The following is a 576,716-nucleotide window of genomic DNA, read 5'->3' as shown; positions in this document are numbered from 1 at the left end:
CGTAGCTTCCTGCCAGGTGACCGAAGTTCGCAGGCAGATGTGTCCCAGGGACACATGCAAAGAGGTTCCTGCCCGGGCCACAGGCTGCCCAATGTCCCTGCCCCAATCGGGGGCCGCCAATCAGCCGTGTCGGAGTCCCCTGCCTCTAGAGGGAGTGTTGGACCAACACTTGTAGAAAACGGTGTCCTCGTGGGCAACTCATTGGAGGGACACAAATAAATTTTGCCGACTTTCTCCTGAAGCCTGCGAGCGTACACACCTAAGCGTCTTACAAGGTCAGCTGTTTAACTAAACATGAGATCATGATCTAAATTTACACAATAATGAAAAAATCAGCTACGAGGGGAGACAATCAGTAAAGAGTATCAATACCAGAATTAGATTCCCAAGGCCATCCATCAATTGTTGGAATAATCAGGTGCAAGGCAGAATATATACATAAAACTGGAACTGAAACAAGGAACAAGGATGTTTTCAAAGACTGGTAGGTTCTCTAAAACATTTTTAAAGTACATGTCATTGATAAAGCTAAATACTCAAAGGTTGTGTAATACAACAGATTAAGCATTGAGAAGAGTGAAATTATGCTGTTTTGAAAACTATGGCAGGTGAGATTTTCTGCCTAATTATATAAGAAGATTTCTCTAAAATTACACATTATTCCAATGACTTATTGGCTGTGAAATAAGTTAAGGGTATTTCAAATGGCTTGTCTGCAAAGAAAGGTGAGATGTAGGGAATCACAGAAAGTCGAGGGGAAAATAGGTCAATATATACATTGCTATATGTTGAACTAAACATTAGGCCAGCAACAATGGAGAGGACCTGACCCTTAGAAACTTACAAGTAAGCTGGAATCTTCAAAAGTTCAAATCTTTATAAGTAAAATATTTATTAAAATGAATAACCAAGTGTTTTAATTGACATCAGATGATCAAAACAATAAACACTGAGAACATAGAAAAAAGATAAATAAAGATATGAGCAGAACTAAATACAACAGAAAACGTATAAAATTCAGGTGATTTAGTAAGTCCAAAGACTCTTCTTTGAAAAGATTGAAAAGACACACTTTGATTACGGAAAACAAAAACATAAGTAAAGAATATACAGAAAGAATCAGGACAATGTTATAGCAGAGAATATATGAAATGCCAGTAAATTTGAATATTTCTGTAAGTGGACCATTTCCTAGATCCTAAAGTTTACCAAAACTGACACAAGAGGAAATCATTTAAGGTCATCATGTCTGCCCTTGGCATTGTCGGAAAGCCCTGGCCTCAGGATGCAGCCTCTGTAGTCCATGGTAACCTGCGGAGAGGTGGCGGACCTGAGGTTGTTTGGAACTCTGCCCTCACTGAAGGAGTGGGTGTGGCGATTTCTGCTGTGACTGAACAAAGGGCAGGGGAGCAGGGGGCCCAGGGCAGGGCCCTCAGAGCCCGGCAGGTCCAGTGGGGTGTCACCAGGATTTAGGCCCAGGCCAAAGGGCGCCTTCTTTGTCTACACAGCTGCCCAAACTCTCACCTTTCCACTCAGGCCGACATCTTACTTGAAGTGTGTGTGGAACCTGTCCGCGCAGTACACCTCGCTGCACAGCTAACCATAGGTCTGGGCATCGTAGCTTCCTGCCAGGTGACCGAAGTTCGCAGGCAGATGGGTCCCTGGGACTCATGCAGAGAGGCTTCTGCCTGGGCCACAGGCCGCCCACTGCCCCTGCCCCAGATCGGGGGCCGCCAAGCAGCCCTGTCGGAGTCCCCTGCCTCTTGAGGGAGTATTGGACCAACACTTGTAGAAAACGGCATTCTCGCGGGCAACTCATTGGAGGGACACAAATAAATCTTTGCCGACTTTCTGCTGAAGCTTACGAGCGTTCACACCTAAGCGTCTTACAAGGTCAGCTGTTTAGCTAAACATGAGCTCATGATCTAAATTTACACAATAATGAAGAAATCAGCTACAAGGGGAGACAACCAGCAAAAACTATCAATACCAGAATTAGATTCCCAAGGCCATCCATCAATTATTGGATTAATCAGGTGCAAGGCAGAAAATATACATAAAACTGGAACTGAAACAAGGAAGAAGGATGTTTTCAAAGACTGGTAGGATCTCTAAAACATTTTTAAATTACATGTCATTGATAAAGCTAAATACTCAAAGGTTGTGTAATGCAACATATTAAGCATTGAGAAGAGTGAAATTATGCTGTTTTGAAAACTATGGCAGGTGAGATTTTCTGCCTAATTATATAAGAAGATTTCTCTAAAAAATACACATTATTTCAATGACTTATTGGCTGTGAAATAAGTTAAGGGTATTTCAAATGGCTTGTCTGCAAAGAAAGGTGAGATGTAGGGAATCACAGACAGTCAAGGGGAAAATAGGCCAATATATACATTGGTATATGGTGAACTAAACCTTAGGCCAGCAACAATGGAGAGGACCTGACCCTTAGAAACTTACAAGTAAGCTGGAATCTTCAAAAGTTCAAATCTTTATAAGTAAAATATTTATTAAAATGAATAACCAAGTGTTTTAATTGACATCAGAAGATGAAAACAATAAACCCTGAGAACATAGAAAAAAGATAAATAAAGATATGAGCAGAACTTAATACAACAGAAAACGTATAAAATTGAGGTGATTTAGTAAGTCCAAAGAATCTTCTTTGAAAAGATTGAAAAGACACACTTTGATTAACGAAAACAAAAACATAAGTAAAGAATATACAGAAAGAATCAGGACAATGTTAGAGCAGAGAATATAAGTAATGCCAGTAAATTAGAACATTTCTGTAAAGTGGACCATTTCCTAGCTCCTAAAGTTTACCAAACCTGACACAAGAGGAAATCATTTAAGGTCATCATGTCTGCCCTTGGCATTCTCGGAACGCCCTGGCCTCAGAATGTAGCATCTGTAGTCCATGGTAAACTGGGGAGAGGGGGCGGGGCTGAGGGAGGTTGGAACACTGCCCTCACTGAGGGAGTGGGTGTGGCCATCTCTGCTGTGACTGAACAAAGGGCAGGGGAGCAGGGGGCCCAGGGCAGGGCCCTCAGAGCCCGGCAGGTCCAGTGGGGTGTCACAAGCATTTAGGCCCAGGCCAAAGGGCGCCTTCTTTGTCTGCACAGCTGCCCAAACTCTCACCTTTCCACTCAGGCCAGCCTCTTACTAGAAGTGTGTGTGGAACCTGTCCGCGCAGTACACCTCGCTGCACAGCTAACCATACGTCTGGGCATCGTAGCTTCCTGCCAGGTGACCGAAGTTCGCAGGCAGATGGGTCCCTGGGACACATGCAGAGAGGCTTCTGCCTGGGCCACAGGCCGCCCACTGCCCCTGCCCCAGATCGAGGGCCGCCAAGCGGCCCTGTCAGAGTCCCCTGCCTCTTGAGGAAGTATTGGACCAACACTTGTAGAAAACGGGGTTCTCGCGGGCAACTCATTGGAGGGACACAAATAAATCTTTGCCGACTTTCTGCTGAAATTTATGAGCGTTCACTCCTAAGTGTCTTACAAGGTCAGCTGTTTAGCTAAACATGAGCTCATGATCTAAGTTTACACAATAATGAAGAAATCAGCTACAAGGGGAGACAATCAGCAAAAACTATCAATACCAGAATTAGATTCCCAAGGCCATCCATCAATTGTTGGAATAATCAGGTGCAAGGCAGAAAATATACATAAAACTGGAACTGAAACAAGGAACAAGGATGTTTTCAAAGACTGGTAGGATCTCTAAAACATTTTTAAAGGACATGTCATTGATAAAGCTAAATACTCAAAGGTTGTGTAATACAACAGATTAAGCATTGAGATGAGTGAAATTATGCTGTTTTGAAAACTATGGCAGGTGAGATTTTCTGCCTAATTATATAAGAAGATTTCTCTAAAAAATACATATTATTTCAATGACTTATTGGCTGTGAAATAAGTTAAGTGTATTTCAAATGGCTTGTCTGCAAAGAAAGGTGAGATGTAGGGAATCACAGAAAGTCGAGGGGAAAATAGGTCAATATATACCATGCTATATGGTGAACTAAACCTTAGGCCAGCAACAATGGAGAGGACCTGACCCTTAGAAACTTACAAGTAAGCTGGAATCTTCAAAAGTTCAAATCTTTATAAGTAAAATATTTATTAAGATGAATAACCAAGTGTTTTAATTGATATCAGAAGATCAAAACAATAAACCCTGAGAACATAGAAAAAAGATACATAAAGATATGAGCAGAACTTAATACAACAGAAAACGGATAAAATTGAGGTGATTTAGTAAGTCCGAAGAATCTTCTTTGAAAAGATTGAAAAGACACACTTTGAGTAAGGAAAACAAAAACATAAGTAAAGAATATACAGAAAGAATCAGGACTATGTTATAGTAGAGAATATAAGAAATGCCAATAAATTTGAACATTTCTGTAAAGTGGACCATTTCCTAGCTCCTAATGTTTACCAAACCTGACACAAGAGGAAATCATTTAAGGTCATCATGTCTGCCCTTGGCATTCTCGGAACGCCCTGGCCTCAGGATGCAGCATCTGTAGTCCATGGTAAACTGCGGAGAGTGGGCGGGGCTGAGGGAGTTTGGAACACTGCCCTCACTGAGGGAGTGGGTGTGGCCATCTCTGCTGTGACTGAACAAAGGGCAGGGGAGCAGGGGGCCCAGGGCAGGGCCCTCACAGCACGGCAGGTCCAGTGGGGTGTCACAAGCATTTAGGCCCAGGCCAAAGGGCGCCTTCTTTGTCTGCACAGCTGCCCAAACTCTCACCTTTCCACTCAGGCCGACCTCTTACTTGAAGTGTGTGTGGAACCGGTCCACGCAGTACACCTCGCTGCACAGCTAACCGTAGGTCTGGGCATCGTAGCTTCCTGCCAGGTGACCGAAGTTCGCAGGCAGATGGGTCCCAGAGACACATGCAGAGAAGCTTCTGCCTGGGCCACAGGCCGCCCACAGCCCATGCCCCAGATCGGGGGCCGCCAATCAGCCCTGTCAGAGTCCCCTGCCTCTAGAGGGATTATTGGACCAACACTTGTAGAAAACGGGGTTCTCGCGGGCAACTCATTGGAGGGACACAAATAAATCTTTGTCGACTTTCTGCTGAAGCTTACGAGCGTTCACACCTAAGCGTCTTACAAGGTCAGCTGTTTAGCTAAACATGAGCTCATGATCTAAATTTACACAATAATGAAGAAATCATCTACAAGAGGAGACAATCAGTAAAGACTATCAATACCAGAATTAGATTCCCAAGGCCATCCATCAATTGTTGGAATAATCAGGTGCAAGGCAGAATATATACATAAAACTGGAACTGAAACAAGGAACAAGGATGTTTTCAAAGACTGGTAGGATCTCTAAAACATTTTTAAAGTACATGTCATTGATAAAGCTAAATACTCAAAGGTTGTGTAATACAACAGATTAAGCATTGAGAAGAGTGAAATTATGCTGTTTTGAAAACTATGGCAGGTGAGATTTTCTGGCTAATTATATAAGAAGATTTCTCTAAAAATACACATTATTTCAATGACTTATTGGCTGTGAAATAAGTTAAGGGTATTTCAAATGGCTTGTCTGCAAAGAAAGGTGAGATGTAGGGAATCACAGAAAGTCGAGGGGAAAATAGGTCAATATATACATTGCTATATGGTGAACTAAGTCTTAGGCCAGCAACAATGGAGAGGACCTGACCCTTAGAAACTTACAAGTAAGCTGGAATCTTCAATAGTTCAAATCTTTATAAGTAAAATATTTATTAAAATGAATAACCAAGTGTTTTAATTGACATCAGAAGATCAAAACAATAAACCCTGAGAACATAGAAAAAAGATAAATAAAGATATGAGCAGAACTTAATACAACAGAAAACGTATAAAATTCAGGTGATTTATTAAGTCCAAAGAATCTTCTTTGAAAAGATTGAAAAGACACACTTTGAGTAAGATAAACAAAAACATAAGTAAAGAATATACAGAAAGAATCAGGACAATGTTATAGCAGAGAATATAAGAAATGCCAGTAAACTTGAACATTTCTGTAAAGTGGACCATTTCCTAGCTCCTAAAGTTTACCAAACCTGACACAAGAGGAAATCATTTAAGGTCATCATGTCTGCCCTTGGCAGATTCGGAACGCCATGGCCTCAGAATGCAGCCTCTGTTGTCCATGGTAACCTGCGGAGAGGGGGCGGGGCTGAGGGAGGTTGGAACACTGCCCTCACTGAGGGAGTGGGTGTGGCCATCTCTGCTGTGACTGAACAAACTGCAGGGGAGCAGGGGGCCCAGGGCAGGGCCCTCAGAGCACGGCAGGTCCAGTGGGGTGTCACAAGCATTTAGGCCCAGGACAAAGGGCGCCTTCTTTGTCTGCACAGCTGCCCAAACTCTCACCTTTCCACTCAGGCCGACCTCTTACTTGAAGTGTGTGTGGAACCTGTCCACGCAGTACACCTCGCTGCACAGCTAACCATAGGTCTGGGCATCGTAGCTTCCTGCCAGGTGACCGAAGTTCGCAGGCAGATGGGTCCCAGGGACACATGCAGAGAGGCTTCTGCCTGGGCCACAGGCCGCCCACTGCCCCTGCCCCAGATTGTGGGCCGCCAAGCAGCCCTGTCGGAGTCCCCTGCCTCTTGAGGGAGTATTGGACCAACACTTGTTGAAAACGGGGTTCTCGCGGGCAACTCATTGGAGGGACACAAATAAATCTTTGCCGACTTTCTGCTGAAGCTTACGAGCGTTCACACCTAAGCGTCTTACAAGGTCAGCTGTTTAGCTAAACATGAGCTCATGATCTAAATTTACACAATAATGAAGAAATCAGCTACAAGGGGAGACAATCAGCAAAAACTATCAATACCAGAATTAGTTTTCCAAGGCCATCCATCAATTGTTGGAATAATCAGGTGCAAGGCAGAAAATATCCATAAAACTGGAACTGAAACAAGGAACAAGGATGTTTTCAAAGACTGGTAGGATCTCTAAAACATTTTTAAAGTACATGTCATTGATAAAGCTAAATACTCAAAGGTTGTGTAATACAACAGATTAAGCATTGAGAAGAGTGAAATTATGCTGTTTTGAAAACTATGGCAGGTGAGATTTTCTGCCTAATTATATAAGAAGATTTCTCTAAAAAATACACATTATTTCAATGACTTATTGGCTGTGAAATAAGTTAAGTGTATTTCAAATGGCTTGTCTGCAAAGAAAGGTGAGATGTAGGGAATCACAGAAAGACGAGGGGAAAATAGGTCAATATATACATTGCTATATGGTGAACTAAAACTTAGGCCAGCAACAATGGAGAGGACCTGACCCTTAGAAACGTACAAGTAAGCTGGAATCTTCAAAAGTTCAAATCTTTATAAGTAAAATATTTATTAAAATGAATAACCAAGTGTTTTAATTGACATCAGAAGATCAAAACAATAAACCCTGAGAACATAGAAAAAAGATACATAAAGATATGAGCAGAACTTAATACAACAGAAAACGTACAAAATTGAGGTGATTTAGTAAGTCCAAAGGATCTTCTTTGAAAAGATTGAAAAGACACACTTTGAGTAAGGAAAAAAAAACATAAGTAAAGAATATACAGAAAGAATCAGGACAATGTTATAGCAGAGAATATAAGAAATGCCAGTAAATTTGAAAATTTCTGTAAAGTGCACCATTTCCTAGCTCCTAAAGTTTACCAAACCTGACACAAGAGGAAATCATTTAAGGTCATCATGTGTGCCCTTGGCATTCTCGGAACGCCCTGGCCTCAGGATGCAGCATCTGTAGTCCATGGTAACCTGCGGAGAGGGGGCGGGGCTGAGGGAGGTTGGAACACTGCCCTCACAGAGGGAGTGTGTGTGGCCATCTCTGCTGTGACTGAACAAAGGGCAGGGGAGCAGGGGGCCCAGGGCAGGGCCCTCAGAGCACGGCAGGTCCAGTGGGGTGTCACAAGCATTTAGGCCCAGGCAAAAGGGTGCCTTCTTTGTCTGCACAGCTGCCCAAACACTTACCTTTCCACTCAGGCCGACCTCTAACTTGAAGTGTGTGTGGAACCTGTCCTCACAGTACACCTCGCTGCACAGCTAACCATAGGTCTGGCATCGTAGCTTCCTGCCAGGTGACCGAAGTTCGCAGGCAGATGTGTCCCAGGGACACATGCAAAGAGGCTCCAGCCCGGGCCACAGGCTGCCCACTGCCCCTGCCCCAGATCGGGGGCCGCCAATCAGCGCTGTCGGAGTCCCCTGCCTCTAGAGGGATTATTGGACCAACACTTGTAGAAAACGGTGTCCTCGTGGGCAACTCATTGGAGGGACACAAATAAATCTTTGCCGTCTTTCTGCGGAAGCTTACGAGCGTTCACACCTAAGCGTCTTACAAGGTCAGCTGTTTAGCTAAACATGAGCTCATGATCTAAATTTACACAATAATGAAGAAATCAGCTACGAGTGGAGACAATCAGTAAAGACTATCAATACCAGAATTAGATTCCCAAGGCCATCCATCAATTGTTGGAATAATCAGGTGCAAGGCAGAATATATACATAAAACTGGAACTGATACAAACAAGGATGTTTTCAAAGACTGGTAGGATCTCTAAAACATTTTTAAAGGACATGTCATTGATAAAGCTAAATACTCAAAGGTTGTGTAATACAACAGATTAAGCATTGAGAAGAGTGAAATTATGCTGTTTTGAAAACTATGGCAGGTGAGATTTTCTGGCTAATTATATAAGAAGATTTCTCTAAAAATACACATTATTTCAATGACTTATTGGTTGTGAAATAAGTTAAGGGTATTTCAAATGGCTTGTCTGCAAAGAAAGGTGAGATGTAGGGAATCACAGAAAGTCGAGGGGAAAATAGGTCAATATATACATTGCTATATGGTGAACTAAGTCTTAGGCCAGCAACAATGGAGAGGACCTGACCCTTAGAAACTTACAAGTAAGCTGGAATCTTCAAAAGTTCAAATCTTTATAAGTAAAATATTTATTAAAATGAATAACCAAGTGTTTTTATTGACATCAGAAGATCAAAACAATAAACCCTGAGAACATAGAAAAAAGATAAATAAAGATATGAGCAGAACTTAATACAACAGAAAACGGATAAAATTCGGGTGATTTAGTAAGTCCAAAGAATCTTCTTTGAAAAGATTGAAAAGACACACTTTGATTAAGGAAAACAAAAACATAAGTAAAGAATATACAGAAAGAATCAGGACAATGTTATAGCAGAGAATATAAGAAATGCCAGTAAATTTGCACATTACTGTAAAGTGGACCATTTCCTAGCTCCTAAAGTTTACCAAACCTGACACAAGAGGAAATCATTTAAGGTCATCATGTCTGCCCTTGGCATTCTTGGAACGCCCTGGCCTCAGGATGCAGCCTCTGTAGTCCATGGTAACCTGCGGAGAGGGGGCGGGGCTGAGGGTGGTTGGAACTCTGCCCTCACTGAAGGAGTGGGTGTGGCCATCTCTGCTGTGACTGAACAAAGGGCAGGGGAGCAGGGGGCCCAGGGCAGGGCCCTCACAGCACGGCAGGTCCAGTGGGGTGTCACAAGCATTTAGGCCCAGGCAAAAGGGTGCCTTCTTTTTCTGCACAGCTGCCCAAACTCTCACCTTTCCACTCAGGCCGACCTCTTACTTGAAGTATGTGTGGAACCTGTCCTCACAGTGCACCTCGCTGCACAGCTAACCATAGGTCTGGGTATCGTATCTTCCTGCCAGGTGACCGAAGTTCGCAGGCAGATGTGTCCCAGGGACACATACAAAGAGGCTCCAGTCCGGGCCACAGGCTGCCCAGTGCCCCTGCCCCAGTTCGGGGGCCGCCAATCAGCCCTGTCGGAATCCCCTTCCTCTAGAGGGAGTATTGGACCAACACTTGTAGAAAACGGTGTCCTCGTGGGCAACTCATTGGAGGGACACAAATAAATTTTGCCGACTTTCTCCTGAAGCTTACGAGCGTTCACACCTAAGCGTCTTACAAGGTCAGCTGTTTAGCTAAACATGAGATCATGATCTAAATTTACACAATAATGAAAAAATCAGCTACGAGGGGAGACAATCAGTAAAGACTATCAATAGCAGAATTAGATAACCAAGGCCATCCATCAATTGTTGGAATAATCAGGTGCAAGGCAGAATATATACATAAAACTGGAACTGAAACAAGGAACAAGGATGTTTTCAAAGACTGGTAGGATCTCTAAAACATTTTTAAAGTACATGTCATTGATAAAGCTAAATACTCAAAGGTTGTGTAATACAACAGATTAAGCATTGAGAAGAGTGAAATTATGCTGTCTTGAAAACTATGGCAGGTGAGATTTTCTGCCTAATTATATAAGAAGATTTCTCTAAAAATACACATTATTTCAATGACTTATTGGCTGTGAAATAAGTTAAGGGTATTTCAAATGGCTTGTCTGCAAAGAAAGGTGAGATGTAGGGAATCACAGAAAGTCGAGGGGAAAATAGGTCAATATATACATTGCTATATGGTGAACTAAGTCTTAGGCCAGCAACAATGGAGAGGACCTGACCCTTAGAAACTTACAAGTAAGCTGGAATCTTCAAAAGTTCAAATCTTTATAAGTAAAATATTTATTAAAATGAATAACCAAGTGTTTTAATTGACATCAGAAGATCAAAACAATAAACCCTGAGAACGTAGAAAAAAGATAAATAAAGATATGAGCAGAACTTAATACAACAGAAAACGTATAAAATTGAGGTGATTTAGTAAGTCCAAAGAATCTTCTTTGAAAAGATTGAAAAGACACACTTTGATTAAGGAAAACAAAAACATAAGTAAAGAATATACAGAAAGAATCAGGACAATGTTATAGCAGAGAATATATGAAATGCCAGTAAATTTGAACATTTCTGTAAAGTGGACCATTTCCTAGCTCCTAAAGTTTACCAAACCTGACACAAGAGGAAATCATTTAAGGTCATCATGTCTGCCCTTGGCATTCTCTGAACGCCCTGGCCTCAAGATGCAGCCTCTGTAGTCCATGGTAACCTGCGGAGAGGGGGCGGGGCTGAGGTTAGTTGGAACTCTGCCCTCACTGAGGGTGTGGGTGTGGCAATCTCTGCTGTGACTGAACAAAGGGCAGGGGAGCAGGGGGCCCAGGGAAGGGCCCTCAGAGCACGGCAGGTCCAGTGGGCTGTCACAAGCATTTAGGCCCAGGCCAAAGGGCGCCTTCTTTGTCTGCACAGCTGCCCAAACTCTCACCTTTCCACTCAGGCCGACCTCTTACTTGAAGTGTGTGTGGAACCTGTCCTCACAGTACACCTCGCTGCACAGCTAACCATAGGTCTGGGCATCGTAGCTTCCTGCCAGGTGACCGAAGTTCGCAGGCAGATGTGTCCCAGGGACACATGCAAAGAGGCTCCAGCCCGGGCCACAGGCTGCCCACTGCCCCTGCCCCAGATCGGGGGCCGCCAATCAGCCCTGTCGGAGTCCCCTTCCTCTAGGGGGAGTATTGGACCAACACTTGTAGAAAACGGTGTCCTCGTGGGCAACTCATTGGAGGGACACAAATAAATCTTTGCCCTCTTTCTGCGGAAGCTTACGAGCGTTCACACCTAAGCGTCTTACAAGGTCAGCTGTTTAGCTAAACATGAGCTCATGATCTAAATTTACACAATAATGAAAAAATCAGCTACGAGGGGAGAAAATCAGTAAAGACTATCAATACCAGAATTAGATTCCCAAGCCCATCCATCAATTGTTGGAATAATCAGGTGCAAGGCAGAATATATACATAAAACTGGAACTGAAACAAGGTACAAGGATGTTTTCAAAGACTGGTAGGATCTATACATGTCATTGATAAAGCTAAATACTCAAAGGTTGTGTAATACAACAGATTAAGCATTGAGAAGAGTGAAATTATGCTGTTTTGAAAACTATGGCAGGTGAGATTTTCTGCCTAATTCTATAAGAAGATTTCTCTAAAAATACACTTTATTTCACAGACTTATTGGCTGTGAAATAATTTAAGGGTATTTCAAATGGCTTGTCTGCAAAGAAAGGTGAGATGTAGGGAATCACAGAAAGTCGAGGGGAAAATAGGTCAATATATACATTGCTATATGTTGAACTAAATATTAGGCCAGCAAAAATGGAGAGGACCTGACCCTTAGAAACTTACAAGTAAGCTGGAATCTTCAAAAGTTCAAACCTTTATAAGTAAAATATTTATTACAATGAATAACCAACTGTTTTAATTGACATCAGAAGATCAAAACAATAAACCCTGAGAACATAGAAAAAAGATAAATAAAGATATGAGCAGAACTTAATACAACAGAAAACATATAAAATTCAGGTGATTTAGCAAGTCCAAAGAGTCTTCTTTGAAAAGATTGAAAAGACTCACTTTGATTAAGGAAAACAAAAAAATAAGTAAAGAATATACAGAAAGAATCAGGACAATGTTATAACAGAGAATATATGAAATGCCAGTAAATTTGAACATTTCTGTAAAGTGGACCATTTCCTAGCTCCTAAAATTTACCAAACCTGACACAAGAGGAAATCATTTAAGGTCATCATGTCTGCCCTTGGCATTCTTGGAGTGCCCTGGCCTCAGGATGCAGTCTCTGTAGTCCATGGTTACCTGCGGAGAGGGGGCGGGGCTGAGGGTGGTTGGAACTCTGCACTCACTGAAGGAGTGGGTGTGGCCATCTCTCATGTGACTGAACAAAGGGCAGGGGAGCAGGGGGCCCAGGGCAGGGCCCTCAGAGCACGGCAGGTCCAGTTGGGTGTCACAAGCATTTAGGCCCAGGCCAAAGGGCGCCTTCTTTGTCTGCACAGCTGCCCAAACTCTCACCTTTCCACTCAGGCCGACCTCTTACTTGAAGTGTGTGTGGAACCTGTCCTCACAGTACACCTCACTGCACAGCTAACCATAGGTCTGGGCATCGTAGCTTCCTGTCAGGTGACCGAAGTTCGCAGGCAGATGTGTCCCAGGGACACATGCAAAGAGGCTCCAGCCCGGGCCACAGGCTGCCCACTGCCCCTGCCCCAGATCGGGGGCCGCCAATCAACCCTGTCGGAGTCCCCTTCCTGTAGAGGGAGTATTGGACCAACACTTGTAGAAAACGGTGTCCTCGTGGGCAACTCATTGGAGGGACACAAATAAATCTTTGCCCTCTTTCTGCGGAAGCTTACGAGCGTTCACACCTAAGCGTCTTACAAGGTCAGCTGTTTAGCTAAACATGAGCTCATGATCTAAATTTACACAATAATGAAAAAATCAGCTACGAGGGGAGAAAATCAGTAAAGACTATCAATACCAGAATTAGATTCCCAAGGCCATCCATCAATTGTTGGAATAATCAGGTGCAAGGCAGAATATATACATAAAACTGGAACTGAAACAAGGTACAAGGATGTTTTCAAAGACTGGTAGGATCTATACATGTCATTGATAAAGCTAAATACTCAAAGGTTGTGTAATACAACAGATTAAGCATTGAGAAGAGTGAAATTATGCTGTTTTGAAAACTATGGCAGGTGAGATTTTCTGCCTAATTATATAAGAAGATTTCTCTAAAAATACACTTTATTTCAATGACTTATTGGCTGTGAAATAATTTAAGGGTATTTCAAATGGCTTGTCTGCAAAGAAAGGTGAGATGTAGGGAATCACAGAAAGTCGAGGGGAAAATAGGTCAATATATACATTGCTATATGTTGAACTAAATATTAGGGCAGCAAAAATGGAGAGGATCTGACCCTTAGAAACTTACAAGTAAGCTGGAATCTTCAAAAGTTCAAATCTTTATAAGTAAAATATTTATTACAATGAATAACCAACTGTTTTAATTGACATCAGAAGATCAAAACAATAAACCCTGAGAACATAGAAAAAAGATAAATAAAGATATGAGCAGAACTTAATACAACAGAAAACGTATAAAATTCAGGTGATTTAGTAAGTCCAAAGAATCTTCTTTGAAAAGATTGAAAACACACACTTTGATTAAGGAAAACAAAAACATAAGTAAAGAATATACAGAAAGAATCAGGACAATGTTATAGCAGAGAATATATGAAATGCCAGTATATTTGAACATTTCTGTAAGTGGACCATTTCCTAGCTCCTAAAGTTTACCAAACCTGACACAAGAGGAAATCATTTAAGGTCATCATGTCTGCCCTTGGCATTCTCGGAACGCCCTGGCCTCAGGATGCAGCCTCTGTAGTCCATGGTAACCTGCGGAGAGGTGGCAGAGCTGAGGTTGGTTGGAACTCTGCCCTCACTGAAGGAGTGGGTGTGGCCATTTCTGCTGTGACTGAACAAAGGGCAGGGGAGCAGGGGGCCCAGGGCAGGGCCCTCAGAGCACGGCAGTTTCAGTCGGCTGTCACAAGCATTTAGGCCCAGGCCAAAGGGCGCCTTCTTTGTCTGCACAGCTGCCCAAACTCTCACCTTTCCACTCAGGCCGACCTCTTACTTGAAGTGTGTGTGGAACCTGTCCTCACAGTACACCTCGCTGCACAGCTAACCATAGGTCTGGGAGTCGTAGCTTCCTGCCAGGTGACCGAAGTTTGCAGGCAGATGTGTCCCAGGGACACATGCAAAGAGGCTCCAGCCCGGGCCACAGGCTGCCCACTGCCCCTGCCCCAGATCGGGGGCCGCCAATCAGCCCTGTCGGAGTCCCATTCCTCTAGAGGGAGTATTGGACCAACACTTGTAGAAAACGGTGTCCTCGTGGGCAACTCATTGGAGGGACACAAATAAATTTTGCCGACTTTCTCCTGAAGCTTACGTGCGTTCACACCTAAGCATCATACAAGGTCAGCTGTTTAGCTAAACATGAGCTCATGCTCTAAATTTACACAATAATGAAAAAATCAGCTACGAAGGGAGACAATCAGTAAAGACTATCAATACCAGAATTAGATTCCCAAGGCCATCCATCAATTGTTGGAATAATCAGGTGCAAGGCAGAATATATACATAAAACTGGAACTGAAACAAGGAACAAGGATGTTTTCAAAGACTGGTAGGATCTCTAAAACATTTTTAAAGTACATGTCATTGATAAAGCTAAATACTCAAAGGTTGTTTAATACAACAGATTAAGCATTGAGAAGAGTGAAATTATGCTGTTTTGAAAACTATGGCAGGTGAGATTTTCTGCCTAATTATATAAGAAGATTTCTCTAAAAATACACATTATTTCAATGACTTATTGGCTGTGAAATAAGTTAAGGGTATTTCAAATGGCTTGTCTGCAAAGAAAGGTGAGATGTAGGGAATCACAGAAATCGAGGGGAAAATAGGTCAATATATACATTGCTATATGGTGAACTAAACCTTAGGCCAGCAACAATGGAGAGGACCTGACCCTTAGAAACTTACAAGTAAGCTGGAATCTTCAAAAGTTCAAATCTTTATAAGTAAAATATTTATTAAAATGAATAACCAAGTGTTTTAATTGACATCAGAAGATCAAAACAATAAACCCTGAGAACATAGAAAAAAGATAAATAAAGATATGAGCAGAACTTTATACAACAGAAAACGTATAAAATTGAGGTGATTTAGTAAGTCCAAAGAATCTTCTTTGAAAAGATTGAAAAGACACACTTTGATTAAGGAAAACAAAAACATAATTAAAGAATATACAGAAAGAATCAGGACAATGTTATAGCAGAGAATATAAGAAATGCCAGTAAAGTTGAACATTTCTGTAAAGTGGACCATTTCCTAGCTCCTAAAGTTTACCAAACCTGACACAAAGAGGAAATCATTTAAGGTCATCATGTCTGCCCTTGACATTCTCGGAACGCCCTGGCCTCAGGATGCAGCCTCTGTAGTCCATGGTAACCTGCGGAGAGGGGGCGGGGCTGAGGGTGGTTGGAACTCTGCCCTCACTGAAGGAGTGGGTGTGGCCATCTCTGCTGTGACTGAACAAAGGGCAGGGGAGCAGGGGCCCCAGGGCAGGGCCCTCAGAGCACGGCAGGTCCAGTGGGGTGTCACAAGCATTTAGGCCCAGGCCAAAGGTCGCCTTCTTTGTCTGCACAGCTGCCCAAACTCTCACCTTTCCACTCAGGCCGACCTCTTACTTGAAGTGTGTGTGGAACCTGTCCTCACAGTACACCTCGCTGCACAGCTAACCATAGGTCTGGGCATCGTAGCTTCCTGCCAGGTGACCGAAGTTCGCAGGCAGATGTGTCCCAGGGACACATGCAAAGAGGCTCCAGCCCGGGCCACAGGCTGCCCACTGCCCCTGCCCCAGATCGGGGGCCGCCAATCAGCCCTGTCGGAGTCCCCTGCCTCTAGAGGGAGTATTTGACCAACACTTGTAGAAAACGGTGTCCTCGTGGGCAACTCATTGGAGGGACACAAATAAATCTTTGCCCTCTTTCTGCAGAAGCTTACGAGCGTTCACACCTAAGCGTCTTACAAGGTCAGCTGTTTAGCTAAACATGAGCTCATGATCTAAATTTACACAATAATGAAAAAATCAGCTACGAGGGGAGAAAATCAGTAAAGACTATCAATACCAGAATTAGATTCCCAAGGCCATCCATCAATTGTTGGAATAATCAGGTGCAAGGCAGAATATATACATAAAACTGGAACTGAAACAAGGAACAAGGATGTTTTCAAAGACTGGTAGGATCTATACATGTCATTGATAAAGCTAAATACTCAAAGGTTGTTTAATACAACAGATTAAGCATTGAGAAGAGTGAAATTATGCTGTTTTGAAAACTATGGCAGGTGAGATTTTCTGCCTAATTATATAAGAAGATTTCTCTAAAAATACACATTATTTCAATGACTTATTGGCTGTGAAATAAGTTAAGGGTATTTCAAATGGCTTGTCTGCAAAGAAAGGTGAGATGTAGGGAATCACAGAAAGTCGAGGGGAAAATAGGTCAATATATACATTGCTATATGGTGAACTAAACCTTAGGCCAGCAACAATGGAGAGGACCTGACCCTTAGAAACTTACAAGTAAGCTGGAATCTTCAAAAGTTCAAATCTTTATAAGTAAAATATTTATTAAAATGAATAACCAAGTGTTTTAATTGACATCAGAAGATCAAAACAATAAACCCTGAGAACATAGAAAAAAGATAAATAAAGATATGAGCAGAACTTAATACAACAGAAAACGGATAAAATTCAGGTGATTTAGTAAGTCCAAAGAATTTTCTTTGAAAAGATTGAAAAGACACACTTTGATTAAGGAAAACAAAAACATAAGTAAAGAATATACAGAAAGAATCAGGACAATGTTATAGCAGAGAATATATGAAATGCCAGTAAATTTGAACATTTCTGTAAAGTGGACCATTTCCTAGCTCCTAAAGTTTACCAAACCTGACACAAGAGGAAATCATTTAAGGTCATCATGTCTGCCCTTGGCATTCTCGGAACGCCCTGGCCTCAGGATGCAGCCTCTGTAGTCCATGGTAACCTGCGGAGAGGGGCGGGGCTGAGGTTGGTTGGTACTCTGCCCTCACTGCAGGAGTGGGTGTGGCCATCTCTGCTGTGACTGAACAAAGGGCAGGGGAGCAGGGGGCCCAGGGCAGGGCCCTCAGAGCACGGCAGGTCCAGTGGGGTGTCACAAGCATTTAGGCCCAGGCCAAAGGTCGCCTTCTTTGTCTGCACAGCTGCCCAAACTCTCACCTTTCCACTCAGGCCGACCTCTTACTTGAAGTGTGTGTGGAACCTGTCCTCACAGTACACCTCGCTGCACAGCTAACCATAGGTCTGGGCATCGTAGCTGCCTGCCAGGTGACCGAAGTTCGCAGGCAGATGTGTCCCAGGGACACATGCAAAGAGGCTCCAGCCCGGGCCACAGGCTGCCCACTGCCCCTGCCCCAGATCGCGGGCCGCCAATCAGCCCTGTCGGAGTCCCCTGCCTCTAGAGGGAGTATTGGACCAACACTTGTAGAAAACGGTGTCCTCGTGGGCAACTCATTGGAGGGACACAAATAAATTTTGCCGACTTTCTCCTGAAGCTTACGAGCTTTCACACCTAAGCGTCTTACAAGGTCAGCTGTTTAGCTAAACATGAGCTCATGATCTAAATTTACACAATAATGAAAAAATCAGCTACGAGGGGAGACAATCAGTAAAGACTATCAATACCAGAATTAGATTCCCAAGGCCATCCATCAATTGTTGGAATAATCATGTGCAAGGCAGAATATATACATAAAACTGGAACTGAAACAAGGAACAAGGATGTTTTCAAACACTGGTAGGATCTCTAAAACATTTTTAAAGTACATGTCATTGATAAAGCTAAATACTCAAAGGTTGTGTAATACCACAGATTAAGCATTGAGAAGAGTGAAATTATGCTGTTTTGAAAACTATGGCAGGTGAGATTTTCTGCCTAATTATATAAGAATATTTCTCTAAAAATACACATTATTTCAATGACTTATTGGCTGTGAAATAGGTTAAGGGTATTTCAAATGGCTTGTCTGCAAAGAAAGGTGAGATGTAGGGAATCACAGAAAGTCGAGGGGAAAATAGGTAAATATATAGATTGCTATATGGTGAACTAACCCTTAGGCCAGCAACAATGGAGAGGACCTGACCCTTATAAACTTACAAGTAAGCTGGAATCTTCAAAAGTTCAAATCTTTATAAGTAAAATATTTATTAAAATGAATAACCAAGTGTTTTAATTGATATCAGAAGATCAAAACAATAAACCCTGAGAACATAGAAAAAAGATAAATAAAGATATGAGCAGAACTTAATACAACAGAAAACGAATAAAATTCAGGTGATTTAGTAAGTCCAAAGAATCTTCTTTGAAAAGATTGAAAAGACACACTTTGATTAAGGAAAACAAAAACATAAGTAAAGAATATACAGAAAGAATCAGGACAATGTTATAGCAGAGAATATATGAAATGCCAGTAAATTTGAACATTTCTGTAAAGTGGACCATTTCCTAGCTCCTAAAGTTTACCAAACCTGACACAAGAGGAAATCATTTAAGGTCATCATGTCTGCCCTTGGCATTCTTGGAGCGCCCTGGCCTCAGGATGCAGCCTCTGTAGTCCATGGTAACCTGCGGAGAGGGGGCGGGGCTGAGGGTGATTGGAACTCTGCCCTCAATGAAGGAGTGGGTGTGGCCATCTGTCCTGTGACTGAACAAAGGGCAGGGGAGCAGGGGGCCCAGGGCAGGGCCCTCAGAGCACGGCAGGTCCAGTGGGGTGTCACAAGCATTTAGGCCCAGGCCAAAGGGCGCCTTCTTTGTCTGCATAGCTGCCCAGACTCTCACCTTTCCACTGAGGCCGACCACTTACTTGAAGTGTGTGTGGAACCTGTCCTCACAGTACACCTCGCTGCACAGCTAACCATAGGTCTGGGCATCGTAGCTTCCTGCCAGGTGACCGAAGTTTGCAGGCAGATGTGTCCCAGGGACACATGCAAAGAGGCTCCAGCCCGGGCCACAGGCTGCCCACGGCCCCTGCCCCAGATCGGGGGCCGCCAATCAGCCCTGTCGGAGTCCCCTGCCTCTAGAGGGAGTATTGGACCAACACTTGTAGAAAACGGTGTCCTCGTGGGCAACTCATTGGAGGGACACAAACAAATCTTTGCCCTCTTTCTGCGGAAGCTTAGGAGCGTTCACACCTAAGCGTCTTACAAGGTCAGCTGTTTAGCTAATCATGAGCTCATGATCTAAATTTACACAATAATGAAAAAATCAGCTACGAGGGGAGAAAATCAGTAAAGACTATCAATACCAGAATTAGATTCCCAAGGCCATCCATCAATTGTTGGAATAATCAGGGGCAAGGCAGAATATATACATAAAACTGGAACTGAAACAAGGAACAAGGATGTTTTCAAAGACTGGTAGGATCTATACATGTCATTGATAAAGCTAAATACTCAAAGGTTGTTTAATACAACAGATTAAGCATTGAGAAGAGTGAAATTATGCTGTTTTGAAAACTATGGCAGGTGAGATTTTCTGCCTAATTATATAAGAAGATTTCTCTAAATATACACATTATTTCAATGACTTATTGGCTGTGAAATAAGTTAAGGGTATTTCAAATGGCTTGTCTGCAAAGAAAGGTGAGATGTAGGGAATCACAGAAAGTCGAGGGGAAAATAGGTCAATATATACATTGCTATATGGTGAACTAAACCTTAGGCCAGCAACAATGGAGAGGATCTGACCCTTAGAAACTTACAAGTAAGCTGGAATCTTCAAAAGTTCAAATCTTTATAAGTAAAATATTTATTAAAATGAATAACCAAGTGTTTTAATTGACATCAGAAGATCAAACCAATAAACCCTGAGAACATAGAAAAAAGATAAATAAAGATATGAGCAGAACTTAATACAACAGAAAACGTATAAAATTGAGGTGATTTAGTAAGTCCAAAGAATCTTCTTTGAAAAGATTGAAAAGACACACTTTGATTAAGGAAAACAAAAACGTAAGTATAGAATATACAGAAAAAATCAGGACAATGTTATAACAGAGAATATATGAAATGCCAGTAAATTTGAACATTTCTGTAAAGTGGACCATTTCCTAGCTCCTAAAGTTTACCAAACCTGACACAAGAGGAAATCATTTAATGTCATCATGTCTGCCCTTGGCATTCTCAGTACGCCCTGGCCTAAGGATGCAGCCTCTGTAGTCCATGGTAAACTGCGGAGAGGGGGCGGGGCTGAGGTTGGTTGGAACTCTGCCCTCACTGAAGGAGTGGGTGTGGCCATCTCTGCTGTGACTGAACAAAGGGCAGGGGAGCAGGGGGCCCAGGGAAGGGCCCTCAGAGCACGGCAGGTCCAGTGGGGTGTCACAAGCATTTAGGCCCAGGCCAAAGGGCGCCTTCTTTGTCTGCACAGCTGCCCAAACTCTCACCTTTCCACTCAGGCCGACCTCTTACTTGAAGTGTGTGTGGAACCTGTCCTCACAGTACACCTCGCTGCACAGCTAACCATAGGTCTGGGCATCGTAGCTTCCTGCCAGGTGACCGAAGTTCGCAGGCAGATGTGTCCCAGGGACACATGCAAAGAGGCTCCAGCCCGGGCCACAGGCTGCCCACTGCCCCTGCCCCAGATGGGGGCCGCCAATCAGCCCTGTCGGAGTCCCCTCCCTCTAGAGGGAGTATTGGACCAACACTTGTAGAAAACTGTGTCCTCGTGGGCAACTCATTGGAGGGACACAAATAAATCTTTGACGTCTTTCTGCGGAAGCTTACGAGCGTTCACACCTAAGCGTCTTACAAGGTCAGCTGTTTAGCTAAACATGAGCTCATGATCTAAGTTTACACAATAATGAAGAAATCAGCTACGAGGGGAGACAATCAGTAAAAACTATCAATACCAGAATTAGATTCCCAAGGCCATCCATCAATTGTTGGAATAATCAGGTGCAAGGCAGAATATATACTTAAAACTGGACCTGAAACAAGGAACAAGGATGTTTTCAAAGACTGGTAGGATCTCTAAAACATTTTTAAAGGACATGTCATTGATAAAGCTAAATACTCAAAGGTTGTGTAATACAACAGATTAAGCATTGAGAAGAGTGAAATTATGCTGTTTTGAAAACTATGGCAGGTGAGATTTTCTGCCTAATTATATAAGAAGATTTCTCTAAAAATACACATTATTTCAATGACTTATTGGCTGTGAAATAAGTTAAGGGTATTTCAAATGGCTTGTCTGCAAAGAAAGGTGAGATGTAGGGAATCACAGAAAGTCGAGGGGTAAATAGGTCAATATATACATTGCTATATGGTGAACTAAACCTTAGGCCAGCAACAATGGAGAGGACCTGACCCTTAGAAACTTACAAGTAAGCTGGAATCTTCAAAAGTTCAAATCTTTATAAGTAAAATATTTATTAAAATGAATAACCAAGTGTTTTAATTGACATCAGAAGATCAAAACAATAAACCCTGAGAACATAGAAAAAAGATAAATAAAGATATGAGCAGAACTTAATGCAACAGAAAACGGATAAAATTCAGGTGATTTAGTAAGTCCAAAGAATCTTCTTTGAAAAGATTGAAAAGACACACTTTGATTAAGGAAAACAAAAACATAAGTAAAGAATATACAGAAAGAATCAGGACAATGTTATAGCAGAGAATATATGAAATGCCAGTAAATTTGAACATTTCTGTAAGTGGACCATTTCCTAGCTCCTAAAGTTTACCAAACCTGACACAAGAGGAAATCATTTAAGGTCATCATGTCTGCCCTTGGCATTCTCGGAACGCCCTGGCCTCAGGATGCAGCCTCTGTAGTCCATGGTAACCTGCGGAGAGGTGGCAGAGTTGTGGTTGGTTGGAACTCTGCCCTCACTGAAGGAGTGGGTGTGGCCATGTCTGCTGTTACTGAACAAAGGGCAGGGGAGCAGGGTGCCCAGGGCAGGGCCCTCAGAGCACGGCAGGTCCAGTGGGGTGTCACAAGCATTTAGGCCCAGGCCAAAGGGCGCCTTCTTTGTCTGCACAGCTGCCCAAACTCCACCTTTCCACTCAGGCCGACCTCTTACTTGAAGTGTGTGTGGAACCTGTCCTCACAGTACACCTCGCTGCACAGCTAACCATAGGTCTGGGCATCGTAGCTTCCTGCCAGGTGACCAAAGTTCGCAGGCAGATGTGTCCCATGGACACATACAAAGAGGCTCCTGCCGGGGCCACAGGCTGCCCACTGCCCCTGCCCCAGATCGGGGGCCGCCAATCAGCCGTGTCGGAGTCCCCTGCCTCTAGAGGGAGTATTGGACCAACACTTGTAGAAAACAGTGTCCTCATGGGCAACTCATTGGAGGGACACAAATAAATTTTGCCGACTTTCTCCTGAAGCTTGCGAGCATAGACACCTAAGCGTCTTACAAGGTCAGCTGTTTAGCTAAACATGAGCTCATGATCTAAATTTACACAATAATGAAAAAATCAGCTACGAGGGGAGACAATCAGTAAAGACTATCAATACCAGAATTAGATTCCCAAGGCCATCCATCAATTGTTGGAATAATCAGGTGCAAGGCAGAATATATACATAAAACTGGAACTGAAACAAGGAACAAGGATGTTTTCAAAGACTGGTAGGATCTCTAAAACATTTTTAAAGTACATGTCATTGATAAAGCTAAATACTCAAAGGTTGTGTAATACAACAGATTAAGCATTGAGAAGAGTGAAATTATGCTGTCTTGAAAACTATGGCAGGTGAGATTTTCTGCCTAATTATATAAGAAGATTTCTCTAAAAATACACATTATTTCAATGACTTATTGGCTGTGAAATAAGTTAAGGGTATTTCAAATGGCTTGTCTGCAAAGAAAGGTGAGATGTAGGGAATCACAGAAAGTCGAGGGAAAAATAGGTCAATATATACATTGCTATATGGTGAACTAAACCTTAGTCCAGCAACAATGGAGAGGACCTGACCCTTAGAAACTTACAAGTAAGCTGGAATCTTCAAAAGTTCAAATCTTTATAAGTAAAATATTTATTAAAATGAATAACCAAGTGTTTTAATTGACATCCGAAGATCAAAACAATAAACACTGAGAACATAGAAAAAAGATAAATAAAGATATGAGCAGAACTTAATACAACAGAAAACGTATAATTTCAGTTGATTTAGTAAGTCCAAAGAATCTTCTTTGAAAAGATTGAAAAGACACACTTTGATTAAGGAAAAAAAAAACATAAGTAAAGAATATACAGAAAGAATCAGGACAATGTTATAGCAGAGAATATATGAAATGCCAGTAAATTTGAACATTTCTGTAAAGTGGACCATTTCCTAGCTCCTAAAGTTTACCAAACCTGACACAAGAGTAAATCATTAAAGGTCATCATGTCTGCCCTTGGCATTCTCGGAACGCCCTGGCCTCAGGATGCAGCCTCTGTAGTCCATGGTAAACTGCGGAGAGGGGGCGGGGCTGAGGGTTGTTGGAACTCTGGCCTCACTGTAGGAGTGGGTGTGACCATCTCTGCTGTGACTGAACAAAGGGCAGGGGAGCAGGGGGCCTAGGGCTGGGCCCTCAGAGCACGGCAGGTCCAGTGGCGTGTCACAAGCATTTAGGCCCAGGCCAAAGGGCGCCTTCTTTGTCTGCACAGCTGCCCAAACTCTCACTTTTCCACTCAGGCCGACCACTTACTTGAAGTGTGTGTGGAACCTGTCCTCACAGTACACCTCGCTGCACAGCTAACCATAGGTCTGGGCATCGTAGCTTCCTGCCAGGTGACCGAAGTTCGCAGGCAGATGTGTCCCAGGGACACATGCAAATAGGATCCTGCCCGGGCCACAGGCTGCCCACTGCCCCTGCCCCAGATCGGGGGCCACCAATCAGCCCTGTCAGAGTCCCCTGCCTCTATAGGGAGTATTGGACCAACACTTGTAGAAAACGGTGTCCTCGTGGGCAACTCATTGGAGGGACACAAATAAATTTTGCCGACTTTCTTCTGAAGCTTACGAGCGTTCACACCTAAGCGTCTTACAAGGTCAGCTGTTTAGCTAAACATGAGCTCATGATCTAAATTTACACAATAATGAAGAAATCAGCTACGCGGGGAGACAATCAGTAAAGACTATCAATACCAGAATTAGATTCCCAAGGCCATCCATCAATTGTTGGAATAATCAGGTGCAAGGCAGAATATATACATAAAACTGGAACTGAAACAAGGAACAAGGATGTTTTCAAAGACTGGTAGGATCTCTAAAACATTTTTAAAGTACATGTCATTGATAAAGCTAAATACTCAAAGGTTGTGTAATACAACAGATTAAGCATTGAGAAGAGTGAAATTATGCTGTTTTGAAAACTATGGCAGGTGAGATTTTCTGCCTAATTATATAAGAAGATTTCTCTAAAAATACACATTATTTCAATGACTTATTGGCTGTGAAATAAGTTAAGGGTATTTCAAATGGCTTGTCTGCAAAGAAAGGTGAGATGTAGGGAATCACAGAAAGTCGAGGGGAAAATAGGTCAATATATACATTGCTATATGGTGAACTAAACCTTAGGCCAGCAACAATGGAGAGGACCTGACCCTTAGAAACTTACAAGTAAGCTGGAATCTTCAAAAGTTCAAATATTTATAAGTAAAATATTTATTAAAATGAATAACCAAGTGTTTTAATTGACATCAGAAGATCAAAACAATAAACACTGAGAACATAGAAAAAAGATAAATAAAGATATGAGCAGAACTTAATACAACAGAAAACGTATAAAATTCAGGTGATTTAGTAAGTCCAAAGAATCTTCTTTGAAAAGATTGAAAAGACACACTTTGATTAAGGAAAACAAAAACATAAGTAAAGAATATACAGAAAGAATCAGGACAAAGTTATAGCAGAGAATATATGAAATGCCACTAAATTTGAACATTTCTGTAAGTGGACCATTTCCTAGCTCCTAAAGTTTACCAAACCTGACACAAGAGGAAATCATTTAAGGTCATCATGTCTGCCCTTGGCATTCTTGGAACGCCCTGGCCTCAGGATGCAGCCTCTGTAGTCCATGGTAACCTGCGGAGAGGGGGCGGGGCTGAGGGAGGTTGGAACACTGCCCTCACTGACGGAGTGGGTGTGGCCATCTCTGCTGTGACTGAACAAAGGGCAGGGGAGCATGGGGCCCAGGGCAGGGCCCTCAGAGCATGGCAGGTCCAGTGGGGTGTCACAAGCATTTAGGCCCAGGCCAAAGGGCGCCTTCTTTGTCTGCACAGCTGCCCAAACTCTCACCTTTCCACTCAGGCCGACCTCTTACTTGAAGTGTGTGTGGAACCTGTCCTCACAGTACACCTTGCTGCACAGCTAACCATAGGTCTGTGCATCATAGCTTCCTGCCAGGTGACCGAAGTTCGCAGGCAGATGTTTCCCAGGGACACATGCAAAGAGGCTCCTGCCCGGGCCACAGGCTGCCCACTGCCGCTGCCCCAGATCGTGGGCCGCCAATCAGCCCTGTCGGAGTCCCCTGCCTCTAGAGGGAGTATTGGACCAACACTTGTAGAAAACGGTGTCCTCGTGGGCAACTCATTAGAGGGACACAAATAAATCTTTGCCGTCTTTCTGCGGAAGCTTACGAGCGTTCACACCTAAGCGTCTTACAAGTTCAGCTGTTTAGCTAAACATGAGCTCATGATCTAAATTTACACAATAATGAAGAAATCAGCTACGCGGGGAGACAATCAGTAAAGACTATCAATACCAAAATTAGATTCCCAAGGCCATCCATCAATTGTTGGAATAATCAGGTGCAAGGCAGAATATATACATAAAACTGGAACTGAAACAAGGAACAAGGATGTTTTCAAAGACTGGTAGGATCTCTAAAACATTTTTAAAGTACATGTCATTGATAAAGCTAAATACTCAAAGGTTGTGTATTACAACAGATTAAGCATTGAGAAGAGTGAAATTATGCTGTTTTGAAAACTATGGCAGGTGAGATTTTCTGCCTAATTATATAAGAAGATTTCTCTAAAAATACACATTATTTCAATGACTTATTGGCTGTGAAATAAGTTAAGGGTATTTCAAATGGCTTGTCTGCAAAGAAATGTGAGATGTAGGGAATCACAGAAAGTCGAGGGGAAAATAGGTCAATATATACATTGCTATATGTTGAACTAAACATTAGGCCAGCAACAATGGAGAGGACCTGACCCTTAGAAACATACAAGTAAGCTGGAATCTTCAAAAGTTCAAATTTTTATAAGTAAAATATTTATTAAAATGAATAACCAAGTGTTTTAATTGACATCAGATGATCAAAACAATAAACTCTGAGAACATAGAAAAAATATAAATAAAGATATGAGCAGAACTTAATACAACAGAAAACGTATAAAATTCAGGTGATTTAGTAAGTCCAAAGAATCTTCTTTGAAAAGATTGAAAAGACACACTTTGATTAAGGAAAACAAAAACATAAGTAAAGAATATACAGAAAGAATCAGGACAAAGTTACAGCAGAGAATATATGAAATGCCAGTAAATTTGAACATTTCTGTAAGTGGACCATTTCCTAGCTCCTAAAGTTTACCAAACCTGACACAAGAGGAAATCATTTAAGGTCATCATGTCTGCCCTTGGCATTCTCGGAACGCCCTGGCCTCAGGATGCAGCCTCTGTAGTCCATGGTAAACTGCGGAGAGGGGGCTGGGCTGAGGGTGGTTGGAACTCTGGCCTCACTGTAGGAGTGGGTGTGGCCATCTCTGCTGTGACTGAACAAAGGGCAGGGGAGCAGGGTGCCCAGGGCAGGGCCCTCAGAGCACGGCAGGTCCAGTGGCGTGTCACGAGCATTTAGGCCCAGGCCAAAGGGCGCCTTCTTTGTCTGCACAGCTGCCCAAACTCTCACCTTTCCACTCAGGCCGACCTCTTACTTGAAGTGTGTGTGGAACCTGTCCTCACAGTACACCTCGCTGCACAGCTAACCATAGGTCTGGGCATCGTAGCTTCCTGCCAGGTGACCGAAGTTCGCAGGCAGATGTGTCCCAGGGACACCTGCAAATAGGTTACTGCCCGGGCCACATGCTGCCCACTGCCCCTGCCCCAGATCGGGGGCCGCCAATCAGCCCTGTCAGAGTCCCCTGCCTCTAGAGGGAGTATTGGACCAACACTTGTAGAAAACGGTGTCCTCGTGGGCAACTCATTGGAGGGACACAAATAAATCTTTGCCGTCTTTCTGCGGAAGCTTACGAGCGTTCACACCTAAGCGTCTTACAAGGTCAGCTGTTTAGCTAAACATGAGCTCATGATCTAAATTTACACAATAATGAAGAAATCAGCTACGAGGGGAGACAATCAGTAAAGACTATCAATACCAGAATTAGATTCCCAAGGCCATCCATCAATTGTTGGAATAATCAGGTGCAAGGCAGAATATATACATAAAACTGGAACTGAAACAAGGAACAAGGATGTTTTCAAAGACTGGTAGGATCTCTAAAACATTTTTAAAGTACATGTCATTGATAAAGCTAAATACTCAAAGGTTGTGTAATACAACAGATTAAGCATTGAGAAGAGTGAAATTATGCTGTTTTGAAAACTATGGCAGGTGAGATTTTCTGCCTAATTATATAAGAAGATTTCTCTAAAAAATACACATTATTTCAATGACTTATTGGCTGTGAAATAAGTTAAGGGTATTTCAAATGGCTTGTCTGCAAAGAAAGGTGAGATGTAGGGAATCACAGAAAGTCGAGGGGAAAATAGGTCAATATATACATTGCTATATGGTGAACTAAACCTTAGGCCAGCAACAATGGAGAGGACCTGACCCTTAGAAACTTACAAGTAAGCTGGAATCTTCAAAAGTTCAAATCTTTATAAGTAAAATATTTATTAAAATGAATAACCAAGTGTTTTAATTGACATCAGAAGATCAAAACAATAAACCCTGAGAACATAGAAAAAAGATAAATAAAGATATGAGCAGAACTTAATACAACAGAAAACGTATAAAATTGAGGTGATTTAGTAAGTCCAAAGAATCTTCTTTGAAAAGATTGAAAAGACACACTTTGATTAAGGAAAACAAAAACATAAGTAAAGAATATACAGAAAGAATCAGGACAAAGTTATAGCAGAGAATATATGAAATGCCACTAAATTTGAACATTTCTGTAAGTGGACCATTTCCTAGCTCCTAAAGTTTACCAAACCTGACACAAGAGGAAATCATTTAAGGTCATCATGTCTGCCCTTGGCATTCTTGGAACGCCCTGGCCTCAGGATGCAGCCTCTGTAGTCCATGGTAACCTGCGGAGAGGGGGCGGGGCTGAGGGAGGTTGGAACACTGCCCTCACTGACGGAGTGGGTGTGGCCATCTCTGCTGTGACTGAACAAAGGGCAGGGGAGCATGGGGCCCAGGGCAGGGCCCTCAGAGCATGGCAGGTCCAGTGGGGTGTCACAAGCATTTAGGCCCAGGCCAAAGGGCGCCTTCTTTGTCTGCACAGCTGCCCAAACTCTCACCTTTCCACTCAGGCCGACCTCTTACTTGAAGTGTGTGTGGAACCTGTCCTCACAGTACACCTTGCTGCACAGCTAACCATAGGTCTGTGCATCATAGCTTCCTGCCAGGTGACCGAAGTTCGCAGGCAGATGTTTCCCAGGGACACATGCAAAGAGGCTCCTGCCCGGGCCACAGGCTGCCCACTGCCGCTGCCCCAGATCGTGGGCCGCCAATCAGCCCTGTCGGAGTCCCCTGCCTCTAGAGGGAGTATTGGACCAACACTTGTAGAAAACGGTGTCCTCGTGGGCAACTCATTAGAGGGACACAAATAAATCTTTGCCGTCTTTCTGCGGAAGCTTACGAGCGTTCACACCTAAGCGTCTTACAAGTTCAGCTGTTTAGCTAAACATGAGCTCATGATCTAAATTTACACAATAATGAAGAAATCAGCTACGCGGGGAGACAATCAGTAAAGACTATCAATACCAAAATTAGATTCCCAAGGCCATCCATCAATTGTTGGAATAATCAGGTGCAAGGCAGAATATATACATAAAACTGGAACTGAAACAAGGAACAAGGATGTTTTCAAAGACTGGTAGGATCTCTAAAACATTTTTAAAGTACATGTCATTGATAAAGCTAAATACTCAAAGGTTGTGTATTACAACAGATTAAGCATTGAGAAGAGTGAAATTATGCTGTTTTGAAAACTATGGCAGGTGAGATTTTCTGCCTAATTATATAAGAAGATTTCTCTAAAAATACACATTATTTCAATGACTTATTGGCTGTGAAATAAGTTAAGGGTATTTCAAATGGCTTGTCTGCAAAGAAATGTGAGATGTAGGGAATCACAGAAAGTCGAGGGGAAAATAGGTCAATATATACATTGCTATATGTTGAACTAAACATTAGGCCAGCAACAATGGAGAGGACCTGACCCTTAGAAACATACAAGTAAGCTGGAATCTTCAAAAGTTCAAATTTTTATAAGTAAAATATTTATTAAAATGAATAACCAAGTGTTTTAATTGACATCAGATGATCAAAACAATAAACTCTGAGAACATAGAAAAAATATAAATAAAGATATGAGCAGAACTTAATACAACAGAAAACGTATAAAATTCAGGTGATTTAGTAAGTCCAAAGAATCTTCTTTGAAAAGATTGAAAAGACACACGTTGATTAAGGAAAACAAAAACATAAGTAAAGAATATACAGAAAGAATCAGGACAAAGTTACAGCAGAGAATATATGAAATGCCAGTAAATTTGAACATTTCTGTAAGTGGACCATTTCCTAGCTCCTAAAGTTTACCAAACCTGACACAAGAGGAAATCATTTAAGGTCATCATGTCTGCCCTTGGCATTCTCGGAACGCCCTGGCCTCAGGATGCAGCCTCTGTAGTCCATGGTAAACTGCGGAGAGGGGGCTGGGCTGAGGGTGGTTGGAACTCTGGCCTCACTGTAGGAGTGGGTGTGGCCATCTCTGCTGTGACTGAACAAAGGGCAGGGGAGCAGGGTGCCCAGGGCAGGGCCCTCAGAGCACGGCAGGTCCAGTGGCGTGTCACAAGCATTTAGGCCCAGGCCAAAGGGCGCCTTCTTTGTCTGCACAGCTGCCCAAACTCTCACCTTTCCACTCAGGCCGACCTCTTACTTGAAGTGTGTGTGGAACCTGTCCTCACAGTACACCTCGCTGCACAGCTAACCATAGGTCTGGGCATCGTAGCTTCCTGCCAGGTGACCGAAGTTCGCAGGCAGATGTGTCCCAGGGACACCTGCAAATAGGTTACTGCCCGGGCCACATGCTGCCCACTGCCCCTGCCCCAGATCGGGGGCCGCCAATCAGCCCTGTCAGAGTCCCCTGCCTCTAGAGGGAGTATTGGACCAACACTTGTAGAAAACGGTGTCCTCGTGGGCAACTCATTGGAGGGACACAAATAAATCTTTGCAGTCTTTCTGCGGAAGCTTACGAGCGTTCACACCTAAGCGTCTTACAAGGTCAGCTGTTTAGCTAAACATGAGCTCATGATCTAAATTTACACAATAATGAAGAAATCAGCTACGAGGGGAGACAATCAGTAAAGACTATCAATACCAGAATTAGATTCCCAAGGCCATCCATCAATTGTTGGAATAATCAGGTGCAAGGCAGAATATATACATAAAACTGGAACTGAAACAAGGAACAAGGATGTTTTCAAAGACTGGTAGGATCTCTAAAACATTTTTAAAGTACATGTCATTGATAAAGCTAAATACTCAAAGGTTGTGTAATACAACAGATTAAGCATTGAGAAGAGTGAAATTATGCTGTTTTGAAAACTATGGCAGGTGAGATTTTCTGCCTAATTATATAAGAAGATTTCTCTAAAAATACACATTATTTCAATGACTTATTGGCTGTGAAATAAGTTAAGGGTATTTCAAATGGCTTGTCTGCAAAGAAAGGTGAGATGTAGGGAATCACAGAAAGTCGAGGGGAAAATAGGTCAATATATACATTGCTATATGGTGAACTAAACCTTAGGCCAGCAACAATGGAGAGGACCTGACCCTTAGAAACTTACAAGTAAGCTGGAATCTTCAAAAGTTCAAATCTTTATAAGTAAAATATTTATTAAAATGAATAACCAAGTGTTTTAATTGACATCAGAAGATCAAAACAATAAACCCTGAGAACATAGAAAAAAGATAAATAAAGATATGAGCAGAACTTAATACAACAGAAAACGTATAAAATTGAGGTGATTTAGTAAGTCCAAAGAATCTTCTTTGAAAAGATTGAAAAGACACACTTTGATTAAGGAAAACAAAAACATAAGTATAGAATATACAGAAAGAATCAGGACAATGTTATAGCAGAGAATATATGAAATGCCAGTAAATTTGAACATTTCTGTAAAGTGGACCATTTCCTAGCTCCTAAAGTTTACCAAACCTGACACAAGAGGAAATCATTTAAGGTCATCATGTCTGCCCTTGGCATTCTCGGAACGCCCTGGCCTCAGGATGCAGCCTCTGTAGTCCATGGTAACCTGCGGTGAGGGGGCGCGGCTGAGGGTGGTTGGAACTCTGGCCTCACTGAAGGAGTGGGTGTGGCCATCTCTGCTGTGACTGAACAAAGGGCAGGGGAGCAGGGGGCCCAGGGCAGGGCCCACAGAGCACGGCAGGTCCAGTGGGGTGTCACAAGCATTTAGGCCCAGGCCAAAGGGCGCCTTCTTTGTCTGCACAGCTGCCCAAACTCTCACCTTTCCACTCAGGCCGACCACTTACTTGAAGTGTGTGTGGAACCTGTCCTCACAGTACACCTCGCTGCACAGCTAACCATAGGTCTGGGCATCGTAGCTTCCTGCCAGGTGACCGAAGTTCGCAGGCAGATGTGTCCCAGGGCCACATGCAAAGAGGCTCCAGCCCGGGCCACAGGCTGCCCACTGCCCCTGCCCCAGATCGGGGGCCGCCAATCAGCCCTGTCGGAGTCCCCTGCCTCTAGAGGGAGTATTGGACCTACACTTGTAGAAAACGGTGTCCTCGTGGGCAACTCATTGGAGGGACACAAATAAATTTTGCCGACTTTCTCCTGAAGCTTGCGAGCGTACACACCTAAGCGTCTTACAAGGTCAGCTGTTTAGCTAAACATGAGATCATGATCTAAATTTACACAATAATGAAAAAATCAGCTACGAGGGGAGACAATCAGTAAAGAGTATCAATACCAGAATTAGATTCCCAAGGCCATCCATCAATTGTTTGAATACTCAGGTGCAAGGCAGAATATATACATAAAACTGTAACTGAAACAAGGAACAAGGATGTTTTCAAAGACTGGTAGGATCTCTAAAACATTTTTAAAGTACATGTCATTGATAAAGCTAAATACTCAAAGGTTGTGTAATACAACAGATTAAGCATTGAGAAGAGTGAAATTATGCTGTTTTGAAAACTATGGCAGGTGAGATTTTCTGCCTAATTATATAAGAAGATTTCTCTAAAAATACACATTATTTCAATGACTTATTGGCTGTGAAATAAGTTAAGGGTATTTCAAATGGCTTGTCTGCAAAGAAAGGTGAGATGTAGGGAATCACAGAAAGTCGAGGGGAAAATAGGTCAATATATACATTGCTATATGTTGAACTAAACATTAGGCCAGCAACAATGGAGAGGACCTGACCCTTAGAAACATACAAGTAAGCTGGAATCTTCAAAAGTTCAAATTTTTATAAGTAAAATATTTATTAAAATGTATAACCAAGTGTTTTAATTGACATCAGATGATCAAAACAATAAACTCTGAGAACATAGAAAAAATATAAATAAAGATATGAGCAGAACTTAATACAACAGAAAACGTATAAAATTCAGGTGATTTAGTAAGTCCAAAGAATCTTCTTTGAAAAGATTGAAAAGACACACTTTGATTAAGGAAAACAAAAACATAAGTAATGAATATACAGAAAGAATCAGGACAAAGTTATAGCAGAGAATATATGAAATGCCAGTAAATTTGAACATTTCTGTAAGTGGACCATTTCCTACCTTCTAAAGTTTACCAAACCTGACACAAGAGGAAATCATTTAAGGTCATCATGTCTGCCCTTGGCATTCTCGGAACGCCCTGGCCTCAGGATGCAGCCTCTGTAGTCCATGGTATCCTGCGGAGAGGGGGCGGGGCTGAGGGAGGTTGGAACACTGCCCTCACTGACGGAGTGGGTGTGGCCATCTCTGCTGTGACTGAACAAAGGGCAGGGGAGCAGGGGGCCCAGGGCAGGGCCCTCAGAGCACGGCAGGTCCAGTGGGGTGTCACAAGCATTTAGGCCCAGGCCAAAGGGCGCCTTCTTTGTCTGCACAGCTGCCCAAACTCTCACCTTTCCACTCAGGCCGACCTCTTACTTGAAGTGTGTGTGGAACCTGTCCTCACAGTACACCTCGCTGCACAGCTAACCATAGGTCTGGGCATCGTAGCTTCCTGCCAGGTGACCGAAGTTCGCAGGCAGATGTGTCCCAGGGACACATGCAAAGAGGCTCCTGCCCGGGCCACAGGCTGCCCACTGCCCCTGCCCCAGATCGGGGGCCGCCAATCAGCCCTGTCGGAGTCCCCTGCCTCTAGAGGGAGTATTGGACCAACACTTGTAGAAAACGGTGTCCTCGTGGGCAACTCATTATAGGGACACAAATAAATCTTTGCCGTCTTTCTGCGGAAGCTTACGAGCGTTCACACCTAAGCGTCTTACAAGTTCAGCTGTTTAGCTAAACATGAGCTCATGATCTAAATTTACACAATAATGAAGAAATCAGCTACGAGGCGAGACAATCAGTAAAGACTATCAATACCAGAATTAGATTCCCAAGGCCATCCATCAATTGTTGGAATAATCAGGTGCAAGGCAGAATATATACATAAAACTGGAACTGAAACAAGGAACAAGGATGTTTTCAAAGACTGGTAGGATCTCTAAAACATTTTTAAAGTACATGTCATTGATAAAGCTAAATACTCAAAGGTTGTGTAATACAACAGATTAAGCATTGAGAAGAGTGAAATTATGCTGTTTTGAAAACTATGGCAGGTGAGATTTTCTGCCTAATTATATAAGAAGATTTCTCTAAAAATACACATTATTTCAATGACTTATTGGCTGTGAAATAAGTTAAGGGTATTTCAAATGGCTTGTCTGCAAAGAAAGGTGAGATGTAGGGAATCACAGAAAGTCGAGGGGAAAATAGGTCAATATATACATTGCTATATGGTGAACTAAACCTTAGGCCAGCAACAATGGAGAGGACCTGACCCTTAGAAACTTACAAGTAAGCTGGAATCTTCAAAAGTTCAAATCTTTATAAGTAAAATATTTATTAAAATGAATAACCAAGTGTTTTAATTGACATCAGAAGATCAAAACAATAAACCCTGAGAACATAGAAAAAAGATAAATAAAGATATGAGCAGAACTTAATACAACAGAAAACGTATAAAATTGAGGTGATTTAGTAAGTCCAAAGAATCTTCTTTGAAAAGATTGAAAAGACACACTTTGATTAAGGAAAACAAAAACATAAGTAAAGAATATACAGAAAGAATCAGGACAATCTTAGAGCAGAGAATATATGAAATGCCAGTAAATTTGAACATTTCTGTAAGTGGACCATTTCCTAGCTCCTAAAGTTTACCAAACCTGACACAAGAGGAAATCATTTAAGGTCATCATGTCTGCCCTTGGCATTCTCGGAACGCCCTGGCCTCAGGATGCAGCCTCTGTAGTCCATGGTAACCTGCGGAGAGGAGGCGGGGCTGAGGGTGCTTGGAACTCTGCCCTCACTGAAGGAGTGGGTGTGGCCATCACTGCTGTGACTGAACAAAGGGCAGGGGAGCAGGGGGCCCAGGGCAGGGCCCTCAGAGCACGGCAGGTCCAGTGGGGTGTCACAAGCATTTAGGCCCAGGCCAAAGGGCGCCTTCTTTGTCTGCACAGCTGCCCAAACTCTCACCTTTCCACTCAGGCCGACCTCTTACTTGAAGTGTGTGTGGAACCTGTCCTCACAGTACACCTCGCTGCACAGCTAACCATAGGTCTGGGCATCGTAGCTTCCTGCCAGGTGACCGAAGTTCGCAGGCAGATGTGTCCCAGGGACACATGCAAATAGGATCCTGCCCGGGCCACCAGTTGCCCAATGCCCCTGCCCCAGATCGGGGGCCGCCAATCAGCCCTGTCAGAGTCCCCTGCCTCTAGAGGGAGTATTGGACCAACACTTGTAGAAAACGGTGTCCTCGTGGGCAACTCATTGGAGGGACACAAATAAATCTTTGCCGACTTTCTTCTGAAGCTTATGAGCGTTCACACCTAAGCGTCTTACAAGGTCAGCTGTTTAGCTAAACATGAGCTCATGATCTAAATTTACACAATAATGAAGAAATCAGCTATGAGGGGAGACAATCAGTAAAGACTATCAATACCAGAATTAGATTCCCAAGGCCATCCATCAATTGTTGGAATAATCAGGTGCAAGGCAGAATATATACATAAAACTGGAACTGAAACAAGGAACAAGGATGTTTTCAAAGACTGGTAGGATCTCTAAAATATTTTTTTTTTTTTTTTCCGTATGCGGGCCTCTCACTGTTGTGGCCTTTCCCGTTGCGGAGCACAGGCTTCGGACGCGCAGGCTCAGCGGCCATGGCTCACGGGCCCAGCCGCTCCGCGGCATATGGGATCCCCCCAGACCGGGGAACGAATCCGCATCCCCCGCATCGGCAGGCGGACTCCCAACCACTGCGCCACCAGGGAGGCCCTCTAAAACATTTTTAAAGTACATGTCATTGATAAAGCTAAATACTCAAAGGTTGTGTAATACAACAGATTAAGCATTGAGAAGAGTGAAATTATGCTGTTTTGAAAACTATGGCAGGTGAGATTTTCTGCCTAATTATATAAGAAGATTTCTCTAAAAATACACATTATTTCAATGACTTATTGGCTGTGAAATAAGTTAAGGGTATTTCAAATGGCTTGTCTGCAAAGAAAGGTGAGATGTAGGGAATCACAGAAAGTCGAGGGGAAAATAGGTCAATATATACATTGCTATATGGTGAACTAAACCTTAGGCCAGCAACAATGGAGAGGACTTGACCCTTAGAAACTTACAAGTAAGCTGGAATCTTCAAAAGTTCAAATCTTTATAAGTAAAATATTTATTAAAATGAATAACCAAGTGTTTTAATTGACATCAGAAGATCAAAACAATAAACCCTGACAACATAGAAAAAAGATAAATAAAGATATGAGCAGAACTGAATACAACAGAAAACGTATAAAATTGAGGTGATTTAGTAAGTCCAAAGAATCTTCTTTGAAAAGATTCAAAAGACACACTTTGATTAAGGAAAACAAAAACATAAGTAAAGAATATAGAGAATGAATCAGGACAATGTTATAGCAGAGAATATATGAAATGCCAGTAAATTTGAACATTTCTGTAAAGTGGACCATTTCCTAGCTCCTAAAGTTTACCAAACCTGACACAAGAGGAAATCATTTAAGGTCATCATGTCTGCCCTTGGCATTCTTGGAACACCCTGGCCTCAGGATGCAGCCTCTGTAGTCCATGGTAACCTGCGGAGAGGGGGCGGGGCTGAGGTTGGTTGGAACTCTGCCCTCACTGAAGGAGTGGGTGTGGCCATCTCTGCTGTGACTGAACAAAGGGCAGGGGAGCAGGGGGCCCAGGGCAGGGCCCTCAGAGCCTGGCAGGTCCAGTGGTCTGTCACAAGCATTTAGGCCCAGGCCAAAGGGCGCCTTCTTTGTCTGCACAGCTGCCCAAACTCTCACCTTTCCACTCAGGCCGACCTCTTACTTGAAGTGTGTGTGGAACCTGTCCTCACAGTACACCTCGCTGCACAGCTAACCATAGGTCTGGGCATCGTAGCTTCCTGCCAGGTGACCGAAGTTCGCAGGCAGATGTGTCCCAGGGACAAATGCAAAGAGGCTCCAGCCGGGGCCACAGGCTGCCCAATGCCCCTGCCCGAGATCGGGGGCCGCCAATCAGCCCTGTCGGGGTCCCCTTCCTCTAGAGGGAGTATTGGACCAACACTTGTAGAAAACGGTGTCCTCGTGGGCAACTCATTGGAGGGACACAAATAAATTTTGCCGACTTTCTCCTGAAGCTTACGAGCGTTCACACCTAAGCGTCTTACAAGGTCAGCTGTTTAGCTAAACATGAGCTCATGATCTAAATTTACACAATAATGAAAAAATCAGCTACGAGGGGAGACAATCAGTAAAGACTATCAATACCAGGATTAGATTCCCAAGGCCATCCATCAATTGTTGGAATAATCAGGTGCAAGGCAGAATATATACATAAAACTGTAACTGAAACAAGGAACAAGGATGTTTTCAAAGACTGGTAGGATCTCTAAAACATTTTTAAAGTACATGTCATTGATAAAGCTAAATACTCAAAGGTTGTGTAATACAACAGATTAAGCATTGAGAAGAGTGAAATTATGCTGTTTTGAAAACTATGGCAGGTGAGATTTTCTGCCTAATTATATAAGAAGATTTCTCTAAAAATACACATTATTTCAATGACTTATTGGCTGTGAAATAAGTTAAGGGTATTTCAAATGGCTTGTCTGCAAAGAAAGGTGAGATGTAGGGAATCACAGAAAGTCGAGGGGAAAATAGGTCAATATATACATTGCTATATGGTGAACTAAGTCTTAGGCCAGCAACAATGGAGAGGACCTGACCCTTAGAAACTTACAAGTAAGCTGGAATCTTCAAAAGTTCAAATCTTTATAAGTAAAATATTTATTAAAATGAATAACCAAGTGTTTTAATTGACATCAGAAGATCAAAACAATAAACCCTGAGAACATAGAAAAAAGATAAATAAAGATATGAGCAGAACTTAATACAACAGAAAACGTATAAAATTGAGGTGATTTAGTAAGTCCACAGAATCTTCTTTGAAAAGATTGAAAAGACACACTTTGATTAAGGAAAACAAAAACATAAGTAAAGAATATACAGAAAGAATCAGGACAATGTTATAGCAGAGAATATATGAAATGCCAGTAAATTTGAACATTTCTGTAAAGTGGACCATTTCCTAGCTCCTAAAGTTTACCAAACCTGACACAAGAGGAAATCATTTAAGGTCATCATGTCTGCCCTTGGCATTCTCGGAACGCCCTGGCCTCAGGATGCAGCCTCTGTAGTCCATGGTAAACTTCGGAGAGGGGGCGGGGCTGAGGTTGGTTGGAACTCTGCCCTCACTGAAGGAGTGGGTGTGGCCATCTCTGCTGTGACTGAACAAAGGGCAGGGGAGCAGGGGGCCCAGGGAAGGGCCCTCAGAGCCCGGCAGGTCCAGTGGGGTGTCACAAGCATTTAGGCCCAGGCCAAAGGGCGCCTTCTTTGTCTGCACAGCTGCCCAAACTCTCACCTTTCCACTCAGGCCGACCTCTTACTTGAAGTGTGTGTGGAACCTGTCCTCACAGTACACCTCGCTGCACAGCTAACCATAGGTCTGGGCATCGTAGCTTCCTGCCACGTGACCGAAGTTCGCAGGCAGATGTGTCCCAGGGACAAATAAAAAGAGGCTCCAGCCCGGGGCACAGGCTGCCCACTGCCCCTGCCCGAGATCGGGGGCCGCCAATCAGCCCTGTCGGGGTCCCCTTCCTCTAGAGGGAGTATTGGACCAACACTTGTAGAAAACGGTGTCCTCGTGGGCAACTCATTGGAGGGACACAAATAAATTTTGCCGACTTTCTCCTGAAGCTTACGAGCGTTCACACCTAAGCGTCTTACAAGGTCAGCTGTTTAGCTAAACATGAGCTCATGATCTAAATTTACACAATAATGAAAAAATCAGCTACGAGGGGAGACAATCAGTAAAGACTATCAATATCAGAATTAGATTCCCAAGGCCATCCATCAATTGTTGGAATAATCAGGTGCAAGGCAGAATATATACATAAAACTGGAACTGAAACAAGGAACAAGGATGTTTTCAAAGACTGGTAGGATCTCTAAAACATTTTTAAAGTACATGTCATTGATAAAGCTAAATACTCAAAGGTTGTGTAATACAACAGATTAAGCATTGAGAAGAGTGAAATTATGCTGTTTTGAAAACTATGGCAGGTGAGATGTTCTGCCTAATTATATAAGAAGATTTCTCTAAAAATACACATTATTTCAATGATTATTGGCTGTGAAATAAGTTAAGGGTATTTCAAATGGCTTGTCTGCAAAGAAAGGTGAGATGTAGGGAATCACAGAAAGACGAGGGGAAAATAGGTCAATATATACATTGCTATATGGTGAACTAAGTCTTAGGCCAGCAACAATGGAGAGGACGTGACCCTTAGAAACTTACAAGTAAGCTGGAATCTTCAAAAGTTCAAATCTTTATAAGTAAAATATTTATGAAAATGAATAACCAAGTGTTTTAATTGACATCAGAAGATCAAAACAATAAACCCTGAGAACATAGAAAAAAGATAAATAAAGATATGAGCAGAACTTAATACAACAGAAAACGTATAAAATTGAGGTGATTTAGTAAGTCCAAAGAATCTTCTTTGAAAAGATTGAAAAGACACACTTTGATTAAGGAAAACAAAAACATAAGAAAAGAATATACAGAAAGAATCAGGACAATGTTATAGCAGAGAATATATGAAATGCCAGTAAATTTGAACATTTCTGTAAAGTGGACCAATTCCTAGCTCCTAAAGTTTACCAAACCTGACACAAGAGGAAATCATTTAAGGTCATCATGTCTGCCCTTGGCATTCTCAGAACGCCCTGGCCTCAGGATGCAGCCTCTGTAGTCCATGGTAACCTGCGGAGAGGGGGCGGGGCTGAGGTTGTTTGGAACTCTGCCCTCACTGAAGGAGTGGGTGTGGCCATCTCTGCTGTGACTGAACAAAGGGCAGGGGAGCAGGGGGCCCAGGGCAGGGCCCTCAGAGCACGGCAGGTCCAGTGGGGTGTCACAAGCATTTAGGCCCAGGCCAAAGGGCGCCTTCTTTGTCTGCACAGCTGCCGAAACTCTCACCTTTCCACTCAGGCCGACCTCTTACTTGAAGTATGTGTGGAACCTGTCCTCACAGTACACCTCGCTGCACAGCTAACCCTAGGTCTGGGCATCGTAGCTTCCTGCCAGGTGACCGAAGTTCGCAGGCAGATGTGTCCCAGGGACAAATGCAAAGAGGCTCCAGCCCGGGCCACAGGCTGCCCACTGCCCCTGCCCGAGATCGGGGGCCGCCAATCAGCCCTGTCGGGGTCCCCTTCCTCTAGAGGGAGTATTGGACCAACACTTGTAGAAAACGGTGTCCTCGTGGGCAACTCATTGGAGGGACACAAATAAATTTTGCCGACTTTCTCCTGAAGCTTACGAGCGTTCACACCTAAGCGTCTTACAAGGTCAGCTGTTTAGCTAAACATGAGCTCATGATCTAAATTTACACAATAATGAAAAAATCAGCTACGAGGGGAGACAATCAGTAAAGAGTATCAATACCAGAATTAGATTCCCAATGCCATCCATCAATTGTTGGAATAATCAGGTGCAAGGCAGAATATATACATAAAACTGGAACTGAAACAAGGAACAAGGATGTTTTCAAAGACTGGTAGGATCTCTAAAACATTTTTAAAGTACATGTCATTGATAAAGCTAAATACTCAAAGGTTGTGTAATACAACAGATTAAGCATTGAGAAGAGTGAAATTATGCTGTTTTGAAAACTATGGCAGGTGAGATTTTCTGCCTAATTATATAAGAAGATTTCTCTAAAAATACACATTGTTTCAATGACTTATCGGCTGTGAAATAAGTTAAGGGTATTTCAAATGGCTTGTCTGCAAAGAAAGGTGAGATGTAGGGAATCACAGAAAGTCTAGGGGAATATAGGTCAATATATACATTGCTATATGGTGAACTAAACCTTAGGCCAGCAACAATGGAGAGGACCTGACCCTTAGAAACTTACAAGTAAGCTGGAATCTTCAAAAGTTCAAATCTTTATAAGTAAAATATTTATTAAAATGAATAACCAAGTGTTTTAATTGACATCAGAAGATCAAAACAATAAACCCTGACAACATAGAAAAAAGATAAATAAAGATATGAGCAGAACTTAATACAACAGAAAACGTATAAAATTGAGGTGATTTAGTAAGTCCAAAGAATCTTCTTTGAAAAGATTGAAAAGACACACTTTGATTAAGGAAAACAAAAACATAAGGAAAGAATACACAGAAAGAATCAGGACAATGTTATAGCAGAGAATATATGAAATGCCAGTAAATTTGAACATTTCTGTAAAGTGGACCATTTCCTAGCTCCTAAAGTTTACCAAACCTGACACAAGAGGAAATCATTTAAGGTCATCATGTCTGCCCTTGGCATTCTCGGAACGCCCTGGCCTCAGGATGCAGCCTCTGTAGTCCATGGTAACCTTCGGAGAGGGGGCGGGGCTGAGGTTGGTTGGAACTCTGCCCTCACTGAAGGAGTGGGTGTGGCCATCTCTGCTGTGACTGAACAAAGGGCAGGGGAGCAGGGGGCCCAGGGAAGAGCCCTCAGAGCCCGGCAGGTCCAGTGGGGTGTCACAAGCATTTAGGCCCAGGCCAAAGGGCGCCTTCTTTGTCTGCACAGCTGCCCAAACTCTCACCTTTCCACTCAGGCCGACCTCTTACTTGAAGTGTGTGTGGAACCTGTCCTCACAGTACACCTCGCTGCACAGCTAACCATAGGTCTGGGCATCGTAGCTTCCTGCCAGGTGACCGAAGTTCGCAGGCAGATGTGTCCCAGGGACAAATGCAAAGAGGCTCCAGCCCGGGCCACAGGCTGCCCACTGCCCCTGCCCGAGATCGGGGGCCGCCAATCAGCCCTGTCGGGGTCCCCTTCCTCTAGAGGGAGTATTGGACCAACACTTGTAGAAAACGGTGTCCTCGTGGGCAACTCATTGGAGGGACACAAATAAATTTTGCCGACTTTCTCCTGAAGCTTACGAGCGTTCACACCTAAGCGTCTTACAAGGTCAGCTGTTTAGCTAAACATGAGCTCATGATCTAAATTTACACAATAATGAAAAAATCAGCTACGAGGGGAGACAATCAGTAAAGAGTATCAATACCAGAATTAGATTCCCAAGGCCATCCATCAATTGTTGGAATAATCAGGTGCAAGGCAGAATATATACATAAAACTGGAACTGAAACAAGGAACAAGGATGTTTTCAAAGACTGGTAGGATCTCTAAAACATTTTTAAAGTACATGTCATTGATAAAGCTAAATACTCAAAGGTTGTGTAATACAACAGATTAAGCATTGAGAAGAGTGAAATTATGCTGTTTTGAAAACTATGGCAGGTGAGATGTTCTGCCTAATTATATAAGAAGATTTCTCTAAAAATACACATTATTTCAATGATTATTGGCTGTGAAATAAGTTAAGGGTATTTCAAATGGCTTGTCTGCAAAGAAAGGTGAGATGTAGGGAATCACAGAAAGACGAGGGGAAAATAGGTCAATATATACATTGCTATATGGTGAACTAAGTCTTAGGCCAGCAACAATGGAGAGGACGTGACCCTTAGAAACTTACAAGTAAGCTGGAATCTTCAAAAGTTCAAATCTTTATAAGTAAAATATTTATTAAAATGAATAACCAAGTGTTTTAATTGACATCAGAAGATCAAAACAATAAACCCTGAGAACATAGAAAAAAGATAAATAAAGATATGAGCAGAACTTAATACAACAGAAAACGTATAAAATTGAGGTGATTTAGTAAGTCCAAAGAATCTTCTTTGAAAAGATTGAAAAGACACACTTTGATTAAGGAAAACAAAAACATAAGAAAAGAATATACAGAAAGAATCAGGACAATGTTATAGCAGAGAATATATGAAATGCCAGTAAATTTGAACATTTCTGTAAAGTGGACCAATTCCTAGCTCCTAAAGTTTACCAAACCTGACACAAGAGGAAATCATTTAAGGTCATCATGTCTGCCCTTGGCATTCTCAGAACGCCCTGGCCTCAGGATGCAGCCTCTGTAGTCCATGGTAACCTGCGGAGAGGGGGCGGGGCTGAGGTTGTTTGCAACTCTGCCCTCACTGAAGGAGTGGGTGTGGCCATCTCTGCTGTGACTGAACAAAGGGCAGGGGAGCAGGGGGCCCAGGGCAGGGCCCTCAGAGCGCGGCAGGTCCAGTGGGGTGTCACAAGCATTTAGGCCCAGGCCAAAGGGCGCCTTCTTTGTCTGCACAGCTGCCGAAACTCTCACCTTTCCACTCAGGCCGACCTCTTACTTGAAGTATGTGTGGAACCTGTCCTCACAGTACACCTCGCTGCACAGCTAACCCTAGGTCTGGGCATCGTAGCTTCCTGCCAGGTGACCGAAGTTCGCAGGCAGATGTGTCCCAGGGACAAATGCAAAGAGGCTCCAGCCCGGGCCACAGGCTGCCCACTGCCCCTGCCCGAGATCGGGGGCCGCCAATCAGCCCTGTCGGGGTCCCCTTCCTCTAGAGGGAGTATTGGACCAACACTTGTAGAAAACGGTGTCCTCGTGGGCAACTCATTGGAGGGACACAAATAAATTTTGCCGACTTTCTCCTGAAGCTTACGAGCGTTCACACCTAAGCGTCTTACAAGGTCAGCTGTTTAGCTAAACATGAGCTCATGATCTAAATTTACACAATAATGAAAAAATCAGCTACGAGGGGAGACAATCAGTAAAGAGTATCAATACCAGAATTAGATTCCCAAGGCCATCCATCAATTGTTGGAATAATCAGGTGCAAGGCAGAATATATACATAAAACTGGAACTGAAACAAGGAACAAGGATGTTTTCAAAGACTGGTAGGATCTCTAAAACATTATTAAAGTACATGTCATTGATAAAGCTAAATACTCAAAGGTTGTGTAATACAACAGATTAAGCATTGAGAAGAGTGAAATTATGCTGTTTTGAAAACTATGGCAGGTGAGATTTTCTGCCTAATTATATAAGAAGATTTCTCTAAAAATACACATTGTTTCAATGACTTATCGGCTGTGAAATAAGTTAAGGGTATTTCAAATGGCTTGTCTGCAAAGAAAGGTGAGATGTAGGGAATCACAGAAAGTCTAGGGGAAAATAGGTCAATATATACATTGCTATATGGTGAACTAAACCTTAGGCCAGCAACAATGGAGAGGACCTGACCCTTAGAAACTTACAAGTAAGCTGGAATCTTCAAAAGTTCAAATCTTTATAAGTAAAATATTTATTAAAATGAATAACCAAGTGTTTTAATTGACATCAGAAGATCAAAACAATAAACCCTGACAACATAGAAAAAAGATAAATAAAGATATGAGCAGAACTTAATACAACAGAAAACGTATAAAATTGAGGTGATTTAGTAAGTCCAAAGAATCTTCTTTGAAAAGATTGAAAAGACACACTTTGATTAAGGAAAACAAAAACATAAGGAAAGAATACACAGAAAGAATCAGGACAATGTTATAGCAGAGAATATATGAAATGCCAGTAAATTTGAACATTTCTGTAAAGTGGACCATTTCCTAGCTCCTAAAGTTTACCAAACCTGACACAAGAGGAAATCATTTAAGGTCATCATGTCTGCCCTTGGCATTCTCGGAACTCCCTGGCCTCAGGATGCAGCCTCTGTAGTCCATGGTAACCTGCGGAGAGGGGGAGGGGCTGAGGTTGGTTGGAACTCTGCCCTCACTGAAGGAGTGGGTGTGGCCATCTCTGCTGTGACTGAACAAAGGGCAGGGGAGCAGGGGGCCCAGGGCAGGGCCCTCAGAGCCCGGCAGGTCCAGTGGGCTGTCACAAGCATTTAGGCCCAGGACAAAGGGCGCCTTCTTTGTCTGCACAGCTGCCCAAACTCTCACCTTTCCACTCTGGCCGACCTCTTACTTGAAGTGTGTGTGGAACCTGTCCTCACAGTACCCCTCGCTGCACAGCTAACCATAGGTCTGGGCATCGTAGCTTCCTGCCAGGTGACCGAAGTTCGCAGGCAGATGTGTCCCAGGGAAACATGAAAAGAGGCTCCAGCCCGGGCCACATGCTGCCCACTGCCACTGCCCCAGATCGGGGGCCACCAATCAGCCCTGTCGGAGTCCCATTCCTCTAGAGGGAGTATTGGACCAACACTTGTAGAAAACGGTGTCCTCATGGGCAAATCATTGGAGGGACCCAAATAAATCTTTGCCGACTTTCTGCTGAAGCTTACAAGCATTCACACCTAAGTGTCTTACAAGTTCAGCTGTTTAGCTAAACATGAGCTCTTGATCTAAATTTACACAATAATGAAGAAATCAGCTACGAGGGGAAACAATCAGTAAAGACTATCAATACCAGAATTAGATTCCCAAGGCCATCCATCAATTGTTGGAATAATCAGGTGCAAGGCAGAATATATACATAAAACTGGACCTGAAACAAGGAACAAGGATGTTTTCAAAGACTGGTAGGATCTCTAAAACATTTTTAAAGGACATGTCATTGATAAAGCTAAATACTCAAAGGTTGTGTAATACAACAGATTAAGCATTGAGAAGAGTGAAATTATGCTGTTTTGAAAACTATGGCAGGTGAGATTTTCTGCCTAATTATATAAGAAGATTTCTCTAAAAATACACATTATTTCAATGACTTATTGGCTGTGAAATAAGTTAAGGGTATTTCAAATGGCTTGACTGCAAATAAAGGTGACATGTAGGGAATCACAGAAAGTCGAGGGGAAAATAGGTCAATATATACATTGCTATATGTTGAACTAAACCTTAGGCCAGCAACAAGGGAGAGGACCTGACCCCTAGAAACTTACAAGTAAGCTGGAATCTTCAAAACTTCCAATCTTTATAAGTAAAATATTTATTAAAATGAATAAGCAAGTGTTTTAATTGACATCAGAAGATCAAAACAATAAACCCTGAGAACATAGAAAAAAGATAAATAAAGATATGAGCAGAACTTAATACAACAGAAAACGTATAAAATTCAGGTGATTTAGTAAGTCCAAAGAATCTTCTTTGAAAAGATTGAAAAGACACACTTTGATTAAGGAAAACAAAAACATAAGTAAAGAATATACAGAAAGAATCAGGACAATGTTATAGCAGAGAATATATGAAATGCCAGTAAATTTGAACATTTCTGTAAAGTGGACCATTTCCTAGCTCCTAAAGTTTACCAAACCTGACACAAGAGGAAATCATTTAAGGTCATCATGTCTGCCCTTGGCATTCTCGGACCTCCCTGGCCTCAGGATGCAGCCTCTGTAGTCCATGGTAACCTGCGGAGAGGGGGCGGGGCTGAGGTTGGTTGGAACTCTGCCCTCACTGAAGGAGTGGGTGTGGCCATCTCTGCTGTGACTGAACAAAGGGCAGGGGAGCAGGGGGCCCAGGGCAGGGCCCTCAGAGCACGGCATGTCCAGTGGGCTGTCACAAGCATTTAGGCCCAGGCCAAAGTGCGCCTTCTTTGTCTGCACAGCTGCCCAAACTCTCACCTTTCCACTCTGGCCGACCTCTTACTTGAAGTGTGTGTGGAACCTGTCCTCACAGTACACCTCGCTGCACAGCTAACCATAGGTCTGGGCATCGTAGCTTCCTGCCAGGTGACCGAAGTTCGCAGGCAGATGTGTCCCAGGGAAACATGAAAAGAGCCTCCAGCCCGGGCCACATGCTGCCCACTGCCCCTGCCCCAGATCGGGGGCCACCAATTAGCCCTGTCGGAGTCTCATTCCTCTAGAGGGAGTATTGGACCAACACTTGTAGAAAACGGTGTCCTCATGGGCAAATCATTGGAGGGACCCAAATAAATCTTTGCCGACTTTCTGCTGAAGCTTACGAGCGTTCACACCTAAGTGTCTTACAAGTTCAGCTGTTTAGCTAAACATGAGCTCATGATCTAAATTTACACAATAATGAAGAAATCAGCTACGAGGGGAAACAATCAGTAAAGACTATCAATACCAGAATTAGATTCCCAAGGCCATCCATCAATTGTTGGAATAATCAGGTGCAAGGCAGAATATATATATAAAACTGGAACTGAAACAAGAAACAAGGATGTTTTCAAAGACTGGTAGGTTCTCTAAAACATTTTTAAAGTACATGTCATTGATAAAGCTAAATACTCAAAGGTTGTGTAATACAACAGATTAAGCATTGAGAAGAGTGAAATTATGCTGTTTTGAAAACTATGGCAGGTGAGATTTTCTGCCTAATTATATAAGAAGATTTCTCTAAAAATACACATTATTTCAATGACTTATTGGCTGTGAAATAAGTTAAGGGTATTTCAAATGGCTTGTCTGCAAAGAAAGGTGAGATGTAGGGAATCACAGAAAGTCGAGGGGAAAATAGGTCAATATATACATTGCTATATGGTGAACTAAACCTTAGGCCAGCAACAATGGAGAGGACCTGACCCTTAGAAACTTACAAGTAAGCTGGAATCTTCAAAAGTTCAAATCTTTATAAGTAAAATATTTATTAAAATGAATAACCAAGTGTTTTAATTGACATCAGAAGATCAAAACAATAAACCCTGAGAACATAGAAAAAAGATAAATAAAAATATGAGCAGAACTTAATACAACAGAAAACGTATAAAATTCAGGTGATTTAGTAAGTCCAAAGAATCTTCTTTGAAAAGATTGAAAAGACACACTTTGATTAAGGAAAACAAAAACATAAGTAAAGAATATACAGAAAGAATCAGGACAATGTTAGAGCAGAGAATATATGAAATGCCAGTAAATATGAACATTTCTGTAAAGTGGACCATTTCCTAGCTCCTAAAGTTTACCAAACCTGACACAAGAGGAAATCATTTAAGGTCATCATGTCTGCCCTTGGCATTCTCGGAACGCCCTGGCCTCAGGATGCAGCCTCTGTAGTCCATGGTAACCTGCGGAGAGGGGGCGGGGCTGAGGGTGGTTGGAACTCTGCCCTCACTGAAGGAGTGGGTGTGGCCATCTCTGCTGTGACTGAACAAAGGGCAGGGGAGCAGGGGGCCCAGGGCAGGGCCCTCAGAGCACGGTAGGTCCAGTGGGGTGTCACAAGCATTTAGGCCCAGGCCAAAGGGCGCCTTCTTTGTCTGCACAGATGACCAAACTCTCACCTTTCCACTCAGGCCGACCTCTTACTTGAAGTGTGTGTGGAACCTGTCCTCACAGTACACCTCGCTGCACAGCTAACCATAGGTCTGGGCATCGTAGCTTCCTGCCAGGTGACCGAAGTTTGCAGGCAGATGTGTCCCAGGGACACATGCAAAGAGGCTCCAGCCCGGGCCACAGGCTGCCCACTGCCCCTGCCCCAGATCGGGGGCCGCCAATCAGCCCTGTCAGAGTCCCCTTCCTCTAGAGGGAGTATTGGACCAACACTTGTAGAAAACGGTGTCCGCGTGGGCAACTCATTGGAGGGACACAAATAAATATTGCCGACTTTCTCCTGAAGCTTACGAGCGTTCACACCTAAGCGTCTTACAAGGTCAGCTGTTTAGCTAAACATGAGCTCATGATCTAAATTTACACAGTAATGAAAAAATCAGCTACGAGGGGAGAAAATCAGTAAAGACTATCAATACCAGAATTAGATTCCCAAGGCCATCCATCAATTGTTGGAATAATCAGGTGCAAGGCAGAATATATACATAAAACTGGAACTGAAACAAGGAACAAGGATGTTTTCAAAGACTGGTAGGATCTATACATGTCATTGATAAAGCTAAATACTCAAAGGTTGTGTAATACAACAGATTAAGCATTGAGAAGAGTGAAATTATGCTGTTTTGAAAACTATGGCAGGTGAGATTTTCTGCCTAATTATATAAGAAGATTTCTCTAAAAAATACACATAATTTCAATGACTAATTGGCTGTGAAATAAGTTAAGGGTATTTCAAATGGCTTGTCTGCAAAGAAAGGTGAGATGTAGGGAATCACAGAAAGTCGAGGGGAAAATAGGTCAATATATACATTGCTATATGGTGAACTAAACCTTAGGCCAGCAACAATGGAGAGGACCTGACCCCTAGAAACTTACAAGTAAGCTGGAATCTTCAAAAGTTCAAATCTTTATAAGTAAAATATTTATTAAAATGAATAACCAAGTGTTTTAATTGACATCAGAAGATCAAAACAATAAACCCTGAGAACATAGAAAAAAGATAAATAAAGATATGAGCAGAACTTAATACAACAGAAAACGTATAAAATTGAGGTGATTTAGTAAGTCCAAAGAATCTTCTTTGAAAAGATTGAAAAGACACACTTTGATTAAGGAAAACAAAAACATAATTAAAGAATATACAGAAAGAATCAGGACAATGTTATAGCAGAGAATATATGAAATGCCAGTAAATTTGAACATTTCTGTAAGTGGACCATTTCCTAGCTCCTAAAGTTTACCAAACCTGACACAAGAGGAAATCATTTAAGGTCATCATGTCTGCCCTTGGCATTCTCGGTACGCCCTGGCCTCAGGATGCAGCCTCTGTAGTCCATGGTAACCTGCGGAGAGGGGGCGGGGCTGAGGGTGGTTGGAACTCTGCCCTCACTGAAGGAGTGGGTGTGGCCATCTCTGCTGTGACTGAACAAAGGGCAGGGGAGCAGGGGGCCCAGGGCAGGGCCCTCAGAGCAAGGCAGGTCGAGTGGGGTGTCACAAGCATTTAGGCCCAGGCCAAAGGGTGCCTTCTTTGTCTGCACAGCTGCCCAAACACTCACCTTTCCACTCAGGCCGACCTCTTACTTGAAGTGTGTGTGGAACCTGTCCTCACAGTACACCTCGCTGCACAGCTAACCATAGGTCTGGGCATCGTAGCTTCCTGCCAGGTGACCGAAGTTCGCAGGCAGATGTGTTCCAGGGACACATGCAAAGAGGCTCCAGCCCGGGCCACAGGCTGCCCACTGCCCCTGCCCCAGATCGGGGGCCGCCAATCAGCCCTGTCGGAATCCCCTTCCTCTAGAGGGAGTATTGGACCAACACTTGTAGAAAACGGTGTCCTCGTGGGCAACTCATTGGAGGGACACAAATAAATTTTGCCGGCTTTCTCCTGAAGCTTATGAGCGTTCACACGTAAGCGTCTTACAAGGTCAGCTGTTTAGCTAAACATGAGCTCATGATCTAAATTTACACAATAATGAAGAAATCAGCTACGAGGGGAGACAATCAGTAAAGACTATCAATACCAGAATTAGATTCCCAAGGCCATCGAGCAATTGTTGGAATAATCAGGTGCAAGGCAGAATATATACATAAAACTGGAACTGAAACAAGGAACAAGTATGTTTTCAAAGACTGGTAGGATCTCTAAAACATTTTTAAAGTACATGTCATTGATAAAGCTAAATACTCAAAAGTTGTGTAATACAACAGATTAAGCATTGAGAAGAGTGAAATTATGCTGTTTTGAAAACTATGGCAGGTGAGATTTTCTGCCTAATTATATAAGAAGATTTCTCTAAAAATACACATTATTTCAATGACTTATTGGCTGTGAAATAAGTTAAGGGTATTTCAAATGGCTTGTCTGCAAAGAAAGGTGAGATGTAGGGAATCACAGAAAGTCAAGGGGAAAATAGGTCAATATATACATTGCTATATGGTGAACTAAACCTTAGGCCAGCAACAATGGAGAGGACCTGACCCTTAGAAACTTACAAGAAAGCTGGAATCTTCAAAAGTTCAAATCTTTATAAGTAAAATATTTATTAAAATGAATAACCAAGTGTTTTAGTTGACATCAGAAGATCAAACCAATAAACCCTGAGAACATAGAAAAAAGATAAATAAAGATATGAGCAGAACTTAATACAACAGAAAACGGATAAAATTGAGGTGATTTAGTAAGTCCAAAGAATCTTCTTTGAAAAGATTGAAAAGACACACTTTGATTAAGGAAAACAAAAACATAAGTAAAGAATATACAAAAAGAATCAGGACAATGTTATAGCAGAGAATATATGAAATGCCAGTAAATTTGAACATTTCTGTAAAGTGGACCATTTCCTAGCTCCTAAAGTTTACCAAAACTGACACAAGAGGAAATCATTTAAGGTCATCATGTCTGCCCTTGGCATTCTCGGAACGCCCTGGCCTCAGGATGCAGCCTCTGTAGTCCATGGTAACCTGCGGAGAGGGGGCGGGGCTGAGGGTGGTTGGAACTCTGCCCTCACTGAAGGAGTGGGTGTGGCCATCTCTGCTGTGACTGAACAAAGGGCAGGGGAGCAGGGGGCCCAGGGCAGGGCCATCAGAGCACGGCAGGTCCAGTGGGGTGTCACAAGCATTTAGGCCCAGGCCAAAGGGCGCCTTCTTTGTCTGCACAGCTGCCCAAACTCTCACCTTTCCACTCAGGCCGACCTCTTACTTGAAGTGTGTGTGGAACCTGTCCTCACAGTACACCTCGCTGCACAGCTAACCATAGGTTTGGGCATCGTAGCTTCCTGCCAGGTGACCGAAGTTCGCAGGCAGATGTGTCCCAGGGACACATGCAAAGAGGCTCCAGCCCGGGCCACAGGCTGCCCACTGCCCCTGCCCCAGATCGGGTGCCGCCAATCAGCCCTGTCGGAGTCCCCTTCCTCTACAGGGAGTATTGGACCAACACTTGTAGAAAACAGTGTCCTCGTGGGCAACTCATTGGAGGGACACAAATAAATCTTTGCCGTCTTTCTGCGGAAGCTTACGAGCGTTCACACCTAAGCGTCTTACAAGGTCAGCTGTTTAGCTAAACATGAGCTCATGATCTAAATTTACACAATAATGAAGAAATCAGCTACGAGGGGAGACAATCAGTAAAGACTATCAATACCAGAATTAGATTCCCAAGGCCATCCATCAATTGTTGGAATACTCAGGTGCAAGGCAGAATATATACATAAAACTGGACCTGAAACAAGGAACAAGGATTTTTTCAAAGACTGGTAGGATCTCTAAAACATTTTTAAAGTACATGTCATTGATAAAGCTAAATACTCAAAGGTTGTGTAATACAACAGATTAAGCATTGAGAAGAGTGAAATTATGCTGTTTTGAAAACTATGGCAGGTGAGATTTTCTGCCTAATTATATAAGGAGATTTCTCTAAAAAATACACATTATTTCAATGACTTATTGGCTGTGAAATAAGTTAAGTGTATTTCAAATGGCTTGTCTGCAAAGAAAGGTGAGATGTAGGGAATCACAGAAAGTCGAGGGGAAAATAGGTCAATATATACATTGCTATATGGTGAACTAAACCTTAGGCCAGCAACAATGGAGAGGACCTGACCCTTAGAAACTTACAAGTAAGCTGGAATCTTCAAAAGTTCAAATCTTTATAAGTAAAATATTTATTAAAATGAATAACCAAGTGTTTTAATTGACATCAGAAGATCAAACCAATAAACCCTGAGAACATAGAAAAAAGATAAATAAAGATATGAGCAGAACTTAATACAACAGAAAACGTATAAAATTCAGGTGATTTAGTAAGTCCAAAGAATCTTCTTTGAAAAGATTGAAAAGACACACTTTGATTAAGGAAAACAAAAACATAAGTAAAGAATATACAGAAAGAATCAGGACAATGTTATAGCAGAGAATATATGAAATGCCAATAAATTTGAACATTTCTGTAAAGTGGAACATTTCCTAGCTCCTAAAGTTTACCAAACCTGACACAAGAGGAAATCATTTAAGGTCATCATGTCTGCCCTTGGCATTTTCGGAACGCCCTGGCCTCAGGATGCAGCCTCTGTAGTCCATGGTAACCTGCGGAGAGGGGGCGGGGCTGAGGGTGGTTGGAACTCTGCCCTCACTGAAGGAGTGCGTGTGGCCATCTCTGCTGTGACTGAACAAAGGGCAGGGGAGCAGGGGGCCCAGGGCAGGGCCCTCAGAGCCCGGCAGGTCCAGTGGGGTGTCACAAGCATTTAGGCCCAGGCCAAAGGGCGCCTTCTTTGTCTGCACAACTGCCCAAACTCTCACCTTTCCACTCAGGCTGACCTCTTACTTGAAGTGTGTGTGGAACCTGTCCTCACAGTACACCTCGCTGCACAGCTAACCATAGGTCTGGGCATCGTAGCTTCCTGCCAGGTGACCGACGTTCGCAGGCAGATGTGTCCCAGGGACACATGCAAAGAGGCTCCAGCCCGGGCCAAAGGCTGCCCACTGCCCCTGCCCCAGATCGGGGGCCGCCAATCAGCCCTGTCGGAGTCCCCTTCCACTAGAGGGAGTATTGGACCAACACTTGTATAAAACGGTATCCTCGTGGGCCACTCATTGGAGGGACACAAATAAATCTTGCCGACTTTCTCCTGAAGCTTACGAGCGTACACACCTAAGCGTCTTACAAGGTCAGCTGTTTAGCTAAACATGAGATCATGATCTAAATTTACACAATAATGAAGAAATCAGCTACGAGGGGAGACAATCAGTAAAGACTATCAATACCAGAATTAGATTCCCAAGGCCATCCATCAATTGTTGGAATAATCAGGTGCAAGGCAGAATATATACATAAAACTGGACCTGAAACAAGGAACAAGGATGTTTTCAAAGACTGGTAGGATCTCTAAAACATTTTTAAAGTACATGTCATTGATAAAGCTAAATACTCAAAGGTTGTGTAATACAACAGATTAAGCATTGAGAAGAGTGAAATTATGCTGTCTTGAAAACTATGGCAGGTGAGATTTTCTGCCTATTTATATAAGAAGATTTCTCTAAAAATACACATTATTTCAATGACTTGTTGGCTGTAAAATAAGTTAAGGGTATTTCAAATGGCTTGTCTGCAGAGAAAGGTGAGATGTAGGGAATCACAGAAAGTCGAGGGGAAAATAGGTCAATATATACATTGCTATATGGTGAACTAAACATTAGGCCAGCAACAATGGAGAGGACCTGAGCCTTAGAAACTTACAAGTAAGCTGGAATCTTCAAAAGTTCAAATCTTTATAAGTAAAATATTTATTAAAATGAATAACCAAGTGTTTTAATTGACATCAGAAGATCAAAACAATAAACCCTGAGAACATAGAAAAAAGATAAATAAAGATATGAGCAGAACTTAATAAAAAAGAAAACGTATAAAATTCAGGTGATTTAGTAAGTCCAAAGAATCTTCTTTGAAAAGATTGAAAAGACACACTTTGATTAAGGAAAACAAAAACATAAGTAAAGAATATACAGAAAGAATCAGGACAATGTTATAGCAGAGAATATATGAAATGCCAGTAAATTTGAACATTTCTGTAAGTGGACCATTTCCTAGCTCCTAAAGTTTACCAAACCTGACACAAGAGGAAATCATTTAAAGTCATCATGTCTGCCCTTGGCATTTTCGGAACGCCCTGGCCTCAGGATGCAGCCTCTGTAGTCCATGGTAACCTGCGGAGAGGGGGCGGGGCTGAGGGTGGTTGGAAATCTGCCCTCACTGAAGGAGTGGGTGTGGCCATCTCTGCTGTGACTGAACAAAGGGCAGGGGAGCAGGGGGCCCAGGGCAGGGCCCTCAGAGCCCGGCAGGTCCAGTGGGGTGTCACAAGCATTTAGGCCCAGGCCAAAGGGCGCCTTCTTTGTCTGCACAGCTGCCCAAACTCTCACCTTTCCACTCAGGCCGACCTCTTACTTGAAGTGTGTGTGGAACCTGTCCTCACAGTACACCTCGCTGCACAGCTAACCATAGGTCTGGGCATCATAGCTTCCTGCCAGGTGACCGACGTTCGCAGGCAGATGTGTCCCAGGGACACATGCAAAGAGGCTCCAGCCCGGGCCACAGGCTGCCCACTGCCCCTGCCCCAGATCGGGGGCCGCCAATCAGCCCTGTCGGAGTCCCCTTCCACTAGAGGGAGTATTGGACCAACACTTGTATAAAACGGTATCCTCGTGGGCAACTCATTGGAGGGACCCAAATAAATCTTGCCGACTTTCTCCTGAAGCTTACGAGCGTACACACCTAAGCGTCTTACAAGGTCAGCTGTTTAGCTAAACATGAGATCATGATCTAAATTTACACAATAATGAAGAAATCAGCTACGAGGGGAGACACTCAGTAAAGACTATCAATACCAGAATTAGATTCCCAAGGCCATCCATCAATTGTTGGAATACTCAGGTGCAAGGCAGAATATATACATAAAACTGGACCTGAAACAAGGAACAAGGATGTTTTCAAAGACTGGTAGGATCTCTAAAACATTTTTAAAGTACATGTCATTGATAAAGCTAAATACTCAAAGGTTGTGTAATACAACAGATTAAGCATTGAGAAGAGTGAAATTATGCTGTTTTGAAAACTATGGCAGGTGAGATTTTCTGCCTAATTATATAAGAAGATTTATCTAAAAATACACATTATTTCAATGACTTATTGGCTGTGAACTAAGTTAAGGGTATTTCAAATGGCTTGTCTGCAAAGAAAGGTGAGATGTAGGGAATCACAGAAAGTCGAGGGGAAAATAGGTCAATATATACATTGCTATATGGTGAACTAAACCTTAGGCCAGCAACAATGGAGAGGACCTGACCCTTAGAAACTTACAAGTAAGCTGGAATCTTCAAAAGTTCAAATCTTTATAAGTAAAATATTTATTAAAATGAATAACCAAGTGTTTTAATTGACATCAGAAGATCAAAACAATAAACCCTGAGAACATAGAAAAAAGATAAATAAAGATATGAGCAGAACTTAATACAACAAAAAACGTATAAAATTCAGGTGATTTAGTAAGTCCAAAGAATCTTCTTTGAAAAGATTGAAAAGACACACTTTGATTAAGGAAAACAAAAACATAAGTAAAGAATATACAGGGCTTCCCTGGTGGCGCAGTTGTTGAGAGTCCGCCTGCCGATGCAGGGGACACGGGTTCGTGCCCCGATCCCGGAAGAACCCACATGCCGCGGAGCGGCTAGGCCTGCGAGCCATGGCCGCGGAGCCTGTGTGTCCGGAGCCTGTGCTCCGCAACGGGAGAGGCCACAGCAGAGAGAGGCCCGCGTACAGCAAAAAAAAAAAAAAAAAAAAAAAATATACAGAAAGAATCACGACAATGTTATAGCAGAGAATATATTAAATGCCAGTAAATTTGAACATTTCTGTAAAGTGGACGATTTCCTAGCTCCTAAAGTTTACCAAACCTGACACAAGAGGAAATCATTTAAGGTCATCATGTCTGCCCTTGGCATTCTCGGAACACCCTGGCCTCAGGATGCAGCCTCTGTAGTCCATGGTAACCTGCTGAGAGGGGACGGGGCTGAGGTTGGTTGGAACTCTGCCCTCACTGAAGGAGTGGGTGTGGCCATCTCTGCTGTGACTGAACAAAGGGGAGGGGAGCAGGGGGCCCAGGGCAGGGCCCTCAGAGCACGGCAGGTCCAGTGGGCTGTCACAAGCATTTAGGCCCAGGCCAAAGGGTGCCTTCTTTGTCTGCACAGCTGCCCAAACTCTCACCTTTCCACTCAGGCCGACCTCTTACTTGAAGTGTGTGTGGAACCTGTCCTCACAGTACACCTCGCTGCACAGCTAACCATAGGTCTGGGCATCGTAGCTTCATGCCAGGTGACCGAAGTTCGCAGGCACATGTGTCCCAGGGACACATGCAAAGAGGCTCCAGCCCGGGCCACAGGCTGCCCACTGCCCCTGCCCCAGATCGGGGGCCGCCAATCAGCCCTGTCGGAGTCCCCTTCCTCTAGAGGGAGTATTGGACCAACACTTGTAGAAAACGGTGTCCTCGTGGGCAACTCATTGGAGGGACACAAATAAATTTTGGCGACTTTCTCCTGAAGCTTACTAGCGTTCACACCTAAGCGTCTTACAAGGTCAGCTGTTTAGCTAAACATGAGATCATGATCTAAATTTACACAATAATGAAAAAATCAGCTACGAGGGCAGACAATCAGTAAAGACTATCAATACCAGAATTAGATTCCCAAGGCCATCCATCAATTGTTGGAATAATCAGGTGCAAGGCAGAATATATACATAAAACTGGAACTGAAACAAGGAACAAGGATGTTTTCAAAGACTGGTAGGATCTCTAAAACATTTTTAAAGTACATGTCATTGATAAAGCTAAATACTCAAAGGTTGTGTAATACAACAGATTAAGCATTGAGAAGAGTGAAATTATGCTGTTTTGAAAACTATGGCAGGTGAGATTTTCTGCCTAATTATATAAGAAGATTTCTCTAAAAACTACACATTATTTCAATGACTTATTGGCTGTGAAATAAGATAAGGGTATTTCAAATGGCTTGTCTGCAAAGAAAGGTGAGATGTAGGGAATCACAGCAAGTCGAGGGGAAAATAGGTCAATATATACATTGCTATATGGTGAACTAAACCTTAGGCCAGCAACAATGGAGAGGACCTGACCCTTAGAAACTTACAAGTAAGCTGGAATCTTCAAAAGTTCAAATCTTTATATGTAAAATATTTATTAAAATGAATAACCAAGTGTTTTAATTGACATCAGAAGATCAAACCAATAAACCCTGAGAACATAGAAAAAAGATAAATAAAGATATGAGCAGAACTTAATACAACAAAAAACGTATAAAATTCAGGTGATTTAGTAAGTCCAAAGAATCTTCTTTGAAAAGATTGAAAAGACACACTTTGATTAAGGAAAACAAAAACATAAGTAAAGAATATACAGAAAGAATCACGACAATGTTATAGCAGAGAATATATGAAATGCCAGTAAATTTGAACATTTCTGTAAAGTGGACCATTTCCTAGCTCCTAAAGTTTACCAAACCTGACACAAGAGGAAATCATTTAAGGTCATCATGTCTGCCCTTGGCATTCTCGGAACACCCTGGCCTCAGGATGCAGCCTCTGTAGTCCATGGTAACCTGCGGAGAGGGGACGGGGCTGAGGTTGGTTGGAACTCTGCCCTCACTGAAGGAGTGGGTGTGGCCATCTCTGCTGTGACTGAACAAAGGGGAGGGGAGCAGGGGGCCCAGGGCAGGGCCCTCAGAGCACGGCAGGTCCAGTGGGCTGTCACAAGCATTTAGGGCCAGGCCAAAGGGCGCCTTCTTTGTCTGCACAGCTGCCCAAACTCTCACCTTTCCACTCAGGCCGTCCTCTTACTTGAAGTGTGTGTGGATCCTGTCCTCACAGTACACCTCGCTGCACAGCTAACCATAGGTCTGGGCATCGTAGCTTCCTGCCAGGTGACCGAAGTTCGCAGGCAGATGTGTCCCAGGGAAACATGCACAGAGGCTCCAGCCCGGGCCACAGGCTGCCCACTGCCCCTGCCCCAGATCGGGGGCCGCCAATCAGCCCTGTCGGAGTCCCCTTCCTCTAGAGGGAGTATTGGACCAACACTTGTAGAAAACGGTGTCCTCGTGGGCAACTCATTGGAGGGACACAAATAAATTTTGGCGACTTTCTCCTGAAGCTTACTAGCGTTCACACCTAAGCGTCTTACAAGGTCAGCTGTTTAGCTAAACATGAGATCATGATCTAAATTTACACAATAATGAAAAAATCAGCTACGAGGGCAGACAATCAGTAAAGACTATCAATACCAGAATTAGATTCCCAAGGCCATCCATCAATTGTTGGAATAATCAGGTGCAAGGCAGAATATATACATAAAACTGGAACTGAAACAAGGAACAAGGATGTTTTCAAAGACTGGTAGGATCTCTAAAACATTTTTAAAGTACATGTCATTGATAAAGCTAAATACTCAAAGGTTGTGTAATACAACAGATTAAGCATTGAGAAGAGTGAAATTATGCTGTTTTGAAAACTATGGCAGGTGAGATTTTCTGCCTAATTATATAAGAAGATTTCTCTAAAAACTACACATTATTTCAATGACTTATTGGCTGTGAAATAAGATAAGGGTATTTCAAATGGCTTGTCTGCAAAGAAAGGTGAGATGTAGGGAATCACAGCAATTCGAGGGGAAAATAGGTCAATATATACATTGCTTTATGGTGAACTAAACCTTAGGCCAGCAACAATGGAGAGGACCTGACCCTTAGAAACTTACAAGTAAGCTGGAATCTTCAAAAGTTCAAATCTTTATATGTAAAATATTTATTAAAATGAATAACCAAGTGTTTTAATTGACATCAGAAGATCAAACCAATAAACCCTGAGAACATAGAAAAAAGATAAATAAAGATATGAGCAGAACTTAATACAACAAAAAACGTATAAAATTCAGGTGATTTAGTAAGTCCAAAGAATCTTCTTTGAAAAGATTGAAAAGACACACTTTGATTAAGGAAAACAAAAACATAAGTAAAGAATATACAGAAAGAATCACGACAATGTTATAGCAGAGAATATATGAAATGCCAGTAAATTTGAACATTTCTGTAAAGTGGACCATTTCCTAGCTACTAAAGTTTACCAAACCTGACACAAGAGGAAATCATTTAAGGTCATCATGTCTGCCCTTGGCATTCTCGGAACACCCTGGCCTCAGGATGCAGCCTCTGTAGTCCATGGTAACCTGCGGAGAGGGGACGGGGCTGAGGTTGGTTGGAACTCTGCCCTCACTGAAGGAGTGGGTGTGGCCATCTCTGCTGTGACTGAACAAAGGGGAGGGGAGCAGGGGGCCCAGGGCAGGGCCCTCAGAGCACGGCAGGTCCAGTGGGCTGTCACAAGCATTTAGGGCCAGGCCAAAGGGCGCCTTCTTTGTCTGCACAGCTGCCCAAACTCTCACCTTTCCACTCAGGCCGTCCTCTTACTTGAAGTGTGTGTGGAACCTGTCCTCACAGTACACCTCGCTGCACAGCTAACCATAGGTCTGGGCATCGTAGCTTCCTGCCAGGTGACCGAAGTTCGCAGGCAGATGTGTCCCAGGGAAACATGCACAGAGGCTCCAGCCCGGGCCACAGGCTGCCCACTGCCCCTGCCCCAGATCGGGGGCCGCCAATCAGCCCTGTCGGAGTCCCCTTCCTCTACAGGGAGTATTGGACGAACACTTGTAGAAAACGGTGTCCTCGTGGGCAACTCATTGGAGGGACACAAATAAATCTTTGCCGTCTTTCTGCGGAAGCTTACGAGCGTTCAAACCTAAGCGTCTTACAAGGTCAGCTGTTTAGCTAAACATGAGCTCATGATCTAAATTTACACAATAATGAAGAAATCAGCTACGAGGGGAGACAATCAGTAAAGTCTATCAATACCAGAATTAGATTCCCAAGGCCATCCATCAATTGTTGGAATAATCAGGTGCAAGGCAGAATATATACATAAAACTGGAACTGAAACAAGGAACAAGGATGTTTTCAAAGACTGGTAGGATCTCTAAAACATTTTTAAAGTACATGTCATTGATAAAGCTAAATACTCAAAGGTTGTGTAATACAACAGATTAAGCATTGAGAAGAGTGAAATTATGCTGTTTTGAAAACTATGGCAGGTGAGATTTTCTGCCTAATTATATAAGAAGATTTCTCTAAAAACTACACATTATTTCAATGACTTATTGGCTGTGAAATAAGTTAAGGGTATTTCAAATGGCTTGTCTGCAAAGAAAGGTGAGATGTAGGGAATCACAGAAAGTCGAGGGGAAAATAGGTCAATATATACATTGCTATATGGTGAACTAAACCTTAGGCCAGCAACAATGGAGAGGACCTGACCCTTAGAAACTTACAAGTAAGCTGGAATCTTCAAAAGTTCAAATCTTTATAAGTAAAATATTTATTAAAATGAATAACCAAGTGTTTTAATTGACATCAGAAGACCAAAACAATAAACCCTGAGAACATAGAAAAAAGATAAATAAAGATATGAGCAGAACTTAATACAACAGAAAACGTATAAAATTCAGGTGATTTAGTAAGTCCAAAGAATCTTCTTTGAAAAGATTGAAAAGACACACTTTGATTAAGGAAAACAAAAACATAAGTAAAGAATATACAGAAAGAATCAGGACAATGTTAGAGCAGAGAATATATGAAATGCCAGTAAATATGAACATTTCTGTAAAGTGGACCATTTCCTAGCTCCTAAAGTTTACCAAACCTGACACAAGAGGAAATCATTTAAGGTCATCATGTCTGCCCTTGGCATTCTCGGAACGCCCTGGCCTCAGGATGCAGCCTCTGTAGTCCATGGTAACCTGCGGAGAGGGGGCGGGGCTGAGGGTGGTTGGAACTCTGCCCTCACTGAAGGAGTGGGTGTGGCCATCTCTGCTGTGACTGAACAAAGGGCAGGGGAGCAGGGGGCCCAGGGCAGGGCCCTCAGAGCACGGTAGGTCCAGTGGGGTGTCACAAGCATTTAGGCCCAGGCCAAAGGGCGCCTTCTTTGTCTGCACAGATGACCAAACTCTCACCTTTCCACTCAGGCCGACCTCTTACTTGAAGTGTGTGTGGAACCTGTCCTCACAGTACACCTCGCTGCACAGCTAACCATAGGTCTGGGCATCGTAGCTTCCTGCCAGGTGACCGAAGTTTGCAGGCAGATGTGTCCCAGGGACACATGCAAAGAGGCTCCAGCCCGGGCCACAGGCTGCCCACTGCCCCTGCCCCAGATCGGGGGCCGCCAATCAGCCCTGTCAGAGTCCCCTTCCTCTAGAGGGAGTATTGGACCAACACTTGTAGAAAACGGTGTCCGCGTGGGCAACTCATTGGAGGGACACAAATAAATATTGCCGACTTTCTCCTGAAGCTTACGAGCGTTCACACCTAAGCGTCTTACAAGGTCAGCTGTTTAGCTAAACATGAGCTCATGATCTAAATTTACACAGTAATGAAAAAATCAGCTACGAGGGGAGAAAATCAGTAAAGACTATCAATACCAGAATTAGATTCCAAGGCCATCCATCAATTGTTGGAATAATCAGGTGCAAGGCAGAATATATACATAAAACTGGAACTGAAACAAGGAACAAGGATGTTTTCAAAGACTGGTAGGATCTATACATGTCATTGATAAAGCTAAATACTCAAAGGTTGTGTAATACAACAGATTAAGCATTGAGAAGAGTGAAATTATGCTGTTTTGAAAACTATGGCAGGTGAGATTTTCTGCCTAATTATATAAGAAGATTTCTCTAAAAAATACACATAATTTCAATGACTAATTGGCTGTGAAATAAGTTAAGGGTATTTCAAATGGCTTGTCTGCAAAGAAAGGTGAGATGTAGGGAATCACAGAAAGTCGAGGGGAAAATAGGTCAATATATACATTGCTATATGGTGAACTAAACCTTAGGCCAGCAACAATGGAGAGGACCTGACCCCTAGAAACTTACAAGTAAGCTGGAATCTTCAAAAGTTCAAATCTTTATAAGTAAAATATTTATTAAAATGAATAACCAAGTGTTTTAATTGACATCAGAAGATCAAAACAATAAACCCTGAGAACATAGAAAAAAGATAAATAAAGATATGAGCAGAACTTAATACAACAGAAAACGTATAAAATTGAGGTGATTTAGTAAGTCCAAAGAATCTTCTTTGAAAAGATTGAAAAGACACTCTTTGATTAAGGAAAACAAAAACATAAGTAAAGAATATACAGAAAGAATCAGGACAATGTTATAGCAGAGAATATATGAAATGCCAGTAAATTTGAACATTTCTGTAAGTGGACCATTTCCTAGCTCCTAAAGTTTACCAAACCTGACACAAGAGGAAATCATTTAAGGTCATCATGTCTGCCCTTGGCATTCTCGGTACGCCCTGGCCTCAGGATGCAGCCTCTGTAGTCCATGGTAACCTGCGGAGAGGGGGCGGGGCTGAGGGTGGTTGGAACTCTGCCCTCACTGAAGGAGTGGTTGTGGCCATCTCTGCTGTGACTGAACAAAGGGCAGGGGAGCAGGGGGCCCAGGGCAGGGCCCTCAGAGCAAGGCAGGTCCAGTGGGGTGTCACAAGCATTTAGGCCCAGGACAAAGGGTGCCTTCTTTGTCTGCACAGCTGCCCAAACACTCACCTTTCCACTCAGGCCGACCTCTTACTTGAAGTGTGTGTGGAACCTGTCCTCACAGTACACCTCGCTGCACAGCTAACCATAGGTCTGGGCATCGTAGCTTCCTGCCAGGTGACCGAAGTTCGCAGGCAGATGTGTTCCAGGGACACATGCAAAGAGGCTCCAGCCCGGGCCACTGGCTGCCCACTGCCCCTGCCCCAGATCGGGGGCCGCCAATCAGCCCTGTCGGAATCCCCTTCCTCTAGAGGGAGTATTGGACCAACACTTGTAGAAAACGGTGTCCTCGTGGGCAACTCATTGGAGGGACACAAATAAATTTTGCCGGCTTTCTCCTGAAGCTTATGAGCGTTCACACGTAAGCGTCTTACAAGGTCAGCTGTTTAGCTAAACATGAGCTCATGATCTAAATTTACACAATAATGAAGAAATCAGCTACGAGGGGAGACAATCAGTAAAGACTATCAATACCAGAATTAGATTCCCAAGGCCATCGAGCAATTGTTGGAATAATCAGGTGCAAGGCAGAATATATACATAAAACTGGAACTGAAACAAGGAACAAGTATGTTTTCAAAGACTGGTAGGATCTCTAAAACATTTTTAAAGTACATGTCATTGATAAAGCTAAATACTCAAAAGTTGTGTAATACAACAGATTAAGCATTGAGAAGAGTGAAATTATGCTGTTTTGAAAACTATGGCAGGTGAGATTTTCTGCCTAATTATATAAGAAGATTTCTCTAAAAATACACATTATTTCAATGACTTATTGGCTGTGAAATAAGTTAAGGGTATTTCAAATGGCTTGTCTGCAAAGAAAGGTGAGATGTAGGGAATCACAGAAAGTCAAGGGGAAAATAGGTCAATATATACATTGCTATATGGTGAACTAAACCTTAGGCCAGCAACAATGGAGAGGACCTGACCCTTAGAAACTTACAAGTAAGCTGGAATCTTCAAAAGTTCAAATCTTTATAAGTAAAATATTTATTAAAATGAATAACCAAGTGTTTTAGTTGACATCAGAAGATCAAACCAATAAACCCTGAGAACATAGAAAAAAGATAAATAAAGATATGAGCAGAACTTAATACAACAGAAAACGGATAAAATTGAGGTGATTTAGTAAGTCCAAAGAATCTTCTTTGAAAAGATTGAAAAGACACACTTTGATTAAGGAAAACAAAAACATAAGTAAAGAATATACAAAAAGAATCAGGACAATGTTATAGCAGAGAATATATGAAATGCCAGTAAATTTGAACATTTCTGTAAAGTGGACCATTTCCTAGCTCCTAAAGTTTACCAAAACTGACACAAGAGGAAATCATTTAAGGTCATCATGTCTGCCCTTGGCATTCTCGGAACGCCCTGGCCTCAGGATGCAGCCTCTGTAGTCCATGGTAACCTGCGGAGAGGGGGCGGGGTTGAGGGTGGTTGGAACTCTGCCCTCACTGAAGGAGTGGGTGTGGCCATCTCTGCTGTGACTGAACAAAGGGCAGGGGAGCAGGGGGCCCAGGGCAGGGCCATCAGAGCACGGCAGGTCCAGTGGGGTGTCACAAGCATTTAGGCCCAGGCCAAAGGGCGCCTTCTTTGTCTGCACAGCTGCCCAAACTCTCACCTTTCCACTCAGGCCGACCTCTTACTTGAAGTGTGTGTGGAACCTGTCCTCACAGTACACCTCGCTGCACAGCTAACCATAGGTTTGGGCATCGTAGCTTCCTGCCAGGTGACCGAAGTTCGCAGGCAGATGTGTCCCAGGGACACATGCAAAGAGGCTCCAGCCCGGGCCACAGGCTGCCCACTGCCCCTGCCCCAGATCGGGTGCCGCCAATCAGCCCTGTCGGAGTCCCCTTCCTCTACAGGGAGTATTGGACCAACACTTGTAGAAAACAGTGTCCTCGTGGGCAACTCATTGGAGGGACACAAATAAATCTTTGCCGTCTTTCTGCGGAAGCTTACGAGCGTTCACACCTAAGCGTCTTACAAGGTCAGCTGTTTAGCTAAACATGAGCTCATGATCTAAATTTACACAATAATGAAGAAATCAGCTACGAGGGGAGACAATCAGTAAAGACTATCAATACCAGAATTAGATTCCCAAGGCCATCCATCAATTGTTGGAATACTCAGGTGCAAGGCAGAATATATACATAAAACTGGACCTGAAACAAGGAACAAGGATTTTTTCAAAGACTGGTAGGATCTCTAAAACATTTTTAAAGTACATGTCATTGATAAAGCTAAATACTCAAAGGTTGTGTAATACAACAGATTAAGCATTGAGAAGAGTGAAATTATGCTGTTTTGAAAACTATGGCAGGTGAGATTTTCTGCCTAATTATATAAGGAGATTTCTCTAAAAAATACACATTATTTCAATGACTTATTGGCTGTGAAATAAGTTAAGTGTATTTCAAATGGCTTGTCTGCAAAGAAAGGTGAGATGTAGGGAATCACAGAAAGTCGAGGGGAAAATAGGTCAATATATACATTGCTATATGGTGAACTAAACCTTAGGCCAGCAACAATGGAGAGGACCTGACCCTTAGAAACTTACAAGTAAGCTGGAATCTTCAAAAGTTCAAATCTTTATAAGTAAAATATTTATTAAAATGAATAACCAAGTGTTTTAATTGACATCAGAAGATCAAACCAATAAACCCTGAGAACATAGAAAAAAGATAAATAAAGATATGAGCAGAACTTAATACAACAGAAAACGTATAAAATTCAGGTGATTTAGTAAGTCCAAAGAATCTTCTTTGAAAAGATTGAAAAGACACACTTTGATTAAGGAAAACAAAAACATAAGTAAAGAATATACAGAAAGAATCAGGACAATGTTATAGCAGAGAATATATGAAATGCCAGTAAATTTGAACATTTCTGTAAAGTGGAACATTTCCTAGCTCCTAAAGTTTACCAAACCTGACACAAGAGGAAATCATTTAAGGTCATCATGTCTGCCCTTGGCATTTTCGGAACGCCCTGGCCTCAGGATGCAGCCTCTGTAGTCCATGGTAACCTGCGGAGAGGGGGCGGGGCTGAGGGTGGTTGGAACTCTGCCCTCACTGAAGGAGTGCGTGTGGCCATCTCTGCTGTGACTGAACAAAGGGCAGGGGAGCAGGGGGCCCAGGGCAGGGCCCTCAGAGCCCGGCAGGTCCAGTGGGGTGTCACAAGCATTTAGGCCCAGGCCAAAGGGCGCCTTCTTTGTCTGCACAACTGCCCAAACTCTCACCTTTCCACTCAGGCTGACCTCTTACTTGAAGTGTGTGTGGAACCTGTCCTCACAGTACACCTCGCTGCACAGCTAACCATAGGTCTGGGCATCGTAGCTTCCTGCCAGGTGACCGACGTTCGCAGGCAGATGTGTCCCAGGGACACATGCAAAGAGGCTCCAGCCCGGGCCAAAGGCTGCCCACTGCCCCTGCCCCAGATCGGGGGCCGCCAATCAGCCCTGTCGGAGTCCCCTTCCACTAGAGGGAGTATTGGACCAACACTTGTATAAAACGGTATCCTCGTGGGCCACTCATTGGAGGGACACAAATAAATCTTGCCGACTTTCTCCTGAAGCTTACGAGCGTACACACCTAAGCGTCTTACAAGGTCAGCTGTTTAGCTAAACATGAGATCATGATCTAAATTTACACAATAATGAAGAAATCAGCTACGAGGGGAGACAATCAGTAAAGACTATCAATACCAGAATTAGATTCCCAAGGCCATCCATCAATTGTTGGAATAATCAGGTGCAAGGCAGAATATATACATAAAACTGGACCTGAAACAAGGAACAAGGATGTTTTCAAAGACTGGTAGGATCTCTAAAACATTTTTAAAGTACATGTCATTGATAAAGCTAAATACTCAAAGGTTGTGTAATACAACAGATTAAGCATTGAGAAGAGTGAAATTATGCTGTCTTGAAAACTATGGCAGGTGAGATTTTCTGCCTATTTATATAAGAAGATTTCTCTAAAAATACACATTATTTCAATGACTTGTTGGCTGTAAAATAAGTTAAGGGTATTTCAAATGGCTTGTCTGCAGAGAAAGGTGAGATGTAGGGAATCACAGAAAGTCGAGGGGAAAATAGGTCAATATATACATTGCTATATGGTGAACTAAACATTAGGCCAGCAACAATGGAGAGGACCTGACCCTTAGAAACTTACAAGTAAGCTGGAATCTTCAAAAGTTCAAATCTTTATAAGTAAAATATTTATTAAAATGAATAACCAAGTGTTTTAATTGACATCAGAAGATCAAAACAATAAACCCTGAGAACATAGAAAAAAGATAAATAAAGATATGAGCAGAACTTAATAAAAAAGAAAACGTATAAAATTCAGGTGATTTAGTAAGTCCAAAGAATCTTCTTTGAAAAGATTGAAAAGACACACTTTGATTAAGGAAAACAAAAACATAAGTAAAGAATATACAGAAAGAATCAGGACAATGTTATAGCAGAGAATATATGAAATGCCAGTAAATTTGAACATTTCTGTAAGTGGACCATTTCCTAGCTCCTAAAGTTTACCAAACCTGACACAAGAGGAAATCATTTAAAGTCATCATGTCTGCCCTTGGCATTTTCGGAACGCCCTGGCCTCAGGATGCAGCCTCTGTAGTCCATGGTAACCTGCGGAGAGGGGGCGGGGCTGAGGGTGGTTGGAACTCTGCCCTCACTGAAGGAGTGGGTGTGGCCATCTCTGCTGTGACTGAACAAAGGGCAGGGGAGCAGGGGGCCCAGGGCAGGGCCCTCAGAGCCCGGCAGGTCCAGTGGGGTGTCACAAGCATTTAGGCCCAGGCCAAAGGGCGCCTTCTTTGTCTGCACAGCTGCCCAAACTCTCACCTTTCCACTCAGGCCGACCTCTTACTTGAAGTGTGTGTGGAACCTGTCCTCACAGTACACCTCGCTGCACAGCTAACCATAGGTCTGGGCATCATAGCTTCCTGCCAGGTGACCGACGTTCGCAGGCAGATGTGTCCCAGGGACACATGCAAAGAGGCTCCAGCCCGGGCCACAGGCTGCCCACTGCCCCTGCCCCAGATCGGGGGCCGCCATTCAGCCCTGTCGGAGTCCCCTTCCACTAGAGGGAGTATTGGACCAACACTTGTATAAAACGGTATCCTCGTGGGCAACTCATTGGAGGGACACAAATAAATCTTGCCGACTTTCTCCTGAAGCTTACGAGCGTACACACCTAAGCGTCTTACAAGGTCAGCTGTTTAGCTAAACATGAGATCATGATCTAAATTTACACAATAATGAAGAAATCAGCTACGAGGGGAGACACTCAGTAAAGACTATCAATACCAGAATTAGATTCCCAAGGCCATCCATCAATTGTTGGAATACTCAGGTGCAAGGCAGAATATATACATAAAACTGGACCTGAAACAAGGAACAAGGATGTTTTCAAAGACTGGTAGGATCTCTAAAACATTTTTAAAGTACATGTCATTGATAAAGCTAAATACTCAAAGGTTGTGTAATACAACAGATTAAGCATTGAGAAGAGTGAAATTATGCTGTTTTGAAAACTATGGCAGGTGAGATTTTCTGCCTAATTATATAAGAAGATTTATCTAAAAATACACATTATTTCAATGACTTATTGGCTGTGAACTAAGTTAAGGGTATTTCAAATGGCTTGTCTGCAAAGAAAGGTGAGATGTAGGGAATCACAGAAAGTCGAGGGGAAAATAGGTCAATATATACATTGCTATATGGTGAACTAAACCTTAGGCCAGCAACAATGGAGAGGACCTGACCCTTAGAAACTTACAAGTAAGCTGGAATCTTCAAAAGTTCAAATCTTTATAAGTAAAATATTTATTAAAATGAATAACCAAGTGTTTTAATTGACATCAGAAGATCAAAACAATAAACCCTGAGAACATAGAAAAAAGATAAATAAAGATATGAGCAGAACTTAATACAACAAAAAACGTATAAAATTCAGGTGATTTAGTAAGTCCAAAGAATCTTCTTTGAAAAGATTGAAAAGACACACTTTGATTAAGGAAAACAAAAACATAAGTAAAGAATATACAGGGCTTCCCTGGTGGCGCAGTTGTTGAGAGTCCGCCTGCCGATGCAGGGGACACGGGTTCGTGCCCCGATCCCGGAAGAACCCACATGCCGCGGAGCGGCTAGGCCTGCGAGCCATGGCCGCGGAGCCTGTGTGTCCGGAGCCTGTGCTCCGCAACGGGAGAGGCCACAGCAGAGAGAGGCCCGCGTACAGCAAAAAAAAAAAAAAAAAAAAAAAAAAATATACAGAAAGAATCACGACAATGTTATAGCAGAGAATATATTAAATGCCAGTAAATTTGAACATTTCTGTAAAGTGGACCATTTCCTAGCTCCTAAAGTTTACCAAACCTGACACAAGAGGAAATCATTTAAGGTCATCATGTCTGCCCTTGGCATTCTCGGAACACCCTGGCCTCAGGATGCAGCCTCTGTAGTCCATGGTAACCTGCTGAGAGGGGACGGGGCTGAGGTTGGTTGGAACTCTGCCCTCACTGAAGGAGTGGGTGTGGCCATCTCTGCTGTGACTGAACAAAGGGGAGGGGAGCAGGGGGCCCAGGGCAGGGCCCTCAGAGCACGGCAGGTCCAGTGGGCTGTCACAAGCATTTAGGCCCAGGCCAAAGGGTGCCTTCTTTGTCTGCACAGCTGCCCAAACTCTCACCTTTCCACTCAGGCCGACCTCTTACTTGAAGTGTGTGCGGAACCTGTCCTCACAGTACACCTCGCTGCACAGCTAACCATAGGTCTGGGCATCGTAGCTTCATGCCAGGTGACCGAAGTTCGCAGGCACATGTGTCCCAGGGACACATGCAAAGAGGCTCCAGCCCGGGCCACAGGCTGCCCACTGCCCCTGCCCCAGATCGGGGGCCCCCAATCAGCCCTGTCGGAGTCCCCTTCCTCTAGAGGGAGTATTGGACCAACACTTGTAGAAAACGGTGTCCTCGTGGGCAACTCATTGGAGGGACACAAATAAATTTTGGCGACTTTCTCCTGAAGCTTACTAGCGTTCACACCTAAGCGTCTTACAAGGTCAGCTGTTTAGCTAAACATGAGATCATGATCTAAATTTACACAATAATGAAAAAATCAGCTACGAGGGCAGACAATCAGTAAAGACTATCAATACCAGAATTAGATTCCCAAGGCCATCCATCAATTGTTGGAATAATCAGGTGCAAGGCAGAATATATACATAAAACTGGAACTGAAACAAGGAACAAGGATGTTTTCAAAGACTGGTAGGATCTCTAAAACATTTTTAAAGTACATGTCATTGATAAAGCTAAATACTCAAAGGTTGTGTAATACAACAGATTAAGCATTGAGAAGAGTGAAATTATGCTGTTTTGAAAACTATGGCAGGTGAGATTTTCTGCCTAATTATATAAGAAGATTTCTCTAAAAACTACACATTATTTCAATGACTTATTGGCTGTGAAATAAGATAAGGGTATTTCAAATGGCTTGTCTGCAAAGAAAGGTGAGATGTAGGGAATCACAGCAAGTCGAGGGGAAAATAGGTCAATATATACATTGCTATATGGTGAACTAAACCTTAGGCCAGCAACAATGGAGAGGACCTGACCCTTAGAAACTTACAAGTAAGCTGGAATCTTCAAAAGTTCAAATCTTTATATGTAAAATATTTATTAAAATGAATAACCAAGTGTTTTAATTGACATCAGAAGATCAAACCAATAAACCCTGAGAACATAGAAAAAAGATAAATAAAGATATGAGCAGAACTTAATACAACAAAAAACGTATAAAATTCAGGTGATGTAGTAAGTCCAAAGAATCTTCTTTGAAAAGATTGAAAAGACACACTTTGATTAAGGAAAACAAAAACATAAGTAAAGAATATACAGAAAGAATCACGACAATGTTATAGCAGAGAATATATGAAATGCCAGTAAATTTGAACATTTCTGTAAAGTGGACCATTTCCTAGCTCCTAAAGTTTACCAAACCTGACACAAGAGGAAATCATTTAAGGTCATCATGTCTGCCCTTGGCATTCTCGGAACACCCTGGCCTCAGGATGCAGCCTCTGTAGTCCATGGTAACCTGCGGAGAGGGGACGGGGCTGAGGTTGGTTGGAACTCTGCCCTCACTGAAGGAGTGGGTGTGGCCATCTCTGCTGTGACTGAACAAAGGGGAGGGGAGCAGGGGGCCCAGGGCAGGGCCCTCAGAGCACGGCAGGTCCAGTGGGCTGTCACAAGCATTTAGGGCCAGGCCAAAGGGCGCCTTCTTTGTCTGCACAGCTGCCCAAACTCTCACCTTTCCACTCAGGCCGTCCTCTTACTTGAAGTGTGTGTGGAACCTGTCCTCACAGTACACCTCGCTGCACAGCTAACCATAGGTCTGGGCATCGTAGCTTCCTGCCAGGTGACCGAAGTTCGCAGGCAGATGTGTCCCAGGGAAACATGCACAGAGGCTCCAGCCCGGGCCACAGGCTGCCCACTGCCCCTGCCCCAGATCGGGGGCCGCCAATCAGCCCTGTCGGAGTCCCCTTCCTCTACAGGGAGTATTGGACGAACACTTGTAGAAAACGGTGTCCTCGTGGGCAACTCATTGGAGGGACACAAATAAATTTTGGCGACTTTCTCCTGAAGCTTACTAGCATTCACACCTAAGCGTCTTGCAAGGTCAGCTGTTTAGCTAAACATGAGATCATGATCTAAATTTACACAAAAATGAAAAAATCAGCTACGAGGGGAGACAATCAGTAAAGACTATCAATACCAGAATTAGATTCCCAAGGACATCCATCAATTGTTGGAATAATCAGGTGCAAGGCAGAATATATACATAAAACTGGAACTGAAACAAGGAACAAGGATGTTTTCAAAGACTGGTAGGATCTCTAAAACATTTTTAAAGTACATGTCATTGATAAAGCTAAATACTCAAAGGTTGTGTAATACAACAGATTAAGCATTGAGAAGAGTGAAATTATGCTGTTTTGAAAACTATGGCAGGTGAGATTTTGTGCCTAATTATATAAGAAGATTTCTCTAAAAATACACAATATTTCAATGACTTATTGGCTGTGAAATAAGTTAAGGGTATTTCAAATGGCTTGTCTGCAAAGAAAGGTGAGATGTAGGGAATCACAGAAAGTCGAGGGGAAAATAGGTCAATATATACATTGCTATATGGTGAACTAAACCTTAGGCCAGCAACAATGGAGAGGACCTGACCCTTAGAAACTTACAAGTAAGCTGGAATCTTCAAAAGTTCAAATCTTTATAAGTAAAATATTTATTAAAATGAATAACCAAGTGTTTTAATTGACATCAGAAGATCAAAACAATAAACCCTGAGAACATAGAAAAAAGATAAATAAAGATATGAGCAGAACTTAATACAGCAGAAAACGTATAAAATTGAGGTGATTTAGTAAGTCCAAAGAATCTTCTTTGAAATGATTGAAAAGACACACTTTGATTAAGGAAAACAAAAACATAAGTAAATAATATACAGAAAGAATCAGCACAATGTTATAGCAGAGAATATAAGAAATGCCAGTAAATTTGAACATTTCTGTAAAGTGCACCATTTCCTAGCTCCTAAAGTTTACCAAACCTGACACAAGAGGAAATCATTTAAGGTCATCATGTCTGCCCTTGGCATTCTCGGAACGCCCTGGCCTCAGGATGCAGCCTCTGTAGTCCATGGTTACCTGCGGAGAGGGGACGGGGCTGAGGCTGGTTGGAACTCTGGCCTCACTGAAGGAGTGGGTGTGGCCATCTCTGCTGTGACTGAACAAAGGGAAGGGGAGCAGGGGGCCCAGGGCAGGGCCCTCAGAGCACGGCAGGTCCAGTGGTGTGTCACAAGCATTTAGGCCCAGGCCAAAGGGCGCACTCTTTTTCTGCACAGCTGCCCAAACTCTCACCTTTCCACTAAGGCCGACCTCTTACTTGAAGTGTGTGTGGAACCTGTCCTCACAGTACACCTCGCTGCACAGCTAACCATAGGTCTGGGCATCGTAGCTTCCTGCCAGGTGACCGAAGTTCGCAGGCAGATGTGTCCCAGGGACACATGCAAAGAGGCTCCTGCCCGGGCCACAGGCTGCCCACTGCCCCTGCCCCAGATCGGGGGCCACCAATCAGCCCTGTCGGAGTCCCCTGCCTCTAGAGGGAGTATTGGACCAACACTTGTAGAAAACGGTGTCCTCGTGGGCAACTCATTGGAGGGACACAAATAAATCTTTGCCGTCTTTCTGCGGAAGCTTACGAGCGTTCAAACCTAAGCGTCTTACAAGGTCAGCTGTTTAGCTAAACATGAGCTCATGATCTAAATTTACACAATAATGAAGAAATCAGCTACGAGGGGAGACAATCAGTAAAGTCTATCAATACCAGAATTAGATTCCCAAGGCCATCCATCAATTGTTGGAATAATCAGGTGCAAGGCAGAATATATACATAAAACTGGAACTGAAACAAGGAACAAGGATGTTTTCAAAGACTGGTAGGATCTCTAAAACATTTTTAAAGTACATGTCATTGATAAAGCTAAATACTCAAAGGTTGTGTAATACAACAGATTAAGCATTGAGAAGAGTGAAATTATGCTGTTTTGAAAACTATGGCAGGTGAGATTTTCTGCCTAATTATATAAGAAGATTTCTCTAAAAACTACACATTATTTCAATGACTTATTGGCTGTGAAATAAGTTAAGGGTATTTCAAATGGCTTGTCTGCAAAGAAAGGTGAGATGTAGGGAATCACAGAAAGTCGAGGGGAAAATAGGTCAATATATACATTGCTATATGGTGAACTAAACCTTAGGCCAGCAACAATGGAGAGGACCTGACCCTTAGAAACTTACAAGTAAGCTGGAATCTTCAAAAGTTCAAATCTTTATAAGTAAAATATTTATTAAAATGAATAACCAAGTGTTTTAATTGACATCAGAAGACCAAAACAATAAACCCTGAGAACATAGAAAAAAGATAAATAAAGATATGAGCAGAACTTAATACAACAGAAAACGTATAAAATTCAGGTGATTTAGTAAGTCCAAAGAATCTTCTTTGAAAAGATTGAAAAGACACACTTTGATTAAGGAAAACAAAAACATAAGTAAAGAATATACAGAAAGAATCAGGACAATGTTATAGCAGAGAATATATGAAATGCCAGTAAATTTGAACATTTCTGTAAGTGGACCATTTCCTAGCTCCTAAAGTTTACCAAACCTGACACAAGAGGAAATCATTTAAAGTCATCATGTCTGCCCTTGGCATTCTCGGAACGCCCTGGCCTCAGGATGCAGCATCTGTAGTCCATGGTAACCTGCGGCGATGGGTCGGTGCTGAGGGTGGTTGGAACTCTGCCCTCACTGAAGGAGTGGGTGTGGCCATCTCTGCTGTGACTGAAAAAAGGGCAGGGGAGCAGGGGGTCCAGGGCAGGGCCCTCAGAGCCCGGCAGGTCCAGTGGGGTGTCACAAGCATTTAGGCCCAGGCCAAAGAGCGCCTTCATTGTCTGCACAGCTGCCCAAACTCTCACCTTTCCACTCAGGCCGACCTCTTACTTGAAGTGTGTGTGGAACCTGTCCTCACAGTACACCTCGCTGCACAGCTAACCATAGGTCTGGGCATCGTAGCTTCCTGCCAGGTGACCGAAGTTCGCAGGCAGATGTGTCCCAGGGACACATGCAAAGAGGCTCCAGCCCGGGCCACAGGCTGCCGACTGCCCCTGCCCCAGATCGGGGCCCGCCAATCAGCCCTGTCGGTGTCCCCTTCCTCTAGAGGGAGTATTGGACCAACACTTGTAGAAAACGGTGTCCTCGTGGGCAACTCATTGGAGGGACACAAATAAATCTTTGCCGTCTTTCTGCTGAAGCTTACGAGCGTTCACACCTAAGCGTCTTACAAGGTCAGCTGTTTAGCTAAACATGAGCTCATGATCTAAATTTACACAATAATGAAGAAATCAGCTACGAGGGGAGACAATCAGTAAAGACTATCAATACCAGAATTAGATTCCCAAGGCCATCCATCAATTGTTGGAATAATCAGGTGCAAGGCAGAATATATACATAAAACTGGAACTGAAACAAGGAACAAGGATGTTTTCAAAGACTGGTAGGATCTCTAAAACATTTTTAAAGGACATGTCATTAATAAAGCTAAATACTCAAAGGTTGTGTAATACAACAGATTAAGCATTGAGAAGATTGAAATTATGCTGTTTTGAAAACTATGGCAGGTGAGATTTTCTGCCTAATTATATAAGAAGATTTCTCTAAAAACTACACATTAGTTCAATGACTTATTGGATGTAAAATAAGTTAAGGGCATTTCAAATGGCTTGTCTGCAAAGAAAGGTGAGATGTAGGGAATCACAGAAAGTGGAGGGGAAAATAGGTCAATATATACATTGGTATATGTTGAACTAAACCTTAGGCCAGCAACAATGGAGAGGACCTGACCCTTAGAAACTTACAAGTAAGCTGGAATCTTCAAAAGTTCCAATTTTTATAAGTAAAATATTTATTAAAATGAATAACCAAGTGTTTTAATAGACATCAGAAGTTCAAAACAATAAACCCTGAGAACATAGAAAAAATATAAATAAAGATATGAGCAGAACTTAATACAACAGAAAACGTATAAAATTGAGGTGATTTAGTAAGTCCAAAGAATCTTCTTTGAAAAAATTGAAAAGACACACTTTGATTAAGGAAAACAAAAACATAAGTAAAGAATATACAGAAAGAGTCAGGACAATGTTATAGCAGAGAATATAAGAAATGCCAGTAAATTTGAACATTTCTGTAAAGTGGACCATTTCCTAGCTCCTAAAGTTTACCAAACCTGACACAAGAGGAAATCATTTAAGGTCATCATGTCTGCCCTTGGCATTCTCGGAACGCCCTGGCCTCAGAATGCAGCCTCTGTAGTCCTTGGTAACCTGCGGAGAGGGGGCGGGGCTGAGGTTGGTTGGAACTCTGCCCTCACTGAAGGAGTGGGTGTGGCCATCTCTGCTGTGACTGAACAAAGGGGAGGGGAGCAGGGGGCCCAGGGCAGGGCCCTCAGAGCACGGCAGGTCCAGTGGGCTGTCACAAGCATTTAGGCCCAGGCCAAAGGGTGCCTTCTTTGTCTGCACAGCTGCCCAAACTCTCACCTTTCCACTCAGGCCGACCTCTTACTTGAAGTGTGTGCGGAACCTGTCCTCACAGTACACCTCGCTGCACAGCTAACCATAGGTCTGGGCATCGTAGCTTCATGCCAGGTGACCGAAGTTCGCAGGCACATGTGTCCCAGGGACACATGCAAAGAGGCTCCAGCCCGGGCCACAGGCTGCCCACTGCCCCTGCCCCAGATCGGGGGCCCCCAATCAGCCCTGTCGGAGTCCCCTTCCTCTAGAGGGAGTATTGGACCAACACTTGTAGAAAACGGTGTCCTCGTGGGCAACTCATTGGAGGGACACAAATAAATTTTGGCGACTTTCTCCTGAAGCTTACTAGCGTTCACACCTAAGCGTCTTACAAGGTCAGCTGTTTAGCTAAACATGAGATCATGATCTAAATTTACACAATAATGAAAAAATCAGCTACGAGGGCAGACAATCAGTAAAGACTATCAATACCAGAATTAGATTCCCAAGGCCATCCATCAATTGTTGGAATAATCAGGTGCAAGGCAGAATATATACATAAAACTGGAACTGAAACAAGGAACAAGGATGTTTTCAAAGACTGGTAGGATCTCTAAAACATTTTTAAAGTACATGTCATTGATAAAGCTAAATACTCAAAGGTTGTGTAATACAACAGATTAAGCATTGAGAAGAGTGAAATTATGCTGTTTTGAAAACTATGGCAGGTGAGATTTTCTGCCTAATTATATAAGAAGATTTCTCTAAAAACTACACATTATTTCAATGACTTATTGGCTGTGAAATAAGATAAGGGTATTTCAAATGGCTTGTCTGCAAAGAAAGGTGAGATGTAGGGAATCACAGCAAGTCGAGGGGAAAATAGGTCAATATATACATTGCTATATGGTGAACTAAACCTTAGGCCAGCAACAATGGAGAGGACCTGACCCTTAGAAACTTACAAGTAAGCTGGAATCTTCAAAAGTTCAAATCTTTATATGTAAAATATTTATTAAAATGAATAACCAAGTGTTTTAATTGACATCAGAAGATCAAACCAATAAACCCTGAGAACATAGAAAAAAGATAAATAAAGATATGAGCAGAACTTAATACAACAAAAAACGTATAAAATTCAGGTGATGTAGTAAGTCCAAAGAATCTTCTTTGAAAAGATTGAAAAGACACACTTTGATTAAGGAAAACAAAAACATAAGTAAAGAATATACAGAAAGAATCACGACAATGTTATAGCAGAGAATATATGAAATGCCAGTAAATTTGAACATTTCTGTAAAGTGGACCATTTCCTAGCTCCTAAAGTTTACCAAACCTGACACAAGAGGAAATCATTTAAGGTCATCATGTCTGCCCTTGGCATTCTCGGAACACCCTGGCCTCAGGATGCAGCCTCTGTAGTCCATGGTAACCTGCGGAGAGGGGACGGGGCTGAGGTTGGTTGGAACTCTGCCCTCACTGAAGGAGTGGGTGTGGCCATCTCTGCTGTGACTGAACAAAGGGGAGGGGAGCAGGGGGCCCAGGGCAGGGCCCTCAGAGCACGGCAGGTCCAGTGGGCTGTCACAAGCATTTAGGGCCAGGCCAAAGGGCGCCTTCTTTGTCTGCACAGCTGCCCAAACTCTCACCTTTCCACTCAGGCCGTCCTCTTACTTGAAGTGTGTGTGGATCCTGTCCTCACAGTACACCTCGCTGCACAGCTAACCATAGGTCTGGGCATCGTAGCTTCCTGCCAGGTGACCGAAGTTCGCAGGCAGATGTGTCCCAGGGAAACATGCACAGAGGCTCCAGCCCGGGCCACAGGCTGCCCACTGCCCCTGCCCCAGATCGGGGGCCGCCAATCAGCCCTGTCGGAGTCCCCTTCCTCTAGAGGGAGTATTGGACCAACACTTGTAGAAAACGGTGTCCTCGTGGGCAACTCATTGGAGGGACACAAATAAATTTTGGCGACTTTCTCCTGAAGCTTACTAGCGTTCACACCTAAGCGTCTTACAAGGTCAGCTGTTTAGCTAAACATGAGATCATGATCTAAATTTACACAATAATGAAAAAATCAGCTACGAGGGCAGACAATCAGTAAAGACTATCAATACCAGAATTAGATTCCCAAGGCCATCCATCAATTGTTGGAATAATCAGGTGCAAGGCAGAATATATACATAAAACTGGAACTGAAACAAGGAACAAGGATGTTTTCAAAGACTGGTAGGATCTCTAAAACATTTTTAAAGTACATGTCATTGATAAAGCTAAATACTCAAAGGTTGTGTAATACAACAGATTAAGCATTGAGAAGAGTGAAATTATGCTGTTTTGAAAACTATGGCAGGTGAGATTTTCTGCCTAATTATATAAGAAGATTTCTCTAAAAACTACACATTATTTCAATGACTTATTGGCTGTGAAATAAGATAAGGGTATTTCAAATGGCTTGTCTGCAAAGAAAGGTGAGATGTAGGGAATCACAGCAAGTCGAGGGGAAAATAGGTCAATATATACATTGCTTTATGGTGAACTAAACCTTAGGCCAGCAACAATGGAGAGGACCTGACCCTTAGAAACTTACAAGTAAGCTGGAATCTTCAAAAGTTCAAATCTTTATATGTAAAATATTTATTAAAATGAATAACCAAGTGTTTTAATTGACATCAGAAGATCAAACCAATAAACCCTGAGAACATAGAAAAAAGATAAATAAAGATATGAGCAGAACTTAATACAACAAAAAACGTATAAAATTCAGGTGATTTAGTAAGTCCAAAGAATCTTCTTTGAAAAGATTGAAAAGACACACTTTGATTAAGGAAAACAAAAACATAAGTAAAGAATATACAGAAAGAATCACGACAATGTTATAGCAGAGAATATATGAAATGCCAGTAAATTTGAACATTTCTGTAAAGTGGACCATTTCCTAGCTACTAAAGTTTACCAAACCTGACACAAGAGGAAATCATTTAAGGTCATCATGTCTGCCCTTGGCATTCTCGGAACACCCTGGCCTCAGGATGCAGCCTCTGTAGTCCATGGTAACCTGCGGAGAGGGGACGGGGCTGAGGTTGGTTGGAACTCTGCCCTCACTGAAGGAGTGGGTGTGGCCATCTCTGCTGTGACTGAACAAAGGGGAGGGGAGCAGGGGGCCCAGGGCAGGGCCCTCAGAGCACGGCAGGTCCAGTGGGCTGTCACAAGCATTTAGGGCCAGGCCAAAGGGCGCCTTCTTTGTCTGCACAGCTGCCCAAACTCTCACCTTTCCACTCAGGCCGTCCTCTTACTTGAAGTGTGTGTGGAACCTGTCCTCACAGTACACCTCGCTGCACAGCTAACCATAGGTCTGGGCATCGTAGCTTCCTGCCAGGTGACCGAAGTTCGCAGGCAGATGTGTCCCAGGGAAACATGCACAGAGGCTCCAGCCCGGGCCACAGGCTGCCCACTGCCCCTGCCCCAGATCGGGGGCCGCCAATCAGCCCTGTCGGAGTCCCCTTCCTCTACAGGGAGTATTGGACGAACACTTGTAGAAAACGGTGTCCTCGTGGGCAACTCATTGGAGGGACACAAATAAATTTTGGCGACTTTCTCCTGAAGCTTACTAGCATTCACACCTAAGCGTCTTGCAAGGTCAGCTGTTTAGCTAAACATGAGATCATGATCTAAATTTACACAAAAATGAAAAAATCAGCTACGAGGGGAGACAATCAGTAAAGACTATCAATACCAGAATTAGATTCCCAAGGACATCCATCAATTGTTGGAATAATCAGGTGCAAGGCAGAATATATACATAAAACTGGAACTGAAACAAGGAACAAGGATGTTTTCAAAGACTGGTAGGATCTCTAAAACATTTTTAAAGTACATGTCATTGATAAAGCTAAATACTCAAAGGTTGTGTAATACAACAGATTAAGCATTGAGAAGAGTGAAATTATGCTGTTTTGAAAACTATGGCAGGTGAGATTTTGTGCCTAATTATATAAGAAGATTTCTCTAAAAATACACAATATTTCAATGACTTATTGGCTGTGAAATAAGTTAAGGGTATTTCAAATGGCTTGTCTGCAAAGAAAGGTGAGATGTAGGGAATCACAGAAAGTCGAGGGGAAAATAGGTCAATATATACATTGCTATATGGTGAACTAAACCTTAGGCCAGCAACAATGGAGAGGACCTGACCCTTAGAAACTTACAAGTAAGCTGGAATCTTCAAAAGTTCAAATCTTTATAAGTAAAATATTTATTAAAATGAATAACCAAGTGTTTTAATTGACATCAGAAGATCAAAACAATAAACCCTGAGAACATAGAAAAAAGATAAATAAAGATATGAGCAGAACTTAATACAGCAGAAAACGTATAAAATTGAGGTGATTTAGTAAGTCCAAAGAATCTTCTTTGAAATGATTGAAAAGACACACTTTGATTAAGGAAAACAAAAACATAAGTAAATAATATACAGAAAGAATCAGCACAATGTTATAGCAGAGAATATAAGAAATGCCAGTAAATTTGAACATTTCTGTAAAGTGCACCATTTCCTAGCTCCTAAAGTTTACCAAACCTGACACAAGAGGAAATCATTTAAGGTCATCATGTCTGCCCTTGGCATTCTCGGAACGCCCTGGCCTCAGGATGCAGCCTCTGTAGTCCATGGTTACCTGCGGAGAGGGGACGGGGCTGAGGCTGGTTGGAACTCTGGCCTCACTGAAGGAGTGGGTGTGGCCATCTCTGCTGTGACTGAACAAAGGGAAGGGGAGCAGGGGGCCCAGGGCAGGGCCCTCAGAGCACGGCAGGTCCAGTGGTGTGTCACAAGCATTTAGGCCCAGGCCAAAGGGCGCACTCTTTTTCTGCACAGCTGCCCAAACTCTCACCTTTCCACTAAGGCCGACCTCTTACTTGAAGTGTGTGTGGAACCTGTCCTCACAGTACACCTCGCTGCACAGCTAACCATAGGTCTGGGCATCGTAGCTTCCTGCCAGGTGACCGAAGTTCGCAGGCAGATGTGTCCCAGGGACACATGCAAAGAGGCTCCTGCCCGGGCCACAGGCTGCCCACTGCCCCTGCCCCAGATCGGGGGCCACCAATCAGCCCTGTCGGAGTCCCCTGCCTCTAGAGGGAGTATTGGACCAACACTTGTAGAAAACGGTGTCCTCGTGGGCAACTCATTGGAGGGACACAAATAAATCTTTGCCGTCTTTCTGCGGAAGCTTACGAGCGTTCAAACCTAAGCGTCTTACAAGGTCAGCTGTTTAGCTAAACATGAGCTCATGATCTAAATTTACACAATAATGAAGAAATCAGCTACGAGGGGAGACAATCAGTAAAGTCTATCAATACCAGAATTAGATTCCCAAGGCCATCCATCAATTGTTGGAATAATCAGGTGCAAGGCAGAATATATACATAAAACTGGAACTGAAACAAGGAACAAGGATGTTTTCAAAGACTGGTAGGATCTCTAAAACATTTTTAAAGTACATGTCATTGATAAAGCTAAATACTCAAAGGTTGTGTAATACAACAGATTAAGCATTGAGAAGAGTGAAATTATGCTGTTTTGAAAACTATGGCAGGTGAGATTTTCTGCCTAATTATATAAGAAGATTTCTCTAAAAACTACACATTATTTCAATGACTTATTGGCTGTGAAATAAGTTAAGGGTATTTCAAATGGCTTGTCTGCAAAGAAAGGTGAGATGTAGGGAATCACAGAAAGTCGAGGGGAAAATAGGTCAATATATACATTGCTATATGGTGAACTAAACCTTAGGCCAGCAACAATGGAGAGGACCTGACCCTTAGAAACTTACAAGTAAGCTGGAATCTTCAAAAGTTCAAATCTTTATAAGTAAAATATTTATTAAAATGAATAACCAAGTGTTTTAATTGACATCAGAAGACCAAAACAATAAACCCTGAGAACATAGAAAAAAGATAAATAAAGATATGAGCAGAACTTAATACAACAGAAAACGTATAAAATTCAGGTGATTTAGTAAGTCCAAAGAATCTTCTTTGAAAAGATTGAAAAGACACACTTTGATTAAGGAAAACAAAAACATAAGTAAAGAATATACAGAAAGAATCAGGACAATGTTATAGCAGAGAATATATGAAATGCCAGTAAATTTGAACATTTCTGTAAGTGGACCATTTCCTAGCTCCTAAAGTTTACCAAACCTGACACAAGAGGAAATCATTTAAAGTCATCATGTCTGCCCTTGGCATTCTCGGAACGCCCTGGCCTCAGGATGCAGCATCTGTAGTCCATGGTAACCTGCGGCGATGGGTCGGTGCTGAGGGTGGTTGGAACTCTGCCCTCACTGAAGGAGTGGGTGTGGCCATCTCTGCTGTGACTGAAAAAAGGGCAGGGGAGCAGGGGGTCCAGGGCAGGGCCCTCAGAGCCCGGCAGGTCCAGTGGGGTGTCACAAGCATTTAGGCCCAGGCCAAAGAGCGCCTTCATTGTCTGCACAGCTGCCCAAACTCTCACCTTTCCACTCAGGCCGACCTCTTACTTGAAGTGTGTGTGGAACCTGTCCTCACAGTACACCTCGCTGCACAGCTAACCATAGGTCTGGGCATCGTAGCTTCCTGCCAGGTGACCGAAGTTCGCAGGCAGATGTGTCCCAGGGACACATGCAAAGAGGCTCCAGCCCGGGCCACAGGCTGCCGACTGCCCCTGCCCCAGATCGGGGCCCGCCAATCAGCCCTGTCGGTGTCCCCTTCCTCTAGAGGGAGTATTGGACCAACACTTGTAGAAAACGGTGTCCTCGTGGGCAACTCATTGGAGGGACACAAATAAATCTTTGCCGTCTTTCTGCTGAAGCTTACGAGCGTTCACACCTAAGCGTCTTACAAGGTCAGCTGTTTAGCTAAACATGAGCTCATGATCTAAATTTACACAATAATGAAGAAATCAGCTACGAGGGGAGACAATCAGTAAAGACTATCAATACCAGAATTAGATTCCCAAGGCCATCCATCAATTGTTGGAATAATCAGGTGCAAGGCAGAATATATACATAAAACTGGAACTGAAACAAGGAACAAGGATGTTTTCAAAGACTGGTAGGATCTCTAAAACATTTTTAAAGGACATGTCATTAATAAAGCTAAATACTCAAAGGTTGTGTAATACAACAGATTAAGCATTGAGAAGATTGAAATTATGCTGTTTTGAAAACTATGGCAGGTGAGATTTTCTGCCTAATTATATAAGAAGATTTCTCTAAAAACTACACATTAGTTCAATGACTTATTGGATGTAAAATAAGTTAAGGGCATTTCAAATGGCTTGTCTGCAAAGAAAGGTGAGATGTAGGGAATCACAGAAAGTGGAGGGGAAAATAGGTCAATATATACATTGGTATATGTTGAACTAAACCTTAGGCCAGCAACAATGGAGAGGACCTGACCCTTAGAAACTTACAAGTAAGCTGGAATCTTCAAAAGTTCCAATTTTTATAAGTAAAATATTTATTAAAATGAATAACCAAGTGTTTTAATAGACATCAGAAGTTCAAAACAATAAACCCTGAGAACATAGAAAAAATATAAATAAAGATATGAGCAGAACTTAATACAACAGAAAACGTATAAAATTGAGGTGATTTAGTAAGTCCAAAGAATCTTCTTTGAAAAAATTGAAAAGACACACTTTGATTAAGGAAAACAAAAACATAAGTAAAGAATATACAGAAAGAGTCAGGACAATGTTATAGCAGAGAATATAAGAAATGCCAGTAAATTTGAACATTTCTGTAAAGTGGACCATTTCCTAGCTCCTAAAGTTTACCAAACCTGACACAAGAGGAAATCATTTAAGGTCATCATGTCTGCCCTTGGCATTCTCGGAACGCCCTGGCCTCAGAATGCAGCCTCTGTAGTCCTTGGTAACCTGCGGAGAGGGGGCGGGGCTGAGGTTGGTTGGAACTCTGCCCTCACTGAAGGAGTGGGTGTGGCCATCTCTGCTGTGACTGAACAAAGGGGAGGGGAGCAGGGGGCCCAGGGCAGGGCCCTCAGAGCACGGCAGGTCCAGTGGGCTGTCACAAGCATTTAGGCCCAGGCCAAAGGGTGCCTTCTTTGTCTGCACAGCTGCCCAAACTCTCACCTTTCCACTCAGGCCGACCTCTTACTTGAAGTGTGTGCGGAACCTGTCCTCACAGTACACCTCGCTGCACAGCTAACCATAGGTCTGGGCATCGTAGCTTCATGCCAGGTGACCGAAGTTCGCAGGCACATGTGTCCCAGGGACACATGCAAAGAGGCTCCAGCCCGGGCCACAGGCTGCCCACTGCCCCTGCCCCAGATCGGGGGCCCCCAATCAGCCCTGTCGGAGTCCCCTTCCTCTAGAGGGAGTATTGGACCAACACTTGTAGAAAACGGTGTCCTCGTGGGCAACTCATTGGAGGGACACAAATAAATTTTGGCGACTTTCTCCTGAAGCTTACTAGCGTTCACACCTAAGCGTCTTACAAGGTCAGCTGTTTAGCTAAACATGAGATCATGATCTAAATTTACACAATAATGAAAAAATCAGCTACGAGGGCAGACAATCAGTAAAGACTATCAATACCAGAATTAGATTCCCAAGGCCATCCATCAATTGTTGGAATAATCAGGTGCAAGGCAGAATATATACATAAAACTGGAACTGAAACAAGGAACAAGGATGTTTTCAAAGACTGGTAGGATCTCTAAAACATTTTTAAAGTACATGTCATTGATAAAGCTAAATACTCAAAGGTTGTGTAATACAACAGATTAAGCATTGAGAAGAGTGAAATTATGCTGTTTTGAAAACTATGGCAGGTGAGATTTTCTGCCTAATTATATAAGAAGATTTCTCTAAAAACTACACATTATTTCAATGACTTATTGGCTGTGAAATAAGATAAGGGTATTTCAAATGGCTTGTCTGCAAAGAAAGGTGAGATGTAGGGAATCACAGCAAGTCGAGGGGAAAATAGGTCAATATATACATTGCTATATGGTGAACTAAACCTTAGGCCAGCAACAATGGAGAGGACCTGACCCTTAGAAACTTACAAGTAAGCTGGAATCTTCAAAAGTTCAAATCTTTATATGTAAAATATTTATTAAAATGAATAACCAAGTGTTTTAATTGACATCAGAAGATCAAACCAATAAACCCTGAGAACATAGAAAAAAGATAAATAAAGATATGAGCAGAACTTAATACAACAAAAAACGTATAAAATTCAGGTGATGTAGTAAGTCCAAAGAATCTTCTTTGAAAAGATTGAAAAGACACACTTTGATTAAGGAAAACAAAAACATAAGTAAAGAATATACAGAAAGAATCACGACAATGTTATAGCAGAGAATATATGAAATGCCAGTAAATTTGAACATTTCTGTAAAGTGGACCATTTCCTAGCTCCTAAAGTTTACCAAACCTGACACAAGAGGAAATCATTTAAGGTCATCATGTCTGCCCTTGGCATTCTCGGAACACCCTGGCCTCAGGATGCAGCCTCTGTAGTCCATGGTAACCTGCGGAGAGGGGACGGGGCTGAGGTTGGTTGGAACTCTGCCCTCACTGAAGGAGTGGGTGTGGCCATCTCTGCTGTGACTGAACAAAGGGGAGGGGAGCAGGGGGCCCAGGGCAGGGCCCTCAGAGCACGGCAGGTCCAGTGGGCTGTCACAAGCATTTAGGGCCAGGCCAAAGGGCGCCTTCTTTGTCTGCACAGCTGCCCAAACTCTCACCTTTCCACTCAGGCCGTCCTCTTACTTGAAGTGTGTGTGGATCCTGTCCTCACAGTACACCTCGCTGCACAGCTAACCATAGGTCTGGGCATCGTAGCTTCCTGCCAGGTGACCGAAGTTCGCAGGCAGATGTGTCCCAGGGAAACATGCACAGAGGCTCCAGCCCGGGCCACAGGCTGCCCACTGCCCCTGCCCCAGATCGGGGGCCGCCAATCAGCCCTGTCGGAGTCCCCTTCCTCTAGAGGGAGTATTGGACCAACACTTGTAGAAAACGGTGTCCTCGTGGGCAACTCATTGGAGGGACACAAATAAATTTTGGCGACTTTCTCCTGAAGCTTACTAGCGTTCACACCTAAGCGTCTTACAAGGTCAGCTGTTTAGCTAAACATGAGATCATGATCTAAATTTACACAATAATGAAAAAATCAGCTACGAGGGGAGACAATCAGTAAAGACTATCAATACCAGAATTAGATTCCCAAGGCCATCCATCAATTGTTGGAATAATCAGGTGCAAGGCAGAATATATACATAAAACTGGAACTGAAACAAGGAACAAGGATGTTTTCAAAGACTGGTAGGATCTCTAAAACATTTTTAAAGTACATGTCATTGATAAAGCTAAATACTCAAAGGTTGTGTAATACAACAGATTAAGCATTGAGAAGAGTGAAATTATGCTGTTTTGAAAACTATGGCAGGTGAGATTTTCTGCCTAATTATATAAGAAGATTTCTCTAAAAACTACACATTATTTCAATGACTTATTGGCTGTGAAATAAGATAAGGGTATTTCAAATGGCTTGTCTGCAAAGAAAGGTGAGATGTAGGGAATCACAGCAAGTCGAGGGGAAAATAGGTCAATATATACATTGCTTTATGGTGAACTAAACCTTAGGCCAGCAACAATGGAGAGGACCTGACCCTTAGAAACTTACAAGTAAGCTGGAATCTTCAAAAGTTCAAATCTTTATATGTAAAATATTTATTAAAATGAATAACCAAGTGTTTTAATTGACATCAGAAGATCAAACCAATAAACCCTGAGAACATAGAAAAAAGATAAATAAAGATATGAGCAGAACTTAATACAACAAAAAACGTATAAAATTCAGGTGATTTAGTAAGTCCAAAGAATCTTCTTTGAAAAGATTGAAAAGACACACTTTGATTAAGGAAAACAAAAACATAAGTAAAGAATATACAGAAAGAATCACGACAATGTTATAGCAGAGAATATATGAAATGCCAGTAAATTTGAACATTTCTGTAAAGTGGACCATTTCCTAGCTACTAAAGTTTACCAAACCTGACACAAGAGGAAATCATTTAAGGTCATCATGTCTGCCCTTGGCATTCTCGGAACACCCTGGCCTCAGGATGCAGCCTCTGTAGTCCATGGTAACCTGCGGAGAGGGGACGGGGCTGAGGTTGGTTGGAACTCTGCCCTCACTGAAGGAGTGGGTGTGGCCATCTCTGCTGTGACTGAACAAAGGGGAGGGGAGCAGGGGGCCCAGGGCAGGGCCCTCAGAGCACGGCAGGTCCAGTGGGCTGTCACAAGCATTTAGGGCCAGGCCAAAGGGCGCCTTCTTTGTCTGCACAGCTGCCCAAACTCTCACCTTTCCACTCAGGCCGTCCTCTTACTTGAAGTGTGTGTGGAACCTGTCCTCACAGTACACCTCGCTGCACAGCTAACCATAGGTCTGGGCATCGTAGCTTCCTGCCAGGTGACCGAAGTTCGCAGGCAGATGTGTCCCAGGGAAACATGCACAGAGGCTCCAGCCCGGGCCACAGGCTGCCCACAGCCCCTGCCCCAGATCGGGGGCCGCCAATCAGCCCTGTCGGAGTCCCCTTCCTCTACAGGGAGTATTGGACGAACACTTGTAGAAAACGGTGTCCTCGTGGGCAACTCATTGGAGGGACACAAATAAATTTTGGCGACTTTCTCCTGAAGCTTACTAGCATTCACACCTAAGCGTCTTGCAAGGTCAGCTGTTTAGCTAAACATGAGATCATGATCTAAATTTACACAAAAATGAAAAAATCAGCTACGAGGGGAGACAATCAGTAAAGACTATCAATACCAGAATTAGATTCCCAAGGACATCCATCAATTGTTGGAATAATCAGGTGCAAGGCAGAATATATACATAAAACTGGAACTGAAACAAGGAACAAGGATGTTTTCAAAGACTGGTAGGATCTCTAAAACATTTTTAAAGTACATGTCATTGATAAAGCTAAATACTCAAAGGTTGTGTAATACAACAGATTAAGCATTGAGAAGAGTGAAATTATGCTGTTTTGAAAACTATGGCAGGTGAGATTTTGTGCCTAATTATATAAGAAGATTTCTCTAAAAATACACAATATTTCAATGACTTATTGGCTGTGAAATAAGTTAAGGGTATTTCAAATGGCTTGTCTGCAAAGAAAGGTGAGATGTAGGGAATCACAGAAAGTCGAGGGGAAAATAGGTCAATATATACATTGCTATATGGTGAACTAAACCTTAGGCCAGCAACAATGGAGAGGACCTGACCCTTAGAAACTTACAAGTAAGCTGGAATCTTCAAAAGTTCAAATCTTTATAAGTAAAATATTTATTAAAATGAATAACCAAGTGTTTTAATTGACATCAGAAGATCAAAACAATAAACCCTGAGAACATAGAAAAAAGATAAATAAAGATATGAGCAGAACTTAATACAGCAGAAAACGTATAAAATTGAGGTGATTTAGTAAGTCCAAAGAATCTTCTTTGAAATGATTGAAAAGACACACTTTGATTAAGGAAAACAAAAACATAAGTAAATAATATACAGAAAGAATCAGCACAATGTTATAGCAGAGAATATAAGAAATGCCAGTAAATTTGAACATTTCTGTAAAGTGCACCATTTCCTAGCTCCTAAAGTTTACCAAACCTGACACAAGAGGAAATCATTTAAGGTCATCATGTCTGCCCTTGGCATTCTCGGAACGCCCTGGCCTCAGGATGCAGCCTCTGTAGTCCATGGTTACCTGCGGAGAGGGGACGGGGCTGAGGCTGGTTGGAACTCTGGCCTCACTGAAGGAGTGGGTGTGGCCATCTCTGCTGTGACTGAACAAAGGGAAGGGGAGCAGGGGGCCCAGGGCAGGGCCCTCAGAGCACGGCAGGTCCAGTGGTGTGTCACAAGCATTTAGGCCCAGGCCAAAGGGCGCACTCTTTTTCTGCACAGCTGCCCAAACTCTCACCTTTCCACTAAGGCCGACCTCTTACTTGAAGTGTGTGTGGAACCTGTCCTCACAGTACACCTCGCTGCACAGCTAACCATAGGTCTGGGCATCGTAGCTTCCTGCCAGGTGACCGAAGTTCGCAGGCAGATGTGTCCCAGGGACACATGCAAAGAGGCTCCTGCCCGGGCCACAGGCTGCCCACTGCCCCTGCCCCAGATCGGGGGCCACCAATCAGCCCTGTCGGAGTCCCCTGCCTCTAGAGGGAGTATTGGACCAACACTTGTAGAAAACGGTGTCCTCGTGGGCAACTCATTGGAGGGACACAAATAAATCTTTGCCGTCTTTCTGCGGAAGCTTACGAGCGTTCAAACCTAAGCGTCTTACAAGGTCAGCTGTTTAGCTAAACATGAGCTCATGATCTAAATTTACACAATAATGAAGAAATCAGCTACGAGGGGAGACAATCAGTAAAGTCTATCAATACCAGAATTAGATTCCCAAGGCCATCCATCAATTGTTGGAATAATCAGGTGCAAGGCAGAATATATACATAAAACTGGAACTGAAACAAGGAACAAGGATGTTTTCAAAGACTGGTAGGATCTCTAAAACATTTTTAAAGTACATGTCATTGATAAAGCTAAATACTCAAAGGTTGTGTAATACAACAGATTAAGCATTGAGAAGAGTGAAATTATGCTGTTTTGAAAACTATGGCAGGTGAGATTTTCTGCCTAATTATATAAGAAGATTTCTCTAAAAACTACACATTATTTCAATGACTTATTGGCTGTGAAATAAGTTAAGGGTATTTCAAATGGCTTGTCTGCAAAGAAAGGTGAGATGTAGGGAATCACAGAAAGTCGAGGGGAAAATAGGTCAATATATACATTGCTATATGGTGAACTAAACCTTAGGCCAGCAACAATGGAGAGGACCTGACCCTTAGAAACTTACAAGTAAGCTGGAATCTTCAAAAGTTCAAATCTTTATAAGTAAAATATTTATTAAAATGAATAACCAAGTGTTTTAATTGACATCAGAAGACCAAAACAATAAACCCTGAGAACATAGAAAAAAGATAAATAAAGATATGAGCAGAACTTAATACAACAGAAAACGTATAAAATTCAGGTGATTTAGTAAGTCCAAAGAATCTTCTTTGAAAAGATTGAAAAGACACACTTTGATTAAGGAAAACAAAAACATAAGTAAAGAATATACAGAAAGAATCAGGACAATGTTATAGCAGAGAATATATGAAATGCCAGTAAATTTGAACATTTCTGTAAGTGGACCATTTCCTAGCTCCTAAAGTTTACCAAACCTGACACAAGAGGAAATCATTTAAAGTCATCATGTCTGCCCTTGGCATTCTCGGAACGCCCTGGCCTCAGGATGCAGCATCTGTAGTCCATGGTAACCTGCGGCGATGGGTCGGTGCTGAGGGTGGTTGGAACTCTGCCCTCACTGAAGGAGTGGGTGTGGCCATCTCTGCTGTGACTGAAAAAAGGGCAGGGGAGCAGGGGGTCCAGGGCAGGGCCCTCAGAGCCCGGCAGGTCCAGTGGGGTGTCACAAGCATTTAGGCCCAGGCCAAAGAGCGCCTTCATTGTCTGCACAGCTGCCCAAACTCTCACCTTTCCACTCAGGCCGACCTCTTACTTGAAGTGTGTGTGGAACCTGTCCTCACAGTACACCTCGCTGCACAGCTAACCATAGGTCTGGGCATCGTAGCTTCCTGCCAGGTGACCGAAGTTCGCAGGCAGATGTGTCCCAGGGACACATGCAAAGAGGCTCCAGCCCGGGCCACAGGCTGCCGACTGCCCCTGCCCCAGATCGGGGCCCGCCAATCAGCCCTGTCGGTGTCCCCTTCCTCTAGAGGGAGTATTGGACCAACACTTGTAGAAAACGGTGTCCTCGTGGGCAACTCATTGGAGGGACACAAATAAATCTTTGCCGTCTTTCTGCTGAAGCTTACGAGCGTTCACACCTAAGCGTCTTACAAGGTCAGCTGTTTAGCTAAACATGAGCTCATGATCTAAATTTACACAATAATGAAGAAATCAGCTACGAGGGGAGACAATCAGTAAAGACTATCAATACCAGAATTAGATTCCCAAGGCCATCCATCAATTGTTGGAATAATCAGGTGCAAGGCAGAATATATACATAAAACTGGAACTGAAACAAGGAACAAGGATGTTTTCAAAGACTGGTAGGATCTCTAAAACATTTTTAAAGGACATGTCATTAATAAAGCTAAATACTCAAAGGTTGTGTAATACAACAGATTAAGCATTGAGAAGATTGAAATTATGCTGTTTTGAAAACTATGGCAGGTGAGATTTTCTGCCTAATTATATAAGAAGATTTCTCTAAAAACTACACATTAGTTCAATGACTTATTGGATGTAAAATAAGTTAAGGGCATTTCAAATGGCTTGTCTGCAAAGAAAGGTGAGATGTAGGGAATCACAGAAAGTGGAGGGGAAAATAGGTCAATATATACATTGGTATATGTTGAACTAAACCTTAGGCCAGCAACAATGGAGAGGACCTGACCCTTAGAAACTTACAAGTAAGCTGGAATCTTCAAAAGTTCCAATTTTTATAAGTAAAATATTTATTAAAATGAATAACCAAGTGTTTTAATAGACATCAGAAGTTCAAAACAATAAACCCTGAGAACATAGAAAAAATATAAATAAAGATATGAGCAGAACTTAATACAACAGAAAACGTATAAAATTGAGGTGATTTAGTAAGTCCAAAGAATCTTCTTTGAAAAAATTGAAAAGACACACTTTGATTAAGGAAAACAAAAACATAAGTAAAGAATATACAGAAAGAGTCAGGACAATGTTATAGCAGAGAATATAAGAAATGCCAGTAAATTTGAACATTTCTGTAAAGTGGACCATTTCCTAGCTCCTAAAGTTTACCAAACCTGACACAAGAGGAAATCATTTAAGGTCATCATGTCTGCCCTTGGCATTCTCGGAACGCCCTGGCCTCAGAATGCAGCCTCTGTAGTCCTTGGTAACCTGCGGAGAGGGGGCGGGGCTGAGGGTGGTTGGAACTCTGCCCTCACTGAAGGAGTGGGTGTGGCCATCTCTGCTGTGACTGAACAAAGGGCAGGGGAGCAGGGGTCCCAGGGCAGGGCCCTCAGAGCACGGCAGGACCAGTGGGGTGTCACAAGCATTTAGGCCCAGGCCAAAGGGCGCCTTCTTTGTCTGCACAGCTGCCCAAACTCTCACCTTTCCACTCAGGCCGACCTCTTACTTGAAGTGTGTGTGGATCCTGCCCTCACAGTACACCTCACTGCACAGCTAACCATAGGTCTGGGCATCGTAGCTTCCTGCCAGGTGACCGAAGTTCGCAGGCAGATGTGTCCCAGGGACACATGCAAAGAGGCTCCTGCAAGGGCCACAGGCTGCCCACTGCCCCTGCCCCAGATCGGGGGCCGCCAATCAGCCCTGTCGGAGTCCCCTTCCTCTAGAGGGAGTATTGGACCAACACTTGTAGAAAACGGTGTCCTCGTGGGCAACTCATTGGAGGGACACAAATAAATCTTTGCCGACTTTCTCCTGAAGCTTATGAGCGTTCACACCTAAGCGTCTTACAAGGTCAGCTGTTTAGCTAAACATGAGCTCATGATCTAAATTTACACAATAATGAAGAAATCAGCTACGAGGGGAGACAATCAGTAAAGACTATCAATACCAGAATTAGATTCCCAAGGCCATCCATCAATTGTTGGAATAATCAGGTGCAAGGCAGAATATATACATAAAACTGGAACTGAAACAAGGAACAAGGATGTTTTCAAAGACTGGTAGGATCTATACATGTCATTGATAAAGCTAAATACTCAAAGGTTGTGTAATACAACAGATTAAGCATTGAGAAGAGTGAAATTATGCTGTTTTGAAAACTATGGCAGGTGAGATTTTCTGCCTAATTATATAAAAAGTTTTCTCTAAAAATACACATTATTTCAATGACTTATTGGCTGTGAAATAAGTTAAGGGTATTTCAAATGGCTTGTCTGCAAAGAAAGGTGAGATGTAGGGAATCACAGAAAGTCGAGGGTAAAATAGGTCAATATATACATTGCTATATGTTGAACTAAACCTTAGGCCAGCAACAATGGAGAGGACCTGACCCTTAGAAACTTACAAGTAAGCTGGAATCTTCAAAAGTTCAAATCTTTATAAGTAAAATATTTATTAAAATGAATAACCAAGTGTTTTAATTGACATCAGAAGATCAAAACAATAAACCCTGAGAACATAGAAAAAAGATAAATAAAGATATGAGCAGAACTTAATACAACAGAAAACGTATAAAATTCAGGTGATTTCGTAAGTCCAAAGAATCTTCTTTGAAAAGATTGAAAAGACACACTTTGATTAAGGAAAACAAAAACATAAGTAAAGAATATACAGAAAGAATCAGGACAATGTTATAGCAGAGAATATATGAAATGCCAGTAAATTTGAACATTTGTGTAAAGTGGACCATTTCCTAGCTCCTAAAGTTTACCAAACCTGACACAAGAGGAAATCATTTAAGGACATCATGTCTGCCCTTGGCATTCTCGGAACGCTCTGGCCTCAGGATGCAGCCTCTGTAGTCCATGGTAACCTGCGGAGAGGGGGCGGGGCTGAGGGTGGTTGGAACTCTGGCCTCACTGAAGGAGTGGGTGTGGCCATCTCTGCTGTGACTGAACAAAGGGCATGGGAGCAGGGGGCCCAGTGCAGGGCCCTCAGAGCATGGCAGGTCCAGTGGGGTGTCACAAGCATTTAGGCCCAGGCCAAAGGGCGCCTTCTTTGTCTGCACAGCTGCCCAAACTCTCACCTTTCCACTCAGGCCGACCTCTTACTTGAAGTGTGTGTGGAACCTGTCCTCACAGTACACCTCGCTGCACAGCTAACCATAGGTCTGGGCATCGTAGCTTCCTGCCAGGTGACCGAAGTTCGCAGGCAGATGTGTCCCAGGGACACATGCAAAGAGGCTCCAGCCCGGGCCACAGGCTGCCCACTGCCCCTGCCCCAGATCGGGGGCCGCCAATCAGCCGTGTCGGAGTCCCATTCCTCTACAGGGAGTATTGGACCAACACTTGTAGAAAACGGTGTCCTCGTGGGCAACTCATTGGAGGGACAAAAATAAATTTTGCCTACTTTCTCCTGAAGCTTGCGAGCGTACACACCTAAGTGTCTTACAAGGTCAGCGGTTTAGCTAAACATGAGCTCATGATCTAAATTTACACAATAATGAAAAAATCAGCTACGAGGGGAGACAATCAGTAAAGACTATCAATACCAGAATTAGATTCCCAAGGCCATCCATCAATTGTTGGAATAATCAGGTGCAAGGCAGAATATATACATAAATTTGGAACTGAAACAAGGAACAAGGATGTTTTCAAAGACTGGTAGGATCTCTAAAACATTTTTAAAGTACATGTCATTGATAAAGCTAAATACTCAAAGGTTGTGTAATACAACAGATTAAGCATTGAGAAGAGTGAAATTATGCTGTTTTAAAAACTATGGCAGGTGAGATTTTCTGCGTAATTATATAAGAAGATTTCTCTAAAAATACACATTATTTCAATGACTTATTGGCTGTGAAATAAGTTAAGGGTATTTCAAATGGCTTGTCTGCAAAGAAAGGTGAGATGTAGGGAATCACAGAAAGTCGAGGGGAAAAGAGGTCAATATATACATTGCTATATGGTGAACTAAGCCTTAGGCCAGCAACAATGGAGAGGACCTGACCCTTAGAAACTTACAAGTAAGCTGGAATCTTCAAAAGTTCAAATCTTTATAAGTAAAATATTTATTAAAATGAATAACCAAGTGTTTTAATTGACATCAGAAGATCAAAACAATAAACCCTGAGAACATAGAAAAAAGATAAATAAAGATATGAGCAGAACTTAATACAACAGAAAACGTATAAAATTCAGGTGATTTAGTAAGTCCAAAGAATCTTCTTTGAAAAGATTGAAAAGACACACTTTGATTAAGGAAAACAAAAACATAAGTAAAGAATATACAGAAAGAATCAGGACAATGTTATAGCACAGAATATAAGAAATGCCAGTAAATTTGAACATTTCTGTAAAGTGGACCATTTCCTAGCTCCTAAAGTTTACCAAAACTGACACAAGAGGAAATCATTTAAGGTCATCATGTCTGCCCTTGGCATACTCGGAACGCCCTGGCCTCAGGATGCAGCCTCTGTAGTCCATGGTAACCTGCGGAGAGGGGGCGGGGCTGAGGGTGGTTGGAACTCTGCCCTCACTGAAGGAGTGGGTGTGGCCATCTCTGCTGTGACTGAACAAAGGGCAGGGGAGCAGGGGGCCCAGGGAAGGGCCCTCAGAGCATGGCAGGTCCAGTGGGGTGTCACAAGCATTTAGGCCCAGGCCAAAGGGCGCCTTCTTTGTCTGCACAGCTGCCCAAACTCTCACCTTTCCACTCAGGCCGACCTCTTACTTGAAGTGTGTGTGGAACCTGTCCTCACAGTACACCTCGCTGCACAGCTAACCATAGGTCTGGGCATCGTAGCTTCCTGCCAGGTGACCGAAGTTCGCAGGCAGATGTGTCCCAGGGACACATGCAAAGAGGCTCCTGCCCGGGCCACATGCTGCCCACTGCCCCTGCCCCAGATCGGCGGCCACAAAGCAGCCCTGTCGGAGTCCCCTTCCTCTAGAGGGAGTATTGGACCAACACTTGTAGAAAACGGTGTCCTCGTGGGCAACTCATTGGAGGGACACAAATAAATCTTTGCCGTCTTTCTGCGGAAGCTTACGAGCGTTCCCACCTAAGCGTCTTACAAGGTCAGCTGTTTAGCTAAACATGAGCTCATGATCTAAATTTACACAATAATGAAGAAATCAGCTACGAGGGGAGACAATCAGTAAAGACTATCAATACCAGAATTAGATTCCCAAGGCCATCCATCAATTGTTGGAATAATCAGGTGCAAGGCAGAATATATACATAAAACTGGAACTGAAACAAGGAACAAGGATGTTTTCAAAGACTGGTAGGATCTCTAAAACATTTTTAAAGTACATGTCATTGATAAAGCTAAATACTCAAAGGTTGTGTAATACAACAGATTAAGCATTGAGAAGAGTGAAATTATGCTGTTTTGAAAACTATGGCAGGTGAGATTTTCTGCCTAATTATATAAGAAGATTTCTCTAAAAATACACATTATTTCAATGACTTATTGGCTGTGAAATAAGTTAAGGGTATTTCAAATGGCTTGTCTGCAAAGAAAGGTGAGATGTAGGGAATCACAGAAAGTCGAGGGTAAAATAGGTCAATATATACATTGCTATATGGTGAACTAAACCTTAGGCCAGCAACAATGGAGAGGACCTGACCCTTAGAAACTTACAAGAAAGCTGGAATCTTCAAAAGTTCAAATCTTTATAAGTAAAATATTTATTAAAATGAATAACCAAGTGTTTTAATTGACATCAGAAGATCAAAACAATAAACCCTGAGAACATAGAAAAAAGATAAATAAAGATATGAGCAGAACTTAATACAACAGAAAACGTATAAAATTCAGGTGATTTAGTAAGTCCAAAGAATCTTCTTTGAAAAGATTGAAAAGACACACTTTGATTAAGGAAAACAAAAACATAAGTAAAGAATATACAGAAAGAATCAGGACAATGTTATAGCAGAGAATATAAGAAATGCCAGTAAATTTGAACATTTCTGTAAAGTGGACCATTTCCTAGCTCCTAAAGTTTACCAAACCTGACACAAGAGGAAATCATTTAAGGTCATCATGTCTGCCCTTGGCATGCTCGGAACGCCCTGGCCTCAGGATGCAGCCACTGTAGTCCATGGTAACCTGCGGAGAGGGGGCGGGGCTGAGGGTGGTTGGAACTCTGCTCTCACTGAAGGAGTGGGTGTGGCCATCGCTGCTGTGACTGAACAAATGGCAGGGGAGGAGGGGGCCCAGGGCAGGGCCCTCAGAGCACGGCAGGTCCAGTGGGGTGTCACAAGCATTTAGGCCCAGGCCAAAGGGCGCCTTCTTTTTCTGCACAGCTGCCGAAACTCTCACCTTTCCACTCAGGCCGACCTCTTACTTGAAGTGTGTGTGGAACCTGTCCTCACAGTACACCTCGCTGCACAGCTAACCATAGGTCTGGGCATCGTAGCTTCCTGCCAGGTGACCGAAGTTTGCAGGCAGATGTGTCCCAGGGACACATGCAAAGAGGCTCCTGCCCGGGCCACAGGCTGCCCACTGCCCCTGCCCCAGATCGGGGGCCGCCAATCAGCCCTGTCGGAGTCCCCTTCCTCTAGAGGGAGTATTGGACCAACACTTGTAGAAAACGGTGTCCTCGTGGGCAACTCATTGGAGGGACACAAATAAATCTTTGCCGTCTTTCTGCGGAAGCTTACGAGCGTTCACACCTAAGCGTCTTACAAGGTCAGCTGTTTAGCTAAACATGAGCTCATGATCTAAATTTACACAATAATGAAGAAATCAGCTACGAGGGGAGACAATCAGTAAAGACTATCAATACCAGAATTAGATTTCCAAGGCCATCCATCAATTGTTGGAATAATCTGGTGCAAGGCAGAATATATACATAAAACTGGAACTGAAACAAGGAACAAGGATGTTTTCAAAGACTGGTAGAATCTCGAAAACATTTTTAAAGTACATGTCATTGATAAAGCTAAATACTCAAAGGTTGTGTAATACAACAGATTAAGCATTGAGAAGAGTGAAATTATGCTGTTTTGAAAACTATGGCAGGTGAGATTTTCTGCCTAATTATATAAGAAGATTTCTCTAAAAATACACATTATTTCAATGACTTATTGCCTGTGAAATAATTTAAGGGTATTTCAAATGGCTTGTCTGCAAAGAAAGGTGAGATGTAGGGAATCACAGAAAGTCGAGGGGAAAATAGGTCAATATATACATTGCTATATGGTGAACTAAACCTTAGGCCAGCAACAATGGAGAGGACCTGACCCTTAGAAACTTACAAGTAAGCTGGAATCTTCAAAAGTTCAAATCTTTATAAGTAAAATATTTATTAAAATGAATAACCAAGTGTTTTAATTGACATCAGAAGATCAAAACAATAAACCCTGAGAACATAGAAAAAAGATAAATAAAGATATGAGCAGAACTTAATACAACAGAAAACGTATAAAATTCAGGTGATTTAGTAAGTCCAAAGAATCTTCTTTGAAAAGATTGAAAAGACACACTTTGATTAAGGAAAACAAAAACATAAGTAAAGAATATACAGAAAGAATCAGGACAATGTTATAGAAGAGAATATATGAAATGCCAGTAAATTTGAACATTTCTGTAAAGTGGACCATTTCCTAGCTCCTAAAGTTTACCAAACCTGACACAAGAGGAAAGCATTTAAGGTCATCATGTCTGCCCTTGGCATTCTTGGAACACCCTGGCCTCAGGATGCAGCCTCTGTAGTACATGGTAACCTGCGGAGAGGGGGCGGGGCTGAGGGTGGTTGGAACTCTGCCCTCACTGAAGGAGTGGGTGTGGCCATCTCTGCTGTGACTGAACAAATGGCAGGGGAGCAGGGGGCCCAGGGCAGGGCCCTCAGAGCACGGCAGGTCCAGTGGGGTGTCACAAGCTTTTAGGCCCAGGCCATAGGGCGCCTTCTTTGTCTGCACAGCTGCCCAAACTCTCACCTTTCCACTCAGGCCGACCTCTTACTTGAAGTGTGTGTGGAACCTGTCCTCACAGTACACCTCGCTGCACAGCTAACCATAGGGCTGGGCATCGTAGCTTCCTGCCAGGTGACCGAAGTTCGCAGGCAGATGTGTCCCAGGGACACATGCAAAGAGGCACCTGCCCGGGCCACAGGCTGCCCACTGCCCCTGCCCCATATCGGGGGCCACCAATCAGCCCTGTCGGAATCCCCTGCCTCTAGAGGGAGTATTGGACCAACACTTGTAGAAAACGGTGTCCTCGTGGGCAACTCATTGGAGGGATACAAATAAATCTTTGCCGCCTTTCTGCGGAATCTTACGAGCGTTCACACCTAAGCGTCTTACAAGGTCAGCTGTTTAGCTAAACATGAGCTCATGATCTAAATTTACAAAATAATGAAGAAATCAGCTACGAGGGGAGACAATCAGTAAAGACTATCAATACCAGAATTAGATTCCCAAGGCCATCCATCAATTGTTGGAATAATCAGGTGCAAGGCAGAATATATACATAAAACTGGAACTGAAACAAGGAACAAGGATGTTTTCAAAGACTGGTAGGACCTCTAAAACATTTTTAAAGGACATGTCATTGATAAAGCTAAATACTCAAAGGTTGTGTAATACAACAGATTAAGCATTGAGAAGAGTGAAATTATGCTGTTTTGAAAACTATGGCAGGTGAGATTTTCTGCCTAATTATATAAGAAGATTTCTCTAAAAATACACATTATTTCAATGACTTATTGGCTGTGAAATAAGTTAAGGGTATTTCAAATGGTTTGTCTGCAAAGAAAGGTGAGATGTAGGGAATCACAGAAAGTCGAGGGTAAAATAGGTCAATATATACATTGCTATATGGTGAACTAAACCTTAGGCCAGCAACAATGGAGAGGACCTGACCCTTAGAAACTTACAAGTAAGCTGGAATCTTCAAAAGTTCAAATCTTTATAAGTAAAATATTTATTAAAATGAATAACCAAGTGTTTTAATTGACATCAGAAGATCAAAACAATAAACCCTGAGAACATAGAAAAAAGATAAATAAAGATATGAGCAGAACTTAATACAACAGAAAACGTATAAAATTGAGGTGATTTAGTAAGTCCAAAGAATCTTCTTTGAAAAGATTGAAAAGACACACTTTGATTAAGGAAAACAAAAACATAAGTAAAGAATATACAGAAAGAATCAGGACAATGTTATAGCAGAGAATATAAGAAATGCCAGTAAATTTGAACATTTCTGTAAAGTGGACCATTTCCTAGCTCCTAAAGTTTACCAAACCTGACAAAAGAGGAAATCATTTAAGGTCATCATGTCTGCCCTTGGCATTCTCAGAACGCCCTGGCCTCAGGATGCAGCCTCTGTAGTCCATGGTAACCTGCGGAGAGGGGGCGGGGCTGAGGGTGGTTGGAACTCTGCCCTCACTGAAGGAGTGGGTGTGGCCATCTCTGCTGTGACTGAACAAAGGGCAGGGGAGCAGGGGGCCCAGGGCAGGGCCCTCAGAGCCAGGCAGGTCCAGTGGTGTGTCACAAGCATTTAGGCCCAGGCCAAAGGGTGCCTACTTTTTCTGCACAGCTGCCCAAACTCTCACCTTTCCACTCAGGCCGACCTCTTACTTGAAGTGTGTGTGGAACCTGTCCTCACAGTACACCTCGATGCACAGCTAACCATAGGCCAGGGCATCGTAGCTTCCTGCCAGGTGACCGAAGTTTGCAGGCAGATGTGTCCCAGGGACACATGCAAAGAGGCTCCTGCCCGGGCCACAGGCTGCCCACTGCCCCTGCCCCAGATCGGGGGCCGCCAATCAGCCCTGTCGGAGTCCCCTTCCTCTAGAGGGAGTATTGGACCAACACTTGTAGAAAACGGTGTCCTCGTGGGCAACTCATTGGAGGGACACAAATAAATCTTTGCCGTCTTTCTGCGGAAGCTTACGAGGGTTCACACCTAAGCGTCTTACAAGGTCAGCTGTTTAGCTAAACATGAGCTCATGATCTAAATTTACACAATAATGAAGAAATCAGCTACGAGGGGAGACAATCAGTAAAGACTATCAATACCAGAATTAGATTCCGAAGGCCATCCAGCAATTGTTGGAATAATCAGGTGCAAGGCAGAATATATACATAAAACTGGAACTGAAACAAGGAACAAGGATGTTTTCAAAGACTGGTAGGATCTCTAAAACATTTTTAAAGAACATGTCATTGATAAAGCTAAATACTCAAAAGTTGTGTAATACAACAGATTAAGCATTGAGAAGAGTGAAATTATGCTGTTTTGAAAACTATGGCAGGTGAGATTTTCTGCCTAATTATATAAGAAGATTTCTCTAAAAATACACATTATTTCAATGACTTATTGGCTGTGAAATAAGTTAAGTGTATTTCAAATGGCTTGTCTGCAAAGAAAGGTGAGATGTAGGGAATCACAGAAAGTCAAGGGGAAAATAGGTCAATATATACATTGCTATATGGTGAACTAAACCTTAGGCCAGCAACAATGGAGAGGACCTGACCCTTAGAAACTTACAAGTAAGCTGGAATCTTCAAAAGTTCAAATCTTTATAAGTAAAATATTTATTAAAATGTATAACCAAGTGTTTTAATTGACATCAGAAGATCAAAACAATAAACCCTGAGAACATAGAAAAAAGATAAATAAAGATATGAGCAGAACTTAATACAACAGAAAACGTATAAAATTCAGGTGATTTAGTAAGTCCAAAGAATCTTCTTTGAAAAGATTGAAAAGACACACTTTGATTAAGGAAAACAAAAACATAAGTATAGAATATACAGAAAGAATCAGGACAATGTTATAGAAGAGAATATATGAAATGCCAGTAAATTTGAACATTTCTGTAAAGTGGACCATTTCCTAGCTCCTAAAGTTTACCAAACCTGACACAAGAGGAAAGCATTTAAGGTCATCATGTCTGCCCTTGGCATTCTCGGAACACCCTGGCCTCAGGATGCAGCCTCTGTAGTGCATGGTAACCTGCGGAGAGGGGGCGGGGCTGAGGGTGGTTGGAACTCTGCCCTCACTGAAGGAGTGGGTGTGGCCATCTCTGCTGTGACTGAACAAAGGGCAGGGGAGCAGGGGGCCCAGGGCAGGGCCCTCAGAGCATGGCAGGTCCAGTGGGGTGTCACAAGCTTTTAGGCCCAGGCCATAGGGCGCCTTCTTTGTCTGCACAGCTGCCCAAACTCTCACCTTTCCACTCAGGCCGACCTCTTACTTGAAGTGTGTGTGGAACCTGTCCTCACAGTACACCTCGCTGCACAGCTAACCATAGGGCTGGGCATCGTAGCTTCCTGCCAGGTGACCGAAGTTCGCAGGCAGATGTGTCCCAGGGACACATGCAAAGAGGCACCTGCCCGGGCCACAGGCTGCCCACTGCCCCTGCCCCAGATCGGGGGCCACCAATCAGCCCTGTCGGAATCCCCTGCCTCTAGAGGGAGTATTGGACCAACACTTGTAGAAAACGGTGTCCTCGTGGGCAACTCATTGGAGGGATACAAATAAATCTTTGCCGCCTTTCTGCGGAATCTTACGAGCGTTCACACCTAAGCGTCTTACAAGGTCAGCTGTTTAGCTAAACATGAGCTCATGATCTAAATTTACAAAAAAATGAAGAAATCAGCTACGAGGGGAGACAATCAGTAAAGACTATCAATACCAGAATTAGATTCCCAAGGCCATCCATCAATTGTTGGAATAATCAGGTGCAAGGCAGAATATATACATAAAACTGGAAGTGAAACAAGGAACAAGGATGTTTTCAAAGACTGGTAGGACCTCTAAAACATTTTTAAAGGACATGTCATTGATAAAGCTAAATACTCAAAGGTTGTGTAATACAACAGATTAAGCATTGAGAAGAGTGAAATTATGCTGTTTTGAAAACTATGGCAGGTGAGATTTTGTGCCTAATTATATAAGAAGATTTCTCTAAAAATACACATTATTTCAATGACTTATTGGCTGTGAAATAAGTTAAGGGTATTTCAAATGGCTTGTCTGCAAAGAAAGGTGAGATGTAGGGAATCACAGAAAGTCGAGGGGAAAATAGGTCAATATATACATTGCTATATGGTGAACTAAACCTTAGGCCAGCAACAATGGAGAGGACCTGACCCTTAGAAACTTACAAGTAAGCTGGAATCTTCAAAAGTTCAAATCTTTATAAGTAAAATATTTATTAAAATGAATAACAAAGTGTTTTAATTGACATCAGAAGATCAAAACAATAAACCCTGAGAACATAGAAAAAAGATAAATAAAGATATGAGCAGAACTTAATACAACAGAAAACGCATAAAATTGAGGTGATTTAGTAAGTCCAAAGAATCTTCTTTGAAAAGATTGAAAAGACACACTTTGATTAAGGAAAACAAAAACATAAGTAAAGAATATACAGAAAGAATCAGGACAATGTTATAGCAGAGAATATATGAAAAGCCAGTAAATTTGAACATTTCTGTAAGTGGACCATTTCCTAGCTCCTAAAGTTTACCAAACCTGACACAAGAGGAAATCATTTAAAGTCATCATGTCTGCCCTTGGCATTCTCGGAACGCCCTGGCCTCAGGATGCAGCCTCTGTAGTCCATGGTAACCAGCGGAGAGGGGGCGGGGCTGAGGGTGGTTGGAACTCTACCCTCAATGAAGGAGTGGGTGTGGCCATCTCTGCTGTGACTGAACAAAAGGCAGGGGAGCAGGGGGCCCAGGGCAGGGCCCTCAGAGCCCGGCAGGTCCAGTGGGGTGTCACAAGCATTTAGGCCCTGGCCAAAGGGTGCCTTGTTTGTCTGCACAGCTGCCCAAACTCTCAACTTTCCACTCAGGCCGACCTCTTACTTGAAGTGTGTGTGGAACCTGTCCTCACAGTACACCTCGCTGCACAGCTAACCATAGGTCTGGGCATCGTATCTTCCTGCAAGGTGACCGAAGTTCGCAGGCAGATGTGTCCCAGCGACACATGCAAAGAGGCTCCAGCCCGGGCCACAGGCTGCCTACAGCCCCTGCCAGAGATCGGGGGCCGCCAATCAGCCCTGTCGGAGTCCCCTTCCTCTAGAGGGAGTATTGGACCAACACTTGTAGAAAACGGTGTCCTCGTGGGCAACTCATTGGAGGGACACAAATAAATTTTGCCGACTTTCTCCTGAAGCTTACGAGCGTACACAGCTAAGCGTCTTACAAGGTCAGCTGTTTAGCTAAACATGAGCTCATGATCTAAATTTACACAATAATGAAGAAATCAGCTACGAGGGGAGACAATCAGTAAAGACTATCAATACCAGAATTAGATTCCCAAGGCCATCCATCAATTGTTGGAATAATCAGGTGCAAGGCAGAATATATACATAAAACTGGAACTGAAACAAGGAACAAGGATGTTTTCAAAGACTGGTAGGATCTCTAAAACATTTTTAAAGTACATGTCATTGATAAAGCTAAATACTCAAATGTTGTGTAATACAACAGATTAAGCATTGAGAAGAGTGAAATTATGCTGTCTTAAAAACTATGGCAGGTGAGATTTTCTGCCTATTTATATAAGAAGATTTCTCTAAAAATACACATTATTTCAATGACTTATTGGCTGTGAAATAAGTTAAGGGTGTATCAAATGGCTTGTCTGCAAAGAAAGGTGAGATGTAGGGAATCACAGAAAGTCGAGGGGAAAATAGGTCAATATATACATTGCTATATGGTGAACTAAACCTTAGGCCAGCAACAATGGAGAGGACCTGACCCTTAGAATCTTACAAGTAAGCTGGAATCTTCAAAAGTTCAAATCTTTACAAGTAAAATATTTATTAAAATGAATAACCAAGTGTTTTAATTGACATCAGAAGATCAAAACAATAAACCCTGAGAACATAGAAAAAAAGTTAAATAAAGATATGAGCAGAACTTAATACAACAGAAAACGTATAAAATTCAGGTGATTTAGTAAGTCCAAAGAATCTTCTTTGAAAAGATTGAAAAGACACACTTTGATTAAGGAAAACAAAAACATAAGTATAGAATATACAGAAAGAATCAGGACAATGTTATAGAAGAGAATATATGAAATGCCAGTAAATTTGAACATTTCTGTAAAGTGGACCATTTCCTAGCTCCTAAAGTTTACCAAACCTGACACAAGAGGAAAGCATTTATGGCCATCATGTCTGCCCTTGGCATTCTCGGAACGCCCTGGCCTCAGGATGCAGCCTCTGTAGTCCATGGTAACCTGTGGAGAGGGGGCGGGGCTGAGGGTGGTTGGAACTCTGCCCTCACTGATGGAGTGGGTGTGGCCATCTCTGCTGTGACTGAACAAAGGGCAGGGGAGCAGGGGGCCCAGGGCAGGGCCCTCAGAGCCCGGCAGGTCCAGTGGGCTGTCACAAGCATTTAGGCCCAGGCCAAAGGGCGCCTTCTTTGTCTGCACAGCTGCCCAAACTCTCACCTTTCCACTCAGGCCGACCTCTTACTTGAAGTGTGTGTGGAACCTGTCCTCACAGTACACCTCGCTGCACAGCTAACCATAGGTCTGGGCATCATAGCTTCCTGCCAGGTGACCGAAGTTTGCAGGCAGATGTGTCCCAGGGACACATGCAAAGAGGCTCCAGCCCGGGCCACAGGCTGCCCACTGCCCCTGCCCCAGATCGGGGGCCGCCAATCAGCCCTGTCGGAGTCCCCTTCCTCTAGAGGGAGTATTGGACCAACACTTGTAGAAAACGGTGTCCTCGTGGGCAACTCATTGGAGGGACACAAATAAATTTTGCCGACTTTCTCCTGAAGCTTACTAGCGTTCACACCTAAGCGTCTTACAAGGTCAGCTGTTTAGCTAAACATGAGATCATGATCTAAATTTACACAATAATGAAAAAATCAGCTACGAGGGGAGACAATCAGTAAAGACTATCAATACCGGCATTAGATTCCCAAGGCCATCCATCAATTGTTGGAATAATCAGGTGCAAGGCAGAATATATACATAAAACTGGAACTGAAACAAGGAACAAGGATGTTTTCAAAGACTGGTAGGATCTCTAAAACATTTTTAAAGGACATGTCATTGATAAAGCTAAATACTCAAAGGTTGTGTAATACAACAGATTAAGCATTGAGAAGAGTGAAATTATGCTGTTTTGAAAACTATGGCAGGTGAGATTTTCTGCCTAATTATATAAGAAGATTTCTCTAAAAATACACATTATTTCAATGACTTATTGGCTGTGAAATAAGTTAAGGGTATTTCAAATGGCTTGTCTGCAAAGAAAGGTGAGATGTAGGGAATCACAGAAAGTCGAGGGGAAAATAGGTCAATATATACATTGCTATATGGTGAACTAAACCTTAGGCCAGCAACAATGGAGAGGACCTGACCCTTAGAAACTTACAAGTAAGCTGGAATCTTCAAAAGTTCAAATCTTTATAAGTAAAATATTTATTAAAATGAATAACCAAGTGTTTTAATTGACATCAGAAGATCAAAACAATAAACCCTGAGAACATAGAAAAAAGATAAATAAAGATATGAGCAGAACTTAATACAACAGAAAACGTATAAAATTCAGGTGATTTAGTAACTCCAAAGAATCTTCTTTGAAAAGATTGAAAAGACACACTTTGATTAAGGAAAACAAAAACATAAGTATAGAATATACAGAAAGAATCAGGACAATGTTATAGAAGAGAATATATGAAATGCCAGTAAATTTGAACATTTCTGTAAAGTGGACCATTTCCTAGCTCCTAAAGTTTACCAAACCTGACACAAGAGGAAAGCATTTAAGGTCATCATGTCTGCCCTTGGCATTCTCGGAACGCCCTGGCCTCAGGATGCAGCCTCTGTAGTCCATGGTAACCTGCGGAGAGGGGGCGGGGATGAGGGTGGTTGGAACTCTGGCCTCACTGGAGGAGTGGGTGTGGCCATCTCTGCTGTGACTGAACAAAGGGCAGGGGAGCAGGGGGCCCAGGGCAGGGCCCTCAGAGCACGGCAGGTCCAGTGGGCTGTCACAAGCATTCAGGCCCAGGCCAAAGTGCGCTTTCTTTGTCTGAACAGCTGCCCAAACTCTCACCTTTGCACTCAGGGTGACCTCTTACTTGAAGTGTGTGTGGAACCTGTCCTCACAGTACACCTCGCTGCACAGCTAACCATAGGTCTGGGCATCGTAGCTTCCTGCCAGGTGACCGAAGTTCGCAGGCAGATGTGTCCCAGGGACACATGCAAAGAGGCTCCTGCCCGGGACACAGGCTGCCCACTGCCCCTGCCCCAGATCGGGGGCCGCCAATCAGCCCTGTCGGAGTCCCCTTCCTCTAGAGGGAGTATTGGACCAACACTTGTAGAAAACGGTGTCCTCGTGGGCAACTCATTGGAGGGACACAAATAAATCTTTGCCGTCTTTCTGCGGAAGCTTACGAGCGTTCACACCTAAGCGTCTTACAAGGTCAGCTGTTTAGCTAAACATGAGCTCATGATCTAAATTTACACAATAATGAAGAAATCAGCTACGAGGGGAGACAATCAGTAAAGACTATCAATACCAGAATTAGATTCCCAAGGCCATCCATCAATTGTTGGAATAATCAGGTTCAAGGCAGAATATATACATAAAACTGGAACTGAAACAAGGAACAAGGATGTTTTCAAAGACTGGTAGGATCTCTAAAACATTTTTAAAGTACATGTCATTGATAAAGCTAAATACTCAAAGGTTGTGTAATACCACAGATTAAGCATTGAGAAGAGTGAAATTATGCTGTTTTGAAAACTATGGCAGGTGAGATTTTCTGCCTAATTATATAAGAAGATTTCTCTAAAAATACACATTATTTCAATGACTTATTGGCTGTGAAATAAGTTAAGGGTATTTCAAATGGCTTGTCTGCAAAGAAAGGTGAGATGTAGGGAATCACAGAAAGTCGAGGGGAAAATAGGTCAATATATACATTGCTATATGGTGAACTAAACCTTAGGCCAGCAACAATGGAGAGGACCTGACCCTTAGAAAGTTACAAGTAAGCTGGAATCTTCAAAAGTTCAAATCTTTATAAGTAAAATATTTATTAAAATGAATAACCAAGTGTTTTAATTGACATCAGAAGATCAAAACAATAAACCCTGAGAACATAGAAAAAAGATAAATAAAGATATGAGCATAACTTAATACAACAGAAAATGTATAAAATTGAGGTGATTTAGTAAGTCCAAAGAATCTTCTTTGAAAAGATTGAAAAGACACACTTTGATTAAGGAAAACCAAAACATAAGTAAAGAATATACAGAAAGAATCAGGACAATGTTATAACAGAGAATATAAGAAATGCCAGTAAATTTGAACATTTCTGTAAAGTGGACCATTTCCTAGCTCCTAAAGTTTACCAAACCTGACACAAGTGGAAAGCATTTAAGGTCATCATGTCTGCCCTTGGCATTCTCGGAACGCCCTGGCCTCAGGATGCAGCCTCTGTAGTCCATGGTAACCTGCGGAGAGGGGGCGGGGCTGAGGGTGGTTGGAACTCTGCCCTCACTGAAGGAGTGGGTGTGGCCATCTCTGCTGTGACTGAACAAAGGGCAGGGGAGCAGGGGGCCAAAGGCAGGGCCCTCAGAGCACGGCAGGTCCAGTGGGCTGTCACAAGCATTCAGGCCCAGGCCAAAGTGCGCCTTCTTTGTCTGAACAGCTGCCCAAACTCTCACCTTTGCACTCAGGGTGACCTCTTACTTGAAGTGTGTGTGGAACCTGTCCTCACAGTACACCTCGCTGCACAGCTAACCATAGGTCTGGGCATCGTAGCTTCCTGCCAGGTGACCGAAGTTCGCAGGCAGATGTGTCCCAGGGACACATGCAAAGAGGCTCCTGCCCGGGCCACAGGCTGCCCACTGCCCCTGCCCCAGATCGGGGGCCGCCAATCAGCCGTGTCGGAGTCCCCTTCCTCTACAGGGAGTATTGGACCAACACTTGTAGAAAACGGTGTCCTCGTGGGCAACTCATTGGAGGGACACAAATAAATCTTTGCCGTCTTTCTGCGGAAGCTTACGAGCGTTCCCACCTAAGCGTCTTACAAGGTCAGCTGTTTAGCTAAACATGAGCTCATGATCTAAATTTACACAGTAATGAAGAAATCAGCTACGAGGGGAGACAATCAGTAAAGACTATCAATACCAGAATTAGATTCCCAAGGCCATCCATCAATTGTTGGAATAATCAGGTGCAAGGCAGAATATATACATAAAACTGGAACTGAAACAAGGAACAAGGATGTTTTCAAAGACTGGTAGGATCTCTAAAACATTTTTAAAGTACATGTCATTGATAAAGCTAAATACTCAAAGGTTGTGTAATACCACAGATTAAGCATTGAGAAGAGTGAAATTATGCTGTTTTGAAAACTATGGCAGGTGAGATTTTCTGCCTAATTATATAAGAAGATTTCTCTAAAAATACACATTATTTCAATGACTTATTGGCTGTGAAATAAGTTAAGGGTATTTCAAATGGCTTGTCTGCAAAGAAAGGTGAGATGTAGGGAATCACAGAAAGTCGAGGGGAAAATAGGTCAATATATACATTGCTATATGGTGAACTAAACCTTAGGCCAGCAACAATGGAGAGGACCTGACCCTTAGAAACTTACAAGTAAGCTGGAATCTTCAAAAGTTCAAATCATTATAAGTAAAATATTTATTAAAATGAATAACCAAGTGTTTTAATTGACATCAGAAGATCAAAACAAAAAACCCTGAGAACATAGAAAAAAGATAAATAAAGATATGAGCATAACTTAATACAACAGAAAATGTATAAAATTGAGGTGATTTAGTAAGTCCAAAGAATCTTCTTTGAAAAGATTGAAAAGACACACTTTGATTAAGGAAAACAAAAACATAAGTAAAGAATATACAGAAAGAATCAGGACAATGTTATAACAGAGAATATAAGAAATGCCAGTAAATTTGAACATTTCTGTAAAGTGGACCATTTCCTAGCTCCTAAAGTTTACCAAACCTGACACAAGAGGAAATCATTTAAGGCCATCATGTCTGCCCTTGGCATTCTCGGAACGCCCTGGTCTCAGGATGCAGCCTCTGTAGTCCATGGTAACCTGCGGAGAGGGGGCGGTGCTGAGGGTGGGTGGAACTCTGCCCTCACTGAAGGAGTGGGTGTGGCCATCTCTGCTGTGACTGAACAAAGGGCAGGGGAGCAGGGGGCCCAGGGCAGGGCCCTCAGAGCACGGCAGGTCCAGTGGCGTGTCACAAGCATTTAGGCCCAGGCCAAAGGGCGCCATCTTTGTCTGCACAGCTGCCCAAACTCTCACCTTTCCACTCAGGCCGACCTCTTACTTGAAGTGTGTGTGGAACCTGTCCTCACAGTACACCTCGCTGCACAGCTAACCATAGGTCTGGGCATCGTAGCTTCCTGCCAGGTGACCGAAGTTCGCAGGCAGATGTGTCCCAGGGACACATGCAAAGAGGCTCCTGCCCGGGCCACAGGCTGCCCACTGCCCCTGCCCCAGATCGGGGGCCGCCAATCAGCCCTGTCGGAGTCCCCTTCCTCTAGAGGGAGTATTGGACCAACACTTGTAGAAAACGGTGTCCTCGTGGGCAACTCATTGGAGGGACACAAATAAATCTTTGCCGTCTTTCTGCGGAAGCTTACGAATGTTCACACGTAAGCGTCTTACAAGGTCAGCTGTTTAGCTAAACATGAGCTCATGATCTAAATTTACAAAATAATGAAGAAATCACCTACGAGGGGAGACAATCAGTAAAGACTATCAATACCAGAATTAGATTCCCAAGGCCATCCATCAATTGTTGGAATAATCAGGTGCAAGGCAGAATATATACATAAAACTGGAACTGAAACAAGGAACAAGGATGTTTTCAAAGACTGGTAGGATCTCGAAAACATTTTTAAAGTACATGTCATTGATAAAGCTAAATACTCAAAGGTTGTGTAATACAACAGATTAAGCTTTGAGAAGAGTGAAATTATGCTGTTTTGAAAACTATGGCAGGTGAGATTTTCTGCCTAATTATATAAGAAGATTTCTCTAAAAATACACATTATTTCAATGACTTATTGTCTGTGAACAAAGTTAAGGGTATTTCAAATGGCTTGTCTGCAAAGAAAGGTGAGATGTAGGGAATCACAGAAAGTCGAGGGGAAAATAGGTCAATATATACATTGCTATATGGTGAACTAAACCTTAGGCCAGCAACAATGGAGAGGACCTGATCCTTAGAAACTTACAAGTAAGCTGGAATCTTCAAAAGTTCAAATCTTTATAAGTAAAATATTTATTAAAATGAATAACCAAGTGTTTTAATTGACATCAGAAGATCAAAACAATAAACCCTGCAAACATAGAAAAAAGATAAATAAAGATATGAGCAGAACTTAATACAACAGAAAACGTATAAAATTGAGGTGATTTAGTAAGTCCAAAGAATCTTCTTTGAAAAGATTGAAAAGACACACTTTGATTAAGGAAAACAAAAACATAAGTAAAGAATATACAGAAAGAATCAGGACAATGTTATAACAGAGAATATATGAAATGCCAGTAAATTTGAACATTTCTGTAAAGTGGACCATTTCCTAGCTCCTAAAGTTTACTAAACCTGACACAAGAGGGAATCATTTAAGGTCATCATGTCTGCCCTTGGCATTCTCGGAACGCCCTGGCCTCAGGATGCAGCCTCTGTAGTCCATGGTAACCTGCGGAGAGGGGGCGGGGCTGAGGGTGGTTGGAACTCTGGCCTCACTGAAGGAGTGGGTGTGGCCATCCCTGCTGTGACTGAACAAAGGGCAGGGGAGCAGGGGACCCAGGGCAGGGCCCTCAGAGCACGGCAGGTCCAGTGGTGTGTCACAAGCATTTAGGCCCAGGCCAAAGGGCGCCTTCTTTGTCTGCACAGCTGCCCAAACTCTCACCTTTCCACTCAGGCCGACCTCTTACTTGAAGTGTGTGTGGAACCTGTCCTCACAGTACACCTCGCTGCACAGCTAAACATAGGTCTGGGCATCGTAGCTTCCTGCCAGGTGACCGAAGTTCGCAGGCAGATGTGTCCCAGGGACACATGCAAAGAGGCTCCTGCCCGGGCCACAGGCTGCCCACTGCCCCTGCCCCAGATCGGGGGCCACCAATCAGCCCTGTCGGAGTCCCCTTCCTCTAGAGGGAGTATTGGACCAACACTTGTAGAAAACGGTGTCCTCGTGGGCAACTCATTGGAGGGACACAAATAAATCTTTGCCGTCTTTCTGCGGAAGCTTACGAGCGTTCACACATAAGCGTCTTACAAGGTCAGCTGTTTAGCTAAACATGAGCTCATGATCTAAATTTACACAATAATGAAGAAATCAGCTACGAGGGGAGACAATCAGTAAAGACTATCAATACCAGAATTAGATTCCCAAGGCCATCCATCAATTGTTGGAATAATCAGGTGCAAGGCAGAATATATACATAAAACTGGAACTGAAACAAGGAACAAGGATGTTTTCAAAGACTGGTAGGATCTCGAAAACATTTATAAAGTACATGTCATTGATAAAGCTAAATATTCAAAGGTTGTGTAATACAACAGATTAAGCATTGAGAAGAGTGAAATTATGCTGTTTTGAAAACTATGGCAGGTGAGATTTTCTGCCTAATTATATAAGAAGATTTCTCTAAAAATACACATTATTTCAATGACTTATTGTCTGTGAACTAAGTTAAGGGTATTTCAAATGGCTTGTCTGCAAAGAAAGGTGAGATGTAGGGAATCACAGAAAGTCGAGGGGAAAATAGGTCAATATATACATTGCTATATGGTGAACTAAACCTTAGGCCAGCAACAATGGAGAGGACCTGACCCTTAGAAACTTACAAGTAAGCTGGAATCTTCAAAAGTTCAAATCTTTATAAGTAAAATATTTATTAAAATGAATAACCAAGTGTTTTAATTGACATCAGAAGATCAAAACAATAAACACTGCGAACATAGAAAAAAGATAAATAAAGATATGAGCAGAACTTAATACAACAGAAAACGTATAAAATTGAGGTGATTTAGTAAGACCAAAGAATCTTCTTTGAAAAGATTGAAAAGACACACTTTGATTAAGGAAAACAAAAACATAACTATAGAATATACAGAAAGAATCAGAACAATGTTATAGCAGAGAATATATGAAATGCCAGTAAATTTGAACATTTCTGTAAAGTGGACCATTTCCTAGCTCCTAAAGTTTACTAAACCTGACACAAGAGGAAATCATTTAAGGTCATCATGTCTGCCTTTGGCATTCTCGGAACGCCCTGGCCTCAGGATGCAGCCTCTGTAGTCCATGGTAACCTGCGGAGAGGGGGCGTGGCTGAGGGTGGTTGGAACTCTGGCCTCACTGGAGGAGTGGGTGTGGCCATCTCTGCTGTGACTGTACAAAGGGCAGGGGAGCAGGGGTCCAGGGCAGGGCCCTCAGAGCACGGCAGGTCCAGTGGGCTGTCACAAGCATTTAGGCCCAGGCCAAAGGGCGCCTTCTTTGTCTGCACAGCTGCCCAAACTCTCACCTTTCCACTCAGGCCGACCTCTTACTTGAAGTGTGTGTGGAACCTGTCCTCACAGTACACCTCGCTGCACAGCTAACCATAGGTCTGGGCATCGTAGCTTCCTGCCAGGTGACCGAAGTTCGCAGGCAGATGTGTCCCAGGGACACATGCAAAGAGGCTCCTGCCCGGGCCACAGGCTGCCCACTGCCCCTGCCCCAGATCGGGGGCCGCCAATCAGCCCTGGCGAAGTCCCCTTCCTCTAGAGGGAGTATTGGACCAACACTTGTAGAAAACGGTGTCCTCGTGGGCAACTCATTTGAGGGACACAAATAATCTTTGCCGTCTTTCTGCGGAAGCTTACGAGCGTTCACACCTAAGCGTCTTACAAGGTCAGCTGTTTAGCTAAACATGAGCTCATGATCTAAATTTACACAATAATGAAGAAATCAGCTACGAGGGGAGACAATCAGTAAAGACTATCAATACCAGAATTAGATTCCCAAGGCCATCCATCAATTGTTGGAATAATCAGGTGCAAGGCAGAATATATACATAAAACTGGAACTGAAACAAGGAACAAGGATGTTTTCAAAGACTGGTAGGATCTCGAAAACATTTTTAAAGTACATGTCATTGATAAAGCTAAATACTCAAAGGTTGTGTAATACAACAGATTAAGCATTGAGAAGAGTGAAATTATGCTGTTTTGAAAACTATGGCAGGTGAGATTTTCTGCCTAATTATATAAGAAGATTTCTCTAAAAATACACATTATTTCAATGACTTATTGTCTGTGAACTAAGTTAAGGGTATTTCAAATGGCTTGTCTGCAAAGAAAGGTGAGATGTAGGGAATCACAGAAAGTCGAGGGGAAAATAGGTCAATATATACATTGCTATATGGTGAACTAAACCTTAGGCCAGCAACAATGGAGAGGACCTGACCCTTAGAAACTTACAAGTAAGCTGGAATCTTCAAAAGTTCAAATCTTTATAAGTAAAATATTTATTAAAATGAATAACCAAGTGTTTTAATTGACATCAGAAGATCAAAACAATAAACCCTGAGAACATAGAAAAAAAGTTAAATAAAGATATGAGCAGAACTTAATACAACAGAAAACGTATAAAATTCAGGTGATTTAGTAAGTCCAAAGAATCTTCTTTGAAAAGATTGAAAAGACACACTTTGATTAAGGAAAACAAAAACATAAGTAAAGAATATACAGAAAGAATCAGGACAATGATACAGCAGAGAATATAAGAAATGCCAGTAAATTTGAACATTTCTGTAAGTGGACCATTTCCTAGCTCCTAAAGTTTACCAAACCTGACACAAGAGGGAATAATTTAAGGTCATCATGTCTGCCCTTGGCATTCTCGGAACGCCCTGGCCTCAGGATGCAGCCTCTGTAGTCCATGGTAACCTGCGGAGAGGGGGCGGGGCTGAGGGTGGTTGGAACTCAGCCCTCACTGAAGGAGTGGGTGTGGCCATCCCTGCTGTGACTGAACAAAGGGCAGGGGAGCAGGGGGCCCAGGTCAGGGCCCTCAGAGCACGGCAGGTCCAGTGGGGTGTCACAAGCATTTAGGCCCAGGCCAAAGGGCGCCTTCTTTGTCTGCACAGCTGCCCAAACTCTCACCTTTCCACTCAGGCCGACCTCTTACTTGAAGTGTGTGGGGAACCTGTCCTCACAGTACACCTCGCTGCACAGCTAACCATAGGTCTGGGCATCGTAGCTTCCTGCCAGGTGACCGAAGTTCGCAGGCAGATGTGTCCCAGGGACACATGCAAAGAGGCTCCTGCCCGGGCCACAGGCTGCCCACTGCCCCTGCCCCAGATCGGGGGCCGCCAATCATCCCTGTCGAAGTCCCCTTCCTCTAGAGGGAGTATTGGACCAACACTTGTAGAATACGGTGTCCTCGTGGGAAACTCATTGGAGGGACACAAATAATCTTTGCCCTCTTTCTGCGGAAGCTTACGAGCGTTCACAGCTAAGCGTCTTACAAGGTCAGCTGTTTAGCTAAACATGAGCTCATGATCTAAATTTACACAATAATGAAGAAATCAGCTACGAGGGGAGACAATCAGTAAAGACTATCAATACCAGAATTAGATTCCCAAGGCCATCCATCAATTGTTGGAATAATCAGGTGCAAGGCAGAATATATACATAAAACTGGAACTGAAACAAGGAACAAGGATGTTTTCAAAGACTGGTAGGATCTCGAAAACATTTTTAAAGTACATGTCATTGATAAAGCTAAATACTCAAAGGTTGTGTAATACAACAGATTAAGCATTGAGAAGAGTGAAATTATGCTGTTTTGAAAACTATGGCAGGTGAGATTTTCTGCCTAATTATATAAGAAGATTTCTCTAAAAATACACATTATTTCAATGACTTATTGTCTGTGAACTAAGTTAAGGGTATTTCAAATGGCTTGTCTGCAAAGAAAGGTGAGATGTAGGGAATCACAGAAAGTCGAGGGGAAAATAGGTCAATATATACATTGCTATATGGTGAACTAAACCTTAGGCCAGCAACAATGGAGAGGACCTGACCCTTAGAAATTTACAAGTAAGCTGGAATCTTCAAAAGTTCAAATCTTTATAAGTAAAATATTTATTAAAATGAATAACCAAGTGTTTTAATTGACATCAGAAGATCAAAACAATAAACCCTGCGAACATAGAAAAAAGATAAATAAAGATATGAGCAGAACTTAATACAACAGAAAACGTATAAAATTGAGGTGATTTAGTAAGTCCAAAGAATCTTCTTTGAAAAGATTGAAAAGACACACTTTGATTAAGGAAAACAAAAACATAACTATAGAATATACAGAAAGAATCAAAACAATGTTATAGCAGAGAATATATGAAATGCCAGTAAATTTGAACATTTCTGTAAAGTGGACCATTTCCTAGATCCTAAAGTTTACCAAACCTGACACAAGAGGAAACCATTTAAGGTCATCATGTCTGCCTTTGGCATTCTCGGAACGCCCTGGCCTCAGGATGCAGCCTCTGTAGTCCATGGTAACCTGCGGAGAGGGGGCGTGGCTGAGGGTGGTTGGAACTCTGGCCTCACTGGAGGAGTGGGTGTGGCCATCTCTGCTGTGACTGTACAAAGGGCAGGGGAGCAGGGGTCCAGGGCAGGGCCCTCAGAGCACGGCAGGTCCAGTGGTGTGTCACAAGCATTTAGGCCCAGGACAAAGGGCGCCTTCTTTGTCTGCACAGCTGCCCAAACTCTCACCTTTCCACTCAGGCCGACCTCTTACTTGAAGTGTGTGTGGAACCTGTCCTCACAGTACACCTCGCTGCACAGCTAACCATAGGTCTGGGCATCGTAGCTTCCTGCCAGGTGACCGAAGTTCGCAGGCAGATGTGTCCCAGGGACACATGCAAAGAGGCTCCTGCCCGGGCCACAGGCTGCCCACTGCCCCTGCCCCAGATCGGGGGCCGCCAATCAGCCCTGGCGAAGTCCCCTTCCTCTAGAGGGAGTATTGGACCAACACTTGTAGAAAACGGTGTCCTCGTGGGCAACTCATTTGAGGGACACAAATAATCTTTGCCGTCTTTCTGCGGAAGCTTACGAGCGTTCACACCTAAGCGTCTTACAAGGTCAGCTGTTTAGCTAAACATGAGCTCATGATCTAAATTTACACAATAATGAAGAAATCAGCTACGAGGGGAGACAATCAGTAAAGACTATCAATACCAGAATTAGATTCCCAAGGCCATCCATCAATTGTTGGAATAATCAGGTGCAAGGCAGAATATATACATAAAACTGGAACTGAAACAAGGAACAAGGATGTTTTCAAAGACTGGTAGGATCTCGAAAACATTTTTAAAGTACATGTCATTGATAAAGCTAAATACTCAAAGGTTGTGTAATACAACAGATTAAGCATTGAGAAGAGTGAAATTATGCTGTTTTGAAAACTATGGCAGGTGAGATTTTCTGCCTAATTATATAAGAAGATTTCTCTAAAAATACACATTATTTCAATGACTTATTGTCTGTGAACTAAGTTAAGGGTATTTCAAATGGCTTGTCTGCAAAGAAAGGTGAGATGTAGGGAATCACAGAAAGTCGAGGGGAAAATAGGTCAATATATACATTGCTATATGGTGAACTAAACCTTAGGCCAGCAACAATGGAGAGGACCTGACCCTTAGAAACTTACAAGTAAGCTGGAATCTTCAAAAGTTCAAATCTTTATAAGTAAAATATTTATTAAAATGAATAACCAAGTGTTTTAATTGACATCAGAAGATCAAAACAATAAACCCTGAGAACATAGAAAAAAAGTTAAATAAAGATATGAGCAGAACTTAATACAACAGAAAACGTATAAAATTCAGGTGATTTAGTAAGTCCAAAGAATCTTCTTTGAAAAGATTGAAAAGACACACTTTGATTAAGGAAAACAAAAACATAAGTAAAGAATATACAGAAAGAATCAGGACAATGATACAGCAGAGAATATAAGAAATGCCAGTAAATTTGAACATTTCTGTAAGTGGACCATTTCCTAGCTCCTAAAGTTTACCAAACCTGACACAAGAGGGAATAATTTAAGGTCATCATGTCTGCCCTTGGCATTCTCGGAACGCCCTGGCCTCAGGATGCAGCCTCTGTAGTCCATGGTAACCTGCGGAGAGGGGGCGGGGCTGAGGGTGGTTGGAACTCAGCCCTCACTGAAGGAGTGGGTGTGGCCATCCCTGCTGTGACTGAACAAAGGGCAGGGGAGCAGGGGGCCCAGGTCAGGGCCCTCAGAGCACGGCAGGTCCAGTGGGGTGTCACAAGCATTTAGGCCCAGGACAAAGGGCGCCTTCTTTGTCTGCACAGCTGCCCAAACTCTCACCTTTCCACTCAGGCCGACCTCTTACTTGAAGTGTGTGGGGAACCTGTCCTCACAGTACACCTCGCTGCACAGCTAACCATAGGTCTGGGCATCGTAGCTTCCTGCCAGGTGACCGAAGTTCGCAGGCAGATGTGTCCCAGGGACACATGCAAAGAGGCTCCTGCCCGGGCCACAGGCTGCCCACTGCCCCTGCCCCAGATCGGGGGCCGCCAATCATCCCTGTCGAAGTCCCCTTCCTCTAGAGGGAGTATTGGACCAACACTTGTAGAATACGGTGTCCTCGTGGGAAACTCATTGGAGGGACACAAATAATCTTTGCCCTCTTTCTGCGGAAGCTTACGAGCGTTCACAGCTAAGCGTCTTACAAGGTCAGCTGTTTAGCTAAACATGAGCTCATGATCTAAATTTACACAATAATGAAGAAATCAGCTACGAGGGGAGACAATCAGTAAAGACTATCAATACCAGAATTAGATTCCCAAGGCCATCCATCAATTGTTGGAATAATCAGGTGCAAGGCAGAATATATACATAAAACTGGAACTGAAACAAGGAACAAGGATGTTTTCAAAGACTGGTAGGATCTCGAAAACATTTTTAAAGTACATGTCATTGATAAAGCTAAATACTCAAAGGTTGTGTAATACAACAGATTAAGCATTGAGAAGAGTGAAATTATGCTGTTTTGAAAACTATGGCAGGTGAGATTTTCTGCCTAATTATATAAGAAGATTTCTCTAAAAATACACATTATTTCAATGACTTATTGTCTGTGAACTAAGTTAAGGGTATTTCAAATGGCTTGTCTGCAAAGAAAGGTGAGATGTAGGGAATCACAGAAAGTCGAGGGGAAAATAGGTCAATATATACATTGCTATATGGTGAACTAAACCTTAGGCCAGCAACAATGGAGAGGACCTGACCCTTAGAAATTTACAAGTAAGCTGGAATCTTCAAAAGTTCAAATCTTTATAAGTAAAATATTTATTAAAATGAATAACCAAGTGTTTTAATTGACATCAGAAGATCAAAACAATAAACCCTGCGAACATAGAAAAAAGATAAATAAAGATATGAGCAGAACTTAATACAACAGAAAACGTATAAAATTGAGGTGATTTAGTAAGTCCAAAGAATCTTCTTTGAAAAGATTGAAAAGACACACTTTGATTAAGGAAAACAAAAACATAACTATAGAATATACAGAAAGAATCAGAACAATGTTATAGCAGAGAATATATGAAATGCCAGTAAATTTGAACATTTCTGTAAAGTGGACCATTTCCTAGATCCTAAAGTTTACCAAACCTGACACAAGAGGAAACCATTTAAGGTCATCATGTCTGCCTTTGGCATTCTCGGAACGCCCTGGCCTCAGGATGCAGCCTCTGTAGTCCATGGTAACCTGCGGAGAGGGGGCGGGGCTGAGGGTGGTTGGAACTCTGGCCTCACTGGAGGAGTGGGTGTGGCCATCTCTGCTGTGACTGTACAAAAGGCAGGGGAGCAGGGGTCCAGGGCAGGGCCCTCAGAGCACGGCAGGTCCAGTGGGGTGTCACAAGCATTTAGGCCCAGGACAAAGGGCGCCTTCTTTGTCTGCACAGCTGCCCAAACTCTCACCTTTCCACTCAGGCCGACCTCTTACTTGAAGTGTGTGTGGAACCTGTCCTCACAGTACACCTCGCTGCACAGCTAACCATAGGTCTGGGCATCGTAGCTTCCTGCCAGGTGACCGAAGTTCGCAGGCAGATGTGTCCCAGGGACACATGCAAAGAGGCTCCTGCCAGGGCCACAGGCTGCCCACTGCCCCTGCCCCAGATCGGGGGCCGCCAATCAGCCCTGTCGAAGTCCCCTTCCTCTAGAGGGAGTATTGGACCAACACTTGTAGAAAACGGTGTCCTCGTGGGCAACTCATTGGAGGGACACAAATAATCTTTGCCCTCTTTCTGCGGAAGCTTACGAGCGTTCACACCTAAGCGTCTTACAAGGTCAGCTGTTTAGCTAAACATGAGTTCATGATCTAAATTTACACAATAATGAAGAAATCAGCTACGAGGGGAGACAATCAGTAAAGACTATCAATACCAGAATTAGATTCCCAAGGCCATCCATCAATTGTTGGAATAATCATGTGCAAGGCAGAATATATACATAAAACTGGAACTGAAACCAGGAACAAGGATGTTTTCAAAGACTGGTAGGATCTCTAAAACATTTTTAAAGTACATGTCATTGATAAAGCTAAATAATCAAAGGTTGTGTAATACAACAGATTAAGCATTGAGAAGAGTGAAATTATGCTGTTTTGAAAACTATGGCAGGTGAGATTTTCTGCCTAATTATATAAGAAGATTTCTCTAAAAATACACATTATTTCAATGACTTATTGGCTGTGAAATAAGTTAAGGGTATTTCAAATGGCTTGTCTGCAAAGAAAGGTGAGATGTAGGGAATCACAGAAAGTCGAGGGGAAAATAGGTCAATATATACATTGCTATATGGTGAACTAAACCTTAGGCCAGCAACAATGGAGAGGACCTGACCCTTAGAAACTTACAAGTAAGCTGGAATCTTCAAAAGTTCAAATCTTTATAAGTAAAATATTTATTAAAATGAATAACCAAGTGTTTTAATTGACATCAGAAGATCAAAACAATAAACCCCGAGAACATAGAAAAAAGATAAATAAAGATATGAGCAGAACTTAATACAACAGAAAACGTATAAAATTGAGGTGATTTAGTAAGTCCAAAGAATCTTCTTTGAAAAGATTGAAAAGACACACTTTGATTAAGGAAAACAAAAACATAAGTAAAGAATATACAGAAAGAATCAGGACAATGTTATAACAGAGAATATATGAAATGCCAGTAAATTTGAACATTTCTGTAAAGTGGACCATTTCCTAGCTCCTAAAGTTTACCAAACCTGACACAAGAGGGAATCATTTAACGTCATCATGTCTGCCCTTGGCATTCTCGGAACGCCCTGGCCTCAGGATGCAGCCTCTGTAGTCCATGGTAACCTGCGGAGAGGGGGCGGGGCTGAGGGTGGTTGGAACTCTGCCCTCACTGAAGGAGTGGGTGTGGCCATCTCTGCTGTGACTGAACAAAGGGCAGGGGAGCAGGGGGCCCAGGGCAGGGCCCTCAGAGCACGGCAGGTCCAGTGGGCTGTCACAAGCATTCAGGCCCAGGCCAAAGTGCGCATTCTTTGTCTGAACAGCTGCCCAAACTCTCACCTTTGCACTCAGGGTGACCTCTTACTTGAAGTGTGTGTGGAACCTGTCCTCACAGTACACCTCGCTGCACAGCTAACCATAGGTCTGGGCATCGTAGCTTCCTGCCAGGTGACCGAAGTTCGCAGGCAGATGTGTCCCAGGGACACATGCAAAGAGGCTCCTGCCCGGGCCACAGGCTGCCCACTGCCCCTGCCCCAGATCGGGGGCCGCCAATCAGCCCTGTCGGAGTCCCCTTCCTCTAGAGGGAGTATTGGACCAACACTTGTAGAAAATGGTGTCCTCGTGGGCAACTTATTGGAGGGACACAAATAAATCTTTGCCGTCTTTCTGCGGAAGCTTACGATTGTTCACACGTAAGCGTCTTACAAGGTCAGCTGTTTAGCTAAACATGAGCTCATGATCTAAATTTACACAATAATGAAGAAATCACCTACGAGGGGAGACAATCAGTAAAGACTATCAATACCAGAATTAGATTTCCAAGGCCATCCATCAATTGTTGGAATAATCAGGTGCAAGGCAGAATATATACATAAAACTGGAACTGAAACCAGGAACAAGGATGTTTTCAAAGACTGGTAGGATCTCGAAAACATTTTTAAAGTACATGTCATTGATAAAGCTAAATACTCAAAGGTTGTGTAATACAACAGATTAAGCATTGAGAAGAGTGAAATTATGCTGTTTTGAAAACTATGGCAGGTGAGATTTTCTGCCTAATTATATAAGAAGATTTCTCTAAAAATACACATTATTTCAATGACTTATTGGCTGTGAAATAAGTTAAGGGTATTTCAAATGGCTTGTCTGCAAAGAAAGGTGAGATGTAGGGAATCACAGAAAGTCGAGGGGAAAATAGGTCAATATATACATTGCTATATGGTGAACTAAACCTTAGGCCAGCAACAATGGAGAGGACCTGACCCTTAGAAACTTACAAGTAAGCTGGAATCTTCAAAAGTTCAAATCTTTATAAGTAAAATATTTATTAAAATGAATAACCAAGTGTTTTAATTGACATCAGAAGATCAAAACAATAAACCCCGAGAACATAGAAAAAAGATAAATAAAGATATGAGCAGAACTTAATACAACAGAAAACGTATAAAATTGAGGTGATTTAGTAAGTCCAAAGAATCTTCTTTGAAAAGATTGAAAAGACACACTTTGATTAAGGAAAACAAAAACATAAGTAAAGAATATACAGAAAGAATCAGGACAATGTTATAACAGAGAATATATGAAATGCCAGTAAATTTGAACATTTCTGTAAAGTGGACCATTTCCTAGCTCCTAAAGTTTACCAAACCTGACACAAGAGGAAATCATTTAAGGTCATCATGTCTGCCCTTGGCATTCTCGGAACGCCCTGGCCTCAGGATACAGCCTCTGTAGTCCATGGTAACCTGCGGAGAGGGGGCGGGGCTGAGGTTGGTTGGAACTCTGGCCTCACTGAAGGAGTGGGTGTGGCCATCTCTGCTGTGACTGAACAAAGGGCAGGGGAGCAGGGGGCCCAGGGCAGGGCCCTCAGAGCATGGCAGGTCCAGTGGTGTGTCACAAGCATTTAGGCCCAGGCCAAAGTGCGCCTTCTTTGTCTGCACAGCTGCCCAAACTCTCACCGTTCCACTCAGGCTGACCTCTTACTTGAAGTGTGTGTGGAACCTGTCCTCACAGTACACGTCGCTGCACAGCTAACCATAGGTCTGGGCATCGTAGCTTCCTGCCAGGTGACCGAAGTTCGCAGGCAGATGTGTCCCAGGGACACATGCAAAGAGGCTCCTGCCCGGGCCACAGGCTGCCCACTGCCCCTGCCCCAGATCGGGGGCCGCCAATCAGCCCTGTCGAAGTCCCCTTCCTCTAGAGGGAGTATTGGACCAACACTTGTAGAAAACGGTGTCCTCGTGGGCAACTCATTGGAGGGACACAAATAATCTTTGCCCTCTTTCTGCGGAAGCTTACGAGCGTTCACACCTAAGCGTCTTACAAGGTCAGCTGTTTAGCTAAACATGAGCTCATGATCTAAATTTACACAATAATGAAGAAATCAGCTACGAGGGGAGACAATCAGTAAAGACTATCAATACCAGAATTAGATTCCCAAGGCCATCCATCAATTGTTGGAATAATCAGGTGCAAGGCAGAATATATACATAAAACTGGAACTGAAACAAGGAACAAGGATGTTTTCAAAGACTGGTAGGATCTCGAAAACATTTTTAAAGTACATGTCATTGATAAAGCTAAATACTCAAAGGTTGTGTAATACAACAGATTAAGCATTGAGAAGAGTGAAATTATGCTGTTTTGAAAACTATGGCAGGTGAGATTTTCTGCCTAATTATATAAGAAGATTTCTCTAAAAATACAAATTATTTCAATGACTTATTGTCTGTGAACTAAGTTAAGGGTATTTCAAATGGCTTGTCTGCAAAGAAAGGTGAGATGTAGGGAATCACAGAAAGTCGAGGGGAAAATAGGTCAATATATACATTGCTATATGGTGAACTAAACCTTAGGCCAGCAACAGTGGAGAGGACCTGACCCTTAGAAACTTACAAGTAAGCTGGAATCTTCAAAAGTTCAAATCTTTATAAGTAAAATATTTATTAAAATGAATAACCAAGTGTTTTAATTGACATCAGAAGATCAAAACAATAAACCCTGCGAACATAGAAAAAAGATAAGTAAAGATATGAGCAGAACTTAATACAACAGAAAACGTATAAAATTGAGGTGATTTAGTAAGTCCAAAGAATCTTCTTTGAAAAGATTGAAAAGACACACTTTGATTAAGGAAAACAAAAACATATCTATAGAATATACAGAAAGAATCAGAACAATGTTATAGCAGAGAATATATGAAATGCCAGTAAATTTGAACATTTCTGTAAAGTGGACCATTTCCTAGCTCCTAAAGTTTACCAAACCTGACACAAGAGGAAATCATTTAAGGTCATCATGTCTGCCTTTGGCATTCTCCGAACGCCCTGGCCTCAGGATGCAGCCTCTGTAGTCCATGGTAACCTGCGGAGAGGGGGCGGGGCTGAGGGTGGTTGGAACTCTGGCCTCACTGGAGGAGTGGGTGTGGCCATCTCTGCTGTGACTGTACAAAAGGCAGGGGAGCAGGGGTCCAGGGCAGGGCCCTCAGAGCACGGCAGGTCCAGTGGGGTGTCACAAGCATTTAGGCCCAGGACAAAGGGCGCCTTCTTTGTCTGCACAGCTGCCCAAACTCTCACCTTTCCACTCAGGCCGACCTCTTACTTGAAGTGTGTGTGGAACCTGTCCTCACAGTACACCTCGCTGCACAGCTAACCATAGGTCTGGGCATCGTAGCTTCCTGCCAGGTGACCGAAGTTCGCAGGCAGATGTGTCCCAGGGACACATGCAAAGAGGCTCCTGCCCGGGCCACAGGCTGCCCACTGCCCCTGCCCCAGATCGGGGGCCGCCAATCAGCCCTGTCGAAGTCCCCTTCCTCTAGAGGGAGTATTGGACCAACACTTGTAGAAAACGGTGTCCTCGTGGGCAACTCATTGGAGGGACACAAATAATCTTTGCCCTCTTTCTGCGGAAGCTTACGAGCGTTCACACCTAAGCGTCTTACAAGGTCAGCTGTTTAGCTAAACATGAGCTCATGATCTAAATTTACACAATAATGAAGAAATCAGCTACGAGGGGAGACAATCAGTAAAGACTATCAATACCAGAATTAGATTCCCAAGGCCATCCATCAATTGTTGGAATAATCAGGTGCAAGGCAGAATATATACATAAAACTGGAACTGAAACCAGGAACAAGGATGTTTTCAAAGACTGGTAGGATCTCTAAAACATTTTTAAAGTACATGTCATTGATAAAGCTAAATACTCAAAGGTTGTGTAATACAACAGATTAAGCATTGAGAAGAGTGAAATTATGCTGTTTTGAAAACTATGGCAGGTGAGATTTTGTGCCTAATTATATAAGAAGATTTCTCTAAAAATACACATTATTTCAATGACTTATTGGCTGTGAAATAAGTTAAGGGTATTTCAAATGGCTTGTCTGCAAAGAAAGGTGAGATGTAGGGAATCACAGAAAGTCGAGGGGAAAATAGGTCAATATATACATTGCTATATGGTGAACTAAACCTTAGGCCAGCAACAATGGAGAGGACCTGACCCTTAGAAACTTACAAGTAAGCTGGAATCTTCAAAAGTTCAAATCTTTATAAGTAAAATATTTATTAAAATGAATAACCAAGTGTTTTAATTGACATCAGAAGATCAAAACAATAAACCCTGAGAACATAGAAAAAAGATAAATAAAGATATGAGCAGAACTCAATACAACAGAAAACGTATAAAATTCAGGTGATTTAGTAAGTCCAAAGAATCTTCTTTGAAAAGATTGAAAAGACACACTTTGATTAAGGAAAACAAAAACATAAGTAAAGAATATACAGAAAGAATCAGGACAATGTTATAACAGAGAATATATGAAATGCCAGTAAATTTGAACATTTCTGTAAAGTGGACCATTTCCTAGCTCCTAAAGTTTACCAAACCTGACACAAGAGGAAATCATTTAAGGTCATCATGTCTGCCCTTGGCATTCTCGGAACGCCCTGGCCTCAGGATGCAGCCTCTGTAGTCCATGGTAACCTGCGGAGAGGGGGCGGGGCTGAGGTTGGTTGGAACTCTGGCCTCACTGAAGGAGTGGGTGTGGCCATCTCTGCTGTGACTGAACAAAGGGCAGGGGAGCAGGGGGCCCAGGGCAGGGCCCTCAGAGCATGGCAGGTCCAGTGGTGTGTCACAAGCATTTAGGCCCAGGCCAAAGTGCGCCTTCTTTGTCTGCACAGCTGCCCAAACTCTCACCGTTCCACTCAGGCTGACCTCTTACTTGAAGTGTGTGTGGAACCTGTCCTCACAGTACACGTCGCTGCACAGCTAACCATAGGTCTGGGCATCGTAGCTTCCTGCCAGGTGACCGAAGTTCGCAGGCAGATGTGTCCCAGGGACACATGCAAAGAGGCTCCTGCACGGGCCACAGGCTGCCAACTGCCCCTGCCCCAGATCGGGGGCCGCCAATCAGCCCTGTCGAAGTCCCCTTCCTCTAGAGGGAGTATTGGACCAACACTTGTAGAAAACGGTGTCCTCGTGGGAAACTCATTGGAGGGACACAAATAATCTTTGCCCTCTTTCTGCGGAAGCTTACGAGCGTTCACAGCTAAGCGTCTTACAAGGTCAGCTGTTTAGCTAAACATGAGCTCATGATCTAAATTTACACAATAATGAAGAAATCAGCTACGAGGGGAGACAATCAGTAAAGACTATCAATACCAGAATTAGATTCCCAAGGCCATCCATCAATTGTTGGAATAATCAGGTGCAAGGCAGAATATATACATAAAACTGGAACTGAAACAAGGAACAAGGATGTTTTCAAAGACTGGTAGGATCTCGAAAACATTTTTAAAGTACATGTCATTGATAAAGCTAAATACTCAAAGGTTGTGTAATACAACAGATTAAGCATTGAGAAGAGTGAAATTATGCTGTTTTGAAAACTATGGCAGGTGAGATTTTCTGCCTAATTATATAAGAAGATTTCTCTAAAAATACACATTATTTCAATGACTTATTGTCTGTGAACTAAGTTAAGGGTATTTCAAATGGCTTGTCTGCAAAGAAAGGTGAGATGTAGGGAATCACAGAAAGTCGAGGGGAAAATAGGTCAATATATACATTGCTATATGGTGAACTAAACCTTAGGCCAGCAACAGTGGAGAGGACCTGACCCTTAGAAACTTACAAGTAAGCTGGAATCTTCAAAAGTTCAAATCTTTATAAGTAAAATATTTATTAAAATGAATAACCAAGTGTTTTAATTGACATCAGAAGATCAAAACAATAAACCCTGCGAACATAGAAAAAAGATAAATAAAGATATGAGCAGAACTTAATACAACAGAAAACGTATAAAATTGAGGTGATTTAGTAAGTCCAAAGAATCTTCTTTGAAAAGATTGAAAAGACACACTTTGATTAAGGAAAACAAAAACATAACTATAGAATATACAGAAAGAATCAGAACAATGTTATAGCAGAGAATATATGAAATGCCAGTAAATTTGAACATTTCTGTAAAGTGGACCATTTCCTAGCTCCTAAAGTTTACCAAACCTGACACAAGAGGAAATCATTTAAGGTCATCATGTCTGCCTTTGGCATTCTCCGAACGCCCTGGCCTCAGGATGCAGCCTCTGTAGTCCATGGTAACCTGCGGAGAGGGGGCGGGGCTGAGGGTGGTTGGAACTCTGGCCTCACTGGAGGAGTGGGTGTGGCCATCTCTGCTGTGACTGTACAAAAGGCAGGGGAGCAGGGGTCCAGGGCAGGGCCCTGAGAGCACGGCAGGTCCAGTGGTGTGTCACAAGCATTTAGGCCCAGGCCAAAGGGCGCCTTCTTTGTCTGCACAGCTGCCCAAACTCTCACCTTTCCACTCAGGCCGACCTCTTACTTGAAGTGTGTGTGGAACCTGTCCTCACAGTACACCTCGCTGCACAGCTAACCATAGGTCTGGGCATCGTAGCTTCCTGCCAGGTGACCGAAGTTCGCAGGCAGATGTGTCCCAGGGACACATGCAAAGAGGCTCCTGCCCGGGCCACAGGCTGCCCACTGCCCCTGCCCCAGATCGGGGGCCGCCAATCAGCCCTGTCGAAGTCCCCTTCCTCTAGAGGGAGTATTGGACCAACACTTGTAGAAAACGGTGTCCTCGTGGGCAACTCATTGGAGGGACACAAATAATCTTTGCCCTCTTTCTGCGGAAGCTTACGAGCGTTCACACCTAAGCGTCTTACAAGGTCAGCTGTTTAGCTAAACATGAGTTCATGATCTAAATTTACACAATAATGAAGAAATCAGCTACGAGGGGAGACAATCAGTAAAGACTATCAATACCAGAATTAGATTTCCAAGGCCATCCATCAATTGTTGGAATAATCAGGTGCAAGGCAGAATATATACATAAAACTGGAACTGAAACAAGGAACAAGGATGTTTTCAAAGACTGGTAGGATCTCGAAAACATTTTTAAAGTACATGTCATTGATAAAGCTAAATACTCAAAGGTTGTGTAATACAACAGATTAAGCATTGAGAAGAGTGAAATTATGCTGTTTTGAAAACTATGGCAGGTGAGATTTTCTGCCTAATTATATAAGAAGATTTCTCTAAAAATACACATTATTTCAATGACTTATTGGCTGTGAAATAAGTTAAGGGTATTTCAAATGGCTTGTCTGCAAAGAAAGGTGAGATGTAGGGAATCACAGAAAGTCGAGGGGAAAATAGGTCAATATATACATTGCTATATGGTGAACTAAACCTTAGGCCAGCAACAATGGAGAGGACCTGACCCTTAGAAACTTACAAGTAAGCAGGAATCTTCAAAAGTTCAAATCTTTATAAGTAAAATATTTATTAAAATGAATAACCAAGTGTTTTAATTGACATCAGAAGATCAAAACAATAAACCCCGAGAACATAGAAAAAAGATAAATAAAGATATGAGCAGAACTTAATACAACAGAAAACGTATAAAATTGAGGTGATTTAGTAAGTCCAAAGAATCTTCTTTGAAAAGATTGAAAAGACACACTTTGATTAAGGAAAACAAAAACATAAGTAAAGAATATACAGAAAGAATCAGGACAATGTTATAACAGAGAATATATGAAATGCCAGTAAATTTGAACATTTCTGTAAAGTGGACCATTTCCTAGCTCCTAAAGTTTACCAAACCTGACACAAGAGGGAATCATTTAACGTCATCATGTCTGCCCTTGGCATTCTCGGAACGCCCTGGCCTCAGGATGCAGCCTCTGTAGTCCATGGTAACCTGCGGAGAGGGGGCGGGGCTGAGGGTGGTTGGAACTCTGGCCTCACTGAAGGAGTGGGTGTGGCCATCTCTGCTGTGACTGAACAAAGGGCAGGGGAGCAGGGGGCCCAGGGCAGGGCCCTCAGAGCACGGCAGGTCCAGTGGGGTGTCACAAGCATTTAGGCCCAGGCCAAAGGGCGCCTTCTTTGTCTGCACAGCTGCCCAAACTCTCACCTTTCCACTCAGGCCGACCTCTTACTTGAAGTGTGTGTGGAACCTGTCCTCACAGTACACCTCGCTGCACAGCTAACCATAGGTCTGGGCATCGTAGCTTCCTGCCAGGTGACCGAAGTTCGCAGGCAGATGTGTCCCAGGGACACATGCAAAGAGGCTCCTGCCCGGGCCACAGGCTGCCCACTGCCCCTGCCCCAGATCGGGGGCCACCAATCAGCCCTGTCGGAGTCCCCTTCCTCTAGAGGGAGTATTGGACCAACACTTGTAGAAAACGGTGTCCTCGTGGGCAACTCATTGGAGGGACACAAATAAATCTTTGCCGTCTTTCTGCGGAAGCTTACGAGCGTTCACACCTAAGCGTCTTACAAGGTCAGCTGTTTAGCTAAACATGAGCTCATGATCTAAATTTACACAATAATGAAGAAATCAGCTACGAGGGGAGACAATCAGTAAAGACTATCAATACCAGAATTAGATTCCCAAGGCCATCCATCAATTCTTGGAATAATCAGGTGCAAGGCAGAATATATACATAAAACTGGAACTGAAACAAGGAACAAGGATGTTTTCAAAGACTGGTAGGATCTCTAAAACATTTTTAAAGTACATGTCATTGATAAAGCTAAATACTCAAAGGTTGTGTAATACAACAGATTAAGCATTGAGAAGAGTGAAATTATGCTGTTTTGAAAACTATGGCAGGTGAGATTTTCTGCCTAATTATATAAGATGATTTCTCTAAAAATACACATTATTTCAATGACTTATTGGCTGTGAACTAAGTTAAGGGTATTTCAAATGGCTTGTCTGCAAAGAAAGGTGAGATGTAGGGAATCACAGAAAGTCGAGGGGAAAATAGGTCAATATATACATTGGGATAGGGTGAACTAAACCTTAGGCCAGCAACAATGGAGAGGACCTGACCCTTAGAAACTTACAAGTAAGCTGGAATCTTCAAAAGTTCAAATCTTTATAAGTGAAATATTTATTAAAATGAATAACCAAGTGTTTTAATTGACATCAGAAGATCAAAACAATAAACCCTGAGAACATAGAAAAAAGATAAATAAAGATATGAGCAGAACTTAATACACCAGAAAACGTATAAAATTGAGGTGATTTAGTAAGTCCAAAGAATCTTCTTTGAAAAGATTGAAAAGACACACTTTGAATAAGGAAAACAAAAACATAAGTATAGAATATACAGAAAGAATCAGGACAATGTTATAGCAGAGAATATATGAAATGCCAGTAAATTTGAACATTTCCGTAAAGTGGACCATTTCCTAGCTCCTAAAGTTTACCAAACCTGACACAAGAGGAAATCATTTAAGGTCATCATGTCTGCCCTTGGCATTCTCGGAACGCCCTGGCCTCAGGATGCAGCCTCTGTAGTCCATGGTAACCTGCGGAGAGGGGGCGGGGATGAGGGTCGTTGGAACTCTGGCCTCACTGGAGGAGTGGGTGTGGCCATCTCTGCTGTGACTGAACAAAGGGCAGGGGAGCAGGGGGCCCAGGGCAGGGCCCTCAGAGCACGGCAGGTCCAGTGGGCTGTCACAAGCATTTAGGCCCAGGCCAAAGTGCACCTTCTTTGTCTGAACAGCTGCCCAAACTCTCACCTTTGCACTCAGGGTGACCTCTTACTTGAAGTGTGTGTGGAACCTGTCCTCACAGTACACCTCGCTGCACAGCTAACCATAGGTCTGGGCATCGTAGCTTCCTGCCAGGTGACCGAAGTTCGCAGGCAGATGTGTCCCAGGGACACATGCAAAGAGGCTCCTGACCGGGCCACAGGCTGCCCACTGCCCCTGCCCCAGATCGGGGTCCACCAATCAGCCCTGTCGGAGTCCCCTTCCTCTAGAGGGAGTATTGGACCAACACTTGTAGAAAACGGTGTCCTCGTGGGCAACTCATTGGAGGGACACAAATAAATCTTTGCCGTCTTTCTGCGGAAGCTTACGAGCGTTCACACCTAAGCGTGTTACAAGGTCAGCTGTTTAGCTAAACATGAGCTCATGATCTAAATTTACACAATAATGAAGAAATCAGCTACGAGGGGAGACAATCAGTAAAGACTATCAATACCAGAATTAGATTCCCAAGGCCATCCATCAATTGTTGGAATAATCAGGTGCAAGGCAGAATATATACATAAAACTGGAACTGAAACAAGGAACAAGGATGTTTTCAAAGACTGGTAGGTTCTCGAAAACATTTTTAAAGTACATGTCATTGATAAAGCTAAATACTCAAAGGTTGTGTAATACAACAGATTAAGCTTTGAGAAGAGTGAAATTATGCTGTTTTGAAAACTATGGCAGGTGAGATTTTCTGCCTAATTATATATGAAGATTTCTCTAAAAAATACACATTATTTCAATGACTTATTGGCTGTGAAATAAGTTAAGGGTATTTGAAATGGCTTGTCTGCAAAGAAAGGTGAGATGTAGGGAATCACAGAAAGTCGAGGGGAAAATAGGTCAATATATACATTGCTATATGGTGAACTAAACCTTAGGCCAGCAACAATGGAGAGGACCTGACCCTTAGAAACTTACAAGTAAGCTGGAATCTTCAAAAGTTCAAATCTTTATAAGTAAAATATTTATTAAAATGAATAACAAAGTGTTTTAATTGACATCAGAAGATCAAAACAATAAACCCCGAGAACATAGAAAAAAGATAAATAAAGATATGAGCAGAACTTAATACAACAGAAAACGTATAAAATTGAGGTGATTTAGTAAGTCCAAAGAATCTTCTTTGAAAAGATTGAAAAGACACACTTTGATTAAGGAAAACAAAAACATAAGTAAAGAATATACAGAAAGAATCAGAACAATGTTATAGCAGAGAATATATGAAATGCCAGTAAATTTGAACATTTCTGTAAAGTGGACCATTTCCTAGCTCCTAAAGTTTACCAAACCTGACACAAGAGGAAATCATTTAAGGTCATCATGTCTGCCCTTGGCATTCTCGGAACGCCCTGGCCTCAGGATGCAGCCTCTGTAGTCCATGGTAACCTGCGGAGAGGGGGCAGGGCTGAGGGTGGTTGGAACTCTGCCCTCACTGAAGGAGTGGGTGTGGCCATCTCTGCTGTGACTGAACAAAGGGCAGGGGAGCAGGGGGCCCAGGGCAGGGCCCTCAGAGCACGGCAGGTCCAGTGGGGTGTCACAAGCATTTAGGCCCAGGCCAAAGGGCGCCTTCTTTGTCTGCACAGCTGCCCAAACTCTCACCTTTCCACTCAGGCCGACCTCTTACTTGAAGTGTGTGTGGAACCTGTCCTCACAGTACACCTCGCTGCACAGCTAACCATAGGTCTGGGCATCGTAGCTTCCTGCCAGGTGACCGAAGTTCGCAGGCAGATGTGTCCCAGGGACACATGCAAAGAGGCTCCTGCCCGGGCCACAGGCTGCCCACTGCCCCTGCCCCAGATCGGGGGCCGCCAATCAGCCCTGTCGGAGTCCCCTTCCTCTAGAGGGAGTATTGGACCAACACTTGTAGAAAATGGTGTCCTCGTGGGCAACTCATTGGAGGGACACAAATAAATCTTTGCCAACTTTCTGCTGAAGCTTACGAGCGTTCACACCTAAGCGTCTTACAAGGTCAGCTGTTTAGCTAAACATGAGCTCATGATCTAAATTTACACAATAATGAAGAAATCAGCTACGAGGGGAGACAATCAGTAAAGACTATCAATACCAGAATTAGATTTCCAAGGCCATCCATCAATTGTTGGAATAATCTGGTGCAAGGCAGAATATATACATAAAACTGGAACTGAAACAAGGAACAAGGATGTTTTCAAAGACTGGTAGGATCTCGAAAACATTTTTAAAGTACATGTCATTGATAAAGCTAAATACTCAAAGGTTGTGTAATACAACAGATTAAGCATTGAGAAGAGTGAAATTATGCTGTTTTGAAAACTATGGCAGGTGAGATTTTCTGCCTAATTATATAAGAAGATTTCTCTAAAATTACACATTATTTCAATGACTTATTGGCTGTGAAATAAGTTAAGGGTATTTCAAATGGCTTGTCTGCAAAGAAAGGTGAGATGTAGGGAATCACATAAAGTCGAGGGGAAAATAGGTCAATATATACATTGCTATATGGTGAACTAAACCTTAGGCCAGCAACAATGGAGAGGACCTGACCCTTAGAAACTTACAAGTAAGCTGGAATCTTCAAAAGTTCAAATCTTTATAAGTAAAATATTTATTAAAATGAATAACCAAGTGTTTTAATTGACATCAGAAGATCAAAACAATAAACCCCGAGAACATAGAAAAAAGATAAATAAAGATATGAGCAGAACTTAATACAACAGAAAACGTATAAAATTGAGGTGATTTAGTAAGTCCAAAGAATCTTCTTTGAAAAGATTGAAAAGACACACTTTGATTAAGGAAAACAAAAACATAAGTAAAGAATATACAGAAAGAATCAGGACAATGTTATAACAGAGAATATATGAAATGCCAGTAAATTTGAACATTTCTGTAAAGTGGACCATTTCCTAGCTCCTAAAGTTTACCAAACCTGACACAAGAGGAAATCATTTAAGGTCATCATGTCTGCCCTTGGCATTCTCGGAACGCCCTGGCCTCAGGATGCAGCCTCTGTAGTCCATGGTAACCTGCGGAGAGGGGGCGGGGCTGAGGTTGGTTGGAACTCTGGCCTCACTGAAGGAGTGGGTGTGGCCATCTCTGCTGTGACTGAACAAAGGGCAGGGGAGCAGGGGGCCCAGGGCAGGGCCCTCAGAGCATGGCAGGTCCAGTGGGGTGTCACAAGCATTTAGGCCCAGGCCAAAGTGCGCCTTCTTTGTCTGCACAGCTGCCCAAACTCTCACCTTTCCACTCAGGCTGACCTCTTACTTGAAGTGTGTGTGGAACCTGTCCTCACAGTACACCTTGCTGCACAGCTAACCATAGGTCTGGACATCGTAGCTTCCTGCCAGGTGACCGAAGTTCGCAGGCAGATGTGTCCCAGGGACACATGCAAAGAGGCTCCTGCCCGGGCCACAGGCTGCCCACGGCCCCTGCCCCAGATCGGGGGCCGCCAATCAGCCGTGTCGGAGTCCCCTTCCTCTAGAGGGAGTATTGGACCAACACTTGTAGAAAACGGTGTCCTCGTGGGCAACTCATTGGAGGGACACAAATAAATCTTTGCCGTCTTTCTGCGGAAGCTTACGAGCGTTCACAGCTAAGCGTCTTACAAGGTCAGCTGTTTAGCTAAACATGAGCTCATGATCTAAATTTACACAATAATGAAGAAATCAGCTACGAGGGGAGACACTCAGTAAAGACTATCAATACCAGAATTAGATTCCCAAGGCCATCCATCAATTGTTGGAATAATCAGGTGCAAGGCAGAATATATACATAAAACTGGAACTGAAACCAGGAACAAGGATGTTTTCAAAGACTGGTAGGATCTCTAAAACATTTTTAAAGTACATGTCATTGATAAAGCTAAATACTCAAAGGTTGTGTAATACAACAGATTAAGCTTTGAGAAGAGTGAAATTATGCTGTTTTGAAAACTATGGCAGGTGAGATTTTCTGCCTAATTATATAAGAAGATTTCTCTAAAAATACACATTATTTCAATGACTTATTGGCTGTGAAATAAGTTAAGGGTATTTCAAATGGCTTGTCTGCAAAGAAAGGTGAGATGTAGGGAATCACAGAAAGTCGAGGGGAAAATAGGTCAATATATACATTGCTATATGGTGAACTAGACCTTAGGCCAGCAACAATGGAGAGGACCTGACCCTTAGAAACTTACAAGTAAGCTGGAATCTTCAAAAGTTCAAATCTTTATAAGTGAAATATTTATTAAAATGAATAACCAAGTGTTTTAATTGACATCAGAAGATCAAAACAATAAACCCTGAGAACATAGAAAAAAGATAAATAAAGATATGAGCAGAACTTAATACAACAGAAAACGTATAAAATTGAGGTGATTTAGTAAGTCCAAAGAATCTTCTTTGAAAAGATTGAAAAGACACACTTTGATTAAGGAAAACAAAAACATAAGTATAGAATATACAGAAAGAATCAGGACAATGTTATAGCAGAGAATATATGAAATGCCAGTAAATTTGAACATTTCTGTAAAGTGGACCATTTCCTAGCTCCTAAAGTTTACCAAACCTGACACAAGAGGAAATCATTTAAGGTCATCATGTCTGCCCTTGGCATTCTCGGAACGCCCTGGCCTCAGGATGCAGCCTCTGTAGTCCATGGTAACCTGCGGAGAGGGGGCGGGGCTGAGGGTGGTTGGAACTCTGGCCTCACTGGAGGAGTGGGTGTGGCCATCTCTGCTGTGACTGAACAAAGGGCAGGGGAGCAGGGGGCCCAGGGCAGGGCCCTCAGAGCACGGCAGGTACAGTGGGCTGTCACAAGCATTTAGGCCCAGGCCAAAGTGCGCCTTCTTTGTCTGAACAGCTGCCCAAACTCTCACCTTTCCACTCAGGGTGACTTCTTACTTGAAGTGTGTGTGGAACCTGTCCTCACAGTACACCTCGCTGCACAGCTAACCATAGGTCTGGGCATCGTAGCTTCCTGCCAGGTGACCGAAGTTCGCAGGCAGATGTGTCCCAGGGACACATGCAAAGAGGCTCCTGCCCTGGCCACAGGCTGCCCACTGCCCCTGCCCCAGATCGGGGGCCACCAATCAGCCCTGTCGGAGTCCCCTTCCTCTAGAGGGAGTATTGGACCAACACTTGTAGAAAACGGTGTCCTCGTGGGCAACTCATTGGAGGGACACAAATAAATATTTGCCGTCTTTCTGCGGAAGCTTATGAGCGTTGACAGCTAAGCGTCTTACAAGGTCAGCTGTTTAGCTAAACATGAGCTCATGATCTAAATTTACACAATAATGAAGAAATCAGCTACGAGGGGAGACAATCAGTAAAGACTATCAATACCAGAATTAGATTCCCAAGGCCATCCATCAATTGTTGGAATAATCAGGTGCAAGGCAGAATATATACATAAAACTGGAACTGAAACAAGGAACAAGGATGTTTTCAAAGACTGGTAGGATCTCGAAAACATTTTTAAAGTACATGTCATTGATAAAGCTAAATACTCAAAGGTTGTGTAATACAACAGATTAAGCATTGAGAAGAGTGAAATTATGCTGTTTTGAAAACTATGGCAGGTGAGATTTTCTGCCTAATTATATAAGAAGATTTCTCTAAAAATACACATTATTTCAATGACTTATTGTCTGTGAACTAAGTTAAGGGTATTTCAAATGGCTTGTCTGCAAAGAAAGGTGAGATGTAGTGAATCACAGAAAGTCGAGGGGAAAATAGGTCAATATATACATTGCGATAGGGTGAACTAAACCTTAGGCCAGCAACAATGGAGAGGACCTGACCCTTAGAAACTTACAAGTAAGCTGGAATCTTCAAAAGTTCAAATCTTTATAAGTAAAATATTTATTAAAATGAATAACCAAGTGTTTTAATTGACATCAGAAGATCAAAACAATAAACCCTGAGAACATAGAAAAAAGATAAATAAAGATATGAGCAGAACTTAATACAACAGAAAACGTATAAAATTGAGGTGATTTAGTAAGTCCAAAGAATCTTCTTTGAAAAGATTGAAAAGACACACTTTGAATAAGGAAAACAAAAACATAAGTATAGAATATACAGAAAGAATCAGGACAATGTTATAGCAGAGAATATATGAAATGCCAGTAAATTTGAACATTTCTGTAAAGTGGACCATTTCCTAGCTCCTAAAGTTTACCAAACCTGACACAAGAGGAAATCATTTAAGGTCATCATGTCTGCCCTTGGCATTCTCGGAACGCCCTGGCCTCAGGATGCAGCCTCTGTAGTCCATGGTAACCTGCGGAGAGGGGGCGGGGATGAGGGTGGTTGGAACTCTGGCCTCACTGGAGGAGTGGGTGTGGCCATCTCTGCTGTGACTGAACAAAGGGCAGGGGAGCAGGGGGCCCAGGGCAGGGCCCTCAGAGCACGGCAGGTCCAGTGGGCTGTCACAAGCATTTAGGCCCAGGCCAAAGTGAGCCTTCTTTGTCTGAACAGCTGCCCAAACTCTCAACTTTGCACTCAGGGTGACCTCTTACTTGAAGTGTGTGTGGAACCTGTCCTCACAGTACACCTCGCTGCACAGCTAACCATAGGTCTGGGCATCGTAGCTTCCTGCCAGGTGACCGAAGTTCGCAGGCAGATGTGTCCCAGGGACACATGCAAAGAGGCTCCTGCCCGGGCCACAGGCTGCCCACTGCCCCTGCCCCAGATCGGGGGCCGCCAATCAGCCCTGTCGGAGTCCCCTTCCTCTAGAGGGAGTATTGGACCAACACTTGTAGAAAATGGTGTCCTCGTGGGCAACTCATTGGAGGGACACAAATAAATCTTTGCCGTCTTTCTGCGGAAGCTTACGATTGTTCACACGTAAGCGTCTTACAAGGTCAGCTGTTTAGCTAAACATGAGCTCATGATCTAAATTTACACAATAATGAAGAAATCAGCTACGAGGGGAGACAATCAGTAAAGACTATCAATACCAGAATTAGATTTCCAAGGCCATCCATCAATTGTTGGAATACTCAGGTGCAAGGCAGAATATATACATAAAACTGGAACTGAAACAAGGAACAAGGATGTTTTCAAAGACTGGTAGGATCTCGAAAACATTTTTAAAGTACATGTCATTGATAAAGCTAAATACTCAAAGGTTGTGTAATACAACAGATTAAGCATTGAGAAGAGTGAAATTATGCTGTTTTGAAAACTATGGCAGGTGAGATTTTCTGCCTAATTATATAAGAAGATTTCTCTAAAAATACACATTATTTCAATGACTTATTGGCTGTGAAATAAGTTAAGGGTATTTCAAATGGCTTGTCTGCAAAGAAAGGTGAGATGTAGGGAATCACAGAAAGTCGAGGGGAAAATAGGTCAATATATACATTGCTATATGGTGAACTAAACCTTAGGCCAGCAACAATGGAGAGGACCTGACCCTTAGAAACTTACAAGTAAGCTGGAATCTTCAAAAGTTCAAATCTTTATAAGTAAAATATTTATTAAAATGAATAACCAAGTGTTTTAATTGACATCAGAAGATCAAAACAATAAACCCCGAGAACATAGAAAAAAGATAAATAAAGATATGAGCAGAACTTAATACAACAGAAAACGTATAAAATTGAGGTGATTTAGTAAGTCCAAAGAATCTTCTTTGAAAAGATTGAAAAGACACACTTTGATTAAGGAAAACAAAAACATAAGTAAAGAATATACAGAAAGAATCAGGACAATGTTATAACAGAGAATATATGAAATGCCAGTAAATTTGAACATTTCTGTAAAGTGGACCATTTCCTAGCTCCTAAAGTTTACCAAACCTGACACAAGAGGAAATCATTTAAGGTCATCATGTCTGCCCTTGGCATTCTCGGAACGCCCTGGCCTCAGGATGCAGCCTCTGTAGTCCATGGTAACCTGCGGAGAGGGGGCGGGGCTGAGGTTGGTTGGAACTCTGGCCTCACTGAAGGAGTGGGTGTGGCCATCTCTGCTGTGACTGAACAAAGGGCAGGGGAGCAGGGGGCCCAGGGCAGGGCCCTCAGAGCATGGCAGGTCCAGTGGGGTGTCACAAGCATTTAGGCCCAGGCCAAAGTGCGCCTTCTTTGTCTGCACAGCTGCCCAAACTCTCACCGTTCCACTCAGGCTGACCTCTTACTTGAAGTGTGTGTGGAACCTGTCCTCACAGTACACGTCGCTGCACAGCTAACCATAGGTCTGGGCATCGTAGCTTCCTGCCAGGTGACCGAAGTTCGCAGGCAGATGTGTCCCAGGGACACATGCAAAGAGGCTCCTGCCCGGGCCACAGGCTGCCCACTGCCCCTGCCCCAGATCGGGGGCCGCCAATCAGCCCTGTCGGAGTCCCCTGCCTCTAGAGGGAGTATTGGACCAACACTTGTAGAAAACGGTGTCCTCATGGGCAACTCATTGGAGGGACACAAATAAATCTTTGCCGTCTTTCTGCGGAAGCTTACGATTGTTCACACGTAAGCGTCTTACAAGGTCAGCTGTTTAGCTAAACATGAGCTCATGATCTAAATTTACACAATAATGAAGAAATCAGCTACGAGGGGAGACAATCAGTAAAGACTATCAATACCAGAATTAGATTTCCAAGGCCATCCATCAATTGTTGGAATAATCAGGTGCAAGGCAGAATATATACATAAAACTGGAACTGAAACAAGGAACAAGGATGTTTTCAAAGACTGGTAGGATCTCGAAAACATTTTTAAAGTACATGTCATTGATAAAGCTAAATACTCAAAGGTTGTGTAATACAACAGATTAAGCATTGAGAAGAGTGAAATTATGCTGTTTTGAAAACTATGGCAGGTGAGATTTTCTGCCTAATTATATAAGAAGATTTCTCTAAAAATACACATTATTTCAATGACTTATTGGCTGTGAAATAAGTTAAGGGTATTTCAAATGGCTTGTCTGCAAAGAAAGGTGAGATGTAGGGAATCACAGAAAGTCGAGGGGAAAATAGGTCAATATATACATTGCTATATGGTGAACTAAACCTTAGGCCAGCAACAATGGAGAGGACCTGACCCTTAGAAACTTACAAGTAAGCAGGAATCTTCAAAAGTTCAAATCTTTATAAGTAAAATATTTATTAAAATGAATAACCAAGTGTTTTAATTGACATCAGAAGATCAAAACAATAAACCCCGAGAACATAGAAAAAAGATAAATAAAGATATGAGCAGAACTTAATACAACAGAAAACGTATAAAATTGAGGTGATTTAGTAAGTCCAAAGAATCTTCTTTGAAAAGATTGAAAAGACACACTTTGATTAAGGAAAACAAAAACATAAGTAAAGAATATACAGAAAGAATCAGGACAATGTTATAACAGAGAATATATGAAATGCCAGTAAATTTGAACATTTCTGTAAAGTGGACCATTTCCTAGCTCCTAAAGTTTACCAAACCTGACACAAGAGGGAATCATTTAACGTCATCATGTCTGCCCTTGGCATTCTCGGAACGCCCTGGCCTCAGGATGCAGCCTCTGTAGTCCATGGTAACCTGCGGAGAGGGGGCGGGGCTGAGGGTGTTTGGAACTCTGCCCTCACTGAAGGAGTGGGTGTGGCCATCTCTGCTGTGACTGAACAAAGGGCAGGGGAGCAGGGGGCCCAGGGCAGGGCCCTCAGAGCACGGCAGGTCCAGTGGGGTGTCACAAGCATTTAGGCCCAGGCCAAAGGGCGCCTTCTTTGTCTGCACAGCTGCCCAAACTCTCACCTTTCCACTCAGGCCGACCTCTTACTTGAAGTGTGTGTGGAACCTGTCCTCACAGTACACGTCGCTGCACAGCTAACCATAGGTCTGGGCATCGTAGCTTCCTGCCAGGTGACCGAAGTTCGCAGGCAGATGTGTCCCAGGGACACATGCAAAGAGGCTCCTGCCCTGGCCACAGGCTGCCCACTGCCCCTGCCCCAGATCGGGGGCCACCAATCAGCCCTGTCGGAGTCCCCTTCCTCTAGAGGGAGTATTGGACCAACACTTGTAGAAAACGGTGTCCTCGTGGGCAACTCATTGGAGGGACACAAATAAATCTTTGCCGTCTTTCTGCGGAAGCTTATGAGCGTTCACAGCTAAGCGTCTTACAAGGTCAGCTGTTTAGCTAAACATGAGCTCATGATCTAAATTTACACAATAATGAAGAAATCAGCTACGAGGGGAGACAATCAGTAAAGACTATCAATACCAGAATTAGATTCCCAAGGCCATCCATCAATTGTTGGAATAATCAGGTGCAAGGCAGAATATATACATAAAACTGGAACTGAAACAAGGAACAAGGATGTTTTCAAAGACTGGTAGGATCTCGAAAACATTTTTAAAGTACATGTCATTGATAAAGCTAAATACTCAAAGGTTGTGTAATACAACAGATTAAGCATTGAGAAGAGTGAAATTATGCTGTTTTGAAAACTATGGCAGGTGAGATTTTCTGCCTAATTATATAAGAAGATTTCTCTAAAAATACACATTATTTCAATGACTTATTGTCTGTGAACTAAGTTAAGGGTATTTCAAATGGCTTGTCTGCAAAGAAAGGTGAGATGTAGTGAATCACAGAAAGTCGAGGGGAAAATAGGTCAATATATACATTGCGATAGGGTGAACTAAACCTTAGGCCAGCAACTATGGGGAGGACCTGACCCTTAGAAACTTACAAGTAAGCTGGAATCTTCAAAAGTTCAAATCTTTATAAGTAAAATATTTATTAAAATGAATAACCAAGTGTTTTAATTGACATCAGAAGATCAAAACAATAAACCCTGAGAACATAGAAAAAAGATAAATAAAGATATGAGCAGAACTTAATACAACAGAAAACGTATAAAATTGAGGTGATTTAGTAAGTCCAAAGAATCTTCTTTGAAAAGATTGAAAAGACACACTTTGAATAAGGAAAACAAAAACATAAGTATAGAATATACAGAAAGAATCAGGACAATGTTATAGCAGAGAATATATGAAATGCCAGTAAATTTGAACATTTCTGTAAAGTGGACCATTTCCTAGCTCCTAAAGTTTACCAAACCTGACACAAGAGGAAATCATTTAAGGTCATCATGTCTGCCCTTGGCATTCTCGGAACGCCCTGGCCTCAGGATGCAGCCTCTGTAGTCCATGGTAACCTGCGGAGAGGGGGCGGGGATGAGGGTGGTTGGAACTCTGGCCTCACTGGAGGAGTGGGTGTGGCAATCTCTGCTGTGACTGAACAAAGGGCAGGGGAGCAGGGGGCCCAGGGCAGGGCCCTCAGAGCACGGCAGGTCCAGTGGGCTGTCACAAGCATTTAGGCCCAGGCCAAAGTGCGCCTTCTTTGTCTGAACAGCTGCCCAAACTCTCACCTTTGCACTCAGGGTGACCTCTTACTTGAAGTGTGTGTGGAACCTGTCCTCACAGTACACCTCGCTGCACAGCTAACCATAGGTCTGGGCATCGTAGCTTCCTGCCAGGTGACCGAAGTTCGCAGGCAGATGTGTCCCAGGGACACATGCAAAGAGGCTCCTGCCCGGGCCACAGGCTGCCCACTGCCCCTGCCCCAGATCGGGGGCCGCCAATCAGCCCTGTCGGAGTCCCCTTCCTCTAGAGGGAGTATTGGACCAACACTTGTAGAAAATGGTGTCCTCGTGGGCAACTCATTGGAGGGACACAAATAAATCTTTGCCGTCTTTCTGCGGAAGCTTACGATTGTTCACACGTAAGCGTCTTACAAGGTCAGCTGTTTAGCTAAACATGAGCTCATGATCTAAATTTACACAATAATGAAGAAATCAGCTACGAGGGGAGACAATCAGTAAAGACTATCAATACCAGAATTAGATTCCCAAGGCCATCCATCAATTGTTGGAATAATCAGGTGCAAGGCAGAATATATACATAAAACTGGAACTGAAACAAGGAACAAGGATGTTTTCAAAGACTGGTAGGATCTCGAAAACATTTTTAAAGTACATGTCATTGATAAAGCTAAATACTCAAAGGTTGTGTAATACAACAGATTAAGCATTGAGAAGAGTGAAATTATGCTGTTTTGAAAACTATGGCAGGTGAGATTTTCTGCCTAATTATATAAGAAGATTTCTCTAAAAATACACATTATTTCAATGACTTATTGGCTGTGAAATAAGTTAAGGGTATTTCAAATGGCTTGTCTGCAAAGAAAGGTGAGATGTAGGGAATCACATAAAGTCGAGGGGAAAATAGGTCAATATATACATTGCTATATGGTGAACTAAACCTTAGGCCAGCAACAATGGAGAGGACCTGACCCTTAGAAACTTACAAGTAAGCTGGAATCTTCAAAAGTTCAAATCTTTATAAGTAAAATATTTATTAAAATGAATAACCAAGTGTTTTAATTGACATCAGAAGATCAAAACAATAAACCCCGAGAACATAGAAAAAAGATAAATAAAGATATGAGCAGAACTTAATACAACAGAAAACGTATAAAATTGAGGTGATTTAGTAAGTCCAAAGAATCTTCTTTGAAAAGATTGAAAAGACACACTTTGATTAAGGAAAACAAAAACATAAGTAAAGAATATACAGAAAGAATGAGGACAATGTTATAACAGAGAATATATGAAATGCCAGTAAATTTGAACATTTCTGTAAAGTGGACCATTTCCTAGCTCCTAAAGTTTACCAAACCTGACACAAGAGGAAATCATTTAAGGTCATCATGTCTGCCCTTGGCATTCTCGGAACGCCCTGGCCTCAGGATGCAGCCTCTGTAGTCCATGGTAACCTGCGGAGAGGGGGCGGGGCTGAGGTTGGTTGGAACTCTGGCCTCACTGAAGGAGTGGGTGTGGCCATCTCTGCTGTGACTGAACAAAGGGCAGGGGAGCAGGGGGCCCAGGGCAGGGCCCTCAGAGCACGGCAGGTCCAGTGGGGTGTCACAAGCATTTAGGCCCAGGCCAAAGTGCGCCTTCTTTGTCTGCACAGCTGCCCAAACTCTCACCGTTCCACTCAGGCTGACCTCTTACTTGAAGTGTGTGTGGAACCTGTCCTCACAGTACACGTCGCTGCACAGCTAACCATAGGTCTGGGCATCGTAGCTTCCTGCCAGGTGACCGAAGTTCGCAGGCAGATGTGTCCCAGGGACACATGCAAAGAGGCTCCTGCCCGGGCCACAGGCTGCCCACTGCCCCTGCCCCAGATCGGGGGCCGCCAATCAGCCCTGTCGGAGTCCCCTGCCTCTAGAGGGAGTATTGGACCAACACTTGTAGAAAACGGTGTCCTCATGGGCAACTCATTGGAGGGACACAAATAAATCTTTGCCGTCTTTCTGCGGAAGCTTACGATTGTTCACACGTAAGCGTCTTACAAGGTCAGCTGTTTAGCTAAACATGAGCTCATGATCTAAATTTACACAATAATGAAGAAATCAGCTACGAGGGGAGACAATCAGTAAAGACTATCAATACCAGAATTAGATTTCCAAGGCCATCCATCAATTGTTGGAATAATCAGGTGCAAGGCAGAATATATACATAAAACTGGAACTGAAACAAGGAACAAGGATGTTTTCAAAGACTGGTAGGATCTCGAAAACATTTTTAAAGTACATGTCATTGATAAAGCTAAATACTCAAAGGTTGTGTAATACCACAGATTAAGCATTGAGAAGAGTGAAATTATGCTGTTTTGAAAACTATGGCAGGTGAGATTTTCTGCCTAATTATATAAGAAGATTTCTCTAAAAATACACATTATTTCAATGACTTATTGGCTGTGAAATAAGTTAAGGGTATTTCAAATGGCTTGTCTGCAAAGAAAGGTGAGATGTAGGGAATCACAGAAAGTCGAGGGGAAAATAGGTCAATATATACATTGCTATATGGTGAACTAAACCTTAGGCCAGCAACAATGGAGAGGACCTGACCCTTAGAAACTTACAAGTAAGCAGGAATCTTCAAAAGTTCAAATCTTTATAAGTAAAATATTTATTAAAATGAATAACCAAGTGTTTTAATTGACATCAGAAGATCAAAACAATAAACCCCGAGAACATAGAAAAAAGATAAATAAAGATATGAGCAGAACTTAATACAACAGAAAACGTATAAAATTGAGGTGATTTAGTAAGTCCAAAGAATCTTCTTTGAAAAGATTGAAAAGACACACTTTGATTAAGGAAAACAAAAACATAAGTAAAGAATATACAGAAAGAATCAGGACAATGTTATAACAGAGAATATATGAAATGCCAGTAAATTTGAACATTTCTGTAAAGTGGACCATTTCCTAGCTCCTAAAGTTTACCAAACCTGACACAAGAGGGAATCATTTAACGTCATCATGTCTGCCCTTGGCATTCTCGGAACGCCCTGGCCTCAGGATGCAGCCTCTGTAGTCCATGGTAACCTGCGGAGAGGGGGCGGGGCTGAGGGTGGTTGGAACTCTGCCCTCACTGAAGGAGTGGGTGTGGCCATCTCTGCTGTGACTGAACAAAGGGCAGGGGAGCAGGGGGCCCAGGGCAGGGCCCTCAGAGCACGGCAGGTCCAGTGGGGTGTCACAAGCATTTAGGCCCAGGCCAAAGGGCGCCTTCTTTGTCTGCACAGCTGCCCAAACTCTCACCTTTCCACTCAGGCCGACCTCTTACTTGAAGTGTGTGTGGAACCTGTCCTCACAGTACACCTCGCTGCACAGCTAACCATAGGTCTGGGCATCGTAGCTTCCTGCCAGGTGACCGAAGTTCGCAGGCAGATGTGTCCCAGGGACACATGCAAAGAGGCTCCTGCCCGGGCCACAGGCTGCCCACTGCCCCTGCCCCAGATCGGGGGCCACCAATCAGCCCTGTCGGAGTCCCCTTCCTCTAGAGGGAGTATTGGACCAACACTTGTAGAAAACGGTGTCCTCGTGGGCAACTCATTGGAGGGACACAAATAAATCTTTGCCGTCTTTCTGCGGAAGCTTACGAGCGTTCACACCTAAGCGTCTTACAAGGTCAGCTGTTTAGCTAAACATGAGCTCATGATCTAAATTTACACAATAATGAAGAAATCAGCTACGAGGGGAGACAATCAGTAAAGACTATCAATACCAGAATTAGATTCCCAAGGCCATCCATCAATTCTTGGAATAATCAGGTGCAAGGCAGAATATATACATAAAACTGGAACTGAAACCAGGAACAAGGATGTTTTCAAAGACTGGTAGGATCTCTAAAACATTTTTAAAGTACATGTCATTGATAAAGCTAAATACTCAAAGGTTGTGTAATACAACAGATTAAGCATTGAGAAGAGTGAAATTATGCTGTTTTGAAAACTATGGCAGGTGAGATTTTCTGCCTAATTATATAAGAAGATTTCTCTAAAAATACACATTATTTCAATGACTTATTGGCTGTGAAATAAGTTAAGGGTATTTCAAATGGCTTGTCTGCAAAGAAAGGTGAGATGTAGGGAATCACAGAAAGTCGAGGGGAAAATAGGTCAATATATACATTGCTATATGGTGAACTAGACCTTAGGCCAGCAACAATGGAGAGGACCTGACCCTTAGAAACTTACAAGTAAGCTGGAATCTTCAAAAGTTCAAATCTTTATAAGTGAAATATTTATTAAAATGAATAACCAAGTGTTTTAATTGACATCAGAAGATCAAAACAATAAACCCTGAGAACATAGAAAAAAGATAAATAAAGATATGAGCAGAACTTAATACAACAGAAAACGTATAAAATTGAGGTGATTTAGTAAGTCCAAAGAATCTTCTTTGAAAAGATTGAAAAGACACACTTTGGATAAGGAAAACAAAAACATAAGTATAGAATATACAGAAAGAATCAGGACAATGTTATAGCAGAGAATATATGAAATGCCAGTAAATTTGAACATTTCTGTAAAGTGGACCATTTCCTAGCTCCTAAAGTTTACCAAACCTGACACAAGAGGAAATCATTTAAGGTCATCATGTCTTCCCTTGGCATTCTCGGAACGCCCTGGCCTCAGGATGCAGCCTCTGTAGTCCATGGTAACCTGCGGAGAGGGGGCGGGGCTGAGGGTGGTTGGAACTCTGGCCTCACTGGAGGAGTGGGTGTGGCCATCTCTGCTGTGACTGAACAAAGGGCAGGGGAGCAGGGGGCCCAGGGCAGGGCCCTCAGAGCACGGCAGGTACAGTGGGCTGTCACAAGCATTTAGGCCCAGGCCAAAGTGCGCCTTCTTTGTCTGAACAGCTGCCCAAACTCTCACCTTTCCACTCAGGGTGACTTCTTACTTGAAGTGTGTGTGGAACCTGTCCTCACAGTACACCTCGCTGCACAGCTAACCATAGGTCTGGGCATCGTAGCTTCCTGCCAGGTGACCGAAGTTCGCAGGCAGATGTGTCCCAGGGACACATGCAAAGAGGCTCCTGACCGGGCCACAGGCTGCCCACTGCCCCTGCCCCAGATCGGGGTCCACCAATCAGCCCTGTCGGAGTCCCCTTCCTCTAGAGGGAGTATTGGACCAACACTTGTAGAAAACGGTGTCCTCGTGGGCAACTCATTGGAGGGTCACAAATAAATCTTTGCCGTCTTTCTGCGGAAGCTTACGAGCGTTCACACCTAATCGTCTTACAAGGTCAGCTGTTTAGCTAAACATGAGCTCATGATCTAAATTTACACAATAATGAAGAAATCAGGTACGAGAGGAGACAATCAGTAAAGACTATCAATACCAGAATTAGATTCTCAAGGCCATCCATCAATTGTTGGAATAATCAGGTGCAAGGCAGAATATATACATAAAACTGGAACTGAAACAAGGAACAAGGATGTTTTCAAAGACTGGTAGGATCTCGAAAACATTTTTAAAGTACATGTCATTGATAAAGCTAAATACTCAAAGGTTGTGTAATACAACAGATTAAGCATTGAGAAGAGTGAAATTATGCTGTTTTGAAAACTATGGCAGGTGAGATTTTCTGCCTAATTATATAAGAAGATTTCTCTAAAAATACACATTATTTCAATGACTTATTGGCTGTGAAATAAGTTAAGGGTATTTCAAATGGCTTGTCTGCAAAGAAAGGTGAGATGTAGGGAATCACATAAAGTCGAGGGGAAAATAGGTCAATATATACATTGCTATATGGTGAACTAAACCTTAGGCCAGCAACAATGGAGAGGACCTGACCCTTAGAAACTTACAAGTAAGCTGGAATCTTCAAAAGTTCAAATCTTTATAAGTAAAATATTTATTAAAATGAATAACCAAGTGTTTTAATTGACATCAGAAGATCAAAACAATAAACCCCGAGAACATAGAAAAAAGATAAATAAAGATATGAGCAGAACTTAATACAACAGAAAACGTATAAAATTGAGGTGATTTAGTAAGTCCAAAGAATCTTCTTTGAAAAGATTGAAAAGACACACTTTGATTAAGGAAAACAAAAACATAAGTAAAGAATATACAGAAAGAATGAGGACAATGTTATAACAGAGAATATATGAAATGCCAGTAAATTTGAACATTTCTGTAAAGTGGACCATTTCCTAGCTCCTAAAGTTTACCAAACCTGACACAAGAGGAAATCATTTAAGGTCATCATGTCTGCCCTTGGCATTCTCGGAACGCCCTGGCCTCAGGATGCAGCCTCTGTAGTCCATGGTAACCTGCGGAGAGGGGGCGGGGCTGAGGTTGGTTGGAACTCTGGCCTCACTGAAGGAGTGGGTGTGGCCATCTCTGCTGTGACTGAACAAAGGGCAGGGGAGCAGGGGGCCCAGGGCAGGGCCCTCAGAGCACGGCAGGTCCAGTGGGGTGTCACAAGCATTTAGGCCCAGGCCAAAGTGCGCCTTCTTTGTCTGCACAGCTGCCCAAACTCTCACCGTTCCACTCAGGCTGACCTCTTACTTGAAGTGTGTGTGGAACCTGTCCTCACAGTACACGTCGCTGCACAGCTAACCATAGGTCTGGGCATCGTAGCTTCCTGCCAGGTGACCGAAGTTCGCAGGCAGATGTGTCCCAGGGACACATGCAAAGAGGCTCCTGCCCGGGCCACAGGCTGCCCACTGCCCCTGCCCCAGATCGGGGGCCGCCAATCAGCCCTGTCGGAGTCCCCTGCCTCTAGAGGGAGTATTGGACCAACACTTGTAGAAAACGGTGTCCTCATGGGCAACTCATTGGAGGGACACAAATAAATCTTTGCCGTCTTTCTGCGGAAGCTTACGATTGTTCACACGTAAGCGTCTTACAAGGTCAGCTGTTTAGCTAAACATGAGCTCATGATCTAAATTTACACAATAATGAAGAAATCAGCTACGAGGGGAGACAATCAGTAAAGACTATCAATACCAGAATTAGATTTCCAAGGCCATCCATCAATTGTTGGAATAATCAGGTGCAAGGCAGAATATATACATAAAACTGGAACTGAAACAAGGAACAAGGATGTTTTCAAAGACTGGTAGGATCTCGAAAACATTTTTAAAGTACATGTCATTGATAAAGCTAAATACTCAAAGGTTGTGTAATACCACAGATTAAGCATTGAGAAGAGTGAAATTATGCTGTTTTGAAAACTATGGCAGGTGAGATTTTCTGCCTAATTATATAAGAAGATTTCTCTAAAAATACACATTATTTCAATGACTTATTGGCTGTGAAATAAGTTAAGGGTATTTCAAATGGCTTGTCTGCAAAGAAAGGTGAGATGTAGGGAATCACAGAAAGTCGAGGGGAAAATAGGTCAATATATACATTGCTATATGGTGAACTAAACCTTAGGCCAGCAACAATGGAGAGGACCTGACCCTTAGAAACTTACAAGTAAGCAGGAATCTTCAAAAGTTCAAATCTTTATAAGTAAAATATTTATTAAAATGAATAACCAAGTGTTTTAATTGACATCAGAAGATCAAAACAATAAACCCCGAGAACATAGAAAAAAGATAAATAAAGATATGAGCAGAACTTAATACAACAGAAAACGTATAAAATTGAGGTGATTTAGTAAGTCCAAAGAATCTTCTTTGAAAAGATTGAAAAGACACACTTTGATTAAGGAAAACAAAAACATAAGTAAAGAATATACAGAAAGAATCAGGACAATGTTATAACAGAGAATATATGAAATGCCAGTAAATTTGAACATTTCTGTAAAGTGGACCATTTCCTAGCTCCTAAAGTTTACCAAACCTGACACAAGAGGGAATCATTTAACGTCATCATGTCTGCCCTTGGCATTCTCGGAACGCCCTGGCCTCAGGATGCAGCCTCTGTAGTCCATGGTAACCTGCGGAGAGGGGGCGGGGCTGAGGGTGGTTGGAACTCTGCCCTCACTGAAGGAGTGGGTGTGGCCATCTCTGCTGTGACTGAACAAAGGGCAGGGGAGCAGGGGGCCCAGGGCAGGGCCCTCAGAGCACGGCAGGTCCAGTGGGGTGTCACAAGCATTTAGGCCCAGGCCAAAGGGCGCCTTCTTTGTCTGCACAGCTGCCCAAACTCTCACCTTTCCACTCAGGCCGACCTCTTACTTGAAGTGTGTGTGGAACCTGTCCTCACAGTACACCTCGCTGCACAGCTAACCATAGGTCTGGGCATCGTAGCTTCCTGCCAGGTGACCGAAGTTCGCAGGCAGATGTGTCCCAGGGACACATGCAAAGAGGCTCCTGCCCGGGCCACAGGCTGCCCACTGCCCCTGCCCCAGATCGGGGGCCACCAATCAGCCCTGTCGGAGTCCCCTTCCTCTAGAGGGAGTATTGGACCAACACTTGTAGAAAACGGTGTCCTCGTGGGCAACTCATTGGAGGGACACAAATAAATCTTTGCCGTCTTTCTGCGGAAGCTTACGAGCGTTCACACCTAAGCGTCTTACAAGGTCAGCTGTTTAGCTAAACATGAGCTCATGATCTAAATTTACACAATAATGAAGAAATCAGCTACGAGGGGAGACAATCAGTAAAGACTATCAATACCAGAATTAGATTCCCAAGGCCATCCATCAATTCTTGGAATAATCAGGTGCAAGGCAGAATATATACATAAAACTGGAACTGAAACCAGGAACAAGGATGTTTTCAAAGACTGGTAGGATCTCTAAAACATTTTTAAAGTACATGTCATTGATAAAGCTAAATACTCAAAGGTTGTGTAATACAACAGATTAAGCATTGAGAAGAGTGAAATTATGCTGTTTTGAAAACTATGGCAGGTGAGATTTTCTGCCTAATTATATAAGAAGATTTCTCTAAAAATACACATTATTTCAATGACTTATTGGCTGTGAAATAAGTTAAGGGTATTTCAAATGGCTTGTCTGCAAAGAAAGGTGAGATGTAGGGAATCACAGAAAGTCGAGGGGAAAATAGGTCAATATATACATTGCTATATGGTGAACTAGACCTTAGGCCAGCAACAATGGAGAGGACCTGACCCTTAGAAACTTACAAGTAAGCTGGAATCTTCAAAAGTTCAAATCTTTATAAGTGAAATATTTATTAAAATGAATAACCAAGTGTTTTAATTGACATCAGAAGATCAAAACAATAAACCCTGAGAACATAGAAAAAAGATAAATAAAGATATGAGCAGAACTTAATACAACAGAAAACGTATAAAATTGAGGTGATTTAGTAAGTCCAAAGAATCTTCTTTGAAAAGATTGAAAAGACACACTTTGGATAAGGAAAACAAAAACATAAGTATAGAATATACAGAAAGAATCAGGACAATGTTATAGCAGAGAATATATGAAATGCCAGTAAATTTGAACATTTCTGTAAAGTGGACCATTTCCTAGCTCCTAAAGTTTACCAAACCTGACACAAGAGGAAATCATTTAAGGTCATCATGTCTTCCCTTGGCATTCTCGGAACGCCCTGGCCTCAGGATGCAGCCTCTGTAGTCCATGGTAACCTGCGGAGAGGGGGCGGGGCTGAGGGTGGTTGGAACTCTGGCCTCACTGGAGGAGTGGGTGTGGCCATCTCTGCTGTGACTGAACAAAGGGCAGGGGAGCAGGGGGCCCAGGGCAGGGCCCTCAGAGCACGGCAGGTACAGTGGGCTGTCACAAGCATTTAGGCCCAGGCCAAAGTGCGCCTTCTTTGTCTGAACAGCTGCCCAAACTCTCACCTTTCCACTCAGGGTGACTTCTTACTTGAAGTGTGTGTGGAACCTGTCCTCACAGTACACCTCGCTGCACAGCTAACCATAGGTCTGGGCATCGTAGCTTCCTGCCAGGTGACCGAAGTTCGCAGGCAGATGTGTCCCAGGGACACATGCAAAGAGGCTCCTGACCGGGCCACAGGCTGCCCACTGCCCCTGCCCCAGATCGGGGTCCACCAATCAGCCCTGTCGGAGTCCCCTTCCTCTAGAGGGAGTATTGGACCAACACTTGTAGAAAACGGTGTCCTCGTGGGCAACTCATTGGAGGGTCACAAATAAATCTTTGCCGTCTTTCTGCGGAAGCTTACGAGCGTTCACACCTAATCGTCTTACAAGGTCAGCTGTTTAGCTAAACATGAGCTCATGATCTAAATTTACACAATAATGAAGAAATCAGGTACGAGAGGAGACAATCAGTAAAGACTATCAATACCAGAATTAGATTCTCAAGGCCATCCATCAAATGTTGGAATAATCAGGTGCAAGGCAGAATATATACATAAAACTGGAACTGAAACAAGGAACAAGGATGTTTTCAAAGACTGGTAGGATCTCGAAAACATTTTTAAAGTACATGTCATTGATAAAGCTAAATACTCAAAGGTTGTGTAATACAACAGATTAAGCATTGAGAAGAGTGAAATTATGCTGTTTTGAAAACTATGGCAGGTGAGATTTTCTGCCTAATTATATAAGATTATTTCTCTAAAAATACACATTATTTCAATGACTTATTGGCTGTGAACTAAGTTAAGGGTATTTCAAATGGCTTGTCTGCAAAGAAAGGTGAGATGTAGGGAATCACAGAAAGTCGAGGGGAAAATAGGTCAATATATACATTGCTATATGGTGAACTAGACCTTAGGCCAGCAACAATGGAGAGGACCTGACACTTAGAAACTTACAAGTAAGCTGGAATCTTCAAAAGTTCAAATCTTTATAAGTGAAATATTTATTAAAATGAATAACCAAGTGTTTTAATTGACATCAGAAGATCAAAACAATAAACCCTGAGACCATAGAAAAAAGATAAATAATGATATGAGCAGAACTTAATACAACAGAAAACGTATAAAATTGAGGTGATTTAGTAAGTCCAAAGAATCTTCTTTGAAAAGATTGAAAAGACACACTTTGATTAAGGAAAACAAAAACATAAGTAAAGAATATACAGAAAGAATCAGGACAATGTTATAACAGAGAATATATGAAATGCCAGTAAATTTGAACATTTCTGTAAAGTGGACCATTTCCTAGCTCCTAAAGTTTACCAAACCTGACACAAGAGGGAATCATTTAAGGTCATCATGTCTGCCCTTGGCATTCTCGGAACGCCCTGGCCTCAGGATGCAGCCTCTGTAGTCCATGGTAACCTGCGGAGAGGGGGCGGGGCTGAGGGTGGTTGGAACTCTGCCCTCACTGAAGGAGTGGGTGTGGCCATCCCTGCTGTGACTGAACAAAGGGCAGGGGAGCAGGGGGCCCAGGGCAGGGCCCTCAGAGCACGGCAGGTCCAGTGGGGTGTCACAAGCATTTAGGCCCAGGCCAAAGTGCGCCTTCTTTGTCTGCACAGCTGCCCAAACTCTCACCTTTCCACTCAGGCCGACCTCTTACTTGAAGTGTGTGTGGAACCTGTCCTCACAGTACACCTCGCTGCACAGCTAACCATAGGTCTGGGCATCGTAGCTTCCTGCCAGGTGACCGAAGTTCGCAGGCAGATGTGTCCCAGGGACACATGCAAAGAGGCTCCTGCCCGGGCCACAGGCTGCCCACTGCCCCTGCCCCAGATAGGGGGCCACCAATCAGCCCTGTCGGAGTCCCCTTCCTCTAGAGGGAGTATTGGACCAACACTTGCAGAAAACGGTGTCCTCGTGGGCAACTCATTGGAGGGACACAAATAAATCTTTGCCGTCTTTCTGCGGAAGCTTACGAGCGTTCACAGCTAAGCGTCCTACAAGGCCAGCTGTTTAGCTAAACATGAGCTCATGATCTAAATTTACACAATAATGAAGAAATCAGCTACGAGGGGAGACAATCAGTAAAGACTATCAATACCAGAATTAGATTCCCAAGGCCATCCATCAATTGTTGGAATAATCAGGTGCAAGGCAGAATATATACATAAAACTGGAACTGAAACAAGGAACAAGGATGTTTTCAAAGACTGGTAGGATCTCTAAAACATTTTTAAAGTACATGTCATTGATAAAGCTAAATACTCAAAGGTTGTGTAATACAACAGATTAAGCATTGAGAAGAGTGAAATTATGCTGTTTTGAAAACTATGGCAGGTGAGATTTTCTGCCTAATTATATAAGATGATTTCTCTAAAAATACACATTATTTCAATGACTTATTGGCTGTGAACTAAGTTAAGGGTATTTCAAATGGCTTGTCTGCAAAGAAAGGTGAGATGTAGGGAATCACAGAAAGTCGAGGGGAAAATAGGTCAATATATACATTGCGATAGGGTGAACTAAACCTTACGCCAGCAACAATGGAGAGGACCTGACCCTTAGAAACTTACAAGTAAGCTGGAATCTTCAAAAGTTCAAATCTTTATAAGTGAAATATTTATTAAAATGAATAACCAAGTGTTTTAATTGACATCAGAAGATCAAAACAATAAACCCTGAGAACATAGAAAAAAGATAAATAAAGATATGAGCAGAACTTAATACAACAGAAAACGTATAAAATTGAGGTGATTTAGTAAGTCCAAAGAATCTTCTTTGAAAAGATTGAAAAGACTCACTTTGATTAAGGAAAACAAAAACATAAGTAAAGAATATACAGAAAGAATCAGGACAATGTTATAGCAGAGAATATATGAAATGCCAGTAAATTTGAACATTTCTGTAAAGTGGACCATTTCCTAGCTCCTAAAGTTTACCAAACCTGACACAAGAGGAAATCATTTAAGGTCATCATGTCTGCCCTTGGCATTCTCGGAAAGCCCTGGCCTCAGGATGCAGCCTCTGTAGTCCATGGTAACCTGCGGAGAGGGGGCGGGGATGAGGGTGGTTGGAACTCTGGCCTCACTGGAGGAGTGGGTGTGGCCATCTCTGCTGTGACTGAACAAAGGGCAGGGGAGCAGGGGGCCCAGGGCAGGGCCCTCAGAGCACGGCAGGTCCAGTGGGCTGTCACAAGCATTTAGGCCCAGGCCAAAGTGCACCTTCTTTGTCTGAACAGCTGCCCAAACTCTCACCTTTGCACTCAGGGTGACCTCTTACTTGAAGTGTGTGGGGAACCTGTCCTCACAGTACACCTCGCTGCACAGCTAACCATAGGTCTGGGCATCGTAGCTTCCTGCCAGGTGACCGAAGTTCGCAGGCAGATGTGTCCCAGGGACACATGCAAAGAGGCTCCTGACCGGGCCACAGGCTGCCCACTGCCCCTGCCCCAGATCGGGGTCCACCAATCAGCCCTGTCGGAGTCCCCTTCCTCTAGAGGGAGTATTGGACCAACACTTGTAGAAAACGGTGTCCTCGTGGGCAACTCATTGGAGGGACACAAATAAATCTTTGCCGTCTTTCTGCGGAAGCTTACGAGCGTTCACACCTAAGCGTGTTACAAGGTCAGCTGTTTAGCTAAACATGAGCTCATGATCCAAATTTACACAATAATGAAGAAATCAGCTACGAGGGGAGACAATCAGTAAAGACTATCAATACCAGAATTAGATTCCCAAGGCCATCCATCAATTGTTGGAATAATCAGGTGCAAGGCAGAATATATACATAAAACTGGAACTGAAACAAGGAACAAGGATGTTTTCAAAGACTGGTAGGTTCTCGAAAACATTTTTAAAGTACATGTCATTGATAAAGCTAAATACTCAAAGGTTGTGTAATACAACAGATTAAGCTTTGAGAAGAGTGAAATTATGCTGTTTTGAAAACTATGGCAGGTGAGATTTTCTGCCTAATTATATATGAAGATTTCTCTAAAAAATACACATTATTTCCATGACTTTTTGGCTGTGAAATAAGTTAAGGGTATTTCAAATGGCTTGTCTGCAAAGAAAGGTGAGATGTAGGGAATCACAGAAAGTCGAGGGGAAAATAGGTCAATATATACATTGCTATATGGTGAACTAAACCTTAGGCCAGCAACAATGGAGAGGACCTGACCCTTAGAAACTTACAGGTAAGCTGGAATCTTCAAAAGTTCAAATCTTTATAAGTAAAATATTTATTAAAATGAATAACCAAGTGTTTTAATTGACATCAGAAGATCAAAACAATAAACCCCGAGAATATAGAAAAAAGATAAATAAAGATATGAGCAGAACTTAATACAACAGAAAACGTATAAAATTGAGGTGATTTAGTAAGTCCAAAGAATCTTCTTTGAAAAGATTGAAAAGACACACTTTGATTAAGGAAAACAAAAACATAAGCATAGAATATACAGAAAGAATCAGAACAATGTTATAGCAGAGAATATATGAAATGCCAGTAAATTTGAACATTTCTGTAAAGTGGACCATTTCCTAGCTCCTAAAGTTTACCAAACCTGACACAAGAGGAAATCATTTAAGGTCATCATGTCTGCCCTTGGCATTCTCGGAACGCCCTGGCCTCAGGATGCAGCCTCTGTAGTCCATGGTAACCTGCGGAGAGGGGGCGGGGCTGAGGTTGGTTGGAACTCTGGCCTCACTGAAGGAGTGGGTGTGGCCATCTCTGCTGTGACTGAACAAAGGGCAGGGGAGCAGGGGGCCCAGGGCAGGGCCCTCAGAGCACGGCAGGTCCAGTGGGGTGTCACAAGCATTTAGGCCCAGGCCAAAGTGCGCCTTCTTTGTCTGCACAGCTGCCCAAACTCTCACCGTTCCACTCAGGCTGACCTCTTACTTGAAGTGTGTGTGGAACCTGTCCTCACAGTACACGTCGCTGCACAGCTAACCATAGGTCTGGGCATCGTAGCTTCCTGCCAGGTGACCGAAGTTCGCAGGCAGATGTGTCCCAGGGACACATGCAAAGAGGCTCCTGCCCGGGCCACAGGCTGCCCACTGCCCCTGCCCCAGATCGGGGGCCGCCAATCAGCCCTGTCGGAGTCCCCTGCCTCTAGAGGGAGTATTGGACCAACACTTGTAGAAAACGGTGTCCTCATGGGCAACTCATTGGAGGGACACAAATAAATCTTTGCCGTCTTTCTGCGGAAGCTTACGATTGTTCACACGTAAGCGTCTTACAAGGTCAGCTGTTTAGCTAAACATGAGCTCATGATCTAAATTTACACAATAATGAAGAAATCAGCTACGAGGGGAGACAATCAGTAAAGACTATCAATACCAGAATTAGATTTCCAAGGCCATCCATCAATTGCTGGAATAATCAGGTGCAAGGCAGAATATATACATAAAACTGGAACTGAAACAAGGAACAAGGATGTTTTCAAAGACTGGTAGGATCTCGAAAACATTTTTAAAGTACATGTCATTGATAAAGCTAAATACTCAAAGGTTGTGTAATACCACAGATTAAGCATTGAGAAGAGTGAAATTATGCTGTTTTGAAAACTATGGCAGGTGAGATTTTCTGCCTAATTATATAAGAAGATTTCTCTAAAAATACACATTATTTCAATGACTTATTGGCTGTGAAATAAGTTAAGGGTATTTCAAATGGCTTGTCTGCAAAGAAAGGTGAGATGTAGGGAATCACAGAAAGTCGAGGGGAAAATAGGTCAATATATACATTGCTATATGGTGAACTAAACCTTAGGCCAGCAACAATGGAGAGGACCTGACCCTTAGAAACTTACAAGTAAGCAGGAATCTTCAAAAGTTCAAATCTTTATAAGTAAAATATTTATTAAAATGAATAACCAAGTGTTTTAATTGACATCAGAAGATCAAAACAATAAACCCCGAGAACATAGAAAAAAGATAAATAAAGATATGAGCAGAACTTAATACAACAGAAAACGTATAAAATTGAGGTGATTTAGTAAGTCCAAAGAATCTTCTTTGAAAAGATTGAAAAGACACACTTTGATTAAGGAAAACAAAAACATAAGTAAAGAATATACAGAAAGAATCAGGACAATGTTATAACAGAGAATATATGAAATGCCAGTAAATTTGAACATTTCTGTAAAGTGGACCATTTCCTAGCTCCTAAAGTTTACCAAACCTGACACAAGAGGGAATCATTTAAGGTCATCATGTCTGCCCTTGGCATTCTCGGAACGCCCTGGCCTCAGGATGCAGCCTCTGTAGTCCATGGTAACCTGCGGAGAGGGGGCGGGGCTGAGGGTGGTTGGAACTCTGCCCTCACTGAAGGAGTGGGTGTGGCCATCTCTGCTGTGACTGAACAAAGGGCAGGGGAGCAGGGGGCCCAGGGCAGGGCCCTCAGAGCACGGCAGGTCCAGTGGGGTGTCACAAGCATTTAGGCCCAGGCCAAAGGGCGCCTTCTTTGTCTGCACAGCTGCCCAAACTCTCACCTTTCCACTCAGGCCGACCTCTTACTTGAAGTGTGTGTGGAACCTGTCCTCACAGTACACCTCGCTGCACAGCTAACCATAGGTCTGGGCATCGTAGCTTCCTGCCAGGTGACCGAAGTTCGCAGGCAGATGTGTCCCAGGGACACATGCAAAGAGGCTCCTGCCCGGGCCACAGGCTGCCCACTGCCCCTGCCCCAGATCGGGGGCCACCAATCAGCCCTGTCGGAGTCCCCTTCCTCTAGAGGGAGTATTGGACCAACACTTGTAGAAAACGGTGTCCTCGTGGGCAACTCATTGGAGGGACACAAATAAATCTTTGCCGTCTTTCTGCGGAAGCTTACGAGCGTTCACACCTAAGCGTCTTACAAGGTCAGCTGTTTAGCTAAACATGAGCTCATGATCTAAATTTACACAATAATGAAGAAATCAGCTACGAGGGGAGACAATCAGTAAAGACTATCAATACCAGAATTAGATTCCCAAGGCCATCCATCAATTCTTGGAATAATCAGGTGCAAGGCAGAATATATACATAAAACTGGAACTGAAACCAGGAACAAGGATGTTTTCAAAGACTGGTAGGATCTCTAAAACATTTTTAAAGTACATGTCATTGATAAAGCTAAATACTCAAAGGTTGTGTAATACAACAGATTAAGCATTGAGAAGAGTGAAATTATGCTGTTTTGAAAACTATGGCAGGTGAGATTTTCTGCCTAATTATATAAGAAGATTTCTCTAAAAATACACATTATTTCAATGACTTATTGGCTGTGAAATAAGTTAAGGGTATTTCAAATGGCTTGTCTGCAAAGAAAGGTGAGATGTAGGGAATCACAGAAAGTCGAGGGGAAAATAGGTCAATATATACATTGCTATATGGTGAACTAGACCTTAGGCCAGCAACAATGGAGAGGACCTGACCCTTAGAAACTTACAAGTAAGCTGGAATCTTCAAAAGTTCAAATCTTTATAAGTGAAATATTTATTAAAATGAATAACCAAGTGTTTTAATTGACATCAGAAGATCAAAACAATGAACCCTGAGAACATAGAAAAAAGATAAATAAAGATATGAGCAGAACTTAATACAACAGAAAACGTATAAAATTGAGGTGATTTAGTAAGTCCAAAGAATCTTCTTTGAAAAGATTGAAAAGACACACTTTGGATAAGGAAAACAAAAACATAAGTATAGAATATACAGAAAGAATCAGGACAATGTTATAGCAGAGAATATATGAAATGCCAGTAAATTTGAACATTTCTGTAAAGTGGACCATTTCCTAGCTCCTAAAGTTTACCAAACCTGACACAAGAGGAAATCATTTAAGGTCATCATGTCTTCCCTTGGCATTCTCGGAACGCCCTGGCCTCAGGAGCAGCCTCTGTAGTCCATGGTAACCTGCGGAGAGGGGGCGGGGCTGAGGGTGGTTGGAACTCTGGCCTCACTGGAGGAGTGGGTGTGGCCATCTCTGCTGTGACTGAACAAAGGGCAGGGGAGCAGGGGGCCCAGGGCAGGGCCCTCAGAGCACGGCAGGTACAGTGGGCTGTCACAAGCATTTAGGCCCAGGCCAAAGTGCGCCTTCTTTGTCTGAACAGCTGCCCAAACTCTCACCTTTCCACTCAGGGTGACTTCTTACTTGAAGTGTGTGTGGAACCTGTCCTCACAGTACACCTCGCTGCACAGCTAACCATAGGTCTGGGCATCGTAGCTTCCTGCCAGGTGACCGAAGTTCGCAGGCAGATGTGTCCCAGGGACACATGCAAAGAGGCTCCTGACCGGGCCACAGGCTGCCCACTGCCCCTGCCCCAGATCGGGGGCCACCAATCAGCCCTGTCGGAGTCCCCTTCCTCTAGAGGGAGTATTGGACCAACACTTGTAGAAAACGGTGTCCTCGTGGGCAACTCATTGGATGGTCACAAATAAATCTTTGCCGTCTTTCTGCGGAAGCTTACGAGCGTTCACACCTAATCGTCTTACAAGGTCAGCTGTTTAGCTAAACATGAGCTCATGATCTAAATTTACACAATAATGAAGAAATCAGGTACGAGAGGAGACAATCAGTAAAGACTATCAATACCAGAATTAGATTCTCAAGGCCATCCATCAATTGTTGGAATAATCAGGTGCAAGGCAGAATATATACATAAAACTGGAACTGAAACAAGGAACAAGGATGTTTTCAAAGACTGGTAGGATCTCGAAAACATTTTTAAAGTACATGTCATTGATAAAGCTAAATACTCAAAGGTTGTGTAATACAACAGATTAAGCATTGAGAAGAGTGAAATTATGCTGTTTTGAAAACTATGGCAGGTGAGATTTTCTGCCTAATTATATAAGATTATTTCTCTAAAAATACACATTATTTCAATGACTTATTGGCTGTGAACTAAGTTAAGGGTATTTCAAATGGCTTGTCTGCAAAGAAAGGTGAGATGTAGGGAATCACAGAAAGTCGAGGGGAAAATAGGTCAATATATACATTGCTATATGGTGAACTAGACCTTAGGCCAGCAACAATGGAGAGGACCTGACACTTAGAAACTTACAAGTAAGCTGGAATCTTCAAAAGTTCAAATCTTTATAAGTGAAATATTTATTAAAATGAATAACCAAGTGTTTTAATTGACATCAGAAGATCAAAACAATAAACCCTGAGACCATAGAAAAAAGATAAATAATGATATGAGCAGAACTTAATACACCAGAAAACGTATAAAATTGAGGTGATTTAGTAAGTCCAAAGAATCTTCTTTGAAAAGATTGAAAAGACACACTTTGATTAAGGAAAACAAAAACATAAGTAAAGAATATACAGAAAGAATCAGGACAATGTTATAACAGAGAATATATGAAATGCCAGTAAATTTGAACATTTCTGTAAAGTGGACCATTTCCTAGCTCCTAAAGTTTACCAAACCTGACACAAGAGGGAATCATTTAAGGTCATCATGTCTGCCCTTGGCATTCTCGGTACGCCCTGGCCTCAGGATGCAGCCTCTGTAGTCCATGGTAACCTGCGGAGAGGGGGCGGGGCTGAGGGTGGTTGGAACTCTGCCCTCACTGAAGGAGTGGGTGTGGCCATCCCTGCTGTGACTGAACAAAGGGCAGGGGAGCAGGGGGCCCAGGGCAGGGCCCTCAGAGCACGGCAGGTCCAGTGGGGTGTCACAAGCATTTAGGCCCAGGCCAAAGTGCGCCTTCTTTGTCTGCACAGCTGCCCAAACTCTCACCTTTCCACTCAGGCCGACCTCTTACTTGAAGTGTGTGTGGAACCTGTCCTCACAGTACACCTCGCTGCACAGCTAACCATAGGTCTGGGCATCGTAGCTTCCTGCCAGGTGACCGAAGTTCGCAGGCAGATGTGTCCCAGGGACACATGCAAAGAGGCTCCTGCCCGGGCCACAGGCTGCCCACTGCCCCTGCCCCAGATAGGGGGCCACCAATCAGCCCTGTCGGAGTCCCCTTCCTCTAGAGGGAGTATTGGACCAACACTTGCAGAAAACGGTGTCCTCGTGGGCAACTCATTGGAGGGACACAAATAAATCTTTGCCGTCTTTCTGCGGAAGCTTACGAGCGTTCACAGCTAAGCGTCCTACAAGGCCAGCTGTTTAGCTAAACATGAGCTCATGATCTAAATTTACACAATAATGAAGAAATCAGCTACGAGGGGAGACAATCAGTAAAGACTATCAATACCAGAATTAGATTCCCAAGGCCATCCATCAATTGTTGGAATAATCAGGTGCAAGGCAGAATATATACATAAAACTGGAACTGAAACAAGGAACAAGGATGTTTTCAAAGACTGGTAGGATCTCTAAAACATTTTTAAAGTACATGTCATTGATAAAGCTAAATACTCAAAGGTTGTGTAATACAACAGATTAAGCATTGAGAAGAGTGAAATTATGCTGTTTTGAAAACTATGGCAGGTGAGATTTTCTGCCTAATTATATAAGATGATTTCTCTAAAAATACACATTATTTCAATGACTTATTGGCTGTGAACTAAGTTAAGGGTATTTCAAATGGCTTGTCTGCAAAGAAAGGTGAGATATAGGGAATCACAGAAAGTCGAGGGGAAAATAGGTCAATATATACATTGCGATAGGGTGAACTAAACCTTAGGCCAGCAACAATGGAGAGGACCTGACCCTTAGAAACTTACAAGTAAGCTGGAATCTTCAAAAGTTCAAATCTTTATAAGTGAAATATTTATTAAAATGAATAACCAAGTGTTTTAATTGACATCAGAAGATCAAAACAATAAACCCTGAGAACATAGAAAAAAGATAAATAAAGATATGAGCAGAACTTAATACAACAGAAAACGTATAAAATTGAGGTGATTTAGTAAGTCCAAAGAATCTTCTTTGAAAAGATTGAAAAGACACACTTTGAATAAGGAAAACAAAAACATAAGTATAGAATATACAGAAAGAATCAGGACAATGTTATAGCAGAGAATATATGAAATGCCAGTAAATTTGAACATTTCTGTAAAGTGGACCATTTCCTAGCTCCTAAAGTTTACCAAACCTGACACAAGAGGAAATCATTTAAGGTCATCATGTCTGCCCTTGGCATTCTCGGAACGCCCTGGCCTCAGGATGCAGCCTCTGTAGTCCATGGTAACCTGCGGAGAGGGGGCGGGGATGAGGGTGGTTGGAACTCTGGCCTCACTGGAGGAGTGGGTGTGGCCATCTCTGCTGTGACTGAACAAAGGGCAGGGGAGCAGGGGGCCCAGGGCAGGGCCCTCAGAGCACGGCAGGTCCAGTGGGCTGTCACAAGCATTTAGGCCCAGGCCAAAGTGCACCTTCTTTGTCTGAACAGCTGCCCAAACTCTCACCTTTGCACTCAGGGTGACCTCTTACTTGAAGTGTGTGTGGAACCTGTCCTCACAGTACACCTCGCTGCACAGCTAACCATAGGTCTGGGCATCGTAGCTTCCTGCCAGGTGACCGAAGTTCGCAGGCAGATGTGTCCCAGGGACACATGCAAAGAGGCTCCTGACCGGGCCACAGGCTGCCCACTGCCCCTGCCCCAGATCGGGGTCCACCAATCAGCCCTGTCGGAGTCCCCTTCCTCTAGAGGGAGTATTGGACCAACACTTGTAGAAAACGGTGTCCTCGTGGGCAACTCATTGGAGGGACACAAATAAATCTTTGCCGTCTTTCTGCGGAAGCTTACGAGCGTTCACACCTAAGCGTGTTACAAGGTCAGCTGTTTAGCTAAACATGAGCTCATGATCCAAATTTACACAATAATGAAGAAATCAGCTACGAGGGGAGACAATCAGTAAAGACTATCAATACCAGAATTAGATTCCCAAGGCCATCCATCAATTGTTGGAATAATCAGGTGCAAGGCAGAATATATACATAAAACTGGAACTGAAACAAGGAACAAGGATGTTTTCAAAGACTGGTAGGTTCTCGAAAACATTTTTAAAGTACATGTCATTGATAAAGCTAAATACTCAAAGGTTGTGTAATACAACAGATTAAGCTTTGAGAAGAGTGAAATTATGCTGTTTTGAAAACTATGGCAGGTGAGATTTTCTGCCTAATTATATATGAAGATTTCTCTAAAAAATACACATTATTTCCATGACTTTTTGGCTGTGAAATAAGTTAAGGGTATTTCAAATGGCTTGTCTGCAAAGAAAGGTGAGATGTAGGGAATCACAGAAAGTCGAGGGGAAAATAGGTCAATATATACATTGCTATATGGTGAACTAAACCTTAGGCCAGCAACAATGGAGAGGACCTGACCCTTAGAAACTTACAGGTAAGCTGGAATCTTCAAAAGTTCAAATCTTTATAAGTAAAATATTTATTAAAATGAATAACCAAGTGTTTTAATTGACATCAGAAGATCAAAACAATAAACCCCGAGAATATAGAAAAAAGATAAATAAAGATATGAGCAGAACTTAATACAACAGAAAACGTATAAAATTGAGGTGATTTAGTAAGTCCAAAGAATCTTCTTTGAAAAGATTGAAAAGACACACTTTGATTAAGGAAAACAAAAACATAAGTATAGAATATACAGAAAGAATCAGAACAATGTTATAGCAGAGAATATATGAAATGCCAGTAAATTTGAACATTTCTGTAAAGTGGACCATTTCCTAGCTCCTAAAGTTTACCAAACCTGACACAAGAGGAAATCATTTAAGGTCATCATGTCTGCCTTTGGCATTCTCGGAACGCCCTGGCCTCAGGATGCAGCCTCTGTAGTCCATGGTAACCTGCGGAGAGGGGGCAGGGCTGAGGGTGGTTGGAACTCTGCCCTCACTGAAGGAGTGGGTGTGGCCATCTCTGCTGTGACTGAACAAAGGGCAGGGGAGCAGGGGGCCCAGGGCAGGGCCCTCAGAGCACGGCAGGTCCAGTGGGGTGTCACAAGCATTTAGGCCCAGGCCAAAGGGCGCCTTCTTTGTCTGCACAGCTGCCCAAACTCTCACCTTTCCACTCAGGCCGACCTCTTACTTGAAGTGTGTGTGGAACCTGTCCTCACAGTACACCTCGCTGCACAGCTAACCATAGGTCTGGGCATCGTAGCTTCCTGCCAGGTGACCGAAGTTCGCAGGCAGATGTGTCCCAGGGACACATGCAAAGAGGCTCCTGCCCGGGCCACAGGCTGCCCACTGCCCCTGCCCCAGATCGGGGGCCGCCAATCAGCCCTGTCGGAGTCCCCTTCCTCTAGAGGGAGTATTGGACCAACACTTGTAGAAAACGGTGTCCTCGTGGGCAACTCATTGGAGGGACACAAATAAATCTTTGCCGTCTTTCTGCGGAAGCTTACGAGCGTTCACACCTAAGCGTCTTACAAGGTCAGCTGTTTAGCTAAACATGAGCTCATGATCTAAATTTACACAATAATGAAGAAATCAGGTACGAGAGGAGACAATCAGTAAAGACTATCAATACCAGAATTAGATTCCCAAGGCCATCCATCAATTGTTGGAATAATCAGGTGCAAGGCAGAATATATACATAAAACTGGAACTGAAACAAGGAACAAGGATGTTTTCAAAGACTGGTAGGATCTCTAAAACATTTTTAAAGTACATGTCATTGATAAAGCTAAATACTCAAAGGTTGTGTAATACAACAGATTAAGCATTGAGAAGAGTGAAATTATGCTGTTTTGAAAACTATGGCAGGTGAGATTTTCTGCCTAATTATATAAGAAGATTTCTCTAAAAATACACATTATTTCAATGACTTATTGGCTGTGAAATAAGTTAAGGGTATTTCAAATGGCTTGTCTGCAAAGAAAGGTGAGATGTAGGGAATCACAGAAAGTCGAGGGGAAAATAGGTCAATATATACATTGCTATATGGTGAACTAGACCTTAGGCCAGCAACAATGGAGAGGACCTGACCCTTAGAAACTTACAAGTAAGCTGGAATCTTCAAAAGTTCAAATCTTTATAAGTGAAATATTTATTAAAATGAATAACCAAGTGTTTTAATTGACATCAGAAGATCAAAACAATAAACCCTGAGAACATAGAAAAAAGATAAATAAAGATATGAGCAGAACTTAATACAACAGAAAACGTATAAAATTGAGGTGATTTAGTAAGTCCAAAGAATCTTCTTTGAAAAGATTGAAAAGACACACTTTGATTAAGGAAAACAAAAACATAAGTATAGAATATACAGAAAGAATCAGGACAATGTTATAGCAGAGAATATATGAAATGCCAGTAAATTTGAACATTTCTGTAAAGTGGACCATTTCCTAGCTCCTAAAGTTTACCAAACCTGACACAAGAGGAAATCATTTAAGGTCATCATGTCTGCCCTTGGCATTCTCGGAACGCCCTGGCCTCAGGATGCAGCCTCTGTAGTCCATGGTAACCTGCGGAGAGGGGGCGGGGCTGAGGGTGGTTGGAACTCTGCCCTCACTGAAGGAGTGGGTGTGGCCATCTCTGCTGTGACTGAACAAAGGGCAGGGGAGCAGGGGGCCCAGGGCAGGGCCCTCAGAGCACGGCAGGTCCAGTGGGGTGTCACAAGCATTTAGGCCCAGGCCAAAGGGCGCCTTCTTTGTCTGAACAGCTGCCCAAACTCTCACCTTTCCACTCAGGCCGACCTCTTACTTGAAGTGTGTGTGGAACCTGTCCTCACAGTACACCTTGCTGCACAGCTAACCATAGGTCTGGACATCGTAGCTTCCTGCCAGGTGACCGAAGTTCGCAGGCAGATGTGTCCCAGGGACACATGCAAAGAGGCTCCTGCCCGGGCCACAGGCTGCCCACGGCCCCTGCCCCAGATCGGGGGCCGCCAATCAGCCCTGTCGGAGTCCCCTTCCTCTAGAGGGAGTATTGGAACAACACTTGTAGAAAACGGTGTCCTCGTGGGCAACTCATTGGAGGGACACAAATAAATCTTTGCCGTCTTTCTGCGGAAGCTTACGAGCGTTCACAGCTAAGCGTCTTACAAGGTCAGCTGTTTAGCTAAACATGAGCTCATGATCTAAATTTACACAATAATGAAGAAATCAGCTACGAGGGGAGACAATCAGTAAAGACTATCAATACCAGAATTAGATTCCCAAGGCCATCCATCAATTGTTGGAATAATCAGGTGCAAGGCAGAATATATACATAAAACTGGAACTGAAACCAGGAACAAGGATGTTTTCAAAGACTGGTAGGATCTCTAAAACATTTTTAAAGTACATGTCATTGATGAAGCTAAATACTCAAAGGTTGTGTAATACAACAGATTAAGCTTTGAGAAGAGTGAAATTATGCTGTTTTGAAAACTATGGCAGGTGAGATTTTCTGCCTAATTATATAAGAAGATTTCTCTAAAAATACACATTATTTCAATGACTTATTGGCTGTGAAATAAGTTAAGGGTATTTCAAATGGCTTGTCTGCAAAGAAAGGTGAGATGTAGGGAATCACAGAAAGTCGAGGGGAAAATAGGTCAATATATACATTGCTATATGGTGAACTAGACCTTAGGCCAGCAACAATGGAGAGGACCTGACCCTTAGAAACTTACAAGTAAGCTGGAATCTTCAAAAGTTCAAATCTTTATAAGTGAAATATTTATTAAAATGAATAACCAAGTGTTTTAATTGACATCAGAAGATCAAAACAATAAACCCTGAGAACATAGAAAAAAGATAAATAAAGATATGAGCAGAACTTAATACAACAGAAAACGTATAAAATTGAGGTGATTTAGTAAGTCCAAAGAATCTTCTTTGAAAAGATTGAAAAGACACACTTTGATTAAGGAAAACAAAAACATAAGTATAGAATATACAGAAAGAATCAGGACAATGTTATAGCAGAGAATATATGAAATGCCAGTAAATTTGAACATTTCTGTAAAGTGGACCATTTCCTAGCTCCTAAAGTTTACCAAACCTGACACAAGAGGAAATCATTTAAGGTCATCATGTCTGCCCTTGGCATTCTCGGAACGCCCTGGCCTCAGGATGCAGCCTCTGTAGTCCATGGTAACCTGCGGAGAGGGGGCGGGGCTGAGGGTGTTTGGAACTCTGCCCTCACTGAAGGAGTGGGTGTGGCCATCTCTGCTGTGACTGAACAAAGGGCAGGGGAGCAGGGGGCCCAGGGCAGGGTCCTCAGAGCACGGCAGGTCCAGTGGGGTGTCACAAGCATTTAGGCCCAGGCCAAAGGGCGCCTTCTTTGTCTGCACAGCTGCCCAAACTCTCACCTTTCCACTCAGGCCGACCTCTTACTTGAAGTGTGTGTGGAACCTGTCCTCACAGTACACCTTGCTGCACAGCTAACCATAGGTCTGGGCATCGTAGCTTCCTGCCAGGTGACCGAAGTTCGCAGGCAGATGTGTCCCAGGGACACATGCAAAGAGGCTCCTGCCCGGGCCACAGGCTGCCCACTGCCCCTGACCCAGATCGGGGGCCGCCAATCAGCCCTGTCGGAGTCCCCTTCCTCTAGAGGGAGTATTGGACCAACACTTGTAGAAAACTGTGTCCTCGTGGGCAACTCATTGGAGGGACACAAATAAATCTTTGCCGTCTTTCTGCGGAAGCTTACGAGCGTTCACACCTAAGCGTCTTACAATGTCAGCTGTTTAGCTAAACATGAGCTCATGATCTAAATTTACACAATAATGAAGAAATCAGCTACGAGGGGAGACAATCAGTAAAGACTATCAATACCAGAATTAGATTCCCAAGGCCATCCATCAATTGTTGGAATAATCAGGTGCAAGGCAGAATATATACATAAAACTGGAACTGAAACAAGGAACAAGGATGTTTTCAAAGACTGGTAGGATCTCTAAAACATTTTTAAAGGACATGTCATTGATAAAGCTAAGTACTCAAAGGTTGTGTAATACAACAGATTAAGCATTGAGAAGAGTGAAATTATGCTGTTTTGAAAACTATGGCAGGTGAGATTTTCTGCCTAATTATATAAGAAGATTTCTCTAAAAATACACATTATTTCAATGACTTATTGGCTGTGAAATAACTTAAGGTTATTTCAAATGGCTTGTCTGCAAAGAAAGGTGAGATGTAGGGAATCACAGAAAGTCGAGGGGAAAATAGGTCAATATATACATTGCTATATGGTGAACTAAACCTTAGGCCAGCAACAATGGAGAGGACCGGACCCTTAGAAACTTACAAGTAAGCTGGAATCTTCAAAAGTTCAAATCTTTATAAGTAAAATATTTATTAAAATGAATAACCAAGTGTTTTAATTGACATCAGAAGATCAAAACAATAAACCCTGAGAACATAAAAAAAAGATAAATAAAGATATGAGCAGAACTTAATACAACAGAAAACGTATAAAATTGAGGTGATTTAGTAAGTCCAAAGAATCTTCTTTGAAAAGATTGAAAAGACACACTTTGATTAAGGAAAACAAAAACATAAGTAAAGAATATACAGAAAGAATCAGGACAATGTTATACAGGGGATATAAGAAATGCCAGTAAATTTGAACATTTCTGTAAAGTGGACCATTTCCTAGCTCCTAAAGTTTACCAAACCTGACACAAGAGGAAATCATTTAAGGTCATCATGTCTGCCCTTGGCATACTCGGAACGCCCTGGCCTCAGCATGCAGCCTCTGTAGTCCATGGTAACCTGCGGAGAGGGGGCGGGGCTGAGGGTGGTTGGAACTCTGCCCTCACTGAAGGAGTGGGTTTGGCCATCTCTGCTGTGACTGAACAAAGGGCAAGGGAGGAGGGGGCCCAGGGCAGGGCCCTCAGAGCACGGCAGGTCCAGTGGGGTGTCACAAGCATTTAGGCCCAGGCCAAAGGGCGCCTTCTTTGTCTGCACAGCTGCCCAAACTCTCACCTTTCCACTCAGGCCGACCTCTTACTTGAAGTATGTGTGGAACCTGTCCTCACAGTACACCTCGCTGCACAGCTAACCATAGGTCTGGGCATCGTAGTTTCCTGCCAGGTGACCGAAGTTCGCAGGCAGATGTGTCCCAGGGACACATGCAAAGAGGCTCCAGGTGGGGCCACAGGCTGCCCACTGACCCTGCCCAAGATCGGGGGCCGCCAATCAGCCCTGTCGCAGTCCCCTTCCTCTAGAGGGAGTATTGGACCAACACTTGTAGAAAACGGTGTCCTCGTGGGCAACTCATTGGAGGGACACAAATAAATCTTTGCCGTCTTTCTGCGGAAGCTTACGAGCGTTCACACCTAAGCGTCTTACAAGGTCAGCTGTTTAGCTAAACATGAGCTCATGATCTAAATTTACACAATAATGAAGAAATCAGCTACGAGGGGAGACAATCAGTAAAGACTATCAATACCAGAATTAGATTCCCAAGGCCATCCATCAATTGTTGGAATAATCAGGTGCAAGGCAGAATATATACATAAAACTGGAACTGAAACAAGGAACAAGGATGTTTTCAAAGACTGGTAGGATCTCGAAAACATTTTTAAAGTACATGTCATTGATAAAGCTAAATACTCAAAGGTTGTGTAATACAACAGATTAAGCATTGAGAAGAGTGAAATTATGCTGTTTTGAAAACTATGGCAGGTGAGATTTTCTGCCTAATTATATAAGAAGATTTCTCTAAAAATACACATTATTTCAATGACTTATTGGCTGTGAAATAACTTAAGGTTATTTCAAATGGCTTGTCTGCAAAGAAAGGTGAGATGTAGGGAATCACAGAAAGTCGAGGGGAAAATAGGTCAATATATACATTGCTATATGGTGAACTAAACCTTAGGCCAGCAACAATGGAGAGGACCTGACCCTTAGAAACTTACAAGTAAGCTGGAATCTTCAAAAGTTCAAATCTTTATAAGTAAAATATTTATTAAAATGAATAACCAAGTGTTTTAATTGACATCAGAAGATCAAAACAATAAACCCTGAGAACATAGAAAAAAGATAAATAAAGATATGAGCAGAACTTAATACAACAGAAAACGTATAAAATTGAGGTGATTTAGTAAGTCCAAAGAATCTTCTTTGAAAAGATTGAAAAGACACACTTTGATTAAGGAAAACAAAAACATAAGTAAAGAATATACAGAAAGAATCAGGACAATGTTATAGCAGAGAATATATGAAATGCCAGTAAATTTGAAAATTTCTGTAAAGTGGACCATTTCCTAGCTCCTAAAGTTTACCAAACCTGACACAAGAGGAAATCATTTAAGGTCATCATGTCTGCCCTTGGCATTCTCGGAACGCCCTGGCCTCAGGATGCAGCCTCTGTAGTCCATGGTAACCTGCGGAGAGGGGGCGGGGCTGAGGGTGGTTGGAACTCTGGCCTCACTGAAGGAGTGGGTGTGGCCATCTCTGCTGTGACTGAACAAAGGGCAGGGGAGCAGGGGGCCCAGGGCAGGGCCCTCAGAGCACGGCAGGTCCAGTGGGTTGTCACAAGCATTTAGGCCCAGGCCAAAGGGCACCTTCTTTGTCTGCACAGCTGCACAAACTCTCACCTTTTCACTCAGGCCGACCTCATACTTGAAGTGTGTGTGGAACCTGTCCTCACAGTACACCTCGCTGCACAGCTAACCATAGGTCTGGGCATTGTAGCTTTCTGCCAGGTGACCGAAGTTCGCAGGCAGATATGTCCCAGGGACACATGCAAAGAGGCTCCAGGTGGGGCCACAGGCTGCCCACTGCCCCTGCCCCAGATCGGGGGCCGCCAATCAGCCCTGTCGCAGTCCCCTTCCTCTAGAGGGAGTATTGGACCAACACTTGTAGAAAACGGTGTCCTCGTGGGCAACTCATTGGAGGGACACAAATAAATCTTTGCCGTCTTTCTGCGGAAGCTTACGAGCATTCACACCTAAGCGTCTTACAAGGTCAGCTGTTTAGCTAAACATGAGCTCATGATCTAAATTTACACAATAATGAAGAAATCAGCTACGAGGGGAGACAATCAGTAAAGACTATCAATACCAGAATTAGATTCCCAATGCCATCCATCAATTGTTGGAATAATCAGGTGCAAGGCAGAATATATACATAAAACTGGAACTGAAACAAGGAACAAGGATGTTTTCAAAGACTGGTAGGATCTCTAAAACATTTTTAAAGGACATGTCATTGATAAAGCTAAGTACTCAAAGGTTGTGTAATACAACAGATTAAGCATTGAGAAGAGTGAAATTATGCTGTTTTGAAAACTATGGCAGGTGAGATTTTCTGCCTAATTATATAAGAAGATTTCTCTAAAAATACACATTATTTCAATGACTTAATGGCTGTGAAATAACTTAAGGTTATTTCAAATGGCTTGTCTGCAAAGAAAGGTGAGATGTAGGGAATCACAGAAAGTCGAGGGGAAAATAGGTCAATATATACATTGCTATATGTTGAACTAAACATTAGGCCAGCAACAATGGAGAGGACCTGACCCTTAGAAACTTACAAGTAAGCTGGAATCTTCAAAAGTTCAAATCTTTATAAGTAAAATATTTATTAAAATGAATAACCAAGTGTTTTAATTGACATCAGAAGATCAAAACAATAAACCCTGAGAACATAGAAAAAAGATAAATAAAGATATGAGCAGAACTTAATACAACAGAAAACGTATAAAATTGAGGTGATTTAGTAAGTCCAAAGAATCTTCTTTGAAAAGATTGAAAAGACACACTTTGATTAAGGAAAACAAAAACATAAGTAAAGAATATACAGAAAGAATCAGGACAATGTTATACAGGGGATATAAGAAATGCCAGTAAATTTGAACATTTCTGTAAAGTGGACCATTTCCTAGCTCCTAAAGTTTACCAAACCTGACACAAGAGGAAATCATTTAAGGTCATCATGTCTGCCCTTGGCATTCTCGGAACGCCCTGGCCTCAGGATGCAGCCTCTGTAGTCCAAGGTAACCTGTGGAGAGGGGGCGGGGTTGAGGGTGGTTGGAACTCTGGCCTCACTGAAGGAGTGGGAGTGGCCATCTCTGCTGTGACTGAACAAAAGGCAGGTGAGCAGGCGGCCCAGGGCAGGGCCCTCAGAGCACGGCAGGTCCAGTGGGCTGTCACAAGCATTTAGGCCCAGGCCAAAGGGCGCCTTCTTTGTCTGCACAGCTGCCCAAACTCTCACCTTTCCACTCAGGCCGACCTCTTACTTGAAGTGTGTGTGGAACCTGTCCTCACAGTACACCTCGCTGCACAGCTAACCATAGGTCTGGGCATCGTAGCTTCCTGCCAGGTGACCGAAGTTCGCAGGCAGATGTGTCCCAGGGACACAGGCAAAGAGGCTCCTGTCCGGGCCACAGGCTGCCCACTGCCCCTGCCCCAGATCGGGGGCCGCCAATCAGCCCTGTCGGAGTCCCCTTCCTCTAGAGGGAGTATTGGACCAACACTTGTAGAAAATGGTGTCCTCGTGGGCAACTCATTGGAGGGACACAAATAAATCTTTGCCGTCTTTCTGCGGAAGCTTACGAACATTCACACCTAAGCGTCTTACAAGGTCAGCTGTTTAGCTAAACATGAGCTCATGATCTAAATTTACACAATAATGAAGAAATCAGCTACGAGGGGAGACAATCAGTAAAGACTATCAATACCAGAATTAGATTCCCAAGGCCATCCATCAATTGTTGGAATAATCAGGTGCAAGGCAGAATATATACATAAAACTGGAACTGAAACAAGGAAGAAGGATATTTTCAAAGACTGGTAGGATCTCTCAAACATTTTTAAAGTACATGTCATTGATAAAGCTAAATACTCAAAGGTTGTGTAATACAACAGATTAAGCATTGAGAAGAGTGAAATTATGCTGTTTTGAAAACTATGGCAGGTGAGATTTTCTGCCTAATTATATAAGAAGATTTCTCTAAAAATACACATTATTTCAATGACTTATTGGCTGTGAAATAAGTTAAGGGTATTTCAAATGGCTTGTCTGCAAAGAAAGGTGAGATGTAGGGAATCACAGAAAGTCGAGGGGAAAATAGGTCAATATATACATTGCTATATGGTGAACTAAACCTTAGGCCAACAACAATGGAGAGGACCTGACCCTTAGAAACTTACAAGTAAGCTGGAATCTTCAAAAGTTCAAATCTTTATAAGTAAAATATTTATTAAAATGAATAACCAAGTGTTTTTTTGACATCAGAAGATCAAAACAATAAACCCTGAGAACATAGAAAAAAGATAAATAAAGATATGAGCAGAACTTAATACAACAGAAAACGTATAAAATTGAGGTGATTTAGTAAGTCCAAAGAATCTTCTTTGAAAAGATTGAAAAGACACACTTTGATTAAGGAAAACAAAAACATAAGTATAGAATATACAGAAAGAATCAGGACAATGTTGTAGCAGAGAATATATGAAATGCCAGTAAATTTGAACATTACTGTAAAGTGGACCATCTCCTAGCTCCTAAAGTTTACCAAACCTGACACAAGAGGAAATCATTTAAGGTCATCATGTCTGCCCTTGGCATTCTCGGAACGCCCTGGCCTCAGGATGCAGCCTCTGTGGTCCTTGGTAACCTGCGAAGAGGGGGCGGGGCTGAGGGGGGTTGGAACTCTGGCCTCACTGGAGGAGTGGGTGTGGCCATCTCTGCTGTGACTGAACAAAGGGCAGGGGAGCAGGGGGCCCAGGGCAGGGCCCTCAGAGCACGGCAGGTCCAGTGGTCTGTCACAAGCATTTAGGCCCAGGCCAAAGGGCGCCTTCTTTGTCTGCACAGCTGCCCAAACTCTCACCTTTCCACTCAGGCCGACCTCTTACTTGAAGTGTGTGGGGAACCTGTCCTCACAGTACACCTCGCTGCACAGCTAACCATAGGTCTGGGCATCGTAGCTCCCTGCCAGGTGACCGAAGTTCGCAGGCAGATGTGTCCCAGGGACACATGCAAAGAGGCTCCAGCCCGGGCCACAGGCTGCCCACTGCCCCTGCCCCAGATCGCGGGCCGCCAATCAGCCCTGTCGGAGTCCCCTTCCTCTAGAGGGAGTATTGGACCAACACTTGTAGAAAACGGTGTCCTCGTGGGCAACTCATTGGAGGGACACAAATAAATTTTGCCGACTTTCTCCTGAAGCTTAATAGCGTTCACAACTAAGCGTCTTACAAGGTCAGCTCTTTAGCTAAACATGAGCTCATGATCTAAATTTACACAATAATGAAAAAATCAGCTACGAGGGGAGACAATCAGTAAAGACTATCAATACCAGAATTAGATTCCCAAGGCCATCCATCAATTGTTGGAATAATCAGGTGCAAGGCAGAATATATACATAAAACTGGAACTGAAACAAGGAACAAGGATGTTTTCAAAGACTGGTAGGATCTCGAAAACATTTTTAAAGTACATGTCATTGATAAAGCTAAATAATCAAAGGTTGTGTAATACAACAGATTAAGCATTGAGAAGAGTGAAATTATGCTGTTTTGAAAACTATGGCAGGTGAGATTTTCTGCCTAATTATATAAGAAGATTTCTCTAAAAATACACATTATTTCAATGACTTATTGGCTGTGAACTAAGTTAAGGGTATTTCAAATGGCTTGTCTGCAAAGAAAGGTGAGATGTAGGGAATCACATAAAGTCGAGGGGAAAATAGGTCAATATATACATTGCTATATGGTGAACTAAACCTTAGGCCAGCAACAATGGAGAAGACCTGACCCTTAGACACGTACAAGTAAGCTGGAATCTTCAAAAGTTCAAATCTTTATAAGTAAAATATTTATTAAAATGAATAACCAAGTGTTTTAATTGACATCAGAAGATCAAAACAATAAACCCTGAGAACATAGAAAAAAGATAAATAAAGATATGAGCAGAACTTAATACAACAGAAAACGTATAAAATTGAGGTGATTTAGTAAGTCCAAAGAATCTTCTTTGAAAAGATTGAAAAGACACACTTTGATTAAGGAAAACAAAAACATAAGTATAGAATATACAGAAAGAATCAGGACAATGTTATAGCAGAGAATATATGAAATGCCAGTAAATTTGAACATTTCTGTAAAGTGGACCATTTCCTAGCTCCTAAAGTTTACCAAACTTGACACAACAGGAAATCATTTAAGGTCATCATGTCTGCCCTTGGCATTCTCGGAACGCCCTGGCCACAGGATGCAGCCTCTGTAGTCCATGGTAACCTGCGGAGAGGGGGCGGGGCTGAGGGTGGTTGGAACTCTGGCCTCACTGAAGGAGTGGGTGTGGCCATCTCTGCTGTGACTGAACAAAGGGCAGGGGAGCAGGGGGTCCAGGGCAGGGCCCTCAGAGCATTGCAGGTCCAGTGGGGTGTCACAAGCATTTAGGCCCAGGCCAAAGGGTGCCTTCTTTGTCTGCACAGCTGCCCAAACTCTCACCTTTCCACTCAGGCCGACCTCTTACTTGAAGTGTGTGTGGAACCTGTCCTCACAGTACAACTCGCTGCACAGCTAACCATAGGTCTGGGCATCGTAGCTTCCTGCCAGGTGACCGAAGTTCGCAGACAGATGTGTCCCAGGGACACATGCAAAGAGGCTCCTGCCCGGGCCACAGGCTGCCCACTGCCCCTGCCCCAGATTGGGGGCCGCCAATCAGCCGTGTCGGTGTCCCCTGCCTCTAGAGGGAGTATTGGACCAACACTTGTAGAAAACGGTGTCCTCGTGGGCAACTCATTGGAGGGACACAAATAAATTTTGCCGACTTTCTCCTGAAGCTTAATAGCGTTCACAACTAAGCGTCTTACAAGGTCAGCTCTTTAGCTAAACATGAGCTCATGATCTAAATTTACACAATAATGAAAAAATCAGCTACGAGGGGAGACAATCATTAAAGACTATCAATACCAGAATTAGATTCCCAAGGCCATCCATCAATTGTTGGAATAATCAGGTGCAAGGCAGAATATATACATAAAACTGGAACTGAAACAAGGAACAAGGATGTTTTCAAAGACTGGTAGGATCTCGAAAACATTTTTAAAGTACATGTCATTGATAAAGCTAAATACTCAAAGGTTGTGTAATACAACAGATTAAGCATTGAGAAGAGTGAAATTATGCTGTTTTGAAAACTATGGCAGGTGAGATTTTCTGCCTAATTATATAAGAAGATTTCTCTAAAAATACACATTATTTCAATGACTTATTGGCTGTGAAATAAGTTAAGGGTATTTCAAATGGCTTGTCTGCAAAGAAAGGTGAGATGTAGGGAATCACAGAAAGTCGAGGGGAAAAGAGGTCAATATATACATTGCTATATGGTGAACTAAACCTTAGGCCAGCAACAATGGAGAGGACCTGACCCTTAGAAACTTACAAGTAAGCTGGAATCTTCAAAAGTTCAAATCTTTATAAGTAAAATATTTATTAAAATGAATAACCAAATGTTTTAATTGACATCAGAAGATCAAAACAATAAACCCTGAGAACATAGAAAAAAGATAAATAAAGATATGAGCAGAACTTAATACAACAGAAAACGTATAAAATTGAGGTGATTTAGTAAGTCCAAAGAATCTTCTTTGAAAAGATTGAAAAGACACACTTTGATTAAGGAAAACAAAAACATAAGTATAGAATATACAGAAAGAATCAGGACAATGTTATAGCAGAGAATATATGAAATGCCAGTAAATTTGAACATTTCTGTAAAGTGGACCATTTCCTAGCTCCTAAAGTTTACCAAACCTGACACAAGAGGAAATCATTTAAGGTCATCATGTCTGCCCTTGGCATTCTCGGAACGCCCTGGCCTCAGGATGCAGCCTCTGTAGTCCATGGTAACCTGCGGAGAGGGGACGGGGCTGAGGTTGGTTGGAACTCTGCTGTCACTGAAGGAGTGGGTGTGGCCAACTCTGCTGTGACTGAACAAAGGGCAGGGGAGCAGGGGGCCCAGGGCAGGGCCCTCAGAGCACGGCAGGTCCAGTGGGCTGTCACAAGCATTTAGGCGCAGGTCAAAGGACGCCTTCTTTGTCTGCACACCTGCCCAAACTCACACCTTTCCACTCAGGCCGACCTCTTACTTGAAGTGTGTGTGGAACCTGTCCTCACAGTACACCTCGCTGCACAGCTAACCATAGGTCTGGGCATCGTAGCTTCCTGCCAGGTGACCGAAGTTCGCAGGCAGATGTGTCCCAGGGACACATGCAAAGAGTCTCCAGCCCGGGCCACAGGCTGCCCACTGCCCCTGCCCCAGATCGGGGGCCGCCAATCAGCCCTGTCGGAGTCCCCTTCCTCTAGAGGGTGTATTGGACCAACACTTGTAGAAAACGGTGTCCTCGTGGGCAACTCATTGGAGGGACACAAATAAATTTTGCCGACTTTCTCCTGAAGCTTGCGAGCGTACACACCTAAGCGTCTTACAAGGTCAGCTGTTTAGCTAAACATGAGCTCATGATCTAAATTTACACAATAATGAAATAATCAGCTACGAGGGGAGACAATCAGTAAAGACTATCAATACCAGAATTAGATTCCCAAGGCCATCCATCAATTGTTGGAATAATCAGGTGCAAGGCAGAATATATACATAAAACTGGAACTGAAACAAGGAACAAGGACGTTTTCAAAGACTGGTAGGATCTCTAAAACATTTTTAAAGTACATGTCATTGATAAAGCTAAATACTCAAAGGTTGTGTAATACAACAGATTAAGCATTGAGAAGAGTGAAATTATGCTGTTTTGAAAACTATGGCAGGTGAGATTTTCTGCCTAATTATATAAGAAGATTTCTCTAAAAATACACATTATTTCATTGACTTATTGGCTGTGAAATAAGTTAAGGGTATTTCAAATGGCTGGTCTGCAAAGAAAGGTGAGATGTAGGGAATCACAGAAAGTCGAGGGGAAAAGAGGTCAATATATACATTGCTATATGGTGAACTAAACCTTAGGCCAGCAACAATGGAGAGGACCTGACCCTTAGAAACTTACAAGTAAGCTGGAATCTTCAAAAGTTCAAATCTTTATAAGTAAAATATTTATTAAAATGAATAACCAAGTGTTTTAATTGACATCAGAAGATCAAAACAATAAACCCTGAGAACATAGAAAAAAGATAAATAAAGATATGAGCAGAACTTAATACAACAGAAAACGTATAAAATTGAGGTGATTTAGTAAGTCCAAAGAATCTTCTTTGAAAAGATTGAAAAGACACACTTTGATTAAGGAAAACCAAAACATAAGTAAAGAATATACAGAAAGAATCAGGACAATGTTATAGCAGAGAATATATGAAATGCCAGTAAATTTGAACATTTCTGTCAAGTGGACCATTTCCTAGCTCCTAAAGTTTACCAAACCTGACACAAGAGGAAATCATTTAAGGTCATCATGTCTGCCCTTGGCATTCTCGGAACGCCCTGGCCTCAGGATGCAGCCTCTGTAGTCCATGGTAACCTGCGGAGAGGGGGCGGGGCTGAGGCTGGTTGGAACTCTGGCCTCACTGAAGGAGTGGGTGTGGCCATCTCTGCTGTGACTGAACAAAGGGCAGGGGAGCAGGGGGCCCAGGGCTGGGCCCTCAGAACACGGCAGGTCCAGTGGTGTGTCACAAGCATTTAGGCCCAGGCCAAAGGGCGCCTTCTTTGTCTGCACAGCTGCCCAAACTCTCACCTTTCCACTCAGGCCGACCTCTTACTTGAAGTGTGTGTGGAACCTGTCCTCACAGTACACCTCGCTGCACAGCTAACCATAGGTCTGGGCACCGTATCTTCCTGCCAGGTGACCGAAGTTCGCAGGCAGATGTGTCCCGTGGACACATGCAAAGAGGCTCCTGCCCGGGCCACAGGCTGCCCACTGCCCCTGCCCCAGATCGGGGGCCGCCAATCAGCCATGTCGGAGTCCCCTGCCTCTAGAGTGAGTATTGGACCAACACTTGTAGAAAACGGTGTCCTCGTGGGCAACTCATTAGAGGGACACAAATAAATCTTTGCCGTCTTTCTGCGGAAGCTTACGAGCGTTCACACCTAAGCGTCTTACAAGGTCAGCTGTTTAGCTAAACATGAGGTCATGATCTAAATTTACACAATAATGAAGAAATCAGCTACGAGGGGAGACAATCAGTAAAGACTATCAATACCAGAATTAGATTCCCAAGGCCATCCATCAATTGTTGGAATAATCAGGTGCAAGGCAGAATATATACATAAAACTGGAACTGAAACAAGGAACAAGGATGTTTTCAAAGACTGGTAGGATCTCTAAAACATTTTTAAAGTACATGTCATTGATAAAGCTAAATACTCAAAGGTTGTGTAATACAACAGATTAAGCATTGAGAAGAGTGAAATTATGCTGTTTTGAAAACTATGGCAGGTGAGATTTTCTGCCTAATTATATAAGAAGATTTCTCTAAAAATACACATTATTTCAATGACTTATTGGCTGTGAACTAAGTTAAGGGTATTTCAAATGGCTTGTCTGCAAAGAAAGGTGAGATGTAGGGAATCACAGAAAGTCGAAGGGAAAATAGGTCAATATATACATTGCTATATGGTGAACTAAACCTTAGGCCAGCAACAATGGAGAGGACCTGACCCTTAGAAACTTACAAGTAAGCTGGAATCTTCAAAAGTTCAAATCTTTATAAGTAAAATATTTATTAAAATGATTAACCAATTGTTTTAATTGACATCAGAAGATCAAAACAATAAACCCTGAGAACATAGAAAAAAGATAAATAAAGATATTAGCAGAACTTAATACAACAGAAAACATATAAAATTGAGGTGATTTAGCAAGTCCAAAGAATCTTCTTTGAAAAGATTGAGAAGACACACTTTGATTAAGGAAAACAAAAACAGAAGTAAAGAATATACAGAAAGAATCAGGACAATGTTATAACAGAGAATATATGAAATGCCAGTAAATTTGAACATTTCTGTAAAGTGGACCATTTCCTAGCTCCTAAAGTTTACCAAACCTGACACAAGAGGAAATCATTTAAGGTCATCATGTCTGCACTTGGCATTCTCGGAACGCCCTGGCCTCAGGATGCAGCCTCTGTAGTCCATGGTAACCTGCGGAGAGGGGGCGGGGCTGAGGCTGGTTGGAACTCTGGCCTCACTGAAGGAGTGGGTGTGGCCATCTCTGCTGTGACTGAACAAAGGGCAGGGGAGCAGGGGGCCCAGGGCAGGGCCCTCAGAGCACGGCAGGTCCAGTGGCTTGTCACAAGCATTTAGGCCCAGGCCAAAGGGCGCCTTCTTTGTCTGCACAGCTGCCCAAACTCTCACCTTTCCACTCAGGCCGACCTCTTACTTGAAGTGTGTGTGGAACCTGTCCTCACAGTACACCTCGCTGCACAGCTAACCATAGGTCTGGGCATCGTAGCTTCCTGCCAGGTGACCGAAGTTCGCAGGCAGATGTGTCCCAGGGACACATGCAAAGAGGCTCCTGCCCGGGCCACAAGCTGCCCACTGCCCCTGCCCCAGATCTCGGGCCGCCAATCAGCCGTGTCGGAGTCCCCTTCCTCTAGAGGGAGTATTGGACCAACACTTGTAGAAAACGGTGTCCTCGTGGGCAACTCATTGGAGGGACACAAATAACTCTTTGCCGTCTTTCTGCGGAAGCTTACGAGCGTTCACACCTAAGCGTCTTACAAGGTCAGCTGTTTAGCTAAACATGAGCTTATGATCTAAATTTACACAATAATGAAGAAATCAGCTACGAGGGGAGACAATCAGTAAAGACTATCAATACCAGAATTAGATTCCCAAGGCCATCCATCAATTGTTGGAATAATCAGGTGCAAGGCAGAATATATACATAAAACTGGAACTGAAACAAGGAACAAGGATGTTTTCAAAGACTGGTAGGATCTCTAAAACATTTTTAAAGGACATGTCATTGTTAAAGCTAAATACTCAAAGGTTGTGTAATACAACAGTTTAAGCATTGAGAAGAGTGAAATTATGCTGTTTTGAAAACTATGGCAGGTGAGATTTTCTGCCTAATTATATAAGAAGATTTCTCTAAAAATACACATTATTTCAATGATTTATTGGCTGTGAAATAAGTTAAGGGTATTTCAAATGGCTTGTCTGCAAAGAGAGGTGAGATGTAGGGAATCACAGAAAGTCGAGGGGAAAATAGGTCAATATATACATTGCTATATGGTGAACTAAACCTTAGGCCAGCAACAATGGAGAGGACCTGACCCTTAGAAACTTACAAGTAAGCTGGAATCTTCAAAAGTTCAAATCTTTATAAGTAAAATATTTATTAAAATGATTAACTAATTGTTTTAATTGACATCAGAAGATCAAAACAATAAACCCTGAGAACATAGAAAAAAGATAAATAAAGAATTGAGCAGAACTTAATACAACAGAAAACATATAAAATTGAGGTGATTTAGCAAGTCCAAAGAATCTTCTTTGAAAAGATTGAAAAGACTCACTTTGATTAAGGAAAACAAAAACATAAGTAAAGAATATACAGAAAGAATGAGGACAATGTTATAACAGAGAATATATGAAATGCCAGTAAATTTGAACATTTCTGTAAAGTGGACCATTTCCTAGCTCCTAAAGTTTACCAAACCTGACACAAGAGGAAACCATTTAAGGTCATCATGTCTGCCCTTGGCAATCTCGGAACGCCCTGGCCTCAGGATGCAGCCTCTCTAGTCCATGGTAACCTGCGGAGAGGGGGCGGGGCTGAGGTTGGTTGGAACTCTGGCCTCACTGAAGGAGTGCGTGTGGCCATCTCTGCTGTGACTGAACAAAGGGCAGGGGAGCAGGGGGCCCAGGGCAGGGCCCTCAGAGCACGGCAGGTCCAGTGGGGTGTCACAAGCATTTAGGCCCAGGCCAAAGGGCGCCTTCTTTGTCTGCACAGCTGCCCAAACTCTCACCTTTCCACTCAGGCCGACCTCTTACTTGAAGTGAGTGTGGAACCTGTCCTCACAGTACACCTCGGTGCACAGCTAACCATAGGTCTGGGCATCGTAGCTTCCTGCCAGGTGACCGAAGTTCGCAGGCAGATGTGTCCCAGGGACACATGCAAAGAGGCTCCTGCCCGTGCCACAGGCTGCCCACTGCCCCTGCCCCAGATCGGGGGCCGCCAATCAGCCCTTTCGGAGTCCCCTTCCTCTAGAGGGAGTATTGGACCAACACTTGTAGAAAACGGTGTCCTCGTGGGCAACTCATTGGAGGGACACAAATAAATCTTTGCCGTCTTTCTGCGGAAGCTTCCGAGCGTTCACACCTAAGCGTCTTACAAGGTCAGCTGTTTAGCTAAACATGAGGTCATGATCTAAATTTACACAATAATGAAGAAATCAGCTACGAGGGGAGACAATCAGTAAAGACTATCAATACCAGAATTAGATTCCCAAGGCCATCCATCAATTGTTGGAATAATCAGGTGCAAGGCAGAATATATACATAAAACTGGAACTGAAACAAGGAACAAGGATGTTTTCAAAGACTGGTAGGATCTCTAAAACATTTTTAAAGGACATGTCATTGTTAAAGCTAAATACTCAAAGGTTGTGTAATACAACAGTTTAAGCATTGAGAAGAGTGAAATTATGCTGTTTTGAAAACTATGGCAGGTGAGATTTTCTGCCTAATTATATAAGAAGATTTCTCTAAAAATACACATTATTTCAATGACTTATTGGCTGTGAAATAAGTTAAGGGTATTTCAAATGGCTTGTCTGCAAAGAAAGGTGAGATGTAGGGAATCACAGAAAGTCGAGGGGAAAATAGGTCAATATATACATTGCTATATGGTGAACTAAACCTTAGGCCAGCAACAATGGAGAGGACCTGACCCTTAGAAACTTACAAGTAAGCTGGAATCTTCAAAAGTTCAAATCTTTATAAGTAAAATATTTATTAAAATGAATAACCAAGTGTTTTAATTGACATCAGAAGATCAAAACAATAAACCCTGAGAACATAGAAAAAAGATAAATAAAGATATGAGCAGAACTTAATACAACAGAAAACGTATAAAATTGAGGTGATTTAGTAAGTCCAAAGAATCTTCTTTGAAAAGATTGAAAAGACACACTTTGATTAAGGAAAACAAAAACATAAGTAAAGAATATACAGAAAGAATCAGGACAATGTTATAACAGAGAATATATGAAATGCCAGTAAATTTGAACATTTCTGTAAAGTGGACCATTTCCTAGCTCCTAAAGTTTACCAAACCTGACACAAGAGGAAATCATTTAAGGTCATCATGTCTGCCCTTGGCATTCTCGGAACGCCCTGGCCTCAGGATGCAGCCTCTGTAGTCCATGGTAACCTGCGGAGAGGGGGCGGGGCTGAGGGTGGTTGGAACTCTGGCCTCACTGAAGGAGTGGGTGTGGCCATCTCTGCTGTGACTGAACAAAGGGCAGGGGAGCAGGGGTCCCAGGGCAGGGCCCTCAGAGCACGGCAGGTCCAGTGGGGTGTCACAAGCATTTAGGCCCAGGCCAAAGGGCGCCTTCTTTGTCTGCACAGCTGCCCAAACTCTCACCTTTCCACTCAGGCCGACCTCTTACTTGAAGTGTGTGTGGAACCTGTCCTCACAGTACACCTCGCTGCACAGCTAACCATAGGTCTGGGCATCGTAGCTTCCTGCCAGGTGACCGAAGTTCGCAGGCAGATGTGTCCCAGGGACACATGCAAAGAGGCTCCTGCCCGGGCCACAGGCTGCCCACTGCCCCTGCCCCAGATCGGGGGCCGCCAATCAGCCGTGTCGGAGTCCCCTGCCTCTAGAGGGAGTATTGGACCAACACTTGTAGAAAACGGTGTCCTCGTGGGCAACTCATTGGAGGGACACAAATAAATCTTTGCCGTCTTTCTGCGGAAGCTTAGGAGCATTCAAACCTAAGCGTCTTACAAGGTCAGCTGTTTAGCTAAACATGAGCTCATGATCTAAATTTACACAATAATGAAGAAATCAGCTACGAGGGGAGACAATCAGTAAAGACTATCAATACCAGAATTAGATTCCCAAGGCCATCCATCAATTGTTGGAATAATCAGGTGCAAGGCAGAATATATACATAAAACTGGAACTGAAACAAGGAACAAGGATGTTTTCAAAGACTGGTAGGATCTCGAAAACATTTTTAAAGTACATGTCATTGATAAAGCTAAATACTCAAAGGTTGTGTAATACAACAGATTAAGCATTGAGAAGAGTGAAATTATGCTGTTTTGAAAACTATGGCAGTTCAGATTTTCTGCCTAATTATATAAGAAGATTTCTCTAAAAAATACACATTATTTCAATGACTTATTGGCTGTGAAATAATTTAAGGGTATTTCAAATGGCTTGTCTGCAAAGAAAGGGGAGATGTAGGGAATCACAGAAAGTCGAGGGGAATATAGGTCAATATATACATTGCTATATGGTGAACTAAACCTTAGGCCAGCAACAATGGAGAGGACCTGACCCTTAGAAACTTACAAGTAAGCTGGAATCTTCAAAAGTTCAAATCTTTATAAGTAAAATATTTATTAAAATGAATAACCAAGTGTTTTAATTGACATCAGAAAATCAAAACAATAAACCCTGAGAACATAGAAAAAAGATAAATAAAGATATGAGCAGAACTTAATACAACAGAAAACGGATAAAATTGAGGTGATTTAGTAAGTCCAAAGAATCTTCTTTAAAAGATTGAAAAGACACACTTTGATTAAGGAAAACAAAAACATAAGTATAGAATATACAGAAAGAATCAGGACAATGTTATAGCAGAGAATATATGAAATGCCAGTAAATTTGAACATTTCTGTAAAGTGGACCATTTCCTAGCTCCTAAAGTTTACCAAACCTGACACAACAGGAGATCATTTAAGGTCATCATGTCTGCCCTTGGCATTCTCGGAACGCCCTGGCCTCAGAATGCAGCCTCTGTAGTCCATGGTAACCTGCGGAGAGGGGGCGGGGCTGAGGGTGGTTGGAACTCTGGCCTCACTGAAGGAGTGGGTGTGGCCATCTCTGCTGTGACTGAACAAAGGGCAGGGGAGAAGGGGGCCCAGGGCAGGGCCCTCAGAGCATGGCAGGTCCAGTGGGGTGTCACAAGCATTTAGGCCCAGGCCAAAGGGCGCCTTCTTTGTCTGCACAGCTGCCCAAACTCTCACCTTTCCACTCAGGCCGACCTCTTACTTGAAGTGTGTGTGGAACCTGTCCTCACAGTACACCTCGCTGCACAGCTAACCATAGGTCTGGGCATCGTAGCTTCCTGCCAGGTGACCGAAGTTCGCAGGCAGATGTGTCCCAGGGACACATGCAAAGAGGCTCCTGCCCGGGCCACAGGCTGCCCACTGCCCCTGCCCCAGATCGGGGGCCGCCAATCAGCCGTGTCGGAGTCCCCTTCCTCTAGAGGGAGTATTGGACAAACACTTGTAGAAAACGGTGTCCTCGTGGGCAATTCATTGGAGGGACACAAATAAATTTTGCCGACTTTCTCCTGAAGCTTGCGAGCGTACACACCTAAGCGTCTTACAAGGTCAGCTGTTTAGCTAAACATGAGCTCATGATCTAAATTTACACAATAATGAAAAAATCAGCTACGAGGGGAGACATTCAGTAAAGACTATCAATACCAGAATTAGATTCCCAAGGCCATCCATCAATTGTTGGAATAATCAGGTGCAAGGCAGAATATATACATAAAACTGGAACTGAAACAAGGAACAAGGATGTTTTCAAAGACTGGTAGGATCTCTAAAACATTTTTAAAGTACATGTCATTGATAAAGCTAAATACTCAAAGGTTGTATAATACAACAGATTAAGCATTGAGAAGAGTGAATTTATGCTGTTTTGAAAACTATGGCAGGTGAGATTTTCTGCCTAATTATATAAGAAGATTTCTCTAAAAATACACATTATTTCAATGACTTATTGGCTGTGAAATAATTTAAGGGTATTTCAAATGGCTTGTCTGCAAAGAAAGGTGAGATGTAGGGAATCACAGAAAGTCGAGGGGAAAAGAGGTCAATATATACATTGCTATATGGTGAACTAAACCTTAGGCCAGCAACAATGGAGAGGACCTGACCCTTAGAAACTTACAAGTAAGCTGGAATCTTCAAAAGTTCAAATCTTTATAAGTAAAATATTTATTAAAATGAATAACCAAGTGTTTTAATTGACATCAGAAGATCAAAACAATAAACCCTGAGAAGATAGAAAAAAGATAAATAAAGATATGACCAGAACTTAATACAACAGAAAACGTATAAAATTCAGTTGATTTAGTAAGTCCAAAGAATCTTCTTTGAAAAGATTGAAAAGACATACTTTGATTAAGGAAAACAAAAACATAAGTAAAGAATATACAGAAAGAATCAGGACAATGTTATAGCAGAGAATATATGAAATGCCAGTAAATTTGAACATTTCTGTAAAGTGGACCATTTCCTAGCTCCTAAAGTTTACCAAACCTGACACAAGAGGAAATCATTTAAGGTCATCATGTCTGCCCTTGGCATTCTCGGAACGCCCTGGCCTCAGGATGCAGCCTCTGTAGTCCATGGTAACCTGCGGAGAGGGGGCGGGGATGAGGGTGGTTGGAACTCTGGCCTCATTGAAGGAGTGGGTGTGGCCATCTCTGCTGTGACTGAACAAAGGTCAGGGGAGCAGGGGGCCCAGGGCAGGGCCCTCAGAGCACGGCAGGTCCAGTGGGGTGTCACAAGCATTTAGGCCCAGGCCAAAGGGCGCCTTCTTTGTCTGCACAGCTGCCCAAACTCTCACCTTTCCACTCAGGCCGACCTCTTACTTGAAGTGTGTGTGGAACCTGTCCTCACAGTACACCTCGCTGCACAGCTAACCATAGGTCTGGGCATCGTAGCTTCCTGCCTGGTGACCGAAGTTCGCAGGCAGATGTGTCCCAGGGACACATGCAAAGAGGCTCCTGCCCGGGCCACAGGCTGCCCACAGCCCCTGCCCCAGATCTGGGGCCACCAAACATCCGTGTCGGAGTCCCCTGCCTCTAGAGGGAGTATTGGACCAACACTTGTAGAAAACGGTGTCCTCGTGGGCAACTCATTGGCGGGACACAAATAAAATTTGCCGAATTTCTCCTGAAGCTTGCAATCGTACACACCTAAGCGTCTTACAAGGTCAGCTGTTTAGCTAAACATGGGATCATGATCTAAATTTACACAATAATGAAAAAATCAGCTACGAGGGGAGAAAATCAGTAAAGACTATCAATACCAGAATTAGATTCCCAAGGCCATCCATCAATTGTTGGAATAATCAGGTGCAAGGCAGAATATATACATAAAACTGGAAGTGAAACAAGGAACAAGGATGTTTTCAAAGACTGGTAGGATCTCTAAAACATTTTTAAAGTACATGTCATTGATAAAGCTAAATACTCAAAGGTTGTGTAATACAACAGATTAAGCATTGAGAAGAGTGAAATTATGCTGTTTTGAAAACTATGGCAGGTGAGATTTTCTGCCTAATTATATAAGAAGATTTCTCTAAAAATACACATTATTTCAATGACTTATTGGCTGTGAAATAAGTTAAGGGTATTTCAAATGGCTTGTCTGCAAAGAAAGGTGAGATGTAGGGAATCACAGAAAGTCGAGGGGAAAATAGGTCAATATATACATTGCTATATGGTGAACTAAACCTTAGGCCAGCAACAATGGAGAGGACCTGACCCTTAGAAACTTACAAGTAAGCTGGAATCTTCAAAAGTTCAAATCTTTATAAGTAAAATATTTATTAAAATGAATAACCAAGTGTTTTAATTGACATCAGAAGATCAAAACAATAAACCCTGAGAACATAGAAAAAAGATAAATAAAGATATGAGCAGAACTTAATACAACAGAAAACGTATAAAATTGAGGTGATTTAGTAAGTCCAAAGAATCTTCTTTGAAAAGATTGAAAAGACTCACTTTGATTAAGGAAAACAAAAACATAAGTAAAGAATATACAGAAAGAATCAGGACAATGTTATAGCAGAGAATATATGAAATGCCAGTAAATTTGAACATTTCTGTAAAGTGGACCATTTCCTAGCTCCTAAAGTTTACCAAACCTGACACAAGAGGAAATCATTTAAGGTCATCATGTCTGCCCTTGGCATTCTCAGAACGCCCTGGCCTCAGGATGCAGCCTCTGTAGTCCATGGTAACCTGCGGAGAGGGGGCGGGGCTGAGGTAGGTTGGAACTCTGGCCTCACTGAAGGAGTGGGTGTGGCCATCTCTGCTGTGACTGAACAAAGGTCAGGGGAGCAGGGGGCCCAGGGCAGGGCCCTCAGAGCACGGCAGGTCCAGTGGGCTGTCACAAGCATTTAGGCCCAGGCCAAAGTGCGCATTCTTTGTCTGAACAGCTGCCCAAACTCTCACGTTTGCACTCAGGGTGACCTCTTACTTGAAGTGTGTGTGGAACCTGTCCTCACAGTACACCTCGCTGCACAGCTAACCATAGGTCTGGGCATCGTAGCTTCCTGCCAGGTGACCGAAGTTCGCAGGCAGATGTGTCCCAGGGACACATGCAAAGAGGCTCCTGCCCGGGCCACAGGCTGCCCACTGCCCCTGCCCCAGATCGGGGGCCACCAATCAGCCCTGTCGGAGTCCCCTTCCTCTAGAGGGAGTATTGGACCAACACTTGTAGAAAACGGTGTCCTCGTGGGCAACTCATTGGAGGGACACAAATAAATCTTTGCCGTCTTTCTGCGGAAGCTTACGAGCGTTCACAGCTAAGCGTCTTACAAGGTCAGCTGTTTAGCTAAACATGAGCTCATGATCTAAATTTACACAATAATGAAGAAATCAGCTACGAGGGGAGACAATCAGTAAAGACTATCAATACCAGAATTAGATTCCCAAGGCCATCCATCAATTGTTGGAATAATCAGGTGCAAGGCAGAATATATACATAAAACTGGAACTGAAACAAGGAACAAGGATGTTTTCAAAGACTGGTAGGATCTCTAAAACATTTTTAAAGTACATGTCATTGATAAAGCTAAATACTCAAAGGTTGTGTAATACAACAGATTAAGCTTTGAGAAGAGTGAAATTATGCTGTTTTGAAAACTATGGCAGGTGAGATTTTCTGCCTAATTATATAAGAAGATTTCTCTAAAAATACACATTATTTCAATGACTTATTGGCTGTGAAATAAGTTAAGGGTATTTCAAATGGCTTGTCTGCAAAGAAAGGTGAGATGTAGGGAATCACAGAAAGTCGAGGGGAAAATAGGTCAATATATACATTGCGATATGGTGAACTAAACCTTAGGCCAGCAACAATGGAGAGGACCTGACCCTTAGAAACTTACAAGTAAGCTGGAATCTTCAAAAGTTCAAATCTTTATAAGTAAAATATTTATTAAAATGAATAACCAAGTGTTTTAATTGACATCAGAAGATCAAAACAATAAACCCTGAGAACATAGAAAAAAGATAAATAAAGATATGATCAGAAATTAATACAACAGAAAACGTATAAAATTGAGGTGATTTAGTAAGTCCAAAGAATCTTCTTTGAAAATATTGAAAAGACACACTTTGATTAAGGAAAACAAAAACATAAGTAAAGAATATACAGAAAGAATCAGGACAATGTTATAACAGAGAATATATGAAATGCCAGTAAATTTGAACATTTCTGTAAAGTGGACCATTTCCTAGCTCCTAAAGTTTACCAAACCTGACACAAGAGGAAATCATTTAAGGTCATCATGTCTGCCCTTGGCATTCTCGGAACGCCCTGGCCTCAGAATGCAGCCTCTGTAGTCCATGGTAACCTGCGGAGAGGGGGCGGGGCTGAGGGTGGTTGGAACTCTGCCCTCACTGAAGGAGTGGGTGTGGCCATCTCTGCTGTGACTGAACAAAGGGCAGGGGAGCAGGGGGCCCAGGGCAGGGCCCTCAGAGCACGGCAGGTCCAGTGGGCTGTCACAAGCATTTAGGCCCAGGCCAAAGTGCGCCTTCTTTGTCTGAACAGCTGCCCAAACTCTCACCTTTCCACTCAGGGTGACTTCTTACTTGAAGTGTGTGTGGAACCTGTCCTCACAGTACACCTCGCTGCACAGCTAACCATAGGTCTGGGCATCGTAGCTTCCTGCCAGGTGACCGAAGTTCGCAGGCAGATGTGTCCCAGGGACACATGCAAAGAGGCTCCTGCCCGGGCCACAGGCTGCCCACTGCCCCTGCCCCAGATCGGGGGCCACCAATCAGCCCTGTCGGAGTCCCCTTCCTCTAGAGGGAGTATTGGACCAACACTTGTAGAAAACGGTGTCCTCGTGGGCAACTCATTGGAGGGACTCAAATAAATCTTTGCCGTCTTTCTGCGGAAGCTTACGAGCGTTCACACCTAAGCGTCTTACAAGGTCAGCTGTTTAGCTAAACATGAGCTCATGATCTAAATTTACACAATAATGAAGAAATCAGGTACGAGGGGAGACAATCAGTAAAGACTATCAATACCAGAATTAGATTCCCAAGGCCATCCATCAATTGTTGGAACAATCAGGTGCAAGGCAGAATATATACATAAAACTGGAACTGAAACAAGGAACAAGGATGTTTTCAAAGACTGGTAGGATCTCTAAAACATTTTTAAAGTACATGTCATTGATAAAGCTAAATACTCAAAGGTTGTGTAATACAACAGATTAAGCATTGAGAAGAGTGAAATTATGCTGTTTTGAAAACTATGGCAGGTGAGATTTTCTGCCTAATTATATAAGAAGATTTCTCTAAAAAATACACATTATTTCAATGACTTATTGGCTGTGAAATAAGTTAAGGGTATTTCAAATGGCTTGTCTGCAAAGAAAGGTGAGATGTAGGGAATCACAGAAAGTCGAGGGGAAAATAGGTCAATATATACATTGCTATATGGTGAACTAAACCTTAGGCCAGCAACAATGGAGAGCACCTGACCCTTAGAAACTTACAAGTAAGCTGGAATCTTCAAAAGTTCAAATCTTTATAAGTAAAATATTTATTAAAATGAATAACCAAGTGTTTTAATTGACATCAGAAGATCAAAACAATAAACCCTGAGAACATAGAAAAAAGATAAATAAAGATATGAGCAGAGCTTAATACAACCGAAAACGTATAAAACTGAGGTGATTTAGTAAGTCCAAAGAATCTTCTTTGAAAAGATTGAAAAGACACACTTTGATTAAGGAAAACAAAAACATAAGTATAGAATATACAGAAAGAATCAGGACAATGTTATAGCAGAGAATATATGAAATGCCAGTAAATTTGAACATTTCTGTAAAGTGGACCATTTCCTAGCTCCTAAAGTTTACCAAACCTGACACAAGAGGAAATCATTTAAGGTCATCATGTCTGCCCTTGGCATTCTCGGAACGCCCTGGCCTCAGGATGCAGCCTCTGTAGTCCATGGTAACCTGCGGAGAGGGGGCGGGGCTGAGGGTGGTTGGAACTCTGGCCTCACTGGAGGAGTGGGTGTGGCCATCTCTGCTGTGACTGAACAAAGGGCAGGGGAGCAGGGGTCCAGTGCAGGGCCCTCAGAGCACGGCAGGTCCAGTGGGCTGTCACAAGCATTTAGGCCCAGGCCAAAGGGCGCCTTCTTTGTCTGCACAGCTGCCCAAACTCTCACCTTTCCACTCAGGCTGACCTCTTACTTGAAGTGTGTGTGGAACCTGTCCTCACAGTACACCTCGCTGCACAGCTAACCATAGGTCTGGGCATCGTAGCTTCCTGCCAGGTGACCGAAGTTCGCAGGCAGATGTGTCCCAGGGACACATGCAAAGAGGCTCCTGCCCGGGCCACAGGCTGCCCACTGCCCCTGCCCCAGATCGGGGGCCGCCAATCAGCCCTGTCGGAGTCCCCTTCCTCTAGAGGGAGTATTGGACCAACACTTGTAGAAAACGGTGTCCTCGTGGGCAACTCATTGGAGGGACACAAATAATCTTTGCCGTCTTTCTGCGGAAGCTTACGAGCGTTCACACCTAAGCGTCTTACAAGGTCAGCTGTTTAGCTAAACATGAGCTCATGATCTAAATTTACACAATAATGAAGAAATCAGCTACGAGGGGAGACAATCAGTAAAGACTATCAATACCAGAATTAGATTCCCAAGGCCATCCATCAATTGTTGGAATAATCAGGTGCAAGGCAGAATATATACATAAAACTGGAACTGAAACAAGGAACAAGGATGTTTTCAAAGACTGGTAGGATCTCTAAAACATTTTTAAAGTACATGTCATTGATAAAGCTAAATACTCAAAGGTTGTGTAATACAACAGATTAAGCTTTGAGAAGAGTGAAATTATGCTGTTTTGAAAACTATGGCAGGTGAGATTTTCTGCCTAATTATATAAGAAGATTTCTCTAAAAATACACATTATTTCAATGACTTATTGGCTGTGAAATAAGTTAAGGGTATTTCAAATGGCTTGTCTGCAAAGAAAGGTGAGATGTAGGGAATCACAGAAAGTCGAGGGGAAAATAGGTCAATATATACATTGCGATAGGGTGAACTAAACCTTAGGCCAGCAACAATGGAGAGGACCTGACCCTTAGAAACTTACAAGTAAGCTGGATTCTTCAAAAGTTCAAATCTTTATAAGTGAAATATTTATTAATATGAATAACCAAGTGTTTTAATTGACATCAGAAGATCAAAACAATAAACCCTGAGAACATAGAAAAAAGATAAATAAAGATATGAGCAGAACTTAATACACCAGAAAACGTATAAAATTCAGGTGATTTAGTAAGTCCAAAGAATCTTCTTTGAAAAGATTGAAAAGACACACTTTGATTAAGGAAAACCAAAACATAAGTAAAGAATATACAGAAAGAATCAGGACAATGTTATAACAGAGAATATATGAAATGCCAGTAAATTTGAACATTTCTGTAAAGTGGACCATTTCCTAGCTCCTAAAGTTTACCAAACCTGACACAAGAGGGAATCATTTAAGGTCATCATGTCTGCCCTTTGCATTCTCGGACCGCCCTGGCCTCAGGATGCAGCCTCTGTAGTCCATGGTAACCTGCGGAGAGGGGGCGGGGCTGAGGGTGGTTGGAACTCTGCCCTCACTGAAGGAGTGGGTGTGGCCATCTCTGCTGTGACTGAACAAAGGGCAGGGGAGCAGGGGGCCCAGGGCAGGGCCCTCAGAGCACGGCAGGTCCACTGGGGTGTCACAAGCATTTAGGCCCAGGCCAAAGGGCGCCTTCTTTGTCTGCACAGCTGCCCAAACTCTCACCTTTCCACTCAGGCCGACCTCTTACTTGAAGTGTGTGTGGAACCTGTCCTCACAGTACACCTCGCTGCACAGCTAACCATAGGTCTGGGCATCGTAGCTTCCTGCCAGTTGACCGAAGTTCCCAGGCAGATGTGTCCCAGGGACACATGCAAAGAGGCTCCTGCCCGGGCCACAGGCTGCCCACTGCCCCTGCCCCAGATCGGGGGCCACCAATCAGCCCTGTCGGAGTCCCCTTCCTCTATAGGGAGTATTGGACCAACACTTTTAGAAAACGGTGTCCTCATGGGCAACTCATTGGAGGGACACAAATAAATATTTGCCGTCTTTCTGCGGAAGCTTACGAGCGTTCACACATAAGCGTCTTACAAGGTCAGCTGTTTAGCTAAACATGAGCTCATGATCTAAATTTACACAATAATGAAGAAATCAGCTACGAGGGGAGACAATCAGTAAAGACTATCAATACCAGAATTAGATTCCCAAGGCCATCCATCAATTGTTGGAATAATCAGGTGCAAGGCAGAATATATACATAAAACTGGAACTGAAACCAGGAACAAGGATGTTTTCAAAGACTGGTAGGATCTCTAAAACATTTTTAAAGTACATGTCATTGATAAAGCTAAATACTCAAAGGTTGTGTAATACAACAGATTAAGCATTGAGAAGAGTGAAATTATGCTGTTTTGAAAACTATGGCAGGTGAGATTTTCTGCCTAATTATATAAGAAGATTTCTCTAAAAATACACATTATTTCAATGACTTATTGGCTGTGAAATAAGTTAAGGGTATTTCAAATGGCTTGTCTGCAAAGAAAGGTGAGATGTAGGGAATCACAGAAAGTCGAGGGGAAAAGAGGTCAATATATACATTGCTATATGGTGAACTAAACCTTAGGCCAGCAACAATGGAGAGGACCTGACCCTTAGAAACTTACAAGTAAGCTGGAATCTTCAAAAGTTCAAATCTTTATAAGTGAAATATTTATTAAAATGAATAACCAAGTGTTTTAATTGACATCAGAAGATCAAAACAATAAACCCTGAGAACATAGAAAAAAGATAAATAAAGATATGAGCAGAACTTAATACACCAGAAAACGTATAAAATTGAGGTGATTTAGTAAGTCCAAAGAATCTGCTTTGAAAAGATTGAAAAGACACACTTTGATTAAGGAAAACAAAAACATAAGTAAAGAATATACAGAAAGAATCAGGACAATGTTATAACAGAGAATATATGAAATGCCAGTAAATTTGAACATTTCTGTAAAGTGGACCATTTCCTAGCTCCTAAAGTTTACCAAACCTGACACAAGAGGGAATCATTTAAGGTCATCATGTCTGCCCTTGGCATTCTCGGACCGCCCTGGCCTCAGGATGCAGCCTCTGTAGTCCATGGTAACCTGCGGAGAGGGGGCGGGGCTGAGGGTGGTTGGAACTCTGCCCTCACTGAAGGAGTGGGTGTGGCCATCTCTGCTGTGACTGAACAAAGGGCAGGGGAGCAGGGGGCCCAGGGCAGGGCCCTCAGAGCACGGCAGGTCCAGTGGGGTGTCACAAGCATTTAGGCCCAGGTCAAAGGGCGCCTTCTTTGTCTGCACAGCTGCCCAAACTCTCACCTTTCCACTCAGGCCGACCTCTTACTTGAAGTGTGTGTGGAACCTGTCCTCACAGTACACCTCGCTGCACAGCTAACCATAGGTCTGGGCATCGTAGCTTCCTGCCAGGTGACCGAAGTTCGCAGGCAGATGTGTCCCAGGGACACATGCAAAGAGGCTCCTGCCCGGGCCACAGGCTGCCCACTGCCCCTGCCCCAGATCGGGGGCCACCAATCAGCCCTGTCGGAGTCCCCTTCCTCTAGAGGGAGTATTGGACCAACACTTGTAGAAAACGGTGTCCTCATGGGCAACTCATTGGAGGGACACAAATAAATATTTGCCGTCTTTCTGCGGAAGCTTACGAGCGTTCACACATAAGCGTCTTACAAGGTCAGCTGTTTAGCTAAACATGAGCTCATGATCTAAATTTACACAATAATGAAGAAATCAGCTACGAGGGGAGACAATCAGTAAAGACTATCAATACCAGAATTAGATTCCCAAGGCCATCCATCAATTGTTGGAATAATCAGGTGCAAGGCAGAATATATACATAAAACTGGAACTGAAACCAGGAACAAGGATGTTTTCAAAGACTGGTAGGATCTCTAAAACATTTTTAAAGTACATGTCATTGATAAAGCTAAATACTCAAAGGTTGTGTAATACAACAGATTAAGCATTGAGAAGAGTGAAATTATGCTGTTTTGAAAACTATGGCAGGTGAGATTTTCTGCCTAATTATATAAGAAGATTTCTCTAAAAATACACATTATTTCAATGACTTATTGGCTGTGAAATAAGTTAAGGGTATTTCAAATGGCTTGTCTGCAAAGAAAGGTGAGATGTAGGGAATCACAGAAAGTCGAGGGGAAAATAGGTCAATATATACATTGCGATAGGGTAAACTAAACCTTAGGCCAGCAACAATGGAGAGGACCTGACCCTTAGAAACTTACAAGTAAGCTGGAATCTTCAAAAGTTCAAATCTTTATAAGTGAAATATTTATTAAAATGAATAACCAAGTGTTTTAATTGACATCAGAAGATCAAAACAATAAACCCTGAGAACATAGAAAAAAGATAAATAAAGATATGAGCAGAACTTAATACAACAGAAAACGTATAAAATTCAGGTGATTTAGTAAGTCCAAAGAATCTTCTTTGAAAAGATTGAAAAGACACACTTTGAATAAGGAAAACAAAAACATAAGTATAGAATATACAGAAAGAATCAGGACAATGTTATAGCAGAGAATATATGAAATGCCAGTAAATTTGAACATTTCTGTAAAGTGGACCATTTCCTAGCTCCTAAAGTTTACCAAACCTGACACAAGAGGAAATCATTTAAGGTCATCATGTCTGCCCTTGGCATTCTCGGAACGCCCTGGCCTCAGGATGCAGCCTCTGTAGTCCATGGTAACCTGCGGAGAGGGGGCGGGGCTGAGGGTGGTTGGAACTCTGGCCTCACTGGAGGAGTGGGTGTGGCCATCTCTGCTGTGACTGAACAAAGGGCAGGGGAGCAGGGGGCCCAGGGCAGGGCCCTCAGAGCACGGCAGGTCCAGTGGGCTGTCACAAGCATTTAGGCCCAGGCCAAAGGGCGCCTTCTTTGTCTGCACAGCTGCCCAAACTCTCACCTTTCCACTCAGGCTGACCTCTTACTTGAAGTGTGTGTGGAACCTGTCCTCACAGTACACCTCGCTGCACAGCTAACCATAGGTCTGGGCATCGTAGCTTCCTGCCAGGTGACCGAAGTTCGCAGGCAGATGTGTCCCAGGGACACATGCAAAGAGGCTCCTGCCCGGGCCACAGGCTGCCCACTGCCCCTGCCCCAGATCGGGGGCCGCCAATCAGCCCTGTCGGAGTCCCCTTCCTCTAGAGGGAGTATTGGACCAACACTTGTAGAAAACGGTGTCCTCGTGGGCAACTCATTGGAGGGACACAAATAATCTTTGCCGTCTTTCTGCGGAAGCTTACGAGCGTTCACACCTAAGCGTCTTACAAGGTCAGCTGTTTAGCTAAACATGAGCTCATGATCTAAATTTACACAATAATGAAGAAATCAGCTACGAGGGGAGACAATCAGTAAAGACTATCAATACCAGAATTAGATTCCCAAGGCCATCCATCAATTGTTGGAATAATCAGGTGCAAGGCAGAATATATACATAAAACTGGAACTGAAACAAGGAACAAGGATGTTTTCAAAGACTGGTAGGATCTCTAAAACATTTTTAAAGTACATGTCATTGATAAAGCTAAATACTCAAAGGTTGTGTAATACAACAGATTAAGCTTTGAGAAGAGTGAAATTATGCTGTTTTGAAAACTATGGCAGGTGAGATTTTCTGCCTAATTATATAAGAAGATTTCTCTAAAAATACACATTATTTCAATGACTTATTGGCTGTGAAATAAGTTAAGGGTATTTCAAATGGCTTGTCTGCAAAGAAAGGTGAGATGTAGGGAATCACAGAAAGTCGAGGGGAAAATAGGTCAATATATACATTGCGATAGGGTGAACTAAACCTTAGGCCAGCAACAATGGAGAGGACCTGACCCTTAGAAACTTACAAGTAAGCTGGATTCTTCAAAAGTTCAAATCTTTATAAGTGAAATATTTATTAATATGAATAACCAAGTGTTTTAATTGACATCAGAAGATCAAAACAATAAACCCTGAGAACATAGAAAAAAGATAAATAAAGATATGAGCAGAACTTAATACACCAGAAAACGTATAAAATTCAGGTGATTTAGTAAGTCCAAAGAATCTTCTTTGAAAAGATTGAAAAGACACACTTTGATTAAGGAAAACCAAAACATAAGTAAAGAATATACAGAAAGAATCAGGACAATGTTATAACAGAGAATATATGAAATGCCAGTAAATTTGAACATTTCTGTAAAGTGGACCATTTCCTAGCTCCTAAAGTTTACCAAACCTGACACAAGAGGGAATCATTTAAGGTCATCATGTCTGCCCTTTGCATTCTCGGACCGCCCTGGCCTCAGGATGCAGCCTCTGTAGTCCATGGTAACCTGCGGAGAGGGGGCGGGGCTGAGGGTGGTTGGAACTCTGCCCTCACTGAAGGAGTGGGTGTGGCCATCTCTGCTGTGACTGAACAAAGGGCAGGGGAGCAGGGGGCCCAGGGCAGGGCCCTCAGAGCACGGCAGGTCCACTGGGGTGTCACAAGCATTTAGGCCCAGGCCAAAGGGCGCCTTCTTTGTCTGCACAGCTGCCCAAACTCTCACCTTTCCACTCAGGCCGACCTCTTACTTGAAGTGTGTGTGGAACCTGTCCTCACAGTACACCTCGCTGCACAGCTAACCATAGGTCTGGGCATCGTAGCTTCCTGCCAGTTGACCGAAGTTCCCAGGCAGATGTGTCCCAGGGACACATGCAAAGAGGCTCCTGCCCGGGCCACAGGCTGCCCACTGCCCCTGCCCCAGATCGGGGGCCACCAATCAGCCCTGTCGGAGTCCCCTTCCTCTATAGGGAGTATTGGACCAACACTTTTAGAAAACGGTGTCCTCATGGGCAACTCATTGGAGGGACACAAATAAATATTTGCCGTCTTTCTGCGGAAGCTTACGAGCGTTCACACATAAGCGTCTTACAAGGTCAGCTGTTTAGCTAAACATGAGCTCATGATCTAAATTTACACAATAATGAAGAAATCAGCTACGAGGGGAGACAATCAGTAAAGACTATCAATACCAGAATTAGATTCCCAAGGCCATCCATCAATTGTTGGAATAATCAGGTGCAAGGCAGAATATATACATAAAACTGGAACTGAAACCAGGAACAAGGATGTTTTCAAAGACTGGTAGGATCTCTAAAACATTTTTAAAGTACATGTCATTGATAAAGCTAAATACTCAAAGGTTGTGTAATACAACAGATTAAGCATTGAGAAGAGTGAAATTATGCTGTTTTGAAAACTATGGCAGGTGAGATTTTCTGCCTAATTATATAAGAAGATTTCTCTAAAAATACACATTATTTCAATGACTTATTGGCTGTGAAATAAGTTAAGGGTATTTCAAATGGCTTGTCTGCAAAGAAAGGTGAGATGTAGGGAATCACAGAAAGTCGAGGGGAAAAGAGGTCAATATATACATTGCTATATGGTGAACTAAACCTTAGGCCAGCAACAATGGAGAGGACCTGACCCTTAGAAACTTACAAGTAAGCTGGAATCTTCAAAAGTTCAAATCTTTATAAGTGAAATATTTATTAAAATGAATAACCAAGTGTTTTAATTGACATCAGAAGATCAAAACAATAAACCCTGAGAACATAGAAAAAAGATAAATAAAGATATGAGCAGAACTTAATACACCAGAAAACGTATAAAATTGAGGTGATTTAGTAAGTCCAAAGAATCTGCTTTGAAAAGATTGAAAAGACACACTTTGATTAAGGAAAACAAAAACATAAGTAAAGAATATACAGAAAGAATCAGGACAATGTTATAACAGAGAATATATGAAATGCCAGTAAATTTGAACATTTCTGTAAAGTGGACCATTTCCTAGCTCCTAAAGTTTACCAAACCTGACACAAGAGGGAATCATTTAAGGTCATCATGTCTGCCCTTGGCATTCTCGGACCGCCCTGGCCTCAGGATGCAGCCTCTGTAGTCCATGGTAACCTGCGGAGAGGGGGCGGGGCTGAGGGTGGTTGGAACTCTGCCCTCACTGAAGGAGTGGGTGTGGCCATCTCTGCTGTGACTGAACAAAGGGCAGGGGAGCAGGGGGCCCAGGGCAGGGCCCTCAGAGCACGGCAGGTCCAGTGGGGTGTCACAAGCATTTAGGCCCAGGTCAAAGGGCGCCTTCTTTGTCTGCACAGCTGCCCAAACTCTCACCTTTCCACTCAGGCCGACCTCTTACTTGAAGTGTGTGTGGAACCTGTCCTCACAGTACACCTCGCTGCACAGCTAACCATAGGTCTGGGCATCGTAGCTTCCTGCCAGGTGACCGAAGTTCGCAGGCAGATGTGTCCCAGGGACACATGCAAAGAGGCTCCTGCCCGGGCCACAGGCTGCCCACTGCCCCTGCCCCAGATCGGGGGCCACCAATCAGCCCTGTCGGAGTCCCCTTCCTCTAGAGGGAGTATTGGACCAACACTTGTAGAAAACGGTGTCCTCATGGGCAACTCATTGGAGGGACACAAATAAATATTTGCCGTCTTTCTGCGGAAGCTTACGAGCGTTCACACATAAGCGTCTTACAAGGTCAGCTGTTTAGCTAAACATGAGCTCATGATCTAAATTTACACAATAATGAAGAAATCAGCTACGAGGGGAGACAATCAGTAAAGACTATCAATACCAGAATTAGATTCCCAAGGCCATCCATCAATTGTTGGAATAATCAGGTGCAAGGCAGAATATATACATAAAACTGGAACTGAAACCAGGAACAAGGATGTTTTCAAAGACTGGTAGGATCTCTAAAACATTTTTAAAGTACATGTCATTGATAAAGCTAAATACTCAAAGGTTGTGTAATACAACAGATTAAGCATTGAGAAGAGTGAAATTATGCTGTTTTGAAAACTATGGCAGGTGAGATTTTCTGCCTAATTATATAAGAAGATTTCTCTAAAAATACACATTATTTCAATGACTTATTGGCTGTGAAATAAGTTAAGGGTATTTCAAATGGCTTGTCTGCAAAGAAAGGTGAGATGTAGGGAATCACAGAAAGTCGAGGGGAAAATAGGTCAATATATACATTGCGATAGGGTAAACTAAACCTTAGGCCAGCAACAATGGAGAGGACCTGACCCTTAGAAACTTACAAGTAAGCTGGAATCTTCAAAAGTTCAAATCTTTATAAGTGAAATATTTATTAAAATGAATAACCAAGTGTTTTAATTGACATCAGAAGATCAAAACAATAAACCCTGAGAACATAGAAAAAAGATAAATAAAGATATGAGCAGAACTTAATACAACAGAAAACGTATAAAATTCAGGTGATTTAGTAAGTCCAAAGAATCTTCTTTGAAAAGATTGAAAAGACACACTTTGAATAAGGAAAACAAAAACATAAGTATAGAATATACAGAAAGAATCAGGACAATGTTATAGCAGAGAATATATGAAATGCCAGTAAATTTGAACATTTCTGTAAAGTGGACCATTTCCTAGCTCCTAAAGTTTACCAAACCTGACACAAGAGGAAATCATTTAAGGTCATCATGTCTGCCCTTGGCATTCTCCGAACGCCCTGGCCTCAGGATGCAGCCTCTGTAGTCCATGGTAACCTGCGGAGAGGGGGCGGGGCTGAGGGTGGTTGGAACTCTGGCCTCACTGCAGGAGTGGGTGTGGCCATCTCTGCTGTGACTGAACAAAGGGCAGGGGAGCAGGGGGCCCAGGGCAGGGCCCTCAGAGCACGGCAGGTCCAGTGGGCTGTCACAAGCATTTAGGCCCAGGCCAAAGTGCGCCTTCTTTGTCTGAACAGCTGCCCAATCTCTCACCTTTTCACTCAGGGTGACTTCTTACTTGAAGTGTGTGTGGAACCTGTCCTCACAGTACACCTCGCTGCACAGCTAACCATAGGTCTGGGCATCGTAGCTTCCTGCCAGGTGACCGAAGTTCGCAGGCAGATGTGTCCCAGGGACACATGCAAAGAGGCTCCTGCCCGGGCCACAGGCTGCCCACTGCCCCTGCCCCAGATCGGGGGCCACCAATCAGCCCTGTCGGAGTCCCCTTCCTCTAGAGGGAGTATTGGACCAACACTTGTAGAAAACGGTGTCCTCGTGGGCAACTCATTGGAGGGACACAAATAAATCTTTGCCGTCTTTCTGCGGAAGCTTACGAGCGTTCACACCTAAGCGTCTTACAAGGTCAGCTGTTTAGCTAAACATGAGCTCATGATCTAAATTTACACAATAATGAAGAAATCAGGTACGAGGGGAGACAATCAGTAAAGACTATCAATACCAGAATTAGATTCCCAAGGCCATCCATCAATTGTTGGAACAATCAGGTGCAAGGCAGAATATATACATAAAACTGGAACTGAAACAAGGAACAAGGATGTTTTCAAAGACTGGTAGGATCTCTAAAACATTTTTAAAGTACATGTCATTGATAAAGCTAAATACTCAAAGGTTGTGTAATACAACAGATTAAGCATTGAGAAGAGTGAAATTATGCTGTTTTGAAAACTATGGCAGGTGAGATTTTCTGCCTAATTATATAAGAAGATTTCTCTAAAAAATACACATTATTTCAATGACTTATTGGCTGTGAAATAAGTTAAGGGTATTTCAAATGGCTTGTCTGCAAAGAAAGGTGAGATGTAGGGAATCACAGAAAGTCGAGGGGAAAAGAGGTCAATATATACATTGCTATATGGTGAACTAAACCTTAGGCTAGCAACAATGGAGAGCACCTGACCCTTAGAAACTTACAAGTAAGCTGGAATCTTCAAAAGTTCAAATCTTTATAAGTAAATTATTTATTAAAATGAATAACCAAGTGTTTTAATTGACATCAGAAGATCAAAACAATAAACCCTGAGAACATAGAAAAAAGATAAATAAAGATATGAGCAGAGCTTAATACAACAGAAAACGTATAAAATTGAGGTGATTTAGTAAGTCCAAAGAATCTTCTTTGAAAAGATTGAAAAGACACACTTTGATTAAGGAAAACAAAAACATAAGTATAGAATATACAGAAAGAATCAGGACAATGTTATAGCAGAGAATATATGAAATGCCAGTAAATTTGAACATTTCTGTAAAGTGGACCATTTCCTAGCTCCTAAAGTTTACCAAACCTGACACAAGAGGAAATCATTTAAGGTCATCATGTCTGCCCTTGGCATTCTCGGAACGCCCTGGCCTCAGGATGCAGCCTCTGTAGTCCATGGTAACCTGCGGAGAGGGGGCGGGGCTGAGGGTGGTTGGAACTCTGGCCTCACTGGAGGAGTGGGTGTGGCCATCTCTGCTGTGACTGAACAAAGGGCAGGGGAGCAGGGGTCCAGGGCAGGGCCCTCAGAGCACGGCAGGTCCAGTGGGCTGTCACAAGCATTTAGGCCCAGGCCAAAGGGCGCCTTCTTTGTCTGCACAGCTGCCCAAACTCTCACCTTTCCACTCAGGCTGACCTCTTACTTGAAGTGTGTGTGGAACCTGTCCTCACAGTACACCTCGCTGCACAGCTAACCATAGGTCTGGGCATCGTAGCTTCCTGCCAGGTGACCGAAGTTCGCAGGCAGATGTGTCCCAGGGACACATGCAAAGAGGCTCCTGCCCGGGCCACAGGCTGCCCACTGCCCCTGCCCCAGATCGGGGGCCGCCAATCAGCCCTGTCGGAGTCCCCTTCCTCTAGAGGGAGTATTGGACCAACACTTGTAGAAAACGGTGTCCTCGTGGGCAACTCATTGGAGGGACACAAATATTCTTTGCCGTCTTTCTGCGGAAGCTTACGAGCGTTCACACCTAAGCGTCTTACAAGGTCAGCTGTTTAGCTAAACATGAGCTCATGATCTAAATTTACACAATAATGAAGAAATCAGCTACGAGGGGAGACAATCAGTAAAGACTATCAATACCAGAATTAGATTCCCAAGGCCATCCATCAATTGTTGGAATAATCAGGTGCAAGGCAGAATATATACATAAAACTGGAACTGAAACAAGGAACAAGGATGTTTTCAAAGACTGGTAGGATCTCTAAAACATTTTTAAAGTACATGTCATTGATAAAGCTAAATACTCAAAGGTTGTGTAATACAACAGATTAAGCTTTGAGAAGAGTGAAATTATGCTGTTTTGAAAACTATGGCAGGTGAGATTTTCTGCCTAATTATATAAGAAGATTTCTCTAAAAATACACATTATTTCAATGACTTATTGGCTGTGAAATAAGTTAAGGGTATTTCAAATGGCTTGTCTGCAAAGAAAGGTGAGATGTAGGGAATCACAGAAAGTCGAGGGGAAAATAGGTCAATATATACATTGCGATAGGGTGAACTAAACCTTAGGCCAGCAACAATGGAGAGGACCTGACCCTTAGAAACTTACAAGTAAGCTGGAATCTTCAAAAGTTCAAATCTTTATAAGTGAAATATTTATTAAAATGAATAACCAAGTGTTTTAATTGACATCAGAAGATCAAAACAATAAACCCTGAGAACATAGAAAAAAGATAAATAAAGATATGAGCAGAACTTAATACACCAGAAAACGTATAAAATTCAGGTGATTTAGTAAGTCCAAAGAATCTTCTTTGAAAAGATTGAAAAGACACACTTTGATTAAGGAAAACAAAAACATAAGTAAAGAATATACAGAAAGAATCAGGACAATGTTATAACAGAGAATATATGAAATGCCAGTAAATTTGAACATTTCTGTAAAGTGGACCATTTCCTAGCTCCTAAAGTTTACCAAACCTGACACAAGAGGGAATCATTTAAGGTCATCATGTCTGCCCTTTGCATTCTCGGACCGCCCTGGCCTCAGGATGCAGCCTCTGTAGTCCATGGTAACCTGCGGAGAGGGGGCGGGGCTGAGGGTGGTTGGAACTCTGCCCTCACTGAAGGAGTGGGTGTGGCCATCTCTGCTGTGACTGAACAAAGGGCAGGGGAGCAGGGGGCCCAGGGCAGGGCCCTCAGAGCATGGCAGGTCCACTGGGGTGTCACAAGCATTTAGGCCCAGGCCAAAGGGCGCCTTCTTTGTCTGCACAGCTGCCCAAACTCTCACCTTTCCACTCAGGCCGACCTCTTACTTGAAGTGTGTGTGGAACCTGTCCTCACAGTACACCTCGCTGCACAGCTAACCATAGGTCTGGGCATCGTAGCTTCCTGCCAGGTGACCGAAGTTCGCAGGCAGATGTGTCCCAGGGACACATGCAAAGAGGCTCCTGCCCGGGCCACAGGCTGCCCACTGCCCCTGCCCCAGATCGGGGGCCACCAATCAGCCCTGTCGGAGTCCCCTTCCTCTAGAGGGAGTATTGGACCAACACTTGTAGAAAACCATGTCCTCATGGGCAACTCATTGGAGGGACACAAATAAATATTTGCCGTCTTTCTGCGGAAGCTTACGAGCGTTCACACATAAGCGTCTTACAAGGTCAGCTGTTTAGCTAAACATGAGCTCATGATCTAAATTTACACAATAATGAAGAAATCAGCTACGAGGGGAGACAATCAGTAAAGACTATCAATACCAGAATTAGATTCCCAAGGCCATCCATCAATTGTTGGAATAATCAGGTGCAAGGCAGAATATATACATAAAACTGGAACTGAAACAAGGAACAAGGATGTTTTCAAAGACTGGTAGGATCTCTAAAACATTTTTAAAGTACATGTCATTGATAAAGCTAAATACTCAAAGGTTGTGTAATACAACAGATTAAGCATTGAGAAGAGTGAAATTATGCTGTTTTGAAAACTATGGCAGGTGAGATTTTCTGCCTAATTATATAAGAAGATTTCTCTAAAAATACACATTATTTCAATGACTTATTGGCTGTGAAATAAGTTAAGGGTATTTCAAATGGCTTGTCTGCAAAGAAAGGTGAGATGTAGGGAATCACAGAAAGTCGAGGGGAAAATAGGTCAATATATACATTGCGATAGGGTGAACTAAACCTTAGGCCAGCAACAATGGAGAGGACCTGGCCCTTAGAAACTTACAAGTAAGCTGGAATCTTCAAAAGTTCAAATCATTATAAGTGAAATATTTATTAAAATGAATAACCAAGTGTTTTAATTGACATCAGAAGATCAAAACAATAAACCCTGAGAACATAGAAAAAAGATAAATAAAGATATGAGCAGAACTTAATACAACAGAAAACGTATAAAATTCAGGTGATTTAGTAAGTCCAAAGAATCTTCTTTGAAAAGATTGAAAAGACACACTTTGAATAAGGAAAACAAAAACATAAGTATAGAATATACAGAAAGAATCAGGACAATGTTATAGCAGAGAATATATGAAATGCCAGTAAATTTGAACATTTCTGTAAAGTGGACCATTTCCTAGCTCCTAAAGTTTACCAAACCTGACACAAGAGGAAATCATTTAAGGTCATCATGTCTGCCCTTGGCATTCTCGGAACGCCCTGGCCTCAGGATGCAGCCTCTGTAGTCCATGGTAACCTGCGGAGAGGGGGCGGGGCTGAGGGTGGTTGGAACTCTGGCCTCACTGCAGGAGTGGGTGTGGCCATCTCTGCTGTGACTGAACAAAGGGCAGGGGAGCAGGGGGCCCAGGGCAGGGCCCTCAGAGCACGGCAGGTCCAGTGGGCTGTCACAAGCATTTAGGCCCAGGCCAAAGTGCGCCTTCTTTGTCTGAACAGCTGCCCAATCTCTCACCTATCCACTCAGGGTGACTTCTTACTTGAAGTGTGTGTGGAACCTGTCCTCACAGTACACCTCGCTGCACAGCTAACCATAGGTCTGGGCATCGTAGCTTCCTGCCAGGTGACCGAAGTTCGCAGGCAGATGTGTCCCAGGGACACATGCAAAGAGGCTCCTGCCCGGGCCACAGGCTGCCCACTGCCCCTGCCCCAGATCGGGGGCCACCAATCAGCCCTGTCGGAGTCCTCTTCCTCTAGAGGGAGTATTGGACCAACACTTGTAGAAAACGGTGTCCTCGTGGGCAACTCATTGGAGGGACACAAATATTCTTTGCCGTCTTTCTGCGGAAGCTTACGAGCGTTCACACCTAAGCGTCTTACAAGGTCAGCTGTTTAGCTAAACATGAGCTCATGATCTAAATTTACACAATAATGAAGAAATCAGCTACGAGGGGAGACAATCAGTAAAGACTATCAATACCAGAATTAGATTCCCAAGGCCATCCATCAATTGTTGGAATAATCAGGTGCAAGGCAGAATATATACATAAAACTGGAACTGAAACAAGGAACAAGGATGTTTTCAAAGACTGGTAGGATCTCTAAAACATTTTTAAAGTACATGTCATTGATAAAGCTAAATACTCAAAGGTTGTGTAATACAACAGATTAAGCTTTGAGAAGAGTGAAATTATGCTGTTTTGAAAACTATGGCAGGTGAGATTTTCTGCCTAATTATATAAGAAGATTTCTCTAAAAATACACATTATTTCAATGACTTATTGGCTGTGAAATAAGTTAAGGGTATTTCAAATGGCTTGTCTGCAAAGAAAGGTGAGATGTAGGGAATCACAGAAAGTCGAGGGGAAAATAGGTCAATATATACATTGCGATAGGGTGAACTAAACCTTAGGCCAGCAACAATGGAGAGGACCTGACCCTTAGAAACTTACAAGTAAGCTGGAATCTTCAAAAGTTCAAATCTTTATAAGTGAAATATTTATTAAAATGAATAACCAAGTGTTTTAATTGACATCAGAAGATCAAAACAATAAACCCTGAGAACATAGAAAAAAGATAAATAAAGATATGAGCAGAACTTAATACACCAGAAAACGTATAAAATTCAGGTGATTTAGTAAGTCCAAAGAATCTTCTTTGAAAAGATTGAAAAGACACACTTTGATTAAGGAAAACAAAAACATAAGTAAAGAATATACAGAAAGAATCAGGACAATGTTATAACAGAGAATATATGAAATGCCAGTAAATTTGAACATTTCTGTAAAGTGGACCATTTCCTAGCTCCTAAAGTTTACCAAACCTGACACAAGAGGGAATCATTTAAGGTCATCATGTCTGCCCTTTGCATTCTCGGACCGCCCTGGCCTCAGGATGCAGCCTCTGTAGTCCATGGTAACCTGCGGAGAGGGGGCGGGGCTGAGGGTGGTTGGAACTCTGCCCTCACTGAAGGAGTGGGTGTGGCCATCTCTGCTGTGACTGAACAAAGGGCAGGGGAGCAGGGGGCCCAGGGCAGGGCCCTCAGAGCACGGCAGGTCCACTGGGGTGTCACAAGCATTTAGGCCCAGGCCCAAGGGTGCCTTCTTTGTCTGCACAGCTGCCCAAACTCTCACCTTTCCACTCAGGCCGACCTCTTACTTGAAGTGTGTGTGGAACCTGTCCTCACAGTACACCTCGCTGCACAGCTAACCATAGGTCTGGGCATCGTAGCTTCCTGCCAGGTGACCGAAGTTCGCAGGCAGATGTGTCCCAGGGACACATGCAAAGAGGCTCCTGCCCGGGCCACAGGCTGCCCACTGCCCCTGCCCCAGATTGGGGGCCGCCAATCAGCCCTGTCGGAGTCCCCTTCCTCTATAGGGAGTATTGGACCAACACTTTTAGAAAACGGTGTCCTCATGGGCAACTCATTGGAGGGACACAAATAAATATTTGCCGTCTTTCTGCGGAAGCTTACGAGCGTTCACACATAAGCGTCTTACAAGGTCAGCTGTTTAGCTAAACATGAGCTCATGATCTAAATTTACACAATAATGAAGAAATCATCTACGAGGGGAGACAATCAGTAAAGACTATCAATACCAGAATTAGATTCCCAAGGCCATCCATCAATTGTTGGAATAATCAGGTGCAAGGCAGAATATATACATAAAACTGGAACTGAAACCAGGAACAAGGATGTTTTCAAAGACTGGTAGGATCTCTAAAACATTTTTAAAGTACATGTCATTGATAAAGCTAAATACTCAAAGGTTGTGTAATACAACAGATTAAGCATTGAGAAGAGTGAAATTATGCTGTTTTGAAAACTATGGCAGGTGAGATTTTCTGCCTAATTATATAAGAAGATTTCTCTAAAAATACACATTATTTCAATGACTTATTGGCTGTGAAATAAGTTAAGGGTATTTCAAATGGCTTGTCTGCAAAGAAAGGTGAGATGTAGGGAATCACAGAAAGTCGAGGGGAAAAGAGGTCAATATATACATTGCTATATGGTGAACTAAACCTTAGGCCAGCAACAATGGAGAGGACCTGACCCTTAGAAACTTACAAGTAAGCTGGAATCTTCAAAAGTTCAAATCTTTATAAGTGAAATATTTATTAAAATGAATAACCAAGTGTTTTAATTGACATCAGAAGATCAAAACAATAAACCCTGAGAACATAGAAAAAAGATAAATAAAGATATGAGCAGAACTTAATACACCAGAAAACGTATAAAATTGAGGTGATTTAGTAAGTCCAAAGAATCTGCTTTGAAAAGATTGAAAAGACACACTTTGATTAAGGAAAACAAAAACATAAGTAAAGAATATACAGAAAGAATCAGGACAATGTTATAACAGAGAATATATGAAATGCCAGTAAATTTGAACATTTCTGTAAAGTGGACCATTTCCTAGCTCCTAAAGTTTACCAAACCTGACACAAGAGGGAATCATTTAAGGTCATCATGTCTGCCCTTGGCATTCTCGGACCGCCCTGGCCTCAGGATGCAGCCTCTGTAGTCCATGGTAACCTGCGGAGAGGGGGCGGGGCTGAGGGTGGTTGGAACTCTGCCCTCACTGAAGGAGTGGGTGTGGCCATCTCTGCTGTGACTGAACAAAGGGCAGGGGAGCAGGGGGCCCAGGGCAGGGCCCTCAGAGCACGGCAGGTCCAGTGGGGTGTCACAAGCATTTAGGCCCAGGTCAAAGGGCGCCTTCTTTGTCTGCACAGCTGCCCAAACTCTCACCTTTCCACTCAGGCCGACCTCTTACTTGAAGTGTGTGTGGAACCTGTCCTCACAGTACACCTCGCTGCACAGCTAACCATAGGTCTGGGCATCGTAGCTTCCTGCCAGGTGACCGAAGTTCGCAGGCAGATGTGTCCCAGGGACACATGCAAAGAGGCTCCTGCCCGGGCCACAGGCTGCCCACTGCCCCTGCCCCAGATCGGGGGCCACCAATCAGCCCTGTCGGAGTCCCCTTCCTCTAGAGGGAGTATTGAACCAACACTTGTAGAAAACCATGTCCTCATGGGCAACTCATTGGAGGGACACAAATAAATATTTGCCGTCTTTCTGCGGAAGCTTACGAGCGTTCACACATAAGCGTCTTACAAGGTCAGCTGTTTAGCTAAACATGAGCTCATGATCTAAATTTACACAATAATGAAGAAATCAGCTACGAGGGGAGACAATCAGTAAAGACTATCAATACCAGAATTAGATTCCCAAGGCCATCCATCAATTGTTGGAATAATCAGGTGCAAGGCAGAATATATACATAAAACTGGAACTGAAACAAGGAACAAGGATGTTTTCAAAGACTGGTAGGATCTCTAAAACATTTTTAAAGTACATGTCATTGATAAAGCTAAATACTCAAAGGTTGTGTAATACAACAGATTAAGCATTGAGAAGAGTGAAATTATGCTGTTTTGAAAACTATGGCAGGTGAGATTTTCTGCCTAATTATATAAGAAGATTTCTCTAAAAATACACATTATTTCAATGACTTATTGGCTGTGAAATAAGTTAAGGGTATTTCAAATGGCTTGTCTGCAAAGAAAGGTGAGATGTAGGGAATCACAGAAAGTCGAGGGGAAAATAGGTCAATATATACATTGCGATAGGGTGAACTAAACCTTAGGCCAGCAACAATGGAGAGGACCTGGCCCTTAGAAACTTACAAGTAAGCTGGAATCTTCAAAAGTTCAAATCTTTATAAGTGAAATATTTATTAAAATGAATAACCAAGTGTTTTAATTGACATCAGAAGATCAAAACAATAAACCCTGAGAACATAGAAAAAAGATAAATAAAGATATGAGCAGAACTTAATACAACAGAAAACGTATAAAATTCAGGTGATTTAGTAAGTCCAAAGAATCTTCTTTGAAAAGATTGAAAAGACACACTTTGAATAAGGAAAACAAAAACATAAGTATAGAATATACAGAAAGAATCAGGACAATGTTATAGCAGAGAATATATGAAATGCCAGTAAATTTGAACATTTCTGTAAAGTGGACCATTTCCTAGCTCCTAAAGTTTACCAAACCTGACACAAGAGGAAATCATTTAAGGTCATCATGTCTGCCCTTGGCATTCTCGGAACGCCCTGGCCTCAGGATGCAGCCTCTGTAGTCCATGGTAACCTGCGGAGAGGGGGCGGGGCTGAGGGTGGTTGGAACTCTGGCCTCACTGCAGGAGTGGGTGTGGCCATCTCTGCTGTGACTGAACAAAGGGCAGGGGAGCAGGGGGCCCAGGGCAGGGCCCTCAGAGCACGGCAGGTCCAGTGGGCTGTCACAAGCATTTAGGCCCAGGCCAAAGTGCGCCTTCTTTGTCTGAACAGCTGCCCAATCTCTCACCTATCCACTCAGGGTGACTTCTTACTTGAAGTGTGTGTGGAACCTGTCCTCACAGTACACCTCGCTGCACAGCTAACCATAGGTCTGGGCATCGTAGCTTCCTGCCAGGTGACCGAAGTTCGCAGGCAGATGTGTCCCAGGGACACATGCAAAGAGGCTCCTGCCCGGGCCACAGGCTGCCCACTGCCCCTGCCCCAGATCGGGGGCCACCAATCAGCCCTGTCGGAGTCCCCTTCCTCTAGAGGGAGTATTGGACCAACACTTGTAGAAAACGGTGTCCTCGTGGGCAACTCATTGGAGGGACACAAATAAATCTTTGCCGTCTTTCTGCGGAAGCTTACGAGCGTTCACACCTAAGCGTCTTACAAGGTCAGCTGTTTAGCTAAACATGAGCTCATGATCTAAATTTACACAATAATGAAGAAATCAGGTACGAGGGGAGACAATCAGTAAAGACTATCAATACCAGAATTAGATTCCCAAGGCCATCCATCAATTGTTGGAACAATCAGGTGCAAGGCAGAATATATACATAAAACTGGAACTGAAACAAGGAACAAGGATGTTTTCAAAGACTGGTAGGATCTCTAAAACATTTTTAAAGTACATGTCATTGATAAAGCTAAATACTCAAAGGTTGTGTAATACAACAGATTAAGCATTGAGAAGAGTGAAATTATGCTGTTTTGAAAACTATGGCAGGTGAGATTTTCTGCCTAATTATATAAGAAGATTTCTCTAAAAAATACACATTATTTCAATGACTTATTGGCTGTGAAATAAGTTAAGGGTATTTCAAATGGCTTGTCTGCAAAGAAAGGTGAGATGTAGGGAATCACAGAAAGTCGAGGGGAAAATAGGTCAATATATACATTGCTATATGGTGAACTAAACCTTAGGCCAGCAACAACGGAGAGCACCTGACCCTTAGAAACTTACAAGTAAGCTGGAATCTTCAAAAGTTCAAATCTTTATAAGTAAAATATTTATTAAAATGAATAACCAAGTGTTTTAATTGACATCAGAAGATCAAAACAATAAACCCTGAGAACATAGAAAAAAGATAAATAAAGATATGAGCAGAACTTAATACAACAGAAAACGTATAAAATTGAGGTGATTTAGTAAGTCCAAAGAATCTTCTTTGAAAAGATTGAAAAGACACACTTTGATTAAGGAAAACAAAAACATAAGTATAGAATATACAGAAAGAATCAGGACAATGTTATAGCAGAGAATATATGAAATGCCAGTAAATTTGAACATTTCTGTAAAGTGGACCATTTCCTAGCTCCTAAAGTTTACCAAACCTGACACAAAAGGAAATCATTTAAGGTCATCATGTCTGCCCTTGGCATTCTCGGAACGCCCTGGCCTCAGGATGCAGCCTCTGTAGTCCATGGTAACCTGCGGAGAGGGGGCGGGGCTGAGGGTGGTTGGAACTCTGGCCTCACTGGAGGAGTGGGTGTGGCCATCTCTGCTGTGACTGAACAAAGGGCAGAGGAGCAGGGGTCCAGGGCAGGGCCCTCAGAGCACGGCAGGTCCAGTGGGCTGTCACAAGCATTTAGGCCCAGGCCAAAGGGCGCCTTCTTTGTCTGCACAGCTGCCCAAACTCTCACCTTTCCACTCAGGCCGACCTCTTACTTGAAGTGTGTGTGGAACCTGTCCTCACAGTACACCTCGCTGCACAGCTAACCATAGGTCTGGGCATCGTAGCTTCCTGCCAGGTGACCGAAGTTCGCAGGCAGATGTGTCCCAGGGACACATGCAAAGAGGCTCCTGCCCGGGCCACAAGCTGCCCACTGCCCCTGCCCCAGATCGGGGGCCGCCAATGAGCCCTGTCGGAATCCCCTTCCTCTAGAGGGAGTATTGGACCAACACTTGTAGAAAACGGTGTCCTCGTGGGCAACTCATTGTAGGGACACAAATAATCTTTGCCGTCTTTCTGCGGAAGCTTACGAGCGTTCACACCTAAGCGTCTTACAAGGTCAGCTGTTTAGCTAAACATGAGCTCATGATCTAAATTTACACAATAATGAAGAAATCAGCTACGAGGGGAGACAATCAGTAAAGACTATCAATACCAGAATTAGATTCCCAAGGCCATCCATCAATTGTTGGAATAATCAGGTGCAAGGCAGAATATATACATAAAACTGGAACTGAAACAAGGAACAAGGATGTTTTCAAAGACTGGTAGGATCTCTAAAACATTTTTAAAGTACATGTCATTGATAAAGCTAAATACTCAAAGGTTGTGTAATACAACAGATTAAGCATTGAGAAGAGTGAAATTATGCTGTTTTGAAAACTATGGCAGGTGAGATTTTCTGCCTAATTATATAAGAAGATTTCTCTAAAAATACACATTATTTCAATGACTTATTGGCTGTGAAATAAGTTAAGGGTATTTCAAATGGCTTGTCTGCAAAGAAAGGTGAGATGTAGGGAATCACAGAAAGTCGAGGGGAAAATAGGTCAATATATACATTGCGATATGGTGAACTAAACCTTAGGCCAGCAACAATGGAGAGGACCTGACCCTTAGAAACTTACAAGTAAGCTGGAATCTTCAAAAGTTCAAATCTTTATAAGTAAAATATTTATTAAAATGAATAACCAAGTGTTTTAATTGACATCAGAAGATCAAAACAATAAACCCTGAGAACATAGAAAAAAGATAAATAAAGATATGAGCAGAAATTAATACAACAGAAAACGTATAAAATTGAGGTGATTTAGTAAGTCCAAAGAATCTTCTTTGAAAATATTGAAAAGACACACTTTGATTAAGGAAAACAAAAACATAAGTAAAGAATATACAGAAAGAATCAGGACAATGTTATAACAGAGAATATATGAAATGCCAGTAAATTTGAACATTTCTGTAAAGTGGACCATTTCCTAGCTCCTAAAGTTTACCAAACCTGACACAAGAGGAAATCATTTAAGGTCATCATGTCTGCCCTTGGCATTCTCGGAACGCCCTGGCCTCAGAATGCAGCCTCTGTAGTCCATGGTAACCTGCGGAGAGGGGGCGGGGCTGAGGGTGGTTGGAACTCTGCCCTCACTGAAGGAGTGGGTGTGGCCATCTCTGCTGTGACTGAACAAAGGGCAGGGGAGCAGGGGGCCCAGGGCAGGGCCCTCAGAGCACGGCAGGTCCAGTGGGGTGTCACAAGCATTTAGGCCCAGGCCAAAGGGTGCCTTCTTTGTCTGAACAGCTGCCCAAACTCTCACCTTTCCACTCAGGCCGACCTCTTACTTGAAGTGTGTGTGGAACCTGTCCTCACAGTACACCTTGCTGCACAGCTAACCATAGGTCTGGGCATCGTAGCTTCCTGCCAGGTGACCGAAGTTCGCAGGCAGATGTGTCCCAGGGACACATGCAAAGAGGCTCCTGCCCGGGCCACAGGCTGCCCACTGCCCCTGCCCCAGATCGGGGGCCGCCAATCAGCCGTGTCGGAGTCCCCTGCCTCTAGAGGGAGTATTGGACCAACACTTGTAGAAAACGGTGTCCTCGTGGGCAACTCATTGGAGGGACACAAATAAATCTTTGCCGTCTTTCTGCGGAAGCTTACGAGCGTTCACACCTAAGCGTCTTACAAGGTCAGCTGTTTAGCTAATCATGAGCTCATGATCTAAATTTACACAATAATGAAGAAATCAGCTACGAGGGGAGACAATCAGTAAAGACTATCAATACCAGAATTAGATTCCCAAGGCCATCCATTAATTGTTGGAATAATCAGGTGCAAGGCAGAATATATACATAAAACTGGAACTGAAACAAGGAACAAGGATGTTTTCAAAGACTGGTAGGATCTCGAAAACATTTTTAAAGTACATGTCATTGATAAAGCTAAATACTCAAAGGTTGTGTAATACAACAGATTAAGCATTGAGAAGAGTGAAATTATGCTGTTTTGAAAACTATGGCAGGTGAGATTTTCTGCCTAATGATATAAGAAGATTTCTCTAAAAAATACACATTATTTCAGTGACTTATTGGCTGTGAAATAACTTAAGGGTATTTCAAATGGCTTGTCTGCAAAGAAAGGTGAGATGTAGGGAATCACAGAAAGTCGAGGGGAAAATAGGTCAATATATACATTGATATATGGTGAACTAAACCTTAGGCCAGCAACAATGGAGAGGACCTGACCCTTAGAAACTTACAAGTAAGCTGGAATCTTCAAAAGTTCAAATCTTTATAAGTAAAATATTTATTAAAATGAATAACCAAGTGTTTTAATTGACATCAGAAGATCAAAACAATAAACCCTGAGAACATAGAAAAAAGATAAATAAAGATATGTGCAGAACTTAATACAACAGAAAACGTATAAAATTGAGGTGATTTAGTAAGTCCAAAGAATCTTCTTTGAAAAGATTGAAAAGACACACTTTGATTAAGGAAAACAAAAACATAAGTATAGAATATACAGAAAGAATCAGAACAATGTTATAGAAGAGAATATATGAAATGCCAGTAAATTTGAACATTTCTGTAAAGTGGACCATTTCCTAGCTCCTAAAGTTTACCAAACCTGACACAAGAGGAAATCATTTAAGGTCATCATGTCTGCCTTTGGCATTCTCGGAACGCCCTGGCCTCAGGATGCAGCCTCTGTAGTCCATGGTAACCTGCGGAGAGGGGGCGGGGCTGAGGGTGGTTGGAACTCTGGCCTCACTGGAGGAGTGGGTGTGGCCATCTCTGCTGTGACTGAACAAAGGTCAGGGGAGCAGGGGTCCAGGGCAGGGCCCTCAGAGCACGGCAAGTCCAGTGGGCTGTCACAAGCATTTAGGCCCAGGCCAAAGGGCACATTCTTTGTCTGCACAGCTGCCCAAACTCTCACCTTTCCACTCAGGCCGACCTCTTACTTGAAGTGTGTGTGGAACCTGTCCTCACAGTACACCTCGCTGCACAGCTAACCATAGGTCTGGGCATCGTAGCTTCCTGCCAGGTGACCGAAGTTCGCAGGCAGATGTGTCCCAGGGACACATGCAAAGAGGCTCCTGCCCGGGCCACAGGCTGCCCACTGCCCCTGCCCCAGATCGGGGGCCGCCATTCAGCCCTGTCGGAGTCCCCTTCCTCTAGAGGGAGTATTGGACCATCACTTGTAGAAAACGGTGTCCTCGTGGGCAACTCATTGGAGGGACACAAATAAATCTTTGCCGTCTTTCTGCGGAAGCTTAGGAGCATTCAAACCTAAGCGTCTTACAAGGTCAGCTGTTTAGCTAAACATGAGCTCATGATCTAAATTTACACAATAATGAAGAAATCAGCTACGAGGGGAGACAATCAGTAAAGACTATCAATACCAGAATTAGATTCCCAAGGCCATCCATCAATTGTTGGAATAATCAGGTGCAAGGCAGAATATATACATAAAACTGGAACTGAAACAAGGAACAAGGATGTTTTCAAAGACTGGTAGGATCTCTAAAACATTTTTAAAGTACATGTCATTGATAAAGCTAAATACTCAAAGGTTGTGTAATACAACAGATTAAGCATTGAGAAGAGTGAAATTATGCTGTTTTGAAAACTATGGCAGGTGAGATTTTCTGCCTAATTATATAAGAAGATTTCTCTAAAAATACACATTATTTCAATGACTTATTGGCTGTGAAATAAGTTAAGGGTATTTCAAATGGCTTGTCTGCAAAGAAAGGTGAGATGTAGGGAATCACAGAAAGTCGAGGGGAAAATAGGTCAATATATACATTGCGATAGGGTGAACTAAACCTTAGGCCAGCAACAATGGAGAGGACCTGACCCTTAGAAACTTACAAGTAAGCTGGAATCTTCAAAAGTTCAAATCTTTATAAGTAAAATATTTATTAAAATGAATAACCAAGTGTTTTAATTGACATCAGAAGATCAAAACAATAAAACCTGAGAACATAGAAAAAAGATAAATAAAGATATGAGCAGAACTTAATACAACAGAAAACGTATAAAATTGAGGTGATTTAGTAAGTCCAAAGAATCTTCTTTGAAAAGATTGAAAAGACACACTTTGAATAAGGAAAACAAAAACATAAGTATAGAATATACAGAAAGAATCAGGACAATGTTATAGCAGAGAATATATGAAATGCCAGTAAATTTGAACATTTCTGTAAAGTGGACCATTTCCTAGCTCCTAAAGTTTACCAAACCTGACACAAGAGGAAATCATTTAAGGTCATCATGTCTGCCCTTTTCATTCTCGGAACACCCTGGCCTCAGGATGCAGCCTCTGTAGTCCATGGTAACCTGCGGAGAGGGGGCGGGTCTGAGGGTGGTTGGAACTCTGGCCTCACTGGAGGAGTGGGTGTGGCCATCTCTGCTGTGACTGAACAAAGGGCAGGGGAGCAGGGGGCCAAGGGCAGGGCCCTCAGAGCACGGCAGGTCCAGTGGGCTGTCACAAGCATTTAGGCCCAGGCCAAAGGGCGCCTTCTTTGTCTGAACAGCTGCCCAAACTCTCACCTTTCCACTCAGGCCGACCTCTTACTTGAAGTGTGTGTGGAACCTGTCCTCACAGTACACCTTGCTGCACAGCTAACCATAGGTCTGGGCATCGTAGCTTCCTGCCAGGTGACCGAAGTTCGCAGGCAGATGTGTCCCAGGGACACATGCAAAGAGGCTCCTGCCCGGGCCACAGGCTGCCCACTGCCCCTGCCCCAGATCGGGGGCCGCCAATCAGCCGTGTCGGAGTCCCCTGCCTCTAGAGGGAGTATTGGACCAACACTTGTAGAAAACGGTGTCCTCGTGGGCAACTCATTGGAGGGACACAAATAAATCTTTGCCGTCTTTCTGCGGAAGCTTACGAGCGTTCACACCTAAGCGTCTTACAAGGTCAGCTGTTTAGCTAATCATGAGCTCATGATCTAAATTTACACAATAATGAAGAAATCAGCTACGAGGGGAGACAATCAGTAAAGACTATCAATACCAGAATTAGATTCCCAAGGCCATCCATTAATTGTTGGAATAATCAGGTGCAAGGCAGAATATATACATAAAACTGGAACTGAAACAAGGAACAAGGATGTTTTCAAAGACTGGTAGGATCTCGAAAACATTTTTAAAGTACATGTCATTGATAAAGCTAAATACTCAAAGGTTGTGTAATACAACAGATTAAGCATTGAGAAGAGTGAAATTATGCTGTTTTGAAAACTATGGCAGGTGAGATTTTCTGCCTAATGATATAAGAAGATTTCTCTAAAAAATACACATTATTTCAGTGACTTATTGGCTGTGAAATAACTTAAGGGTATTTCAAATGGCTTGTCTGCAAAGAAAGGTGAGATGTAGGGAATCACAGAAAGTCGAGGGGAAAATAGGTCAATATATACATTGATATATGGTGAACTAAACCTTAGGCCAGCAACAATGGAGAGGACCTGACCCTTAGAAACTTACAAGTAAGCTGGAATCTTCAAAAGTTCAAATCTTTATAAGTAAAATATTTATTAAAATGAATAACCAAGTGTTTTAATTGACATCAGAAGATCAAAACAATAAACCCTGAGAACATAGAAAAAAGATAAATAAAGATATGTGCAGAACTTAATACAACAGAAAACGTATAAAATTGAGGTGATTTAGTAAGTCCAAAGAATCTTCTTTGAAAAGATTGAAAAGACACACTTTGATTAAGGAAAACAAAAACATAAGTATAGAATATACAGAAAGAATCAGAACAATGTTATAGAAGAGAATATATGAAATGCCAGTAAATTTGAACATTTCTGTAAAGTGGACCATTTCCTAGCTCCTAAAGTTTACCAAACCTGACACAAGAGGAAATCATTTAAGGTCATCATGTCTGCCTTTGGCATTCTCGGAACGCCCTGGCCTCAGGATGCAGCCTCTGTAGTCCATGGTAACCTGCGGAGAGGGGGCGGGGCTGAGGGTGGTTGGAACTCTGGCCTCACTGGAGGAGTGGGTGTGGCCATCTCTGCTGTGACTGAACAAAGGTCAGGGGAGCAGGGGTCCAGGGCAGGGCCCTCAGAGCACGGCAAGTCCAGTGGGCTGTCACAAGCATTTAGGCCCAGGCCAAAGGGCACATTCTTTGTCTGCACAGCTGCCCAAACTCTCACCTTTCCACTCAGGCCGACCTCTTACTTGAAGTGTGTGTGGAACCTGTCCTCACAGTACACCTCGCTGCACAGCTAACCATAGGTCTGGGCATCGTAGCTTCCTGCCAGGTGACCGAAGTTCGCAGGCAGATGTGTCCCAGGGACACATGCAAAGAGGCTCCTGCCCGGGCCACAGGCTGCCCACTGCCCCTGCCCCAGATCGGGGGCCGCCATTCAGCCCTGTCGGAGTCCCCTTCCTCTAGAGGGAGTATTGGACCATCACTTGTAGAAAACGGTGTCCTCGTGGGCAACTCATTGGAGGGACACAAATAAATCTTTGCCGTCTTTCTGCGGAAGCTTAGGAGCATTCAAACCTAAGCGTCTTACAAGGTCAGCTGTTTAGCTAAACATGAGCTCATGATCTAAATTTACACAATAATGAAGAAATCAGCTACGAGGGGAGACAATCAGTAAAGACTATCAATACCAGAATTAGATTCCCAAGGCCATCCATCAATTGTTGGAATAATCAGGTGCAAGGCAGAATATATACATAAAACTGGAACTGAAACAAGGAACAAGGATGTTTTCAAAGACTGGTAGGATCTCTAAAACATTTTTAAAGTACATGTCATTGATAAAGCTAAATACTCAAAGGTTGTGTAATACAACAGATTAAGCATTGAGAAGAGTGAAATTATGCTGTTTTGAAAACTATGGCAGGTGAGATTTTCTGCCTAATTATATAAGAAGATTTCTCTAAAAATACACATTATTTCAATGACTTATTGGCTGTGAAATAAGTTAAGGGTATTTCAAATGGCTTGTCTGCAAAGAAAGGTGAGATGTAGGGAATCACAGAAAGTCGAGGGGAAAATAGGTCAATATATACATTGCGATAGGGTGAACTAAACCTTAGGCCAGCAACAATGGAGAGGACCTGACCCTTAGAAACTTACAAGTAAGCTGGAATCTTCAAAAGTTCAAATCTTTATAAGTAAAATATTTATTAAAATGAATAACCAAGTGTTTTAATTGACATCAGAAGATCAAAACAATAAAACCTGAGAACATAGAAAAAAGATAAATAAAGATATGAGCAGAACTTAATACAACAGAAAACGTATAAAATTGAGGTGATTTAGTAAGTCCAAAGAATCTTCTTTGAAAAGATTGAAAAGACACACTTTGAATAAGGAAAACAAAAACATAAGTATAGAATATACAGAAAGAATCAGGACAATGTTATAGCAGAGAATATATGAAATGCCAGTAAATTTGAACATTTCTGTAAAGTGGACCATTTCCTAGCTCCTAAAGTTTACCAAACCTGACACAAGAGGAAATCATTTAAGGTCATCATGTCTGCCCTTTTCATTCTCGGAACACCCTGGCCTCAGGATGCAGCCTCTGTAGTCCATGGTAACCTGCGGAGAGGGGGCGGGTCTGAGGGTGGTTGGAACTCTGGCCTCACTGGAGGAGTGGGTGTGGCCATCTCTGCTGTGACTGAACAAAGGGCAGGGGAGCAGGGGGCCAAGGGCAGGGCCCTCAGAGCACGGCAGGTCCAGTGGGCTGTCACAAGCATTTAGGCCCAGGCCAAAGGGCGCCTTCTTTGTCTGCAAAGCTGCCCAAACTCTCACCTTTCCACTCAGGGTGACCTCTTACTTGAAGTGTGTGTGGAACCTGTCCTCACAGTACACCTCGCTGCACAGCTAACCATAGGTCTGGGCATCGTAGCTTCCTGCCAGGTGACCGAAGTTTGCAGGCAGATGTGTCCCAGGGACACATGCAAAGAGGCTCCTGCCCGGGCCACAGGCTGCCCACTGCCCCTGCCCCAGATCGGGGGCCACCAATCAGCCCTGTCGGAGTCCCCTTCCTCTAGAGGGAGTATTGGACCAACACTTGTAGAAAACGGTGTCCTCGTGGGCAACTCATTGGAGGGACACAAATAAATCTTTGCCGTCTTTCTGCGGAAGCTTACGAGCGTTCACACCTAAGCGTCTTACAAGGTCAGCTGTTTAGCTAAACATGAGCTCATGATCTAAATTTACACAATAATGAAGAAATCAGCTACGAGGGGAGACAATCAGTAAAGACTATCAATACCAGAATTAGATTCCCAAGGCCATCCATCAATTGTTGGAATAATCAGGTGCAAGGCAGAATATATACATAAAACTGGAACTGAAACAAGGAACAAGGATGTTTTCAAAGACTGGTAGGATCTGTAAAACATTTTTAAAGTACATGTCATTGATAAAGCTAAATACTCAAAGGTTGTGTAATACAACAGATCAAGCATTGAGAAGAGTGAAATTATGCTGTTTTGGAAACTATGGCAGGTGAGATTTTCTGCCTAATTATATAAGATGATTTCTCTAAAAAATACACATTATTTCAGTGACTTATTGGCTGTGAAATAACTTAAGGGTATTTCAAATGGCTTGTCTGCAAAGAAAGGTGAGATGTAGGGAATCACAGAAAGTCGAGGGGAAAATAGGTCAATATATACATTGCTATATGGTGAACTAAACCTTAGGCCAGCAACAATGGAGAGGACCTGACCCTTAGAAACTTACAAGTAAGCTGGAATCTTCAAAAATTCAAATCTTTATAAGTAAAATATTTATTAAAATGAATAACCAAGTGTTTTAATTGACATCAGAAGATCAAAACAATAAACCCTGAGAACATAGAAAAAAGATAAATAAAGATATGAGCAGAACTTAATACAACAGAAAACGTACAAAATTGAGGTGATTTAGTAAGTCCAAAGAATCTTCTTTGAAAAGATTGAAAAGACACACTTTGATTAAGGAAAACAAAAACATAAGTATAGAATATACAGAAATAATCAGGACAATGTTATAGCAGAGAATATATGAAATGCCAGTAATTTGAACTTTTCTGTAAAGTGGACCATTTCCTAGCTCCTAAAGTTTACCAAACCTGACACAAGAGGAAATCATTTAAGGTCATCATGTCTGCCCTTGGCATTCTCGGAACGCCCTGGCCTCAGGATGCAGCCTCTGTAGTCCATGGTAACCTGCGGAGAGGGGGCGGGGCTGAGGGTGGTTGGAACTCTGGCCTCACTGGAGGAGTGGGTGTGGCCATCTCTGCTGTGACTGAACAAATGTCAGGGGAGCAGGGGTCCAGGGCAGGGCCCTCAGAGCACGGCAGGTCCAGTGGGCTGTCACAAGCATTTAGGCCCAGGCCAAAGGGCGCCTTCTTTGTCTGCACAGCTGCCCAAACTCTCACCTTTCCACTCAGGCCGACCTCTTACTTGAAGTGTGTGTGGAACCTGTCCTCACAGTACTCCTCGCTGCACAGCTAACCATAGGTCTGGGCATCGTAGCTTCCTGCCAGGTGACCGAAGTTCGCAGGCAGATGTGTCCCAGGGACACATGCAAAGAGGCTCCTGCCCGGGCCACAGGCTGCCCACTGCCCCTGCCCCAGATCGGGGGCCGCCAATCAGCCCTGTCGGAGTCCCCTTCCTCTAGAGGGAGTATTGGACCATCACTTGTAGAAAACGGTGTCCTCGTGGGCAACTCATTGGAGGGACACAAATAAATCTTTGCCGTCTTTCTGCGGAAGCTTAGGAGCGTTCAAACCTAAGCGTCTTACAAGGTCAGCTGTTTAGCTAAACATAAGCTCATGATCTAAATTTACACAATAATGATGAAATCAGCTACGAGGGGAGACAATCAGTAAAGACTATCAATACCAGAATTAGATTCCCAAGGCCATCCATCAATTGTTTCAATAATCAGGTGCAAGGCAGAATATATACATAAAACTGGAACTGAAACAAGGAACAAGGATGTTTTCAAAGACTGGTAGGATCTCTAAAACATTTTTAAAGTACATGTCATTGATAAAGCTAAATACTCAAAGGTTGTGTAATACAACAGATTAAGCATTGAGAAGAGTGAAATTATGCTGTTTTGAAAACTATGGCAGGTGAGATTTTCTGCCTAATTATATAAGAAGATTTCTCTAAAAATACACATTATTTCAATGACTTATTGGCTGTGAAATAATTTAAGGGTATTTCAAATGGCTTGTCTGCAAAGAAAGGTGAGATGTAGGGAATCACAGAAAGTCGAGGGGAAAATAGGTCAATATATACATTGCTATATGGTAACTAAACCTTAGGCCAGCAACAATGGAGAGGACCTGACCCTTAGAAACTTACAAGTAAGCTGGAATCTTCAAAAGTTCCAATCTTTATAAGTAAAATATTTATTAAAATGAATAACCAAGTGTTTTAATTGACATCAGAAGATCAAAACAATAAACCCTGAGAACATAGAAAAAAGATAAATAAAGATATGAGCAGAACTTAATACAACAGAAAACGAATAAAATTGAGGTGATTTAGTAAGTCCAAAGAATCTTCTTTGAAAAGATTGAAAAGACACACTTTGATTAAGGAAAACGAAAACATAAGTATAGAATATACAGAAAGAATCAGGACAATGTTATAGCAGAGAATATATGAAATGCCAGTAAATTTGAACATTTCTGTAAAGTGGACCATTTCCTAGCTCCTAAAGTTTACCAAACCTGACACAAGAGGAAATCATTTAAGGTCATCATGTCTGCCCTTGGCATTCTCGGAACGCCCTGGCCTCAGGATGCAGCCTCTGTAGTCCATGGTAACCTGCGGAGAGGGGGCGGGGCTGAGGGTGGTTGGAACTCTGGCCTCACTGGAGGAGTGGGTGTGGCCATCTCTGCTGTGACTGAACAAAGGGCAGGGGAGCAGGGGGCCCAGGGCAGGGCCCTCAGAGCACGGCAGGTCCAGTGGGGTGTCACAAGCATTTAGGCCCAGGCCAAAGGGCGCCTTCTTTGTCTGCACAGCTGCCCAAACTCTCACCTTTCCACTCAGGCCGACCTCTTACTTGAAGTGTGTGTGGAACCTGTCCTCACAGTACACCTTGCTGCACAGCTAACCATAGGTCTGGGCATCGTAGCTTCCTGCCAGGTGACCGAAGTTCGCAGGCAGATGTGTCCCAGGGACACATGCAAAGAGGCTCCTGCCCGGGCCACAGGCTGCCCACTGCCCCTGCCCCAGATCGGGGGCCGCCAATCAGCCGTGTCGGAGTCCCCTGCCTCTAGAGGGAGTATTGGACCAACACTTGTAGAAAACGGTGTCCTCGTGGGCAACTCATTGGAGGGACACAAATAAATCTTTGCCGTCTTTCTGCGGAAGCTTACGAGCGTTCACACCTAAGCGTCTTACAAGGTCAGCTGTTTAGCTAATCATGAGCTCATGATCTAAATTTACACAATAATGAAGAAATCAGCTACGAGGGGAGACAATCAGTAAAGACTATCAATACCAGAATTAGATTCCCAAGGCCATCCATCAATTGTTGGAATAATCAGGTGCAAGGCAGAATATATACATAAAACTGGAACTGAAACAAGGAACAAGGATGTTTTCAAAGACTGGTAGGATCTCGAAAACATTTTTAAAGTACATGTCATTGATAAAGCTAAATACTCAAAGGTTGTGTAATACAACAGATTAAGCATTGAGAAGAGTGAAATTATGCTGTTTTGAAAACTATGGCAGGTGAGATTTTCTGCCTAATGATATAAGAAGATTTCTCTAAAAAATACACATTATTTCAGTGACTTATTGGCTGTGAAATAACTTAAGGGTATTTCAAATGGCTTGTCTGCAAAGAAAGGTGAGATGTAGGGAATCACAGAAAGTCGAGGGGAAAATAGGTCAATATATACATTGCTATATGGTGAACTAAACCTTAGGCCAGCAACAATGGAGAGGACCTGACCCTTAGAAACTTACAAGTAAGCTGGAATCTTCAAAAGTTCAAATCTTTATAAGTAAAATATTTATTAAAATGAATAACCAAGTGTTTTAATTGACATCAGAAGATCAAAACAATAAACCCTGAGAACATAGAAAAAAGATAAATAAAGATATGAGCAGAACTTAATACAACAGAAAACGGATAAAATTGAGGTGATTTAGTAAGTCCAAAGAATCTTCTTTGAAAAGATTGAAAAGACACACTTTGATTAAGGAAAACAAAAACATAAGTATAGAATATACAGAAAGAATCAGAACAATGTTATAGAAGAGAATATATGAAATGCCAGTAAATTTGAACATTTCTGTAAAGTGGACCATTTCCTAGCTCCTAAAGTTTACCAAACCTGACACAAGAGGAAATCATTTAAGGTCATCATGTCTGCCTTTGGCATTCTCGGAACGCCCTGGCCTCAGGATGCAGCCTCTGTAGTCCATGGTAACCTGCGGAGAGGGGGCGGGGCTGAGGGTGGTTGGAACTCTGGACTCACTGGAGGAGTGGGTGTGGCCATCTCTGCTGTGACTGAACAAAGGTCAGGGGAGCAGGGGTCCAGGGCAGGGCCCTCAGAGCCCGGCAGGTCCAGTGGGCTGTCACAAGCATTTAGGCCCAGGCCAAAGGGCGCCTTCTTTGTCTGCACAGCTGCCCAAACTCTCACCTTTCCACTCAGGCCGACCTCTTACTTGAAGTGTGTGTGGAACCTGTCCTCACAGTACTCCTCGCTGCACAGCTAACCATAGGTCTGGGCATCGTAGCTTCCTGCCAGGTGACCGAAGTTCGCAGGCAGATGTGTCCCAGGGACACATGCAAAGAGGCTCCTGCCCGGGCCACAGGCTGCCCACTGCCCCTGCCCCAGATCGGGGGCCGCCAATCAGCCCTGTCGGAGTCCCCTTCCTCTAGAGGGAGTATTGGACCATCACTTGTAGAAAACGGTGTCCTCGTGGGCAACTCATTGGAGGGACACAAATAAATCTTTGCCGTCTTTCTGCGGAAGCTTAGGAGCGTTCAAACCTAAGCGTCTTACAAGGTCAGCTGTTTAGCTAAACATAAGCTCATGATCTAAATTTACACAATAATGATGAAATCAGCTACGAGGGGAGACAATCAGTAAAGACTATCAATACCAGAATTAGATTCCCAAGGCCATCCATCAATTGTTTCAATAATCAGGTGCAAGGCAGAATATATACATAAAACTGGAACTGAAACAAGGAACAAGGATGTTTTCAAAGACTGGTAGGATCTCTAAAACATTTTTAAAGTACATGTCATTGATAAAGCTAAATACTCAAAGGTTGTGTAATACAACAGATTAAGCATTGAGAAGAGTGAAATTATGCTGTTTTGAAAACTATGGCAGGTGAGATTTTCTGCCTAATTATATAAGAAGATTTCTCTAAAAATACACATTATTTCAATGACTTATTGGCTGTGAAATAATTTAAGGGTATTTCAAATGGCTTGTCTGCAAAGAAAGGTGAGATGTAGGGAATCACAGAAAGTCGAGGGGAAAATAGGTCAATATATACATTGCTATATGGTAACTAAACCTTAGGCCAGCAACAATGGAGAGGACCTGACCCTTAGAAACTTACAAGTAAGCTGGAATCTTCAAAAGTTCAAATCTTTATAAGTAAAATATTTATTAAAATGAATAACCAAGTGTTTTAATTGACATCAGAAGATCAAAACAATAAACCCTGAGAACATAGAAAAAAGATAAATAAAGATATGAGCAGAACTTAATACAACAGAAAACGAATAAAATTGAGGTGATTTAGTAAGTCCAAAGAATCTTCTTTGAAAAGATTGAAAAGACACACTTTGATTAAGGAAAACGAAAACATAAGTATAGAATATACAGAAAGAATCAGGACAATGTTATAGCAGAGAATATATGAAATGCCAGTAAATTTGAACATTTCTGTAAAGTGGACCATTTCCTAGCTCCTAAAGTTTACCAAACCTGACACAAGAGGAAATCATTTAAGGTCATCATGTCTGCCCTTGGCATTCTCGGAACGCCCTGGCCTCAGGATGCAGCCTCTGTAGTCAATGGTAACCTGCGGAGAGGGGGCGGGGCTGAGGGTGGTTGGAACTCTGGCCTCACTGGAGGAGTGGGTGTGGCCATCTCTGCTGTGACTGAACAAAGGGCAGGGGAGCAGGGGGCCCAGGGCAGGGCCCTCAGAGCACGGCAGGTCCAGTGGAGTGTCACAAGCATTTAGGCCCAGGGCAAAGGGCGCCTTCTTTGTCTGCACAGCTGCCCAAACTCTCACCTTTCCACTCAGGCCGACCTCTTACTTGAAGTGTGTGTGGAACCTGTCCTCACAGTACACCTTGCTGCACAGCTAACCATAGGTCTGGGCATCGTAGCTTCCTGCCAGGTGACCGAAGTTCGCAGGCAGATGTGTCCCAGGGACACATGCAAAGAGGCTCCTGCCCGGGCCACAGGCTGCCCACTGCCCCTGCCCCAGATCGGGGGCCTCCAATCAGCCGTGTCGGAGTCCCCTGCCTCTAGAGGGATTATTGGACCAACACTTGTAGAAAACGGTGTCCTCGTGGGCAACTCATTGGAGGGACACAAATAAATCTTTGCCGTCTTTCTGCGGAAGCTTACGAGCGTTCACACCTAAGCGTCTTACAAGGTCAGCTGTTTAGCTAATCATGAGCTCATGATCTAAATTTACACAATAATGAAGAAATCAGCTACGAGGGGAGACAATCAGTAAAGACTATCAATACCAGAATTAGATTCCCAAGGCCATCCATCAATTGTTGGAATAATCAGGTGCAAGGCAGAATATATACATAAAACTGGAACTGAAACAAGGAACAAGGATGTTTTCAAAGACTGGTAGGATCTCGAAAACATTTTTAAAGTACATGTCATTGATAAAGCTAAATACTCAAAGGTTGTGTAATACAACAGATTAAGCATTGAGAAGAGTGAAATTATGCTGTTTTGAAAACTATGGCAGGTGAGATTTTCTGCCTAATGATATAAGAAGATTTCTCTAAAAAATACACATAATTTCAGTGACTTATTGGCTGTGAAATAACTTAAGGGTATTTCAAATGGCTTGTCTGCAAAGAAAGGTGAGATGTAGGGAATCACAGAAAGTCGAGGGGAAAATAGGTCAATATATACATTGCTATATGGTGAACTAAACCTTAGGCCAGCAACAATGGAGAGGACCTGACCCTTAGAAACTTACAAGTAAGCTGGAATCTTCAAAAGTTCAAATCTTTATAAGTAAAATATTTATTAAAATGAATAACCAAGTGTTTTAATTGACATCAGAAGATCAAAACAATAAACCCTGAGAACATAGAAAAAAGATAAATAAAGATATGAGCAGAACTTAATACAACAGAAAACGTATAAAATTGAGGTGATTTAGTAAGTCCAAAGAATCTTCTTTGAAAAGATTGAAAAGACACACTTTGATTAAGGAAAACAAAAACATAAGTATAGAATATACAGAAAGAATCAGAACAATGTTATAGAAGAGAATATATGAAATGCCAGTAAATTTGAACATTTCTGTAAAGTGGACCATTTCCTAGCTCCTAAAGTTTACCAAACCTGACACAAGAGGAAATCATTTAAGGTCATCATGTCTGCCTTTGGCATTCTCGGAACGCCCTGGCCTCAGGATGCAGCCTCTGTAGTCCATGGTAACCTGCGGAGAGGGGGCGGGGCTGAGGGTGGTTGGAACTCTGGCCTCACTGGAGGAGTGGCTGTGGCCATCTCTGCTGTGACTGAACAAAGGTCAGGGGTGCAGGGGTCCAGGGCAGGGCCCTCAGAGCACGGCAGGTCCAGTGGGCTGTCACAAGCATTTAGGCCCAGGCCAAAGGGCGCCTTCTTTGTCTGCACAGCTGCCCAAACTCTCACCTTTCCACTCAGGCCGACCTCTTACTTGAAGTGTGTGTGGAACCTGTCCTCACAGTACACCTCGCTGCACAGCTAACCATAGGTCTGGGCATCGTAGCTTCCTGCCAGGTGACCGAAGTTCGCAGGCAGATGTGTCCCAGGGACACATGCAAAGAGGCTCCTGCCCGGGCCACAGGCTGCCCACTGCCCCTGCCCCAGATCGGGGGCCGCCAATCAGCCCTGTCGGAGTCCCCTTCCTCTAGAGGGAGTATTGGACCATCACTTGTAGAAAACGGTGTCCTCGTGGGCAACTCATTGGAGGGACACAAATAAATCTTTGCCGTCTTTCTGTGGAAGCTTAGGAGCGTTCAAACCTAAGCGTCTTACAAGGTCAGCTGTTTAGCTAAACATGAGCTCATGATCTAAATTTACACAATAATGAAGAAATCAGCTACGAGGGGAGACAATCAGTAAAGACTATCAATACCAGAATTAGATTCCCAAGGCCATCCATCAATTGTTGGAATAATCAGGTGCAAGGCAGAATATATACATAAAACTGGAACTGAAACAAGGAACAAGGATGTTTTCAAAGACTGGTAGGATCTCTAAAACATTTTTAAAGTACATGTCATTGATAAAGCTAAATACTCAAAGGTTGTGTAATACAACAGATTAAGCATTGAGAAGAGTGAAATTATGCTGTTTTGAAAACTATGGCAGGTGAGATTTTCTGCCTAATTATATAAGAAGATTTCTCTAAAAATACACATTATTTCAATGACTTATTGGCTGTGAAATAAGTTAAGGGTATTTCAAATGGCTTGTCTGCAAAGAAAGGTGAGATGTAGGGAATCACAGAAAGTCGAAGGGAAAATAGGTCAATATATACATTGCGATAGGGTGAACTAAACCTTAGGCCAGCAACAATGGAGAGGACCTGACCCTTAGAAACTTACAAGTAAGCTGGAATCTTCAAAAGTTCAAATCTTTATAAGTAAAATATTTATTAAAATGAATAACCAAGTGTTTTAATTGACATCAGAAGATCAAAACAATAAACCCTGAGAACATAGAAAAAAGATAAATAAAGATATGAGCAGAACTTAATACAACAGAAAACGTATAAAATTGAGGTGATTTAGTAAGTCCAAAGAATCTTCTTTGAAAAGATTGAAAAGACACACTTTGAATAAGGAAAACAAAAACATAAGTATAGAATATACAGAAAGAATCAGGACAATGTTATAGCAGAGAATATATGAAATGCCAGTAAATTTGAACATTTCTGTAAAGTGGACCATTTCCTAGCTCCTAAAGTTTACCAAACCTGACACAAGAGGAAATCATTTAAGGTCATCATGTCTGCCCTTGGCATTCTCGGAACTCCCTGGCCTCAGGATGCAGCCTCTGTAGTCCATGGTAACCTGCGGAGAGGGGGCGGGTCTGAGGGTGGTTGGAACTCTGGCCTCACTGGAGGAGTGGGTGTGGCCATCTCTGCTGTGACTGAACAAAGGGCAGGGGAGCAGGGGGCCAAGGGCAGGGCCCTCAGAGCACGGCAGGTCCAGTGGGGTGTCACAAGCATTTAGGCCCAGGCCAAAGGGCGCCTTCTTTGTCTGCAAAGCTGCCCAAACTCTCACCTTTCCACTCAGGGTGACCTCTTACTTGAAGTGTGTGTGGAACCTGTCCTCACAGTACACCTCGCTGCACAGCTAACCATAGGTCTGGGCATCGTAGCTTCCTGCCAGGTGACCGAAGTTTGCAGGCAGATGTGTCCCAGGGACACATGCAAAGAGGCTCCTGCCCAGGCCACAGGCTGCCCACTGCCCCTGCCCCAGATCGGGGGCCGCCAATCAGCCCTGTCGGAGTCCCCTTCCTCTAGAGGGAGTATTGGACCAACACTTGTAGAAAACGGTGTCCTCGTGGGCAACTCATTGGAGGGACACAAATAAATCTTTGCCGTCTTTCTGCGGAAGCTTACGAGCGTTCACACCTAAGCGTCTTACAAGGTCAGCTGTTTAGCTAAACATGAGCTCATGATCTAAATTTACACAATAATGAAGAAATCAGCTACGAGGGGAGACAATCAGTAAAGACTATCAATACCAGAATTAGATTCCCAAGGCCATCCATCAATTGTTGGAATAATCAGGTGCAAGGCAGAATATATACATAAAACTGGAACTGAAACAAGGAACAAGGATGTTTTCAAAGACTGGTAGGATCTCTAAAACATTTTTAAAGTACATGTCATTGATAAAGCTAAATACTCAAAGGTTGTGTAATACAACAGATCAAGCATTGAGAAGAGTGAAATTATGCTGTTTTGAAAACTATGGCAGGTGAGATTTTCTGCCTAATTATATAAGATGATTTCTCTAAAAAATACACATTATTTCAGTGACTTATTGGCTGTGAAATAACTTAAGGGTATTTCAAATGGCTTGTCTGCAAAGAAAGGTGAGATGTTTGGAATCACAGAAAGTCGAGGGGAAAATATGTCAATATATACATTGCTATATGGTGAACTAAACCTTAGGCCAGCAACAATGGAGAGGACCTGACCCTTAGAAACTTACAAGTAAGCTGGAATCTTCAAAAGTTCAAATCTTTATAAGTAAAATATTTATTAAAATGAATAACCAAGTGTTTTAATTGACATCAGAAGATCAAAACAATAAACCCTGAGAACATAGAAAAAAGATAAATAAAGATATGAGCAGAACTTAATACAACAGAAAACGTATAAAATTGAGGTGATTTAGTAAGTCCAAAGAATCTTCTTTGAAAAGATTGAAAAGACACACTTTGATTAAGGAAAACAAAAACATAAGTATAGAATATACAGAAATAATCAGGACAATGTTATAGCAGAGAATATATGAAATGCCAGTAATTTGAACATTTCTGTAAGTGGACCATTTCCTAGCTCCTAAAGTTTACCAAACCTGACACAAGAGGAAATCATTTAAGGTCATCATGTCTGCCTTTGGCATTCTCGGAACGCCCTGGCCTCAGGATGCAGCCTCTGTAGTCCATGGTAACCTGCGGAGAGGGGGCGGGGCTGAGGGTGGTTGGAACTCTGGCCTCACTGGAGGAGTGGGTGTGGCCATCTCTGCTGTGACTGAACAAAGGTCAGGGGAGCAGGGGTCCAGGGCAGGGCCCTCAGAGCACGGCAGGTCCAGTGGGCTGTCACAAGCATTTAGGCCCAGGCCAAAGGGCGACTTCTTTGTCTGCACAGCTGCCCAAACTCTCACCTTTCCACTCAGGCCGACCTCTTACTTGAAGTGTGTGTGGAACCTGTCCTCACAGTACTCCTCGCTGCACAGCTAACCATAGGTCTGGACATCGTAGCTTCCTGCCAGGTGACCGAAGTTCGCAGGCAGATGTGTCCCAGGGACACATGCAAAGAGGCTCCTGCCCGGGCCACAGGCTGCCCACTGCCCCTGCCCCAGATCGGGGGCCGCCAATCAGCCCTGTCGGAGTCCCCTTCCTCTAGAGGGAGTATTGGACCATCACTTGTAGAAAACGGTGTCCTCGTGGGCAACTCATTGGAGGGACACAAATAAATCTTTGCCGTCTTTCTGCGGAAGCTTAGGAGCGTTCAAACCTAAGCGTCTTACAAGGTCAGCTGTTTAGCTAAACATGAGCTCATGATCTAAATTTACACAATAATGATGAAATCAGCTACGAGGGGAGACAATCAGTAAAGACTATCAATACCAGAATTAGATTCCCAAGGCCATCCATCAATTGTTTCAATAATCAGGTGCAAGGCAGAATATATACATAAAACTGGAACTGAAACAAGGAACAAGGATGTTTTCAAAGACTGGTAGGATCTCTAAAACATTTTTAAAGTACATGTCATTGATAAAGCTAAATACTCAAAGGTTGTGTAATACAACAGATTAAGCATTGAGAAGAGTGAAATTATGCTGTTTTGAAAACTATGGCAGGTGAGATTTTCTGCCTAATTATATAAGAAGATTTCTCTAAAAATACACATTATTTCAATGACTTATAGGCTGTGAAATAATTTAAGGGTATTTCAAATGGCTTGTCTGCAAAGAAAGGTGAGATGTAGGGAATCACAGAAAGTCGAGGGGAAAATAGGTCAATATATACATTGCTATATGGTAACTAAACCTTAGGCCAGCAACAATGGAGAGGACCTGACCCTTAGAAACTTACAAGTAAGCTGGAATCTTCAAAAGTTCAAATCTTTATAAGTAAAGTATTTATTAAAATGAATAACCAAGTGTTTTAATTGACATCAGAAGATCAAAACAATAAACCCTGAGAACATAGAAAAAAGATAAATAAAGATATGAGCAGAACTTAATACAACAGAAAACGAATAAAATTGAGGTGATTTAGTAAGTCCAAAGAATCTTCTTTGAAAAGATTGAAAAGACACACTTTGATTAAGGAAAACGAAAACATAAGTATAGAATATACAGAAAGAATCAGGACAATGTTATAGCAGAGAATATATGAAATGCCAGTAAATTTGAACATTTCTGTAAAGTGGACCATTTCCTAGCTCCTAAAGTTTACCAAACCTGACACAAGAGGAAATCATTTAAGGTCATCATGTCTGCCCTTGGCATTCTCGGAACGCCCTGGCCTCAGGATGCAGCCTCTGTAGTCCATGGTAACCTGCGGAGAGGGGGCGGGGCTGAGGGTGGTTGGAACTCTGGCCTCACTGGAGGAGTGGGTGTGGCCATCTCTGCTGTGACTGAACAAAGGGCAGGGGAGCAGGGGGCCCAGGGCAGGGCCCTCAGAGCACGGCAGGTCCAGTGGGCGGTCACAAGCATTTAGGCCCAGGCCAAAGGGCGCCTTCTTTGTCTGCACAGCTGCCCAAACTCTCACCTTTCCACTCAGGATGACCTCTTACTTGAAGTGTGTGTGGAACCTGTCCTCACAGTACACCTCGCTGCACAGCTAACTATAGGTCTGGGCATCGTAGCTTCCTGCCAGGTGACCGAAGTTCGCAGGCAGATGTGTCCCAGGGACACATGCAAAGAGGCTCCAGCCCGGGCCACAGGCTGCCCACTGCCCCTGCCCCAGATCGGGGGCCGCCAATCAGCCGTGTCAGAGTCCCCTGCCTCTAGAGGGAGTATTGGACCAACACTTGTAGAAAACGGTGTCCTCGTGGGCAACTCATTGGAGGGACACAAATAAATCTTTGCCGTCTTTCTGCGGAAGCTTACGAGCGTTCACACCTAAGCGTCTTACAAGGTCAGCTGTTTAGCTAAACATGAGCTCATGATCTAAATTTACACAATAATGAAGAAATCAGCTACGAGGGGAGACAATCAGTAAAGACTATCAATACCAGAATTAGATTCCCAAGGCCATCCATCAATTCTTGGAATAATCAGGTGCAAGGCAGAATATATACATAAAACTGGAACTGAAACCAGGAACAAGGATGTTTTCAAAGACTGGTAGGATCTCTAAAACATTTTTAAAGTACATGTCATTGATAAAGCTAAATACTCAAAGGTTGTGTAATACAACAGATTAAGCATTGAGAAGAGTGAAATTATGCTGTTTTGAAAACTATGGCAGGTGAGATTTTCTGCCTAATTATATAAGAAGATTTCTCTAAAAATACACATTATTTCAATGACTTATTGGCTGTGAAATAAGTTAAGGGTATTTCAAATGGCTTGTCTGCAAAGAAAGGTGAGATGTAGGGAATCACAGAAAGTCGAGGGGAAAATAGGTCAATATATACATTGCTATATGGTGAACTAGACCTTAGGCCAGCAACAATGGAGAGGACCTGACCCTTAGAAACTTACAAGTAAGCTGGAATCTTCAAAAGTTCAAATCTTTATAAGTGAAATATTTATTAAAATGAATAACCAAGTGTTTTAATTGACATCAGAAGATCAAAACAATGAACCCTGAGAACATAGAAAAAAGATAAATAAAGATATGAGCAGAACTTAATACAACAGAAAACGTATAAAATTGAGGTGATTTAGTAAGTCCAAAGAATCTTCTTTGAAAAGATTGAAAAGACACACTTTGGATAAGGAAAACAAAAACATAAGTATAGAATATACAGAAAGAATCAGGACAATGTTATAGCAGAGAATATATGAAATGCCAGTAAATTTGAACATTTCTGTAAAGTGGACCATTTCCTAGCTCCTAAAGTTTACCAAACCTGACACAAGAGGAAATCATTTAAGGTCATCATGTCTTCCCTTGGCATTCTCGGAACGCCCTGGCCTCAGGATGCAGCCTCTGTAGTCCATGGTAACCTGCGGAGAGGGGGCGGGGCTGAGGGTGGTTGGAACTCTGGCCTCACTGGAGGAGTGGGTGTGGCCATCTCTGCTGTGACTGAACAAAGGGCAGGGGAGCAGGGGGCCCAGGGCAGGGCCCTCAGAGCACGGCAGGTACAGTGGGCTGTCACAAGCATTTAGGCCCAGGCCAAAGTGCGCCTTCTTTGTCTGAACAGCTGCCCAAACTCTCACCTTTCCACTCAGGGTGACTTCTTACTTGAAGTGTGTGTGGAACCTGTCCTCACAGTACACCTCGCTGCACAGCTAACCATAGGTCTGGGCATCGTAGCTTCCTGCCAGGTGACCGAAGTTCGCAGGCAGATGTGTCCCAGGGACACATGCAAAGAGGCTCCTGACCGGGCCACAGGCTGCCCACTGCCCCTGCCCCAGATCGGGGGCCACCAATCAGCCCTGTCGGAGTCCCCTTCCTCTAGAGGGAGTATTGGACCAACACTTGTAGAAAACGGTGTCCTCGTGGGCAACTCATTGGATGGTCACAAATAAATCTTTGCCGTCTTTCTGCGGAAGCTTACGAGCGTTCACACCTAATCGTCTTACAAGGTCAGCTGTTTAGCTAAACATGAGCTCATGATCTAAATTTACACAATAATGAAGAAATCAGGTACGAGAGGAGACAATCAGTAAAGACTATCAATACCAGAATTAGATTCTCAAGGCCATCCATCAATTGTTGGAATAATCAGGTGCAAGGCAGAATATATACATAAAACTGGAACTGAAACAAGGAACAAGGATGTTTTCAAAGACTGGTAGGATCTCGAAAACATTTTTAAAGTACATGTCATTGATAAAGCTAAATACTCAAAGGTTGTGTAATACAACAGATTAAGCATTGAGAAGAGTGAAATTATGCTGTTTTGAAAACTATGGCAGGTGAGATTTTCTGCCTAATTATATAAGATTATTTCTCTAAAAATACACATTATTTCAATGACTTATTGGCTGTGAACTAAGTTAAGGGTATTTCAAATGGCTTGTCTGCAAAGAAAGGTGAGATGTAGGGAATCACAGAAAGTCGAGGGGAAAATAGGTCAATATATACATTGCTATATGGTGAACTAGACCTTAGGCCAGCAACAATGGAGAGGACCTGACACTTAGAAACTTACAAGTAAGCTGGAATCTTCAAAAGTTCAAATCTTTATAAGTGAAATATTTATTAAAATGAATAACCAAGTGTTTTAATTGACATCAGAAGATCAAAACAATAAACCCTGAGACCATAGAAAAAAGATAAATAATGATATGAGCAGAACTTAATACACCAGAAAACGTATAAAATTGAGGTGATTTAGTAAGTCCAAAGAATCTTCTTTGAAAAGATTGAAAAGACACACTTTGATTAAGGAAAACAAAAACATAAGTAAAGAATATACAGAAAGAATCAGGACAATGTTATAACAGAGAATATATGAAATGCCAGTAAATTTGAACATTTCTGTAAAGTGGACCATTTCCTAGCTCCTAAAGTTTACCAAACCTGACACAAGAGGGAATCATTTAAGGTCATCATGTCTGCCCTTGGCATTCTCGGAACGCCCTGGCCTCAGGATGCAGCCTCTGTAGTCCATGGTAACCTGCGGAGAGGGGGCGGGGCTGAGGGTGGTTGGAACTCTGCCCTCACTGAAGGAGTGGGTGTGGCCATCCCTGCTGTGACTGAACAAAGGGCAGGGGAGCAGGGGGCCCAGGGCAGGGCCCTCAGAGCACGGCAGGTCCAGTGGGGTGTCACAAGCATTTAGGCCCAGGCCAAAGTGCGCCTTCTTTGTCTGCACAGCTGCCCAAACTCTCACCTTTCCACTCAGGCCGACCTCTTACTTGAAGTGTGTGTGGAACCTGTCCTCACAGTACACCTCGCTGCACAGCTAACCATAGGTCTGGGCATCGTAGCTTCCTGCCAGGTGACCGAAGTTCGCAGGCAGATGTGTCCCAGGGACACATGCAAAGAGGCTCCTGCCCGGGCCACAGGCTGCCCACTGCCCCTGCCCCAGATAGGGGGCCACCAATCAGCCCTGTCGGAGTCCCCTTCCTCTAGAGGGAGTATTGGACCAACACTTGCAGAAAACGGTGTCCTCGTGGGCAACTCATTGGAGGGACACAAATAAATCTTTGCCGTCTTTCTGCGGAAGCTTACGAGCGTTCACAGCTAAGCGTCCTACAAGGCCAGCTGTTTAGCTAAACATGAGCTCATGATCTAAATTTACACAATAATGAAGAAATCAGCTACGAGGGGAGACAATCAGTAAAGACTATCAATACCAGAATTAGATTCCCAAGGCCATCCATCAATTGTTGGAATAATCAGGTGCAAGGCAGAATATATACATAAAACTGGAACTGAAACAAGGAACAAGGATGTTTTCAAAGACTGGTAGGATCTCTAAAACATTTTTAAAGTACATGTCATTGATAAAGCTAAATACTCAAAGGTTGTGTAATACAACAGATTAAGCATTGAGAAGAGTGAAATTATGCTGTTTTGAAAACTATGGCAGGTGAGATTTTCTGCCTAATTATATAAGATGATTTCTCTAAAAATACACATTATTTCAATGACTTATTGGCTGTGAACTAAGTTAAGGGTATTTCAAATGGCTTGTCTGCAAAGAAAGGTGAGATATAGGGAATCACAGAAAGTCGAGGGGAAAATAGGTCAATATATACATTGCGATAGGGTGAACTAAACCTTAGGCCAGCAACAATGGAGAGGACCTGACCCTTAGAAACTTACAAGTAAGCTGGAATCTTCAAAAGTTCAAATCTTTATAAGTGAAATATTTATTAAAATGAATAACCAAGTGTTTTAATTGACATCAGAAGATCAAAACAATAAACCCTGAGAACATAGAAAAAAGATAAATAAAGATATGAGCAGAACTTAATACAACAGAAAACGTATAAAATTGAGGTGATTTAGTAAGTCCAAAGAATCTTCTTTGAAAAGATTGAAAAGACACACTTTGAATAAGGAAAACAAAAACATAAGTATAGAATATACAGAAAGAATCAGGACAATGTTATAGCAGAGAATATATGAAATGCCAGTAAATTTGAACATTTCTGTAAAGTGGACCATTTCCTAGCTCCTAAAGTTTACCAAACCTGACACAAGAGGAAATCATTTAAGGTCATCATGTCTGCCCTTGGCATTCTCGGAACGCCCTGGCCTCAGGATGCAGCCTCTGTAGTCCATGGTAACCTGCGGAGAGGGGGCGGGGATGAGGGTGGTTGGAACTCTGGCCTCACTGGAGGAGTGGGTGTGGCCATCTCTGCTGTGACTGAACAAAGGGCAGGGGAGCAGGGGGCCCAGGGCAGGGCCCTCAGAGCACGGCAGGTCCAGTGGGCTGTCACAAGCATTTAGGCCCAGGCCAAAGTGCACCTTCTTTGTCTGAACAGCTGCCCAAACTCTCACCTTTGCACTCAGGGTGACCTCTTACTTGAAGTGTGTGTGGAACCTGTCCTCACAGTACACCTCGCTGCACAGCTAACCATAGGTCTGGGCATCGTAGCTTCCTGCCAGGTGACCGAAGTTCGCAGGCAGATGTGTCCCAGGGACACATGCAAAGAGGCTCCTGACCGGGCCACAGGCTGCCCACTGCCCCTGCCCCAGATCGGGGTCCACCAATCAGCCCTGTCGGAGTCCCCTTCCTCTAGAGGGAGTATTGGACCAACACTTGTAGAAAACGGTGTCCTCGTGGGCAACTCATTGGAGGGACACAAATAAATCTTTGCCGTCTTTCTGCGGAAGCTTACGAGCGTTCACACCTAAGCGTGTTACAAGGTCAGCTGTTTAGCTAAACATGAGCTCATGATCCAAATTTACACAATAATGAAGAAATCAGCTACGAGGGGAGACAATCAGTAAAGACTATCAATACCAGAATTAGATTCCCAAGGCCATCCATCAATTGTTGGAATAATCAGGTGCAAGGCAGAATATATACATAAAACTGGAACTGAAACAAGGAACAAGGATGTTTTCAAAGACTGGTAGGTTCTCGAAAACATTTTTAAAGTACATGTCATTGATAAAGCTAAATACTCAAAGGTTGTGTAATACAACAGATTAAGCTTTGAGAAGAGTGAAATTATGCTGTTTTGAAAACTATGGCAGGTGAGATTTTCTGCCTAATTATATATGAAGATTTCTCTAAAAAATACACATTATTTCCATGACTTTTTGGCTGTGAAATAAGTTAAGGGTATTTCAAATGGCTTGTCTGCAAAGAAAGGTGAGATGTAGGGAATCACAGAAAGTCGAGGGGAAAATAGGTCAATATATACATTGCTATATGGTGAACTAAACATTAGGCCAGCAACAATGGAGAGGACCTGACCCTTAGAAACTTACAGGTAAGCTGGAATCTTCAAAAGTTCAAATCTTTATAAGTAAAATATTTATTAAAATGAATAACCAAGTGTTTTAATTGACATCAGAAGATCAAAACAATAAACCCCGAGAATATAGAAAAAAGATAAATAAAGATATGAGCAGAACTTAATACAACAGAAAACGTATAAAATTGAGGTGATTTAGTAAGTCCAAAGAATCTTCTTTGAAAAGATTGAAAAGACACACTTTGATTAAGGAAAACAAAAACATAAGTATAGAATATACAGAAAGAATCAGAACAATGTTATAGCAGAGAATATATGAAATGCCAGTAAATTTGAACATTTCTGTAAAGTGGACCATTTCCTAGCTCCTAAAGTTTACCAAACCTGACACAAGAGGAAATCATTTAAGGTCATCATGTCTGCCTTTGGCATTCTCGGAACGCCCTGGCCTCAGGATGCAGCCTCTGTAGTCCATGGTAACCTGCGGAGAGGGGGCAGGGCTGAGGGTGGTTGGAACTCTGCCCTCACTGAAGGAGTGGGTGTGGCCATCTCTGCTGTGACTGAACAAAGGGCAGGGGAGCAGGGGGCCCAGGGCAGGGCCCTCAGAGCACGGCAGGTCCAGTGGGGTGTCACAAGCATTTAGGCCCAGGCCAAAGGGCGCCTTCTTTGTCTGCACAGCTGCCCAAACTCTCACCTTTCCACTCAGGCCGACCTCTTACTTGAAGTGTGTGTGGAACCTGTCCTCACAGTACACCTCGCTGCACAGCTAACCATAGGTCTGGGCATCGTAGCTTCCTGCCAGGTGACCGAAGTTCGCAGGCAGATGTGTCCCAGGGACACATGCAAAGAGGCTCCTGCCCGGGCCACAGGCTGCCCACTGCCCCTGCCCCAGATCGGGGGCCGCCAATCAGCCCTGTCGGAGTCCCCTTCCTCTAGAGGGAGTATTGGACCAACACTTGTAGAAAACGGTGTCCTCGTGGGCAACTCATTGGAGGGACACAAATAAATCTTTGCCGTCTTTCTGCGGAAGCTTACGAGCGTTCACACCTAAGCGTCTTACAAGGTCAGCTGTTTAGCTAAACATGAGCTCATGATCTAAATTTACACAATAATGAAGAAATCAGGTACGAGAGGAGACAATCAGTAAAGACTATCAATACCAGAATTAGATTCCCAAGGCCATCCATCAATTGTTGGAATAATCAGGTGCAAGGCAGAATATATACATAAAACTGGAACTGAAACAAGGAACAAGGATGTTTTCAAAGACTGGTAGGATCTCTAAAACATTTTTAAAGTACATGTCATTGATAAAGCTAAATACTCAAAGGTTGTGTAATACAACAGATTAAGCATTGAGAAGAGTGAAATTATGCTGTTTTGAAAACTATGGCAGGTGAGATTTTCTGCCTAATTATATAAGAAGATTTCTCTAAAAATACACATTATTTCAATGACTTATTGGCTGTGAAATAAGTTAAGGGTATTTCAAATGGCTTGTCTGCAAAGAAAGGTGAGATGTAGGGAATCACAGAAAGTCGAGGGGAAAATAGGTCAATATATACATTGCTATATGGTGAACTAGACCTTAGGCCAGCAACAATGGAGAGGACCTGACCCTTAGAAACTTACAAGTAAGCTGGAATCTTCAAAAGTTCAAATCTTTATAAGTGAAATATTTATTAAAATGAATAACCAAGTGTTTTAATTGACATCAGAAGATCAAAACAATAAACCCTGAGAACATAGAAAAAAGATAAATAAAGATATGAGCAGAACTTAATACAACAGAAAACGTATAAAATTGAGGTGATTTAGTAAGTCCAAAGAATCTTCTTTGAAAAGATTGAAAAGACACACTTTGATTAAGGAAAACAAAAACATAAGTATAGAATATACAGAAAGAATCAGGACAATGTTATAGCAGAGAATATATGAAATGCCAGTAAATTTGAACATTTCTGTAAAGTGGACCATTTCCTAGCTCCTAAAGTTTACCAAACCTGACACAAGAGGAAATCATTTAAGGTCATCATGTCTGCCCTTGGCATTCTCGGAACGCCCTGGCCTCAGGATGCAGCCTCTGTAGTCCATGGTAACCTGCGGAGAGGGGGCGGGGCTGAGGGTGGTTGGAACTCTGCCCTCACTGAAGGAGTGGGTGTGGCCATCTCTGCTGTGACTGAACAAAGGGCAGGGGAGCAGGGGGCCCAGGGCAGGGCCCTCAGAGCACGGCAGGTCCAGTGGGGTGTCACAAGCATTTAGGCCCAGGCCAAAGGGCGCCTTCATTGTCTGAACAGCTGCCCAAACTCTCACCTTTCCACTCAGGCCGACCTCTTACTTGAAGTGTGTGTGGAACCTGTCCTCACAGTACACCTTGCTGCACAGCTAACCATAGGTCTGGACATCGTAGCTTCCTGCCAGGTGACCGAAGTTCGCAGGCAGATGTGTCCCAGGGACACATGCAAAGAGGCTCCTGCCCGGGCCACAGGCTGCCCACGGCCCCTGCCCCAGATCGGGGGCCGCCAATCAGCCCTGTCGGAGTCCCCTTCCTCTAGAGGGAGTATTGGAACAACACTTGTAGAAAACGGTGTCCTCGTGGGCAACTCATTGGAGGGACACAAATAAATCTTTGCCGTCTTTCTGCGGAAGCTTACGAGCGTTCACAGCTAAGCGTCTTACAAGGTCAGCTGTTTAGCTAAACATGAGCTCATGATCTAAATTTACACAATAATGAAGAAATCAGCTACGAGGGGAGACAATCAGTAAAGACTATCAATACCAGAATTAGATTCCCAAGGCCATCCATCAATTGTTGGAATAATCAGGTGCAAGGCAGAATATATACATAAAACTGGAACTGAAACCAGGAACAAGGATGTTTTCAAAGACTGGTAGGATCTCTAAAACATTTTTAAAGTACATGTCATTGATGAAGCTAAATACTCAAAGGTTGTGTAATACAACAGATTAAGCTTTGAGAAGAGTGAAATTATGCTGTTTTGAAAACTATGGCAGGTGAGATTTTCTGCCTAATTATATAAGAAGATTTCTCTAAAAATACACATTATTTCAATGACTTATTGGCTGTGAAATAAGTTAAGGGTATTTCAAATGGCTTGTCTGCAAAGAAAGGTGAGATGTAGGGAATCACAGAAAGTCGAGGGGAAAATAGGTCAATATATACATTGCTATATGGTGAACTAGACCTTAGGCCAGCAACAATGGAGAGGACCTGACCCTTAGAAACTTACAAGTAAGCTGGAATCTTCAAAAGTTCAAATCTTTATAAGTGAAATATTTATTAAAATGAATAACCAAGTGTTTTAATTGACATCAGAAGATCAAAACAATAAACCCTGAGAACATAGAAAAAAGATAAATAAAGATATGAGCAGAACTTAATACAACAGAAAACGTATAAAATTGAGGTGATTTAGTAAGTCCAAAGAATCTTCTTTGAAAAGATTGAAAAGACACACTTTGATTAAGGAAAACAAAAACATAAGTATAGAATATACAGAAAGAATCAGGACAATGTTATAGCAGAGAATATATGAAATGCCAGTAAATTTGAACATTTCTGTAAAGTGGACCATTTCCTAGCTCCTAAAGTTTACCAAACCTGACACAAGAGGAAATCATTTAAGGTCATCATGTCTGCCCTTGGCATTCTCGGAACGCCCTGGCCTCAGGATGCAGCCTCTGTAGTCCATGGTAACCTGCGGAGAGGGGGCGGGGCTGAGGGTGTTTGGAACTCTGCCCTCACTGAAGGAGTGGGTGTGGCCATCTCTGCTGTGACTGAACAAAGGGCAGGGGAGCAGGGGGCCCAGGGCAGGGTCCTCAGAGCACGGCAGGTCCAGTGGGGTGTCACAAGCATTTAGGCCCAGGCCAAAGGGCGCCTTCTTTGTCTGCACAGCTGCCCAAACTCTCACCTTTCCACTCAGGCCGACCTCTTACTTGAAGTGTGTGTGGAACCTGTCCTCACAGTACACCTTGCTGCACAGCTAACCATAGGTCTGGGCATCGTAGCTTCCTGCCAGGTGACCGAAGTTCGCAGGCAGATGTGTCCCAGGGACACATGCAAAGAGGCTCCTGCCCGGGCCACAGGCTGCCCACTGCCCCTGACCCAGATCGGGGGCCGCCAATCAGCCCTGTCGGAGTCCCCTTCCTCTAGAGGGAGTATTGGACCAACACTTGTAGAAAACTGTGTCCTCGTGGGCAACTCATTGGAGGGACACAAATAAATCTTTGCCGTCTTTCTGCGGAAGCTTACGAGCGTTCACACCTAAGCGTCTTACAATGTCAGCTGTTTAGCTAAACATGAGCTCATGATCTAAATTTACACAATAATGAAGAAATCAGCTACGAGGGGAGACAATCAGTAAAGACTATCAATACCAGAATTAGATTCCCAAGGCCATCCATCAATTGTTGGAATAATCAGGTGCAAGGCAGAATATATACATAAAACTGGAACTGAAACAAGGAACAAGGTTGTTTTCAAAGACTGGTAGGATCTCTAAAACATTTTTAAAGGACATGTCATTGATAAAGCTAAGTACTCAAAGGTTGTGTAATACAACAGATTAAGCATTGAGAAGAGTGAAATTATGCTGTTTTGAAAACTATGGCAGGTGAGATTTTCTGCCTAATTATATAAGAAGATTTCTCTAAAAATACACATTATTTCAATGACTTATTGGCTGTGAAATAACTTAAGGTTATTTCAAATGGCTTGTCTGCAAAGAAAGGTGAGATGTAGGGAATCACAGAAAGTCGAGGGGAAAATAGGTCAATATATACATTGCTATATGGTGAACTAAACCTTAGGCCAGCAACAATGGAGAGGACCGGACCCTTAGAAACTTACAAGTAAGCTGGAATCTTCAAAAGTTCAAATCTTTATAAGTAAAATATTTATTAAAATGAATAACCAAGTGTTTTAATTGACATCAGAAGATCAAAACAATAAACCCTGAGAACATAAAAAAAAGATAAATAAAGATATGAGCAGAACTTAATACAACAGAAAACGTATAAAATTGAGGTGATTTAGTAAGTCCAAAGAATCTTCTTTGAAAAGATTGAAAAGACACACTTTGATTAAGGAAAACAAAAACATAAGTAAAGAATATACAGAAAGAATCAGGACAATGTTATACAGGGGATATAAGAAATGCCAGTAAATTTGAACATTTCTGTAAAGTGGACCATTTCCTAGCTCCTAAAGTTTACCAAACCTGACACAAGAGGAAATCATTTAAGGTCATCATGTCTGCCCTTGGCATACTCGGAACGCCCTGGCCTCAGCATGCAGCCTCTGTAGTCCATGGTAACCTGCGGAGAGGGGGCGGGGCTGAGGGTGGTTGGAACTCTGCCCTCACTGAAGGAGTGGGTTTGGCCATCTCTGCTGTGACTGAACAAAGGGCAAGGGAGGAGGGGGCCCAGGGCAGGGCCCTCAGAGCACGGCAGGTCCAGTGGGGTGTCACAAGCATTTAGGCCCAGGCCAAAGGGCGCCTTCTTTGTCTGCACAGCTGCCCAAACTCTCACCTTTCCACTCAGGCCGACCTCTTACTTGAAGTATGTGTGGAACCTGTCCTCACAGTACACCTCGCTGCACAGCTAACCATAGGTCTGGGCATCGTAGTTTCCTGCCAGGTGACCGAAGTTCGCAGGCAGATGTGTCCCAGGGACACATGCAAAGAGGCTCCAGGTGGGGCCACAGGCTGCCCACTGACCCTGCCCAAGATCGGGGGCCGCCAATCAGCCCTGTCGCAGTCCCCTTCCTCTAGAGGGAGTATTGGACCAACACTTGTAGAAAACGGTGTCCTCGTGGGCAACTCATTGGAGGGACACAAATAAATCTTTGCCGTCTTTCTGCGGAAGCTTACGAGCGTTCACACCTAAGCGTCTTACAAGGTCAGCTGTTTAGCTAAACATGAGCTCATGATCTAAATTTACACAATAATGAAGAAATCAGCTACGAGGGGAGACAATCAGTAAAGACTATCAATACCAGAATTAGATTCCCAAGGCCATCCATCAATTGTTGGAATAATCAGGTGCAAGGCAGAATATATACATAAAACTGGAACTGAAACAAGGAACAAGGATGTTTTCAAAGACTGGTAGGATCTCGAAAACATTTTTAAAGTACATGTCATTGATAAAGCTAAATACTCAAAGGTTGTGTAATACAACAGATTAAGCATTGAGAAGAGTGAAATTATGCTGTTTTGAAAACTATGGCAGGTGAGATTTTCTGCCTAATTATATAAGAAGATTTCTCTAAAAATACACATTATTTCAATGACTTATTGGCTGTGAAATAACTTAAGGTTATTTCAAATGGCTTGTCTGCAAAGAAAGGTGAGATGTAGGGAATCACAGAAAGTCGAGGGGAAAATAGGTCAATATATACATTGCTATATGGTGAACTAAACCTTAGGCCAGCAACAATGGAGAGGACCTGACCCTTAGAAACTTACAAGTAAGCTGGAATCTTCAAAAGTTCAAATCTTTATAAGTAAAATATTTATTAAAATGAATAACCAAGTGTTTTAATTGACATCAGAAGATCAAAACAATAAACCCTGAGAACATAGAAAAAAGATAAATAAAGATATGAGCAGAACTTAATACAACAGAAAACGTATAAAATTGAGGTGATTTAGTAAGTCCAAAGAATCTTCTTTGAAAAGATTGAAAAGACACACTTTGATTAAGGAAAACAAAAACATAAGTAAAGAATATACAGAAAGAATCAGGACAATGTTATAGCAGAGAATATATGAAATGCCAGTAAATTTGAAAATTTCTGTAAAGTGGACCATTTCCTAGCTCCTAAAGTTTACCAAACCTGACACAAGAGGAAATCATTTAAGGTCATCATGTCTGCCCTTGGCATTCTCGGAACGCCCTGGCCTCAGGATGCAGCCTCTGTAGTCCATGGTAAGCTGCGGAGAGGGGGCGGGGCTGAGGGTGGTTGGAACTCTGGCCTCACTGAAGGAGTGGGTGTGGCCATCTCTGCTGTGACTGAACAAAGGGCAGGGGAGCAGGGGGCCCAGGGCAGGGCCCTCAGAGCACGGCAGGTCCAGTGGGTTGTCACAAGCATTTAGGCCCAGGCCAAAGGGCACCTTCTTTGTCTGCACAGCTGCACAAACTCTCACCTTTTCACTCAGGCCGACCTCATACTTGAAGTGTGTGTGGAACCTGTCCTCACAGTACACCTCGCTGCACAGCTAACCATAGGTCTGGGCATTGTAGCTTTCTGCCAGGTGACCGAAGTTCGCAGGCAGATATGTCCCAGGGACACATGCAAAGAGGCTCCAGGTGGGGCCACAGGCTGCCCACTGCCCCTGCCCCAGATCGGGGGCCGCCAATCAGCCCTGTCGCAGTCCCCTTCCTCTAGAGGGAGTATTGGACCAACACTTGTAGAAAACGGTGTCCTCGTGGGCAACTCATTGGAGGGACACAAATAAATCTTTGCCGTCTTTCTGCGGAAGCTTACGAGCATTCACACCTAAGCGTCTTACAAGGTCAGCTGTTTAGCTAAACATGAGCTCATGATCTAAATTTACACAATAATGAAGAAATCAGCTACGAGGGGAGACAATCAGTAAAGACTATCAATACCAGAATTAGATTCCCAATGCCATCCATCAATTGTTGGAATAATCAGGTGCAAGGCAGAATATATACATAAAACTGGAACTGAAACAAGGAACAAGGATGTTTTCAAAGACTGGTAGGATCTCTAAAACATTTTTAAAGGACATGTCATTGATAAAGCTAAGTACTCAAAGGTTGTGTAATACAACAGATTAAGCATTGAGAAGAGTGAAATTATGCTGTTTTGAAAACTATGGCAGGTGAGATTTTCTGCCTAATTATATAAGAAGATTTCTCTAAAAATACACATTATTTCAATGACTTAATGGCTGTGAAATAACTTAAGGTTATTTCAAATGGCTTGTCTGCAAAGAAAGGTGAGATGTAGGGAATCACAGAAAGTCGAGGGGAAAATAGGTCAATATATACATTGCTATATGTTGAACTAAACATTAGGCCAGCAACAATGGAGAGGACCTGACCCTTAGAAACTTACAAGTAAGCTGGAATCTTCAAAAGTTCAAATCTTTATAAGTAAAATATTTATTAAAATGAATAACCAAGTGTTTTAATTGACATCAGAAGATCAAAACAATAAACCCTGAGAACATAGAAAAAAGATAAATAAAGATATGAGCAGAACTTAATACAACAGAAAACGTATAAAATTGAGGTGATTTAGTAAGTCCAAAGAATCTTCTTTGGAAAGATTGAAAAGACACACTTTGATTAAGGAAAACAAAAACATAAGTAAAGAATATACAGAAAGAATCAGGACAATGTTATACAGGGGATATAAGAAATGCCAGTAAATTTGAACATTTCTGTAAAGTGGACCATTTCCTAGCTCCTAAAGTTTACCAAACCTGACACAAGAGGAAATCATTTAAGGTCATCATGTCTGCCCTTGGCATTCTCGGAACGCCCTGGCCTCAGGATGCAGCCTCTGTAGTCCAAGGTAACCTGTGGAGAGGGGGCGGGGTTGAGGGTGGTTGGAACTCTGGCCTCACTGAAGGAGTGGGAGTGGCCATCTCTGCTGTGACTGAACAAAAGGCAGGTGAGCAGGCGGCCCAGGGCAGGGCCCTCAGAGCACGGCAGGTCCAGTGGGCTGTCACAAGCATTTAGGCCCAGGCCAAAGGGCGCCTTCTTTGTCTGCACAGCTGCCCAAACTCTCACCTTTCCACTCAGGCCGACCTCTTACTTGAAGTGTGTGTGGAACCTGTCCTCACAGTACACCTCGCTGCACAGCTAACCATAGGTCTGGGCATCGTAGCTTCCTGCCAGGTGACCGAAGTTCGCAGGCAGATGTGTCCCAGGGACACAGGCAAAGAGGCTCCTGCCCGGGCCACAGGCTGCCCACTGCCCCTGCCCCAGATCGGGGGCCGCCAATCAGCCCTGTCGGAGTCCCCTTCCTCTAGAGGGAGTATTGGACCAACACTTGTAGAAAATGGTGTCCTCGTGGGCAACTCATTGGAGGGACACAAATAAATCTTTGCCGTCTTTCTGCGGAAGCTTAGGAGCATTCAAACCTAAGCGTCTTACAAGGTCAGCTGTTTAGCTAAACATGAGCTCATGATCTAAATTTACACAATAATGAAGAAATCAGCTACGAGGGGAGACAATCAGTAAAGACTATCAATACCAGAATTAGATTCCCAAGGCCATCCATCAATTGTTGGAATAATCAGGTGCAAGGCAGAATATATACATAAAACTGGAACTGAAACAAGGAACAAGGATGTTTTCAAAGACTGGTAGGATCTCTAAAACATTTTTAAAGTACATGTCATTGATAAAGCTAAATACTCAAAGGTTGTGTAATACAACAGATTAAGCATTGAGAAGAGTGAAATTATGCTGTTTTGAAAACTATGGCAGGTGAGATTTTCTGCCTAATTATATAAGAAGATTTCTCTAAAAATACACATTATTTCAATGACTTATTGGCTGTGAAATAAGTTAAGGGTATTTCAAATGGCTTGTCTGCAAAGAAAGGTGAGATGTAGGGAATCACAGAAAGTCGAGGGGAAAATAGGTCAATATATACATTGCTATATGGTGAACTAAACCTTAGGCCAACAACAATGGAGAGGACCTGACCCTTAGAAACTTACAAGTAAGCTGGAATCTTCAAAAGTTCAAATCTTTATAAGTAAAATATTTATTAAAATGAATAACCAAGTGTTTTTTTGACATCAGAAGATCAAAACAATAAACCCTGAGAACATAGAAAAAAGATAAATAAAGATATGAGCAGAACTTAATACAACAGAAAACGTATAAAATTGAGGTGATTTAGTAAGTCCAAAGAATCTTCTTTGAAAAGATTGAAAAGACACACTTTGATTAAGGAAAACAAAAACATAAGTAAAGAATATACAGAAAGAATCAGGACAATGTTATAGCAGAGAATATATGAAATGCCAGTAAATTTGAACATTTCTGTAAAGTGGACCATTTCCTAGCTCCTAAAGTTTACCAAACTTGACACAACAGGAAATCATTTAAGGTCATCATGTCTGCCCTTGGCATTCTCGGAACGCCCTGGCCACAGGATGCAGCCTCTGTAGTCCATGGTAACCTGCGGAGAGGGGGCGGGGCTGAGGGTGGTTGGAACTCTGGCCTCACTGAAGGAGTGGGTGTGGCCATCTCTGCTGTGACTGAACAAAGGGCAGGGGAGCAGGGGGTCCAGGGCAGGGCCCTCAGAGCATTGCAGGTCCAGTGGGGTGTCACAAGCATTTAGGCCCAGGCCAAAGGGTGCCTTCTTTGTCTGCACAGCTGCCCAAACTCTCACCTTTCCACTCAGGCCGACCTCTTACTTGAAGTGTGTGTGGAACCTGTCCTCACAGTACAACTCGCTGCACAGCTAACCATAGGTCTGGGCATCGTAGCTTCCTGCCAGGTGACCGAAGTTCGCAGACAGATGTGTCCCAGGGACACATGCAAAGAGGCTCCTGCCCGGGCCACAGGCTGCCCACTGCCCCTGCCCCAGATTGGGGGCCGCCAATCAGCCGTGTCGGTGTCCCCTGCCTCTAGAGGGAGTATTGGACCAACACTTGTAGAAAACGGTGTCCTCGTGGGCAACTCATTGGAGGGACACAAATAAATTTTGCCGACTTTCTCCTGAAGCTTAATAGCGTTCACAACTAAGCGTCTTACAAGGTCAGCTCTTTAGCTAAACATGAGCTCATGATCTAAATTTACACAATAATGAAAAAATCAGCTACGAGGGGAGACAATCATTAAAGACTATCAATACCAGAATTAGATTCCCAAGGCCATCCATCAATTGTTGGAATAATCAGGTGCAAGGCAGAATATATACATAAAACTGGAACTGAAACAAGGAACAAGGATGTTTTCAAAGACTGGTAGGATCTCGAAAACATTTTTAAAGTACATGTCATTGATAAAGCTAAATACTCAAAGGTTGTGTAATACAACAGATTAAGCATTGAGAAGAGTGAAATTATGCTGTTTTGAAAACTATGGCAGGTGAGATTTTCTGCCTAATTATATAAGAAGATTTCTCTAAAAATACACATTATTTCAATGACTTATTGGCTGTGAAATAAGTTAAGGGTATTTCAAATGGCTTGTCTGCAAAGAAAGGTGAGATGTAGGGAATCACAGAAAGTCGAGGGGAAAAGAGGTCAATATATACATTGCTATATGGTGAACTAAACCTTAGGCCAGCAACAATGGAGAGGACCTGACCCTTAGAAACTTACAAGTAAGCTGGAATCTTCAAAAGTTCAAATCTTTATAAGTAAAATATTTATTAAAATGAATAACCAAATGTTTTAATTGACATCAGAAGATCAAAACAATAAACCCTGAGAACATAGAAAAAAGATAAATAAAGATATGAGCAGAACTTAATACAACAGAAAACGTATAAAATTGAGGTGATTTAGTAAGTCCAAAGAATCTTCTTTGAAAAGATTGAAAAGACACACTTTGATTAAGGAAAACAAAAACATAAGTATAGAATATACAGAAAGAATCAGGACAATGTTATAGCAGAGAATATATGAAATGCCAGTAAATTTGAACATTTCTGTAAAGTGGACCATTTCCTAGCTCCTAAAGTTTACCAAACCTGACACAAGAGGAAATCATTTAAGGTCATCATGTCTGCCCTTGGCATTCTCGGAACGCCCTGGCCTCAGGATGCAGCCTCTGTAGTCCATGGTAACCTGCGGAGAGGGGACGGGGCTGAGGTTGGTTGGAACTCTGCTGTCACTGAAGGAGTGGGTGTGGCCAACTCTGCTGTGACTGAACAAAGGGCAGGGGAGCAGGGGGCCCAGGGCAGGGCCCTCAGAGCACGGCAGGTCCAGTGGGCTGTCACAAGCATTTAGGCGCAGGTCAAAGGACGCCTTCTTTGTCTGCACACCTGCCCAAACTCACACCTTTCCACTCAGGCCGACCTCTTACTTGAAGTGTGTGTGGAACCTGTCCTCACAGTACACCTCGCTGCACAGCTAACCATAGGTCTGGGCATCGTAGCTTCCTGCCAGGTGACCGAAGTTCGCAGGCAGATGTGTCCCAGGGACACATGCAAAGAGTCTCCAGCCCGGGCCACAGGCTGCCCACTGCCCCTGCCCCAGATCGGGGGCCGCCAATCAGCCCTGTCGGAGTCCCCTTCCTCTAGAGGGTGTATTGGACCAACACTTGTAGAAAACGGTGTCCTCGTGGGCAACTCATTGGAGGGACACAAATAAATTTTGCCGACTTTCTCCTGAAGCTTGCGAGCGTACACACCTAAGCGTCTTACAAGGTCAGCTGTTTAGCTAAACATGAGCTCATGATCTAAATTTACACAATAATGAAATAATCAGCTACGAGGGGAGACAATCAGTAAAGACTATCAATACCAGAATTAGATTCCCAAGGCCATCCATCAATTGTTGGAATAATCAGGTGCAAGGCAGAATATATACATAAAACTGGAACTGAAACAAGGAACAAGGACGTTTTCAAAGACTGGTAGGATCTCTAAAACATTTTTAAAGTACATGTCATTGATAAAGCTAAATACTCAAAGGTTGTGTAATACAACAGATTAAGCATTGAGAAGAGTGAAATTATGCTGTTTTGAAAACTATGGCAGGTGAGATTTTCTGCCTAATTATATAAGAAGATTTCTCTAAAAATACACATTATTTCATTGACTTATTGGCTGTGAAATAAGTTAAGGGTATTTCAAATGGCTGGTCTGCAAAGAAAGGTGAGATGTAGGGAATCACAGAAAGTCGAGGGGAAAAGAGGTCAATATATACATTGCTATATGGTGAACTAAACCTTAGGCCAGCAACAATGGAGAGGACCTGACCCTTAGAAACTTACAAGTAAGCTGGAATCTTCAAAAGTTCAAATCTTTATAAGTAAAATATTTATTAAAATGAATAACCAAGTGTTTTAATTGACATCAGAAGATCAAAACAATAAACCCTGAGAACATAGAAAAAAGATAAATAAAGATATGAGCAGAACTTAATACAACAGAAAACGTATAAAATTGAGGTGATTTAGTAAGTCCAAAGAATCTTCTTTGAAAAGATTGAAAAGACACACTTTGATTAAGGAAAACCAAAACATAAGTAAAGAATATACAGAAAGAATCAGGACAATGTTATAGCAGAGAATATATGAAATGCCAGTAAATTTGAACATTTCTGTCAAGTGGACCATTTCCTAGCTCCTAAAGTTTACCAAACCTGACACAAGAGGAAATCATTTAAGGTCATCATGTCTGCCCTTGGCATTCTCGGAACGCCCTGGCCTCAGGATGCAGCCTCTGTAGTCCATGGTAACCTGCGGAGAGGGGGCGGGGCTGAGGCTGGTTGGAACTCTGGCCTCACTGAAGGAGTGGGTGTGGCCATCTCTGCTGTGACTGAACAAAGGGCAGGGGAGCAGGGGGCCCAGGGCTGGGCCCTCAGAACACGGCAGGTCCAGTGGTGTGTCACAAGCATTTAGGCCCAGGCCAAAGGGCGCCTTCTTTGTCTGCACAGCTGCCCAAACTCTCACCTTTCCACTCAGGCCGACCTCTTACTTGAAGTGTGTGTGGAACCTGTCCTCACAGTACACCTCGCTGCACAGCTAACCATAGGTCTGGGCACCGTATCTTCCTGCCAGGTGACCGAAGTTCGCAGGCAGATGTGTCCCGTGGACACATGCAAAGAGGCTCCTGCCCGGGCCACAGGCTGCCCACTGCCCCTGCCCCAGATCGGGGGCCGCCAATCAGCCATGTCGGAGTCCCCTGCCTCTAGAGTGAGTATTGGACCAACACTTGTAGAAAACGGTGTCCTCGTGGGCAACTCATTGGAGGGACACAAATAAATCTTTGCCGTCTTTCTGCGGAAGCTTACGAGCGTTCACACCTAAGCGTCTTACAAGGTCAGCTGTTTAGCTAAACATGAGGTCATGATCTAAATTTACACAATAATGAAGAAATCAGCTACGAGGGGAGACAATCAGTAAAGACTATCAATACCAGAATTAGATTCCCAAGGCCATCCATCAATTGTTGGAATAATCAGGTGCAAGGCAGAATATATACATAAAACTGGAACTGAAACAAGGAACAAGGATGTTTTCAAAGACTGGTAGGATCTCTAAAACATTTTTAAAGTACATGTCATTGATAAAGCTAAATACTCAAAGGTTGTGTAATACAACAGATTAAGCATTGAGAAGAGTGAAATTATGCTGTTTTGAAAACTATGGCAGGTGAGATTTTCTGCCTAATTATATAAGAAGATTTCTCTAAAAATACACATTATTTCAATGACTTATTGGCTGTGAACTAAGTTAAGGGTATTTCAAATGGCTTGTCTGCAAAGAAAGGTGAGATGTAGGGAATCACAGAAAGTCGAGGGGAAAATAGGTCAATATATACATTGCTATATGGTGAACTAAACCTTAGGCCAGCAACAATGGAGAGGACCTGACCCTTAGAAACTTACAAGTAAGCTGGAATCTTCAAAAGTTCAAATCTTTATAAGTAAAATATTTATTAAAATGATTAACCAATTGTTTTAATTGACATCAGAAGATCAAAACAATAAACCCTGAGAACATAGAAAAAAGATAAATAAAGATATTAGCAGAACTTAATACAACAGAAAACATATAAAATTGAGGTGATTTAGCAAGTCCAAAGAATCTTCTTTGAAAAGATTGAGAAGACACACTTTGATTAAGGAAAACAAAAACAGAAGTAAAGAATATACAGAAAGAATCAGGACAATGTTATAACAGAGAATATATGAAATGCCAGTAAATTTGAACATTTCTGTAAAGTGGACCATTTCCTAGCTCCTAAAGTTTACCAAACCTGACACAAGAGGAAATCATTTAAGGTCATCATGTCTGCCCTTGGCATTCTCGGAACGCCCTGGCCTCAGGATGCAGCCTCTGTAGTCCATGGTAACCTGCGGAGAGGGGGCGGGGCTGAGGCTGGTTGGAACTCTGGCCTCACTGAAGGAGTGGGTGTGGCCATCTCTGCTGTGACTGAACAAAGGGCAGGGGAGCAGGGGGCCCAGGGCAGGGCCCTCAGAGCACGGCAGGTCCAGTGGCTTGTCACAAGCATTTAGGCCCAGGCCAAAGGGCGCCTTCTTTGTCTGCACAGCTGCCCAAACTCTCACCTTTCCACTCAGGCCGACCTCTTACTTGAAGTGTGTGTGGAACCTGTCCTCACAGTACACCTCGCTGCACAGCTAACCATAGGTCTGGGCATCGTAGCTTCCTGCCAGGTGACCGAAGTTCGCAGGCAGATGTGTCCCAGGGACACATGCAAAGAGGCTCCTGCCCGGGCCACAAGCTGCCCACTGCCCCTGCCCCAGATCTCGGGCCGCCAATCAGCCGTGTCGGAGTCCCCTTCCTCTAGAGGGAGTATTGGACCAACACTTGTAGAAAACGGTGTCCTCGTGGGCAACTCATTGGAGGGACACAAATAACTCTTTGCCGTCTTTCTGCGGAAGCTTACGAGCGTTCACACCTAAGCGTCTTACAAGGTCAGCTGTTTAGCTAAACATGAGCTTATGATCTAAATTTACACAATAATGAAGAAATCAGCTACGAGGGGAGACAATCAGTAAAGACTATCAATACCAGAATTAGATTCCCAAGGCCATCCATCAATTGTTGGAATAATCAGGTGCAAGGCAGAATATATACATAAAACTGGAACTGAAACAAGGAACAAGGATGTTTTCAAAGACTGGTAGGATCTCTAAAACATTTTTAAAGACATGTCATTGTTAAAGCTAAATACTCAAAGGTTGTGTAATACAACAGTTTAAGCATTGAGAAGAGTGAAATTATGCTGTTTTGAAAACTATGGCAGGTGAGATTTTCTGCCTAATTATATAAGAAGATTTCTCTAAAAATACACATTATTTCAATGATTTATTGGCTGTGAAATAAGTTAAGGGTATTTCAAATGGCTTGTCTGCAAAGAAAGGTGAGATGTAGGGAATCACAGAAAGTCGAGGGGAAAATAGGTCAATATATACATTGCTATATGGTGAACTAAACCTTAGGCCAGCAACAATGGAGAGGACCTGACCCTTAGAAACTTACAAGTAAGCTGGAATCTTCAAAAGTTCAAATCTTTATAAGTAAAATATTTATTAAAATGATTAACTAATTGTTTTAATTGACATCAGAAGATCAAAACAATAAACCCTGAGAACATAGAAAAAAGATAAATAAAGAATTGAGCAGAACTTAATACAACAGAAAACATATAAAATTGAGGTGATTTAGCAAGTCCAAAGAATCTTCTTTGAAAAGATTGAAAAGACTCACTTTGATTAAGGAAAACAAAAACATAAGTAAAGAATATACAGAAAGAATCAGGACAATGTTATAACAGAGAATATATGAAATGCCAGTAAATTTGAACATTTCTGTAAAGTGGACCATTTCCTAGCTCCTAAAGTTTACCAAACCTGACACAAGAGGAAACCATTTAAGGTCATCATGTCTGCCCTTGGCAATCTCGGAACGCCCTGGCCTCAGGATGCAGCCTCTCTAGTCCATGGTAACCTGCGGAGAGGGGGCGGGGCTGAGGTTGGTTGGAACTCTGGCCTCACTGAAGGAGTGCGTGTGGCCATCTCTGCTGTGACTGAACAAAGGGCAGGGGAGCAGGGGGCCCAGGGCAGGGCCCTCAGAGCACGGCAGGTCCAGTGGGGTGTCACAAGCATTTAGGCCCAGGCCAAAGGGCGCCTTCTTTGTCTGCACAGCTGCCCAAACTCTCACCTTTCCACTCAGGCCGACCTCTTACTTGAAGTGAGTGTGGAACCTGTCCTCACAGTACACCTCGGTGCACAGCTAACCATAGGTCTGGGCATCGTAGCTTCCTGCCAGGTGACCGAAGTTCGCAGGCAGATGTGTCCCAGGGACACATGCAAAGAGGCTCCTGCCCGTGCCACAGGCTGCCCACTGCCCCTGCCCCAGATCGGGGGCCGCCAATCAGCCCTTTCGGAGTCCCCTTCCTCTAGAGGGAGTATTGGACCAACACTTGTAGAAAACGGTGTCCTCGTGGGCAACTCATTGGAGGGACACAAATAAATCTTTGCCGTCTTTCTGCGGAAGCTTCCGAGCGTTCACACCTAAGCGTCTTACAAGGTCAGCTGTTTAGCTAAACATGAGGTCATGATCTAAATTTACACAATAATGAAGAAATCAGCTACGAGGGGAGACAATCAGTAAAGACTATCAATACCAGAATTAGATTCCCAAGGCCATCCATCAATTGTTGGAATAATCAGGTGCAAGGCAGAATATATACATAAAACTGGAACTGAAACAAGGAACAAGGATGTTTTCAAAGACTGGTAGGATCTCTAAAACATTTTTAAAGGACATGTCATTGTTAAAGCTAAATACTCAAAGGTTGTGTAATACAACAGTTTAAGCATTGAGAAGAGTGAAATTATGCTGTTTTGAAAACTATGGCAGGTGAGATTTTCTGCCTAATTATATAAGAAGATTTCTCTAAAAATACACATTATTTCAATGACTTATTGGCTGTGAAATAAGTTAAGGGTATTTCAAATGGCTTGTCTGCAAAGAAAGGTGAGATGTAGGGAATCACAGAAAGTCGAGGGGAAAATAGGTCAATATATACATTGCTATATGGTGAACTAAACCTTAGGCCAGCAACAATGGAGAGGACCTGACCCTTAGAAACTTACAAGTAAGCTGGAATCTTCAAAAGTTCAAATCTTTATAAGTAAAATATTTATTAAAATGAATAACCAAGTGTTTTAATTGACATCAGAAGATCAAAACAATAAACCCTGAGAACATAGAAAAAAGATAAATAAAGATATGAGCAGAACTTAATACAACAGAAAACGTATAAAATTGAGGTGATTTAGTAAGTCCAAAGAATCTTCTTTGAAAAGATTGAAAAGACACACTTTGATTAAGGAAAACAAAAACATAAGTAAAGAATATACAGAAAGAATCAGGACAATGTTATAACAGAGAATATATGAAATGCCAGTAAATTTGAACATTTCTGTAAAGTGGACCATTTCCTAGCTCCTAAAGTTTACCAAACCTGACACAAGAGGAAATCATTTAAGGTCATCATGTCTGCCCTTGGCATTCTCGGAACGCCCTGGCCTCAGGATGCAGCCTCTGTAGTCCATGGTAACCTGCGGAGAGGGGGCGGGGCTGAGGGTGGTTGGAACTCTGGCCTCACTGAAGGAGTGGGTGTGGCCATCTCTGCTGTGACTGAACAAAGGGCAGGGGAGCAGGGGTCCCAGGGCAGGGCCCTCAGAGCACGGCAGGTCCAGTGGGGTGTCACAAGCATTTAGGCCCAGGCCAAAGGGCGCCTTCTTTGTCTGCACAGCTGCCCAAACTCTCACCTTTCCACTCAGGCCGACCTCTTACTTGAAGTGTGTGTGGAACCTGTCCTCACAGTACACCTCGCTGCACAGCTAACCATAGGTCTGGGCATCGTAGCTTCCTGCCAGGTGACCGAAGTTCGCAGGCAGATGTGTCCCAGGGACACATGCAAAGAGGCTCCTGCCCGGGCCACAGGCTGCCCACTGCCACTGCCCCAGATCGGGGGCCGCCAATCAGCCGTGTCGGAGTCCCCTGCCTCTAGAGGGAGTATTGGACCAACACTTGTAGAAAACGGTGTCCTCGTGGGCAACTCATTGGAGGGACACAAATAAATCTTCGCCGTCTTTCTGCGGAAGCTTACGAGCGTTCACACCTAAGCGTCTTACAAGGTCAGCTGTTTAGCTAAACATGAGGTCATGATCTAAATTTACACAAAAATGAAGAAATCAGCTACGAGGGGAGATAATCAGTAAAGACTATCAATACCAGAATTAGATTCCCAAGGCCATCCATCAATTGTTGGAATAATCAGGTGCAAGGCAGAATATATACATAAAACTGGAACTGAAACAAGGAACAAGGATGTTTTCAAAGACTGGTAGGATCTCTAAAACATTTTTAAAGTACATGTCATTGATAAAGCTAAATACTCAAAGGTTGTGTAATACAACAGATTAAGCATTGAGAAGAGTGAAATTATGCTGTTTTGAAAACTATGGCAGGTGAGATTTTCTGCCTAATTATATAAGAAGATTTCTTTAAAAATACACATTATTTCAATGACTTATTGGCTGTGAACTAAGTTAAGGGTATTTCAAATGGCTTGTCTGCAAAGAAAGTTGAGATGTAGGGAATCACAGAAAGTCGAGGGGAAAAGAGGTCAATATATACATTGCTATATGGTGAACTAAACCTTAGGCCAGCAACAATGGAGAGGACCTGACCCTTAGAAACTTACAAGTAAGCTGGAATCTTCAAAAGTTCAAATCTTTATGAGTAAAATATTTATTAAAATGAATAACCAAGTGTTTTAATTGACATCAGAAGATCAAAACAATAAACCCTGAGAACATAGAAAAAAGATAAATAAAGATATGAGCAGAACTTAATACAACAGAAAACGTATAAAATTGAGGTGATTTAGTAAGTCCAAAGAATCTTCTTTGAAAAGATTGAAAAGACACACTTTGATTAAGGAAAACAAAAACATAAGTAAAGAATATACAGAAAGAATCAGGACAATGTTATAGCAGAGAATATATGAAATGCCAGTAAATTTGAACATTTCTGTAAAGTGGACCATTTCCTAGCTCCTAAAGTTTACCAAACCTGACACAAGAGGAAATCATTTAAGGTCATCATGTCTGCCCTTGGCATTCTCGGAACGCCCTGGCCTCAGGATGCAGCCTCTGTAGTCCATGGTAACCTGCGGAGAGGGGGCGGGGCTGAGGGTGGTTGGAACTCTGGCCTCACTGAAGGGGTGGGAGTGGCCATCTCTGCTGTGACTGAACAAAGGGCAGGGGAGCAGGGGGCCCAGGGCAGGGCCCTCAGAGCACGGCAGGTCCAGTTGGGTGTCACAAGCATTTAGGCCCAGGCCAAAGGGCGCCTTCTTTGTCTGCACAGCTGCCCAAACTCTCACCTTTCCACTCAGGCAGACCTCTTACTTGAAGTGTGTGTGGAACCTGTCCGCACAGTACACCTCGCTTCACAGCTAACCATAGGTCTGGGCATCGTAGCTTCCTGCCAGGTGACCGAAGTTCGCAGGCAGATGTGTCCCAGGGACACATGCAAAGAGGCTCCTGCCCGGGCCACAGGCTGCCCACTGCCCCTGCCCCAGATCGGGGGCCGCCAATCAGCCGTGTCGGAGTCCCCTGCCTCTAGAGGGAGTATTGGACCAACACTTGTAGAAAACGGTGTCCTCGTGGGCAACTCATTGGAGGGACACAAATAAATCTTTGCCGTCTTTCTGCGGAAGCTTACGAGCGTTCACACCTAAGCGTCTTACAAGGTCAGCTGTTTAGCTAAACATGAGGTCATGATCTAAATTTACACAATAATGAAGAAATCAGCTACGAGGGGAGACAATCAGTAAAGACTATCAATACCAGAATTAGATTCCCAAGGCCATCCAACAATTGTTGGAATAATCAGGTGCAAGGCAGAATATATACATAAAACTGGAACTGAAACAAGGAACAAGGATGTTTTCAAAGACTGGTAGGATCTCGAAAACATTTTTAAAGTACATGTCATTGATAAAGCTAAATACTCAAAGGTTGTGTAATACAACAGATTAAGCATTGAGAAGAGTGAAATTATGCTGTTTTGAAAACTATGGCAGTTCAGATTTTCTGCCTAATTATATAAGAAGATTTCTCTAAAAAATACACATTATTTCAATGACTTATTGGCTGTGAAATAATTTAAGGGTATTTCAAATGGCTTGTCTGCAAAGAAAGGGGAGATGTAGGGAATCACAGAAAGTCGAGGGGAATATAGGTCAATATATACATTGCTATATGGTGAACTAAACCTTAGGCCAGCAACAATGGAGAGGACCTGACCCTTAGAAACTTACAAGTAAGCTGGAATCTTCAAAAGTTCAAATCTTTATAAGTAAAATATTTATTAAAATGAATAACCAAGTGTTTTAATTGACATCAGAAAATCAAAACAATAAACCCTGAGAACATAGAAAAAAGATAAATAAAGATATGAGCAGAACTTAATACAACAGAAAACGGATAAAATTGAGGTGATTTAGTAAGTCCAAAGAATCTTCTTTAAAAGATTGAAAAGACACACTTTGATTAAGGAAAACAAAAACATAAGTATAGAATATACAGAAAGAATCAGGACAATGTTATAGCAGAGAATATATGAAATGCCAGTAAATTTGAACATTTCTGTAAAGTGGACCATTTCCTAGCTCCTAAAGTTTACCAAACCTGACACAACAGGAGATCATTTAAGGTCATCATGTCTGCCCTTGGCATTCTCGGAACGCCCTGGCCTCAGAATGCAGCCTCTGTAGTCCATGGTAACCTGCGGAGAGGGGGCGGGGCTGAGGGTGGTTGGAACTCTGGCCTCACTGAAGGAGTGGGTGTGGCCATCTCTGCTGTGACTGAACAAAGGGCAGGGGAGAAGGGGGCCCAGGGCAGGGCCCTCAGAGCATGGCAGGTCCAGTGGGGTGTCACAAGCATTTAGGCCCAGGCCAAAGGGCGCCTTCTTTGTCTGCACAGCTGCCCAAACTCTCACCTTTCCACTCAGGCCGACCTCTTACTTGAAGTGTGTGTGGAACCTGTCCTCACAGTACACCTCGCTGCACAGCTAACCATAGGTCTGGGCATCGTAGCTTCCTGCCAGGTGACCGAAGTTCGCAGGCAGATGTGTCCCAGGGACACATGCAAAGAGGCTCCTGCCCGGGCCACAGGCTGCCCACTGCCCCTGCCCCAGATCGGGGGCCGCCAATCAGCCGTGTCGGAGTCCCCTTCCTCTAGAGGGAGTATTGGACAAACACTTGTAGAAAACGGTGTCCTCGTGGGCAATTCATTGGAGGGACACAAATAAATTTTGCCGACTTTCTCCTGAAGCTTGCGAGCGTACACACCTAAGCGTCTTACAAGGTCAGCTGTTTAGCTAAACATGAGCTCATGATCTAAATTTACACAATAATGAAAAAATCAGCTACGAGGGGAGACATTCAGTAAAGACTATCAATACCAGAATTAGATTCCCAAGGCCATCCATCAATTGTTGGAATAATCAGGTGCAAGGCAGAATATATACATAAAACTGGAACTGAAACAAGGAACAAGGATGTTTTCAAAGACTGGTAGGATCTCTAAAACATTTTTAAAGTACATGTCATTGATAAAGCTAAATACTCAAAGGTTGTATAATACAACAGATTAAGCATTGAGAAGAGTGAATTTATGCTGTTTTGAAAACTATGGCAGGTGAGATTTTCTGCCTAATTATATAAGAAGATTTCTCTAAAAATACACATTATTTCAATGACTTATTGGCTATGAAATAAGTTAAGGGTATTTCAAATGGCTTGTCTGCAAAGAAAGGTGAGATGTAGGGAATCACAGAAAGTCGAGGGGAAAAGAGGTCAATATATACATTGCTATATGGTGAACTAAACCTTAGGCCAGCAACAATGGAGAGGACCTGACCCTTAGAAACTTACAAGTAAGCTGGAATCTTCAAAAGTTCAAATCTTTATAAGTAAAATATTTATTAAAATGAATAACCAAGTGTTTTAATTGACATCAGAAGATCAAAACAATAAACCCTGAGAAGATAGAAAAAAGATAAATAAAGATATGACCAGAACTTAATACAACAGAAAACGTATAAAATTCAGTTGATTTAGTAAGTCCAAAGAATCTTCTTTGAAAAGATTGAAAAGACATACTTTGATTAAGGAAAACAAAAACATAAGTAAAGAATATACAGAAAGAATCAGGACAATGTTATAGCAGAGAATATATGAAATGCCAGTAAATTTGAACATTTCTGTAAAGTGGACCATTTCCTAGCTCCTAAAGTTTACCAAACCTGACACAAGAGGAAATCATTTAAGGTCATCATGTCTGCCCTTGGCATTCTCGGAACGCCCTGGCCTCAGGATGCAGCCTCTGTAGTCCATGGTAACCTGCGGAGAGGGGGCGGGGATGAGGGTGGTTGGAACTCTGGCCTCATTGAAGGAGTGGGTGTGGCCATCTCTGCTGTGACTGAACAAAGGTCAGGGGAGCAGGGGGCCCAGGGCAGGGCCCTCAGAGCACGGCAGGTCCAGTGGGGTGTCACAAGCATTTAGGCCCAGGCCAAAGGGCGCCTTCTTTGTCTGCACAGCTGCCCAAACTCTCACCTTTCCACTCAGGCCGACCTCTTACTTGAAGTGTGTGTGGAACCTGTCCTCACAGTACACCTCGCTGCACAGCTAACCATAGGTCTGGGCATCGTAGCTTCCTGCCTGGTGACCGAAGTTCGCAGGCAGATGTGTCCCAGGGACACATGCAAAGAGGCTCCTGCCCGGGCCACAGGCTGCCCACAGCCCCTGCCCCAGATCTGGGGCCACCAAACATCCGTGTCGGAGTCCCCTGCCTCTAGAGGGAGTATTGGACCAACACTTGTAGAAAACGGTGTCCTCGTGGGCAACTCATTGGCGGGACACAAATAAAATTTGCCGAATTTCTCCTGAAGCTTGCAATCGTACACACCTAAGCGTCTTACAAGGTCAGCTGTTTAGCTAAACATGGGATCATGATCTAAATTTACACAATAATGAAAAAATCAGCTACGAGGGGAGAAAATCAGTAAAGACTATCAATACCAGAATTAGATTCCCAAGGCCATCCATCAATTGTTGGAATAATCAGGTGCAAGGCAGAATATATACATAAAACTGGAAGTGAAACAAGGAACAAGGATGTTTTCAAAGACTGGTAGGATCTCTAAAACATTTTTAAAGTACATGTCATTGATAAAGCTAAATACTCAAAGGTTGTGTAATACAACAGATTAAGCATTGAGAAGAGTGAAATTATGCTGTTTTGAAAACTATGGCAGGTGAGATTTTCTGCCTAATTATATAAGAAGATTTCTCTAAAAATACACATTATTTCAATGACTTATTGGCTGTGAAATAAGTTAAGGGTATTTCAAATGGCTTGTCTGCAAAGAAAGGTGAGATGTAGGGAATCACAGAAAGTCGAGGGGAAAATAGGTCAATATATACATTGCTATATGGTGAACTAAACCTTAGGCCAGCAACAATGGAGAGGACCTGACCCTTAGAAACTTACAAGTAAGCTGGAATCTTCAAAAGTTCAAATCTTTATAAGTAAAATATTTATTAAAATGAATAACCAAGTGTTTTAATTGACATCAGAAGATCAAAACAATAAACCCTGAGAACATAGAAAAAAGATAAATAAAGATATGAGCAGAACTTAATACAACAGAAAACGTATAAAATTGAGGTGATTTAGTAAGTCCAAAGAATCTTCTTTGAAAAGATTGAAAAGACTCACTTTGATTAAGGAAAACAAAAACATAAGTAAAGAATATACAGAAAGAATCAGGACAATGTTATAGCAGAGAATATATGAAATGCCAGTAAATTTGAACATTTCTGTAAAGTGGACCATTTCCTAGCTCCTAAAGTTTACCAAACCTGACACAAGAGGAAATCATTTAAGGTCATCATGTCTGCCCTTGGCATTCTCAGAACGCCATGGCCTCAGGATGCAGCCTCTGTAGTCCATGGTAACCTGCGGAGAGGGGGCGGGGCTGAGGTAGGTTGGAACTCTGGCCTCACTGAAGGAGTGGGTGTGGCCATCTCTGCTGTGACTGAACAAAGGTCAGGGGAGCAGGGGGCCCAGGGCAGGGCCCTCAGAGCACGGCAGGTCCAGTGGGCTGTCACAAGCATTTAGGCCCAGGCCAAAGTGCGCATTCTTTGTCTGAACAGCTGCCCAAACTCTCACCTTTGCACTCAGGGTGACCTCTTACTTGAAGTGTGTGTGGAACCTGTCCTCACAGTACACCTCGCTGCACAGCTAACCATAGGTCTGGGCATCGTAGCTTCCTGCCAGGTGACCGAAGTTCGCAGGCAGATGTGTCCCAGGGACACATGCAAAGAGGCTCCTGCCCGGGCCACAGGCTGCCCACTGCCCCTGCCCCAGATCGGGGGCCACCAATCAGCCCTGTCGGAGTCCCCTTCCTCTAGAGGGAGTATTGGACCAACACTTGTAGAAAACGGTGTCCTCGTGGGCAACTCATTGGAGGGACACAAATAAATCTTTGCCGTCTTTCTGCGGAAGCTTACGAGCGTTCACAGCTAAGCGTCTTACAAGGTCAGCTGTTTAGCTAAACATGAGCTCATGATCTAAATTTACACAATAATGAAGAAATCAGCTACGAGGGGAGACAATCAGTAAAGACTATCAATACCAGAATTAGATTCCCAAGGCCATCCATCAATTGTTGGAATAATCAGGTGCAAGGCAGAATATATACATAAAACTGGAACTGAAACAAGGAACAAGGATGTTTTCAAAGACTGGTAGGATCTCTAAAACATTTTTAAAGTACATGTCATTGATAAAGCTAAATACTCAAAGGTTGTGTAATACAACAGATTAAGCTTTGAGAAGAGTGAAATTATGCTGTTTTGAAAACTATGGCAGGTGAGATTTTCTGCCTAATTATATAAGAAGATTTCTCTAAAAATACACATTATTTCAATGACTTATTGGCTGTGAAATAAGTTAAGGGTATTTCAAATGGCTTGTCTGCAAAGAAAGGTGAGATGTAGGGAATCACAGAAAGTCGAGGGGAAAATAGGTCAATATATACATTGCGATATGGTGAACTAAACCTTAGGCCAGCAACAATGGAGAGGACCTGACCATTAGAAACTTACAAGTAAGCTGGAATCTTCAAAAGTTCAAATCTTTATAAGTAAAATATTTATTAAAATGAATAACCAAGTGTTTTAATTGACATCAGAAGATCAAAACAATAAACCCTGAGAACATAGAAAAAAGATAAATAAAGATATGAGCAGAAATTAATACAACAGAAAACGTATAAAATTGAGGTGATTTAGTAAGTCCAAAGAATCTTCTTTGAAAATATTGAAAAGACACACTTTGATTAAGGAAAACAAAAACATAAGTAAAGAATATACAGAAAGAATCAGGACAATGTTATAACAGAGAATATATGAAATGCCAGTAAATTTGAACATTTCTGTAAAGTGGACCATTTCCTAGCTCCTAAAGTTTACCAAACCTGACACAAGAGGAAATCATTTAAGGTCATCATGTCTGCCCTTGGCATTCTCGGAACGCCCTGGCCTCAGAATGCAGCCTCTGTAGTCCATGGTAACCTGCGGAGAGGGGGCGGGGCTGAGGGTGGTTGGAACTCTGCCCTCACTGAAGGAGTGGGTGTGGCCATCTCTGCTGTGACTGAACAAAGGGCAGGGGAGCAGGGGGCCCAGGGCAGGGCCCTCAGAGCACGGCAGGTCCAGTGGGCTGTCACAAGCATTTAGGCCCAGGCCAAAGTGCGCCTTCTTTGTCTGAACAGCTGCCCAAACTCTCACCTTTCCACTCAGGGTGACTTCTTACTTGAAGTGTGTGTGGAACCTGTCCTCACAGTACACCTCGCTGCACAGCTAACCATAGGTCTGGGCATCGTAGCTTCCTGCCAGGTGACCGAAGTTCGCAGGCAGATGTGTCCCAGGGACACATGCAAAGAGGCTCCTGCCCGGGCCACAAGCTGCCCACTGCCCCTGCCCCAGATCGGGGGCCACCAATCAGCCCTGTCGGAGTCCCCTTCCTCTAGAGGGAGTATTGGACCAACACTTGTAGAAAACGGTGTCCTCGTGGGCAACTCATTGGAGGGACACAAATAAATCTTTGCCGTCTTTCTGCGGAAGCTTACGAGCGTTCACACCTAAGCGTCTTACAAGGTCAGCTGTTTAGCTAAACATGAGCTCATGATCTAAATTTACACAATAATGAAGAAATCAGGTACGAGGGGAGACAATCAGTAAAGACTATCAATACCAGAATTAGATTCCCAAGGCCATCCATCAATTGTTGGAACAATCAGGTGCAAGGCAGAATATATACATAAAACTGGAACTGAAACAAGGAACAAGGATGTTTTCAAAGACTGGTAGGATCTCTAAAACATTTTTAAAGTACATATCATTGATAAAGCTAAATACTCAAAGGTTGTGTAATACAACAGATTAAGCATTGAGAAGAGTGAAATTATGCTGTTTTGAAAACTATGGCAGGTGAGATTTTCTGCCTAATTATATAAGAAGATTTCTCTAAAAAATACACATTATTTCAATGACTTATTGGCTGTGAAATAAGTTAAGGGTATTTCAAATGGCTTGTCTGCAAAGAAAGGTGAGATGTAGGGAATCACAGAAAGTCGAGGGGAAAATAGGTCAATATATACATTGCTATATGGTGAACTAAACCTTAGGCCAGCAACAATGGAGAGCACCTGACCCTTAGAAACTTACAAGTAAGCTGGAATCTTCAAAAGTTCAAATCTTTATAAGTAAAATATTTATTAAAATGAATAACCAAGTGTTTTAATTGACATCAGAAGATCAAAACAATAAACCCTGAGAACATAGAAAAAAGATAAATAAAGATATGAGCAGAGCTTAATACAACCGAAAACGTATAAAACTGAGGTGATTTAGTAAGTCCAAAGAATCTTCTTTGAAAAGATTGAAAAGACACACTTTGATTAAGGAAAACAAAAACATAAGTATAGAATATACAGAAAGAATCAGGACAATGTTATAGCAGAGAATATATGAAATGCCAGTAAATTTGAACATTTCTGTAAAGTGGACCATTTCCTAGCTCCTAAAGTTTACCAAACCTGACACAAGAGGAAATCATTTAAGGTCATCATGTCTGCCCTTGGCATTCTCGGAACGCCCTGGCCTCAGGATGCAGCCTCTGTAGTCCATGGTAACCTGCGGAGAGGGGGCGGGGCTGAGGGTGGTTGGAACTCTGGCCTCACTGGAGGAGTGGGTGTGGCCATCTCTGCTGTGACTGAACAAAGGGCAGGGGAGCAGGGGTCCAGTGCAGGGCCCTCAGAGCACGGCAGGTCCAGTGGGCTGTCACAAGCATTTAGGCCCAGGCCAAAGGGCGCCTTCTTTGTCTGCACAGCTGCCCAAACTCTCACCTTTCCACTCAGGCTGACCTCTTACTTGAAGTGTGTGTGGAACCTGTCCTCACAGTACACCTCGCTGCACAGCTAACCATAGGTCTGGGCATCGTAGCTTCCTGCCAGGTGACCGAAGTTCGCAGGCAGATGTGTCCCAGGGACACATGCAAAGAGGCTCCTGCCCGGGCCACAGGCTGCCCATTGCCCCTGCCCCAGATCGGGGGCCGCCAATCAGCCCTGTCGGAGTCCCCTTCCTCTAGAGGGAGTATTGGACCAACACTTGTAGAAAACGGTGTCCTCGTGGGCAACTCATTGGAGGGACACAAATAATCTTTGCCGTCTTTCTGCGGAAGCTTACGAGCGTTCACACCTAAGCGTCTTACAAGGTCAGCTGTTTAGCTAAACATGAGCTCATGATCTAAATTTACACAATAATGAAGAAATCAGCTACGAGGGGAGACAATCAGTAAAGACTATCAATACCAGAATTAGATTCCCAAGGCCATCCATCAATTGTTGGAATAATCAGGTGCAAGGCAGAATATATACATAAAACTGGAACTGAAACAAGGAACAAGGATGTTTTCAAAGACTGGTAGGATCTCTAAAACATTTTTAAAGTACATGTCATTGATAAAGCTAAATACTCAAAGGTTGTGTAATACAACAGATTAAGCTTTGAGAAGAGTGAAATTATGCTGTTTTGAAAACTATGGCAGGTGAGATTTTCTGCCTAATTATATAAGAAGATTTCTCTAAAAATACACATTATTTCAATGACTTATTGGCTGTGAAATAAGTTAAGGGTATTTCAAATGGCTTGTCTGCAAAGAAAGGTGAGATGTAGGGAATCACAGAAAGTCGAGGGGAAAATAGGTCAATATATACATTGCGATAGGGTGAACTAAACCTTAGGCCAGCAACAATGGAGAGGACCTGACCCTTAGAAACTTACAAGTAAGCTGGATTCTTCAAAAGTTCAAATCTTTATAAGTGAAATATTTATTAATATGAATAACCAAGTGTTTTAATTGACATCAGAAGATCAAAACAATAAACCCTGAGAACATAGAAAAAAGATAAATAAAGATATGAGCAGAACTTAATACACCAGAAAACGTATAAAATTGAGGTGATTTAGTAAGTCCAAAGAATCTGCTTTGAAAAGATTGAAAAGACACACTTTGATTAAGGAAAACAAAAACATAAGTAAAGAATATACAGAAAGAATCAGGACAATGTTATAACAGAGAATATATGAAATGCCAGTAAATTTGAACATTTCTGTAAAGTGGACCATTTCCTAGCTCCTAAAGTTTACCAAACCTGACACAAGAGGGAATCATTTAAGGTCATCATGTCTGCCCTTGGCATTCTCGGACCGCCCTGGCCTCAGGATGCAGCCTCTGTAGTCCATGGTAACCTGCGGAGAGGGGGCGGGGCTGAGGGTGGTTGGAACTCTGCCCTCACTGAAGGAGTGGGTGTGGCCATCTCTGCTGTGACTGAACAAAGGGCAGGGGAGCAGGGGGCCCAGGGCAGGGCCCTCAGAGCACGGCAGGTCCAGTGGGGTGTCACAAGCATTTAGGCCCAGGTCAAAGGGCGCCTTCTTTGTCTGCACAGCTGCCCAAACTCTCACCTTTCCACTCAGGCCGACCTCTTACTTGAAGTGTGTGTGGAACCTGTCCTCACAGTACACCTCGCTGCACAGCTAACCATAGGTCTGGGCATCGTAGCTTCCTGCCAGGTGACCGAAGTTCGCAGGCAGATGTGTCCCAGGGACACATGCAAAGAGGCTCCTGCCCGGGCCACAGGCTGCCCACTGCCCCTGCCCCAGATCGGGGGCCACCAATCAGCCCTGTCGGAGTCCCCTTCCTCTAGAGGGAGTATTGGACCAACACTTGTAGAAAACGGTGTCCTCATGGGCAACTCATTGGAGGGACACAAATAAATATTTGCCGTCTTTCTGCGGAAGCTTACGAGCGTTCACACATAAGCGTCTTACAAGGTCAGCTGTTTAGCTAAACATGAGCTCATGATCTAAATTTACACAATAATGAAGAAATCAGCTACGAGGGGAGACAATCAGTAAAGACTATCAATACCAGAATTAGATTCCCAAGGCCATCCATCAATTGTTGGAATAATCAGGTGCAAGGCAGAATATATACATAAAACTGGAACTGAAACCAGGAACAAGGATGTTTTCAAAGACTGGTAGGATCTCTAAAACATTTTTAAAGTACATGTCATTGATAAAGCTAAATACTCAAAGGTTGTGTAATACAACAGATTAAGCATTGAGAAGAGTGAAATTATGCTGTTTTGAAAACTATGGCAGGTGAGATTTTCTGCCTAATTATATAAGAAGATTTCTCTAAAAATACACATTATTTCAATGACTTATTGGCTGTGAAATAAGTTAAGGGTATTTCAAATGGCTTGTCTGCAAAGAAAGGTGAGATGTAGGGAATCACAGAAAGTCGAGGGGAAAAGAGGTCAATATATACATTGCTATATGGTGAACTAAACCTTAGGCCAGCAACAATGGAGAGGACCTGACCCTTAGAAACTTACAAGTAAGCTGGAATCTTCAAAAGTTCAAATCTTTATAAGTGAAATATTTATTAAAATGAATAACCAAGTGTTTTAATTGACATCAGAAGATCAAAACAATAAACCCTGAGAACATAGAAAAAAGATAAATAAAGATATGAGCAGAACTTAATACACCAGAAAACGTATAAAATTGAGGTGATTTAGTAAGTCCAAAGAATCTGCTTTGAAAAGATTGAAAAGACACACTTTGATTAAGGAAAACAAAAACATAAGTAAAGAATATACAGAAAGAATCAGGACAATGTTATAACAGAGAATATATGAAATGCCAGTAAATTTGAACATTTCTGTAAAGTGGACCATTTCCTAGCTCCTAAAGTTTACCAAACCTGACACAAGAGGGAATCATTTAAGGTCATCATGTCTGCCCTTGGCATTCTCGGACCGCCCTGGCCTCAGGATGCAGCCTCTGTAGTCCATGGTAACCTGCGGAGAGGGGGCGGGGCTGAGGGTGGTTGGAACTCTGCCCTCACTGAAGGAGTGGGTGTGGCCATCTCTGCTGTGACTGAACAAAGGGCAGGGGAGCAGGGGGCCCAGGGCAGGGCCCTCAGAGCACGGCAGGTCCAGTGGGGTGTCACAAGCATTTAGGCCCAGGTCAAAGGGCGCCTTCTTTGTCTGCACAGCTGCCCAAACTCTCACCTTTCCACTCAGGCCGACCTCTTACTTGAAGTGTGTGTGGAACCTGTCCTCACAGTACACCTCGCTGCACAGCTAACCATAGGTCTGGGCATCGTAGCTTCCTGCCAGGTGACCGAAGTTCGCAGGCAGATGTGTCCCAGGGACACATGCAAAGAGGCTCCTGCCCGGGCCACAGGCTGCCCACTGCCCCTGCCCCAGATCGGGGGCCACCAATCAGCCCTGTCGGAGTCCCCTTCCTCTAGAGGGAGTATTGGACCAACACTTGTAGAAAACGGTGTCCTCATGGGCAACTCATTGGAGGGACACAAATAAATATTTGCCGTCTTTCTGCGGAAGCTTACGAGCGTTCACACATAAGCGTCTTACAAGGTCAGCTGTTTAGCTAAACATGAGCTCATGATCTAAATTTACACAATAATGAAGAAATCAGCTACGAGGGGAGACAATCAGTAAAGACTATCAATACCAGAATTAGATTCCCAAGGCCATCCATCAATTGTTGGAATAATCAGGTGCAAGGCAGAATATATACATAAAACTGGAACTGAAACCAGGAACAAGGATGTTTTCAAAGACTGGTAGGATCTCTAAAACATTTTTAAAGTACATGTCATTGATAAAGCTAAATACTCAAAGGTTGTGTAATACAACAGATTAAGCATTGAGAAGAGTGAAATTATGCTGTTTTGAAAACTATGGCAGGTGAGATTTTCTGCCTAATTATATAAGAAGATTTCTCTAAAAATACACATTATTTCAATGACTTATTGGCTGTGAAATAAGTTAAGGGTATTTCAAATGGCTTGTCTGCAAAGAAAGGTGAGATGTAGGGAATCACAGAAAGTCGAGGGGAAAATAGGTCAATATATACATTGCGATAGGGTGAACTAAACCTTAGGCCAGCAACAATGGAGAGGACCTGACCCTTAGAAACTTACAAGTAAGCTGGAATCTTCAAAAGTTCAAATCTTTATAAGTGAAATATTTATTAAAATGAATAACCAAGTGTTTTAATTGACATCAGAAGATCAAAACAATAAACCCTGAGAACATAGAAAAAAGATAAATAAAGATATGAGCAGAACTTAATACACCAGAAAACGTATAAAATTGAGGTGATTTAGTAAGTCCAAAGAATCTTCTTTGAAAAGATTGAAAAGACTCACTTTGTTTAAGGAAAACAAAAACATAAGTAAAGAATATACAGAAAGAATCAGGACAATGTTATAGCAGAGAATATATGAAATGCCAGTAAATTTGAACATTTCTGTAAAGTGGACCATTTCCTAGCTCCTAAAGTTTACCAAACCTGACACAAGAGGAAATCATTTAAGGTCATCATGTCTGCCCTTGGCATTCTCCGAACGCCCTGGCCTCAGGATGCAGCCTCTGTAGTCCATGGTAACCTGCGGAGAGGGGGCGGGGCTGAGGGTGGTTGGAACTCTGGCCTCACTGCAGGAGTGGGTGTGGCCATCTCTGCTGTGACTGAACAAAGGGCAGGGGAGCAGGGGGCCCAGGGCAGGGCCCTCAGAGCACGGCAGGTCCAGTGGGCTGTCACAAGCATTTAGGCCCAGGCCAAAGTGCGCCTTCTTTGTCTGAACAGCTGCCCAATCTCTCACCTTTTCACTCAGGGTGACTTCTTACTTGAAGTGTGTGTGGAACCTGTCCTCACAGTACACCTCGCTGCACAGCTAACCATAGGTCTGGGCATCGTAGCTTCCTGCCAGGTGACCGAAGTTCGCAGGCAGATGTGTCCCAGGGACACATGCAAAGAGGCTCCTGCCCGGGCCACAGGCTGCCCACTGCCCCTGCCCCAGATCGGGGGCCACCAATCAGCCCTGTCGGAGTCCCCTTCCTCTAGAGGGAGTATTGGACCAACACTTGTAGAAAACGGTGTCCTCGTGGGCAACTCATTGGAGGGACACAAATAAATCTTTGCCGTCTTTCTGCGGAAGCTTACGAGCGTTCACACCTAAGCGTCTTACAAGGTCAGCTGTTTAGCTAAACATGAGCTCATGATCTAAATTTACACAATAATGAAGAAATCAGGTACGAGGGGAGACAATCAGTAAAGACTATCAATACCAGAATTAGATTCCCAAGGCCATCCATCAATTGTTGGAACAATCAGGTGCAAGGCAGAATATATACATAAAACTGGAACTGAAACAAGGAACAAGGATGTTTTCAAAGACTGGTAGGATCTCTAAAACATTTTTAAAGTACATGTCATTGATAAAGCTAAATACTCAAAGGTTGTGTAATACAACAGATTAAGCATTGAGAAGAGTGAAATTATGCTGTTTTGAAAACTATGGCAGGTGAGATTTTCTGCCTAATTATATAAGAAGATTTCTCTAAAAAATACACATTATTTCAATGACTTATTGGCTGTGAAATAAGTTAAGGGTATTTCAAATGGCTTGTCTGCAAAGAAAGGTGAGATGTAGGGAATCACAGAAAGTCGAGGGGAAAATAGGTCAATATATACATTGCTATATGGTGAACTAAACCTTAGGCTAGCAACAATGGAGAGCACCTGACCCTTAGAAACTTACAAGTAAGCTGGAATCTTCAAAAGTTCAAATCTTTATAAGTAAATTATTTATTAAAATGAATAACCAAGTGTTTTAATTGACATCAGAAGATCAAAACAATAAACCCTGAGAACATAGAAAAAAGATAAATAAAGATATGAGCAGAGCTTAATACAACAGAAAACGTATAAAATTGAGGTGATTTAGTAAGTCCAAAGAATCTTCTTTGAAAAGATTGAAAAGACACACTTTGATTAAGGAAAACAAAAACATAAGTATAGAATATACAGAAAGAATCAGGACAATGTTATAGCAGAGAATATATGAAATGCCAGTAAATTTGAACATTTCTGTAAAGTGGACCATTTCCTAGCTCCTAAAGTTTACCAAACCTGACACAAGAGGAAATCATTTAAGGTCATCATGTCTGCCCTTGGCATTCTCGGAACGCCCTGGCCTCAGGATGCAGCCTCTGTAGTCCATGGTAACCTGCGGAGAGGGGGCGGGGCTGAGGGTGGTTGGAACTCTGGCCTCACTGGAGGAGTGGGTGTGGCCATCTCTGCTGTGACTGAACAAAGGGCAGGGGAGCAGGGGTCCAGGGCAGGGCCCTCAGAGCACGGCAGGTCCAGTGGGCTGTCACAAGCATTTAGGCCCAGGCCAAAGGGCGCCTTCTTTGTCTGCACAGCTGCCCAAACTCTCACCTTTCCACTCAGGCTGACCTCTTACTTGAAGTGTGTGTGGAACCTGTCCTCACAGTACACCTCGCTGCACAGCTAACCATAGGTCTGGGCATCGTAGCTTCCTGCCAGGTGACCGAAGTTCGCAGGCAGATGTGTCCCAGGGACACATGCAAAGAGGCTCCTGCCCGGGCCACAGGCTGCCCACTGCCCCTGCCCCAGATCGGGGGCCGCCAATCAGCCCTGTCGGAGTCCCCTTCCTCTAGAGGGAGTATTGGACCAACACTTGTAGAAAACGGTGTCCTCGTGGGCAACTCATTGGAGGGACACAAATATTCTTTGCCGTCTTTCTGCGGAAGCTTACGAGCGTTCACACCTAAGCGTCTTACAAGGTCAGCTGTTTAGCTAAACATGAGCTCATGATCTAAATTTACACAATAATGAAGAAATCAGCTACGAGGGGAGACAATCAGTAAAGACTATCAATACCAGAATTAGATTCCCAAGGCCATCCATCAATTGTTGGAATAATCAGGTGCAAGGCAGAATATATACATAAAACTGGAACTGAAACAAGGAACAAGGATGTTTTCAAAGACTGGTAGGATCTCTAAAACATTTTTAAAGTACATGTCATTGATAAAGCTAAATACTCAAAGGTTGTGTAATACAACAGATTAAGCTTTGAGAAGAGTGAAATTATGCTGTTTTGAAAACTATGGCAGGTGAGATTTTCTGCCTAATTATATAAGAAGATTTCTCTAAAAATACACATTATTTCAATGACTTATTGGCTGTGAAATAAGTTAAGGGTATTTCAAATGGCTTGTCTGCAAAGAAAGGTGAGATGTAGGGAATCACAGAAAGTCGAGGGGAAAATAGGTCAATATATACATTGCGATAGGGTGAACTAAACCTTAGGCCAGCAACAATGGAGAGGACCTGACCCTTAGAAACTTACAAGTAAGCTGGAATCTTCAAAAGTTCAAATCTTTATAAGTGAAATATTTATTAAAATGAATAACCAAGTGTTTTAATTGACATCAGAAGATCAAAACAATAAACCCTGAGAACATAGAAAAAAGATAAATAAAGATATGAGCAGAACTTAATACACCAGAAAACGTATAAAATTCAGGTGATTTAGTAAGTCCAAAGAATCTTCTTTGAAAAGATTGAAAAGACACACTTTGATTAAGGAAAACAAAAACATAAGTAAAGAATATACAGAAAGAATCAGGACAATGTTATAACAGAGAATATATGAAATGCCAGTAAATTTGAACATTTCTGTAAAGTGGACCATTTCCTAGCTCCTAAAGTTTACCAAACCTGACACAAGAGGGAATCATTTAAGGTCATCATGTCTGCCCTTTGCATTCTCGGACCGCCCTGGCCTCAGGATGCAGCCTCTGTAGTCCATGGTAACCTGCGGAGAGGGGGCGGGGCTGAGGGTGGTTGGAACTCTGCCCTCACTGAAGGAGTGGGTGTGGCCATCTCTGCTGTGACTGAACAAAGGGCAGGGGAGCAGGGGGCCCAGGGCAGGGCCCTCAGAGCACGGCAGGTCCACTGGGGTGTCACAAGCATTTAGGCCCAGGCCAAAGGGCGCCTTCTTTGTCTGCACAGCTGCCCAAACTCTCACCTTTCCACTCAGGCCGACCTCTTACTTGAAGTGTGTGTGGAACCTGTCCTCACAGTACACCTCGCTGCACAGCTAACCATAGGTCTGGGCATCGTAGCTTCCTGCCAGGTGACCGAAGTTCCCAGGCAGATGTGTCCCAGGGACACATGCAAAGAGGCTCCTGCCCGGGCCACAGGCTGCCCACTGCCCCTGCCCCAGATCGGGGGCCACCAATCAGCCCTGTCGGAGTCCCCTTCCTCTATAGGGAGTATTGGACCAACACTTTTAGAAAACGGTGTCCTCATGGGCAACTCATTGGAGGGACACAAATAAATATTTGCCGTCTTTCTGCGGAAGCTTACGAGCGTTCACACATAAGCGTCTTACAAGGTCAGCTGTTTAGCTAAACATGAGCTCATGATCTAAATTTACACAATAATGAAGAAATCAGCTACGAGGGGAGACAATCAGTAAAGACTATCAATACCAGAATTAGATTCCCAAGGCCATCCATCAATTGTTGGAATAATCAGGTGCAAGGCAGAATATATACATAAAACTGGAACTGAAACCAGGAACAAGGATGTTTTCAAAGACTGGTAGGATCTCTAAAACATTTTTAAAGTACATGTCATTGATAAAGCTAAATACTCAAAGGTTGTGTAATACAACAGATTAAGCATTGAGAAGAGTGAAATTATGCTGTTTTGAAAACTATGGCAGGTGAGATTTTCTGCCTAATTATATAAGAAGATTTCTCTAAAAATACACATTATTTCAATGACTTATTGGCTGTGAAATAAGTTAAGGGTATTTCAAATGGCTTGTCTGCAAAGAAAGGTGAGATGTAGGGAATCACAGAAAGTCGAGGGGAAAATAGGTCAATATATACATTGCGATAGGGTGAACTAAACCTTAGGCCAGCAACAATGGAGAGGACCTGACCCTTAGAAACTTACAAGTAAGCTGGAATCTTCAAAAGTTCAAATCTTTATAAGTGAAATATTTATTAAAATGAATAACCAAGTGTTTTAATTGACATCAGAAGATCAAAACAATAAACCCTGAGAACATAGAAAAAAGATAAATAAAGATATGAGCAGAACTTAATACACCAGAAAACGTATAAAATTGAGGTGATTTAGTAAGTCCAAAGAATCTGCTTTGAAAAGATTGAAAAGACACACTTTGATTAAGGAAAACAAAAACATAAGTAAAGAATATACAGAAAGAATCAGGACAATGTTATAACAGAGAATATATGAAATGCCAGTAAATTTGAACATTTCTGTAAAGTGGACCATTTCCTAGCTCCTAAAGTTTACCAAACCTGACACAAGAGGGAATCATTTAAGGTCATCATGTCTGCCCTTGGCATTCTCGGAACGCCCTGGCCTCAGGATGCAGCCTCTGTAGTCCATGGTAACCTGCGGAGAGGGGGCGGGGCTGAGGGTGGTTGGAACTCTGCCCTCACTGAAGGAGTGGGTGTGGCCATCTCTGCTGTGACTGAACAAAGGGCAGGGGAGCAGGGGGCCCAGGGCAGGGCCCTCAGAGCACGGCAGGTCCAGTGGGGTGTCACAAGCATTTAGGCCCAGGTCAAAGGGCGCCTTCTTTGTCTGCACAGCTGCCCAAACTCTCACCTTTCCACTCAGGCCGACCTCTTACTTGAAGTGTGTGTGGAACCTGTCCTCACAGTACACCTCGCTGCACAGCTAACCATAGGTCTGGGCATCGTAGCTTCCTGCCAGGTGACCGAAGTTCGCAGGCAGATGTGTCCCAGGGACACATGCAAAGAGGCTCCTGCCCGGGCCACAGGCTGCCCACTGCCCCTGCCCCAGATCGGGGGCCACCAATCAGCCCTGTCGGAGTCCCCTTCCTCTAGAGGGAGTATTGGACCAACACTTGTAGAAAACGGTGTCCTCATGGGCAACTCATTGGAGGGACACAAATAAATATTTGCCGTCTTTCTGCGGAAGCTTACGAGCGTTCACACATAAGCGTCTTACAAGGTCAGCTGTTTAGCTAAACATGAGCTCATGATCTAAATTTACACAATAATGAAGAAATCAGCTACGAGGGGAGACAATCAGTAAAGACTATCAATACCAGAATTAGATTCCCAAGGCCATCCATCAATTGTTGGAATAATCAGGTGCAAGGCAGAATATATACATAAAACTGGAACTGAAACCAGGAACAAGGATGTTTTCAAAGACTGGTAGGATCTCTAAAACATTTTTAAAGTACATGTCATTGATAAAGCTAAATACTCAAAGGTTGTGTAATACAACAGATTAAGCATTGAGAAGAGTGAAATTATGCTGTTTTGAAAACTATGGCAGGTGAGATTTTCTGCCTAATTATATAAGAAGATTTCTCTAAAAATACACATTATTTCAATGACTTATTGGCTGTGAAATAAGTTAAGGGTATTTCAAATGGCTTGTCTGCAAAGAAAGGTGAGATGTAGGGAATCACAGAAAGTCGAGGGGAAAATAGGTCAATATATACATTGCGATAGGGTGAACTAAACCTTAGGCCAGCAACAATGGAGAGGACCTGACCCTTAGAAACTTACAAGTAAGCTGGAATCTTCAAAAGTTCAAATCTTTATAAGTGAAATATTTATTAAAATGAATAACCAAGTGTTTTAATTGACATCAGAAGATCAAAACAATAAACCCTGAGAACATAGAAAAAAGATAAATAAAGATATGAGCAGAACTTAATACAACAGAAAACGTATAAAATTGAGGTGATTTAGTAAGTCCAAAGAATCTTCTTTGAAAAGATTGAAAAGACTCACTTTGATTAAGGAAAACAAAAACATAAGTAAAGAATATACAGAAAGAATCAGGACAATGTTATAGCAGAGAATATATGAAATGCCAGTAAATTTGAACATTTCTGTAAAGTGGACCATTTCCTAGCTCCTAAAGTTTACCAAACCTGACACAAGAGGAAATCATTTAAGGTCATCATGTCTGCCCTTGGCATTCTCCGAACGCCCTGGCCTCAGGATGCAGCCTCTGTAGTCCATGGTAACCTGCGGAGAGGGGGCGGGGCTGAGGGTGGTTGGAACTCTGGCCTCACTGCAGGAGTGGGTGTGGCCATCTCTGCTGTGACTGAACAAAGGGCAGGGGAGCAGGGGGCCCAGGGCAGGGCCCTCAGAGCACGGCAGGTCCAGTGGGCTGTCACAAGCATTTAGGCCCAGGCCAAAGTGCGCCTTCTTTGTCTGAACAGCTGCCCAATCTCTCACCTTTTCACTCAGGGTGACTTCTTACTTGAAGTGTGTGTGGAACCTGTCCTCACAGTACACCTCGCTGCACAGCTAACCATAGGTCTGGGCATCGTAGCTTCCTGCCAGGTGACCGAAGTTCGCAGGCAGATGTGTCCCAGGGACACATGCAAAGAGGCTCCTGCCCGGGCCACAGGCTGCCCACTGCCCCTGCCCCAGATCGGGGGCCACCAATCAGCCCTGTCGGAGTCCCCTTCCTCTAGAGGGAGTATTGGACCAACACTTGTAGAAAACGGTGTCCTCGTGGGCAACTCATTGGAGGGACACAAATAAATATTTGCCGTCTTTCTGCGGAAGCTTACGAGCGTTCACACCTAAGCGTCTTACAAGGTCAGCTGTTTAGCTAAACATGAGCTCATGATCTAAATTTACACAATAATGAAGAAATCAGGTACGAGGGGAGACAATCAGTAAAGACTATCAATACCAGAATTAGATTCCCAAGGCCATCCATCAATTGTTGGAACAATCAGGTGCAAGGCAGAATATATACATAAAACTGGAACTGAAACAAGGAACAAGGATGTTTTCAAAGACTGGTAGGATCTCTAAAACATTTTTAAAGTACATGTCATTGATAAAGCTAAATACTCAAAGGTTGTGTAATACAACAGATTAAGCATTGAGAAGAGTGAAATTATGCTGTTTTGAAAACTATGGCAGGTGAGATTTTCTGCCTAATTATATAAGAAGATTTCTCTAAAAAATACACATTATTTCAATGACTTATTGGCTGTGAAATAAGTTAAGGGTATTTCAAATGGCTTGTCTGCAAAGAAAGGTGAGATGTAGGGAATCACAGAAAGTCGAGGGGAAAATAGGTCAATATATACATTGCTATATGGTGAACTAAACCTTAGGCTAGCAACAATGGAGAGCACCTGACCCTTAGAAACTTACAAGTAAGCTGGAATCTTCAAAAGTTCAAATCTTTATAAGTAAATTATTTATTAAAATGAATAACCAAGTGTTTTAATTGACATCAGAAGATCAAAACAATAAACCCTGAGAACATAGAAAAAAGATAAATAAAGATATGAGCAGAGCTTAATACAACAGAAAACGTATAAAATTGAGGTGATTTAGTAAGTCCAAAGAATCTTCTTTGAAAAGATTGAAAAGACACACTTTGATTAAGGAAAACAAAAACATAAGTATAGAATATACAGAAAGAATCAGGACAATGTTATAGCAGAGAATATATGAAATGCCAGTAAATTTGAACATTTCTGTAAAGTGGACCATTTCCTAGCTCCTAAAGTTTACCAAACCTGACACAAGAGGAAATCATTTAAGGTCATCATGTCTGCCCTTGGCATTCTCGGAACGCCCTGGCCTAAGGATGCAGCCTCTGTAGTCCATGGTAACCTGCGGAGAGGGGGCGGGGCTGAGGGTGGTTGGAACTCTGGCCTCACTGGAGGAGTGGGTGTGGCCATCTCTGCTGTGACTGAACAAAGGGCAGGGGAGCAGGGGTCCAGGGCAGGGCCCTCAGAGCACGGCAGGTCCAGTGGGCTGTCACAAGCATTTAGGCCCAGGCCAAAGGGCGCCTTCTTTGTCTGCACAGCTGCCCAAACTCTCACCTTTCCACTCAGGCTGACCTCTTACTTGAAGTGTGTGTGGAACCTGTCCTCACAGTACACCTCGCTGCACAGCTAACCATAGGTCTGGGCATCGTAGCTTCCTGCCAGGTGACCGAAGTTCGCAGGCAGATGTGTCCCAGGGACACATGCAAAGAGGCTCCTGCCCGGGCCACAGGCTGCCCACTGCCCCTGCCCCAGATCGGGGGCCGCCAATCAGCCCTGTCGGAGTCCCCTTCCTCTAGAGGGAGTATTGGACCAACACTTGTAGAAAACGGTGTCCTCGTGGGCAACTCATTGGAGGGACACAAATATTCTTTGCCGTCTTTCTGCGGAAGCTTACGAGCGTTCACACCTAAGCGTCTTACAAGGTCAGCTGTTTAGCTAAACATGAGCTCATGATCTAAATTTACACAATAATGAAGAAATCAGCTACGAGGGGAGACAATCAGTAAAGACTATCAATACCAGAATTAGATTCCCAAGGCCATCCATCAATTGTTGGAATAATCAGGTGCAAGGCAGAATATATACATAAAACTGGAACTGAAACAAGGAACAAGGATGTTTTCAAAGACTGGTAGGATCTCTAAAACATTTTTAAAGTACATGTCATTGATAAAGCTAAATACTCAAAGGTTGTGTAATACAACAGATTAAGCTTTGAGAAGAGTGAAATTATGCTGTTTTGAAAACTATGGCAGGTGAGATTTTCTGCCTAATTATATAAGAAGATTTCTCTAAAAATACACATTATTTCAATGACTTATTGGCTGTGAAATAAGTTAAGGGTATTTCAAATGGCTTGTCTGCAAAGAAAGGTGAGATGTAGGGAATCACAGAAAGTCGAGGGGAAAATAGGTCAATATATACATTGCGATAGGGTGAACTAAACCTTAGGCCAGCAACAATGGAGAGGACCTGACCCTTAGAAACTTACAAGTAAGCTGGAATCTTCAAAAGTTCAAATCTTTATAAGTGAAATATTTATTAAAATGAATAACCAAGTGTTTTAATTGACATCAGAAGATCAAAACAATAAACCCTGAGAACATAGAAAAAAGATAAATAAAGATATGAGCAGAACTTAATACACCAGAAAACGTATAAAATTCAGGTGATTTAGTAAGTCCAAAGAATCTTCTTTGAAAAGATTGAAAAGACACACTTTGATTAAGGAAAACAAAAACATAAGTAAAGAATATACAGAAAGAATCAGGACAATGTTATAACAGAGAATATATGAAATGCCAGTAAATTTGAACATTTCTGTAAAGTGGACCATTTCCTAGCTCCTAAAGTTTACCAAACCTGACACAAGAGGGAATCATTTAAGGTCATCATGTCTGCCCTTTGCATTCTCGGACCGCCCTGGCCTCAGGATGCAGCCTCTGTAGTCCATGGTAACCTGCGGAGAGGGGGCGGGGCTGAGGGTGGTTGGAACTCTGCCCTCACTGAAGGAGTGGGTGTGGCCATCTCTGCTGTGACTGAACAAAGGGCAGGGGAGCAGGGGGCCCAGGGCAGGGCCCTCAGAGCACGGCAGGTCCACTGGGGTGTCACAAGCATTTAGGCCCAGGCCAAAGGGCGCCTTCTTTGTCTGCACAGCTGCCCAAACTCTCACCTTTCCACTCAGGCCGACCTCTTACTTGAAGTGTGTGTGGAACCTGTCCTCACAGTACACCTCGCTGCACAGCTAACCATAGGTCTGGGCATCGTAGCTTCCTGCCAGGTGACCGAAGTTCCCAGGCAGATGTGTCCCAGGGACACATGCAAAGAGGCTCCTGCCCGGGCCACAGGCTGCCCACTGCCCCTGCCCCAGATCGGGGGCCACCAATCAGCCCTGTCGGAGTCCCCTTCCTCTAGAGGGAGTATTGGACCAACACTTGTAGAAAACGGTGTCCTCATGGGCAACTCATTGGAGGGACACAAATAAATATTTGCCGTCTTTCTGCGGAAGCTTACGAGCGTTCACACATAAGCGTCTTACAAGGTCAGCTGTTTAGCTAAACATGAGCTCATGATCTAAATTTACACAATAATGAAGAAATCAGCTACGAGGGGAGACAATCAGTAAAGACTATCAATACCAGAATTAGATTCCCAAGGCCATCCATCAATTGTTGGAATAATCAGGTGCAAGGCAGAATATATACATAAAACTGGAACTGAAACCAGGAACAAGGATGTTTTCAAAGACTGGTAGGATCTCTAAAACATTTTTAAAGTACATGTCATTGATAAAGCTAAATACTCAAAGGTTGTGTAATACAACAGATTAAGCATTGAGAAGAGTGAAATTATGCTGTTTTGAAAACTATGGCAGGTGAGATTTTCTGCCTAATTATATAAGAAGATTTCTCTAAAAATACACATTATTTCAATGACTTATTGGCTGTGAAATAAGTTAAGGGTATTTCAAATGGCTTGTCTGCAAAGAAAGGTGAGATGTAGGGAATCACAGAAAGTCGAGGGGAAAAGAGGTCAATATATACATTGCTATATGGTGAACTAAACCTTAGGCCAGCAACAATGGAGAGGACCTGACCCTTAGAAACTTACAAGTAAGCTGGAATCTTCAAAAGTTCAAATCTTTATAAGTGAAATATTTATTAAAATGAATAACCAAGTGTTTTAATTGACATCAGAAGATCAAAACAATAAACCCTGAGAACATAGAAAAAAGATAAATAAAGATATGAGCAGAACTTAATACACCAGAAAACGTATAAAATTGAGGTGATTTAGTAAGTCCAAAGAATCTGCTTTGAAAAGATTGAAAAGACACACTTTGATTAAGGAAAACAAAAACATAAGTAAAGAATATACAGAAAGAATCAGGACAATGTTATAACAGAGAATATATGAAATGCCAGTAAATTTGAACATTTCTGTAAAGTGGACCATTTCCTAGCTCCTAAAGTTTACCAAACCTGACACAAGAGGGAATCATTTAAGGTCATCATGTCTGCCCTTGGCATTCTCGGACCGCCCTGGCCTCAGGATGCAGCCTCTGTAGTCCATGGTAACCTGCGGAGAGGGGGCGGGGCTGAGGGTGGTTGGAACTCTGCCCTCACTGAAGGAGTGGGTGTGGCCATCTCTGCTGTGACTGAACAAAGGGCAGGGGAGCAGGGGGCCCAGGGCAGGGCCCTCAGAGCACGGCAGGTCCAGTGGGGTGTCACAAGCATTTAGGCCCAGGTCAAAGGGCGCCTTCTTTGTCTGCACAGCTGCCCAAACTCTCACCTTTCCACTCAGGCCGACCTCTTACTTGAAGTGTGTGTGGAACCTGTCCTCACAGTACACCTCGCTGCACAGCTAACCATAGGTCTGGGCATCGTAGCTTCCTGCCAGGTGACCGAAGTTCGCAGGCAGATGTGTCCCAGGGACACATGCAAAGAGGCTCCTGCCCGGGCCACAGGCTGCCCACTGCCCCTGCCCCAGATCGGGGGCCACCAATCAGCCCTGTCGGAGTCCCCTTCCTCTAGAGGGAGTATTGGACCAACACTTGTAGAAAACGGTGTCCTCATGGGCAACTCATTGGAGGGACACAAATAAATATTTGCCGTCTTTCTGCGGAAGCTTACGAGCGTTCACACATAAGCGTCTTACAAGGTCAGCTGTTTAGCTAAACATGAGCTCATGATCTAAATTTACACAATAATGAAGAAATCAGCTACGAGGGGAGACAATCAGTAAAGACTATCAATACCAGAATTAGATTCCCAAGGCCATCCATCAATTGTTGGAATAATCAGGTGCAAGGCAGAATATATACATAAAACTGGAACTGAAACCAGGAACAAGGATGTTTTCAAAGACTGGTAGGATCTCTAAAACATTTTTAAAGTACATGTCATTGATAAAGCTAAATACTCAAAGGTTGTGTAATACAACAGATTAAGCATTGAGAAGAGTGAAATTATGCTGTTTTGAAAACTATGGCAGGTGAGATTTTCTGCCTAATTATATAAGAAGATTTCTCTAAAAATACACATTATTTCAATGACTTATTGGCTGTGAAATAAGTTAAGGGTATTTCAAATGGCTTGTCTGCAAAGAAAGGTGAGATGTAGGGAATCACAGAAAGTCGAGGGGAAAATAGGTCAATATATACATTGCGATAGGGTGAACTAAACCTTAGGCCAGCAACAATGGAGAGGACCTGACCCTTAGAAACTTACAAGTAAGCTGGAATCTTCAAAAGTTCAAATCTTTATAAGTGAAATATTTATTAAAATGAATAACCAAGTGTTTTAATTGACATCAGAAGATCAAAACAATAAACCCTGAGAACATAGAAAAAAGATAAATAAAGATATGAGCAGAACTTAATACAACAGAAAACGTATAAAATTCAGGTGATTTAGTAAGTCCAAAGAATCTTCTTTGAAAAGATTGAAAAGACTCACTTTGATTAAGGAAAACAAAAACATAAGTAAAGAATATACAGAAAGAATCAGGACAATGTTATAGCAGAGAATATATGAAATGCCAGTAAATTTGAACATTTCTGTAAAGTGGACCATTTCCTAGCTCCTAAAGTTTACCAAACCTGACACAAGAGGAAATCATTTAAGGTCATCATGTCTGCCCTTGGCATTCTCGGAACGCCCTGGCCTCAGGATGCAGCCTCTGTAGTCCATGGTAACCTGCGGAGAGGGGGCGGGGCTGAGGGTGGTTGGAACTCTGGCCTCACTGCAGGAGTGGGTGTGGCCATCTCTGCTGTGACTGAACAAAGGGCAGGGGAGCAGGGGGCCCAGGGCAGGGCCCTCAGAGCACGGCAGGTCCAGTGGGCTGTCACAAGCATTTAGGCCCAGGCCAAAGTGCGCCTTCTTTGTCTGAACAGCTGCCCAATCTCTCACCTATCCACTCAGGGTGACTTCTTACTTGAAGTGTGTGTGGAACCTGTCCTCACAGTACACCTCGCTGCACAGCTAACCATAGGTCTGGGCATCGTAGCTTCCTGCCAGGTGACCGAAGTTCGCAGGCAGATGTGTCCCAGGGACACATGCAAAGAGGCTCCTGCCCGGGCCACAGGCTGCCCACTGCCCCTGCCCCAGATCGGGGGCCACCAATCAGCCCTGTCGGAGTCCTCTTCCTCTAGAGGGAGTATTGGACCAACACTTGTAGAAAACGGTGTCCTCGTGGGCAACTCATTGGAGGGACACAAATATTCTTTGCCGTCTTTCTGCGGAAGCTTACGAGCGTTCACACCTAAGCGTCTTACAAGGTCAGCTGTTTAGCTAAACATGAGCTCATGATCTAAATTTACACAATAATGAAGAAATCAGCTACGAGGGGAGACAATCAGTAAAGACTATCAATACCAGAATTAGATTCCCAAGGCCATCCATCAATTGTTGGAATAATCAGGTGCAAGGCAGAATATATACATAAAACTGGAACTGAAACAAGGAACAAGGATGTTTTCAAAGACTGGTAGGATCTCTAAAACATTTTTAAAGTACATGTCATTGATAAAGCTAAATACTCAAAGGTTGTGTAATACAACAGATTAAGCTTTGAGAAGAGTGAAATTATGCTGTTTTGAAAACTATGGCAGGTGAGATTTTCTGCCTAATTATATAAGAAGATTTCTCTAAAAATACACATTATTTCAATGACTTATTGGCTGTGAAATAAGTTAAGGGTATTTCAAATGGCTTGTCTGCAAAGAAAGGTGAGATGTAGGGAATCACAGAAAGTCGAGGGGAAAATAGGTCAATATATACATTGCGATAGGGTGAACTAAACCTTAGGCCAGCAACAATGGAGAGGACCTGACCCTTAGAAACTTACAAGTAAGCTGGAATCTTCAAAAGTTCAAATCTTTATAAGTGAAATATTTATTAAAATGAATAACCAAGTGTTTTAATTGACATCAGAAGATCAAAACAATAAACCCTGAGAACATAGAAAAAAGATAAATAAAGATATGAGCAGAACTTAATACACCAGAAAACGTATAAAATTCAGGTGATTTAGTAAGTCCAAAGAATCTTCTTTGAAAAGATTGAAAAGACACACTTTGATTAAGGAAAACAAAAACATAAGTAAAGAATATACAGAAAGAATCAGGACAATGTTATAACAGAGAATATATGAAATGCCAGTAAATTTGAACATTTCTGTAAAGTGGACCATTTCCTAGCTCCTAAAGTTTACCAAACCTGACACAAGAGGGAATCATTTAAGGTCATCATGTCTGCCCTTTGCATTCTCGGACCGCCCTGGCCTCAGGATGCAGCCTCTGTAGTCCATGGTAACCTGCGGAGAGGGGGCGGGGCTGAGGGTGGTTGGAACTCTGCCCTCACTGAAGGAGTGGGTGTGGCCATCTCTGCTGTGACTGAACAAAGGGCAGGGGAGCAGGGGGCCCAGGGCAGGGCCCTCAGAGCACGGCAGGTCCACTGGGGTGTCACAAGCATTTAGGCCCAGGCCAAAGGGCGCCTTCTTTGTCTGCACAGCTGCCCAAACTCTCACCTTTCCACTCAGGCCGACCTCTTACTTGAAGTGTGTGTGGAACCTGTCCTCACAGTACACCTCGCTGCACAGCTAACCATAGGTCTGGGCATCGTAGCTTCCTGCCAGGTGACCGAAGTTCGCAGGCAGATGTGTCCCAGGGACACATGCAAAGAGGCTCCTGCCCGGGCCACAGGCTGCCCACTGCCCCTGCCCCAGATTGGGGGCCACCAATCAGCCCTGTCGGAGTCCCCTTCCTCTATAGGGAGTATTGGACCAACACTTTTAGAAAACGGTGTCCTCATGGGCAACTCATTGGAGGGACACAAATAAATATTTGCCGTCTTTCTGCGGAAGCTTACGAGCGTTCACACATAAGCGTCTTACAAGGTCAGCTGTTTAGCTAAACATGAGCTCATGATCTAAATTTACACAATAATGAAGAAATCATCTACGAGGGGAGACAATCAGTAAAGACTATCAATACCAGAATTAGATTCCCAAGGCCATCCATCAATTGTTGGAATAATCAGGTGCAAGGCAGAATATATACATAAAACTGGAACTGAAACCAGGAACAAGGATGTTTTCAAAGACTGGTAGGATCTCTAAAACATTTTTAAAGTACATGTCATTGATAAAGCTAAATACTCAAAGGTTGTGTAATACAACAGATTAAGCATTGAGAAGAGTGAAATTATGCTGTTTTGAAAACTATGGCAGGTGAGATTTTCTGCCTAATTATATAAGAAGATTTCTCTAAAAATACACATTATTTCAATGACTTATTGGCTGTGAAATAAGTTAAGGGTATTTCAAATGGCTTGTCTGCAAAGAAAGGTGAGATGTAGGGAATCACAGAAAGTCGAGGGGAAAAGAGGTCAATATATACATTGCTATATGGTGAACTAAACCTTAGGCCAGCAACAATGGAGAGGACCTGACCCTTAGAAACTTACAAGTAAGCTGGAATCTTCAAAAGTTCAAATCTTTATAAGTGAAATATTTATTAAAATGAATAACCAAGTGTTTTAATTGACATCAGAAGATCAAAACAATAAACCCTGAGAACATAGAAAAAAGATAAATAAAGATATGAGCAGAACTTAATACACCAGAAAACGTATAAAATTGAGGTGATTTAGTAAGTCCAAAGAATCTGCTTTGAAAAGATTGAAAAGACACACTTTGATTAAGGAAAACAAAAACATAAGTAAAGAATATACAGAAAGAATCAGGACAATGTTATAACAGAGAATATATGAAATGCCAGTAAATTTGAACATTTCTGTAAAGTGGACCATTTCCTAGCTCCTAAAGTTTACCAAACCTGACACAAGAGGGAATCATTTAAGGTCATCATGTCTGCCCTTGGCATTCTCGGACCGCCCTGGCCTCAGGATGCAGCCTCTGTAGTCCATGGTAACCTGCGGAGAGGGGGCGGGGCTGAGGGTGGTTGGAACTCTGCCCTCACTGAAGGAGTGGGTGTGGCCATCTCTGCTGTGACTGAACAAAGGGCAGGGGAGCAGGGGGCCCAGGGCAGGGCCCTCAGAGCACGGCAGGTCCAGTGGGGTGTCACAAGCATTTAGGCCCAGGTCAAAGGGCGCCTTCTTTGTCTGCACAGCTGCCCAAACTCTCACCTTTCCACTCAGGCCGACCTCTTACTTGAAGTGTGTGTGGAACCTGTCCTCACAGTACACCTCGCTGCACAGCTAACCATAGGTCTGGGCATCGTAGCTTCCTGCCAGGTGACCGAAGTTCGCAGGCAGATGTGTCCCAGGGACACATGCAAAGAGGCTCCTGCCCGGGCCACAGGCTGCCCACTGCCCCTGCCCCAGATCAGGGGCCACCAATCAGCCCTGTCGGAGTCCCCTTCCTCTAGAGGGAGTATTGAACCAACACTTGTAGAAAACCATGTCCTCATGGGCAACTCATTGGAGGGACACAAATAAATATTTGCCGTCTTTCTGCGGAAGCTTACGAGCGTTCACACATAAGCGTCTTACAAGGTCAGCTGTTTAGCTAAACATGAGCTCATGATCTAAATTTACACAATAATGAAGAAATCAGCTACGAGGGGAGACAATCAGTAAAGACTATCAATACCAGAATTAGATTCCCAAGGCCATCCATCAATTGTTGGAATAATCAGGTGCAAGGCAGAATATATACATAAAACTGGAACTGAAACCAGGAACAAGGATGTTTTCAAAGACTGGTAGGATCTCTAAAACATTTTTAAAGTACATGTCATTGATAAAGCTAAATACTCAAAGGTTGTGTAATACAACAGATTAAGCATTGAGAAGAGTGAAATTATGCTGTTTTGAAAACTATGGCAGGTGAGATTTTCTGCCTAATTATATAAGAAGATTTCTCTAAAAATACACATTATTTCAATGACTTATTGGCTGTGAAATAAGTTAAGGGTATTTCAAATGGCTTGTCTGCAAAGAAAGGTGAGATGTAGGGAATCACAGAAAGTCGAGGGGAAAATAGGTCAATATATACATTGCGATAGGGTGAACTAAACCTTAGGCCAGCAACAATGGAGAGGACCTGGCCCTTAGAAACTTACAAGTAAGCTGGAATCTTCAAAAGTTCAAATCTTTATAAGTGAAATATTTATTAAAATGAATAACCAAGTGTTTTAATTGACATCAGAAGATCAAAACAATAAACCCTGAGAACATAGAAAAAAGATAAATAAAGATATGAGCAGAACTTAATACAACAGAAAACGTATAAAATTCAGGTGATTTAGTAAGTCCAAAGAATCTTCTTTGAAAAGATTGAAAAGACACACTTTGAATAAGGAAAACAAAAACATAAGTATAGAATATACAGAAAGAATCAGGACAATGTTATAGCAGAGAATATATGAAATGCCAGTAAATTTGAACATTTCTGTAAAGTGGACCATTTCCTAGCTCCTAAAGTTTACCAAACCTGACACAAGAGGAAATCATTTAAGGTCATCATGTCTGCCCTTGGCATTCTCGGAACGCCCTGGCCTCAGGATGCAGCCTCTGTAGTCCATGGTAACCTGCGGAGAGGGGGCGGGGCTGAGGGTGGTTGGAACTCTGGCCTCACTGGAGGAGTGGGTGTGGCCATCTCTGCTGTGACTGAACAAAGGGCAGGGGAGCAGGGGGCCCAGGGCAGGGCCCTCAGAGCACGGCAGGTCCAGTGGGCTGTCACAAGCATTTAGGCCCAGGCCAAAGTGCGCCTTCTTTGTCTGAACAGCTGCCCAATCTCTCACCTATCCACTCAGGGTGACTTCTTACTTGAAGTGTGTGTGGAACCTGTCCTCACAGTACACCTCGCTGCACAGCTAACCATAGGTCTGGGCATCGTAGCTTCCTGCCAGGTGACCGAAGTTCGCAGGCAGATGTGTCCCAGGGACACATGCAAAGAGGCTCCTGCCCGGGCCACAGGCTGCCCACTGCCCCTGCCCCAGATCGGGGGCCACCAATCAGCCCTGTCGGAGTCCCCTTCCTCTAGAGGGAGTATTGGACCAACACTTGTAGAAAACGGTGTCCTCGTGGGCAACTCATTGGAGGGACACAAATAAATCTTTGCCGTCTTTCTGCGGAAGCTTACGAGCGTTCACACCTAAGCGTCTTACAAGGTCAGCTGTTTAGCTAAACATGAGCTCATGATCTAAATTTACACAATAATGAAGAAATCATCTACGAGGGGAGACAATCAGTAAAGACTATCAATACCAGAATTAGATTCCCAAGGCCATCCATCAATTGTTGGAACAATCAGGTGCAAGGCAGAATATATACATAAAACTGGAACTGAAACAAGGAACAAGGATGTTTTCAAAGACTGGTAGGATCTCTAAAACATTTTTAAAGTACATGTCATTGATAAAGCTAAATACTCAAAGGTTGTGTAATACAACAGATTAAGCATTGAGAAGAGTGAAATTATGCTGTTTTGAAAACTATGGCAGGTGAGATTTTCTGCCTAATTATATAAGAAGATTTCTCTAAAAAATACACATTATTTCAATGACTTATTGGCTGTGAAATAAGTTAAGGGTATTTCAAATGGCTTGTCTGCAAAGAAAGGTGAGATGTAGGGAATCACAGAAAGTCGAGGGGAAAATAGGTCAATATATACATTGCTATATGGTGAACTAAACCTTAGGCCAGCAACAATGGAGAGCACCTGACCCTTAGAAACTTACAAGTAAGCTGGAATCTTCAAAAGTTCAAATCTTTATAAGTAAAATATTTATTAAAATGAATAACCAAGTGTTTTAATTGACATCAGAAGATCAAAACAATAAACCCTGAGAACATAGAAAAAAGATAAATAAAGATATGAGCAGAACTTAATACAACAGAAAACGTATAAAATTGAGGTGATTTAGTAAGTCCAAAGAATCTTCTTTGAAAAGATTGAAAAGACACACTTTGATTAAGGAAAACAAAAACATAAGTATAGAATATACAGAAAGAATCAGGACAATGTTATAGCAGAGAATATATGAAATGCCAGTAAATTTGAACATTTCTGTAAAGTGGACCATTTCCTAGCTCCTAAAGTTTACCAAACCTGACACAAAAGGAAATCATTTAAGGTCATCATGTCTGCCCTTGGCATTCTCGGAACGCCCTGGCCTCAGGATGCAGCCTCTGTAGTCCATGGTAACCTGCGGAGAGGGGGCGGGGCTGAGGGTGGTTGGAACTCTGGCCTCACTGGAGGAGTGGGTGTGGCCATCTCTGCTGTGACTGAACAAAGGGCAGAGGAGCAGGGGTCCAGGGCAGGGCCCTCAGAGCACGGCAGGTCCAGTGGGCTGTCACAAGCATTTAGGCCCAGGCCAAAGGGCGCCTTCTTTGTCTGCACAGCTGCCCAAACTCTCACCTTTCCACTCAGGCCGACCTCTTACTTGAAGTGTGTGTGGAACCTGTCCTCACAGTACACCTAGCTGCACAGCTAACCATAGGTCTGGGCATCGTAGCTTCCTGCCAGGTGACCGAAGTTCGCAGGCAGATGTGTCCCAGGGACACATGCAAAGAGGCTCCTGCCCGGGCCACAAGCTGCCCACTGCCCCTGCCCCAGATCGGGGGCCGCCAATGAGCCCTGTCGGAATCCCCTTCCTCTAGAGGGAGTATTGGACCAACACTTGTAGAAAACGGTGTCCTCGTGGGCAACTCATTGTAGGGACACAAATAATCTTTGCCGTCTTTCTGCGGAAGCTTACGAGCGTTCACACCTAAGCGTCTTACAAGGTCAGCTGTTTAGCTAAACATGAGCTCATGATCTAAATTTACACAATAATGAAGAAATCAGCTACGAGGGGAGACAATCAGTAAAGACTATCAATACCAGAATTAGATTCCCAAGGCCATCCATCAATTGTTGGAATAATCAGGTGCAAGGCAGAATATATACATAAAACTGGAACTGAAACAAGGAACAAGGATGTTTTCAAAGACTGGTAGGATCTCTAAAACATTTTTAAAGTACATGTCATTGATAAAGCTAAATACTCAAAGGTTGTGTAATACAACAGATTAAGCATTGAGAAGAGTGAAATTATGCTGTTTTGAAAACTATGGCAGGTGAGATTTTCTGCCTAAATATATAAGAAGATTTCTCTAAAAATACACATTATTTCAATGACTTATTGGCTGTGAAATAAGTTAAGGGTATTTCAAATGGCTTGTCTGCAAAGAAAGGTGAGATGTAGGGAATCACAGAAAGTCGAGGGGAAAATAGGTCAATATATACATTGCGATATGGTGAACTAAACCTTAGGCCAGCAACAATGGAGAGGACCTGACCCTTAGAAACTTACAAGTAAGCTGGAATCTTCAAAAGTTCAAATCTTTATAAGTAAAATATTTATTAAAATGAATAACCAAGTGTTTTAATTGACATCAGAAGATCAAAACAATAAACCCTGAGAACATAGAAAAAAGATAAATAAAGATATGAGGAGAAATTAATACAACAGAAAACGTATAAAATTGAGGTGATTTAGTAAGTCCAAAGAATCTTCTTTGAAAATATTGAAAAGACACACTTTGATTAAGGAAAACAAAAACATAAGTAAAGAATATACAGAAAGAATCAGGACAATGTTATAACAGAGAATATATGAAATGCCAGTAAATTTGAACATTTCTGTAAAGTGGACCATTTCCTAGCTCCTAAAGTTTACCAAACCTGACACAAGAGGAAATCATTTAAGGTCATCATGTCTGCCCTTGGCATTCTCGGAACACCCTGGCCTCAGAATGCAGCCTCTGTAGTCCATGGTAACCTGCGGAGAGGGGGCGGGGCTGAGGGTGGTTGGAACTCTGCCCTCACTGAAGGAGTGGGTGTGGCCATCTCTGCTGTGACTGAACAAAGGGCAGGGGAGCAGGGGGCCCAGGGCAGGGCCCTCAGAGCACGGCAGGTCCAGTGGGGTGTCACAAGCATTTAGGCCCAGGCCAAAGGGTGCCTTCTTTGTCTGAACAGCTGCCCAAACTCTCACCTTTCCACTCAGGCCGACCTCTTACTTGAAGTGTGTGTGGAACCTGTCCTCACAGTACACCTTGCTGCACAGCTAACCATAGGTCTGGGCATCGTAGCTTCCTGCCAGGTGACCGAAGTTCGCAGGCAGATGTGTCCCAGGGACACATGCAAAGAGGCTCCTGCCCGGGCCACAGGCTGCCCACTGCCCCTGCCCCAGATCGGGGGCCGCCAATCAGCCGTGTCGGAGTCCCCTGCCTCTAGAGGGAGTATTGGACCAACACTTGTAGAAAACGGTGTCCTCGTGGGCAACTCATTGGAGGGACACAAATAAATCTTTGCCGTCTTTCTGCGGAAGCTTACGAGCGTTCACACCTAAGCGTCTTACAAGGTCAGCTGTTTAGCTAATCATGAGCTCATGATCTAAATTTACACAATAATGAAGAAATCAGCTACGAGGGGAGACAATCAGTAAAGACTATCAATACCAGAATTAGATTCCCAAGGCCATCCATTAATTGTTGGAATAATCAGGTGCAAGGCAGAATATATACATAAAACTGGAACTGAAACAAGGAACAAGGATGTTTTCAAAGACTGGTAGGATCTCGAAAACATTTTTAAAGTACATGTCATTGATAAAGCTAAATACTCAAAGGTTGTGTAATACAACAGATTAAGCATTGAGAAGAGTGAAATTATGCTGTTTTGAAAACTATGGCAGGTGAGATTTTCTGCCTAATGATATAAGAAGATTTCTCTAAAAAATACACATTATTTCAGTGACTTATTGGCTGTGAAATAACTTAAGGGTATTTCAAATGGCTTGTCTGCAAAGAAAGGTGAGATGTAGGGAATCACAGAAAGTCGTGGGGAAAATAGGTCAATATATACATTGATATATGGTGAACTAAACCTTAGGCCAGCAACAATGGAGAGGACCTGACCCTTAGAAACTTACAAGTAAGCTGGAATCTTCAAAAGTTCAAATCTTTATAAGTAAAATATTTATTAAAATGAATAACCAAGTGTTTTAATTGACATCAGAAGATCAAAACAATAAACCCTGAGAACATAGAAAAAAGATAAATAAAGATATGTGCAGAACTTAATACAACAGAAAACGTATAAAATTGAGGTGATTTAGTAAGTCCAAAGAATCTTCTTTGAAAAGATTGAAAAGACACACTTTGATTAAGGAAAACAAAAACATAAGTATAGAATATACAGAAAGAATCAGAACAATGTTATAGAAGAGAATATATGAAATGCCAGTAAATTTGAACATTTCTGTAAAGTGGACCATTTCCTAGCTCCTAAAGTTTACCAAACCTGACACAAGAGGAAATCATTTAAGGTCATCATGTCTGCCTTTGGCATTCTCGGAACGCCCTGGCCTCAGGATGCAGCCTCTGTAGTCCATGGTAACCTGCGGAGAGGGGGCGGGGCTGAGGGTGGTTGGAACTCTGGCCTCACTGGAGGAGTGGGTGTGGCCATCTCTGCTGTGACTGAACAAAGGTCAGGGGAGCAGGGGTCCAGGGCAGGGCCCTCAGAGCACGGCAAGTCCAGTGGGCTGTCACAAGCATTTAGGCCCAGGCCAAAGGGCACATTCTTTGTCTGCACAGCTGCCCAAACTCTCACCTTTCCACTCAGGCCGACCTCTTACTTGAAGTGTGTGTGGAACCTGTCCTCACAGTACACCTCGCTGCACAGCTAACCATAGGTCTGGGCATCGTAGCTTCCTGCCAGGTGACCGAAGTTCGCAGGCAGATGTGTCCCAGGGACACATGCAAAGAGGCTCCTGCCCGGGCCACAGGCTGCCCACTGCCCCTGCCCCAGATCGGGGGCCGCCATTCAGCCCTGTCGGAGTCCCCTTCCTCTAGAGGGAGTATTGGACCATCACTTGTAGAAAACGGTGTCCTCGTGGGCAACTCATTGGAGGGACACAAATAAATCTTTGCCGTCTTTCTGCGGAAGCTTAGGAGCATTCAAACCTAAGCGTCTTACAAGGTCAGCTGTTTAGCTAAACATGAGCTCATGATCTAAATTTACACAATAATGAAGAAATCAGCTACGAGGGGAGACAATCAGTAAAGACTATCAATACCAGAATTAGATTCCCAAGGCCATCCATCAATTGTTGGAATAATCAGGTGCAAGGCAGAATATATACATAAAACTGGAACTGAAACAAGGAACAAGGATGTTTTCAAAGACTGGTAGGATCTCTAAAACATTTTTAAAGTACATGTCATTGATAAAGCTAAATACTCAAAGGTTGTGTAATACAACAGATTAAGCATTGAGAAGAGTGAAATTATGCTGTTTTGAAAACTATGGCAGGTGAGATTTTCTGCCTAATTATATAAGAAGATTTCTCTAAAAATACACATTATTTCAATGACTTATTGGCTGTGAAATAAGTTAAGGGTATTTCAAATGGCTTGTCTGCAAAGAAAGGTGAGATGTAGGGAATCACAGAAAGTCGAGGGGAAAATAGGTCAATATATACATTGCGATATTGTGAACTAAACCTTAGGCCAGCAACAATGGAGAGGACCTGACCCTTAGAAACTTACAAGTAAGCTGGAATCTTCAAAAGTTCAAATCTTTATAAGTAAAATATTTATTAAAATGAATAACCAAGTGTTTTAATTGACATCAGAAGATCAAAACAATAAACCCTGAGAACATAGAAAAAAGATAAATAAAGATATGAGCAGAACTTAATACAACAGAAAACGTATAAAATTGAGGTGATTTAGTAAGTCCAAAGAATCTTCTTTGAAAAGATTGAAAAGACACACTTTGAATAAGGAAAACAAAAACATAAGTATAGAATATACAGAAAGAATCAGGACAATGTTATAGCAGAGAATATATGAAATGCCAGTAAATTTGAACATTTCTGTAAAGTGGACCATTTCCTAGCTCCTAAAGTTTACCAAACCTGACACAAGAGGAAATCATTTAAGGTCATCATGTCTGCCCTTTTCATTCTCGGAACACCCTGGCCTCAGGATGCAGCCTCTGTAGTCCATGGTAACCTGCGGAGAGGGGGCGGGTCTGAGGGTGGTTGGAACTCTGGCCTCACTGGAGGAGTGGGTGTGGCCATCTCTGCTGTGACGGAACAAAGGGCAGGGGAGCAGGGGGCCAAGGGCAGGGCCCTCAGAGCACGGCAGGTCCAGTGGGCTGTCACAAGCATTTAGGCCCAGGCCAAAGGGCGCCTTCTTTGTCTGCAAAGCTGCCCAAACTCTCACCTTTCCACTCAGGGTGACCTCTTACTTGAAGTGTGTGTGGAACCTGTCCTCACAGTACACCTCGCTGCACAGCTAACCATAGGTCTGGGCATCGTAGCTTCCTGCCAGGTGACCGAAGTTTGCAGGCAGATGTGTCCCAGGGACACATGCAAAGAGGCTCCTGCCCGGGCCACAGGCTGCCCACTGCCCCTGCCCCAGATCGGGGGCCACCAATCAGCCCTGTCGGAGTCCCCTTCCTCTAGAGGGAGTATTGGACCAACACTTGTAGAAAACGGTGTCCTCGTGGGCAACTCATTGGAGGGACACAAATAAATCTTTGCCGTCTTTCTGCGGAAGCTTACGAGCGTTCACACCTAAGCGTCTTACAAGGTCAGCTGTTTAGCTAAACATGAGCTCATGATCTAAATTTACACAATAATGAAGAAATCAGCTACGAGGGGAGACAATCAGTAAAGACTATCAATACCAGAATTAGATTCCCAAGGCCATCCATCAATTGTTGGAATAATCAGGTGCAAGGCAAAATATATACATAAAACTGGAACTGAAACAAGGAACAAGGATGTTTTCAAAGACTGGTAGGATCTGTAAAACATTTTTAAAGTACATGTCATTGATAAAGCTAAATACTCAAAGGTTGTGTAATACAACAGATCAAGCATTGAGAAGAGTGAAATTATGCTGTTTTGGAAACTATGGCAGGTGAGATTTTCTGCCTAATTATATAAGATGATTTCTCTAAAAAATACACATTATTTCAGTGACTTATTGGCTGTGAAATAACTTAAGGGTATTTCAAATGGCTTGTCTGCAAAGAAAGGTGAGATGTAGGGAATCACAGAAAGTCGAGGGGAAAATAGGTCAATATATACATTGCTATATGGTGAACTAAACCTTAGGCCAGCAACAATGGAGAGGACCTGACCCTTAGAAACTTACAAGTAAGCTGGAATCTTCAAAAATTCAAATCTTTATAAGTAAAATATTTATTAAAATGAATAACCAAGTGTTTTAATTGACATCAGAAGATCAAAACAATAAACCCTGAGAACATAGAAAAAAGATAAATAAAGATATGAGCAGAACTTAATACAACAGAAAACGTACAAAATTGAGGTGATTTAGTAAGTCCAAAGAATCTTCTTTGAAAAGATTGAAAAGACACACTTTGATTAAGGAAAACAAAAACATAAGTATAGAATATACAGAAATAATCAGGACAATGTTATAGCAGAGAATATATGAAATGCCAGTAATTTGAACTTTTCTGTAAAGTGGACCATTTCCTAGCTCCTAAAGTTTACCAAACCTGACACAAGAGGAAATCATTTAAGGTCATCATGTCTGCCCTTGGCATTCTCGGAACGCCCTGGCCTCAGGATGCAGCCTCTGTAGTCCATGGTAACCTGCGGAGAGGGGGCGGGGCTGAGGGTGGTTGGAACTCTGGCCTCACTGGAGGAGTGGGTGTGGCCATCTCTGCTGTGACTGAACAAAGGGCAGGGGAGCAGGGGTCCAGGGCAGGGCCCTCAGAGCACGGCAGGTCCAGTGGGCTGTCACAAGCATTTAGGCCCAGGCCAAAGGGCGCCTTCTTTGTCTGCACAGCTGCCCAAACTCTCACCTTTCCACTCAGGCCGACCTCTTACTTGAAGTGTGTGTGGAACCTGTCCTCACAGTACTCCTCGCTGCACAGCTAACCATAGGTCTGGGCATCGTAGCTTCCTGCCAGGTGACCGAAGTTCGCAGGCAGATGTGTCCCAGGGACACATGCAAAGAGGCTCCTGCCCGGGCCACAGGCTGCCCACTGCCCCTGCCCCAGATCGGGGGCCGCCAATCAGCCCTGTCGGAGTCCCCTTCCTCTAGAGGGAGTATTGGACCATCACTTGTAGAAAACGGTGTCCTCGTGGGCAACTCATTGGAGGGACACAAATAAATCTTTGCCGTCTTTCTGCGGAAGCTTAGGAGCGTTCAAACCTAAGCGTCTTACAAGGTCAGCTGTTTAGCTAAACATAAGCTCATGATCTAAATTTACACAATAATGATGAAATCAGCTACGAGGGGAGACAATCAGTAAAGACTATCAATACCAGAATTAGATTCCCAAGGCCATCCATCAATTGTTTCAATAATCAGGTGCAAGGCAGAATATATACATAAAACTGGAACTGAAACAAGGAACAAGGATGTTTTCAAAGACTGGTAGGATCTCTAAAACATTTTTAAAGTACATGTCATTGATAAAGCTAAATACTCAAAGGTTGTGTAATACAACAGATTAAGCATTGAGAAGAGTGAAATTATGCTGTTTTGAAAACTATGGCAGGTGAGATTTTCTGCCTAATTATATAAGAAGATTTCTCTAAAAATACACATTATTTCAATGACTTATTGGCTGTGAAATAATTTAAGGGTATTTCAAATGGCTTGTCTGCAAAGAAAGGTGAGATGTAGGGAATCACAGAAAGTCGAGGGGAAAATAGGTCAATATATACATTGCTATATGGTAACTAAACCTTAGGCCAGCAACAATGGAGAGGACCTGACCCTTAGAAACTTACAAGTAAGCTGGAATCTTCAAAAGTTCCAATCTTTATAAGTAAAATATTTATTAAAATGAATAACCAAGTGTTTTAATTGACATCAGAAGATCAAAACAATAAACCCTGAGAACATAGAAAAAAGATAAATAAAGATATGAGCAGAACTTAATACAACAGAAAACGAATAAAATTGAGGTGATTTAGTAAGTCCAAAGAATCTTCTTTGAAAAGATTGAAAAGACACACTTTGATTAAGGAAAACGAAAACATAAGTATAGAATATACAGAAAGAATCAGGACAATGTTATAGCAGAGAATATATGAAATGCCAGTAAATTTGAACATTTCTGTAAAGTGGACCATTTCCTAGCTCCTAAAGTTTACCAAACCTGACACAAGAGGAAATCATTTAAGGTCATCATGTCTGCCCTTGGCATTCTCGGAACGCCCTGGCCTCAGGATGCAGCCTCTGTAGTCCATGGTAACCTGCGGAGAGGGGGCGGGGCTGAGGGTGGTTGGAACTCTGGCCTCACTGGAGGAGTGGGTGTGGCCATCTCTGCTGTGACTGAACAAAGGGCAGGGGAGCAGGGGGCCCAGGGCAGGGCCCTCAGAGCACGGCAGGTCCAGTGGGGTGTCACAAGCATTTAGGCCCAGGCCAAAGGGCGCCTTCTTTGTCTGCACAGCTGCCCAAACTCTCACCTTTCCACTCAGGCCGACCTCTTACTTGAAGTGTGTGTGGAACCTGTCCTCACAGTACACCTTGCTGCACAGCTAACCATAGGTCTGGGCATCGTAGCTTCCTGCCAGGTGACCGAAGTTCGCAGGCAGATGTGTCCCAGGGACACATGCAAAGAGGCTCCTGCCCGGGCCACAGGCTGCCCACTGCCCCTGCCCCAGATCGGGGGCCGCCAATCAGCCGTGTCGGAGTCCCCTGCCTCTAGAGGGAGTATTGGACCAACACTTGTAGAAAACGGTGTCCTCGTGGGCAACTCATTGGAGGGACACAAATAAATCTTTGCCGTCTTTCTGCGGAAGCTTACGAGCGTTCACACCTAAGCGTCTTACAAGGTCAGCTGTTTAGCTAATCATGAGCTCATGATCTAAATTTACACAATAATGAAGAAATCAGCTACGAGGGGAGACAATCAGTAAAGACTATCAATACCAGAATTAGATTCCCAAGGCCATCCATCAATTGTTGGAATAATCAGGTGCAAGGCAGAATATATACATAAAACTGGAACTGAAACAAGGAACAAGGATGTTTTCAAAGACTGGTAGGATCTCGAAAACATTTTTAAAGTACATGTCATTGATAAAGCTAAATACTCAAAGGTTGTGTAATACAACAGATTAAGCATTGAGAAGAGTGAAATTATGCTGTTTTGAAAACTATGGCAGGTGAGATTTTCTGCCTAATGATATAAGAAGATTTCTCTAAAAAATACACATTATTTCAGTGACTTATTGGCTGTGAAATAACTTAAGGGTATTTCAAATGGCTTGTCTGCAAAGAAAGGTGAGATGTAGGGAATCACAGAAAGTCGAGGGGAAAATAGGTCAATATATACATTGCTATATGGTGAACTAAACCTTAGGCCAGCAACAATGGAGAGGACCTGACCCTTAGAAACTTACAAGTAAGCTGGAATCTTCAAAAATTCAAATCTTTATAAGTAAAATATTTATTAAAATGAATAACCAAGTGTTTTAATTGACATCAGAAGATCAAAACAATAAACCCTGAGAACATAGAAAAAAGATAAATAAAGATATGAGCAGAACTTAATACAACAGAAAACGTACAAAATTGAGGTGATTTAGTAAGTCCAAAGAATCTTCTTTGAAAAGATTGAAAAGACACACTTTGATTAAGGAAAACAAAAACATAAGTATAGAATATACAGAAATAATCAGGACAATGTTATAGCAGAGAATATATGAAATGCCAGTAATTTGAACTTTTCTGTAAAGTGGACCATTTCCTAGCTCCTAAAGTTTACCAAACCTGACACAAGAGGAAATCATTTAAGGTCATCATGTCTGCCCTTGGCATTCTCGGAACGCCCTGGCCTCAGGATGCAGCCTCTGTAGTCCATGGTAACCTGCGGAGAGGGGGCGGGGCTGAGGGTGGTTGGAACTCTGGCCTCACTGGAGGAGTGGGTGTGGCCATCTCTGCTGTGACTGAACAAATGTCAGGGGAGCAGGGGTCCAGGGCAGGGCCCTCAGAGCACGGCAGGTCCAGTGGGCTGTCACAAGCATTTAGGCCCAGGCCAAAGGGCGCCTTCTTTGTCTGCACAGCTGCCCAAACTCTCACCTTTCCACTCAGGCCGACCTCTTACTTGAAGTGTGTGTGGAACCTGTCCTCACAGTACTCCTCGCTGCACAGCTAACCATAGGTCTGGGCATCGTAGCTTCCTGCCAGGTGACCGAAGTTCGCAGGCAGATGTGTCCCAGGGACACATGCAAAGAGGCTCCTGAACGGGCCACAGGCTGCCCACTGCCCCTGCCCCAGATCGGGGGCCGCCAATCAGCCCTGTCGGAGTCCCCTTCCTCTAGAGGGAGTATTGGACCATCACTTGTAGAAAACGGTGTCCTCGTGGGCAACTCATTGGAGGGACACAAATAAATCTTTGCCGTCTTTCTGCGGAAGCTTAGGAGCGTTCAAACCTAAGCGTCTTACAAGGTCAGCTGTTTAGCTAAACATAAGCTCATGATCTAAATTTACACAATAATGATGAAATCAGCTACGAGGGGAGACAATCAGTAAAGACTATCAATACCAGAATTAGATTCCCAAGGCCATCCATCAATTGTTTCAATAATCAGGTGCAAGGCAGAATATATACATAAAACTGGAACTGAAACAAGGAACAAGGATGTTTTCAAAGACTGGTAGGATCTCTAAAACATTTTTAAAGTACATGTCATTGATAAAGCTAAATACTCAAAGGTTGTGTAATACAACAGATTAAGCATTGAGAAGAGTGAAATTATGCTGTTTTGAAAACTATGGCAGGTGAGATTTTCTGCCTAATTATATAAGAAGATTTCTCTAAAAATACACATTATTTCAATGACTTATTGGCTGTGAAATAATTTAAGGGTATTTCAAATGGCTTGTCTGCAAAGAAAGGTGAGATGTAGGGAATCACAGAAAGTCGAGGGGAAAATAGGTCAATATATACATTGCTATATGGTAACTAAACCTTAGGCCAGCAACAATGGAGAGGACCTGACCCTTAGAAACTTACAAGTAAGCTGGAATCTTCAAAAGTTCCAATCTTTATAAGTAAAATATTTATTAAAATGAATAACCAAGTGTTTTAATTGACATCAGAAGATCAAAACAATAAACCCTGAGAACATAGAAAAAAGATAAATAAAGATATGAGCAGAACTTAGTACAACAGAAAACGAATAAAATTGAGGTGATTTAGTAAGTCCAAAGAATCTTCTTTGAAAAGATTGAAAAGACACACTTTGATTAAGGAAAACGAAAACATAAGTATAGAATATACAGAAAGAATCAGGACAATGTTATAGCAGAGAATATATGAAATGCCAGTAAATTTGAACATTTCTGTAAAGTGGACCATTTCCTAGCTCCTAAAGTTTACCAAACCTGACACAAGAGGAAATCATTTAAGGTCATCATGTCTGCCCTTGGCATTCTCGGAACGCCCTGGCCTCAGGATGCAGCCTCTGTAGTCCATGGTAACCTGCGGAGAGGGGGCGGGGCTGAGGGTGGTTGGAACTCTGGCCTCACTGGAGGAGTGGGTGTGGCCATCTCTGCTGTGACTGAACAAAGGGCAGGGGAGCAGGGGGCCCAGGGCAGGGCCCTCAGAGCACGGCAGGTCCAGTGGGGTGTCACAAGCATTTAGGCCCAGGCCAAAGGGCGCCTTCTTTGTCTGCACAGCTGCCCAAACTCTCACCTTTCCACTCAGGCCGACCTCTTACTTGAAGTGTGTGTGGAACCTGTCCTCACAGTACACCTTGCTGCACAGCTAACCATAGGTCTGGGCATCGTAGCTTCCTGCCAGGTGACCGAAGTTCGCAGGCAGATGTGTCCCAGGGACACATGCAAAGAGGCTCCTGCCCGGGCCACAGGCTGCCCACTGCCCCTGCCCCAGATCGGGGGCCGCCAATCAGCCGTGTCGGAGTCCCCTGCCTCTAGAGGGAGTATTGGACCAACACTTGTAGAAAACGGTGTCCTCGTGGGCAACTCATTGGAGGGACACAAATAAATCTTTGCCGTCTTTCTGCGGAAGCTTACGAGCGTTCACACCTAAGCGTCTTACAAGGTCAGCTGTTTAGCTAATCATGAGCTCATGATCTAAATTTACACAATAATGAAGAAATCAGCTACGAGGGGAGACAATCAGTAAAGACTATCAATACCAGAATTAGATTCCCAAGGCCATCCATCAATTGTTGGAATAATCAGGTGCAAGGCAGAATATATACATAAAACTGGAACTGAAACAAGGAACAAGGATGTTTTCAAAGACTGGTAGGATCTCGAAAACATTTTTAAAGTACATGTCATTGATAAAGCTAAATACTCAAAGGTTGTGTAATACAACAGATTAAGCATTGAGAAGAGTGAAATTATGCTGTTTTGAAAACTATGGCAGGTGAGATTTTCTGCCTAATGATATAAGAAGATTTCTCTAAAAAATACACATTATTTCAGTGACTTATTGGCTGTGAAATAACTTAAGGGTATTTCAAATGGCTTGTCTGCAAAGAAAGGTGAGATGTAGGGAATCACAGAAAGTCGAGGGGAAAATAGGTCAATATATACATTGCTATATGGTGAACTAAACCTTAGGCCAGCAACAATGGAGAGGACCTGACCCTTAGAAACTTACAAGTAAGCTGGAATCTTCAAAAGTTCAAATCTTTATAAGTAAAATATTTATTAAAATGAATAACCAAGTGTTTTAATTGACATCAGAAGATCAAAACAATAAACCCTGAGAACATAGAAAAAAGATAAATAAAGATATGAGCAGAACTTAATACAACAGAAAACGTATAAAATTGAGGTGATTTAGTAAGTCCAAAGAATCTTCTTTGAAAAGATTGAAAAGACACACTTTGATTAAGGAAAACAAAAACATAAGTATAGAATATACAGAAAGAATCAGAACAATGTTATAGAAGAGAATATATGAAATGCCAGTAAATTTGAACATTTCTGTAAAGTGGACCATTTCCTAGCTCCTAAAGTTTACCAAACCTGACACAAGAGGAAATCATTTAAGGTCATCATGTCTGCCTTTGGCATTCTCGGAACGCCCTGGCCTCAGGATGCAGCCTCTGTAGTCCATGGTAACCTGCGGAGAGGGGGCGGGGCTGAGGGTGGTTGGAACTCTGGACTCACTGGAGGAGTGGGTGTGGCCATCTCTGCTGTGACTGAACAAAGGTCAGGGGAGCAGGGGTCCAGGGCAGGGCCCTCAGAGCCCGGCAGGTCCAGTGGGCTGTCACAAGCATTTAGGCCCAGGCCAAAGGGCGCCTTCTTTGTCTGCACAGCTGCCCAAACTCTCACCTTTCCACTCAGGCCGACCTCTTACTTGAAGTGTGTGTGGAACCTGTCCTCACAGTACTCCTCGCTGCACAGCTAACCATAGGTCTGGGCATCGTAGCTTCCTGCCAGGTGACCGAAGTTCGCAGGCAGATGTGTCCCAGGGACACATGCAAAGAGGCTCCTGCCCGGGCCACAGGCTGCCCACTGCCCCTGCCCCAGATCGGGGGCCGCCAATCAGCCCTGTCGGAGTCCCCTTCCTCTAGAGGGAGTATTGGACCATCACTTGTAGAAAACGGTGTCCTCGTGGGCAACTCATTGGAGGGACACAAATAAATCTTTGCCGTCTTTCTGCGGAAGCTTAGGAGCGTTCAAACCTAAGCGTCTTACAAGGTCAGCTGTTTAGCTAAACATAAGCTCATGATCTAAATTTACACAATAATGATGAAATCAGCTACGAGGGGAGACAATCAGTAAAGACTATCAATACCAGAATTAGATTCCCAAGGCCATCCATCAATTGTTTCAATAATCAGGTGCAAGGCAGAATATATACATAAAACTGGAACTGAAACAAGGAACAAGGATGTTTTCAAAGACTGGTAGGATCTCTAAAACATTTTTAAAGTACATGTCATTGATAAAGCTAAATACTCAAAGGTTGTGTAATACAACAGATTAAGCATTGAGAAGAGTGAAATTATGCTGTTTTCAAAACTATGGCAGGTGAGATTTTCTGCCTAATTATATAAGAAGATTTCTCTAAAAATACACATTATTTCAATGACTTATTGGCTGTGAAATAATTTAAGGGTATTTCAAATGGCTTGTCTGCAAAGAAAGGTGAGATGTAGGGAATCACAGAAAGTCGAGGGGAAAATAGGTCAATATATACATTGCTATATGGTAACTAAACCTTAGGCCAGCAACAATGGAGAGGACCTGACCCTTAGAAACTTACAAGTAAGCTGGAATCTTCAAAAGTTCAAATCTTTATAAGTAAAATATTTATTAAAATGAATAACCAAGTGTTTTAATTGACATCAGAAGATCAAAACAATAAACCCTGAGAACATAGAAAAAAGATAAATAAAGATATGAGCAGAACTTAATACAACAGAAAACGAATAAAATTGAGGTGATTTAGTAAGTCCAAAGAATCTTCTTTGAAAAGATTGAAAAGACACACTTTGATTAAGGAAAACGAAAACATAAGTATAGAATATACAGAAAGAATCAGGACAATGTTATAGCAGAGAATATATGAAATGCCAGTAAATTTGAACATTTCTGTAAAGTGGACCATTTCCTAGCTCCTAAAGTTTACCAAACCTGACACAAGAGGAAATCATTTAAGGTCATCATGTCTGCCCTTGGCATTCTCGGAACGCCCTGGCCTCAGGATGCAGCCTCTGTAGTCAATGGTAACCTGCGGAGAGGGGGCGGGGCTGAGGGTGGTTGGAACTCTGGCCTCACTGGAGGAGTGGGTGTGGCCATCTCTGCTGTGACTGAACAAAGGGCAGGGGAGCAGGGGGCCCAGGGCAGGGCCCTCAGAGCACGGCAGGTCCAGTGGAGTGTCACAAGCATTTAGGCCCAGGGCAAAGGGCGCCTTCTTTGTCTGCACAGCTGCCCAAACTCTCACCTTTCCACTCAGGCCGACCTCTTACTTGAAGTGTGTGTGGAACCTGTCCTCACAGTACACCTTGCTGCACAGCTAACCATAGGTCTGGGCATCGTAGCTTCCTGCCAGGTGACCGAAGTTCGCAGGCAGATGTGTCCCAGGGACACATGCAAAGAGGCTCCTGCCCGGGCCACAGGCTGCCCACTGCCCCTGCCCCAGATCGGGGGCCTCCAATCAGCCGTGTCGGAGTCCCCTGCCTCTAGAGGGATTATTGGACCAACACTTGTAGAAAACGGTGTCCTCGTGGGCAACTCATTGGAGGGACACAAATAAATCTTTGCCGTCTTTCTGCGGAAGCTTACGAGCGTTCACACCTAAGCGTCTTACAAGGTCAGCTGTTTAGCTAATCATGAGCTCATGATCTAAATTTACACAATAATGAAGAAATCAGCTACGAGGGGAGACAATCAGTAAAGACTATCAATACCAGAATTAGATTCCCAAGGCCATCCATCAATTGTTGGAATAATCAGGTGCAAGGCAGAATATATACATAAAACTGGAACTGAAACAAGGAACAAGGATGTTTTCAAAGACTGGTAGGATCTCGAAAACATTTTTAAAGTACATGTCATTGATAAAGCTAAATACTCAAAGGTTGTGTAATACAACAGATTAAGCATTGAGAAGAGTGAAATTATGCTGTTTTGAAAACTATGGCAGGTGAGATTTTCTGCCTAATGATATAAGAAGATTTCTCTAAAAAATACACATTATTTCAGTGACTTATTGGCTGTGAAATAACTTAAGGGTATTTCAAATGGCTTGTCTGCAAAGAAAGGTGAGATGTAGGGAATCACAGAAAGTCGAGGGGAAAATAGGTCAATATATACATTGCTATATGGTGAACTAAACCTTAGGCCAGCAACAATGGAGAGGACCTGACCCTTAGAAACTTACAAGTAAGCTGGAATCTTCAAAAGTTCAAATCTTTATAAGTAAAATATTTATTAAAATGAATAACCAAGTGTTTTAATTGACATCAGAAGATCAAAACAATAAACCCTGAGAACATAGAAAAAAGATAAATAAAGATATGAGCAGAACTTAATACAACAGAAAACGTATAAAATTGAGGTGATTTAGTAAGTCCAAAGAATCTTCTTTGAAAAGATTGAAAAGACACACTTTGATTAAGGAAAACAAAAACATAAGTATAGAATATACAGAAAGAATCAGAACAATGTTATAGAAGAGAATATATGAAATGCCAGTAAATTTGAACATTTCTGTAAAGTGGACCATTTCCTAGCTCCTAAAGTTTACCAAACCTGACACAAGAGGAAATCATTTAAGGTCATCATGTCTGCCTTTGGCATTCTCGGAACGCCCTGGCCTCAGGATGCAGCCTCTGTAGTCCATGGTAACCTGCGGAGAGGGGGCGGGGCTGAGGGTGGTTGGAACTCTGGCCTCACTGGAGGAGTGGGTGTGGCCATCTCTGCTGTGACTGAACAAAGGTCAGGGGTGCAGGGGTCCAGGGCAGGGCCCTCAGAGCACGGCAGGTCCAGTGGGCTGTCACAAGCATTTAGGCCCAGGCCAAAGGGCGCCTTCTTTGTCTGCACAGCTGCCCAAACTCTCACCTTTCCACTCAGGCCGACCTCTTACTTGAAGTGTGTGTGGAACCTGTCCTCACAGTACACCTCGCTGCACAGCTAACCATAGGTCTGGGCATCGTAGCTTCCTGCCAGGTGACCGAAGTTCGCAGGCAGATGTGTCCCAGGGACACATGCAAAGAGGCTCCTGCCCGGGCCACAGGCTGCCCACTGCCCCTGCCCCAGATCGGGGGCCGCCAATCAGCCCTGTCGGAGTCCCCTTCCTCTAGAGGGAGTATTGGACCATCACTTGTAGAAAACGGTGTCCTCGTGGGCAACTCATTGGAGGGACACAAATAAATCTTTGCCGTCTTTCTGTGGAAGCTTAGGAGCGTTCAAACCTAAGCGTCTTACAAGGTCAGCTGTTTAGCTAAACATGAGCTCATGATCTAAATTTACACAATAATGAAGAAATCAGCTACGAGGGGAGACAATCAGTAAAGACTATCAATACCAGAATTAGATTCCCAAGGCCATCCATCAATTGTTGGAATAATCAGGTGCAAGGCAGAATATATACATAAAACTGGAACTGAAACAAGGAACAAGGATGTTTTCAAAGACTGGTAGGATCTCTAAAACATTTTTAAAGTACATGTCATTGATAAAGCTAAATACTCAAAGGTTGTGTAATACAACAGATTAAGCATTGAGAAGAGTGAAATTATGCTGTTTTGAAAACTATGGCAGGTGAGATTTTCTGCCTAATTATATAAGAAGATTTCTCTAAAAATACACATTATTTCAATGACTTATTGGCTGTGAAATAAGTTAAGGGTATTTCAAATGGCTTGTCTGCAAAGAAAGGTGAGATGTAGGGAATCACAGAAAGTCGAAGGGAAAATAGGTCAATATATACATTGCGATAGGGTGAACTAAACCTTAGGCCAGCAACAATGGAGAGGACCTGACCCTTAGAAACTTACAAGTAAGCTGGAATCTTCAAAAGTTCAAATCTTTATAAGTAAAATATTTATTAAAATGAATAACCAAGTGTTTTAATTGACATCAGAAGATCAAAACAATAAACCCTGAGAACATAGAAAAAAGATAAATAAAGATATGAGCAGAACTTAATACAACAGAAAACGTATAAAATTGAGGTGATTTAGTAAGTCCAAAGAATCTTCTTTGAAAAGATTGAAAAGACACACTTTGAATAAGGAAAACAAAAACATAAGTATAGAATATACAGAAAGAATCAGGACAATGTTATAGCAGAGAATATATGAAATGCCAGTAAATTTGAACATTTCTGTAAAGTGGACCATTTCCTAGCTCCTAAAGTTTACCAAACCTGACACAAGAGGAAATCATTTAAGGTCATCATGTCTGCCCTTGGCATTCTCGGAACTCCCTGGCCTCAGGATGCAGCCTCTGTAGTCCATGGTAACCTGCGGAGAGGGGGCGGGTCTGAGGGTGGTTGGAACTCTGGCCTCACTGGAGGAGTGGGTGTGGCCATCTCTGCTGTGACTGAACAAAGGGCAGGGGAGCAGGGGGCCAAGGGCAGGGCCCTCAGAGCACGGCAGGTCCAGTGGGGTGTCACAAGCATTTAGGCCCAGGCCAAAGGGCGCCTTCTTTGTCTGCAAAGCTGCCCAAACTCTCACCTTTCCACTCAGGGTGACCTCTTACTTGAAGTGTGTGTGGAACCTGTCCTCACAGTACACCTCGCTGCACAGCTAACCATAGGTCTGGGCATCGTAGCTTCCTGCCAGGTGACCGAAGTTTGCAGGCAGATGTGTCCCAGGGACACATGCAAAGAGGCTCCTGCCCAGGCCACAGGCTGCCCACTGCCCCTGCCCCAGATCGGGGGACACCAATCAGCCCTGTCGGAGTCCCCTTCCTCTAGAGGGAGTATTGGACCAACACTTGTAGAAAACGGTGTCCTCGTGGGCAACTCATTGGAGGGACACAAATAAATCTTTGCCGTCTTTCTGCGGAAGCTTACGAGCGTTCACACCTAAGCGTCTTACAAGGTCAGCTGTTTAGCTAAACATGAGCTCATGATCTAAATTTACACAATAATGAAGAAATCAGCTACGAGGGGAGACAATCAGTAAAGACTATCAATACCAGAATTAGATTCCCAAGGCCATCCATCAATTGTTGGAATAATCAGGTGCAAGGCAGAATATATACATAAAACTGGAACTGAAACAAGGAACAAGGATGTTTTCAAAGACTGGTAGGATCTCTAAAACATTTTTAAAGTACATGTCATTGATAAAGCTAAATACTCAAAGGTTGTGTAATACAACAGATCAAGCATTGAGAAGAGTGAAATTATGCTGTTTTGAAAACTATGGCAGGTGAGATTTTCTGCCTAATTATATAAGATGATTTCTCTAAAAAATACACATTATTTCAGTGACTTATTGGCTGTGAAATAACTTAAGGGTATTTCAAATGGCTTGTCTGCAAAGAAAGGTGAGATGTTTGGAATCACAGAAAGTCGAGGGGAAAATATGTCAATATATACATTGCTATATGGTGAACTAAACCTTAGGCCAGCAACAATGGAGAGGACCTGACCCTTAGAAACTTACAAGTAAGCTGGAATCTTCAAAAGTTCAAATCTTTATAAGTAAAATATTTATTAAAATGAATAACCAAGTGTTTTAATTGACATCAGAAGATCAAAACAATAAACCCTGAGAACATAGAAAAAAGATAAATAAAGATATGAGCAGAACTTAATACAACAGAAAACGTATAAAATTGAGGTGATTTAGTAAGTCCAAAGAATCTTCTTTGAAAAGATTGAAAAGACACACTTTGATTAAGGAAAACAAAAACATAAGTATAGAATATACAGAAATAATCAGGACAATGTTATAGCAGAGAATATATGAAATGCCAGTAATTTGAACATTTCTGTAAGTGGACCATTTCCTAGCTCCTAAAGTTTACCAAACCTGACACAAGAGGAAATCATTTAAGGTCATCATGTCTGCCTTTGGCATTCTCGGAACGCCCTGGCCTCAGGATGCAGCCTCTGTAGTCCATGGTAACCTGCGGAGAGGGGGCGGGGCTGAGGGTGGTTGGAACTCTGGCCTCACTGGAGGAGTGGGTGTGGCCATCTCTGCTGTGACTGAACAAAGGTCAGGGGAGCAGGGGTCCAGGGCAGGGCCCTCAGAGCCCGGCAGGTCCAGTGGGCTGTCACAAGCATTTAGGCCCAGGCCAAAGGGCGCCTTCTTTGTCTGCACAGCTGCCCAAACTCTCACCTTTCCACTCAGGCCGACCTCTTACTTGAAGTGTGTGTGGAACCTGTCCTCACAGTACTCCTCGCTGCACAGCTAACCATAGGTCTGGGCATCGTAGCTTCCTGCCAGGTGACCGAAGTTCGCAGGCAGATGTGTCCCAGGGACACATGCAAAGAGGCTCCTGCCCGGGCCACAGGCTGCCCACTGCCCCTGCCCCAGATCGGGGGCCGCCAATCAGCCCTGTCGGAGTCCCCTTCCTCTAGAGGGAGTATTGGACCATCACTTGTAGAAAACGGTGTCCTCGTGGGCAACTCATTGGAGGGACACAAATAAATCTTTGCCGTCTTTCTGCGGAAGCTTAGGAGCGTTCAAACCTAAGCGTCTTACAAGGTCAGCTGTTTAGCTAAACATAAGCTCATGATCTAAATTTACACAATAATGATGAAATCAGCTACGAGGGGAGACAATCAGTAAAGACTATCAATACCAGAATTAGATTCCCAAGGCCATCCATCAATTGTTTCAATAATCAGGTGCAAGGCAGAATATATACATAAAACTGGAACTGAAACAAGGAACAAGGATGTTTTCAAAGACTGGTAGGATCTCTAAAACATTTTTAAAGTACATGTCATTGATAAAGCTAAATACTCAAAGGTTGTGTAATACAACAGATTAAGCATTGAGAAGAGTGAAATTATGCTGTTTTGAAAACTATGGCAGGTGAGATTTTCTGCCTAATTATATAAGAAGATTTCTCTAAAAATACACATTATTTCAATGACTTATTGGCTGTGAAATAATTTAAGGGTATTTCAAATGGCTTGCTTGCAAAGAAAGGTGAGATGTAGGGAATCACAGAAAGTCGAGGGGAAAATAGGTCAATATATACATTGCTATATGGTAACTAAACCTTAGGCCAGCAACAATGGAGAGGACCTGACCCTTAGAAACTTACAAGTAAGCTGGAATCTTCAAAAGTTCAAATCTTTATAAGTAAAATATTTATTAAAATGAATAACCAAGTGTTTTAATTGACATCAGAAGATCAAAACAATAAACCCTGAGAACATAGAAAAAAGATAAATAAAGATATGAGCAGAACTTAATACAACAGAAAACGAATAAAATTGAGGTGATTTAGTAAGTCCAAAGAATCTTCTTTGAAAAGATTGAAAAGACACACTTTGATTAAGGAAAACGAAAACATAAGTATAGAATATACAGAAAGAATCAGGACAATGTTATAGCAGAGAATATATGAAATGCCAGTAAATTTGAACATTTCTGTAAAGTGGACCATTTCCTAGCTCCTAAAGTTTACCAAACCTGACACAAGAGGAAATCATTTAAGGTCATCATGTCTGCCCTTGGCATTCTCGGAACGCCCTGGCCTCAGGATGCAGCCTCTGTAGTCAATGGTAACCTGCGGAGAGGGGGCGGGGCTGAGGGTGGTTGGAACTCTGGCCTCACTGGAGGAGTGGGTGTGGCCATCTCTGCTGTGACTGAACAAAGGGCAGGGGAGCAGGGGGCCCAGGGCAGGGCCCTCAGAGCACGGCAGGTCCAGTGGAGTGTCACAAGCATTTAGGCCCAGGGCAAAGGGCGCCTTCTTTGTCTGCACAGCTGCCCAAACTCTCACCTTTCCACTCAGGCCGACCTCTTACTTGAAGTGTGTGTGGAACCTGTCCTCACAGTACACCTTGCTGCACAGCTAACCATAGGTCTGGGCATCGTAGCTTCCTGCCAGGTGACCGAAGTTCGCAGGCAGATGTGTCCCAGGGACACATGCAAAGAGGCTCCTGCCCGGGCCACAGGCTGCCCACTGCCCCTGCCCCAGATCGGGGGCCTCCAATCAGCCGTGTCGGAGTCCCCTGCCTCTAGAGGGATTATTGGACCAACACTTGTAGAAAACGGTGTCCTCGTGGGCAACTCATTGGAGGGACACAAATAAATCTTTGCCGTCTTTCTGCGGAAGCTTACGAGCGTTCACACCTAAGCGTCTTACAAGGTCAGCTGTTTAGCTAATCATGAGCTCATGATCTAAATTTACACAATAATGAAGAAATCAGCTACGAGGGGAGACAATCAGTAAAGACTATCAATACCAGAATTAGATTCCCAAGGCCATCCATCAATTGTTGGAATAATCAGGTGCAAGGCAGAATATATACATAAAACTGGAACTGAAACAAGGAACAAGGATGTTTTCAAAGACTGGTAGGATCTCGAAAACATTTTTAAAGTACATGTCATTGATAAAGCTAAATACTCAAAGGTTGTGTAATACAACAGATTAAGCATTGAGAAGAGTGAAATTATGCTGTTTTGAAAACTATGGCAGGTGAGATTTTCTGCCTAATGATATAAGAAGATTTCTCTAAAAAATACACATTATTTCAGTGACTTATTGGCTGTGAAATAACTTAAGGGTATTTCAAATGGCTTGTCTGCAAAGAAAGGTGAGATGTAGGGAATCACAGAAAGTCGAGGGGAAAATAGGTCAATATATACATTGCTATATGGTGAACTAAACCTTAGGCCAGCAACAATGGAGAGGACCTGACCCTTAGAAACTTACAAGTAAGCTGGAATCTTCAAAAGTTCAAATCTTTATAAGTAAAATATTTATTAAAATGAATAACCAAGTGTTTTAATTGACATCAGAAGATCAAAACAATAAACCCTGAGAACATAGAAAAAATATAAATAAAGATATGAGCAGAACTTAATACAACAGAAAACGTATAAAATTGAGGTGATTTAGTAAGTCCAAAGAATCTTCTTTGAAAAGATTGAAAAGACACACTTTGATTAAGGAAAACAAAAACATAAGTATAGAATATACAGAAAGAATCAGAACAATGTTATAGAAGAGAATATATGAAATGCCAGTAAATTTGAACATTTCTGTAAAGTGGACCATTTCCTAGCTCCTAAAGTTTACCAAACCTGACACAAGAGGAAATCATTTAAGGTCATCATGTCTGCCTTTGGCATTCTCGGAACGCCCTGGCCTCAGGATGCAGCCTCTGTAGTCCATGGTAACCTGCGGAGAGGGGGCGGGGCTGAGGGTGGTTGGAACTCTGGCCTCACTGGAGGAGTGGGTGTGGCCATCTCTGCTGTGACTGAACAAAGGTCAGGGGTGCAGGGGTCCAGGGCAGGGCCCTCAGAGCACGGCAGGTCCAGTGGGCTGTCACAAGCATTTAGGCCCAGGCCAAAGGGCGCCTTCTTTGTCTGCACAGCTGCCCAAACTCTCACCTTTCCACTCAGGCCGACCTCTTACTTGAAGTGTGTGTGGAACCTGTCCTCACAGTACACCTCGCTGCACAGCTAACCATAGGTCTGGGCATCGTAGCTTCCTGCCAGGTGACCGAAGTTCGCAGGCAGATGTGTCCCAGGGACACATGCAAAGAGGCTCCTGCCCGGGCCACAGGCTGCCCACTGCCCCTGCCCCAGATCGGGGGCCGCCAATCAGCCCTGTCGGAGTCCCCTTCCTCTAGAGGGAGTATTGGACCATCACTTGTAGAAAACGGTGTCCTCGTGGGCAACTCATTGGAGGGACACAAATAAATCTTTGCCGTCTTTCTGTGGAAGCTTAGGAGCGTTCAAACCTAAGCGTCTTACAAGGTCAGCTGTTTAGCTAAACATGAGCTCATGATCTAAATTTACACAATAATGAAGAAATCAGCTACGAGGGGAGACAATCAGTAAAGACTATCAATACCAGAATTAGATTCCCAAGGCCATCCATCAATTGTTGGAATAATCAGGTGCAAGGCAGAATATATACATAAAACTGGAACTGAAACAAGGAACAAGGATGTTTTCAAAGACTGGTAGGATCTCTAAAACATTTTTAAAGTACATGTCATTGATAAAGCTAAATACTCAAAGGTTGTGTAATACAACAGATTAAGCATTGAGAAGAGTGAAATTATGCTGTTTTGAAAACTATGGCAGGTGAGATTTTCTGCCTAATTATATAAGAAGATTTCTCTAAAAATACACATTATTTCAATGACTTATTGGCTGTGAAATAAGTTAAGGGTATTTCAAATGGCTTGTCTGCAAAGAAAGGTGAGATGTAGGGAATCACAGAAAGTCGAAGGGAAAATAGGTCAATATATACATTGCGATAGGGTGAACTAAACCTTAGGCCAGCAACAATGGAGAGGACCTGACCCTTAGAAACTTACAAGTAAGCTGGAATCTTCAAAAGTTCAAATCTTTATAAGTAAAATATTTATTAAAATGAATAACCAAGTGTTTTAATTGACATCAGAAGATCAAAACAATAAACCCTGAGAACATAGAAAAAAGATAAATAAAGATATGAGCAGAACTTAATACAACAGAAAACGTATAAAATTGAGGTGATTTAGTAAGTCCAAAGAATCTTCTTTGAAAAGATTGAAAAGACACACTTTGAATAAGGAAAACAAAAACATAAGTATAGAATATACAGAAAGAATCAGGACAATGTTATAGCAGAGAATATATGAAATGCCAGTAAATTTGAACATTTCTGTAAAGTGGACCATTTCCTAGCTCCTAAAGTTTACCAAACCTGACACGAGAGGAAATCATTTAAGGTCATCATGTCTGCCCTTGGCATTCTCGGAACTCCCTGGCCTCAGGATGCAGCCTCTGTAGTCCATGGTAACCTGCGGAGAGGGGGCGGGTCTGAGGGTGGTTGGAACTCTGGCCTCACTGGAGGAGTGGGTGTGGCCATCTCTGCTGTGACTGAACAAAGGGCAGGGGAGCAGGGGGCCAAGGGCAGGGCCCTCAGAGCACGGCAGGTCCAGTGGGGTGTCACAAGCATTTAGGCCCAGGCCAAAGGGCGCCTTCTTTGTCTGCAAAGCTGCCCAAACTCTCACCTTTCCACTCAGGGTGACCTCTTACTTGAAGTGTGTGTGGAACCTGTCCTCACAGTACACCTCGCTGCACAGCTAACCATAGGTCTGGGCATCGTAGCTTCCTGCCAGGTGACCGAAGTTTGCAGGCAGATGTGTCCCAGGGACACATGCAAAGAGGCTCCTGCCCAGGCCACAGGCTGCCCACTGCCCCTGCCCCAGATCGGGGGACACCAATCAGCCCTGTCGGAGTCCCCTTCCTCTAGAGGGAGTATTGGACCAACACTTGTAGAAAACGGTGTCCTCGTGGGCAACTCATTGGAGGGACACAAATAAATCTTTGCCGTCTTTCTGCGGAAGCTTACGAGCGTTCACACCTAAGCGTCTTACAAGGTCAGCTGTTTAGCTAAACATGAGCTCATGATCTAAATTTACACAATAATGAAGAAATCAGCTACGAGGGGAGACAATCAGTAAAGACTATCAATACCAGAATTAGATTCCCAAGGCCATCCATCAATTGTTGGAATAATCAGGTGCAAGGCAGAATATATACATAAAACTGGAACTGAAACAAGGAACAAGGATGTTTTCAAAGACTGGTAGGATCTCTAAAACATTTTTAAAGTACATGTCATTGATAAAGCTAAATACTCAAAGGTTGTGTAATACAACAGATCAAGCATTGAGAAGAGTGAAATTATGCTGTTTTGAAAACTATGGCAGGTGAGATTTTCTGCCTAATTATATAAGATGATTTCTCTAAAAAATACACATTATTTCAGTGACTTATTGGCTGTGAAATAACTTAAGGGTATTTCAAATGGCTTGTCTGCAAAGAAAGGTGAGATGTTTGGAATCACAGAAAGTCGAGGGGAAAATATGTCAATATATACATTGCTATATGGTGAACTAAACCTTAGGCCAGCAACAATGGAGAGGACCTGACCCTTAGAAACTTACAAGTAAGCTGGAATCTTCAAAAGTTCAAATCTTTATAAGTAAAATATTTATTAAAATGAATAACCAAGTGTTTTAATTGACATCAGAAGATCAAAACAATAAACCCTGAGAACATAGAAAAAAGATAAATAAAGATATGAGCAGAACTTAATACAACAGAAAACGTATAAAATTGAGGTGATTTAGTAAGTCCAAAGAATCTTCTTTGAAAAGATTGAAAAGACACACTTTGATTAAGGAAAACAAAAACATAAGTATAGAATATACAGAAATAATCAGGACAATGTTATAGCAGAGAATATATGAAATGCCAGTAATTTGAACATTTCTGTAAGTGGACCATTTCCTAGCTCCTAAAGTTTACCAAACCTGACACAAGAGGAAATCATTTAAGGTCATCATGTCTGCCTTTGGCATTCTCGGAACGCCCTGGCCTCAGGATGCAGCCTCTGTAGTCCATGGTAACCTGCGGAGAGGGGGCGGGGCTGAGGGTGGTTGGAACTCTGGCCTCACTGGAGGAGTGGGTGTGGCCATCTCTGCTGTGACTGAACAAAGGTCAGGGGAGCAGGGGTCCAGGGCAGGGCCCTCAGAGCACGGCAGGTCCAGTGGGCTGTCACAAGCATTTAGGCCCAGGCCAAAGGGCGACTTCTTTGTCTGCACAGCTGCCCAAACTCTCACCTTTCCACTCAGGCCGACCTCTTACTTGAAGTGTGTGTGGAACCTGTCCTCACAGTACTCCTCGCTGCACAGCTAACCATAGGTCTGGACATCGTAGCTTCCTGCCAGGTGACCGAAGTTCGCAGGCAGATGTGTCCCAGGGACACATGCAAAGAGGCTCCTGCCCGGGCCACAGGCTGCCCACTGCCCCTGCCCCAGATCGGGGGCCGCCAATCAGCCCTGTCGGAGTCCCCTTCCTCTAGAGGGAGTATTGGACCATCACTTGTAGAAAACGGTGTCCTCGTGGGCAACTCATTGGAGGGACACAAATAAATCTTTGCCGTCTTTCTGCGGAAGCTTAGGAGCGTTCAAACCTAAGCGTCTTACAAGGTCAGCTGTTTAGCTAAACATGAGCTCATGATCTAAATTTACACAATAATGATGAAATCAGCTACGAGGGGAGACAATCAGTAAAGACTATCAATACCAGAATTAGATTCCCAAGGCCATCCATCAATTGTTTCAATAATCAGGTGCAAGGCAGAATATATACATAAAACTGGAACTGAAACAAGGAACAAGGATGTTTTCAAAGACTGGTAGGATCTCTAAAACATTTTTAAAGTACATGTCATTGATAAAGCTAAATACTCAAAGGTTGTGTAATACAACAGATTAAGCATTGAGAAGAGTGAAATTATGCTGTTTTGAAAACTATGGCAGGTGAGATTTTCTGCCTAATTATATAAGAAGATTTCTCTAAAAATACACATTATTTCAATGACTTATAGGCTGTGAAATAATTTAAGGGTATTTCAAATGGCTTGTCTGCAAAGAAAGGTGAGATGTAGGGAATCACAGAAAGTCGAGGGGAAAATAGGTCAATATATACATTGCTATATGGTAACTAAACCTTAGGCCAGCAACAATGGAGAGGACCTGACCCTTAGAAACTTACAAGTAAGCTGGAATCTTCAAAAGTTCAAATCTTTATAAGTAAAGTATTTATTAAAATGAATAACCAAGTGTTTTAATTGACATCAGAAGATCAAAACAATAAACCCTGAGAACATAGAAAAAAGATAAATAAAGATATGAGCAGAACTTAATACAACAGAAAACGAATAAAATTGAGGTGATTTAGTAAGTCCAAAGAATCTTCTTTGAAAAGATTGAAAAGACACACTTTGATTAAGGAAAACGAAAACATAAGTATAGAATATACAGAAAGAAACAGGACAATGTTATAGCAGAGAATATATGAAATGCCAGTAAATTTGAACATTTCTGTAAAGTGGACCATTTCCTAGCTCCTAAAGTTTACCAAACCTGACACAAGAGGAAATCATTTAAGGTCATCATGTCTGCCCTTGGCATTCTCGGAACGCCCTGGCCTCAGGATGCAGCCTCTGTAGTCCATGGTAACCTGCGGAGAGGGGGCGGGGCTGAGGGTGGTTGGAACTCTGGCCTCACTGGAGGAGTGGGTGTGGCCATCTCTGCTGTGACTGAACAAAGGGCAGGGGAGCAGGGGGCCCAGGGCAGGGCCCTCAGAGCACGGCAGGTCCAGTGGGCGGTCACAAGCATTTAGGCCCAGGCCAAAGGGCGCCTTCTTTGTCTGCACAGCTGCCCAAACTCTCACCTTTCCACTCAGGCTGACCTCTTACTTGAAGTGTGTGTGGAACCTGTCCTCACAGTACACCTCGCTGCACAGCTAACTATAGGTCTGGGCATCGTAGCTTCCTGCCAGGTGACCGAAGTTCGCAGGCAGATGTGTCCCAGGGACACATGCAAAGAGGCTCCAGCCCGGGCCACAGGCTGCCCACTGCCCCTGCCCCAGATCGGGGGCCGCCAATCAGCCGTGTCAGAGTCCCCTGCCTCTAGAGGGAGTATTGGACCAACACTTGTAGAAAACGGTGTCCTCGTGGGCAACTCATTGGAGGGACACAAATAAATCTTTGCCGTCTTTCTGCGGAAGCTTACGAGCGTTCACACCTAAGCGTCTTACAAGGTCAGCTGTTTAGCTAAACATGAGCTCATGATCTAAATTTACACAATAATGAAGAAATCAGCTACGAGGGGAGACAATCAGTAAAGACTATCAATACCAGAATTAGATTCCCAAGGCCATCCATCAATTGTTGGAATAATCAGGTGCAAGGCAGAATATATACATAAAACTGGAACTGAAACAAGGAACAAGGATGTTTTCAAAGACTGGTAGGATCTCTAAAACATTTTTAAAGTACATGTCATTGATAAAGCTAAATACTCAAAGGTTGTGTAATACAACAGATTAAGCATTGAGAAGAGTGAAATTATGCTGTTTTGAAAACTATGGCAGGTGAGATTTTCTGCCTAATGATATAAGAAGATTTCTCTAAAAAATACACATTATTTCAGTGACTTATTGGCTGTGAAATAACTTAAGGGTATTTCAAATGGCTTGTCTGCAAAGAAAGGTGAGATGTAGGGAATAACAGAAAGTCGAGGGGAAAATAGGTCAATATATACATTGCTATATGGTGAACTAAACCTTAGGCCAGCAACAATGGAGAGGACCTGACCCTTAGAAACTTACAAGTAAGCTGGAATCTTCAAAAGTTCAAATCTTTATAAGTAAAATATTTATTAAAATGAATAACCAAGTGTTTTAATTGACATCAGAAGATCAAAACAATAAACCCTGAGAATATAGAAAAAAGATAAATAAAGATATGAGCAGAACTTAATACAACAGAAAACGTATAAAATTGAGGTGATTTAGTAAGTCCAAAGAATCTTCTTTGAAAAGATTGAAAAGACACACTTTGATTAAGGAAAACAAAAACATAAGTATAGAATATACAGAAATAATCAGAACAATGTTATAGCAGAGAATATATGAAATGCCAGTAAATTTGAACATTTCTGTAAAGTGGACCATTTCCTAGCTCCTAAAGTTTAACAAACCTGACACAAGAGGAAATCATTTAAGGTCATCATGTCTGCCTTTGGCATTCTCGGAACGCCCTGGCCTCAGGATGCAGCCTCTGTAGTCCATGGTAACCTGCGGAGAGGGGGCGGGGCTGAGGGTGTTTGGAACTCTGGCCTCACTGGAGGAGTGGGTGTGGCCATCTCTGCTGTGACTGAACAAAGGTCAGGGGAGCAGGGGTCCAGGGCAGGGCCCTCAGAGCACGGCAGGTCCAGTGGGGTGTCACAAGCATTTAGGCCCAGGCCAAAGGGCGCCTTCTTTGTCTGCACAGCTGCCCAAACTCTCACCTTTCCACTCAGGCCGACCTCTTACTTGAAGTGTGTGTGGAACCTGTCCTCACAGTACACCTCGCTGCACAGCTAACCATAGGTCTGGGCATCGTAGCTTCCTGCCAGGTGACCGAAGTTCGCAGGCAGATGTGTCCCAGGGACACATGCAAAGAGGCTCCTGCCCGGGCCACAGGCTGCCCACTGCCCCTGCCCCAGATCGGGGGCCGCCAATCAGCCCTGTCGGAATCCCCTGCCTCTAGAGGGAGTATTGGACCAACACTTGTAGAAAACGGTGTCCTCGTGGGCAACTCATTGGAGGGACACAAATAAATCTTTGCCGTCTTTCTGCGGAAGCTTACGAGCGTTCACACATAAGCGTCTTACAAGGTCAGCTGTTTAGCTAAACATGAGCTCATGATCTAAATTTACACAATAATGAAGAAATCAGCTACGAGGGGAGACAATCAGTAAAGACTATCAATACCAGAATTAGATTCCCAAGGCCATCCATCAATTGTTGGAATAATCAGGTGCAAGGCAGAATATATACATAAAACTGGAACTGAAACAAGGAACAAGGATGTTTTCAAAGACTGGTAGGATCTCTAAAACATTTTTAAAGTACATGTCATTGATAAAGCTAAATACTCAAAGGTTGTGTAATACAACAGATTAAGCATTGAGAAGAGTGAAATTATGCTGTTTTGAAAACTATGGCAGGTGAGATTTTCTGCCTAATTATATAAGAAGATTTCTCTAAAAATACACATTATATCAATGACTTATTGGCTGTGAAATAAGTTAAGGGTATTTCAAATGGCTTGTCTGCAAAGAAAGGTGAGATGTAGGGAATCACAGAAAGTCGAGGGGAAAATAGGTCAATATATACATTGCTATATGGTGAACTAAACCTTAGGCCAGCAACAATGGAGAGGACCTGACCCTTAGAAACTTACAAGTAAGCTGGAATCTTCCAAAGTTCAAATCTTTATAAGTAAAATATTTATTAAAATGAATAACCAAGTGTTTTAATTGACATCAGAAGATCAAAACAATAAACCCTGAGAACATAGAAAAAAGATAAATAAAGATATGAGCAGAACTTAATATAACAGAAAACGAATAAAATTGAGGTGATTTAGTAAGTCCAAAGAATCTTCTTTGAAAAGATTGAAAAGACACACTTTGATTAAGGAAAACAAAAACATAATTATAGAATATACAGAAAGAATCAGGACAATGTTATAGAGGAGAATATATGAAATGCCAGTAAATTTGAACATTTCTGTAAAGTGGACCATTTCCTACCTCCTAAAGTTTACCAAACCTGACACAAGAGGAAATCATTTAAGGTCATCATGTCTGCCCTTGGCATTCTCGGAACACCCTGGCCTCAGGATGCAGCCTCTGTAGTCCATGGTAACCTGCCGAGAGGGGGCGGGGCTGAGGGTGGTTGGAACTCTGCCCTCACTGAAGGAGTGGGTGTGGCCATCTCTGCTGTGACTGAACAAAGGGCAGGGGAGCAGGGGGCCCAGGGCAGGGCCCTCAGAGCACGGCAGGTCCAGTGGGGTGTCACAAGCATTTAGGCCCAGGCCAAAGGGCGCCTTCTTTGTCTGCACAGCTGCCCAAACTCTCACCTTTCCACTCAGGCCGACCTCTTACTTGAAGTGTGTGTGGAACCTGTCCTCACAGTACACCTCGCTGCACAGCTAACCATAGGTCTGGGCATCGTAGCTTCCTGCCAGGTGACCGAAGTTCGCAGGCAGATGTGTCCCAGGGACACATGCAAAGAGGCTCCTGCCCGGGCCACAGGCTGCCCACTGCCCCTGCCCCAGATCGGGGGCCGCCAATCAGCCCTGTCGGAGTCCCCTTCCTCTAGAGGGAGTATTCGACCAACACTTGTAGAAAACGGTGTCCTCGTGGGCAACTCATTGGAGGGACACAAATAAATCTTTGCCGTCTTTCTGCGGAAGCTTACGAGCGTTCACACCTAAGCGTCTTACAAGGTCAGCTGTTTAGCTAAACATGAGCTCATGATCTAAGTTTACACAATAATGAAGAAATCAGCTACGAGGGGAGACAATCAGTAAAGACTATCAATACCAGAATTAGATTCCCAAGGCCATCCATCAATTGTTGGAATAATCAGGTGCAAGGCAGAATATATACATAAAACTGGAACTGAAACAAGGAACAAGGATGTTTTCAAAGACTGGTAGGATCTCTAAAACATTTTTAAAGTACATGTCATTGATAAAGCTAAATACTCAAAGGTTGTGTAATACAACAGATTAAGCATTGAGAAGAGTGAAATTATGCTGTTTTGAAAACTATGGCAGGTGAGATTTTCTGCCTAATTATATAAGAAGATTTCTCTAAAAATACACATTATTTCAATGACTTATTGGCTGTGAAATAAGTTAAGGGTATTTCAAATGGCTTGTCTGCAAAGAAAGGTGAGATGTAGGGAATCACAGAAAGTCGAGGGGAAAATAGGTCAATATATACATTGCGATAGGGTGAACTAAACCTTAGGCCAGCAACAATGGAGAGGACCTGACCCTTAGAAACTTACAAGTAAGCTGGAATCTTCAAAAGTTCAAATCTTTATAAGTAAAATATTTATTAAAATGAATAACCAAGTGTTTTAATTGACATCAGAAGATCAAAACAATAAACCCTGAGAACATAGAAAAAAGATAAATAAAGATATGAGCAGAACTTAATACAACAGAAAACGGATAAAATTGAAGTGATTTAGTAAGTCCAAAGAATCTTCTTTGAAAAGATTGAAAAGACACACTTTGATTAAGGAAAACAAAAACATAAGTAAAGAATATACAGAAAGAATCAGGACAATGTTATAACAGAGAATATATGAAATGCCAGTAAATTTGAACATTTCTGTAAAGTGGACCATTTCCTAGCTCCTAAAGTTTACCAAACCTGACACAAGAGGAAATCATTTAAGGTCATCATGTCTGCCCTTGGCATTCTCGGAACACCCTGGCCTCAGGATGCAGCCTCTGTAGTCCCTGGTAACCTGCGGAGAGGGGGCGGGGCTGAGGGTGGTTGGAACTCTGCCCTCACTGAAGGAGTGGGTGTGGCCATCTCTGCTGTGACTGAACAAAGGGCAGGGGAGCAGGGGGCCCAGGGCAGGGCCCTCAGAGCACGGCAGGTCCACTGGGGTGTCACAAGCATTTAGGCCCAGGCCAAAGGGCGCCTTCTTTGTCTGCACAGCTGCCCAAACTCTCACCTTTCCACTCAGGCCGACCTCTTACTTGAAGTGTGTGTGGAACCTGTCCTCACAGTACACCTCGCTGCACAGCTAACCATAGGTCTGGGCATCGTAGCTTCCTGCCAGGTGACCGAAGTTCGCAGGCAGATGTGTCCCAGGGACACATGCAAAGAGGCTCCTGCCCGGGCCACAGGCTGCCCACTGCCCCTGCCCCAGATCGGGGGCCGCCAATCAGCCCTGTCGGAATCCCCTGCCTCTAGAGGGAGTATTGGACCAACACTTGTAGAAAACGGTGTCCTCGTGGGCAACTCATTGGAGGGACACAAATAAATCTTTCCCGTCTTTCTGCGGAAGCTTACGAGCGTTCACACCTAAGTGTCTTACAAGGTCAGCTGTTTAGCTAAACATGAGCTCATGATCTAAATTTACACAATAATGAAGAAATCAGCTACGAGGGGAGACAATCAGTAAAGACTATCAATACCAGAATTAGATTCCCAAGGCCATCCATCAATTGTTGGAATAATCAGGTGCAAGGCAGAATATATACATAAAACTGGAACTGAAACAAGGAACAAGGATGTTTTCAAAGACTGGTAGGATCTCTAAATATTTTTAAAGTACATGTCATTGATAAAGCTAAATACTCAAAGGTTGTGTAATACAACAGATTAAGCATTGAGAAGAGTGAAATTATGCTGTTTTGAAAACTATGGCAGGTGAGATTTTCTGCCTAATTATATAAGAAGATTTCTCTAAAAATACACATTATATCAATGACTTATTGGCTGTGAAATAAGTTAAGGGTATTTCAAATGGCTTGTCTGCAAAGAAAGGTGAGATGTAGGGAATCACAGAAAGTCGAGGGGAAAATAGGTCAATATATACATTGCTATATGGTGAACTAAACCTCAGGCCGGCAACAATGGAGAGGACCTGACCCTTAGAAACTTACAAGTAAGGTGGAATCTTCAAAGGTTCAAATCTTTATAAGTAAAATATTTATTAAAATGAATAACCAAGTGTTTTAATTGACATCAGAAGATCAAAACAATAAACCCTGAGAACATAGAAAAAAGATAAATAAAGATATGAGCAGAACTTAATATAACAGAAAACGAATAAAATTGAGGTGATTTAGTAAGTCCAAAGAATCTTCTTTGAAAAGATTGAAAAGACACACTTTGATTAAGGAAAACAAAAACATAATTATAGAATATACAGAAAGAATCAGGACAATGTTATAGAAGAGAATATATGAAATGCCAGTAAATTTGAACATTTCTGTAAAGTGGACCATTTCCTAGCTCCTAAAGTTTACCAAACCTGACACAAGAGGAAATCATTTAAGGTCATCATGTCTGCCCTTGGCATTCTCGGAACTCCCTGGCCTCAGGATGCAGCCTCTGTAGTCCATGGTAACCTGCGGAGAGGGGGCGGGGTGAGGGTGGTTGGAATTCTGCCCTCACTGAAGGAGTGGATGTGGCCATCTCTGCTGTGACTGAACAAAAGGCAGGGGAGCAGGGGTCCAGGGCAGGGCCCTCAGAGCACGGCAGGTCCAGTGGGGTGTCACAAGCATTTAGGCCCAGGCCAAAGGGCGCCTTCTTTGTCTGCACAGCTGCCCAAACTCTCACCTTTCCACTCAGGCCGACCTCTTACTTGAAGTGTGTGTGAAACCTGTCCTCACAGTACACCTCGCTGCACAGCTAACCATAGGTCTGGGCATCGTAGCTTCCTGCCAGGTGACCGAAGTTCGCAGGCAGATGTGTCCCAGGGACACATGCAAAGAGGCTCCTGCCCGGGCCACAGGCTGCCCACTGCCCCTGCCCCAGATCGGGGGCCGCCAATCAGCCCTGTCGGATTCCCCTGCCTCTAGAGGGAGTATTGGACCAACACTTGTAGAAAACGGTGTCCTCGTGGGCAACTCATTGGAGGGACACAAATAAATCTTTGCCGTCTTTCTGCGGAAGCTTATGATTGTTCACACCTAAGCGTCTTACAAGGTCAGCTGTTTAGCTAAACATGAGCTCATGATCTAAATTTACACAGTAATGAAGAAATCAGCTACGAGGGGTGACAATCAGTAAAGACTATCAATACCAGAATTAGATTCCCAAGGCCATCCATCAATTGTTGGAATAATCAGGTGCAAGGCAGAATATATACATAAAACTGGAACTGAAACAAGGAACAAGGATGTTTTCAAAGACTGGTAGGATCTCTAAAACATTTTTAAAGGACATGTCATTGATAAAGCTAAATACTCAAAGGTTGTGTAATACAACAGATTAAGCATTGAGAAGAGTGAAATTATGCTGTTTTGAAAACTATGGCAGGTGAGATTTTCTGCCTAATTATATAAGAAGGTTTCTCTAAAAATACACATTATTTCAATGACTTTTTGGCTGTGAAATAAGTTAAGGGTATTTCAAATGGCTTGTCTGCAAAGAAAGGTGAGATGTAGGGAATCACAGAAAGTCGAGGGGAAAATAGGTCAATATATACATTGCTATATGGTGAACTAAACCTTAGGCCAGCAACAATGGAGAGGACCTGACCCTTAGAAACTTACAAGTAAGCGGGAATCTTCAAAAGTTCAAATCTTTATAAGTAAAATATTTATTAAAATGAATAACCAAGTGTTTTAATTGACATCAGAAGATCAAAACAATAAACCCTGAGAACATAGAAAAAAGATAAATAAAGATATGAGCAGAACTTAATATAACAGAAAACGAATAAAATTGAGGTGATTTAGTAAGTCCAAAGAATCTTCTTTGAAAAGATTGAAAAGACACACTTTGATTAAGGAAAACAAAAACATAAGTATAGAATATACAGAAAGAATCAGGACAATGTTATAGAAGAGAATATATGAAATGCCAGTAAATTTGAACATTTCTGTAAAGTGGACCATTTCCTAGCTCCTAAAGTTTACCAAACCTGACACAAGAGGAAATCATTTAAGGTCATCATGTCTGCCCTTGGCATTCTCGGAACACCCTGGCCTCAGGATGCAGCCTCTGTAGGCCATGGTAACCTGCGGAGAGGGGGCAGGGCTGAGGGTGGTTGGAACTCTGCCCTCACTGAAGGAGTGGGTGTGGCCATCTCTGCTGTGACTGAACAAAGGGCAGGGGAGCAGGGGGCCCAGGGCAGGGCCCTCAGAGCACGGCAGGTCCAGTGGGGTGTCACAAGCATTTAGGCCCAGGCCAAAGGGCGCCTTCTTTGTCTGCACAGCTGCCCAAACTCTCACCTTTCCACTCAGGCCGACCTCTTATTTGAAGTGTGTGTGGAACCTGTCCTCACAGTACACCTCGCTGCACAGCTAACCATAGGTCTGGGCATCGTAGCTTCCTGCCAGGTGACCGAAGTTCGCAGGCAGATGTGTCCCAGGGACACATGCAAAGAGGCTCCTGCCTGGGTCACAGGCTGCCCACTGCCCCTGCCCCAGATCGGGGGCCACCAATCAGCCCTGTCGGAGTCCCCTTCCTCTAGAGGGAGTATTGGACCAACACTTGTAGAAAACGGTGTCCTCGTGGGCAACTCATTGGAGGGACACAAATAAATCTTTGCCGTCTTTCTGCGGAAGCTTACGAGCGTTCACACCTAAGCGTCTTACAAGGTCAGCTGTTTAGCTAAACATGAGCTCATGATCTAAATTTACACAATAATGAAGAAATCAGCTACGAGGGGAGACAATCAGTAAAGTCTATCAATACCAGAATTAGATTCCCAAGGCCATCCATCAATTGTTGGAATAATCAGGTGCAAGGAAGAATATATACATAAAACTGGAACTGAAACAAGGAACAAGGATGTTTTCAAAGACTGGTAGGATCTCTAAAACATTTTTAAAGTACATGTCATTGATAAAGCTAAATACTCAAAGGTTGTGTAATACAACAGATTAAGCATTGAGAAGAGTGAAATTATGCTGTTTTGAAAACTATGGCAGGTGAGATTTTCTGCCTAATTATATAAGAAGATTTCTCTAAAAATACACATTATTTCAATGACTTATTGGATGTGAAATAAGTTAAGGGTATTTCAAATGGCTTGTCTGCAAAGAAAGGTGAGATGTAGGGAATCACAGAAAGTCGAGGGGAAAATAGGTCAATATATACATTGCTATATGGTGAACTAAACCTTAGGCCAGCAACAATGGAGAGGACCTGACCCTTAGAAACTTACAAGTAAGCTGGAATCTTCAAAAGTTCAAATCTTTATAAGTAAAATATTTATTAAAATGAATAACCAAGTGTTTTAATTGACATCAGAAGATCAAAACAATAAACCCTGAGAACATAGAAAAAAGATAAATAAAGATATGAGCAGAACTTAATACAACAGAAAACGTATAAAATTGAGGTGATTTAGTAAGTCCAAAGAATCTTCTTTGAAAAGATTGAAAAGACACACTTTGATTAAGGAAAACAAAAACATAAGTAAAGAATATACAGAAAGAATCAGGACAATGTTATAGCAGAGAATATATGAAATGCCAGTAAATTTGAACATTTCTGTAAAGTGGACCAGTTCCTAGCTCCTAAAGTTTACCAAACCTGACACAAGAGGAAATCATTTAAGGTCATCATGTCTGCCCTTGGCATTCTCGGAACGCCCTGGCCTCAGGATGCAGCCTCTGTAGTCCATGGTAACCTGCGGAGAGGGGGCGGGGCTGAGTGTGGTTGGAAATCTGCCCTCACTGAAGGAGTGGGTGTGGCCATCTCTGCTGTGACTGAACAAAGGGCAGGGGAGCAGGGGTCCAGGGCAGGGCCCTCAGAGCACGGCAGGTCCAGTGGGGTGTCACAAGCATTTAGGCCCAGGCCAAAGGGCGCGTTCTTTGTCTGCACAGCTGCCCAAACTCTCACCTTTCCACTCAGGCCGACCTCTTACTTGAAGTGTGTGTGGAACCTGCCCTCACAGTACACCTCGCTGCACAGCTAACCATAGGTCTGGGCATCGTAGCTTCCTGCCAGGTGACCGAAGTTCGCAGGCAGATGTGTCCCAGGGACACATGCAAAGAGGCTCCTGCCCGGGCCACAGGCTGCCCACTGCCCCTGCCCCAGATCGGGGGCCGCCAATCAGCCCTGTCGGAGTCCCCTGCCTCTAGAGGGAGTATTGGACCAACACTTGTAGAAAACGGTGTCCTCGTGGGCAACTCATTGGAGGGACACAAATAAATCTTTGCCGACTTTCTGCTGAAGCTTACGAGCGTTCACACCTAAGCGTCTTACAAGGTCAGCTGTTTAGCTAAACATGAGCTCATGATCTAAATTTACACAATAATGAAGAAATCAGCTACGAGGGGAGACAATCAGTAAAGACTATCAATACCAGAATTAGATTCCCAAGGCCATCCATCAATTGTTGGAATAATCAGGTGCAAGGCAGAATATATACATAAAACTGGACCTGAAACAAGGAACAAGGATGTTTTCAAAGACTGGTAGGATCTCTACATGTCATTGATAAAGCTAAATACTCAAAGGTTGTGTAATACAACAGATTAAGCATTGAGAAGAGTGAAATTATGCTGTTTTGAAAACTATGGCAGGTGAGATTTTCTGCCTAATTATATAAGAAGATTTCTCTAAAAATACACATTATTTCAATGACTTATTGGCTGTGAAATAATTTAAGGGTATTTCAAATGGCTTGTCTGCAAAGAAAGGTGAGATGTAGGGAATCACAGAAAGTCGAGGGGAAAATAGGTCAATATATACATTGCTATATGGTGAACTAAACTTTAGGCCAGCAACAATGGAGAGGTCCTGACCCTTAGAAACTTACAAGTAAGCTGGAATCTTCAAAAGTTCAAATCTTTATAAGTAAAATATTTATTAAAATGAATAACCAAGTGTTTTAATTGACATCAGAAGATCAAAACAATAAACCCTGAGAACATAGAAAAAAGATAAATAAAGATATGAGCAGAACTTAATACAACAGAAAACGTATAAAATTGAGGTGATTTAGTAAGTCCAAAGAATCTTCTTTGAAAAGATTGAAAAGACACACTTTGATTAAGGAAAACAAAAACATAAGTAAAGAATATACAGAAAGAATCAGGACAATGTTATAACAGAGAATATATGAAATGCCAGTAAATTTGAACATTTCTGTAAAGTGGACCATTTCCTAGCTCCTAAAGTTTACCAAACCTGACACAAGAGGAAATCATTTAAGGTCATCATGTCTGCCCTTGGCATTCTCGGAACACCCTGGCCTCAGGATGCAGCCTCTGTAGTCCATGGTAACCTGCGGAGAGGGGGCGGGGCTGAGGGTGGTTGGAACTCTGGCCTCACTGGAGGAGTGGGTGTGGCCATCTCTGCTGTGACTGAACAAAGGGCAGGGGAGCAGGGGGCCCAGGGCAGGGCCCTCCGAGCACGGCAGGTCCAGTGGGCTGTCACAAGCATTTAGGCCCAGGCCAAAGGGCGCCTTATTTGTCTGCACAGCTGCCCAAACTCTCACCTTTCCACTCAGGCCGACCTCTTACTTGAAGTGTGTGTGGAACCTGTCCACGCAGTACACCTCGCTGCACAGCTAACCATAGGTCTGGGCATCGTAGCTTCCTGCCAGGTGACCGAAGTTCGCAGGCAGATGTGTCCCAGGGACACATGCAAAGAGGCTCCTGCCCGGGCCACAGGCTGCCCACTGCCCCTGCCCCAGATCGGGGGCCGCCAATCAGCCCTGTCGGAGTCCCCTTCCTCTAGAGGGAGTATTGGACCAACACTTGTAGAAAACGGTGTCCTGGTGGGCAACTCATTGTAGGGACACAAATAATCTTTGCCGTCTTTCTGCGGAAGCTTACGAGCGTTCACACCTAAGCGTCTTACAAGGTCAGCTGTTTAGCTAAACATGAGCTCATGATCTAAATTTACACAATAATGAAGAAATCAGCTACGAGGGGAGACAATCAGTAAAGACTATCAATACCAGAATTAGATTCCCAAGGCCATCCATCAATTGTTGGAATAATCAGGTGCAAGGCAGAATATATACATAAAACTGGAACTGAAACAAGGAACAAGGATGTTTTCAAAGACTGGTAGGATCTCTAAAACATTTTTAAAGTACATGTCATTGATAAAGCTAAATACTCAAAGGTTGTGTAATACAACAGATTAAGCATTGAGAAGAGTGAAATTATGCTGTTTTGAAAACTATGGCAGGTGAGATTTTCTGCCTAATTATATAAGAAGATTTCTCTAAAAATACACATTATTTCAATGACTTATTGGCTGTGAAATAAGTTAAGGGTATTTCAAATGGCTTGTCTGCAAAGAAAGGTGAGATGTAGGGAATCACAGAAAGTCGAGGGGAAAATAGGTCAATATATACATTGCTATATGGTGAACTAAATTTTAGGCCAGCAACAATGGAGAGGTCCTGACCCTTAGAAACTTACAAGTAAGCTGGAATCTTCAAAAGTTCAAATCTTTATAAGTAAAATATTTATTAAAATGAATAACCAAGTGTTTTAATTGACATCAGAATATCAAAACAATAAACACTGAGAACATAGAAAAAAGATAAATAAAGATATGAGCAGAACTTAATACAACAGAAAACGTATAAAATTGAGGTGATTTAGTAAGTCCAAAGAATCTTCTTTGAAAAGATTGAAAAGACACACTTTGATTAAGGAAAACAAAAACATAAGTAAAGAATATACAGAAAGAATCAGGACAATGTTATAACAGAGAATATATGAAATGCCAGTAAATTTGAACATTTCTGTAAAGTGGACCTTTTCCTAGCTCCTAAAGTTTACCAAACCTGACACAAGAGGAAATCATTTAAGGTCATCATGTCTGCCCTTGGCATTCTCAAAACGCCCTGGCCTCAGGATGCAGCCTCTGTAGTCCATGGTAACCTGCGGAGAGGGGGCGGGGCTGAGGGTGGTTGGAACTCTTCCCTCACTGAAGGAGTGGGTGTGGCCATCTCTGCTGTGACTGAACAAAGGGCAGGGGAGCAGGGGGCCCAGGGCAGGGCCCTCAGAGCACGGCAGGTCCAGTGGGCTGTCACAAGCATTTAGGCCCAGGCCAAAGGGCGCCTTCTTTGTCTGCACAGCTGCCCAAACTCTCACCTTTCCACTCAGGCCGACCTCTTACTTGAAGTGTGTGTGGAACCTGTCCTCACAGTACACCTCGCTGCACAGCTAACCATAGGTCTGGGCATCGTAGCTTCCTGCCAGGTGACCGAAGTTCGCAGGCAGATGTGTCCCAGGGACACATGCAAAGAGGCTCCTGCCCGGGCCACAGGCTGCCCACTGCCCCTGCCCCAGATCGGGGGCCGCCAAACAGCCCTGTCGGATTCCCCTGCCTCTAGAGGGAGTATTGGACCAACACTTGTAGAAAACGGTGTCCTCGTGGGCAACTCATTGGAGGGACACAAATAAATCTTTGCCGTCTTTCTGCGGAAGCTTATGATTGTTCACACCTAAGCGTCTTACAAGGTCAGCTGTTTAGCTAAACATGAGCTCATGATCTAAATTTACACAGTAATGAAGAAATCAGCTACGAGGGGAGACAATCAGTAAAGACTATCAATACCAGAATTAGATTCCCAAGGCCATCCATCAATTGTTGGAATAATCAGGTGCAAGGCAGAATATATATATAAAACTGGAACTGAAACAAGGAACAAGGATATTTTCAAAGACTGGTAGGATCTCTAAAACATTTTTAAAGTACATGTCATTGATAAAGCTAAATACTCAAAGGTTGTGTAATACAACAGATTAAGCATTGAGAAGAGTGAAATTATGCTGTTTTGAAAACTATGGCAGGTGAGATTTTCTGCCTAATTATATAAGAAGGTTTCTCTAAAAATACACATTATTTCAATGACTTTTTGGCTGTGAAATAAGTTAAGGGTATTTCAAATGGCTTGTCTGCAAAGAAAGGTGAGATGTAGGGAATCACAGAAAGTCGAGGGGAAAATAGGTCAATATATACATTGCTATATGGTGAACTAAACCTTAGGCCAGCAACAATGGAGAGGACCTGACCCTTAGAAACTTACAAGTAAGCTGGAATCTTCAAAAGTTCAAATCTTTATAAGTAAAATATTTATTAAAATGAATAACCAAGTGTTTTAATTGACATCAGAAGATCAAAACAATAAACCCTGAGAACATAGAAAAAAGATAAATAAAGATATGAGCAGAACTTAATATAACAGAAAACGAATAAAATTGAGGTGATTTAGTAAGTCCAAAGAATCTTCTTTGAAAAGATTGAAAAGACACACTTTGATTAAGGAAAACAAAAACATAAGTATAGAATATACAGAAAGAATCAGGACAATGTTATAGAAGAGAATATATGAAATGCCAGTAAATTTGAACATTTCTGTAAAGTGGACCATTTCCTAGCTCCTAAAGTTTACCAAACCTGACACAAGAGGAAATCATTTAAGGTCATGATGTCTGCCCTTGGCATTCTCGGAACGCCCTGGCCTCAGGATGCAGCCTCTGTAGTCCATGGTAACCTGCGGAGAGGGGGCGGGGCTGAGGGTGGTTGGAACTCTGCCCTCACTGAAGGAGTGGGTGTGGCCATCTCTGCTGTGACTGAACAAAGGGCAGGGGAGCAGGGGGCCCAGGGCAGGGCCCTCAGAGCACGGCAGGTCCAGTGGGGTGTCACAAGCATTTAGGCCCAGGCCAAAGGGCGCCTTCTTTGTCTGCACAGCTGCCCAAACTCTCACCTTTCCACTCAGGCCGACCTCTTACTTGAAGTGTGTGTGAAACCTGTCCTCACAGTACACCTCGCTGCACAGCTAACCATAGGTCTGGGCATCGTAGCTTCCTGCCAGGTGACCGAAGTTCGCAGGCAGATGTGTCCCAGGGACACATGCAAAGAGGCTCCTGCCCGGGCCACAGGCTGCCCACTGCCCCTGCCCCAGATCGGGGGCCACCAATCAGCCCTGTCGGAGTCCCCTTCCTCTAGAGGTAGTATTGGACCAACACTTGTAGAAAACGGTGTCCTCGTGGGCAGCTCATTGGAGGGACACAAATAAATCTTTGCCGTCTTTCTGCGGAAGCTTACGAGCGTTCACACCTAAGCGTCTTACAAGGTCAGCTGTTTAGCTAAACATGAGCTCATGATCTAAATTTACACAATAATGAAGAAATCAGCTACGAGGGGAGACAATCAGTAAAGTCTATCAATACCAGAATTAGATTCCCATGGCCATCCATCAATTGTTGGAATAATCAGGTGCAAGGCAGAATATATACATAAAACTGGAACTGAAACAAGGAACAAGGATGTTTTCAAAGACTGGTAGGATCTCTAAAACATTTTTAAAGTACATGTCATTGATAAAGCTAAATACTCAAAGGTTGTGTAATACAAGAGATTAAGCATTGAGAAGAGTGAAATTATGCTGTTTTGAAAACTATGGCAGGTGAGATTTTCTGCCTAATTATATAAGAAGATTTCTCTAAAAATACACATTATTTCAATGACTTATTGGCTGTGAAATAAGTTAAGGGTATTTCAAATGGCTTGTCTGCAAAGAAAGGTGAGATGTAGGGAATCACAGAAATCGAGGGGAAAATAGGTCAATATATATATTGCTATATGGTGAACTAAACCTTAGGCCAGCAACAATGGAGAGGACCTGACCCTTAGAAACTTACAAGTAAGCTGGAATCTTCAAAAGTTCAAATCTTTATAAGTAAAATATTTATTAAAATGAATAACCAAGTGTTTTAATTGACATCAGAAGATCAAAACAATAAACCCTGAGAACATAGAAAAAAGATAAATAAAGATATGAGCAGAACTTAATACAACAGAAAACGTATAAAATTGAGGTGATTTAGTAAGTCCAAAGAATCTTCTTTGAAAAGATTGAAAAGACACACTTTGATTAAGGAAAACAAAAACATAAGTATAGAATATACAGAAAGAATCAGGACAATGTTATAACAGAGAATATATGAAATGCCAGTAAATTTGAACATTTCTGTAAAGTGGACCATTTCCTAGCTCCTAAAGTTTACCAAAACTGACACAAGAGGAAATCATTTAAGGTCATCATGTCTGCCCTTGGCATTCTCGGAACGCCCTGGTCTCAGGATGCAGCCTCTGTAGTCCATGGTAACCTGCGGAGAGGGGGCGGGGCTGAGGGTGGTTGGAACTCTGGCCTCACTGGAGGAGTGGGTGTGGCCATCTCTGCTGTGACTGAACAAAGGGCAGGGGAGCAGGGGGCCCAGGGCAGGGCCCTCAGAGCACGGCAGGTCCAGTGGGCGCTCACAAGCATTTAGGCCCAGCAAAAGGGCGCTTTCTTTGTCTGCACAGCTGCCCAAACTCTCACCTTTCCACTCAGGCCGACCTCTTACTTGAAGTGTGTGTGGAACCTGTCCTCACAGTACACCTCGCTGCACAGCTAACCATAAGTCTGGGCATCGTAGCTTCCTGCCAGGTGACCGAAGTTCGCAGGCAGATGTGTCCCAGGGACACATGCAAATAGGCTCCTGCCCGGGCCACAGGCTGCCCACTGCCCCTGCCCCAGATCGGGGGCCGCCAATCAGCCCTGTCAGAATCCCCTGCCTCTAGAGGGAGTATTGGACCAACACTTGTAGAAAACGGTGTCCTTGTGGGCAACTCATTGGAGGGACACAAATAAATCTTTGCCGTCTTTCTGCGGAAGCTTACGAGCGTTCACACCTAAGCGTCTTACAAGGTCAGCTGTTTAGCTAAACATGAGTTCATGATCTAAATTTACACAATAATGAAGAAATCAGCTACGAGGGGAGACAATCAGTAAAGACTATCAATACCAGAATTAGATTCCCAAGACCATCCATCAATTGTTGGAATAATCAGGTGCAAGGCAGAATATATACATAAAACTGGAACTGAAACAAGGAACAAGGATGTTTTCAAAGACTGGTAGGATCTCTAAAACATTTTTAAAGTACATGTCATTGATAAAGCTAAATACTCAAAGGTTGTGTAATAGAACAGATTAAGCATTGAGAAGAGTGAAATTATGCTGTTTTGAAAACTATGGCAGGTGAGATTTTCTGCCTAATTATATAAGAAGATTTCTCTAAAAATACACATTATATCAATGACTTATTGGCTGTGAAATAAGTTAAGTGTATTTCAAATGGCTTGTCTGCAAAGAAAGGTGAGATGTAGGGAATCACAGAAAGTCGAGGGGAAAATAGGTCAATATATACATTGCTATATGGTGAACTAAACCTTAGGACAGCAACAATGGAGAGGACCTGACCCTTAGAAACTTACAAGTAAGCTGGAATCTTCAAAAGTTCAAATCTTTATAAGTAAAATATTTATTAAAATGAATAACCAAGTGTTTTAATTGACATCAGAAGATCAAAACAATAAACCCTGAGAACATAGAAAAAAGATAAATAAAGATATGAGCAGAACTTAATATAACAGAAAACGAATAAAATTGAGGTGATTTAGTAAGTCCAAAGAATCTTCTTTGAAAAGATTGAAAAGACACACTTTGATTAAGGAAAACAAAAACATAATTATAGAATATACAGAAAGAATCAGGACAATGTTATAGAAGAGAATATATGAAATGCCAGTAAATTTGAACATTTCTGTAAAGTGGACCATTTCCTAGCTCCTAAAGTTTACCAAACCTGACACAAGAGGAAATCATTTAAGGTCATCATGTCTGCCCTTAGCATTCTCGGAACTCCCTGGCCTCAGGATGCAGCCTCTGTAGTCCATGGTAACCTGCGGAGAGGGGGCGGGGCTGAGGGTGGTTGGAACTCTGCCCTCACTGAAGGAGTGGATGTGGCCATCTCTGCTGTGACTGAACAAAACGCAGGGGAGCAGGGGTCCAGGGCAGGGCCCTCAGAGCCCGGCAGGTCCAGTGGGGTGTCACAAGCATTTAGGCCCAGGCCAAAGGGCGCCTTCTTTGTCTGCACAGCTGCCCAAACTCTCACCTTTCCACTCAGGCCGACCTCTTACTTGAAGTGTGTGTGGAACCTGTCCTCACAGTACACCTCGCTGCACAGCTAACCATAGGTCTGGGCATCGTAGCTTCCTGCCAGGTGACCGAAGTTCGCAGGCAGATGTGTCCCAGGGACACATGAAAAGAGGCTCCTGCCCGGGCCACAGGCTGCCCACTGCCCCTGCCCCAGATCGGGGGCCGCCAATCAGCCCTGTCGGATTCCCCTGCCTCTAGAGGGAGTATTGGACCAACACTTGTAGAAAACGGTGTCCTCGTGGGCAACTCATTGGAGGGACACAAATAAATCTTTGCCGTCTTTCTGCGGAAGCTTATGATTGTTCACACCGAAGCGTCTTACAAGGTCAGCTGTTTAGCTAAACATGAGCTCATGATCTAAATTTACACAGTAATGAAGAAATCAGCTACGAGGGGAGACAATCAGTAAAGACTATCAATACCAGAATTAGATTCCCAAGGCCATCCATCAATTGTTGGAATAATCAGGTGCAAGGCAGAATATATACATAAAACTGGAACTGAAACAAGGAACAAGGATATTTTCAAAGACTGGTAGGATCTCTAAAACATTTTTAAAGTACATGTCATTGATAAAGCTAAATACTCAAAGGTTGTGTAATACAACAGATTAAGCATTGAGAAGAGTGAAATTATGCTGTTTTGAAAACTATGGCAGGTGAGATTTTCTGCCTAATTATATAAGAAGGTTTCTCTAAAAATACACATTATTTCAATGACTTTTTGGCTGTGAAATAAGTTAAGGGTATTTCAAATGGCTTGTCTGCAAAGAAAGGTGAGATGTAGGGAATCACAGAAATCGAGGGGAAAATAGGTCAATATATACATTGCTATATGGTGAACTAAACCTTAGGCCAGCAACAATGGAGAGGACCTGACCCTTAGAAACTTACAAGTAAGCTGGAATCTTCAAAATTTCCAATCTTTATAAGTAAAATATTTATTAAAATGAATAACCAAGTGTTTTAATTGACATCAGAAGATCAAAACAATAAACCCTGAGAACATAGAAAAAAGATAAATAAAGATATGAGCAGAACTTAATACAACAGAAAACGTATAAAATTGAGGTGATTTAGTAAGTCCAAAGAATCTTCTTTGAAAAGATTGAAAAGACACACTTTGATTAAGGAAAACAAAAACATAAGTAAAGAATATACAGAAAGAATCAGGACAATGTTATAGCAGAGAATATATGAAATGCCAGTAAATTTGAACATTTCTGTAAAGTGGACCAGTTCCTAGCTCCTAAAGTTTACCAAACCTGACACAAGAGGAAATCATTTAAGGTCATCATGTCTGCCCTTGGCATTCTCGGAACGCCCTGGCCTCAGGATGCAGCCTCTGTAGTCCATGGTAACCTGCGGAGAGGGGGCGGGGCTGAGGGTGGTTGGAACTCTGCCCTCACTGAAGGAGTGGGTGTGGCCATCTCTGCTGTGACTGAACAAAGGGCAGGGGAGCAGGGGGCCCAGGGCAGGGCCCTCAGAGCACGGCAGGTCCAGTGGGCTGTCACAAGCATTTAGGCCCAGGCCAAAGGGCGCCTTCTTTGTCTGCACAGCTGCCCAAACTCTCACATATCCACTCAGGCTGACCTCTTACTTGAAGTGTGTGTGGAACCTGTCCTCACAGTACACCTCGCTGCACAGCTAACCATAGGTCTGGGCATCGTAGCTTCCTGCCAGGTGACCGAAGTTCGCAGGCAGATGTGTCCCAGGGACACATGCAAAGAGGCTCCAGCCCGGGCCACAGGCTGCCCACTGCCCCTGCCCCAGATCGGGGGCCACCAATCAGCCCTGTCGGAGTCCCCTTCCTCTAGAGGAAGTATTGGACCAACACTTGTAGAAAACGGTGTCCTCGTGGGCAACTCATTGGAGGGACACAAATAAATCTTTGCCGTCTTTCTGCGGAAGCTTACGGGCGTTCACACATAAGCGTCTTACAAGGTCAGCTGTTTAGCTAAACATGAGCTCATGATCTAAATTTACACAATAATGAAGAAATCAGCTACGAGGGGAGACAATCAGTAAAGACTATCAATACCAGAATTAGATTCCCAAGGCCATCCATCAATTGTTGGAATAATCAGGTGCAAGGCAGAATATATACATAAAACTGGAACTGAAACAAGGAACAAGGATGTTTTCAAAGACTGGTAGGATCTCTAAAACATTTTTAAAGTACATGTCATTGATAAAGCTAAATACTCAAAGGTTGTGTAATACAACAGATTAAGCATTGAGAAGAGTGAAATTATGCTGTTTTGAAAACTATGGCAGGTGAGATTTTCTGCCTAATTATATAAGAAGATTTCTCTATAAAATACACATTATTTCAATGACTTATTGGCTGTGAAATAAGTTAAGGGTATTTCAAATGGCTTGTCTGCAAAGAAAGGTGAGATGTAGGGAATCACAGAAAGTCGAGGGGAAAATAGGTCAATATATACATTGCTATATGGTGAACTAAACCTTAGGCCAGCAACAATGGAGAGGACCTGACCCTTAGAAACTTACAAGTAAGCTGGAATCTTCAAAAGTTCAAATCTTTATAAGTAAAATATTTATTAAAATGAATAACCAAGTGTTTTAATTGACATCAGAAGATCAAAACAATAAACCCTGAGAACATAGAAAAAAGATAAATAAAGATATGAGCAGAACTTAATACAACAGAAAACGTATAAAATTGAGGTGATTTAGTAAGTCCAAAGAATCTTCTTTGAAAAGATTGAAAAGACACACTTTGATTAAGGAAAACAAAAACATAAGTATAGAATATACAGAAAGAATCAGGACAATGTTATAACAGAGAATATATGAAATGCCAGTAAATTTGAACATTTCTGTAAAGTGGACCATTTCCTAGCTCCTAAAGTTTACCAAAACTGACACAAGAGGAAATCATTTAAGGTCATCATGTCTGCCCTTGGCATTCTCGGAACGCCCTGGTCTCAGGATGCAGCCTCTGTAGTCCATGGTAACCTGCGGAGAGGGGGCGGGGCTGAGGGTGGTTGGAACTCTGGCCTCACTGGAGGAGTGGGTGTGGCCATCTCTGCTGTGACTGAACAAAGGGCAGGGGAGCAGGGGGCCCAGGGCAGGGCCCTCAGAGCACGGCAGGTCCAGTGGGCGCTCACAAGCATTTAGGCCCAGCAAAAGGGCGCTTTCTTTGTCTGCACAGCTGCCCAAACTCTCACCTTTCCACTCAGGCCGACCTCTTACTTGAAGTGTGTGTGGAACCTGTCCTCACAGTACACCTCGCTGCACAGCTAACCATAAGTCTGGGCATCGTAGCTTCCTGCCAGGTGACCGAAGTTCGCAGGCAGATGTGTCCCAGGGACACATGCAAATAGGCTCCTGCCCGGGCCACAGGCTGCCCACTGCCCCTGCCCCAGATCGGGGGCCGCCAATCAGCCCTGTCAGAATCCCCTGCCTCTAGAGGGAGTATTGGACCAACACTTGTAGAAAACGGTGTCCTTGTGGGCAACTCATTGGAGGGACACAAATAAATCTTTGCCGTCTTTCTGCGGAAGCTTACGAGCGTTCACACCTAAGCGTCTTACAAGGTCAGCTGTTTAGCTAAACATGAGTTCATGATCTAAATTTACACAATAATGAAGAAATCAGCTACGAGGGGAGACAATCAGTAAAGACTATCAATACCAGAATTAGATTCCCAAGACCATCCATCAATTGTTGGAATAATCAGGTGCAAGGCAGAATATATACATAAAACTGGAACTGAAACAAGGAACAAGGATGTTTTCAAAGACTGGTAGGATCTCTAAAACATTTTTAAAGTACATGTCATTGATAAAGCTAAATACTCAAAGGTTGTGTAATAGAACAGATTAAGCATTGAGAAGAGTGAAATTATGCTGTTTTGAAAACTATGGCAGGTGAGATTTTCTGCCTAATTATAGAAGAAGATTTCTCTAAAAATACACATTATATCAATGACTTATTGGCTGTGAAATAAGTTAAGTGTATTTCAAATGGCTTGTCTGCAAAGAAAGGTGAGATGTAGGGAATCACAGAAAGTCGAGGGGAAAATAGGTCAATATATACATTGCTATATGGTGAACTAAACCTTAGGACAGCAACAATGGAGAGGACCTGACCCTTAGAAACTTACAAGTAAGCTGGAATCTTCAAAAGTTCAAATCTTTATAAGTAAAATATTTATTAAAATGAATAACCAAGTGTTTTAATTGACATCAGAAGATCAAAACAATAAACCCTGAGAACATAGAAAAAAGATAAATAAAGATATGAGCAGAACTTAATATAACAGAAAACGAATAAAATTGAGGTGATTTAGTAAGTCCAAAGAATCTTCTTTGAAAAGATTGAAAAGACACACTTTGATTAAGGAAAACAAAAACATAATTATAGAATATACAGAAAGAATCAGGACAATGTTATAGAAGAGAATATATGAAATGCCAGTAAATTTGAACATTTCTGTAAAGTGGACCATTTCCTAGCTCCTAAAGTTTACCAAACCTGACACAAGAGGAAATCATTTAAGGTCATCATGTCTGCCCTTGGCATTCTCGGAACTCCCTGGCCTCAGGATGCAGCCTCTGTAGTCCATGGTAACCTGCGGAGAGGGGGCGGGGCTGAGGGTGGTTGGAACTCTGCCCTCACTGAAGGAGTGGATGTGGCCATCTCTGCTGTGACTGAACAAAACGCAGGGGAGCAGGGGTCCAGGGCAGGGCCCTCAGAGCACGGCAGGTCCAGTGGGGTGTCACAAGCATTTAGGCCCAGGCCAAAGGGCGCCTTCTTTGTCTGCACAGCTGCCCAAACTCTCACCTTTCCACTCAGGCCGACCTCTTACTTGAAGTGTGTGTGGAACCTGTCCTCACAGTACACCTCGCTGCACAGCTAACCATAGGTCTGGGCATCGTAGCTTCCTGCCAGGTGACCGAAGTTCGCAGGCAGATGTGTCCCAGGGACACATGAAAAGAGGCTCCTGCCCGGGCCACAGGCTGCCCACTGCCCCTGCCCCAGATCGGGGGCCGCCAATCAGCCCTGTCGGATTCCCCTGCCTCTAGAGGGAGTATTGGACCAACACTTGTAGAAAACGGTGTCCTCGTGGGCAACTCATTGGAGGGACACAAATAAATCTTTGCCGTCTTTCTGCGGAAGCTTATGATTGTTCACACCGAAGCGTCTTACAAGGTCAGCTGTTTAGCTAAACATGAGCTCATGATCTAAATTTACACAGTAATGAAGAAATCAGCTACGAGGGGAGACAATCAGTAAAGACTATCAATACCAGAATTAGATTCCCAAGGCCATCCATCAATTGTTGGAATAATCAGGTGCAAGGCAGAATATATACATAAAACTGGAACTGAAACAAGGAACAAGGATATTTTCAAAGACTGGTAGGATCTCTAAAACATTTTTAAAGTACATGTCATTGATAAAGCTAAATACTCAAAGGTTGTGTAATACAACAGATTAAGCATTGAGAAGAGTGAAATTATGCTGTTTTGAAAACTATGGCAGGTGAGATTTTCTGCCTAATTATATAAGAAGGTTTCTCTAAAAATACACATTATTTCAATGACTTTTTGGCTGTGAAATAAGTTAAGGGTATTTCAAATGGCTTGTCTGCAAAGAAAGGTGAGATGTAGGGAATCACAGAAATCGAGGGGAAAATAGGTCAATATATACATTGCTATATGGTGAACTAAACCTTAGGCCAGCAACAATGGAGAGGACCTGACCCTTAGAAACTTACAAGTAAGCTGGAATCTTCAAAATTTCCAATCTTTATAAGTAAAATATTTATTAAAATGAATAACCAAGTGTTTTAATTGACATCAGAAGATCAAAACAATAAACCCTGAGAACATAGAAAAAAGATAAATAAAGATATGAGCAGAACTTAATACAACAGAAAACGTATAAAATTGAGGTGATTTAGTAAGTCCAAAGAATCTTCTTTGAAAAGATTGAAAAGACACACTTTGATTAAGGAAAACAAAAACATAAGTAAAGAATATACAGAAAGAATCAGGACAATGTTATAGCAGAGAATATATGAAATGCCAGTAAATTTGAACATTTCTGTAAAGTGGACCAGTTCCTAGCTCCTAAAGTTTACCAAACCTGACACAAGAGGAAATCATTTAAGGTCATCATGTCTGCCCTTGGCATTCTCGGAACGCCCTGGCCTCAGGATGCAGCCTCTGTAGTCCATGGTAACCTGCGGAGAGGGGGCGGGGCTGAGGGTGGTTGGAACTCTGCCCTCACTGAAGGAGTGGGTGTGGCCATCTCTGCTGTGACTGAACAAAGGGCAGGGGAGCAGGGGTCCAGGGCAGGGCCCTCAGAGCACGGCAGGTCCAGTGGGGTGTCACAAGCATTTAGGCCCAGGCCAAAGGGCGCCTTCTTTGTCTGCACAGCTGCCCAAACTCTCACCTTTCCACTCAGGCCGACCTCTTACTTGAAGTGTGTGTGGAACCTGCCCTCACAGTACACCTCGCTGCACAGCTAACCATAGGTCTGGGCATCGTAGCTTCCTGCCAGGTGACCGAAGTTCGCAGGCAGATGTGTCCCAGGGACACATGCAAAGAGGCTCCTGCCCGGGCCACAGGCTGCCCACTGCCCCTGCCCCAGATTGGGGGCCGCCAATCAGCCCTGTCGGAGTCCCCTGCCTCTAGAGGGAGTATTGGACCAACACTTGTAGAAAACGGTGTCCTCGTGGGCAACTCATTGGAGGGACACAAATAAATCTTTGCCGACTTTCTGCTGAAGCTTACGAGCGTTCACACCTAAGCGTCTTACAAGGTCAGCTGTTTAGCTAAACATGAGCTCATGATCTAAATTTACACAATAATGAAGAAATCAGCTACGAGGGGAGACAATCAGTAAAGACTATCAATACCAGAATTAGATTCCCAAGGCCATCCATCAATTGTTGGAATAATCAGGTGCAAGGCAGAATATATACATAAAACTGGACCTGAAACAAGGAACAAGGATGTTTTCAAAGACTGGTAGGATCTCTACATGTCATTGATAAAGCTAAATACTCAAAGGTTGTGTAATACAACAGATTAAGCATTGAGAAGAGTGAAATTATGCTGTTTTGAAAACTATGGCAGGTGAGATTTTCTGCCTAATTATATAAGAAGATTTCTCTAAAAATACACATTATTTCAATGACTTATTGGCTGTGAAATAAGTTAAGGGTATTTCAAATGGCTTGTCTGCAAAGAAAGGTGAGATGTAGGGAATCACAGAAAGTCGAGGGGAAAATAGGTCAATATATACATTGCTATATGGTGAACTAAACCTTAGGCCAGCAACAATGGAGAGGACCTGACCCTTAGAAACTTACAAGTAAGCTGGAATCTTCAAAAGTTCAAATCTTTATAAGTAAAATATTTATTAAAATTAATAACCAAGTGTTTTAATTGACATCAGAAGATCAAAACAATAAACCCTGAGAACATAGAAAAAAGATAAATAAAGATATGAGCAGAACTTAATACAACAGAAAACGGATAAAATTGAGGTGATTTAGTAAGTCCAAAGAATCTTCTTTAAAAGATTGAAAAGACACACTTTGATTAAGGAAAACAAAAACATAAGTAAAGAATATACAGAAAGAATCAGGACAAAGTTATAGCAGAGAATATATGAAATGCCAGTAAATTTGAACATTTCTGTAAAGTGGACCATTTCCTAGCTCCTAAAGTTTACCAAACCTGACACAAGAGGAAATCATTTAAGGTTATCATGTCTGCCCTTGGCATTCTCGGAACGCCCTGGCCTCAGGATGCAGCCTCTGTAGTCCATGGTAACCTGCGGAGAGGGGGCGGGGCTGAGGGTGGTTGGAACACTGCCCTCACTGAAGGAGTGGGTGTGGCCATCTCTGCTGTCACTGAACAAAGGGCAGGGGAGGAGGGGGCCCAGGGCAGGGCCCTCAGAGCGCGGCAGGTCCAGTGGGGTGTCACAAGCGTTTAGGCCCAGGCCAAAGGGCACCTTCTTTGTCTGCACAGCTGCCCAAACTCTCACCTTTCCACTCAGGCCGACCTCTTACTTGAAGTGTGTGTGGAACCTGTCCTAACAGTACACCTCGCTGCACAGCTAAGCATAGGTCTGGGCATCGTAGCTTCCTGCCAGGTGACCGAAGTTCGCAGGCAGATGTGTCCCAGGGACACATGCAAAGACGCTCCAGCCCGGGCCACAGGCTGCCCACGGCCCCTGCCCCATTTCCGGGGCCGCCAATCAGCCCTGTCGGAGTCCCCTTCCTCTAGAGGGAGTATTGGATCAACATTATAGAAAACGGTGTCCTCGTGGGCAACTCATTGGAGGGACACAAATAAATTTTGCCGACTTTCTCCTGAATCTTGCGAGCGTACACACCTAAGCGTCTTACAAGGTCAGCTGTTTAGCTAAACATGAGCTCATGATCTAAATTTACACAATAATGAAAAAATCAGCTACGAGGGGAGACAATCAGTAAAGACTATCAATACCAGAATTAGATTTCCAAGGCCATCCATCAATTGTTGGAATAATCAGGTGCAAGGCAGAATATATACATAAAACTGGAACTGAAACAAGGAACAAGGATGTTTTCAAAGACTGGTAGGATCTCTAAAACATTTTTAAAGTACATGTCATTGATAAAGCTAAATACTCAAAGGTTGTGTAATACCACAGATTAAGCATTGAGAAGAGTGAAATTATGCTGTTTTGAAAACTATGGCAGGTGAGATTTTCTGCCTAATTATATAAGAATATTTCTCTAAAAATACACATTATTTCAATGACTTATTGGCTGTGAAATAAGTTAAGGGTATTTCAAATGGCTTGTCTGCAAAGAAAGGTGAGATGTAAGGAATCACAGAAAGTCGAGGGGAAAATAGGTCAATATATACATTGCTATATGGTGAACTAAACCTTAGGCCAGCAACAATGGAGAGGACCTGACCCTTAGAAACTTACAAGTAAGCTGGAATCTTCAAAAGTTCAAATCTTTATAAGTAAAATATTTATTAAAATGAATAACCAAGTGTTTTAATTGACATCAGAAGATCAAAACAATAAACCCTGAGAACATAGAAAAAAGATAAATAAAGATATGAGCAGAACTTAATACAACAGAAAACGGATAAAATTGAGGTGATTTAGTAAGTCCAAAGAATCTTCTTTGAAAAGATTGAAAAGACAAACTTTGATTAAGGAAAACAAAAACATAAGTAAAGAATATACAGAAAGAATCAGGACAATGTTATAGAAGAGAATATATGAAATGCCAGTAAATTTGAACATTTCTGTAAAGTGGACCATTTCCTAGCTCCTAAAATTTACCAAACCTGACACAAGAGGATATCATTTAAGGTCATCATGTCTGCCCTTGGCATTCTCGGAACTCCCTGGCCTCAGGATGCAGCCTCTGTAGTCCATGGTAACCTGCGGAGAGGGGGCGGGGCTGAGGGTGGTTGGAACTCTGCCCTCACTGAAGGAGAGGGTGTGGCCATCTCTGCTGTGACTGAACAAAAGGCAGGGGAGCAGGGGTCCAGGGCAGGGCCCTCAGAGCACGGCAGGTCCAGTGGGGTGTCACAAGCATTTAGGCCCAGGCCAAAGGGCGCCTTCTTTGTCTGCACAGCTGCCCAAACTCTCACCTTTCCACTCAGGCCGACCTCTTACTTGAAGTGTGTGTGGAACCTGTCCTCACAGTACACCTCGCTGCACAGCTAACCATAGGTCTGGGCATCGTAGCTTCCTGCCAGGTGACCGAAGTTCGCAGGCAGATGTGTCCCAGGGACACATGCAAAGAGGCTCCTGCCCGGGCCACAGGCTGCCCACTGCCCCTGCCCCAGATTGGGGGCCGCCAATCAGCCCTGTCGGAGTCCCCTGCCTCTAGAGGGAGTATTGGACCAACACTTGTAGAAAACGGTGTCCTCGTGGGCAACTCATTGGAGGGACACAAATAAATCTTTGCCGACTTTCTGCTGAAGCTTACGAGCGTTCACACCTAAGCGTCTTACAAGGTCAGCTGTTTAGCTAAACATGAGCTCATGATCTAAATTTACACAATAATGAAGAAATGAGCTACGAGGGGAGACAATCAGTAAAGACTATCAATACCAGAATTAGATTCCCAAGGCCATCCATCAATTGTTGGAATAATCAGGTGCAAGGCAGAATATATACATAAAACTGGACCTGAAACAAGGAACAAGGATGTTTTCAAAGACTGGTAGGATCTCTACATGTCATTGATAAAGCTAAATACTCAAAGGTTGTGTAATACAACAGATTAAGCATTGAGAAGAGTGAAATTATGCTGTTTTGAAAACTATGGCAGGTGAGATTTTCTGCCTAATTATATAAGAAGATTTCTCTAAAAATACACATTATTTCAATGACTTATTGGCTGTGAAATAAGTTAAGGGTATTTCAAATGGCTTGTCTGCAAAGAAAGGTGAGATGTAGGGAATCACAGAAAGTCGAGGGGAAAATAGGTCAATATATACATTGCTATATGGTGAACTAAACCTTAGGCCAGCAACAATGGAGAGGACCTGACCCTTAGAAACTTACAAGTAAGCTGGAATCTTCAAAAGTTCAAATCTTTATAAGTAAAATATTTATTAAAATTAATAACCAAGTGTTTTAATTGACATCAGAAGATCAAAACAATAAACCCTGAGAACATAGAAAAAAGATAAATAAAGATATGAGCAGAACTTAATACAACAGAAAACGGATAAAATTGAGGTGATTTAGTAAGTCCAAAGAATCTTCTTTAAAAGATTGAAAAGACACACTTTGATTAAGGAAAACAAAAACATAAGTAAAGAATATACAGAAAGAATCAGGACAAAGTTATAGCAGAGAATATATGAAATGCCAGTAAATTTGAACATTTCTGTAAAGTGGACCATTTCCTAGCTCCTAAAGTTTACCAAACCTGACACAAGAGGAAATCATTTAAGGTTATCATGTCTGCCCTTGGCATTCTCGGAACGCCCTGGCCTCAGGATGCAGCCTCTGTAGTCCATGGTAACCTGCGGAGAGGGGGCGGGGCTGAGGGTGGTTGGAACACTGCCCTCACTGAAGGAGTGGGTGTGGCCATCTCTGCTGTGACTGAACAAAGGGCAGGGGAGGAGGGGGCCCAGGGCAGGGCCCTCAGAGCGCGGCAGGTCCAGTGGGGTGTCACAAGCGTTTAGGCCCAGGCCAAAGGGCACCTTCTTTGTCTGCACAGCTGCCCAAACTCTCACCTTTCCACTCAGGCCGACCTCTTACTTGAAGTGTGTGTGGAACCTGTCCTAACAGTACACCTCGCTGCACAGCTAAGCATAGGTCTGGGCATCGTAGCTTCCTGCCAGGTGACCGAAGTTCGCAGGCAGATGTGTCCCAGGGACACATGCAAAGACGCTCCAGCCCGGGCCACAGGCTGCCCACGGCCCCTGCCCCATTTCGGGGGCCGCCAATCAGCCCTGTCGGAGTCCCCTTCCTCTAGAGGGAGTATTGGATCAACATTATAGAAAACGGTGTCCTCGTGGGCAACTCATTGGAGGGACACAAATAAATTTTGCCGACTTTCTCCTGAATCTTGCGAGCGTACACACCTAAGCGTCTTACAAGGTCAGCTGTTTAGCTAAACATGAGCTCATGATCTAAATTTACACAATAATGAAAAAATCAGCTACGAGGGGAGACAATCAGTAAAGACTATCAATACCAGAATTAGATTTCCAAGGCCATCCATCAATTGTTGGAATAATCAGGTGCAAGGCAGAATATATACATAAAACTGGAACTGAAACAAGGAACAAGGATGTTTTCAAAGACTGGTAGGATCTCTAAAACATTTTTAAAGTACATGTCATTGATAAAGCTAAATACTCAAAGGTTGTGTAATACCACAGATTAAGCATTGAGAAGAGTGAAATTATGCTGTTTTGAAAACTATGGCAGGTGAGATTTTCTGCCTAATTATATAAGAATATTTCTCTAAAAATACACATTATTTCAATGACTTATTGGCTGTGAAATAAGTTAAGGGTATTTCAAATGGCTTGTCTGCAAAGAAAGGTGAGATGTAAGGAATCACAGAAAGTCGAGGGGAAAATAGGTCAATATATACATTGCTATATGGTGAACTAAACCTTAGGCCAGCAACAATGGAGAGGACCTGACCCTTAGAAACTTACAAGTAAGCTGGAATCTTCAAAAGTTCAAATCTTTATAAGTAAAATATTTATTAAAATGAATAACCAAGTGTTTTAATTGACATCAGAAGATCAAAACAATAAACCCTGAGAAAATAGAAAAAAGATAAATAAAGATATGAGCAGAACTTAATACAACAGAAAACGGATAAAATTGAGGTGATTTAGTAAGTCCAAAGAATCTTCTTTGAAAAGATTGAAAAGACAAACTTTGATTAAGGAAAACAAAAACATAAGTAAAGAATATACAGAAAGAATCAGGACAATGTTATAGAAGAGAATATATGAAATGCCAGTAAATTTGAACATTTCTGTAAAGTGGACCATTTCCTAGCTCCTAAAATTTACCAAACCTGACACAAGAGGATATCATTTAAGGTCATCATGTCTGCCCTTGGCATTCTCGGAACTCCCTGGCCTCAGGATGCAGCCTCTGTAGTCCATGGTAACCTGCGGAGAGGGGGCGGGGCTGAGGATGGTTGGAACTCTGCCCTCACTGAAGGAGAGGGTGTGGCCATCTCTGCTGTGACTGAACAAAAGGCAGGGGAGCAGGGGTCCAGGGCAGGGCCCTCAGAGCACGGCAGGTCCAGTGGGGTGTCACAAGCATTTAGGCCCAGGCCAAAGGGCGCCTTCTTTGTCTGCACAGCTGCCCAAACTCTCACCTTTCCACTCAGGCCGACCTCTTACTTGAAGTGTGTGTGGAACCTGTCCTCACAGTACACCTCGCTGCACAGCTAACCATAGGTCTGGGCATCGTAGCTTCCTGCCAGGTGACCGAAGTTCGCAGGCAGATGTGTCCCAGGGACACATGCAAAGAGGCTCCTGCCCGGGCCACAGGCTGCCCACTGCCCCTGCCCCAGATCGGGGGCCGCCAATCAGCCCTGTCGGATTCCCCTGCCTCTAGAGGGAGTATTGGACCAACACTTGTAGAAAACGGTGTCCTCGTGGGCAACTCATTGGAGGGACACAAATAAATCTTTGCCGTCTTTCTGCGGAAGCTTATGATTGTTCACACCTAAGCGTCTTACAAGGTCAGCTGTTTAGCTAAACATGAGCTCATGATCTAAATTTACACAGTAATGAAGAAATCAGCTACGAGGGGAGACAATCAGTAAAGACTATCAATACCAGAATTAGATTCCCAAGGCCATCCATCAATTGTTGGAAAATCAGGTGCAAGGCAGAATATATACATAAAACTGGAACTGAAACAAGGAACAAGGATATTTTCAAAGACTGGTAGGATCTCTAAAACATTTTTAAAGTACATGTCATTGATAAAGCTAAATACTCAAAGGTTGTGTAATACAACAGATTAAGCATTGAGAAGAGTGAAATTATGCTGTTTTGAAAACTATGGCAGGTGAGATTTTCTGCCTAATTATATAAGAAGGTTTCTCTAAAAATACACATTATTTCAATGACTTTTTGGCTGTGAAATAAGTTAAGGGTATTTCAAATGGCTTGTCTGCAAAGAAAGGTGAGATGTAGGGAATCACAGAAAGTCGAGGGGAAAATAGGTCAATATATACATTGCTATATGGTGAACTAAACCTTAGGCCAGCAACAATGGAGAGGACCTGACCCTTAGAAACTTACAAGTAAGCTGGAATCTTCAAAAGTTCAAATCTTTATAAGTAAAATATTTATTAAAATGAATAACCAAGTGTTTTAATTGACATCAGAAGATCAAAACAATAAACCCTGAGAACATAGAAAAAAGATAAATAAAGATATGAGCAGAACTTAATACAACAGAAAACGTATAAAATTGAGGTGATTTAGTAAGTCCAAAGAATCTTCTTTGAAAAGATTGAAAAGACACACTTTGATTAAGGAAAACAAAAACATAAGTAAAGAATATACAGAAAGAATCAGGACAATGTTATAGCAGAGAATATATGAAATGCCAGTAAATTTGAACATTTCTGTAAAGTGGACCAGTTCCTAGCTCCTAAAGTTTACCAAACCTGACACAAGAGGAAATCATTTAAGGTCATCATGTCTGCCCTTGGCATTCTCGGAACGCCCTGGCCTCAGGATGCAGCCTCTGTAGTCCATGGTAACCTGCGGAGAGGGGGCGGGGCTGAGGGTGGTTGGAACTCTGCCCTCACTGAAGGAGTGGGTGTGGCCATCTCTGTTGTGACTGAACAAAGGGCAGGGGAGCAGGGGTCCAGGGCAGGGCCCTCAGAGCACGGCAGGTCCAGTGGGGTGTCACAAGCATTTAGGCCCAGGCCAAAGGGCGCCTTCTTTGTCTGCACAGCTGCCCAAACTCTCACCTTTCCACTCAGGCCGACCTCTTACTTGAAGTGTGTGTGGAACCTGTCCTCACAGTACACCTCGCTGCACAGCTAACCATAGGTCTGGGCATCGTAGCTTCCTGCCAGGTGACCGAAGTTCGCAGGCAGATGTGTCCCAGGGACACATGCAAAGAGGCTCCTGCCCGGGCCACAGGCTGCCCACTGCCCCTGCCCCAGATTGGGGGCCGCCAATCAGCCCTGTCGGATTCCCCTGCCTCTAGAGGGAGTATTGGACCAACACTTGTAGAAAACGGTGTCCTCGTGGGCAACTCATTGGAGGGACACAAATAAATCTTTGCCGACTTTCTGCTGAAGCTTACGAGCGTTCACACCTAAGCGTCTTACAAGGTCAGCTGTTTAGCTAAACATGAGCTCATGATCTAAATTTACACAATAATGAAGAAATCAGCTACGAGGGGAGACAATCAGTAAAGACTATCAATACCAGAATTAGATTCCCAAGGCCATCCATCAATTGTTGGAATAATCAGGTGCAAGGCAGAATATATACATAAAACTGGACCTGAAACAAGGAACAAGGATGTTTTCAAAGACTGGTAGGATCTCTACATGTCATTGATAAAGCTAAATACTCAAAGGTTGTGTAATACAACAGATTAAGCATTGAGAAGAGTGAAATTATGCTGTTTTGAAAACTATGGCAGGTGAGATTTTCTGCCTAATTATATAAGAAGATTTCTCTAAAAATACACATTATTTCAATGACTTATTGGCTGTGAAATAAGTTAAGGGTATTTCAAATGGCTTGTCTGCAAAGAAAGGTGAGATGTAGGGAATCACAGAAAGTCGAGGGGAAAATAGGTCAATATATACATTGCTATATGGTGAACTAAACCTTAGGCCAGCAACAATGGAGAGGACCTGACCCTTAGAAACTTACAAGTAAGCTGGAATCTTCAAAAGTTCAAATCTTTATAAGTAAAATATTTATTAAAATTAATAACCAAGTGTTTTAATTGACATCAGAAGATCAAAACAATAAACCCTGAGAACATAGAAAAAAGATAAATAAAGATATGAGCAGAACTTAATACAACAGAAAACGGATAAAATTGAGGTGATTTAGTAAGTCCAAAGAATCTTCTTTAAAAGATTGAAAAGACACACTTTGATTAAGGAAAACAAAAACATAAGTAAAGAATATACAGAAAGAATCAGGACAAAGTTATAGCAGAGAATATATGAAATGCCAGTAAATTTGAACATTTCTGTAAAGTGGACCATTTCCTAGCTCCTAAAGTTTACCAAACCTGACACAAGAGGAAATCATTTAAGGTTATCATGTCTGCCCTTGGCATTCTCGGAACGCCCTGGCCTCAGGATGCAGCCTCTGTAGTCCATGGTAACCTGCGGAGAGGGGGCGGGGCTGAGGGTGGTTGGAACACTGCCCTCACTGAAGGAGTGGGTGTGGCCATCTCTGCTGTGACTGAACAAAGGGCAGGGGAGGAGGGGGCCAAGGGCAGGGCCCTCAGAGCGCGGCAGGTCCAGTGGGGTGTCACAAGCGTTTAGGCCCAGGCCAAAGGGCACCTTCTTTGTCTGCACAGCTGCCCAAACTCTCACCTTTCCACTCAGGCCGACCTCTTACTTGAAGTGTGTGTGGAACCTGTCCTAACAGTACACCTCGCTGCACAGCTAAGCATAGGTCTGGGCATCGTAGCTTCCTGCCAGGTGACCGAAGTTCGCAGGCAGATGTGTCCCAGGGACACATGCAAAGACGCTCCAGCCCGGGCCACAGGCTGCCCACGGCCCCTGCCCCATTTCGGGGGCCGCCAATCAGCCCTGTCGGAGTCCCCTTCCTCTAGAGGGAGTATTGGATCAACATTATAGAAAACGGTGTCCTCGTGGGCAACTCATTGGAGGGACACAAATAAATTTTGCCGACTTTCTCCTGAATCTTGCGAGCGTACACACCTAAGCGTCTTACAAGGTCAGCTGTTTAGCTAAACATGAGCTCATGATCTAAATTTACACAATAATGAAAAAATCAGCTACGAGGGGAGACAATCAGTAAAGACTATCAATACCAGAATTAGATTTCCAAGGCCATCCATCAATTGTTGGAAAAATCAGGTGCAAGGCAGAATATATACATAAAACTGGAACTGAAACAAGGAACAAGGATGTTTTCAAAGAATGGTAGGATCTCTAAAACATTTTTAAAGTACATGTCATTGATAAAGCTAAATACTCAAAGGTTGTGTAATACCACAGATTAAGCATTGAGAAGAGTGAAATTATGCTGTTTTGAAAACTATGGCAGGTGAGATTTTCTGCCTAATTATATAAGAATATTTCTCTAAAAATACACATTATTTCAATGACTTATTGGCTGTGAAATAAGTTAAGGGTATTTCAAATGGCTTGTCTGCAAAGAAAGGTGAGATGTAAGGAATCACAGAATGTCGAGGGGAAAATAGGTCAATATATACATTGCTATATGGTGAACTAAACCTTAGGCCAGCAACAATGGAGAGGACCTGACCCTTAGAAACTTACAAGTAAGCTGGAATCTTCAAAAGTTCAAATCTTTATAAGTAAAATATTTATTAAAATGAATAACCAAGTGTTTTAATTGACATCAGAAGATCAAAACAATAAACCCTGAGAACATAGAAAAAAGATAAATAAAGATATGAGCAGAACTTAATACAACAGAAAACGGATAAAATTGAGGTGATTTAGTAAGTCCAAAGAATCTTCTTTGAAAAGATTGAAAAGACAAACTTTGATTAAGGAAAACAAAAACATAAGTAAAGAATATACAGAAAGAATCAGGACAATGTTATAGAAGAGAATATATGAAATGCCAGTAAATTTGAACATTTCTGTAAAGTGGACCATTTCCTAGCTCCTAAAATTTACCAAACCTGACACAAGAGGATATCATTTAAGGTCATCATGTCTGCCCTTGGCATTCTCGGAACTCCCTGGCCTCAGGATGCAGCCTCTGTAGTCCATGGTAACCTGCGGAGAGGGGGCGGGGCTGAGGGTGGTTGGAACTCTGCCCTCACTGAAGGAGAGGGTGTGGCCATCTCTGCTGTGACTGAACAAAAGGCAGGGGAGCAGGGGTCCAGGGCAGGGCCCTCAGAGCACGGCAGGTCCAGTGGGGTGTCACAAGCATTTAGGCCCAGGCCAAAGGGTGCCTTCTTTGTCTGCACAGCTGCCCAAACTCTCACCTTTCCACTCAGGCCGACTTCTTACTTGAAGTGTGTGTGGAACCTGTCCTCACAGTACACCTCGCTGCACAGCTAACCATAGGTCTGGGCATCGTAGCTTCCTGCCAGGTGACCGAAGTTCGCAGGCAGATGTGTCCCAGGGACACATGCAAAGAGGCTCCTGCCCGGGCCACAGGCTGCCCACTGCCCCTGCCCCAGATCGGGGGCCGCCAATCAGCCCTGTCGGATTCCCCTGCCTCTAGAGGGAGTATTGGACCAACACTTGTAGAAAACGGTGTCCTCGTGGGCAACTCATTGGAGGGACACAAATAAATCTTTGCCGTCTTTCTGCGGAAGCTTATGATTGTTCACACCGAAGCGTCTTACAAGGTCAGCTGTTTAGCTAAACATGAGCTCATGATCTAAATTTACACAGTAATGAAGAAATCAGCTACGAGGGGAGACAATCAGTAAAGACTATCAATACCAGAATTAGATTCCCAAGGCCATCCATCAATTGTTGGAATAATCAGGTGCAAGGCAGAATATATACATAAAACTGGAACTGAAACAAGGAACAAGGATATTTTCAAAGACTGGTAGGATCTCTAAAACATTTTTAAAGTACATGTCATTGATAAAGCTAAATACTCAAAGGTTGTGTAATACAACAGATTAAGCATTGAGAAGAGTGAAATTATGCTGTTTTGAAAACTATGGCAGGTGAGATTTTCTGCCTAATTATATAAGAAGGTTTCTCTAAAAATACACATTATTTCAATGACTTTTTGGCTGTGAAATAAGTTAAGGGTATTTCAAATGGCTTGTCTGCAAAGAAAGGTGAGATGTAGGGAATCACAGAAATCGAGGGGAAAATAGGTCAATATATACATTGCTATATGGTGAACTAAACCTTAGGCCAGCAACAATGGAGAGGACCTGACCCTTAGAAACTTACAAGTAAGCTGGAATCTTCAAAATTTCCAATCTTTATAAGTAAAATATTTATTAAAATGAATAACCAAGTGTTTTAATTGACATCAGAAGATCAAAACAATAAACCCTGAGAACATAGAAAAAAGATAAATAAAGATATGAGCAGAACTTAATACAACAGAAAACGTATAAAATTGAGGTGATTTAGTAAGTCCAAAGAATCTTCTTTGAAAAGATTGAAAAGACACACTTTGATTAAGGAAAACAAAAACATAAGTAAAGAATATACAGAAAGAATCAGGACAATGTTATAGCAGAGAATATATGAAATGCCAGTAAATTTGAACATTTCTGTAAAGTGGACCAGTTCCTAGCTCCTAAAGTTTACCAAACCTGACACAAGAGGAAATCATTTAAGGTCATCATGTCTGCCCTTGGCATTCTCGGAACGCCCTGGCCTCAGGATGCAGCCTCTGTAGTCCATGGTAACCTGCGGAGAGGGGGCGGGGCTGAGGGTGGTTGGAACTCTGCCCTCACTGAAGGAGTGGGTGTGGCCATCTCTGCTGTTACTGAACAAAGGGCAGGGGAGCAGGGGGCCCAGGGCAGGGCCCTCAGAGCACGGCAGGTCCAGTGGGCTGTCACAAGCATTTAGGCCCAGGCCAAAGGGCGCCTTCTTTGTCTGCACAGCTGCCCAAACTCTCACATATCCACTCAGGCTGACCTCTTACTTGAAGTGTGTGTGGAACCTGTCCTCACAGTACACCTCGCTGCACAGCTAACCATAGGTCTGGGCATCGTAGCTTCCTGCCAGGTGACCGAAGTTCGCAGGCAGATGTGTCCCAGGGACACATGCAAAGAGGCTCCAGCCCGGGCCACAGGCTGCCCACTGCCCCTGCCCCAGATCGGGGGCCACCAATCAGCCCTGTCGGAGTCCCCTTCCTCTAGAGGAAGTATTGGACCAACACTTGTAGAAAACGGTGTCCTCGTGGGCAACTCATTGGAGGGACACAAATAAATCTTTGCCGTCTTTCTGCGGAAGCTTACGGGCGTTCACACATAAGCGTCTTACAAGGTCAGCTGTTTAGCTAAACATGAGCTCATGATCTAAATTTACACAATAATGAAGAAATCAGCTACGAGGGGAGACAATCAGTAAAGACTATCAATACCAGAATTAGATTCCCAAGGCCATCCATCAATTGTTGGAATAATCAGGTGCAAGGCAGAATATATACATAAAACTGGAACTGAAACAAGGAACAAGGATGTTTTCAAAGACTGGTAGGATCTCTAAAACATTTTTAAAGTACATGTCATTGATAAAGCTAAATACTCAAAGGTTGTGTAATACAACAGATTAAGCATTGAGAAGAGTGAAATTATGCTGTTTTGAAAACTATGGCAGGTGAGATTTTCTGCCTAATTATATAAGAAGATTTCTCTATAAAATACACATTATTTCAATGACTTATTGGCTGTGAAATAAGTTAAGGGTATTTCAAATGGCTTGTCTGCAAAGAAAGGTGAGATGTAGGGAATCACAGAAAGTCGAGGGGAAAATAGGTCAATATATACATTGCTATATGGTGAACTAAACCTTAGGCCAGCAACAATGGAGAGGACCTGACCCTTAGAAACTTACAAGTAAGCTGGAATCTTCAAAAGTTCAAATCTTTATAAGTAAAATATTTATTAAAATGAATAACCAAGTGTTTTAATTGACATCAGAAGATCAAAACAATAAACCCTGAGAACATAGAAAAAAGATAAATAAAGATATGAGCAGAACTTAATACAACAGAAAACGTATAAAATTGAGGTGATTTAGTAAGTCCAAAGAATCTTCTTTGAAAAGATTGAAAAGACACACTTTGATTAAGGAAAACAAAAACATAAGTATAGAATATACAGAAAGAATCAGGACAATGTTATAACAGAGAATATATGAAATGCCAGTAAATTTGAACATTTCTGTAAAGTGGACCATTTCCTAGCTCCTAAAGTTTACCAAAACTGACACAAGAGGAAATCATTTAAGGTCATCATGTCTGCCCTTGGCATTCTCGGAACGCCCTGGTCTCAGGATGCAGCCTCTGTAGTCCATGGTAACCTGCGGAGAGGGGGCGGGGCTGAGGGTGGTTGGAACTCTGGCCTCACTGGAGGAGTGGGTGTGGCCATCTCTGCTGTGACTGAACAAAGGGCAGGGGAGCAGGGGGCCCAGGGCAGGGCCCTCAGAGCACGGCAGGTCCAGTGGGCGCTCACAAGCATTTAGGCCCAGCAAAAGGGCGCTTTCTTTGTCTGCACAGCTGCCCAAACTCTCACCTTTCCACTCAGGCCGACCTCTTACTTGAAGTGTGTGTGGAACCTGTCCTCACAGTACACCTCGCTGCACAGCTAACCATAAGTCTGGGCATCGTAGCTTCCTGCCAGGTGACCGAAGTTCGCAGGCAGATGTGTCCCAGGGACACATGCAAATAGGCTCCTGCCCGGGCCACAGGCTGCCCACTGCCCCTGCCCCAGATCGGGGGCCGCCAATCAGCCCTGTCAGAATCCCCTGCCTCTAGAGGGAGTATTGGACCAACACTTGTAGAAAACGGTGTCCTTGTGGGCAACTCATTGGAGGGACACAAATAAATCTTTGCCGTCTTTCTGCGGAACCTTACGAGCGTTCACACCTAAGCGTCTTACAAGGTCAGCTGTTTAGCTAAACATGAGTTCATGATCTAAATTTACACAATAATGAAGAAATCAGCTACGAGGGGAGACAATCAGTAAAGACTATCAATACCAGAATTAGATTCCCAAGACCATCCATCAATTGTTGGAATAATCAGGTGCAAGGCAGAATATATACATAAAACTGGAACTGAAACAAGGAACAAGGATGTTTTCAAAGACTGGTAGGATCTCTAAAACATTTTTAAAGTACATGTCATTGATAAAGCTAAATACTCAAAGGTTGTGTAATAGAACAGATTAAGCATTGAGAAGAGTGAAATTATGCTGTTTTGAAAACTATGGCAGGTGAGATTTTCTGCCTAATTATATAAGAAGATTTCTCTAAAAATACACATTATATCAATGACTTATTGGCTGTGAAATAAGTTAAGTGTATTTCAAATGGCTTGTCTGCAAAGAAAGGTGAGATGTAGGGAATCACAGAAAGTCGAGGGGAAAATAGGTCAATATATACATTGCTATATGGTGAACTAAACCTTAGGACAGCAACAATGGAGAGGACCTGACCCTTAGAAACTTACAAGTAAGCTGGAATCTTCAAAAGTTCAAATCTTTATAAGTAAAATATTTATTAAAATGAATAACCAAGTGTTTTAATTGACATCAGAAGATCAAAACAATAAACCCTGAGAACATAGAAAAAAGATAAATAAAGATATGAGCAGAACTTAATATAACAGAAAACGAATAAAATTGAGGTGATTTAGTAAGTCCAAAGAATCTTCTTTGAAAAGATTGAAAAGACACACTTTGATTAAGGAAAACAAAAACATAATTATAGAATATACAGAAAGAATCAGGACAATGTTATAGAAGAGAATATATGAAATGCCAGTAAATTTGAACATTTCTGTAAAGTGGACCATTTCCTAGCTCCTAAAGTTTACCAAACCTGACACAAGAGGAAATCATTTAAGGTCATCATGTCTGCCCTTGGCATTCTCGGAACTCCCTGGCCTCAGGATGCAGCCTCTGTAGTCCATGGTAACCTGCGGAGAGGGGGCGGGGCTGAGGGTGGTAGGAACTCTGCCCTCACTGAAGGAGTGGATGTGGCCATCTCTGCTGTGACTGAACAAAACGCAGGGGAGCAGGGGTCCAGGGCAGGGCCCTCAGAGCACGGCAGGTCCAGTGGGGTGTCACAAGCATTTAGGCCCAGGCCAAAGGGCGCCTTCTTTGTCTGCACAGCTGCCCAAACTCTCACCTTTCCACTCAGGCCGACCTCTTACTTGAAGTGTGTGTGGAACCTGTCCTCACAGTACACCTCGCTGCACAGCTAACCATAGGTCTGGGCATCGTAGCTTCCTGCCAGGTGACCGAAGTTCGCAGGCAGATGTGTCCCAGGGACACAAGAAAAGAGGCTCCTGCCCGGGCCACAGGCTGCCCACTGCCCCTGCCCCAGATCGGGGGCCGCCAATCAGCCCTGTCGGATTCCCCTGCCTCTAGAGGGAGTATTGGACCAACACTTGTAGAAAACGGTGTCCTCGTGGGCAACTCATTGGAGGGACACAAATAAATCTTTGCCGTCTTTCTGCGGAAGCTTATGATTGTTCACACCGAAGCGTCTTACAAGGTCAGCTGTTTAGCTAAACATGAGCTCATGATCTAAATTTACACAGTAATGAAGAAATCAGCTACGAGGGGAGACAATCAGTAAAGACTATCAATACCAGAATTAGATTCCCAAGGCCATCCATCAATTGTTGGAATAATCAGGTGCAAGGCAGAATATATACATAAAACTGGAACTGAAACAAGGAACAAGGATATTTTCAAAGACTGGTAGGATCTCTAAAACATTTTTAAAGTACATGTCATTGATAAAGCTAAATACTCAAAGGTTGTGTAATACAACAGATTAAGCATTGAGAAGAGTGAAATTATGCTGTTTTGAAAACTATGGCAGGTGAGATTTTCTGCCTAATTATATAAGAAGGTTTCTCTAAAAATACACATTATTTCAATGACTTTTTGGCTGTGAAATAAGTTAAGGGTATTTCAAATGGCTTGTCTGCAAAGAAAGGTGAGATGTAGGGAATCACAGAAATCGAGGGGAAAATAGGTCAATATATACATTGCTATATGGTGAACTAAACCTTAGGCCAGCAACAATGGAGAGGACCTGACCCTTAGAAACTTACAAGTAAGCTGGAATCTTCAAAATTTCCAATCTTTATAAGTAAAATATTTATTAAAATGAATAACCAAGTGTTTTAATTGACATCAGAAGATCAAAACAATAAACCCTGAGAACATAGAAAAAAGATAAATAAAGATATGAGCAGAACTTAATACAACAGAAAACGTATAAAATTGAGGTGATTTAGTAAGTCCAAAGAATCTTCTTTGAAAAGATTGAAAAGACACACTTTGATTAAGGAAAACAAAAACATAAGTAAAGAATATACAGAAAGAATCAGGACAATGTTATAGCAGAGAATATATGAAATGCCAGTAAATTTGAACATTTCTGTAAAGTGGACCAGTTCCTAGCTCCTAAAGTTTACCAAACCTGACACAAGAGGAAATCATTTAAGGTCATCATGTCTGCCCTTGGCATTCTCGGAACGCCCTGGCCTCAGGATGCAGCCTCTGTAGTCCATGGTAACCTGCGGAGAGGGGGCGGGGCTGAGGGTGGTTGGAACTCTGCCCTCACTGAAGGAGTGGGTGTGGCCATCTCTGCTGTGACTGAACAAAGGGCAGGGGAGCAGGGGTCCAGGGCAGGGCCCTCAGAGCACGGCAGGTCCAGTGGGGTGTCACAAGCATTTAGGCCCAGGCCAAAGGGCGCCTTCTTTGTCTGCACAGCTGCCCAAACTCTCACCTTTCCACTCAGGCCGACCTCTTACTTGAAGTGTGTGTGGAACCTGCCCTCACAGTACACCTCGCTGCACAGCTAACCATAGGTCTGGGCATCGTAGCTTCCTGCCAGGTGACCGAAGTTCGCAGGCAGATGTGTCCCAGGGACACATGCAAAGAGGCTCCTGCCCGGGCCACAGGCTGCCCACTGCCCCTGCCCCAGATCGGGGGCCGCCAATCAGCCCTGTCGGAGTCCCCTGCCTCTAGAGGGAGTATTGGACCAACACTTGTAGAAAACGGTGTCCTCGTGGGCAACTCATTGGAGGGACACAAATAAATCTTTGCCGACTTTCTGCTGAAGCTTACGAGCGTTCACACCTAAGCGTCTTACAAGGTCAGCTGTTTAGCTAAACATGAGCTCATGATCTAAATTTACACAATAATGAAGAAATCAGCTACGAGGGGAGACAATCAGTAAAGACTATCAATACCAGAATTAGATTCCCAAGGCCATCCATCAATTGTTGGAATAATCAGGTGCAAGGCAGAATATATACATAAAACTGGACCTGAAACAAGGAACAAGGATGTTTTCAAAGACTGGTAGGATCTCTACATGTCATTGATAAAGCTAAATACTCAAAGGTTGTGTAATACAACAGATTAAGCATTGAGAAGAGTGAAATTATGCTGTTTTGAAAACTATGGCAGGTGAGATTTTCTGCCTAATTATATAAGAAGATTTCTCTAAAAATACACATTATTTCAATGACTTATTGGCTGTGAAATAAGTTAAGGGTATTTCAAATGGCTTGTCTGCAAAGAAAGGTGAGATGTAGGGAATCACAGAAAGTCGAGGGGAAAATAGGTCAATATATACATTGCTATATGGTGAACTAAACCTTAGGCCAGCAACAATGGAGAGGACCTGACCCTTAGAAACTTACAAGTAAGCTGGAATCTTCAAAAGTTCAAATCTTTATAAGTAAAATATTTATTAAAATTAATAACCAAGTGTTTTAATTGACATCAGAAGATCAAAACAATAAACCCTGAGAACATAGAAAAAAGATAAATAAAGATATGAGCAGAACTTAATACAACAGAAAACGGATAAAATTGAGGTGATTTAGTAAGTCCAAAGAATCTTCTTTAAAAGATTGAAAAGACACACTTTGATTAAGGAAAACAAAAACATAAGTAAAGAATATACAGAAAGAATCAGGACAAAGTTATAGCAGAGAATATATGAAATGCCAGTAAATTTGAACATTTCTGTAAAGTGGACCATTTCCTAGCTCCTAAAGTTTACCAAACCTGACACAAGAGGAAATCATTTAAGGTTATCATGTCTGCCCTTGGCATTCTCGGAACGCCCTGGCCTCAGGATGCAGCCTCTGTAGTCCATGGTAACCTGCGGAGAGGGGGCGAGGCTGAGGGTGGTTGGAACACTGCCCTCACTGAAGGAGTGGGTGTGGCCATCTCTGCTGTCACTGAACAAAGGGCAGGGGAGGAGGGGGCCCAGGGCAGGGCCCTCAGAGCGCGGCAGGTCCAGTGGGGTGTCACAAGCGTTTAGGCCCAGGCCAAAGGGCACCTTCTTTGTCTGCACAGCTGCCCAAACTCTCACCTTTCCACTCAGGCCGACCTCTTACTTGAAGTGTGTGTGGAACCTGTCCTAACAGTACACCTCGCTGCACAGCTAAGCATAGGTCTGGGCATCGTAGCTTCCTGCCAGGTGACCGAAGTTCGCAGGCAGATGTGTCCCAGGGACACATGCAAAGACGCTCCAGCCCGGGCCACAGGCTGCCCACGGCCCCTGCCCCATTTCCGGGGCCGCCAATCAGCCCTGTCGGAGTCCCCTTCCTCTAGAGGGAGTATTGGATCAACATTATAGAAAACGGTGTCCTCGTGGGCAACTCATTGGAGGGACACAAATAAATTTTGCCGACTTTCTCCTGAATCTTGCGAGCGTACACACCTAAGCGTCTTACAAGGTCAGCTGTTTAGCTAAACATGAGCTCATGATCTAAATTTACACAATAATGAAAAAATCAGCTACGAGGGGAGACAATCAGTAAAGACTATCAATACCAGAATTAGATTTCCAAAGCCATCCATCAATTGTTGGAATAATCAGGTGCAAGGCAGAATATATACATAAAACTGGAACTGAAACAAGGAACAAGGATGTTTTCAAAGACTGGTAGGATCTCTAAAACATTTTTAAAGTACATGTCATTGATAAAGCTAAATACTCAAAGGTTGTGTAATACCACAGATTAAGCATTGAGAAGAGTGAAATTATGCTGTTTTGAAAACTATGGCAGGTGAGATTTTCTGCCTAATTATATAAGAAGATTTCTCTAAAAATACACATTATTTCAATGAATTATTGGCTGTGAAATAAGTTAAGGGTATTTCAAATGGCTTGTCTGCAAAGAAAGGTGAGATGTAAGGAATCACAGAAAGTCGAGGGGAAAATAGGTCAATATATACATTGCTATATGGTGAACTAAACCTTAGGCCAGCAACAATGGAGAGGACCTGACCCTTAGAAACTTACAAGTAAGCTGGAATCTTCAAAAGTTCAAATCTTTATAAGTAAAATATTTATTAAAATGAATAACCAAGTGTTTTAATTGACATCAGAAGATCAAAACAATAAACCCTGAGAACATAGAAAAAAGATAAATAAAGATATGAGCAGAACTTAATACAACAGAAAACGGATAAAATTGAGGTGATTTAGTAAGTCCAAAGAATCTTCTTTGAAAAGATTGAAAAGACAAACTTTGATTAAGGAAAACAAAAACATAAGTAAAGAATATACAGAAAGAATCAGGACAATGTTATAGAAGAGAATATATGAAATGCCAGTAAATTTGAACATTTCTGTAAAGTGGACCATTTCCTAGCTCCTAAAATTTACCAAACCTGACACAAGAGGATATCATTTAAGGTCATCATGTCTGCCCTTGGCATTCTCGGAACTCCCTGGCCTCAGGATGCAGCCTCTGTAGTCCATGGTAACCTGCGGAGAGGGGGCGGGGCTGAGGGTGGTTGGAACTCTGCCCTCACTGAAGGAGAGGTTGTGGCCATCTCTGCTGTGACTGAACAAAAGGCAGGGGAGCAGGGGTCCAGGGCAGGGCCCTCAGAGCACGGCAGGTCCAGTGGGGTGTCACAAGCATTTAGGCCCAGGCCAAAGGGCGCCTTCTTTGTCTGCACAGCTGCCCAAACTCTCACCTTTCCACTCAGGCCGACCTCTTACTTGAAGTGTGTGTGGAACCTGTCCTCACAGTACACCTCGCTGCACAGCTAACCATAGGTCTGGGCATCGTAGCTTCCTGCCAGGTGACCGAAGTTCGCAGGCAGATGTGTCCCAGGGACACATGCAAAGAGGCTCCTGCCCGGGCCACAGGCTGCCCACTGCCCCTGCCCCAGATTGGGGGCCGCCAATCAGCCCTGTCGGAGTCCCCTGCCTCTAGAGGGAGTATTGGACCAACACTTGTAGAAAACGGTGTCCTCGTGGGCAACTCATTGGAGGGACACAAATAAATCTTTGCCGACTTTCTGCTGAAGCTTACGAGCGTTCACACCTAAGCGTCTTACAAGGTCAGCTGTTTAGCTAAACATGAGCTCATGATCTAAATTTACACAATAATGAAGAAATCAGCTACGAGGGGAGACAATCAGTAAAGACTATCAATACCAGAATTAGATTCCCAAGGCCATCCATCAATTGTTGGAATAATCAGGTGCAAGGCAGAATATATACATAAAACTGGACCTGAAACAAGGAACAAGGATGTTTTCAAAGACTGGTAGGATCTCTACATGTCATTGATAAAGCTAAATACTCAAAGGTTGTGTAATACAACAGATTAAGCATTGAGAAGAGTGAAATTATGCTGTTTTGAAAACTATGGCAGGTGAGATTTTCTGCCTAATTATATAAGAAGATTTCTCTAAAAATACACATTATTTCAATGACTTATTGGCTGTGAAATAAGTTAAGGGTATTTCAAATGGCTTGTCTGCAAAGAAAGGTGAGATGTAGGGAATCACAGAAAGTCGAGGGGAAAATAGGTCAATATATACATTTCTATATGGTGAACTAAACCTTAGGCCAGCAACAATGGAGAGGACCTGACCCTTAGAAACTTACAAGTAAGCTGGAATCTTCAAAAGTTCAAATCTTTATAAGTAAAATATTTATTAAAATTAATAACCAAGTGTTTTAATTGACATCAGAAGATCAAAACAATAAACCCTGAGAACATAGAAAAAAGATAAATAAAGATATGAGCAGAACTTAATACAACAGAAAACGGATAAAATTGAGGTGATTTAGTAAGTCCAAAGAATCTTCTTTAAAAGATTGAAAAGACACACTTTGATTAAGGAAAACAAAAACATAAGTAAAGAATATACAGAAAGAATCAGGACAAAGTTATAGCAGAGAATATATGAAATGCCAGTAAATTTGAACATTTCTGTAAAGTGGACCATTTCCTAGCTCCTAAAGTTTACCAAACCTGACACAAGAGGAAATCATTTAAGGTTATCATGTCTGCCCTTGGCATTCTCGGAACGCCCTGGCCTCAGGATGCAGCCTCTGTAGTCCATGGTAACCTGCGGAGAGGGGGCGGGGCTGAGGGTGGTTGGAACACTGCCCTCACTGAAGGAGTGGGTGTGGCCATCTCTGCTGTGACTGAACAAAGGGCAGGGGAGGAGGGGGCCCAGGGCAGGGCCCTCAGAGCACGGCAGGTCCAGTGGGGTGTCACAAGCGTTTAGGCCCAGGCCAAAGGGCACCTTCTTTGTCTGCACAGCTGCCCAAACTCTCACCTTTCCACTCAGGCCGACCTCTTACTTGAAGTGTGTGTGGAACCTGTCCTAACAGTACACCTCGCTGCACAGCTAAGCATAGGTCTGGGCATCGTAGCTTCCTGCCAGGTGACCGAAGTTCGCAGGCAGATGTGTCCCAGGGACACATGCAAAGACGCTCCAGCCCGGGCCACAGGCTGCCCACGGCCCCTGCCCCATTTCGGGGGCCGCCAATCAGCCCTGTCGGAGTCCCCTTCCTCTAGAGGGAGTATTGGATCAACATTATAGAAAACGGTGTCCTCGTGGGCAACTCATTGGAGGGACACAAATAAATTTTGCCGACTTTCTCCTGAATCTTGCGAGCGTACACACCTAAGCGTCTTACAAGGTCAGCTGTTTAGCTAAACATGAGCTCATGATCTAAATTTACACAATAATGAAAAAATCAGCTACGAGGGGAGACAATCAGTAAAGACTATCAATACCAGAATTAGATTTCCAAGGCCATCCATCAATTGTTGGAATAATCAGGTGCAAGGCAGAATATATACATAAAACTGGAACTGAAACAAGGAACAAGGATGTTTTCAAAGACTGGTAGGATCTCTAAAACATTTTTAAAGTACATGTCATTGATAAAGCTAAATACTCAAAGGTTGTGTAATACCACAGATTAAGCATTGAGAAGAGTGAAATTATGCTGTTTTGAAAACTATGGCAGGTGAGATTTTCTGCCTAATTATATAAGAAGATTTCTCTAAAAATACACATTATTTCAATGACTTATTGGCTGTGAAATAAGTTAAGGGTATTTCAAATGGCTTGTCTGCAAAGAAAGGTGAGATGTAAGGAATCACAGAAAGTCGAGGGGAAAATAGGTCAATATATACATTGCTATATGGTGAACTAAACCTTAGGCCAGCAACAATGGAGAGGACCTGACCCTTAGAAACTTACAAGTAAGCTGGAATCTTCAAAAGTTCAAATCTTTATAAGTAAAATATTTATTAAAATGAATAACCAAGTGTTTTAATTGACATCAGAAGATCAAAACAATAAACCCTGAGAACATAGAAAAAAGATAAATAAAGATATGAGCAGAACTTAATACAACAGAAAACGGATAAAATTGAGGTGATTTAGTAAGTCCAAAGAATCTTCTTTGAAAAGATTGAAAAGACAAACTTTGATTAAGGAAAACAAAAACATAAGTAAAGAATATACAGAAAGAATCAGGACAATGTTATAGAAGAGAATATATGAAATGCCAGTAAATTTGAACATTTCTGTAAAGTGGACCATTTCCTAGCTCCTAAAATTTACCAAACCTGACACAAGAGGATATCATTTAAGGTCATCATGTCTGCCCTTGGCATTCTCGGAACTCCCTGGCCTCAGGATGCAGCCTCTGTAGTCCATGGTAACCTGCGGAGAGGGGGCGGGGCTGAGGATGGTTGGAACTCTGCCCTCACTGAAGGAGAGGGTGTGGCCATCTCTGCTGTGACTGAACAAAAGGCAGGGGAGCAGGGGTCCAGGGCAGGGCCCTCAGAGCACGGCAGGTCCAGTGGGGTGTCACAAGCATTTAGGCCCAGGCCAAAGGGCGCCTTCTTTGTCTGCACAGCTGCCCAAACTCTCACCTTTCCACTCAGGCCGACCTCTTACTTGAAGTGTGTGTGGAACCTGTCCTCACAGTACACCTCGCTGCACAGCTAACCATAGGTCTGGGCATCGTAGCTTCCTGCCAGGTGACCGAAGTTCGCAGGCAGATGTGTCCCAGGGACACATGCAAAGAGGCTCCTGCCCGGGCCACAGGCTGCCCACTGCCCCTGCCCCAGATCGGGGGCCGCCAATCAGCCCTGTCGGATTCCCCTGCCTCTAGAGGGAGTATTGGACCAACACTTGTAGAAAACGGTGTCCTCGTGGGCAACTCATTGGAGGGACACAAATAAATCTTTGCCGTCTTTCTGCGGAAGCTTATGATTGTTCACACCTAAGCGTCTTACAAGGTCAGCTGTTTAGCTAAACATGAGCTCATGATCTAAATTTACACAGTAATGAAGAAATCAGCTACGAGGGGAGACAATCAGTAAAGACTATCAATACCAGAATTAGATTCCCAAGGCCATCCATCAATTGTTGGAAAATCAGGTGCAAGGCAGAATATATACATAAAACTGGAACTGAAACAAGGAACAAGGATATTTTCAAAGACTGGTAGGATCTCTAAAACATTTTTAAAGTACATGTCATTGATAAAGCTAAATACTCAAAGGTTGTGTAATACAACAGATTAAGCATTGAGAAGAGTGAAATTATGCTGTTTTGAAAACTATGGCAGGTGAGATTTTCTGCCTAATTATATAAGAAGGTTTCTCTAAAAATACACATTATTTCAATGACTTTTTGGCTGTGAAATAAGTTAAGGGTATTTCAAATGGCTTGTCTGCAAAGAAAGGTGAGATGTAGGGAATCACAGAAAGTCGAGGGGAAAATAGGTCAATATATACATTGCTATATGGTGAACTAAACCTTAGGCCAGCAACAATGGAGAGGACCTGACCCTTAGAAACTTACAAGTAAGCTGGAATCTTCAAAAGTTCAAATCTTTATAAGTAAAATATTTATTAAAATGAATAACCAAGTGTTTTAATTGACATCAGAAGATCAAAACAATAAACCCTGAGAACATAGAAAAAAGATAAATAAAGATATGAGCAGAACTTAATACAACAGAAAACGTATAAAATTGAGGTGATTTAGTAAGTCCAAAGAATCTTCTTTGAAAAGATTGAAAAGACACACTTTGATTAAGGAAAACAAAAACATAAGTAAAGAATATACAGAAAGAATCAGGACAATGTTATAGCAAAGAATATATGAAATGCCAGTAAATTTGAACATTTCTGTAAAGTGGACCAGTTCCTAGCTCCTAAAGTTTACCAAACCTGACACAAGAGGAAATCATTTAAGGTCATCATGTCTGCCCTTGGCATTCTCGGAACGCCCTGGCCTCAGGATGCAGCCTCTGTAGTCCATGGTAACCTGCGGAGAGGGGGCGGGGCTGAGGGTGGTTGGAACTCTGCCCTCACTGAAGGAGTGGGTGTGGCCATCTCTGTTGTGACTGAACAAAGGGCAGGGGAGCAGGGGTCCAGGGCAGGGCCCTCAGAGCACGGCAGGTCCAGTGGGGTGTCACAAGCATTTAGGCCCAGGCCAAAGGGCGCCTTCTTTGTCTGCACAGCTGCCCAAACTCTCACCTTTCCACTCAGGCCGACCTCTTACTTGAAGTGTGTGTGGAACCTGTCCTCACAGTACACCTCGCTGCACAGCTAACCATAGGTCTGGGCATCGTAGCTTCCTGCCAGGTGACCGAAGTTCGCAGGCAGATGTGTCCCAGGGACACATGCAAAGAGGCTCCTGCCCGGGCCACAGGCTGCCCACTGCCCCTGCCCCAGATTGGGGGCCGCCAATCAGCCCTGTCGGAGTCCCCTGCCTCTAGAGGGAGTATTGGATCAACACTTGTAGAAAACGGTGTCCTCGTGGGCAACTCATTGGAGGGACACAAATAAATCTTTGCCGACTTTCTGCTGAAGCTTACGAGCGTTCACACCTAAGCGTCTTACAAGGTCAGCTGTTTAGCTAAACATGAGCTCATGATCTAAATTTACACAATAATGAAGAAATCAGCTACGAGGGGAGACAATCAGTAAAGACTATCAATACCAGAATTAGATTCCCAAGGCCATCCATCAATTGTTGGAATAATCAGGTGCAAGGCAGAATATATACATAAAACTGGACCTGAAACAAGGAACAAGGATGTTTTCAAAGACTGGTAGGATCTCTACATGTCATTGATAAAGCTAAATACTCAAAGGTTGTGTAATACAACAGATTAAGCATTGAGAAGAGTGAAATTATGCTGTTTTGAAAACTATGGCAGGTGAGATTTTCTGCCTAATTATATAAGAAGATTTCTCTAAAAATACACATTATTTCAATGACTTATTGGCTGTGAAATAAGTTAAGGGTATTTCAAATGGCTTGTCTGCAAAGAAAGGTGAGATGTAGGGAATCACAGAAAGTCGAGGGGAAAATAGGTCAATATATACATTGCTATATGGTGAACTAAACCTTAGGCCAGCAACAATGGAGAGGACCTGACCCTTAGAAACTTACAAGTAAGCTGGAATCTTCAAAAGTTCAAATCTTTATAAGTAAAATATTTATTAAAATTAATAACCAAGTGTTTTAATTGACATCAGAAGATCAAAACAATAAACCCTGAGAACATAGAAAAAAGATAAATAAAGATATGAGCAGAACTTAATACAACAGAAAACGGATAAAATTGAGGTGATTTAGTAAGTCCAAAGAATCTTCTTTAAAAGATTGAAAAGACACACTTTGATTAAGGAAAACAAAAACATAAGTAAAGAATATACAGAAAGAATCAGGACAAAGTTATAGCAGAGAATATATGAAATGCCAGTAAATTTGAACATTTCTGTAAAGTGGACCATTTCCTAGCTCCTAAAGTTTACCAAACCTGACACAAGAGGAAATCATTTAAGGTTATCATGTCTGCCCTTGGCATTCTCGGAACGCCCTGGCCTCAGGATGCAGCCTCTGTAGTCCATGGTAACCTGCGGAGAGGGGGCGGGGCTGAGGGTGGTTGGAACACTGCCCTCACTGAAGGAGTGGGTGTGGCCATCTCTGCTGTGACTGAACAAAGGGCAGGGGAGGAGGGGGCCAAGGGCAGGGCCCTCAGAGCGCGGCAGGTCCAGTGGGGTGTCACAAGCGTTTAGGCCCAGGCCAAAGGGCACCTTCTTTGTCTGCACAGCTGCCCAAACTCTCACCTTTCCACTCAGGCCGACCTCTTACTTGAAGTGTGTGTGGAACCTGTCCTAACAGTACACCTCGCTGCACAGCTAAGCATAGGTCTGGGCATCGTAGCTTCCTGCCAGGTGACCGAAGTTCGCAGGCAGATGTGTCCCAGGGACACATGCAAAGACGCTCCAGCCCGGGCCACAGGCTGCCCACGGCCCCTGCCCCATTTCGGGGGCCGCCAATCAGCCCTGTCGGAGTCCCCTTCCTCTAGAGGGAGTATTGGATCAACATTATAGAAAACGGTGTCCTCGTGGGCAACTCATTGGAGGGACACAAATAAATTTTGCCGACTTTCTCCTGAATCTTGCGAGCGTACACACCTAAGCGTCTTACAAGGTCAGCTGTTTAGCTAAACATGAGCTCATGATCTAAATTTACACAATAATGAAAAAATCAGCTACGAGGGGAGACAATCAGTAAAGACTATCAATACCAGAATTAGATTTCCAAGGCCATCCATCAATTGTTGGAATAATCAGGTGCAAGGCAGAATATATACATAAAACTGGAACTGAAACAAGGAACAAGGATGTTTTCAAAGACTGGTAGGATCTCTAAAACATTTTTAAAGTACATGTCATTGATAAAGCTAAATACTCAAAGGTTGTGTAATACCACAGATTAAGCATTGAGAAGAGTGAAATTATGCTGTTTTGAAAACTATGGCAGGTGAGATTTTCTGCCTAATTATATAAGAATATTTCTCTAAAAATACACATTATTTCAATGACTTATTGGCTGTGAAATAAGTTAAGGGTATTTCAAATGGCTTGTCTGCAAAGAAAGGTGAGATGTAAGGAATCACAGAAAGTCGAGGGGAAAATAGGTCAATATATACATTGCTATATGGTGAACTAAACCTTAGGCCAGCAACAATGGAGAGGACCTGACCCTTAGAAACTTACAAGTAAGCTGGAATCTTCAAAAGTTCAAATCTTTATAAGTAAAATATTTATTAAAATGAATAACCAAGTGTTTTAATTGACATCAGAAGATCAAAACAATAAACCCTGAGAACATAGAAAAAAGATAAATAAAGATATGAGCAGAACTTAATACAACAGAAAACGGATAAAATTGAGGTGATTTAGTAAGTCCAAAGAATCTTCTTTGAAAAGATTGAAAAGACAAACTTTGATTAAGGAAAACAAAAACATAAGTAAAGAATATACAGAAAGAATCAGGACAATGTTATAGAAGAGAATATATGAAATGCCAGTAAATTTGAACATTTCTGTAAAGTGGACCATTTCCTAGCTCCTAAAATTTACCAAACCTGACACAAGAGGATATCATTTAAGGTCATCATGTCTGCCCTTGGCATTCTCGGAACTCCCTGGCCTCAGGATGCAGCCTCTGTAGTCCATGGTAACCTGCGGAGAGGGGGCGGGGCTGAGGGTGGTTGGAACTCTGCCCTCACTGAAGGAGAGGGTGTGGCCATCTCTGCTGTGACTGAACAAAAGGCAGGGGAGCAGGGGTCCAGGGCAGGGCCCTCAGAGCACGGCAGGTCCAGTGGGGTGTCACAAGCATTTAGGCCCAGGCCAAAGGGTGCCTTCTTTGTCTGCACAGCTGCCCAAACTCTCACCTTTCCACTCAGGCCGACTTCTTACTTGAAGTGTGTGTGGAACCTGTCCTCACAGTACACCTCGCTGCACAGCTAACCATAGGTCTGGGCATCGTAGCTTCCTGCCAGGTGACCGAAGTTCGCAGGCAGATGTGTCCCAGGGACACATGCAAAGAGGCTCCTGCCCGGGCCACAGGCTGCCCACTGCCCCTGCCCCAGATCGGGGGCCGCCAATCAGCCCTGTCGGATTCCCCTGCCTCTAGAGGGAGTATTGGACCAACACTTGTAGAAAACGGTGTCCTCGTGGGCAACTCATTGGAGGGACACAAATAAATCTTTGCCGTCTTTCTGCGGAAGCTTATGATTGTTCACACCTAAGCGTCTTACAAGGTCAGCTGTTTAGCTAAACATGAGCTCATGATCTAAATTTACACAGTAATGAAGAAATCAGCTACGAGGGGAGACAATCAGTAAAGACTATCAATACCAGAATTAGATTCCCAAGGCCATCCATCAATTGTTGGAAAATCAGGTGCAAGGCAGAATATATACATAAAACTGGAACTGAAACAAGGAACAAGGATATTTTCAAAGACTGGTAGGATCTCTAAAACATTTTTAAAGTACATGTCATTGATAAAGCTAAATACTCAAAGGTTGTGTAATACAACAGATTAAGCATTGAGAAGAGTGAAATTATGCTGTTTTGAAAACTATGGCAGGTGAGATTTTCTGCCTAATTATATAAGAAGGTTTCTCTAAAAATACACATTATTTCAATGACTTTTTGGCTGTGAAATAAGTTAAGGGTATTTCAAATGGCTTGTCTGCAAAGAAAGGTGAGATGTAGGGAATCACAGAAAGTCGAGGGGAAAATAGGTCAATATATACATTGCTATATGGTGAACTAAACCTTAGGCCAGCAACAATGGAGAGGACCTGACCCTTAGAAACTTACAAGTAAGCTGGAATCTTCAAAAGTTCAAATCTTTATAAGTAAAATATTTATTAAAATGAATAACCAAGTGTTTTAATTGACATCAGAAGATCAAAACAATAAACCCTGAGAACAAAGAAAAAAGATAAATAAAGATATGAGCAGAACTTAATACAACAGAAAACGTATAAAATTGAGGTGATTTAGTAAGTCCAAAGAATCTTCTTTGAAAAGATTGAAAAGACACACTTTGATTAAGGAAAACAAAAACATAAGTAAAGAATATACAGAAAGAATCAGGACAATGTTATAGCAGAGAATATATGAAATGCCAGTAAATTTGAACATTTCTGTAAAGTGGACCAGTTCCTAGCTCCTAAAGTTTACCAAACCTGACACAAGAGGAAATCATTTAAGGTCATCATGTCTGCCCTTGGCATTCTCGGAACGCCCTGGCCTCAGGATGCAGCCTCTGTAGTCCATGGTAACCTGCGGAGAGGGGGCGGGGCTGAGGGTGGTTGGAACTCTGCCCTCACTGAAGGAGTGGGTGTGGCCATCTCTGTTGTGACTGAACAAAGGGCAGGGGAGCAGGGGTCCAGGGCAGGGCCCTCAGAGCACGGCAGGTCCAGTGGGGTGTCACAAGCATTTAGGCCCAGGCCAAAGGGCGCCTTCTTTGTCTGCACAGCTGCCCAAACTCTCACCTTTCCACTCAGGCCGACCTCTTACTTGAAGTGTGTGTGGAACCTGTCCTCACAGTACACCTCGCTGCACAGCTAACCATAGGTCTGGGCATCGTAGCTTCCTGCCAGGTGACCGAAGTTCGCAGGCAGATGTGTCCCAGGGACACATGCAAAGAGGCTCCTGCCCGGGCCACAGGCTGCCCACTGCCCCTGCCCCAGATCGGGGGCCGCCAATCAGCCCTGTCGGATTCCCCTGCCTCTAGAGGGAGTATTGGACCAACACTTGTAGAAAACGGTGTCCTCGTGGGCAACTCATTGGAGGGACACAAATAAATCTTTGCCGTCTTTCTGCGGAAGCTTATGATTGTTCACACCTAAGCGTCTTACAAGGTCAGCTGTTTAGCTAAACATGAGCTCATGATCTAAATTTACACAGTAATGAAGAAATCAGCTACGAGGGGAGACAATCAGTAAAGACTATCAATACCAGAATTAGATTCCCAAGGCCATCCATCAATTGTTGGAAAATCAGGTGCAAGGCAGAATATATACATAAAACTGGAACTGAAACAAGGAACAAGGATATTTTCAAAGACTGGTAGGATCTCTAAAACATTTTTAAAGTACATGTCATTGATAAAGCTAAATACTCAAAGGTTGTGTAATACAACAGATTAAGCATTGAGAAGAGTGAAATTATGCTGTTTTGAAAACTATGGCAGGTGAGATTTTCTGCCTAATTATATAAGAAGGTTTCTCTAAAAATACACATTATTTCAATGACTTTTTGGCTGTGAAATAAGTTAAGGGTATTTCAAATGGCTTGTCTGCAAAGAAAGGTGAGATGTAGGGAATCACAGAAAGTCGAGGGGAAAATAGGTCAATATATACATTGCTATATGGTGAACTAAACCTTAGGCCAGCAACAATGGAGAGGACCTGACCCTTAGAAATTTACAAGTAAGCTGGAATCTTCAAAAGTTCAAATCTTTATAAGTAAAATATTTATTAAAATTAATAACCAAGTGTTTTAATTGACATCAGAAGATCAAAACAATAAACCCTGAGAACATAGAAAAAAGATAAATAAAGATATGAGCAGAACTTAATATAACAGAAAACGAATAAAATTGAGGTGATTTAGTAAGTCCAAAGAATCTTCTTTGAAAAGATTGAAAAGACACACTTTGATTAAGGAAAACAAAAACATAAGTATAGAATATACAGAAAGAATCAGGACAATGTTATAGAAGAGAATATATGAAATGCCAGTAAATTTGAACATTTCTGTAAAGTGGACCATTTCCTAGCTCCTAAAGTTTACCAAACCTGACACAAGAGGAAATCATTTAAGGTCATCATGTCTGCCCTTGGCATTCTCGGAACACCCTGGCCTCAGGATGCAGCCTCTGTAGTCCATGGTAACCTGCGGAGAGGGGGCGGGGCTGAGGGCGGTTGGAACTCTGCCCTCACTGAAGGAGTGGGTGTGGCCATCTCTGCTGTGACTGAACAAAGGGCAGGGGAGCAGGGGGCCCAGGGCAGGGCCCTCAGAGCACGGCAGGTCCAGTGGGGTGTCACAAGCATTTAGGCCCAGGCCAAAGGGCGCCTTCTTTGTCTGCACAGCTGCCCAAACTCTCACCTTTCCACTCAGGCCGACCTCTTACTTGAAGTGTGTGTGGAACCTGTCCTCACAGTACACCTCGCTGCACAGCTAACCATAGGTCTGGGCATCGTAGCTTCCTGCCAGGTGACCGAAGTTCGCAGGCAGATGTGTCCTAGGGACACATGCAAAGAGGCTCCTGCCCGGGCCACAGGCTGCCCACTGCCCCTGCCCCAGATCGGGGGCCACCAATCAGCCCTGTCGGAGTCCCCTTCCTCTAGAGGGAGTATTGGACCAACACTTGTAGAAAACGGTGTCCTCGTGGGCAACTCATTGGAGGGACACAAATAAATCTTTGCCGTCTTTCTGCGGAAGCTTACGAGCGTTCACACCTAAGCGTCCTACAAGGTCAGCTGTTTAGCTAAACATGAGCTCATGATCTAAATTTACACAATAATGAAGAAATCAGCTACGAGGGGAGACAATCAGTAAAGTCTATCAATACCAGAATTAGATTCCCAAGGCCATCCATCAATTGTTGGAATAATCAGGTGCAAGGCAGAATATATACATAAAACTGGAACTGAAACAAGGAACAAGGATGTTTTCAAAGACTGGTAGGATCCCTAAAACATTTTTAAAGTACATGTCATTGATAAAGCTAAATACTCAAAGGTTGTGTAATACAACAGATTAAGCATTGAGAAGAGTGAAATTATGCTGTTTTGAAAACTATGGCAGGTGAGATTTTCTGCCTAATTATATAAGAAGATTTCTCTAAAAATACACATTATTTCAATGACTTATTGGCTGTGAAATAAGTTAAGGGTATTTCAAATGGCTTGTCTGCAAAGAAAGGTGAGATGTAGGGAATCACAGAAAGTCGAGGGGAAAATAGGTCAATATATACATTGCTATATGGTGAACTAAACCTTAGGCCAGCAACAATGGAGAGGACCTGACCCTTAGAAACTTACAAGTAAGCTGGAATCTTCAAAAGTTCAAATCTTTATAAGTAAAATATTTATTAAAATGAATAACCAAGTGTTTTAATTGACATCAGAAGATCAAAACAATAAACCCTGAGAACATAGAAAAAAGATAAATAAAGATATGAGCAGAACTTAATACAACAGAAAACGGATAAAATTGAGGTGATTTAGTAAGTCCAAAGAATCTTCTTTGAAAAGATTGAAAAGACACACTTTGATTAAGGAAAACAAAAACATAAGTATAGAATATACAGAAAGAATCAGGACAATGTTATAGCAGAGAATATATGAAATGCCAGTAAATTTGAACATTTCTGTAAAGTGGACCAGTTCCTAGCTCCTAAAGTTTACCAAACCTGACACAAGAGGAAATCATTTAAGGTCATCATGTCTGCCCTTGGCATTCTCGGAACGCCCTGGCCTCAGGATGCAGCCTCTGTAGTCCATGGTAACCTGCGGAGAGGGGGCGGGGCTGAGGGTGGTTGGAACTCTGCCCTCACTGAAGGAGTGGGTGTGGCCATCTCTGCTGTGACTGAACAAAGGGCAGGGGAGCAGGGGTCCAGGGCAGGGCCCTCAGAGCACGGCAGGTCCAGTGGGGTGTCACAAGCATTTAGGCCCAGGCCAAAGGGCGCCTTCTTTGTCTGCACAGCTGCCCAAACTCTCACCTTTCCACTCAGGCCGACCTCTTACTTGAAGTGTGTGTGGAACCTGTCCTCACAGTACACCTCGCTGCACAGCTAACCATAGGTCTGGGCATCGTAGCTTTCTGCCAGGTGACCGAAGTTCGCAGGCAGATGTGTCCCAGGGACACATGCAAAGAGGCTCCTGCCCGGGCCACAGGCTGCCCACTGCCCCTGCCCCAGATTGGGGGCCGCCAATCAGCCCTGTCGGAGTCCCCTGCCTCTAGAGGGAGTATTGGACCAACACTTGTAGAAAACGGTGTCCTCGTGGGCAACTCATTGGAGGGACACAAATAAATCTTTGCCGACTTTCTGCTGAAGCTTACGAGCGTTCACACCTAAGCGTCTTACAAGGTCAGCTGTTTAGCTAAACATGAGCTCATGATCTAAATTTACACAATAATGAAGAAATCAGCTACGAGGGGAGACAATCAGTAAAGACTATCAATACCAGAATTAGATTCCCAAGGCCATCCATCAATTGTTGGAATAATCAGGTGCAAGGCAGAATATATACATAAAACTGGACCTGAAACAAGGAACAAGGATGTTTTCAAAGACTGGTAGGATCTCTACATGTCATTGATAAAGCTAAATACTCAAAGGTTGTGTAATACAACAGATTAAGCATTGAGAAGAGTGAAATTATGCTGTTTTGAAAACTATGGCAGGTGAGATTTTCTGCCTAATTATATAAGAAGATTTCTCTAAAATACACAATATTTCAATGACTTATTGGCTGTGAAATAAGTTAAGGGTATTTCAAATGGCTTGTCTGCAAAGAAAGGTGAGATGTAGGGAATCACAGAAAGTCGAGGGGAAAATAGGTCAATATATACATTGCTATATGGTGAACTAAACCTTAGGCCAGCAACAATGGAGAGGACCTGACCCTTAGAAACTTACAAGTAAGCTGGAATCTTCAAAAGTTCAAATCTTTATAAGTAAAATATTTATTAAAATGAATAACCAAGTGTTTTAATTGACATCAGAAGATCAAAACAATAAACCCTGAGAACATAGAAAAAAGATAAATAAAGATATGAGCAGAACTTAATACAACAGAAAACGGATAAAATTGAGGTTATTTAGTAAGTCCAAAGAATCTTCTTTAAAAGATTGAAAAGACACACTTTGATTAAGGAAAACAAAAACATAAGTAAAGAATATACAGAAAGAATCAGGACAAAGTTATAGCAGAGAATATATGAAATGCCAGTAAATTTGAACATTTCTGTAAAGTGGACCATTTCCTAGCTCCTAAAGTTTACCAAACCTGACACAAGAGGAAATCATTTAAGGTTATCATGTCTGCCCTTGGCATTCTCGGAACCCCCTGGCCTCAGGATGCAGCCTCTGTAGTCCATGGTAACCTGTGGAGAGGGGGCGGGGCTGAGGGTGGTTGGAACACTGCCCTCACTGAGGGAGTGGGTGTGGCCATCTCTGCTGTGACTGAACAAAGGGCAGGGGAGGAGGGGGCCCAGGGCAGGGCCCTCAGAGCGCGGCAGGTCCAGTGGGGTGTCACAAGCATTTAGGCCCAGGCCAAAGGGCACCTTCTTTGTCTGAACAGCTGCCCAAACTCTCACCTTTCCACTCAGGCCGACCTCTTACTTGAAGTGTGTGTGGAACCTGTCCTCACAGTACACCTCGCTGCACAGCTAACCATAGGTCTGGGCATCGTAGCTTCCTGCCAGGTGACCGAAGTTCGCAGGCAGATGTGTCCCAGGGACACATGCAAAGACGCTCCAACCCGGGCCACAGGCTGCCCACGGCCCCTGCCCCATTTCGGGGGCCGCCAATCAGCCCTGTCGGAGTCCCCTTCCTCTAGATGGAGTATTGGACCAACATTATAGAAAACGGTGTCCTCGTGGGCAACTCATTGGAGGGACACAAATAAATTTTGCCGACTTTCTCCTGAATCTTGCGAGCGTACACACCTAAGCGTCTTACAAGGTCAGCTGTTTAGCTAAACATGAGCTCATGATCTAAATTTACACAATAATGAAAAAATCAGCTACGAGGGGAGACAATCAGTAAAGACTATCAATACCAGAATTAGATTCCCAAGGCCATCCATCAATTGTTGGAATAATCAGGTGCAAGGCAGAATATATATATAAAACTGGAACTGAAACAAGGAACAAGGATGTTTTCAAAGACTGGTAGGATCTCTAAAACATTTTTAAAGTACATGTCATTGATAAAGCTAAATACTCAAAGGTTGTGTAATACCACAGATTAAGCATTGAGAAGAGTGAAATTATGCTGTTTTGAAAACTATGGCAGGTGAGATTTTCTGCCTAATTATATAAGAAGATTTCTCTAAAAATACACATTATTTCAATGACTTATTGGCTGTGAAATAAGTTAAGGGTATTTCAAATGGCTTGTCTGCAAAGAAAGGTGAGATGTAAGGAATCACAGAAAGTCGAGGGGAAAATAGGTCAATATATACATTGCTATATGGTGAACTAAACCTTAGGCCAGCAACAATGGAGAGGACCTGACCCTTAGAAACTTACAAGTAAGCTGGAATCTTCAAAAGTTCAAATCTTTATAAGTAAAATATTTATTAAAATGAATAACCAAGTGTTTTAATTGACATCAGAAGATCAAAACAATAAACCCTGAGAACATAGAAAAAAGATAAATAAAGATATGAGCAGAACTTAATACAAAAGAAAACGGATAAAATTGAGGTGATTTAGTAAGTCCAAAGAATCTTCTTTGAAAAGATTGAAAAGACACACTTTGATTAAGGAAAACAAAAACATAAGTATAGAATATACTGAAAGAATCAGGACAATGTTATAGCAGAGAATATATGAAATGCCAGTAAATTTGAACATTTCTGTAAAGTGGACCTTTTCCTAGCTCCTAAAGTTTACCAAACCTGACACAAGAGGAAATCATTTAAGGTCATCATGTCTGCCCTTGGCATTCTCGGAACGCCCTGGCCTCAGGATGCAGCCTCTGTAGTCCATGGTAACCTGCGGAGAGGGGGCGGGGCTGAGGGTGGTTGGAACTCTGCCCTCACTGAAGGAGTGGGTGTGGCCATCTCTGCTGTGACTGAACAAAGGGCAGGGGAGCAGGGGGCCCAGGGCAGGGCCCTCAGAGCACGGCAGGTCCAGTGGGCTGTCACAAGCATTTAGGCCCAGGCCAAAGGGTGCCTTCTTTGTCTGCACAGCTGCCCAAACTCTCACATTTCCACTCAGGCTGACCTCTTACTTGAAGTGTGTGTGGAACCTGTCCTCACAGTACACCTCGCTGCACAGCTAACCATAGGTCTGGGCATCGTAGCTTCCTGCCAGGTGACCGAAGTTCGCAGGCAGATGTGTCCCAGGGACACATGCAAAGAGGCTCCTGCCCGGGCCACAGGCTGCCCACTGCCCCTGCCCCAGATCGGGGGCCACCAATCAGCCCTGTCGGAGTCCCCTTCCTCTAGAGGGAGTATTGGACCAACACTTGTAGAAAACGGTGTCCTCGTGGGCAACTCATTGGAGGGACACAAATAAATCTTTGCCGTCTTTCTGCGGAAGCTTACGAGCGTTCACACCTAAGCGTCTTACAAGGTCAGCTGTTTAGCTAAACATGAGCTCATGATCTATATTTACACAATAATGAAGAAATCAGCTACGAGGGGAGACAATCAGTAAAGACTATCAATACCAGAATTAGATTCCCAAGGCCATCCATCAATTGTTGGAATAATCAGGTGCAAGGCAGAATATATACATAAAACTGGAACTGAAACAAGGAACAAGGATGTTTTCAAAGACTGGTAGGATCTCTAAAACATTTTTAAAGTACATGTCATTGATAAAGCTAAATACTCAAAGGTTGTGTAATACAACAGATTAAGCATTGAGAAGAGTGAAATTATGCTGTTTTGAAAACTATGGCAGGTGAGATTTTCTGCCTAATTATATAAGAAGATTTCTCTAAAAATACACATTATTTCAATGACTTATTGGCTGTGAAATAAGTTAAGGGTATTTCAAATGGCTTGTCTGCAAAGAAAGGTGAGATGTAGGGAATCACAGAAAGTCGAGGGGAAAATAGGTCAATATATACATTGCTATATGGTGAACTAAACTTTAGGCCAGCAACAATGGAGAGGACCTGACCCTTAGAAACTTACAAGTAAGCTGGAATCTTCAAAAGTTCAAATCTTTATAAGTAAAATATTTATTAAAATGAATAACCAAGTGTTTTAATTGACATCAGAAGATCAAAACAATAAACCCTGAGAACATAGAAAAAAGATAAATAAAGATATGAGCAGAACTTAATACAACAGAAAACGTATAAAATTGAGGTGATTTAGTAAGTCCAAAGAATCTTCTTTGAAAAGATTGAAAAGACACACTTTGATTAAGGAAAACAAAAACATAAGTAAAGAATATACAGAAAGAATCAGGACAATGTTATAACAGAGAATATATGAAATGCCAGTAAATTTGAACATTTCTGTAAAGTGGACCATTTCCTAGCTCCTAAAGTTTACCAAACCTGACACAAGAGGAAATCATTTAAGGTCATCATGTCTGCCCTTGGCATTCTCGGAACGCCCTGGCCTCAGGATGCAGCCTCTGTAGTCCATGGTAACCTGCGGAGAGGGGGCGGGGCTGAGGGTGGTTGGAACTCTGCCCTCACTGAAGTAGTGGGTGTGGCCATCTCTGCTGTGACTGAACAAAAGAAAGGGGAGCAGGGGTCCAGGCCAGGGCCCTCAGAGCCCGGCATGTCCAGTGGTGTGTCACAAGCATTTAGGCCCAGGCCAAAGGGCGCCTTCTTTGTCTGCACAGCTGCCCAAACTCTCACCTTTCCACTCAGGCCGACCTCTTACTTGAAGTGTGTGTGGAACCTGTCCTCACAGTACACCTCGCTGCACAGCTAACCATAGGTCTGGGCATCGTAGCTTCCTGCCAGGTGACCGAAGTTCGCAGGCAGATGTGTCCCAGGGACACATGCAAAGAGGCTCCTGCCCGGGCCACAGGCTGCCCACTGCCCCTGCCCCAGATCGGGGGCCACCAATCAGCCCTCTCGGAGTCCCCTTCCTCTAGAGGGAGTATTGGACCAACACTTGTAGAAAATGGTGTCCTCGTGGGCAACTCATTGGAGGGACACAAATAAATCTTTGCCGTCTTTCTCCGGAAGCTTACGAGCGTTCACACCTAAGCGTCTTACAAGGTCAGCTGTTTAGCTAAACATGAGCTCATGATCTATATTTACACAATAATGAAGAAATCAGCTACGAGGGGAGACAATCAGTAAAGACTATCAATACCAGAATTAGATTCCCAAGGCCATCCATCAATTGTTGGAATAATCAGGTGCAAGGCAGAATATATACATAAAACTGGAACTGAAACAAGGAACAAGGATGTTTTCAAAGACTGGTAGGATCTCTAAAACATTTTTAAAGTACATGTCATTGATAAAGCTAAATACTCAAAGGTTGTGTAATACAACAGATTAAGCATTGAGAAGAGTGAAATTATGCTGTTTTGAAAACTATGGCAGGTGAGATTTTCTGCCTAATTATATAAGAAGATTTCTCTAAAAATACACATTGTTTCAATGACTTATTGGCTGTGAAATAAGTTAAGGGTATTTCAAATGGCTTGTCTGCAAAGAAAGGTGAGATGTAGGGAATCACAGAAATCGAGGGGAAAATAGGTCAATATATACATTGCTATATGGTGAACTAAACCTTAGGCCAGCAACAATGGAGAGGACCTGACCCTTAGAAACTTACAAGTAAGCTGGAATCTTCAAAAGTTCAAATCTTTATAAGTAAAATATTTATTAAAATGAATAACCAAGTGTTTTAATTGACATCAGAAGATCAAAACAATAAACCCTGAGAACATAGAAAAAAGATAAATAAAGATATGAGCAGAACTTAATACACCAGAAAACGTATAAAATTGAGCTGATTTAGTAAGTCCAAAGAATCTTCTTTGAAAAGATTGAAAAGACACACTTTGATTAAGGAAAACAAAAACATAAGTAAAGAATATACAGAAAGAATCAGGACAATGTTATAGAAGAGAATATATGAAATGCCAGTAAATTTGAACATTTCTGTAAAGTGGACCATTTCCTAGCTCCTAAAGTTTACCAAACCTGACACAAGAGGAAATCATTTAAGGTCATCATGTCTGCCCTTGGCATTCTCGGAACGCCCTGGCCTCAGGATGCAGCCTCTGTAGTCCATGGTAACCTGCGGAGAGGGGGCGGGGCTGAGGGTGGTTGGAACTCTGCCCTCACTGAAGGAGTGGGTGTGGCCATCTCTGCTGTGACTGAACAAAGGGCAGGGGAGCAGGGGTCCAGGGCAGGGCCCTCAGAGCACGGCAGGTCCAGTGGGGTGTCACAAGCATTTAGGCCCAGGCCAAAGGGCGCCTTCTTTGTCTGCACAGCTGCCCAAACTCTCACCTTTCCACTCAGGCCGACCTCTTACTTGAAGTGTGTGTGGAACCTGTCCTCACAGTACACCTCGCTGCACAGCTAACCATAGGTCTGGGCATCGTAGCTTCCTGCCAGGTGACCGAAGTTCGCAGGCAGATGTGTCCCAGGGACACATGCAAAGAGGCTCCTGCCCGGGCCACAGGCTGCCCAGTGCCCCTGCCCCAGATCGGGGGCCGCCAATCTGCCCTGTCGGAGTCCCCTGCCTCTAGAGGGAGTATTGGACCAACACTTGTAGAAAACGGTGTCCTCGTGGGCAACTCATTGGAGGGACACAAATAAATCTTTGCCGTCTTTCTGCGGAAGCTTACGAGCGTTCACACCTAAGCGTCTTACAAGGTCAGCTGTTTAGCTAAACATGAGCTCATCATCTAAATTTACACAATAATGAAGAAATCAGCTACGAGGGGAGACAATCAGTAAAGACTATCAATACCAGAATTAGATTCCCAAGGCCATCCATCAATTGTTGGAATAATCAGGTGCAAGGCAGAATATATACATAAAACTGGAACTGCAACAAGGAACAAGGATGTTTTCAAAGACTGGTAGGATCTCGAAAACATTTTTAAACTACATGTCATTGATAAAGCTAAATACTCAAAGGTTGTGTAATACAACAGATTAAGCATTGAGAAGAGTGAAATTATGCTGTTTTGAAAACTATGGCAGGTGAGATTTTCTGCCTAATTTTATAAGAAGATTTCTCTAAAAATACACATTATTTCAATGACTTATTGGCTGTGAAATAAGTTAAGGGTATTTCAAATGGCTTGTCTGCAAAGAAAGGTGAGATGTAGGGAATCACAGAAAGTCGAGGGGAAAATAGGTCAATATATACATTGCGATATGGTGAACTAAACCTTAGGCCAGCAACAATGGAGAGGACCTGACCCTTAGAAACTTACAAGTAAGCTGGAATCTTCAAAAGTTCAAATCTTTATAAGTAAAATATTTATTAAAATGAATAACCAAGTGTTTTAATTGACATAAGAAGATCAAAACAATTAACCCTGAGAACATAGAAAAAAGATAAATAAAGATATGAGCAGAACTTAATACAACAGAAATCGGATAAAATTGAGGTGATTTAGTAAGTCCAAAGAATCTTCTTTGAAAAGATTGAAAAGACACACTTTGATTAAGGAAAACAAAAACATAAGTATAGAATATACAGAAAGAATCAGGACAATGTTATAGCAGAGAATATATGAAATGCCAGTAAATTTGAACATTTCTGTAAAGTGGACCATTTCCTAGCTCCTAAAGTTTACCAAACCTGACACAAGAGGAAATCATTTAAGGTTATCATGTCTGCCCTTGGCATTCTCGGAACGCCCTGGCCTCAGGATGCAGCCTCTGTAGTCCATGGTAACCTGTGGAGAGGGGGCGGGGCTGAGGGTGGTTGGAACACTGCCCTCACTGAGGGAGTGGGTGTGGCCATCTCTGCTGTGACTGAACAAAGGGCAGGGGAGGAGGGGGCCCAGGGCAGGGCCCTCAGAGCGCGGCAGGTCCAGTGGGGTGTCACAAGCATTTAGGCCCAGGCCAAAGGGCACCTTCTTTGTCTGAACAGCTGCCCAAACTCTCACCTTTCCACTCAGGCCGACCTCTTACTTGAAGTGTGTGTGGAACCTGTCCTCACAGTACACCTCGCTGCACAGCTAACCATAGGTCTGGGCATCGTAGCTTCCTGCCAGGTGACCGAAGTTCGCAGGCAGATGTGTCCCAGGGACACATGCAAAGACGCTCCAACCCGGGCCACAGGCTGCCCACGGCCCCTGCCCCATTTCGGGGGCCGCCAATCAGCCCTGTCGGAGTCCCCTTCCTCTAGATGGAGTATTGGACCAACATTATAGAAAACGGTGTCCTCGTGGGCAACTCATTGGAGGGACACAAATAAATTTTGCCGACTTTCTCCTGAATCTTGCGAGCGTACACACCTAAGCGTCTTACAAGGTCAGCTGTTTAGCTAAACATGAGCTCATGATCTAAATTTACACAATAATGAAAAAATCAGCTACGAGGGGAGACAATCAGTAAAGACTATCAATACCAGAATTAGATTCCCAAGGCCATCCATCAATTGTTGGAATAATCAGGTGCAAGGCAGAATATATATATAAAACTGGAACTGAAACAAGGAACAAGGATGTTTTCAAAGACTGGTAGGATCTCTAAAACATTTTTAAAGTACATGTCATTGATAAAGCTAAATACTCAAAGGTTGTGTAATACCACAGATTAAGCATTGAGAAGAGTGAAATTATGCTGTTTTGAAAACTATGGCAGGTGAGATTTTCTGCCTAATTATATAAGAAGATTTCTCTAAAAATACACATTATTTCAATGACTTATTGGCTGTGAAATAAGTTAAGGGTATTTCAAATGGCTTGTCTGCAAAGAAAGGTGAGATGTAAGGAATCACAGAAAGTCGAGGGGAAAATAGGTCAATATATACATTGCTATATGGTGAACTAAACCTTAGGCCAGCAACAATGGAGAGGACCTGACCCTTAGAAACTTACAAGTAAGCTGGAATCTTCAAAAGTTCAAATCTTTATAAGTAAAATATTTATTAAAATGAATAACCAAGTGTTTTAATTGACATCAGAAGATCAAAACAATAAACCCTGAGAACATAGAAAAAAGATAAATAAAGATATGAGCAGAACTTAATACAAAAGAAAACGGATAAAATTGAGGTGATTTAGTAAGTCCAAAGAATCTTCTTTGAAAAGATTGAAAAGACACACTTTGATTAAGGAAAACAAAAACATAAGTATAGAATATACTGAAAGAATCAGGACAATGTTATAGCAGAGAATATATGAAATGCCAGTAAATTTGAACATTTCTGTAAAGTGGACCTTTTCCTAGCTCCTAAAGTTTACCAAACCTGACACAAGAGGAAATCATTTAAGGTCATCATGTCTGCCCTTGGCATTCTCGGAACGCCCTGGCCTCAGGATGCAGCCTCTGTAGTCCATGGTAACCTGCGGAGAGGGGGCGGGGCTGAGGGTGGTTGGAACTCTGCCCTCACTGAAGGAGTGGGTGTGGCCATCTCTGCTGTGACTGAACAAAGGGCAGGGGAGCAGGGGGCCCAGGGCAGGGCCCTCAGAGCACGGCAGGTCCAGTGGGCTGTCACAAGCATTTAGGCCCAGGCCAAAGGGTGCCTTCTTTGTCTGCACAGCTGCCCAAACTCTCACATTTCCACTCAGGCTGACCTCTTACTTGAAGTGTGTGTGGAACCTGTCCTCACAGTACACCTCGCTGCACAGCTAACCATAGGTCTGGGCATCGTAGCTTCCTGCCAGGTGACCGAAGTTCGCAGGCAGATGTGTCCCAGGGACACATGCAAAGAGGCTCCTGCCCGGGCCACAGGCTGCCCACTGCCCCTGCCCCAGATCGGGGGCCACCAATCAGCCCTGTCGGAGTCCCCTTCCTCTAGAGGGAGTATTGGACCAACACTTGTAGAAAACGGTGTCCTCGTGGGCAACTCATTGGAGGGACACAAATAAATCTTTGCCGTCTTTCTGCGGAAGCTTACGAGCGTTCACACCTAAGCGTCTTACAAGGTCAGATGTTTAGCTAAACATGAGCTCATGATCTATATTTACACAATAATGAAGAAATCAGCTACGAGGGGAGACAATCAGTAAAGACTATCAATACCAGAATTAGATTCCCAAGGCCATCCATCAATTGTTGGAATAATCAGGTGCAAGGCAGAATATATACATAAAACTGGAACTGAAACAAGGAACAAGGATGTTTTCAAAGACTGGTAGGATCTCTAAAACATTTTTAAAGTACATGTCATTGATAAAGCTAAATACTCAAAGGTTGTGTAATACAACAGATTAAGCATTGAGAAGAGTGAAATTATGCTGTTTTGAAAACTATGGCAGGTGAGATTTTCTGCCTAATTATATAAGAAGATTTCTCTAAAAATACACATTATTTCAATGACTTATTGGCTGTGAAATAAGTTAAGGGTATTTCAAATGGCTTGTCTGCAAAGAAAGGTGAGATGTAGGGAATCACAGAAAGTCGAGGGGAAAATAGGTCAATATATACATTGCTATATGGTGAACTAAACTTTAGGCCAGCAACAATGGAGAGGACCTGACCCTTAGAAACTTACAAGTAAGCTGGAATCTTCAAAAGTTCAAATCTTTATAAGTAAAATATTTATTAAAATGAATAACCAAGTGTTTTAATTGACATCAGAAGATCAAAACAATAAACCCTGAGAACATAGAAAAAAGATAAATAAAGATATGAGCAGAACTTAATACAACAGAAAACGTATAAAATTGAGGTGATTTAGTAAGTCCAAAGAATCTTCTTTGAAAAGATTGAAAAGACACACTTTGATTAAGGAAAACAAAAACATAAGTAAAGAATATACAGAAAGAATCAGGACAATGTTATAACAGAGAATATATGAAATGCCAGTAAATTTGAACATTTCTGTAAAGTGGACCATTTCCTAGCTCCTAAAGTTTACCAAACCTGACACAAGAGGAAATCATTTAAGGTCATCATGTCTGCCCTTGGCATTCTCGGAACGCCCTGGCCTCAGGATGCAGCCTCTGTAGTCCATGGTAACCTGCGGAGAGGGGGCGGGGCTGAGGGTGGTTGGAACTCTGCCCTCACTGAAGTAGTGGGTGTGGCCATCTCTGCTGTGACTGAACAAAAGAAAGGGGAGCAGGGGTCCAGGCCAGGGCCCTCAGAGCCCGGCAGGTCCAGTGGGCTGTCACAAGCATTTAGGCCCAGGCCAAAGGGCGCCTTCTTTGTCTGCACAGCTGCCCAAACTCTCACCTTTCCACTCAGGCCGACCTCTTACTTGAAGTGTGTGTGGAACCTGTCCTCACAGTACACCTCGCTGCACAGCTAACCATAGGTCTGGGCATCGTAGCTTCCTGCCAGGTGACCGAAGTTCGCAGGCAGATGTGTCCCAGGGACACATGCAAAGAGGCTCCTGCCCGGGCCACAGGCTGCCCACAGCCCCTGCCCCAGATCGGGGGCCACCAATCAGCCCTCTCGGAGTCCCCTTCCTCTAGAGGGAGTATTGGACCAACACTTGTAGAAAATGGTGTCCTCGTGGGCAACTCATTGGAGGGACACAAATAAATCTTTGCCGTCTTTCTGCGGAAGCTTACGAGCGTTCACACCTAAGCGTCTTACAAGGTCAGCTGTTTAGCTAAACATGAGATCATGATATAAATTTACACAATAATGAAAAAATCAGCTACGAGGGGAGACAATCAGTAAAGAGTATCAATACCAGAATTAGATTCCCAAGGCCATCCATCAATTGTTGGAATAATCAGGTGCAAGGCAGAATATATACATAAAACTGGAACTGAAACAAGGAACAAGGATGTTTTCAAAGACTGGTAGGATCTCTAAAACATTTTTAAAGTACATGTCATTGATAAAGCTAAATAATCAAAGGTTGTGTAATACAACAGATTAAGCATTGAGAAGAGTGAAATTATGCTGTTTTGAAAACTATGGCAGGTGAGATTTTCTGCCTAATTATATAAGAAGATTTCTCTAAAAATACACATTATTTCAATGACTTATTGGCTGTGAAATAAGTTAAGGGTATTTCAAATGGCTTGTCTGCAAAGAATGTGTGATGTAGGGAATCACAGAAAGTCGAGGGGAAAATAGGTCAATATATACATTGCTATATGTTGAACTAAACATTTGGCCAGCAACAATGGAGAGGACCTGACCCTTAGAAACTTACAAGTAAGCTGGAATCTTCAAAAGTTCAAAACTTTATAAGTAAAATATTTATTAAAATGAATAACCAAGTGTTTTAATTGACATCAGATGATCAAAACAATAAACCCTGAGAACATAGAAAAAAGATAAATAAAGATATGAGCAGAACTTAATACAACAGAAAACGTATAAAATTCAGGTGATTTAGTAAGTCCAAAGAATCTTCTTTGAAAAGATTGAAAAGACACACTTTGATTAAGGAAAACAAAAACATAAGTAAAGAATATACAGAAAGAATCAGGACAATGTTATAGCAGAGAATATATGAAATGCCAGTAAATTTGAATATTTCTGTAAAGTGGACCATTTCCTAGCTCCTAAAGTTTACCAAACCTGTCACAAGAGGAAATCATTTAAGGTCATCATGTCTGCCCTTGGCATTCTCGGAACGCCCTGGCCTCAGGATGCAGCCTCTGTAGTCCATGGTAACCTGCGGAGAGGGGGCGGGGCTGAGGGTGGTTGGAACTCTGCCCTCACTGAAGTAGTGGGTGTGGCCATCTCTGCTGTGACTGAACAAAAGGCAGTGGAGCAGGGGTCCAGGGCAGGGCCCTCAGAGCCCGGCAGGTGCAGTGGGGTGTCACAAGCATTTAGGCCCAGGCCAAAGGGCGCCTTCTTTGTCTGCACAGCTGCCCAAACTCTCACCTTTCCACTCAGGCCGACCTCTTACTTGAAGTGTGTGTGGAACCTGTCCTCACAGTACACCTCGCTGCACAGCTAACCCTAGGTCTGGGCATCGTAGCTTCCTGCCAGGTGACCGAAGTTCGCAGGCAGATGTGTCCCAGGGACACATGCAAAGAGGCTCCTGCCCGGGCCACAGGCTGCCCACTGCCCCTGCCCCAGATCGGGGGCCGCCAATCAGCCATGTCGGAGTCCCCTGCCTCTAGAGGGAGTATTGGACCAACACTTGTAGAAAACGGTGTCCTCGTGGGCAACTCATTGGACGGACACAAATAAATCTTTGCCGTCTTTCTGCGGAAGCTTACGATTGTTCACACCTAAGCGTCTTACAAGGTCATCTGTTTAGCTAAACATGAGCTCATGATCTAAATTTACACAATAATGAAGAAATCAGCTAAGAGGGGAGACAATCAGTAAAGACTCTCAATACCAGAATTAGATTCCCAAGGCCATACATCAATTGTTGGAATAATCAGGTGCAAGGCAGAATATATACATAAAACTGGAACTGAAACAAGGAACAAGGATGTTTTCAAAGACTCGTAGGATCTCTAAAACATTTTTAAAGTACATGTCATTGATAAAGCTAAATACTCAAAGGTTGTGTAATACAACAGATTAAGCATTGAGAAGAGTGAAATTATGCTGTTTTGAAAACTATGGCAGGTGAGATATTCTGCCTAATTATATAAGAAGATTTCTCTAAAAATACACATTAATTCAATGACTTATTGGCTGTGAAATAAGTTAAGGGTATTTCAAATGGCTTGTCTGCAAAGAAAGGTGAGATGTAGGGAATCACAGAAAGTCGAGGGGAAAATAGGTCAATATATACATTGCTATATGGTGAACTAAACCTTAGGCCAGCAACAATGGAGAGGACCTGACCCTTAGAAACTTACAAGTAAGCTGGAATCTTCAAAAGTTCAAATCTTTATAAGTAAAATATTTATTAAAATGAATAACCAAGTGTTTTAATTGACATCAGAAGATCAAAACAATAAACCCTGAGAACATAGAAAAAAGATAAATAAAGATATGAGCAGAACTTAATACAACAGAAAACGTATAAAATTGAGGTGATTTAGTAAGTCCAAAGAATCTTCTTTGAAAAGATTGAAAAGACACACTTTGATTAAGGAAAACAAAAACATAAGTAAAGAATATACAGAAAGAATCAGGACAATGTTATAGCAGAGAATATATGAAATGCCAGTAAATTTGAACATTTCTGTAAAGTGGACCATTTCCTAGCTCCTAAAGTTTACCAAACCTGACACAAGAGGAAATCATTTAAGGTCATCATGTCTGCCCTTGGCATTCTCGGAACGCCCTGGCCTCAGGATGCAGCCTCTGTAGTCCAAGGTAACCTGCGGAGAGGGGGCGGGGCTGAGGTTGGTTGGAACTCTGCCCTCACTGAAGGAGTGTGTGTGGCCATCTCTGCTGTGACTGAACAAAGGGCAGGGGAGCAGGGGGCCCAGGGCAGGGCCCTCAGAGCACGGCAGGTCCAGTGGGGTGTCACAAGCATTTAGGCCCAGGCTAAAGTGCGCCTTCTTTGTCTGCACAGCTGCCCAAACTCTCACCTTTCCACTCAGGCCGACCTCTTACTTGAAGTGTGTGTGGAACCTGTCCTCACAGTACACCTCGCTGAACAGCTAACCATAGGTCTGGGCATCGTAGCTTCCTGCCAGGTGACCGAAGTTCGCAGGCAGATGTGTCCCAGGGACACATGCAAAGAGGCTCCTGCCCGGGCCACGGGCTGCCCACTGCCCCTGCCCCAGATTGGGGGCCGCCAATCAGCCCTGTCGGAATCCCCTTCCTCTAGAGCGAGTATTGGACCAACACTTGTAGAAAACGGTGTCCTCGTGGGCAACTCATTGGAGGGACACAAATAAATCTTTGCCAACTTTCTGCTGAAGCTTACGAGCGTTCACACCTAAGCGTCTTACAAGGTCAGCTGTTTAGCTAAACATGAGCTCATGATGTAAATTTACACAATAATGAAGAAATCAGCTACGAGGGGAGACAATTAGTATAGACTATCAATACCAAAATTAGATTCCCAAGGCCATCCATCAATTGTTGGAATAATCAGGTGCAAGGCAGAATATATACATTAAACTGGACCTGAAACAAGGAACAAGGATGTTTTCAAAGACTGGTAGGATCTCTAAAACATTTTTAAAGTACATGTCATTGATAAAGCTAAATACTCAAAGTTTGTGTAATACAACAGATTAAGCATTGAGAAGAGTGAAATTATGCTGTTTTGAAAACTATGGCAGGTGAGATTTTCTGCCTAATTATATAAGAAGATTTCTCTAAAAATACACATTATTTCAATGACTTATTGTCTGTGAAATAATTTAAGGGTATTGCAAATGGTTTGTCTGCAAAGAAAGGTGAGATGTAGGGAATCACAGGAAGTCGAGGGGAAAATAGGTCAATATATACATTGCTATATGGTGAACTAAACCTTAGGCCAGCAACAATGGAGAGGACCTGACCCTTAGAAACTTACAAGTAAGCTGGAATCTTCAAATGTTCAAATATTTATAAGTAAAATATTTATTAAAATGAATAACCAAGTGTTTTAATTGACATCAGAAGATCAAAACAATAAACCCTGAGAACATACAAAAAAGATAAATAAAGATATGAGCAGAACTTAATACAGCAGAAAACGTATAAAATTGAGGTGATTTAGTAAGTCCAAAGAATCTTCTTTGAAAAGATTGAAAAGACACACTTTGATTAAGGAAAACAAAAACATAAGTATAGAATATACAGAAAGAATCAGGACAATGTTATAGCAGAGAATATATGAAATGCCAGTAAATTTGAACATTTCTGTAAAGTGGACCATTTCCTAGCTCCTAAAGTTTACCAAACCTGACACAAGAGGAAATCATTTAAGGTCATCATGTCTGCCCTTGGCATTCTCGGAACGCCCTGGCCTCAGGATGCAGCCTCTGTAGTCCATGGTAACCTGAGGAGAGTGGGCGGGGATGAGGGTGGTTGGAACTCTGCCCTCACTGAAGGAGTGGGTGTGGCCATCTCTGCTGTGACTGAACAAAGGGCAGGGGAGCAGGGGGCCCAGGGAAGGGCCCTCAGAGCACGGCAGGTCCAGTGGGGTGTCACAAGCATTTAGGCCCAGGCCAAAGGGCGCCTTCTTTGTCTGCACAGCTGCCCAAACTCTCACCTTTCCACTCAGGCCGACCTCTTACTTGAAGTGTGTGTGGAACCTGCCCTCACAGTACACCTCACTGCACAGCTAACCATAGGTCTGGGCATCGTAGCTTCCTGCCAGGTGACCGAAGTTCGCAGGCAGATGTGTCCCAGGGACACATGCAAAGAGGCTCCTGCCCGGGCCACAGGCTGCCCACTGCCCCTGCCCCAGATCGGGGGCCGCCAATCAGCCCTGTCGGAATCCCCTGCCTCTAGAGGGAGTATTGGACCAACACTTGTAGAAAACGGTGTCCTCGTGGACAACTCATTGGAGGGACACAAATAAATTTTGCCGACTTTCTCCTGAAGCTTACGAGCGTTCACACCTAAGCGTCTTACAAGGTCAGCTGTTTAGCTAAACATGAGCTCATGATCTAAATTTACACAATAATGAAAAAATCAGCTACGAGGGGAGACAATCAGTAAAGACTATCAATACCAGAATTAGATTCCCAAGGCCATCCATCAATTGTTGGAATAATCAGGTGCAAGGCAGAATATATACATAAAACTGGAACTGAAACAAGGAACAAGGATGTTTTCAAAGACTGGTAGGATCTCTAAAACATTTTTAAAGTACATGTCATTGATAAAGCTAAATACTCAAAGGTTGTGTAATACAACAGATTAAGCATTGAGAAGAGTGAAATTATGCTGTTTTGAAAACTATGGCAGGTGAGATTTTCTGCCTAATTATATAAGAAGATTTCTCTAAAAATACGCATTATTTCAATGACTTATTGGCTGTGAAATAAGTTAAGGGTATTTCAAATGGCTTGTCTGCAAAGAAAGGTGAGATGTAGGGAATCACAGAAAGTCGAGGGGAAAATAGGTCAATATATACATTGCTATATGGTGAACTAAACCTTAGGCCAGCAACAATGGAGAGGACCTGACCCTTAGAAACTTACAAGTAAGCTGGAATCTTCAAAAGTTCAAATCTTTATAAGTAAAACATTTATTAAAATGAATAACCAAGTGTTTTAATTGACATCAGAAGATCAAAACAATAAACCCTGAGAACATAGAAAAAAGATAAATAAAGATATGAGCAGAACTTAATACAACAGAAAACGTATAAAATTCAGGTGATTTAGTAAGTCCAAAGAATCCTCTTTGAAAAGATTGAAAAGACACACTTTGATTAAGGAAAACAAAAACATAAGTAAAGAATATACAGAAAGAATCAGGACAATGTTATAGCAGAGAATATATGAAATGCCGGTAAATTTGAACATTTCTGTAAAGTGGACCATTCCCTAGCTCCTAAAGTTTACCAAACTTGACACAAGAGGAAATCATTTAAGGTCATCATGTCTGCCCTTGGCATTCTCGGAACGGCCTGGCCTCAGGATGCAGCCTCTGTAGTCCATGGTAACCTGCGGAGAGGGGGCCGGGCTGAGGGTGGTTGGACATCTGCCCTCACTGAAGGAGTGGGTGTGGCCATCTCTGCTGTGACTGAACAAAGGGCAGGGGAGCAGGGGGCCCAGGGCAGGGCCCTCAGAGCACGGCATGTCCAGTTGGGTGTCACAAGCATTTAGGCCCAGGCCAAAGGGTGCCTTCTTTGTCTGCACAGCTGCCCAAACTCTCACCTTTCCACTCAGGCCGACCTCTTACTTGAAGTGTGTGTGGAACCTGTCCTCACAGTACACCTCGCTGCACAGCTAACCATAGGTCTGGGCATCGTAGCTTCCTGCCAGGTGACCGAAGTTTGCAGGCAGATGTGTCGCAGGGACACATGCAAAGAGGCTCCAGCCCGGGCCACAGGCTGCCCACTGCCCCTGCCCCAGATCGGGGGCCGCCAATCAGCCCTGTTGGAGTCCCCTTCCTCTAGAGGGAGTATTGGACCAACACTTGTAGAAAACGGTGTCCTCGTGGGCAACTCATTGGAGGGACACAAATAAATTTTGCCGACTTTCTCCTGAAGCTTATGAGCGTTCACACCTAAGCATCTTACAAGGTCAGCTGTTTAGCTAAACATGAGCTCATGATCTAAATTTACACAATAATGAAAAAATCAGCTACGAGGGGAGACAATCAGTAAAGACTATCAATACCAGAATTAGATTCCCAAGGCCATCCATCAATTGTTGGAATAATCAGGTGCAAGGCAGAATATATACATAAAACTGGAACTGAAACAAGGAACAAGGATATTTTCAAAGACTGGTAGGATCTCGAAAACATTTTTAAAGTACATGTCATTGATAAAGCTAAATACTCAAAGGTTGTGTAATACAACAGATTAAGCATTGAGAAGAGTGAAATTATGCTGTTTTGAAATCTATGGCAGGTGAGATTTTCTGCCTAATTATATAAGAAGATTTCTCTAAAAATACACATTATTTCAATGACTTATTGGCTGTGAAATAAGTTAAGGGTATTTCAAATGGCTTGTCTGCAAAGAAATGTGAGATGTAGGGAATCACAGAAAGTCGAGGGGAAAATAGGTCAATATATACATTGCTATATGTTGAACTAAACATTAGGCCAGCAACAATGGAGAGGACCTGACCCTTAGAAACTTACAAGTAAGCTGGAATCTTCAAAAGTTCAAATCTTTATAAGTAAAATATTTATTAAAATGAATAACCAAGTGTTTTAATTGACATCAGATGATCAAAACAATAAACCCTGAGAACATAGAAAAAAGATAAATAAAGATATGAGCAGAACTTAATACAACAGAAAACGTATAAAATTCAGGTGATTTAGTAAGTCCAAAGAATCTTCTTTGAAAAGATTGAAAAGACACACTTTGATTAAGGAAAACAAAAACATAAGTAAAGAATATACAGAAAGAATCAGGACAATGTTATAGCAGAGAATATATGAAATGCCAGTAAATTTGAACATTTCTGTAAGTGGACCATTTCCTAGCTCCTAAAGTTTACCAAACCTGACACAAGAGGAAATCATTTAAGGTCATCATGTCTGCCCTTGGCATTCTCGGAACGCCCTGGCCTCAGGATGCAGCCTCTGTAGTCCATGGTAACCTGCGGAGAGGTGGCAGAGCTGAGGTTGGTTGGAACTCTGCCCTCACTGAAGGAGTGGGTGTGGCCATTTCTGCTGTGACTGAACAAAGGGCAGGGGAGCAGGGGGCCCAGGGCAGGGCCCTCAGAGCACGGCAGTTTCAGTCGGCTGTCACAAGCATTTAGGCCCAGGCCAAAGGACGCCTTCTTTGTCTGCACAGATGCCCAAACTCTCACCTTTCCACTCAGGCCGACCTCTTACTTGAAGTGTGTGTGGAACCTGTCCTCACAGTACACCTCGCTGCACAGCTAACCATAGGTCTGGGCATCTTAGCTTCCTGCCAGGTGACCGAAGTTTGCAGGCAGATGTGTCGCATGGACACATGCAAAGAGGCTCCAGCCCGGGCCACAAGCTGCCCACTGCCCCTGCCCCAGATCGGGGGCCGCCAATCAGCCCTGTTGGAGTCCCCTTCCTCTAGAGGGAGTATTGGACCAACACTTGTAGAAAACGGTGTCCTCGTGGGCAACTCATTGGAGGGACACAAATAAATTTTGCCGACTTTCTCCTGAAGCTTACGAGCGTTCACACCTAAGCATCTTACAAGGTCAGCTGTTTAGCTAAACATGAGCTCATGATCTAAATTTACACAATAATGAAAAAATCAGCTACGAGGGGAGACAATCAGTAAAGACTATCAATACCAGAATTAGATTCCCAAGGCCATCCATCAATTGTTGGAATAATCAGGTGCAAGGCCGAACATATACATAAAACTGGAACTGAAACAAGGAACAAGGATGTTTTCAAAGACTGGTAGGATCTCGAAAACATTTTTAAAGTACATGTCATTGATAAAGCTAAATACTCAAAGGTTGTGTAATACAACAGATTAAGCATTGAGAAGAGTGAAATTATGCTGTTTTGAAAACTATGGCAGGTGAGATTCTCTGCCTAATTATATAAGAAGATTTCTCTAAAAATACACATTATTTCAATGACTTATTGGCTGTGAAATAAGTTAAGGGTATTTCAAATGGCTTGTCTGCAAAGAAAGGTGAGATGTAGGGAATCACAGAAAGTCGAGCGGAAAATAGGTCAATATATACATTGCTATAAGGTGAACTAAACCTTAGGCCAGCAACAATGGAGAGGACCTGACCCTTAGAAACTTACAAGTAAGCTGGAATCTTCAAAAGTTCAAATCTTTATAAGTAAAATATTTATTAAATTGAATAACCAAGTGTTTTAATTGACATCAGAAGATCAAAACAATAAACCCTGAGAACATAGAAAAAAGATAAATAAAGATATGAGCAGAACTTAATACAACAGAAAACGTATAAAATTCAGGGGATTTAGTAAGTCCAAAGAATCTTCTTTGAAAAGATAGAAAAGACACACTTTGATTAAGGAAAACAAAAACATAAGTATAGAATATACAGAAAGAATCAGGACAATGTTATAGCAGAGAATATATGAAATGCCAGTAAATTTGAACATTTCTGTAAAGTGGACCATTTCCTAGCTCCTAAAGTTTACCAAACCTGACACAAGAGGAAACCATTTAAGGTCATCATGTCTGCCCTTGGCATTCTCGGAACGCCCTGGCCTCAGGATGCAGCCTCTGTAGTCCATGGTAACCTGCGGAGAGGGGGCGGGGCTGAGGGAGGTTGGAACACTGCCCTCACTGACGGAGTTGGTGTGGCCATTTCTGCTGTGACTGAACAAAGGGCAGGGGAGCAGGGGGCCCAGGGCAGGGCCCTCAGAGCACGGCAGGTCCAGTGGGGTGTCACAAACATTTAGGCCCAGGGCAAAGGGCGCCTTCTTTGTCTGCACAGCTGCCCAAACTCTCACCTTTCCACTCAGGCCGACCTCTTACTTGAAGTGTGTGTGGAACCTGTCCTCACAGTACACCTCGCTGCACAGCTAACCATAGGTCTGGGCATCGTAGCTTCCTGCCAGGTGACCGAAGTTCGCAGGCAGATGTGTCCCAGGGACACATGCAAAGAGGCTCCTGCCCGGGCCACAGGCTGCCCACTGCCCCTGCCCCAGATCGGGGGCCGCCAATCAGCCCTGTCGGAGTCCCCTGCCTCTAGAGGGATTATTGGACCAACACTTGTAGAAAACGGTGTCCTCGTGGGCAACTCATTGGAGGGACACAAATAAATCTTTGCCGTTTTTCTGCGGAAGCTTACGAGCGTTCACACCTAAGCGTCTTACAAGTTCAGCTGTTTAGCTAAACATGAGCTCATGATCTAAATTTACACAATAATGAAGAAATCAGCTACGTGGGGAGACAATCAGTAAAGACTATCAATACCAGAATTAGATTCCCAAGGCCATCCACCAATTGTTGGAATAATCAGGTGCAAGGCAGAATATATACATAAAACTGGAACTGAAACAAGGAACAAGGATGTTTTCAAAGACTGGTAGGATCTCTAAAACATTTTTAAAGTACATGTCATTGATAAAGCTAAATACTCAAAGGTTGTGTAATACAGCAGATTAAGCATTGAGAAGAGTGAAATTATGCTGTTTTGAAAACTATGGCAGGTGAGATTTTCTGCCTAATTATATAAGAAGATTTCTCTAAAAATACACATTATTTCAATGACTTATTGGCTGTGAAATAAGTTAAGGGTATTTCAAATGGCTTGTCTGCAAAGAAAGGTGAGATGTAGGGAATCACAGAAAGTCGAGGGGAAAATAGGTCAATATATACATTGCTATATGGTGAACTAAACCTTAGGCCAGCAACAATGGAGAGGACCTGACCCTTAGAAACTTACAAGTAAGCTGGAATCTTCAAAAGTTCAAATCTTTATAACTAAAATATTTATTAAAATGAATAACCAAGTGTTTTAATTGACATCAGAAGATCAAAACAATAAACCCTGAGAACATAGAAAAAAGATAAATAAAGATATGAGCAGAACTTAATACAACAGAAAACGTATAAAATTGAGGTGATTTAGTAAGTCCAAATAATCTTCTTTGAAAAGATTGAAAAGACACACTTTGATTAAGGAAAACAAAAACATAAGTAAAGAATATACAGAAAGAATCAGGACAATGTTATAGCAGAGAATATATGAAATGCCAGTAAATTTGAACATTTCTGTAAGTGGACCATTTCCTAGCTCCTAAAGTTTACCAAACCTGACACAAGAGGAAATCATTTAAGGTCATCATGTCTGCCCTTGGCATTCTCGGAACGCCCTGGCCTCATGATGCAGCCTCTGTAGTCCATGGTAACCTGCGGAGAGGTGGCAGAGCTGAGGTTGGTTGGAACTCTGCCCTCACTGAAGGAGTGTGTGTGGCCATTTCTGCTGTGACTGAACAAAGGGCAGGGGAGCAGGGGGCCCAGGGCAGGGCCCTCAGAGCACGGCAGGTCCAGTCGGCTGTCACAAGCATTTAGGCCCAGGCCAAAGGGTGCCTTCTTTGTCTGCACAGCTGCCCAAACTCTCACCTTTCCACTCAGGCCGACCTCTTACTTGAAGTGTGTGTGGAACCTGTCCTCACAGTACACCTCGCTGCACAGCTAACCATAGGTCTGGGCATCGTAGCTTCCTGCCAGGTGACCGAAGTTTGCAGGCAGATGTGTCCCAGGGACACATGCAAAGAGGCTCCAGCCCGGGCCACAGGCGGCCCACAGCCCCTGCCCCAGATCGGGGGCCGCCAATCAGCCCTGTCGGAGTCCCCTTCCTCTAGAGGGAGTATTGGACCAACACTTGTAGAAAACGGTGTCCTCGTGGGCAACTCATTGGAGGGACACAAATAAATATTGCCGACTTTCTCCTGAAGCTTGCGAGCGTAGACACCTAAGCGTCTTACAAGGTCAGCTGTTTAGCTAAACATGAGGTCATGATCTAAATTTACACAATAATGAAACATCAGCTACGAGGGGAGACAATCAGTAAAGACTATCAATACCAGAATTAGATTCCCAAGGCCATCCATCAATTGTTGGAACAATCAGGTGCAAGGCAGAATATATACATAAAACTGGAACTGAAACAAGGAACAAGGATGTTTTCAAAGACTGGTAGGATCTCGAAAACATTTTTAAAGTACATGTCATTGATAAAGCTAAATACTCAAAGGTTGTGTAATACAACAGATTAAGCATTGAGAAGAGTGAAATTATGCTATTTTGAAAACTATGGCAGGTGAGATTTTCTGCCTAATTATATAAGAAGATTTCTCTAAAAATACACATTATTTCAATGACTTATTGGCTGTGAACTAAGTTAAGGGTATTTCAAATGGCTTGTCTGCAAAGAAATGTGAGATGTAGGGAATCACAGAAAGTCGAGGGGAAAATAGGTCAATATATACATTGCTATATGTTGAACTAAACATTAGGCCAGCAACAATGGAGAGGACCTGACCCTTAGAAACTTACAAGTAAGCTGGAATCTTCAAAAGTTCAAATATTTATAAGTAAAATATTTATTAAAATGAATAACCAAGTGTTTTAATTGACATCAGATGATCAAAACAATAAACCCTGAGAACATAGAAAAAAGATAAATAAAGATATGAGCAGAACTTAATACAACAGAAAACGTATAAAATTGAGGTGATTTAGTAAGTCCAAAGAATCTTCTTTGAAAAGATTGAAAAGACACACTTTGATTAAGGAAAACAAAAACATAAGTAAAGAATATACAGAAAGAATCAGGACAATGTTATAGCAGAGAATATATGAAATGCCAGTAAATTTGAACATTTCTGTAAGTGGACCATTTCCTAGCTCCTAAAGTTTACCAAACCTGAAGCAAGAGGAAATCATTTAAGTTCATCATGTCTGCCCTTGCATTCTTGGAACGCCCTGGCCTCAGGATGCAGCCTCTGTAGTCCATGGTAACCTGCGGAGAGGGGGCGGGGCTGAGGGTGGTTGGAACTCTGGCCTCACTGAAGGAGTGGGTGTGGCCCTCTCCGCTGTGACTGAACAAAGGGCAGGGGAGCAGGGGGCCCAGTGCAGGGCCCTCAGAGCACGGCAGGTCCAGTGGGGTGTCACAAGAATTTAGGCCCAGGCCAAAGTGCGCCTTCTTTGTCTGCACAGATGACCAAACTCTCACCTTTCCACTCAGGCCGACCTCTTACTTGAAGTGTGTGTGGAACCTGTCCTCACAGTACACCTCGCTGCACAGCTAACCATAGGTCTGGGCATTGTAGCTTCCTGCCAGGTGACCGAAGTTTGCAGGCAGATGTGTCCCAGGGACACATGCAAAGAGGCTCCAGCCCGGGCCACAGGCTGCCCACAGCCCCTGCCCCAGATCGGGGGCCGCCAATCAGCCCTGTCGGTGTCCCCTTCCTCTAGAGGGAGTATTGGACCAACACTTGTAGAGAACGGTGTCCTCGTGGGCAACTCATTGGAGGGACACAAATAAATTTTGCCGACTTTCTCCTGAAGCTTACGAGTGTTCACACTTAAGTGTCTTACAAGGTCAGCTGTTTATCTAAACATGAGCTCATGATCTAAATTTACACAATAATGAAAAAATCAGCTACGAGGGGAGACAATCAGTAAAGACTATCAATACCAGAATTAGATTCCCAAGGCCATCCATCAATTGTTGGAATAATCAGGTGCAAGGCAGAATATATACAAAAAACTGGAACTGAAACAAGGAACAAGGATGTTTTCAAAGACTGGTAGGATCTCGAAAACATTTTTAAAGTACATGTCATTGATAAAGCTAAATACTCAAAGGTTGTGTAATACAACAGATTAAGCATTGAGAAGAGTGAAATTATGCTGTTTTGAAATCTATGGCAGGTGAGATTTTCTGCCTAATTATATAAGAAGGTTTCTCTAAAAATACACATTATTTCAATGACTTATTGGCTGTGAAATAAGTTAAGGGTATTTCAAATGGCTTGTCTGCAAAGAAAGGTGAGATGTAGGGAATCACAGAAAGTCGAGGGGAAAAGAGGTCAATATATACATTGCTATATGGTGAACTAAACATTAGGCCAGCAACAATGGAGAGGACCTGACCCTTAGAAACTTACAAGTAAGCTGGAATCTTCAAAAGTTCAAATATTTATAAGTAAAATATTTATTAAAATGAATAACCAAGTGTTTTAATTGACATCAGAAGATCAAAACAATAAACCCTGAGAACATAGAAAAAAGATAAATAAAGATATGAGCAGAACTTAATACAACAGAAAACGTATAAAATTGAGGTGATTTAGTAAGTCCAAATAATCTTCTTTGAAAAGATTGAAAAGACACACTTTGATTAAGGAAAACAAAAACATAAGTAAAGAATATACAGAAAGAATCAGGACAATGTTATAGCAGAGAATATATGAAATGCCAGTAAATTTGAACATTTCTGTAAGTGGACCATTTCCTAGCTCCTAAAGTTTACCAAACCTGACACAAGAGGAAATCATTTAAGGTCATCATGTCTGCCCTTGGCATTCTCGGAACGCCCTGGCCTCATGATGCAGCCTCTGTAGTCCATGGTAACCTGCGGAGAGGTGGCAGAGCTGAGGTTGGTTGGAACTCTGCCCTCACTGAAGGAGTGTGTGTGGCCATTTCTGCTGTGACTGAACAAAGGGCAGGGGAGCAGGGGGCCCAGGGCAGGGCCCTCAGAGCACGGCAGGTCCAGTCGGCTGTCACAAGCATTTAGGCCCAGGCCAAAGGGTGCCTTCTTTGTCTGCACAGCTGCCCAAACTCTCACCTTTCCACTCAGGCCGACCTCTTACTTGAAGTGTGTGTGGAACCTGTCCTCACAGTACACCTCGCTGCACAGCTAACCATAGGTCTGGGCATCGTAGCTTCCTGCCAGGTGACCGAAGTTTGCAGGCAGATGTGTCCCAGGGACACATGCAAAGAGGCTCCAGCCCGGGCCACAGGCGGCCCACAGCCCCTGCCCCAGATCGGGGGCCGCCAATCAGCCCTGTCGGAGTCCCCTTCCTCTAGAGGGAGTATTGGACCAACACTTGTAGAAAACGGTGTCCTCGTGGGCAACTCATTGGAGGGACACAAATAAATATTGCCGACTTTCTCCTGAAGCTTGCGAGCGTAGACACCTAAGCGTCTTACAAGGTCAGCTGTTTAGCTAAACATGAGGTCATGATCTAAATTTACACAATAATGAAGACATCAGCTACGAGGGGAGACAATCAGTAAAGACTATCAATACCAGAATTAGATTCCCAAGGCCATCCATCAATTGTTGGAACAATCAGGTGCAAGGCAGAATATATACATAAAACTGGAACTGAAACAAGGAACAAGGATGTTTTCAAAGACTGGTAGGATCTCGAAAACATTTTTAAAGTACATGTCATTGATAAAGCTAAATACTCAAAGGTTGTGTAATACAACAGATTAAGCATTGAGAAGAGTGAAATTATGCTATTTTGAAAACTATGGCAGGTGAGATTTTCTGCCTAATTATATAAGAAGATTTCTCTAAAAATACACATTATTTCAATGACTTATTGGCTGTGAACTAAGTTAAGGGTATTTCAAATGTCTTGTCTGCAAAGAAAGGTGAGATGTAGGGAATCACAGAAAGTCGAGGGGAAAATAGGTCAATATATACATTGCTATATGTTGAACTAAACATTAGGCCAGCAACAATGGAGAGGACCTGACCCTTAGAAACTTACAAGTAAGCTGGAATCTTCAAAAGTTCAAATATTTATAAGTAAAATATTTATTAAAATGAATAACCAAGTGTTTTAATTGACATCAGATGATCAAAACAATAAACCCTGAGAACATAGAAAAAAGATAAATAAAGATATGAGCAGAACTTAATACAACAGAAAACGTATAAAATTGAGGTGATTTAGTAAGTCCAAAGAATCTTCTTTGAAAAGATTGAAAAGACACACTTTGATTAAGGAAAACAAAAACATAAGTAAAGAATATACAGAAAGAATCAGGACAATGTTATAGCAGAGAATATATGAAATGCCAGTAAATTTGAACATTTCTGTAAGTGGACCATTTCCTAGCTCCTAAAGTTTACCAAACCTGAAGCAAGAGGAAATCATTTAAGGTCATCATGTCTGCCCTTGCATTCTTGGAACGCCCTGGCCTCAGGATGCAGCCTCTGTAGTCCATGGTAACCTGCGGAGAGGGGGCGGGGCTGAGGGTGGTTGGAACTCTGGCCTCACTGAAGGAGTGGGTGTGGCCCTCTCCGCTGTGACTGAACAAAGGGCAGGGGAGCAGGGGGCCCAGGGCAGGGCCCTCAGAGCACGGCAGGTCCAGTGGGGTGTCACAAGAATTTAGGCCCAGGCCAAAGGGCGCCTTCTTTGTCTGCACAGATGACCAAACTCTCACCTTTCCACTCAGGCCGACCTCTTACTTGAAGTGTGTGTGGAACCTGTCCTCACAGTACACCTCGCTGCACAGCTAACCATAGGTCTGGGCATTGTAGCTTCCTGCCAGGTGACCGAAGTTTGCAGGCAGATGTGTCCCAGGGACACATGCAAAGAGGCTCCAGCCCGGGCCACAGGCTGCCCACAGCCCCTGCCCCAGATCGGGGGCCGCCAATCAGCCCTGTCGGTGTCCCCTTCCTCTAGAGGGAGTATTGGACCAACACTTGTAGAGAACGGTGTCCTCGTGGGCAACTCATTGGAGGGACACAAATAAATTTTGCCGACTTTCTCCTGAAGCTTACGAGTGTTCACACTTAAGTGTCTTACAAGGTCAGCTGTTTATCTAAACATGAGCTCATGATCTAAATTTACACAATAATGAAAAAATCAGCTACGAGGGGAGACAATCAGTAAAGACTATCAATACCAGAATTAGATTCCCAAGGCCATCCATCAATTGTTGGAATAATCAGGTGCAAGGCAGAATATATACAAAAAACTGGAACTGAAACAAGGAACAAGGATGTTTTCAAAGACTGGTAGGATCTCGAAAACATTTTTAAAGTACATGTCATTGATAAAGCTAAATACTCAAAGGTTGTGTAATACAACAGATTAAGCATTGAGAAGAGTGAAATTATGCTGTTTTGAAATCTATGGCAGGTGAGATTTTCTGCCTAATTATATAAGAAGGTTTCTCTAAAAATACACATTATTTCAATGACTTATTGGCTGTGAAATAAGTTAAGGGTATTTCAAATGGCTTGTCTGCAAAGAAAGGTGAGATGTAGGGAATCACAGAAAGTCGAGGGGAAAAGAGGTCAATATATACATTGCTATATGGTGAACTAAACATTAGGCCAGCAACAATGGAGAGGACCTGACCCTTAGAAACTTACAAGTAAGCTGGAATCTTCAAAAGTTCAAATATTTATAAGTAAAATATTTATTAAAATGAATAACCAAGTGTTTTAATTGACATCAGATGATCAAAACAATAAACCCTGAGAACATAGAAAAAAGATAAATAAAGATATGAGCAGAACTTAATACAACAGAAAACGTATAAAATTGAGGTGATTTAGTAAGTCCAAAGAATCTTCTTTGAAAAGATTGAAAAGACACACTTTGATTAAGGAAAACAAAAACATTAGTAAAGAATATACAGAAAGAATCAGGACAATGTTATAGCAGAGAATATATGAAATGCCAGTAAATTTGAACATTTCTGTAAAGTGGACCATTTCCTAGCTCCTAAAGTTTACCAAACCTGACACAAGAGGAAATCATTTAAGGTCATCATGTCTGCCCTTGGCATTCTCGGAACGCCCTGGCCTCAGGATGCAGCCTCTGTAGTCCATGGTAACCTGTGGAGAGGGGGCGGGGCCGAGGGTGGTTGGAACTCTGGCCTCACTGGAGTAGTGGGTGTGGCCATCTCTGCTGTGACTGAACAAAGGGCAGGGGAGCAGGGGTCCAGGGCAGTGCCCTCAGAGCACGGCAGGTCCAGTGGGCTGTCACAAGTATTTAGGCCCAGGCCAAAGGGCGCCTTCTTTGTCTGCACAGCTGCCCAAACTCTCACCTTTCCACTCATGCCGACCTCTTACTTGAAGTGTGTGTGGAACCTGTCCTCACAGTACACCTCGCTGCACAGCTAACCATAGGTCTGGGCATCGTAGCTTCCTGCCAGGTGACCGAAGTTCGCAGGCAGATGTGTCCCAGGGACACATGCAAAGAGGCTCCTGCCCGGGCCACAGGCTGCCCACTGCCCCTGCCCCAGATCGCGGGCCGCCAATCAGCCCTGTCGGAGTCCCCTTCCTCTAGAGGGAGTATTGGACCAACACTTGTAGAAAACGGTGTCCTCGTGGGCAACTCATTGGAGGGACACAAATAAATCTTTGCCGTCTTTCTGCGGAAGCTTACGAGCGTACACACCTAAGCGTCTTACAAGGTCAGCTGTTTAGCTAAACATGAGCTCATGATCTAAATTTACACAATAATGAAGAAATCAGCTACGAGGGGAGACAATCAGTAAAGACTATCAATACCAGAATTAGATTCCCAAGGCCATCCATCAATTGTTGGAATAATCAGGTGCAAGGCAGAATATATACAAAAAACTGGAACTGAAACAAGGAACAAGGATGTTTTCAAAGACTGGTAGGATCTCGAAAACATTTTTAAAGTACATGTCATTGATAAAGCTAAATACTCAAAGGTTGTGTAATACAACAGATTAAGCATTGAGAAGAGTGAAATTATGCTGTTTTGAAATCTATGGCAGGTGAGATTTTCTGCCTAATTATATAAGAAGGTTTCTCTAAAAATACACATTATTTCAATGACTTATTGGCTGTGAAATAAGTTAAGGGTATTTCAAATGGCTTGTCTGCAAAGAAAGGTGAGATGTAGGGAATCACAGAAAGTCGAGGGGAAAAGAGGTCAATATATACATTGCTATATGGTGAACTAAACATTAGGCCAGCAACAATGGAGAGGACCTGACCCTTAGAAACTTACAAGTAAGCTGGAATCTTCAAAAGTTCAAATATTTATAAGTAAAATATTTATTAAAATGAATAACCAAGTGTTTTAATTGACATCAGAAGATCAAAACAATAAACCCTGAGAACATAGAAAAAAGATAAATAAAGATATGAGCAGAACTTAATACAACAGAAAACGTATAAAATTGAGGTGATTTAGTAAGTCCAAATAATCTTCTTTGAAAAGATTGAAAAGACACACTTTGATTAAGGAAAACAAAAACATAAGTAAAGAATATACAGAAAGAATCAGGACAATGTTATAGCAGAGAATATATGAAATGCCAGTAAATTTGAACATTTCTGTAAGTGGACCATTTCCTAGCTCCTAAAGTTTACCAAACCTGACACAAGAGGAAATCATTTAAGGTCATCATGTCTGCCCTTGGCATTCTCGGAACGCCCTGGCCTCATGATGCAGCCTCTGTAGTCCATGGTAACCTGCGGAGAGGTGGCAGAGCTGAGGTTGGTTGGAACTCTGCCCTCACTGAAGGAGTGTGTGTGGCCATTTCTGCTGTGACTGAACAAAGGGCAGGGGAGCAGGGGGCCCAGGGCAGGGCCCTCAGAGCACGGCAGGTCCAGTCGGCTGTCACAAGCATTTAGGCCCAGGCCAAAGGGTGCCTTCTTTGTCTGCACAGCTGCCCAAACTCTCACCTTTCCACTCAGGCCGACCTCTTACTTGAAGTGTGTGTGGAACCTGTCCTCACAGTACACCTCGCTGCACAGCTAACCATAGGTCTGGGCATCGTAGCTTCCTGCCAGGTGACCGAAGTTTGCAGGCAGATGTGTCCCAGGGACACATGCAAAGAGGCTCCAGCCCGGGCCACAGGCGGCCCACAGCCCCTGCCCCAGATCGGGGGCCGCCAATCAGCCCTGTCGGAGTCCCCTTCCTCTAGAGGGAGTATTGGACCAACACTTGTAGAAAACGGTGTCCTCGTGGGCAACTCATTGGAGGGACACAAATAAATATTGCCGACTTTCTCCTGAAGCTTGCGAGCGTAGACACCTAAGCGTCTTACAAGGTCAGCTGTTTAGCTAAACATGAGGTCATGATCTAAATTTACACAATAATGAAGACATCAGCTACGAGGGGAGACAATCAGTAAAGACTATCAATACCAGAATTAGATTCCCAAGGCCATCCATCAATTGTTGGAACAATCAGGTGCAAGGCAGAATATATACATAAAACTGGAACTGAAACAAGGAACAAGGATGTTTTCAAAGACTGGTAGGATCTCGAAAACATTTTTAAAGTACATGTCATTGATAAAGCTAAATACTCAAAGGTTGTGTAATACAACAGATTAAGCATTGAGAAGAGTGAAATTATGCTATTTTGAAAACTATGGCAGGTGAGATTTTCTGCCTAATTATATAAGAAGATTTCTCTAAAAATACACATTATTTCAATGACTTATTGGCTGTGAACTAAGTTAAGGGTATTTCAAATGTCTTGTCTGCAAAGAAAGGTGAGATGTAGGGAATCACAGAAAGTCGAGGGGAAAATAGGTCAATATATACATTGCTATATGTTGAACTAAACATTAGGCCAGCAACAATGGAGAGGACCTGACCCTTAGAAACTTACAAGTAAGCTGGAATCTTCAAAAGTTCAAATATTTATAAGTAAAATATTTATTAAAATGAATAACCAAGTGTTTTAATTGACATCAGATGATCAAAACAATAAACCCTGAGAACATAGAAAAAAGATAAATAAAGATATGAGCAGAACTTAATACAACAGAAAACGTATAAAATTCAGGTGATTTAGTAAGTCCAAAGAATCTTCTTTGAAAAGATTGAAAAGACACACTTTGATTAAGGAAAACAAAAACATAAGTAAAGAATATACAGAAAGAATCAGGACAATGTTATAGCAGAGAATATATGAAATGCCAGTAAATTTGAACATTTCTGTAAGTGGACCATTTCCTAGCTCCTAAAGTTTACCAAACCTGAAGCAAGAGGAAATCATTTAAGGTCATCATGTCTGCCCTTGCATTCTTGGAACGCCCTGGCCTCAGGATGCAGCCTCTGTAGTCCATGGTAACCTGCGGAGAGGGGGCGGGGCTGAGGGTGGTTGGAACTCTGGCCTCACTGAAGGAGTGGGTGTGGCCCTCTCCGCTGTGACTGAACAAAGGGCAGGGGAGCAGGGGGCCCAGGGCAGGGCCCTCAGAGCACGGCAGGTCCAGTGGGGTGTCACAAGAATTTAGGCCCAGGCCAAAGGGCGCCTTCTTTGTCTGCACAGATGACCAAACTCTCACCTTTCCACTCAGGCCGACCTCTTACTTGAAGTGTGTGTGGAACCTGTCCTCACAGTACACCTCGCTGCACAGCTAACCATAGGTCTGGGCATTGTAGCTTCCTGCCAGGTGACCGAAGTTTGCAGGCAGATGTGTCCCAGGGACACATGCAAAGAGGCTCCAGCCCGGGCCACAGGCTGCCCACAGCCCCTGCCCCAGATCGGGGGCCGCCAATCAGCCCTGTCGGTGTCCCCTTCCTCTAGAGGGAGTATTGGACCAACACTTGTAGAGAACGGTGTCCTCGTGGGCAACTCATTGGAGGGACACAAATAAATTTTGCCGACTTTCTCCTGAAGCTTACGAGTGTTCACACTTAAGTGTCTTACAAGGTCAGCTGTTTATCTAAACATGAGCTCATGATCTAAATTTACACAATAATGAAAAAATCAGCTACGAGGGGAGACAATCAGTAAAGACTATCAATACCAGAATTAGATTCCCAAGGCCATCCATCAATTGTTGGAATAATCAGGTGCAAGGCAGAATATATACAAAAAACTGGAACTGAAACAAGGAACAAGGATGTTTTCAAAGACTGGTAGGATCTCGAAAACATTTTTAAAGTACATGTCATTGATAAAGCTAAATACTCAAAGGTTGTGTAATACAACAGATTAAGCATTGAGAAGAGTGAAATTATGCTGTTTTGAAATCTATGGCAGGTGAGATTTTCTGCCTAATTATATAAGAAGGTTTCTCTAAAAATACACATTATTTCAATGACTTATTGGCTGTGAAATAAGTTAAGGGTATTTCAAATGGCTTGTCTGCAAAGAAAGGTGAGATGTAGGGAATCACAGAAAGTCGAGGGGAAAAGAGGTCAATATATACATTGCTATATGGTGAACTAAACATTAGGCCAGCAACAATGGAGAGGACCTGACCCTTAGAAACTTACAAGTAAGCTGGAATCTTCAAAAGTTCAAATATTTATAAGTAAAATATTTATTAAAATGAATAACCAAGTGTTTTAATTGACATCAGATGATCAAAACAATAAACCCTGAGAACATAGAAAAAAGATAAATAAAGATATGAGCAGAACTTAATACAACAGAAAACGTATAAAATTGAGGTGATTTAGTAAGTCCAAAGAATCTTCTTTGAAAAGATTGAAAAGACACACTTTGATTAAGGAAAACAAAAACATTAGTAAAGAATATACAGAAAGAATCAGGACAATGTTATAGCAGAGAATATATGAAATGCCAGTAAATTTGAACATTTCTGTAAAGTGGACCATTTCCTAGCTCCTAAAGTTTACCAAACCTGACACAAGAGGAAATCATTTAAGGTCATCATGTCTGCCCTTGGCATTCTCGGAACGCCCTGGCCTCAGGATGCAGCCTCTGTAGTCCATGGTAACCTGTGGAGAGGGGGCGGGGCCGAGGGTGGTTGGAACTCTGGCCTCACTGGAGTAGTGGGTGTGGCCATCTCTGCTGTGACTGAACAAAGGGCAGGGGAGCAGGGGTCCAGGGCAGTGCCCTCAGAGCACGGCAGGTCCAGTGGGCTGTCACAAGTATTTAGGCCCAGGCCAAAGGGCGCCTTCTTTGTCTGCACAGCTGCCCAAACTCTCACCTTTCCACTCATGCCGACCTCTTACTTGAAGTGTGTGTGGAACCTGTCCTCACAGTACACCTCGCTGCACAGCTAACCATAGGTCTGGGCATCGTAGCTTCCTGCCAGGTGACCGAAGTTCGCAGGCAGATGTGTCCCAGGGACACATGCAAAGAGGCTCCTGCCCGGGCCACAGGCTGCCCACTGCCCCTGCCCCAGATCGCGGGCCGCCAATCAGCCCTGTCGGAGTCCCCTTCCTCTAGAGGGAGTATTGGACCAACACTTGTAGAAAACGGTGTCCTCGTGGGCAACTCATTGGAGGGACACAAATAAATCTTTGCCGTCTTTCTGCGGAAGCTTACGAGCGTACACACCTAAGCGTCTTACAAGGTCAGCTGTTTAGCTAAACATGAGCTCATGATCTAAATTTACACAATAATGAAGAAATCAGCTACGAGGGGAGACAATCAGTAAAGACTATCAATACCAGAATTAGATTCCCAAGGCCATCCATCAATTGTTGGAATAATCAGGTGCAAGGCAGAATATATACATAAAACTGGAACTGAAACAAGGAACAAGGATGTTTTCAAAGACTGGTAGGATCTCTAAAACATTTTTAAAGGACATGTCATTGATAAAGCTAAATACTCAAAGGTTGTGTAATACAACAGATTAAGCATTGAGAAGAGTGAAATTATGCTGTTTTGAAAACTATGGCAGGTGAGATTTTCTGCCTAATTATATAAGAAGATTTCTCTAAAAATACACATTATTTCAATGACTTATTGGCTGTGAAATAAGTTAAGGGTATTTCAAATGGCTTGTCTGCAAAGAAAGGTGAGATGTAGGGAATCACAGAAAGTCGAGGGGAAAATACGTCAAAATATACATTGCTATATGGTGAACTAAACCTTAGGCCAGCAACAATGGAGAGGACCTGACCCTTAGAAACTTACAAGTAAGCTGGAATCTTCAAAAGTTCAAATGTTTATAAGTAAAATATTTATTAAAATGAATAACCAAGTGTTTTAATTGACATCAGAAGATCAAAACAATAAACCCTGAGAACATAGAAAAAAGATAAATAAAGATATGAGCAGAACTTAATACAATAGAAAACGTATAAAATTGAGGTGATTTAGTAAGTCCAAAGAATTTTCTTTGAAAAGATTGAAAAGACACACTTTGATTAAGGAAAACAAAAACATAAGTAAAGAATATACAGAAAGAATCAGGACAATGTTATAACAGAGAATATATGAAATGCCAGTAAATTTGAACATTTCTGTAAAGTGGACCATTTCCTACCTCCTAAAGTTTACCAAACCTGACACAAGAGGAAATCATTTAAGGTCATCATGTCTGCCCTTGGCATTCTCGGAACGCCCTGGCCTCAGGATGCAGCCTCTGTAGTCCATGGTAACCTGCGGAGAGGGGGCGGGGCTGAGGGTGGTTGGAACTCTGGCCTCACTGAAGGAGTGGGTGTGGCCATCTCTGCTGTGACTGAACAAAGGGCAGGGGAGCAGGGGGCACAGGGTAGGGCCCTCAGAGAACGGCAGGTCCAGTGGGGTGTCACAGGCATTTAGGCCCAGGCCAAAGGGCACCTACTTTGTCTGCACAGCTGCCCAAACTCTCACCTTTCCACTCAGGCCGACCTCTTACTTGAAGTGTGTGTGGAACCTGTCCTCACACTACACCTCGCTGCACAGCTAACCATAGGTCTGGGCATCGTAGCTTCCTGCCAGGTGACCGAAGTTCGCAGGCCGATGTGTCCCAGGGACACATGCAAAGAGGCTCCTGACCGGGCCACAGGCTGCCCACTGCCCCTGCCCCAGATCGGGGGCCGCCAATCAGCCCTGTCGGAGTCCCCTTCCTCTAGAGGGAGTATTGGACCAACACTTGTAGAAAACTGTGTCCTCGTGGGCAACTCATTGGGGACACAAATAAATCTTTGCCGTCTTTCTGCGGAAGCTTACGAGCGTTCACACCTAAGCGTCTTACAAGGTCAGCTGTTTAGCTAAACATGAGCTCATGATCTAAATTTACACAATAATGAAAAAATCAGCTACGAGGGGAGACAATCAGTAAAGACTATCAATACCAGAATTAGATTCCCAAGGCCATCCATCAATTGTTGGAATAATCAGGTGCAAGGCAGAATATATACATAAAACTGGAACTGAAACAAGGAACAAGGATGTTTTCAAAGACTGGTAGGATCTCTAAAACATTTTTAAAGTACATGTCATTGATAAAGCTAAATACTCAAAGGTTGTGTAATACAACAGATTAAGCATTGAGAAGAGTGAAATTATGCTGTTTTGAAAACTATGGCAGGTGAGATTTTCTGCCTAATTATATAAGAAGATTTCTCTAAAAATACACATTATTTCAATGACTTATTGGCTGTGAAATAATTTAAGGGTATTTCAAATGTCTTGTCTGCAAAGAAAGGTGAGATGTAGGGAATCACAGAAAGTCGAGGGGAAAATAGGTCAATATATACATTGCTATATGGTGAACTAAACCTTAGGCCAGCAACAATGGAGAGGACCTGACCCTTAGAAACTTACAAGTAAGCTGGAATCTTCAAAAGTTCAAATCTTTATAAGTAAAATATTTATTAAAATGAATAACCAAGTGTTTTAATTGACATCAGAAGATCAAAACAATAAACCCTGAGAACATAGAAAAAAGATAAATAAAGATATGAGCAGAACTTAATACAACAGAAATCGTATAAAATTGAGGTGATTTAGTAAGTCCAAAGAATCTACTTTGAAAAGATTGAAAAGACACACTTTGATTAAGGAAAACAAAAACATAAGTAAAGAATATACAGAAAGAATCAGGACAATGTTATAGCTGAGAATATATGAAATGCCAGTAAATTTGAACATTTCTGTAAAGTGGACCATTTCCTAGCTCCTAAGGTTTACCAAACCTGACACAAGAGGAAATCATTTAAGGTCATCATGTCTGCCCTTGGCATTCTCGGAATGCACTGGCCTCAGGATGCAGCCTCAGTAATCCATGGTAACCTGCGGAGAGGGGTCGGGGCTGAGGGTGGTTGGAACACTCCCCTCACTGAAGGAGTGGGTGTGGCCATCTCTGCTGTGACTGAACAAAGGGCAGAGGCGGAGGGGGCCCAGGGCAGGGCCCTCAGAGCACGGCAGGTCCAGTGGGGTGTGACAAGCATTTAGGCCCAGGCCAAAGGGCGCCTTCTTTGTCTGCACAGCTGCCCAAACTCTCACCTTTCCACTCAGGCCGACCTCTTACTTGAAGTGTGTGTGGAACCTGTCCTCACAGTACACCTCACTGCACAGCTAACCATAGGTCTGGGCATCGTAGCTTCCTGCCAGGTGACCGAAGTTCGCAGGCAGATGTGTCCCAGGGACACATGCAAAGACGCTCCAGCCCGGGCCACAGGCTGCCCACGGCCCCTGCCCCAGATTGGGGGCCGCCAATCAGCCCGCTCGGAGTCCCCTTCCTCTAGAGGGAGTATTGGACCAACACTTATAGAAAACGGTGTCCTCGTGGGCAACTCATTGGAGGGACACAAATAAATTTTGCCGACTTTCTCCTGAAGCTTGGGAGCGTACACACCTAAGCGTCTTACAAGGTCAGCTGTTTAGCTAAACATGAGCTCATGATCTAAATTTACACAATAATGAAGAAATCAGCTACGAGGGGAGAAAATCAGTAAAGACTATCAATACCAGAATTAGATTCCCAAGGCCATCCATCAATTGTTGGAATAATCAGGTGCAAGGCAGAATATATACATAAAACTGGAACTGAAACAAGGAACAAGGATGTTTTCAAAGACTGGTAGGATCTCTAAAACATTTTTAAAGTACATGTCATTGATAAAGCTAAATACTCAAAGGTTGTGTAATACAACAGATTAAGCATTGAGAAGAGTGAAATTATGCTGTTTTGAAAACTATGGCAGGTGAGATTTTCTGCCTAATTATATAAGAAGATTTCTCTAAAAATACACATTATTTCAATGACTTATTGGCTGTGAACTAAGTTAAGGGTATTTCAAATGGCTTGTCTGCAAAGAAAGGTGAGATGTAGGGAATCACAGAAAGTCGAGGGGAAAATAGGTCAATATATACATTGCTATATGGTGAACTAAACCTTAGGCCAGCAACAATGGAGAGGACCTGACCCTTAGAAACTTACAAGTAAGCTGGAATCTTCAAAAGTTCAAATCTTTATAAGTAAAATATTTATTAAAATGAATAACCAAGTGTTTTAATTGACATCAGAAGATAAAAACAATAAACCCTGAGAATATAGAAAAAAGATAAATAAAGATATGAGCAGAACTTAATACAACAGAAAACGTATAAAATTGAGGTGATTTAGTAAGTCCAAAGAATCTTCTTTGAAAAGATTGAAAAGACACACTTTGATTAAGGAAAACAAAAACATAAGTAAAGAATATACAGAAAGAATCAGGACAATGTTATAACAGAGAATATATGAAATGCCAGTAAATTTGAACATTTCTGTAAAGTGGACCATTTCCTAGCTCCTAAAGTTTACCAAACCTGACACAAGAGGAAATCATTTAATGTCATCATGTCTGCCCTTGGCATTCTCGGAACGCCCTGGCCTCAGGATGCAGCCTCTGTAGTCCATGGTAACCTGCGGAGAATGGGCGGGGCTGAGGGTGGTTGGAACTCTGGCCTCAATGGAGTAGTGGGTGTGGCCATCTCTGCTGTGACTGAACAAAGGGCAGGGGAGCAGGGGTCCAGGGCAGGGCCCTCAGAGCACGGCAGGTCCAGTGGGCTGTCACAAGCATTTAGGCCCAGGACAAAGGGCGCCTTCTTTGTCTGCACAGCTGCCCAAACTCTCACCTTTCCACTCATGCCGACCTCTTACTTGAAGTGTGTGTGGAACCTGTCCTCACAGTACACCTCGCTGCACAGCTAACCATAGGTCTGGGCATCGTAGCTTCCTGCCAGGTGACCGAAGTTCGCAGGCAGATGTGTCCCAGGGACACATGCAAAGAGGCTCCTGCCCGGGCCACAGGCTGCCCACTGCCCCTGCCCCAGATCGGGGGCCGCCAATCAGCCCTGTCGGAGTCCCCTTCCTCTAGAGGGAGTATTGGACCAACACTTGTAGAAAACGGTGTCCTCGTGGGCAACTCATTGGAGGGACACAAATAAATCTTTGCCGTCTTTCTGCGGAAGCTTACGAACGTACACACCTAAGCGTCTTACAAGGTCAGCTGTTTAGCTAAACATGAGCTCATGATCTAAATTTACACAATAATGAAGAAATCAGCTACGAGGGGAGACAATCAGTAAAGACTATCAATACCAGAATTAGATTCCCAAGGCCATCCATCAATTGTTGGAATAATCAGGTGCAAGGCAGAATATATACATAAAACTGGAACTGAAACAAGGAACAAGGATGTTTTCAAAGACTGGTAGGATCTCTAAAACATTTTTAAAGGACATGTCATTGATAAAGCTAAATACTCAAAGGTTGTGTAATACAACAGATTAAGCATTGAGAAGAGTGAAATTATGCTGTTTTGAAAACTATGGCAGGTGAGATTTTCTGCCTAATTATATAAGAAGATTTCTCTAAAAATACACATTATTTCAATGACTTATTGGCTGTGAAATAAGTTAAGGGTATTTCAAATGGCTTGTCTGCAAAGAAAGGTGAGATGTAGGGAATCACAGAAAGTCGAGGGGAAAATACGTCAATATATACATTGCTATATGGTGAACTAAACCTTAGGCCAGCAACAGTGGAGAGGACCTGACCCTTAGAAACTTACAAGTAAGCTGGAATCTTCAAAAGTTCAAATCTTTATAAGTAAAATATTTATTAAAATGAATAACCAAGTGTTTTAATTGACATCAGAAGATCAAAACAATAAACCCTGAGAACATAGAAAAAAGATAAATAAAGATATGAGCAGAACTTAATACACCAGAAAACGTATAAAATTGAGGTGATTTAGTAAGTCCAAAGAATCTTCTTTGAAAAGATTGAAAATACACACTTTGATTAAGGAAAACAAAAACATAAGTATAGAATATACAGAAAGAATCAGGACAATGTTATAGCAGAGAATATATGAAATGCCAGTAAATTTGAACATTTCTGTAAAGTGGACCATTTCCTAGCTCCTAAAGTTTACCAAACCTGACACAAACGGAAATCATTTAAGGTCATCATGTTTGACCTTGGCATTCTCGGAACGCCCTGGCCACAGGATGCAGCCTCTGTAGTCCATGGTAACCTGCGGAGAGGGGGCGGGGCTGAGGGTGGTTGGAACTCTGGCCTCATTGGAGGAGTGGGTGTGGCCATCTCTGCTGTGACTGAACAAAGGGCAGGGGAGCAGGGGGCCCAGGGCAGGGCCCTCAGAGCACGGCAGGTCCAGTGGGCTGTCACAAGCATTTAGGCCCAGGCCAAAGGGCGCCTTCTTTGTCTGCACAGCTGCCCAAACTCTCACCTTTCCACTCAGGCCGACCTCTTACTTGAAGTGTGTGTGGAACCTGTCCTCACAGTACACCTCGCTGCACAGCTAACCATAGGTCTGGGCATCGTAGCTTCCTGCCAGGTGACCGAAGTTCGCAGGCAGATGTGTCCCAGGGACACATGCAAAGAGGCTCCTGCCCGGGCCACAGGCTGCCCACTGCCCCTGCCCCAGATCGGGGGCCGCCAATCAGCCCTGTCGGAGTCCCCTTCCTCTAGAGGGAGTATTGGACCAACACTTGTAGAAAACGGTGTCCTCGTGGGCAACTCATTGGAGGGACACAAATAATCTTTGCCGTCTTTCTGCGGAAGCTTACGAGTGTTCACACCTAGGCGTCTTACAAGGTCAGCTGTTTAGCTAAACATGAGCTCATGATCTAAATTTACACAATAATGAAGAAATCAGCTACGAGGGGAGACAATCAGTAAAGACTATCAATACCAGAATTAGATTCCCAAGGCCATCCATCAATTGTTGGAATAATCAGGTGCAAGGCAGAATATATACATAAAACTGGAACTGAAACAAGGAACAAGGATGTTTTCAAAGACTGGTAGGATCTCTAAAACATTTTTAAAGGACATGTCATTGATAAAGCTAAATACTCAAAGGTTGTGTAATACAACAGATTAAGCATTGAGAAGAGTGAAATTATGCTGTTTTGAAAACTATGGCAGGTGAGATTTTCTGCCTAATTATATAAGAAGATTTCTCTAAAAATACACATTATTTCAATGACTTATTGGCTGTGAAATAATTTAAGGGTATTTCAAATGGCTTGTCTGCAAAGAAAGGTGAGATGTAGGGAATCACAGAAAGTCGAGGGGAAAATAGGTCAATATATACATTGCTATATGGTGAACTAAACCTTAGGCCAGCAACAATGGAGAGGACCTGACCCTTAGAAACTTACAAGTAAGCTGGAATCTTCAAAAGTTCAAATCTTTATAAGTAAAATATTTATTAAAATGAATAACCAAGTGTTTTAATTGACATCAGAAGATAAAAACAATAAACCCTGAGAATATAGAAAAAAGATAAATAAAGATATGAGCAGAACTTAATACAACAGAAAACGTATAAAATTGAGGTGATTTAGTAAGTCCAAAGAATCTTCTTTGAAAAGATTGAAAAGACACACTTTGATTAAGGAAAACAAAAACATAAGTAAAGAATATACAGAAAGAATCAGGACAATGTTATAACAGAGAATATATGAAATGCCAGTAAATTTGAACATTTCTGTAAAGTGGACCATTTCCTAGCTCCTAAAGTTTACCAAACCTGACACAAGAGGAAATCATTTAAGGTCATCATGTCTGCCCTTGGCATTCTCGGAACGCCCTGGCCTTAGGATGCAGCCTCTGTAGTCCATGGTAACCTGCGGAGAATGGGCGGGGCTGAGGGTGGTTGGAACTCTGGCCTCACTGGAGTAGTGGGTGTGGCCATCTCTGCTGTGACTGAACAAAGGGCAGGGGAGCAGGGGTCCAGGGCAGGGCCCTCAGAGCACGGCAGGTCCAGTGGGCTGTCACAAGCATTTAGGCCCAGGCCAAAGGGCGCCTTCTTTGTCTGCACAGCTGCCCAAACTCTCACCTTTCCACTCATGCCGACCTCTTACTTGAAGTGTGTGTGGAACCTGTCCTCACAGTACACCTCGCTGCACAGCTAACCATAGGTCTGGGCATCGTAGCTTCCTGCCAGGTGACCGAAGTTCGCAGGCAGATGTGTCCCAGGGACACATGCAAAGAGGATCCTGCCCGGGCCACTGGCTGCCCACTACACCTGCCCCAGATCGGGGGCCGCCAATCAGCCCTGTCGGAGTCCCCTTCCTCTAGAGGGAGTATTGGACCAACACTTGTAGAAAACGGTGTCCTCGTGGGCAACTGATTGGAGGGACACAAATAAATCTTTGCCGTCTTTCTGCGGAAGCTTACGAACGTACACACCTAAGCGTCTTACAAGGTCAGCTGTTTAGCTAAACATGAGCTCATGATCTAAATTTACACAATAATGAAGAAATCAGCTACGAGGGGAGACAATCAGTAAAGACTATCAATACCAGAATTAGATTCCCAAGGCCATCCATCAATTGTTGGAATAATCAGGTGCAAGGCAGAATATATACATAAAACTGGAACTGAAACAAGGAACAAGGATGTTTTCAAAGACTGGTAGGATCTCTAAAACATTTTTAAAGGACATGTCATTGATAAAGCTAAATACTCAAAGGTTGTGTAATACAACAGATTAAGCATTGAGAAGAGTGAAATTATGCTGTTTTGAAAACTATGGCAGGTGAGATTTTCTGCCTAATTATATAAGAAGATTTCTCTAAAAATACACATTATTTCAATGACTTATTGGCTGTGAAATAAGTTAAGGGTATTTCAAATGGCTTGTCTGCAAAGAAAGGTGAGATGTAGGGAATCACAGAAAGTCGAGGGGAAAATAGGTCAATATATACATTGCTATATGGTGAACTAAACCTTAGGCCAGCAACAATGGAGAGGACCTGACCCTTAGAAACTTACAAGTAAGCTGGAATCTTCAAAAGTTCAAATCTTTATAAGTAAAATATTTATTAAAATGAATAACCAAGTGTTTTAATTGACATCAGAAGATAAAAACAATAAACCCTGAGAATATAGAAAAAAGATAAATAAAGATATGAGCAGAACTTAATACAACAGAAAACGTATAAAATTGAGGTGATATAGTAAGTCCAAAGAATCTTCTTTGAAAAGATTGAAAAGACACACTTTGATTAAGGAAAACAGAAACATAAGTAAAGAATATACAGAAAGAATCAGGACAATGTTATAACAGAGAATATATAAAATGCCAGTAAATTTGAACATTTCTGTAAAGTGGACCATTTCCTAGCTCCTATAGTTTACCAAACCTGACACAAGAGGAAATCATTTAAGGTCATCATGTCTGCCCTTGGCATTCTCGGAACGCCCTGGCCTCAGGATGCAGCCTCTGTAGTCCATGGTAACCTGCGGAGAATGGGCGGGGCTGAGGGTGGTTGGAACTCTGGCCTCACTGGAGTAGTGGGTGTGGCCATCTCTGCTGTGACTGAACAAAGGGCAGGGGAGCAGGGGTCCAGGGCAGGGCCCTCAGAGCACGGAAAGTCCAGTGGGCTGTCACAAGCATTTAGGCCCAGGACAAAGGGCGCCTTCTTTGTCTGCACAGCTGCCCAAACTCTCACCTTTCCACTCATGCCGACCTCTTACTTGAAGTGTGTGTGGAACCTGTCCTCACAGTACACCTCGCTGCACAGCTAACCATAGGTCTGGGCATCGTAGCTTCCTGCCAGGTGACCGAAGTTCGCAGGCAGATGTGTCCCAGGGACACATGCAAAGAGGCTCCTGCCCGGGCCACAGGCTGCCCACTGCCCCTGCCCCAGATCGGGGGCCGCCAATCAGCCCTGTCGGAGTCCCCTTCCTCTAGAGGGAGTATTGGACCAACACTTGTAGAAAACGGTGTCCTCGTGGGCTACTCATTGGAGGGACACAAATAAATCTTTGCCGTCTTTCTGTGGAAGCTTACGAGCGTTCACACCTAAGCGTCTTACAAGGTCAGCTGTTTAGCTAAACATGAGCTCATGATCTAAATTTACACAATAATGAAGAAATCAGCTACGAAGGGAGACAATCAGTAAAGACTATCAATACCAGAATTAGATTCCCAAGGCCATCCATCAATTGTTGGAATAATCAGGTGCAAGGCAGAATATATACATAAAACTGGAACTGAAACAAGGAACAAGGATGTTTTCAAAGACTGGTAGGATCTCTAAAACATTTTTAAAGTACATGTCATTGATAAAGCTAAATACTCAAAAGTTGTGTAATACAACAGATTAAGCATTGAGAAGAGTGAAATTATGGTGTTTTGAAAACTATGGCAGGTGAGATTTTCTGCCTAATTATATAAGAAGATTTCTCTAAAAAATACACATTATTTCAATGACTTATTGGCTGTGAAATAAGTTAAGGGTATTTCAAATGGCTTGTCTGCAAAGAAAGGTGAGATGTAGGGAATCACAGAAAGTCGAGGGGAAAATAGGTCAATATATACATTGCTATATGGTGAACTAAACCTTAGGCCAGCAACAATGGAGAGGACCTGACCCTTAGAAACTTACAAGTAAGCTGGAATCTTCAAAAGTTCAAATCTTTATAAGTAAAATATTTATTAAAATGAATAACCAAGTGTTTTAATTGACATCAGAAGATCAAAACAATAAACCCTGAGAACATAGAAAAAAGATAAATAAAGATATGAGCAGAACTTAATACAACAGAAAACGTATAAAATTGAGGTGATTTAGTAAGTCCAAAGAATCTTCTTTGAAAAGATTGAAAAGACACACTTTGATTAAGGAAAACAAAAACATAAGTATAGAATATACAGAAAGAATCAGGACAATGTTATAGCAGAGAATATATGAAATGCCAGTAAATTTGAACATTTCTGTAAAGTGGACCATTTCCTAGCTCCTAAAGTTTACCAAACCTGACACAAGAGGAAATCATTTAAGGTCATCATGTTTGCCCTTGGCATTCTCGGAACGCCCTGGCCACAGGATGCAGCCTCTGTAGTCCATGGTAACCTGCGGAGAGGGGGCGGGTCTGAGGGTGGTTGGAACTCTGGCCTCATTGGAGGAGTGGGTGTGGCCATCTCTGCTGTGACTGAACAAAGGGCAGGGGAGCAGGGGGCCCAGGGCAGGGCCCTCAGAGCACGGCAGGTCCAGTGGGGTGTCACAAGCATTTAGGCCCAGGCCAAAGGGCGCCTTCTTTGTCTGCACAGCTGCCCAAACTCTCACCTTTCCACTCAGGCCGACCTCTTACTTGAAGTGTGTGTGGAACCTGTCCTCACAGTACACCTTGCTGCACAGCTAACCATAGGTCTGGGCATCGTAGCTTCCTGCCAGGTGACCGAAATTCGCAGGCAGTTGTGTCCCAGGGACACATGCAAAGAGGCTCCTGCCCGGGCCACAGGCTGCCCACTGCCCCTGCCCCAGATCGGGGGCCGCCAATCAGCCCTGTCGGAGTCCCCTTCCTCTAGAGGGAGTATTGGACCAACACTTGTAGAAAACGGTGTCCTCGTGGGCAACTCATTGGAGGGACACAAATAATCTTTGCCGTCTTTCTGCGGAAGCTTACGAGTGTTCACACCTAGGCGTCTTACAAGGTCAGCTGTTTAGCTAAACATGAGCTCATGATCTAAATTTACACAAAAATGATGAAATCAGCTATGAGGGGAGACAATCAGTAAAGAATATCAATACCAGAATTAGATTCCCAAGGCCATCCATCAATTGTTGGAATAATCAGGTGCAAGGCAGAATATATACATAAAACTGGAACTGAAACAAGGAACAAGGATGTTTTCAAAGACTGGTAGGATCTCTAAACCATTTTTAAAGTACATGTCATTGATAAAGCTAAATACTCAAAGGTTGTGTAATACAACAGATTAAGCATTGAGAAGAGTGAAATTATGCTGTTTTGAAAACTATGGCAGGTGAGATTTTCTGCCTAATTATATAAGAAGATTTCTCTAAAAATACACATTATTTCAATGACTTATTGGCTGTGAAATAAGTTAAGGGTATTTCAAATGGCTTGTCTGCAAAGAAAGGTGAGATGTAGGGAATCACAGAAAGTCGAGGGGAAAATAGGTCAATATATACATTGCTATATGGTGAACTAAACCTTAGGCCAGCAACAATGGAGAGGACCTGACCCTTAGAAAATTACAAGTAAGCTGGAATCTTCAAAAGTTCAAATCTTTATAAGTAAAATATTTATTAAAATGAATAACCAAGTGTTTTAATTGACATCAGAAGATCAAAACAATAAACCCTGAGAACATAGAAAAAAGATAAATAAAGATATGAGCAGAACTTAATACAACACAAAACGTATAAAATTGAGGTGATTTAGTAAGTCCAAAGAATCTTCTTTGAAAAGATTGAAAAGACACACTTTGATTAAGGAAAACAAAAACATAAGTAAAGAATATACAGAAAGAATCAGGACAATGTTATAACAGAGAATATATCAAATGCCAGTAAATTTGAACATTTCTGTAAAGTGGACCATTTCCTAGCTCCTAAAGTTTACCAAACCTGACACAAGAGGAAATCATTTAAGGTCATCATGTCTGCCCTTGGCATTCTCGGAACGCCCTGGCCTCAGGATGCAGCCTCTGTAGTCCATGGTAACCTGCGGAGAGGGGGCGGGGCTGAGGGTGGTTGGAACTCTGCCCTCACTGAAGGAGTGGGTGTGGCCATCTCTGCTGTGACTGAACAAAGGGCAGGGGAGCAGGGGGCCCAGGGCAGGGCCCTCAGAGCACGGCAGGTCCAGTGGGGTGTCACATGCATTTAGGCCCAGGCCAAAGGGCGCCTTCTTTGTCTGCACAGCTGCCCAAACTCTCACCTATCCACTCAGGCCGACCTCTTACTTGAAGTGTGTGTGGAACCTGTCCTCACAGTACACCTCGCTGCACAGCTAACCATAGGTCTGGGCATCGTAGCTTCCTGCCAGGTGACCGAAGTTCGCAGGCAGATGTGTCCCAGGGACACATGCAAAGAGGCTCCTGCCCGGGCCACAGGCTGCCCACTGCCCCTGCCCCAGATCGGGGGCCACCAATCAGCCCTGTCGGAGTCCCCTTCCTCTAGAGGGAGTATTGGACCAACACTTGTAGAAAACGGGGTTCTTGCGGGAAACTCATTAGAGGGACACAAATAAATCTTTGCCGACTTTCTGCTGAAGCTTACGAGCGTTCACACCTAAGCGTCTGACAAGGTCAGCTGTTTAGCTAAACATGAGCTCATGATCTAAATTTACACAATAATGAAGAAATCAGCTACAAGGGGAGACAATCAGCAAAAACTATCAATACAATAATAAGATTCCCAAGGCCATCCCTCAATTGTTGGAATAATCAGGTGCAAGGCAGAAAATATCCAAAAACTGGAACTGAAACAAGGAACAAGGATGTTTTCAAAGACTGGGAGGATCTCTAAAACATTTTTAAAGTACATGTCATTGATAAAGCTAAATACTCAAAGGTTGTGTAATACAACAGATTAAGCATTGAGAAGAGTAAAATTATGCTGTTTTGAAAACTATGGCAGGTGAGATTTTCTGCCTAATTATATAAGAAGATTTCTCTAAAAAATACACATTATTTCAATGACTTATTGGCTGTGAAATAAGTTAAGGATATTTCAAATGGCTTGTCTGCAAAGAAAGGTGAGATGTAGGGAATCACAGAAAGTCGAGGGGAAAATAGGTCAATATATACATTGCTATATGGTGAACTAAACCTTAGGCCAGCAACAATGGAGAGGACCTGACCCTTAGAAACTTACAAGTAAGCTAGAATCTTCAAAAGTTCAAATCTTTATAAGTAAAATATTTATTTAAATGCATAACCAAGTGTTTTAATTGACATCAGAAGATCAAAACAATAAACCCTGAGAACATAGAAAAAAGATAAATAAAGATATGAGCAGAACTTAATACAACAGAAAACGTATAAAATTGAGGTGATTTATTAAGTCCAAAGAATCTTCTTTGAAAAGATTGAAAAGACACACTTTGATTAAGGAAAACAAAAACATAAGTAAAGGATATACAGATAGAATCAGGACAATGTTAGAGCAGAGAATATAAGAAATGCCAGTAAATTTGAACATTTCTGTAAAGTGGACCATTTCCTAGCTCCTAAAGTTTACCAAACCTGACACAAGAGGAAATCATTTAAGGTCATCATGTCTGCCCTTGGCATTCTCAGAACGCCCTGGCCTCAGAATGCAGCCTCTGTAGTCCATGGTAACCTGCGGAGAGGGGGCGGGGCTGAGGGAGGTTGGAACACTGCCCTCACTGAGGGAGTGGGTGTGGCCATCTCTGCTGTGACTGAACAAAGGGCAGGGGAGCAGGGGGCCCAGGGCAGGGCCCTCAGAACCCGGCATGCCCAGTGGAGTGTCACAAGCATTTAGTCCCAGGCCAAAGGGCGTCTTCTTTGTCTGAACAGCTGCCCAAACTCTCACATTTCCACTCAGGCCGACCTCTTACTTGAAGTGTGTGTGGAACCTGTCTGCGCAGTACACCTCGCTGCACAGCTAACCATAGGTCTGGGCATCGTAGCTTCCTGCCAGGTGACCGAAGTTCGCAGGCAGATGGGTCCCAGGGACACATGCAGAGAGGCTTCTGCCTGGGCCACAGGCCGCCCAATGCCCCTGCCCCAGATAGGGGGCGGCCAAGCAGCCCTGTCGGAGTCTCCTTCCTCTTGAGGGAGTATTGGACTAACACTTGTAGAAAACGGGGTTCTCGCGGGAATCTCATTAGAGGGATACAAATAAATCTTTGCCGACTTTCTGCTGAAGCTTACGAGCGTTCACACCTAAGCGTCTGACAAGGTCAGCTGTTTAGCTAAACATGAGCTCATGATCTAAATTTACACAATAATGAAGAAATCAGCTACAAGGGGAGACAATCAGCAAAAACTATGAATACAATAATTAGATTCCCAAGGCCATCCATCAATTGTTGGAATAATCAGGTGCAAGGCAGAAAATATCCAAAAACTGGAACTGAAACTAGGAACAAGGATGTTTTCAAAGACTGGGAGGATCTCTAAAACATTCTTAAAGTACATGTCATTGATAAAGCTAAATACTCAAAGGTTGTGTAATACAACAGATTAAGCATTGAGAAGAGTGAAATTATGCTGTTTTGAAAACTATGGCAGGTGAGATTTTCTGCCTAATTATATAAGAAGATTTCTCTAAAAAATACACATTATTTCAATGACTTATTGGCTGTGAAATAAGTTAAGGATATTTCAAATGGCTTGTCTGCAAAGAAAGGTGAGATGTAGGGAATCACAGAAAGTCGAGGGGAAAATAGGTCAATATATACATTGCTATATGGTGAACTAAACCTTAGGCCAGCAACAATGGAGAGGACCTGACCCTTAGAAACTTACAAGTAAGCTGGAATCTTCAAAAGTTCAAATCTTTATACGTAAAATATTTATTAAAATGAATAACCAAGTGTTTTAATTGACATCAGAAGATCAAAACAATAAACCCTGAGAACATAGAAAAAAGATAAATAAAGATATGAGCAGAACTTAATACAACAGAAAACGTATAAAATTGAGGTGATTTATTAAGTCCAAAGAATCTTCTTTGAAAAGATTGAAAAGACACACTTTGATTAATGAAAACAAAAACATAAGTAAAGAATATACAGAAAGAATCAGGACAATGTTAGAGCAGAGAATATAAGAAATGCCAGTAAATTTGAACATTTCTGTAAAGTGGACCATTTCCTAGCTCCTAAATTTTACCAAACCTGACACAAGAGGAAATCATTTAAGGTCATCATGTCTGCCCTTGGCATTCTCGGAACGCCCTGGCCTCAGAATGCAGCCTCTGTAGTCCATGGTAACCTGCGGAGACGGGGCGGGGCTGAGGGAGGTTGGAACACTGCCCTCACTGAAGGAGTGGGTGTGGCCATCTCTGCTGTGACTGAACAAAGGGCAGGGGAGCAGGGGGCACAGGGCAGCGCCCTCAGAACACGGCAGGCCCAGTGGAGTGTCACAAGCATTTAGTCCCAGGCCAAAGGGCGTCTTCTTTGTCTGCACATCTGCCCAAACTCTCACCTTTCCACTCAGGCCCACCTCTGACTTGAAGTGTGTGTGGAATCTGTCCGCGCAGTACACCTCGCTGCACAGCTAACCATAGGTCTGGGCATCGTAGCTTCCTGCCAGGTGACCGAAGTTCACAGGCAGATGGGTCCCAGGGACACATGCAGAGAGGCTTCTGCCTGGGCCACAGGCCGCCCACTGCCCCTGCCCCAGATAGGGGGCCGCCAAGCAGCCCTGTCGGAATCCCCTGCCTCTTGAGTGTATATTGGACCAACACTTTTAGAAAACGGGGTTCTCGCGTGCAAATCATTAGAGGGACACGAATAAATCTTTGCCGACTTTCTGCTGAAGCTTACGAGTGTTCACACCTAAGCGTCTTACAGGGTCAGCTGTTTAGCTAAACATGAGCTCATGATCTAAATTTACACAATAATGAAGAAATCATCTACGAGGAGAGACAATCAGTAAAGAGTATCAATACCAGAATTAGATTCCCAAGGCCATCCATCAATTGTTGGAATAATCAGGTGCAAGGCAGAATATATACATAAAACTGGAACTGAAACAAGGAACAAGGATGTTTTCAAAGACTGGTAGGATCTCTAAAACATTTTTAAAGTACATGTCATTGATAAAGCTAAATACTCAAAGGTTGTGTAATACAACAGATTAAGCATTGAGAAGAGTGAAATTATGCTGTTTTGAAAACTATGGCAGGTGAGATTTTCTGCCTAATTATATAAGAAGATTTCTCTAAAAATACACATTATTTCAATGACTTATTGGCTGTGAAATAAGTTAAGGGTATTTCAAATGAGTTGTCTGCAAAAAAGGTGAGATGTAGGGAATCACAGAAAGTCGAGGGGAAAATAGGTCAATATATACATTGCTATATGGTGAACTAAAACTTAGGCCAGCAACAATGGAGAGGACCTGACCCTTAGAAACTTACAAGTAAGCTGGAATCTTCAAAAGTTCAAATCTTTATAAGTAGAATATTTATTAAAATGAATAACCAAGTGTTTTAATTGACATCAGAAGATCAAAACAATAAACCCTGAGAACATAGAAAAAAGATAAATAAAGATATGAGCAGAACTTAATACAACAGAAAACGTATAAAATTCAGGTGATTTAGTAAGTCCAAAGAATCTTCTTTGAAAAGATTGAAAAGACACACTTTGATTAAGGAAAACAAAAACATAAGTAAAGAATATACAGAAAGAATCAGGACAATGTTATAACAGAGAATATATGAAATGCCAGTAAATTTGAACATTTCTGTAAAGTGGACCATTTCCTAGCTCCTAAAGTTTACCAAACCTGACACAAGAGGAAATCATTTAAGGTCATCATGTCTGCCCTTGGCATTCTCGGACCGCCCTGGCCTCAGGATGCAGCCTCTGTTGTCCATGGTAACCTGCGGAGAGGGGGCGGGGCTGAGGGTGGTTGGAACTCTGGCCTCACTGAAGGAGTGGTTGTGGCCATCTCTGCTGTGACTGAACAAAGGACAGGGGAGCAGGGGGCCCAGGGCAGGGCCCTCAGAGCACGGCAGGTCCAGTGGGGTGTCACAAGCATTTAGGCCCAGGCCAAAGGGCGCCTTCTTTGTCTGCACAGCTGCCCAAACTCTCACCTTTCCACTCAGGCCGACCTCTTACTTGAAGTGTGTGTGGAACCTGTCCTCACAGTACACCTCGCTGCACAGCTAACCATAGGTCTGGGCATCGTAGCTTCCTGCCAGGTGACCGAAGTTCGCAGGCAGATGTGTCCCAGGGACACATGCAAAGAGGCTCCTGCCCGGGCCACAGGCTGCCCACTGCCCCTGCCCCAGATCGGGGGCCGCCAATCAGCCCTGTCGGAGTCCCCTTCCTCTAGAGGGAGTATTGGACCAACACTTGTAGAAAACGGGGTCCTCGTGGGCAACTCATTGGAGGGACACAAATAAATCTTTGCCGTCTTTCTGCGGAAGCTTACGAGCGTTCTCACCTAAGCGTCTTACAAGGTCAGCTGTTTAGCTAAACATGAGCTCATGATCTAAATTTACACAATAATGAAAAAATCAGCTACGAGGGGAGACAATCAGTAAAGACTATCAATACCAGAATTAGATTCCCAAGGCCATCCATCAATTGTTGGAATAATCAGGTGCAAGGCAGAATATATACATAAAACTGGACCTGAAACAAGGAACAAGGATGTTTTCAAAGACTGGTAGGATCTCTACATGTCATTGATAAAGCAAAATACTCAAAGGTTGTGTAATACAACAGATTAAGCATTGAGAAGAGTGAAATTATGCTGTTTTGAAAACTATGGCAGGTGAAATTTTCTGCCTAATTATATAAGAAGATTTCTCTAAAAATACACATTATTTCAATGACTTATTGGCTGTGAAATAAGTTAAGGGTATTTCAAATGGCTTGTCTGCAAAGAAAGGTGAGATGTAGGGAATCACAGAAATCGAGGGGAAAATAGGTCAATATATACATTGCTATATGGTGAACTAAACCTTAGGCGAGCAACAATGGAGAGGACCTGACCCTTAGAAACTTACAAGTAAGCTGGAATCTTCAAAAGTTCAAATCTTTATAAGTAAAATATTTATTAAAATGAATAACCAAGTGTTTTAATTGACATCAGAAGATCAAAACAATAAACCCTGAGAACATAGAAAAAAGATAAATAAAGATATGAGCAGAACTTAATACAACAGAAAACGGATAAAATTGAGGTGATTTAGTAAGTCCAAAGAATCTTCTTTGAAAAGATTGAAAAGACACACTTTGATTAAGGAAAACAAAAACATAAGTAAAGAATATACAGAAAGAACCAGGACAATGTTATAACAGAGAATATATGAAATGCCAGTAAATTTGAACATTTCTGTAAAGTGGACCATTTCCTAGCTCCTAAAGTTTACCAAACCTGACACCAGAAGAAATCATTTAAGGTCATCATGTCTGCCCTTGGCATTCTCGGAACGCCCTGGCCTCAGGATGCAGCCTCTGTAGTCCATGGTAACCTGCGGAGAGGGGGCGGGGCTGAGGGTGGTTGGAACCCTGGCCTCACTGAAGGAGTGGGTGTGGCCATCTCTGCTGTGACTGAACAAAGGGCAGGGGAGCAGGGGGCCCAGGGCAGGGCCCTCAGAGCACGGCAGGTCCAGTGGGGTGTCACAAGCATTTAGGCCCAGGCCAAAGGGCGCCTTCTTTGTCTGCACAGCTGCCCAAACTCTCACCTTTCCACTCAGGCCGACCTCTTACTTGAAATGTGTGTGGAACCTGTCCTCACAGTACACCTCGCTGCACAGCTAACCATAGGTCTGGGCATCGTAGCTTCCTGCCAGGTGACCGAAGTTCGCAGGCAGATGTGTCCCAGGGACACATGCAAAGAGGCTCCTGCCCGGGCCACAGGCTGCCCACTGCCCCTGCCCCAGATCGGGGGCCACCAATCAGCCCTGTCGGAGTCCCCTTCCTCTAGAGGGAGTATTGGACCAACACTTGTAGAAAACGGGGTTCTTGCGGGAAACTCATTAGAGGGACACAAATAAATCTTTGCCGACTTTCTGCTGAAGCTTACGAGCGTTCACACCTAAGCGTCTGACAAGGTCAGCTGTTTAGCTAAACATGAGCTCATGATCTAAATTTACACAATAATGAAGAAATCAGCTACAAGGGGAGACAATCAGCAAAAACTATCAATACAATAATAAGATTCCCAAGGCCATCCCTCAATTGTTGGAATAATCAGGTGCAAGGCAGAAAATATCCAAAAACTGGAACTGAAACAAGGAACAAGGATGTTTTCAAAGACTGGGAGGATCTCTAAAACATTTTTAAAGTACATGTCATTGATAAAGCTAAATACTCAAAGGTTGTGTAATACAACAGATTAAGCATTGAGAAGAGTAAAATTATGCTGTTTTGAAAACTATGGCAGGTGAGATTTTCTGCCTAATTATATAAGAAGATTTCTCTAAAAAATACACATTATTTCAATGACTTATTGGCTGTGAAATAAGTTAAGGATATTTCAAATGGCTTGTCTGCAAAGAAAGGTGAGATGTAGGGAATCACAGAAAGTCGAGGGGAAAATAGGTCAATATATACATTGCTATATGGTGAACTAAACCTTAGGCCAGCAACAATGGAGAGGACCTGACCCTTAGAAACTTACAAGTAAGCTAGAATCTTCAAAAGTTCAAATCTTTATAAGTAAAATATTTATTTAAATGCATAACCAAGTGTTTTAATTGACATCAGAAGATCAAAACAATAAACCCTGAGAACATAGAAAAAAGATAAATAAAGATATGAGCAGAACTTAATACAACAGAAAACGTATAAAATTCAGGTGATTTATTAAGTCCAAAGAATCTTCTTTGAAAAGATTGAAAAGACACACTTTGATTAAGGAAAACAAAAACATAAGTAAAGGATATACAGAAAGAATCAGGACAATGTTAGAGCAGAGAATATAAGAAATGCCAGTAAATTTGAACATTTCTGTAAAGTGGACCATTTCCTACCTCCTAAAGTTTACCAAACCTGACACAAGAGGAAATCATTTAAGGTCATCATGTCTGCCCTTGGCATTCTCGGAACGCCCTGGCCTCAGAATGCAGCCTCTGTAGTCCATGGTAACCTGCGGAGAGGGGGCGGGGCTGAGGGAGGTTGGAACACTGCCCTCACTGAGGGAGTGGGTGTGGCCATCTCTGCTGTGACTGAACCAAGGGCAGGGGAGCAGGGGGCCCAGGGCAGGGCCCTCAGAACCCGGCATGCCCAGTGGAGTGTCACAAGCATTTAGTCCCAGGCCAAAGGGCGTCTTCTTTGTCTGAACAGCTGCCCAAACTCTCACATTTCCACTCAGGCCGACCTCTTACTTGAAGTGTGTGTGGAACCTGTCTGCGCAGTACACCTCGCTGCACAGCTAACCATAGGTCTGGGCATCGTAGCTTCCTGCCAGGTGACCGAAGTTCGCAGGCAGATGGGTCCCAGGGACACATGCAGAGAGGCTTCTGCCTGGGCCACAGGCCGCCCAATGCCCCTGCCCCAGATAGGGGGCGGCCAAGCAGCCCTGTCGGAGTCTCCTTCCTCTTTAGGGAGTATTGGACCAACACTTGTAGAAAACGGGGTTCTCGCGGGAAACTCATTAGAGGGATACAAATAAATCTTTGCCAACTTTCTGCTGAAGCTTACGAGCGTTCACACCTAAGCGTCTGACAAGGTCAGCTGTTTAGCTAAACATGAGCTCATGATCTAAATTTACACAATAATGAAGAAATCAGCTACAAGGGGAGACAATCAGCAAAAACTATCAATACAATAATTAGATTCCCAAGACCATCCATCAATTGTTGGAATAATCAGGTGCAAGGCAGAAAATATACATAAAACTGGAACTGAAACTAGGAACAAGGATGTTTTCAAAGACTGGGAGGATCTCTAAAACATTTTTAAAGTACATGTCATTGATAAAGCTAAATACTCAAAGGTTGTGTAATACAACAGATTAAGCATTGAGAAGAGTGAAATTATGCTGTTTTGAAAACTATGGCAGGTGAGATTTTCTGCCTAATTATATAAGAAGATTTCTCTAAAAAAATACACATTATTTCAATGACTTATTGGCTGTGAAATAAGTTAAGGATATTTCAAATGGCTTGTCTGCAAAGAAAGGTGAGATGTAGGGAATCACAGAAAGTCGAGGGGAAAATAGGTCAATATATACATTGCTATATGGTGAACTAAACCTTAGGCCAGCAACAATGGAGAGGACCTGACCCTTAGAAACTTACAAGTAAGCTAGAATCTTCAAAAGTTCAAATCTTTATAAGTAAAATATTTATTAAAATGAATAACCAAGTGTTTTAATTGACATCAGAAGATCAAAACAATAAACCCTGAGAACATAGAAAAAAGATAAATAAAGATATGAGCAGAACTTAATACAACAGAAAACGTATAAAATTGAGGTGATTTATTAAGTCCAAAGAATCTTCTTTGAAAAGATTGAAAAGACACACTTTGATTAATGAAAACAAAAACATAAGTAAAGAATATACAGAAAGAATCAGGACAATGTTAGAGCAGAGAATATAAGAAATGCCAGTAAATTTGAACATTTCTGTAAAGTGGACCATTTCCTAGCTCCTAAATTTTACCAAACCTGACACAAGAGGAAATCATTTAAGGTCATCATGTCTGCCCTTGGCATTCTCGGAACGCCCTGGCCTCAGAATGCAGCCTCTGTAGTCCATGGTAACCTGCGGAGAGGGGGCGGGGCTGAGGGAGGTTGGAACACTGCCCTCACTGAGGGAGTGGGTGTGGCCATCTCTGCTGTGACTGAACCAAGGGCAGGGGAGCAGGGGGCACAGGGCAGCGCCCTCAGAACACGGCAGGCCCAGTGGAGTGTCACAAGCATTTAGTCCCAGGCCAAAGGGCGTCTTCTTTGTCTGCACAGCTGCCCAAACTCTCACCTTTCCACTCAGGCCGACCTCTTACTTGAAGTGTGTGTGGAATCTGTCCGCGCAGTACACCTCGCTGCACAGCTAACCATAGGTCTGGGCATCGTAGCTTCCTGCCAGGTGACCGAAGTTCACAGGCAGATGGGTCCCAGGGACACATGCAGAGAGGCTTCTGCCTGGGCCACAGGCCGCCCACTGCCCCTGCCCCAGATAGGGGGCCGCCAAGCAGCCCTGTCGGAATCCCCTGCCTCTTGAGGGTATATTGGACCAACACTTTTAGAAAACGGGGTTCTCGCGTGCAAATCATTAGAGGGACACGAATAAATCTTTGCCGACTTTCTGCTGAAGCTTACGAGTGTTCACACCTAAGCGTCTTACAGGGTCAGCTGTTTAGCTAAACATGAGCTCATGATCTAAATTTACACAATAATGAAGAAATCAGCTACGAGGAGAGACAATCAGTAAAGAGTATCAATACCAGAATTAGATTCCCAAGGCCATCCATCAATTGTTGGAATAATCAGGTGCAAGGCAGAATATATACATAAAACTGGAACTGAAACAAGGAACAAGGATGTTTTCAAAGACTGGTAGGATCTCTAAAACATTTTTAAAGTACATGTCATTGATAAAGCTAAATACTCAAAGGTTGTGTAATACAACAGATTAAGCATTGAGAAGAGTGAAATTATGCTGTTTTGAAAACTATGGCAGGTGAGATTTTCTGCCTAATTATATAAGAAGATTTCTCTAAAAATACACATTATTTCAATGACTTATTGGCTGTGAAATAAGTTAAGGGTATTTCAAATGGCTTGTCTGCAAAAAAGGTGAGATGTAGGGAATCACAGAAAGTCGAGGGGAAAATAGGTCAATATATACATTTCTATATGGTGAACTAAAACTTAGGCCAGCAACAATGGAGAGGACCTGACCCTTAGAAACTTACAAGTAAGCTGGAATCTTCAAAAGTTCAAATCTTTATAAGTAGAATATTTATTAAAATGAATAACCAAGTGTTTTAATTGACATCAGAAGATCAAAACAATAAACCCTGAGAACATAGAAAAAAGATAAATAAAGATATGAGCAGAACTTAATACAACAGAAAACGTATAAAATTCAGGTGATTTAGTAAGTCCAAAGAATCTTCTTTGAAAAGATTGAAAAGACACACTTTGATTAAGGAAAACAAAAACATAAGTAAAGAATATACAGAAAGAATCAGGACAATGTTATAACAGAGAATATATGAAATGCCAGTAAATTTGAACATTTCTGTAAAGTGGACCATTTCCTAGCTCCTAAAGTTTACCAAACCTGACACAAGAGGAAATCATTTAAGGTCATCATGTCTGCCCTTGGCATTCTCGGACCGCCCTGGCCTCAGGATGCAGCCTCTGTTGTCCATGGTAACCTGCGGAGAGGGGGCGGGGCTGAGGGTGGTTGGAACTCTGGCCTCACTGAAGGAGTGGTTGTGGCCATCTCTGCTGTGACTGAACAAAGGGCAGGGGAGCAGGGGGCCCAGGGCAGGGCCCTCAGAGCACGGCAGGTCCAGTGGTGTGTCACAAGCATTTAGGCCCAGGCCAAAGGGCGCCTTCTTTGTCTGCACAGCTGCCCAAACTCTCACCTTTCCACTCAGGCCGACCTCTTACTTGAAGTGTGTGTGGAACCTGTCCTCACAGTACACCTCGCTGCACAGCTAACCATAGGTCTGGGCATCGTAGCTTCCTGCCAGGTGACCGAAGTTCGCAGGCAGATGTGTCCCAGGGACACATGCAAAGAGGCTCCTGCCCGGGCCACAGGCTGCCCACTGCCCCTGCCCCAGATCGGGGGCCGCCAATCAGCCCTGTCGGAGTCCCCTTCCTCTAGAGGGAGTATTGGACCAACACTTGTAGAAAACGGTGTCCTCGTGGGCAACTCATTGGAGGGACACAAATAAATCTTTGCCGTCTTTCTGCGGAAGCTTACGAGCGTTCTCACCTAAGCGTCTTACAAGGTCAGCTGTTTAGCTAAACATGAGCTCATGATCTAAATTTACACAATAATGAAAAAATCAGCTACGAGGGGAGACAATCAGTAAAGACTATCAATACCAGAATTAGATTCCCAAGGCCATCCATCAATTGTTGGAATAATCAGGTGCAAGGCAGAATATATACATAAAACTGGACCTGAAACAAGGAACAAGGATGTTTTCAAAGACTGGTAGGATCTCTACATGTCATTGATAAAGCTAAATACTCAAAGGTTGTGTAATACAACAGATTAAGCATTGAGAAGAGTGAAATTATGCTGTTTTGAAAACTATGGCAGGTGAAATTTTCTGCCTAATTATATAAGAAGATTTCTCTAAAAATACACATTATTTCAATGACTTATTGGCTGTGAAATAAGTTAAGGGTATTTCAAATGGCTTGTCTGCAAAGAAAGGTGAGATGTAGGGAATCACAGAAATCGAGGGGAAAATAGGTCAATATATACATTGCTATATGGTGAACTAAACCTTAGGCCAGCAACAATGGAGAGGACCTGACCCTTAGAAACTTACAAGTAAGCTGGAATCTTCAAAAGTTCAAATCTTTATAAGTAAAATATTTATTAAAATGAATAACCAAGTGTTTTAATTGACATCAGAAGATCAAAACAATAAACCCTGAGAACATAGAAAAAAGATAAATAAAGATATGAGCAGAACTTAATACAACAGAAAACGGATAAAATTGAGGTGATTTAGTAAGTCCAAAGAATCTTCTTTGAAAAGATTGAAAAGACACACTTTGATTAAGGAAAACAAAAACATAAGTAAAGAATATACAGAAAGAACCAGGACAATGTTATAACAGAGAATATATGAAATGCCAGTAAATTTGAACATTTCTGTAAAGTGGACCATTTCCTAGCTCCTAAAGTTTACCAAACCTGACACCAGAAGAAATCATTTAAGGTCATCATGTCTGCCCTTGGCATTCTCGGAACGCCCTGGCCTCAGGATGCAGCCTCTGTAGTCCATGGTAACCTGCGGAGAGGGGGCGGGGCTGAGGGTGGTTGGAACTCTGGCCTCACTGAAGGAGTGGGTGTGGCCATCTCTGCTGTGACTGAACAAAGGTCAGGGGAGCAGGGGGCCCAGGGCAGGGCCCTCAGAGCACGGCAGGTCCAGTGGGGTGTCACAAGCATTTAGGCCCAGGCCAAAGGGCGCCTTCTTTGTCTGCACAGCTGCCCAAACTCTCACCTTTCCACTCAGGCCGACCTCTTACTTGAAGTGTGTGTGGAACCTGTCCTCACAGTACACCTCGCTGCACAGCTAACCATAGGTCTGGGCATCGTAGCTTCCTGCCAGGTGACCGAAGTTCGCAGGCAGATGTGTCCCAGGGACACATGCAAAGAGGCTCCTGCCCGGGCCACAGGCTGCCCACTGCCCCTGCCCCAGATCGGGGGCCACCAATCAGCCCTGTCGGAGTCCCCTTCCTCTAGAGGGAGTATTGGACCAACACTTGTAGAAAACGGGGTTCTTGCGGGAAACTCATTAGAGGGACACAAATAAATCTTTGCCGACTTTCTGCTGAAGCTTACGAGCGTTCACACCTAAGCGTCTGACAAGGTCAGCTGTTTAGCTAAACATGAGCTCATGATCTAAATTTACACAATAATGAAGAAATCAGCTACAAGGGGAGACAATCAGCAAAAACTATCAATACAATAATAAGATTCCCAAGGCCATCCCTCAATTGTTGGAATAATCAGGTGCAAGGCAGAAAATATCCAAAAACTGGAACTGAAACAAGGAACAAGGATGTTTTCAAAGACTGGGAGGATCTCTAAAACATTTTTAAAGTACATGTCATTGATAAAGCTAAATACTCAAAGGTTGTGTAATACAACAGATTAAGCATTGAGAAGAGTAAAATTATGCTGTTTTGAAAACTATGGCAGGTGAGATTTTCTGCCTAATTATATAAGAAGATTTCTCTAAAAAATACACATTATTTCAATGACTTATTGGCTGTGAAATAAGTTAAGGATATTTCAAATGGCTTGTCTGCAAAGAAAGGTGAGATGTAGGGAATCACAGAAAGTCGAGGGGAAAATAGGTCAATATATACATTGCTATATGGTGAACTAAACCTTAGGCCAGCAACAATGGAGAGGACCTGACCCTTAGAAACTTACAAGTAAGCTAGAATCTTCAAAAGTTCAAATCTTTATAAGTAAAATATTTATTTAAATGCATAACCAAGTGTTTTAATTGACATCAGAAGATCAAAACAATAAACCCTGAGAACATAGAAAAAAGATAAATAAAGATATGAGCAGAACTTAATACAACAGAAAACGTATAAAATTCAGGTGATTTATTAAGTCCAAAGAATCTTCTTTGAAAAGATTGAAAAGACACACTTTGATTAAGGAAAACAAAAACATAAGTAAAGGATATACAGAAAGAATCAGGACAATGTTAGAGCAGAGAATATAAGAAATGCCAGTAAATTTGAACATTTCTGTAAAGTGGACCATTTCCTACCTCCTAAAGTTTACCAAACCTGACACAAGAGGAAATCATTTAAGGTCATCATGTCTGCCCTTGGCATTCTCGGAACGCCCTGGCCTCAGAATGCAGCCTCTGTAGTCCATGGTAACCTGCGGAGAGGGGGCGGGGCTGAGGGAGGTTGGAACACTGCCCTCACTGAGGGAGTGGGTGTGGCCATCTCTGCTGTGACTGAACAAAGGGCAGGGGAGCAGGGGGCCCAGGGCAGGGCCCTCAGAACCCGGCATGCCCAGTGGAGTGTCACAAGCATTTAGTCCCAGGCCAAAGGGCGTCTTCTTTGTCTGAACAGCTGCCCAAACTCTCACATTTCCACTCAGGCCGACCTCTTACTTGAAGTGTGTGTGGAACCTGTCTGCGCAGTACACCTCGCTGCAGAGCTAACCATAGGTCTGGGCATCGTAGCTTCCTGCCAGGTGACCGAAGTTCGCAGGCAGATGGGTCCCAGGGACACATGCAGAGAGGCTTCTGCCTGGGCCACAGGCCGCCCAATGCCCCTGCCCCAGATAGGGGGCGGCCAAGCAGCCCTGTCGGAGTCTCCTTCCTCTTGAGGGAGTATTGGACCAACACTTGTAGAAAACGGGGTTCTCGCGGGAAACTCATTACAGGGATACAAATAAATCTTTGCCGACTTTCTGCTGAAGCTTACGAGCGTTCACACCTAAGCGTCTGACAAGGTCAGCTGTTTAGCTAAACATGAGCTCATGATCTAAATTTACACAATAATGAAGAAATCAGCTACAAGGGGAGACAATCAGCAAAAACTATCAATACAATAATTAGATTCCCAAGACCATCCATCAATTGTTGGAATAATCAGGTGCAAGGCAGAAAATATCCAAAAACTGGAACTGAAACTAGGAACAAGGATGTTTTCAAAGACTGGGAGGATCTCTAAAACATTTTTAAAGTACATGTCATTGATAAAGCTAAATACTCAAAGGTTGTGTAATACAACAGATTAAGCATTGAGAAGAGTGAAATTATGCTGTTTTGAAAACTATGGCAGGTGAGATTTTCTGCCTAATTATATAAGAAGATTTCTCTAAAAAAATACACATTATTTCAATGACTTATTGGCTGTGAAATAAGTTAAGGATATTTCAAATGGCTTGTCTGCAAAGAAAGGTGAGATGTAGGGAATCACAGAAAGTCGAGGGGAAAATAGGTCAATATATACATTGCTATATGGTGAACTAAACCTTAGGCCAGCAACAATGGAGAGGACCTGACCCTTAGAAACTTACAAGTAAGCTAGAATCTTCAAAAGTTCAAATCTTTATAAGTAAAATATTTATTAAAATGAATAACCAAGTGTTTTAATTGACATCAGAAGATCAAAACAATAAACCCTGAGAACATAGAAAAAAGATAAATAAAGATATGAGCAGAACTTAATACAACAGAAAACGTATAAAATTGAGGTGATTTATTAAGTCCAAAGAATCTTCTTTGAAAAGATTGAAAAGACACACTTTGATTAATGAAAACAAAAACATAAGTAAAGAATATACAGAAAGAATCAGGACAATGTTAGAGCAGAGAATATAAGAAATGCCAGTAAATTTGAACATTTCTGTAAAGTGGACCATTTCCTAGCTCCTAAATTTTACCAAACCTGACACAAGAGGAAATCATTTAAGGTCATCATGTCTGCCCTTGGCATTCTCGGAACGCCCTGGCCTCAGAATGCAGCCTCTGTAGTCCATGGTAACCTGCGGAGAGGGGGCGGGGCTGAGGGAGGTTGGAACACTGCCCTCACTGAGGGAGTGGGTGTGGCCATCTCTGCTGTGACTGAACCAAGGGCAGGGGAGCAGGGGGCACAGGGCAGCGCCCTCAGAACACGGCAGGCCCAGTGGAGTGTCACAAGCATTTAGTCCCAGGCCAAAGGGCGTCTTCTTTGTCTGCACAGCTGCCCAAACTCTCACCTTTCCACTCAGGCCGACCTCTTACTTGAAGTGTGTGTGGAATCTGTCCGCGCAGTACACCTCGCTGCACAGCTAACCATAGGTCTGGGCATCGTAGCTTCCTGCCAGGTGACCGAAGTTCACAGGCAGATGGGTCCCAGGGACACATGCAGAGAGGCTTCTGCCTGGGCCACAGGCCGCCCACTGCCCCTGCCCCAGATAGGGGGCCGCCAAGCAGCCCTGTCGGAATCCCCTGCCTCTTGAGGGTATATTGGACCAACACTTTTAGAAAACGGGGTTCTCGCGTGCAAATCATTAGAGGGACACGAATAAATCTTTGCCGACTTTCTGCTGAAGCTTACGAGTGTTCACACCTAAGCGTCTTACAGGGTCAGCTGTTTAGCTAAACATGAGCTCATGATCTAAATTTACACAATAATGAAGAAATCAGCTACGAGGAGAGACAATCAGTAAAGAGTATCAATACCAGAATTAGATTCCCAAGGCCATCCATCAATTGTTGGAATAATCAGGTGCAAGGCAGAATATATACATAAAACTGGAACTGAAACAAGGAACAAGGATGTTTTCAAAGACTGGTAGGATCTCTAAAATATTTTTAAAGTACATGTCATTGATAAAGCTAAATACTCAAAGGTTGTGTAATACAACAGATTAAGCATTGAGAAGAGTGAAATTATGCTGTTTTGAAAACTATGGCAGGTGAGATTTTCTGCCTAATTATATAAGAAGATTTCTCTAAAAATACACATTATTTCAATGACTTATTGGCTGTGAAATAAGTTAAGGGTATTTCAAATGGCTTGTCTGCAAAAAAGGTGAGATGTAGGGAATCACAGAAAGTCGAGGGGAAAATAGGTCAATATATACATTTCTATATGGTGAACTAAAACTTAGGCCAGCAACAATGGAGAGGACCTGACCCTTAGAAACTTACAAGTAAGCTGGAATCTTCAAAAGTTCAAATCTTTATAAGTAGAATATTTATTAAAATGAATAACCAAGTGTTTTAATTGACATCAGAAGATCAAAACAATAAACCCTGAGAACATAGAAAAAAGATAAATAAAGATATGAGCAGAACTTAATACAACAGAAAACGTATAAAATTCAGGTGATTTAGTAAGTCCAAAGAATCTTCTTTGAAAAGATTGAAAAGACACACTTTGATTAAGGAAAACAAAAACATAAGTAAAGAATATACAGAAAGAATCAGGACAATGTTATAACAGAGAATATATGAAATGCCAGTAAATTTGAACATTTCTGTAAAGTGGACCATTTCCTAGCTCCTAAAGTTTACCAAACCTGACACAAGAGGAAATCATTTAAGGTCATCATGTCTGCCCTTGGCATTCTCGGACCGCCCTGGCCTCAGGATGCAGCCTCTGTTGTCCATGGTAACCTGCGGAGAGGGGGCGGGGCTGAGGGTGGTTGGAACTCTGGCCTCACTGAAGGAGTGGTTGTGGCCATCTCTGCTGTGACTGAACAAAGGGCAGGGGAGCAGGGGGCCCAGGGCAGGGCCCTCAGAGCACGGCAGGTCCAGTGGTGTGTCACAAGCATTTAGGCCCAGGCCAAAGGGCGCCTTCTTTGTCTGCACAGCTGCCCAAACTCTCACCTTTCCACTCAGGCCGACCTCTTACTTGAAGTGTGTGTGGAACCTGTCCTCACAGTACACCTCGCTGCACAGCTAACCATAGGTCTGGGCATCGTAGCTTCCTGCCAGGTGACCGAAGTTCGCAGGCAGATGTGTCCCAGGGACACATGCAAAGAGGCTCCTGCCCGGGCCACAGGCTGCCCACTGCCCCTGCCCCAGATCGGGGGCCGCCAATCAGCCCTGTCGGAGTCCCCTTCCTCTAGAGGGAGTATTGGACCAACACTTGTAGAAAACGGTGTCCTCGTGGGCAACTCATTGGAGGGACACAAATAAATCTTTGCCGTCTTTCTGCGGAAGCTTACGAGCGTTCTCACCTAAGCGTCTTACAAGGTCAGCTGTTTAGCTAAACATGAGCTCATGATCTAAATTTACACAATAATGAAAAAATCAGCTACGAGGGGAGACAATCAGTAAAGACTATCAATACCAGAATTAGATTCCCAAGGCCATCCATCAATTGTTGGAATAATCAGGTGCAAGGCAGAATATATACATAAAACTGGACCTGAAACAAGGAACAAGGATGTTTTCAAAGACTGGTAGGATCTCTACATGTCATTGATAAAGCTAAATACTCAAAGGTTGTGTAATACAACAGATTAAGCATTGAGAAGAGTGAAATTATGCTGTTTTGAAAACTATGGCAGGTGAAATTTTCTGCCTAATTATATAAGAAGATTTCTCTAAAAATACACATTATTTCAATGACTTATTGGCTGTGAAATAAGTTAAGGGTATTTCAAATGGCTTGTCTGCAAAGAAAGGTGAGATGTAGGGAATCACAGAAATCGAGGGGAAAATAGGTCAATATATACATTGCTATATGGTGAACTAAACCTTAGGCCAGCAACAATGGAGAGGACCTGACCCTTAGAAACTTACAAGTAAGCTGGAATCTTCAAAAGTTCAAATCTTTATAAGTAAAATATTTATTAAAATGAATAACCAAGTGTTTTAATTGACATCAGAAGATCAAAACAATAAACCCTGAGAACATAGAAAAAAGATAAATAAAGATATGAGCAGAACTTAATACAACAGAAAACGGATAAAATTGAGGTGATTTAGTAAGTCCAAAGAATCTTCTTTGAAAAGATTGAAAAGACACACTTTGATTAAGGAAAACAAAAACATAAGTAAAGAATATACAGAAAGAACCAGGACAATGTTATAACAGAGAATATATGAAATGCCAGTAAATTTGAACATTTCTGTAAAGTGGACCATTTCCTAGCTCCTAAAGTTTACCAAACCTGACACCAGAAGAAATCATTTAAGGTCATCATGTCTGCCCTTGGCATTCTCGGAACGCCCTGGCCTCAGGATGCAGCCTCTGTAGTCCATGGTAACCTGCGGAGAGGGGGCGGGGCTGAGGGTGGTTGGAACTCTGGCCTCACTGAAGGAGTGGGTGTGGCCATCTCTGCTGTGACTGAACAAAGGGCAGGGGAGCAGGGGGCCCAGGGCAGGGCCCTCAGAGCACGGCAGGTCCAGTGGGGTGTCACAAGCATTTAGGCCCAGGCCAAAGGGCGCCTTCTTTGTCTGCACAGCTGCCCAAACTCTCACCTTTCCACTCAGGCCGACCTCTTACTTGAAGTGTGTGTGGAACCTGTCCTCACAGTACACCTCGCTGCACAGCTAACCATAGGTCTGGGCATCGTAGCTTCCTGCCAGGTGAACGAAGTTCGCAGGCAGATGTGTCCCAGGGACACATGCAAAGAGGCTCCTGCCCGGGCCACAGGCTGCCCACTGCCCCTGCCCCAGATCGGGGGCCACCAATCAGCCCTGTCGGAGTCCCCTTCCTCTAGAGGGAGTATTGGACCAACACTTGTAGAAAACGGGGTTCTTGCGGGAAACTCATTAGAGGGACACAAATAAATCTTTGCCGACTTTCTGCTGAAGCTTACGAGCGTTCACACCTAAGCGTCTGACAAGGTCAGCTGTTTAGCTAAACATGAGCTCATGATCTAAATTTACACAATAATGAAGAAATCAGCTACAAGGGGAGACAATCAGCAAAAACTATCAATACAATAATAAGATTCCCAAGGCCATCCCTCAATTGTTGGAATAATCAGGTGCAAGGCAGAAAATATCCAAAAACTGGAACTGAAACAAGGAACAAGGATGTTTTCAAAGACTGGGAGGATCTCTAAAACATTTTTAAAGTACATGTCATTGATAAAGCTAAATACTCAAAGGTTGTGTAATACAACAGATTAAGCATTGAGAAGAGTAAAATTATGCTGTTTTGAAAACTATGGCAGGTGAGATTTTCTGCCTAATTATATAAGAAGATTTCTCTAAAAAATACACATTATTTCAATGACTTATTGGCTGTGAAATAAGTTAAGGATATTTCAAATGGCTTGTCTGCAAAGAAAGGTGAGATGTAGGGAATCACAGAAAGTCGAGGGGAAGATAGGTCAATATATACATTGCTATATGGTGAACTAAACCTTAGGCCAGCAACAATGGAGAGGACCTGACCCTTAGAAACTTACAAGTAAGCTAGAATCTTCAAAAGTTCAAATCTTTATAAGTAAAATATTTATTTAAATGCATAACCAAGTGTTTTAATTGACATCAGAAGATCAAAACAATAAACCCTGAGAACATAGAAAAAAGATAAATAAAGATATGAGCAGAACTTAATACAACAGAAAACGTATAAAATTCAGGTGATTTATTAAGTCCAAAGAATCTTCTTTGAAAAGATTGAAAAGACACACTTTGATTAAGGAAAACAAAAACATAAGTAAAGGATATACAGAAAGAATCAGGACAATGTTAGAGCAGAGAATATAAGAAATGCCAGTAAATTTGAACATTTCTGTAAAGTGGACCATTTCCTACCTCCTAAAGTTTACCAAACCTGACACAAGAGGAAATCATTTAAGGTCATCATGTCTGCCCTTGGCATTCTCGGAACGCCCTGGCCTCAGAATGCAGCCTCTGTAGTCCATGGTAACCTGCGGAGAGGGGGCGGGGCTGAGGGAGGTTGGAACACTGCCCTCACTGAGGGAGTGGGTGTGGCCATCTCTGCTGTGACTGAACAAAGGGCAGGGGAGCAGGGGGCCCAGGGCAGGGCCCTCAGAACCCGGCATGCCCAGTGGAGTGTCACAAGCATTTAGTCCCAGGCCAAAGGGCGTCTTCTTTGTCTGAACAGCTGCCCAAACTCTCACATTTCCACTCAGGCCGACCTCTTACTTGAAGTGTGTGTGGAACCTGTCTGCGCAGTACACCTCGCTGCAGAGCTAACCATAGGTCTGGGCATCGTAGCTTCCTGCCAGGTGACCGAAGTTCGCAGGCAGATGGGTCCCAGGGACACATGCAGAGAGGCTTCTGCCTGGGCCACAGGCCGCCCAATGCCCCTGCCCCAGATAGGGGGCGGCCAAGCAGCCCTGTCGGAGTCTCCTTCCTCTTGAGGGAGTATTGGACCAACACTTGTAGAAAACGGGGTTCTCGCGGGAAACTCATTACAGGGATACAAATAAATCTTTGCCGACTTTCTGCTGAAGCTTACGAGCGTTCACACCTAAGCGTCTGACAAGGTCAGCTGTTTAGCTAAACATGAGCTCATGATCTAAATTTACACAATAATGAAGAAATCAGCTACAAGGGGAGACAATCAGCAAAAACTATCAATACAATAATTAGATTCCCAAGACCATCCATCAATTGTTGGAATAATCAGGTGCAAGGCAGAAAATATCCAAAAACTGGAACTGAAACTAGGAACAAGGATGTTTTCAAAGACTGGGAGGATCTCTAAAACATTTTTAAAGTACATGTCATTGATAAAGCTAAATACTCAAAGGTTGTGTAATACAACAGATTAAGCATTGAGAAGAGTGAAATTATGCTGTTTTGAAAACTATGGCAGGTGAGATTTTCTGCCTAATTATATAAGAAGATTTCTCTAAAAAAATACACATTATTTCAATGACTTATTGGCTGTGAAATAAGTTAAGGATATTTCAAATGGCTTGTCTGCAAAGAAAGGTGAGATGTAGGGAATCACAGAAAGTCGAGGGGAAAATAGGTCAATATATACATTGCTATATGGTGAACTAAACCTTAGGCCAGCAACAATGGAGAGGACCTGACCCTTAGAAACTTACAAGTAAGCTAGAATCTTCAAAAGTTCAAATCTTTATAAGTAAAATATTTATTAAAATGAATAACCAAGTGTTTTAATTGACATCAGAAGATCAAAACAATAAACCCTGAGAACATAGAAAAAAGATAAATAAAGATATGAGCAGAACTTAATACAACAGAAAACGTATAAAATTGAGGTGATTTATTAAGTCCAAAGAATCTTCTTTGAAAAGATTGAAAAGACACACTTTGATTAATGAAAACAAAAACATAAGTAAAGAATATACAGAAAGAATCAGGACAATGTTAGAGCAGAGAATATAAGAAATGCCAGTAAATTTGAACATTTCTGTAAAGTGGACCATTTCCTAGCTCCTAAATTTTACCAAACCTGACACAAGAGGAAATCATTTAAGGTCATCATGTCTGCCCTTGGCATTCTCGGAACGCCCTGGCCTCAGAATGCAGCCTCTGTAGTCCATGGTAACCTGCGGAGAGGGGGCGGGGCTGAGGGAGGTTGGAACACTGCCCTCACTGAGGGAGTGGGTGTGGCCATCTCTGCTGTGACTGAACCAAGGGCAGGGGAGCAGGGGGCACAGGGCAGCGCCCTCAGAACACGGCAGGCCCAGTGGAGTGTCACAAGCATTTAGTCCCAGGCCAAAGGGCGTCTTCTTTGTCTGCACAGCTGCCCAAACTCTCACCTTTCCACTCAGGCCGACCTCTTACTTGAAGTGTGTGTGGAATCTGTCCGCGCAGTACACCTCGCTGCACAGCTAACCATAGGTCTGGGCATCGTAGCTTCCTGCCAGGTGACCGAAGTTCGCAGGCAGATGGGTCCCAGGGACACATGCAGAGAGGCTTCTGCCTGGGCCACAGGCCGCCCACTGCCCCTGCCCCAGATAGGGGGCCGCCAAGCAGCCCTGTCGGAATCCCCTGCCTCTTGAGGGTATATTGGACCAACACTTTTAGAAAACGGGGTTCTCGCGTGCAAATCATTAGAGGGACACGAATAAATCTTTGCCGACTTTCTGCTGAAGCTTACGAGTGTTCACACCTAAGCGTCTTACAGGGTCAGCTGTTTAGCTAAACATGAGCTCATGATCTAAATTTACACAATAATGAAGAAATCAGCTACGAGGAGAGACAATCAGTAAAGAGTATCAATACCAGAATTAGATTCCCAAGGCCATCCATCAATTGTTGGAATAATCAGGTGCAAGGCAGAATATATACATAAAACTGGAACTGAAACAAGGAACAAGGATGTTTTCAAAGACTGGTAGGATCTCTAAAACATTTTTAAAATACATGTCATTGATAAAGCTAAATACTCAAAGGTTGTGTAATACAACAGATTAAGCATTGAGAAGAGTGAAATTATGCTGTTTTGAAAACTATGGCAGGTGAAATTTTCTGCCTAATTATATAAGAAGATTTCTCTAAAAATACACATTATTTCAATGACTTATTGGCTGTGAAATAAGTTAAGGGTATTTCAAATGGCTTGTCTGCAAAGAAAGGTGAGATGTAGGGAATCACAGAAATCGAGGGGAAAATAGGTCAATATATACATTGCTATATGGTGAACTAAACCTTAGGCCAGCAACAATGGAGAGGACCTGACCCTTAGAAACTTACAAGTAAGCTGGAATCTTCAAAAGTTCAAATCTTTATAAGTAAAATATTTATTAAAATGAATAACCAAGTGTTTTAATTGACATCAGAAGATCAAAACAATAAACCCTGAGAACATAGAAAAAAGATAAATAAAGATATGAGCAGAACTTAATACAACAGAAAACGGATAAAATTGAGGTGATTTAGTAAGTCCAAAGAATCTTCTTTGAAAAGATTGAAAAGACACACTTTGATTAAGGAAAATAAAAACATAAGTAAAGAATATACAGAAAGAACCAGGACAATGTTATAACAGAGAATATATGAAATGCCAGTAAATTTGAACATTTCTGTAAAGTGGACCATTTCCTAGCTCCTAAAGTTTACCAAACCTGACACAAGAAGAAATCATTTAAGGTCATCATGTCTGCCCTTGGCATTCTCGGAACGCCCTGGCCTCAGGATGCAGCCTCTGTAGTCCATGGTAACCTGCGGAGAGGGGGCGGGGCTGAGGGTGGATGGAACTCTGGCCTCACTGAAGGAGTGGGTGTGGCCATCTCTGCTGTGACTGAACAAAGGTCAGGGGAGCAGGGGGCCCAGGGCAGGGCCCTCAGAGCACGGCAGGTCCAGTGGGGTGTCACAAGCATTTAGGCCCAGGCCAAAGGGCGCCTTCTTTGTCTGCACAGCTGCCCAAACTCTCACCTTTCCACTCAGGCCGACCTCTTACTTGAAGTGTGTGTGGAACCTGTCCTCACAGTACACCTCGCTGCACAGCTAACCATAGGTCTGGGCATCGTAGCTTCCTGCCAGGTGACCGAAGTTCGCAGGCAGATGTGTCCCAGGGACACATGCAAAGAGGCTCCTGCCCGGGCCACAGGCTGCCCACTACCCCTGCCCCAGATCGGGGGCCGCCAATCAGCCCTGTCGGAGTCCCCTTCCTCTAGAGGGAGTATTGGACCAACACTTGTAGAAAACGGTGTTCTCGTGGGCAACTCATTGGAGGGACACAAATAAATCTATGCCGTCTTTCTGCGGAAGCTTACGAGCGTTCACACCTAAGCGTCTTACAAGGTCAGCTGTTTAGCTAAACATGAGTTCATGATCTAAATTTACACAATAATGAAGAAATGAGCTACGAGGGGAGACAATCAGTAAAGACTATCAATACCAGAATTAGATTCCCAAGGCCATCCATCAATTGTTGGAATAATCAGGTGCAAGGCAGAATATATACATAAACCTGGAACTGAAACAAGGAACAAGGATGTTTTCAAAGACTGGTAGGATCTCTAAAACATTTTTAAAGGACATGTCATTGATAAAGCTAAATACTCAAAGGTTGTGTAATACAACAGATTAAGCATTGAGAAGAGTGAAATTATGCTGTTTTGAAAACTATGGCAGGTGAGATTTTCTGCCTAATTATATAAGAAGATTTCTCTAAAAATACACATTATTTCAATGACTTATTGGCTGTGAAATAAGTTAAGGGTATTTCAAATGGCTTGTCTGCAAAGAAAGGTGAGATGTAGGGAATCACAGAAAGTCGAGGGGAAAATAGGTCAATATATACATTGCTATATGGTGAACTAAAACTTAGGCCAGCAACAATGGAGAGGACCTGACCCTTAGAAACTTACAAGTAAGCTGGAATCTTCAAAAGTTCAAATCTTTATAAGTAGAATATTTATTAAAATGAATAACCAAGTGTTTAAATTGACATCAGAAGATCAAAACAATAAACCCTGAGAACATAGAAAAAAGATAAATAAAGATATGAGCAGAACTTAATACAACAGAAAACGTATAAAATTCAGGTGATTTAGTAAGTCCAAAGAATCTTCTTTGAAAAGATTGAAAAGACACACTTTGATTAAGGAAAACAAAAACATAAGTAAAGAATATCCAGAAAGAATCAGGACAATGTTATAACAGAGAATATATGAAATGCGAGTAAATTTGAACATTTCTGTAAAGTGGACCATTTCCTAGCTCCTAAAGTTTACCAAACCTGACACAAGAGGAAATCATTTAAGGTCATCATGTCTGCCCTTGGCATTCTCGGACCGCCCTGGCCTCAGGATGCAGCCTCTGTTGTCCATGGTAACCTGCGGAGAGGGGGCGGGGCTGAGGGTGGTTGGAACTCTGGCCTCACTGAAGGAGTGGTTGTGGCCATCTCTGCTGTGACTGAACAAAGGGCAGGGGAGCAGGGGGCCCAGGGCAGGGCCCTCAGAGCACGGCAGGTCCAGTGGGGTGTCACAAGCATTTAGGCCCAGGCCAAAGGGCGCCTTCTTTGTCTGCACAGCTGCCCAAACTCTCACCTTTCCACTCAAGCCGACCTCTTACTTGAAGTGTGTGTGGAACCTGTCCTCACAGTACACCTCGCTGCACAGCTAACCATAGGTCTGGGCATCGTAGCTTCCTGCCAGGTGACCGAAGTTCGCAGGCAGATGTGTCCCAGGGACACATGCAAAGAGGCTCCTGCCCGGGCCACAGGCTGCCCACTACCCCTGCCCCAGATCGGGGGCCGCCAATCAGCCCTGTCGGAGTCCCCTTCCTCTAGAGGGAGTATTGGACCAACACTTGTAGAAAACGGTGTCCTCGTGGGCAACTCATTGGAGGGACACAAATAAATCTTTGCCGTCTTTCTGCGGAAGCTTACGAGCGTTCTCACCTAAGCGTCTTACAAGGTCAGCTGTTTAGCTAAACATGAGCTCATGATCTAAATTTACACAATAATGAAAAAATCAGCTACGAGGGGAGACAATCAGTAAAGACTATCAATACCAGAATTAGATTCCCAAGGCCATCCATCAATTGTTGGAATAATCAGGTGCAAGGCAGAATATATACATAAAACTGGACCTGAAACAAGGAACAAGGATGTTTTCAAAGACTGGTAGGATCTCTACATGTCATTGATAAAGCTAAATACTCAAAGGTTGTGTAATACAACAGATTAAGCATTGAGAAGAGTGAAATTATGCTGTTTTGAAAACTATGGCAGGTGAAATTTTCTGCCTAATTATATAAGAAGATTTCTCTAAAAATACACATTATTTCAATGACTTATTGGCTGTGAAATAAGTTAAGGGTATTTCAAATGGCTTGTCTGCAAAGAAAGGTGAGATGTAGGGAATCACAGAAATCGAGGGGAAAATAGGTCAATATATACATTGCTATATGGTGAACTAAACCTTAGGCCAGCAACAATGGAGAGGACCTGACCCTTAGAAACTTACAAGTAAGCTGGAATCTTCAAAAGTTCAAATCTTTATAAGTAAAATATTTATTAAAATGAATAACCAAGTGTTTTAATTGACATCAGAAGATCAAAACAATAAACCCTGAGAACATAGAAAAAAGATAAATAAAGATATGAGCAGAACTTAATACAACAGAAAACGGATAAAATTGAGGTGATTTAGTAAGTCCAAAGAATCTTCTTTGAAAAGATTGAAAAGACACACTTTGATTAAGGAAAACAAAAACATAAGTAAAGAATATACAGAAAGAACCAGGACAATGTTATAACAGAGAATATATGAAATGCCAGTAAATTTGAACATTTCTGTAAAGTGGACCATTTCCTAGCTCCTAAAGTTTACCAAACCTGACACAAGAAGAAATCATTTAAGGTCATCATGTCTGCCCTTGGCATTCTCGGAACGCCCTGGCCTCAGTATGCAGCCTCTGTAGTCCAGGGTAACCTGCGGAGAGGGGGCGGGGCTGAGGGTGGTTGGAACTCTGGCCTCACTGAAGGAGTGGGTGTGGCCATCTCTGCTGTGACTGAACAAAGGTCAGGGGAGCAGGGGGCCCAGGGCAGGGCCCTCAGAGCACGGCAGGTCCAGTGGGGTGTCACAAGCATTTAGGCCCAGGCCAAAGGGCGCCTTCTTTGTCTGCACAGCTGCCCAAACTCTCACCTTTCCACTCAGGCCGACCTCTTACTTGAAGTGTGTGTGGAACCTGTCCTCACAGTACACCTCGCTGCACAGCTAACCATAGGTCTGGGCATCGTAGCTTCCTGCCAGGTGACCGAAGTTCGCAGGCAGATGTGTCCCAGGGACACATGCAAAGAGGCTCCTGCCCGGGCCACAGGCTGCCCACTACCCCTGCCCCAGATCGGGGGCCGCCAATCAGCCCTGTCGGAGTCCCCTTCCTCTAGAGGGAGTATTGGACCAACACTTGTAGAAAACGGTGTCCTCGTGGGCAACTCATTGGAGGGACACAAATAAATCTTTGCCGTCTTTCTGCGGAAGCTTACGAGCGTTCACACCTAAGCGTCTTACAAGGTCAGCTCTTTAGCTAAACATGAGCTCATGATCTAAATTTACACAATAATGAAGAAATGAGCTACGAGGGGAGACAATCAGTAAAGACTATCAATACCAGAATTAGATTCCCAAGGCCATCCATCAATTGTTGGAATAATCAGGTCCAAGGCAGAATATATACATAAACCTGGAACTGAAACAAGGAACAAGCATGTTTTCAAAGACGGTAGGATCTCTAAAACATTTTTAAAGGACTTGTCATTGATAAAGCTAAATACTCAAAGGTTGTGTAATACAACAGATTAAGCATTGAGAAGAGTGAAATTATGCTGTTTTGAAAACTATGGCAGGTGAGATTTTCTGCCTAATTATATAAGAAGATTTCTCTAAAAATACACATTATTTCAATGACTTATTGGCTGTGAAATAAGTTAAGGGTATTTCAAATGGCTTGTCTGCAAAGAAAGGTGAGATGTAGGGAATCACAGAAAGTCGAGGGGAAAATAGGTCAATATATACATTGCTATATGGTGAACTAAAACTTAGGCCAGCAACAATGGAGAGGACCTGACCCTTAGAAACTTACAAGTAAGCTGGAATCTTCAAAAGTTCAAATCTTTATAAGTAGAATATTTATTAAAATGAATAACCAAGTGTTTAAATTGACATCAGAAGATCAAAACAATAAACCCTGAGAACATAGAAAAAAGATAAATAAAGATATGAGCAGAACTTAATACAACAGAAAACGTATAAAATTCAGGTGATTTAGTAAGTCCAAAGAATCTTCTTTGAAAAGATTGAAAAGACACACTTTGATTAAGGAAAACAAAAACATAAGTAAAGAATATACAGAAAGAATCAGGACAATGTTATAACAGAGAATATATGAAATGCCAGTAAATTTGAACATTTCTGTAAAGTGGACCATTTCCTAGCTCCTAAAGTTTACCAAACCTGACACAAGAGGAAATCATTTAAGGTCATCATGTCTGCCCTTGGCATTCTCGGACCGCCCTGGCCTCAGGATGCAGCCTCTGTTGTCCATGGTAACCTGAGGAGAGGGGGCGGGGCTGAGGGTGGTTGGAACTCTGGCCTCACTGAAGGAGTGGTTGTGGCCAACTCTGCTGTGACTGAACAAAGGGCAGGGGAGCAGGGGGCCCAGGGCAGGGCCCTCAGAGCACGGCAGGTCCAGTGGGGTGTCACAAGCATTTAGGCCCAGGCCAAAGGGCGCCTTCTTTGTCTGCACAGCTGCCCAAACTCTCACCTTTCCACTCAGGCCGACCTCTTACTTGAAGTGTGTGTGGAACCTGTCCTCACAGTACACCTCGCTGCACAGCTAACCATAGGTCTGGGCATCGTAGCTTCCTGCCAGGTGACCGAAGTTCGCAGGCAGATGTGTCCCAGGGACACATGCAAAGAGGCTCCTGCCCGGGCCACAGGCTGCCCACTGCCCCTGCCCCAGATCGGGGGCCGCCAATCAGCCCTGTCGGAGTCCCCTTCCTCTAGAGGGAGTATTGGACCAACACTTGTAGAAAACGGTGTCCTCGTGGGCAACTCATTGGAGGGACACAAATAAATCTTTGCCGTCTTTCTGCGGAAGCTTACGAGCGTTCTCACCTAAGCGTCTTACAAGGTCAGCTGTTTAGCTAAACATGAGCTCATGATCTAAATTTACACAATAATGAAAAAATCAGCTACGAGGGGAGACAATCAGTAAAGACTATCAATACCAGAATTAGATTCCCAAGGCCATCCATCAATTGTTGGAATAATCAGGTGCAAGGCAGAATATATACATAAAACTGGACCTGAAACAAGGAACAAGGATGTTTTCAAAGACTGGTAGGATTTCTACATGTCATTGATAAAGCTAAATACTCAAAGGTTGTGTAATACAACAGATTAAGCATTGAGAAGAGTGAAATTATGCTGTTTTGAAAACTATGGCAGGTGAGATTTTCTGCCTAATTATATAAGAAGATTTCTCTAAAAATACACATTATTTCAATGACTTATTGGCTGTGAAATAAGTTAAGGGTATTTCAAATGGCTTGTCTGCAAAGAAAGGTGAGATGTAGGGAATCACAGAAATCGAGGGGAAAATAGGTCAATATATACATTGCTATATGGTGAACTAAACCTTAGGCCAGCAACAATGGAGAGGACCTGACCCTTAGAAACTTACAAGTAAGCTGGAATCTTCAAAATTTCAAATCTTTATAAGTAAAATATTTATTAAAATGAATAACCAAGTGTTTTAATTGACATCAGAAGATCAAAACAATAAACCCTGAGAACATAGAAAAAAGATAAATAAAGATATGAGCAGAACTTAATACAACAGAAAACGGATAAAATTGAGGTGATTTAGTAAGTCCAAAGAATCTTCTTTGAAAAGATTGAAAAGACACACTTTGATTAAGGAAAACAAAAACATAAGTAAAGAATATACAGAAAGAACCAGGACAATGTTATAACAGAGAATATATGAAATGCCAGTAAATTTGAACATTTCTGTAAAGTGGACCATTTCCTAGCTCCTAAAGTTTACCAAACCTGACACAAGAAGAAATCATTTAAGGTCATCATGTCTGCCCTTGGCATTCTTGGAACGCCCTGGCCTCAGGATGCAGCCTCTGTAGTCCATGGTAACCTGCGGAGAGGGGGCGGGGCTGAGGGAGGTTGGAACTCTGGCCTCACTGAAGGAGTGGGTGTGGCCATCTCTGCTGTGACTGAACAAAGGTCAGGGGAGCAGGGGGCCCAGGGCAGGGCCCTCAGAGCACGGCAGGTCCAGTGGGGTGTCACAAGCATTTAGGCCCAGGCCAAAGGGCGCCTTCTTTGTCTGCACAGCTGCCCAAACTCTCACCTTTCCACTCAGGCCGACCTCTTACTTGAAGTGTGTGTGGAACCTGTCCTCACAGTACACCTCGCTGCACAGCTAACCATAGGTCTGGGCATCGTAGCTTCCTGCCAGGTGACCGAAGTTCACAGGCAGATGTGTCCCAGGGACACATGCAAAGAGGCTCCTGCCCGGGCCACAGGCTGCCCACTACCCCTGCCCCAGATCGGGGGCCGCCAATCAGCCCTGTCGGAGTCCCCTTCCTCTAGAGGGAGTATTGGACCAACACTTGTAGAAAACGGTGTCCTCGTGGGCAACTCATTGGAGGGACACAAATAAATCTTTGCCGTCTTTCTGCGGAAGCTTACGAGCGTTCACACCTAAGCGTCTTACAAGGTCAGCTCTTTAGCTAAACATGAGCTCATGATCTAAATTTACACAATAATGAAGAAATCAGCTACGAGGGGAGACAATCAGTAAAGACTATCAATACCAGAATTAGATTCCCAAGGCCATCCATCAATTGTTGGAATAATCAGGTGCAAGGCAGAATATATACATAAACCTGGAACTGAAACAAGGAACAAGGATGTTTTCAAAGACTGGTAGGATCTCTACATGTCATTGATAAAGCTAAATACTCAAAGGTTGTGTAATACAACAGATTAAGCATTGAGAAGAGTGAAATTATGCTGTTTTGAAAACTATGGCAGGTGAAATTTTCTGCCTAATTATATAAGAAGATTTCTCTAAAAATACACATTATTTCAATGACTTATTGGCTGTGAAATAAGTTAAGGGTATTTCAAATGGCTTGTCTGCAAAGAAAGGTGAGATGTAGGGAATCACAGAAATCGAGGGGAAAATAGGTCAATATATACATTGCTATATGGTGAACTAAACCTTAGGCCAGCAACAATGGAGAGGACCTGACCCTTAGAAACTTACAAGTAAGCTGGAATCTTCAAAATTTCAAATCTTTATAAGTAAAATATTTATTAAAATGAATAACCAAGTGTTTTAATTGACATCAGAAGATCAAAACAATAAACCCTGAGAACATAGAAAAAAGATAAATAAAGATATGAGCAGAACTTAATACAACAGAAAACGGATAAAATTGAGGTGATTTAGTAAGTCCAAAGAATCTTCTTTGAAAAGATTGAAAAGACACACTTTGATTAAGGAAAACAAAAACATAAGTAAAGAATATACAGAAAGAACCAGGACAATGTTATAACAGAGAATATATGAAATGCCAGTAAATTTGAACATTTCTGTAAAGTGGACCATTTCCTAGCTCCTAAAGTTTACCAAACCTGACACAAGAAGAAATCATTTAAGGTCATCATGTCTGCCCTTGGCATTCTCGGAACGCCCTGGCCTCAGGATGCAGCCTCTGTAGTCCATGGTAACCTGCGGAGAGGGGGCGGGGCTGAGGGTGGTTGGAACTCTGGCCTCACTGAAGGAGTGGGTGTGGCCATCTCTGCTGTGACTGAACAAAGGTCAGGGGAGCAGGGGGCCCAGGGCAGGGCCCTCAGAGCACGGCAGGTCCAGTGGGGTGTCACAAGCATTTAGGCCCAGGCCAAAGGGCGCCTTCTTTGTCTGCACAGCTGCCCAAACTCTCACCTTTCCACTCAGGCCGACCTCTTACTTGAAGTGTGTGTGGAACCTGTCCTCACAGTACACCTCGCTGCACAGCTAACCATAGGTCTGGGCATCGTAGCTTCCTGCCAGGTGACCGAAGTTCGCAGGCAGATGTGTCCCAGGGACACATGCAAAGAGGCTCCTGCCCGGGCCACAGGCTGCCCACTACCCCTGCCCCAGATCGGGGGCCGCCAATCAGCCCTGTCGGAGTCCCCTTCCTCTAGAGGGAGTATTCGACCAACACTTGTAGAAAACGGTGTCCTCGTGGGCAACTCATTGGAGGGACACAAATAAATCTTTGCCGTCTTTCTGCGGAAGCTTACGAGCGTTCACACCTAAGCGTCTTACAAGGTCAGCTGTTTAGCTAAACATGAGCTCATGATCTAAATTTACACAATAATGAAGAAATCAGCTACGAGGGGAGACAATCAGTAAAGACTATCAATACCAGAATTAGATTCCCAAGGCCATCCATCAATTGTTGGAATAATCAGGTGCAAGGCAGAATATATACATAAACCTGGAACTGAAACAAGGAACAAGGATGTTTTCAAAGACTGGTAGGATCTCTAAAACATTTTTAAAGGACATGTCATTGATAAAGCTAAATACTCAAAGGTTGTGTAATACAACAGATTAAGCATTGAGAAGAGTGAAATTATGCTGTTTTGAAAACTATGGCAGGTGAGATTTTCTGCCTAATTATATAAGAAGATTTCTCTAAAAATACACATTATTTCAATGACTTATTGGCTGTGAAATAAGTTAAGGGTATTTCAAATGGCTTGTCTGCAAAGAAAGGTGAGATGTAGGGAATCACAGAAAGTCGAGGGGAAAATAGGTCAATATATACATTGCTATATGGTGAACTAAAACTTAGGCCAGCAACAATGGAGAGGACCTGACCCTTAGAAACTTACAAGTAAGCTGGAATCTTCAAAAGTTCAAATCTTTATAAGTAGAATATTTATTAAAATGAATAACCAAGTGTTTTAATTGACATCAGAAGATCAAAACAATAAACCCTGAGAACATAGAAAAAAGATAAATAAAGATATGAGCAGAACTTAATACAACAGAAAACGTATAAAATTCAGGTGATTTAGTAAGTCCAAAGAATCTTCTTTGAAAAGATTGAAAAGACACACTTTGATTAAGGAAAACAAAAACATAAGTAAAGAATATACAGAAAGAATCAGGACAATGTTATAACAGAGAATATATGAAATGCCAGTAAATTTGAACATTTCTGTAAAGTGGACCATTTCCTAGCTCCTAAAGTTTACCAAACCTGACACAAGAGGAAATCATTTAAGGTCATCATGTCTGCCCTTGGCATTCTCGGACCGCCCTGGCCTCAGTATGCAGCCTCTGTTGTCCATGGTAACCTGAGGAGAGGGGGCGGGGCTGAGGGTGGTTGGAACTCTGGCCTCACTGAAGGAGTGGGTGTGGCCATCTCTGCTGTGACTGAACAAAGGGCAGGGGAGCAGGGGGCCCAGGGCAGGGCCCTCAGAGCACGGCAGGTCCATTGGGGTGTCACAAGCATTTAGTCCCAGGCCAAAGGGCGCCTTCTTTGTCTGCACAGCTGCCCAAACTCTCACCTTTCCACTCAGGCCGACCTCTTACTTGAAGTGTGTGTGGAACCTGTCCTCACAGTACACCTCGCTGCACAGCTAACCATAGGTCTGGGCATCGTAGCTTCCTGCCAGGTGACCGAAGTTCGCAGGCAGATGTGTCCCAGGGACACATGCAAAGAGGCTCCTGCCCGGGCCACAGGCTGCCCACTGCCCCTGCCCCAGATCGGGGGCCGCCAATAAGCCCTGTCGGAGTCCCCTTCCTCTAGAGGGAGTATTGGACCAACACTTGTAGAAAACGGTGTCCTCGTGGGCAACTCATTGGAGGGACACAAATAAATCTTTGCCGTCTTTCTGCGGAAGCTTACGAGCGTTCTCACCTAAGCGTCTTACAAGGTCAGCTGTTTAGCTAAACATGAGCTCATGATCTAAATTTACACAATAATGAAAAAATCAGCTACGAGGGGAGACAATCAGTAAAGACTATCAATACCAGAATTAGATTCCCAAGGCCATCCATCAATTGTTGGAATAATCAGGTGCAAGGCAGAATATATACATAAAACTGGACCTGAAACAAGGAACAAGGATGTTTTCAAAGACTGGTAGGATCTCTACATGTCATTGATAAAGCTAAATACTCAAAGGTTGTGTAATACAACAGATTAAGCATTGAGAAGAGTGAAATTATGCTGTTTTGAAAACTATGGCAGGTGAGATTTTCTGCCTAATTATATAAGAAGATTTCTCTAAAAATACACATTATTTCAATGACTTATTGGCTGTGAAATAAGTTAAGGGTATTTCAAATGGCTTGTCTGCAAAGAAAGGTGAGATGTAGGGAATCACAGAAAGTCGAGGGGAAAATAGGTCAATATATACATTGCTATATGGTGAACTAAAACTTAGGCCAGCAACAATGGAGAGGACCTGACCCTTAGAAACTTACAAGTAAGCTGGAATCTTCAAAAGTTCAAATCTTTATAAGTAGAATATTTATTAAAATGAATAACCAAGTGTTTTAATTGACATCAGAAGATCAAAACAATAAACCCTGAGAACATAGAAAAAAGATAAATAAAGATATGAGCAGAACTTAATACAACAGAAAACGTATAAAATTCAGGTGATTTAGTAAGTCCAAAGAATCTTCTTTGAAAAGATTGAAAAGACACACTTTGATTAAGGAAAACAAAAACATAAGTAAAGGATATACAGAAAGAATCAGGACAATGTTAGAGCAGAGAATATAAGAAATGCCAGTAAATTTGAACATTTCTGTAAAGTGGACCATTTCCTAGCTCCTAAAGTTTACCAAACCTGACACAAGAGGAAATCATTTAAGGTCATCATGTCTGCCCTTGGCATTCTCGGACCGCCCTGGCCTCAGGATGCAGCCTCTGTTGTCCATGGTAAACTGAGGAGAGGGGGCGGGGCTGAGGGTGGTTGGAACTCTGGCCTCACTGAAGGAGTGGGTGTGGCCATCTCTGCTGTGACTGAACAAAGGGCAGGGGAGCAGGGGGCCCAGGGCAGGGCCCTCAGAGCACGGCAGGTCCAGTGGGGTGTCACAAGCATTTAGGCCCAGGCCAAAGGGCGCCTTCTTTGTCTGCACAGCTGCCCAAACTCTCACCTTTCCACTCAGGCCGACCTCTTACTTGAAGTGTGTGTGGAACCTGTCCTCACAGTACACCTCGCTGCACAGCTAACCATAGGTCTGGGCATCGTAGCTTCCTGCCAGGTGACCGAAGTTCGCAGGCAGATGTGTCCCAGGGACACATGCAAAGAGGCTCCTGCCCGGGCCACAGGCTGCCCACTGCCCCTGCCCCAGATCGGGGGCCGCCAATCAGCCCTGTCGGAGTCCCCTTCCTCTAGAGGGAGTATTGGACCAACACTTGTAGAAAACGGTGTCCTCGTGGGCAACTCATTGGAGGGACACAAATAAATCTTTGCCGTCTTTCTGCGGAAGCTTACGAGCGTTCTCACCTAAGCGTCTTACAAGGTCAGCTGTTTAGCTAAACATGAGCTCATGATCTAAATTTACACAATAATGAAAAAATCAGCTACGAGGGGAGACAATCAGTAAAGACTATCAATACCAGAATTAGATTCCCAAGGCCATCCATCAATTGTTGGAATAATCAGGTGCAAGGCAGAATATATACATAAAACTGGACCTGAAACAAGGAACAAGGATGTTTTCAAAGACTGGTAGGATCTCTACATGTCATTGATAAAGCTAAATACTCAAAGGTTGTGTAATACAACAGATTAAGCATTGAGAAGAGTGAAATTATGCTGTTTTGAAAACTATGGCAGGTGAAATTTTTTGCCTAATTATATAAGAAGATTTCTCTAAAAATACACATTATTTCAATGACTTATTGGCTGTGAAATAAGTTAAGGGTATTTCAAATGGCTTGTCTGCAAAGAAAGGTGAGATGTAGGGAATCAGAGAAATCGAGGGGAAAATAGGTCAATATATACATTGCTATATGGTGAACTAAACCTTAGGCCAGCAACAATGGAGAGGACCTGACCCTTAGAAACTTACAAGTAAGCTGGAATCTTCAAAAGTTCAAATCTTTATAAGTAAAATATTTATTAAAATGAATAACCAAGTGTTTTAATTGACATCAGAAGATCAAAACAATAAACCCTGAGAACATAGAAAAAAGATAAATAAAGATATGAGCAGAACTTAATATAACAGAAAACGAATAAAATTGAGGTGATTTAGTAAGTCCAAAGAATCTTCTTTGAAAAGATTGAAAAGACACACTTTGATTAAGGAAAACAAAAACATAAGTAAAGAATATACAGAAAGAACCAGGACAATGTTATAACAGAGAATATATGAAATGCCAGTAAATTTGAACATTTCTGTAAAGTGGACCATTTCCTAGCTCCTAAAGTTTACCAAACCTGACACAAGAGGAAATCATTTAAGGTCATCATGTCTGCCCTTGGCATTCTCGGAACGCCCTGGCCTCAGGATGCAGCCTCTGTAGTCCATGGTAACCTGCGGAGAGGGGGCGGGGCTGAGGGTGGTTGGAACTCTGGCCTCACTGAAGGAGTGGGTGTGGCCATCTCTGCTGTGACTGAACAAAGGTCAGGGGAGCAGGGGGCCCAGGTCAGGGCCCTCAGAGCACGGCAGGTCCAGTGGGGTGTCACAAGCATTTAGGCCCAGACCAAAGGGCGCCTTCTTTGTCTGCACAGCTGCCCAAACTCTCACCTTTCCACTCAGGCCGACCTCTTACTTGAAGTGTGTGTGGAACCTGTCCTCACAGTACACCTCGCTGCACAGCTAACCATAGGTCTGGGCATCGTAGCTTCCTGCCAGGTGACCGAAGTTCACAGGCAGATGTGTCCCAGGAACACATGCAAAGAGGCTCCTGCCCGGGCCACAGGCTGCCCACTACCACTGCCCCAGATCGGGGGCCGCCAATCAGCCCTGTCGGAGTCCCCTTCCTCTAGAGGGTGTATTGGACCAACACTTGTAGAAAACGGTGTCCTCGTGGGCAACTCATTGGAGGGACACAAATAAATCTTTGCCGTCTTTCTGCGGAAGCTTACGAGCGTTCACACCTAAGCGTCTTACAAGGTCAGCTGTTTAGCTAAACATGAGCTCATGATCTAAATTTACACAATAATGAAAAAATCAGCTACGAGGGGAGACAATCAGTAAAGACTATCAATACCAGAATTAGATTCCCAAGGCCATCCATCAAATGTTGGAATAATCAGGTGCAAGGCAGAATATATATATAAAACTGGACCTGAAACAAGGAACAAGGATGTTTTCAAAGACTGGTAGGATCTCTACATGTCATTGATAAAGCTAAATACTCAAAGGTTGTGTAATACAACAGATTAAGCATTGAGAAGAGTGAAATTATGCTGTTTTGAAAACTATGGCAGGTGAGATTTTCTGCCTAATTATATAAGAAGATTTCTCTAAAAATACACATTATTTCAATGACTTATTGGCTGTGAAATAAGTTAAGGGTATTTCAAATGGCTTGTCTGCAAAGAAAGGTGAGATGTAGGGAATCACAGAAAGTCGAGGGGAAAATAGGTCAATATATACATTGCTATATGGTGAACTAAACCTTAGGCCAGCAACAATGGAGAGGACCTGACCCTTAGAAACTTACAAGTAAGCTGGAATCTTCAAAAGTTCAAATCTTTATAAGTAAAATATTTATTAAAATGAATAACCAAGTGTTTTAATTGACATCAGAAGATCAAAACAATAAACCCTGAGAACATAGAAAAAAGATAAATAAAGATATGAGCAGAACTTAATACATCAGAAAACGTATAAAATTGAGGTGATTTAGTAAGTCCAAAGAATCTTCTTTGAAAAGATTGAAAAGACACACTTTGATTAAGGAAAACAAAAACATAAGTAAAGAATATACAGAAAGAATCAGGACAATGTTATAGCAGAGAATATAAGAAATGCCAGTAAATTTGAACATTTCTGTAAAGTGGACCATTTCCTAGCTCCTAAAGTTTACCAAACCTGACACAAGAGGAAATCATTTAAGGTCATCATGTCTGCCCTTGGTATTCTCGGAACGCCCTGGCCTCAGGATGCAGCCTCTGTAGTCCAGGGTAACCTGCGGAGAGGGGGCGGGGCTGAGGGTGGTTGGATCTCTGGCCTCACTGAAGGAGTGGGTGTGGCCATCTCTGCTGTGACTGAACAAAGGGCAGGGGAGCAGGGGGCCCAGGGCAGGGCCCTCAGAGCACGGCAGGTCCAGTGGGGTGTCACAAGCATTTAGGCCCAGGCCAAAGGGCGCCTTCTTTGTCTGCACAGCTGCCCAAACTCTCACCTTTCCACACAGGCCGACCTCTTACTTGAAGTGTGTGTGGAACCTGTCCTCACAGTACACCTCGCTGCACAGCTAACCATAGGTCTGGGCATCGTAGCTTCCTGCCAGGTGACCGAAGTTCGCAGGCAGATGTGTCCCAGGGACACATGCAAAGAGGCTCCTGCCCGGGCCACAGGCTGCCCACTGCCCCTGCCCCAGATCGGGGGCCGCCAATCAGCCCTGTCGGAGTCCCCTTCCTCTAGAGGGAGTATTGGACCAACACTTGTAGAAAACGGTGTCCTCGTGGGCAACTCATTGGAGGGACACAAATAAATCTTTGCCGTCTTTCTGCGGAAGCTTACGAGCGTTCACACCTAAGCGTCTTACAAGGTCAGCTGTTTAGCTAAACATGAGCTCATGATCTAAATTTACACAATAATGAAGAAATCAGCTACGAGGGGAGACAATCAGTAAAGACTATCAATACCAGAATTAGATTCCCAAGGCCATTCATCAATTGTTGGAATAATCAGGTGCAAGGCAGAATATATACATAAAACTGGAACTGAAACAAGGAACAAGGATGTTTTCAAAGACTGGTAGGATCTCTAAAACATTTTTAAAGGACATGTCATTGATAAAGCTAAATACTCAAAGGTTGTGTAATACAACAGATTAAGCATTGAGAAGAGTGAAATAATGCTGTTTTGAAAACTATGGCAGGTGAGATTTTCTGCCTAATTATATAAGAAGATTTCTCTAAAAATACACATTATTTCAATGACTTATTGGCTGTGAAATAAGTTAAGGGTATTTCAAATGGCTTGTCTGCAAAGAAAGGTGAGATGTAGGGAATCACAGAAAGTCGAGGGGAAAATAGGTCAATATATACATTGCTATATGGTGAACTAAACCTTAGGCCAGCAACAATGGAGAGGACCTGACCCTTTGAAACTTACAAGTAAGCTGGAATCTTCAAAAGCTCAAATCTTTATAAGTAAAATATTTATTAAAATGAATAACCAAGTGTTTTAATTGACATCAGAAGATCAAAACAATAAACCCTGAGAACATAGAAAAAAGATAAATAAAGATATGAGCAGAACTTAATACAACAGAAAACGTATAAAATTGAGGTGATTTAGTAAGTCCAAAGAATCTTCTTTGAAAAGATTGAAAAGACACACTTTGATTAAGGAAAACAAAAACATAAGTAAAGAATATACAGAAAGAATCAGGACAATGTTATAACAGAGAATATATGAAATGCCAGTAAATTTGAACATTTCTGTAAGTGGACCATTTCCTAGCTCCTAAAGTTTACCAAACCTGACACAAGAGGAAATCATTTAAGGTCATCATGTCTGCCCTTGGCATTCTCGGACCGCCCTGGCCTCAGGATGCAGCCTCTGTAGTCCAGGGTAACCTGCGGAGAGGGGGCGGGGCTGAGGGTGGTTGGAACTCTGGCCTCACTGAAGGAGTGGGTGTGGCCATCTCTGCTGTGACTGAACAAAGGGCAGGGGAGCAGGGGGCCCAGGGCAGGGCCCTCAGAGCACGGCAGGTCCAGTGGGGTGTCACAAGCATTTAGGCCCAGGCCAAAGGGCGCCTTCTTTGTCTGCACAGCTGCCCAAACTCTCACCTTTCCACTCAGGCCGACCTCTTACTTGAAGTGTGTGTGGAACCTGTCCTCACAGTACACCTCGCTGCACAGCTAACCATAGGTCTGGGCATCGTAGCTTCCTGCCAGGTGACCGAAGTTCGCAGGCGGATGTGTCCCAGGGACACATGTAAAGAGGCTCCTGCCCGGGCCACAGGCTGCCCACTGCCCCTGCCCCAGATCGGGGGCCGCCAATCAGCCCTGTCGGAGTCCCCTTCCTCTAGAGGGAGTATTGGACCAACACTTGTAGAAAACGGTGTCCTCGTGGGCAACTCATTGGAGGGACACAAATAAATCTTTGCCGTCTTTCTGCGGAAGCTTACGAGCGTTCACACCTAAGCGTCTTACAAGGTCAGCTGTTTAGCTAAACATGAGCTCAGGATCTAAATTTACACAATCATGAAAAAATCAGCTACGAGGGGAGACAATCAGTAAAGACTATCAATACCAGAATTAGATTCCCAAGGCCATCCATCAATTGTTGGAATAATCAGGTGCAAGGCAGAATATATATATAAAACTGGACCTGAAACAAGGAACAAGGATGTTTTCAAAGACTGGTAGGATCTCTACATGTCATTGATAAAGCTAAATACTCAAAGGTTGTGTAATACAACAGATTAAGCATTGAGAAGAGTGAAATTATGCTGTTTTGAAAACTATGGCAGGTGAGATTTTCTGCCTAATTATATAAGAAGATTTCTCTAAAAATACACATTATTTCAATGACTTATTGGCTGTGAAATAAGTTAAGGGTATTTCAAATGGCTTGTCTGCAAAGAAAGGTGAGATGTAGGGAATCACAGAAAGTCGAGGGGAAAATAGGTCAATATATACATTGCTATATGGTGAACAAAACCTTAGGCCAGCAACAATGGAGAGGACCTGACCCTTAGAAACTTACAAGTAAGCTGGAATCTTCAAAAGTTCAAATATTTATAAGTAAAATATTTATTAAAATGAATAACCAAGTGTTTTAATTGACATCAGATGATCAAAACAATAAACCCTGAGAACATAGAAAAAAGATAAATAAAGATATGAGCAGAACTTAATACATCAGAAAACGTATAAAATTGAGGTGATTTAGTAAGTCCAAAGAATCTTCTTTGAAAAGATTGAAAAGACACACTTTGATTAAGGAAAACAAAAACATAAGTAAAGAATATACAGAAAGAATCAGGACAATGTTATAGCAGAGAATATAAGAAATGCCAGTAAATTTGAACATTTCTGTAAAGTGGACCATTTCCTAGCTCCTAAAGTTTACCAAACCTGACACAAGAGGAAATCATTTAAGGTCATCATGTCTGCCCTTGGCATTCTCGGAACGCCCTGGCCTCAGGATGCAGCCTCTGTAGTCCAGGGTAACCTGCGGAGAGGGGGCGGGGCTGAGGGAGGTTGGATCTCTGGCCTCACTGAAGGAGTGGGTGTGGCCATCTCTGCTGTGACTGAACAAAGGGCAGGGGAGCAGGGGGCCCAGGGCAGGGCCCTCAGAGCACGGCAGGTCCAGTGGGGTGTCACAAGCATTTAGGCCCAGGCCAAAGGGCGCCTTCTTTGTCTGCACAGCTGCCCAAACTCTCACCTTTCCACTCAGGCCGACCTCTTACTTGAAGTGTGTGTGGAACCTGTCCTCACAGTACACCTCGCTGCACAGCTAACCATAGGTCTGGGCATCGTAGCTTCCTGCCAGGTGACCGAAGTTCGCAGGCAGATGTGTCCCAGGGACACATGCAAAGAGGCTCCTGCCCGGGCCACAGGCTGCCCACTGCCCCTGCCCCAGATCGGGGGCCGCCAATCAGCCCTGTCGGAGTCCCCTTCCTCTAGAGGGAGTATTTGACCAACACTTGTAGAAAACGGTGTCCTCGTGGGCAACTCATTGGAGGGACACAAATAAATCTTTGCCGTCTTTCTGCGGAAGCTTACGAGTGTTCACACGTAAGCGTCTTACAAGGTCAGCTGTTTAGCTAAACATGAGCTCATGATCTAAATTTACACAATAATGAAGAAATCAGCTACGAGGGGAGACAATCAGTAAAGACTATCAATACCAGAATTAGATTCCCAAGGCCATTCATCAATTGTTGGAATAATCAGGTGCAAGGCAGAATATATACATAAAACTGGAACTGAAACAAGGAACAAGGATGTTTTCAAAGACTGGTAGGATCTCTAAAACATTTTTAAAGGACATGTCATTGATAAAGCTAAATACTCAAATGTTGTGTAATACAACAGATTAAGCATTGAGAATAGTGAAATTATGCTGTTTTGAAAACTATGGCAGGTGAGATTTTCTGCCTAATTATATAAGAAGATTTCTCTAAAAATACACATTATTTCAATGACTTATTGGCTGTGAAATAAGTTAAGGGTATTTCAAATGGCTTGTCTGCAAAGAAAGGTGAGATGTAGGGAATCACAGAAAGTCGAGGGGAAAATAGGTCAATATATACATTGCTATATGGTGAACTAAACCTTAGGCCAGCAACAATGGAGAGGACCTGACCCTTAGAAACTTACAAGTAAGCTGGAATCTTCAAAATTTCAAATCTTTATAAGTAAAATATTTATTAAAATGAATAACCAAGTGTTTTAATTGACATCAGAAGATCAAAACAATAAACCCTGAGAACATAGAAAAAAGATAAGTAAAGATATGAGCAGAACTTAATACATCAGAAAACGTATAAAATTGAGGTGATTTAGTAAGTCCAAAGAATCTTCTTTGAAAAGATTGAAAAGACACACTTTGATTAAGGAAAACAAAAACATAAGTAAAGAATATACAGAAAGAATCAGGACAATGTTATAGCAGAGAATATATGAAATGCCAGTAAACTTGAACATTTCTGTAAAGTGGACCATATCCTAGCTCCTAAAGTTTACCAAACCTGACACAAGAGGAAATCATTTAAGGTCATCATGTCTGCCCTTGGCATTCTCGGAACGCCCTGGCCTCAGGATGCAGCCTCTGTAGTCCAGGGTAACCTGCGGAGAGGGGGCGGGGCTGAGGGTGGTTGGAACTCTGGCCTCACTGAAGGAGTGGGTGTGGCCATCTCTGCTGTGACTGAACAAAGGGCAGGGGAGCAGGGGGCCCAGGGCAGGGCCCTCAGAGCACGGCAGGTCCAGTGGGGTGTCACAAGCATTTAGGCCCAGGCCAAAGGGCGCCTTCTTTGTCTGCACAGCTGCCCAAACTCTCACCTTTCCACTCAGGCCGACCTCTTACTTGAAGTGTGTGTGGAACCTGTCCTCACAGTACACCTCGCTGCACAGCTAACCATAGGTCTGGGCATCGTAGCTTCCTGCCAGGTGACCGAAGTTCGCAGGCAGATGTGTCCCAGGGACACATGCAAAGAGGCTCCTGCCCGGGCCACAGGCTGCCCACTGCCCCTGCCCCAGATCGGGGGCCGCCAATCAGCCCTGTCGGAGTCCCCTTCCTCTAGAGGGAGTATTGGACCAACACTTGTAGAAAACGGTGTCCTCGTGGGCAACTCATTGGAGGGACACAAATAAATCTTTGCCGTCTTTCTGCGGAAGCTTACAAGCGTTCACACCTAAGCGTCTTACAAGGTCAGCTGTTTAGCTAAACATGAGCTCATGATCTAAATTTACACAATAATGAAAAAATCAGCTACGAGGGGAGACAATCAGTAAAGACTATCAATACCAGAATTAGATTCCTAAGGCCATCCATCAATTGTTGGAATAATCAGGTGCAAGGCAGAATATATATATAAAACTGGACCTGAAACAAGGAACAAGGATATTTTCAAAGACTGGTAGGATCTCTACATGTCATTGATAAAGCTATATACTCAAAGGTTGTGTAATACAACAGATTAAGCATTGAGAAGAGTGAAATTATGCTGTTTTGAAAACTATGGCAGGTGAGATTTTCTGCCTAATTATATAAGAAGATTTCTCTAAAAATACACATTATTTCAATGACTTATTGGCTGTGAAATAAGTTAAGGGTATTTCAAATGGCTTGTCTGCAAAGAAAGGTGAGATGTAGGGAATCACAGAAAGTCGAGGGGAAAATAGGTCAATATATACATTGCTATATGGTGAACTAAACCTTAGGCCAGCAACAATGGAGAGGACCTGACCCTTAGAAACTTACAAGTAGGCTGGAATCTTCAAAAGTTCAAATCTTTATAAGTAGAATATTTATTAAAATGAATAACCAAGTGTTTTAATTGACATCAGAAGATCAAAACACTAAACCCTGAGAACATAGAAAAAAGATAAACAAAGATATGAGCAGAACTTAATACATCAGAAAACGGATAAAATTGAGGTGATTTAGTAAGTCCAAAGAATCTTCTTTGAAAAGATTGAAAAGACACACTTTGATTAAGGAAAACAAAAACATAAGTAAAGAATATACAGAAAGAATCAGGACAATGTTATAGCAGAGAATATATGAAATGCCAGTAAACTTGAACATTTCTGTAAAGTGGACCATTTCCTAGCTCCTAAAGTTTACCAAACCTGACACAAGAGGAAATCATTTAAGGTCATCATGTCTGCCCTTGGCATTCTCGGAACGTCCTGGCCTCAGGATGCAGCCTCTGTAGTCCAGGGTAACCTGCGGAGAGGGGGCGGGGCTGAGGGTGGTTGGAACTCTGGCCTCACTGAAGGAGTGGGTGTGGCCATCTCTGCTGTGACTGAACAAAGGGCAGGGGAGCAGGGGGCCCAGGGCAGGGCCCTCAGAGCACGGCAGGTCCAGTGGGGTGTCACAAGCATTTAGGCCCAGGCCAAAGGGCGCCTTCTTTGTCTGCACAGCTGCCCAAACTCTCATCTTTCCACTCAGGCCGACCTCTTACTTGAAGTGTGTGTGGAACCTGTCCTCACAGTACACCTCGCTGCACAGCTAACCATAGGTCTGGGCATCGTAGCTTCCTGCCAGGTGACCGAAGTTCACAGGCAGATGTGTCCCAGGGACACATGCAAAGAGGCTCCAGCCCGTGCCACAGGCTGCCCACTGCCCCTGCCCCAGATCGGGGGCCGCCAATCAGCCCTGTCGGAGTCCCCTTCCTCTAGAGGGTGTATTGGACCAACACTTGTAGAAAACGGTGTCCTCGTGGGCAACTCATTGGAGGGACACAAATAAATTTTGCTGACTTTCTCCTGAAGATTACGAGCGTTCACACGTAAGCGACTTACAAGGTCAGCTGTTTAGCTAAACATGAGCTCATGATCTAAATTTACACAATAATGAAGAAATCATCTACGAGGAGAGACAATCAGTAAAGAGTATCAATACCAGAATTAGATTCCCAAGGCCATCCATCAATTGTTGGAATAATCAGGTGCAAGGCAGAATATATACATAAAACTGGAACTGAAACAAGGAACAAGGATGTTTTCAAAGACTGGTAGGATCTCTAAAACATTTTTAAAGGACATGTCATTGATAAAGCTAAATACTCAAAGGTTGTGTAATACAACAGATTAAGCATTGAGAAGAGTGAAATTATGCTGTTTTGAAAACTATGGCAGGTGAGATTTTCTGCCTAATTATATAAGAAGATTTCTCTAAAAATACACATTATTTCAATGACTTATTGGCTGTGAAATAAGTTAAGGGTATTTCCAATGGCTTGTCTGCAAAGAAAGGTGAGATGTAGGGAATCACAGAAAGTCGAGGGGAAAATAGGTCAATATATACATTGCTATATGGTGAACTAAACCTTAGGCCAGCAACAATGGAGAGGACCTGACCCTTAGAAACTTACAAGTAAGCTGGAATCTTCCAAAGTTCAAATCTTTATAAGTAAAATATTTATTAAAATGAATAACCAAGTGTTTTAATTGACATCAGAAGATCAAAACAATAAACCCTGAGAACATAGAAAAAAGATAAATAAAGATATGAGCAGAACTTAATACAACAGAAAACGTATAAAATTCAGGTGATTTAGTAAGTCCAAAGAATCTTCTTTGAAAAGATTGAAAAGACACACTTTGATTAAGGAAAACAAAAACATAAGTAAAGAATATACAGAAAGAATCAGGACAATGTTATAACAGAGAATATATGAAATGCCAGTAAATTTGAACATTTCTGTAAAGTGGACCATTTCCTAGCTCCTAAAGTTTACCAAACCTGACACAAGAGGAAATCATTTAAGGTCATCATGTCGGCCCTTGGCATTCTCGGACCGCCCTGGCCTCAGGATGCAGCCTCTGTTGTCCATTGTAACCTGCGGAGAGGGGGCGGGGCTGAGGGTGGTTGGAACTCTGGCCTCACTGAAGGAGTGGGTGTGGCCATCTCTGCTGTGACTGAACAAAGGGCAGGGGAGCAGGGGGCCCAGGGCAGGGCCCTCAGAGCACGGCAGGTCCAGTGGGGTGTCACAAGCATTTAGGCCCAGGCCAAAGGGCGCCTTCTTTGTCTGCACAGCTGCCCAAACTCTCACCTTTCCACTCAGGCCGACCTCTTACTTGAAGTGTGTGTGGAACCTGTCCTCACAGTACACCTCGCTGCACAGCTAACCATAGGTCTGGGCATCGTAGCTTCCTGCCAGGTGACTGAAGTTCGCAGGCAGATGTGTCCCAGGGACACATGCAAAGAGGCTCCTGCCCGGGCCACAGGCTGCCTACTGCTACTGCCCCAGATGGGGGGCCGCCAATCAGCCCTGTCGGAGTCCCCTTCCTCTAGAGGGAGTATTGGACCAACACTTGTAGAAAACGGTGTCCTCGTGGGCACCTCATTGGAGGGACACAAATAAATCTTTGCCGTCTTTCTGCGGAAGCTTACGAGCGTTCACACCTAAGCGTCTTACAAGGTCAGCTGTTTAGCTAAACATGAGCTCATGATCTAAATTTACACAATAATGAAAAAATCAGCTACGAGGGGAGACAATCAGTAAAGACTATCAATACCAGAATTAGATTCCCAAGGCCATCCATCAATTGTTGGAATAATCAGGTGCAAGGCAGAATATATACATAAAACTGGAACTGAAACAATGAACAAGGATGTTTTCAAAGACTGGTAGGATCTCTAAAACATTTTTAAAGGACATGTCATTGATAAAGCTAAATACTCAAAGGTTGTGTAATACAACAGATTAAGCATTGAGAAGAGTGAAATTATGCTGTTTTGAAAACTATGGCAGGTGAGATTTTCTGCCTAATTATATAAGAAGATTTCTCTAAAAATACACATTATTTCAATGACTTATTGGCTGTGAAATAAGTTAAGGGTATTTCAAATGGCTTGTCTGCAAAGAAAGGTGAGATGTAGGGAATCAGAGAAAGTCGAGGGGAAAATAGGTCAATATATACATTGCTATATGGTGAACTAAACCTTAGGCCAGCAACAATGGAGAGGACCTGACCCTTAGAAACTTACAAGTAAGCTGGAATCTTCAAAATTTCAAATCTTTATAAGTAAAATATTTATTAAAATGAATAACCAAGTGTTTTAATTGACATCAGAAGATCAAAACAATAAACCCTGAGAACATAGAAAAAAGATAAACAAAGATATGAGCAGAACTTAATACATCAGAAAACGTATAAAATTGAGGTGATTTAGTAAGTCCAAAGAATCTTCTTTGAAAAGATTGAAAAGACACACTTTGATTAAGGAAAACAAAAACATAAGTAAAGAATATACAGAAAGAATCAGGACAATGTTATAGCAGAGAATCTATGAAATGCCAGTAAATTTGAACATTTCTGTAAAGTGGACCATTTCCTAGCTCCTAAAGTTTACCAAACCTGACACAAGAGGAAATCATTTAAGGTCATCATGTCTGCCCTTGGCATTCTCGGACCGCCCTGGCCTCAGGATGCAGCCTCTGTTGTCCATTGTAACCTGCGGAGAGGGGGCGGGGCTGAGGGTGGTTGGAACTCTGGCCTCACTGAAGGAGTGGGTGTGGCCATCTCTGCTGTGACTGAACAAAGGGCAGGGGAGCAGGGGGCCCAGGGCAGGGCCCTCAGAGCACGGCAGGTCCAGTGGGGTGTCACAAGCATTTAGGCCCAGGCCAAAGGGCGCCTTCTTTGTCTGCACAGCTGCCCAAACTCTCACCTTTCCACTCAGGCCGACCTCTTACTTGAAGTGTGTGTGGAACCTGTCCTCACAGTACACCTCGCTGCACAGCTAACCATAGGTCTGGGCATCGTAGCTTCCTGCCAGGTGACCGAAGTTCGCAGGCAGATGTGTCCCAGGGACACATGCAAAGAGGCTCCTGCCCGGGCCACAGGCTGCCTACTGCTACTGCCCCAGATCGGGGGCCGCCAATCAGCCCTGTCGGAGTCCCCTTCCTCTAGAGGGAGTATTGGACCAACACTTGTAGAAAACGGTGTCCTCGTGGGCAACTCATTGGAGGGACACAAATAAATCTTTGCCGTCTTTCTGCGGAAGCTTACGAGCGTTCACACCTAAGCGTCTTACAAGGTCAGCTGTTTAGCTAAACATGAGCTCATGATCTAAATTTACACAATAATGAAAAAATCAGCTACGAGTGGAGACAATCAGTAAAGACTATCAATACCAGAATTAGATTCCCAAGGCCATCCATCAATTGTTGGAATAATCAGGTGCAAGGCAGAATATATATATAAAACTGGACCTGAAACAAGGAACAAGGATGTTTTCAAAGACTGGTAGGATCTCTACATGTCATTGATAAATCTAAATACTCAAAGGTTGTGTAATACAACAGATTAAGCATTGAGAAGAGTGAAATTATGCTGTTTTGAAAACTATGGCAGGTGAGATTTTCTGCCTAATTTTATAAGAAGATTTCTCTAAAAATACACATTATTTCAATGACTTATTGGCTGTGAAATAAGTTAAGGGTATTTCAAATGGCTTGTCTGCAAAGAAAGGTGAGATGTAGGGAATCACAGAAAGTCGAGGGGAAAATAGGTCAATATATACATTGCTATATGGTGAAGTAAACCTTAGGCCAGCAACAATGGAGAGGACCTGACCCGTAGAAACTTAGAAGTAAGCTGGAATCTTCAAAAGTTCAAATCTTTATAAGTAAAATATTTATTAAAATTAATAACCAAGTGTTTTAATTGACATCAGAAGATCAAAACAATAAACCCTGAGAACATAGAAAAAAGATAAATAAAGATATGAGCAGAACTTAATACATCAGAAAACGTATAAAATTGAGGTGATTTAGTAAGTCCAAAGAATCTTCTTTGAAAAGATTGAAAAGACACACTTTGATTAAGGAAAACAAAAACATAAGTAAAGAATATACAGAAAGAATCAGGACAATGTTATAGCAGAGAATATATGAAATGCCAGTAAATTTGAACATTTCTGTAAAGTGGACCATTTCCTAGCTCCTAAAGTTTACCAAACCTGACACAAGAGGAAATCATTTAAGGTCATCATGTCTGCCCTTGGCATTCTCGGAATGCCCTGGCCTCAGGATGCAGCCTCTGTAGTCCAGGGTAACCTGCGGAGAGGGAGCGGGGCTGAGGGTGGTTGGAACTCTGGCCTCACTGAAGGAGTGGGTGTGGCCATCTCTGCTGTGACTGAACAAAGGGCAGGGGAGCAGGGGGCCCAGGGCAGGGCCCTCAGAGCACGGCAGGTCCAGTGGGGTGTCACAAGCATTTAGGCCCAGGCCAAAGGGCGCCTTCTTTGTCTGCACAGCTGCCCAAACTCTCACCTTTCCACTCAGGCCGACCTCTTACTTGAAGTGTGTGTGGAACCTGTCCTCACAGTACACTTCGCTGCACAGCTAACCATAGGTCTGGGCATCGTAGCTTCCTGCCAGGTGACCGAAGTTCGCAGGCAGATGTGTCCCAGGGACACATGCAAAGAGGCTCCTGCCCGGGCCACAGGCTGCCCACTGCCCCTGCCCCAGATCGGGGGCCGCCAATCAGCCCTGTCGGAGTCCCCTTCCTCTAGAGGGAGTATTGGACCAACACTTGTAGAAAACGGTGTCCTCGTGGGCAACTCATTGGAGGGACACAAATAAATCTTTGCCGTCTTTCTGCGGAAGCTTACGAGCGTTCACACCTAAGCGTCTTACAAGGTCAGCTGTTTAGCTAAACATGAGCTCATGATCTAAATTTACACAATAATGAAAAAATCAGCTACGAGGGGAGACAATCAGTAAAGACTATCAATACCAGAATTAGATTCCCAAGGCCATCCATCAATTGTTGGAATAATCAGGTGCAAGGCAGAATATATATATAAAATTGGACCTGAAACAAGGAACAAGGATGTTTTCAAAGACTGGTAGGATCTCTACATGTCATTGATAAAGCTAAATACTCAAAGGTTGTGTAATACAACAGATTAAGCATTGAGAAGAGTGAAATTATGCTGTTTTGAAAACTATGGCAGGTGAGATTTTCTGCCTAATTATATAAGAAGATTTCTCTAAAATTACACATTATTTCAATGACTTATTGGCTGTGAAATAAGTTAAGGGTATTTCAAATGGCTTGTCTGCAAAGAAAGGTGAGATGTAGGGAATCACAGAAAGTCGAGGGGAAAATAGGTCAATATATACATTGCTATATGGTGAACTAAACCTTAGGCCAGCAACAATGGAGAGGACCTGACCCTTAGAAACTTACAAGTAAGCTGGAATCTTCAAAAGTTCAAATCTTTATAAGTAAAATATTTATTAAAATGAATAACCAAGTGTTTTAATTGACATCAGAAGATCAAAACAATAAACCCTGAGAACATAGAAAAAAGATAAATAAAGATATGAGCAGAACTTAATACATCAGAAAACGTATAAAATTGAGGTGATTTAGTAAGTCCAAAGAATCTTCTTGGAAAAGATTGAAAAGACACACTTTGATTAAGGAAAAAAAAAACATAAGTAAAGAATATACAGAAAGAATCAGGACAATGTTATAGCAGAGAATATATGAAATGCCAGTAAATTTGAACATTTCTGTAAAGTGGACCATTTCCTAGCTCCTAAAGTTTACCAAACCTGACACAAGAGGAAATCATTTAAGGTCATCATGTCTGCCCTTGGCATTCTCGGAACGCCCTGGCCTCAGGATGCAGCCTCTGTAGTCCATGGTAACCTGCGGAGAGGGGGCGGGGCTGAGGGTGGTTGGAACTCTGGCCACACTGAAGGAGTGGGTGTGGCCATCTCTTCTGTGACTGAACAAAGGGCAGGGGAGCAGGGGGCCCAGGGCAGGGCCCTCAGAGCACGGCAGGTACAGTGGGCTGTCACAAGCATTTAGGCCCAGGCCAAAGGGCGCCATCTTTGTCTGCACAGCTGCCCAAACTCTCACCTTTCCACTCAGGCCGACCTCTTACTTGAAGTGTGTGTGGAACCTGTCCTCACAGTACACCTCGCTGCACAGCTAACCATAGGTCTGGGCATCGTAGCTTCCTGCCAGGTGACCGAAGTTCGCAGGCAGATGTGTCCCAGGGACACATGCAAAGAGGCTCCTGCCCGGGCCACAGGCTGCCCACTGCCCCTGCCCCAGATCGGGGGCCGCCAATCAGCCCTGTCGGAGTCCCCTTCCTCTAGAGGGAGTATTGGACCAACACTTGTAGAAAACGGTGTCCTCGTGGGCAACTCATTGGAGGGACACAAATAAATCTTTGCCGTCTTTCTGCGGAAGCTTACGAGCGTTCACACCTAAGCGTCTTACAAGGTCAGCTGTTTAGCTAAACATGAGCTCATGATCTAAATTTACACAATAATGAAGAAATCAGCTACGAGGGGAGACAATCAGTAAAGACTGTCAATACCAGAATTAGATTCCCAAGGCCATCCATCAATTGTTGGAATAATCAGGTGCAAGGCAGAATATATACATAAAACTGGACGTGAAACAAGGAACAAGGATGTTTTCAAAGACTGGTAGGATCTCTACATGTCATTGATAAAGCTAAATACTCAAAGGTTGTGTAATACAACAGATTAAGCATTGAGAAGAGTGAAATTATGCTGTTTTGAAAACTATGGCAGGTGAGATTTTCTGCCTAATTATATAAGAAGATTTCTCTAAAAATACACATTATTTCAATGACTTATTGGCTGTGAAATAAGTTAAGGGTATTTCAAATGGCTTGTCTGCAAAGAAAGGTGAGATGTAGGGAATCAGAGAAAGTCGAGGGGAAAATAGGTCAATATATACATTGCTATATGGTGAACTAAACCTTAGGCCAGCAACAATGGAGAGGACCTGACCCTTAGAAACTTACAAGTAAGCTGGAATCTTCAAAATTTCAAATCTTTATAAGTAAAATATTTATTAAAATGAATAACCAAGTGTTTTAATTGACATCAGAAGATCAAAACAATAAACCCTGAGAACATAGAAAAAAGATAAACAAAGATATGAGCAGAACTTAATACATCAGAAAACGTATAAAATTGAGGTGATTTAGTAAGTCCAAAGAATCTTCTTTGAAAAGATTGAAAAGACACACTTTGATTAAGGAAAACAAAAACATAAGTAAAGAATATACAGAAAGAATCAGGACAATGTTATAGCAGAGAATCTATGAAATGCCAGTAAATTTGAACATTTCTGTAAAGTGGACCATTTCCTAGGTCCTAAAGTTTACCAAACCTGACACAAGAGGAAATCATTTAAGGTCATCATGTCTGCCCTTGGCATTCTCGGACCGCCCTGGCCTCAGGATGCAGCCTCTGTTGTCCATTGTAACCTGCGGAGAGGGGGCGGGGCTGAGGGTGGTTGGAACTCTGGCCTCACTGAAGGAGTGGGTGTGGCCATCTCTGCTGTGACTGAACAAAGGGCAGGGGAGCAGGGGGCCCAGGGCAGGGCCCTCAGAGCACGGCAGGTCCAGTGGGGTGTCACAAGCATTTAGGCCCAGGCCAAAGGGCGCCTTCTTTGTCTGCACAGCTGCCCAAACTCTCACCTTTCCACTCAGGCCGACCTCTTACTTGAAGTGTGTGTGGAACCTGTCCTCACAGTACACCTCGCTGCACAGCTAACCATAGGTCTGGGCATCGTAGCTTCCTGCCAGGTGACCGAAGTTCGCAGGCAGATGTGTCCCAGGGACACATGCAAAGAGGCTCCTGCCCGGGCCACAGGCTGCCTACTGCTACTGCCCCAGATCGGGGGCCGCCAATCAGCCCTGTCGGAGTCCCCTTCCTCTAGAGGGAGTATTGGACCAACACTTGTAGAAAACGGTGTCCTCGTGGGCAACTCATTGGAGGGACACAAATAAATCTTTGCCGTCTTTCTGCGGAAGCTTACGAGCGTTCACACCTAAGCGTCTTACAAGGTCAGCTGTTTAGCTAAACATGAGCTCATGATCTAAATTTACACAATAATGAAAAAATCAGCTACGAGTGGAGACAATCAGTAAAGACTATCAATACCAGAATTAGATTCCAAAGGCCATCCATCAATTGTTGGAATAATCAGGTGCAAGGCAGAATATATATATAAAACTGGACCTGAAACAAGGAACAAGGATGTTTTCAAAGACTGGTAGGATCTCTACATGTCATTGATAAATCTAAATACTCAAAGGTTGTGTAATACAACAGATTAAGCATTGAGAAGAGTGAAATTATGCTGTTTTGAAAACTATGGCAGGTGAGATTTTCTGCCTAATTTTATAAGAAGATTTCTCTAAAAATACACATTATTTCAATGACTTATTGGCTGTGAAATAAGTTAAGGGTATTTCAAATGGCTTGTCTGCAAAGAAAGGTGAGATGTAGGGAATCACAGAAAGTCGAGGGGAAAATAGGTCAATATATACATTGCTATATGGTGAAGTAAACCTTAGGCCAGCAACAATGGAGAGGACCTGACCCGTAGAAACTTAGAAGTAAGCTGGAATCTTCAAAAGTTCAAATCTTTATAAGTAAAATATTTATTAAAATTAATAACCAAGTGTTTTAATTGACATCAGAAGATCAAAACAATAAACCCTGAGAACATAGAAAAAAGATAAATAAAGATATGAGCAGAACTTAATACATCAGAAAACGTATAAAATTGAGGTGATTTAGTAAGTCCAAAGAATCTTCTTTGAAAAGATTGAAAAGACACACTTTGATTAAGGAAAACAAAAACATAAGTAAAGAATATACAGAAAGAATCAGGACAATGTTATAGCAGAGAATATATGAAATGCCAGTAAATTTGAACATTTCTGTAAAGTGGACCATTTCCTAGCTCCTAAAGTTTACCAAACCTGACACAAGAGGAAATCATTTAAGGTCATCATGTCTGCCCTTGGCATTCTCGGAACGCCCTGGCCTCAGGATGCAGCCTCTGTATTCCAGGGTAACCTGCGGAGAGGGAGCGGGGCTGAGGGTGGTTGGAACTCTGGCCTCACTGAAGGAGTGGGTGTGGCCATCTCTGCTGTGACTGAACAAAGGGCAGGGGAGCAGGGGGCCCAGGGCAGGGCCCTCAGAGCACGGCAGGTCCAGTGGGGTGTCACAAGCATTTAGGCCCAGGCCAAAGGGCGCCTTCTTTGTCTGCACAGCTGCCCAAACTCTCACCTTTCCACTCAGGCCGACCTCTTACTTGAAGTGTGTGTGGAACCTGTCCTCACAGTACACTTCGCTGCACAGCTAACCATAGGTCTGGGCATCGTAGCTTCCTGCCAGGTGACCGAAGTTCGCAGGCAGATGTGTCCCAGGGACACATGCAAAGAGGCTCCTGCCCGGGCCACAGGCTGCCCACTGCCCCTGCCCCAGATCGGGGGCCGCCAATCAGCCCTGTCGGAGTCCCCTTCCTCTAGAGGGAGTATTGGACCAACACTTGTAGAAAACGGTGTCCTCGTGGGCAACTCATTGGAGGGACACAAATAAATCTTTGCCGTCTTTCTGCGGAAGCTTACGAGCGTTCACACCTAAGCGTCTTACAAGGTCAGCTGTTTAGCTAAACATGAGCTCATGATCTAAATTTACACAATAATGAAAAAATCAGCTACGAGGGGAGACAATCAGTAAAGACTATCAATACCAGAATTAGATTCCCAAGGCCATCCATCAATTGTTGGAATAATCAGGTGCAAGGCAGAATATATATATAAAATTGGACCTGAAACAAGGAACAAGGATGTTCTCAAAGACTGGTAGGATCTCTACATGTCATTGATAAAGCTAAATACTCAAAGGTTGTGTAATACAACAGATTAAGCATTGAGAAGAGTGAAATTATGCTGTTTTGAAAACTATGGCAGGTGAGATTTTCTGCCTAATTATATAAGAAGATTTCTCTAAAATTACACATTATTTCAATGACTTATTGGCTGTGAAATAAGTTAAGGGTATTTCAAATGGCTTGTCTGCAAAGAAAGGTGAGATGTAGGGAATCACAGAAAGTCGAGGGGAAAATAGGTCAATATATACATTGCTATATGGTGAACTAAACCTTAGGCCAGCAACAATGGAGAGGACCTGACCCTTAGAAACTTACAAGTAAGCTGGAATCTTCAAAAGTTCAAATCTTTATAAGTAAAATATTTATTAAAATGAATAACCAAGTGTTTTAATTGACATCAGAAGATCAAAACAATAAACCCTGAGAACATAGAAAAAAGATAAATAAAGATATGAGCAGAACTTAATACATCAGAAAACGTATAAAATTGAGGTGATTTAGTAAGTCCAAAGAATCTTCTTTGAAAAGATTGAAAAGACACACTTTGATTAAGGAAAACAAAAACATAAGTAAAGAATATACAGAAAGAATCAGGACAATGTTATAGCAGAGAATATATGAAATGCCAGTAAATTTGAACATTTCTGTAAAGTGGACAATTTCCTAGCTCCTAAAGTTTACCAAACCTGACACAAGAGGAAATCATTTAAGGTCATCATGTCTGCCCTTGGCATTCTCGGAACGCCCTGGCCTCAGGATGCAGCCTCTGTAGTCCATGGTAACCTGCGGAGAGGGGGCGGGGCTGAGGGTGGTTGGAACTCTGGCCACACTGAAGGAGTGGGTGTGGCCATCTCTTCTGTGACTGAACAAAGGGCAGGGGAGCAGGGGGCCCAGGGCAGGGCCCTCAGAGCACGGCAGGTACAGTGGGCTGTCACAAGCATTTAGGCCCAGGCCAAAGGGCGCCATCTTTGTCTGCACAGCTGCCCAAACTCTCACCTTTCCACTCAGGCCGACCTCTTACTTGAAGTGTGTGTGGAACCTGTCCTCACAGTACACCTCGCTGCACAGCTAACCATAGGTCTGGGCATCGTAGCTTCCTGCCAGGTGACCGAAGTTCGCAGGCAGATGTGTCCCAGGGACACATGCAAAGAGGCTCCTGCCCGGGCCACAGGCTGCCCACTGCCCCTGCCCCAGATCGGGGGCCGCCAATCAGCCCTGTCGGAGTCCCCTTCCTCTAGAGGGAGTATTGGACCAACACTTGTAGAAAACGGTGTCCTCGTGGGCAACTCATTGGAGGGACACAAATAAATCTTTGCCGTCTTTCTGCGGAAGCTTACGAGCGTTCACACCTAAGCGTCTTACAAGGTCAGCTGTTTAGCTAAACATGAGCTCATGATCTAAATTTACACAATAATGAAGAAATCAGCTACGAGGGGAGACAATCAGTAAAGACTGTCAATACCAGAATTAGATTCCCAAGGCCATCCATCAATTGTTGGAATAATCAGGTGCAAGGCAGAATATATACATAAAACTGGAACTGAAACAAGGAACAAGGATGTTTTCAAAGACTGGTAGGATCTCTACATGTCATTGATAAAGCTAAATTCTCAAAGGTTGTGTAATACAACAGATTAAGAATTGAGAAGAGTGAAATTATGCTGTTTTGAAAACTATGGCAGGTGAGATTTTCTGCCTAATTATATAAGAAGATTTCTCTAAAAATACACATTATTTCAATGACTTATTGGCTGTGAAATAAGTTAAGGGTATTTCAAATGGCTTGTCTGCAAAGAAAGGTGAGATGTAGGGAATCACAAAAAGTCGAGGGGAAAATAGGTCAATATATACATTGCTATATGTTGAACTAAACCTTAGGCCAGCAACAATGGAGAGGACCTCACCCTTAGAAACTTACAAGTAAGCTGGAATCTTCAAAAGTTCAAATCTTTATAAGTAAAATATTTATTAAAATGAATAACCAAGTGTTTTAATTGACATCAGAAGATCAAAACAATAAACCCTGAGAACATAGAAAAAAGATAAATAAAGATATGAGCAGAACTTAATACATCAGAAAACGTATAAAATTGAGGTGATTTAGTAAGTCCAAAGAATCTTCTTTGAAAAGATTGAAAAGACACACTTTGATTAAGGAAAACAAAAACATAAGTAAAGAATATACAGAAAGAATCAGGACAATGTTATAGCAGAGAATATAAGAAATGCCAGTAAATTTGAACATTTCTGTAAAGTGGACCATTTCCTAGCTCCTAAAGTTTACCAAACCTGACACAAGAGGAAATCATTTAAGGTCATCATGTCTGCCCTTGGCATTCTCGGAACGCCCTGGCCTCAGGATGCAGCCTCTGTAGTCCAGGGTAACCTGCGGAGAGGGGGCGGGGCTGAGGGTGGTTGGAACTCTGGCCTCACTGAAGGAGTGGGTGTGGCCATCTCTGCTGTGACTGAACAAAGGGCAGGGGAGCAGGGGGCCCAGGGCAGGGCCCTCAGAGCACGGCAGGTCCAGTGGGGTGTCACAAGCATTTAGGCCCAGGCCAAAGGGCGCCTTCTTTGTCTGCACAGCTGCCCAAACTCTCACCTTTCCACTCAGGCCGACCTCTTACTTGAAGTGTGTGTGGAACCTGTCCTCACAGTACACCTCGCTGCACAGCTAACCATAGGTCTGGGCATCGTAGCTTCCTGCCAGGTGACCGAAGTTCGCAGGCAGATGTGTCCCAGGGACACATGCAAAGAGGCTCCTGCCCGGGCCACAGGCTGCCCACTGCCCCTGCCCCAGATCGGGGGCCGCCAATCAGCCCTGTCGGAGTCCCCTTCCTCTAGAGGGAGTATTGGACCAACACTTGTAGAAAACGGTGTCCTCGTGGGCAACTCATTGGAGGGACACAAATAAATCTTTGCCGTCTTTCTGCGGAAGCTTACGAGCGTTCACACCTAAGCGTCTTACAAGGTCAGCTGTTTAGCTAAACATGAGCTCATGATCTAAATTTACACAATAATGAAGAAATCAGCTACGAGGGGAGACAATCAGTAAAGACTGTCAATACCAGAATTAGATTCCCAAGGCCATCCATCAATTGTTGGAATAATCAGGTGCAAGGCAGAATATATACATAAAACTGGACGTGAAACAAGGAACAAGGATGTTTTCAAAGACTGGTAGGATCTCTACATGTCATTGATAAAGCTAAATACTCAAAGGTTGTGTAATACAACAGATTAAGCATTGAGAAGAGTGAAATTATGCTGTTTTGAAAACTATGGCAGGTGAGATTTTCTGCCTAATTATATAAGAAGATTTCTCTAAAAATACACATTATTTCAATGACTTATTGGCTGTGAAATAAGTTAAGGGTATTTCAAATGGCTTGTCTGCAAAGAAAGGTGAGATGTAGGGAATCACAGAAAGTCGAGGGGAAAATAGGTCAATATATACATTGCTATATGGTGAACTAAACCTTAGGCCAGCAACAATGGAGAGGACCTGACCCTTAGAAACTTACAAGTAAGCTGGAATCTTCAAAAGTTCAAATCTTTATAAGTAAAATATTTATTAAAATGAATAACCAAGTGTTTTAATTGACATCAGAAGATCAAAACAATAAACCCTGAGAACATAGAAAAAAGATAAATAAAGATATGAGCAGAACTTAATACATCAGAAAAAGTATAAAATTGAGGTGATTTAGTAAGTCCAAAGAATCTTCTTTGAAAAGAATGAAAAGACACACTTTGATTAAGGAAAACAAAAACATAAGTAAAGAATATACAGAAAGAATCAGGACAATGTTATAACAGAGAATATATGAAATGCCAGTAAATTTGAACATTTCTATAAAGTGGACCATTTCCTAGCTCCTAAAGTTTACCAAACCTGACACAAGAGGAAATCATTTAAGGTCATCATGTCTGCCCTTGGCATTCTCGGAACGCCCTGGCCTCAGGATGCAGCCTCTGTAGTCCAGGGTAACCTGCGGAGAGGGGGCGGGGCTGAGGGTGGTTGGAACTCTGGCCTCACTGAAGGAGTGGTTGTGGCCATCTCTGCTGTGACTGAACAAAGGGCAGGGGAGCAGGGGGCCCAGGGCAGGGCCCTCAGAGCACGGCAGGTCCAGTGGGGTGTCACAAGCATTTAGGCCCAGGACAAAGGGCGCCTTCTTTGTCTGCACAGCTGCCCAAACTCTCACCTTTCCACTCAGGCCGACCTCTTACTTGAAGTGTGTGTGGAACCTGTCCTCACAGTACACCTCGCTGCACAGCTAACCATAGGTCTGGGCATCGTAGCTTCCTGCCAGGTGACTGAAGTTCGCAGGAAGATGTGTCCCAGGGACACATGCAAAGAGGCTCCAGCCCGTGCCACAGGCTGCCCACTGCCCCTGCCCCAGATCGGGGGCCGCCAATCAGCCCTGTCGGAGTCCCCTTCCTCTAGAGGGAGTATTGGACCAACACTTGTAGAAAACGGTGTCCTCGTGGGCAACTCATTGGAGGGACAGAAATAAATCTTTGCCGTCTTTCTGCGGAAGCTTACGAGCGTTCACACCTAAGCGTCTTACAAGGTCAGCTGTTTAGCTAAACATGAGCTCATGATCTAAATTTACACAATAATGAAGAAATCAGCTACGAGGGGAGACAATCAGTAAAGACTATCAATACCAGAATTAGATTCCCAAGGCCATCCATCAATTGTTGGAATAATCAGGTGCAAGGCAGAATATATACATAAAACTGGAACTGAAACAAGGAACAAGGATGTTTTCAAAGACTGGTAGGATCTCTAAAACATTTTTAAAGGACATGTCATTGATAAAGCTAAATACTCAAAGGTTGTGTAATACAACAGATTAAGCATTGAGAAGAGTGAAATTATGCTGTTTTGAAAACTATGGCAGGTGAGATTTTCTGCCTAATTATATAAGAAGATTTCTCTAAAAATACACATTATTTCAATGACTTATTGGCTGTGAAATAAGTTAAGGGTATTTCAAATGGCTTGTCTGCAAAGAAAGGTGAGATGTAGGGAATCACAGAAAGTCGAGGGGAAAATAGGTCAATATATACATTGCTATATGGTGAACTAAACCTTAGGCCAGCAACAATGGAGAGGACCTGACCCGTAGAAACTTAGAAGTAAGCTGGAATCTTCAAAAGTTCAAATCTTTATAAGTAAAATATTTATTAAAATGAATAACCAAGTGTTTTAATTGACATCAGAAGATCAAAACAATAAACCCTGAGAACATAGAAAAAAGATAAATAAAGATATGAGCAGAACTTAATACATAAGAAAACGTATAAAATTGAGGTGATTTAGTAAGTCCAAAGAATCTTCTTTGAAAAGATTGAAAAGACACACTTTGATTAAGGAAAACAAAAACATAAGTAAAGAATATACAGAATGAATCAGGACAATGTTATAGCAGAGAATATATGAAATGCCAGTAAATTTGAACATTTCTGTAAAGTGGACCATTTCCTAGCTCCTAAAGTTTACCAAACCTGACACAAGAGGAAATCATTTAAGGTCATCATGTCTGCCCTTGGCATTCTCGGAACGCCCTGGCCTCAGGATGCAGCCTCTGTAGTCCAGGGTAACCTGCGGAGAGGGGGCGGGGCTGAGGGTGGTTGGAACTCTGGCCTCACTGAAGGAGTGGGTGTGGCCATCTCTGCTGTGACTGAACAAAGGGCAGGGGAGCAGGGGGCCCAGGGCAGGGCCCTCAGAGCACGCCAGGTCCAGTGGGGTGTCACAAGCATTTAGGCCCAGGCCAAAGGGCGCCTTCTTTGTCTGCACAGCTGCCCAAACTCTCAACTTTCCACTCAGGCCGACCTCTTACTTGAAGTGTGTGTGGAACCTGTCCTCACAGTACACCTCACTGCACAGCTAACCATAGGTCTCGGCATCGTAGCTTCCTGCCAGGTGACCGAAGTTCGCAGGCAGATGTGTCCCAGGGACACATGCAAAGAGGCTCCAGCCCGTGCCACAGGCTGCCCACTGCCCCTGCCCCAGATCGGGGCCCACCAATCAGCACTGTCGGAGTCCCCTTCCTCTAGAGGGAGTATTGGACCAACACTTGTAGAAAACGGTGTCCTCGTGGGCAACTCATTGGAGGGACACAAATAAATTTTGCTGACTTTCTCCTGAAGCTTACGAGCGTTCACACGTAAGCGTCTTACAAGGTCAGCTGTTTAGCTAAACATGAGCTCATGATCTAAATTTACACAATAATGAAGAAATCAGCTACGAGGAGAGACAATCAGTAAAGAGTATCAATACCAGAATTAGATTCCCAAGGCCATCCATCAATTGTTGGAATAATCAGGTGCAAGGCAGAATATATACATAAAACTGGAACTGAAACAAGGAACAAGGATGTTTTCAAAGACTGGTAGGATCTCTAAAACATTTTTAAAGGACATGTCATTGATAAAGCTAAATACTCAAAGGTTGTGTAATACAACAGATTAAGCATTGAGAAGAGTGAAATTATGCTGTTTTGAAAACTATGGCAGGTGAGATTTTCTGCCTAATTATATAAGAAGATTTCTCTAAAAATACACATTATTTCAATGACTTATTGGCTGTGAAATAAGTTAAGGGTATTTCAAATGGCTTGTCTGCAAAGAAAGGTGAGATGTAGGGAATCACAGAAAGTCGAGGGGAAAATAGGTCAATATATACATTGCTATATGGTGAACTAAACTTTAGGCCAGCAACAATGGAGAGGACCTGACCCGTAGAAACTTAGAAGTAAGCTGGAATCTTCAAAAGTTCAAATCTTTATAAGTAAAATATTTATTAAAATGAATAACCAAGTGTTTTAATTGACATCAGAAGATCAAAACAATAAACCCTGAGAACATAGAAAAAAGATAAATAAAGATATGAGCAGAACTTAATACATCAGAAAACGTATAAAATTGAGGTGATTTAGTAAGTCCAAAGAATCTTCTTTGAAAAGATTGAAAAGACACACTTTGATTAAGGAAAACAAAAACATAAGTAAAGAATATACAGAAAGAATCAGGACAATGTTATAGCAGAGAATATATGAAATGCCAGTAAATTTGAACATTTCTGTAAAGTGGACCATTTCCTAGCTCCTAAAGTTTACCAAACCTGACACAAGAGGAAATCATTTAAGGTCATCATGTCTGCCCTTGGCATTCTCGGAACGCCCTGGCCTCAGGATGCAGCCTCTGTAGTCCAGGGTAACCTGCGGAGAGGGGGCGGGGCTGAGGGTGGTTGGAACTCTGGCCTCACTGAAGGAGTGGGTGTGGCCATCTCTGCTGTGACTGAACAAAGGGCAGGGGAGCAGGGGGCCCAGGGCAGGGCCCTCAGAGCACGGCAGGTCCAGTGGGGTGTCACAAGCATTTAGGCCCAGGCCAAAGGGCGCCTTCTTTGTCTGCACAGCTGCCCAAACTCTCAACTTTCCACTCAGGCCGACCTCTTACTTGAAGTGTGTGTGGAACCTGTCCTCACAGTACACCTCACTGCACAGCTAACCATAGGTCTCGGCATCGTAGCTTCCTGCCAGGTGACCGAAGTTCGCAGGCAGATGTGTCCCAGGGACACATGCAAAGAGGCTCCAGCCCGTGCCACAGGCTGCCCACTGCCCCTGCCCCAGATCGGGGCCCACCAATCAGCCCTGTCGGAGTCCCCTTCCTCTAGAGGGAGTATTGGACCAACACTTGTAGAAAACGGTGTCCTCGTGGGCAACTCATTGGAGGGACACAAATAAATTTTGCTGACTTTCTCCTGAAGCTTACGAGCGTTCACACGTAAGCGTCTTACAAGGTCAGCTGTTTAGCTAAACATGAGCTCATGATCTAAATTTACACAATAATGAAGAAATCAGCTACGAGGAGAGACAATCAGTAAAGAGTATCAATACCAGAATTAGATTCCCAAGGCCATCCATCAATTGTTGGAATAATCAGGTGCAAGGCAGAATATATACATAAAACTGGAACTGAAACAAGGAACAAGGATGTTTTCAAAGACTGGTAGGATCTCTAAAACATTTTTAAAGGACATGTCATTGATAAAGCTAAATACTCAAAGGTTGTGTAATACAACAGATTAAGCATTGAGAAGAGTGAAATTATGCTGTTTTGAAAACTATGGCAGGTGAGATTTTCTGCCTAATTATATAAGAAGATTTCTCTAAAAATACACATTATTTCAATGACTTATTGGCTGTGAAATAAGTTAAGGGTATTTCAAATGGCTTGTCTGCAAAGACAGGTGAGATGTAGGGAATCACAGAAAGTCGAGGGGAAACTAGGTCAATATATACATTGCTATATGGTGAACTAAACCTTAGGCCAGCAACAATGGAGAGGACCTGACCCTTAGAAACTTACAAGTAAGCTGGAATCTTCAAAAGTTCAAATCTTTATAAGTAAAATATTTATTAAAATGAATAACCAAGTGTTTTAATTGACATCAGAAGATCAAAACAATAAACCCTGAGAACATAGAAAAAAGATAAATAAAGATATGAGCAGAACTTAATACAACGGAAAACGTATAAAATTGAGGTGATTTAGTAAGTCCAAAGAATCTTCTTTGAAAAGATTGAAAAGACACACTTTGATTAAGGAAAACAAAAACATAAGTAAAGAATATACAGAAAGAACCAGGACAATGTTATAACAGAGAATATATGAAATGCCACTAAATTTGAACATTTCTGTAAAGTGAACCATTTCCTAGCTCCTAAAGTTTACCAAACCTGACACAAGAGGAAATCATTTAAGGTCATCATGTCTGCCCTTGGCATTCTCGGAACGCCCTGTTCTCAGTATGCAGCATCTGTAGTCCATGGTAACCTGCGGAGAGGGGGCGGGGCTGAGGGTGGTTGGAACTCTGGCCTCACTGAAGGAGTGGGTGTGGCCATCTCTGCTGTGACTGAACAAAGGGCAGGGGAGCAGGGGGCCCAGGGCAGGGCCCTCAGAGCACGGCAGGTCCAGTGGGCTGTCACAAGCATTTAGGCCCAGGCCAAAGGGCGCCTTCTTTGTCTGCACAGCTGCCCAAACTATCACCTTTCCACTCAGGCCGACCCCTTACTTGAAGTGTGTGTGGAACATGTCCTCACAGTACACCTCGCTGCACAGCTACCCATAGGTCTGGGCATCGTAGCTTCCTGTCAGGTGACCGAAGTTCGCAGGCAGATGTGTCCCAGGGACACATGCAAAGAGGCTCCAGCCCGGGCCACAGGCTGCCCACTGCCCCTGCCCCAGATCGTGGGCCGCCAGTCAGCCCTGTCGGAGTCCCCTTCCTCTAGAGGGAGTATTGGACCAACACTTGTAGAAAACGGTGTCCTCGTGGGCAACTCATTGGAGGGACACAAATAAATCTTTGCCGTCTTTCTGCGGAAGCTTACGAGCGTTCACACCTAAGCGTCTTGCAAGGTCAGCTGTTTAGCTAAACATGAGCTCATGATCTAAATTTACACAATAATGAAGAAATCAGCTACGAGGGGAGACAATCAGTAAAGACTATCAATACCAGAATTAGATTCCCAAGGCCATCCATCAATTGTTGGAATAATCAGGTGCAAGGCAGAATATATACATAAAACTGGAACTGAAACAAGGAACAAGGATGTTTTCAAAGACTGGTAGGATCTCTAAAACATTTTTAAAGGACATGTCATTGATAAAGCTAAATACTCAAAGGTTGTGTAATACAACAGATTAAGCATTGAGAAGAGTGAAATTATGCTGTTTTGAAAACTATGGCAGGTGAGATTTTCTGCCTAATTATATAAGAAGATTTCTCTAAAAATACACATTATTTCAATGACTTATTGGCTGTGAAATAAGTTAAGGGTATTTCAAATGGCTTGTCTGCAAAGAAAGGTGAGATGTAGGGAATCACAGAAAGTCGAGGGGAAAATAGGTCAATATATACATTGCTATATGGTGAACTAAACCTTAGGCCAGCAACAATGGAGAGGACCTGACCCGTAGAAACTTAGAAGTAAGCTGGAATCTTCAAAAGTTCAAATCTTTATAAGTAAAATATTTATTAAAATGAATAACCAAGTGTTTTAATTGACATCAGAAGATCAAAACAATAAACCCTGAGAACATAGAAAAAAGATAAATAAAGATATGAGCAGAACTTAATACATCAGAAAACGTATAAAATTGAGGTGATTTAGTAAGTCCAAAGAATCTTCTTTGAAAAGATTGAAAAGACACACTTTGATTAAGGAAAACAAAAACATAAGTAAAGAATATACAGAAAGAATCAGGACAATGTTATAGCAGAGAATATATGAAATGCCAGTAAATTTGAACATTTCTGTAAAGTGGACCATTTCCTAGCTCCTAAAGTTTACCAAACCTGACACAAGAGGAAATCATTTAAGGTCATCATGTCTGCCCTTGGCATTCTCGGAACGCCCTGGCCTCAGGATGCAGCCTCTGTAGTCCAGGGTAACCTGCGGAGAGGGGGTGGGGCTGAGGGTGGTTGGAACTCTGGCCTCACTGAAGGAGTGGGTGTGGCCATCTCTGCTGTGACTGAACAAAGGGCAGGGGAGCAGGGGGCCCAGGGCAGGGCCCTCAGAGCACGGCAAGTCCAGTGGGCTGTCACAAGCATTTAGGCCCAGGCCAAAGGGCGCCTTCTTTGTCTGCACAGCTGCCCAAACTCTCACCTTTCCACTCAGGCCGACCTCTTACTTGAAGTGTGTGTGGAACCTGTCCTCACAGTACACCTCGCTGCACAGCTAACCATAGGTCTGGGCATCATAGCTTCCTGCCAGGTGACCGAAGTTCGCAGGCAGATGTGTCCCAGGGACACATGCAAAGAGGCTCCAGCCCGTGCCACAGGCTGCCCGCTGCCCCTGCCTCAGATCGGGGGCCACCAATCAGCCCTGTCGGAGTCCCCTTCCTCTAGACGGAGTATTGGACAAACACTTGTAGAAAACGGTGTCCTCGTGGGCAACCCATTGGAGGGACAAATATAAATTTTGCTGACTTTCTCCTGAAGCTTACGAGCGTTCACACGTAAGCGACTTAAAAGGTCAGCTGTTTAGCTAAACATGAGCTCATGATCTAAATTTACACAATAATGAAGAAATCAGCTACGAGGAGAGACAATCAGTAAAGAGTATCAATACCAGAATTAGATTCCCAAGGCCATCCATCAATTGTTGGAATAATCAGGTGCAAGGCAGAATATATACATAAAACTGGAACTGAAACAAGGAACAAGGATGTTTTCAAAGACTGGTAGGATCTCTAAAACATTTTTAAAGGACATGTCATTGATAAAGGTAAATACTCAAAGGTTGTGTAATACAACAGATTAAGCATTGAGAACAGTGAAATTATGCTGTTTTGAAAACTATGGCAGGTGAGATTTTCTGCCTAATTATATAAGAAGATTTCTCTAAAAATACACATTATTTCAATGACTTATTGGCTGTGAAATAAGTTAAGGGTATTTCAAATGGCTTGTCTGCAAAGAAAGGTGAGATGTAGGGAATCACAGAAAGTCGAGGGGAAAATAGGTCAATATATACATTGCTATATGGTGAACTAAACCTTAGGCCAGCAACAATGGAGAGGACCTGACCGTAGAAACTTAGAAGTAAGCTGGAATCTTCAAAAGTTCAAATCTTTATAAGTAAAATATTTATTAAAATGAATAACCAAGTGTTTTAATTGACATCAGAAGATCAAAACAATAAACCCTGAGAACATAGAAAAAAGATAAATAAAGATATGAGCAGAACTTAATACATCAGAAAACGTATAAAATTGAGGTGATTTAGTAAGTCCAAAGAATCTTCTTTGAAAAGATTGAAAAGACACACTTTGATTAAGGAAAACAAAAACATAAGTAAAGAATATACAGAAAGAATCAGGACAATGTTATAGCAGAGAATATATGAAATGCCAGTAAATTTGAACATTTCTGTAAAGTGGACCATTTCCTAGCTCCTAAAGTTTACCAAACCTGACACAAGAGGAAATCATTTAAGGTCATCATGTCTGCCCTTGGCATTCTCGGAACGCCCTGGCCTCAGGATGCAGCCTCTGTAGTCCATGGTAACCTGCGGAGAGGGGGCGGGGCTGAGGGTGGTTGGAACACTGCCCTCACTGAAGGAGTGGGTGTGGCCATCTCTGCTGTGACTGAACAAAGGGCAGGGGAGCAGGGGTCCAGGGCAGGGCCCTCAGAGCCCGGCAGGTCCAGTGGGGTGTCACAAGTATTTAGGCCCAGGCCAAAGGGCGCCTTCTTTGTCTGCACAGCTGCCCAAACTCTCACCTTTCCACTCAGGCCGACCTCTTACTTGAAGTGTGTGTGGAACCTGTCCTCACAGTACACCTCGCTGCACAGCTAACCATAGGTCTGGGCATCGTAGCTTCCTGCCAGGTGACCGAAGTTCGCAGGCAGATGTGTCCCAGGGACACATGCAAAGAGGCTCCAGGCCGTGCCACAGGCTGCCCACTGCCCCTGCCCCAGATCGGGGGCCGCCAATCAGCCCTGTCGGAGTCCCCTTCCTCTAGAGGGTGTATTGGACCAACACTTGTAGAAAACGGTGTCCTCGTGGGCAACTCATTGGAGGGACACAAATAAATTTTGCTGACTTTCTCCTGAAGATTACGAGCGTTCACACGTAAGCGTCTTACAAGGTCAGCTGTTTAGCTAAACATGAGCTCATGATCTAAATTTACACAATAATGAAGAAATCAGCTACGAGGAGAGACAATCAGTAAAGAGTATCAATACCAGAATTAGATTCCCAAGGCCATCCATCAATTGTTGGAATAATCAGGTGCAAGGCAGAATATATACATAAAACTGGAACTGAAACAAGGAACAAGGATGTTTTCAAAGACTGGTAGGATCTCTAAAACATTTTTAAAGGACATATCACTGATAAAGCTAAATACTCAAAGGTTGTGTAATACAACAGATTAAGCATTGAGAAGAGTGAAATTATGCTGTTTTGAAAACTATGGCAGGTGAGATTTTCTGCCTAATTATATAAGAAGATTTCTCTAAAAATACACATTATTTCAATGACTTATTGGCTGTGAAATAAGTTAAGGGTATTTCAAATGGCTTGTCTGCAAAGAAAGGTGAGATGTAGGGAATCACAGAAAGTCGAGGGGAAAATAGGTCAATATATACATTGCTATATGGTGAACTAAACCTTAGGCCAGCAACAATGGAGAGGACCTGACCCTTAGAAACTTACAAGTAGGCTGGAATCTTCAAAAGTTCAAATCTTTATAAGTAGAATATTTATTAAAATGAATAACCAAGTGTTTTTATTGACATCAGAAGATCAAATCAATAAACCCTGAGAACATAGAAAAAAGATAAATAAAGATATGAGCAGAACTTAATACAACAGAAAACGGATAAAATTGAGGTGATTTAGTAAGTCCAAAGAATCTTCTTTGAAAAGATTGAAAAGACACACTTTGATTAAGGAAAACAAAAACATAAGTAAAGAATATACAGAAAGAACCAGGACAATGTTATAACAGAATATATGAAATGCCAGTAAATTTGAACATTTCTGTAAAGTGGACCATTTCCTAGCTCCTAAAGTTTACCAAACCTGACACAAGAGGAAATCATTTAAGGTCATCATGTCTGCCCTTGGCATTCTCGGAACGCCCTGGCCTCAGGATGCAGCCTCTGTAGTCCATGGTAACCTGCGGAGAGGGGGCGGGGCTGAGGTTGGTTGGAACTCTGGCCTCACTGAAGGAGTGGGTGTGGCCATCTCTGCTGTGACTGAACAAAGGGCAGGGGAGCAGGGGGCCCAGGGCAGGGCCCTCAGAGCACGGCAGGTCCAGTGGGCTGTCACAAGCATTTAGGCCCAGGCCAAAGGGCGCCTTCTTTGTCTGCACAGCTGCCCAAACTCTCACCTTTCCACTCAGGCCGACCTCTTACTTGAAGTGTGTGTGGAACCTGTCCTCACAGTACACCTCGCTGCACAGCTACCCATAGGTCTGGGTATCGTAGCTTCCTGCCAGGTGACCGAAGTTCGCAGGCAGATGTGTCCCAGGGACACATGCAAAGAGGCTCCAGCCCGGGCCACAGGCTGCCCACTGCCCCTGCCCCAGATCGGGGGCCGCCAATCAGCCCTGTCAGAGTCCCCTTCCTCTAGAGGGAGTATTGGACCAACACTTGTAGAAAACGGTGTCCTCGTGGGCAACTCATTGGAGGGACACAAATAAATCTTTGCCGTCTTTCTGCGGAAGCTTACGAGCGTTCACACCTAAGCGTCTTACAAGGTCAGCTGTTTAGCTAAACATGAGCTCATGATCTAAATTTACACAATAATGAAGAAATCAGCTACGAGGGGAGACAATCAGTAAAGACTATCAATACCAGAATTAGATTCCCAAGGCCATCCATCAATTGTTGGAATAATCAGGTGCAAGGCAGAATATATACATAAAACTGGAACTGAAACAAGGAACAAGGATGTTTTCAAAGACTGGTAGGATCTCTAAAACATTTTTAAAGGACATGTCATTGATAAAGCTAAATACTCAAAGGTTGTGTAATACAACAGATTAAGCATTGAGAAGAGTGAAATTATGCTGTTTTGAAAACTATGGCAGGTGAGATTTTCTGCCTAATTATATAAGAAGATTTCTCTAAAAATACACATTATTTCAATGACTTATTGGCTGTGAAATAAGTTAAGGGTATTTCAAATGGCTTGTCTGCAAAGAAAGGTGAGATGTAGGGAATCACAGAAAGTCGAGGGGAAAATAGGTCAATATATACATTGCTATATGGTGAACTAAACCTTAGGCCAGCAACAATGGAGAGGACCTGACCCGTAGAAACTTACAAGTAAGCTGGAATCTTCAAAAGTTCAAATCTTTATAAGTAGAATATTTATTAAAATGAATAACCAAGTGTTTTAATTGACATCAGAAGATCAAAACAATAAACCCTGAGAACATAGAAAAAAGATAAATAAAGATATGAGCAGAACTTAATACATCAGAAAACGTATAAAATTGAGGTGATTTAGTAAGTCCAAAGAATCTTCTTTGAAAAGATTGAAAAGACACACTTTGATTAAGGAAAACAAAAACATAAGTAAAGAATATACAGAAAGAATCAGGACAATGTTATAGCAGAGAATATATGAAATGCCAGTAAATTTGAACATTTCTGTAAAGTGGACCATTTCCTAGCTCCTAAAGTTTACCAAACCTGACACAAGAGGAAATCATTTAAGGTCATCATGTCTGCCCTTGGAATTCTCGGAACGCCCTGGCCTCAGGATGCAGCCTCTGTAGTCCAGGGTAACCTGCGGAGAGGGGGCGGGGCTGAGGGTGGTTGGAACTCTGGCCTCACTGAAGGAGTGGGTGTGGCCATCTCTGCTGTGACTGAACAAAGGGCAGGGGAGCAGGGGGCCCAGGGCAGGGCCCTCAGAGCACGGCAGGTCCAGTGGGGTGTCACAAGCATTTAGGCCCAGGCCAAAGGGCGCCTTCTTTGTCTGCACAGCTGCCCAAACTCTCACCTTTCCACTCAGGCCGACCTCTTACTTGAAGTGTGTGTGGAACCTGTCCTCACAGTACACCTCGCTGCACAGCTAACCATAGGTCTGGGCATCGTAGCTTCCTGCCAGGTGACCGAAGTTCGCAGGCAGATGTGTCCCAGGGACACATGCAAAGAGGCTCCAGCCCGTGCCACAGGCTGCCCACTGCCCCTGCCCCAGATCGGGGGCCGCCAATCAGCCCTGTCGGAGTCCCCTTCCTCTAGAGGGTGTATTGGACCAACACTTGTAGAAAACGGTGTCCTCGTGGGCAACTCATTGGAGGGACACAAATAAATTATGCTGACTTTCTCCTGAAGATTACGAGCGTTCACACGTAAGCGTCTTACAAGGTCAGCTGTTTAGCTAAACATGAGCTCATGATCTAAATTTACACAATAATGAAGAAATCAGCAACGAGGAGAGACAATCAGTAAAGAGTATCAATACCAGAATTAGATTCCCAAGGCCATCCATCAATTGTTGGAATAATCAGGTGCAAGGCAGAATATATACATAAAACTGGAACTGAAACAAGGAACAAGGATGTTTTCAAAGACTGGTAGGATCTCTAAAACATTTTTAAAGGACATGTCATTGATAAAGCTAAATACTCAAAGGTTGTGTAATACAACAGATTAAGCATTGAGAAGAGTGAAATTATGCTGTTTTGAAAACTATGGCAGGTGAGATTTTCTGCCTAATTATATAAGAAGATTTCTCTAAAAATACACATTATTTCAATGACTTATTGGCTGTGAAATAAGTTAAGGGTATTTCAAATGGCTTGTCTGCAAAGACAGGTGAGATGTGGGGAATCACAGAAAGTCGAGGGGAAACTAGGTCAATATATACATTGCTATATGGTGAACTAAACCTTAGGCCAGCAACAATGGAGAGGACCTGACCCTTAGAAACTTACAAGTAAGTTGGAATCTTCAAAAGTTCAAATCTTTATAAGTAAAATATTTATTAAAATGAATAACCAAGTGTTTTAATTGACATCAGAAGATCAAAACAATAAACCCTGAGAACATAGAAAAAATATAAATAAAGATATGAGCAGAACTTAACACAACGGAAAACGTATAAAATTGAGGTGATTTAGTAAGTCCAAAGAATCTTCTTTGAAAAGATTGAAAAGACACACTTTGATTAAGGAAAACAAAAACATAAGTAAAGAATATACAGAAAGAACCAGGACAATGTTATAACAGAGAATATATGAAATGCCACTAAATTTGAACATTTCTGTAAAGTGGACCATTTCCTAGCTCCTAAAGTTTACCAAACCTGACACAAGAGGAAATCATTTAAGGTCATCATGTCTGCCCTTGGCATTCTCGGAACGCCCTGGCCTCAGGATGCAGCCTCTGTAGTCCAGGGTAACCTGCGGAGAGGGGGCGGGGCTGAGGGTGGTTGGAACTCTGGCCTCACTGAAGGAGTGTGTGTGGCCATCTCTGCTGTGACTGAACAAAGGGCAGGGGAGCAGGGGGCCCAGGGCAGGGCCCTCAGAGCACGGCAGGTCCAGTGGGCTGTCACAAGCATTTAGGCCAGGCCAAAGGGCGCCTTCTTTGTCTGCACAGCTGCCCAAACTCTCACCTTTCCACTCAGGCCGACCCCTTACTTGAAGTGTGTGTGGAACATGTCCTCACAGTACACCTCGCTGCACAGCTACCCATAGGTCTGGGCATCGTAGCTTCCTGCCAGGTGACCGAAGTTCGCAGGCAGATGTGTCCCAGGGACACATGCAAAGAGGCTCCAGCCCGGGCCACAGGCTGCCCACTGCCCCTGCCCCAGATCGGGGGCCGCCAATCAGCCCTGTCGGAGTCCCCTTCCTCTAGAGGGAGTATTGGACCAACACTTGTAGAACACGGTGTCCTCGTGGGCAACTCATTGGAGGGACACAAATAAATCTTTGCCGTCTTTCTGCGGAAGCTTACGAGCGTTCACACCTAAGCGTCTTACAAGGTCAGCTGTTTAGCTAAACATGAGCTCATGATCTAAATTTACACAATAATGAAGAAATCAGCTACGAGGGGAGAAAATCAGTAAAGACTATCAATACCAGAATTAGATTCCCAAGGCCATCCATCAATTGTTGGAATAATCAGGTGCAAGGCAGAATATATACATAAAACTGGACCTGAAACAAGGAACAAGGATGTTTTCAAAGACTGGTAGGATCTCTAAAACATTTTTAAAGGACATGTCATTGATAAAGCTAAATACTCAAAGGTTGTGTAATACAACAGATTAAGCATTGAGAAGAGTGAAATTATGCTGTTTTGAAAACTATGGCAGGTGAGATTTTCTGCCTAATTATATAAGAAGATTTCTCTAAAAATACACATTATTTCAATGACTTATTGGCTGTGAAATAAGTTAAGGGTATTTCAAATGGCTTGTCTGCAAAGAAAGGTGAGATGTAGGGAATCACAGAAAGTCGAGGGGAAAATAGGTCAATATATACATTGCTATATGGTGAACTAAACCTTAGGCCAGCAACAATGGAGAGGACCTGACCCGTAGAAACTTACAAGTAAGCTGGAATCTTCAAAAGTTCAAATCTTTATAAGTAAAATATTTATTAAAATGAATAACCAAGTGTTTTAATTGACATCAGAAGATCAAAACAATAAACCCTGAGAACATAGAAAAAAGATAAATAAAGATATGAGCAGAACTTAATACATCAGAAAACGTATAAAATTGAGGTGATTTAGTAAGTCCAAAGAATCTTCTTTGAAAAGATTGAAAAGACACACTTTGATTAAGGAAAACAAAAACATAAGTAAAGAATATACAGAAAGAATCAGGACAATGTTATAGCAGAGAATATATGAAATGCCAGTAAATTTGAACATTTCTGTAAAGTGGACCATTTCCTAGCTCCTAAAGTTTACCAAACCTGACACAAGAGGAAATCATTTAAGGTCATCATGTCTGCCCTTGGCATTCTCGGAACGCCCTGGCCTCAGAATGCAGCCTCTGTAGTCCATGGTAACCTGCGGAGAGGGGGCGGGGCTGAGGGTGGTTGGAACTCTGGCCTCACTGAAGGAGTGGGTGTGGCCATCTCTGCTGTGACTGAACAAAGGGCAGGGGAGCAGGGGGCCCAGGACAGGGCCCTCAGAGCACGGCAGGTCCAGTGGGGTGTCACAAGCATTTAGGCCCAGGCCAAAGGGCGCCTTCTTTGTCTGCACAGCTGCCCAAACTCTCACCTTTCCACTCAGGCCGACCTCTTACTTGAAGTGTGTGTGGAACCTGTCCTCACAGTACACCTCGCTGCACAGCTAACCATAGGTCTGGGCATCGTAGCTTCCTGCCAGGTGACCGAAGTTCGCAGGCAGATGTGTCCCAGGGACACATGCAAAGAGGCTCCAGCCAGTGCCACAGGCTGCCCACTGCCCCTGCCCCAGATCGGGGGCCGCCAATCAGCCCTGTCGGAGTCCCCTTCCTCTAGAGGGTGTATTGGACCAACACTTGTAGAAAACGGTGTCCTCGTGGGCAACTCATTGGAGGGACACAAATAAATTATGCTGACTTTCTCCTGAAGATTACGAGCGTTCACACGTAAGCGTCTTACAAGGTCAGCTATTTAGCTAAACATGAGCTCATGATCTAAATTTACACAATAATGAAGAAATCAGCAACGAGGAGAGACAATCAGTAAAGAGTATCAATACCAGAATTAGATTCCCAAGGCCATCCATCAATTGTTGGAATAATCAGGTGCAAGGCAGAAAATATACATAAAACTGGAACTGAAACAAGGAACAAGGATGTTTTCAAAGACTGGTAGGATCTCTAAAACATTTTTAAAGGACATGTCATTGATAAAGCTAAATACTCAAAGGTTGTGTAATACAACAGATTAAGCATTGAGAAGAGTGAAATTATGCTGTTTTGAAAACTATGGCAGGTGAGATTTTCTGCCTAATTATATAAGAAGATTTCTCTAAAAATACACATTATTTCAATGACTTATTGGCTGTGAAATAAGTTAAGGGTATTTCAAATGGCTTGTCTGCAAAGAAAGGTGAGATGTAGGGAATCACAGAAAGTCGAGGGGAAAATAGGTCAATATATACATTGCTATATGGTGAACTAAACCTTAGGCCAGCAACAATGGAGAGGACCTGACCCTTAGAAACTTACAAGTAAGCTGGAATCTTCAAAAGTTCAAATCTTTATAAGTAGAATATTTATTAAAATGAATAACCAAGTGTTTTAATTGACATCAGAAGATCAAATCAATAAACCCTGAGAACATAGAAAAAAGATAAATAAAGATATGAGCAGAACTTAATACAACAGAAAACGGATAAAATTGAGGTGATTTAGTAAGTCCAAAGAATCTTCTTTGAAAAGATTGAAAAGACACACTTTGATTAAGGAAAACAAAAACATAAGTAAAGAATATACAGAAAGAATCAGGACAATGTTATAACAGAATATATGAAATGCCAGTAAATTTGAACATTTCTGTAAAGTGGACCATTTCCTAGCTCCTAAAGTTTACCAAACCTGACACAAGAGGAAATCATTTAAGGTCATCATGTCTGCCCTTGTCATTCTCGGAACGCCCTGGCCTCAGGATGCAGCCTCTGTAGTCCATGGTAACCTGCGGAGAGGGGGCGGGGCTGATGTTGGTTGGAACTCTGGCCTCACTGAAGGAGTGGGTGTGGCCATCTCTGCTGTGACTGAACAAAGGGCAGGGGAGCAGGGGGCCCAGGGCAGGGCCCTCAGAGCACGGCAGGTCCAGTGGGCTGTCACAAGCATTTAGGCCCAGGCCAAAGGGCGCCTTCTTTGTCTGCACAGCTGCCCAAACTCTCACCTTTCCACTCAGGCCGACCTCTTACTTGAAGTGTGTGTGGAACCTGTCCTCACAGTACACCTCGCTGCACAGCTACCCATAGGTCTGGGCATCGTAGCTTCCTGCCAGGTGACCGAAGTTCGCAGGCAGATGTGTCCCAGGGACACATGCACAGAGGCTCCTGCCCGGGCCACAGGCTGCCCACTGCCCCTGCCCCAGATCGGGGGCCGCCAATCAGCCCTGTCGGAGTCCCCTTCCTCTAGAGGGAGTATTGGACCAACACTTGTAGAAAACGGTGTCCTCGTGGGCAACTCATTGGAGGGACACAAATAAATCTTTGCAGTCTTTCTGCGGAAGCTTACGAGCGTTCACACCTAAGCGTCTTACAAGGTCAGCTGTTTAGCTAAACATGAGCTCATGATCTAAATTTACACAATAATGAAGAAATCAGCTACGAGGGGAGAAAATCAGTAAAGACTATCAATACCAGAATTAGATTCCCAAGGCCATCCATCAATTGTTGGAATAATCAGGTGCAAGGCAGAATATATACATAAAACTGGAACTGAAACAAGGAACAAGGATGTTTTCAAAGACTGGTAGGATCTCTAAAACATTTTTAAAGGACATGTCATTGATAAAGCTAAATACTCAAAGGTTGTGTAATACAACAGATTAAGCATTGAGAAGAGTGAAATTATGCTGTTTTGAAAACTATGGCAGGTGAGATTTTCTGCCTAATTATATAAGAAGATTTCTCTAAAAATACACATTATTTCAATGACTTATTGGCTGTGACATAAGTTAAGGGTATTTCAAATGGCTTGTCTGCAAAGAAAGGTGAGATGTAGGGAATCACAGAAAGTCGAGGGGAAAATAGGTCAATATATACATTGCTATATGGTGAACTAAACCTTAGGCCAGCAACAATGGAGAGGACCTGACCCGTAGAAACTTACAAGTAAGCTGGAATCTTCAAAAGTTCAAATCTTTATAAGTAAAATATTTATTAAAATGAATAACCAAGTGTTTTAATTGACATCAGAAGATCAAAACAATAAACCCTGAGAACATAGAAAAAAGATAAATAAAGATATGAGCAGAACTTAATACATCAGAAAACGTATAAAATTGAGGTGATTTAGTAAGTCCAAAGAATCTTCTTTGAAAAGATTGAAAAGACACACTTTGATTAAGGAAAACAAAAACATAAGTAAAGAATATACAGAAAGAATCAGGACAATGTTATAGCAGAGAATATATGAAATGCCAGTAAATTTGAACATTTCTGTAAAGTGGACCATTTCCTAGCTCCTAAAGTTTACCAAACCTGACACAAGAGGAAATCATTTAAGGTCATCATGTCTGCCCTTGGCATTCTCGGAACGCCCTGGCCTCAGGATGCAGCCTCTGTAGTCCATGGTAACCTGCGGAGAGGGGGCGGGGCTGAGGGTGGTTGGAACTCTGGCCTCACTGAAGGAGTGGGTGTGGCCATCTCTGCTGTGACTGAACAAAGGTCAGGGGAGCAGGGGGCCCAGGGCAGGGCCCTCAGAGCACGGCAGGTCCAGTGGGGTGTCACAAGCATTTAGGCCCAGGCCAAAGGGCGCCTTCTTTGTCTGCACAGCTGCCCAAACTCTCACCTTTCCACTCAGGCCGACCTCTTACTTGAAGTGTGTGTGGAACCTGTCCTCACAGTACACCTCGCTGCACAGCTAACCATAGGTCTGGGCATCGTAGCTTCCTGCCAGGTGACCGAAGTTCGCAGGCAGATGTGTCCCAGGGACACATGCAAAGAGGCTCCAGCCAGTGCCACAGGCTGCCCACTGCCCCTGCCCCAGATCGGGGGCCGCCAATCAGCCCTGTCGGAGTCCCCTTCCTCTAGAGGGTGTATTGGACCAACACTTGTAGAAAACGGTGTCCTCGTGGGCAACTCATTGGAGGGACACAAATAAATTATGCTGACTTTCTCCTGAAGATTACGAGCGTTCACACGTAAGCGTCTTACAAGGTCAGCTGTTTAGCTAAACATGAGCTCATGATCTAAATTTACACAATAATGAAGAAATCATCAACGAGGAGAGACAATCAGTAAAGAGTATCAATACCAGAATTAGATTCCCAAGGCCATCCATCAATTGTTGGAATAATCAGGTGCAAGGCAGAATATATACATAAAACTGGAACTGAAACAAGGAACAAGGATGTTTTCAAAGACTGGTAGGATCTCTAAAACATTTTTAAAGTACATGTCATTGATAAAGCTAAATACTCAAAGGTTGTGTAATACAACAGATTAAGCATTGAGAAGAGTGAAATTATGCTGTTTTGAAAACTATGGCAGGTGAGATTTTCTGCCTAATTATATAAGAAGATTTCTCTAAAAATACACATTATTTCAATGACTTATTGGCTGTGAAATAAGTTAAGGGTATTTCAAATGGCTTGTCTGCAAAGAAAGGTGAGATGTAGGGAATCACAGAAAGTCGAGGGGAAAATAGCTCAATATATACATTGCTATTTGGTGAACTAAACCTTACGCCAGCAACAAAGGAGTGGACCTGACCCTTAGAAACTTACAAGTAAGCTGGAATCTTCAAAAGTTCAAATCTTTATAAGTAAAATATTTATTAAAATGAATAACCAAGTGTTTTAATTGACATCAGAAGATCAAAACAATAAACCCTGAGAACATAGAAAAAAGATAAATAAAGATATGAGCAGAACTTAATACAACAGAAAACGTATAAAATTGAGGTGATTTAGTAAGTCCAAAGAATCTTCTTTGAAAAGATTGAAAAGACACACTTTGATTAAGGAAAACAAAAACATAAGTAAAGAATATACAGAAAGAATCAGGACAATGTTATAGCAGAGAATATATGAAATGCCAGTAAATTTGAACATTTCTGTAAAGTGGGCCATTTCCTAGCTCCTAAAGTTTACCAAGCCTGACACAAGAGGAAATCATTTAAGGTCATCATGTCTGCCCTTGGCATTCTCGGAACGCCCTGGCCTCAGGATGCAGCCTCTGTAGTCCATGGTAAACTGCGGAGAGGGGGCGGGGCTGAGGTTGGTTGGAACACTGCCCTCACTGAAGGAGTGGGTGTGGCCATTTCTGCTGTGACTGAACAAAGGGCAGGGGAGCAGGGGGCCCAGGGCAGGGCCCTCAGAGCACGGCAGATCCAGTGGCGTGTCACAAGCATTTAGGCCCAGTCCAAAGTGTGCCTTATTTGTCTGCACAGCTGCACAAACTCTCACCTTTCCACTCAGGCCGACCACTTACTTGAAGTGTGTGTGGAACCTGTCCTCACAGTACACCTCGCTGCACAGCTAACCATAGGTCTGGGCATCGTAGCTTCCTGCCAGGTGACCGAAGTTCGCAGGCAGATGTGTCCCAGGGACACATGCAAAGAGGCTCCAGACCGGGCCACAGGCTGCCCACTGCCCCTGCCCCAGATCGGGGGCCGCCAATCAGCCCTGTCGTAATCCCCTTCCTCTAGAGGGAGTATTGGACCAACACTTGTAGAAAACGGTGTCCTGGTGGGCAACTCATTGGAGGGACACAAATAAATTTTGCCGACTTTCTCCTGAAGCTTAGGAGCTTTCACACCTAAGCGTCTTACATGGTCGGCTGTTTAGCTAAACATGAGCTCATGATCTAAATTTACACAATAATGAAGAAATCAGCTACGAGGGGAGACAATCAGTAAAGACTATCAATACCAGAATTAGATTCCCAAGACCATCAATCAATTGTTGGAATAATCAGGTGCAAGGCAGAATATATACATAAAACTGGACCTGAAACAAGGAACAAGGATGTTTTCAAAAACTGGTAGGATCTCTAAAACATTTTTAAAGTACATGTCATTGATAAAGCTAAATACTCAAAGGTTGTGTAATACAAGAGATTAAGCATTGAGAAGAGTGAAATTATGCTGTTTTGAAAACTATGGCAGGTGAGATTTTCTGCCTAATTATATAAGAAGATTTCTCTAAAAATACACATTATTTCAATGACTTATTGGCTGTGAAATAAGTTAAGGGTATTTCAAATGGCTTGTCTGCAAAGAAAGGTGAGATGTAGGGAATCACAGAAAGTCGAGGGGAAAATAGGTCAATATATACATTGCTATATGGTGAACTAAACCGTAGGCCAGCAACAATGGAGAGGACCTGACCCTTAGAAACTTACAAGTAAGCTGGAATCTTCAAAAGTTCAAATCTTTATAAGTAAAATATTTATTAAAATGAATAACCAAGTGTTTTAATTGACATCAGAAGATCAAAACAATAAACCCTGAGAACATAGAAAAAAGATAAATAAAGATATGAGCAGAACTTAATACAACAGAAAACGTATAAAATTGAGGTGATTTTATAAGTCCAAAGAATCTTCTTTGAAAAGATTGAAAAGACACACTTTGATCAAGGAAAACAAAAACATATGTAAAGAATATACAGAAAGAATCAGCACAATGTTATAGCAGAGAATATATGAAATGCCAGTAAATTTGAACATTTCTGTAAAGTGGACCATTTCCTAGCTCCTTAAGTTTACCAAACCTGACACAAGAGGAAATCATTTAAGGTCATCATGTCTGCCCTTGTCATTCTCGGAACGCCCTGGCCTTAGGATGCAGCCTCTGTAGTCCAGGGTAACCTGCGGAGAGGGGGCGGGGCTGAGGGTGGTTGGAACTCTGCCCTCACTGAAGGAGTGAGTGTGGCCATCTCTGCTGTGACAGAACAAAGGGCAGGGGAGCAGGGGGCCCAGGGCAGGGCCCTCAGAGCACGGCAGGTCCAGTGGGCTGTCACAAGCATTTAGGCCCAGGCCAAAGGGCGCCTTCTTTGTCTGCACAGCTGCCCAAACTCTCACCTTTCCACTCAGGCCGACCTCTTACTTGAAGTGTGTGTGGAACCTGTCCTCACAGTACACCTCGCTGCACAGCTAACCATAGGTCTGGGCATCGTAGCTTCCTGTCAGGTGACCGAAGTTCGCAGGCAGATGTGTCCCAGGGACACATGCAAAGACGCTCCAGCCCGGGCCACAGGCTGCCCACTGCCCCTGCCCCAGATCGGGGGCCGCCAATCAGCCCTGTCGGAGTCCCCTTCCTCTAGAGGGAGTATTGGACCAACACTTGTAGAAAACGGTGTCCTCGTGGGCAACTCATTGGAGGGACACAAATAAATTTTGCCGACTTTTTCCTGAAGCTTGCGAGCGTACACACCTAAGCGTCTTACAAGGTCAGCTGTTTAGCTAAACATGAGCTCATGATATAAATTTACACAATAATGAAGAAATCAGCTACGAGGGGAGACAATCAGTAAAGACTATCAATACCAGAATTAGATTCCCAAGGCCATCCATCAATTGTTGGAATAATCAGGTGCAAGGCAGAATATATACATAAAACTGGAACTGAAACAAGGAACAAGGATGTTTTCAAAGACTGGTAGGATCTCTAAAACATTTTTAAAGTACATGTCATTGATAAAGCTAAATACTCAAAGGTTGTGTAATACAACAGATTAAGCATTGAGAAGAGTGAAATTATGCTGTTTTGAAAACTATGGCAGGTGAGATTTTCTGCCTAATTATATAAGAAGATTTCTCTAAAAATACACATTATTTCAATGACTTATTGGCTGTGAAATAAGTTAAGGGTATTTCAAATGGCTTGTCTGCAAAGAAAGGTGAGATGTAGGGAATCACAGAAAGTCGAGGGGAAAATAGGTCCATATATACATTGCTATATGTTGAACTAAACATTAGGCCAGCAACAATGGAGAGGACCTGACCCTTAGAAACTTACAAGTAAGCTGGAATCTTCAAAAGTTCAAATCTTTATAAGTAAAATATTTACTAAAATGAATAACCAAGTGTTTTAATTGACATCAGAAGATCAAAACAATAAACCCTGAGAACATAGAAAAAAGATAAATAAAGATATGAGCAGAACTTAATACAACAGAAAACGTATAAAATTGAGGTGATTTAGTAAGTCCAAAGAATCTTCTTTGAAAAGATTGAAAAGACACACTTTGATTAAGGAAAACAAAAACATAAGTAAAGAATATACAGAAAGAATCAGGACAATGTTATAGCAGAGAATATATGAAATGCCAGTAAATTTGAACATTTCTATAAAGTGGACCATTTCCTAGCTCCTAAAGTTTACCACACCTGACACAAGAGGAAATCATTTAAGGTCATCATGTCTGCCCTTGGCATTCTCGGAACGCCCTGGCCTCAGGATGCAGCCTCTGTAATCCATGGTAACCTGCGGAGAGGGGGCTGGGCTGAGTCTGGTTGGAACTCTGCCCTCACTGAAGGAGTGGGTGTGGCCATCTCTGCTGTGACTGAACAAAGGGCAGGGGAGCAGGGGGCCCAGGGCAGGGCCCTCAGAGCACGGCAGGTCCAGTGGGCTGTCACAAGCATTTAGGCCCAGGCCAAAGGGCGCCTTCTTTGTCTGCACAGCTGCCCAAACTCTCACCTTTCCACTCAGGCCGACCTCTTACTTGAAGTGTGTGTGGAACCTGTCCTCACAGTACACCTCGCTGCACAGCTAACCATAGGTCTGGGCATCGTAGCTTCCTGCCAGGTGACCGAAGTTCGCAGGCAGATGTGTCCCAGGGACACATGCAAAGAGGCTCCAGCCCGGGCCACAGGCTGCCCACTGCCCCTGCCCCAGATCGGGGGCCGCCAATCAGCCCTGTCGGAGGCCCTTCCTCTAGAGGGAGTATTGGACCAACACTTGTAGAAAACGGTGTCCTCCTGGGCAACTCATTGGAGGGACGGAAATAAATCTTTGCCATCTTTCTGCTGAAGCTTACGAGTGTTCACACCTAAGCGTCTTACAAGGTCAGCTGTTTAGCTAAACATGAGCTCATGATCTAAATTTACACAATAATGAAGAAATCAGCTATGAGGGGAGACAATCAGTAAAGACTATCAATACCAGAATTAGATTCCCAAGGCCATCCATCAATTGTTGGAATAATCAGGTGCAAGGCAGAATATATACATAAAACTGGACCTGAAACATGGAACAAGGATGTTTTCAAACACTGGTAGGATCTCTAAAACATTTTTAAAGTACATGTCATTGATAAAGCTAAATACTCAAAGGTTGTGTAATACAACAGATTAAGCATTGAGAAGAGTGAAATTATGCTGTTTTGAAAACTATGGCAGGTGAGATTTTCTGCCTAATTATAGAAGAAGATTTCTCTAAAAATACACATTATTTCAATGACTTATTGGCTGTGAAATAAGTTAAGGGTATTTCAAATGGCTTGTCTGCAAAGAAAGGTGAGATGTAGGGAATCACAGAAAGTCGAGGGATAAATAGGTCAATATATACATTGCTATATGGTGAACTAAACCTTACGCCAGCAACAATGGAGAGGACCTGACCCTTAGAAACTTACAAGTAAGCTTGAATCTTCAAAAGTCAAATCTTTATAAGTAAAATATTTATTAAAATGAATAAACAAGTGTTTTAATTGACATCAGAAGATGAAAACAATAAACCCTGAGAACATAGAAAAGAGATAAATAAAGATATGAGCAGAACTTAATACAACAGAAAACGTATAAAATTGAGGTGATTTAGTAAGTCCAAAGAATCTTCTTTGAAAAGATTGAAAAGACACACTTTGATTAAGGAAAACAAAAACAAAAGTAAAGAATATACAGAAAGAATCAGGACAAAGTTTTAGCAGAGAATATATGAAATGCCAGTAAATTTGAACATTTCTGTAAAGTGGACCATTTCCTAGCTCCTAAAGTTTACCAAACCTGACACAAGAGGAAATCATTTAAGGTCATCATGTCTGCCCTTGGCATTCTCGGAACGCCCTGGCCTCAGGATGCAGCCTCTGTAGTCCATGGTAAACTGCGGAGAGGGGGCGGGGATGAGGGTGGTAGGAACTCTGCCCTCACTGAAGGAGTGGGTGTGGCCATTTCTGCTGTGACTGAACAAAGGGCAGGGGAGCAGGGGGCCCAGGGCTGGGCCCTCAGAGCACGGCAGGTCCAGTGGGGTGTCACAAGCATTTAGGCCCAGGACAAAGGGCGCCTTCTTTGTCTGCACAGCTGCCCAAACTCTCACCTTTCCACTCAGGCCGTCCTCTTACTTGAAGTGTGTGTGGAACCTGTCCTCACAGTACACCTCGCTGCACAGCTAACCATAGGTCTGGGCATCGTAGCTTCCTGCCAGGTGACCGAAGTTCGCAGGCAGATGTGTCCCAGGGACACATGCAAAGAGGCTCCTGCCCGGGCCACAGGCTGCCCACGGCCCCTGCCCCAGATCGGGGGCCGCCAATCAGCCCTATCGGAGTCCCCTGCCTCTAGAGTGAGTATTGGACCAACACTTGTAGAAAACGGTGTCCTCGTGGGCAACTCATTGGAGGGACACAAATAAATCTGTGCCCTCTTTCTGCTGAAGCTTACGAGCGTTCAAACCTAAGCGTCTTACAAGGTCAGCTGTTTAGCTAAACATGAGCTCATGATCTAAATTTACACAATAATGAAGAAATCAGCTACGAGGGGAGACAATCAGTAAAGACTATCAATACCAGAAATAAATTCCCAAGGCCATCCATCAATTGTTGGAATAATCAGGTGCAAGGCAGAATATATACATAAAACTGGAACTGAAACAAGGAACAAGGATGTTTTCAAAGACTGGTAGGATCTCTAAAACATTTTTAAAGGACATGTCATTGATAAAGCTAAATACTCAAAGGTTGTGTAATACAACAGATTAAGCTTTGAGAAGAGTGAAATAATGCTGTTATGAAAACTATGGCAGCTGAGATTTTCTGTCTAATTATATAAGAAGATTTCTCTAAAAACTACACATTATTTCAATGACTTATTGGCTGTGAAATAAGTTAAGGGTATTTCAAATGGCTTGTCTGCAAAGAAAGGTGAGATGTAGGGAATCACAGCAAGTCGAGGGGAAAATAGGTCAATATATACATTGCTATATGGTGAACTAAACCTTACGCCAGCAACAATGGAGAGGACCTGACCCTTAGAAACTTACAAGTAAGCTGGAATCTTCAAAAGTTCAAATCTTTATAAGTAAAATATTTATTAAAATGAATAACCAAGTGTTTTAATTGACATCAGAATATCAAAACAATAAACCCTGAGAACATAGAAAAAAGATAAATAAAGATATGAGCAGAACTTAATACAACAGAAAACGTATAAAATTGAGGTGATTTAGTAAGTCCAAAGAATCTTCTTTGAAAAGATTGAAAAGACACACTTTGATTAAGGAAAACAAAAACATAAATATAGAATATACAGAAAGAATCAGGGCAATGTTATAGCAAAGAATGTATGAAATGCCAGTAAATTTGAACATTTCTGTAAAGTGGACCATTTCCTAGCTCCTAAAGTTTACCAAACCTGACACAAGAGGAAATCATTTAAGGTCATCATGTCTACCCTTGGCATTCTCGGAACGCCCTGGCCTCAGGATGCAGCCTCTGTAGTCCATGGTAACCTGCGGAGAGGGGGCGGGGCTGAGGGTGGTTGGAACTCTGCCCTCACTGAAGGAGTGGGTGTGGCCATCTCTGCTGTGACTGAACAAGGGGCAGGGGAGCAGGGGACCCAGGGCAGGGCCCTCAGAGCACGGCAGGTCCAGTGGGGTGTCACAAGCATTTAGGCCCAGGCCAAAGGGCGCCTTCTTTGTCTCCACAGCTGCCCAAACTCTCACCTTTCCACTCAGGCCAACCTCTTACTTGAAGTGTGTGTGGAACCTGTCCTCACAGTACACCTCGCTGCACAGCTAACCATAGGTCTGGGCATCGTAGCTTCCTGCCAGGTGACCGAAGTTCGCAGGCAGATGTGTCCCAGGGACACTTGCAAAGAGGCTCCTGCCCGGGCCACAGGCTGCCCACTGCCCCTGCCCCAGATCGGGGGCCGCCAATCAGCCCTATCGGAGTCCCCTTCCTCTAGAGGGAGTATTGGACCAACACTTGTAGAAAACGGTGTCCTCGTGGGCAACTCATTGGAGGGACACAGATAAATCTTTGCCGACTTTCTGCTGAAGCTTACGAGCGTTCACACCTAAGCGTCTTACAAGGTCAGCTGTTTAGCTAAACATGAGCTCATGATCTAAATTTACACAATAATGAAGAAATCAGCTACGAGGGGAGACAATCAGTAAAGACTATCAATACCAGAAATAAAATCCCAAGGCCATCCATCAATTGTTGGAATAATCAGGTGCAAGGCAGAATATATACATAAAACTGGAACTGAAACAAGGAACAAGGATGTTTTCAAAGACTGGTAGGATCTCTAAAACGTTTTTAAAGGACATGTCATTGATAAAGCTAAATACTCAAAGGTTGTGTAATACAACAGATTAAGCATTGAGAAGAGTGAAATTATGCTGTTTTGAAAACTATGGCAGGTGAGATTTTCTGCCTAATTATATAAGAAGATTTCTCTAAAAACTACACATTATTTCAATGACTTCCAGGCTGTGAAATAAGTTAAGGGTATTTCAAATGGCTTGTCTGCAAAGAAAGGTGAGATGGAGGGAATCACAGAAAGTCGAGGGGAAAATAGGTCAATATATACATGGCTACATGGTGAAGTAAACCTTACGCCAGCCACAATGGAGAGAACCTGACCCTTAGAAACTTACAAGTAAGCTGGAATCTTCAAAAGTTCAAATCTTTATAAGTAAAATATTTATTAAAATGAATAAACAAGTGTTTTAATTGACATCAGAAGATCAAAACAATAAACCCTGAGAACATAGAAAAAAGATAAATAAAGATATGAGCAGAACTTAATACAACAGAAAACGTATAAAATTCAGGTGATTTAGTAAGTCCAAAGAATCTTCTTTGAAAAGATTGAAAAGACACACTTTGATTAAGGAAAACAAAAACATAAGTAAAGGATATACAGAAAGAATCAGGCAATGTTATAGCAGGGAATATATGAAATGCCAGTAAATTTGAACATTTCTGTAAAGTGGACCATTTCCTAGCTCCTAAAGTTTACCAAACCTGACACAAGAGGAAATCATTTAAGGTCATCATGTCTGCCCTTGGCATTCTCGGAACGCCCTGGCCTCAGGATGCAGCTTCTGTAGTCCATGGTAACCTGCGGAGAGGGGGCGGGGTTGAGGGTGGTTGGAACTCAGCCCTCACTGAAGGAGTGGGTGTGGCCATCTCTGTGGTGACTGAACAAAGGGCAGGGGAGCAGGGGGCCCAGGGCAGGGCCCTCAGAGCACGGCAGGTCCAGTGGGGTGTCACAAGCATTTAGGCCCAGGCCAAAGGGCGCCTTCTTTGTCTGCACAGCTGCCCAAACTCTCACCTTTCCACTCAGGCCGACCTCTTACTTAAAGTGTGTGTGGAACCTGTCCTCACAGTACACCTCGCTGCACAGCTAACCATAGGTCTGGGCATCGTAGCTTCCTGCCAGGTGACCGAAGTTCGCAGGCAGATGTGTCCCAGGGACACATGCAAAGAGGCTCCTGCCCGGGCCACAGGCTGCCCACTGCCCCTGCCCCAGATCGGGGGCCGCCAATCAGCCCTGTCGGAGTCCCCTTCCTCTAGAGGGAGTATTGGAACAACACTTGTAGAAAACGGTGTCCTCGTGGGCAACTCATTGGAGGGACACAAATAAATTTTGCCGACTTTCTCCTGAAGCTTACAAGCGTTCACACATAAGCGTCTTACAAGGTCAGCTGTTTAGCTAAACATGAGCTCATGATCTAAATTTACACAATAATGAAGAAATCAGCTACGAGGGGAGACAATCAGTAAAGACTATCAATACCAGAATTAGATTCCCAAGGCCATCCATCAATTGTTGGAATAATCAGGTGCAAGGCAGAAAATATCCATAAAACTGGAACTGAAACAAGGAACAAGGATATTTTCAAAGACTGGTAGGATCTCTCAAACATTTTTAAAGTACATGTCATTGATAAAGCTAAATACTCAAAGGTTGTGTAATACAACAGATTAAGCATTGAGAAGAGTGAAATTATGCTGTTTTGAAAACTATGGCAGATGAGATTTTCGGCCTAATTATATAAGAAGATTTCTCTAATAACTACACATTATTTCAATGACTTATTGGCTGTGAAATAAGTTAAGGGTATTTCAAATTGCTTGTCTGCAAAGAAAGGTGAGATGTAGGGAATCACAGAAAGTCGAGGGGAAAATAGGTCAATATATACATTGCTATTTGTTGAACTAAACCTTACGCCAGCAACAAAGGTGTGGACCTGACCCTTAGAAACTTACAAGTAAGCTGGAATCTTCAAAAGTTCAAATCTTTATAAGTAAAATATTTATTAAAATGAATAACCAAGTGTTTTAATTGACATCAGAAGATCAAAACAATAAACCCTGAGAACATAGAAAAAAGATAAATAAAGATATGAGCAGAACTTAATACAATGGAAAACGTATAAAATTGAGGTGATTTAGTAAGTCCAAAGAATCTTCTTTGAAAAGATTGAAAAGACACACTTTGATTAAGGAAAACAAAAACATAAGTAAAGAATATACAGAAAGAATCAGGACAATGTTATAGCAGAGAATATATGAAATGCCAGTAAATTTGAACATTTCTGTAAAGTGGACCATTTCCTAGCTCCTAAAGTTTACCAAACCTGACACAAGAGGAAATCATTTAAGGTCATCATGTCTGCCCTTGGCATTCTCGGAACGCCCTGGCCTCAGGATGCAGCCTCTGTAGTCCATGGTAACCTGCGGAGAGGGGGCGGGGCTGAGGGTGGTTGGAACTCTGCCCTAACTGAAGGAGTGGGTGTGGCCATCTCTGCTGTGACTGAACAAAGGGCAGGGGAGCAGGGGGCCCAGGGCAGGGCCCTCAGAGCACGGCAGGTCCAGTGGGGTGTCACAAGCATTAAGGCCCAGGCTAAAGGGCGCCTTCTTTGTCTGCACAGCTACCCAAACTCTCATCTTTCCACTCAGGCCGACCTCTTACTTGAAGTGTGTGTGGAACCTGTCCTCACAGTACACCTCGCTACACAGCTAACCATAGGTCTGGGCATCGTAGCTTCCTGCTAGGTGACCGAAGTTCGCAGGCAGATGTGTCCCAGGGACACATGCAAAGAGGCTCCTGCCCGGGCCACAGGCTTCCCACTGCCCCTGCCCCAGATCGGGGGCCACCAGTCAGCCCTGTCGGATTCCCTTGCCTCTAGAGGGAGTATTGCAACAACACTTGTAGAAAACGGTGTCCTTGTGGGCAACTCAATGGAGGGACACAAATAAATCTTTGCCGACTTTCTGCTGAAGCTTACGAGCGTTCACACCTAAGCGTCTTACAAGGTCAGCTGTTTAGCTAAACATGAGCTCATGATCTAAATTTACACAATAATGAAGAAATCAGCTACGAGGTCAGAAAATCAGTAAAGACTATCAATACCAGAATTAGATTCCCAAGGCCATCCATCAATTGTTGGAATAATCAGGTGCAAGGCAGAAAATATCCATAAAACTGGAACTGAAACAAGGAACAAGGATATTTTCAAAGACTGGTAGGATCTCTCAAACATTTTTAAAGTACATGTCATTGATAAAGCTAAATACTCAAAGGTTGTGTAATACAACAGATTAAGCATTGAGAAGAGTGAAATTATGCTGTTTTGAAAACTATGGCAGATGAGATTTTCGGCCTAATTATATAAGAAGATTTCTCTAATAACTACACATTATTTCAATGACTTATTGGCTGTGAAATAAGTTAAGGGTATTTCAAATTGCTTGTCTGCAAAGAAAGGTGAGATGTAGGGAATCACAGAAAGTCGAGGGGAAAATAGGTCAATATATACATTGCTATTTGTTGAACTAAACCTTACGCCAGCAACAAAGGTGTGGACCTGACCCTTAGAAACTTACAAGTAAGCTGGAATCTTCAAAAGTTCAAATCTTTATAAGTAAAATATTTATTAAAATGAATAACCAAGTGTTTTAATTGACATCAGAAGATCAAAACAATAAACCCTGAGAACATAGAAAAAAGATAAATAAAGATATGAGCAGAACTTAATACAATGGAAAACGTATAAAATTGAGGTGATTTAGTAAGTCCAAAGAATCTTCTTTGAAAAGATTGAAAAGACACACTTTGATTAAGGAAAACAAAAACATAAGTAAAGAATATACAGAAAGAATCAGGACAATGTTATAGCAGAGAATATATGAAATGCCAGTAAATTTGAACATTTCTGTAAAGTGGACCATTTCCTAGCTCCTAAAGTTTACCAAACCTGACACAAGAGGAAATCATTTAAGGTCATCATGTCTGCCCTTGGCATTCTCGGAACGCCCTGGCCTCAGGATGCAGCCTCTGTAGTCCATGGTAACCTGCGGAGAGGGGGCGGGGCTGAGGGTGGTTGGAACTCTGCCCTAACTGAAGGAGTGGGTGTGGCCATCTCTGCTGTGACTGAACAAAGGGCAGGGGAGCAGGGGGCCCAGGGCAGGGCCCTCAGAGCACGGCAGGTCCAGTGGGGTGTCACAAGCATTAAGGCCCAGGCTAAAGGGCGCCTTCTTTGTCTGCACAGCTACCCAAACTCTCATCTTTCCACTCAGGCCGACCTCTTACTTGAAGTGTGTGTGGAACCTGTCCTCACAGTACACCTCGCTACACAGCTAACCATAGGTCTGGGCATCGTAGCTTCCTGCTAGGTGACCGAAGTTCGCAGGCAGATGTGTCCCAGGGACACATGCAAAGAGGCTCCTGCCCGGGCCACAGGCTTCCCACTGCCCCTGCCCCAGATCGGGGGCCACCAGTCAGCCCTGTCGGATTCCCTTGCCTCTAGAGGGAGTATTGCAACAACACTTGTAGAAAACGGTGTCCTTGTGGGCAACTCAATGGAGGGACACAAATAAATCTTTGCCGACTTTCTGCTGAAGCTTACGAGCGTTCACACCTAAGCGTCTTACAAGGTCAGCTGTTTAGCTAAACATGAGCTCATGATCTAAATTTACACAATAATGAAGAAATCAGCTACGAGGTCAGAAAATCAGTAAAGACTATCAATACCAGAATTAGATTCCCAAGGCCATCCATCAATTGTTGGAATAATCAGGTGCAAGGCAGAAAATATCCATAAAACTGGAACTGAAACAAGGAACAAGGATATTTTCAAAGACTGGTAGGATCTCTCAAACATTTTTAAAGTACATGTCATTGATAAAGCTAAATACTCAAAGGTTGTGTAATACAACAGATTAAGCATTGAGAAGAGTGAAATTATGCTGTTTTGAAAACTATGGCAGATGAGATTTTCGGCCTAATTATATAAGAAGATTTCTCTAATAACTACACATTATTTCAATGACTTATTGGCTGTGAAATAAGTTAAGGGTATTTCAAATTGCTTGTCTGCAAAGAAAGGTGAGATGTAGGGAATCACAGAAAGTCGAGGGGAAAATAGGTCAATATATACATTGCTATTTGTTGAACTAAACCTTACGCCAGCAACAAAGGTGTGGACCTGACCCTTAGAAACTTACAAGTAAGCTGGAATCTTCAAAAGTTCAAATCTTTATAAGTAAAATATTTATTAAAATGAATAACCAAGTGTTTTAATTGACATCAGAAGATCAAAACAATAAACCCTGAGAACATAGAAAAAAGATAAATAAAGATATGAGCAGAACTTAATACAATGGAAAACGTATAAAATTGAGGTGATTTAGTAAGTCCAAAGAATCTTCTTTGAAAAGATTGAAAAGACACACTTTGATTAAGGAAAACAAAAACATAAGTAAAGAATATACAGAAAGAATCAGGACAATGTTATAGCAGAGAATATATGAAATGCCAGTAAATTTGAACATTTCTGTAAAGTGGACCATTTCCTAGCTCCTAAAGTTTACCAAACCTGACACAAGAGGAAATCATTTAAGGTCATCATGTCTGCCCTTGGCATTCTCGGAACGCCCTGGCCTCAGGATGCAGCCTCTGTAGTCCATGGTAACCTGCGGAGAGGGGGCGGGGCTGAGGGTGGTTGGAACTCTGCCCTAACTGAAGGAGTGGGTGTGGCCATCTCTGCTGTGACTGAACAAAGGGCAGGGGAGCAGGGGGCCCAGGGCAGGGCCCTCAGAGCACGGCAGGTCCAGTGGGGTGTCACAAGCATTAAGGCCCAGGCTAAAGGGCGCCTTCTTTGTCTGCACAGCTACCCAAACTCTCATCTTTCCACTCAGGCCGACCTCTTACTTGAAGTGTGTGTGGAACCTGTCCTCACAGTACACCTCGCTACACAGCTAACCATAGGTCTGGGCATCGTAGCTTCCTGCTAGGTGACCGAAGTTCGCAGGCAGATGTGTCCCAGGGACACATGCAAAGAGGCTCCTGCCCGGGCCACAGGCTTCCCACTGCCCCTGCCCCAGATCGGGGGCCACCAGTCAGCCCTGTCGGATTCCCTTGCCTCTAGAGGGAGTATTGCAACAACACTTGTAGAAAACGGTGTCCTTGTGGGCAACTCAATGGAGGGACACAAATAAATCTTTGCCGACTTTCTGCTGAAGCTTACGAGCGTTCACACCTAAGCGTCTTACAAGGTCAGCTGTTTAGCTAAACATGAGCTCATGATCTAAATTTACACAATAATGAAGAAATCAGCTACGAGGTCAGAAAATCAGTAAAGACTATCAATACCAGAATTAGATTCCCAAGGCCATCCATCAATTGTTGGAATAATCAGGTGCAAGGCAGAAAATATCCATAAAACTGGAACTGAAACAAGGAACAAGGATATTTTCAAAGACTGGTAGGATCTCTCAAACATTTTTAAAGTACATGTCATTGATAAAGCTAAATACTCAAAGGTTGTGTAATACAACAGATTAAGCATTGAGAAGAGTGAAATTATGCTGTTTTGAAAACTATGGCAGATGAGATTTTCGGCCTAATTATATAAGAAGATTTCTCTAATAACTACACATTATTTCAATGACTTATTGGCTGTGAAATAAGTTAAGGGTATTTCAAATTGCTTGTCTGCAAAGAAAGGTGAGATGTAGGGAATCACAGAAAGTCGAGGGGAAAATAGGTCAATATATACATTGCTATTTGTTGAACTAAACCTTACGCCAGCAACAAAGGTGTGGACCTGACCCTTAGAAACTTACAAGTAAGCTGGAATCTTCAAAAGTTCAAATCTTTATAAGTAAAATATTTATTAAAATGAATAACCAAGTGTTTTAATTGACATCAGAAGATCAAAACAATAAACCCTGAGAACATAGAAAAAAGATAAATAAAGATATGAGCAGAACTTAATACAATGGAAAACGTATAAAATTGAGGTGATTTAGTAAGTCCAAAGAATCTTCTTTGAAAAGATTGAAAAGACACACTTTGATTAAGGAAAACAAAAACATAAGTAAAGAATATACAGAAAGAATCAGGACAATGTTATAGCAGAGAATATATGAAATGCCAGTAAATTTGAACATTTCTGTAAAGTGGACCATTTCCTAGCTCCTAAAGTTTACCAAACCTGACACAAGAGGAAATCATTTAAGGTCATCATGTCTGCCCTTGGCATTCTCGGAACGCCCTGGCCTCAGGATGCAGCCTCTGTAGTCCATGGTAACCTGCGGAGAGGGGGCGGGGCTGAGGGTGGTTGGAACTCTGCCCTAACTGAAGGAGTGGGTGTGGCCATCTCTGCTGTGACTGAACAAAGGGCAGGGGAGCAGGGGGCCCAGGGCAGGGCCCTCAGAGCACGGCAGGTCCAGTGGGGTGTCACAAGCATTAAGGCCCAGGCTAAAGGGCGCCTTCTTTGTCTGCACAGCTACCCAAACTCTCATCTTTCCACTCAGGCCGACCTCTTACTTGAAGTGTGTGTGGAACCTGTCCTCACAGTACACCTCGCTACACAGCTAACCATAGGTCTGGGCATCGTAGCTTCCTGCTAGGTGACCGAAGTTCGCAGGCAGATGTGTCCCAGGGACACATGCAAAGAGGCTCCTGCCCGGGCCACAGGCTTCCCACTGCCCCTGCCCCAGATCGGGGGCCACCAGTCAGCCCTGTCGGATTCCCTTGCCTCTAGAGGGAGTATTGCAACAACACTTGTAGAAAACGGTGTCCTTGTGGGCAACTCAATGGAGGGACACAAATAAATCTTTGCCGACTTTCTGCTGAAGCTTACGAGCGTTCACACCTAAGCGTCTTACAAGGTCAGCTGTTTAGCTAAACATGAGCTCATGATCTAAATTTACACAATAATGAAGAAATCAGCTACGAGGTCAGAAAATCAGTAAAGACTATCAATACCAGAATTAGATTCCCAAGGCCATCCATCAATTGTTGGAATAATCAGGTGCAAGGCAGAAAATATCCATAAAACTGGAACTGAAACAAGGAACAAGGATATTTTCAAAGACTGGTAGGATCTCTCAAACATTTTTAAAGTACATGTCATTGATAAAGCTAAATACTCAAAGGTTGTGTAATACAACAGATTAAGCATTGAGAAGAGTGAAATTATGCTGTTTTGAAAACTATGGCAGATGAGATTTTCGGCCTAATTATATAAGAAGATTTCTCTAATAACTACACATTATTTCAATGACTTATTGGCTGTGAAATAAGTTAAGGGTATTTCAAATTGCTTGTCTGCAAAGAAAGGTGAGATGTAGGGAATCACAGAAAGTCGAGGGGAAAATAGGTCAATATATACATTGCTATTTGTTGAACTAAACCTTACGCCAGCAACAAAGGTGTGGACCTGACCCTTAGAAACTTACAAGTAAGCTGGAATCTTCAAAAGTTCAAATCTTTATAAGTAAAATATTTATTAAAATGAATAACCAAGTGTTTTAATTGACATCAGAAGATCAAAACAATAAACCCTGAGAACATAGAAAAAAGATAAATAAAGATATGAGCAGAACTTAATACAATGGAAAACGTATAAAATTGAGGTGATTTAGTAAGTCCAAAGAATCTTCTTTGAAAAGATTGAAAAGACACACTTTGATTAAGGAAAACAAAAACATAAGTAAAGAATATACAGAAAGAATCAGGACAATGTTATAGCAGAGAATATATGAAATGCCAGTAAATTTGAACATTTCTGTAAAGTGGACCATTTCCTAGCTCCTAAAGTTTACCAAACCTGACACAAGAGGAAATCATTTAAGGTCATCATGTCTGCCCTTGGCATTCTCGGAACGCCCTGGCCTCAGGATGCAGCCTCTGTAGTCCATGGTAACCTGCGGAGAGGGGGCGGGGCTGAGGGTGGTTGGAACTCTGCCCTAACTGAAGGAGTGGGTGTGGCCATCTCTGCTGTGACTGAACAAAGGGCAGGGGAGCAGGGGGCCCAGGGCAGGGCCCTCAGAGCACGGCAGGTCCAGTGGGGTGTCACAAGCATTAAGGCCCAGGCTAAAGGGCGCCTTCTTTGTCTGCACAGCTACCCAAACTCTCATCTTTCCACTCAGGCCGACCTCTTACTTGAAGTGTGTGTGGAACCTGTCCTCACAGTACACCTCGCTACACAGCTAACCATAGGTCTGGGCATCGTAGCTTCCTGCTAGGTGACCGAAGTTCGCAGGCAGATGTGTCCCAGGGACACATGCAAAGAGGCTCCTGCCCGGGCCACAGGCTTCCCACTGCCCCTGCCCCAGATCGGGGGCCACCAGTCAGCCCTGTCGGATTCCCTTGCCTCTAGAGGGAGTATTGCAACAACACTTGTAGAAAACGGTGTCCTTGTGGGCAACTCAATGGAGGGACACAAATAAATCTTTGCCGACTTTCTGCTGAAGCTTACGAGCGTTCACACCTAAGCGTCTTACAAGGTCAGCTGTTTAGCTAAACATGAGCTCATGATCTATATTTACACAATAATGAAGAAATCAGCTACGAGGTCAGAAAATCAGTAAAGACTATCAATACCAGGATTAGATTCCCAAGGCCATCCATCAATTGTTGGAATAATCAGGTGCAAGGCAGAAAATATCCATAAAACTGGAACTGAAACAAGGAACAAGGATATTTTCAAAGACTGGTAGGATCTCTAAAACATTTTTAAAGGACATGTCATTGATAAAGCTAAATACTCAAAGGTTGTATAATACAACAGATTAAGCATTGAGAAGAGTGAAATTATGCTGTTTTGAAAACTATGGCAGGTGAGATTTTCTGCCTAATTATATAAGAAGATTTCTCTAAAAACTACACATTATTTCAATGACTTATTGGCTGTGAAATAAGTGAAGGGTATTTCAAATGGCTTGTCTGCAAAGAAAGGTGAGATGTAGGGAATCACAGAAAGTCGAGGGGAAAATAGGTCAATATATACATTGCTATATGGTGAACTAAACCTTAGGCCAGCAACAATGGAGAGGACCTGACCCTTAGAAACTTACAAGTAAGCTGGAATCTTCAAAAGTTCAAATCTTTATAAGTAAAATATTTATTAAAATGAATAACCAAGTGTTTTAATTGACATCAGAAGATCAAAACAATAAACCCTTAGAACATAGAAAAAAGATAAATAAAGATATGAGCAGAACTTAATACAACAGAAAACGTATAAAATTGAGGTGATTTAGTAAGTCCAAAGAATCTTCTTTGAAAAGATTGAAAAGACACACTTTGATTAAGGAAAACAAAAACATAAGTAAAGAATATACAGAAAGAATCAGGGCAATGTTATAGCACAGAATATATGAAATGCCAGTAAATTTGAACATTTCTGTAATTGGAACATTTCCTAGGTCCTAAAGTTTACCAAACCTGACACAAGAGGAAATCATTTAAGGTCATCATGTCTGACCTTGGCATTCTCGGAACGCCCTGGCCTCAGGATGCAGCCTCTGTAGTCCATGGTAACCTGCGGAGAGGGGGCGGGGCTGAGGGTGGTTTGAACTCTGCCCTCACTGAGGGAGTGGGTGTGGCAATCTCTGCTGTGACTGAACAAAGGGCAGGGGAGCAGGGGGCCCAGGGCAGGGCCCTCAGAGCACGGCAGGTCCAGTGGGGTGTCACAAGCATTTAGGTCCAGGACAAAGGGCGCCTTCTTTGTCTGCACAGCTGCCCAAACTCTCACCTTTCCACTCAGGCCGACCTCTTACTTGAAGTGTGTGTGGAACCTGTCCTCACAGTACACCTCGCTGCACAGCTAAACATAAGTCTGGGCATCGTAGCTTCCTGCCATGTGACCGAAGTTCGCAGGCAGATGTGTCCAAGTGACACATGCAAAGAGGCTCCAGCCCGGGCCACAGGCTGCCCACTGCCCCTGCCCCAGATCGGGGACACCAATCAGCCATGTCGGAGTCCCGTTCCTCTAGAGGGAGTATTGGACCAACACTTGTAGAAAACGGTGTCCTCGTGGGCAACTCATTGGAGGGACACAAATAAATTTTGCCGACTTTCTCCTGAAGCTTACAAGCGTTCACACATAAGCGTCTTACAAGGTCAGCTGTTTAGCTAAACATGAGCTCATGATCTAAATTTACACAATAATGAAGAAATCAGCTACGAGGGGAGACAATCAGTAAAGACTATCAATACCAGAATTAGATTCCCAAGGCCATCCATCAATTGTTGGAATAATCAGGTGCAAGGCAGAAAATATCCATAAAACTGGAACTGAAACAAGGAACAAGGATATTTTCAAAGACTGGTAGGATCTCTCAAACATTTTTAAAGTACATGTCATTGATAAAGCTAAATACTCAAAGGTTGTGTAATACAACAGATTAAGCATTGAGAAGAGTGAAATTATGCTGTTTTGAAAACTATGGCAGATGAGATTTTCGGCCTAATTATATAAGAAGATTTCTCTAATAACTACACATTATTTCAATGACTTATTGGCTGTGAAATAAGTTAAGGGTATTTCAAATTGCTTGTCTGCAAAGAAAGGTGAGATGTAGGGAATCACAGAAAGTCGAGGGGAAAATAGGTCAATATATACATTGCTATTTGTTGAACTAAACCTTACGCCAGCAACAAAGGTGTGGACCTGACCCTTAGAAACTTACAAGTAAGCTGGAATCTTCAAAAGTTCAAATCTTTATAAGTAAAATATTTATTAAAATGAATAACCAAGTGTTTTAATTGACATCAGAAGATCAAAACAATAAACCCTGAGAACATAGAAAAAAGATAAATAAAGATATGAGCAGAACTTAATACAATGGAAAACGTATAAAATTGAGGTGATTTAGTAAGTCCAAAGAATCTTCTTTGAAAAGATTGAAAAGACACACTTTGATTAAGGAAAACAAAAACATAAGTAAAGAATATACAGAAAGAATCAGGACAATGTTATAGCAGAGAATATATGAAATGCCAGTAAATTTGAACATTTCTGTAAAGTGGACCATTTCCTAGCTCCTAAAGTTTACCAAACCTGACACAAGAGGAAATCATTTAAGGTCATCATGTCTGCCCTTGGCATTCTCGGAACGCCCTGGCCTCAGGATGCAGCCTCTGTAGTCCATGGTAACCTGCGGAGAGGGGGCGGGGCTGAGGGTGGTTGGAACTCTGCCCTAACTGAAGGAGTGGGTGTGGCCATCTCTGCTGTGACTGAACAAAGGGCAGGGGAGCAGGGGGCCCAGGGCAGGGCCCTCAGAGCACGGCAGGTCCAGTGGGGTGTCACAAGCATTAAGGCCCAGGCTAAAGGGCGCCTTCTTTGTCTGCACAGCTACCCAAACTCTCATCTTTCCACTCAGGCCGACCTCTTACTTGAAGTGTGTGTGGAACCTGTCCTCACAGTACACCTCGCTACACAGCTAACCATAGGTCTGGGCATCGTAGCTTCCTGCTAGGTGACCGAAGTTCGCAGGCAGATGTGTCCCAGGGACACATGCAAAGAGGCTCCTGCCCGGGCCACAGGCTTCCCACTGCCCCTGCCCCAGATCGGGGGCCACCAGTCAGCCCTGTCGGATTCCCTTGCCTCTAGAGGGAGTATTGCAACAACACTTGTAGAAAACGGTGTCCTTGTGGGCAACTCAATGGAGGGACACAAATAAATCTTTGCCGACTTTCTGCTGAAGCTTACGAGCGTTCACACCTAAGCGTCTTACAAGGTCAGCTGTTTAGCTAAACATGAGCTCATGATCTAAATTTACACAATAATGAAGAAATCAGCTACGAGGTCAGAAAATCAGTAAAGACTATCAATACCAGAATTAGATTCCCAAGGCCATCCATCAATTGTTGGAATAATCAGGTGCAAGGCAGAAAATATCCATAAAACTGGAAGTGAAACAAGGAACAAGGATATTTTCAAAGACTGGTAGGATCTCTCAAACATTTTTAAAGTACATGTCATTGATAAAGCTAAATACTCAAAGGTTGTGTAATACAACAGATTAAGCATTGAGAAGAGTGAAATTATGCTGTTTTGAAAACTATGGCAGATGAGATTTTCGGCCTAATTATATAAGAAGATTTCTCTAATAACTACACATTATTTCAATGACTTATTGGCTGTGAAATAAGTTAAGGGTATTTCAAATTGCTTGTCTGCAAAGAAAGGTGAGATGTAGGGAATCACAGAAAGTCGAGGGGAAAATAGGTCAATATATACATTGCTATTTGTTGAACTAAACCTTACGCCAGCAACAAAGGTGTGGACCTGACCCTTAGAAACTTACAAGTAAGCTGGAATCTTCAAAAGTTCAAATCTTTATAAGTAAAATATTTATTAAAATGAATAACCAAGTGTTTTAATTGACATCAGAAGATCAAAACAATAAACCCTGAGAACATAGAAAAAAGATAAATAAAGATATGAGCAGAACTTAATACAATGGAAAACGTATAAAATTGAGGTGATTTAGTAAGTCCAAAGAATCTTCTTTGAAAAGATTGAAAAGACACACTTTGATTAAGGAAAACAAAAACATAAGTAAAGAATATACAGAAAGAATCAGGACAATGTTATAGCAGAGAATATATGAAATGCCAGTAAATTTGAACATTTCTGTAAAGTGGACCATTTCCTAGCTCCTAAAGTTTACCAAACCTGACACAAGAGGAAATCATTTAAGGTCATCATGTCTGCCCTTGGCATTCTCGGAACGCCCTGGCCTCAGGATGCAGCCTCTGTAGTCCATGGTAACCTGCGGAGAGGGGGCGGGGCTGAGGGTGGTTGGAACTCTGCCCTAACTGAAGGAGTGGGTGTGGCCATCTCTGCTGTGACTGAACAAAGGGCAGGGGAGCAGGGGGCCCAGGGCAGGGCCCTCAGAGCACGGCAGGTCCAGTGGGGTGTCACAAGCATTAAGGCCCAGGCTAAAGGGCGCCTTCTTTGTCTGCACAGCTACCCAAACTCTCATCTTTCCACTCAGGCCGACCTCTTACTTGAAGTGTGTGTGGAACCTGTCCTCACAGTACACCTCGCTACACAGCTAACCATAGGTCTGGGCATCGTAGCTTCCTGCTAGGTGACCGAAGTTCGCAGGCAGATGTGTCCCAGGGACACATGCAAAGAGGCTCCTGCCCGGGCCACAGGCTTCCCACTGCCCCTGCCCCAGATCGGGGGCCACCAGTCAGCCCTGTCGGATTCCCTTGCCTCTAGAGGGAGTATTGCAACAACACTTGTAGAAAACGGTGTCCTTGTGGGCAACTCAATGGAGGGACACAAATAAATCTTTGCCGACTTTCTGCTGAAGCTTACGAGCGTTCACACCTAAGCGTCTTACAAGGTCAGCTGTTTAGCTAAACATGAGCTCATGATCTATATTTACACAATAATGAAGAAATCAGCTACGAGGTCAGAAAATCAGTAAAGACTATCAATACCAGGATTAGATTCCCAAGGCCATCCATCAATTGTTGGAATAATCAGGTGCAAGGCAGAAAATATCCATAAAACTGGAACTGAAACAAGGAACAAGGATATTTTCAAAGACTGGTAGGATCTCTAAAACATTTTTAAAGGACATGTCATTGATAAAGCTAAATACTCAAAGGTTGTATAATACAACAGATTAAGCATTGAGAAGAGTGAAATTATGCTGTTTTGAAAACTATGGCAGGTGAGATTTTCTGCCTAATTATATAAGAAGATTTCTCTAAAAACTACACATTATTTCAATGACTTATTGGCTGTGAAATAAGTGAAGGGTATTTCAAATGGCTTGTCTGCAAAGAAAGGTGAGATGTAGGGAATCACAGAAAGTCGAGGGGAAAATAGGTCAATATATACATTGCTATATGGTGAACTAAACCTTAGGCCAGCAACAATGGAGAGGACCTGACCCTTAGAAACTTACAAGTAAGCTGGAATCTTCAAAAGTTCAAATCTTTATAAGTAAAATATTTATTAAAATGAATAACCAAGTGTTTTAATTGACATCAGAAGATCAAAACAATAAACCCTTAGAACATAGAAAAAAGATAAATAAAGATATGAGCAGAACTTAATACAACAGAAAACGTATAAAATTGAGGTGATTTAGTAAGTCCAAAGAATCTTCTTTGAAAAGATTGAAAAGACACACTTTGATTAAGGAAAACAAAAACATAAGTAAAGAATATACAGAAAGAATCAGGGCAATGTTATAGCACAGAATATATGAAATGCCAGTAAATTTGAACATTTCTGTAATTGGAACATTTCCTAGGTCCTAAAGTTTACCAAACCTGACACAAGAGGAAATCATTTAAGGTCATCATGTCTGACCTTGGCATTCTCGGAACGCCCTGGCCTCAGGATGCAGCCTCTGTAGTCCATGGTAACCTGCGGAGAGGGGGCGGGGCTGAGGGTGGTTTGAACTCTGCCCTCACTGAGGGAGTGGGTGTGGCAATCTCTGCTGTGACTGAACAAAGGGCAGGGTAGCAGGGGGCCCAGGGCAGGGCCCTCAGAGCACGGCAGGTCCAGTGGGGTGTCACAAGCATTTAGGTCCAGGACAAAGGGCGCCTTCTTTGTCTGCACAGCTGCCCAAACTCTCACCTTTCCACTCAGGCCGACCTCTTACTTGAAGTGTGTGTGGAACCTGTCCTCACAGTACACCTCGCTGCACAGCTAAACATAAGTCTGGGCATCGTAGCTTCCTGCCATGTGACCGAAGTTCGCAGGCAGATGTGTCCAAGTGACACATGCAAAGAGGCTCCAGCCCGGGCCACAGGCTGCCCACTGCCCCTGCCCCAGATCGGGGACACCAATCAGCCATGTCGGAGTCCCGTTCCTCTAGAGGGAGTATTGGACCAACACTTGTAGAAAACGGTGTCCTCGTGGGCAACTCATTGGAGGGACACAAATAAATCTTTGCCATCTTTCTGCGGAAGCTTACGAGCGTACACACCTAAGCGTCTTACAAGGTCAGCTGTTTAGCTAAACATGAGCTCATGATCTAAATTTACACAATAATGAAGAAATCAGCTACGAGGGGAGACAATCAGTAAAGACTATCAATACCAGAATTAGATTCCCAAGGCCATCCATCAATTGTTGGAATAATCAGGTGCAAGGCAGAATATATACATAAAACTGGAACTGAAACAAGGAACAAGGATGTTTTCAAAGACTGGTAGGATCTCTAAAACATTTTTAAAGGACATGTCATTGATAAAGCTAAATACTCAAAGGTTGTGTAATACAACAGATTAAGCATTGAGAAGAGTGAAATTATGCTGTTTTGAAAACTATGGCAGGTGAGATTTTCTGCCTATTTATATAAGAAGATTTCTCTAATAACTACACATTATTTCAATGACTTATTGGCTGTGAAATAAGTTAAGGGTATTTCAAATGGCTTGTCTGCAAAGAAAGGTGAGATGTAGGGAATCACAGAAAGTCGAGGGGAAAATAGGTCAATATATACATTGCTATATGGTGAACTAAACCATAGGCCAGCAACAATGGAGAGGACCTGACCCTTAGAAACTAACAAGTAAGCTGGAATCTTCAAAAGTTCAAATCTTTATAAGTAAAATATTAATTAAAATGAATAACCAAGTGTTTTAATTGACATCAGAAGATCAAAACAATAAACCCTGAGAACATAGAAAAAAGATAAAGATATGAGCAGAACTTAATACAACAGAAAACGTATAAAATTGAGGTGATTTAGTAAGTCCAAAGAATCTTCTTTGAAAAGATTGAAAAGACACACTTTGATTAAGGAAAACAAAAACATAAGTAAAGAATATACAGAAAGAATCAGGGCAATGTTATAGCAAAGAATGTATGAAATGCCAGTAAATTTGAACATTTCTGTAAAGTGGACCATTTCCTAGCTCCTAAAGTTTACCAAACCTGACACAAGAGGAAATCATTTAAGGTCATCATGTCTGCCCTTGGCATTCTCGGAACGCCCTGGCCTCAGGATGCAGCCTCTGTAGTCCATGGTAACCTGCGGAGAGGGGGCGGGGCTGAGGGTGGTTGGAACTCTGCCCTCACTGAAGGAGTGGGTGTGGCCATCTCTGCTGTGACTGAACAAAGGGCAGGGGAGCAGGGGGCCCAGGGCAGGGCCCTCAGAGCACGGCAGGTCCAGTGGGGTGTCACAAGCATTTAGGCCCAGGCCAAAGGGCGCCTTCTTTGTCTGCACAGCTGCCCAAACTCTCACCTTTCCACTCAGCCCTACCTCTTACTTGAAGTGTGTGTGGAACCTGTCCGTGCAGTACACCTCGCTGCACAGCTAAACATAGGTCTGGGCATCGTAGCTTCCTGCCAGGTGACCAAAGTTCGCAGGCAGATGTGTCCCAGGGACACATGCAAAGAGGCTCCAGCCCGGGCCACAGGCTGCCCACTGCCCCTGCCCCAGATCGGGGGCCGCCAATCAGCCCTGTCGGAGTCCCCTGCCTCTAGAGGGATTATTGGACCAACACTTGTAGAAAACGGTGTCCTCGTGGGCAACTCATTGGAGGGACACAAATAAATCTTTGCCGACTTTCTGCTGAAGCTTACGAGCGTTCACACCTAAGCGTCTTACAAGGTCAGCTGTTTAGCTAAACATGAGCTCATGATCTAAATTTACACAATAATGAAGAAATCAGCTATGAGGGGAGACAATCAGTAAAGACTATCAATACCAGAATTAGATTCCCAAGGCCATCCATCAATTGTTGGAATAATCAGGTGCAAGGCAGAATATATACATAAAACTGGACCTGCAACAAGGAACAAGGATGTTTTCAAAGACTGGTAGGATCTCTAAAACATTTTTAAAGGACATGTCATTGATAAAGCTAAATACTCAAAGGTTGTGTAATACAACAGATTAAGCATTGAGAAGAGTGAAATTATGCTGTTTTGAAAACTATGGCAGGTGAGATTTTCTGCCTAATTATAGAAGAAGATTTCTCTAAAAAATACACATTATTTCAATGACTTATTGGCTGTGAAATAAGTTAAGGGTATTTCAAATGGCTTGTCTGCAAAGAAAGGTGAGATGTAGGGAATCACAGAAAGTCGAGGGGAAAATAGGTCAATATATACATTGCTATATGGTGAACTAAACCTTAGGCCAGCAACAATGGAGAGGACCTGACCCTTAGAAACTTACAAGTAAGCTGGAATCTTCAAAAGTTCAAATCTTTATAAGTAAAATATTTATTAAAATGAATAACCAAGTGTTTTAATTGACATCAGAAGATCAAAACAATAAACCCTGAGAACATAGAAAAAAGATAAATAAAGATATGAGCAGAACTTAATACAACAGAAAACGAATAAAATTAAGGTGATTTAGTAAGTCCAAAGAATCTTCTTTGAAAAGATTGAAAAGACACACTTTGATTAAGGAAAACAAAAACATAAGTAAAGGATATACAGAAAGAATCAGGCAATGTTATAGCAGAGAATATATGAAATGCCAGTAAATTTGAACATTTCTGTAAAGTGGACCATTTCCTAGCTCCTAAAGTTTACCAAACCTGACACAAGAGGAAATCATTTAAGGTCATCATGTCTGCCCTTGGCATTCTCGGAACGCCCTGGCCTCAGGATGCAGCCTCTGTAGTCCATGGTAACCTGCGGAGAGGGGGCGGGGTTGAGGGTGGTTGGAACTCAGCCCTCACTGAAGGAGTGGGTGTGGCCATCTCTGCTGTGACTGAACAAAGGGCAAGGGAGCAGGGGGCCCAGGGCAGGGCCCTCAGAGCACGGCAGGTCCAGTGGGGTGTCACAAGCATTTAGGCCGAGGCCAAAGGGCGCCTTCTTTGTCTGCACAGCTGCCCAAACTCTCACCTTTCCACTCAGGCCGACCTCTTACTTGAAGTGTGTGTGGAACCTGTCCTCACAGTACACCTCGCTGCACAGCTAACCATAGGTCTGGGCATCGTAGCTTCCTGCCAGGTGACCGAAGTTCGCAGGCAGATGTGTCCCAGGGACACATGCAAAGAGGCTCCTGCCCGGTCCACAGGCTGCCCACTGCCCCTGCCCCAGATCGGGGGCCGCCAATCAGCCCTGTCGGAGTCCCCTGCCTCTAGAGGGATTATTGGACCAACACTTGTAGAAAACGGTGTCCTCGTGGGCAACTCATTGGAGGGACACAAATAAATCTTTGCCGACTTTCTGCTGAAGCTTACGAGCGTTCACACCTAAGCGTCTTACAAGGTCAGCTGTTTAGCTAAACATGAGCTCATGATCTAAATTTACACAATAATGAAGAAATCAGCTATGAGGGGAGACAATCAGTAAAGACTATCAATACCAGAATTAGATTCCCAAGGCCATCCATCAATTGTTGGAATAATCAGGTGCAAGGCAGAATATATACATAAAACTGGACCTGCAACAAGGAACAAGGATGTTTTCAAAGACTGGTAGGATCTCTAAAACATTTTTAAAGGACATGTCATTGATAAAGCTAAATACTCAAAGGTTGTGTAATACAACAGATTAAGCATTGAGAAGAGTGAAATTATGCTGTTTTGAAAACTATGGCAGGTGAGATTTTCTGCCTAATTATATAAGAAGATTTCTCTAAAAATACACATTATTTCAATGACTTATTGGCTGTGAAATAAGTTAAGGGTATTTCAAATGGCTTGTCTGCAAAGAAAGGTGAGATGTAGGGAATCACAGAAAGTCGAGGGGAAAATAGGTCAATATATACATTGCTATATGGTGAACTAAACCTTAGGCCAGCAACAATGGAGAGGACCTGACCCTTAGAAACTTACAAGTAAGCTGGAATCTTCAAAAGTTCAAATCTTTATAAGTAAAATATTTATTAAAATGAATAACCAAGTGTTTTAATTGACATCAGAAGATCAAAACAATAAACCCTGAGAACATAGAAAAAAGATAAATAAAGATATGAGCAGAACTTAATACAACAGAAAACGAATAAAATTCAGGTGATTTAGTAAGTCCAAAGAATCTTCTTTGAAAAGATTGAAAAGACACACTTTGATTAAGGAAAACAAAAACATAAGTAAAGGATATGCAGAAAGAATCAGGCAATGTTATAGCAGAGAATATATGAAATGCCAGTAAATTTGAACATTTCTGTAAAGTGGACCATTTCCTAGCTCCTAAAGTTTACCAAACCTGACACAAGAGGAAATCATTTAAGGTCATCATGTCTGCCCTTGGCATTCTCGGAACGCCCTGGCCTCAGGATGCAGCCTCTGTAGTCCATGGAAACCTGCGGAGAAGGGGCGGGGCTGAGGGTGGTTGGAACTCTGCCCTCACTGAAGGAGTGGGTGTGGCCATCTCTGCTGTGACTGAACAAAGGGCAGGGGAGCAGGGGGCCCAGGGCAGGGCCCTCAGAGCACGGCAGGTCCAGTGGGGTGTCACAAGCATTTAGGCCCAGGCCAAAGGGCGCCTTCTTTGTCTGCACAGCTGCCCAAACTCTCACCTTTCCACTCAGGCCGACCTCTTACTTGAAGTGTGTGTGGAACCTGTCCTCACAGTACACCTCGCTACACAGCTAACCATAGGTCTGGGCATCGTAGCTTCCTGCTAGGTGACCGAAGTTCGCAGGCAGTTGTGTCCCAGGGACACATGCAAAGAGGCTCCTGCCCGGGCCACAGGCTGCCCACTGCCCCTGCCCCAGATCGGGTGCCGCCAATCAGCCCTGTCGGAGTCCCCTGCCTCTAGAGGGAGTATTGGACCAACACTTGTAGAAAACGGTGTCCTCGTGGGCAACTCATTGGAGGGACACAGATAAATCTTTGCCGACTTTCTGCTGAAGCTTACGAGCGTTCACACCTAAGCGTCTTACAAGGTCAGCTGTTTAGCTAAACATGAGCTCATGATCTAAATTTACACAATAATGAAGAAATCAGCTACGAGGGGAGACAAAGAGTAAAGACTTTCAATACCAGAATTAGATTCCAAAGGCCATCCATCAATTGTTGGAATAATCAGGTGCAAGGCAGAAAATATACATAAAACTGGAACTGAAACAAGGAACAAGGATGTTTTCAAAGACTGGTAGGATCTCTAAAACATTTTTAAAGGACATGTCATTGACAAAGCTAAATACTCAAAGGTTGTGTAATACAACAGATTAAGCATTGAGAAGAGTTAAATTATGCTGTTTTGAAAACTATGGCAGGTGCGATTTTCTGCCTAAGTATATAAGAAGATTTCTCTAAAAAATACACATTATTACAATGACTTATTGGCTGTGAAATAAGTTAAGGGTATTTCAAATGGCTTGTCTGCAAAGAAAGGTGAGATGTAAGGAATCACAGAAAGTCGAGGGGAAAATAGGTCAATATATACATTGCTATATGGTGAACTAAACCTTAGGCCAGCAACAATGGAGAGGACCTGACCCTTAGAAACTTACAAGTAAGCTGGAATCTTCAAAAGCTCAAATCTTTATAAATAAAATATTTATTAAAATGAATAAACAAGTGTTTTAATTGACATCAGAAGATCAAAACAATAAACCCTGAGAATATAGAAAAAAGAAAAATAAAGATATGAGCAGAACTTAATACAACAGAAAACGTATAAAATTGAGGTTATTTAGTAAGTCCAAAGAATCTTCTTTGAAAAGATTGAAAAGACACACTTTGATTAAGGAAAACAAAAACATAAGTAAAGAATATACAGAAAGAATCAGGACAAAGTTATAGCAGAGAATATATGAAATGCCAGTAAATTTGAACATTTCTGTAAAGTGGACCATTTCCTAGCTCCTAAAGTTTACCAAACCTGACACAAGAGGAAATCATTTAAGGTCATCCTGTCTGCCCTTGACATTCTCGGAACGCCCTGGCCTCAGGATGCAGCCTCTGTAGTCCATGGTAAACTGCGGTGAGGGGGCGGGGCTGAGGGAGGTTGGAACTCTGCCCTCACTGAAGGAGTGGGTGTGGCCATCTCTGCTGTGACTGAACAAAGGGCAGGGGAGCAGGGGGCCCAGGGCAGGGCCCTCAGATCACGGCAGGTCCAGTGGGGTGTCACAAGCATTTAGGCCCAGGCCAAAGGGCGCCTTCTTTGTCTGCACAGCTGCCCAAACTCTCACCTTTCCACTCAGGCCGACCTCTTACTTGAAGTGTGTGTGGAACCTGTCCTCACAGTACACCTCGCTGCACAGCTAACCATAGGTCTGGGCATCGTAGCTTCCTGCCAGGTGACCGAAGTTCGCAGGCAGATGTGTCCCAGGGACACATGCAAAGAGGCTCCTGCCCGGGGCACAGGCTGCCCACTGCCCCTGCCCCAGATCGTGGGCCGCCAATCAGCCCTGTCGGAGTCCCCTGCCTCTAGAGGGAGTATTGGACCAACACTTGTAGAAAACGGTGTCCTCGTGGGCAACTCATTGGAGGGACACAAATAAATCTTTGCCGTCTTTCTGCTGAAGCTTACGAGCGTTCACACCTAAGCGTCTTACAAGGTCAGCTGTTTAGCTAAACATGAGCTCATTATCTAAATTTACACAATAATGAAGAAATCAGCTACGAGGGGAGACAATCAGTAAAGACTATCAATACCAGAATTAGATTCCCAAGGCCATCCATCAATTGTTGGAATAATCAGGTGCAAGGCAGAATATATACATAAAACTGGAACTGAAACAAGGAACAAGGATGTTTTCAAAGACTGGTAGGATCTCTAAAACATTTTTAAAGTACATGTCATTGATAAAGCTAAATACTCAAAGGGTGTGTAATACAACAGATTAAGCAATGAGAAGAGTGAAATTATGCTGTTTTGAAAACTATGGCAGGTGAGATTTTCTGCCTAATTATATAAGAAGATTTCTCTAAAAACTACACATTATTTCAATGACTTATTGGCTGTGAAATAAGTGAAGGGTATTTCAAATGGCTTGTCTGCAAAGAAAGGTGAGATGTAGGGAATCACAGAAAGTCGAGGGGAAAATAGGTCAATATATACATTGCTATATGGTGAACTAAACCTTAGGCCAGCAACAATGGAGAGAACCTGACCCTTAGAAACTTACAAGTAAGCTGGAAAATTCAAAAGTTCAAATCTTTATACGTAAAATATTTATTAAACTGAATAAACAAGTGTTTTAATTGACATCAGAAGATCAAAACAATAAACCCTGAGAACATAGAAAAAAGATAAATAAAGATATGAGCAGAACTTAATACAACAGAAAACGTATAAAATTGAGGTGATTTAGTAAGTCCAAAGAATCTTCTTTGAAAAGATTGAAAAGACACACTTTGATTAAGGAAAACAAATACATAAGTAAAGAATATACAGAAAGAATCAGGGCAATGTTATAGCACAGAATATATGAAATGCCAGTAAATTTGAACATTTCTGTAAGTGGAACATTTCCTAGGTCCTAAAGTTTACCAAACCTGACACAAGAGGAAATCATTTAAGGTCATCATGTCTGACCTTGGCATTCTCGGAATGCCCTGGCCTCAGGATGCAGCCTCTGTAGTCCATGGTAACCTGAAGAGAGGGGGCGGGGCTGAGGGTGGTTGGAACTCTGCCCTCACTGAGGGAGTGGGTGTGGCAATCTCTGCTGTGACTGAACAAAGGGCAGGGGAGCAGGGGGCCCTGGGTAGGGCCCTCAGAGCACGGCAGGTCCAGTGGGGTGTCACAAGCATTTAGGCGCAGGAGAAAGGGCGCCTTCTTTGTCTGCACAGCTGCCCAAACTCTCACCTTTCCACTCAGGCCAACCTCTTCCTTGAAGTGTGTGTGGAACCTGTCCTCACAGTACACCTCGCTGCACAGCTAACCATAGGTCTGGGCATCGTAGCTTCCTGCTAGGTGACCGAAGTTCGCAGGCAAATGTGTCCCAAGGACACATGCAAAGAGGCTCCTGCCCGGGCCACAGGCTGCCCACTGCCCCTGCCCCAGATCGGGGGCCGCCAATCAGCCCTATCAGAGTCCCCTGCCTCTAGAGTGAGTATTGGACCAACACTTGTAGAAAACGGTGTCCTCGTGGGCAACTCATTGGAGGGACACAAATAAATCTTTGCCGTCTTTCTGCGGAAGCTTACGAGCGTTCACACCTAAGCGGCTTACAAGGTCAGCTGTTTAGCTAAACATGAGCTCAAGATCTAAACTTACACAATAATGAAGAAATCAGCTACGAGGGGAGACAATCAGTAAAGACTATCAATACCAGAATTAAATTCCCAAGGCCATCCATCAATTGTTGGAATAATCAGGTGCAAGGCAGAATATATACATAAAACTGGAACTGAAACAAGGAACAAGTATGTTTTCAAAGTTTGGTAGGATCTCTAAAACATTTTTAAAGGACATGTCATTCAAAAAGCTAAATACTCAAAGGTTGTGTAATACAACAGATTAAGCATTGAGAAGAGTGAAATTATGCTGTTTTGAAAACTATGGCAGGTGAGATTTTCTGCCTAATTATATAAGAAGATTTCTCTAAAAACTACACATTATTTCAATGACTTATTGGCTGTGAAATAAGTTAAGGGTATTTCAAATGGCTTGTCTGCAAAGAAAGGTGAGATGTAGGGAATCACAGAAAGTCGAGGGGAAAATAGGTCAATATATACATTGCTATATGGTGAAGTAAACTTTACGCCAGCAACAATGGAGAGGACCTGACCCTTAGAAACTTACAAGTAAGCTGGAATCTTCAAAAGTTCAAATATTTATAAGTAAAATATTTATTAAAATGAATAACCAAGTGTTTTAATTGACATCAGAAGATCAAAACAATAAACCCTGAGAACATAGAAAAAAGATAAAGATATGAGCAGAACTTAATACAACAGAAAACGTATAAAATTGAGGTGATTTAGTAAGTCCAAAGAATCTTCTTTGAAAAGATTGAAAAGACACACTTTGATTAAGGAAAACAAAAACATAATTAAAGAATATACAGAAAGAATCAGGACAATGTTATAGCAGAGAATATATGAAATGCCAGTAAATTTGAACATTTCTGTAAAGTGGACCATTTCCTAGCTCCTAAAGTTTACCAAACCTGACACAAGAGGAAATCATTTAAGGTCATCATGTCTGCCCTTGGCATTCTCGGAACGCCCTGGCCTTAGGATGCAGCCTCTGTAGTCCATGGTAACCTGCGGAGAGGGGGCGGGGCTGAGGGTGGTTGGAACTCTGCCCTAACTGAAGGAGTGGGTGTGGCCATCTCTGCTGTGACTGAACAAAGGGCAGGGGAGCAGGGGGCCCAGGGTAGGGCCCTCAGAGCACGGCAGGTCCAGTGGGGTGTCACAAGCATTTAGGCCCAGGAGAAAGGGCGCCTTCTTTGTCTGCACAGCTGCCCAAACTCTCATCTTTCCACTCAGGCCGACCTCTTACTTGAAGTGTGTGTGGAACCTGTCCTCACAGTACACCTCGCTACACAGCTAACCATAGGTCTGGGCATCGTAGCTTCCTGCTAGGTGACCGAAGTTCGCAGGCAGTTGTGTCCCAGGGACACATGCAAAGAGGCTCCTGCCCGGGCCACAGGCTGCCCACTGCCCCTGCCCCAGATCGGGTGCCACCAATCAGCCCTGTCGGAGTCCCCTGCCTCTAGAGGGAGTATTGGACCAACACTTGTAGAAAACGGTGTCCTCGTGGGCAACTCATTGGAGGGACACAGATAAATCTTTGCCGACTTTCTGCTGAAGCTTACGAGCGTTCACACCTAAGCGTCTTACAAGGTCAGCTGTTTAGCTAAACATGAGCTCATGATCTAAATTTACACAATAATGAAGAAATCAGCTACGAGGGGAGACAAAGAGTAAAGACTTTCAATACCAGAATTAGATTCCAAAGGCCATCCATCAATTGTTGGAATAATCAGGTGCAAGGCAGAAAATATACATAAAACTGGAACTGAAACAAGGAACAAGGATGTTTTCAAAGACTGGTAGGATCTCTAAAACATTTTTAAAGGACATGTCATTGACAAAGCTAAATACTCAAAGGTTGTGTAATACAACAGATTAAGCATTGAGAAGAGTTAAATTATGCTGTTTTGAAAACTATGGCAGGTGCGATTTTCTGCCTAAGTATATAAGAAGATTTCTCTAAAAAATACACATTATTACAATGACTTATTGGCTGTGAAATAAGTTAAGGGTATTTCAAATGGCTTGTCTGCAAAGAAAGGTGAGATGTAAGGAATCACAGAAAGTCGAGGGGAAAATAGGTCAATATATACATTGCTATATGGTGAACTAAACCTTAGGCCAGCAACAATGGAGAGGACCTGACCCTTAGAAACTTACAAGTAAGCTGGAATCTTCAAAAGCTCAAGTCTTTATAAATAAAATATTTATTAAAATGAATAAACAAGTGTTTTAATTGACATCAGAAGATCAAAACAATAAACCCTGAGAATATAGAAAAAAGAAAAATAAAGATATGAGCAGAACTTAATACAACAGAAAACGTATAAAATTGAGGTTATTTAGTAAGTCCAAAGAATCTTCTTTGAAAAGATTGAAAAGACACACTTTGATTAAGGAAAACAAAAACATAAGTAAAGAATATACAGAAAGAATCAGGACAAAGTTATAGCAGAGAATATATGAAATGCCAGTAAATTTGAACATTTCTGTAAAGTGGACCATTTCCTAGCTCCTAAAGTTTACCAAACCTGACACAAGAGGAAATCATTTAAGGTCATCCTGTCTGCCCTTGGCATTCTCGGAACGCCCTGGCCTCAGGATGCAGCCTCTGTAGTCCATGGTAACCTGCGGTGAGGGGGCGGGGCTGAGGGAGGTTGGAACTCTGCCCTCACTGAAGGAGTGGGTGTGGCCATCTCTGCTGTGACTGAACAAAGGGCAGGGGAGCAGTGGGCCCAGGGCAGGGCCCTCAGAGCACGGCAGGTCCAGTGGGGTGTCACAAGCATTTAGGCCCAGGCCAAAGTGCGCCTTCTTTGTCTGCACAGCTGCCCAAACTCTCACCTTTCCACTCAGGCCGACCTCTTACTTGAAGTGTGTGTGGAACCTGTCCTCACAGTACACCTCGCTGCACAGCTAACCATAGGTCTGGGCATCGTAGCTTCCTGCCAGGTGACCGAAGTTCGCAGGCAGATGTGTCCCAGGGACACATGCAAAGAGGCTCCTGCCCGGGGCACAGGCTGCCCACTGCCCCTGCCCCAGATCGTGGGCCGCCAATCAGCCCTGTCGGAGTCCCCTGCCTCTAGAGGGAGTATTGGACCAACACTTGTAGAAAACGGTGTCCTCGTGGGCAACTCATTGGAGGGACACAAATAAATCTTTGCCGTCTTTCTGCTGAAGCTTACGAGCGTTCACACCTAAGCGTCTTACAAGGTCAGCTGTTTAGCTAAACATGAGCTCATTATCTAAATTTACACAATAATGAAGAAATCAGCTACGAGGGGAGACAATCAGTAAAGACTATCAATACCAGAATTAGATTCCCAAGGCCATCCATCAATTTTTGGAATAATCAGGTGCAAGGCAGAATATATACATAAAACTGGAACTGAAACAAGGAACAAGGATGTTTTCAAAGACTGGTAGGATCTCTAAAACATTTTTAAAGGACATGTCATTGATAAAGCTAAATACTCAAAGGTTGTGTAATACAACAGATTAAGCATTGAGAAGAGTGAAATTATGCTGTTTTGAAAACTATGGCAGGTGAGATTTTCTGCCTAATTATATAAGAAGATTTCTCTAAAAACTACACATTATTTCAATGACTTATTGGCTGTGAAATAAGTTAAGGGTATTTCAAATGGCTTGTCTGCAAAGAAAGGTGAGATGTAGGGAATCACAGAAAGTCGAGGGGAAAATAGGTCAATATATACATTGCTATATGGTGAAGTAAACTTTACGCCAGCAACAATGGAGAGGACCTGACCCTTAGAAACTTACAAGTAAGCTGGAATCTTCAAAAGTTCAAATATTTATAAGTAAAATATTTATTAAAATGAATAACCAAGTGTTTTAATTGACATCAGAAGATCAAAACAATAAACCCTGAGAACATAGAAAAAAGATAAAGATATGAGCAGAACTTAATACAACAGAAAACGTATAAAATTGAGGTGATTTAGTAAGTCCAAAGAATCTTCTTTGAAAAGATTGAAAAGACACACTTTGATTAAGGAAAACAAAAACATAATTAAAGAATATACAGAAAGAATCAGGACAATGTTATAGCAGAGAATATATGAAATGCCAGTAAATTTGAACATTTCTGTAAAGTGGACCATTTCCTAGCTCCTAAAGTTTACCAAACCTGACACAAGAGGAAATCATTTAAGGTCATCATGACTGCCCTTGGCATTCTCGGAACGCCCTGGCCTTAGGATGCAGCCTCTGTAGTCCATGGTAACCTGCGGAGAGGGGGCGGGGCTGAGGGAGGTTGGAACTCTGCCCTAACTGAAGGAGTGGGTGTGGCCATCTCTGCTGTGACTGAACAAAGGGCAGGGGAGCAGGGGGCCCAGGGTAGGGCCCTCAGAGCACGGCAGGTCCAGTGGGGTGTCACAAGCATTTAGGCCCAGGAGAAAGGGCGCCTTCTTTGTCTGCACAGCTGCCCAAACTCTCATCTTTCCACTCAGGCCGACCTCTTACTTGAAGTGTGTGTGGAACCTGTCCTCACAGTACACCTCGCTACACAGCTAACCATAGGTCTGGGCATCGTAGCTTCCTGCTAGGTGACCGAAGTTCGCAGGCAGTTGTGTCCCAGGGACACATGCAAAGAGGCTCCTGCCCGGGCCACAGGCTGCCCACTGCCCCTGCCCCAGATCGGGTGCCACCAATCAGCCCTGTCGGAGTCCCCTGCCTCTAGAGGGAGTATTGAACCAACACTTGTAGAAAACGGTGTCCTCGTGGGCAACTCATTGGAGGGACACAGATAAATCTTTGCCGACTTTCTGCTGAAGCTTACGAGCGTTCACACCTAAGCGTCTTACAAGGTCAGCTGTTTAGCTAAACATGAGCTCATGATCTAAATTTACACAATAATGAAGAAATCAGCTACGAGGGGAGACAAAGAGTAAAGACTTTCAATACCAGAATTAGATTCCAAAGGCCATCCATCAATTGTTGGAATAATCAGGTGCAAGGCAGAAAATATACATAAAACTGGAACTGAAACAAGGAACAAGGATGTTTTCAAAGACTGGTAGGATCTCTAAAACATTTTTAAAGGACATGTCATTGACAAAGCTAAATACTCAAAGGTTGTGTAATACAACAGATTAAGCATTGAGAAGAGTTAAATTATGCTGTTTTGAAAACTATGGCAGGTGCGATTTTCTGCCTAAGTATATAAGAAGATTTCTCTAAAAAATACACATTATTACAATGACTTATTGGCTGTGAAATAAGTTAAGGGTATTTCAAATGGCTTGTCTGCAAAGAAAGGTGAGATGTAAGGAATCACAGAAAGTCGAGGGGAAAATAGGTCAATATATACATTGCTCTATGGTGAACTAAACCTTAGGCCAGCAACAATGGAGAGGACCTGACCCTTAGAAACTTACAAGTAAGCTGGAATCTTCAAAAGCTCAAGTCTTTATAAATAAAATATTTATTAAAATGAATAAACAAGTGTTTTAATTGACATCAGAAGATCAAAACAATAAACCCTGAGAATATAGAAAAAAGAAAAATAAAGATATGAGCAGAACTTAATACAACAGAAAACGTATAAAATTGAGGTTATTTAGTAAGTCCAAAGAATCTTCTTTGAAAAGATTGAAAAGACACACTTTGATTAAGGAAAACAAAAACATAAGTAAAGAATATACAGAAAGAATCAGGACAAAGTTATAGCAGAGAATATATGAAATGCCAGTAAATTTGAACATTTCTGTAAAGTGGACCATTTCCTAGCTCCTAAAGTTTACCAAACCTGACACAAGAGGAAATCATTTAAGGTCATCCTGTCTGCCCTTGACATTCTCGGAACGCCCTGGCCTCAGGATGCAGCCTCTGTAGTCCATGGTAACCTGCGGTGAGGGGGCGGGGCTGAGGGAGGTTGGAACTCTGCCCTCACTGAAGGAGTGGGTGTGGCCATCTCTGCTGTGACTGAACAAAGGGCAGGGGAGCAGTGGGCCCAGGGCAGGGCCCTCAGAGCACGGCAGGTCCAGTGGGGTGTCACAAGCATTTAGGCCCAGGCCAAAGTGCGCCTTCTTTGTCTGCACAGCTGCCCAAACTCTCACCTTTCCACTCAGGCCGACCTCTTACTTGAAGTGTGTGTGGAACCTGTCCTCACAGTACACCTCGCTGCACAGCTAACCATAGGTCTGGGCATCGTAGCTTCCTGCCAGGTGACCGAAGTTCGCAGGCAGATGTGTCCCAGGGACACATGCAAAGAGGCTCCTGCCCGGGGCACAGGCTGCCCACTTCCCCTGCCCCAGATCGTGGGCCGCCAATCAGCCCTGTCGGAGTCCCCTGCCTCTAGAGGGAGTATTGGACCAACACTTGTAGAAAACGGTGTCCTCGTGGGCAACTCATTGGAGGGACACAAATAAATCTTTGCCGTCTTTCTGCTGAAGCTTACGAGCGTTCACACCTAAGCGTCTTACAAGGTCAGCTGTTTAGCTAAACATGAGCTCATTATCTAAATTTACACAATAATGAAGAAATCAGCTACGAGGGGAGACAATCAGTAAAGACTATCAATACCAGAATTAGATTCCCAAGGCCATCCATCAATTTTTGGAATAATCAGGTGCAAGGCAGAATATATACATAAAACTGGAACTGAAACAAGGAACAAGGATGTTTTCAAAGACTGGTAGGATCTCTAAAACATTTTTAAAGGACATGTCATTGATAAAGCTAAATACTCAAAGGTTGTGTAATACAACAGATTAAGCATTGAGAAGAGTGAAATTATGCTGTTTTGAAAACTATGGCAGGTGAGATTTTCTGCCTAATTATATAAGAAGATTTCTCTAAAAACTACACATTATTTCAATGACTTATTGGCTGTGAAATAAGTGAAGGGTATTTCAAATGGCTTGTCTGCAAAGAAAGGTGAGATGTAGGGAATCACAGAAAGTCGAGGGGAAAATAGATCAATATATACATTGCTATATGGTGAACTAAACCTTAGGCCAGCAACAATGGAGAGAACCTGACCCTTAGAAACTTACAAGTAAGCTGGAAAATTCAAAAGTTCAAATCTTTATACGTAAAATATTTATTAAACTGAATAAACAAGTGTTTTAATTGACATCAGAAGATCAAAACAATAAACCCTGAGAACATAGAAAAAAGATAAATAAAGATATGAGCAGAACTTAATACAACAGAAAACGTATAAAATTGAGGTGATTTAGTAAGTCCAAAGAATCTTCTTTGAAAAGATTGAAAAGACACACTTTGATTAAGGAAAACAAATACATAAGTAAAGAATATACAGAAAGAATCAGGGCAATGTTATAGCACAGAATATATGAAATGCCAGTAAATTTGACCATTTCTGTAAGTGGAACATTTCCTAGGTCCTAAAGTTTACCAAACCTGACACAAGAGGAAATCATTTAAGGTCATCATGTCTGACCTTGGCATTCTCGGAATGCCCTGGCCTCAGGATGCAGCCTCTGTAGTCCATGGTAACCTGCGGAGAGGGGGCGGGGCTGAGGGTGGATGGAACTCTGCCCTCACTGAGGGAGTGGGTGTGGCAATCTCTGCTGTGACTGAACAAAGGGCAGGGGAGCAGGGGGCCCAGGGTAGGGCCCTCAGAGCACGGCAGGCCCAGTGGGGTGTCACAAGCATTTAGGCGCAGGAGAAAGGGCGCCTTCTTTGTCTGCACAGCTGCCCAAACTCTCACCTTTCCACTCAGGCCGACCTCTTACTTGAAGTGTGTGTGGAACCTGTCCTCACAGTACACCTCGCTGCACAGCTAACCATAGGTCTGGGCATCGTAGCTTCCTGCCATGTGACCGAAGTTCGCAGGCAGATGTGACCCAGGGACACATGCAAAGAGGCTCCAGCCCGGGCCACAGGCTGCCCACTGCACCTGCCCCAGATCAGGGCCACCAATCAGCCATGTCGGAGTCCCATTCCTCTAGAGGGAGTATTGGACCAACACTTGTAGAAAACGGTGTCCTCGTGGGCAACTCATTGGAGGGACACAAATAAATTTTGCCGACTTTCTCCTGAAGCTTATGAGCGTTCACACGTAAGCGTCTTACAAGGTCAGCTGTTTAGCTAAACATGAGCTCATGATCTAAATTTACACAATAATGAAGAAATCAGCTACGAGGGGAGACAATCAGTAAAGACTATCAATACCAGAATTAGATTCCCAAGGCCATCCATCAATTGTTGGAATAATCAGGTGCAAGGCAGAATATATACATAAAACTGGAACTGAAACAAGGAACAAGGATGTTTTCAAAGACTGGTAGGATGTCTAAAACATTTTTAAAGGACATGTCATTGATAAAGCTAAATACTCAGAGGTTGTGTAATACAACAGATTAAGCATTGAGAAGAGTGAAATTATGCTATTTTGAAAACTATGGCAGGTGAGATTTTCTGCCTATTTATATAAGAAGATTTCTCTAATAACTACACATTATTTTAATGACTTATTGGCTGTGAAATAAGTTAAGGGTATTTCAAATGGCTTGTCTGCAAAGAAAGGTGAGATGTAGGGAATCACAGAAAGTCGAGGGGAAAATAGGTCAATATATACATTGCTATATGGTGAACTAAACCTTAGGCCAGCAACAATGGAGAGGACCTGACCCTTAGAAACTAACAAGTAAGCTGGAATCTTCAAAAGTTCAAATCTTTATAAGTAAAACATTAATTAAAATGAATAACCAAGTGTTTTAATTGACATCAGAAGATCAAAATAATAAACCCTGAGAACATAGAAAAAAGAAAAAGATATGAGCAGAACTTAATACAACAGAAAACGTATAAAATTGAGGTGATTTAGTTAAGTCCAAAGAATCTTCTTTGAAAAGATTGAAAAGACACACTTTGATTAAGGAAAACAAAAACATAAGTAAAGAATATACAGAAAGAATCAGGACAATGTTATAGCAGAGAGTATATGAAATGCCAGTAAAATTGAACATTTCTCTAAAGTGGACCATTTCCTAGCTCCTAAAGTTTACCAACACTGACACAAGAGGAAATCATTTAAGGTCATCATGTCTGCCCTTGGCATTCTCGGAACGCACTGGCCTCAGGATGCAGCCTCTGTAGTCCATGGTAAACTGCGGAGAGGGGGCGGGGCTGAGGGTGGTTGGAACTCTGCCCTCAATGAGGGAGTGGGTGTGGCCATCTCTGCTGTGACTGAACAAAGGGCAGGGGAGCAGGGGGCCCAGTGCAGGGCCCTCAGAGCACGGCAGGTCCAGTGGGGTGTCACAAGCATTTAGGCCCAGGCCAAAGGGCGCCTTCTTTGTCTGCACAGCTGCCCAAACTCTCACCTTTCCACTCAGGCCGACCTCTTACTTGAAGTGTGTGTGGAACCTGTCCTCACTTTACACCTCGAGGCACAGCTAACCATAGGTCTGGGCATCGTAGCTTCCTGCCAGGTGACCGAAGTTCGCAGGCAGATGTGTCCCAGGGACACATGCAAAGAGGCTCCTGCCCGGGCCACAGGCTGCCCACTGCCCCTGCCCCAGATCGGGTGCCGCCAATCAGCCCTGTCGGAGTCCCCTGCCTCTAGAGGGAGTATTGGACCAACACTTGTAGAAAACGGTGTCCTCGTGGGCAACTCATTGGAGGGACACAGATAAATCTTTGCCGACTTTCTGCTGAAGCTTACGAGCGTTCACACCTAAGCCTCTTACAAGGTCAGCTGTTTAGCTAAACATGAGCTCATGATCTAAATTTACACAATAATGAAGAAATCAGCTACGAGGGGAGACAAAGAGTAAAGACTTTCAATACCAGAATTAGATTCCAAAGGCCATCCATCAATTGTTGGAATAATCAGGTGCAAGGCAGAAAATATACATAAAACTGGAACTGAAACAAGGAACAAGGATGTTTTCAAAGACTGGTAGGATCTCTAAAACATTTTTAAAGGACATGTCATTGACAAAGCTAAATACTCAAAGGTTGTGTAATACAACAGATTAAGCATTGAGAAGAGTTAAATTATGCTGTTTTGAAAACTATGGCAGGTGAGATTTTCTGCCTAAGTATATAAGAAGATTTCTCTAAAAAATACACATTATTACAGTGACTTATTGGCTGTGAAATAAGTTAAGGGTATTTCAAATGGCTTGTCTGCAAAGAAAGGTGAGATGTAAGGAATCACAGAAAGTCGAGGGGAAAATAGGTCAATATATACATTGCTCTATGGTGAACTAAACCTTAGGCCAGCAACAATGGAGAGGACCTGACCCTTAGAAACTTACAAGTAAGCTGGAATCTTCAAAATCTCAAATCTTTATAAATAAAATATTTATTAAAATGAATAAACAAGTGTTTTAATTGACATCAGAAAATCAAAACAATAAACCCTGAGAATATAGAAAAAAGAAAAATAAAGATATGAGCAGAACTTAATACAACAGAAAACGTATAAAATTCAGGTGATTTAGTAAGTCCAAAGAATCTTCTTTGAAAAGATTGAAAAGACACACTTTGATTAAGGAAAACAAAAACATAAGTAAAGGATATACAGAAAGAATCAGGACAATGTTATAGCAGAGAATATATGAAATGCCAGTAAATTTGAACATTTCTGTAAAGTGGACCATTTCCTAGCTCCTAAAGTTTACCAAACCTGACACAAGAGGAAATCATTTAAGGTCATCATGTCTGCCCTTGGCATTCTCGGAACGCCCTGGCCTCAGGATGCAGCCTCTGTAGTCCATGGTAACCTGCGGAGAGGGGGCGGGGCTGAGGGTGGTTGGAACTCAGCCCTCACTGAAGGAGTGGGTGTGGCCATCTCTGCTGTGACTGAACAAAGGGCAGGGGAGCAGGGGGCCCAGGGAAGGGCCCTCAGAGCACGGCAGGTCCAGTGGGCTGTCACAAGCATTTAGGCCCAGGCCAAAGGGCGCCTTCTTTGTCTGCACAGCTGCCCAAACTCTCACCTTTCCACTCAGGCCGACCTCTTACTTGAAGTGTGTGTGGAACCTGTCCTCACAGTACACCTCGCTGCACAGCTAAACATAGGTCTGGGCATCATAGCTTCCTGCCAGGTGACCGAAGTTCGCAGGCAGATGTGTCCCTGGGACACATGCAAAGAGGCTCCTGCCCGGGCCACAAGCTGCCCAATGCCCCTGCCCCAGATCGGGGGCCGCCAATCAGCCCTGTCGGAGTCCCCTTCCTCTAGAGGGAGTATTGGACCAACACTTGTAGAAAACGGTGTCCTCGTGGGCAACTCATTGGAGGGACAAAAATAAATCTTTGCCGTCTTTCTGCGGAAGCTTACGAGCGTTCACACCTAAGCGGCTTACAAGGTCAGCTGTTTAGCTAAACATGAGCTCATGATCTAAATTTACACAATAATGAAGAAATCAGCTACGAGGGGAGACAATCAGTAAAGACTATCAATAGCAGAATTAGATTCCCAAGGCCATCCATCAATTGTTGGAATAATCAAGTGCAAGGCAGAATATATACATAAAACTGGAAATGAAACAAGGAACAAGGATGTTTTCAAAGACTGGTAGGGTGTCTAAAACATTTTTAAAGGACATGTCATTGATAAAGCTAAATACTCAAAGGTTGTGTAATACAACAGATTAAGCATTGAGAAGAGTGAAATTATGCTGTTTTGAAAACTATGGCAGGTGAGATTTTCTGCCTAATTATATAAGAAGATTTCTCTAATAACTACACATTATTTCAATGACTTATTGGCTGTGAAATAAGTTAAGGGTATTTCAAATGGCTTGTCTGCAAAGAAAGGTGAGATGTAGGGAATCACAGAAAGTCGAGGGGAAAATAGGTCAATATATACATTGCTATTTGGTGAACTAAACCTTACGCCAGCAACAAAGGAGTGGACCTGACCCTTAGAAACTTACAAGTAAGCTGGAATCTTCAAAAGTTCAAATCTTTATAAGTAAAATATTTATTAAAATGAATAACCAAGTGTTTTAATTGACATCAGAAGATCAAAACAATAAACCCTGAGAACATAGAAAAAAGATAAATAAAGATATGAGCAGAACTTAATACAAAAGAAAACGTATAAAATTGAGGTGATTTAGTAAGTCCAAAGAATCTTCTTTGAAAAGATTGAAAAGACACACTTTGATTAAGGAAAACAAAAACATAAGTAAAGAATATACAGAAAGAATCAGGACAATGTTATAGCAGAGAATATATGAAATGCCAGTAAATTTGAACATTTCTGTAAAGTGGACCATTTCCTAGCTCCTAAAGTTTACCAAACCTGACACAAGAGGAAATCATTTAAGGTCATCATGACTGCCCTTGGCATTCTCGGAACGCCCTGGCCTCAGGATGCAACCTCTATAGTCCATGGTAACCTGCGGAGAGGGGGCGGGGCTGAGGGTGGTTGGAACTCTGCCCTCACTGAAGGAGTGGGTGTGGCCATCTCTGCTGTGACTGAACAAAGGGCAGGGGAGCAGGGGGCCCAGGGCAGGGCCCTCAGAGCACGGCAGGTCCAGTGGGGTGTCACAAGCATTTAGGCCCAGGCCAAAGGGCGCCTTCTTTGTCTGCACAGCTGCCCAAACTCTCACCTTTCCACTCAGGCCAACCTCTTCCTTGAAGTGTGTGTGGAACCTGTCCTCACAGTACACCTCGCTGCACAGCTAACCATAGGTCTGGGCATCGTAGCTTCCTGCTAGGTGACCGAAGTTCGCAGGCAAATGTGTCCCAAGGACACATGCAAAGAGGCTCCTGCCCGGGCCACAGGCTGCCCACTGCCCCTGCCCCAGATCGGGGGCCGCCAATCAGCCCTATCAGAGTCCCCTGCCTCTAGAGTGAGTATTGGACCAACACTTGTAGAAAACGGTGTCCTCGTGGGCAACTCATTGGAGGGACACAAATAAATCTTTGCCGTCTTTCTGCGGAAGCTTACGAGCGTTCACACCTAAGCGTCTTACAAGGTCAGCTGTTTAGCTAAACATGAGCTCAAGATCTAAACTTACACAATAATGAAGAAATCAGCTACGAGGGGAGACAATCAGTAAAGACTATCAATACCAGAATTAAATTCCCAAGGCCATCCATCAATTGTTGGAATAATCAGGTGCAAGGCAGAATATATACATAAAACTGGAACTGAAACAAGGAACAAGTATGTTTTCAAAGTTTGGTAGGATCTCTAAAACATTTTTAAAGGACATGTCATTCAAAAAGCTAAATACTCAAAGGTTGTGTAATACAACAGATTAAGCATTGAGAAGAGTGAAATTATGCTGTTTTGAAAACTATGGCAGGTGAGATTTTCTGCCTAATTATATAAGAAGATTTCTCTAAAAACTACACATTATTTCAATGACTTATTGGCTGTGAAATAAGTTAAGGGTATTTCAAATGGCTTGTCTGCGAAGAAAGGTGAGATGTAGGGAATCACAGAAAGTCGAGGGGAAAATAGGTCAATATTTACATTGCTATATGGTGAAGTAAACTTTACGCCAGCAACAATGGAGAGGACCTGACCCTTAGAAACTTACAAGTAAGCTGGAATCTTCAAAAGTTCAAATATTTATAAGTAAAATATTTATTAAAATGAATAACCAAGTGTTTTAATTGACATCAGAAGATCAAAACAATAAACCCTGAGAACATAGAAAAAAGATAAAGATATGAGCAGAACTTAATACAACAGAAAACGTATAAAATTGAGGTGATTTAGTAAGTCCAAAGAATCTTCTTTGAAAAGATTGAAAAGACACACTTTGATTAAGGAAAACAAAAACATAAGTAAAGAATATACAGAAAGAATCAGGGCAATGTTATAGCACAGAATATATGAAATGCCAGTAAATTTGAACATTTCTGTAAGTGGAACATTTCCTAGGTCCTAAAGTTTACCAAACCTGACACAAGAGGAAATCATTTAAGGTCATCATGTCTGACCTTGGCATTCTCGGAATGCCCTGGCCTCAGGATGCAGCCTCTGTAGTCCATGGTAACCTTCGGAGAGGGGGCGGGGCTGAGGGTGGTTGGAACTCTGCCCTCACTGAGGGAGTGGGTGTGGCAATCTCTGCTGTGACTGAACAAAGGGCAGGGGAGCAGGGGGCCCAGGGTAGGGCCCTCAGAGCACGGCAGGTCCAGTGGGGTGTCACAAGCATTTAGGCCCAGGAGAAAGGGCGCCTTCTTTGTCTGCACAGCTGCCCAAACTCTCACCTTTCCACTCAGGCCGACCTCTTACTTGAAGTGTGTGTGGAACCTGTCCTCACTGTACACCTCGCTGCACAGCTAACCATAGGTCTGGGCATCGTAGCTTCCTGCCATGTGACCGAAGTTCGCAGGCAGATGTGTCCCAGGGACACATGCAAAGAGGCTCCAGCCCGGGCCACAGGCTGCCCACTGCACCTGCCCCAGATCGGGGCCACCAATCAGCCATGTCGGAGTCCCATTCCTCTAGAGGGAGTATTGGACCAACACTTGTAGAAAACGGTGTCCTCGTGGGCAACTCATTGGAGGGACACAAATAAATTTTGCCGACTTTCTCCTGAAGCTTATGAGCGTTCACACCTAAGCGTCTTACAAGGTCAGCTGTTTAGCTAAACATGAGCTCATGATCTAAATTTACACAATAATGAAGAAATCAGCTACGAGGGGAGACAATCAGTAAAGACTATCAATACCAGAATTAGATTCCCAAGGCCATCCATCAATTGTTGGAATAATCAGGTGCAAGGCAGGATATATACATAAAACTGGAACTGAAACAAGGAACAAGGATGTTTTCAAAGACTGGTAGGATGTCTAAAACATTTTTAAAGGACATGTCATTGATAAAGCTAAATACTCAGAGGTTGTGTAATACAACAGATTAAGCATTGAGAAGAGTGAAATTATGCTATTTTGAAAACTATGGCAGGTGAGATTTTCTGCCTATTTATATAAGAAGATTTCTCTAATAACTACACATTATTTTAATGACTTATTGGCTGTGAAATAAGTAAAGAGTATTTCAAATGGCTTGTCTGCAAAGAAAGGTGAGATGTAGGGAATCACAGAAAGTCGAGGGGAAAATAGGTCAATATATACATTGCTATATGGTGAACTAAACCTTAGGCCAGCAACAATGGAGAGGACCTGACCCTTAGAAACTAACAAGTAAGCTGGAATCTTCAAAAGTTCAAATCTTTATAAGTAAAATATTAATTAAAATGAATAACCAAGTGTTTTAATTGACATCAGAAGATCAAAATAATAAACCCTGAGAACATAGAAAAAAGAAAAAGATATGAGCAGAACTTAATACAACAGAAAACGTATAAAATTGAGGTGATTTAGTTAAGTCCAAAGAATCTTCTTTGAAAAGATTGAAAAGACACACTTTGATTAAGGAAAACAAAAACATAAGTAAAGAATATACAGAAAGAATCAGGACAATGTTATAGCAGAGAATATATGAAATGCCAGTAAAATTGAACATTTCTGTAAAGTGGACCATTTCCTAGCTCCTAAAGTTTACCAACACTGACACAAGAGGAAATCATTTAAGGTCATCATGTCTGCCCTTGGCATTCTCGGAACGCACTGGCCTCAGGATGCAGCCTCTGTAGTCCATGGTAAACTGCGGAGAGGGGGCGGGGCTGAGGGTGGTTGGAACTCTGCCCTCAATGAGGGAGTGGGTGTGGCCATCTCTGCTGTGACTGAACAAAGGGCAGGGGAGCAGGGGGCCCAGGGCAGGGCCCTCAGAGCACGGCAGGTCCAGTGGGGTGTCACAAGCATTTAGGCCCAGGCCAAAGGGCGCCTTCTTTGTCTGCACAGCTGCCCAAACTCTCACCTTTCCACTCAGGCCGACCTCTTACTTGAAGTGTGTGTGGAACCTGTCCTCACAGTACACCTCGCTGCACAGCTAACCATAGGTCTGGGCATCGTAGCTTCCTGCCAGGTGACCGAAGTTCGCAGGCAGATGTGTCCCAGGGACACATGCAAAGAGGCTCCAGCCCGGGCCACAGGCTGCCCACTGCCCCTGCCCCAGATCGGGGCCACCAATCAGCCATGTCGGAGTCCCATTCCTCTAGAGGGAGTATTGGACCAACACTTGTAGAAAACGGTGTCCTCGTGGGCAACTCATTGGAGGGACACAAATAAATTTTGCCGACTTTCTCCTGAAGCTTATGAGCGTTCACACCTAAGCGTCTTACAAGGTCAGCTGTTTAGCTAAACATGAGCTCATGATCTAAATTTACACAATAATGAAGAAATCAGCTACGAGGGGAGACAATCAGTAAAGACTATCAATACCAGAATTAGATTCCCAAGGCCATCCATCAATTGTTGGAATAATCAGGTGCAAGGCAGAATATATACATAAAACTGGAACTGAAACAAGGAACAAGGATGTTTTCAAAGACTGGTAGGATGTCTAAAACATTTTTAAAGGACATGTCATTGATAAAGCTAAATACTCAGAGGTTGTGTAATACAACAGATTAAGCATTGAGAAGAGTGAAATTATGCTATTTTGAAAACTATGGCAGGTGAGATTTTCTGCCTATTTATATAAGAAGATTTCTCTAATAACTACACATTATTTTAATGACTTATTGGCTGTGAAATAAGTTAAGGGTATTTCAAATGGCTTGTCTGCAAAGAAAGGTGAGATGTAGGGAATCACAGAAAGTCGAGGGGAAAATAGGTCAATATATACATTGCTATATGGTGAACTAAACCTTAGGCCAGCAACAATGGAGAGGACCTGACCCTTAGAAACTAACAAGTAAGCTGGAATCTTCAAAAGTTCAAATCTTTATAAGTAAAATATTAATTAAAATGAATAACCAAGTGTTTTAATTGACATCAGAAGATCAAAATAATAAACCCTGAGAACATAGAAAAAAGAAAAAGATATGAGCAGAACTTAATACAACAGAAAACGTATAAAATTGAGGTGATTTAGTTAAGTCCAAAGAATCTTCTTTGAAAAGATTGAAAAGACACACTTTGATTAAGGAAAACAAAAACATAAGTAAAGAATATACAGAAAGAATCAGGACAATGTTATAGCAGAGAATATATGAAATGCCAGTAAAATTGAACATTTCTGTAAAGTGGACCATTTCCTAGCTCCTAAAGTTTACCAACACTGACACAAGAGGAAATCATTTAAGGTCATCATGTCTGCCCTTGGCATTCTCGGAACGCACTGGCCTCAGGATGCAGCCTCTGTAGTCCATGGTAAACTGCGGAGAGGGGGCGGGGCTGAGGGTGGTTGGAACTCTGCCCTCAATGAGGGAGTGGGTGTGGCCATCTCTGCTGTGACTGAACAAAGGGCAGGGGAGCAGGGGGCCCAGGGCAGGGCCCTCAGAGCACGGCAGGTCCAGTGGGGTGTCACAAGCATTTAGGCCCAGGCCAAAGGGCGCCTTCTTTGTCTGCACAGCTGCCCAAACTCTCACCTTTCCACTCAGGCCGACCTCTTACTTGAAGTGTGTGTGGAACCTGTCCTCACATTACACCTCGCTGCACAGCTAACCATAGGTCTGGGCATCGTAGCTTCCTGCCAGGTGACCGAAGTTCGCAGGCAGATGTGTCCCAGGGACACATGCAAAGAGGCTCCTGCCCGGGCCACAGGCTGCCCACTGCCCCTGCCCCAGATCGGGTGCCGCCAATCAGCCCTGTCGGAGTCCCCTGCCTCTAGAGGGAGTATTGGACCAACACTTGTAGAAAACGGTGTCCTCGTGGGCAACTCATTGGAGGGACACAGATAAATCTTTGCCGACTTTCTGCTGAAGCTTAGGAGCGTTCACACCTAAGCCTCTTACAAGGTCAGCTGTTTAGCTAAACATGAGCTCATGATCTAAATTTACACAATAATGAAGAAATCAGCTACGAGGGGAGACAAAGAGTAAAGACTTTCAATACCAGAATTAGATTCCAAAGGCCATCCATCAATTGTTGGAATAATCAGGTGCAAGGCAGAAAATATACATAAAACTGGAACTGAAACAAGGAACAAGGATGTTTTCAAAGACTGGTAGGATCTCTAAAACATTTTTAAAGGACATGTCATTGACAAAGCTAAATACTCAAAGGTTGTGTAATACAACAGATTAAGCATTGAGAAGAGTTAAATTATGCTGTTTTGAAAACTATGGCAGGTGAGATTTTCTGCCTAAGTATATAAGAAGATTTCTCTAAAAAAATACACATTATTACAGTGACTTATTGGCTGTGAAATAAGTTAAGGGTATTTCAAATGGCTTGTCTGCAAAGAAAGGTGAGATGTAAGGAATCACAGAAAGTCGAGGGGAAAATAGGTCAATATATACATTGCTATATGGTGAACTAAACCTTAGGCCAGCAACAATGGAGAGGACCTGACCCTTAGAAACTTACAAGTAAGCTGGAATCTTCAAAAGCTCAAATCTTTATAAATAAAATATTTATTAAAATGAATAAACAAGTGTTTTAATTGACATCAGAAGATCAAAACAATAAACCCTGAGAATATAGAAAAAAGAAAAATAAAGATATGAGCAGAACTTAATACAACAGAAAACGTATAAAATTGAGGTTATTTAGTAAGTCCAAAGAATCTTCTTTGAAAAGATTGAAAAGACACACTTTGATTAAGGAAAACAAAAACATAAGTAAAGAATATACAGAAAGAATCAGGACAAAGTTATAGCAGAGAATATATGAAATGCCAGTAAATTTGAACATTTCTGTAAAGTGGACCATTTCCTAGCTCCTAAAGTTTACCAAACCTGACACAAGAGGAAATCATTTAAGGTCATCCTGTCTGCCCTTGACATTCTCGGAACGCCCTGGCCTCAGGATGCAGCCTCTGTAGTCCATGGTAACCTGCGGAGAGGGGGCGGGGCTGAGGGAGGTTGGAACTCTGCCCTCACTGAAGGAGTGGGTGTGGCCATCTCTGCTGTGACTGAACAAAGGGCAGGGGAGCAGTGGGCCCAGGGCAGGGCCCTCAGAGCACGGCAGGTCCAGTGGGGTGTCACAAGCATTTAGGCCCAGGCCAAAGTGCGCCTTCTTTGTCTGCACAGCTGCCCAAACTCTCACCTTTCCACTCAGGCCGACCTCTTACTTGAAGTGTGTGTGGAACCTGTCCTCACAGTACACCTCGCTGCACAGCTAACCATAGGTCTGGGCATCGTAGCTTCCTGCCAGGTGACCGAAGTTCGCAGGCAGATGTGTCCCAGGGACACATGCAAAGAGGCTCCTGCCCGGGGCACAGGCTGCCCACTGCCCCTGCCCCAGATCGTGGGCCGCCAATCAGCCCTGTCGGAGTCCCCTGCCTCTAGAGGGAGTATTGGACCAACACTTGTAGAAAACGGTGTCCTCGTGGGCAACTCATTGGAGGGACACAAATAAATCTTTGCCGTCTTTCTGCTGAAGCTTACGAGCGTTCACACCTAAGCGTCTTACAAGGTCAGCTGTTTAGCTAAACATGAGCTCATTATCTAAATTTACACAATAATGAAGAAATCAGCTACGAGGGGAGACAATCAGTAAAGACTATCAATACCAGAATTAGATTCCCAAGGCCAACCATCAATTGTTGGAATAATCAGGTGCAAGGCAGAATATATACATAAAACTGGAACTGAAACAAGGAACAAGGATGTTTTCAAAGACTGGTAGGATCTCTAAAACATTTTTAAAGGACATGTCATTGATAAAGCTAAATACTCAAAGGTTGTGTAATACAACAGATTAAGCATTGAGAAGAGTGAAATTATGCTGTTTTGAAAACTATGGCAGGTGAGATTTTCTGCCTAATTATATAAGAAGATTTCTCTAAAAACTACACATTATTTCAATGACTTATTGGCTGTGAAATAAGTGAAGGGTATTTCAAATGGCTTGTCTGCAAAGAAAGGTGAGATGTAGGGAATCACAGAAAGTCGAGGGGAAAATAGGTCAATATATGCATTGCTATATGGTGAACTAAACCTTAGGCCAGCAACAATGGAGAGGACCTGACCCTTAGAAACTAACAAGTAAGCTGGAATCTTCAAAAGTTCAAATCTTTATAAGTAAAATATTAATTAAAATGAATAACCAAGTGTTTTAATTGACATCAGAAGATCAAAATAATAAACCCTGAGAACATAGAAAAAAGAAAAAGATATGAGCAGAACTTAATACAACAGAAAACGTATAAAATTGAGGTGATTTAGTTAAGTCCAAAGAATCTTCTTTGAAAAGATTGAAAAGACACACTTTGATTAAGGAAAACAAAAACATAAGTAAAGAATATACAGAAAGAATCAGGACAATGTTATAGCAGAGAATATATGAAATGCCAGTAAAATTGAACATTTCTGTAAAGTGGACCATTTCCTAGCTCCTAAAGTTTACCAACACTGACACAAGAGGAAATCATTTAAGGTCATCATGTCTGCCCTTGGCATTCTCGGAACGCACTGGCCTCAGGATGCAGCCTCTGTAGTCCATGGTAAACTGCGGAGAGGGGGCGGGGCTGAGGGTGGTTGGAACTCTGCCCTCAATGAGGGAGTGGGTGTGGCCATCTCTGCTGTGACTGAACAAAGGGCAGGGGAGCAGGGGGCCCAGGGCAGGGCCCTCAGAGCACGGCAGGTCCAGTGGGGTGTCACAAGCATTTAGGCCCAGGCCAACGGGCGCCTTCTTTGTCTGCACAGCTGCCCAAACTCTCACCTTTCCACTCAGGCCGACCTCTTACTTGAAGTGTGTGTGGAACCTGTCCTCACATTACACCTCGCTGCACAGCTAACCATAGGTCTGGGCATCGTAGCTTCCTGCCAGGTGACCGAAGTTCGCAGGCAGATGTGTCCCAGGGACACATGCAAAGAGGCTCCTGCCCGGGCCACAGGCTGCCCACTGCCCCTGCCCCAGATCGGGTGCCGCCAATCAGCCCTGTCGGAGTCCCCTGCCTCTAGAGGGAGTATTGGACCAACACTTGTAGAAAACGGTGTCCTCGTGGGCAACTCATTGGAGGGACACAGATAAATCTTTGCCGACTTTCTGCTGAAGCTTACGAGCGTTCACACCTAAGCCTCTTACAAGGTCAGCTGTTTAGCTAAACATGAGCTCATGATCTAAATTTACACAATAATGAAGAAATCAGCTACGAGGGGAGACAAAGAGTAAAGACTTTCAATACCAGAATTAGATTCCAAAGGCCATCCATCAATTGTTGGAATAATCAGGTGCAAGGCAGAAAATATACATAAAACTGGAACTGAAACAAGGAACAAGGATGTTTTCAAAGACTGGTAGGATCTCTAAAACATTTTTAAAGGACATGTCATTGACAAAGCTAAATACTCAAAGGTTGTGTAATACAACAGATTAAGCATTGAGAAGAGTTAAATTATGCTGTTTTGAAAACTATGGCAGGTGAGATTTTCTGCCTAAGTATATAAGAAGATTTCTCTAAAAAATACACATTATTACAGTGACTTATTGGCTGTGAAATAAGTTAAGGGTATTTCAAATGGCTTGTCTGCAAAGAAAGGTGAGATGTAAGGAATCACAGAAAGTCGAGGGGAAAATAGGTCAATATATACATTGCTATATGGTGAACTAAACCTTAGGCCAGCAACAATGGAGAGGACCTGACCCTTAGAAACTTACAAGTAAGCTGGAATCTTCAAAAGCTCAAATCTTTATAAATAAAATATTTATTAAAATGAATAAACAAGTGTTTTAATTGACATCAGAAGATCAAAACAATAAACCCTGAGAATATAGAAAAAAGAAAAATAAAGATATGAGCAGAACTTAATACAACAGAAAACGTATAAAATTGAGGTTATTTAGTAAGTCCAAAGAATCTTCTTTGAAAAGATTGAAAAGACACACTTTGATTAAGGAAAACAAAAACATAAGTAAAGAATATACAGAAAGAATCAGGACAAAGTTATAGCAGAGAATATATGAAATGCCAGTAAATTTGAACATTTCTGTAAAGTGGACCATTTCCTAGCTCCTAAAGTTTACCAAACCTGACACAAGAGGAAATCATTTAAGGTCATCCTGTCTGCCCTTGACATTCTCGGAACGCCCTGGCCTCAGGATGCAGCCTCTGTAGTCCATGGTAACCTGCGGAGAGGGGGCGGGGCTGAGGGAGGTTGGAACTCTGCCCTCACTGAAGGAGTGGGTGTGGCCATCTCTGCTGTGACTGAACAAAGGGCAGGGGAGCAGTGGGCCCAGGGCAGGGCCCTCAGAGCACGGCAGGTCCAGTGGGGTGTCACAAGCATTTAGGCCCAGGCCAAAGTGCGCCTTCTTTGTCTGCACAGCTGCCCAAACTCTCACCTTTCCACTCAGGCCGACCTCTTACTTGAAGTGTGTGTGGAACCTGTCCTCACAGTACACCTCGCTGCACAGCTAACCATAGGTCTGGGCATCGTAGCTTCCTGCCAGGTGACCGAAGTTCGCAGGCAGATGTGTCCCAGGGACACATGCAAAGAGGCTCCTGCCCGGGGCACAGGCTGCCCACTGCCCCTGCCCCAGATCGTGGGCCGCCAATCAGCCCTGTCGGAGTCCCCTGCCTCTAGAGGGAGTATTGGACCAACACTTGTAGAAAACGGTGTCCTCGTGGGCAACTCATTGGAGGGACACAAATAAATCTTTGCCGTCTTTCTGCTGAAGCTTACGAGCGTTCACACCTAAGCGTCTTACAAGGTCAGCTGTTTAGCTAAACATGAGCTCATTATCTAAATTTACACAATAATGAAGAAATCAGCTACGAGGGGAGACAATCAGTAAAGACTATCAATACCAGAATTAGATTCCCAAGGCCAACCATCAATTGTTGGAATAATCAGGTGCAAGGCAGAATATATACATAAAACTGGAACTGAAACAAGGAACAAGGATGTTTTCAAAGACTGGTAGGATCTCTAAAACATTTTTAAAGGACATGTCATTGATAAAGCTAAATACTCAAAGGTTGTGTAATACAACAGATTAAGCATTGAGAAGAGTGAAATTATGCTGTTTTGAAAACTATGGCAGGTGAGATTTTCTGCCTAATTATATAAGAAGATTTCTCTAAAAACTACACATTATTTCAATGACTTATTGGCTGTGAAATAAGTGAAGGGTATTTCAAATGGCTTGTCTGCAAAGAAAGGTGAGATGTAGGGAATCACAGAAAGTCGAGGGGAAAATAGGTCAATATATGCATTGCTATATGGTGAACTAAACCTTAGGCCAGCAACAATGGAGAGGACCTGACCCTTAGAAACTTACAAGTAAGCTGGAAAATTCAAAAGTTCAAATCTTTATACGTAAAATATTTATTAAAATGAATAAACAAGTGTTTTAATTGACATCAGAAGATCAAAACAATAAACCCTGAGAACATAGAAAAAAGATAAATAAAGATATGAGCAGAACTTAATACAACAGAAAACGTATAAAATTGAGGTGATTTAGTAAGTCCAAAGAATCTTCTTTGAAAAGATTGAAAAGACACACTTTGATTAAGGAAAACAAAAACATAAGTAAAGAATATACAGAAAGAATCAGGGCAATGTTATAGCACAGAATATATGAAATGCCAGTAAATTTGAACATTTCTGTAAGTGGAACATTTCCTAGGTCCTAAAGTTTACCAAACCTGACACAAGAGGAAATCATTTAAGGTCATCCTGTCTGCCCTTGGCATTCTCGGAACGCCCTGGCCTCAGGATGCAGCCTCTGTAGTCCATGGTAACCTGCGGAGAGGGGGCGGGGCTGAGGGTGGTTGGAACTCTGCCCTCACTGAAGGAGTGGGTGTGGCCATCTCTGCTGTGACTGAACAAAGGGCAGGGGAGCAGGGGGCCCAGGGCAGGGCCCTCAGAGCACGGCAGGTCCAGTGGGGTGTCACAAGCATTTAGGCCCAGGCCAAAGGGCGCCTTCTTTGTCTGCACAGCTGCCCAAACTCTCACCTTTCCACTCAGGCCGACCTCTTACTTGAAGTGTGTGTGGAACCTGCCTTCACAGTACACCTCGCTGCACACCTAACCATAGGTCTGGGCATCGTAGCTTCCTGCCAGGTGACCGAAGTTCGCAGGCAGATGTGTCCCAGGGACACATGCAAAGAGGCTCCTGCCCGGGCCACAGGCTGCCCACTGCCCCTGCCCCAGATCGGGTGCCGCCAATCAGCCCTGTCGGAGTCCCCTGCCTCTAGAGGGAGTATTGGACCAACACTTGTAGAAAACGGTGTCCTCGTGGGCAACTCATTGGAGGGACACAGATAAATCTTTGCCGACTTTCTGCTGAAGCTTACGAGCGTTCACACCTAAGCGTCTTACAAGGTCAGCTGTTTAGCTAAACATGAGCTCATGATCTAAATTTACACAATAATGAAGAAATCAGCTACGAGGGGAGACAAAGAGTAAAGACTATCAATACCAGAATTAGATTCCCAAGGCCATCCATCAATTGTTGGAATAATCAGGTGCAAGGCAGAATATATACATAAAACTGGAACTGAAACAAGGAACAAGGATGTTTTCAAAGACTGGTAGGATCTCTAAAACATTTTTAAAGGACATGTCATTGATAAAGCTAAATACTCAAAGGTTGTGTAATACAACAGATTAAGCATTGAGAAGAGTGAAATTATGCTGTTTTGAAAACTATGGCAGGTGAGATTTTCTGCCTAATTATATAAGAAGATTTCTCTAAAAACTACACATTATTTCAATGACTTATTGGCTGTGAAATAAGTGAAGGGTACTTCAAATGGCTTGTCTGCAAAGAAAGGTGAGATGTAGGGAATCACAGAAAGTCGAGGGGAAAATAGGTCAATATATACATTGCTATATGGTGAACTAAACCTTAGGCCAGCAACAATGGAGAGGACCTGACCCTTAGAAACTTACAAGTAAGCTGGAAAATTCAAAAGTTCAAATCTTTATACGTAAAATATTTATTAAAATGAATAACCAAGTGTTTTAATTGACATCAGAAGATCAAAACAATAAACCCTGAGAACATAGAAAAAAGATAAATAAAGATATGAGCAGAACTTAATACAACAGAAAACGTATAAACTTGAGGTGATTTAGTAAGTCCAAAGAATCTTCTTTGAAAAGATTGAAAAGACACACTTTGATTAAGGAAAACAAAAACATAAGTAAAGAATATACAGAAAGAATCAGGACAATGTTATAGCAGAGAATATATGAAATGCCAGTAAATTTGAACATTTCTGTAAAGTGGACCATTTCCTAGCTCCTAAAGTTTACCAAACCTGACACAAGAGGAAATCATTTAAGGTCATCCTGTCTGCCCTTGGCATTCTCGGAACGCCCTGGCCTCAGGATGCAGCCTCTGTAGTCCATGGTAACCTGCGGAGAGGGGGCGGGGCTGAGGGTGGTTGGAACTCTGCCCTCACTGAAGGAGTGTGTGTGGCCATCTCTGCTGTGACTGAACAAAGGGCAGGGGAGCAGGGGGCCCAGGGCAGTGCCCTCAGAGCACGGCAGGTCCAGTGGGGTGTCACAAGCATTTAGGCCCAGGCCAAAGGGCGCCTTCTTTGTCTGCACAGCTGCCCAAACTCTCACCTTTCCACTCAGGCCGACCTCTTACTTGAAGTGTGTGTGGAACCTGTCCTCACAGTACACCTCGCTGCACACCTAACCATAGGTCTGGGCATCGTAGCTTCCTGCCAGGTGACCGAAGTTCGCAGGCAGATGTGTCCCAGGGACACATGCAAAGAGGCTCCTGCCCGGGCCACAGGCTGCCCACTGCCCCTGCCCCAGATCGGGTGCCGCCAATCAGCCCTGTCGGAGTCCCCTGCCTCTAGAGGGAGTATTGGACCAACACTTGTAGAAAACGGTGTCCTCGTGGGCAACTCATTGGAGGGACACAGATAAATCTTTGCCGACTTTCTGCTGAAGCTTACGAGCGTTCACACCTAAGCGTCTTACAAGGTCAGGTGTTTAGCTAAACATGAGCTCATGATCTAAATTTACACAATAATGAAGAAATCAGCTACGAGGGGAGACAAAGAGTAAAGACTTTCAATACCAGAATTAGATTCCCAAGGCCATCCATCAATTGTTGGAATAATCAGGTGCAAGGCAGAATATATACATAAAACTGGAACTGAAACAAGGAACAAGGATGTTTTCAAAGACTGGTAGGATCTCTAAAACATTTTTAAAGGACATGTCATTGATAAAGCTAAATACTCAAAGGTTGTGTAATACAACAGATTAAGCATTGAGAAGAGTGAAATTATGCTGTTTTGAAAACTATGGCAGGTGAGATTTTCTGCCTAATTATATAAGAAGATTTCTCTAAAAACTACACATTATTTCAATGACTTATTGGCTGTGAAATAAGTGAAGGGTACTTCAAATGGCTTGTCTGCAAAGAAAGGTGAGATGTAGGGAATCACAGAAAGTCGAGGGGAAAATAGGTCAATATATACATTGCTATATGGTGAACTAAACCTTAGGCCAGCAACAATGGAGAGGACCTGACCCTTAGAAACTTACAAGTAAGCTGGAAAATTCAAAAGTTCAAATCTTTATACGTAAAATATTTATTAAAATGAATAACCAAGTGTTTTAATTGACATCAGAAGATCAAAACAATAAACCCTGAGAACATAGAAAAAAGATAAATAAAGATATGAGCAGAACTTAATACAACAGAAAACGTATAAACTTGAGGTGATTTAGTAAGTCCAAAGAATCTTCTTTGAAAAGATTGAAAAGACACACTTTGATTAAGGAAAACAAAAACATAAGTAAAGAATATACAGAAAGAATCAGGACAATGTTATAGCAGAGAATATATGAAATGCCAGTAAATTTGAACATTTCTGTAAAGTGGACCATTTCCTAGCTCCTAAAGTTTACCAAACCTGACACAAGAGGAAATCATTTAAGGTCATCCTGTCTGCCCTTGGCATTCTCGGAACGCCCTGGCCTCAGGATGCAGCCTCTGTAGTCCATGGTAACCTGCGGAGAGGGGGCGGGGCTGAGGGTGGTTGGAACTCTGCCCTCACTGAAGGAGTGGGTGTGGCCATCTCTGCTGTGACTGAACAAAGGGCAGGGGAGCAGGGGGCCCAGGGCAGGGCCCTCAGAGCACGGCAGGTCCAGTGGGGTGTCACAAGCATTTAGGCCCAGGCCAAAGGGCGCCTTCTTTGTCTGCACAGCTGCCCAAACTCTCACCTTTCCACTCAGGCCGACCTCTTACTTGAAGTGTGTGTGGAACCTGTCCTCACAGTACACCTCGCTGCACACCTAACCATAGGTCTGGGCATCGTAGCTTCCTGCCAGGTGACCGAAGTTCGCAGGCAGATGTGTCCCAGGGACACATGCAAAGAGGCTCCTGCCCGGGCCACAGGCTGCCCACTGCCCCTGCCCCAGATCGGGGGCCGCCAATCAGCCCTGTCGGAGTCCCCTGCCTCTAGAGGGAGTATTGGACCAACACTTGTAGAAAACGGTGTCCTCGTGGGCAACTCATTGGAGGGACACAGATAAATCTTTGCCGACTTTCTGCTGAAGCTTACGAGCGTTCACACCTAAGCGTCTTACAAGGTCAGCTGTTTAGCTAAACATGAGCTCATGATCTAAATTTACACAATAATGAAGAAATCAGCTACGAGGGGAGACAAAGAGTAAAGACTTTCAATACCAGAATTAGATTCCCAAGGCCATCCATCAATTGTTGGAATAATCAGGTGCAAGGCAGAAAATATACATAAAACTGGAACTGAAACAAGGAACAAGGATGTTTTCAAAGACTGGTAGGATCTCTAAAACATTTTTAAAGGACATGTCATTGACAAAGCTAAATACTCAAAGGTTGTGTAATACAACAGATTAAGCATTGAGAAGAGTTAAATTATGCTGTTTTGAAAACTATGGCAGGTGAGATTTTCTGCCTAAGTATATAAGAAGATTTCTCTAAAAAATACACATTAATTCAATGACTTATTGGCTGTGAAATAAGTTAAGGGTATTTCAAATGACTTGTCTGCAAAGAAAGGTGAGATGTAAGGAATCACAGAAAGTCGAGGGGAAAATAGGTCAATATATACATTGCTATATGGTGAACTAAACCTTAGGCCAGCAACAATGGAGAGGACCTGACCCTTAGAAACTTACAAGTAAGCTGGAATCTTCAAAAGCTCAAATCTTTATAAATAAAATATTTATTAAAATGAATAAACAAGTGTTTTAATAGACATCAGAAGATCAAAACAATAAACCCTGAGAATATAGAAAAAAGATAAATAAAGATATGAGCAGAACTTAATACAACAGAAAACGTATAAAATTGAGGTGATTTAGTAAGTCCAAAGAATCTTCTTTGAAAAGATTGAAAAGACACACTTTGATTAAGGAAAACAAAAACATAAGTAAAGAATATACAGAAAGAATCAGGACAAAGTTATAGCAGAGAATATATGAAATGCCAGTAAATTTGAACATTTCTGTAAAGTGGACCATTTCCTAGCTCCTAAAGTTTACCAAACCTGACACAAGAGGAAATCATTTAAGGTCATCCTGTCTGCCCTTGGCATTCTCGGAACGCCCTGGCCTCAGGATGCAGCCTCTGTAGTCCATGGTAACCTGCGGAGAGGGGGCGGGGCTGAGGGAGGTTGGAACTCTGCCCTCACTGAAGGAGTGGGTGTGGCCATCTCTGCTGTGACTGAACAAAGGGCAGGGGAGCAGTGGGCCCAGGGCAGGGCCCTCAGAGCACGGCAGGTCCAGTGGGGTGTCACAAGCATTTAGGCCCAGGCCAAAGTGTGCCTTCTTTGTCTGCACAGCTGCCCAAACTCTCACCTTTCCACTCAGGCCGACCTCTTACTTGAAGTGTGTGTGGAACCTGTCCTCACAGTACACCTCGCTGCACAGCTAACCATAGGTCTGGGCATCGTAGCTTCCTGCCAGGTGACCGAAGTTCGCAGGCAGATGTGTCCCAGGGACACATGCAAAGAGGCTCCTGTCCGGGGCACAGGCTGCCCACGGCCCCTGCCCCAGATCGTGGGCCGCCAATCAGCCCTGTCGGAGTCCCCTGCCTCTAGAGGGAGTATTGGACCAACACTTGTAGAAAACGGTGTCCTCGTGGGCAACTCATTGGAGGGACACAAAAAAATCTTTGCCGTCTTTCTGCTGAAGCTTACGAGCGTTCACACCTAAGCGTCTTACAAGGTCAGCTGTTTAGCTAAACATGAGCTCATGATCTAAATTTACACAATAATGAAGAAATCAGCTACAAGGGGAGACAATCAGTAAAGACTATCAATACAAGAATTAGATTCCCAAGGCCATCCATCAATTGTTGGAATAATCAGGTGCAAGGCAGAATATATACATAAAACTGGAACTGAAACAAGGAACAAGGATGTTTTCAAAGACTGGTAGGATCTCTCAAACATTTTTAAAGTACATGTCATTGATAAAGCTAAATACTCAAAGGTTGTGTAATACAACAGATTAAGCATTGAGAAGAGTGAAATTATGCTGTTTTGAAAACTATGGCAGGTGAGATTTTCTGCCTAATTATATAAGAAGATTTCTCTAAAAACTACACATTATTTCAATGACTTATTGGCTGTGAAATAAGTGAAGGGTATTTCAAATGGCTTGTCTGCAAAGAAAGGTGAGATGTAGGGAATCACAGAAAGTCGAGGGGAAAATAGGTCAATATATACATTGCTATATGGTGAACTAAACCTTAGGCCAGCAACAATGGAGAGGACCTGACCCTTAGAAACTTACAAGTAAGCTGGAATCTTCAAAAGTTCAAATCTTTATAAGTAAAATATTTATTAAAATGAATAACCAAGTGTTTTAATTGACATCAGAAGATCAAAACAATAAACCCTGAGAACATAGAAAAAAGATAAATAAAGATATGAGCAGAACTTAATACATCAGAAAAAGTATAAAATTGAGGTGATTTAGTAAGTCCAAAGAATCTTCTTTGAAAAGAATGAAAAGACACACTTTGATTAAGGAAAACAAAAACATAAGTAAAGAATATACAGAAAGAATCAGGACAATGTTATAACAGAGAATATATGAAATGCCAGTAAATTTGAACATTTCTATAAAGTGGACCATTTCCTAGCTCCTAAAGTTTACCAAACCTGACACAAGAGGAAATCATTTAAGGTCATCATGTCTGCCCTTGGCATTCTCGGAACGCCCTGGCCTCAGGATGCAGCCTCTGTAGTCCAGGGTAACCTGCGGAGAGGGGGCGGGGCTGAGGGTGGTTGGAACTCTGGCCTCACTGAAGGAGTGGTTGTGGCCATCTCTGCTGTGACTGAACAAAGGGCAGGGGAGCAGGGGGCCCAGGGCAGGGCCCTCAGAGCACGGCAGGTCCAGTGGGGTGTCACAAGCATTTAGGCCCAGGACAAAGGGCGCCTTCTTTGTCTGCACAGCTGCCCAAACTCTCACCTTTCCACTCAGGCCGACCTCTTACTTGAAGTGTGTGTGGAACCTGTCCTCACAGTACACCTCGCTGCACAGCTAACCATAGGTCTGGGCATCGTAGCTTCCTGCCAGGTGACTGAAGTTCGCAGGAAGATGTGTCCCAGGGACACATGCAAAGAGGCTCCAGCCCGGGCCACAGGCTGCCCACTGCCCCTGCCCCAGATCGGGGGCCGCCAATCAGCCCTGTCGGAGTCCCCTTCCTCTAGAGGGAGTATTGGACCAACACTTGTAGAAAACGGTGTCCTCGTGGGCAACTCATTGGAGGGACAGAAATAAATCTTTGCCGTCTTTCTGCGGAAGCTTACGAGCGTTCACACCTAAGCGTCTTACAAGGTCAGCTGTTTAGCTAAACATGAGCTCATGATCTAAATTTACACAATAATGAAGAAATCAGCTACGAGGGGAGACAATCAGTAAAGACTATCAATACCAGAATTAGATTCCCAAGGCCATCCATCAATTGTTGGAATAATCAGGTGCAAGGCAGAATATATACATAAAACTGGAACTGAAACAAGGAACAAGGATGTTTTCAAAGACTGGTAGGATCTCTCAAACATTTTTAAAGTACATGTCATTGATAAAGCTAAATACTCAAAGGTTGTGTAATACAACAGATTAAGCATTGAGAAGAGTGAAATTATGCTGTTTTGAAAACTATGGCAGGTGAGATTTTCTGCCTAATTATATAAGAAGATTTCTCTAAAAACTACACATTATTTCAATGACTTATTGGCTGTGAAATAAGTGAAGGGTATTTCAAATGGCTTGTCTGCAAAGAAAGGTGAGATGTAGGGAATCACAGAAAGTCGAGGGGAAAATAGGTCAATATATACATTGCTATATGGTGAACTAAACCTTAGGCCAGCAACAATGGAGAGGACCTGACCCTTAGAAACTTACAAGTAAGCTGGAATCTTCAAAAGTTCAAATCTTTATAAGTAAAATATTTATTAAAATGAATAACCAAGTGTTTTAATTGACATCAGAAGATCAAAACAATAAACCCTGAGAACATAGAAAAAAGATAAATAAAGATATGAGCAGAACTTAATACATCAGAAAAAGTATAAAATTGAGGTGATTTAGTAAGTCCAAAGAATCTTCTTTGAAAAGAATGAAAAGACACACTTTGATTAAGGAAAACAAAAACATAAGTAAAGAATATACAGAAAGAATCAGGACAATGTTTAACAGAGAATATATGAAATGCCAGTAAATTTGAACATTTCTATAAAGTGGACCATTTCCTAGCTCCTAAAGTTTACCAAACCTGACACAAGAGGAAATCATTTAAGGTCATCATGTCTGCCCTTGGCATTCTCGGAACGCCCTGGCCTCAGGATGCAGCCTCTGTAGTCCAGGGTAACCTGCGGAGAGGGGGCGGGGCTGAGGGTGGTTGGAACTCTGGCCTCACTGAAGGAGTGGTTGTGGCCATCTCTGCTGTGACTGAACAAAGGGCAGGGGAGCAGGGGGCCCAGGGCAGGGCCCTCAGAGCACGGCAGGTCCAGTGGGGTGTCACAAGCATTTAGGCCCAGGACAAAGGGCGCCTTCTTTGTCTGCACAGCTGCCCAAACTCTCACCTTTCCACTCAGGCCGACCTCTTACTTGAAGTGTGTGTGGAACCTGTCCTCACAGTACACCTCGCTGCACAGCTAACCATAGGTCTGGGCATCGTAGCTTCCTGCCAGGTGACTGAAGTTCGCAGGAAGATGTGTCCCAGGGACACATGCAAAGAGGCTCCAGCCCGTGCCACAGGCTGCCCACTGCCCCTGCCCCAGATCGGGGGCCGCCAATCAGCCCTGTCGGAGTCCCCTTCCTCTAGAGGGAGTATTGGACCAACACTTGTAGAAAACGGTGTCCTCGTGGGCAACTCATTGGAGGGACAGAAATAAATCTTTGCCGTCTTTCTGCGGAAGCTTACGAGCGTTCACACCTAAGCGTCTTACAAGGTCAGCTGTTTAGCTAAACATGAGCTCATGATCTAAATTTACACAATAATGAAGAAATCAGCTACGAGGGGAGACAATCAGTAAAGACTATCAATACCAGAATTAGATTCCCAAGGCCATCCATCAATTGTTGGAATAATCAGGTGCAAGGCAGAATATATACATAAAACTGGAACTGAAACAAGGAACAAGGATGTTTTCAAAGACTGGTAGGATCTCTAAAACATTTTTAAAGGACATGTCATTGATAAAGCTAAATACTCAAAGGTTGTGTAATACAACAGATTAAGCATTGAGAAGAGTGAAATTATGCTGTTTTGAAAACTATGGCAGGTGAGATTTTCTGCCTAATTATATAAGAAGATTTCTCTAAAAACTACACATTATTTCAATGACTTATTGGCTGTGAAATAAGTGAAGGGTATTTCAAATGGCTTGTCTGCAAAGAAAGGTGAGATGTAGGGAATCACAGAAAGTCGAGGGGAAAATAGGTCAATATATACATTGCTATATGGTGAACTAAACCTTAGGCCAGCAACAATGGAGAGGACCTGACCCTTAGAAACTTACAAGTAAGCTGGAATCTTCAAAAGTTCAAATCTTTATAAGTAAAATATTTATTAAAATGAATAACCAAGTGTTTTAATTGACATCAGAAGATCAAAACAATAAACCCTGAGAACATAGAAAAAAGATAAATAAAGATATGAGCAGAACTTAATACATCAGAAAAAGTATAAAATTGAGGTGATTTAGTAAGTCCAAAGAATCTTCTTTGAAAAGAATGAAAAGACACACTTTGATTAAGGAAAACAAAAACATAAGTAAAGAATATACAGAAAGAATCAGGACAATGTTATAACAGAGAATATATGAAATGCCAGTAAATTTGAACATTTCTATAAAGTGGACCATTTCCTAGCTCCTAAAGTTTACCAAACCTGACACAAGAGGAAATCATTTAAGGTCATCATGTCTGCCCTTGGCATTCTCGGAACGCCCTGGCCTCAGGATGCAGCCTCTGTAGTCCAGGGTAACCTGCGGAGAGGGGGCGGGGCTGAGGGTGGTTGGAACTCTGGCCTCACTGAAGGAGTGGTTGTGGCCATCTCTGCTGTGACTGAACAAAGGGCAGGGGAGCAGGGGGCCCAGGGCAGGGCCCTCAGAGCACGGCAGGTCCAGTGGGGTGTCACAAGCATTTAGGCCCAGGACAAAGGGCGCCTTCTTTGTCTGCACAGCTGCCCAAACTCTCACCTTTCCACTCAGGCCGACCTCTTACTTGAAGTGTGTGTGGAACCTGTCCTCACAGTACACCTCGCTGCACAGCTAACCATAGGTCTGGGCATCGTAGCTTCCTGCCAGGTGACTGAAGTTCGCAGGAAGATGTGTCCCAGGGACACATGCAAAGAGGCTCCAGCCCGTGCCACAGGCTGCCCACTGCCCCTGCCCCAGATCGGGGGCCGCCAATCAGCCCTGTCGGAGTCCCCTTCCTCTAGAGGGAGTATTGGACCAACACTTGTAGAAAACGGTGTCCTCGTGGGCAACTCATTGGAGGGACACAAATAAATCTTTGCCGTCTTTCTGCGGAAGCTTACGAGCGTTCACACCTAAGCGTCTTACAAGGTCAGCTGTTTAGCTAAACATGAGCTCATGATCTAAATTTACACAATAATGAAGAAATCAGCTACGAGGGGAGACAATCAGTAAAGACTATCAATACCAGAATTAGATTCCCAAGGCCATCCATCAATTGTTGGAATAATCAGGTGCAAGGCAGAATATATACATAAAACTGGAACTGAAACAAGGAACAAGGATGTTTTCAAAGACTGGTAGGATCTCTCAAACATTTTTAAAGTACATGTCATTGATAAAGCTAAATACTCAAAGGTTGTGTAATACAACAGATTAAGCATTGAGAAGAGTGAAATTATGCTGTTTTGAAAACTATGGCAGGTGAGATTTTCTGCCTAATTATATAAGAAGATTTCTCTAAAAACTACACATTATTTCAATGACTTATTGGCTGTGAAATAAGTGAAGGGTATTTCAAATGGCTTGTCTGCAAAGAAAGGTGAGATGTAGGGAATCACAGAAAGTCGAGGGGAAAATAGGTCAATATATACATTGCTATATGGTGAACTAAACCTTAGGCCAGCAACAATGGAGAGGACCTGACCCTTAGAAACTTACAAGTAAGCTGGAATCTTCAAAAGTTCAAATCTTTATAAGTAAAATATTTATTAAAATGAATAACCAAGTGTTTTAATTGACATCAGAAGATCAAAACAATAAACCCTGAGAACATAGAAAAAAGACAAATAAACATATGAGCAGAACTTAATACAACAGAAAACGTATAAAATTGAGGTGATTTAGTAAGTCCAAAGAATCTTCTTTGAAAAGATTGAAAAGACACACTTTGATTAAGGAAAACAAAAACATAGGTAAAGAATATACAGAAAGAATCAGGACAATGTTATAGCAGAGAATATATGAAATGCCAGTAAATTTGAACATTTCTGTAAGTGGACCATTTCCTAGCTCCTAAAGTTTACCAAACTTGACACAAGAGGAAATCATTTAAAGTCATCATGTCTGCCCTTGGCATTCTCGGAATGCCCTGGCCTCAGGATGCAGCCTCTGTAGTCCATGGTAACCTGCAGAGATGGGGCGGGGCTGAGGGTGGTTGGAACTCTGCCCTCATTGAAGGAGTGGGTGTGGCCATCTCTGCTGTGACTGAACAAAGGGCAGGGGAGCAGGGGGCCCAGGGCAGGGCCCTCAGAGCCCGGCAGTTCCTGTGGGTTGTCACAAGCATTTAGTCCCAGGCCAAAGGGCGCCTTCTTTGTCTGCACAGCTGCCCAAACTCTCACCTTTCCACTCAGGCCGACCTCTTACTTGAAGTGTGTGTGGAACCTGTCCTCACAGTACACCTCGCTGCACAGCTAACCATAGGTCTGGGCATCGTAGCTTCCTGCCAGGTGACCGAAGTTCGCAGGCAGATGTGTCCCAGGGACACATGCAAAGAGGCTCCAGCCCGGGCCACAGGCTGCCCACTGCCCCTGCCCCAGATCGGGGGCCGCCAATCAGCCCTGTCGGAGTCCCCTTCCTCTAGAGGGAGTATTGGACCAACACTTGTAGAAAACGGTGTCCTCGTGGGCAACTCATTGGAGGGACAGAAATAAATCTTTGCCGTCTTTCTGCGGAAGCTTACGAGCGTTCACACCTAAGCGTCTTACAAGGTCAGCTGTTTAGCTAAACATGAGCTCATGATCTAAATTTACACAATAATGAAGAAATCAGCTACGAGGGGAGACAATCAGTAAAGACTATCAATACCAGAATTAGATTCCCAAGGCCATCCATCAATTGTTGGAATAATCAGGTGCAAGGCAGAATATATACATAAAACTGGAACTGAAACAAGGAACAAGGATGTTTTCAAAGACTGGTAGGATCTCTCAAACATTTTTAAAGGACATGTCATTGATAAAGCTAAATACTCAAAGGTTGTGTAATACAACAGATTAAGCATTGAGAAGAGTGAAATTATGCTGTTTTGAAAACTATGGCAGGTGAGATTTTCTGCCTAATTATATAAGAAGATTTCTCTAAAAACTACACATTATTTCAATGACTTATTGGCTGTGAAATAAGTGAAGGGTATTTCAAATGGCTTGTCTGCAAAGAAAGGTGAGATGTAGGGAATCACAGAAAGTCGAGGGGAAAATAGGTCAATATATACATTGCTATATGGTGAACTAAACCTTAGGCCAGCAACAATGGAGAGGACCTGACCCTTAGAAACTTACAAGTAAGCTGGAATCTTCAAAAGTTCAAATCTTTATAAGTAAAATATTTATTAAAATGAATAACCAAGTGTTTTAATTGACATCAGAAGATCAAAACAATAAACCCTGAGAACATAGAAAAAAGATAAATAAAGATATGAGCAGAACTTAATACATCAGAAAAAGTATAAAATTGAGGTGATTTAGTAAGTCCAAAGAATCTTCTTTGAAAAGAATGAAAAGACACACTTTGATTAAGGAAAACAAAAACATAAGTAAAGAATATACAGAAAGAATCAGGACAATGTTATAACAGAGAATATATGAAATGCCAGTAAATTTGAACATTTCTATAAAGTGGACCATTTCCTAGCTCCTAAAGTTTACCAAACCTGACACAAGAGGAAATCATTTAAGGTCATCATGTCTGCCCTTGGCATTCTCGGAACGCCCTGGCCTCAGGATGCAGCCTCTGTAGTCCAGGGTAACCTGCGGAGAGGGGGCGGGGCTGAGGGTGGTTGGAACTCTGGCCTCACTGAAGGAGTGGTTGTGGCCATCTCTGCTGTGACTGAACAAAGGGCAGGGGAGCAGGGGGCCCAGGGCAGGGCCCTCAGAGCACGGCAGGTCCAGTGGGGTGTCACAAGCATTTAGGCCCAGGACAAAGGGCGCCTTCTTTGTCTGCACAGCTGCCCAAACTCTCACCTTTCCACTCAGGCCGACCTCTTACTTGAAGTGTGTGTGGAACCTGTCCTCACAGTACACCTCGCTGCACAGCTAACCATAGGTCTGGGCATCGTAGCTTCCTGCCAGGTGACTGAAGTTCGCAGGAAGATGTGTCCCAGGGACACATGCAAAGAGGCTCCAGCCCGTGCCACAGGCTGCCCACTGCCCCTGCCCCAGATCGGGGGCCGCCAATCAGCCCTGTCGGAGTCCCCTTCCTCTAGAGGGAGTATTGGACCAACACTTGTAGAAAACGGTGTCCTCGTGGGCAACTCATTGGAGGGACACAAATAAATCTTTGCCGTCTTTCTGCGGAAGCTTACGAGCGTTCACACCTAAGCGTCTTACAAGGTCAGCTGTTTAGCTAAACATGAGCTCATGATCTAAATTTACACAATAATGAAGAAATCAGCTACGAGGGGAGACAATCAGTAAAGACTATCAATACCAGAATTAGATTCCCAAGGCCATCCATCAATTGTTGGAATAATCAGGTGCAAGGCAGAATATATACATAAAACTGGAACTGAAACAAGGAACAAGGATGTTTTCAAAGACTGGTAGGATCTCTAAAACATTTTTAAAGGACATGTCATTGATAAAGCTAAATACTCAAAGGTTGTGTAATACAACAGATTAAGCATTGAGAAGAGTGAAATTATGCTGTTTTGAAAACTATGGCAGGTGAGATTTTCTGCCTAATTATATAAGAAGATTTCTCTAAAAATACACATTATTTCAATGACTTATTGGCTGTGAAATAAGTTAAGGGTATTTCAAATGGCTTGTCTGCAAAGAAAGGTGAGATGTAGGGAATCACAGAAAGTCGAGGGGAAAATAGGTCAATATATACATTGCTATATGGTGAACTAAACCTTAGGCCAGCAACAATGGAGAGGACCTGACCCGTAGAAACTTAGAAGTAAGCTGGAATCTTCAAAAGTTCAAATCTTTATAAGTAAAATATTTATTAAAATGAATAACCAAGTGTTTTAATTGACATCAGAAGATCAAAACAATAAACCCTGAGAACATAGAAAAAAGATAAATAAAGATATGAGCAGAACTTAATACATAAGAAAACGTATAAAATTGAGGTGATTTAGTAAGTCCAAAGAATCTTCTTTGAAAAGATTGAAAAGACACACTTTGATTAAGGAAAACAAAAACATAAGTAAAGAATATACAGAATGAATCAGGACAATGTTATAGCAGAGAATATATGAAATGCCAGTAAATTTGAACATTTCTGTAAAGTGGACCATTTCCTAGCTCCTAAAGTTTACCAAACCTGACACAAGAGGAAATCATTTAAGGTCATCATGTCTGCCCTTGGCATTCTCGGAACGCCCTGGCCTCAGGATGCAGCCTCTGTAGTCCAGGGTAACCTGCGGAGAGGGGGCGGGGCTGAGGGTGGTTGGAACTCTGGCCTCACTGAAGGAGTGGGTGTGGCCATCTCTGCTGTGACTGAACAAAGGGCAGGGGAGCAGGGGGCCCAGGGCAGGGCCCTCAGAGCACGGCAGGTACAGTGGGCTGTCACAAGCATTTAGGCCCAGGCCAAAGGGCGCCATCTTTGTCTGCACAGCTGCCCAAACTCTCACCTTTCCACTCAGGCCGACCTCTTACTTGAAGTGTGTGTGGAACCTGTCCTCACAGTACACCTCGCTGCACAGCTAACCATAGGTCTGGGCATCGTAGCTTCCTGCCAGGTGACCGAAGTTCGCAGGCAGATGTGTCCCAGGGACACATGCAAAGAGGCTCCTGCCCGGGCCACAAGCTGCCCACTGCCCCTGCCCCAGATCGGGTGCCGCCAATCAGCCCTATCATAGCCCCCTGTCTCTAGAGTGAGTATTGGACCAACACTTGTAGAAAACGGTGTCCTCGTGGGCAACTCATTGGAGGGACACAAATAAATCTTTGCCGTCTTTCAGCTGAAGCTTACGAGCGTTCACACCTAAGCGTCTTACAAGGTCAGCTGTTTAGCTAAACATGAGCTCATGATCTAAATTTACACAATAATGAAGAAATCAGCTACGAGGGGAGACAATCAGTAAAGACTATCAATACCAGAATTAGATTCCCAAGGCCATCCATCAATTGTAGGAATAATAGGGTGCAAGGCAGAATATATACATAAAACTGGAACTGAAACAAGGAAGAAGGATGTTTTCAAAGACTGGTAGGATCTCTAAAACATTTTTAAAGGACATGTCATTGATAAAGCTAAGTACTCAAAGGATGTGTAATACAACAGATTAAGCATTGAGAAGAGTGAAATTATGCTGTTTTGAAAACTATGGCAGGTGAGATTTTCTGCCTAATTATATAAGAAGATTTCTCTAAAAACTACACATTATTTCAATGACTTATTGGCTGTGAAATAAGTTAAGGGTATTTCAAATGGCTTGTCTGCAAAGAAAGGTGAGATGTAGGGAATCACAGAAAGTCGAGGGGAAAATAGGTCAATATATACATTGCTATATGGTGAACTAAACCTTAGGCCAGCAACAATGGAGAGGACCTGACCCTTAGAAACTTACAAGTAAGCTGGAATCTTCAAAAGTTCAAATCTTTATAAGTAAAATATTTATTAAAATGAATAACCAAGTGTTTTAATTGACATCAGAAGATCAAAACAATAAACCCTGAGAACATAGAAAAAAGACAAATAAACATATGAGCAGAACTTAATACAACAGAAAACGTATAAAATTGAGGTGATTTAGTAAGTCCAAAGAATCTTCTTTGAAAAGATTGAAAAGACACACTTTGATTAAGGAAAACAAAAACATAGGTAAAGAATATACAGAAAGAATCAGGACAATGTTATAGCAGAGAATATATGAAATGCCAGTAAATTTGAACATTTCTGTAAGTGGACCATTTCCTAGCTCCTAAAGTTTACCAAACCTGACACAAGAGGAAATCATTTAAAGTCATCATGTCTGCCCTTGGCATTCTCGGAATGCCCTGGCCTCAGGATGCAGCCTCTGTAGTCCATGGTAACCTGCAGAGATGGGGCGGGGCTGAGGGTGGTTGGAACTCTGCCCTCATTGAAGGAGTGGGTGTGGCCATCTCTGCTGTGACTGAACAAAGGGCAGGGGAGCAGGGGGCCCAGGGCAGGGCCCTCAGAGCCCGGCAGTTCCTGTGGGTTGTCACAAGCATTTAGTCCCAGGCCAAAGGGCGCCTTCTTTGTCTGCACAGCTGCCCAAACTCTCACCTTTCCACTCAGGCCGACCTCTTACTTGAAGTGTGTGTGGAACCTGTCCTCACAGTACACCTCGCTGCACAGCTAACCATAGGTCTGGGCATCGTAGCTTCCTGCCAGGTGACCGAAGTTCGCAGGCAGATGTGTCCCAGGGACACATGCAAAGAGGCTCCAGCCCGGGCCACAGGCTGCCCACTGCCCCTGCCCCAGATCGGGGGCCGCCAATCAGCCCTGTCGGAGTCCCCTTCCTCTAGAGGGAGTATTGGACCAACACTTGTAGAAAACGGTTTCCTCGTGGGCAACTCATTGGAGGGACACAAATAAATTTTGCCGACTTTCTCCTGAAGCTTATGAGCGTACACACCTAAGCGTCTTACAAGGTCAGCTGTTTAGCTAAACATGAGCTCATGATCTAAATTTACACAATAATGAAGAAATCAGCTATGAGGGGAGACAATCAGTAAAGACTATCAATACCAGAATTAGATTCCCAAGGCCATCCATCAATTGTTGGAATAATCAGGTGCAAGGCAGAATATATA

This window comes from Mesoplodon mirus (assembly GCF_964341445.2).
Source record: "Mesoplodon mirus genome assembly, chromosome: 1".
Taxonomy (NCBI): Eukaryota; Metazoa; Chordata; class Mammalia; order Artiodactyla; family Ziphiidae; genus Mesoplodon; species Mesoplodon mirus.
Note: the sequence above shows the minus strand (reverse complement) of the source record.